Source organism: Schistocerca gregaria, chromosome 2 (assembly GCF_023897955.1).
Source record: "Schistocerca gregaria isolate iqSchGreg1 chromosome 2, iqSchGreg1.2, whole genome shotgun sequence".
Taxonomy (NCBI): Eukaryota; Metazoa; Arthropoda; class Insecta; order Orthoptera; family Acrididae; genus Schistocerca; species Schistocerca gregaria.
This window is the reverse complement of record NC_064921.1, coordinates 319352893-319807076: the sequence shown is the minus strand read 5'-3', so window position 1 is coordinate 319807076 and position 454184 is coordinate 319352893. Positions and strand designations below refer to the sequence as shown.

The window sequence follows — 454184 nt, the reverse complement described above, 5'->3', positions numbered from 1 at the left end:
TGCAAAACTACAGCAATAAACTTTAGCAAAAAAAATCCGCAACTAGAGGGAAAACTTACTATCCAAGAGCAAGAGATACCATGGGCTCAATTGCCAAGTATCTGGGAGTCATAGCCACGTAGAAAACTTCAAACTTAAGGCCTGTGGCAAGGTGTGGGAACTGATGCCACCATTCCACAGTAACGAGTTCAGCATTTCAAGAAAATTTATACTCCATGAAGCAGCTGTACTATCCAAAAATCTTTACAGGATTACATCTCACTTGCAAGAGCCAAACACAGCACATTCAGGTATTATAAAATAAAGTCCTTCAGTGAATACTTTGGGCTTCATGATACATGCACATCCAGATGCTGGATAAAGAGCTCAATATGGAACCTGTCGTAGAAATTATCAAACTCATGTCCACAAAAATTCATGAGAAATTAGACCAACTCAGACATGTCATACATCACATCTGAGAAGGGAAAAAACCACTCTCGAAACTGCGAAAATGAATTTACATGATATCTGCTGCCTTACAAGAAGTCAGAGTATACACAATAACAGAGGTGACGTCATGAATGAATCATTAAGTTCAATTTAGCAAAATTACACTGGCTATCACATCATGATACGTCATCATCACGCCAGGGAGTACATTGCTTTAGTACCTGTTCCATGCATTATTAATACGGCATTTCGTAATGTTGTGGATAGTGTCAATAGAACATCAGTTTTCATTACACAATATTATTTTTTTTTTACATTTACAACTTTATATCTAAAAATTAATCTACTGAGTCGAAGGATTTATCATTTAGAAATTCTTTTAATTTGTTTTCGGTCTTGGTTGACAATCTATCAGACTTTTAATGCTATTTGGCAAATGACCAAAGGTTTTTGTGTCAGTATAATTCACCCCTTTCTATGCAAAAGTCAGATTTAACCAGGAATAGTGAAGATCGTGCCTTGTTCTAGTGTTGAAGCTATGCACTTCGCTATTATTTCTGAATTGGTATGAGTTATTAATGACAAATTTCATAAATGTATTTATGCATTGCAAAGGTACTGTGAATATCACAAGTTCCTTAAATAAATGTCTACAAGGTGATCTTTGGTGGCCTCCAGCTATTATTCTGATTACACGCTTTTGTGCAATGAATACTTTTCCTCGCTAAATTACACAAAATATGATGCCATATGAAAGCAGTGAATGAAAATAGGCATAGTAAATTTGCAGTAACCCTAATAGCATCAGTAGCCAAATCTAACCGTTTCAGCAAGTCATCAGTGTGTTTCTTCAAATTTAATTTCTCATCAGGTCACACACCCAGAAATTTTAAATATCCTGACTTAGCAACAGACTTCTGTCCAAAGTCTATATTTATCAATAGGGTTATACTGAGTTTTCTCAAAAATTAGTGAGAGTCCCACTTAATAACTTTTTGATAGACATTGTTTATAATTTCCTCACATAATTCTTGATTGTTGAGTGTGATTACTATAAAGAATATATTAAGAACAAGAAGGGACACAAGACTGAACTCTGTGGATCACTATTCTTGATACCTCCCCAGTTAGAGGACTCTGCTGCGTTTAGCAGACTATGTGAACTCTGTACTGTTAATTTCAGCCTTCTGCATTCTTCCAGTTAAATATGAATTAAACCATTTGTACACTATCTCGGTCGGGCACACAATACTTACGCTTACCTAGAAGAATTTCATGATTCACACAGTAAGAGCCTTTGAAAGATCACAAAATTTCCAATAGCTGATGTTCAGTTATTCAGAGCATTTAATATTTTATCAGTGAAAGCGTATATAGCATTTTGTGTTGAAAAGTCTTTCTGGAAACCAAACTGACATTTTGTTAGTACTTCATTTTTACAAATATGTGAATATGCACTTGAATGCACTACTTCTATAAGAATTTTGGATAATGCCATCAGAAGTGACATTGGGTGGTAATTGTTAGCATCAGAGGTATTCCCTTTTTTATGCAATGGCTTAACAATAGCATATTTCAGTCTATCTGGTAAAATGCCCTGTTTCAGTGTGGCTCACAATCCTACTTATGTGTTGACAACAAACTTTCAGTACTCTGTTGGAAATGCCATCAAGTCCATATGAGTTTCTACTTTTGCATGAATGTATTATTTTCCTGATTTCAGTAGGAGAGGTGGGTTGAATTTCAATTTTATCAGATTGCCTGGTATTGCCTCTTCCACATACAGCCTTGCATTTTCTAATGAATAGCTGAATCTTACTTTTTCTACAACACTTAAAAATGATTATTAAAAATATTTTCTGCTTCTGACTTTTTGTTAACAAACTTTTCACTAAGTTTGATACAAATACAATCTTCCTGTGCTCTCAGTGGCCCTGTTTCTCTTTTAATATTTCCACTTGTTTATATTATCAGTTGGGCTAATCTCAGACATAATGCACATAGAATGAGATTTTCACTCTGCAGCGAAGTTTGTGCTGATATGAAACTTCCTGGCAGATTAAAACTGTGTGCCTGACTGAGACTCGAACTCGGGACCTTTGCCTTTTGTGGGCAAGTGCTCTACCATCTGAGCTACCGAAGCACGACTCATGCCCAGTACTCACAACTAGCAGAAGTAAAGCTGTGAGTACCAGGCGTGAGTTGTGCTTCAGTTGCTCAGATGGTACAGCACTTGCCCGCGAAAGGCAAAGGTCCCGAGTTTGAGTCTCGGTCGGGCACACAGTTTTAATCTGTCAGGAAGTTTTATAGTGCACATACTCCTGGCCTTTTTAATAACTTTTCTTAATACAGAGCAGTAGTTTCTATAATGTTGGACTCTTTCTGGATCATTACTCCTTCTAGCTATAAGATACATTTCCTTTTTCTGTTTACAGGACATTGTTATCCGTTTAGGAAGCCAAGGCTTTCCAGATGGTTTCTTACCATTATATTTTACTGTTATCTCGGAGAAACTGTCTTCAAATACACTCATAATGGTATCATGAAATAGGTTAAATTTTAAATTAGCATCAGGCTTCCTGTACACTTCATCCCAGTCTAACTGTTGCAAGATAAAATTTGTAATTGTTACATCGTTAATTGATCACACAATTTTGGAGGACTGTTTTGCATTAGTGTATGGAGCTATGTCATGTACTGTAACTAGCTGAGCATCATGATCAGAGGGACCATTCTTAACAGTGACAGTTTTCGTTCGTTTAAATTTATCTTGGTCTTATCATTGCGCTGCTCTCCTGTACTACCCAAGCAGAAAACTCAATAACTGATGTCAAATTGAAAGAACCAAGTAATACTTCAATACTTCTACCGGACTCTTTAAAAAAAATCTACGTTGAAATCCCCAAATACAATAATTTGCTTCTCTTTGTCTGACAGAGAGCACAACAAAGAATCCAAGTTTTTCAAAAATAGTTGAAAATTTCCCAATGGGGGCCTATACAAAACTACAATTATAAAAGTAGTATTATTTAGTTTAGGTTCAAATGAGCATACTTCTATGTGTTGCTCTACAGAAAATTTTTCGCTTTCAGATGTCTGACAACTTTCGTGGAAAAACACTCAATGGAAAACGTCATCATAGAACATTAACATTTTTTCAAGAAAACAAACGTGATAATAATAATAAAAAAAGGTTTAGAAGAAAGAGAAGCACAAAATCTACTACCACTACACGATGAATGCGGCAAAAATAGGTTAACGTCCAATGATAGCAGTTCTTCTTTAAGAACTCTCATGTAACTTGATATGAAGGTCCGTTGACGGCCCCTATCAACGCCACCATTAGAAATTTATTGTGAAGCATTTTGATGTGACGTGACATATGGGGAGTGTGCATGGGCCTGCTCACACTAGATGTCGAAGGACCAGCAGGCGACGTCACCATCAAATGGTGTGTATTCACACTAGAACGAATGTCAAGATGTCAGTTCGCTTACCCCAGTAGAAAGGCTGATCCACATGCAATGATCTGTCTGTGGAGACGACTATGCATGCAATGAATCTTCACTGAAGTCATGTGTCCACACGACACAGTTTCAGTCTACTGTTGGTGTGTCATCTGTCGATCTAGGAAAGAACTTTCGTTGGCAAGCGACAATCCTCTCGAAAACTGTGATGTATATTTCAAATTGGATTTCCAGTGGCAAGAATTACTCACATGTGTGTCCCCCCACCACTGCATTTAAGTTCAAGTTAACGTTTCCACACGCTTAAGTTGGAAACGCTGCTTACGCGATTTTCAAGATGGCGAGAAGAGAAGTTTGTCATACTGGAGTTAATACGGCTGCGCAACTTTTAGTGGAAGAGTTTATACCATAAGACTTAGAGTGATGTCAATGAAGAAAAAATGCTCACACAATTGATGGGTATGGAAAGAGAGTATCTTGCAGGGATCGTTTGGGGTCACCCAGTACACTAGTAAAGGAACTATAGCTAGGGACGAATTTCGTTCGAATTTTTTTCTCAAACCAGTAAAATTAATTCTGAAATCCTTTAGAGCTACATTCCTAACTCTGTGAATAAGCGTATTACACACATGCAAGATTGTAGCTCACATTAAATTACAAGTAATATCGTGATATGTGGCAAGTGGCGACCCTTTTTCATTTCTGCAATACACATATCACATTACAAAGAGCAATAATTCTATATTTTCATGTGAAGTACTGGATGTTGTCTGTAGCAAAACTTAAGGTATATTAGAAAATAATGTTTTGTCTTAACAGTTCAAATTTGCTTTTATTTTAAGAGTTTGTCAATGTTCTGAAAGGTTACAGGTGCTGTAAATATGAAATTTTCTTTACTCAGTTCGGTAATTAATCTTGTAACCAAAATTAGTACTACTGTGCAGAACAACCACTATTCAGTATTGCATCAACTCGAGCACTGTTGTACTTACATACAATTTTTTTAGGAGCAAAAGTAGCTTTAAATCTCTAAGAGCACAAATAAATATTGTATTTCCACACTACTGTTATATTTAGATTCAGTGACTACAGCAAAAAAATCTTTGTACTGAAATTAAAAAATATCTTTACTATAGCGAATGCTCTAAAGTAATATGAGCCTCAGAAAGTCTACACTTTCAGTTACATCACATTCTGAATTCACTTCAAACGATTCTGTGTTGCTTTATTACAAACAAGTGATTATAAGAATTGCTTGATGCCACAACTATATTCCGTTCCACAATTTAAAATCATTTTATCACTTTATGAAATATTTATTGCTTAAATTAAGACTAAGCCCATTATTTTGTCATGATGTTAACTATTCATCTTCATAAAGAAACTATTCAAGAGCTGTCCTGTTGAATTAATTAAAGCCCCTTTTATGCTATTTTTTCCCTTAATTGAGTACTCAAGGCTAGTGAGTAATGTACACTTCACGAGACTTAGTGCACAGGTGACATCATTTTGACATTTCTTGCAATTATTGAAGACCGCAGAAACTGCTATCGACTTCCATTAATGTATGGTGTGAGGCGCTTGGGAGTATCATATTCGTTTCCAGAGTTGATAGTTTTCGTATTGTAACTTGTATACAATGAGAGTATGTCATTTCAAGGCAAAAGCACGTAAAAGATTTACAAAAATTGAGAGGTGGCAGAAACCCCCTCTCATATTTGTATCTTACTCTGAGTAATTCGATTTTCCTCTCTAATGGAATGCGGTGAAAAGTTGCCATTCCTTCACACGCACACTTCCCACACAGCGTCTCTCGTCACCCGGGTGGTCCAGTGACAGGCGATTTCTGCTGAGCTCGAAAGAGTTAAGCCGAAGGGTGTGAGGGAGTTGAATGGATGCTTTCCAGAAGCCGACATTGTCATAAGAGCGGAAGTGACACGCCCAGATGCGCCTGAAAGGGCTGCTGGGCAAGAGATTCCGTTACTTCGCAGAAACTTAGTGAAAACCGTTTCTGGCGGGCTACCAGCGAGGCGTGGGAATGACTTGTGTTCCCAGGCAGTCTTGGCGGGTAAATTCCCGCGTTTTCTGCAAAATCGTAACTGCGATTGGCTTGCTGAGAGCATAGCTTCGTGGCGTAGCAAAATCGGCGCAGAAATTGACGCCAAGAATCTCCATTGGTGGAATGGTAGTGCTTTGGCAATAGAGTGGAATTTGAGTCGGCTCTCGCCTTTCGGTCGGAGTAGGTTACAAGACTGAGCTCTCGCTCCTCTGGGCATCCTGCCTTCCGTTGGCTGTCTAATATACTTTTATTTGATTGTAACTGTTTGACGAAGTTGCTGAAGTTTCGACTTCAACGTAACTTTCCGAGTACAGTTGGCAATTGAGCGTTCTGTGTACAAGGGCCCTATGTTGTCAGTCTTGAGCAGTTCTGGCTAAAGTTGACTGTATCAGAGTTACTGTGTGACTTCGCTTGTTAAAATCAATCACTGTACCGTCAGTGATTGTGGGACGAGCCTTCTTTGTCTCCCTCAGAGGCGCATTTGTATTGATAGGAGTCTTTAGTTTGGAACAACCAGACCAGGATAATTTATTTTGGGCTATATCATCACTGTCAGTGATTGTGTGATGAGCCTTCTTCGTCTCCTTCAGAGGCGCATTTGTATTGATAGGAAGTCTTTAGTCTGGAACAACCAGACCAGGATAATTTTGTTTCGGGCTATATCATCACCACGATGGGACATCGAAGCAACCAGCCATCGCTTCCAGTACACCAGATCGTGTCATTGTAGTTAAGAGGACAGCTTGGTAATGTATGTCCGCAGCATCGGCAGATTAGGGAACTTGTTCTGTGATAATCAGAGCTCATCAGAGCGCGCCTGTTCCCGTCTTTTCTTATGTGGTTCTGTTTTGGATGTTCATTGTCTGAGTTCTCACTACTGTACCAGCAATTAATGTTGGGTTGGCTGGGTGTTTCTCTTAAGATTTGAGTTGCAAGGGATTGGCTCCACATACCACTTCGTCATAAATATCACAATCTACTTCACCTTCACAGCACTTATTTGAGTATCCAGTTTGATCCAATTGATGTATTGTAAATGTTTCATGTGTTTTGTTTATAGTTTTGAGTTTAGTCATAATAAATCAAATTGTTATTTTGGACAGAACTTTCATTCTGTTAATTGGCAGAGCAACCATTTCATTTCTCACTACGTTACTGAAACTTTCCTTTATTTAATTAATGTCTATCAAATTAAATTATTGCAGGTGCCAAACTTTTTTCTACTCCACTTGCAGGGTCGATTACAGTCAGTTCGCGTTTCTTCTTAATCCATGTGCAACAGCAAAAGTAGGAGTTAGAAATGGAGGGGCTTAGAACATCATTTCCATATGAAGATTCAAGAAGAATTTAGTGTTAAATACACTGCTAGCCCTAGCACCTTGCAAAATGCGTCATTCTTCTTACGATTTGTTATAATTAAACGTCACATTATGATCCACTAAGAGTTAAAGCTTGAACAATGCGTAACCTGTAGCACAAAGGCCAAATTCGCATGTTCATTGTGGTGTAGACCCATAGGGATATCAAGCATGTAGTTACAAAGAAAAGTAGCTAAGTAACTGTTTTGTTTCCTGCAATGTCTTCACATTGCTAAAATGTTATTGGACTACTTATTAATGTACACTATGTGATCAAAAGTATCTGGACACCCCCCAAAACAAGCGCTTTTCATATTAGGTGCATTGTGCTGCCACCTACTGGCAGGTACTCCATACCAGCGACCTCAATAGTCATTAGACATTGTGAGAGAGCACAATGGGGCGCTCTGCAGAACTCATGGACTTCGAATGTGGTCAGGTGATACGATGTCATTTGTGTCATACATATGTATGCAAGATTTCCACACTCTTAAAAATCCCTAGGACCACTGTTTCCAATGTAATAGTGAGGTGGAAATGTGAAGGGACACATACAGTACAAAACCGTACAGACAGATCTAGTCTTTTGACTGACAGAGACTGCTGACACACCAGCTGCGGTGGCCGAGCGGTTCTAGGGGCTTCAGTTCGGAACCGCGTTGTTGTAGGTTCGAATCCTGCCTCAGGCGTGGATGTTTGTGATGTCCTTAGGTTAGTTAGGTTTAAGTAGTTCTAAGTTCTAGGGGATTGATGACCTCAGATGTTAAGTCTCATAGTGCTCAGAGCCATTTGAACCTATCTGTAATAGGTAGACATCTACCCAGACCATCACACAAGAATTCCAGACTGCGTCAGGATCAAGTACTATGACAGTTAGGAAGGAGGTGAGAAAACTTCATTTTCATGGTCGAGTGGCTGTTCAAAAGCCACACATCACGCCGGTAAATGCCAAATGACGCCTCGCTTGGTGTAAGAAGCGTAAACATTGGACGATTGAACAGTGGAAAAACGTTGTGTGGAGTGATGAATCACGGTACACAATGTGGCGATCCGACGGCAGGGTGTGGATACGATGAATACCCAGTGAATGTCATCTGCCAGCGTATGTAGTGCCAACAGTAAAATTCGGAGCGGTGATGTAATGGTGAGGTCGTGTTTTTCATGGAGGGGGCTTGCACCTCTTGTTGTTTCGCGTGGCACTTTCACAGCACATGTCTACATTGCTGTTTTAACCACCTTCTTGCTTTCCACTGTTGACGATCAATTCGGGTGTGGAGATTGCATTTTTCAACACAATCGAGCACCTGTTCATAATGAATGGCCTGTGGCGGAGTGGTTACAGGACAACAACATCCCTGAAGTGGACTGGCCTGCACAGAGTCCTTACCTGAATCCTACAGAACACCTATGGGATGTTTTGGAACACCGACTTCGTGCCAGGCCTCACCGATCGACATCGATGCCTCTCCTCAGAGCAGCACTCCTTGAAGAATGGGATGCCATTCCCAAAGAAACCTTCCAGCACCTGATTGAACGTATGCCTGACAGAGCGGAAGCTGTCATCAAGCATAAGGGCAGGCCAACACCACACTGAATTCCAGCATTACCGATGGAGGGTGCCACGAACTTATAAGTCGTTTTCAGCCATGTGTCCGGATACTTATGATCACATAGTGTAATAGAAGTATGTTCTGTATATTTGATGTTATGTACATATAAGAGAGGGCTCTCTCTCTCTCTCTCTCTCTCTCTCTCTCTCTCTCTCTCTCTCTCTCTCTCTCTCAGGAGTTAGCTGACAGTACCAATAATTTAAAAATTAAGAACGAAATATGCAAATGTGAACAAGTATTCAACACACATTGATAATTTGCTAAAACGAACTACCACTCAGAATGTAAAGCATAGAAAAGAGTGACACATTTGCAAAAAAATTAAATGTTAACTTAGTCTCGCCCTCTATACTATAAAAAATGAACACTTACAAGCTAATTCATTTAGGACACTTCTTTTCCAAACAAGAACATCTTCAACTAAAGTACATCTTCAGCCACAAAAATTACGTTTTTCGTCATTTTACTACAGCAAATTTTACCAAAACCGACGTGTTTAAGAGACATTCTCAGTGAACTGGTGTTTTGAAACAGGATTTATTCATACGATGTAAGATAAATAAGCTGCTGCTGTAATTCAGCTGCTAGAATGGCTGTCCATCCTTTCTAATTACATACGAACTCTAAACTAGTTTTTCGAGTTTCTGAAAATAAACTCATGTTGTTGAGATGCCATAATGAACACTGTTGAATATACACTGATCAGCTAGAACATTATGACCACGTACCTAATAGCTGATGTGTCCACTATTGACACGGATAACAACGGTGTTACGTCGTGGCATGGCTGCAATAAGGCCTTCATAAGTCGCTGGTGGGAGTTGGCAGCACATCTATACACACAAGTCAACTAATTTCCGTAAATTACAAGGACGGGGGCGATGAGCTCTGGCACAAGGTTCAATCACATCCCAGACGTGTTCAATCAGGTTCAGATCTGGCGAGTTGGGGAGCCAGCACATCAATTGTAATACGCCACTGTGTTCCTTGAACCGTTCCATCATATTCCCAGCCTTGTGACATAGTGTATTATCTTGTTGAAAAATGCCACTGGGTAATATGATTGTCAAGAAGGGACGTACTTGGTCTGAAACCAGTGTACGATACTCCTTGGCCATCATGGTGCCTTGCTCGAGCTCCACTGGGCCCATGGATACCCATGTGAATGTTCCCCCAGAACATAATGGAGATGTCAAGAGCCTGTCTCCATTCTGCTGTGCAGGTGTAAAGGAACTGTTCCCCTGGAAGACGACTGATTCGCGCCCTTTCCTCAGCAAGATGAAGAAGGTATTGGGATTCATCAGACCATTCAACACTCTGCCACTGCACCTATCTCCAGTCCCAATGGCCACATGCCCATTTCAGTCATAGTTGCCGATGTTGTGGTGTTAACATTGGCCCATGCATGGACTGTTGACTGCAGGGTCCTGTTGTTAATGTTCGGTGCACTGTGTATTCAGATACACTTCTACTCTGCCCAACATTGAAGTCTGATGTTAGCTTCACCACAGTTCACTGCCTGTCCTTTTTTTACCAGTCTGCTAGCCCATGACATCTGACATCTATAATGAGTGGTGACTGTCCAGTTCCACGACGTCTGGATGTGGTTTCACTTTAGTTTTGCCACGTACTGGAGACACTCAAACACCCAACAAGTCATGCAGTTTCTGAAATACTCATCCCGAGCCTCCAGGCCATCACAATCAGCCCTTGGTTTAACACAGACATTCTACACATGGACAACACGCTCACTGAATGTACATGCAATGTGCATGTGTCTGACTAGCAGTCAATCCTCGCCATGTGACGATGCTATTGCCTTGTTGGGTTTACACCGATAGTAGGTCGGTGGTAATAATGTTCTGTCTGATCAGTGTATGCATCATTGTATTCAGTGCTGGTTGGCTTCAACTTGTTTTTTGCTTATGAATCAGGATGTCGTCTCACTTTAAGGGTTGATGAAGACTTGTAAGGAAAAATAGTTAGTACAACTTTATGAACTTAATTGTTATAAACAATTTAATCTCTTCCTTATCCAGTAGAAGTATAGGAACATAGAGGTTATAGGGAACTACACTTTTTACGAAAAAATCTAAATACAGTAATAAAATCTAGAAAGAAGCCATGATAACGCAACTCATTCATAATCAAAGTAAAACTAATAATGGGTGCTCTTTTCAAAGCTGACATGGTAAATTCTGTACACTCCAGAGACCTGTGAGGATAGAAAAAGTGTCATCCAAACATTTTCAAGTATAATTACGTGTTTCTTTCCTCGACAAAATATCTAGAATGAAAGCACCTTTTTAATGTATCTTTTGTTTCTTATCTTCTTGCTAAGTGCCAAATAATTCCAAAAATTATTTTTCTCGTCAAATAATTCCGTAATTTTATATTTGAAATAATTTTGATATATTTATGCCTGACTTTATTTATACACAGTGTAAACTTTTTATCTGGAAAACGTAAATATCTCTTTCTTTTCAGATATTTCGTTTCTCTTGTAGCAGAACACTGCTGGGAAAAATACTAGGACCTCGTTCAGCACTTTTCAGCGTTATGTGAAACCATAGAAAACAACACAACAAAGCATAAGGACAGCACACAACCCATTTCTATAATAGGAGCGAGTTTGACCAGAATAGGTTAACTGCAGAGGTTAGCAGATGACACCATAGTCACCTGTTTCTGTGCATGCAATGTGCACAGCATACTCCACTCTTAATGTGGATGGCTGTTGATTTACACACAGGCATGAAAGCTGCATGTACTTCGTAATCAGAAAGTAGATCATGTAAAACTGGCTTAAGGTGGAATGAGAGTAGATCTATTTAGCGGCAGTTGCTGAAGCCCGTAGGCGATGGTGAGGGAAGCAAGTTCATGGAAGAAAGTTAAATGCCTTTTAACATGCATGTAAGTTGGCTTACACGAGCGGTGGTGCAGATGTGTGTTCAAGTAGTTTGTGCCTGTGAACTCCAAGATTGTTGGTTCAGGACTCTGGCTCGTAAAGCACGAAATTCTACTGTGCTCTGTGTATGCAACTGTACTTCAACATACAACAAAGTGTCACAGGCGGAGAGAATGATATAAATGGTCAAGGCAGTGGATCCTTAAGCAAAGGCAATTTCCACAAATTAGTTTGCATTGCTCGTTACACAGCGAAACCGGCACCTGACAAAATTATTTACAATGAACATGGAAGCATATAAAAATCTGTTGAATTTCATAATTCTTCATGTAACACAGCATATTACTTGTATGTGAAGAGTGCTTTCACCACATTAATTGCTAATAGTGACTTTACGATTCCTGGTGACAGAAAGAAGTTACAAGATTTTAGAATTTTCGATGCTAGTGCCCAAATAAGCATTGTGCAAATTAATACCTGACATATGTGAACGTAAATACATTGTCCTGGCTATGCATTTCATGAAGACAAGCAAAGAATCTCAGATCAGTAATACATCAACTGTGAAATGTCACTGGTAATACTGTTCCATTTTAGACCTGTTTGAGCTCCATAGAATCTAATAAATTATAGGACTGGCCAATGAGGTTTCTTTTGCACTGTTTCTATCTGGGGATTTTCAATCCCCTACCAACCAGCAACCTGTTGCAAGTTTGTGCGTGATAATACAGTACTATAGACGAGGATTCTTAGTCTACATGAAAAGATTTGCTTTTCATATAGTTGTAATGAACTGCACAGTTTACTTTTAATTCATCCTTGTTATTAACCTCATATTTCATTAGGGAGGAAATGAATTAACACAGACGTGTAAGAATCACTATATCCCTGAAGGCACTGCTGTAAGAGGTTCTTTTATCAATTTAACACAATATTCTGACTGCATTATTCCATGAAATAAATACTTTTTTTTAGCTACACTACCATGAAAGATTATGGCATGGGACAGAATCGTGTGCAAGTATTCTAGCAGTATCTTTTGCATCAACACAATGAGAGAAATTTCTAAGCTCGAAGCAAGCACAACTTACAAAATTACAGTGTCTATGTTTGTCATAGTGACAACTGCTCTCATTAAGGAATCAAACACACTGATTAGCCAGTCTGCTTGTCAGACACACGAACGATGCATGTAGCGCCAATGAGTGTGCTGTCTGTATGAGGAGAGGGCTCGATCTATCTGAGTTTGACCAACGGCCGACTGTGATGGCCCAGAGGTTTGGCATAAGCATTTCGGAAATTGCACGAGTAGCTGGCTGTTCGAGCTATGATGAGTGTCTTCAACGGCGGAAACCACATGCAGATGTCGTGGAATTGGATGGCCACCTCTCACTACAAATGTCGGACATTGTAGGCTGGTAGCCGGCCGATATGACCGAGCAGTTCTAGGCAATTCAGTCTGGACCGTGTGACCGCTGCAGTCGCAGGTTCGAATCCTGCCTCGGGCATGGATTTGTGTGATGTATTTAGGTTAGTTAGGTTTAAGTATTTCTACATTCTAGGGGACTGATGACCTCAGATGTTGATTCCCATAGTGCTCAGAGCCATTTGATTTGAACAGACTGGTAAAACAGAACAGGCAGCGAACTGTGATCGGACAGACATCAGACTATAATTCTGGGCAGGGTACAAGTGTGTCTGAACGCAAAGTGCACTGAACGTTAACGATGGGCCTCCACAGCCGACGACCCAGGCGTGTACCAATGTTAACACAGCAATAACATTCTTTTGGGTTTGTGACCGCATTGTCAACCATAAAATTAGGACCTCAAGGCGACAATTGTAAGACGCCTTCTTCAGGGTGTATTGTTTACTGCTGAATGGGCTCTAGTTTGATTACGTATATACACTACTGGCCATTAAAATTGCTACACCACGAAGATGACGTGCTACAGACGCGAAATTTAACCGACAGGAAGAAGATGCTGTGATATGCAAATGATTAGCTTTTCAAAGCACTCACGCAAGGTTGGTGGTGGTGGCGACACATACAACGTCCTGACATGAGGAAAGTTTCCAACCGATTTCTCATACACAAATAGCAGTAGACGCGCGTTGCCTGGTGAAACGTTGTTGTGATGCCTCGTGTAAGGAGGAGAAATGCGTACCATTACCTTTCCGACTTCGATAAAGATCGGATTGTAGCCTATCGCGATTGCGGTTTATCGTATCGCGACATTGCTGCTCGCGTTGGTCGAGATCCAATGACTATTAGCAGAATATGGAATCGGTGGGCTCAGGAGGGTAATACGGAATGCCGTGCTGGATCCCAACGGCCTCGTATCACTAGCAGTCGAGATGACAGGCATCTTATCCGCATAGCTGTAACGGATCATGCAGCCACGTCTCGATCCCTGAGTCAACAGATGGGGACGTTTCCAAGACAACAACCATTTGCACGAACAGTTTGCAGCAGCATGGAGTATCAGCTCAGAGACCACGGCAGCGGTTACCCTTGACGCTGCATCACAGACAGGGGCACCTGCGGTGGTGTACTCAAAGACGAACCTGGGTGCACGAATGGCAAAACGTCATTTTTTCGGATGAATCCAGGTTCTGTTTACACCATCATGATGGTCGAATCCGTGTTTGGCGACATCGCGATGAACGCACATTGGAAGTGTGTATTCGTCATCACCATACTGGCGTATCACCTGGGGTGATGGTATGGGGTGCCATTGGTTACACGTCTCGGTCACCTATTGTTCGCATTGACGGCACTTCGAACAGTGGACGTTATATTTCAAATGTGTTACGACCCGTTGCTCTACCCTACACTCGGTCCCTACGAAACCCTACATTTCAGCAGGATAATGCACGACCGCATGTTGCAGGTCCTGTAGGGGCTTTTCTGGATACAGAAAATGTTCGACAGCTGCCCTGGCCAGCACATTCTCCAGATCTCTCGGCAATTGAAAACGTCTGGTCAATGGTGGCCGAGCAACTGCCTCGTCACAATACGCCAGTCACTACTCTTGATGAACTATGGTATCGTGTTGAAGCTGCACGGGCAGCTGTACCTGTACACACCATCCAGGATCTGTTTGACTCAATGCCCAGGTGTATCAAGGCCGTTATAACGACCAGAGGTGGTTGTTCTGGGTACTGATTTCTCAGGATCTATGCACCCAGATTGCGTGAAAATGTATTTATATGTCAGTTCTAGTATACTATATTTGTCCAATGAATATACGTTTATCGTCTGCATTTCTTCTTAGCGTAGCAATTTTAATGGTCAGTAGTGTAGTATGGAGGAGTGCTGTCATTGGATATGAGGGTGATGAGGAAGGGTATTAGGTGTTCTTTTACTGGTCTTTGCATTAAGTGTTGTCATTGGCGAAAATAGGGGTTTTCCATTGGAGTTTCCTTTATTGTTTGCCATTGGTGGAAATCGGTGAACAGGAAACCGAGCAGCTACTGCATCGTAGCGCTGTTTACTAACTGCCTAGTATCAACTAGGGCGCGTCAGCACTCTGTCTACCGTCTGTCGCTGTGGACTATCGCGCGCCTGTTGCTTTGCTAGAGCTTGTCCTTCCGCAAGGCTGTCACTGTTGGCAGCCAAGACGCTGGGAGCAGGTACCCGTCCTCTCTATACATGCTGTCGGGTCGCTTGGCTATTTCTATAGTTTCTCTGGTCTTCCTTCTCAAGCTAAACGGTTGTTTCGCCAGTACGCGGGTCTCTCGAAATTCAGTCTTCATGCTGCACTGTTCCTGGAGTTCTGCCACCGCTGATTTGTTGTATTGTTTGAGGCGAGTATATCTCTCCTGTTCAGATAACCTTGTGCTTATTGGATGCCTCGTCTCGCCTACGTGCACCACTCCACAATCGCACCTTCTTTCATAAACTCCGGTGGCATGAAACTTGTCAATTCTATCTTTCGTTGAGACCAGTCTTTTATTTTGTTGTTGCTACGAAAAATAGGCTTAGTACCTGCCCAACGTAGAATTTTGCCCAGGCCTTCAGTGACCCCTTGTACGTATGGTAGTAGGACGGTGTTCCGTGCTTCGTTTTACATTTCCCTATTGCCCTCCTCCTTTGGCGCCATAGTTTTATGAATCATCCTCATGTCGTAGCTATTAACTCCTAAAATCGACCTGAGAATCTGTTATTCAGCTTTGAAATTGCATTCATCGCTGATCGTGTAGGCTCTCTTAGTTAAAGTTTGCAGGGTCGATTTCTTTTGCAGAGGATGTTGGTTGGACGTTGCATGCAAGTACCTATCTGTGTTGGTGGGCTTTCTATAAACTCTGAGTCGAAGCCTCCCATCAGGCTTACAGTAAACTTCCACATCAAGAAAAGGCAATAACCCGTTCTTTTCTATCTCCATGATGAAGTGAATTTTGTTGTGTTGCTGCTTGAGATGTTGGTGGAAGCTCTTCTTCTCCATGTGACCAGATGACAAAGATATCGTCAACGTGTTATAGCTATCGTTATTGGCGTAACGGTGCAGACTGCAGTGCTGTTTCTTCGAACGTTTACATATAAACGTTTTTGCGACAGGCGATAGGGTGCCTGTGGAACTTAGGGAATGGGTCTTTAGGCCACGTCAAAATTCATCCTAGTTTACTTCAGTAGCGCGTGCGTCGATTTCATTATCTTGGCCATTGGATTGACATGCCATTAACCACTTGTTCTCCTTTGAATGACAGGTCCTTAACCTATTTTTCTCATAAAACGAACCTTCCTTTCTGCTGATAGGTCCTTAACCTACTGTCCCCCACACCCCAACCCACCCCACCCCCTCAGGAAACCTCCAACCCACCCACTCCCTTCCCACCTCGCCGCTAAGGGTACACTTTCGGGTCTGAGTTATTGGAATAGCCCATCTCGCTCTTATCAGTTTGATTGACTACTTAATTAAACTGATCAATTAATTAACCCCTCCGCCTCTGGTAAACCCCCACCCTCCCCCCTTCACCACCCCTCTTCTCCCCTACCTGGAAATTAGCTGCTCAGTGTTGGAGAGGAAGGATCTAATGACAGGAAATTCAAGGGAATATTGTTTATTTATAAAAATTCAGTTTTCAGGAGTTAGATTTCTCTTGCTCATCATTCGATGCTGTTTGGGAAGGTGCAGGTCTTGTAAGAAGTAATTACATCGATCGCTTTTCTTTTTTATTCCGATTGCAAAAGGAATACCATCATGGAACTCGTACCTCACGTAATTACACAGTTAAAAATCTGTCGATCGCAAAGCACTCATGGTCCGCCACCCCCTCTCCACTGGACCGCACAGAACGACACCGCACATGCTGCCAGGAGTCGGGCTGCAGCGGCTGCCCCCGCGAAATGACGACGCAACCGTCAGCTGCCGAACCACGTACAGGTGTCAGTTCGGCATCCCTTTCATACAAGACACCTGAGAGGTATCTGTCCAAATATGTGTCTACCTAGACACCGTTGCTGGCACGACGTCACATAACCTTTGTCCCAGTGGTCCAGCGAGGTGTTTGCATAGTGGATCACCCTCAATGAGATGTTTGCATAGCAGCTCATCCTCGCAGACGCAGCTAAAAGATTGTCAGTATTATACTGGCGTCACACGTCTATCTACATAACTGCCAAATCTCCCTCTGGATGCGCTATAGAAATCTTCTGCAATGTTCCCCAGAATAGCACATGATGCATTCTTCAAAGTGCTCCTAACGGGACAGAATCATCCATTACATATCAGTCCATTCCCGGAAATTGTAAAGTGTCACAGAAATAGTTGGCGGTCGCTTTTGTAGGAGCTTTCGTGATGTCTCAGCTTGTCTGCATGGAAATTCTCGTCCTAACAGGACCTGTTTACGAAAATAGCCCATAATAACACCGAATGTATTCTTCCGGAGGGTCCTAACGAGACATCAAGTGTTCCATTCCCGAAAATCGTGACGTCCTGCTTTCAATTGAAACCTTCCCTTAGAAAAATTTATGAATTACTGCTCTGGTAAACCCCTTACGTTAATTGGTTTTCAATCAGCTGAGCAGAGCTGAATGTATTTAGACATTTCGCTCTTTACTTATCCTGATCAACACTAAACTGACACACAATATTTTCAGCGCAACGCAACGCGATCCTACTTTCAATAACCCCTACAAAAGAATGGCCCTGACTAACAATAACCTATACCTTTCACGAATCACTTACCTCACAAAAATCTTCGTTACTCGAACTACTGCAATAGAGCGAGCGCCAATACTACCAGCTAAATAAAAGATTCAAACTACTGAAGGCACTAACTACTGATAGGCATACTTAACAAATGAAAGATTTTGATAGACAACAAACAATATATTTAAATTTACTGTCTCTGATGGACACACATCCAGATAATCCGCTCTCAAAACTCCGCCATCTCTCTCCACACATCCACCACTGCTGGCAGCTCACCTCCAACTGCAGAACGCAACGCGCTGTTCACATCCAACTGCCCAATACTACAGTAGCGAATATTCCAACAATGCCAGCCAGCCACAGACTGCACACAGCACAACCAGTGATATTCATACAGAGCGCTACGTAGCGTTACGAACAACATGCGTCTCAGAAACGGTAAACATACTCACCTCTAAAAGCCCTCATCATGTCTGTGACCACTCGCAAAAACACGGTTCATCATAAAAGCCCTCTAGTTGTTTGGAAAGAGAGCACTGTTTAAGCACAGACGGGAAAAGCAGAACAATTACACAAACAGAATTGGAAGCACAGTCCTACAGAAGAGACAAATGGCTGGAATTTTCGGTGTCCAACAGCTACTGGTCTGGAGGTGTCCTAATGCCACAGTGCTGGATGAGAGACGGTGTCCACACCAGAGATGGATGGGCTGCATCAACTTGTTTCAGAACTTCCCGTAGATACTTTGCCTCCATCTTGTTCAAAAAATGGCTCTAAGCACTATGGGACTTAACATCTGACGTCATCAGTCCCCTAGACTTAGAACTACTAAAACCTAACTAACCTAGGTACATCACACACATCCATGCCCGAGACAGGATTAGAACCTGCGACCCTAGTAGCAGCACGTTTCTGGGCTGAATAGCGTGGAACCGCTCGGCCACATCGGCCGGCCCATCTTGTTCGAATAAGTTTGTAGAGGCACCGATGTCCCAGCACAAAGGATATTTTGTGAATGAATGAAGTATTCTGATCAATTCGATTTTACACAGAGTACGCGAAGGAACTTGCCCCCCTTCTTGCAGCGGTGTACCGTAGGTCTCTAGACGAGAGTAGCGTTCCAAAGGATTGAAAAAGGGCACAGGTCATCTCCGTTTTCAAGAAGGGACGTCGAACAGATGTGCAGAACCATAGACCTATATCTCTAACGTCGATCAGTTGTAGAATTTTGAAACACGCATTATGTTCGAGTACAATGACTTTTCTGGAGACTAGAAATCTACTCTGTAGGAATCAGCATGGGTTTCGAAAAAGACGATCGTCTGAAACCCAGCTCGCACTATTCGTCCACGAGACTCAGAGGGCCATAGACACGGGTTCCCAGGTAGATGCCGTGTTTCTTGACTTCCGCAAGGCGTTCGATACAGTTCCCCACAGTCGTTTAATGAACAAAGTAAGAGCATATGGACTATCAGACCAATTGTGTGATTGGATTGAAGAGTTCCTAGATAACAGAATGCAGCATGTCATTCTCAATGGAGAGAAGTCTTCCGAAGTAAGAGTGATTTCAGGTGTGCCGCAGGGGAGTGTCGTAGGACCGTTGCCATTCACAATGTACATAAATGACCTGGTGGATGACATCGTAAGTTCACTGAGGCTTTTTGCGGATGATGCTGTGGTATATCGAGATGTTGTAACAATGGAAAATTGTACTGAAATGCAGGAGGATCTGCAGCGAATTGAGGCATGGTGCAGGGAATGGCAATTGAATCTCAATGTAGACAAGTGTAATGTGCTGCCAATACATAGAAAGAAAGATCCCTTACCATTAGCTACAATATAGCAGGTCAGCAACTGGAAGCAGTTAATTCCATAAATTATCTGGGAGTACGCAAATGGAATGATCATATAAAATTTATCGTCGCTGACGCAGATGCCAGATTGAGATTCATTGGAAGAATCCTAAGGAAATGCAATCCAAAAGCAAAGGAAGTAGGTTACAGTACACTTGTTCGCCCACTGTTTGAATACTGTTCAGCAGTGTGGGATCCGTACCAGATAGGGTTGATAGAAGAGATAGAGAAGATCCAACGGAGAGCAGCGCGCTTCGTTACAGGATCATTTAGTAATCGCGAAAGCGTTACGGAGATGATAGATAAACTCCAGTGGAAGACTCTGCAGGAGAGACGCTCAGTAGCTCGGTACGGGCTTTTGTAATAGTTTCGAGAACATACCTTCACCGAGGAGTCAAGCGGTATATTGCTCCCTCCTACGCATATCTCGCGAAGAGACCATGAGGATAAAATCAGAGAGATTAGAGCCCACACAGAGGCATACCGACAATCCTTCTTTCCGCGAACAATATGAGACTGGAATCGAAGGGAGAACCGATAGAGGTATTCAAGGTACCCTCCGCCACACACCGTCAGGTGGCTTGCGGAGTATGGATGTAGATCTCATTCAATTTACCCGTCAGATTACTGATGCTGCAGGTGCGGAAGTTCTGTCTGCCTTTTTCTTTCTCCAGAGGACACTTTCAGCGGCAAAACTATTTTGTACAGAACGCCATATTACACTGACAGTTAAACCCTGCGAAAGCGGACTACATATCACCAAATACGTCCCATATACTCACCGTGTTGCTGTGCAGGGCCGATAGAGGAAGCTGCCGCTGTAAATGCAGCCCTTGACCGTTGCTGCGGAAGTGCAACTCAGCCAGAGAGAGGCCAGTGGGCCATGGACAACGCCCGCACCCCTGCAGGACCTGAGCGGTAGGAGTTAGAACGCTATCAATACTCTCAGCGCGAACACTCGTTGTATTAAATCTTCTCAAATTTCCGAGGAGTATACACGCGACACGCGAGGTCCCAAAGGCGACTGGGTATTAGTTCGCTATTTGCCAGCCCAGGGGGAGCCGTAAGTCACATCGTCATAAGCCAGAAGCTTTCTCGAACTCTCTGAACCGGTGTACAAAGGATGAGCAGGCTCCAGCTCGAAACGAAGGCGTCTTCTGAGACGCTGCTTCTGGCCCCGGCCTCCTTGCTTGCTACTGTGCTTTCTACTGCCTTCTCCAGACTCACAAGAATATTGGGAACTAGGCACATATTTATCAGTGCGTCTACCATTAAATATTAGGATTGATGCTGCAGTCTAACACCGAGCATGTTCTCCATATGTCTCCTCTCTACGGTTATAGTTGTAGAATGAATCTCAGTATCCACAGAGCAGTTAATTTTCCACGTAAAAAATCTTTCATTCCCCTTATGGCTTTGATGTGCTGAATCTATACCTCCCTCACGATAGGAGACGCAGTAGCGACCACCAGACACTCGTACATATACCGCGAAGACTGTTCTACCAAGACTGGCTTGTTTCCCCTCGGCACAAAGCCATCACTGTTTCTGGCGCCGACCTGTTTGCTTGCTTGCTTTCTACACCCATCTCCAGACCCTGGGATTACTAGAACACATGTATTTTCACATGGTTTGCCAGAATATTATACCATTTACGCGATACTTCTCGATATCAAGCACATAGCAGTGTGCTACCGATCGCTTACACAGTATAATTTCGAAGATATAGACCGGAAATTATTTCTATAGAAACCCAAAACTTTTTCGAGGTGCAGGGTACTGTAAACCACTGAGTAGCTAGAAACTTACCCCGTCTGCGAAGACCTTTACGTGAAAACTGGAATAAAATAGAGGAAATTGATATTTCCACTCGCGAATACCGATATCAGTGATGTAACTGATTCCAAATTATCCCTATAACTTACAAAGTCAACTAAGGTGTTTCTCATGTTCAAAAATGTTCAAATGCTTGTGAAATCTTATGGGACCTAACTGCTAAGGTAATCAGTCCCTAAGCTTAAAAACTATGTAACCTAAATTATCCTAATGACAAACAGACACGCCCCTGCCCGAGGGAGGACTCGAACCTCCGCCGGGACTAGCAGCACAGTCTATGACTGCAGCGCCTAGACCGTTCAGCTAATCCCGCGCGTCCCACCCACCTGTTACCTGCTAGATGCACCCACCACAATCGATGTTCTCTGAACTAAATAAAGGCTCGAAATGTGCAGAAGCAATCATCCGGACAATTAACACGCTAGGGAATATTGGTCCAGCGCAATCACACATTCATATTGAATCTCCTCAAATTTCCACGCGATCACGAAAGCTATCCAACACATACTAAGTATTAGCTCGTTATTCGACCGTCTAGAGGACAACACTTCTAAGTCAGCTACATTCCTGTGTCCCAACAGGCCTCTCAATTTTGACAGCTCCTACCGTTAGCCGGAAACGTGAATCATCCCCGTCAGAGACCACCAGTGCTGCGCGCCTTGCATCCCCTGACAGCATCATCCTAGGAAACCAGCCACATATACATTTTATCACTGTACTTACAATTAAATAGTACGATCGCGGTCTCAATTGGACCACATTTACAACGATCGAAGTATCGGAAATGCACCGTGCTGATAGCTGTGGCTCTGGATATAGAAATACCTGTACCATTCTTATGGCTCGACCTACTTTCCCCTTTGCTATCACAGTATTCAACGTCAATCCATACCTTCCTTACGACCGGACATTGTCATTTCCTTTGCACGTGTTGGAACACACACACATTCTTTATAAGCCTGATGTGCAAGGCGAACCTATCATGCATACCCTACTACTAAGCATAATACTTCGCCAGTAACTGATTGCTCGCGATACGAGACAATACTGACCGAAAATCGGCGATGTCTGATAAATTTTTGTTGCGAGTGGTACCACTGTGACTTAGAAAGAGAAACGTAATCCTTTTACAAACCACCAGATGTTAAAAAACTCGATCACAACAACTACTGTATGTTAGTGTCACAAGCGGTCTTTGTTCTACAGGTACTCACAAGTATCCATGTTAAAAGCTATACTGGCTTTATAAATTGCATTTCCTCAGAATGAAGAGGATTTTGCAGACAAATACAGCTGAATAGATCACTAGAGATCAACAGTGCGGTTACACGTCGCCGACGATGCAACGCTGTGATAAGATCACCGAATTTAGAAAGTGATTCAGCTAAGAAAAGTGGTATGGAACCAGTATTTGCAACCCCCCCCCCCCCCCCCCAATGCCGCTGATAGATATTTCTACAGTATTTGGGCCATGTCAGAGTTTTTGCGATACATCCACTGAGTTATAGGTGAAGGTTGATTGAGAAGGATCACAAACAGTAGATGGTGTGCTGATTGAGGTCATAAGAAATGTACACAGGGTTTTCAGGTCTCTAGTGTTACGCTATCTGGTAGAAATGCTGTCTAGGATTTCGAATCAAGTCTTTCCATTCAACCACATACCTGCCTTGGATCCCGTGGAGAAGTCCTTTAATAATTAGATCCGGTAGTGAATCATATTCCTGGCACTCTCATATGTTGAAAGGAGTCACCTTTCTCGAACCTATCTGCTATAGTAAAATTCCCAAGTGGTTTTAGGTAGTCCCTAGGCATCTTGCAACTGCCCCTCATACTCTGCGCTACCATCCCCACAGCTTTGTGCTTGTGGTCATTCCAAATTCGAAACTGAGCAGAAGGCAGAGAAAACTATATCTATCACCTTCTGCGACCCGTGAAGAAACAGGCTAAGCTGAGTTAGTGTGACAGGACTGTGTTTTGACCATTCGATGGAAACGGGAACATGTTGCCGTAGCTCCACCAACTATGCACGATGTGTAAGGTCAGCGCCAAAAGAAGCCCGCTCCTGCAACACAAAGTAATGTAAAAGGCAGTATGGGAATTGGGAGAAGAATGAGGGTTTTGCTACTGTATTGTGGTGCTTCTCCAAACTACATTCAGGAACTAAAGATTCGTGTCCTACAGGGCACATTCACGTCTATCACGCCATCATGCTATTATCGTTACTCTATACCATCCAACAGGGAAAATTACGAACTATTGAAGCTCCACTAATTTAATCCGATAGACAAGTCGATAAGATTTTTACCGCATCTCTCTCCTCCCATGCATTGAAAACAAATACCGTATGCGTGCCGGCACCGAGCACATGTGGCAGTCCTGTTAAATATACAAGTATTGATCCACTGCACAGACCAGTTTAAAGTTTCATCACCTGTAGTGTAGGAGGATGACCGTATCTCACAGACTATACTGTAAGTTTCAGGAGACGAGCCATGTGACCCTGTGTCACTGTTTGAAACATTGCTTTTTTTCCTACTGTAACATGTTTTGTAGACTGCCATACATTTTGTTTTGCCGCCACGACTTCGAAGTCTGTGTGAGGTTCTAAACTGACACTAACACCTTCTGACCCGTAGGCTCACGCAGAAAACTAGACGTTGCACGATGTAAATCATGTTGTTACTGCTGTACCATAACACACCACACACACTGGATGATTTTAAATAAAAGACAGTTACAACTGGAAGAGTCTGGCGGCGCTGTGGAGCGTTTCCAAACTGCTGTCCAGAGGTGACTTCCGTCCTCTAAATTTAAACGCATCTGTCTCAGTGACGTAATAGCTGATGGCTCTGCGTTCCGTTTTGACTGATTCCTTATATTGCAGTCACATACGCGATCAGTGTTTCTGTGCTAGCCATTCCCAGGAGGTGTTGCCCCTTCACCAGAACTCTTTACCCATCTCAAACAATCGATGTCAGTCAGTCATCATGTGGTTACCAGAAGTGTACCAGTGGACGGATGGGATGGAAAAGACACTGTCGATATACTGTAATAATAACCATCATCAGTTTTACAGAAATTTCAACACGGACCAATGATGTGACAGCATGTTTCCCAATTCCAGTATCATCACCAAACCACCCATTCTCTACTTTGCGAGTATCATTGCAAATGAAGATATATGACTGTGCAGTATGTCCATTCATTGTTAATTCACCAACATATACATCATCAAAGTATACCAGACAGCGTTCTACATATTTCTAGCACCTTGAGCATGGTGCATAATTTATGATCTATATGTATGCGGACGGGAGTCTCAAAGCATTCTTGCAGTCTTAGGATAAAATTAGAGACTGAAAGACCTCCTTCCCCCTCGCACTGTCTTTGACCAACCCGCCCTGCAGCACCGTTACCGATTTATTCTGCAGCTGACCGGAAGTAGACTGCTACATTCCGCATCTAGTGAATGAATGGACCTTGCCGAGTCCTCGCCCATCCAAGTGCTCAAGATTTCTCCATATGCGCCCATGTAAAGGATATTAGCGCCACTTATCGGTGTGTAATAACAGATTTGGAAGTGTTTAATAGCACACGATTAAGAAGAACAAGAAATGGTTGGTTTTTATGCATGATGGAGCTCCTAACGGATGGAGTTCAAAGTATTTTACATAAATCAACTATGCTATCAGTTTTAAAGTATTGCTCTAGTGTCTGGGATTAGTACCAGGAGGGTACTGGTAAGAGAGAACATAAACACACGCACTCCAAAGGCTACACGTTTCTGCGCTTAAAGCAGGCTATAATGTTAGATCCCTTCTGTTTCCGACCTATCAGTAGTTTGGAATGCAGCGGTGTTAATATCCCATTGTGAGAAATATATTTCCAGTGCAGGACATACATCCTTCATGCAGGTTTCTCCACGATAAACTATGTTAACAAACTGTAAAATGGAAAATTACTTCCTTGAAACAACGCCTCAAAAATGGTTCAAATGGCTCTGAGCACTATGGGACTTAACATCTATGGTCATCAGTCCCCTAGAACTTACAACTATTTAAACCTAACTAACCTGAGGACCTCACACAACACCCAGCCATCACGAGGCAGAGAAAATCCCTGAGCCCGCCGGGAATCGAAACCGGGAACCCGGGCGTGGAAAGCGAGAACGCTACCGCACGACCACGAGATGCGGGCAACAACGCCTCAGTGTGGTACATGCGCAATATATGTTTCCAGAGATGTATAGCTTCCATTGTTCAGTTCAGAAATTATACTATGGTTACATCAGTCCAAAATAAAATGATCGTTAGTAACGAAGAATACCTCTTACAAGGAAGAAGATAAACGCATAGCAGCGGCGTCCAACATGTGAAATTAGAAGTCGTGTTGCCACTAACTTTGTAAACAGCACACCTGTCAGGCAGATCTAAACACAGGGAATCTCAGTGTCTCACAAACACCTATCGCTAACTTAGTTATGAAACCAAGACTCTTTCTCCATCTCAAACAAGCGATGTCAGTCATTCATTATGAGGTAATCAACAGGATACCAGTGGACAGGTGAGATGGAGAAGACACCAAGGATGTACTGTAATAATAAGCATCACAGCTGATAGTGCGAACACTTTTAGCAATTTTACAGTAATTTCAACACCGAGCAATGATGTGACAGCATGCTTCCTTGTTTCAGTATCATTGCTACATCGCCTCTTCTCTATGGTCCCAGGTTCGAATCCTGCCTCGGGCATGGATGTGTGTGTCTTGTCCTTAGGTCAGTTAGTTATAAGTAGTTCTAAGTTCTGGGGGACTGATAACCTCAGAAGTTAAGTCCCATAGTGCTCATAGTCATTTTTTTGTTCTGAGCCAAGCAGAAGACACGCAAGTACTTCCTCAATTTCAGTGTTTTTTCCCTCAATTTACACGTATTTTCCGTAATTTCTTGTAATTCTGTAGATTTTATGTCAGTTCTACCCATGCGAACGTGACATCACCTCTCGTCCCGTGTTCTAAAATTGCTTGTAAGTGTAGTACAGCTGCCAACACCTAGAACTATTTTTCTTTTCAGCAGGCATGGTTTGGCACTGTACTCGAACACATCCATTCTCCTTCACCCACACAGTCTACATTTGCCGTGAGTTGTCTGTTTTCTTTGCATGTCCGTGCATGTGAAGCACACGGCTCCCAGGACCCACCGAAAGGTTCGAAAAAGGTGACTCGTTCCAAGATATGAGAGTGCCACGAATGTGATTCACTAGCGGCTGTAATCATTAAAGGATTTCTCCATGGGATCCAAGGCATGTATGTGGTTGAATGGAAAACTTGATTCCAAATTGTAGACATTATTTCTGCCAGAAAGAGTAACACTAGAGGTCTGAAAAGCCAGTGAACATTTCTTACAACGTCAATCAGCACACCATCTACTGTATGTGATCTTTCTCAACCAACCACCGACTACAGCCCAGTAGACATATTGCAGAACCTCTGACGTGGCGTCAAGACAGAGTGCGTTACAAATACTGGAGAAATATATAGTTGCAGCAAGACGACTATGTGAATGCCGGCTTCTTACCACATTCCTTAGCCGAAACGCTTTCTAAATTCGGCGACTTTGTTACTAACTTACACCGTCAGTGATGTGTGACCGCACTTTCGGTCTGTTAATATACACTCGGGCGATCACGGTCTATATATAACACGCGGTAGGCCTATTTGTTTGGAAAAATCACTTCATTCGGAGGTAATGCCATACCTCGACTTATAAGGCTTGTATACTTTTTAACATGAATTTCCTTAGCGATATCTGATGCAACAGTAAAACCAAGACCTCTTGTGACAGTAACATAGTTGTTGCGATAGCGTTTTTAACATCTGATCGCTTGTAAGACACTTATGTTGCTCTTCTACATCTACATCTACATCTACATCCATACTCCGCAAGCCACCTGACGGTGTGTGGCGGAGGGTACCCTGAGTACCTCTATCGGTTCTCCCTTCTATTCCAGTCTCGTATTGTACGTGGAAAGAAGGATTGTCGGTATGCTTCTGTGTGGGCTCTAATCTCTCTGATTTTATCCTCATGGTCTCTTCGCGAGATATACGTAGGAGGGAGCAATATACTGCTTGACTCTTCGGTGAAGGTATGTTCTCGAAACTTTAACAAAAGCCCGTACCGAGCTACGGAGCGTCTCTCCTGCAGAGTCTTCCACTGGAGTTTATCTATCATCTCCGTAACGCTTTCGCAATTACTAAATGATCGTGTAACGAAGCGCGCTGCTCTCCGTTGGATCTTCTCTATCTCTTCTATCAACCCTACCTGGTGCGGATCCCACACTGCTGAGCAGTATTCAAGCATTGGGCGAACAAGCGTACTGTAACCTACTTCCTTTGTTGTCGGATTGCATTTCCTTAGGATTCTTCCAATGAATCTCAGTCTGGCATCTGCTTTACCGACGATCAACTTTATATGATCATTCCATTTTAAATCACTCCTAATGAGTACGCCCAGATAATTTATGGAATTAACTGCTTCCAGTTGCTGACCTGCTATTTTGTAGCTAAATGATAAGGGACATGTCGCAAGAGACATGTCCACCCATCCTTGATTTTCGCTCAGTATCACCAGCAATCAGTTATTGGCGAAGTACTACACTTAGTAGTATGGGGTCCGTGATAGGTTCACCTTGAGCAACAGGCTTATAAGGTCTGTGTGTGCATTCCGACATGTGCAAAGTAAATGGTTCAAATGGCTCTGAGCACTATGGGACTTAACACCTGAGGTCATCAGTCCCCTAGAACTTAGAACTACTCAAAGCTAACTAACATAAGAACATCACACACATCCATGCCCGAGGCAGGATTCGAAACCTGCGACCATAGCGATCGCGCGGTTCCAGACTGTAGCGCTTAGAACCGCTCGGCCTATCTGCAAAGGAAATGACTGTGTCCACTAGTAAGGAAGGTATAGATTTGACGAGGAATACTGTGATAGCCGCAAAGGTAATGAAAAACTTTTTCTTTACTTTAAAAAGTATGTCAAAGAATAAATATATATATGGCCGGTTTCCTAGGGCGATTCTGTCTGGGGGTGCGTGGTGCGCGGCGGTTGTGGCCTGTGGCGGGAATGATCCACGGTTCCAGCTGACGACAGGAGGCGTCCGAATGGAAAGGCCGGTTGGGATACAGCAATGTAGCTGACCTAACCGTGTCGCACCCTAGACGGCTCAATAGCGAACTAACACTCTGTATGTGCTGGACAGCCCTGGTAATCGCGTGTGTTCTCCGTTGATATTTGAGAATATTCTATATGGGCGCGTAATTGCGGTGGACTGTTAGTCCCTCCCATGTAAATTGTCTGATTGACTGCTTCTGCACATTTCCTGTCTTTATTGGGTTGACAGAACATCAATTATGGTGTGTGTTGTGTTCATCTGGCAAGTCAAAGAACGGTGGAAGACACGTTTGCTGGTTCTCTGACATGAGAAGCACCTTACTTGATTTTTTAAAATTACAAGGATGATTTTGAATGTGTTATATGTACGACATCGGTATTCACGAGAGGAAATATCAGTTTCCTCAATTTTTTCCAGTTTTCACGTATAGGTCTTCGCAGACGAGATACAATTGTAGTTACTCTGTGTTTTACAGCACGCTCCACCTCGCTAAAGTTTCAGATTTCTAGAGGAATAATTTCAAGTCTATATTTTCGGAATTATACTGTGCAAGCGATACTGCTATACAAGCGATGTTGATATCGACAAGCATCGCGAAAATGGCATGATATTCTGGTAAACCTTATAAAATACATATGTTCTCGTAAACCCAGAGCCTGGATGTGGGTGTGGAAACCAAGCATATAAGCAGGTCTGATCAGATACAGTAACATCTTAGTGCCGAAGGAATCCGAGCCAACCTTTGTACAACAGTTTGGAGAGTGACCTTGGTCTGCTGAGGGTGCTCTGGTCATGCTTCGGGCCAGTGTGTATGGAGGCAGATGACTTGTGAATGTCAGCTGCGGTGAGTGACCGCCCGACCACGTGGAAAATATCTAGTACTGCGAGGAGTGTATACGGTGGATGTGCTTATGCTATCTGCCTTCGTGGTATAAGTGCGAGTGTCCGGTGGTCAATAGCTATATGCAGGATGCAGAAGTGGCGATTTTGTATGGCATGGGCTCTGAATTGTGTGTTTACTACATCGATATGGTATGTGGTGATATAGACGGGTTGGAGATTGACTTCATGCTGAAATATTCAAGCTTCCCTCAACAGTAGCAGAGCAGGGTAACTGGAATTGTCTTCCCACATTTCATGAGCTGTAGACCACTTTGGTCAGGTTTAACTGTCAGTACGATATGCTGATCTGTGCAAAATACACTACTGGCCATTAAAATTGCTACACCAATAAGAAACGCAGATGATAAACGGGTATTCATTGGACAAATATATTATACTAGAACTGACATGTGATTACATGTTCACGCAATTTGGGTGCATAGATCCTGAGAAATCAGTATCCAGAATATCCACCTCTGGCCGTAATAACAGCCTTGATATGCCTGGGCATTGAGTCAAACAGAGCTTGGATGGCGTGTACAGGTACAGCTGCCCATCTAGCTTCAACACGATACCACAGTTCATCAAGAGTAGTGACTGGTGTATTGTGACGGGCCAGTTGCTCGGCCATCATTGACCAGACGTTTTCAGTTGCCGAGAGATCTGGAGAATGTGCTGGCCAGGGCAGCAGTCGAACATTTTCTGTATCAAGAAAGGCCCGTACAGGATCTGCAACATGCGGTCGTGCATTATCCTGCTGAAATGTAGGGTTTCGTAGGGACCGAATGTAGGGTAGAGCAACGGGTCGTAACACATTTGAAATATAACGTCCACTGTTCGAAGTGCCGTCAATGCGAACAATAGGTGACCGAAAAAATGACGTTTTGCCATTCGTGCACCCAGGATCGTCGTTGAGTACACAATCGCAGGCTCTCCTGTCTGTGATGCAGCGTCAAGGGTAACAGCAGCCATGGTCTCCGAGCTGATACTCCATGCTGCTGCAAACGTCGTCGAACTGTTCATGCAGATGGTTGTTGTCTTGCAATCGTCTCCATCTGTTGTCTCAGGGATCGAGACGTGGCTGCACGATCCGTTACAGCCATGGGGATAAGATGCCTGTCGTCTCGACTGCTAGTAATACGAGGCCGCTGGGACCCAGCACGGCGTTCCGTATTACGCTCCAGAACTCACCAAATCCATATTCTGCTAACAGTCGTTGGATCTCGCCCAACACGAGGAGCAATTTCGCGATACGATAAACTGCAAGCGCGATAGGCTACAATCCGACCTTAAACAAAGACGGAAACGTGATTGTAACGCATTTCTCCTCTTTACACGATGAATCACAAAAACCTTTCACCAGGCAACGCCGGTCGACTGCTGTTTGTGTATGAGAAATCGGTTGGAAACTTTCCTCATGTCAGCACGTTTTAGGTGTCGCCACCGACGCGAACCTTGTGTGAATGCTCTGAAAAACCAGTCATTTGGATATCTTAGAATCTTCTTCCCGTCGGTTAAATTTCGCGTCTGTAGCACGTCATCTTCGTGGTGTAGCAATTTTAATGGCCAGTATTGTAGTTTTACCACTGAAAGTCTTGTCTTGCAGAAAAAGCTGGCTGACAGTGCTCCCACACTGGCAACAGCAGCATTTTGGTGGGTCAGTTCAGTAAGAGCCAATCAGAATGCTCCATTTGTTCACAAGATGTCCTTTGTGTTTGGACACAGGAGCCTCTACAGACTGGTTCGAGCAAGATGGGGGCAAGGTAGCTAGGAAAAGTTCTGAGAGTAATGTGATGTCTTCTTCGTTCAAGTGTTCAAAGACAAGTTGAAGCAGACCACTCGTCTCTGCCATGGTGCTGTCCCTCATCCGCCATTGTGGCATTAGGACATCTCCAGATCAGCAGCTGTAGGACAGCGAACATTCCAGCCATTTTTCTCTTCTGTAGGACAGTGCTTCGAATTCTGTTTGCGTAATTTTTCTGATTTTTCCGTCTATGCTTATACTGGGCCTTCTTTCCAAACAACAACAATGCTTTTATGATTAATGGTGTTTTCGCAAGCACGCACAGGCGTGATGAAGTGTTTTAGCGGTGAGAACGTGAGGTAACATTTATCGTTTCTGTGATGTATGTTGAAAGCAGGACGTTACGATTTCAGGGAAGGGTATCACATGATGAATGAAGTGCCCCATTAAGACCATCAGGAAGAATGCATTCAGTGTTCTTCTGGGCTATTTTCGTAAACAGGTCCTGTCAGGACAAGATTTTCCATGCAGACAAGCTGAGATATCATGTAGTTTCCTACAACAACAAAAGCATCTGTTAACTATTTCTGTGGCACTTTACGATTTGTGGGAAGGGACCGATGTACAATGGACGGGCTGTCCCATTAGGATCGCTAGGAAGAATGCTTCCTGCGTTATTCTGGGATATTTTCGTAAACAGTTTCTGAAAGCATTGCAAACGATTGCTATAGCGCATCCAGAGGGTGACTTGGTTTTTTTTTTTTTTTTTTTTTTTTTTTTTTTTTTTTTTTTTTTTTTTTTTTTCCCACAGACATAAAATTTCAGTATAGCACTGACAACCATTTAGCTGTGGCTGCGTGGGTGAGTTGTAAGGAAGCATCTCACTTGGCAATTAGGCCAGCACTGAACTCGTAGGTAGCCAGAGTAGCTACGTAAACAAGTGCCTGGGCAGAGGTATCTCACATGTGGGACAGGCTGTCCTATTAGGATCGCCAGCAAGAACAAAAATGGTTCAAATGGCTCTAAGCACTATGGGACTTAACAGCTGAGGTCATCAGTCCTCTAGACTTGGAACTACTTAAACCTAACTAACATAAGGAGATCACACACATCCATGCCTGAGGCTGGATTCGAATGTTCAAATGGTTGTGAAATCTTATGGGACTTAACTGCTAAGTTCATCAGTCCCTAAGCTTACACAATACTTAACCTAAATTATCGTAAGGACAAACAAACACACCCATGCCCGAGGGAGGACTCGAACCTCCGCCGGGACCAGCCGCACAGTCCATGACTGCAGCGCCTGAGACCGATAGGCTAATCCTGCGCGGTGCAGGATTCGAAGCTGCGATCATATCAGCAGCGCGGTTTCGGACTGAAGGGCCTACAACAACTCGGTCACAGCGGCCGGCTAGGAAGAACACATCCTGTATTATTCTGCGATATTTTTGTAAATAGTTTCTGAAAGCTTTGCGGAAGGTTTCTATAGCACATCCAGAGGGACACGAGGCTGTTATTTACACAGACATGTGCCATCAGTATACCACGGACATGACGTGCGCTCGACATCCTGGGCAGGGAACAGTTCACTGATATGTTAGGTCGAATTGGTTAACGATGACTTGAAAGCGCTTTTACGTGCACTGAGTGTTTGTCCACTGCCTTAGTTTCGGCTGTTTAAGCGTTGTGAGCATGATTGCAGACCACTATACATGCATTATTTTTTGACAGTTTTACATGTAGTGAACGTGTATATGCATCAGTGTACTGCATTATTTTGTGAGCATGTCTGTAGGCTGTGTATTGCATTATTTCGACAATTTACAGTTAATGAGCTTGTTTTCATACCGTATTACATACATTATTTTGACAATTTACGAATTGTTTGCATTGTTATACGTCAGTGTACCGGATTATTTCAGTAATTTACCAGTAGTTTGCAGGTCTCTAGGTTGTGCAATGCATTACTTCGACAGTTTACAATTAGTGAGCGTGTTTTCAGAACCTTTTACATGCATTATTTTGACATTTTACGAGTTGTTTGCGGGTCTGTACATCAGTGTACTGCATTATTTCGGTAATTTACCAGCAGTTCGCAGGTCTGTAGGCTATGTATTGTGACCTCATGTACATCAGGGCGAGTGTTTTTTTTATCATTGTAATAAGTAAACTACGTGAAATCCATCCTTAAATAAATTGTTCCAACTTACCACTGACAATAAAGTACACTCTTTCCTCTCCAGCAATTGGACACAGCCTGAGTCCTTTTCCCACTAATTCCAAGGAATAGGTGGTGGTTGGATGACTTGGGTTAGAGGAGATAGCACAATTGACCTGTTTTACCACCATAATTTTCCCACTTTTTTTCTTGGAGTAAGGAGGTGGAAGGCGAGGGGTTAGGTAAGTGGAGGTAGCCCAGTTGTCCTATTTTCCTGTCCAAATTTGAACTTCCCACCATGATGTCATTGTGACATTGTCACACCTATGGCCGCCATTTTGGATCCGTCATCTTGAATGAATATGGCAACAAACCAGAGTGGGGTCGTGCCATCCTTGCCCTACTACTTGCTTTCACTGTAGACATTTCTGTGGCCATAAGCAGTTGTTGGAGAGGGAGGATATAGCTGCGTGGTGATGCTTATTTTTAAGGGACATCCATAGCATAAACATCGACAAATTGGTGTGGCTTGATGAAGCATGTGTCAGTTCTGGTGACGTTGCCAAGCAGTGCTCGACAAACGGCACGGCTAAAGGAACGTTGGCAAATGCCTTCTTTCAAGGGGGCAGACTTATTCTTCTTCATGCAACCTCGCAAACCCTCCCAAACAATCTCCTCGTTTTTAAATCAAAGAAAACACGCGATTATCCCAAAGAAATGAACTATGTCACATTTAAAAAGTTGTTCGAATATTCACTAATACCAAATCCTGGGAAACCGTCACCAATTGTTCTACATGATGTTCCTTACCATTCTGTTTTTATTAACATTGTACCCACCACGGCAAACCGAAAGGAAGAAATGATTGATTGGCTTCAGAGCCACAATGTCGATGTAAGTGATGACCTTAAAAAGGTGGAGCTTACGGGAAAAATATCTCTCCATAAGCCACAGTTCCCTCTACACAAAATCGACAAACTGGCAAAAAAAAAACGTGGGCATAAGATTGCTAGGCCACCATCTTAGGACTGTCATTTCAACACAACAGAGTTAATATGGGCTCAAATTAAAGGCTACGTTACCAGGAATAACAATAAACTTACCCTCTTTGCAATCAAGGTACTCACAAGAGACAGTGTCAGCAACGTCACCACTGAAGACTGAAAGAAGGCCATCAAACATACGCAGAGCATCATGGAAATGGCGTGTTAGAATGAAGATCTTTTGGAAAATTTAGAGGAGGAGATGATACTGACAACCATGACAGTAACAATGATAGTGACACTTCAAGAACCCGTCATAGCGACGAGAGCTTTTCCATTAGCCCTGTAGAAATGGAGCACAGACGGATCCAGATAAATGTTTGGCATGCTTGGTTTATATCTGTAAGTGTCTCCATAACAAAATAATAGCGCCGTAAGTTTTGAAATTTTTGTAAGAAGACCTTAGTAGCAACTAATTCCAAAGAAAGTTTGAGACGTGGCATGCCACTCTCTCACTTTGACTACCTTGTCAGTCAAATTAATATTTATATATTAGGTTCAAATGGTTCAAATGGCTCTAAGCACTATGGGATTTAACGTATGAGAAAGCCATTTAGGACAGAGTTCTTTAAACTGAGCTTTTGTGCAAGTGATAGTAAGGTCGTAAAACTCCATGTATTCTCATTTTCGAAGCTGAGGCTATATGGACAGAGCAGCTGGCGTTCGTGTCTAGTGCAGGAAGGTCTGTAACCCCCCCTCCCCTGGTTCCAGGAAGTAGCCAGGTTCTTTTACTCAATCACTAAACCCTATGTTTCGTGGGCACAACTGTCTGGGAAGCTTAACAGCCTTCTTTCAGAAGTGGTCAGCCTGGAAAGATTAGATCACTCCATCAATGAGGGACTGTTGTCCCGTGTAACTAGATTTTTTTGCCGAAACATGGCCATTTTTACCATGAGAACGACGTTTCGCTTGTCTAAAGTTTTCCTTTTTGATACAGCAGAGATTTGGAGGCGCTGAATGGCCTCTCAGTATACGCAAAGGCGAGACTTACCCCCAGTGAGGGAACCCTGGTGCTGTGTTTAGACTGGCTATAAGGCCAGCAGAACAGTCAAGAGGGGAGATCAATGAACTGAATACAGTTAGATTGGTTTGTGTAATGAGAGGGCACTTTCGTTTTGTTAATTTGGGTCGCGTACCAAGGCTGAGTGGAAAGTGGTTGTGATTCTTCAGGTCTTTTGTAGTGGGTGAGACATGTGGTCTGTACAAAGTATCGATCGCAGCGCCTCGTCTCGGCTATTTGAGAAACTAATACATAGTCCAGTTTATACTAATAGCCGCTAGATGTCAGTTGTCTTCTGTTTTTCTTGGTAACCATCATATATTTAAAATGGCTACTCCGCAGCAGAAATCATTTTGTGTTCTCGAGTTTGCGAATTGCAGTTCTGTGATTACAGTGCAAAGACGTTTCAGGTTTAGGTACCAAATTAATCCTCCGAATGGGTGGAACATTCGGAGTTGGTATCGACAGTTTCTAGATACAGGATGTGTTTATAAAGGAGACAGTCCTGGCCGCCCTCGTGTTCCTGAAGAAAATGTTGCAAGAATTCAAACTGCTTTCCAACGTAATCCTTCAAAATCAACTCGTCTTGCCAGTCAGGAGTTACAACACCCTACAACAACAATTTGGCGTGTTTTGAGACGTCGGCTGGTTATGAAGCCGTACAAGTTACAGCTGTTACAAGCTCTGCGCCCTGATGCCAGACGCAAACGTGTGGCATTTTGTAATGAGAATCTTGATGCTATTGACTTTCGCACAATGCAACGTGTTCAGTGATGAAGCGACTTTCCATGATAGTGGTCAGGTAAACAAACACAATGTTCGAATTTGGAGCCTACAGAACCACATGCAGACATTGAACATGTACAAGATTCGCCCAAAGTCAATGTGTTTTGTGCTATATCTCAATCATCTGTTTACAGCCCGTTCTTCAAATGTGTTCAAATGTGTGTGAAATCCTATGGGACTTAACTGCTAAGGTCATCAGTCCCTAAGCTTACACATTACTTAACCTAAATTATCCTAAGGACAAACATACACACCGATGCCCGAGGGAGGACTCGAACCTCCGCCCACTCTTCTTTGATGGAAACACAGTTAACGGTCAGCAGTATCTCGCTAGTTGTTTACAAGGGCGCACGAAGACAACTTCATTTTTCAACATGATGGGGCACACGCTCACTGGAGTCACCAAGTGCGTGAACATCTGAATGGAACCCTACCAGACCGTTGGATTGGTCGTCAAGGATCTGGCGACTTAGCATGTGTCAGCTGGGCTCCACAGTCAACGGGTTGGACACCCTCTGACTTCTTTCTGTGAGGTTTCGTTAAAGACAACGTTTATGTACCACCCCTCCCACAGAACGTGGAAGAGTTGAAGAACCAGGTCCTTTCTGCCATGAGATCAGTGAAGAAGGACATGCTTTGAAACGTCCCCTTTGAAAAATTATACATGACTGTGCTTAAACTGACAAACAATATTTTTTAGCGCAACGCAATCTGACTTTTAATAATCCCTACAGAAGAATGGCCCTGACTAACATTAACCTATACGTTTCACAAATCACTTACCTCGCAAAAATCTTCGTTACTCAAACTACTGCAATACAGCGAGCGCCACTACTGCCAGCTAAATAAAAGATTCAAACTACGGAAGGCACTAACTACTGATAGGCATAGTTAGCGAATGAAAGATTTTAATAGAGAACAAACAATGTATTTGCCTTAATAGTCATCATATATATAGCAGTTCATGACATCCATTCTTACAAATTTCAAAACTCCGCCATCTCTCTCCCCACATCCACCACTGCTGGCGGCTCACCTCCAACTGCGCAACGCTACGCGCTGTTAGCATCCAGCTGTCGCTGCCCAACACTACAAAGGCCGACAACAATGCAAACCAGCCACAGACTGCACACGGCGGCGGCGTTACCAATAAAAAAACCTAAACAGCCTACTTACAGCTTGCCCGAGTATGGGAGGAATTTGAGTATCGATATGATGTTGTTCGTGTCGCTGTTGGAGGACATATTGAACATGTGCAATCTGAACTGGAGGTTCGTAAATATGAGTGTAAAGTTTCATATTCGTATGTCTTGAAGTTTAATAAATGTATGCATTCGAAATACATATATTCTTTTTTAAACACCCTGTATTTTGTGGTGGACTAAGAGGCTGTGGCAGTACCCAACTGTATCAACAGCGGAATTGTCGTGTCTGGCCCGCTCGTCGAATATAGGGTGCCTAGGAAGATGTTTTCTCAGATAGCTAACAAAAAATGGTTCAAATGGCTCTGAGCACTATGGGACTTAACTTCTTTGGTCATCAGTCCCCTAGAACTTAGAACTACTTAAACTTAACTAACCTAAGGACATCACACACATCCATGCCCGAGGCAGGATTCGAACCTGCGACCGTAGTAGTCGCGCGGTTCCGGACTGAAGCGCAGCTAGGCAACAATTCAAGCAAATCATATTAATGGAGTTTATTACAGTAAACGAAATTGGCAATACAGTTATTACAAAGAGGGGTCGCAAGTAAATCGCGACATGCAAATAATCAATGTCTTTCGATATATACAGTTTCCGTGCAAGCAAATAATACAGTTCACAAGTCACCACTAAAGCGTTTATATGACGACTCGTCTTCTAGTGCGGCCGTGCCTAGCCGGAGCCGCACTTATATTCTTTTCGTATAGGGGCCGCTTGTCGCGTCGTTCTGGTCAGCGTACTGTCGAGGCGTTTGCTACAAACAGGGACGAATTTATGCCCATCTCCAAACCGATCATGGTGGGGAGTTCTACAATGGGTATTTCAAGACCGTGTTGCAGCGGTACGGAATACATCACTACTCGACATTCACCCACCTGAAGGCGAGCATCGTATAGCGCCTGAACAGAACAATAAAAGGTCGAATGTGGGTGCATTTTAACATTTGCGGCTCACGCAAATGGACAGATATCCTCCCAGAAATAACTGCTCGGTATAATCGAACCATACATACCACAATAATGATGAGAACAATCGATGTTGGTGATAATGGACTCATGGTACAGTGTAGGATGAACACTGAATTTCGACAGGCCCGCGTACTGGCGGAACAGCAGTTCAGCTTGAGAAGAAAGATGGTCTTGGGTACGGTGTACTATCGATTAAAATGCTGGATCCACGCAGACAGAAATCTAATGTAGGTGATTTAGTACGTATCTCAAAACACAAGAGGGCATTTGAGAAACCATACGTACCGAACTGCTGGTCAACACAGATATTTGCAGTTTGAAAGGTGCAAAGAAAGAATCCTAGAACTTGTATATTGAAGGATAGTAAAGGTGATGAAATTTCAGGCTGCTTCTACACCGAGGAGTTGCACAAAAGCTCAGAATCGGATGTGTTTCTCGTGGAGAGAGTCATAAGACGCCGTGGAAATAAAGCACTAGTCAAAGACTTGGTTTTCGTGCTACACAGAAGAGTTGGACTGATGCCGACGATTTGCTATATCATGGGGGCGTATAGTTCACAGTCACCGCAGTAGCATAACATGGGCGCTAGGAGACGCATTAGAACAGGTGGTGGTATTCTAGACAAACTGCCAGTGGAATTACACATCCCTGGGTATAACTACCGTGGACCTGGGGTAAGGCTTGAGAAACGCTTGGCACGGGGTGATAAGGGGATTAATATGCTCGACGAGGAGTGTATGGAACATGACATTGCATACGCTGCAAATAAACTTCTATCATGTCGTCACATTGCAGATAGGATTTTAGCTGATAAGGCTAAGAAGATACGGAGAAGAAAGGATACTGGTATAGGTCAACGCATGGCAGCATTTGCAGTTGATCATGCGAGAAAAAATTAATTTGAGTTTAGGACTGATGGATTTCAAGCGAGTTATGAATGCTGCACGTTGTGCACTAAACAAGAAGAAAGAAAAGGGCGGGAAGCAGAGCTGTTTGAAGAACTGTTTCCTGACAGCGATGTATACAGCTAAAAACACACTGAAGCAGAAAGATGCGGGAAGAAGAAGACGAAGAAGAATAAAAAGAGGATCGTTTAAATCACATCGAGTTCTATCAAAACCCAAGACGTCTGGCGGTTTTCTTCCATTTCTCATCCCGGCCCTCTCCGCGCTCTCGGTGGTAGGTTCCCTCGCTGGTGATGCTGCAGCTATCACTCGAACGGTCAAGAACGCGCAAAACTCCCAAGCGCAGTTAGAAGAGGCAAGAAGACATAACTGCATGATGGAAGCCGCAGCCATCGGAAAAGGACTGTACTTGAAACCGTACAGGGAAGGGCTTCGTCTGTTCATAAATAAATATAAAAACCATTAGCGGTCCTACCAGATCGACCACTCACAAATACTGATCTTCTTAAGTTTGTTAGAAACAAATTCAGCCTACCAAGATTCCGTGGTGTGTTTATGCGGGATACATCACCGAAGACTGTGTAGAAAACTGGTTAATGTGGCACTGTGAATTTAGATGTTGCTGGAGGCCCCGACACCCATTGGGTATCATACGCTATGAAAAATGCGGATACCGTCTACTGTTTTGACTCATTTGGTGACCTGCAACCACCAGAAGAATTACAACGATACTTCACATACAGAAGACGTGTGTTCTAGAATTATCCGCGCCATTAGGACTTTAATGCATACCTCTGTGGACATCTAAGCCTCATGTTTCTCTTGACGTTTGCAAAGAAGAAGAAGCACGCTATATAAGAAGGAGCTTTAAACATTCCTTCATCAGTTGAGGTTCAGATGCAATGTCGTACATTTTGAAGTTAAAAGAACGATCGTCTGCATTGCGTGCAGATTACTTCCCGCCAACTGATTTCAGCGTTGGTGAATGGGGCATTGCATTGACTGAACTGCAGACGTGCAACAGCATCCCAAATATCACTGAGACTAATAACAAACTGCATCTGGATATTAATGGTGAAAAAGATATTGTGGAAATAGAACTGGGTGCATACGATATCGACGATTTAAACTAAGTCTTAAAACTGTCTAGAAATGGTATTGAACTAAGTGCAAACATCAATACACTGTAAATGCAACGATTGTCTTTAACCAGAGAGGTTAAATAGGGCGCCTGCTGGGTTTCACAAAAGGTCAGCTTTTGAAGAAGGATCCAAGTAAATTTTACAAGTCAGGTCAGGCAGTGGACATACTTACCGCCAGCACAATCCGAGTCCAGTGTAACATTGCAACAAACTCCTATCTTAATTATAGTCTGATGTGCTTGGGACCTGTCCTGAGATTGACTTCACTTGCGAGTAGTTTGGACTGGGGAGCCTGTGGTGAAGTTCTTCTCATACTGACAGTGTGACTTCAAATGTCTCAGACTGCTCGTTTGCCGAGGGCACACTTACTCCTTTTTGGTTTACCAGTCTTGGTGTTTGGTATCCTTGTGTGCTCTGTCGTATAAGTGAGCCAAATTGATCCTTGGTACGACCAGCGAACGGGTGTGTTACATGATGAAATCTGCCATGGTAGATGGCTAGACAGTGCCTGATGGCTAGACAGTGAGATTTTTGCATTTCTTTCAGGGCCGCGATCGATTCACATGTGCCGCCTCACGTCTCACCTCCACCACAAACATCTGGCCAGCTGCAAGTTGCATCGCGGCACGAAGCAAACAGGGTAATATACTGCCACTCTGGCATTGCCAGGGCGTACAGATCACAATCGCCACTTGCCTATGTAGTGAAATTACAGTATATTTGATCAATCAAAGTCTGCTCAACGTCAGATCAAATCAGACTGCGTTATCCACATTTATAGGGTCACACAGGATCCTTGTCCACTGAATTCTTAAACCGATGTCGCTCTTGGAGACAGAAAACGTAACGAGAGCGTGCGCGCTCATATGTGTACTCAAAGAGCGAGGAGCAAGTCTCTCCTCAGTACTTCACTGGGAGAGAACCTCTGTCGAGAGCGAATCGAAGTGCGACTCTATATTGAATCCTTGCGATTAAGCATTGTTCACTGTGTTGGCCGACACACTTATTGTGCAGTGCGAACGGACAGAGTTATAGCTAAACGCCTGCGAGCGGATTTTTGAGTGGCATCGCGGTGGACTGGTTATCTGACTGGTGTACCACACCAATAGTTAGACTAGGGGCGAATAGGAGTCCTTGACTTCATCAAGGCGTAGGGAGAGTTTGATTGGCGAAGATCAATCCAGATAGAACGAGAGTTATCTTATTTGTCTGTCAACAGCCAGCGGCGCAGACAGCAGTCATAGCAGCTTACGGTATTGTGCGCTACAGCTCTTGTGAGCCCCGTATTTCCTCCACAACAGTACACTTCACTGCATTTCACACACGACAGCCTTGACCATACCTAGCAGTAATCTAACGGATAATTATTCACGTTGAGTAGGCGCGGCTCTCAGCCATTCTGCCAAGTCAATAACAATCTTAAACTTTGTATGGAAATTTCATTTGCGAATCCTATCTTTAAGAAGTAACTTCACATTCCGAAAAGAACCCAGAAATAACGTGTTAAGTTCATAACTAAAAGTGCCATTGTGATTTCTCAGAATTTTTGCAAAAATAAATAATCACTTTCGTTAGTTTCATGTTTTTCTTACACTAACTAGCACTACTCCAGTACCCAAGTATCCCACTAGGTACGTAAGAAATGTTGTGAATTTTTGTGTCATTTCCTTACAGCGGACAACTCCAGAAGATATTTATTGCTGAAAGTTTATCAGACATTTCTCTTTAGAACGTTAGAAGCGTCTGTCTGACTTCTGTAGTAGTGTGGGGGTGGAAATTGCATTTTGCAGGAGCCACAGGGGAAAGGGTACATCTCAGATTAATCCGTTGCACAGAATGACAGAATAGCTCCCACATGCTCACAGAAAATGGCGACTCTGCCAGGATAGTTATAATAGGTAACCTGCCAGGATAGGTAAAACAGGTAAGTTACCAGTATAGGAAAGTGTCAGGATAGTGAGGTATGGCAGGTCGCAGCAGTAGCACTTTGAAGAACTTTCTTTCATGTAATAAATAGCTATTTGCAAAGATAGGGACTAGAATAGATACAGGTAGTGAAGAAAGCAGAATCGTAGGGAAAAGGGTGTGTGTTATTGTGTTGGAAAATTTTGCATTTTTTACGTTTTTTGTGTAGCTGTTAGGGCATAGGATTTTCAAGTGATAGGCATAGACGCAGAGTGATGCAGAGACTCAGTGTGACGCAGCATCATATAAGTTAGAATTAAGAAATAACATTTTTCTCCCTTTGCAATCGCACAGGTGGAGATTGGAGACTGTAGCAGAGCACACATAACATCAACCAAGAAGGCACGACGTTGTTGTTGTTGTTGGTTCAACCAACTGTTAAGTGGTCGTACAGTTTTGTAGACAGGGTTGTGGTGTGTTGAAAGAATTTCCATGTTGATGAGAGCACAGACCAAAAGGTTACGTGACAGACAGAAAGAAGACAAGATGGGGGAGAATCAACCAGATAGACAGCAAGTAAATGAGCTTACTGAGAATAGAACAGACGGTGAATCAGAGAATAGGACAGTCGGGGAGCTGCAGAATCAGCAGGTTCAGTTAGACTGGGATAGAATTGAGACAGATCAGACAGATGGGAATCGAAGGGACGAGAATATCGAATTCCCAGAATATGAAATACCAGGTAGGGTACATTCTGAGCCAGAAATAGACAGCTCACGTAGGAAATGACAAAGATTAGAAGCGAAACGAACACAGGAAACGCGTTTGTTTGCCGCATATACAGGGACAGAATACGCGTCAATACAGTCAATGAACCGGCAGTTAGCCAACGTTCAAAGAGAAGTACACAGTGAGGAAGAGGGGGAACATTAGAATACGTCGAACCTATCGTACACATTCTAAATAGGCTCCAACAACAGATACAGAATTTTGCGGAGATACGAGCGCCACGAAAAGGTTCCGTAACAGACGCAACTGTACCTGCCAACACAAGACATACACAACAGAGAGCAGAATGCGGAGTTGTTTGTGTCACGTAATGGTTCAATGACAAACGCAAGTAGTCCTCAACACAGACAGTACGGGTTATTGCAGTTATCAAACTTAGAAACGCCACAGCATATCCCAGTAAACGACGTACCTGACCGAGTGGAACACAATAGATCGAGAAAACATAGTTCAGCAGAAGGTAGTGTTGCAGGACAGGACACGATCATGGAGATGTTACAAAAAATTAATGCTAGTATGACGAAACTGAATCAGGATATTAATACACAGGTAACGAAACAGAATACACAGATAACAAAACAGTATCAGGAATTGAAACAGGATAATCAGGCTATTAAGACACAGATCCAACAGGTTAAAATCCAGATGGAAGAAGGGATAGCCTGAATTGATAATCAGATCACTCAGACAAACAAAGACGCGAAAAAATGTAGAGAAAGAATTCAGGTACTAACACAAGGACAGCAGCAATTACGCACTGACGTGGGCAAGGTCCAATTGGACATGGTAAACGTTGAGAAAAAGGTGGAATGTTTTACGAAAAAAGCCACTCGAACAGCAATACAAATTTCGGAAGAACAAGCAATTTAAAGCAAGGTCGCAAAGGTTGCACTGAAAAAATATGATCAGCTGATGAATAAAATAGAACTTAAAACAAAGATCAGTTTGAAAAGCTTCGAACAGAGTTGATACAAACTGTCGAAGAAAAGATCGAGACCGATTACACCTGTAGCGAAACAACTGATACGCCAAGCATTAATTCAGTACACGAACAAGCGCCGTCTAACAAAGTTCAAGTAGAACCAAGGCTAGACGTAACACTCGCGCAAAAATCGAAACAGAAAACTCCGATTAAAATAATACATGACATGCCACAGGAACAGGCACAGTATCTAGAAAAACGGAACACATACATTCAGCCGATACCAATCGAAAGACAGGCAACTGAACCAGTAAATCCAATGACACAACATAATAACAGCACAGGTAGTATACCGCGAACGGCGAGAGTAGAAACACACGAACACTTTTGTTCACCACGATATGACGCAGATATGAGTCAGGAAATTGAGAATAGGCAGACAGGCAGTGGATTTCCAGAGAATAAAGACGACGACACAAGCAGTGGCAGATTATCTGAGTCCATGAATCAGCCACAAACGGTATTTATGAGTGGATATGATACAGACCACTTCCTTACAGTTGGAAAATTTCAACATTTCAAGGAAGAAGACGGTAGCTTGCATGCACGCACATTCATCGATCAGTTTCAAGTAGGCTTACCAAACCACTGGAGCGTAGCTCACGAGCTTGACTTCATTTGTGCAGACATGTCAGGGACAGTAGCAGAGGTGATGCAAACGATCGCGGCTACCTGTACGTCTTACCTACAGTTCAGAACAGCATTTCTCGAAAGATATCGGTCTAAGGAGGCGCAAAATACGAGTTACTTCAGATGACACCACATGAAAACTCAGGAGAGAAAAGAGTGGTAAAATTCTTTGACACAACGGACAAAAAGAACCAATGCCTAGACAAACAATACAGTAACGGAGAGCTGATACGTCTGTGTAGAATGAAATACCGGTAAAGTATCAACAGGCGACAGTAGGAAAAAATGAAAATACCGAAGAATTCAAATAGGTTCTAAGGGAACTTGAATTTGTGTTTAAAGAAGACGAGGTGAAAGAAAAAAAGAAAGGAAAGGCAACAGCAAAAGGAGAGGACCAGGAACGAATATTCTAATAATAATAATCGTAATCCTAACACCAATAATTTCAGGCAATTTAACAGACAAGGAGAGTGGCACAGTGGAGACAGTTGGCGTAGAAACGATAACCAGAATTATTGGTACCGAAATAGGAACGGTTATGGACACTCATTCAGTGGCGGATATGGGTTTAGGAATCAAAATGCCAAAGGCCAAGGGTACTTTGAAAGAGGTCACGATCTTAGAAACAGCAGCTGGCGAGACCAGGGCGCGAATAATTACCGACGAAATTATGGTCCACAGAGACAAGAACAACACAGCAAAGGGAAACCAGAGGTAGAAATTAGGCCACTAAATCCTGTGAAACGTAAAAATTGACGGGAAAATCCGGAAGAGGTTAAGCAAACTGACGTCCATTCATTAAAACAATCAAAAAAGGACATTCGTGTTTTGGAAGTAGCTAGATGAAAATTAGAAAAAACTGAAAATAGCAAAAATTCAAACAAACAGGGATTCACGAAAATTTACGATAAAGAGTCAGAACCAGATATATTTGAATTACGCTGCATAGCCTGGGAAAACAGCGTAGAATGGGGAAATTCTGAACGCGAGGAAAAACTGCCACCACTTCCGTGTATTAAAGAAGTAAGCGACGAAGAATTGTTAACCGGACTTAGCAATATATTTGACGAGAAGCAAGTAAATGAACGCGATAAAACAGAGCAGAGTATCCTAGATAAAAACAAAACACAGACGCCACGAACACAAAAGACGTATAATGTATACAACATGGGTGACTATGAGGCGATAGAGAGAGAGTACTTTCGGAACTGAAGGAAAAGGAGAGACAGGAGCTCGAAAACAGACGAAAAGAGATAGATAGGTCGCAAACGGTTTTGCTCAAAGAGTTAATACCAAAGCAAGCACACAAACACAAAAGTAAGGTACAATTATCCACTGGTTGAGCTATGAATCTATAGCAGAGGATTTGATGCAAGAAAAGGAAATCGTAACATCCGCAATTATACAACCCATATTACAGATAAACTTTGGTAAAATCAAGATACAAGCAATCATAGATAGCGGGGGTCAAGTGACGGCTATATCAGAAAGCCTATTTGAAAGATGCAATAGAGACAAAGAATTACTGATTTTACGGATAAAAAGGATAAGAGTTTATGGAGCCTTAGGAAAAAATGCAACAGAGGTGAAATACGAAACATGTCTTTCATTCTATTGCCAAGGTTACGAATTTGTAAACAATTTTATAATCGTACCAAAACTTGCGGCAGATATGATAATCGGTGTAGATTTCAATAATGAGCGTAAGGTTCACATTTGCATACCAGAAGGCTTTGTAACAATAGAAGATGTAATATTATATTTTATTCAAATTTTGAACAATGAAAAAGAACAGGGAAAAGTAAAGCAATTGCATTTAAGTCTAGAAGGGAATGAAATAGAAGAGGAGAGACACCCTAGATATAAGTTTGAGGGAAACCTTGACCAACTCCCACAAGAAGTAATAGAAAAATTCATCAAGAGATTAGTAAGAAGATAGATGATGTTACATTCCACGATAAAAAAATTTAGAAGGCATATTGATGTCACATGCGGAGGTATTTGCAAAAGATTTTCAATACAAATTTGAGGTTAAAGATCATAAACACTTTTGTGTTCCACCTTATTCCACACAATATAGTTATCGAGAGCAAGTATTTCTTGAAATAAGAAAAATGTTGGATGATGACCTAATTGAACCCGCCAAGTCACCATATAATTCACCCTCACACGTTGTAAGTAAGAAGGATGGGAGCATACGTTTGGTACTCGATTCAAGACAAATAAATACAATTATAATTTCAGAAACAGATAGACCAGAGAAATTGGAAGAATTGATTCAGAAGTTTTATGGATTACAGATTTTTTCATCCATCGATTTGCGTTCAAGTTTTTGGCAAATAGAATTGCGGCCTTCATGTCGAAAATACACAGCCTTCATTGTCTTTGGTCGTTGCTACCATTTCAAACGTTTACCGTTTGGCCTAAAAATTTCGTCAGCTGCCTTTAACGCAGTCTGAATTCTATACTGAATCTCGACATACTTCAGAAAATTACTTGCTATGTGGACGACGTTCTTGTGGCGGAGGCAACTTGGGCAGTACATAATTATATACTGGATAATTTCCTACAATTTATGAAAAAACATAGGGCCACCGTCAACATTACTAAATCACATTTTGGAAAATCAGAAATTAAATTTTTAGGATATAACATATCTGCAAAAGGTATAACGCCAGATGAGAAGAAGATAGACGCTATTCGTAATATTCCTACTCCCTACAACAAGAAAAGTGTAAGGGGATTCTTGGGGTTGATAAATTTTTACAAAAAATTTATATGGATAGACACACTTGCAGTACTGAGACTGTGTGCACTGATAGGAAAAAACACTCCTTGGATATGGGATAAACAAGCACATGAAGAATTTCATAAGTTGAAGGAGGCATTGAATAATGCTCCAATTTTATCACACCCAGGTTTAAGTCAGGAATTCTGTCTAGTAACTGATAGTGCAAAGATCGGGCTAGGGGCAGTACTATTTCAAAAATTGAGGAAAACGGTCAGAAAATACATGAAACAGTAGCCTTTGCAAGTAGAGTACTATCGAAAGCAGAAATGAATTATTCTATAACAGAATTAGAAACTCTAGCCATGGTATGGGCATTTCAAAAATTTCGACATTTTCTGTTTGGCAGAAAAACACAAGTATACACAGACCATAAAGCATTAGAGTTTTTAATCTCCTCCAAATTAACCCACGGACGTTTGGCAAGATGGATGCAAGTACTGCAGGAGTATGACTTTTCAATCACATACATACCAGGGCCTGAAAATATTCTGGACGATGCATTGTCTCGTTCACCACAGGCAATGGCAGAGGACCAGAAAATCAACATTGAAGATGAAGAACGGCCTATCCATTACCTAAAAAACGTACCATACGAAAATTTTATCACAAATGCTTCAAAAAAAATTATGTGACGAACAAAACAAAGATCAGACCCTCCTCAAGATTAAACACCAACTTACGGATATAACCAACACAGGAAAAAAATTACATAGTAAAAGATAATATCCTATTTTTCAAACGTAATAATGATATTGCACAATGGTTAGCATGCATCCCTGACGAACTTATTAATAAATACATTCGGTATACCCACTTTAGCAGTGGACATTTTGGACCCAAGAAATGCTATCTAAAAATGAAACACACAGTACACTTCCCAAATATGGAGCGACGTATTCGACGCGTTCTAAAAGTTGTAAAAAACGCATACAGTCAAAACATGTGACATATCAGACCCCCAATGTGTCCAATTATCCCTGATAAATTAAAACAGATTGCTGCAACCGATATTTATGGTCGAGTTCCATGAACAAGGAAAGGTTTCACCTACAAATTTGTTGTGATTGAACTAGCATCAAAATACTCTATACTTACTCGCTTAAAGAAAGCCACTGGATTTACAATTAGTAAAGCACTTCAAAAGGACTTTATAAAACAAGTTGGGAAAGCGGAAAGAATCACCTCAGATAACGGGCCCCAATACAGATCAGTGCATTGGAAAAACACATTAGACTAATTAAAAATCAAACCCACCTTTATTTCCAGATATAAACCAAGTAGAAATCCGGCCGAATGTACCATGAAAGATTTGGGAACACTTTGTAAACCGTTTTGTAGAAAGAACCATTGTACTTGGGACCTATATCTACGAGACTTCCAAGAGGTAATTAATGAGACACTACATAGTACCACGACTTAGCCACCAATTACAGTATAAAGGAATATAAATCCACCAGAAAAAATAAATCATTAAATTTCCAGTTATTCCCTGAAAGCAACATAGACAAATCGTCGCTTCTGCCCTACAAAACATTCGCTCAACAGCAATGAGACGTAAGCTCACTCAAGACAAATCTGCCTCAAAGAAACACTTCACACTGGCCAAAAGGTATTCGTAAAAACTCATTACCTTTCACATAAGAGCCAAAATAAATGCAGAAATTTTTTTTCAATCTATAAAGGGCCAATGATAATTTCCAGGATCGCTCACGAAAATGCCGTAGAGCTAACGAACCCAAAAACAGGTAAAAGTATTGGCATCTACCACATGAGCCTCCTAAAAGAATGTGAATGAAAGAAATGGTAAAAGAGAAAAAAGGTAAACAGACAGAGGGGCAATCGCAAATCGTGTACTAACCACTAAATCAAAAAATAAATTGAAAATCAACAAAATAACACATTACATAAAAGAAAAAGAGACACAATACACACTAACAATCTCTTGTACTATCAAGTACACTACGACATGCACACAAACAATAAGAATAAACAATTAGAATAAAGAAAAGAAATCATATATATATATATATATATATATATATATATATATATATATATATATATACAATAATTTTTACCACTATCACAAAATTTTTGCATTATATAAAATCAGAGCTTTTTTGGTAAATAACAAATATATGCAAAACAATAACTGTAAATATTCCTACACGGCACAGGGACATCGCCATCAACACTAATCACCAGCTCCCTTAACACCAGATGCTTCGAGATAGCGACGGAGAGGGTACAGACATGTTGAGAAAGCAGTTAGGGCAATAACAACATGAAGACCAATGCCACACTGCAAATGCAGGTTGCAACTAGGTTGGACTTGAGGAGGACAACGCGCAGCACGGACATTTCATGTCATGACACTGCTACACAACAGAAGAGCGTGGGTAGAATCACAATACGACGAGACGATAATAACGGTACAAATATTACTAAGATCTACAAACTCATCAAGTAACATTTGGAAAGGCAGTCAGATCCTACAAATCCTATATCACTCCTACACTAAAACTCACATATTCCTAGCCCAAGAAGAACAGAAGAATGCAAGAGAGAAGAGAGGAACAGAAGATGCAAGATGAAGAAGGGCAGAAGACAGCAAGATACCTTTCTCTCCTATCCTACAAAGCAAATTGCTACAAACGTCTTTCCATGAACTTTGAGGCATGGCAACTACTACAGCCACCTCTACAAAAATAAACCATGAATCGTCAAACAAATGCAAGCGAATGGCAAACGGAATATTAAGTAGTACCAACCAACATTATCTAGAAACAGATTCAGCAAAATTAACAGTATTCGCCCTACCACATCATCAAATTGCCATACTGAACCAAGAAATCACAGCTCAATATTGGGTGGCCATCGTTGGTAGTCAACTACAATCATCGAACTGCCATACCATCCCAGGTGTGACAGCAAAGGAGAACCAAGGCATCACTGTTTATGCACTAAACCACAATCTTCACCATCGGTTAAAAGTACAATGTTGACAATGTCAACAAGTAAGACCTGGCATCACACGCCTTGAATCGTCAAACAAATACAAGCGAATGGCAAACGAAATATTAAGTAGTACCAACCAACATTATCTAGAAATAGATTCAGCAAAATTAACAGTATTCGCCCTACCACATCATCAAATTGCCATACTGAACCAAGACATCACAGCTCAATATTGGGTGGCCATCGTTGGTAGTCAACTACAGTCATCGAACTGCCATACCATCCCAGGTGTGGCAGCAAAGGAGAACCAAGACATCACTGTTTATGTACTAAACCACAGTCATCACCATCAGTTAAAAGTACAATGATGACAATGTCAACAAGTAAGACCTGGCATCGCACGCTAGAGTGCTTATTTCATGATTTGTGACACCCATACAAATGAGTCATGCCTTCCAGTATTTCAGTGGGGATTGTTGATCACAGAAACTGATACAGCACAAACCAAAAAACAAAAAAAACTCATAAAATACAAATGTAGAGTAAAGAAAATGATATGTTTGTAAAATTTTTTTTGTTTTCTGTAAAAGCAATTATTTTTACTATGAATGTAAAGTCCATAATTTATAGATACCTTAAAACCTTTTGTAAAGAAACTTAGTTAGTATAGTTATATAATCTCACAAACTGATGGAAAGTCTATTTATTTCTTTTATATGTAAAATTAGAAAAGGATTTATGCAGGATTTTGCTTCTTTAAGTAACATTCAAAAACACCTTTTTGGGGTAATAATATTAATGCCAAGGATAGAATTGGAAGCAAATGCTTCTTCATTCTTACCAGAAAAAAAACAGTGACACATAAAGAAAAAGATAATGCCTAAATAAATAAAACAAAGTCACACAAGAGAGCTTTTGTGAACATTTACGCAAAGCCTAACTGAAGAAGAGATATAACCACACCAAGACATGATAAACTGTACACTTGCGAGTGTGGAAAAATTAATATTGTAAGAGCAAATTTTTGGAAATGAAAAAGAAAAACTGAGAAACGTCCTGGAAACGACAAAGATACCAACCTTTGTAAAGTCTATATTTGCCTAACAACAAAACATAAATTGCAGAATTTAAAAAATTGAAACAATAGGTATAAAGAAATCATTAAAAAAATTGTTAAGAATGGCTGAGAAAAGTTCATTGGAAAATCAAAAAAACAATTTTTGCCTGACTTTGTCAATGTTTTCCTCGGCATTGACAAACCCCAGACAAAAATTTTGTCAGGTGGAGGGAGGTATGTAAGACGTCGTGGTCTCCTGACCTTCATTGCTTACATATTCCGCCCTACCAGTCATATCCCGCACATCAAGACACTTCGTTGGAACCGAAAGATAAAGTCAATGTTGTATGAATTCATGTAAACGATATGCAAATAACAAGTAAGCGCACTTGGTTGAAATACACACACATTCAAGACACGACAGTTGCAGCGGCTTGCTTTTAGTTCGGGAGAGCCAAACCGCATGCCAGGGGGCTGGTCCCTTCAGAGGACGACCCAGCCTATCTATGTCGGCCGGTGACTGCCCAAAGAGCAGACAGCGGTTGCCCGGGTGAAAGGGCAACGACCCCCGTGTCCGGATTAAAAGCAAATTCCGCTACATTGTGTGGGAGCGGCCAGCCTATGCATTCTTTACACATAGCATGCAGTTTCAGAGATTTTCACAGGGAGACAGAAAACGCCAAACGCCAATGCTACGGATTTCCAGATTGGTCGCCTTAAACGAAACGTCATTCTCCCGTTTTAGAAGAGCAATGTTGAATGGCAGACGATATTTCTGTCGCCTTGAGCTGAAGGAGTAATGGAGGAGACATAAAGATATACTCCTTCACGTCTGGCGTGGAGAGGGGCCGTTCCGATGTCGCTCTTGGAGCGAGAACACGTAACGAGTGCGTGTATTCAAAGAGTGAGGTACAAGTCTCTTCTCAGTACTATATTGAGTCCTTGCGATTAAGTGTTGGCCGACACACTTATTGTGTTGTGTGAACGGACAGAGTTATAGTTAAACGCCTGCGAGCGGATTTTGTAGTGGCATCTCGGTGGACTGGTTATCTGACCGGTGTACCACACCAATGGTTAGACTAGGGGCGAATAGGAGTCCTTGACTTCATCAAGGCATAGGGAGAGTTTGATTGGCGAAGGTCAACCCAGATGGAACGAGAGTTATCTTATTTGTTAACAGGCAGCGGCGCAGACAGCAGTCATAGCAGCTTACGGTATTGTGTGCTACAGCTCTTGCGAGTCCCATATTTCCTTCGCAACAGTACACTTCACTGCATTTCACACACGACATTCTAACAGATAATTATTCAAGTTGAGTAGGCGCGGCTCTCAACCATTCTGCCAAGTCAATAACAATCTTAAACTTTGTATAGAAATTTCATTCGCGAATCCTATCTTTAAGAGGTAGCTTCACAATCCGAAAAGAACCCAGAAATAACGTGTTAAGTTCATAACTAAAAGTGCCATTGTGATTTCTCAGAATTTTTGTAAAAATAAATAATCACTTTCGTTAGTTTCATGTTTTTCTTACACTAACTAGCACTACTCCAGTACCCAAGTATCCCACTAGGTACGTAAGAAATTTTGTGAATTTTTGTGTCATTTCCTTACAGCGGACGACTCCAGAAGATATTTATTGCTGAAAGTTAATCAGACATTTCTCTTTAGAACGTTAGAAGCGCCTGTCTGACTTCTGTAGTAGTGTGGGGGTGGAAATTGCATCTTGCAGGAGCCACAGGGGAAAGGGTACATCTCAGATTAATCCGTTGCACAGAATGACAGAATAGCGCCCACATGTTCACAAGGTTTAACTTTCATTGTGGCGTCCCCTGCCAGGATCTCAGATTGATGACACCTTCTGCGACTGCCAGATCGTGTTAACTAGTGTAGTCATTCAATTTAACTTCCGTAGCGCCGAATTTTGAATCGATTGCACCTTGTGTGACCGTCAGATCGCAGATAGTGTTGAATAGTGAAGTTTATGTCCCCCATGTTTAATGTGGTGCACTGGGTAGAGTATATTCGCATTGTTGGCTTCTAGGCATCGTACTAATTATTGAGCAGTTTCATGTTTTAGTTGTGACTGCTATGTCACTTAAATGTTTGTTTCTGAGTGCAAACGGCGTTGTACTGATTTGTTAGGATAGATTGAGATTTTCGTTTGTGAGCATAGATGAGCTTGCTATTATTTGAATTCGTTATCAGGAACTAGGAAACAGTAGCTCAACGGAGTGTAATTTAGAGTAGAATCTGTGTGGCACAGGAATGTGTAGTTTTTAAATTCGTTTGTGTCAGAATTACAGCTCATGCTTACAAGAAGCAAGGCATGTTTGCTACAGAGTAGCGGAAGTAATTGTGTTTTGTTAACCATGGATCCACGTCATATTATTAGCGGTGACCAGGTAGATATTACAAGGAATTCTCAGGTACATGCAGATGCACACCGGGCAGAAATGTCGAACGTAGAGTCTGCAGAGTATGACAACATGTCTTAGTCAGGTGACGAAAGTGAACGGGAGACCGCAGCTGAAGAAAATGTAGGTGCTGCTGGTACGAGGCTCACCATCAGTGAGACTGGCAGACCAGAATCACGAACGAAACGTCACAGAATGATGGATCTCGTTCATCTTGTCCCGAGGGTATTGAAACCTCCCCTTAGAAAAATTATACAATGACTGTGCTTTAACTGACACACAATATTTTTAGCGCAACGGAATCTGACTTTCAATAATCCCTACAAAAGAATGGCCCTGACTAACATTAACCTATACCTTTCACAAATCACTTACCTCACAAAAATCTTCGTTGCTCGAACTACTGCAATACAGCGAGCGCCACTACTGCCGGCTAAATAAAATATTGAAACTACTGAAGGCACTAACTACTGATGGGCATAGATAGCAAATGAAAGATTTTGATAGAGAACAAACAATGTATTTAACTTAAGTGTTGAAAAGTCATAATATATATATATCAGTTCATGAATCCAGTCTTACAAATTTACTGTCTATGTTTAGATCATCCGCTCTCAAAACTCCGCCATCTCACTCCCCACATCCACCACTGCTGGCAGCTCATCTCCAACTGCGCAATGCTACGCGCTGCTAACAGCCAACTGACCAACACTACAGTAGCAAATTCCAACGATGCCACCCAGCCACAAACTGCACTCAGCACAAAGTGATTTTCGTACAGAGTGCTACGTGGCGTTACCAATAAAAAAACCTATACAACCTACTTACATAGCCCCCATGCTCCCCACAAAAAATTTTACAAATAGTTTTGGGCTATGGTCAATAAAGATTTGAAAACATTTTTCATAATTACAATTACAAAGATATCAAATGCACACACTTATTGATACAATATTGGTCAAAAGCTTAATTTTTCTCACAGTCCATAAAGACAGTCCTGATCTTCCATCACAGTAAAATTGCAGTTTTTTTCTCAAAGTCTGAGCAGTAAAAGAAAACGCACACGGAAGTAGTGGATTTCCATGCAGTCTTGAAGAAGTAGTGTGGCCCTTCCAATGGAAAGACAGTGCTGACTCTTGACATGCAGACAGGTAATGGTCCACAACAGAGCAAACCCACCGCAGAGCCAGTCGAAATTTTGAAGAATATTGGACATCACAGAGCAGACTCACTGTATTCCTGGTAGAGATTATGGTATTGGTGGGCCACCAGAGGTGCAGATCCACTGCAGTCCTTGTAGAAATAATGGTATTGGTGGGCCAACAAGGTGTACACCCACAGCAGTCCTTGTAGAAATAATGGTATTGGTGAGTCGTCAAAGGTGTAGACCCACTGTAGTCCTTGCAGAGACGGCCAGCAGCCATCTGTTGCAACTGTGCAGGTGCACAATCACCATCGAAGAGTCTTACGGACAATATAGCAAGTCCATAAACCACCACTTGTGCACTCACAAAGTTTTTGGAATTGTCCTTAGAACCAGCAATGCTGTTAACCAGTCCCTATCTGAATTATCAACACATGTGCAAGCACTAACAGCCCTTTCGTCACATATTGTGCATATACTGTAACCAATAAAAATGTGGACAGTGAAATGAATGCTTAAAAGTTATTTAATTTGAAGAACTGGTGTCTATTACAGTTTTATAACATAAGAATACGATAACAAAGGTACAAAATACACTCCTGAAAATGGAAAAAAGAACACATTGACACCGGTGTGTCAGACCCACCATACTTGCTCCGGACACTGCGAGAGGGCTGTACAAGCAATTATCACACGCACGGCACAGCGGACACACCAGGAACCGCGGTGTTGGCCGTCGAATGGCGCTAGCTGCGCAGCATTTGTGCACCGCCGCCGTCAGTGTCAGCCAGTTTGCCGTGGCATACGGAACTCCATCGCAGTCTTGAACACTGGTAGCATGCCGCGACAGCGTGGACGTGAACCGTATGTGCAGTTGACGGACTTTGAGCGAGGGCGTATAGTGGGCATGCGGGAGGCCGGGTGGACGCACCGCCGAATTGCTCAACACGTGGGGCGTGAGGTCTCCACAGTACATCGATGTTGTCGCCAGTGGTCGGCGGAAGGTGCACGTGCCCGTCGACCTGGGACAGGACCGCAGCGACGCACGGATGCACGCCAAGACCGTAGGATCCTACGCAGTGCCGTAGGGGACCGCACCGCCACTTCCCAGCAAATTAGGGACACTGTTGCTCCTGGGGTATCGGCGAGGACCATTCGCAACCGTCTCCATGAAGCTGGGCTACGGTCCCGCACACCGTTAGGCCGTCTTCCGCTCACGCCCCAACATCGTGCAGCCCGCCTCCAGTGGTGTCGCGACAGGCGTGAATGGAGGGACGAATGGAGACGTGTCGTCTTCAGCGATGAGAGTCGCTTCTGCCTTGGTGCCAATGATGGTCGTATGCGTGTTTGGCGCCGTGCAGGTGAGCGCCACAATCAGGACTGCATACGACCGAGGCACACAGGACCAACACCCGGCATCATGGTGTGGGGAGCGATCTCCTACACTGGCCGTACACCTCTGGTGATCGTCGAGGGGACCCTGAATAGTGCACGGTACATCCAAACCGTCATCGAACCCATCGTTCTACCATTCCTAGACCGGCAAGGGAACTTGCTGTTCCAACAGGACAATGCACGTCCGCATGTATCCTGTGCCACCCAACGTGCTCTAGAAGGTGTAAGTCAACTACCCTGGCCAGCAAGATCTCCGGATCTGTCCCCCATTGAGCATGTTTGGGACTGGATGAAGCGTCGTCTCACACGGTCTGCGCGTCCAGCACGAACGCTGGTCCAACTGAGGCGCCAGGTGGAAATGGCATGGCAAGCCGTTCCACAGGACTACATCCAGCATCTCTACGATCGTCTCCATGGGAGAATAGCAGCCTGCATTGCTGCGAAAGGTGGATATACACTGTACTAGTGCCGACATTGTGCATGCTCTGTTGCCTGTGTCTATGTGCCTGTGGTTCTGTCAGTGTGATCATGTGATGTATCTGACCCCAGGAATGTGTCAATAAAGTTTCCCCTTCCTGGGGCAATGAATTCACGGTGTTCTTATTTCAATTTCCAGGAGTGTACATCATTAAGGACCATAACAATTCAGATAACATTTGTAGTAAAACAGTCTTTACAAAAGAATAGAAATAAACATGTACATCAGTGTTACAAGAATTATGACATAAGTACATACATAAAAGGTCAGAATAACATTTGAAACATAAACTTCAGACATGAGCATTAAAACAAAACAGAATAAATAATGTCTAAACATCTTTACAAAGTAAATAACATATTATTAATGCAAATTATATTTGAGGATAACAGTATTCCTCATCATAGCGATTGTAGCTTAATACTAAAAAAATTGTACAACATAAATAGTATTAGCTAAACACATAAAGACAGGAAAAACACAAATGCACAAGAGTACACAAACACATAGCAGAATAACAAAGGAGGAAAGGACAGGGTTTGTTTTCAGTGTAGCATTTGGTACTGCAGTCCAACCCAAAACTTCATTCTTTAGACCTTTCCTCTTATTTCAACATTTGTTTCCACGAAAAAAAAAATCCTATCCAAGCATGCTTTCTGTATTCTGTTCACATCCTCTTTCAAAAATAGTTTTTCTCCACTGTACACTACTTTTTTTTGGCCAAACCATTTTCTTATAGCTTCTCAATGCATTTCTTCCAATTCATTGTAGTTAGTTTCTTATATAGTTTACCCCTCTTAAGCTAACTTAAATTTACTGAGCTCAGATATATTTATATATATACCAAGGGTCGAGGCAATTCAGCAGCACATGACAAATTAACACAAACAGCAATGGAAAAAAAAATGGAAACTGGCAAAGCAAGCAGCAGTATATTTAAATTAGCAAAGCAATTGCAATATTGCAACTAATATAAGGCAATGTGCAGCAAACAAGAAAATAAATGCATAGTAAAACTGGCTTAACAGAGTAATAGAAAGTCAAATTCAGTATCACTATGGCTGGCAAACAGCAGCAGCAAATGCTATAACTTATACCTAAACATGACAATGCTCAAGCAGAAAAAATATTACACTAAAGACAACAATGCAGATAAGGAAAACGTATATTCACATCTTAATGTCTATGTAATTAAATGGTGCAACACAACTTTTTCTTCAAAATAAATTAGCAAGTACTTGAAAAGAAAATTATGTATGCAGTTCCTGTGAAGGCAAATGTCTTTTTGTGCTCCCTCATTTTTTTGTAAGTATATCATAAAATTATTATTTACTGGATCTACAGACAGAAAATATTTATATTCGTACGTCTATAAAATTTTATTTTAACCAATGCTGCAGTGCAGCTAGAAACTAGATATTAAAGAAAATAGGCAAGGCAAGGCGTGAAACGTAATTCACTAGCCATATGGCATTTCATAATTCAGTAAACAATCTTTCAACTAGCAAGACAATAGATGTGAAATGTTTCTCATCATTTCATTTCAGTTAATATCATAAATTAAGAACTCTACAGTGTAATCATGTTTTCAAGTTTGAACGTGTCGTATTTGCGATGCTTTCTACAAAGAACTATCAATATCGAGGTTAATGGCCTCTTTTTTCTACACCTAATGACTTTTTCTCCAGGCAACGCACAGCTGGGCGTCAACGACGCATTACGTCGAGGTCACTTAGCTTTCTTACCGAAATTTACTACAGACGTTTCCGCTACAGTGACAGTTTGATACAAATAAAATTTCACAAGTCGAGAAATTACAGTAGAAATGTGTAGAAACAAAATCCTATAAATATAACAGTGTCCAAAAAATTTTCGCCGGCATTGTGATACATTCACGCATTTACACACATTTCATAACTCTTAAAATACGATTCTTGGCTTCCAATTTCCTTTTTCTCAAATCAGAGTGCCTAACCACTACTCATTATTTCTTACCTTATTACCTACATAAATATTCGTCGACACTTAAAATATCATCATAATAAATACATAGAATATTCAAATTCCTCATATAGCATCAGCTTATTGATCATAAACATATCTCAACATTATAATACACATTGTCATCGTAATAATATCATAAAACCTCAGCCAAATCTCAAAAACGTCTTAGCTTTCTGCAATAATTTCAAACCCTAAAAAATATTCTCTGCTCTTTTTAATAGTGTCATCTACCTCAAACGTACTTTAAAAATCATGATCTCATACCAAATACATCATTCAAAGCTCTCATAGTATCACAATGGTTCTGAAAAAATATGAAGAGTTCACAAAGTACATACAAAATACAGTTTCATAAATGTGAAGTTATCCAACTGTGTAATTGTGTAAACATCTGTCAGTGATGTAGTAAAATCATGCTTGTTTCTCTGTTAAATAATCAGGTAGCTGTGTAATTCTGTGTTGGAGAAATATGGTACCGATGTGTAAAGTTGTATCAGCAAATACCATATTAGCTAGGGCTCCTTGTGCTTGCCACACACATGGTACACAAAGTAAGAGTGTACCCCCTTGAGGATTAATGTAATTATACCCTCAGGTGTTACAGATTACAGCAATGGAATGAAATGTATCCTGGAAAACCTTTGTGTCATTGTAATTCAAAAATCTTTAAAAATAAATGTTTTAAGTACAAAATTAATCACTCAAATACGTGTTCTTTACCGCTAAAGGTGCGTCTTGCTATAAGATAATTCTGTGAAAGTGTCGTAGTTATCGTCCTCCGAAAGCTAAGTTCTACAGAAGTCAATGTACTTACCTCATGATAATCAAAAGTGACATGCTATGCGTATAGATATCGTAGTTATTACGTACATTACCGTGATCAAGAAAGTACTACACTGTAACGTATTGTTGTGCTACGAAAAAGGCTGTCACATTGTAGCTATACCACAAAAGTTACTACTAAAACATGTATTAATTTCCTGAAGAATTCAGAAAAACAGATACACTGCAAAAGCAACAATGTAAATTGTGCCACACATTAGTAGCGTCGTGATATAATTGTGTAGCTGTCAAAGAAACCAAATGCTAAGTCATCTTTTATCCCACAGAAAGTACTTCAAATAAAGAATGGATTTTCAAGTAAACCAAAATGTTGCATTAAAATCGCATTTGCAGTACCTGCAAGTTCTAAGTATGTAAGCCTTATAGTCGTTACGTAATCGTGCAATTAACAAGCAAGAATGTACACACACACATTGTGTCGTCTGTTCACTATAACAATGCATTCGTAATTACTGTCTAAATATGATCCCTAGGTTCTAGACTGGATAGTTTATTTTAAAACATAGTTGCATGTTAACAGTTCCTAAGTGTGACAAAGAGTACTAGAAACGTGAAGTGAAAAGTTTTATGGCAAAGACAAAGTAAAAAAGCAGATTATCTTTCAGTAAACGGTTTTACATGTGAAATATGGTGTAAACCTTTATTTACTCTTCCTGGTACGCAGAGTTTCAACTTCAACGCAATTATCATGTGGTATACGTCGGATTCTGTAAGGTCTTTTGTAAATCAGAAAGAAATAAGTGTAAATATCTGTTCCAATGCTGATGCTTTCAGTAACAATAAAGTCTGTAAAGCTTCTTGATTTCTTTCATAATCCGTTCAGACGGGTTACAATGTGATGAGTGCAATGAAATGAAAACAGGTTTGATTTTATGGTTCCGAAGCATGCGTGACCAAACAACAGATCTGAATTGCAGTCCGTTATCTGAAATCACTTTACTAACGTGTCCAACTTCACGTAAGAAATTTTTAACAAAGGCGTTGGATACAGACCGTCCAGTCGCTTTACGTAATGGAGTGAAAGAAACAAATTTTGAAGTAAGTTCAACAGCGATTAGAACGTACGAAAATCCATTCGATGTTCTGACAAGGGGTCCCAAGAGATCAACAGCAGCAAATTCTTTTAATTTAGAAGGAATGATAGGAAACAACGGAGCTCGATGTGAGATAGTAGATGGTTTCGCCTTTTGACAAAGTTTACAAATAGACAAGATTCTTCGAATTCTCTTTTCCATATTGTTAAAATGACAAGTCGTTCGAAGAATATGATAACATTTTCGTGGAACAAAATGTGTGTAGCCGAAATGAATGTACCAAATGAGCTTATTAACAGAATCGTCTGGAATGCAAAGTACCCATAGCTTGTCATCAACAGTGCAGCGTTTGAAGAGTATGTTGTTTCTAACCAGATAATAATGCTGAATCTGAGTGTGCGTCTTTTCATGCCATTTACTTTTGATGTCTTTCCAAATTGGATCTTTATATTGTTCATGAGATATGTCCTTTAAAGATGTGGTGATGAAGTTTTCAAAGGCGACTTTCTGAATGTAAAGAATATTGAAATTTTTCTCTAAGTTGCCTTCTGTGTTACTTTTCTCAAACCCAGCCGGTGCGCGTGACAGTGCGTCCGCAACAATGTTCTCCTTGCCGGGAATGTAGACTATTGTGAAGTGGAATTCTTGCAGAAACAATACCCAACGTTTTAACCTGTCATGATTTAATCTTGAAGACATAAGAAATTGTAATGTACGATGATCACTGTATACTTTTACGTGCTTGCCAGAAAGAAAGAAACGGAATTTGTTAAATGCCCAAACGATAGCTAAAGCTTCTAATTCAGTAACGGAATATTTTTTTTCAGATTTTATTAGCACAAGGCTAGCAAAATCAATGGTTTTCTGAACAGTAGTGTCATTTTCTATGGCTTCTTGAAATAAATGGGCACCAAGATCGACTTTAGAAGAATCCGTGCTAAGGCAGAAATCTTGTGACAGATCTGTATGAGCTAGTATTGGCGCGTTAAGTAGTGATTCTTTCAAAGAATTGAATTCCAACTGTACTTGTTCGTCCCAGTTCCAAATAGAATTTTTTCCAGTGAGAGAACAAAGTTTTGGTGTAACTAGATTTTGCATATTCAGAAAACGACGGTAAAAATTTACGAGACCTAAAAAACTGCGGATTTTTTTTTGTGGATGGTCCTGGAATGGCTCTGATTGCTTCTAACTTTTCAGGATCCGGCTGAATTCCTTCAGAATAAATAATATGTCCCAAAAATCTCACCTTTGACCTACCGAATTCAGAATTTTCCAAGTTAACTGTAATTCCAGATTCTGCAAAAGTACGTAACAAACTGTTGAGGATGCGATTATGTTGTTCCCATGAGGCTTCTGCTATTAGAATATCATCCACATATAAGGTGATGTGACGTTTTAAGAAATCAGGTAATATGGAATTTAACCCGCGAATGAACGCTGCCGAAGAAATGTTCAAACCAAGAGGAAGTTTCCGAAATTGATAACAAACGCCGAAACAAAGAAAAGCTGTGTATTTTCTACATTCAAAGTTCTTCCATCGTTTGCGGCCTGTCTGTTTCAGGAATGATGATAGTATTGATTTGTCTCGAATCTAAGACAAGCCTGATCGATCCATTTTTCTTCTCAACAACATGTAATGGATTGTTGTATGAGCTTACTGGAGGCTCAATAATGCCCTCGTCAAGCATAGACTGTGTTTCTGTCCTAACACGGTCCCTATAATGTGCTGGAATTACGGACGGTCAAAATTCAGTATTCTCACGGACACGAAATTGGTATTGAAATCCCTTGATTGTTCCTGTTTTGTGAGTAAAAACTGTGGAATGTGCTTATAAAATCTCAAAAAGGTCCTGCCTATCAGTGTCATTACAATCCTCAATTGTTTGAATTTTATTCTGAATTAACTCATTAGTATCAAACATGCTGTCGTATCATCTCTGTCAGTACTTGCAGAGTGATTGTTAGTGTCTAGTTCCATAGAAAATTCCGAACTGTTGTGTAACAGAAGTTAAAGCCGATTAATTTTGCTCGTCATAGTTTGAGGGTCAATCTTCAAATTTCAAAGCTATTGACTTACCTTTTTTCTCTGAACTTATTTCAGCATCGTGAAAGTTTAAGATTGCTTTGTATTCATGCAAAAAGTCTACTCCCAATATAATTTCCGTCAACAATAATGTAAGAATAAAAAACTTCATAGAGAAGCTGTGGCTGTGACAAAAGAATTCTAAGTTGGTTTGTTCGCGTACATCTACACTTTTTACAAAAATTGCACCTTGTAAGTTAATCTTACGTAAAGGAAGTGTGGGGCAATCGTTCGATTGGTTGCATTTGCTAAAAGCTGTTTCATTAATTACTGAAATGGGACTGCCAGAGTCAAGTACTGCCGTAAATTTTACGTCATTTACTGTAATGTGAATCACAGGATATGCAATGTTGTTGTGTTTTACGTCGTGTTCCTGGAGTAAGATGTTCCTAATGTCTTCTATTTTTACGTAATTACTAGCTACGACAGCTGCGTCGTCAGTTTCATAAGTACGTTTTGTGGCTGCCAGCGGTATGAATAATTGCCTATTGTCTCTTTGTTGGCGTGCGTCGTTATAGGGGATTTGGAGACCTAACTTCTACAAATTCACCTTGTCGAGAGGGCTCTGCCTTGTTTGAATCCCGCCAGTTCTGATGCAATTCAGGTCTGCCGTTACGATCATATCGTCTGTCGTCATGTCGGTAGATTCCATAGTTTCTTTCTTGTCGGTTACGTGGTGGAGAATTTCTCCCTGAATCGTAACTGCACGCTGTACCGTTGCGTCTAAAGTTATTCTGTCTCCCTTGATAATAATTATTTTGGTTTCCATAGTGCCTGTTTCTCTGATTGTCTCTGTGATAGTCATTACCGCGGAGAGGTGATCTTTCCCTGTAATTATTACTACTCTGCCAACGGTTGTCATACGGGTGGTGTCTCTTATGGTCAAGATTTACGTTGTAAGAATAACCTTGTCGTGTCCAGTTATTATTTCTGTCATCGCGGAATTGTGACGGATGTGACCTGTAATTGTTCTGCTCCTGTTTTCGCGTTCCGCGATTGTCAGTGTCAATTTCCAGTTCTTGTAACAGTCCCTGAAAAGCTTCAATGTCGTCTTTGCAACGTCCTGCTAAAATAATATGTCGTGAATGTTCGGGCAATTTGATTAAGCAAATTCGGATGAATTCTGAGGGGCTGTAAGGGTTTGACAGGTACTGATTCTTGTGCAACATGTCTTCAAAATATTTCACAAGACTGGAAAATTCAGATTGTTCGAAATGTTTCATCATTATGATGCTATGTTTTACTCGGTCTTGTGTAGCTTGAGACCAATAGGCTGAGAGGAAGGCATGATAAAATTCTCCTTCACTGTGACAATCGTGAATGGCCGATCGCATTCTTACAGCTGGTTCATTCTCTAAATAGCCACACATAAATTCTAATCTGTGCTCTAATGACCAGTTGGGAGGAAAACAATGTGAGAATTGATGAAGCCACGCTTGTGGATGAATGTCGTTGTCGGAATTCTTAAATGTTTTGAATTTACGTGTAGTAATAAACAGCTTATAGTCAAAATCATCATGTCGGCGTGTTGCATATCGGTCATTGTTACGTCGTGTCGGCGGTTCCATCTCAAAATTCGGTGCACCTTGCCAATTTCTTTCATAATTTCCGAAATGCCCTGTGTTATTATTTTGTGGCTTTTCCGTATTTATAAGTCCCTCTTTCCGCGTTGGAGCGCGAGTGTCCTCTGAAATAAGTAATTCTTGTATTACTTGTGCCAATTGATCTTGTACTTCCCTGATTTCTCTTTTGTGTTGCGTATTAATTTGATTCTGATTTTGTTTGAATTTCTTAATTTGTTCATACTCTTTTGTGTCAGTGAAGGCTACAGGTCTTGTGTCATTCAGATCATCATCCACCTTTGTAGGTAAGTTAGTGAACTGATCCGAAAGTTCGGCTACTTTCTCCGATAGTGAACTTATTTCCTCACTGTGTTTTTCTGAACCAAGTTTCAGAGTGTCCATTTGTGTTGAAATCGTATCTAATGTGTCCTTTAAGTTTTCCTGAGTTTTTGAAAGTTGCGTAACCGAATCGGTAGATGCAACTGAGTCAGTTTTAGCTTGCAAGGTCTCATGATTTTCATGAACAATCGTTTGCAGTTCTTTTATGCTTTGTGATTCTGTAATGTATTTTCATGCCGGCAAAAAGAGGTTGGAAATGCTCACAAATTTGTGTTTTTACGTCATTACAGACTTTTTGACGTTTCGATTAGATTTGATGTAACTCAGTAGTTAAATCTTCACGTGTTTGTTGAAGCGTAGTGTCTAACTTTTGAAGATTTTGTTTCATTGCGTCTAACCGTTGCTGTTTTTGTCTCTGGTGTTGTTCCATTGTGTCTAACTTTCGAAGATTTTGTTCCATTGTGTCTAACTTTTGTAGCCTTTGTCCCATTAGTTGCATTAACTGTAATAACAATGCACTGGTGTCTGAAACATGTTCCTCAGTGCTATTTGGCAGTGCATTTGAACCGGCAATATTCGCATTTTGAACAGCAGAAAATGTGTCTTGACTTATTTGAGAAAACGGTGAGGACGCAAAACCTGAATCTACAGTCTTTGCAAGATTGTGTCCTGTTATTTCGGATCCTGAGGCAAGCTGTTGCCGACCGATCGATCGATAATGCTTCCCTGTTCATTAATTGTTTCACTGCCTCACCATTATTTGCAGCCCGCTCCATTTCCCTATGCACAATTACCAAATTACTACTTTGAATATTAGTCAATTAATTACTCGGCGGCGCTAACACACTGCTTTCGTCTTCACTGTCATTTGTCAGTTTACTTTGGAGCCTAGTATTACGTTTTTCACATGCCATTATTGTCACAATATTTCATACGACAACACAGAAAAGCACAATTTGAAGAGCAAAATAAGAAAACACATTAACACAGCATTGAAAATATTATCTCGTTATTTGCTAGTGCAGCTGCGAAATACTTGGTGCAAATCTACCTGCATGCCACAACTGTTTTACTGCACAACAACGAAAGACTGCAACTACAAAGGAGATTCTCTCTACAATTACGCGCTAGCAATAAACAAAAGCTACAGTAATTACACAAACTACAAGAAAAAATCAGAAGATTCCATTGAGGTATGCTCGGCTAAGGGTCGACATATGAAACGTCCCCTTAGAACAATTATAAGTGACTGTGCTTAAACTGACACACAATACTTTTAGCGGAACGGAATCTGACTTTCAATAATCCCTACAAAAGAATGCTTAAACTGACACACAATATTTTTAGCGCAACGGAATCTGACTTTCAATAATCCCTACAGAAGAATGGCCTTGACTAACATTAACCGATACCTTTCACAAATCACTTACCTCACAAAAATCTTCGTTACTCAAGCTACTGAAATACAGCGAGCGCCACTACTGCCAGCTAAATAAAAGATTCAAACTACTGAAGGTACTAACTACTGATAGGCATAGTTAGCAAATGAAAGATATTGATAGAGAACAAACAATGTATTTAACTTAAGTGTTGAAAAGTCATAATATATATATCAGTTCATGATATGCAGTCTTACAAATTTACTGTCTCTGTCCAGATCATCCGCTCTCAAAACTCCGCCATCTCTCTCCCCATATCCACCACTGCTGGCGGCCCACCATGAACTGCGCAACGCTGCGCGCTGTTAACAGCCAACTGCCCAAGGCTACAGTAGCAAATTTCAACAATGCCACCCAGCCACAGACTGCACACAGCACAGCCAGTGATTTTCTTACAGAGTACTACGTGGCGTTACCAATAAAAAAACTATACAACCTAGTTCCAGTATTAGTGGTGGATCTCAGTTTGAGGCTCTCAGGCAATGCATGCAAGAGGCAGAAAGGAACAGACAAGAGGCAGAAACGGAGAGGCAAGAGACAGAAAAGAAGAGACAAGAGGCAGAGAAAATGAGACTGGAGGAAGAGGAGAAAAGACAGAAATTAGTCATAAGAACGGTCACAGACGGTATATATGGAAAAAAAACAAGAGAGAGCAGGAATCCAAGAAGAGTTAGACGATGTCAAGAAAATGACAGCAGATACGAGTGAGGTCGTGGACCAGGCATGTGAGTCTCATCAATTAAAGACGCAGGTTTTCTTTGTGTATTTTGTGTATACTGTTCGTAGAAGATGCAACTGTCATTTGGAAAAAAATCCGTTATTGTGATGTTAAAAACATTTTACGGCAACACAAATACCACCCATGATGAGGAGTGTACTAACTTGAAAATAGAGGTAAGGTGATATCACATATTCAGTTACAGAAACTAGGCTAAATTAATATTTTACAGCTGTAATGAGTACCATGATATAGTATTTTGGGTTTCCTTACATTGTCAACTATATGTGACATTGATGTCTCTTACATGTGATCCAGAAGAGTCACCTAAGGTGAAGAATGACTAGTTGTTTGCAATGTTCGAGGACTGAAAACAGAAGAAAGCATCAGAGAGAGGGAGAGAGGAAAACCCAACAGGAGTAGTAGGTCACGTTTGTTCCAGCAAACTTAGTTGTGCGGGTTGTATACATTCAGGGGCAAACCTATTTTTCTGCTAAGTGGTTCTTCATGTAAGCCCTCATCCTCCCCCACTCTCTGGGAAATCCCCAGACCCCCTCCCCCTCGCCAGAAACAAGGACGCTTTTGACATCAAATTAATTGACTAATTAAATTGATCAATTAATCAACCTCACCCCCTCTGGGAAATCCTCCAACACTTTCCTTCCCTCCCTCACCCACATCTGGAAACTGACAGGAAAAAGACGCAGTCTGTACTGGAGAGGAAGGATCTCGCAACAAAAGAATTCAAACGATTATCAATAAATATAATATTGTTGTTGTTGTTGTTGTTGTGGTCTTCAGTACTGAGACTGGTTTGATGCAGCTCTCCATGCCACTCTATCCTGTGCAACCTTCTTCATCTCCCAGTACCTACTGCAACCTACATACTTCTAAATCTGCTCAGTGTATTCATCTCTTGGTCTCACTCTACGATTTTTACCCTCCATGCTGCCTTCCAATACTAAATTGCTGATCCCTTGATGCCTCAGAACATGTCCTACCAACCGATCCCTTCTTCTTGTCAAGTTGTGCCACAAACTTCTCTTCTCCCCAATCCTATTCAATACTTCCTCATTAGTTATGTGATCTACTCATCTAATCTTCAGCATTCTTCTGTAGCACCACATTTCGAAAGCTTCTATTCTCTTCTTGTCTAAACTATTTATTGTCCATGTTTCACTTCCATACATAGCTAGACTCCATACAAATACTTTCAGTAACGACTTCCTGACACTTAAATCTATACTCGATGTTAACAAATTTCTCTTCTTCACAAACGCTTTTCTTGCCATTGCCAGTCTACATTTAATATTCTCTCTACTTCGACCATCATCAGTTATTTTGCTCCCCAAATAGCAAAACTGCTTTACTACTTTAAGTGTATCATTTCCTAATCTAATTCCCTTCGCATCACCCGATTTAATTTGACTACATTCCATTATCCTCGTTTTGATTTTGATGATGTTCATCTTATATACTCCTCTCAAGACACTGTCCATTCCATTCAACTGCTCTTCCAAGTCCTTTGCTGTCTCTGACAGAATTACAATGTCATCAGCGAACCTCAAAGTTTTTATTTCTTCTCCATGGATTTTAATACCAACTCCGAACTTTTCTTATGTTTCCTTTATTGCTTGCTCAATATACAGATTGAATAACATCGGGGAGAGGCTACAACCCTGTCTTACTCCCTTCCCAACCACTGCTTCCCTTTTATGTCCCTCGACTCTTATAACTGCCATCTGGTTTCTGTACAAATTGTAAATAGCCGTTCGCTCCCTGTATTTTACTCCTACCACCTTCAGAATTTGATAGAGAGTATTCCAGTCAACATTGTCAAAAGCTTTCTTTAAGTCTACAAATGCTAGAAACGTGGGCTTGCCTTTCCTTAATTTTTCTTCTAAGATAAGTCGTAAGGTCAGTATTGCCTCACGTGTTCCAGTATTTCTACGGAATCCAAACTGATCTTCCCCGAAGTCGGTTTCTACTAGTTTTTCCATTCGTCTGTAAAGAATTCGTGTTAGTATTTTGCAGCTATGGCTTATTAAACTGATAGTTCGGTAATTTTCGCATCTGTCAACACCTGCTTCCTTTGGGATTGGAATTATTATATATTATTATATAATATTATATAATATATTTATGCATATTCTTTATTTAGTCAGTTTGCAAGAGACAGGGGTCCCCCACTGAGGTAGCGCTCATGTTCGCCCCCACTTCCGGTAATGTAATATCTGTAAGCACCGAGGAATGGAACGAAGTGTGGTATATTAGCCACCATTTTGGATCACCTGTACATGTGTCTGTCTTCTGTATGCTGTGGAGGTCGAGCTGCCGCTGCCAGACACCAGGGTGAGCACCGAGTGCTGGCAGGCTCCTTTTGCTGTGGAAGTCTGCAGCCTAATGGCACATAAGCCCCAGTAGGCTACTCCCCGCCACGCCAACTGCACACGGAGAGGGGCCAGGTCTGGAGGCCTGCACATCTGTCAGCCTCTCTCAAGTGGCTGCTTCCTGTCAAACAAAGCGTCAGGTGGCAGCAACCCTTCTACACTCCTGGAAATGGAAAGAAGAACACATTGACACCGGTGTGTCAGACCCACCATACTTGCTCCGGACACTGCGAGAGGGCTGTACAAGCAATTATCACACGCACGGCACAGCGGACACACCAGGAACCGCGGTGTTGGCCGTCGAATGGCGCTAGCTGCGCAGCGTTTGTGCACCGCCGCCGTCAGTGTCAGCCAGTTTGCCGTGGCATACGGAGCTCCATCGCAGTCTTCAACACTGGTAGCATGCCGCGACAGTGTGGACGTGAACCGTATGTGCAGTTGACGGACTTTGAGCGAGGGCGTATAGTGGGCATGCGGGAGGCCGGGTGGACGCACCGCCGAATTGCTCAACACGTGGGGCGTGAGGTCTCCACAGTACATCGATGTTGTCGCCAGTGGTCGGCGGAAGGTGCACGTGCCCGTCGACCTGGGACAGGACCGCAGCGACGCATGGATGCACGCCAAGACCGTAGGATCCTACGCAGTGCCGTAGGGGACCGCACCGCCACTTCCCAGCAAATTAGGGACACTGTTGCTCCTGGGGTATCGGCGAGGACCATTCGCAACCGTCTCCGTGAAGCAGGGCTACGGTCCCGCTCACCGTTAGGCCGTCTTCCGCTCACGCCCCAACATCGTGCAGCCCGCCTCCAGTGGTGTCGCGACAGGCGTGAATGGAGGGACGAATGGAGACGTGTCGTCTTCAGCGATGAGAGTCGCTTCTGCCTTGGTGCCAATGATGGTCGTATGCGTGTTTGGCGCCGTGCAGGTGAGCGCCACAATCAGGACTGCATACGACCGAGGCACACAGGGCCAACACCCGGCATCATGGTGTGGGGAGCGATCTCCTACACTGGCCGTACACCTCTGGTGATCGTCGAGGGGACACTGAATAGTGCACGGTACATCCAAACCGTCATCGAACCCATCGTTCTACCATTCCTAGATCGGCAAGGGAACTTGCTGTTCCAACAGGACAATGCACATCCGCATGTATCCCGTGCCACCCAACGTGCTCTAGAAGGTGTAAGTCAACTACCCTGGCCAGCAAGATCTCCGGATCTGTCCCCCATTGAGCATGTTTGGGACTGGATGAAGCGTCGTCTCACACGGTCTGCACGTGCAGTACGAACGCTGGTCCAACTGAGGCGCCAGGTGGAAATGGCATGGCAAGCCGTTCCACAGGACTACATCCAGCATCTGTACGATCGTCTCCATGGGAGAATAGCAGCCTGCATTGCTGCGAAAGGTGGATATACACTGTACTAGTGCCGACATTGTGCATGCTCTGTTGCCTGTGTCTATGTGCCTGTGGTTCTGTCAGTGTGATCATGTGATGTATCTGACCCTAGGAATGTGTCAATTAAGTTTCCCCATCCTGGGACAATGAATTCACGGTGTTCTTATTTGAATTTCCAGGAGCGTATATTTTCTGCCTGGGTAATTCCCAGACCACCACTATTCTCTCTCAAGCCACCATTTCTCATTTGTGTGTGAACAAACGTGTTCAAACATGCAGACAGGTTTTCATCCATCCTCAGCATATTGCATTTCTATTGGCTAATGCTGAATGAGTGAAGGCGTATAAATTCTACCCCCTCTACTCTCGTCTTCGTTCTGCTTTCTTTCATGGTTGCATTTGTCTGATCATCAGTTTGCCTATTTCCGCGTTAGTTTGCTTACTCATGTTTAATTTCATAGCTTACGATCGGATTTTTCACAGTATATTTTCGAAAAAAAGCTTCATAGTATCAAATCGCACTCTGTACATATTTCGGTATCATAGCACTAGTTTAGATGTAGCTTTGGTAGCATGACAAAATGAATTGTGTATTTTTTCGTAAAAAGATTCAGATTTCTGAAATACATCTTTGTATAATGGTTTTGTACTATCAAATCTATGTGTGTTCTGAAACTGAAGTTAAAAAAGTGTCATAGTATCAAATCAATGTTTGTTTGGGTTTTGTAGGTTTCATAGCAATTGTTCACCAAATCGTGAATCAGATGGGAGCAGAAAGGAAATAGCAGCAGCAGCAATAATCCGCTTTCCCGCAAAGTACACGAACGACACTGCATTCACTCTGACTTGATTGAGCCAATAACAGGGCTCTAAATGCGCTAAATCTTTCCTCCCAACTGCACAAAGTCATGTCGAACCAGGGCAAGAGTTTAGAAACCAGCGTCTCTGGAAAAAAAGGAAACCGCCAATTACAGGCTTTTTTGAGTTTTCACAGAAGGGAGAGATGATTTTCTCTGAAGTTGTGTCGCTTCCAACAGCAACAAGCAAAAAGATACAGTGTTAAAGATCTTTATCGAAATCGCCTGCGACTTTTAGCTTGTTAGTCCTAGCTATGAGGTGTAATAAAGATTCTATCTCTAAATGTTTCTCAGACACCAGAGTTTCTTACACAACCAAGGCGGCCCATGGAGGTTGTGTACATGCCTATTTGCAGAATTGGCAAACACTAAAACTTGTGGATTTTTATTACTTGTGGTTCTGCACACAATGTTTGTGACTCCACTGTGTAGATGCGTTCCTTCAGTCTGCTGTCCCCAGCCCAGCCTTCCGCTGGCGCCATGGCAGGTAGATCGGCATTGTTCTTCTGGAGACCTGTCTCGATGAGGGCTGCCCTGTATGCCTTGTACGGCTGTAGGCCTGTCCGGCTAGATTTACTGAGGGATTATCTCGCCACCACTTGCTCCCAACTTCCAACATGCCATTTTTACAAGCTAAGAACCATAAAAGTACCTCATGCTTTTAGCGTACTATAAGGTTCCATTAATTTCTGATCAGACCTTTAACTTTCTAGAGTCTTGCTCAAGGTGCGCCAGGTTGTAACAAAATCTTTAATAATTTCCCGTGTGCAGAAAATAGGTGAGAGAGTAACTTGTCCTCTCTCACTGCCCTCTATCTGCCGTTGATTTCTGCATGCGTAGTCTCTCACTTCCATATTGTTTAGTGTGACATGGACCAGAGGAAATCATTGAAAGTAGTAGGAGAATCTCATCCTTATAACTGATATCTATGTGAAAAAGGTAGCTTTGTCAATCAGGATTTTCCATGGCTAAAACACATCCTAGCTTGATCTTACTCATTCTAGGGGTCATTCACTCAGATGAAGCTGCAAGCCAGCAAGAGTACATGAAAACTTTGCTGTGAGTTGTATGAGTTACATTAGAGCCAGGGGTCACTGCTACAACACATATTTCCATAAGGGATACTTACTTATCCATTTCTTCCTGTTCTGCAGGGATGTGTTGCATTGCGACAGCTGTTGATGCTTCATGGTTCTTCTTATTCTGCTGCTGCTGACTGACTGAGCATGACTGAGGCCCCAGATCTACTGAACCTGCCCTAATATCCCCTCCAATGACGTTACCAGATACCGCCATGCTACTGGCTGAAGTCTAACACATGACTGAATTAACGGTTTGTAATGGTTCCCACCATTCCCCGCCCCCCTCCACCCATACTGCCATCTTGGATTTTGTCACAGGAGGGACGACGGCGCCCTCTGGTGACGCTACTGTGTACTAGGTCAGTTGGACTCTGAACCTCATGATGGACACACTGTATGAAGCTACTGCCTCACGTTGTTTAAATAAACCCTGCACGTAAAATAAAGACTTAGGTCCATCCTATCCACCACAGTCTGAGTCCTTTTCCCGCCAATTCCTATGAAGAAGAATGGAGGTAGCACAAGTGACCTATTTTCCCGCCGTTTGCTTAGTTTAGTGGAGGTAGTCGTGATGTGTTGCATTGTCCTGCTGGAATTTGAACTTCCCGCCATTTTCTGGGGGAGGGGTTAGGAAGGAGGAGGGCAGGGGTTAGGTTAGTGGAGAGAGCCCAATTGACCTATTGTCCCACCAAAAGTTGAACTTCCCACCATGTCGTCATTGCGTTGTTGCCATATCCATCGCCGCCATCTTTGATCCGCCATCTTGATTAAATTTGGGTTGGGTGATTCGAAGGTTGTCCCACTACTAGTGCGTAGTGGAAAGAGTACACTGAAGGCCTCTATGAGGGGGAGGACTTGTCTGATGACATGATAAAAGACGAAACAGGATCCGACAGGGAACAGATCGGGGATCAATCTTTTTTTTTTGGGGGGGGGGGGGGGATAGTCTGTCTTCTGACTGGTTTGATGCAGCCTGTCACGAATTCCTTTCCAGTGCCAACCTCTTTATCTCAGAATAGCGCTTGCAACTTACATTCTCAATTATTGTCTGGATGTATTCCAGTGTATGTGATCCTCTACAGTTTTTGCCCTCTACAGCTCCCTCTACCATCAAGGAAATCATTCCCCCGACGTCTTAATAAATGTCCTATTGGCCTGTCCCTTCTCCTTGTCAGTGTTTCCCACGTTTTCCTTTCCTCTCCGATTCTGTGCACAACCTCCTCATTCCTTACCTTATCAGGCCACCTAATTTTCAACATCCGTCTGTAGCACCGCATTTCAAATGCTTCGATTCTCTTCTGTTCCGGTTTTCCTACGGTCCATGTTACACTGACATAGAATGCTGTACTCCAGACGTACATTCTCAGAAATTCCGTCCTCAAATTAAGGCCTATCTTTGATACGAGCAGACTTCTCTTGGACAGGAATGCCCTTTTTGCCATTGCTAGTCTGCTTTTGATGTCCTCCTTACTCCATCCGTCATTGGTTATTTTACTGCCTACGTAGCAGAAATCCTTAACTTCATCTACTTCGTGACCATCAATCCTGATTTTAAGTTTCTCGCTTTTCTCATTACTTCCGTCTTTCTTCGAGTTCCTCTAAATTGATATTCTGCACTCATTAGACTGTCCATTCCATTCGGCAGATTATGTAATTCTTCTTCACTTTCATTCAGGATAACAATGTCATCGACGAATCATATTATTCTTTCAACTTGAATGTGACTTCCACTCCAAAACCTTTCATTTCCATCATTGCTTCTTCGCTGTACCGATTGAAAGACTACATCCCTGTCTTACACCCTTTTGAATCCGAGTAATTCGTTCTTGGTCGAGCACTCTTATTATTCCCTCGTGGCTCTTGGACATATTGTGTATTACCTGTCTCTCCCTTACCGTCCCTCTCTTGCCCCTATGTTTCTCAGAATTTTATATTGTCGAACCCTTTTCCCAGGTCAAAAATCCTATGAACGTCTCTTGATTTAGTATTAGTCTATTATTCTTGTTAGCAACTTGGATGCGTGAGCTGTAAAGGTGACTGTGTGATAATTCTCGCACTTGTGAGCTCTCGCAGTTTTCGGAGTTCTGTGGATCATATTTTTCCGAAAGTTAGATGGTATGTCGTCAGACTCATACATTCTACACGCCAACGTGAATAGTCGTGTTATTGGCACTTCCCTCCAATGATTTTAGAAATTCTGATGGAATATTATCTATTCCTTCCGCCTCATCTCGTCTTAAGTCCGTCAAAGCTCTTTTAAATTCTGATTCTAATACTGGATCCCCTATCCCTTCTAGATCAACTCCTGTTTCTTGTTCTGTCACATCAGACAAATCATACCCATAATAGAAGCATTCACTGTACTGTTTCCACCTATCCGCTCTCTCCCCTGCATTTAACAGTGGAACTCCCGTTGCACTCTTAGTGTTACCACCCTCACTTTTAATTTCATCGAAGGTTGTTTTGACTTCCCAATATGCTGAATCACTCCTTCCGACAGTCATTTCTTTATCGATTTCTTCACATTTTCCATGCAGCCATTTAGTCTTAGCTTCCCTGCACTTCCTATTTATTTCATTCATCAGCGACTTGTATTTCTGTATTTCTGCATTTTCCTGAAGGTTTTTGTATTTACTACTTTCATCGGACTTGTGATGTATTTCTTCTGGTTCCCATGCGTTCTACACAGTTTCTTTCTTCATACCTATGGTTTTCTTTCCAACTTCTGTGATTACCCTATTTAGGAATGTACATTTCTCTTCAACTGTACAGCATACTGAGCTACTTCTTATTGTTGTATCTACAGTCTTAGAGAACTTAAAGCGTATCTCGTCATTCCTTAGTACTTCCGTATCCCACTTCTTTGTGTGTTGATTATTCCTCAGTAATGTCTTGAACTTCAGCCTACTCTTCATCACTAGTATATTGTGATCTGAGTCTACATCTGCTCCTGGGTACGCCCTTACAATCCAGTATCTGATTGCGAAATCTCTGTCTGACCATGATGTATTGTAACAGAAAACTTCCTGTATCACCTGGAAGTTTCCAAGTATACCTCGTCCTCTATTACTAGGTAAAACTTGATATAGATCTCAGTTAGTCTTTCTCCTCTCTCATTCCTTGTCCCAAGCCCGTATTCTCAACCTTTACTTCTACTCCTTCCCCTACAACTGCATTCCAGTCCCTCAAGACTATTACATTTTCATCTCCCTTTATATTCTGTGTTACCCTTTAATATCCCCATATACTTTCTCTGTGTCTTCATCGTCTGCTTGCGACGTCGGCATATATATCTGAACTATCGTTGTCCGTGTTGGCTTACTGTCGATTCCGATAAGAACAACTCTATTCCTGAACTGTTCACAGTAACACACTCTCTGCTCTACCTTGCTATCCATAACGAATCCTATTCCCATTATACCATTTTCTGCTGCTGTTGATATTACTCATGTGACCAGAAATCTTTACCTCCTTTCCATTTCACTTCACGGACCCTAATGTATCTACATCGAGCCTTTGCATTTCCCTTTTCAGATTTCTAGCTTCCCTACTACGTTCAAGCTTCTGATGTTCCATGCCCCGACTCGTAGAGCGTCATCCTTTCTCTGATTATTCAGTGTTTTTCTCATGGTCACCTCCCCCTAGTTCCCTCCTGGAAATCCGACTGGGGGGTTATTCCGAAATCTTTTGCCAATGGAGAGATCATCATGATACTTTTTTAATAACAGGCCAAATGTCCTCTGGATAAACATTACGTGTCTTTAATGCAGTGGTTTCCATTGCCTTCTGCATCCTCATGCTGTTGATCATTGCTGATTCTTCCGCCTTTAGGGGCAGTTTACCATCCGTAGGACAAAAGAGTGCCCTGAACCTCTGTCCGCTCCTTCGCCCTCTTCAAACGGCCGTTGGCAGTATGACGGTGACTTGTTTGACGTAAATCTTCGGCCGTCAATGCTGATTATTAATCGAAATTTAAGCACTGGCGGGACCCGAACCCGGGACCGTAACCGTTTTGCTTTCTAATCAAAGACGCTACCCCTAGACAACAGGTACATTTCTGGTATTACAATTTGTAAGAGTTTGGACGACTTAAGATCAAATAAGACAGGCAGCTATTCAAGTTGGTGTGTAGAATGTATGAGATGGCGATATACCATCAGACTTTTGGAAAAACATCATCCACACAACGCCGAAGAAAGCAAGAGCCGACAAGTGCGAGAATTATCGCACAGTCACCTTAACAGTTCGTTCATCCAAGTTGCTGACAAGAACAATACACAGAAGAATGGAAAAGCAAATAGAGGATCTGTTGGCAGACTATCAGTTTAGAAAAGGTAAAGGCACCAGAGAGACAGTTCTGACATTGCAGTTGACAATGGAAGCAAGACCGAAGGAAACTCAAGACAGGTTCACAGGATTTGTCGACCTGACAAAAGCGTTCAACAATCTAAAATTGTGCTGCATGTATGAAATTCTCAGAAAAATAGGGATAAGGTATAGGGAGAAATGGGTAATGTGCAATATGTACAATAACCAAGGGGGAGCAACAAGACTGGAAGATCAAGAACGAAGTGCTCGGATGAAAAACGCCTACAGGGTAGGGATGAAGTCTTTTTGTTCAGTCTATACATCGAAAAAGCAATGACGGAAATAAAAGAAGATGTCATGATTGGGATTAAAATTCAAAGTGAAGGGATATCAATGATAAGATTCGCTGATGTACTGCCATCCTGAGTGACAATGAAGAAGAATTACAGATTTTTTAATGAAATGAACACTAATAAATACAGAACATATACTGAGAGTAAATCAAAGAAAAGCGAAAGTGATGAGAAGTAGCAGAATTGAGAACAGCGAGAAACTTGACATCAGAATTGGTGATCACGAAATAGATGAAAATTAGGAATTCTGCTGCTTAGGCAGGAGCAAGGAGAACATAAAAAGCAAGCTAGTACTGGCAAAAAGGGCATTCTTGACCAAGAGAAATCCACTAGTATCAAACTTAGGCCCCAATTAGAGGACTTTTGTGGATGTACGTTTGGAACAAAGGTTTATATGGCAATGAAACAGGGACTGTGGAAATACCAGAGCAGACTAGAACAGAAGCATTTGAGATGTAGAGCGGAGGACTTTGTAGATGTAGATACAGTGGGTACCAAGGACATAAAATACTTGGAGTAGACCAAAACTAGTGTAGTGTCGCGGAATAGTAAAGAGTTGGAAACGTGGAATATTGTCAAAGTTTCGTTGCCTATGCCGAGAGCCAGAGGCAGTCGGTTAGCCAAGAGGTAAGAGGATTGCCTATCTATAGGAATGTGTCGTCACGCAGGGGCAGTGGCCTGATTACACACAACAGGCGAGAGAGAATTACTTAGCATGCGGGTTTGTGTTAGATGGAGACTTTCGTAGAGTGTAAGACAGAGGTATAGCGTCAGCTGTACTGCATTTCATAACGGTGCGTAAGTCTGTCATAACAACACGTAACTCTGTCACAAGAACACCCAAGTGGCGAGTATGACAGATAAGTCAGCAGTATAAGTGGAACGGATGCGTTCATTACAAACAAGCATGATGTCAGGACGTCGCTCGTGTTTCCTTTAAATTCGCCAGTTTTGATTGTGCACAGTTAGTCTTGCAGTTAGACGTGTATTGGGACGCTGCGTAGCACTCAGCTCGATGATTGACATGTTAATCTTTATTAAGGAGATGTTGCAGTAAGTGCCGCTTATCCAGCAGCAGACGTGAGGGAACAGTACCAGCCCTGGTCCTCTCTGCTGCCGCTGTCAATCATCAACCCAGGATTACCAGACATCGCGGCAGACTTTCTCGCCGCCAATGCTGACCACATCAGTGAGCCGGCGTTGAGACCGTGCGGGGCCTAGGCCCTGTGCATCCGCCGGGTGAGCTGCCGCTAGGGGACTGCAGCCCGTTCCGCTCGTCCACCGTGTGCGAGCCACCAGGAGGAGCAGGGAATAAGACGGGTTGGGATAGGGTACCCGCCGCACTACGAGAACGCTTCTCGTACCGACAGCGTCAGGACTCCAATCCGGAGCCTCCTGCGTGCAGCGGCCTGCTGTCCGCAGCCGAGCCGGCCGGCCAGCCGGGCGCCGCCAGCCACGCGCGGCTGAACTTAGGGCATTCCATTGCTACGTCAAAACATGCGGCGCTGCGCTAGCAAGACGGAGCGATGACACCAGCTCCGGGCCACACCAGTCTTAGCGAGGACTCGGGGAAAGTTGTTGATATCACCAAGTTCAGCCAGAGTGTGTTACGCGGGCCACATTGTACTCAGCAGGAAAAAAGGTGTCATCAATTAATAATGTTTCTATGGCGTTTCTGACGCGTCCACAGTCATTTCCTAGCATCCTGACAACTGGAGAGGTAACCGCTCGGCTTCCAGTCCACCGTAGGCGACCGGGACCACCGGGGTGCCTACACTAGAAAGGGCAGGGCTGTGTCAAAAGCCGTGGAGAAGGCAACACATCTAGGATGGGCACCCAAACATAACTGGTCCTCCAGGTTGGGGGTTGTGTAGAGTGTTACCTCCCCTCTCATACACAAAAAAATGCACGAGTCAGCACTGTCTATCACGACTCTCTACAGAAGCCTCAGAATCAGGACTGTCTCAACCGGAATCAAACTCGGCGATGGACAGTGGACTTCTGTTTCAAAAACTGGATGTACGGAGCCTACACAGGTCAGGAAATGTGCAGAATATGATCAAGGGATTATAGTAATACAACCTGACAGTTGTAGCTCTGTGTTGAGCGCAATGAGTTGGGTACTTGTTTTTAAGTACATAACATAGTAATAAATCAGTGAAAGAGTTTAAATCCGGTGCCAACAGAATCTCGTACATTGCAAATGCTTTCTGTAATAGTGACATAACCTTGATTAATGCTGCATCACAATTACACGGTTTTAACAACACACACACACACACACACACACACACACACACACACACACACACACATAAAGGTATATGGATGATCCCACACAAGCAAACCATAAAGAAGATAGACCATGTATATGTCCCGAAGCGGTAAACAAACAGCATCAAAAATAAAGCAACTTATAGAGAAATGGACTATGACGCTGATCACTGCTTAGTGATAAATATGATGAACATTAAATTTGAGAAGGTGTGCAGAATTGCTTAGCAGACAACATATTACGATGTAAATGATTGGAATGCCGTCGAAAGTCGCAATAAGAAATATCCTTTATTTATTAGTGGTTAATAGTTCCGGATATTATATCCATTTTCAAACCATCCTATAAAATCAAAGTTACAGGTGATGTTTCAATAAGTATCCAAACCGGGCCTTGTAACATAATCACTTGCAAAGACTGTATGTAACCTTTCATGTAACCTTTTTATATAACGGGAGCTAACACCAATATTCATGTTTCATTTGTATAATTACTGTAACATCTACTGTAACTTGGTTTTTATAAGATGGTTTGAAAATGGACATCATGTCCGAGAATAGTCACCACCAACAAATGAAGGATACTTCTTGATGCGACTTTCGACGAAATTCCAACCATTTATTTCAGTAAAGAAAAAGTTGCCAACCTATTTCACCTGTAGCGCGCTGGAGATCCATAAACATATTGTTTTATTCGTATTCGTCAAGTACGGTCCGATCGGTCGTGAAATGGAGACCACAATGAGAATCCAATGACACTTTGCACAGACGTGTTGGACAGTGTCTCTGGTATGCCCGTCGATCGCATCACACCACTCTTTTCAGTTCTCAGCGCACAGTGAGCACTTGAAGATACCTAGAACAATAATGTCTCCTGCCAAGTATGAGGGTCTGGGTGGAGATTTCGCCTGATGATATGGAGACCGCATAACATAACTGTCATACATTTCCTTCTTCATGAACATTTTCGGTCTAACCCCGCGGCAGCAATGAAGATGCTCCTGCAGCGTTTTCGTTGGGAAGTGTTTTATTACCCACAGTCCTGCCCAATAGCCCTCGTAAACGGATTAAAAGAAACAGAAATTGAAAGAAAATACGAGTCAACAGTAGCAGAAAACCTAACTAAACGTGAGGAAACTGTAGCAGATTGATATTAAGGATGACTGGTCTCAAATTAAGGGAACAGATAAAAGGATGTCCTCCGCAATTCTAGGCAACCGTAAGAGGTCAGATAAGCTGTGGTTCAATCAAGTGCGCCAGCCAAATATCTAAGAGAGAAGGCTTTCTAGGGAGAGGTGGTTAGAAAACTAAAACGCAGGTATATAAGAATGATCAAGGAAACGGGAACTATACTAAGGCAGAAAAGACAGAAATATTAAAAGGATCTAATAGAAGAAGCTGACGAGGACTGTATTCATCACAGGCAAGCAAGGAAAGTAACACAGAAATACAAGAAGAAAGAAATATTTATTAAAGACACGCAGAGGAAGATCCTCGCGAAGAAGAATGGCTATGGGTAAGGTACTTCGCAGAATTACTAAACTCTGATGATGTCCATTGAGTCTCATCTGTGTGAGGTGCCAGACACCGAAGACAGCAAAGCAGAAACCCCCAACGAAGAAAAGTTATGAAAAAATAATCAAAAAGCTGGAAAACAATAAGGCTTTGTCGAGGATCAAATCGAAGTTGACCTAATAAAGAATGGAGAAACATTACTGGTTAAAATAATTATGCAACTACTAAAAATGTTTTGGAATATGAGAGACTGACTGAGGATTGGTAAATGGCCGTAACATGCACAATACAAAAAATGTGGGCTCCTGCCCACTCGTTTCGCATAGCGTCCCTAAAGGATGCTGCATTCTCGGAATGCTATGCAACAATTCAGGCAAATAACAATAACATTAATAGTTTGTATTACAAATAACAAGATTGATAATGGTCAACTTGCAATTTACAATGGTGTCGCAACGTAAGTCCGAGTCCTTTGCTATACACAATGTCCATGCAAGTTTGACACACAGTTGTGGATCACTAATAACTGCTGTCGTAACGTTTTCTGCTAGGCTGTCCGCATATTGAACGAATGCGGAGTGGCCGAGGTTGGCAGGAGCGGCGCTTATATTCTCTCTTGCAAAGGCCGCTCCTGTCTTGCGCGCCATTGGCCGACGTCGTTTCACCGCCTTTTCCTCTCTTGCGTTCTTCAACTTTGTTACGGCCCTTGTGGTTACGCCAGAACAAAAATACCCACTCCCCTCCCCTGGGGAACGGCTGTCCAGCCCACACACCTGAAATAATTGTGCAAGATCACGGAGGGGAATCGTCCCATCCACGCACCTAGGCAATTATATGCGGTACAGGATGGCACCTGAGACCAGTCACGTGGTCGTCAGACACTTGTGTGATATAAAACTGGGCAGGAAACCACACCTCCTCCCAGCTCGACCAATAATATTCAAGCCTCCCTCCATCTCCTCACCCTTTGTAACTAGAGCAATTGCGCGGACGTCACTAGTCTTGAACTATCCACCATAGAGACAGAATTACTTTTGTTATAACCAAATTATTAAATAATATATATATTTTTTTTTAGTTCAATAGACGAAGGGTCAGGAAATAACAGCAATGACATTTCAAATAGAATTATGGTTAATTAATAATATTTTTTGCAATACCATCTTTATAGTAATTTTTGAGCTTTACTAACAAAATATTTATGGATTTATTTACAAATGTAAGGTACAATATTTATTTTTATAGCCCATTTTTGGTTGGTTGTCCATTTAATCAGTACTTTGTGAATGGTGTTTATCATTTCAGATACAGTATTTCCATTTTAATCATTTCTTTCTATATGAAATTAGTACATGTGGAGTTAGGAGTGATCCAAAACAGACATAACTTTATGATTACGCTTCGTGAACTGCAATGGCACCTAGAGCATCTCTACAATGCTGATTGAAGGGTATGCTGCGGGCGATGCTGGAAGTTTCTGTAGTGCAGAATATGTCTCTCCTTATTCCCTAGCATTTTCATGAGCTTGGGGACGAACCGTTTTTGGAGACTAGGCACTCCGGATACAATGGAAAGTTGCTGTGTGTCATGCATATGGGTGAGATATGTTATTCAGTAGAATGGGGTAAGTATATGCTGCAGTTAAGACTGCGCACCTCCTATGTCTCAGTTTTAATAATCCAGCAGCTGCCAACTCTGTAGCGAACGAAACAGCCTATGACGCTAGCTCTTCATCGCCATGCTTTTGTTGTTGTCCTGGTGCTAATGACTACGCAGTGCGGTAATAATTGTTTTACGTTACTTACAAATGAAATATTATGTTGTGGAAATAAGCTGAAACTCTGACAATACTGAGTTTACCGAGTTTTAACTGTATACCATAATCTATTACGAAGTATTATTAATCTTGAGATATATCAACATATTCACATTCCTAAAAAGCATTTCCATGTGTAGACGAAAGCTGCAGCGCCTAGTACGGGCCAAGTTACGCGTTGCAGGTGGGATAAAACTGCGCAGTGCATGATCTTACCCCATGCGTTATAATTATCAGCCTTTTTTGTTGATATGGAGCTCGAAATGTCTATAAACGTTACAAGTGAATATTATATACTGATAGTGCACTGAACAGAGGCAAATTTTTCTATCTTGGATTCTACATAAAAAAGGCATGCACTCCAGAAATACTGTAAGTTGCAAAAGAGGGCCTGAAAATTGCGAAATCTAAACGAAAGGAAGCTTGGAATAAGTGAAGCTACCCTCAGAAGTCGTCTTAAAGAGGTATGACGCCGTTTCAAGTGTACTTATATAGACAATTTATATTTTTATTTTTGGAACTGTAGCCTACGTAAAAATAAGATTAAAATTAATATACTTACAGATTGTTCTGACCAGACCCGTCCAAAAGTTCTCAGGTACCTACATATGAACGATTTTCAGGACCAAGTACCCACGTTTCCCCAAAAGAAGTAATTTCTTTTACCAAGAACACAAGGTTGCCAAGAAAGATAGAGGAAAGGGAAACCGTTATAAACAGCATGTGGAACCCCATTCAAGAAGCAACTAGATTCCCAGTTAACAGAACAAAAAGGAACCAGAGAAGAACCTGTTTGATGCTAATCAAGCAAACAAAAAGAAACAAAGCTAAACGTAAATACGTCGACAGAGAGTCCACAAATTTTTCACTGTCCAGGCTGTAATGAAAAGTACAGTAGTCCACCAACAGAAGACTAGAATCAATGTCCAAATCCTAGTCTTGTTGAAAGGTTCAGGACATTTCATTTGAGATATCTCTCAAACATAAATACAGTCGCAGCTTTTTATTCATAAGCCCCAGAACTGATCATTAAATTGTTCATAAAATCAAATATTGTGTTAACGTACGGGTATCCTGTAAATTGATTCAATAAGAATATTTAAATTACCCTATGGTCGGGTAAAACTGAACATTTGCGTTACAGTTTAAATTTTACATACACTTTCTGACTGCGTTTTATAATAGGCGGAAAGATGAACTGTCAGTTAAAATACGACTGTAATTCGTGAAGTTGCCTTCAGTATATCGCTAATTGAACATTAAGTGTGCAATCTTCCCCCACTCCTATTCCTCACTAGAATAAGGAGCCACAATGTGGATCTAATCTGATGATTTCCTCTTTGGATAGCCACTGGAACCCTCCAAATGGTAGAGTCTGTTACATGGCATGCCCGTGGAGGTTGTTTACATCCAAGTAAAGGATGTAACTGCAATCGTCAGATGGCCAGCACTGTTCCTCGCTCATTCGAGGGTTATTTACTTTGGTACACCTGTGCAGACAGTGACAGTTGCACACAAAACTTGTGTTCGAAGAAGAGCAGCATGTCAACATCGGCAACGTTCTTCTTAACCTCTACATCAATCTTCCGCAGGCCATTTGAAGGTGTGTGGCAGAGGGTACTTCCGTTATCACTAACTCACCCTCCTTCGCTGTTATATTTGTGAGTGGCGCTTAGGGAGAATGTTCGTCGGTAAGCCTCTGTATTTAATTTCTCTAATTTTCTCGTCGTGGGCATTTTGCGAGACATATGTGTGGGGAAGTAATATGTTTTCCGACACTTCTCGGAAAGAACTCTCTCGAAATTTAGATAGTAAACCTCTCCGTGAAGCACAATGTTTCTCTTGTAGGGTCTGCCACTGGAGTCTCTAGAGCATTCCTGCAACGCTCTGCCACTGTCTAAACGATCCCATGTGTCCAGCGATAGCCTTTGTTGTGTAATACAAGGCTAGAACAAGACAGTATGTGCTCAGACGCACACTCAAGAATTTGTGAAAATGACTAAGAGCAGGCTTAGATCGGTACTCACGTATAATCCACCACAACTCCGTAAATCAGAGTTCGAACTCCTGGCAAACATTTACCGCGTGCTCATGCTCTGCCCTCGTTATGACGGTGCCTGTTAGTTTACTGGGGAATGTAATCACGTCGGACGATGCGATTTCGTGAAATCTCTCCAGCCGATCCAGGACTTCGTAATGAAAGACCCTTTCTTAGGTACCGTCGGGAAATGCATATCTTGTGATATGCGTATCGTCCTGACCCGTTATCTCAGCAAGTCTCTGAAAATGTACGGGCATGAAACGTAGCGAGTCCAAGAAGCAGAGAATTATTCAAAAATGGAATGTTCTTTTCAACAGCGTGATGTATGACACTGACCTTATCAACTCTCAAGCACAAATCAACTAGGGGTTGTGTTGTTTGGAGGAAGCGACGAGACAGCGAGGTCATCGGTCTCATCGGATTAGGGAAGGACGGGGAAGGAAGTCGGCCTTTCAAAGGAACCATTCCGGCATATGCCTGGAGCGATTAAGGGGAAATCACGGAAAACCTAAATCAGGATGGCCTGACGCGGGATTGAACCGTCGTCCTCCCGAATTCGAGTCCAGTGGTTCAACAAGGAAGTGAGCATTATGCACACTCTAATTTTGGAAAAAGAAGGGTATGTGTTGTGGCAATTGCTACTTGAAGTTGCATGCACAGTGATCTGCACCCCAGAACTTCCCCATTAAATGACAGAGGTCCCTATGAGGAGTTCCCGCTTCTCTATTCAACAGCAGCCTAAAAATTTGATAGCTTGTCGGCTTGTATAAGCCAGCGTTCTCCTGAAAGTCTGTCATGCAAATGTTGTTGAGATAAATACCGCCAGCGTCCAACGTAAGTTTCTCGAACTCAGAGAATAGCCATCTTGGTGGAAAATCCGCGGCACACGATTTGAATGTTTTGAGGTTACCGTCATACAAGCATACAACTTTACACCTTGCGGCGCACAATACACGTCGTTCTGTGAAGCTAGAACGAAAGGCATTGAGATCACCTTCACAACGTGCGACTGTAGCTAGGTGCCAGTTGACGTCTGTGTACGACAAAGGGGCATCGCTCCTGGTGGTGGGCATTCTCAAATTCTAATAACTTTGTATGCTCGGTAGTCATTTCTACACCTGTCAGTTCCTAGCTTGAGCAGTCAGTGAGATATCTTCCAAGTTACTCACTCTTGGTTAAGGAATTGAGACATCTGTGGCAAAAATCCTGACCACCATGCTGTTTCCATTATTGACGGGAAAGTGTGTGGGATTGATCCAAACATAGTGTTACTTTTTGCCCTGGGAAACTAGCAGTAAATCTACATGTTTAGGATGCCGGCTGGCTTATTTTGGAAAGTAGAGGGGTCCAACTGCTTTATGCTTTGCCTCTTTCTGCACAGTGTGCTCATAATCATCTTAACCTTCTGGCTTTCTATCATTCCGTAAATACGAATTGAGTATTCTGCCTCTCGAATTCTGGTAGGTCCTGAAGTTCTGCGGGTAATCAGATTCCTTTGCACTAATAATGCTCAGAGATATTTGACGTTTGATATGTACCTACGACCATGGAATGCAAAATTCATCACCTTCAGCAGTATGCTGGTATTAAGGGATATTTTGTTGTCGGCAATATCTTTTGGAAGATGGCTAAAACTGGACCTTCCTATAAGTGGATCGAAAACATGCAAGTTTATATCGAGGTGGAGTAGGGTGGGGGTGGGGGGGCAGGTTATTCCGTAGTCTTTTCGCTTCAGAACCATAGTTTTCAGCATAATCTCCAGTCAGTGCATACATATTACGCCATCTTACTGGGAGGGCCTGTAGGCGGTCATGCTACCATTCTTCATTGGGCCAAACAGATAGAAGTTGGAAGGTGCGAAGTCCAGACTGCAGAGTGTATGGGACTTTGCGTTTTCATGGAGACGGACAAGTTCGTTGTCATTTTTGTGGCGATCAACACATTGAAGAGTGACAACGCGGGAAATTGAAGAGGTTTGTGAGGATTTGTTGCGATGAGGACAGACGCCTCTCCCAACGACTCACTGGTAGGTCTCCGGAGACATTCTGCAAGCGCCTATGAATATCGTCGATCCTCTAATTTTACACTAAAGAGAACTCAATAATAGCTCTCTGCTTGGAATCCACCTCCGTTACAAAGCTCTTTTGAAGGCTACATATAGCGCCGCCACCTCTCAGAACTTCATAAAGTTGTAGGGGCTGAAGCAGGACATAATCCACGATGACCCAAGACAAATTCCGCCTTTTTAGCCGACACTGGCTGAGAAACAAAATGTTGCTTTACTTATTGAACGCCCCTCGTGCATGGCTGAGCTCCTTAACTGATACTCTTTCCAGCATTTCGGAAAAACAAGTCGATACGACGTGCTTGATAAAAGCTCCGAAGTAGTCTGGGATTGACTCGCCCCACAATATCACACGATTGGACCCCCAAACTTCGGTTATAATGTTTTCCTCGTCAGCATCACTACTATATTTCGGAGGATGGGTGGGTTTGCATTTAGAACTGTCTTGCAGTTAACGATGGGATATAGTGGCTTGATGATGATTTGAGGGAGCTCCCCTTCCAGTCGCCTCAGGTGTGTGGTAAGGATGGTGAACTCCTGGGTGATCTTGTACAATTGCCTCATCTGCGTGGGTTGGACGGTGGTTCCCGATGGGCGAGGGGTCCAATTGCCTCAGTGTGTAACCAGACACTGCAAGTTCCATCAGTAACCTTGAGATACGATCTTTATCTCATCTTATATGCCAAGTCGATAACCACTCCCATCTACACCTTGAGAGATGCCCATTGTGGGACAGTCAGAAAAATTAAGTTTCATATCTAGACTTACCGACAGTCTGTTTCCCCACGCTCAATTCACGTCGGTGCAAGGAAGGGGGAACAGATATTGATCGTCTCCTTTTATTGTGGTTACGGGGATCTGTTATTTTCTGCAGCCTTGGACGCTCTTTCCAACTTGCATGGACATTGAAGTTTATTTAAAAGGACCAAAGGGTCGTGAACTTGTTTAGAAGTGAAAGCAGGCCTCTAGGGCATCAGGGAACTCGCTGTGTCCATCTCTGCACAGCACTGTGCGAGACACTTTGAAGAGTCCTTTGTGAAAAGACAGCATCTGAAGTCAGGTGTAGCACTCAGGAGAGTATAGGATCGACCATTTTTCTGCGGCCATGGCACTAAAGAAGGTTCGTTTGAAACCATGTAACAGGGACTATGAGTGGCTAATAATAATTTTTCTGGTAGGAGGCGCATTTTCCCATGTTTTTCTAAATGTGAGGCTCGTTCCTCCCCATGTCAGAACGTCATTGATTAACCGTGCCAAAATCTGCAAGAGTAAACATTTGTTAAACTTATTTATAAATATACTTTTGGTGTGAGGGTGCAAGGTACACTGAACTTGGCTTACGAGAGTACTACGCTAGCAAAACTAGCTAGATTTCTGTGGGTAAACTGAGAAGACACTTGCTGCTCTCATACTAAAGTGAAGACTCATACTGCTGGGCCTTGGAGATTAGGTACTCGCTGCCAAGCTATGACAGAAGCGGTGTCTCCATTTTGGAATAGAATACAGAAGACGAACTGCACTCCGAATATCCAGCTGTGACACTGGTGCCATTTTTCATACTTGCACTTTATGAGAGTGGTAATAATAAGCCGGCGAGGCAATTACCGCATCGTGGGCGACACAACGGTAGTTAAAACACATCAGTTTTAAAGTTTTCAGCCAGCTAGGTGTTTCTATCATACACTTCGGTGATTCTGCTCTGTCCATACTTACTTTTCTGGTTTCTTCCGTTAAATCAGAAACCATTTTTACAGTTATGGCCTAATATGAGAGGAACATCATGTTATGGTTGGTTGGTTTTGGGGAGGAGACCAAACAGCGAAGTCATTAGTCCCACAGAATTAGGGAAGAATGGGGAAGGAAATCAGCCGCACACTTTCAAAGGCACCACCCTGGCATTTGCCTGAATCGATTTAGTCACAGAAAACCTAAATCATGATGCCTGGACGGGAGTTAGAACTGCTGTCCTCCGAATGCGAGCCCGGTGCGCTAACCACTACGCCACCTAGCTCTTTCATCATATGTTATACTTTCACGTGTCCATCCCCCCTACCCCCACCTATTTCATAATAACAATACTTTTTCCACTTAATAAATGTTTACATACTTAATTCAGTCGCTAAATGATTCATTTAACGTTTTATAGTAATAAACACGTGAGGCAATACTGACCTTACGACTTATCTTAGAAGAAAGATTAAGAAAAGGCAAACCTACGTTTCTAGCATTTGTAGACTTAGAGAAAGCTTTTGACAATGTTGACTGGAATACTCTTTTTCAAATTCTAAAGGTGACAGGGGTAAAATACAGGGAGCGAAAGGCTATTTATAATTTGTACAGAAACCAGATGGCAGTAATAAGAGTCGAGGGGCATGAAAGGGAAGCAGTGGTTGGGAAAGGAGTGAGACAGGGTTGTAGCCTCTCCACGATGTTATTCAATCTGTATATTGAGCAAGCACTAAAGGAAACAAAAGAAAAGTTTGGAGTAGGTATTAAAATTCATGGAGACGAAGTAAAAACTTTGAGGTTCGCCGATGACATTGTAATTCTGTCAGAGACGGCAAAGGACTTGGAAGAGCAGTTGAACGGAATGGACAGTGTCTTGAAAGGAGGATATAAGATGAACATTAACAAAAGCAAAACGAGGATAATGGAATATAGTCAAATTAAATCGGGTGATGCTGAGGGAATTAGATTAGGAAATGAGACACTTAAAGTAGTAAAGGAGTTTTGCTATTTAGGAAGTAAAATAACTGATGATGGTCGAAGTAGAGAGGATATAAAATGTAGACTGGCAATGGCAAGGAAAGCGTTTCTGAAGAAGAGAAATTTGTTAACATCGAATATAGATTTATGTATCAGGAAGTCGTTTCTGAAAGTATTTGTGTGGAGTGTAGCCATGTATGGAAGTGAAACATTGACGATAACTAGTTTGGACAAGAAGAGGATAGAAGCTTTCGAAATGTGGTGCTACAGAAGAATACTGAAGATAAGGTGGATAGATCACGTAACTAATGAGGAGGTATTGAGTAGGATTGGGGAGAAGAGAAGTTTGTGGCACAACTTGACTAGAAGAAGGGATCGGTTGGTAGGACATGTTTTGAGGCATCAAGGGCTCACAAATTTAGCATTGGAGGGCAGCGTGGAGGGTAAAAATCGTAGAGGGAGACCGAGAGATGAGTACACTAAGCAGATTCAGAAGGATGTAGGTTGCAGTAGGTACTGGGAGATGAAGCAGCTTGCACAGAATAGAGTAGCATGGAGAGCTGCATCAAACCAGTCTCAGGACTGAAAACAACAACAACAACAACAGTAATAAACCAATTTTCTATAGTGATCATTAGCTTCTTCTGTAGTTAAATGAGCCTTTTCATTAATATGTCCATGAAATGTCGTATTGTATCTGTACTTTCTGCCTTAATTGGGTCACCACTAGTAGTTTTGCTTATATTTTTCTTAAATTTGTGTGGTCTTATGGGGGCTTCCCTTCCCTGTAGATCATCAGAGAGTCTAAATTATGGCATTTCAGTTCAACTGAAAGCTCACACCGATATTTGGCGACCCAGCCAGGATTAAGTTGCAAACTTCAAATGGCTCTGAGCACTATGGGACTTAACATCTTAGGTCATCAGTCCCCTAGAACCTAGAACTACTTAAACCTAACTAACCTAAGGACATCGCACTCATCCATGCCAGCGACTGCGGCATTACAAAATTGCAGCGAAATGCAGGAAGATCTGCAGCAGATAGGCACTTGGTGCAGAGAGTGGCGACTGACCCTTAACATAGATAAATGTAATGTATTGCGAATGCATAGAACGATTTGAAGTGGAATGATCATATAAAATTAATTGTTGGTAAAGCGGGTGCCAGGTTGAGATTCATTGGGAGAGTCCTTAGAAAATGTAGTCCATCAACAAAGGAAGTGACTTACAAAACACTCGTTCGACCTAGACCTGAGTATTGCTCATCAGTGTGGGTTCCGTACCAGGTCGGGATGATAGAGGAGATCCAAAGATGAGTGGCGCGTTTCGTCACAGGGTTATTTGGTAAGCGTGATAGCTTTACGGAGATGTTTAGCAAACTCAGGTGGCAGATTCTGCAAGAAAGGCGCTCTGCATCGCGGTGTTGCACCTATGCTACAGTTCTCGTTCACCTTGATGTTTCTGGAGGGGACGCTGACCAGTGCGCAGTACGAGCAGAGTGTTGTTACATACATTGTTTTGCCATTTTTTGCATCGGGAAAATGACATGTTGTTCCAACAAGATATTGCTCGCCCACACACTGCCCGTGGAACTCAATGTGGTCTGCAAGAAGTGCAGCAACTTCCCTGGCCAATACAATCTCCAGACCTGTCTCCAATAGAGCACGCGTGGGATGTGATGGGACGAGAAGTGACCCGTGTGGCTCACCAACCAACAGGTCTAGCAGGCAGAGCATAATGTATCCCAGGTCAGTATTGGTCATCTGTACGATCGACTGCGTGCCACAGTCAGCCCCTGCATTGCCACCCATGGACGCCATACCGCTATATGGATGTTACGGCACAGGTCGACACCTAGTACCTCAGAATGTCTTGTGCTATTGATCTGTAAATGTAATCATTTCCCGTAATCCAGCCACGCTGTTGCAACAAGAAATACTGAGTGAATTGGAAACCTCTATAAGGCTGTACTAATTTTTTTTCCGACAGTGTGCATGGCACTATTACATCTCCCAATGTCACGTTAATCAAAGAGTATGCCGTTTCTTCTGTTATGTTGTCGAACTGAGTGACACCTTCCAATGGGTTCTTCTTTGAGTCATCGTAATCGAGAAGTAACACCCCTGGAATTTGAATTCCGTCTGTTGGCTAAGTCGGAACCTTGGCCGTTAGTCGATCTCTTGTCACGTATCTCTCTTGATCATTTCTTCGTGTTCTTTGCCGTACTGCTACGATTCCTACATCCTCTCGTCTCTGATAATCATATCCTCCGTAATTTCGTCTCGTCTGCGTCCATGAATCACTCGAGTTATTCCTATTCGATCTGATTCCATTTTTGTGGGGTGGACGCCTGGCCCAGTAGTTCACATTAGGTAGTTCAAGCTGTGACGCCCCATAATGCGTTTGCACAAAGTACACTGGTTCTCTGACATTAGCTTCACGATCATAATAAAGATTTCCAAGTAATTGCAAAAATGATCCTGCATTGTTCATACTACGACCAGCCAACGTATGTCTTCCTGTATCCTTTTAGGTAATTTTCTTTGATAGATTTGTAATAGGTCTTTCTGCTCAAATTGTGCGGGCCAGAACTGGTTTGTTTTTACCGTTTCTTTGAAATACTAAGCTGGATTACGAAACTGAGATCCTGCTTACGGCTCCATTATCGAAATGCTGAGTTTGACGTTTTCCTGCTTCTCTAGCACACAAAACTCGTGCAGAAGTGCCTGTTTAAACTCCCTGAACCCCGCACTTTGTCTTGATCACTCGTATTATGGTAGGTGGCTCTTGGCAAAGATGCATTCGAATGAAACTGATTTTATAACTGGCAGACCAAGATCTCAGAAGTCCGTCCTGGAACTTTACGATCCGAATTTTAAGGACGCAAACTATTCGATCTGTCTGGGAGCAGCGTCTCCTTCTGTCCAGAAATAAAACATTGTCTAATTTATTCCTCTTCAATGTCCTGATAAGCCATTCCTACCGATACAGCTGACAGTCCATTCACAGTTGGCAGTATAGGATCGCCGTATATACGGAAGAGGCTGTCCGTTAATTGACGTAATTCTTCCTGTTCCTTCCGCGTATCTTCTTCACTCATTAACATCTCTCCGATCTTCGTCGTCTTTGCTGAACCACTATAAACGTTTTCTCTCATTAAACAATTCTACCTACACTTCGCGATTGCGGCGATTGATGTCCGCCTGTATTTCATTATATTGGAACGACACTGTTGTTTTCTCCTGATCTTTCAGGTTTAGACGAACAGTCCTATCCGAACCGACATCACTATATAAAGACAACTCCTTTATCTGTTTTTTGACTTGGGATAGGCCAGCCCTAACTTCGTATTTCTGCTCTTTAATGACATCACCGTCCTCGCGTAATTCATCAGTTGTGCCCTTTATTTCTTAAATTGCAGTGCCCAATTCATTTTTGCAGGTGTTGATTCGTTCCTCAATTATCTGTTTCGATTTCCCTTAGAATTTCCTAATTTCTCCTCTGATCTTTTTGTCCAATTTGACCATCCTTTCGTCATACCCTTATATCTGGCACTTTTTAATTAAAGCTTTAACCTCCTTGAACTGTTCTTCCATCTTTTTGAAATGCTCCTCAGTGTATCTGAAATTTTTGTCTATATTTTTATAACACTCTTTTGGCCTTTTATATTGTTTCTTGTTTCCTAATGTCATTTAAATTACAAATGGTTAGAGATCAAAAGGTGGCAATGAAGAAGAAGTCGTTACATGATCCTTAACACTATGTGATATATCCTCTCGTCCTGCAGCTATAGAGTTTCCACTTCCTGTAACATTATTTATTTATTTATTTATGCATTTATTTTACCTGGCAAGATTAGGGCCTTCAGGCCCTCTCTTACACCTAACCAGGCATACTCAGATTGAACGAGTTACAGTTTCTACATAACATTAAGGACATATAGACTATTATGCAGTTTTGATGTTAAAGAAAAAAAATAGATATTATAACAGTAGTACAATGATAATTACAACAATAAAAAATAATTATAACAATCAAGAATAATAATAATAATAGTAATAATAATAATAATAATAATGACTATGTATATGAAAGTATACATACTTTTCTTTTCTGAATGTCAGTCCCATTGTTAGCTGGGAATTTTCTCGTTATTTTCTTGCAGCTTGTGAGTTATTACCATCGAGCAGAGACATAACACGATGGAATGGGGTGAAAGAGATATATAAGAGGTATATAGGTTAGAGGAAGAGAAATAGAACGGTAATATTCGAAGCTGTGATGGAGAGGAGAAAGAAAGAGATGGGAGGGGCACAAGAATGGTGGCTATACCGTCCCTAATATGTAAGTTTTGAGTTCCCTCTTGAAAGTTGAGTAGTTCTGGATAAGACGCAGATCACAGGGAAGCGCGTTCCATAGTCGTATGGCTGAGATGGAGAATGACACGGAGAAAGATTTTGTGTTATGTAAAGGTACAGCCAAGATGATAGACGTATCCGATCTGGTGTTGCGATTGTGGAATGATGATAGGTGTTTAATGTGAGAAGATAAGTATTGGGGGCACCAGTGGCTAAGAAATCGATGAAGTAAGCACATCGTGTGGAGATCGCGTGCCGTATGTGGGCGTATCCAACCTAGCTGGGAGTATGAAGGACTGATATGATCATACAACCGAATATTGCACACGTATCTAACGCCAGCATTCATCACTAGCTCGAGGCATCTAGAATTTTCACTATTTGTGCCGTGTTGAACTACATCGCAGTAGTAAAGATTAGGCAAGACTAGTGTTAGGACTAATTTTTGTTTAACACAGGTTGGAAATATTTTTCTAAATTTTTGAATGGGATGTAGGGAGGAGAGCGATTTCCGGCAAGCTGTGACTGTTTGTTCTTCCCAGTTTAGGTGTTCATCCAAGATTATTCCAAGGTCTTTTACTGTTTTTTGGTATGGTAGTTGGGTACCATTGAGGAGTATTTTAGGGACTGTTTCGCGAAAGTACCGGCTCATTAACTTTGGATGAGATATAAGTATGACCTGGGATTTCTTGGGGTTTCGTTTCAGACCTAGGTTCTGTGCCCATCGAGAAACAGAGCAAAGATCTGCGTCCATACTCGCTACTGCGCCAGCAATGTTTTTGGGGCTTGCACTCATGTACAGTTGGATGTCGTCGGCATAAAGATGGTAGTTGCAGGAGTGAATCACTGAAGAAATATCATTAATGTACAGTGAGAAGAGTAGTGGACCAAGGACGGAGCCTTGGGGAACTCCAGAGCGCACGTTTTTCCGTGATGATTTTTCCGACCCACAAATGACTTTTTGACTTCTGTTTTTGAGGTAGCTGTCGAACCAGTGTATTGCGATGTTTGAGAAATTCAGCTGTTTCATTTTAATTAGTAATATATCGAAGTCAACTGTGTCAAAAGCCTTGCTAAAGTCAAGCAGTGTTAGGATAGTAGCTTCACGTCTGTCCATAGCATGTTTAATGTCATCAGTTACTTTGATTAATGCTGTTGCTGTACTATGGTGCTTTCGAAAGCCTGACTGATATTCGTCATGGATGTTATGAGTTTTGAGGTAATTTGTCAGTTGTTCATGGACGATGTACTCTAGGGCTTTAGAAATTGCAGGTAGTATGCTGATCGGCCTGTAGTCACCTGGCGACTTAGGGTTGTCAGTCTTGGGTATAGGCTTAATTAAACTTTGCTTCCACTCAGTAGGATATGTACTACTGACAAGAGACAGGTTGAAGATGTCTGTGATAACTGGAATAATAGTGTCTACGACGTTCTTAATCATGCCAATGCTCACTCCATCACTTCCTACTGCCTCGGAAGAGATTCTCATAATTGCCTTGTGTACTGTGCCGGTAGTGACATGTTTTAGGAAAAACTTGTCTCTCGAGAGATTGATATCTTGGGGCTGGTAATTTGTCGCTGCGTGGCAGTTTGCAGCTGTTGAGAAGAAATCGTTTAATTCTTCTGCAGACGCTTGATAAACAGCGTCAGATCTTCGCTTCCCTATACCGAAACTGCGCAGCTTTTTCCACAGTGCAGCAGGTTTTGATATGCCGCATACGACAGAGCGGGCATGTCTGATTTTGGCATTCCTCACGCTTTGCTTGATTCTGTTTCGGAGTTTCCTATAAGCTTCGTACGCCTCGGGAGTTGGGTTACGCTTGAAGGCCCTATGTGCAGCATCACGTTTATTCATTAACTGGCGTAATGCAGTGGTGAGCCACGGAGCGGGAGCTCTCTTTACCTTAACAGTGCGTTGAGGAGCATGTTTATCATACAGTGCAATAATTTTGCGACATAATTGCCGAATTTTTTCGTCTAAAGTCGGTTCATTGCTTATATCATGCCAAGGGATGTCTGAGCAATACTTTTGAAGAGCGTCATGGTTAACATTTTTTAAGTTTCTGTAGGTTACCAGGTGAGATTTTTCTTTGGTAGTATGCATTGAGTAATTTAAGAATATCACGTCATGAGCAGAGAGTCCCGGAGCGGATGTCTGATTGGCGCGGATTATTTTATCTGGTCGCTTTGTTGCTATTATATCTGTGATTGTGTGGCTGTGTGGCGTGTGATGAGTTGGGTCCAGCGGTGTTAAACTCATATCATTGGAGTGGAACAGTCGCCTTAGTTTTTCGGCAGAGGGAGATTGTAACTGTAAGTCGATATTTGTGTCGCCCATAATGATTGTGTGTTCATACTGTGTCACGAGTGAGGACAGGGCAGACTGAAAGGAGGATATGGCACCGACGTTTGGAGGTTTATAGATTACTCCAATTAGCAGTTTCTGATTTGATGTATTTATTTCGAAAAACAAGAACTCTGCTTCTCCTTCGCCCTTTGCATCCGATGTGCATAGCACAGTAGGTGTCAGATCAGAGCGAACATAGGCACCCACACCACTCCCGCGTCGTGTTTCACGATCTGCCCTTAGGAGAGAGTAACCAGCGATTCGGATAGTGTCGGAAGAAATGTTTGGTTTCAACCAAGTTTCAGAGACGAGGATAATGTGGAACAGCGACTGGCAGAACAGGTCACAGAACTCGTCGAAGTGAGCCGTTAGCGACTGCGCGTTCGCGTGGGCCACGGCCACAAAGAGCCCGCCGCCGGAACCGGTCCGTCCCATTGTGGACGCCTGTCGGCCCGAGCGCGCTCCGTTTACCTGCTGACCGGAAGAGGGACAAAAGCTGGATTTCGCGGGGCAAGACATATTTACAGGTGTGTCCAAGGTCGTGACTGACTCAAGCGTCTGTGGACTAAAGGTGAAAAACACGCTGGAAGTATCGAAGAAGGGAGTGAAAAGAAAGATGGAAAGTGGCAGTAGTAGTTACGAAAAAGATAGTAGTAGTAGTAGTAGTAGTGGCGAAGATGAAAATAACAGATATAGAAAGGCGGTTGTAAGGAGATTCCTGTTAATGGAGAATGTTAAGTCCCATTTGACTGACAATATGAATATACATGAGCACTTATCATAGACAAATAAAGAAACAATATTTTTGTGAAACAATTGACTGATTTTAAATAAAGTACTTATGGTACTTATAGAAATAACGGAGCAGTATTTAAGCTAAAAAATGAAAAGAAAGAATAAAAATTAACTTATATTAGACAGATTACAATATGAGACTGTGTCTCCGGAAATTTCGCTCAGTCTTTCAGTTCGAACATGTTTGTCACCGTTTTCCTCCCTCCTTCCGTCTTGATTACGATCCTGCCATCCTGGGTCCATACATTTTGAAGGCCAAACTGTGTGATCGCATCGTTCAAAACTTTTAGTCTTTCGCGCGTCAGATCTTCCCTCAGGGTAACCCCACTCTTGGCGAGTTTTCTTTTCTGAGCAAACACTTCAGCTCTTTTCCGGTAAGACACAAATTTAATTATTATGGGCCTGGATTTCATGGCACCTGGTATCCTGCGCCCAACACGGTGGCTTCTGTCAATATCGGCCACGTCGATCTGCACGCCAAGTTTCTCACGCACGAGGCTAATGGGCAGGTCGTCGGTTTCAGCTACTCCGAACAAGCGCAAGCTGTTCCTTCGCTGATACTGCTCAATTTCATCGGTGGCAGCAGACAGTTTAGCTTCTAGGTCGGCGGCTTTTTTCTCTTGTGCGGCCAGGGACTTTCTAAGAGACTGGATTTCGGTGCTGTTGAGTCCGACAGACTCTTGCAGTTTGTCCATGATCGCGGCCGTCACAGAGTCCGTGATGGATTGCACGATTACGTCTAGCGTGTCTTTGCTGTGCAGCGCCGCACTCACCTGGGACCGGACGAGCTCCCCGATGTCGGGAAGCGGGGCCTCACCTGCCGCCGGAGACCGGGCGCCCGCGCTGCCTGCGCCCCTGTAGCCTCGCCTGCTGCCGCTTACTCGTGCTCTTCCCATTTTTCACTCACTTATCACTTATCACTTGTGGTAATCAACGGAGAACAATACACCACGGCAAGTAACACTTGTTTAGTCAGATGCACAGGTTGTGGACTGCCGCACTTCTCTGTAACACCTTCAATGAGCGGAAAAACTCGCGAGCCGAAGAAACGCGCGTCACTCAGTGGCCGCCATTAGCAACATTCTCCTTACCCAGTACCGCAGCTTAGGTTTATTCCTTGTTACTCTACATGTTATTCAATTCATCGCTAATCACCTTCCTAGATTACCGTCACGACTTTCTCTAATCTCAGTACTGTGTGAATTGCCTTGTTTGACTTCCGCATTAAATTCATGGATCACAGTTATAGGTGGACTCGTTTCTACCCTACATATTTTGCTTGTCTTTCCTAACTAGATCCAAAACAAACATTTCACTTAATAACCAAACTTCTAACCTAGACTAGCCACAAAAAAAACAAAATCCTACTAAAATCACAAACTCAAGTAAATATTTCCCCAAAAATTGCAACATCGAGACCCCGTATAACGATAGACCTTAACCACAAAACTTTACAAACGATTCAAACAATAAGATTTGTTGGGTCTAAAATTTTGACTATGTAGATCAGAAGATAGCATGATTTTGAAACTTAATCCTGGCTGGGTCGCCAAATATTGGTGTGAGCTTTCAGCTGAACTGAAATGCCATAACTTAGATTCTCTGATAATCTACAAGGAAGGGAAACTCCCCCTAAGACCACGCAAATTTAAGAAATATTTAGGTAATACTACTAGTGGTGACCCAATTAAGGCAGAAAGTACAGGTACAATAAGACATTTGATGGACATATTAATGAAAAGGCTCATTTAACTACAGAAGAAGCTATCGGTCACTATAGAACACTGGTTTATTACTATAAAACGTTAAATGAAATATTTAGCCACTGAATTAAGTATGTAAACATTTAGTAAGTGGAAAAAGTATTGTTATTAGGAAATATATCCTTAGCATATGTGGGGGGACGGGGGAACGACGCTTGAAAGTATAACACATGATGACTGAGTGAGGTTGCGCAGTGGTTAGCGCACAGGGCTCGCATTCGGAGGACAACAGTTCTAACTCCCGTCCAGCCATGCTGCCTCGGGCATGGATGTGTGTGATGTCTTTAGGTTAGTTAGGTTTAAGTAGTTCTAAGTTCTAGGGGACTCATGACCACAGCAGTTGAGTAACATAGTGATCAGAGCAATTTTAACCATTTTTTTCTCCCTCTACGATTTTTACCCTCCACGCTCCCCTCCAATACTAAATTGGTGATCCCTTGATGCCTCAGAACATGTCCTACCAACTGATTCCTTCTTCTGGTCAAGTTGTGCCACAAACTTCTCTTCTCCCCAATCCTATTCAATACTTCCTCATTAGTTATGTGATCTACCCATCTAATCTTCAGCATTCTTCTGTAGCACCACGTTTCGAAAGCTTCTATTCTCTTCTTGTCCAAACTATTTATCGTCCATGTTTCACTTCCGTACATGGCTACACTCCATACAAATACTTTCAGAAATGACTTCCTGATACTTAAATCTATACTCCATGTTAACAGATTTCCCTTCTTCAGAAACGCTTTCCCTGCCATCGGCAGTCTACATTTTATATCCTCTCTACTTCGGCCATCATCAGTTATTTTGCCCCCCAAAGAGCAAAACTGCTTTACTACTTTAAGTGTCTCATTTCCTAATCTAATTCCCTCAGCATCACCCGACTTAATTCGACTACATTCCATTATCCCCGTTTTGCTTTTGTTGATGTTCATCTTATATCCTCCTTTCAAGACGCTGTCCATTCCATTCAACTGCTCTTCCAAGTCCTTTGCTGTCTCTGACAGAATTACAATGTCCTCGGCGAACCTCAAAGTTTTGATGCTGATTGGGAAAACAGTATAACCCAAGTTTGGGAGTATAATCGTCTGACATTGTGGGCGAGTCAATCACAGACTACTTCGGAGCTTTTATCAAGAACGTCTTACCGACTTGTTTTTCCGAAATGCTGGAAAGAGTATAAGCTAAGGAGCTCAGCCATGCACGAGGGGCGTTCAATAAGTAAAGCAACATTTTTTTTCTCAGGCAATGTCGGCTAAAAAGGCGGAGTTTGTCTTGGGTCATCATGCATTATGTCCTGCTTCAGCCCCTACAGCTTTATGAAGTTCTGAGAGGTGACGGGGCCTTCAAAAGCGCGTTTGTAATGGAGGTGCATTGCAAGCAGAGAGCTATTATTGATTTTTCTTTGGTGTAAAACCAGAGCATCGCAGATATTCATAGGCGCTTGAAGAATATCTACAGAGACCTGGCAGTGAGTTGCTGGGTGAGGCATCTGCCCTCATTGCAACAAGGCCTCACAAACCTCTCCAATCTCCCATATGCTGGCCAGCCACACACAGCTGTCACTCTTGAATGAGTTGATCGCCACAAAAATGAGAACAAACTTGTCCTTGCCGGCCGTGGTGGCAGAGCGGTTCTATGCACTTCAGTCTGGAACAGCGCGACCGCTACAGTCACAGGTTCGAATCCTGCCTCAGGCATGGATATGTGTGATGTCGTTAGGTTAGTTAGATTTATATAGTTCTAAGTTCTAGGGGACTGATGACCTCAGCTGTTAAGTCCCATAGTGCTCAGAGCCAAACTTGTCCTTCTCCATGACAACACAAATCCTCCTGCACCCTGCAGTCCGGATATCACACCTTCCAACTGCCATCAGTTTGGTCCAATGAATAATGGTAGCATGAACGCCTACAGGCCCTCTAAGTAAGGTGGCGTAAGACCGATGCACTGACTGGAGAGTATGCTGAAAAATATGGTTTTGAAGCGAAAGAAGTAGGCAATAACTCACCCCCCCCCCCCCCCCACCTCTCCCATCGTACTCCACCTTGATGTAAACTTGCAGAACTCCAGAACCTACCAGAATTCGAGAGGCAGGATACTCAATTCGTATTTACGGACTGATAGAAAGCCAGAAGGTTAAGATGATTATGAGCACACTGTGCAGAAAGAGGCAAAGCATAAAGCAATTGGACCCCTCTACTTTCCAAAATAAGCCAGCCGGCATCCTAAACATGTAGATTTACTGCTAGTTTCCCAGGGCAAAAAGTAACACTATGTTTGGATCAATCCCACACACTTTCCCGTCAATTATGGAAACAGCATGGTGGTCAGGATTTTTGCCACAGATGTCTCAATTCCTTATCCAAGAGTGAGTAACTTGGAAGATATCTCACTGACTGCTCAAGCTAGGAACTGACAGGTGTAGAAATGCCTACCGAGGATACAAAGTATTTAGAATTTGAGAATGCCCACCACCAGGAGCGATGCCCCTTTGTCGTACACAGACGTCAACTGGCACCTAGCTACAGTCGCACGTTGTGAAGGTGATCTCAATGCCTTTCGTTCTAGCTTCACAGAACGACGTGTATTTTACGCCGCAAGGTGTAAACTTGTATGCTTGTATGACGGTAACCTCAAAACATTCAAATCGTGTGCCGCTGATTTTCCACCAAGATGGCTATTCTCTGAGTTCGAGAAACTTACGTTGGACGCTGGCGGTATTTATCTCAACAACATTTGCATGACAGACTTTCAGGAGAACGCTGGCTTATACAAACCGACAAGCTATCAAATTTTTAGGCTGCTGTTGAATAGAGAAGCGGGAACTCCTCATAGGGACCTCTGTCATTTAATGGGGAAGTTCTGGGGCGCAGATCACTGTACATGCAACTTCAAGTAGCAATTGCCACAACACATACCCTTCTTTTTCCAAAATTTGAGTGTGCATACTGCTCACTTCCTTGTTGAACCACTGGACTCGAATTCGGGAGGACGACGGTTCAATCCCGCATCAGGCCATCCTGATTTAGGTTTTCCGTGATTTCCCCCTAATCGCTCCAGGCTAATGCCGGAATGGTTCCTTTGAAAGGCCGACTTCCTTCCCCGTCCTTCCCTAAACCGATGACTTCGCTGTCTCGTCGCTTCCTCCAAACAACCCAACCCCTTGTTGATTTCTGCTTGAGAGTTGATAAGGTCAGTGTCATACATCACGCTGTTGAAAAGAACATTCCATTTTTGAATAATTCTCTGCTTCTTGGACTCGCTACGTTTCATGCCCGTACATTTTCAGAGACTTGCTGAGATAACGGGTCAGGACGATACGCATATCACAAGATATGCATTTCCCGACGGTACCTAAGAAAGGGTCTTTCATTACGAAGTCCTGGGTCGGCTGGAGAGATTTCACGAAATCGCATCGTCCGACGTGATTACATTCCCCAGTGAACTAACAGGCACCGTCATAACGAGGGCAGAGCATGAGCACGCGGTAAATGTTTGCCAGGAGTTCGAACTCTGATTTAGGGAGTTGTGGTGGATTATACGTGAGTACCGATCTAAGCCTGCTCTTACTCATTTTCACAAATTCTTGAGTGTGCGTCTGAGCACATACTGTCTTGTTCTAGCCTTATATTACACAATAAAGGCTATCGCTGGACACATGGGATCGTTTAGACAGTGGCAGAGCGTTGCAGGAATGCTCTAGATACTCCAGTGGCAGACCCTACAAGAGAAACAGTGTACTTCACGGAGAGGTTTACTATCTAAATTTCGAGAGAGTTCTTTCCGAGAAGTGTCGGAAAACATATTACTTCCCCACACATATGTCTCGCAAAATGCCCACGACGAGAAAATTAGAGAAATTAAATACAGAGGCTTACCGACGAACATTCTCCCTAAGCGCCACTCACAAATATAACAGCGAAGGAGGGTGAGTTAGTGATAACGGAAGTACCCTCTGCCACACACCGTCAAATGGCCTGCGGAAGATTGATGTAGAGGTTAAGAAGAACGTCGCCGATGTTGACATGCTGCTCTTCTTCGAACCCAAGTTTTGTGTGCAACTGTCACTGTCTGCACAGGTGTACCAAAGTAAATAACCCTCGAATGAGCGAGGAACAGTGCTGGCCATCTGACGATTGCAGTTACATCCTTTACTTGGATGTAAACAACCTCCACGGGCATGCCATGTAACAGACTCTACCATTTGGAGGGTTCCAGTGGTTATCCAAAGAGGAAATAATCAGATTAGATCCACATTGTGGCTCCTTATTCTAGTGAGAAATAGGAGTGGGGGAAGATTGCACACTTAAAGTTCAATTAGCAATATACTGAAGGCAACTTCACGAATTACAGTCGTATTTTAACTGACAGTTCATCTTTTCGCCTGTTATAAAACGCAGTCAGAAAGCGTATGTAAAATTTAAACTGTAACGCAAATGTTCAGTTTTACCCCACCATGGGGTAATTTAAATATTCTTATTTAATTAATTTACAAGATACCTGTACGTTAACACAATATTTGATTTTATGAACAATTTAATGATCAGTTATGGGGCTTATGGACAAAAAGCTGCGACTGTATTTTAGTCCGAGAAAATTATGTTTGAGAGATATCTCAAATGAAATGTCCTGAACCTTTCAACAAGAGTAGGATTTGGACATTGATTCTAGTGTTCTGTTGGTGGACTACTGTACTTTTCATTACGGCCTGGACAGTGAAAAATTTGTGGACTCTGTCGACGTATTTACGTTTAGCTTTGTTTCTTTTTGTTTGCTTGATTAGAATCAAACAGGTTCTCCTCTGGTTTCTTTCTTGATCTGTTAACTGGGAATCTAGTTGCTTCTTGAGTGGGGTTCTACATGCTGTTTATAACGGTTTCCCTTTCCTCTATCTTTCTTGGCAACCTTGTGTTCTTGGCAAAAGAAATTACTTCTTTTGGGGAAACGTGGGTACTCGGTCCTGGCTATTTGGACGGATTGTTAAAATTGTCACTCTGGTCAGACCAGTCTGTAAGAATATTAATTTTAATCTTATCTTTACGTAGGCTACAGTTCCAAAAAAAAAAAAAAAAAAAAATTGTCTTTAGAAGTACACTTGAAACGGCGTCATACCTCTTTAAGACGATTTCTGAGGGTAGCTTCACTTATTCCAAGCTTCCTTTCGTTTACATTTCTCAATTTTCAGGCCCTCTTTTGCAACTTACAGTATTTCTGGAGTGCATGCCTTTTTTATGTAGAATCCAAGATAGAAAAATTTGCCTGTGTTCAGTGCGCTATCAGTATATAATATTCACTTGTAACGTTTATAGACATTTCGAGCTCCATATCAACAAAAAATTTGATAATTATAACGCATGGGGTAAGATCATGCACTGCGCAGTTTTATCCCACCTGCAACGCGTAACTTGGCCCGTACTAGGCGCTGCAGCTTTCGTCTACACATGGAAATGTGTTTTAGGAATGTGAATATGTTGATATATCTCAAGATTAATAATACTTCGTAATAGATCATGGTATACAGTTAAAACTCGGTAAACTCAGTATTGTCAGAGTTACAGCTTATTTTCACAACATAAAATTTCATTTGTAAGTAACGTAGAACAATTATTACCGCACTGCTTAGTCATTAGCACCTGGAGAACAACAAAACCATGGCGATGAAGAGTTAGCGACATAAACTGTTCGTCCCCAAGCTCATGAAAATGCTGGGGAATAAGGAGAGACACATTCTGCACTACAGAAACTTTCAGCAGCGTCTCAGTTTGTGGATGAAACGGTTAGCATCGCCCGCAGCATACCCTTCAATCAGCATTGTAGAGATGCGCTAGGTGCCATTGCAGTTCACGAAGCGTAACCATAAAGGTATGTGTGTTTTGGACCACTCCATACTCCACATGTACTAATTCCAATATGAGTTTGCGAAACCAAACTTCGCTGATCTCAAATTCTTTTAAATGGATAAGGTAGTTTCGTCTATGCGGAGAAAGGCTGAAATATTTAGGTACAATCCAGAGGCATTTCACACATCTGTATATAACGTCGACGATCATTATGGAGTAACACCACAAAACAAAAAGGTTATTGGCCCGATAAAAGAGGACGTGAATGGTATGCAGTTTGTGGGATTTGTAAGACGCAGGTCAAAAACGTATGCATGCTATACAGAGACAGGTGCCACCCATAGGAGGGCTGAAAGTCAGGTTGTCACTTCATGACCACAAACGGTTCATCTATGGGGATCTGATCGGGACCTTACTGTACTCACACTATTCACTTGAGAGTGACTGAGTGTGTGGATGGTTATTACTTGTAAATTGTGGTTGTGTGTGCAGTATAGGTTGACGATTGTTTGTCATAGTCCTATCTATAAATAAATGTCGTGTGACGAGGGCCTCCTGTCGGGTAGACAGTTCGCCAGGTGCAAGTCTTTCGATTTGACACAACTTCGGCGACTTGCGCGTCGATGGGGATGAAATGATGATGATGAGGACAGCACAACACCCAGTCCCTGAGTGGAGAAAACCTCCGACCCAGCTGGGAATCGAGCCGGGCCCCTTAAACTGACATTCTTTCGCGCTCACCACTCAGTTATCGGGGGATGTCAGTTCTGTCTATGAGCATGTGTGAATGTCTGCACACTATGTGTGATGAAAATACTTGCGTGTGTGTGTGTGCATGCGCGTAATTATATATATATATATGCGGGATTTTCTTCGCGTGCGGCTGCTATATCCCTAATTTCGCATATATATTTCAATATATTTCACACAGAAAGGAATGTTTAAAATGGAAATAATGTAACTGAAATGATAAACACCATTCACAAAGTACTGATTAAATGGACAACCAACCAAAAATGGAATATTTGCCTAGGTGCGTGGCTGGGACGATTCCCCTCCGTGATCTTGCACAATTATTTCAGGTGTGTGGGCTGGACAGCCGTTCCCCGGGGGAGGGGAGTGGGTATTTTTGTTCTGGCGTAACCACAAGGGCCGTAACAAAGTTGAAGAACGCAAGAGAGGAAAAGGCGGTGAAACGACGTCGGCCAACGGCGCGCAAGACAGGAGCGGCCTTTGCAAGAGGAGAATATAAGCGCCGCTCCTGCCAACCTCGGCCACTCCGCATTCGTTCAATATGCGGACAGCCTAGCAGAGAACGATACGACAGCGGTTATTAGTGATCCTCAACTGTGTGTCAAACTTGCATGGACATTGTGTATAGCAAAGGACTCGGACTTATTTGAGACCAGTCATCCTTAATACCGATCTCCTACATTTTCCTCACGTTAAGTTAGGTTTTCTGCTACTGTTGACTCGTATTTTCTTTCAATTTCTGTTTCTTTTAATCCGTTTACGAGGGCTATTGGGCTGTACTGTGGGTAATAAAACACTTCCCAACGAAAACGCTGCAGGAGCATCTTCATTGCTGCCGCGGGGTTAGACCGAAAATGTTCATGAAGAAGGAAATGTATGACAGTTACGTTATGCGGTCTCCATAACATCAGGCGACACCTCCCCCCAGACCCTCATACTTGGCAGCAGACATTATTGTTCTAGGTATCTTCAAGTGCTCACTGTGCGCTGAGAACTGAAAAGAGTGGTGTGATGCGATCGACGGGCATACCGGAGACACTGTCCAACACGTCTGTGCAAAGTTTCATGGGATTCTCAATGTGGTCTCCACTTCACGACCGATCGGACCGTACTTGACGAATACGAATAAAACAATATGTTTATGGATCTCCAGCGCGCTACAGGTGAAATAGGTTGGCAACTTTTTCTTTACTGAAATAAATGGTTGGAATTTCGTCGAAAGTCGCATCAAGAAGTATCCTTCATTTGTTGGTGGTGACTATTTTCGGACATGATGTCCATTTTCAAACCATCTTATAAAAACCAAGTTACAGTAGATGTTACAATAATTATACAAACGAAACATGAATATTGGTGTTAGCTCCCGTTATATAAAAAGGTTACATGAAAGGTTACATACAGTCTTTGCAAGTGATTATGTTACAAGGCCCGGTTTGGATACTTATTGAAACATCACCTGTAACTTTGATTTTATAGGATGGTTTGAAAATGGATATAATATCCGGAACTATTAACCACCAATAAATAAAGGATATTTCTTGTTGCGACTTTCGACGGCATTCCAATCATTTACATCGTAATATGTTGTCTGCCAAGCAATTCTGCACACCTTCTCAAATTTAATGTTCATCATATTTATCACTAAGAAGTGATCAGCGTCATAGTCCATTTCTCTATAAGTTGCTTTATTTTTGATGCTGTTTGTTTACCGCTTCGGGACATATACTTGGTCTACCATCTTTATGGTTTGCTTGTGTGGATCATCCATATACCTTTATGTGTGTGTGTGTGTGTGTGTGTGTGTGTGTGTGTGTGTGTGTGTGTGTGTGTGTGTGTGTGTTTTGTTAAAACCGTGTAATCGTGATGCAGCATTAATCAAGCTTATGTCACTATTACAGAAAGCATTTGCAATGTACGTGATTCTGTTGGTACCGGATTTAAACTCTTTCACTGATTTATTACTATGTTATGTACTTAAAAACAAGTACCCAACTCATTGCGCTCAACACAGAGCTACAACTGTCAGGTTGTATTACTATAATCCCTTGATCATATTCTGCACACTTCCTGACCTGTGTAGGCTCTGTACATCCAGTTTTTGAAACAGAAGTCCACTGTCCATCGCCGAGTTTGATTCCAGTTGAGACAGTCCTGATTCTGAGGCTTCTGTAGAGAGTCGTGATAGAGAGTCCTGACTCGTGCATTTTTTGTGTATGAGAGGGGAGGTAACCCTCCGCACAACCCCCAACCTGGAGGACCAGTTACGTTTGGGTGCCCATCCTAGATGTGTTGCCTTCTCCACGGCTGTTGACACAGCCCTGCCCTTGCTAGTTTCGGTCTACTCCGAGTATTGTGTGTCCTCGATACCCACTGTGTCTCCATCTACAAAGCCCTCCGCTCTACATCTCAAATGCTTCTATTCTAGTCCGCTCCGGTTTTTCCACAGTTCCTGTTTCATTGCCATACAAAGCTGTGTTTCCAAACGTAAATCCACAGAAGTCCTCTAATTGGGGCCTAAGTTTGATACTAGTGGATTTCTCTTGGTCAGGAATGCCCTTTTTGCCAGTACTAGCCTGCTTCTTATGTTCTCCTTGGTTCGTCCGTGATTGGTTATTTTGCTGCCTAATTAGCATAATTGCCAATCTTCATCTACTTCGTGATCACCAGTTCTGACGTAAAGTTTCTCACTGTTCTCATTTCTGCTACTTCTCATCGCTTTCGCCTTTCTTCGATTTACTCTCAATACTTGTTCTGCACTCTTTAGAGTGTTTATTTCATCAAATACATCCCTTATTTCGTCTTCATTGCCAGTCAGGATGGCAGTACATCAGCGACTATTATCATTGATATCCCTTCACTTTAATCCCACTCATGAACCCTTCTTTTATTTCCGTCATTGCTGTTTCGATGTACAGACTGAACAATAGTGGCAAAAGACTTCATCCCTACTCTGCAGGCGTTTTTCATCCAAGCACTTCGTTCTTTATCTTCCAGTCTTATAGCTCCTTCTTGGTTCTTGTACATATTGTACGTCACCCATTTTTTCCGAGACCTTATCCCTATTTTTCTCAGAATTTCAAACATGCAGCACCATTTTAGATTGTCGAGAAATCCTACGAACGTGTCTTGCGTTCCCTTCAGTCTTGCCTCCATTGTCAACTGCAATGTCAAAACTGTGTCTCTGGTGCCTTTACATTTCCTAAACTGACACTTAGCTAACAGATCCTCTATTTTCTTTTTCATTCTGCTATATATTGCTCTTGTCAGCAATTTGGATACACGAGCTGTTAAGGTGACTGTGCGATAATTCTCGCACTTGTCGGCTCTTGCTTTCTTCGGCGTTGTGTGGATGATGTTTTTCCAAAAGTCTGATGGTATATCGCCATCTCATACATTCCGCACACCAACTTGAATAGCTGCCTCTCTTATTTGATATTAAGTCGTCCAAAGCTCTTACAAATTCTAATACCAGAATTGTACCTGTTGTCTAGGGGTAGCGTCTTTGATTAGAAAGCAAAACGGTTACGGTCCCGGGTTCGGGTCCCGCCAGTGCTTAAATTTCGATTAATAATCAGCATTGACGGCCGAAGATTTACGTCATAACAAGTCACCGTCATACTGCCAACGGCCGTTTGAAGAGGGCGAAGGAGCGGACAGAGGTTCAGGGCACTCTTTTGTCCTACGGATGGTAAACTGCCCCTAAAGGCGGAAGAATCAGCAATGATCAACAGCATGAGGATGCAGAAGGCAATGGAAACCACTGCATTAAAGAGACGTTATGTTTATCCAGAGGACATTTGGCCTGTAATTGTAAAAGTATCAAGATGATCTCTCCATTGCCAAAAGATTCCGGAATAGTCCCCCATTCGAATCTCCAGGAGGGAACTACCAAGGGGGAAGTGACCATAAGAAAAACACTGAATAATCAATGAAAGGATAACGTTCTACGAGTCGGGGCATGAAACATCAGAAGCTTAAACATAGTAGGGAAGCTAGAAAATCTGGAAAGGGAAATGCAAAGGCTCGATGTAGATACATTAGGGTCAGTGAAGTGAAATGAAAAGGAGGCAAAGATTTCCGGTCACATGAGTAATATCAACAGCAGCAGAAAATGGTATAACGGGAGTTGGACTCGTTATGAACAGGAAGGTAGGGCCGAGAGTGTGTTACTGTGAACAGTTCAGTGATAGGGTTGTTCTTATCAGAATTGACAGCAAACCAACACCGACAACGATGGTTCAGGTATACATGCCGACGTCGCATGCAGAAGATGAAGAGAGAGAGAAAGTGTATGAGGATATTGAAGGGGTAATACAGTATGTAAAGGGGGATGAAAATCTAATAGTCATGGGAGACTGGAATGCAGTTTTAGGGGAAGGAGTAGAAGAAAAGGTTACAGGAGAATATGGGCTTGGGACAAGGAATGAGAGAGGAGAATGACTGACAGATCTGTATCAAGTTTTGCCTAGTAATAGCGAATAGCCTGTTCAAGAATCACAAGAGGGGGAGGTATACTTGGAAAATTCCAGGTGAAACAGGAAGTTTTCTGTTACAATACTTCATGGTCAGACAGAGATTTCGCAATCAGATACTAGATTGTAAGGGCATACCCAGGAGCAGATGTAGACTCAGATCACAATATGCTAGTGATGAAGAGTAGGCTGAATTTCAAGACATTACTGAGTAATCAACATACAAAGAAGTGGGGAACGGAAGTACTAAGGAATGATGAGATACGCTTTAAGTTCTGTAAGTCTGTAGATACAGCAATAAGGAGTAGTTGGATAGGCAGTACAGTTGAAGAGAAATGGAAATCTCTAAAAATGGCAATCACAGAAGTTGGGAAGAAAAACATAGGTATGAAGAAAGTAACTGTGTAGAAAGCATGGGTAACAGCTGTTCGATGAAGCATGAAGTACAAAAATGTTCTGGGAAATGCAGGAATAAAGAAACGCAAGTCGGTGAGGAATGAAATAAGTAGGAAGTACAGGGAAGCTAAGACAAAATGGCTGCATGAAAAAAGTGAAAAAATCGAAAAAGAAATTAATGTCGGAAGGAGTGATACAGAATAATGGAAAGCTAAGACAACCTATTAAATTAAAAGCAAGAGGTAACATTCAGAGTGCACGGGAATTCCTTTGTTAAATGCAAGGGGAGAACGGATAGGTGGAAAGAGTACACTGAATGCCTCTATTATGGGTATGATTTGTCTGATGTGATAGAACAAGAAACAGGAATCGATTTAGAAGGGATAGGGGATCCAGTATTAAAATCAGAATGGAACAGAGGTTTGGAGGACTTAAAATCAAGTAAGGCAGAAGGAATAGATAACATTCCATCATAACATAAAGGTAGACACTGTTCTCAAAAGAACCGATACCACTGATGACGGTGCACCTTCTGTAGAATAAATGATAATTAATTGAAACCCTCAGCTGCCGACAGGTGTAGTTGATATACTCTATGGGGACAAGTTGCCCGAACACTTACGAGAATAGTCACCTTATTTGTTGGAAACAATGAGTGGATGGACAAATATCTGTAAGGAACATTACGTATGTACATTGTGGACGGTTGGGTATGTGGCTGTCACGGAAGGCGTGCAAGGGATAAGTCCCTGCAGTCGCGCTATTCATGTGTGTCCTCGGTGGCTCAGATGGATAGAGTGTCTGCCATGTAAGCAATCGATCCTGGTTCGAGTCCTGGTCTGAGTACACATTTTCAGCTGTCACCATCGAGGTATATCAACAACAGCTGTCGGCAGCTGAGGGTTCAATTAACTGTCATTTATTCTAGAGAAGCTACGTGGTCATCAGCGGTATCTGTTTTTCGAGAACAGTTACTGTCTTCATATATATACATAATTAAAGGCTACCCAGCCATTGATCTTCCTCTGTGCGAATGTGCACACGTTGCCCGAACTCTTACAGGAATCGTCACCTTATTTGACACCAGTAACGAGTGGATGAGCAAATATCTCTAAGGAACATTACGTATGTACGTTGTGGACAGTTGGGTATGTGGTTGTTACGGGAAGAGTGCAAGGGATAAGTCCCTGTAGTCGCGCTATTCATCTGTGTCGTCGGTGGCTCAGATGCATAGAGCGTCTAACATATAAACAGGAGATCCCGGGTTCGTGTCCCAGTTGGGGGCACACATTTTCAGCTGTCCCCATCGAGGTATATCAGCATCACATGTCGACAGCTGAGGATTTCAATTAATTATAATTTATTCTATCAGAATTTCTAAAATCATTGGTGGAACTGGCAACAACACGACCATTCACGTTGGTGTGTAGAACGTATGAGTCTGGTGTAATACCTTCTGACTTTCGGAACAATATGATCCACACAATTCCGAAGACAGAGCTAACAAGCGCGAGAATTATTGCAGAATCACCTTAACAGCTTATGTATCCATGTTGCCGACAAGAACAATATTCAGAAGAATGGAAAGGAATATCGAGAATGTGTACATGACGATAAGTTTAGCTTAAAAAAAAAATAGCGGTACTTACTACTTAACCTAAATTATCCCAAGGACAAACACACACACACACCCATGCCCGAGGGAGCACTCGAACCTCCGCTGGGACCAGCCGCACTGTCCATGACTGCAGCGCCTAAGACCGCTCGGCTAATCCCGCGCGGCTAACTTGAAATTAAACAAATATTCCTACGGCCGGACCATAAACACACTTTAACATACGTTATTAAATACATAAACAAATTAAACAAATATCAAAGGAATATAAAGCAAAAGTAGGCCAGTAGCCTAATGTCTGTGCTTTCTAAAACACAGTAAATATTTGACCAATTTCTTCCATGAATAGTACATATTGGATATAAACAAAGACATAGATGAATAAACATATTTATAACCATGCTGGTAACGTTTTCTCGTTTAACTGGAGTACTTACGACCTGATGCAATCTGTAGTAATCGGCCACTTTGACCTCAAATAACTCAAGTACTATTCAAGTTACATATTTGTAATTTCTACCAATTTAGGTTTACACTAATGGCTTTCTAAAGACAGGTCGATCGACGAAATCGGATGAACCGTTTAGACTTTGGAAATTCGTTGCTGGGTGTTGCTTGTATAATTTACAGTCAGATACTAAACTTTAAACTAATAAATATATTGAAAATCTGATTACACCATCAGAATCGTCGTGCAAATGATGGTAATGTACATTGTTATGTCCGCACTATAACAACAAATATTCCGTGATAACAAAATTTATTTGATCTTCTGTCACTCAAAACAAAACTTAAGTTCGACTACACAACACTCGGCTGGCTGTAGCGCCAAGGAGAAATCAGAGCCACTAGTAGAGAATACAACTCCAAACCACTGCCAACCAGTCAATACCGACGCGTCGCAAGTTTCCAACCAGGGAGACCACAATGCGGTTCGGTCGTCATGAATCCAGCAGCCGGGTAGTAACACAGTCATTGGCGAGGATTGAACTGGTTAAACGGGCTCAGGGAGCTCGCTTAAATCCGCAGGTCCGGCCAATCAGAGTGTTGGTAGATGGCGCCCTTATACGGTTGCTCACCCTGGTGGCAAGGGCAGCGCCGCCAGGGTAATCCGTATCGATAGTGGTGTGTACGCTGCCGGTAACCCAGCGGCGACACGTTCACTTGCGCCAGTTGTTGACACCGTGTGCGGCGCCAGCGGTACTCGCTGTGTGCTGCGCGTGTTGTAGCACGCCGCGCCGAGTTGACGGCTGCTGTGCGGCGGGCGATACGACATACATGTTTCTTTTTGAGGTATCATGATTCATCTGGCTACTATTAATTTCTATACCAACAGTGAAATGTCTGCCATTAAGGTTTCACAGAGTCCTCCATCTTTGGCACTCCCGGCGTGTCTCCTTCATTGACACAGCGTCACCATGGAACTCCCAGCCACGAGGCTGGACCACGTGCTGGGTCTACTCCTGATGCTCAGCCAACGTTCGGCACCACGTGGTTGCTGCCAGGCTGCGGCCCGCCGAGTGGCCCCCGCACCGTCGCGCCACCTCCGAACTTAGAATATTTGCAGGCCGCCACAACTCGCCCGTTACCTCACAAGTTCTCTGCTTGTGACTTAAATGTACAGATCTGTGTTTTGGCGAAGTTGGGCTTCAAGTAGATCACTTCAAAACACTGGCGTACATTTTAAGTGCAATCGACAACTGTATTTTCTGTTCTTAAAAAGCTTTATCTTGAATAGCGCAGCGCAGCAGAATTATCTTCTGCTGTGTCCTCCTGACTGTTCAGCTGTGGTGAAATTATGCTTCAGAGGATTCAGCATTAGTGTTCTATAAATAGTTTGTTCATAACTGTCAAATGTATCTGTTTAACATAGACCAAGTATTACTGCTTGATGTCTAAAAATCAAGATCGTGGGTGATTTTCACATGTACGATCTTGATACCGTTTCAGCTCATTCCTACAGAATTCAATGGCATTTTCAGCCACCTTTGTCGAGGAAGAACTGCAGTTCGTGTACATAATCTTTTCCATCGCCTAAATTCTACGGATGACGCAATACCCTTAATTAACAGTTACAAAGAGTTCATTTTCAATTACATCTTTCGTTTGATTTACAAAATATAGACCATGCTCCGTCATAGATTTATACAAACTCGAGTCACATTATCGAGTTATCGGTCTTCTGGCCACTTTCTTTTACTAGAGAGTGTTCTCCAGTTTTCACGACGACTAACAGAACTATTAATTGTTCCATCAGCATCTTACCAGATTTTTTTCTGGAACTGGCTGAATAACACGCGTCAGGCCTTTCAGTTTCATCTGGCCTTTCACAACAAGACGCTGACAGCCTCCAAGTCATAGTTTGTACCCAGTCCAGAAGGGTCTTCTTTCATGTTCTGCCTTGAAAAACACTCGAGGGCTAGGAGATGACGAAATTCTGTTGAGCAACCATCGGTTCTCTCCATCCAGAGAGAAGTAGCCAAGGAGACAAGGGAAGTCCCAAATAAGAAAAATTTTGGAGGTTCCCAGTCCAGCATCACCTTTTTTCGCGTAAACTGCTGCCATTGCTGGAAGATATGGTGCCTGTAAGTTATGTTGCACCAGTACCACTCCACTGAAAACCGGTTTTTTTAACTGGTGGGGCAGAGTCGATCGCGGAGGGGGACTGATAGGGACTCCCCGATACTACGTTTCAGCCATTGATTAAAAGAATTATATACATAAAGATATGTTTACAAGAATAAAAACAATTATCTAAACCTTGATGAAGTTGTGATAGCTTTGATTGTGAGACCTGTACGCATGGGTGTAACCACAGGGGGGGGGGGGGGGGGAGAGAGAGGGTTTAGGGGTTCAAATCCCTCCCAAACGTTTAGTACGTATAATATGACAATCTCTCAGCAATATCTGAGAACTGACCGACGAAAAATGGTATAAGTGAAAAGTAGCGAAACAACAAACAGTGTTTTTCGGAATGTCTGCGAAAGTGACGAAAACTAGTTGGTAAGTATCACCTTTTATCAACTTAACAGAAATTGCATGCATCACGATAACACACTCGTGTGAAAACTTTAGGGACGAAGGCAACTTTCACATGATGAGAGTGTGCCAAGTACCATAGCTCGATGGTACTTAAACCATACGTAGGAAGAACTGCTGCAGTACGGTACAAATCAGTGGAGTACAGAAGGCACCTGAAAAAAACACGCTATGAGACGAATAGAAGTGACATCTTAATTCAAATACAAATAATTACTCTGAAGTCACAGCGGTTTGTGTTGGTCCCCTGGACATTATAAAAGTCGGGTCAAAAAAATGGTTCAAATGGCTCTGAGCAATATGGGACTTAACATCTGTCATCAGTTCCCTAGAACTTAGAACTACTTAAACCTAACTAACCTAATGACATCGCACACATCCATGCCCAAGGCAGGATTCGAACCTGCGACCGTAGCAGTCGCGCGGTTAAAGATTGTAGCGCCTAGAACCGCTTGGCCACCGCGGCCGGCACAGAAGTCGGAACATGGCTCTTAATAAGACGAGTGATCATCACGAATGGCATGTGCAACGTGCTCCCGGACTGGCCACGAGGCTGATAAAGAGTTCTTGTGGTGAGGCGTTTGAAAACATCTAGATGGTCGTTGCTGCATTTGGACGTCCTGTAACAAGTCTCCCCCACACATGACACATGTGCTCCGTGAGATGTAGGTTGGAGGAATGGGGAGGCCAGTCAAAACGCCGAATATTTTCTCTATGTCTGCCTATGTATTGGAAGGATCTCTGTCTTGCAGCTGAAACAACAGAATGTGAAAGGCAGTTTACTGTCATCTTTAAATTTGAACGCTTCCTTTCTTTTTCGGACAAATGATCATTTTAAGAAATAATTTATGTTACTCTGTATACCATTCGCAACTTTATCCAAGAATATATCTGAAAGGAGATACATCTCCACTTCATAAACTTGTGATCTAATGTCCTCCAGGATTACAGTAGCAGTTTCATCATTACTCTTGTTGGTCTCTGCTTCTGGCCTCGTACTACACGCCAGACAAGATGGAATAGCTTGTGTTTCGAAAGCTTATCACGGCGATCATGTAATGATTTATTTTTCCAACGAATAATATATTTTTATAGAACCTTTAGAGCACCCGTTTTCGTTTCGTCTCGGTCTTTAGGAAGTAGCCATTATAGTCTTTCTTGGTATCTTAAGATTTCGAATTGTCATTCATCTTCATTTGCTTGCAAATGCTCACCAATGAAATTCACCTAGGCAGATACTTCATCACCATTAAGACATTCAGTGCTACTGTGAACTGCAACATCAGATTTGAAAAACCTTTACGCTAACTTACCGTTGTACCTACCTTCAACAACAAGCAGATCTTCGATGTGGCCTCCTCTACAACCCCAGTCATTATTCCATTTTTTCGCCATTTCCATTACAGATTTTGAAAATATGATTGTAACGTCACGATCAACATAAAATTAATTTCTTCACTTCGTTTTACAAGTAATCCTATGATGCGTCAAAATAGTTTCATTTAAGGTGGAATTTTTGAACTGACGATCGATAAATGTGGGACTCATTTCCGAATGTACTTTCTAGTATAATGATCGTTCTAATGAGATTTCTACCCTTTTCGTGAGCAACACCAGGACAGTTCACCAAAATAATATGTTTCTCGTTTAAATCCTGAATAAACGTATGTGTACCTATTTTCTTCGCTCTGTCAGATCCACCCTGTCGATAATACTTTCACCACACGTAATATATTAAGACGTCGCGCTGTCTTTCATTGACTAATTTAACCAAAAATTTGTCAGTTGACCACTAATGCCTCCTCCACTGCCAGATTTGGCAGTTGTCAATAAAATACCTGACAGAGAGCATACGTTTTAAACGAAGGAGCAACAAAATACAGAAAATGATAGTACTGAATAAAAGAAACAGCAATAGTGAATACTGAAAAAAACATGGAATAGAATGTAAACAATAGACAGTCATTAACAACGCGATTTCCATAAAACTTATAAATGGTGATACTTACTAACCAACAAGGTTTTTCGATACTTTCTTTGACATTTTGAAAACATATTTTAGTGCTCTACAACTTTTCTCCAAGAAATGTTTTCGTCTTATTGGCTAGTTTCACGCATTGCACTTTTTATGGCTGTAAAACAGAAGTTTATCGAAAACTGAAGAACTAGCGTTTTCTAATTTACTGTAACGAAGAAATCGTGTAAGTAACAATATTTCGTGAAGGCGTATTATAGAAACGTTCACATTCGAACGTGGTGCTTATTTGAGGTAAGGAGGAAGAAATTAAATTAATACTGTTCTAACACAATTATTCATTGATTGCTAAGGTTGATAGGGACTGCAAGCAAAAGACAAACGGCACGACTTTACCGACAAGTACCGATCAGAAGAAGAGGGCGAAACTGTAAAGAAAACTGTTACAAGCTATAGATCAAATATGTATGTATATGTGTCGGCAAAAGGCAGAAAAAATCGTGCAGTAGCCAGCCATTGGCAACTCCTGCGATCGAACATTTTCACAATATGCTTAATTTAGTTTAATGTTCATTACTCTTAACAAATACCATAGCTGAACATAAACGCCCATATTCTGCGCTTTCACGAAAGCTTGTGATTTTCGTCTGCCATTTCCACCATGGCACTGAGCGGGTGGCTTAGGACCTAATGCACTAGATTCGCATTCGGGAGATCCGTATTCAACCTTAAAGCCGCCATTCAAATTTGGGTTTTCCGTGGCTTCGCTGTTTGCTCTAGGCGAATGCCGGGATGGCACCTTGAAATGGCCACGCCACTTCATAAAATTCCAGAATTTGAAATTCGGTACAATAATGACATAAGCTGCCGACGAGATATGAAACACTAAACTTACTTCCTTATTTCAACCGTAGCATACGATCGGCGAGCCTACGAAGTGGAAACCGTGCATATGTTGTCAGCACTGAGCAAGATGGAAATTCTTTTCCATGTAATTCTCTCTTCGTGGCCGTCATTGTGTGCTGCTATCCCCACCCTTTAACTCGTAATTGTTTGAAACTGTACCACTTGTTGGAAATATATGTATTTCCTACACGTATGCGTAAATGTCCACTGGCATCTCTAAACAATGTTTAATGCTACACAGAAACACATCTCCGTGGAGATACTCTCGACAAAAAGAAAATTTGCTGATTGATCTATGCTTGATGACGAATATTATAATTTACTAGCTAAATGACCCACAATAACTTAAATTTCATACATAAATACATACACCATATAATGACATTTTGTGTTCTATTACACATTATCTTTATAACGATGACGATTTGTTGAGAACACCCCCTGGAAATCGAATCATCGCTACACCTATGCCTGGACGGAAGATGTTTCTGTGGGTTCCTGGGCAACATCTTGTTGATGACGGATTTGGATGCTTATGGCATTGGAGAGGGAGTGATCTACACTTACATCTATAACTATATTCTCCAAAGCACTATGGAGTGCCTGGCAGTGGTCCATGTTTCATGTCATTCAGTTCGCTTATCAAGCACGATTACAATGATTACTTATATACCTCTAAGTGCACTGTACTTAATCGATTTTTGTCTTATAGGACTGTGCGTCAGCGATGATATGTAAGGCGTTATACTCATAGATTTCTAACATTCATGGTGGTGTCTGTTTGTTCTATATCGTGTCTCCCTACCACTTTCGCGCAACGACGCTCTGAGCGTGTATATTTATAGGGGATTAACTGGTTTGAACCTGGGACCAGTCTCATATTGTTCGCGGAAAGAAGGATTGTCGGTATGCCTCTGTGTGGGCTCTAATCTCTCTGATTTTATCCTCATGGTCTCTTCGCGAGATATACGTAGGAGGGAGCAATATACCGCTTGACTCCTCGGTGAAGGTATGTTCTCGAAACTACAACAAAAGCCCGTACCGAGCTACTGAGCGTCTCTCCTGCAGAGTCTTCCACTAGAGTTTATCTAACATCTCCGTAACGCTTTCGCGAATGCTAAATGAGCCTGTAACGAAGCGCGCTGCTCTCCGTTGGATCTTCTCTATCTCTTCTATCAACCCTATCTGGTACGGATCCCACACTGCTGAACAGTATTCAAACAGTGGGCGAACAAGTGTACTGTAACCTACTTCCTTTGCTTTTGGATTGAATTTCCTTAGGATTCTTCCAGTGAATCTCAATCTGGCAACTGCGTCAGCGACGATAAATTTTATATGATCATTCCATTTGCGTACTCCCAGATAATTTATGGAATTAACTGCTTCCAGTTGCTGACCTGCTATATTGTAGCTAATGATAAGGGATCTTTCTTTCTATGTATTGGCAGCACATTACACTTGTCTCCATTGAGATTCAATTGCCATTCCCTGCACCATGCCTCAATTCGCTGCAGATCCTCCTGCATTTCAGTACAATTTTCCATTGTTACAACCTCTCGATATACCACAGCGTCATCCGCAAAAAGCCTCAGTGAACTTACGATGACATCCACCAGGTGATTTATGTACATTGTGAATAGCAACGGTCCTACGACACTCCCCTGCGGCACACCTGAAATCACTCTTACTTCGGAAGACTTCTCTCCATTGAGAATGACATGCTGCATTCTGTTATCTAGGAACTCTTCAATCCAATCACACAATTGGTCTGATAGTCCATATGCTCTTACTTTGTTCATTAAACGACTGTGGGGAACTGTATCGAACGCCTTGCGGAAGTCAAGAAACACGGCATCTACCTGGGAACCCGTGTCTATGGCCCTCTGAGTCTCGTGGACGAATAGTGCGAGCTGGGTTTCAGACGATCGTCTTTTTCGAAACCCATGCTGATTCCTACAGAGTAGATTTCTAGTCTCCAGAAAAGTCATTGTACTCGAACATAATACGTGTTTCAAAATTCTACAACTGATCGACGTTAGAGATATAGGTTCTAAACATTCATGGTGGTGTCTGATTGTTCTATATCGTGTCTCCCTACCACTTTCGCGCAACGACGCTCTGAGCGTGTTTTTTTTTTTTTTTTTTTTTTTTTTTTTTTTTTTTTTTTTTAGGGAATTAACTAGTTTGAACCTGGGACCTGTTGCTGGTAAGGAGACGCCAGACCACACATGACATGTAGAATTCAGAAGAGTTCAGTGAGGCTAGCGATGATATAACCAAATACTTAATGATTTCAGCGTCAACTCCACTTCACTCCCTGTAAAAGAATCTTAATACTAACTAAATATTAGTGGAAGGGGTTCAAGGCTTTCCTATTTTTAGTTAGCTGGTAAAATAACGTCGAAAAAGCAGTTACGTTTACCACTGGAAATTTTATTCTACTCACAAAACATCGTTTATAAATTGCACTACTGATAAAAGGAAATGTTTTAATACTGGATGGTAAAAACCAGCTGCGTTCAACAAAAATGTGAACGAATATCCCCTGAATGGGTTTCCAAGTTCTACAATGGATCGAAGGATGTCCTATGCCATATCACATCTATAATCTAGGTTTAAATTAAGTTTCACAAAAGAGAAAACTATCAAAATGGTCTACAGTGACCCTCAAGTATCTTTAATTACTTATCTAACTTGTCGTAAATTACAGTGGCTGATGTGGCTTCTCAATAATTATATAACAGAGAAATCATCGCGTTTCAGATTTTTACTTCAAGTAGCAAATGTGAACACCATGAGCTTTAATTTACGATCGACACTAGTATTACGCAAAAAGGGGGTGTAACAGATGAGACTTCTGCAGTTCTGAGTGAAGCTTTATGCGCTGTTATGCGGCATCGCTTGCGTTCATTACCTTGTTGGTGTTCGTCAGGTAGCGGCGGCCGGCGCAGCAGCCATCCAGCTCGCCGTCTCGGAACTAACTCTTTCCTCACTTCTCCTTACTACCATTTACCGAAGTTGGTTTTAAAAAAACTATCTGGCTGTGTTTTCATCTGACCAGTCAGGGTCTCAATGTTAACCTTAAGCTCCGTCTACAAAAATTCTGTCTATCCAATGAGAAACATCATACTTTTCGTGGTGGGGCAATGTTTTTAAAGTTTGAAACGTAACAGAGACGCGAAAAGGTCTGACGCTAAAACTTGCAGCTGGTGTGGTCCTTTTAGCGTTACCGTAAGGTCTATACTGTTCTTCTGGAGAGCTCTATCTTTTAACATGGGCTGGGGGGTGGTCCTAACGTGACAGAGACGTGAAAAAGTCTCAAGCTAAAACTTGCAGGTGGTGTGGCCCTTTTTGTGTTATCGTTAGATCTATACTGATTTTCTGGAGGGCTCTAGCTTTTAACATGGGCTGGAGGGTGATCCTTGACGTAACAGAGACGCGAAAAAGTCTCAAGCTAAAACGTGCGGGTGGTGTGGTCTTAGCGGTAGGCTGGCGACGTGGGTGTCCAGTCCGTCCCTTATCGTAGGGCCTTCTAGCTTAACACGGTTCTGCTCTCGGCTTCTGTTCTCGTTTCTCCCCTCGGAACTGCGTCTGTCTCACGGTGGGAAGGTATGACATGCATTTAGGCATTCTTGGTATTCCATTTGCTTACTCGTTACTCGTATTACTTTGGTTAATTTAATGTCATGATTTATTCGGAGCTATGTGACATACTACTGGATTTGCTTATCATGTCAGGGTCTTCATGGAAGGTGTTGGATTTGCCTGACACCTTACAGATTTCTAACTTGAAACTGTTTCTTGAAGCTTTGGGAATATGCTTTCGCAGTACAGCTGGCTTTTATTTGCAAGTGTCTGCCAGATCAAATTTTTCAGCACCTCCTGTCCCGCAGGTCAGACAAACCTGTGACCATTCGTGTTGCCCTTCTTTGTATTCGCTTAATATCCCCTGTTTGTACAGTCTGATATGGGTCGCACACACTCGAGCTGTGTGTTTGGGTGGTGTCAGCCAGTTAGCTTTCGCTCTAGTGTTCAAATGGTTCTGAGCACTATGGGACTTAACATCTGTGGTCATTAGTCTCCTACAACTTAGAACTACTTAAACCTAACTAACCTAAGGACATCAAACACATCCATGCCTGAGGCAGGATTCGAACCTGCGACCGTAGCAGTCGCGCGGTTCCGGACTGCGCGCCTAGAACCGCTAGACCACCACGGCTCGCTCGAGTGTTAGTGGGAGGTATTTTAGTGTTTTTCAGATAGTGTACTGGCCAGTTGTGGACTGTAGAAGCCTCGAGGAGGCGATGCTTGGTTGGTTTTACCGTAATTACTGCGTGGGTCCCTGCAGTATTGGTGGAGGGGTACCAATTGTCACGAAAGCTTTCTGTTTCTCCTTCTTTTTTTCCTGTGCTCGACGCTTGGGTGGCCCATTAATGACTCGTGTTTGTTTTCCGCCAGATATTCCAACAGGCAGCAAATGGGACAGAGGACATTTTATATTTGGAAGTCGTCTTCCAGTTCCTACATGCAGCTGACAATCAAAGCAATCCTCTCTAGATCCTTGCTCGTAACTTTAAATAATTTCTGAGACAATGTAGTATAATGTTTCTAGCTCCCCCTCTTTTTTTTTAACCAGTGGATGTTCTGTACTTGAGCGATATGATATTCCAGATATTGTGACCAACTTCCCGTATCTCCCGTGATGCCGGCTGGAGTGGCCGAGAGGTTCTAGGCGGTTCAGTCTGGTTCAAAAAAATGATTCAAATGGCTCTGAGCACTATGGGTCTTAACATCTGTGGTCATCAGTCCCCTAGAACTTAGAACTACTTAAACCTAACTAACCTAAGGACATCACACACATCCATGCCCGAGGCAGGATTCGAACCTGCGACCGTAGCAGTCCCGCGGTTCCGTACTGAGCGCCTGAACCACTAGACCACCGCGGCCGGCTGTTCAGTCCGGAACCGCGCGACAGCTACGGTTGCAGGTTCGAATCTCGGGCATGGATGTGTGTGTCGTCCTTAGGTTAGTTAGGTTTAAGTAGTTCTAAGTTCTAGGGGACTAATGACCACAGATGTTAAGTCCCATAGTGCTCAGAGCCATTTGAACTATTTTGAACCTCCCGTGATCTCCCGCATTACAGCAGTTATTATTTCAAACCTCCCGGCTACCTTACTATCTGCCTGTTTCTCCCGCAGATTTCGTCAGTGATCGCTGTTATAAATACCAGTCCGACGATGTTGCTATCGGAAGTTCAGATTATCTATCCGACAGATCTCGAAAAGACCTCGTATAGTAATCGATACTTTTGACGACATACAACCTTTTTTTCTGTTCGTGCTTCTCCAAAAAGAAAACTATATGGCTCAAGAAAATAGGAGGAGAAGAGAAAGAGTGCCATAGCCAAGGCGTCTAGAGGTGTCTTGCCAGGGGGAATGTTTACTTTTTGCCGGCCGTAGTGGCCGAGCGGTTCTAGACGCTACAGTCTGGAACCGCGCGACCTTTACGGTCGCAGGTTCGAATCCTGCCTCGAGCACGGATGTGTGTGACGCCCTTTGGTTAGTTAGGTTTAAGTAGTTCTAAGTTCTAGGGGACTGATGACATGAGAAGTTCAGTCCCATTGTGCTCAGAGACATTTTGTTTACTTTTTCCACAGTCGGTACTGACAACACACATTGCGCTCACCTCTTACTGAACAGCGGCTATGGCATAAATAAGACACGGAAGACACAAAAAATTTGGAAAATTTTGGTAAGTTCCTGTGGGATCAAACTGCTTATCTCCTGGGTTCCTAAACTTACACACTACTTAATCTAACTTAAACTAACTTGCGCTAAGGACAACACACACCCACGCCCGAGGGTGCACTCGAACCTCCGACAGGGGAAACCACGCGAACCGCAGCAAGGCTGGAAGCAACAACCGAAAGCGGATTATAGAGGCACTGATGTTTAAACACAGTCGTTACGTTATCTCTTCTGAAATGATGCACACAAGCTTACTGTGGGCTACGTAAGCGTAACTTCAGCATCGCTCATATGGGTAATGCGACTGCATCTAACATGCTTGTAGATAAGTTCAAAAGCGGAACGAAAGAGAAGGGAAGGTTAGGTTAGGTTAGGTTAGGTTAGGGTTTTTTAACGTCCCGTCGACAACGACGTATTAGAAATGGAGCACAAGCTCGGGTTAGGGAAGCATGGGGAAGGAAATCGGCTGTGCCCTTTCAAAGGAACCATCCCGGCATTTGCCTGAAACGATTTAGGGAAATCACGGAAAACATAAATCAGGATGGCTGGAGACGGGATTGAACCGTCGTCCTCCCGAATGCGAGTCCAGTGTGATAAGGGAAGGTATCTCAAATATTCTAAAATATTTTGTTAGTGACAGCAAAGACATTAAAAACGTTTCAGGTGACCTGGCAATAGTTTTTCACTTTCAACAATAGTGCCAGCTACAGAAGTACGGATTGTGTAAATAAATTTTCGGAGGTTGTTTCCCATCACCCTAATTTGGTTAGGACGAGCACATGCTGTCGACGAAAGGCAGAAGCAACCGAGAAAAGATTTTGGCTCCAAAAAGTGTTCAGAATTTCACTGATGTCATGAAAGATCCAGCTAAATCAAGCAACTTTTTCTGTACTGCAACCAATGGCTCCAAACCACAAAAACGGGAAGATGTACCCTCTGATTGTAAGGTATTTTGATCATGAAATGGCTGATGACAGAGCTAATGCTATTCGCTGTCTGATCATGTCTTGATTGAATTTATTTAATTTAGACGTAAAGAACCTCGCTGAATACTGTGCAGATAATGCGACTGTAAACTACGAGAAGCACAATTCTGTGTTCATACTGTTCGAGAAGACGACAAGCATCTGGTGAAATCAAATGCTCAAATTACATACTGCATAATTACATGTATTGCATTACATGCAGATAATAAATCGCTTGTCTTGAAAATATATGTATCACAAATTTGACGTAAATATGCAAAAGTAATTTATTGCGATTATGTCCCCTTCAGTCTCCCTTAGAATCATGGTCAGAAGTTGGTCATCTCCCTTAAAACCATGGTCAAATACTAGTCGTCCTAGTTTCAAACTGTACTTTCTTTTGTATCAGTGGCGAGACTGGTGACTGAAGATTTTCATTCGTGAAAGCAAAAGAGAAATGGAGTTCGTGTTTTCGCAGGGGGCCGTGGGCAGGGGTTGGGGGAATACCAACACAGCTCGGTTGCTGCTGTCGGAGAGAATCATTGGGAAACCGAACGTACCCCACAAGCCCCCAGCGGCCAACTGCGGCACTTCCGCGGTACAGGAAGCAGCCGCTAGGTGGCTCTGTCCGCCGGCGCGTTTGTGTTATGTTTGCCGTGTGGTGGGGGCTGGCGGCGCGACGTGGGAAAGCGGACGCGCGCTGCTGGCGGGGAGGGAAACGGCGGGAACGCAAAGAGAGCCGCCCCCTCCCCTGAGCAAACGGCGCGAGGAGTTTGTCGGAGGCGCGGGCGCGCCAGTCGGCGTGTACGTGTCGCGCGGGTGGGAAGTCAGTCTGCGGCAGTCCCGAGCCGCACGCCGCATGGCCGCCCCACGTGGTCGCTACAGTTGTTGCGTCAGCGCGTCCTCTGCGTAACCGGCCAGCCCCCCAAGCCGGACATCATCCCTGCCCACAATCATGACGTTGCAGCGAGTAGTTTGACACCTAAATCTTTTGTGTGCAAACCGAGTAGTGTTACCGCCGGAAGTAGATACTCCACAGAGGGACAGGAGCATATTTGCGCGATCCTTAACGTAGCCGGGCGTTATATCAAAGCAGGAGGCAGGATCGATCATGGAATCGGCCATCATGAATGAAAAGACTCCACTGCGTGTTATGGACAGAGACGCGTTGACAGGCAACGGCCCCGGTGGCGACGACGTCGACGCCGCGGCCGCGAGTGGCAGCACGCCGTCCATCAAGCTCAAGAAGGAGCTGGGGCTGCTCGATGGCGTCGCCATGATCGTAGGCGTCATCATCGGCTCCGGCATCTTCGTGTCGCCCAAAGGCGTGCTGCAGTATGCCGGCTCCGTGGGGCTCGGCCTCATCGTGTGGGTGCTGTCGGGCATGCTCTCCATGATCGGAGCCTTGTGCTACGCCGAACTCGGTAAGTGGTGCCCCTGCTAAACAACTACCCCAACTCCTTCAGAAATTAAAAAAAAAAAGCTGTTGTTCCTGCACTACATTCCTCCAACTACTAGGTCGGTTCATAAGTTGGTGCCGTTTTTGTTTTGCATATTGTTATTACGGTATTACGGTTACTTTGGGTTTATTTATCGATTTCCATTTTTATTCGTAGTTCACTGTTGCTATTTGAGTTTACATATTGTCATTTTGTCATATGAAAACTGCGGAGCTGTGGACCTTAGGAAATGGAATGCCACATGGAGAAATCGGAACGTTACGGATATATTCTTCTGTTTGAGTTCAGTAGAGGGGTGAGAGCAGCGGAGGCAAGCAGCAACATTTGCTCCGTGTATTGGGATAATGCCATTGGACATAGCACGGCAAGGGAATGATTTTCTGATTTTTAAGGAAGATAGTTTTGACATTAGTGAATCTAACTTTCAGGAAGATTTTCAGGGTTTGATGAAGATCGTGTAAACGCATTAATCCACAATGATTCACATCACTATATTGGAGAATTGGCAAATGTGATTGGATTACACCCTTGTTCGACATTTGTGGGCAACGTTCAAAAATCGGTTGTTGGGCACCGCATGCTCGAAGTCAAAATCACAGAAATCAGCAGGTTGCCCTCTGTGTCTCTCTACTTGGTAGCCATCAAGTGGCTTGTGAACAACACCGGCCATTCCTATTCTGACTCATTCCTAGTGACGAAACACGGCATTTCATGCTAACATAAGGAAAAGGAAGGAACTGTTGAGGGCGAATAAAGCAGCAATTCCCTGTACAAAGACCTACACTCACCACAGAAGATATTATGCATATGGTAAAAGATCGACGGTATGGTGTACTTCGAAGAGGTGCAACCATCACTGCTGACATTTGTCAACAACTGAGACGTCTTGTAGACGCAGTCGAATTACGACGACTGGGAAACAGCTTGAAGAGATGGTACGTGTGCCCACTCCACACCCACCTTATTCACCGAATGTTGCCCCCGCAAATTTTCACCTTCTCCACACCGTATCGAACAACTTTAATGAATTTTCTTTCAAGATGAAAATCTGTTCCGAACATGGCTACATGAGTTCTTCGCCAAAAACCACGTAATTTCTACAGTCGGGGAATCGACAAGTTACCCCAGCGTTGGCGGACTGTTGCAAATAGCCAATGAGAATATATTATTGATGACTAAAGTATCTGTTATGTGTATCTGTCGTACTTGGGAAAAACACTACGAACTTATGGACCAACCCACTAATATCTCTGTGCAATTTGGATAGTATAAGCACTGCACCAGCTGTCATTCTTTCACCAGAGATTCTTCTCAAATGCAATTATGTTTCCAGAGACCTGTTCAGCTTCCGTGATGTGTATATGAAGACAGAAGCGACAAATGAAAATTTGTACCAAGGCCGGGATTCCAATCAAGGACTGCTGCTCAGTAGGCAGATATGCTAACCACTACGCCACGCTGGGTCAGTGATTGGCTTTGCATTTCCCTTTGAGAGGGGAGGCGTGCTAGGGTAGCCTGTGCAGTTGTAACAAGTCACTGTGCGAGGGTGGCGCAGCGGTTAGCGCATCTGCCTACTGAGCAGGAGTCCTTGATTGAAATCTCGGCCTTCGTACAAATTTTCATTCTCCGCTACGGTCTGCGTATACACATCAAACATTCTTCTACTGCGTAATCACCATATTGATTCTCTTGAGAGTGTTGTTAATGTGCTTCTTTGTTCACTATACAACAACCAACTCTTGGTTCCCACTTGTTGTGGGATTTTTGTTTTGTAGAATGTGCTGTTTAAGCTATTGTTAAAGCATGCAGAGGCGTATGTAGTGAGCTTTTGGGGGGAGAAAAACCACCCTCAAAAAGACGTGTAAACAAAATTCTCGAAAGTCATTAAAAAGAAAACTCGAGCGTTCTGTGCCGCATTCCTCTAACTGTGTCTGTGAAATATGCATGTTACTAGCTGACAACCTCAACATTGCTTAGGTATTAATTTTGCCAATTTTCAGTTAGAAAAAAAATAGAACTGTGTTGGTAGTGTAATATCGATAAAAAATCGTTTCCATGTACTCATGAAAATATCTTTGAAATTACCTAACGATCCTACGAAGAACTATGCATAATGTACAGAAGTATAAGTATCCAAATTAAGGAACATAGTACTCAAAATACAAGAATTCCATACAATTTTTATTTAACTCGGGACTTGATTATAAACTTATTTCTAGTTACAAGTCAAGCGGCATTTTTTCACGCATCTATGTTTGTGACGTCATATCTCTTGAGCTAGTTGCCGTACAATTACATATTTGTATAGATACATTCAGCGGCATTTGTAGTAAAGAAGTAATAAATTTAAACGTCATGCATATGCGGCAGTTTTTAACGCTTCTCAATTATGACGTCATATTTCCTTATCTATGTTTCATACAGTGATATAATTTTGTAGGAACATGGAACGGCATTTGTGGATATTGCCTGTAAAATGTGCTGCAAACAGAATTAGTAGCACAGAAGTAATGAATTTAAACGTCGTGTTTGATGTGGCAGTTTTTCACGCATCTCATTGTTTATGACGTCATATTTCCTGAACTATGATAGGTAGGTGGTTCTTACCTCCACAGCGATTGTTGCGTGACAGTAAAGGATATGTGTACTAAGTTTAGCTTAAATCGACCCAGCAGTTTAGGAGATGTGGAACATGCACACATCGATTTTATAATGTATGGATTAACTCTGCATCCACTCCCATTTTTCCACCAGAGATTCTTCTGCTTAATGCTTACGAAGTTATTGCTTTCAGATTGTTATTATATATCTTTGTTTACTGTATAGTAACTACCATTTCAGAACAGCCACGTGTTGAGGGTTCTTGTATTTACATCTTCACCGAAACACTTTTCGACAGTAGTGTTTCAACTCTCAGCAACAATTTATTTTGTTGAAACTTGAAAAATTCTTTAGGTAAACGCTGACGTAAGTGATAATCTTTTGGTGGAAAGAGAAAACACCCTCAGGACGATAAACAAAATTTCAAGGCCAACAGCGTTGCACTGTGAGAGTGGTGTTTCGATGAATGCCCATTTATTTATTAACAATGATAATATTCGTACTGACTGTGTGGTATTTTATTCCCTGTGACTTTGTGGTACTCGTTCGTCACGCATCTAAAACTGTGTAAATACTATCGAAGTGTTTGTTTGATCACATTACACCAAACATAGTTGAACAGATAGCAATTTCCCAGAATTCGCAATACGCCAGTGCACCGTTTTGAGTTACGAAATAAAATGAATGGTTGTACCCAAGTAATGGGATGTGTGCTACCAAGATATGATGTAGCCCATGTTTTAACCAACTCCCATTTTTTTTCGCCTGTTACACAAATAGACCGGAAATCAGTCCCTAATAAGTCTGTACATAACCGATGAGGTTCTCTACACCTACTCCCACCTCAATGTTAAGTGTAACGAAGGTCTGTCCTGTTTTAGGAGAACCAGTTGCATCGCTGATAGTCCCCAGAAATCGCGAAATTCATTTTGTATGTGTGTATAAGCAAGTTTAATAGAAAACTTGAACGCAGAAGTGTATAACAGCTCCTTGACGTAATGTAAAGTGTTTTCGCACTCATTGCATTGTTACACATTAAATCACGATGTCAGCTTCGAGTCACCAAAGCACCTGTGGCACGTTAGCAGCTGATCAACAACAGCATGCGAGTTGTCGCTGGAGTGGTGTTTACGTGCAAATGAGAAACTTTTACTATTGGTTATCCATCTTGAGCTTACTGGCATTTAATTAAAGAGAATTACAGCAGAGGCGTTTCGCTTTTATTTATAAAGCATCCTCCGTGGTCATTCTGCAAATTGGATATACAAGTTTGTACATTTTTGTTTGTTTTAGGTTAAAAATAGTGTTTTGCTTATAAAGTTGGTTTGCAAGTTACTTACGGTGTTTCGTTACACATTCTGCTTCTTCCCTCATTGCTAGCAGCTGTCGACTTCGAAAGACTTCGACTCACATGTGCACTTGCCAGTTTTTGCCATTCTGCAGTACTTCATGCGCTGCATTATTTACACTTCACTTTGTAAACTAAACCGAAGCTGTGTATGTTTCTCACATTGCACAGTAACAATGTTTACATCTGTTTGTTTTCGTTCACTCTGTGAGTGTTGCCAACCTGTAAGACTTGTGTGTGTGTGCGTGCGTGTGTGTGTGTGTGTGTGTGTGTGTGTGTGTGTTTGGAAATATTAGGCTGTCACTTGTGACAAATGATTTCAAGCCAAACTGATAAACAATACTATATAAAGATGTGCTATGCTGTGCTGTCGAAACTGCGCGGTTGTGTTAGCAAAACCGTGATGGTTGGGAAGGAAATGCAGCGTCGTTTGTTTTTTTCAGCAGAAGAAACCTTGAAATAAAGGCGGTATATATTGTTTGCAGAATAGCATTATTCTTCGGCGGAAAGGTGTAAGCAAAAGAAAATTTGTTTTAGCTGAGCCCTGCTGGCGGTAGTGTTTGTGGCCTGCGTAACCGCAGTTGCAGCTTCCTCTTCTTGTACGTCAGCGCAGCGTAACTCGTGGCGTCTGAATTATGTATGTGGCGGCGTGACGTACCTGCTACCTGGGACTACCTCACAGCTGCTCTCGCTGCGAACACGCACGCTTCTTGCAGCGCGAACCTCGGTCGCAGTTGTTGCCAATGCTTCATATTTTGCAGCGTCCCCTTTCACAGTTGAACAAAATAAAATGTACGTCTACAAAAGATATATTCTCTGTATTAAAATGCTGTGTTTTCGCGTAAACCCGTTTTGCGTTATCCGTTCGGAAGAGTAGAACTATGTCGAGGACAACAACTCAGATTTATTTCTTTTTATTTTTTACGGTGTACCATTGTGGTCCTACGGTACTGGAGTCTCACCCTGTTTCGCTTCGTTTTCTTCGGCTGCATTACTGCAGCAAATTTTACAAAAACTACGAATTTCTTTTCTTACCGTCCACTTGGCTATGCTGCCTGAGTGCTTCTGTATCAAATGTCCAATATCAAAAATTTTGTACATGCTAAAAGTGCTTCTTAATCTTCTGGATGATCTAGTTCACAGAATGGAGATGTTTACCGCCGATAACAATTCAACAGCTGGATCAAAAATGGTTCCAATGGTTCCAATGGCTCTGAGCACTATGCGACTTAACTTCTGAGGTCATCAGTCGCCTAGAACTTAGAACTAATTAAACCTAACTAACCTAAGGACATCACACACATCCATGCCCGAGGCAGGATTCGAACCTACGACCGCAGCGGTCGCTCGGCTCCAGACTGTAGCGCCTAGAACCGTACGGCCTTTCCGGCCGGCGTTCAAAAGCTATCCTGCATTCAAATATCATTTTGAAGGTCCATTGCGTCGTTAATTTTTCCTCTGGCAATATTAACATCAAGGTCCATTGCAGCACAGTAAATGATATTTCAAAAATGTTAACAGTGTAACTCCTTTTATACGCAAGATACACAATTATGATATTCAACTGCCAATTATCTGATAGGATGAACCAAATGTCAACAAAACAAATGGTGTTTTGCAAATACTCTATAGCAGAACTTCAAAAGTTCCGTGTCTTGAGACAACAAACTTGTGTGAAAGATTGTGATTTAGAGTGAAAGGCGCTATGGATAATATTCATTATGTACCGGAATGCCTTATTCGAGATAAGATACATTCGATTTCACTTGCGCGACATGTAGGTATGAAAAACACTGGCTGCTCCAAACGAAAAATAATTTCCGTGCATTGCTTCTAAATTAAATCACCAACACTACAGTTTTGAAAAAAATCTTACGTCTGCTCCACCTTGAAAGCTAGCTCATGAGATCATAAGTAATTAAAGACAACAAACTGCAAGTGATTTTTGATTCCGGATAAATTATACTACATCATCACTACAACTGATGTGTTCAGCTACATGTGGAACCAAAATATACTTTTTAAGTTGCCTTTCACGGAATACGTCCGATGCTTCTGTTAGATTGCACCAAAGGGCCAGACTCTTTCTTTATTTCACTCACGAAATGACGTATTTATTTGAGGCTAGTTACTTATTGCATTAAGTGTGTTAATATCTAACAAAAGTGACAACAGGAACTTTGAGACACTACTAGAACCAAGCCCGCATCTCGTGGTCGTGCGGTAGCGTTCTCGCTTCCCGCGCCTGGGTTCCCGGGTTCGATTCCCGGGGGTCAGGGATTTTCTCTGCCTCGTGATGGCTGGGTGTTCTGCGTTGTCCTTAGGTTAGTTAGGTTTACGTAGTTCTAAGTTCTAGGGGACTGATGACCATACATGTTAAGTCCCATAGTGCTCAAAGCCATTTGAACCTTTTTTTTTTTTAACCAGAACCAATTAAAGATGCCGTTGGGTGGAAACTAGTATTCTTCTGCAGTTCCAGTGACACACTTGATTTTGGCGTACAGTCAACTGGTGCGTGTAAGAACTTAGCTATGAATACATATCTTGGATAGCCTGATCACTTTCTGTTCCCAGGAGATAGTGAAGTTGCGCAGACTTCGTCACTGGCATAGTATTTCGGAGAGACTGTGTTAAAATCCCGAACGGAACATAACCCTTTAGCAGGTTATCTTCCATTAGGAAAGAGGGTGCACTCAGCGACTGTGATGTGATTTATAAATCATAAAGCGCAGCAGTCAGTCATCGTCCCATTTTCCTTTTCCCACCTTTCCCCCCCCCCCCCCCCCCCCCCCCCCCCCCCCCCTCAGAACAGCTCGTGGTCAAGAGGCATTTCGTCAGTTTCCAGGACCGAATAGCAGCTGCTCCGTACTCAAGCTTGACCGGTATGCCTCAAGACAGCTACACTCGTAACTACTTGCTTGACAAGCTCGCATGCACAATCATGTTTGCGCAAGAATGCTGGAGCATGCTAATATCAGGACTGTACAAGCAGCTTGAATAAATTTTCACTATGCATACTTGTGCAAACATTCAAGAGCATGCATACTGGACCGTGGGCATCAAGAGCATTAGTCAGTCATTTGATATGATTTACTTTTTATTTAGTCCTGTTAAAGGTTGTAGGACAAGTCAATAACGTGGAGAAACAGAGAAGAGAAACAATAATACAGTGAAACAGCTTTCTATTATCGCTTCTTTAAACACTATTTACTCCACAGATCAAGTTATCTCTCCTTTTTTTTCGTATCACAAGCAAAAGAGCTGTCAAAGTCAGCGCATCGTCGCCTCCGCTAAACATTTTCTCATATGCACTGAAGAGCCAAAGGAACTGGTACACCTACATAACATCGTGTAGGGCCCCCGTAAGCACGCAGTTGTGCCGCAACACGACGTGGCGTGGACCCGACTAATGTTTGAAGTAGTGCTGGAGGGAACTGACACCATGAATGCTGCAGCACTGTCCATAAATCCGCAAGAGTACTAGGAGGTGGAGATCTCTTCCGAACAGTACGTTGCAAGGCATCCCAGATATGCTCAATAATGTTCATTTCTGGGGACTTCGGTGGCCAGCGGAAGTGTTCCTGGAGCCACTCTGTAGCAATTCTGGACGCGTGGGGTATAGCATTGTCCTGCTGGAATTGCCAGAGTCCTTCGGAATGCACAGTGGACATGAATGGATGCAGGCGATCCGACAGGTTGCTTACGTATGTGTCACCTGTCAGTCTTATCCAGACGTATCACTCTAACTGCACAGTCCCCATACCATTAAAGAGTTTCCACTATCTTGAACAGTCCCCTGCTGGCATGCAGAGTCCATGGTTTCATGAGCGTGTTTCCGTATCCGTAGTCGTCCATCTGCTCGATACAATTTGAAACGAGGCTCGTCCGACCAGGCAACCAGTCCATTGTCGGTGTTAACAAGCCCAGGAGAAGCGTAAAGCTTTGCGTCGTGCAGTCATCTAGGGTACACGAGTGGGCCTTCTGCTCTGAAAGCTCATACCGACGATGTTTCGTTGAATGGTTCGCACTCTGATGCTTGTTGATGGCCCATCATTGAAATCTGCAGCATTTGCAGAAGGGTTGCACCTCTGTCACGTTGAACAATTCTCTTCAGTCATCGATGGTCCCGTTGATGCAGGATCTTTTTCCGGCCGCAGCAATATCGGAGATTTGAGGTTTTACCGGATTCCTGATATTCACGGTGCACTCGTGAAATGGTTGTATGGGAAAATCCCCACTTCATCACTACCTCGGAGATGCTGTGTCCCATCGCTCGTGCGCCGCCTATAACACCACGAGCAAACTCAACTCAAATCTTGATAACCTGCCCTTTTAGCGGTAGTAACATCAAAAGCAGACTAGTTATGGCAAAAAAGGTATTTCTGACCAAGAGAAGTCTACTAATATCAAATACCGGCCTTAATTTGAGGAAGAAATTTCTGAGGATGTACGTCTGGAGTACAGCACTGTATGGTAGTGAAACATGGACTGTGGGAAAACCGGAACAGAAGAGAATCGAAGCATTTGAGATGTGGTGCTATAGACGAATGTTGAAAATTAGGTGGACTGATAAGGTAAGGAATGAGGAGGTTCTACGCAGAATCGGAGAGGAAAGGAAAGCACTGATAAGGAGAAGGGACAGGATGATAGGACATCTGCTAAGACATGAGGGAATGACTTCTATGGTACTAGAGGGAGCTGTAGAGGAAGACAGAGATTGGAATACGTCAAGCAAATAATTGAGGACGTAGGTTGCAAGTGCTACTCTGAGATGAAGAGGTTAGCACAGGAAAGGAATTCGTGGCGGGCCGCATCAAATCAGTCAGTAGACTAATGACAACAACAAAAAAAAAACCTATTTAACAACTGCGCCATACACATGTCTTATATAGGCGTTGCCGACAGCAACGCCGTATTCTGCGTGTTTACAACTCTCTGAATTTGAATACGCATGCCTATGCCAGTTTCCTTGGCGTTTCAGTGTACAAACTCGTGGTTGTACAACCACGCTTGAGCCGCGCGGCGCCAGCGGGAATCAATGCATGCTTGCGCAAGCACGCAGGCCCACGCGTACTTGTCAAGTTGGCAGCTACGCGTGTGCGTGTAACCAATTACAAGTCACTATTCAGTTGTAATAGCGCCACACTTCTCAAGGATACTGTGTCATGATGAGGCACCCTTAGACGGAATTTGTTTCACGACAGATTTGTTTCACTGTTTAACATAAACCGAGCGAGGCGGCTCAGTGGCAAAGACTCTCATTCGCGACCGGTACAAAATTGAGGAATGAAAGGGACACGACCGACCTCCTTCCACAATCCGAGTTTGAGCTTCGTGTCGAATGACGTTGTCGTCGACGTAGTGTTAAATCCTGATTTTCCTTTCTTTTGTTTGTTTTGAAGAAGCTGTTGAACAGAACATGAGTGATCGCAGTTGTAACTGTTCTTGTAAGTGTTCTAAAAAAGAATTCCAGGACACTGACTGAAGTGTAGATTTGCAAATTCGGTTTACGCTTTCACATTGCGCTTGTGCGTATTGTAAACAGAACATTCGTCATCCACTCTTTCCTTATATGCACGTTGTATTTGTCCCCGTAAGTTAAGAAAATATGACAAAAGTAACGAAGCCAATAAATCAAATCTACATCTCGTAGCCTCCCTTTTATTTTCTTACTTTGAATTACGATTTTAAAAATTTTCTTTGCCTCTGCGACTTTTTATGCACTACATTTTCACACACCTTGAGAAGAAGCGAGAGGAAAACTTAGATGAGCTGTATACTGAAATCCAAGTTATGATAAATTAACACTGCTTCTACTTATCTCGTGATGACTATCCATCAGGAATATTTTCATTGTTGCCACAGTAGTCTGGGTAGCTCCTGCTTGAGAAAAAGTTTTCAAAAAAAAGAGTTCAAATGTGTGTGAAATCTTATGGGACTTAACTGCTAAGGTCATCTGCCCCTGAGCTTACACACTACTTAACCTAAATTATCCTAAAGACACACACACACCCATGCCGGAGGAAGGACTGGAACCTCCGCCGGTACCAGCCGCACAGTCCATGACTGCAGCGCCCCAGAACGTTCGGCTAATCCCGCGTGGCAGAAAAAGTATTCAAAGTTCCGATTAATTTGATACATATTTATTAAATGAAATTTCATAGGCCACTGGTTTGAGTCTCCCACGTTTTTATTCATTCCTTTCATATTATAGTACTTACTAAGCACGTCTTGGCAAGCGACACGATGTCTAACTTCCAACTCCTGCGAAAAACTTTGCACAAAAGAGCTTACATTAAAGCCGTTTCAGCAGTTTCAAAGATAACATTTTAACAAAAACAAATTTCATTTAGTTTATGCATTGTTTTGTGATTGTGTTTTACAAATGTTTCAATAATCAACAATATAATAAAGAAAATTTCCAGAAGAACGGAATGTATAAAGAAATTTCTATGTCTGCACAGTATTCGTGAATTATCAGCGTTTGGGTACAGGCAAAATTCAGGAAAGCGTTTCGTACTAACATGTATGTGTGCTTTATGTGTGATTTGATAATAACAAGTAACAAATCACAAGTCGAACAACCAGCAGATAGGAGATACCAACTAATCGTATAGTTTACTAAAAGGATGTATCGTTTTGTACACTACAAATGTGCGCGAGGCATTGCCCAGTTTCATTACGATACGTAGACCAGTGTACCCTCCCACCTCCCGTGAATTGGCTCAAATGGCTCTGAGCACTATGCGACTTAACTTCTGAGGTCATCAGTCGCCTAGATCTTACAACTAATTAAACCTAACTAACCTAAGGACATCACACACATCCATGCCCGAGGCAGGATTCGAACCTGCGACCGTAGCGTTCGCTCGGCTCCAGACTGTAGCGCCTAGAACCGCACGGTTACTCCGGCGGGCGCCTCCCGTGGATTTTTCAGTGAATCTTAGTCTGCTGTTAGCCCCGGATGTACGACATTTCCGAACCGGGGCAAAAACCTGATAGCACGGCCTCCCCTTCCCCCGCCCCCCAACTGCTTCTCCTCGAGCTTTTGAGATAGGACGTCAAAAAAAATAATAAATAAATCTGTTTTCAAAAATATGTTCATTTTGTAGCGCATATCTTTCTGAAATTTCGCTCTGTGCAATTCAAACGTGTATATTTTGTAATGGAAGCCATACAGCATACATTAAGGATACTGGAAATTAACGTGCACCCGCCAGGTTAGCCGAGGGCGCTACTGCGCTGCTTCCTGGACTCGGGTAGGCGCGCCGGCCCCGGATCGAATCCGCCCGGCGGATTAACGACGAGGGCCGCTGTGCCGGGCAACCTGGATGTGGTTTTTAGGCGGTTTTCCACATCCCGCTAGATGAATACCGGGCTGGTCCCCATGTTCCGCCTCAGTTACACGACTATCAGACATTTGAACACGTTCGCACTATTTAATGGCTTACACTACACACAGACACTTGGGGTACACTAATCTCGTGCCGGGGGGGGGGGGGGGGGGGGGGTATGGGGTGGCGACAGGAGAGGCATTCGGCCATCCATAGTAACAGGGCCGACCGCGCGCTAAAGTGGGACAAAAGCCCAAAGAAAATGATGATGAGTGGAAATAACATGTCGTGCGGTGCGTCTCCTGCTCCCAATCGTCCGGTTTGGTAGAAATCTTCAGAAAATTTGCGCTCTTTATTGCCTATTAGCTAATAACATTCTCTTTTGCGAGACATAAAATTAAATACAGGAAACATAAAACCGAAAAGGACAAGGGACAAGCAAGGCTATACACATTTATTCAATCCTTAGGTCCCAGAATTGTTTTTTCTTTCTCTAATCGTGCGACAGCTTTATTCGGCGTGCTTTTTTGTCTGCGAAAGAAGCTATTACATCGTCACTGTTCGTCAAGCGTTTTGCTACAAGAAAAATCAAAATGTCGTTGTCTCATACTGAAAAAACTACTTATACGAATAGTACCCAACACTGGTGTGGTTTCTCGATTTGGTTACATATATTTTTCCACTGTCTGCTAGATAAAACTAAAGAGGTCTTTCTAATATTGCAACAATTGTAAGAAACGCCAAATAAGCCAGACTACTTTTCTTGCACTAATGGTTATTCTTTATGTACCTAATTTACATTAATAACGCGACAGAATATAACTCACGAAGTAACAATATTAAATGCCTATTAGGCCTACTACAAGCAAAAAGTTTCATGCATATGCTCCAGTTTCTCGAGCATAAATCGAAAATTAGTAGTAGTAAGAAATTTTTATACAGATTTGGAATCGTAATATTCTTCCATATAATTTGTGTGATGTCCCCATTTCTTCTCCTTCTTCGTTCTAACAAACAATTTCGTCATAACTAATTCTGTAACTATTCCTGTCATTGTCAAAACGTATTCTCCACTTCACTTGCACCTGCCAGAATCACAGGTTTAATTATCCCGTGTTTATTCTCCCGTTAGGAGTTATTGCGTGTTCGTACAACGCGTTTCCCGCGCTATTCCGAGCCTAGAATTTAAGCGGCTGCTAACCAGAGACTGTATAACAGGCCCTTAGTAATCCAGCGATCTGGCAAAAAGTTTTCTGTCAAAATTTCATTTTCTTGGATACTCCGAGAAGATAATACGTAATCTTTCTTACCTGTTATTCCTGTTAAGCATTTATTTCCACTCTGTTGGTCTGAATCTATAGAATTCGCAAGTAATTAGTCAACAATAACGCTTATCATTTGCATACCCAGTCAACCACAAAAGCAAGCAGTGATTGGCATTCACCCATTCGGGTTTATTTGCCTCAACTCGTGTATATCGGCCCCCTCTTGCCTCCGGGAAAGCTTTTTATTTCTAGATGTGACGGCAATTTCCCTGGTAGAAACATCACATAAGCTATACATGCATTAAAAAATCAAATTGATTCGTTCAACTTAGAATGTCTTCAAAAAAGTTCAAAAGCCAACAGGGATGCGTTCCAAAATCGTATGAATAACCTGTAGACCGCTGTGGCCGAGCGATTCTAGGCGCTTCAGTCCGGAAACGCGCGAGTGCTACGATCGCAGGTTCAAATCCTGCCTCGGCCACGGATGTGTGTGATGTCTTAAGGTTAGTTAGGTTTAAGTAGTTCGAAGTTCTAGGGGACCGATGGGCTCTGATGTTAAGTCCCATAGTGCTCAGAGCCATTTGACCCAACGTGTGCTGGATACTAGGCGCAAGGGTTTTTTCTTCAAGAATATGAATTTATCGCCCCCTGAAATTGACCCCCCCCCCAGATACGGGCCTATCTGGTGTTTGTCTTTCCTAAGACTAGTTTTATCTGCACGATCCACTTTAAATGGCAAAGCTCGCGTACTTCCAGCGGATTCAAGACGTCCAGTGATTTATGGCAATCATATAATTAAAGAATAACGGATATTTCCATCTGTTTCAACGCAGTGTTACATTTGTTGAGGACCATGTTGAGCGCCAGGGCAAATTCTTAGCAACGCCCATAGGTCGGATTGCGAGTCCTCAGATTTGTAACCCCGGCATCCGAGGAACCACCAGTCAACCAAAATTATGGACAATCGCCTGGCTCTGTGACAAGTGTTCACTCGAGTCACGAAAGCACTGCGGTGCCGGTGGCGGAAGCTACTGTTTCATCAGCCGCCTAGGCTGCTAAGGTAGGCCGTGCCATTGGGGCAAGGACCTGCGCGCTCCTTTCACGGGCAGGTCGGATTGCGTCATTTTGCTCCTGCAGTCGCCATTGTCTGCTGCTCGGGTAGAGGGCGCATACCTGCGCTGGCTGATGCAAAGGTTCCGTTACCAACCCCGGGTGATGCAATTTCCTGCTTCTGTTCGTACACGAATTGCGGCTTTTCTTTGTATTTGTACAGTGCTATCCGGAAAGTATTGTTGGTGTGGCTACAAGAAACAATGAAACCGTTAAAACAGACGTACAAAACTTTTGAAACTGCACTTTTGTATGACTTCTCTACAAAATAACCATCCAGATATGAGCATGTGTCACACGTCTTGATAAATTTTCTCCTCATAAAATTCAACCGCCTGAGATTTGCTGGGCGAGGTGGTATGAACTCACACCACCGAGCGCTGTTTTGTCTCTGACAGCATATGCCGCGAGACCGGTCACTGTTCTATTCTTTCGAATAATAACGAGACGCAGTTATCTGTAAAGTTTTACAACCTAAGGAACACGGAACTTTTGGTACATTTATTACTTAGTCGCGACCTCGAGCAATACACTTGCCGGCCGGGGTGGCCGAGCGGCTCTAGGCGCTACAGTCTGGAACCGCGCGACCGCTACGGTCGTAGGATCTAATCCTGCCTCGGGCATTGATGTGTGTGATGTCCTTAGATTAGTTAGGTTTAAGTAGTTTTAAGTTTTAGGGGACTGATGACCTCAGAAGTTAGTCCCATAGTGCTCAGAGCCATTTGAACCAAAACACAACAAATTGTCCAGTTGAGATGTGAAACCTTGGTGAAGTTCTTCGTAGGAGCCCAAGGCATTGGGAATATAGTCACTTTTCATGCGCCCAAAGAAGTGGAAATCACATGGAACAAAGTCTGGGTTGTAGGACGGATCTCGAAAAAGGTATTTCAACTGACGCTACAATTATTGTGTTTCCCGTGCAATGCGCATCTCCAGTTGTCAGTAGTGTTTTCGACTGCTCTTCTCAGTTTTCTTAAACAATCACAATAGGCTTTACAGCTGATTATCCTTGCACGTATCATTATTGACTGCTCTTGAACGAATGCATAGGAAACCCATGTCTTGTTACTCAACATTGTTCTGTTCGTTAGGGCTTCTTCAAAATCATCCAAGACCAGAGAAGTAATCTTTCGTTGAATTTTGTGGTTCACAGAAAGGAGTTTTGGAACTGAACAAGCAGAGAACTTCTGGTACCATGTCTACTAACGATAATGAGATCATGTTGCAGAACACTGTGAGATATTTCTGGAAGGTGTCTGAAGACAGATGTTGTGGAACTTCTACAAGAGACTTCTAAGGGAACCCTGGCCATCTGTTAGATTACCGTTAGCAGGTATTTTTGTAGTAACTAACTTCTTTCCTGCAAAAATACCCTTAAGCGAAAGTCGTTCTCCGTCTTTGAAAGGAACGTACCAGTTACCGAACTAAAAATCATTCAAAAATATTTCTGTTGGAACAAATAATGTCCAAATTGCATCTGTGTTGCGTCTCTAGAATGTGCAAAATATCACACTTTTATCCAATCAAGTGCCGATGTGTTTTTGCCCACACAGCTACACTAAAATTTCCACAGTCGTACTAAAATTTCCACCCCTTTGGGTGTCGTACTACAAGCACTTGTCTGAAAATTCGGATTTAACGGTAAATTCCTATTTACAGAAGAGACAACTGAATATTTTCTGTAATAACTTTAGAATTCGATTGTGTATTAAGTAAGAAATGGTGAATAGTGTTGGAGACGTGATAATACAGTGCAGCATGCCGTCTTCTGGTGTAGGGAACCTAATGTGAGATTTTAGTATATACTAACTGATCAAAAATACCCGGACATCAGCTCTGGGAGTGTCCATGTGTCGACTTTACGACGGCTAGTACGGGAACACTTTCAATGAGGTGGCTGAATTTCTACGGAGGACAGTAATTAACATTTGTCCCAAGTTTGTCTTCAATGTAGAGTATACACTCTTATGAAATTGGAGGGTCTTTCTGAAACAGCCTGTAATTACCAGCCATTCATAAAAGTAACCGATAGAGATCCGCTCTGCCAAAACCACTGTTCGGTAGTTTTGGTACAGTACATAAATGATGTAGTAAATGACAGGAGTAGCCGGCCGCTGTGGCCGAGCCGTTCTAGGCGCTGCAGTCCGGAGCCGCGCATCTGCTACGACCGCAGGTTCGAATCCTGCCTCGGGCATGGGTGTGTGTGTGATGTCCTTACGTTTGTTAGGTTTAAGTAGTTCTAGGTCCCGAGGACTGATGACCTCAGATGTTAAGTCCCATAGTGCTTAGAGCCATTTGAACCATTTGAAATGATACTATACCAATAGTATTGATAGCATTGGCAGGGAAGGAAACATAAATCGATGTGTAAGAGAGAAACAGGGAGCTGAAGACTTGTTTGTTTGTTTGTTTAATTTTGCACGTAAATTGCCTGTTACAAGTAATAAGAATAATAATTGAGCACGTAACTTCTGCGCCTTTGTGTAACCAAAGTAATCACTTTTGATGCAAGTACAGTTTACATGCAACAATATAACTATTATTGCTATTTTGTGCTCAACGGAATGTTCTTTGTCATGATTGAAGGCGAGAGTTTGCTGTTATTATTGATAACGCGAATGTTGTTTATCCATGAAAGAAACGTTTTCGTCGAGGTACTGAAGCGGTGTTTGATATACTCGTATTTTTGTTTTGAGTTTTTTTTTAATTTTACCTCCTTTCGAGGAAATTGTTTTCTGGGGCTATAAGATAAATCTGTGTTTTTCTTTTTCCTTTTAGTACAACATCTCTCTGTTTCACGTTACAGATCAAGTTTTTCGAATAAAATCTGAATGAAACATTGATAATTTCAATTTTGCTATAAATACTGCTTATTTTTATGTAGTATACGGGAGGATATCTTTGTAGAACAAAAATGTTTCGTAAGTTACGCGGTTCTATGTGGGGATGAATCAGCTTAAACTTCCGTCGCAAAGTGGTATTGATTTGAGGTTTTCACAGAATGGATTGGTAGTCAGGGACTCGTATTGTTGGCCAGTCAGCAGATTGTAACAATACTTAGAACGCGTACTTTTTGTGTATATACACACTTTTCTAAAAGGACATTAACAAAAAAAAAAGAAACCTACGGTAAATTAGAATCTCAGTTGTGGTTGTTGCAGGGTTCTAATGCGAGTCGTTTACGAGGGGTCGTATTTTGAAAAGTTCCCTCACCGACACTCGTACAATACCTGACGTAGCACACGCTAAAGAGCAACACCAGTGGGCACACAAGTTGTGTGGATTCTGACCGGTAACGAGCCAACTGACCGACTCAGGCTGTGCTCAGAATGACCGCCGTCAGCGGTCAGGTATGGAACGACTGCTGCACACCTGTTAGCATTTCAGCGAAGACGTTCGTGCAGGCTGCACTAATACATCGTTCCATATCATCAGTTGTAGTTGATATGTCCTTGTAGAAAGCGTCTTCGAGTATTCCATACAGAAAAAAGTGTACAGGCGTCAAATCCGGGGAACGGGCTGGCCAAGGTACATGTCCTCTGCGTCTAATCCAACGATTTGGAAACAATTCGTGAAGACCTGCTGTTGTACCTCGTGCACGATGGGCTGGGTGGAAGATGATCTGCTAGGAATTGCGCGCGTTCACTGTGCGGGCTATGAAAAACGGTCCTATGATCTGATGATTCACTATCCCACACCACACGTTTACACTCCAAGGACGCTGGCGTTCCATGTAACGAAGCCAACGGATATTGCCAGCAGACCAACAGCTGCTGTTTCGGCAGTCTGCCTGGCCATAGTTGGTAAATGTGGCTTCGTCAGTAAACAGGGTACATGGTACATCTGGAGCACCCAGTCCTAATGATCATGTACAGTAGTTAACACGACTCTCATAATCGTTCACGTGCAGATCTTGATGGAGAGAGATGTGGTAGGGTTGGAACCTATGTTGATTGGGCAATTTTAGGACTCGTGACTCATGACACTTCCTCGCGCGATTGCGTGGGAGCTAACATGCAGATCAACTGCAACAGCAGCAAGAATATTAATTCCCCCTTCTTGTCCTGTCACTTGTTTCCTTTTATTACGCTGTGAAGATTCACACCACCACTTTCATGTAACTGTTTGAAGAGATGGTTGACGCCTAATGAGAGATCTTGAGCATACGTCGCAGAAGAACGAACTGCATTCTTTTTACGCTCTCCATACACCACGAGAATGTCAGCCTTTTCTGCATTGTTGAAAGTTGTAGAGGAAGATCGCAAATAATTGAGGACGTAGGTTGCAAGTGTTACTCTGAGATGGAGAAGTAGGACTGAGAGGGATTTATGGCGGACCGCATAAAATCAGTCTGAAGATTGATGACTTAAAGAAACCTATGTCCACTTTAAACCTATTGCTAGAACTTTCAAGTCGCAATAGACTCAAGAAACACACAAGTAGACTGTAAGCAAACATAATAAAATCGTACCTAGCAACAACGTTCGTTGAGTAGCACACTGTCGCTGTGGAAACTATTCAGAGTACGATATCTCGTAAACGACTCGTACAAGAAACCTACAACAGACACTATTGACATTTTGCTTTACCCTATTTTTAGTTGTTAATGTCAATAGGGAGTGCTCCATTTAAAAAAGTATTTGTTTGCACAAAAAATACACTTTCTTTGTATTATTACAATCTGTTTATTGAATAACACTAAGAGCCCCTGACTACCAATCCATTCTGTGCAAACCGCACATTCCATTTCCGTAATATTTACGATACAAGTTTTAGGTGATTCACCCTGTACATCCTCAGTTCCTAGACTTTTTTTTTCTTTACTGAATTTCCATAACCCCCCCCCCCCCCCCCACACACACACACACCACCACCACCAAACGGGGGGGGGGGAGGGTGACAGCAGCGTAATATGCCGCTCTGCAGCCTACAGATGTTAAAAACATAATGGGGAGATAATAAAACAATAAAAATAGGCAACAAAACGGTGACTGGTTAAAACTGGAACATGGCGAAAAGCTGCAAATTGAAAATAAAAAAAAAAAACCAGGATAGTGATGCTGATTAAAACACATAGTAATTAAACAGGTACAATTAAAAAAACACGGCGACAGTCTGGTTTCTGTTCGTAAGAGTTAAGAAACACACCTAGCGTGTCTGTTTGTAACACTGAATAGGGGCACATAACACTGAACCACTGTACCATAAAGGAGACATGACAGCAGATGAGGTGGGGACAAGGACCGATGAGGGGGGGAAGGGGGGGAGCTGATGGAGGGAGAGGGCACACAAAAGAGGGGGACAGTGTGGACACAAAAAGGAGTGGGGAAGGCAGATGAGGGGAAAGCAAAACTACTTGGGTCAGAGAATGGCATCAGAGGGTAGGTGGGGGGGAAAATGAACAGGATGGAAGGGAGGGAGACGGAGCCCGGGAAAAGAACAAAGGGAGGGAGGAGGAGGTAAGGATCAGAGTTGATAGGAGGGATAAATGGAGGGAGAGAGGGCATCACCCAGGAGGGGGAGTTGAGGGAAGGAGATGGAGGATGTAGAGGTGGAGAGTAGGAGGAACACAACAGTGAAGGAACAGCAACGAGCAGGGGTTGGAGAGGAGAGGGGAGGAGCAACCAGTGGATTAAGGGATCAAGTCAATGGGAGGTGTAGAGGACACGGATATGTTCGAGGAAAAGGAGCAGATAGGGAAAGGAATGAGGTCATAGAGGATCCGCGTGGGGGACGGGAGCTGATAGGGAAGGCGAAGCAGAATGCTTGGTACCTGAGGATCCGGAGGGACTTCTAGAATTTGGGGGGATGCGAATAGACAGTTTTTTTTTCCTTTGTCATTTCAATCCCCATAATGGGGTGTGCTGGTAGTGGCACAATATGCTGTTCTTCAGCCAAGAGAGTTACAAACAACACAAGCACATGACAGTGGACTCACTATACTGAACACTCACCTAAAACAGCACTATATAGGCGACTCAGCGGCAGATTGGGGGGGGGGGGCGGGGGGAGGACCCAGACCGATGAGGGAGAAAGAGGGAGAGAGGAGAGGAAAGGCAAAAAGGGAGGAGCTGATGGAGGGAGGGGACATGGAAAAAGGGGGCTGGGCAGACGTGAGAAGGAGTGGGAAAGGCAGTGGAGGGGAGAGCAAAAAGGACTTGGGCATGAGGGGGATCAAGGCGGCTGGAGGTATAGAGGACGTGGATATGTTCGAGGAAAAGGAGCAGATAGGGGAAAGGAATCACGTCATAGAGGATAGGCGTGGGTTACAGGAGGCGTATGCGGAAGGCGATTTGGAGTGCATGGCGTTCGAGGATCTGGAGGAACTTGACAGAATTTAGGGAGGGGGGAGGCCGGATATCCAGGCGGGACTGGCATAACAGAGGATAGGACGGATTAAGGATTTGTAGGTGTGGAGGATGGTAGAGGGTTTCAACCCCCATGTCTGGCCAGAGAAGAGTTTGAGGAGTCGGAGGTGGTTGTGGGCTTTGAATTGGATAGAGCGCAGATGAAGGATCCAGGAGAGGTGACGGTCAATGGTGAGGCCATGGTAGGTGAGTTAGACGGTTCACTGTTTCCGGTTTCTATGGGACTTTAGTAAGGCGCTGGTCGCAGATGCAATCTTAATTGAACAAATATACTCGGAAATCTACGTTGGTCTATAATTGCGTATAATAGTCTGTGGTAGCCTAAAGTAGTTCCAAGACCCTTGTTACCTATCGCAATGCGTGGCGGCCAAGCACAAGGGCATTCAGTGTCCCACGCACGGCACGTGTTGACTGGTTGCGGCCCCTAGCGGTGTGGATGTAAATACGGCTTCGCCGTCGCGTTCATTATTCAGACATCTCGAAGGCCGCGGAGCAACTGCGCCGGGCGCGTTATCGGCCGTTCTGGGCTGCGAACGGAAAATAAACTCGCCCGCCGCCACGTCTAAACACGACGTCCTGCGACGAGGCTGCGCTGTGTTTACGATGGCGGCCTCTGTGCTAGTCTCTCTCCACTAATATTGTCACAGGCAGGGAACCCAGCACAGATAAGAGCTGCCGTACTCAGGACCGCAGTCCCGTATGTCAAATATTCAAATATACCACGCCAGTGAGTCTAACGCCAACGTGAGGCCTGTTTTGTCCTTAACTAGCGAGGTGAAAAAATGGAAATGCCATGTGGCTAGGGCCTCCCGGCGGGTAGACCGTTCGTCTGGTGCAAGTCTTTAGAGTTGACGCCACTTCGTCGACTTGCGTGTCGATGGGAATGAAATGATGGTAATAAGGGCAACACAACACGTAGTCCCTGAACGGAGGAAATCTCCGACCCAACAGGAAATCGAACCCGGGCTGTTGAGCTGACCACTCAGCTACAAGGTGCGGACAACTATCGAGGTGGTAAAGTGGCTGGCACACTGAACTCGAATTTTAGAAGACACTGGTTCCAATCTCACAATGGTACCACACGGCAAACGGATTTTTGTAATTTTTTTTTTGCATCTGTGGTAGGTGAAGTTCAAAATTCTAGTATACCTGTCCCAATGCAGTTCAATGTAACTCTCAAAAATACTCAAGCAAATCGACTTTGTAGTTTTGCGACCTTTTTAATATGTTAAACTAAGATAGTGTTTTTTTATAAGCAGCGTGGTTATGTGGTAGACTGCTCGGCTGACGCGTTGGAGACCTGGGTTCCACTTATGGCGGAATCACCTGACTATTGATAGAATTCTTACTGGGAATACTTCAATTGGTGCTTGCAAGTGTCAAGTTGGTGTCTAAGAAATGTGTAAAACTTATTTTGATATGGAAATATGGAAATCTCAGTGCAGGGCAACAGAACTACGTAAAAATTTATTTTTGGACGGAAATATGTCGAGCTCATGCTACACCATGCGAAATCCATACTAGCCAGTACACCAAACAATTTGTCTTCCAGAAAACAATGTGTTTCTAATGAAATTTATATATTCCACCTGATCGAAAAACAAAATGGTTCAGATTAAAATATTGGCCCTGAATGTTGATAATCTTTATCTCTAGTCTTGCAAACAATCACTGTGTAGAACCGTTATTGTCATTACACAGCAAATGAACGTAAAAATTAATGCATCTGACTTTCTGATAAAACTACTTGAAAATTCACAAGATACCACTTTACTCAAATCTTCTGCTGTTATTAAGCTCCTGAACTGGTATGATATTGTTTTCTGAAATACACTCTGGCAATCACTGTGTCTTATCAATGGACATGAACTTTGATGGTAATTAAATTTATTGGCTTGCCTTGTGAACGGAACGCTCCTATGCTCTAAAACCTGTTGCTATTAGGAATAATGATGTGACTATCAAAAATCAATTTTTTTCCCGTGCTTTTGATTTACGATGATAGACGGTTATCATACCAATTTTCATGTAGTGCTTCTCAGTACACAACTCGCTATCTACAATGCGAGTGTGTAAACTGAGCCATAAAAGTAAAAATGAAAATGGAGAACTAGTCTTAACGACTGATAAATAAGAGTAAAGACTACAGGTTTAGCTATGCTTCATTATGCCATGACAGCAATACACCTTTTCATAAAGTTCCCACACTCAGAAAAATTAGCAAAATATTTCTTAATAACTTCCCTGTGTATAATTGCCGTCCTTGACACGCCTTTCAAATAAAAGACAACACCATGGGCTTCATTATAAAATTTCTACAGCAAACTTTAATCATACGCAATGGTCTAACAATAAGAAACTACACTGTTACAAGTATAAAAAATGCGTTACTTTAAAAGTGCCTTATACCGTTCTTCCATTAACATAATCTCATCTGCTCAATATCCTTCGTCAAAACATGTTACAAAATCATGTTTTAAATAATGCTGCTTGCACTACAGGGCAGGTCATCCTTTTCAAACCAAGTACGTAGCCAAATCGTCCAGGACAACAACTGGTACTCTCCGGTCTGAAACACAGTCTTAAGAGATTATATCGATACTTCAGAGGTTGAATACATTTATCAGATTCGCAACTTCTTCCACATTTATGGTCAAATCAACTCGAAAATCTTCATGGCAAATAGGACAGCCCCCTTTCAACTGGAAGTTACGGAATCCGGTTGATCCCCGCTGCACTTCACTTTGTTGGCAGCAGATTTCCTGTTTCCACTTCAAGACTGCGTTGGTCCTTGTCACTGTGGTTCATGTTCTGATGGCAGGTTACGGTTGACGCCTGAAGATGCCGCTTTTTCGTGTCTAAACTGGTAGCCTATTTTGAATAAACGACGTTTGGATTACACTACGGCTGTTGGTTTCAGTTTTCATTATCCAAGCACTTTTTAAACGAAGGAGCATGTTCTGTGAACATTTACGTGAAGCATATAATTTTTTAACTATAGAGTTTTGATGAAGTCATTTATAAAAGAATGGTAACTAAGAATTTTTGTCTGTTATGAAAACTCCATTTTTGTGTGCAGAAATAAGAAGGCGTGCATATTTCATAAAAATGACAATTAGCAGTGTTAATTACCGTATATTTGATTATTTGTTGAGTATTATGTGTAAATGACGTAGGTATTCGTACGAAAAAAAAATTGTGCAGGAGAGAGTAGGATTCGCGCTCTTTGAAGATTACGTATAAACTTAATTATGTGCACAGCCGGGTTGGGCTTATTTGCTAGAAGAAACCAAACAGCGAGGTCATCGGTCTCATAAGTGCATAGTCAGTTCATTCATACCGGGAACTGAGAATGTCGACGATTATTGCGTTTTATCATCGACAGTGGCAAGATATCGGTTCCGGATATTCCAAGACTCGCGAATGTTTAAATTTCGATGAAAGCGTATTGCGTTCGCGCGCGTTTTTGTGAATGTGTAAAATTCGCCGACGTTTCGGCTGCTGTTGCAAGCGTCCTTCTTCATGGTGTTTTTGCCAACTTTGCAACAGTCGCTGAAATGTCGAAAAATTTAACACATAGACAATGCGGTCACACTCCCAGAGGAATTTTATTGACTTTTAATTTCAACTTTGAAGCTGGATGATAAATGACATTTTTTTCGTATTATATAATTACAGATTAACAATTTTAAAAGTTTTCCTTTGCTTGTACTGTGAAACTTTGCTTTAGCCAAATTTCATTGCTGTAGATGAATGGGAAGTGCTCTACAGCCTTTGATGAGTAAGTTTGCGAAGATAAAAATGTGACATAGTTGGCGACATCTTTTGACTGCATTGTCTTAGAGGTTTCAATTTTTTACACCGCCAAGGGACTGTAGATCTTAAAATGTTCAAATGTGTGTGAAATCTTGTGGGACTTATCTGCTAAGCTTACACACTATTTAACCTAAATTATCCTAAGGACAAATACACACACCCATGCCCGAGAGAGGACTCGAACCTCCGCCGGGATCAGCCGCACAGCCTATGACTGCAGCGCCTCAGACCGCTCGGCTAATCCCACGCGGCTCTGTAGATCGTAATACGTGACTAAATTTCAGCAAGATACTTCCACCCGTTCCTGAGAAAAAGGGTTTTTAACAGTTGGGCAGATACAGACAAGCGACCCTCGAACGGTTCTGTTTTTGAGGTACGGAACCATAAAAAACGAAAAACTAATGGCCAGAACGATACTCGATCTAGCGATAACCGGTCTCGTACGCTTTAGTATACTACGCTTTGCAGAACTGCTCATAGAACATGTCTCTGCTTTAAAAAAATTGCTTCTTTCTGAAATCGAACCCAGCCCCTTCACCCCTCTCACAAGGACACAGCGATGTAGCATTCTACCATAAAGCCACACAGCACGTAGGCAAAACATGAGCTTTATTGTAGCATACTAAAGATCGTTGGAAAACTTCAGAGACAACTTCCTCAAGAATTTCCGAGAGTTGCATCGAACTGCTTCGGGAGAGGTATATGTCACTTCTGAATTTCACGTACCAAAGATATAAAAAAAAAATTACAAAAATCTGACTTCCGTGTGGTCCCCTTGTAAGTCGGCTCTCCAGGTTTAGGTTTTCTGCAGCTTCTCTAAATCGACAAGACAAATACAGAGAAGTTTCTTCAGGGCTCACGACGTACAGAGCCACAGTTTCCAGGTTTAATTCAGAGTGACATCTACGTCCCGCGGCAGCGAGACACAAGGTCGGATTAGGGAAGAACGGGGAAAGAAATCGCCGGTGCGTTTTCCGAAAGCAACTTAATGGCATTTGCCTTTAGCGATACTGGGAAACAACATAAAGCCAAATCTGTATGTTCCATAAAACGCATGACACGCAGCTCTCTACATGACCTTTATTATCATTTAATTACTCATTAGACTTGCCTTTCGCACTCGACACACAACCTCTTGAATACTGATACCTGTTCCTTGTTTTAATGTTCAAAAGTTCTGGTGGGGCTGTGTTAATAACAATGGCATGCTGATATGGCATGACATGATATGTAAATAGCATATGAATTTTTGTACTGAGGTTATGGTTATGGCCGAAACCAGACGTGGCAGTAAAGTGCTAATAGAAAGCTTCGTGTCAAGCATTATTAACAGCTGTTGCAAATCGCTTTCAGGATTGTTCGGATGGCTGGATGAAGATTTGAACCGCCATTTTCCTGAATGATGGTCCAGAGTGCCACCTTGTTCATTCAGTTTACAGCCAGTAACCCCCCGCCCCGATTCTTTAAACAGTCGAACTCCCATATATAAAACAGTTAGTTTTTCATGCCTCTCAAGGTTTATGACGTCTTTCCTCCTGAGCTATGCTTCGTACAATAACGTAACTTTACAAATTCATTGGGTGGTGTATATGGATACTGTTAACAAAATGTGTTGCGAATAGAATCAAAGGAGTAATACATTAGAACGTTTGCCTTCTGCTGAAGTTTTGCTGTATGAACAGCGAAAATGTACTCGGGATGCCCAGAAATAAAGTTCCAATCGGTCGTGAAATTGAAACCAGAGTGAAAATCCGATGAAGCTTTGCACAGATGTGTAGGGCTGTGTCTGTAGCATGCCCGTCGATCACGTCATGTCGCACTGTGCGGTTCTGAGCGCACAATGAGCCCGTAAAGATGTCTATAAAATAGTTTTTCCTTCCAGGCATGGCTGCTGCCGAGGGATATCGCCTGATTTAATGTAACCCCACACAACGTGTCTGCATGACAGTTCTCGACTGCGCTCTGCAGGGGCAATGAAGATGCCCCTTCTGCGTTTAAGATGGGACATGTTTGGTCACCTACCATACAGCCCGGACCTTGTATTTTTTATTTATGCTCGCATGAACCGTGCAGGCCCTGGTGGTCTAGCGGTTCTAGGCGCGCAGTCCGGAACCGCGCGACTGCTACGCTCGCAAGTTCGAATCCTGCCTCGGGCATGGATGTGTGTCATGTCCTTAGGTTAGTTAGGTTTAAGTAGTTCTAAGTTCTAGGGGACTGATGACCACAGCAGTTGAGTCCCATAGTGCTCAGAGCCATTTGAACCATTTTTTTTTTTAGCATGAACCGCTGGCTATGAAGGCAACTTTTTAGCACAGACGACGAGCTGCAGACGAACGTAGAGAAGCGACGGAAAGCACAGGCAGCTGCCTTCTAAGACTAGAGTATTGGTACAACGCTACAAAAAATGTCTAAGTCGGAGCAGCGACTATGTAGGGAAGTAGCTGGATGGTGTAGGTAGCTAACCGCTGCAAATAAAACGTTTCTGAATTTCACTATGATCTCCATTCTGCGACCGGTCGGAAGTTACTTTCTGGACAACACTTGTAGAAAGCTATAAACTTTCTTTCTTTCACAATTTTTCGGGGGTTCTCATCGACACAAAATTTCGAAAAGGTTTGACATTGGGAGTAAAATTTGTTGGAAGTTGCTAACTTCTCTCTCTCTCTCTCTCTCTCTCTCTCTCTCTCTCTCTCATACTGGATGAATATAGTCTGGGGAATTTGGGCGTCCTGAGCTACAGTGCCTCACGACATATACATAGTATCTAACAGGAATACTTGTGTTGCTGTGCTACACCTTTAACATAATATTTTGCTATTAATGAGCAGATGGTGACAGCAACTTAAGTTTCTAAATTCGGCCAAAAATTATGCGTGATATTGAAAATCAAATTTTTGTTGCCCCTGGAAGCGACTAGATAGGCAGCCTGTGACTTATATGGTGCACCTCATTAGCCGTTTAGTAATACACATAATTGTAGTGCAAAAATGTAGATGCAGGGCTTGGACAAAAAACGTGGAAAGGTCGCGAGAATGGATGTTTGAACATAAATTCAGATGGTAGCCAAGCCTGCAGGTTGTGCTGTTTTATTTGACCACGACCGGCATCTGCGGAGCGTCCTCCATACGTTTTGTCCGCCGTGGTCAGAACAGTATTCTGAGTAGCAGTGAGTGCATTTTGTCGGAGGTAATTGAATTCGAACGTGGGACAGTTGATGGTGCTCGTATAGCCGATGTTTCCGTAACCAAAGAAGCCGAAGTGTTCGTATTTCCAGAGGCAACGTATCGAAAACTTACACCGCATTCAGGGAAAGAAGAAAAACATCATTTGCTCAGCCACAACATGGACGAAAGTGTGTTGAGTGATCGTGACAGACGGCCATTGAAGAGGATTGCGACGAAAAATAAGAGGGGAGATGTCTGCAAAAGAGAGATGCAAAAGTCACTGCTGAATGTCGCACTCGCGAGCCCCGCTAAAAAAAAAAAAAATAAAATAAAATAAAATAAAATAAAATAAAAAAAAAAGCAAGGGGTGCCGTAGACATCAAAGGATGACTATGGGCAGTGGAAGAATGGCGTTTGGTCCGATGTGTCTTGTTTCACGGCTTCCAATTTCTGACAGAGTTTACGTCCCAAGCCTGAAATGGTGGGTATTCGGTGATGGTTTGGCAATCATATTGTGGTATTCCAAGGACCCTATGGTTATTGTGCAAGGTCGCGTTACTGCCAAAGAATACGTGACCATTTTGGCTGATCGGGTCCAATCCATGGTGAAATGTGTGTTCCTCAGTAGCGATGCTGCGCTGCAAGACGACAGAACCCCTCTTTACACAACTCGCATCTTCCAGGACTGGTTTTGTGAGCTTGAAGATAAATCGCCGCAACTCCTCTGGTCGCAACTGTCACCACATCTCAATATTATTGAGTAATTGTGATCTTATTTGGAGAGAAGGGTGCGTGATCGGTATCAATCTCCATTATCGCTGCCTGAACTTACCTCTGTTTTGCCGGAAGATTGGTATAAGATTCCCCGTTCTTATATATATCCATTCCGAGACGACTGGAAGCTGTTATGAAGAACAACAGCTTTTCTGTACAGAACTGGTGATGTGTTTTTGGTGTTTACATATTTTCGCCCACTCCCCACATTACTGCATTTGGATAAATATCAACTGCGCGTCACAAAAAAGCAATAGAAGATAGGTAGATCGGGATTTAACGTCACGCCGACGACACTCATTAGCCTCGGAGCGCAAAAAAAGCTCTCACCATGCCCTTTATGCGATTAGAATAAACAGAATAAACCTAAGTTTGGATAACCGGACGGGGATTTGAACCACTGTCCTCCCAAATAGGAATCCTTTGCCTTTATCTGAACCACCTCACTTGATAATAATAGATTATAACGTTCTACCATACGGGAAGACCTGACGAAAGCATCCCGTACGACTTTGACGCTCTAGGAGATCCAGCAACAAACGCCATTATTGTTGTGGGAAGGATTTAAGATCTTGGGTTAGTCCTTAGGTTCAGCGACAATGCTCAAAGAACGAGCTTGAGGACCAGAAGATTAAGACCTTAAAAGAGTATGAATTTGTACATTAGGTTGTGTAAGGAAAATGGCAAACCAGTGATCAGGAATGCTTTTAGGATAAATATCTTGTGGCAAGTTTGTCTCATTTAGTGTGGGAAAAGAGAGCCTTACTTGAGGAACAAAGTTTGCCAAAGGTAATTTAACCATCGAGGTGAAGAATCTGACCAGATAAAGATACCTAAGACACACCCAGGGCGAATTGTTTTAGAGAGAAAAACATACACATACCCGTGGAGAGAGATAGGGAGAGGGGAGAGGCTGGTAGGTAGGTTCGTGTTTGTCCTGTGGTACACTTAGTGGCCATGCGTAATGTGAGGCACTTCAGCGCCTACTCGAAGGTCACTCGAGATTTTGGCTGTGAGCTTAAGTGATTACAAATATAGCTGAAAGACACCTGCGGCTAGCCTGACGCAGCCAAAGCCTTCATGCAACCAACAATGGCCATCAGAGTATGCTCCCATCTGGTACGCAGAGTGTGAAAGTTTCCCAATACCGAGATTGTACCAATGTGCAGTTTGTCTCAAATTAATACCCTTTGAAGTGACCCTGAGATGGTTATTAAATGAATGTGTATGATATTCTTTACTTTTAATTTTAGCAGGCGATGGAAAAACATGTTAGTTGTGTGGTTTAAAGGCTTCAGAGTAGATAATAAAAAGTTTTATAAATGATAACTGCAGCTAATTTAGTCATAATCAAAAAGAGATAAATCTTGTGGTTCGTTACATTTACGCAGTATGTGTACCTTACATATTTTTAGTGCGTAGCACTTCAATAATCAGTCTAAATTCACCACATAAATCAGCTTCCCTATGAAGGGCTAACAATTTGCCAACAGTTAGGAGAGTAGAAGCACTTCTGATCTTGCACTCAGTGTGTGACTTAGTGGCTGCACAAGTAAATTTCGGACTGCCAATCTGAAGCTACACCTGCTCACGTTTGCTATGTGTCTTTTACTGTCTAATCAATCGTCTGACTGGTTGCATGGAGCCCGTGCAAATCTTTTCATGTCAGAGCAGCACTTTCAAACTACCGTCTCAATTTTTTGCCGGATTTATTTCAATCTCTCTTCGCTACAGTTTTTACTGTCTACAGCTCCCTCTTGTACTATGGATGTTAATCCCTGAAGTCTAAGATGAGATCTTATCGTCCTGCCCCTTCTTCTTGTCAGTGCTTCCCATATATCCCTTTCCTCGTCGATTATACGAAGAACTTCCTCATTACTTACCTTGTCAGTCCACGTCATTTTCAATATTCTGCTGTAGCACCACATCACAGATATTTCGATTCTCTTCTTTTCCGGTTTTCCCACAGCCCTTGTTGTACTACCGTACAGAGCTGTGGTCCAAATGCACATTCTGAGAAATATCTTCTTCAAATTAAGGCCTATGTTTGACACTATCATACTTCTCTTGGCCAGGAATGCCCTTGTTGGCAATGCTACTCTGCTTTTTATGTCGGCCTTGCTCCGTCTGTCGTAGGTTATTTTGTTGCTTAGTTACAAAATTCCTAAACTTCATCTACTTCGTTATCATCAATTCTGAAGTTTCTCGCCGCTCCCATTTCTACTACTTCTCAAGCCATATTCGTACTCGTTGGACTGTTCATTCCATTCAATACGTCCTCTAATTATTCACTCTCACTGACGACAGCAATGTTGTCAGTGAATCTTAACACTGATATCCTTTCACCTTGACTATTAATCCAACTCTTGCACCTTTCTTTCATCTCCGTCATTGCTTCTTCGATGTATAGATTGAACAGTAGGGCTGAAATACTCCCCTGTCTTACGCCCTTTTAATCCGAGCACTTCATTCTTGGCCTTCCACTCTTATTGTTATCTCTTGGTTCTCGTACATATTATATTATTACCCGTTTTTCCCTATAGTTTACCCCTATTTTTCTCAGGATTTCGAACATCTTGCACGATTGTCCACTGTCGAACTTTTTTTCGAGGTTGACAAATGCTACGAATATCTCTTTATTTTTCCATCGTCTTGCTTCCAATTTGAACTGCAACGTCAGAACTGCCTCTCTGGTGTCTTTACCTTTCCTAAAACCAAACTGATTGTCATCTAACAGATCCTCAGTTTTCTTTTCCATTCCTGTATGTATTATTCCTGTCAGCTGTTAAGCCGATTGTACGATAATTCCCGCACTTGTCGGCTTTTTCAATCTGGGAAGTTGTGTGAATGTTTTTTCCAAAAGTTTGTCCGCTGCTCGTGGTCTTGCAGCAGCGTTCTCGCTTCCCGCGTACGGGGTCCCGCGTTCGATTCTCAATCTGGGAAGTTGTGTGAATGTTTTTTCCAAAAGTTTGTCCGCTGCTCGTGGTCTTGCAGCAGCGTTCTCGCTTCCCGCGCACGGGGTCCCGCGTTCGATTCTCGACGGGGTCAGGGAGTTACTGCCTCGATATGACTGGGTGTTGTGTGTCTTTCATCATCATTGACTCGAAAGTCGCCGAAGTGGCGTCAGCTAAAAAGGGCTTTCAATTCCGGCGGCCGAACACTCCACATGGGGTCTCCAGGCCAACAATGCCGTACGATCATTTCATTTCATTTTCGAAAGTTTGATGGTATATCGCCAGTCTTATATGTTCTACACGCCAACGTGAATAATGGTTTTGTTGCCACCTCCCTCAGTGATGTTTGAAATTCCGATCGAATGTTATCTATCCCTTTTGTCTTTTATTGTGAGTCTTCCAAAGCTATTCTAAATTCCGATTCTAATACTGGATCTCCTATCTCTTCCCTGTCTACTTTCGTTAGTTCTTCTATTACGTAATCAAATAAGTCCTTCCATCATTGAGGCCGTAAAATTAAGAGTGCAATGAGAAATCCACTGTTAAATGCAGAGGAGATGGTGATACGTGGAGACCTCAATGTTGTACTACTTTCACGTACTCGCTACCTCCTTTGCGTTTAACAGCGGAATTACAATTGCACTCTTAATGTCACCGCCATTGCTTTTAATTTCACTGAAGGTTGATTTGACTTTTTATATGTGAGCTGGTGGTGGTTAGTGTTTAACGTCCCGTCGACAACGAGGTCATTAGAGACGGAGCGCAAGCTCGGGTTAGGGTAGGATGGGGAAGGAAATCGGCCGTGCCCTTTGAAAGGAACCATCCCGGCATTTGCCTGAAACGATTTGGGGAAATCACGGAAAACCTAAATCAGGATGGCCGGAGACGGGATTGAACCGTCGTCCTCCCGAATGCGAGTCCAGTGTGCTAACCACTGCGCCACCTCGCTCGGTATATATGTGAGCTACTGCTCCCAACAATTATTTCTTTTTCAATTTCTTCATATTTTTCATGTGACCTTTTCGCCATAGCTTCCCTGCACGTCCTATTTATTTCATTTCTATCTGACATGTCTTTCTGTATTCCTGAATTGCTATAGATACCTATAAAAGTGGCATGTTGAATAGCTGCTCAGGAAGGGGGAAGGCAAGGTGTACCATCTCTAAACACGTCACCCGCTCCCCTGTTTTAATAGGCCCACGCTTATTGCTGTTATGTTCAAATCAACCTTTCGTTTGCCGTCTGCTTTGCTTTTCAATTAGTACAGGCAGAAAGAATTGAAAAGAAAGGAGCAAATATAACTTCAAGGCATTTAGAGAGCTAGACTAATAATACAACTAAACGGATGAGTCTACTTTTCTTAGATATTGTTTGCGAGTGCTCTGAAACATAATACTTTTTCTTCGAAGGAGATCGAAACCGGTGACTTCATCGTCAGATCTTCGTTAACAATGCACGGACCTATTAAGGAAGACAATTTTCTGTTCTTCGAACATCATCAGATTACAAGAAAAAGACACATTTACTAAATGTGTGACTTGGGATCTACATGTTGTCCGCTCACCTCAGACGCTCGATGCTTTCGTATCTGGGAAAGATAAAGCGTAAACAAAGTTTGTATGCTGTCAGGAGACTGCGCCAAGGGAATGTACATGGGCCTTGAGTTGCACTACTCCCAGTAGACTAAATTTACCATTCAGTTGTACAATCTTATTATTGTTATTTCGAGCACTAGTTGCAGAAAGAGAATCGCATAATGCCTTTGAGTGCGACGTTATGTGTGAAAGGAGGCGACAGTTTTTTTGTGTCGTTGATCAAATGTACTAACAGTAGCAGAGTGCTGAGGGAAAAATTGTTGTGATCTCTCACAAAATATAGGGCGTTTCGAACAGTCACTCGATTTCAGACAACTGTTCCTTCTAGAAAATGAAGATAAAAACTTACGGTGAACTTTAACGTACACGTAGGACTGCTAAGTTTTTATTTTCAAATGAACCATGCTATTTTACGAGGATGCATCTTTTACATCATGTTTCACACAACCATGGGGTACTTTTCAGAATCATAGTCATGATCAACATTTTCATTTGCCTTTCGCAAATATCCAATGTCTCGTCCATCTGATCGAATGGTTGTTTCCGATTAAAAATTTACACATACCACGCAGTCATGTATGTGAGATTTTAAAACGGGTATTATCATCATTTCCTTTAAAGATATATTTGTCTTCGCGAACCAAATGATGATCATTATTGAGCTTAAGTATCTATCACAAAAATATCAAATGATGGTGGAACGCATGCGCTATCGCTATGCCTAGCGATCGCTTTCAGCTAATGGTACACAGGTTGGTCGCGTAAAAAATAATTAAATCTTTCTTTAAGCCAGTAGTAGAATGTGGTACTTGATCCGAAATTACAGGCCGCTCTGGGCCAGAGCGTGAGCTGACGACGCTTCCATTCCACATCCATTTACAAATGCTTGAAGGCAAAAATATAATGAGTAATCAGGGAATTTCTAAATATAAAATTAAGACATAAAAAGTTCATCACTTTCCACCAGAAAAACTGTATCTATATTTTGATAATGGTTTTTGATACAGAATAATTACAATTTGTTCATCACAAAAGGGCTGACTCAAGAACGTTGAAATTCCGTCTTTACTAGACAGAGGAGAACACCGACAATGTAACTGCATTCTTTTAGCATGAACTAACGAAACAATTGAATGAGATAGCTATTATTTTATGCACGGTGACGCGTAACATCTTAACTACGCATTAACCATATTCTCTCAACAGCACACTGTGAATTACAATTAATAAATATTATATCGCCGGGCACGGTGATTACATTGAGGTGACAAGTCATGGGTTAGCTATGTATACATATGCATGTGGCGGTAGTATCGCGTACACAAGGTATGAAAGGGCAGAGCATTGCCGGAACTGTCATTTGTACTCAGCTGATTCACGTGAAAAGATTTCCGAGGTGATTATGGCCGCACGACGGGAATTGACATAATTGAACGCGGAATGGCAGTTGGAGCCAGACGCATGGGACCATCCATTTCGTAAATAGCTAAGGAATTCAATATTTCGAGATCCACACTCTCAAGGGTGTGCCGAGGATACCGAATTTCAGGCATTACCCCTCACCACGGACTGCAGCATTCACTTAACGACCGAGAGCAGAGGCGTTTGCGTGGAGTTGTCAGTGATAACAGACAAGCGCCACTGCGTGAAATAACCTCATAAATCAATGTTGGACACACGACGTACGTACCCGTTAGGACAGTGCACTGAAATTTGGCGCTAATGGGCTATGTCAGCAGACGACCGACACGAGTGTCTTTGCTAACAGTTCGACATCGTCTGCAGCGCATCTCCTGGGCTCGTTACCATTTCTATTGGAACCTCGATGACTGGAAGACAATAAACTGGTGGTCAGTTGAGTCCCAGTTCCAGTTGGAAAGAGATGATGATAGAATTCGAATGTGGCGCAGACTCCACGAACGCATGGACTCATGTTGTCAACAATCCTCTGCAATCTGGTGGTGACTCCATAATGTTAAGCTGTGTTTTTAGGTAAAATGAACTGGGCCCTCTATTCCAGTTGTCGCGATCATAGTTATGTTCGGCTAGCTGGAGACCATTTGCTACCATTCATGTTCGCAGAAAACTACGGAATTTTTTTGGACGACAAAACACCTTGTCGCCGGGCCACAATTGTTCTCGATATATTTGGTTTTGTAAGTAGGCTGTTTAGGTTTTTTTTATTGGTAACGCCAACGCCACGTAGCGCTCTCTGTGAAAAATCACTGGCTGTGCCGTGTGCAGTCTGTGTTTAGTTTGCATTGTTGTCTGCCATTGTAGTGTTGAGCAGCGGCAGCTGGATGCTAACAGCGCGTAGCGTTGCGCAGTTGGAGGTGAGCCGCCAGCAGTGGTGGACGTGGGGAGAGAGATGGCGGAGTTTTGAAATTGGTGTCATGAACTGCTATATATATTATGACTAGTGAGGTAAATACATTGTTTTGTATTAAAATCTTTCATTTGCTAACTATGCCTATCAGTAGTTAGTGCCTCCAGTAGTTTGAATCTTTTATTTAGCTGGCAGTAGTGGCGCTCGCTGTATTGCAGTAGCTTGAGTAACGAAGATTTTTGTGAGGTAAGTGATTTGTGAAACGTATAGGTTAATGTTAGTCAGGGCCATTCTTTCGTAGGGATTTTTGGACGTCACATTGCGTTGCGCTAAAAATATTGTGTGTCAGTTTAAGCACAATCGTGTATAATTTTCTAAGGGGACGTTTCAGTTTGAACATTGTGGACAATTGGAACGAATGATTTGGCCTCCTCTATGACCCGACCTGGCCCTATCCAAACAGGTGGGGCTCCATAATTGTGTGGGAGGAACATATAATAGACTGGAAATGTTTATGTTCGTCTACTTTAAGACCAATTGCAGCCATACGTGGACTTCATGTTCCCAAATAAAGATGGAAGTTTTGTGAACGACAGTGCGCCATGTCACAGAGTCGTCATTGTTCGTGATTGGTTTGAAGAACATCGTGGACAATACAAGCGAATGATTTGGCTACCTAAATCGCCCCACATGAATCCCATCGAACATTCGCGGGATTTAATCGAGAGATTAATTCGTATACAACACCCTGCACAGGCAGCACTTTGGCAGTTATGAACGGCTTTAGAGACAGCATTCTGTTGTTCCCTATCCTCCCATCAATCAATCCCTAGAGTTCGTACACGGTCGTAAAATCATCCTGTAGAGCTAACACAAGTAGGCTGTTTCGGGCCATGCTAGACACTAGATAAGCTCAATTCAGAGCAGATGTTTTTCAAGCTCAATTCAGAGCAGATGTTTTTCAGAGATTAGACATTTTGCCTCATATTTTAGAAGCGTAAAAGGTGCTTTGAAGTCGATTAAAAATGAATTTTTGAAAATTCTACTGTAGTGTTATTCCTTAAGTTGCTCACTTATTACGTATCTGCCGGTGAACAGCAGTGCTGGGAAACGGCGCTGCTCTAAGCGGCACAGTTCGATCAGAAGTCAGAGACGGAAGAAGTTCGTTTCGCCTTGTTTCGGCTTTGGTCCGTGTTGGGCTTAGGCGCCTTACTGTGTGGGCGCCGGCAAACGTTTATCGCTGCGAAACGGGGGCTGATATTGGCAGGGCGACGCGGTCGACCAGATTGTCTGTGCGACGGCGGGTTGGCTGGTAGTCGGGGCTGGAATAGAGTTAACCGCGCGGGTGATTGCTTCCGCTCCGGCGCTTGCGGAAACGGTTCGGCTGATGTAGTGCGGACACTGGCACTTACCAGTATTGGCCAGAAGACGATGTCGTACGCTGCGTACGAGAGGATCAGTTACCAGCGATAAATCGTAACTGCCATCGTACCAATTATTCATTGCGGCAATAGGCTGTTTTCCTATGTTAGAAATACGGTTTAGATCGTTGTTGTTCTGAATGATTGTTAACAGTCGAAAAGCATTTTCGGCCAGTATTCCCACAAATTATCATTTTTATGTAATTAAAACTTAAAAAAAACATTAATTTCAAGAGTTGGTTGAGTGGTCGAAAACGCTCTGTTATTGGTAGAGGCTACGCATAAGGCGAAGCTGTACGGGTGGGATAAGTGTTGGCTGTGTTACTAGTGTTATTCCGTACTTTTCTGCAAACAGAATTAATTATTTAGTGATGGAAAATGCATTTATACACACACACACACACACACACACACACACGAGAGAGAAAGAGAGAGAGAGAGAGAGAGAGAGAGAGAGAGAGAGAGAGAGAGAGAGAGAGAACCCTTAGAGCCGGCTGTCAATACGAAGTTCGAAATTCTGGCCCAGAACGCATAGACCAAAAGGAAGAGGAGATGAATGTCTCGTAGACAGTGACACAATGCGTATTCGAAGGTATAGTTTGCACGGAAGCATGAAAACGAGGAAATAACAAAATGCACGCACGTACTACATACAACCCCCCCCACCCACCCCCTACACCTTGCCAATTTATAAAGCCCATCACAGGTAACCTGCCCACAGATTTTCGAAAACTGGAACATTAACCTAGCAAACGTTAGTTTACACCAAATGGATTTCTACGGCACTTGATATGGCCTATTACAGCTTATATAAGGGGCGTTCAAAAAGAAGCGAGCCGGAGTCTGGAATGCGCAAACCAGCGACAGGAGGGTAATATCGTGGCATGTGTAACGAAATGTGGTTCCGACCAGAGCATGGAAGTTCACAGCCCGTCGCTAGAGGGCACGCGTGCACATCACATGACTGTAGAGCAAGCAGCAGCAGCAGCATGCATCAATCGTCCAACGCCATCCACATGAGTGCAGGAAAGGTTATGTTGACGTTCTTCTTTGACCAAGATGGCCCTCTTCTAATTGACTTGTTGCAGCACGGGAACGTCCAGCGTTACACGCAAACCTTGACCACCCTTTGCGATCCAATCAAGACGATCAAGCCATCCCACCCATGGGGTCATTCTGCTCCACGACAATGCAAAGTCTCATACGGTCAACACAGTCGCGGCATTCCTGTAGAAATTCAATTGGGAGGTTCTCGGCCACCCTCCATTCAGTCCGGACCCTCCCCCTGTGATTAAGTCATTATTGGTCCCCTTAAAAACTCTCTGAGGAGCAAACATCTCACGTCAGACGACGACGTCCAGCTGTACATGCGATGCGGAACTGGTGAACAGAGCAGCCCCCGGAATTTTATGACACAGCCTTTCACCGCCTTGTTTCACAGTGGGACAAGTGTCGCAACAGCCAGGGTCACTACTTCTTACAGGTATTGTTCCGTAATTATGGCTCTGGCTCGTTTCTTTTTGAACGCCTCTTATACAATGAAACTAAATTTGGCCCCTTATACAATGAAACTAAATTTGCAATAAAAGATGAAACAAAATAAGAAAGAATGGCATTATAACTAACCAAGGAGTTAAACAACTTTGCTCAACTTTATCAGTTTTCATAAAAATGACATGATTATAAAGGGGAAGATAATAGCTACTTCAGAAGACCAATTACAAAAAAAAAAAAGTTTTTCAATTGAACCAATTTTCTCAAAATTGTAATTTCAAAATATCGATCGAGAAAACGAAAGCAATTTAATTCCGCGGAAATCATCATCTGCGGTCAAAAATAATGATACAAAACAAAATAACTGAGCAAGTAAAGTATTTTAACTACCCAGGCTCCTGCATTCTTCTGATTATAATAAAGATTCAAGGATAATGCAACTCCGTCCGTCCGTCACGGTTCCATCGGAACCGATCGACCACCGTGTCATCCTCTGGCGTTGGTGTCACTAGATGCGGTATGCACGGGCAGTGGTGTCAGCACACCGCTCTCCCGTCCGTTGCCAGTTTTCTTGACCTGGAACTGCTACTAATTGGTCAATTACCATCTCAGTTGGCCTCACGAAACCGAATGCACCCGATTCCAGTCCTCCTACCAAGGTAAAATCCCTGGCAGTACTGGTTATCGAACCCGGGCCTTCGCAAGGCAGTCAGACGCGCTGACGACTCAGCTACAGAGGCGGACGATATAAGGAACAAGACAGCAAAATTTCAAGGAGTTTGAGGAGTAATAAAAAGAACATTAAACAAAATAGCGACCAAAAAAGCGCAACTGAAATTCTATAAAATACTAGCTACTTTATGGACCTGAGGCTAGGATAGGAAACAAGGGAGATACAAACAGAATGGTGAAATCAGAAATGAAATTGCTCGGATCAGTTACAGGATGAAAACTAGAAGATATGCGAAGAAATGAAGACATTAGAAATGAGTTTAAAATACTTGCAGTAACTTAAAAAATTGACTCATACAAGAAGAAAGTGAAGGTACGAGGGTTGCCAGAAAGTAATGCACCGCATAGAACTACTTAAAGGACATCACACACACGCGACCTGAGACCGTAGCAGTCGCACAGTTCCAGACTGAAGCGCCTAGAACCTCTCGGCCACTTCGGCCGGCTTTTCTTCAACAGTTCTTTATTGAACATAATGAGAACTACACACACGAAAGAATGTTTCATCTACACACCCTATTTTTCCACGTACTGTCCATCCCATTCTCGGCCTTCCTCCTGCGTGAAAGAAGGGCGAGTGTGCTCTGTCGGTACCAATCCTTGAATATCCAAGAGTGCGGATAACAGCATCCACACTTCCTTTGCTGACTTACAGATGCCCCACCAACTGCCGAGTCGTAATGCCGTCTATCCTCGCTAATGACAACATAAGCTCGCTGAAACATGTCGGGTGTGACAGCCGTGGATGGTCTCCCCGATCGCTACACATCGTGGAGCTCCGCCGAACCGCCTTCTGATGATCTCACCCTCCGTACCCAGAAACTGACTGTATTTCCGTCGACAGCAGATGCTCCATAGAGTTTGCACAATCGTTTGTGAACATTCCCCGCAGTTTCTTTCTCTGCAGAGAGAAATCCAATGACGGCACGTTGCTTGTAACTTACATTACCTACAGACACCATTTTGAAACTGACCTGCAGCTACGCTATCTGTCGGAAGGAAAGGAAACTTGGCACACCCACTCAGGAGACTTCAAATAATACATACGTAACGTTTGGCATTCGCACAATTGTTTTTGACAGAGAAAAAAAAGTGGTGCATTACTTTCTGGGCAACCCTCGTACATGCAACAAGACAGATATCTTAAAATAGCTTTGCAATATATCTACTCAAAGGGGTAAATGACGTAGATCGGTCCAGGGAACGATGGAGTTAAGAAGCTCATGATGGAAGAGGTTCCTCGAACCTAAGCCATGAGTGGTAGACAATGGTGGCGGTGGTTAAAGGGTTATTAACAACTCAGTGTTGAGAACGTAATGTAGTTAATTGCACTACCATAATCGAACGCTAACAAAGTGGAGGAAAAGAAGAGCTAATTTCATTTTAGGGCTAAATTTAACATTGAGAAATCCTAGTCAGTTACAGACGACGAAGTGGAGTAAAATATCAGATGTACTGGAAGTGACGGCTACGCAAACATAAATTTGTGACATTAAGGTATTATTTTATTAATAATATAATGAATATAAATTTCATAATACTAAATATGTATACATTATTTTTATGTGTTACTCGACAGAAAATAAAATTAGCCCACTATGGCGAATCTTCAACGAAACATTTATGATTATTAAAGAAGAGACTCCTTTTTAATGATACGATTATCTCGAATAATAGCCAGATGCACTGCTCTGTAAATTGTTTTTATTTCATATCATTCACGATGAGCCCATTTCCGCATTTTGCCGTCATCAGGTAGTCTTGCATGTAACATCGTTGCTGTCATGTCCTGTCTTTTTTAGAATTATTATTTCTCCTCTGTGTACACTGGAGATGTAGATCTGATTTTAATTGCTTTCCATGTACTCTACTTTTCTGTAAGACATATTTTACGCAGCAGGTCCCAGGGAACAAAAGAGGAGGTTGTGCGAACTGTATTTCAGTAATTATATATTTGAAAGCAAGCGTGGACAGATGTCAAGTTAGACAAGAAAGCAGGATGACACACTTGGTTGTAAGTCGAACGCAGGGCATTTAATAGTATTAAAACTTCCCTAGTAGCTGTTTTCTGTTTTGTCTTTCATGCTCGACGCATTTCGGACCTCCGGTTCATTTAGGTAATTTTTTTGTAATCCATGAATTTATAATTATTATTATTATTATTTATTATTTTGAGCTTTTCCTCATTACAGAGGCTTATCTCCAACATAGTAATTTACTTGGAAATTACGATACAAAGAATAAACGTTCTTAAACTATATTTTTAAAATATTCCTCCAGGTGTTTCGATCTTGTGTGCCCTCTTCCTCTGCGCCCATTCTCCTCATTGTGTGCTGTACATTTTGGAGGCAGGTGGTCATAGGTCGTCCTCTTCTCCCCTCCCCATTCCAGTATCAATTTTGGTATTCTGGTTTTCTCCATTCGTCGTACATGCCCGCACCACTGTAATTTCTTCCTATCCATTACGTCATATATTCTTTCTTTTATTTCCATTCTCCTTATTATTTCGGTGTTCCTTATCTATTCCTTCCTGGAGACTCTTGTCGATCTTCTCCAGAAGTCCATCTGTAGAGCTTGTAATTTTTTAATGTGCTTCATGTTAATTGTCCAGGTCTCCGTTCCATACAGAACCACACTCTCTAATATGGATTTGTATATTAATTTTTTCGTTCTGCTCATTACATTCTTGCTCCATAAGACTGAGTTAAGCATCCCAAAGACCCTCCGTCCGCTACTAATTCTTTTTTGATTTCTGTCTCTGATTTTCCCTCGATTTCTAAAATGGATCCCAAATAACAGAAAGTGTTTATCTTTTTGATTTTCTTTCCTTCAATGTATAGCTCCTCTGAATCATTAGGCACGTATTCTGTTTTTTGGTAATTAATCTTCAAAACCCATGTTTTGTATGCTAATGCTAGTTGATTGCACATATAGTTAGCATCCTCCCCATTTGTGCTACGACTACTTGATCATCAGCAAACAATAAATGATGTAGGTAAGCTCCATCTCTTATTTCTAATCCCATACTATTACTTTTACGAGACCATGTTCTAAGGCTAATATCTATATATATTTTAAATAATGATGGTGACATGGGACAGCCCTGTAAAAGGCTTTTGCTTGTTCTAAATTCTAAATTTCTGTGAAGGTTTATTTCACTTGGCAAATGTTATCTTTATACATCTGTTGTATTATTTCAATCAAGGAAGGTGAATTTATAATTAACACATCCATTATAAGGGGCAAGTATTTGCGTTCCTTGCTTGTTTGAACATCAGGACGTCTTCGTTAATTAAAAAGGCAAATTCGATGCAGCTGTAGCGGTGGTAATTGCATTGTTGCAAACGTGATCATCATTTCGAAATCGTTATGCCTCACAATACTTGTTTTTCGTATTTGTCATTATAATTCTCTTCCTGTGGTGTTTGTGAAACCGTGTCAACAGATATTATTACATCTGCCACATTACCGCCACAAGTCACAGTTCTATTTGTTCGTATTTATTTTGACAGTAACTTGTTCGACGTTAGTTTTATGGTAGTGTGCTGTAGAGCACACTTTCGACGATATTAGAATATTGAAACCAACGTATCTTTCTGAATAGCAACCGACAGTTTTGTGCCGGATGAGATTCGCTGGCTAATGAGGTGCAGACCTTGGAATCTAATCTTTTCTCGTAGCACTCCTCGTGACGTTTATCGAGTTTCGAAGACGGCGACATAACCTTTTTACGTCGCCGTAAAGCTGGCGGCGTGAGAACGCCGTGCCTGCACTTTCTCTTATACCGGTGAGCTTTTTCTTATGATCTACCTTTTTTACATTTCGAATAAAACGCAGGAGCCGGCCGGAGTGGCCGAGCGGTTCTAGGCGCTACAGTCTGGAGCCGGCGTCCGCTACGGTCGCAGGTTCGAATCCTGCCTCTGGCATGGATGTGTGTGATGTCCTTAGGTTGGTTTGGTTTAAGTTCTAGGGGACTGATGACCTCAGCTGTTAAGTCCCATAGTGCTTAGAGCCATTTCAACCATTTTTTAAACGCAGGCATTGTTAATTGTTCTAGTTGTACTTCATCACTTTACTGCCGCAGGAAGGTGCTAAGCTATTACTATAGGGTCGCAATGAGAAGCAATGAAATTCATGTTTCGTCCAAAACTTTTCAGAGGATGGTGCCTAAAAACAAAGTAAATTGAAGATGCGGAGTACGTTGTGTGGCGTCAGTAGCCTCATGATACCCTTTATAAATTCTGTCAGCAACGTTTCACTTATCAATCGATGGTAATATCTAAGTTACACTTCTTTGAATGTTCGTCTGAATATGACGCAGACGCTTGTGCACTAACACCATAATGGTTACCTACCTTACTCCCTAAATAACTAAGAACATCCGGTACTGTGCTGATAGTTTGCAGAAGAAATTGACCTAATTCACGTGTACTAGTGAAGTATCCATCAGTTTCCATCATCATTGTCTTTTGGTTTTTACGATGTTGAAATCTTAGCTACATATTTATGAATGATAACGTTAACACTGCTTACGAATCCACAATCCTAATTGAGGTGACAAGTCATGGGATACCCCCTAATGTTGTGTTGGATCGCCTTGTGCCCGACGTGGCATGGACTAAACAAGTCTTTGGAAATCCCCTGCAGAAATATTGAGCCATGCTGCCTCTACAGCCGTCCAAACTTTGCGAGTGTTGCCGGTGTAGGAGTTTGCGAACGAAGTGTCCCATAAATGTTCTCTGGGAAACTGGGAAATACGTCGGGCAATATGGGTGGCCAAATCATTCGCTCTAACTGTCCACAATGTTCGTCAAACCAATCGCGTACAGTTGTGACCTGGTGACATGGTGTATTTCCATCCATAAAAATTCCATCGGTGTTTGGGTACATGAAGTTCATGAATGGCTGCAAATGGTCTCCAAGTAGCCGAACATATCCAGTCAGTAATCGGTTCAGTTGGACAAGAGGACCCACTCCATTCCATGTAAATACAGCTCACACCTTTATGAAACCACCACCATCTTGGATTGTGCCTTGTCGACAAATTGGAGCCAAGGATTCGTGGAGTCTGTGTCACACTCGAACTCTACCATCAGCTCTTACCAGTTGAAATCGGGACTCACCTGACTAGGTAAAGGTTTTCCAGTCGTCTAGCGTCCAACCGACATCGTAAGGAGCACGAGAGAGGCGCTGCAGACGTCGACGAGGCGCTGTTGTTAGCAAAGGCACTCGCGACGGTCGCTTGCTGCCGTAGCCCATTGACGCCAGATTTCGACGCACTGTCCTAAAGCCGCCGGCACACGGACCTAGCATCCGAACGTTGAGCGTCGATCGTGCCGAGTTTATGACGTCATAGCGTGCAACAGCACGTTCGGGAGTCTTTCCGAACGTGCAGAGCAACATCTGGCATGTCAGATATATTCTGAGCATGCGTCTGAGCGTTGACCAATGAGACGGCACAACGCCACCTACGTCACACGCACACCGTCTCCCTTCAGTACAGAGTTGTGAGGCGCCATGTTGGCATTCATTTCAATCCTGTGTGTATAAATGCTGTTTGTGAGCACCAGCAAATTGAGAATCACTGGAAAACCCGTTGTTAACTGTGTGATTCGTTCCAATAAAATAATGAGAAACATCATATTCGTGGCAAAGGAATTATTGTAACTTGCGTATTATGAGAGTAGGCTATTTAAAGGCAGCGACACTCTGAAGATCCACCCAAAACGTATTATTCTTGGTACAATTTGTTATAAATAAATTTCAATTAGTAACATATGTGCGATTAAGATTTTCAGCACCGGGTAACATACTGTGATTAGAAATATTCCTGTTGCTGTAGGTGTAGCGTAATGACTAGCGTCTCTGTTGATGAGTTGTGTTTTGGGGCGGTGGTTCGCGTCTTGCCACTTCCTATTTTTCTTTTTCCTAACATTCGCGTTTTTATTACGTTCTGACACTTTATTATTAGTTTAATTTAAGTATATACTGTAATATTTGATGTTATGTAAATATAAGTTCACCTTTTATCGAGGTGTGAGTTTGATCGGTTCGCTCAATCTACCGGACAGCTTGCGCTACTTGTATAAAGATAATTTACTCCTTTTTCTTTTACGCTTCGTAACTCATATGTTGCAAAGATACTGCTACTGGGTAGGAATAGTGATCAAGTAAGACTGACCTTGGGGTTTTACTAAAATGTCGGAATGACGAAATAATGTTTATCTTATGCAGAGGAGTATTTAAGTTTGTAATGGAACTTTTATAAGCCTGTGTCCTTATTGATTGGACATGGTACATTCCTTTTCGTGGGTGATGGAGAAAATGTGCATTTCAATAGAGCTAACGTGGGAATTTTAAGCGCGCCCGTTGAGTAAATAATGTGATTTAGGAACTAGAAACATCCCTCAGCTGCAGTTGGAGTGCGTTGCGATCGCGTATACCACGTTGGGACCCACGTACCGTATGCACACGTTCCTGAGCGTTCAGCAGCACGTTGAACTTGGCACGCTCAACGATAACGTTCGACAGCACGGTCCGTGTGCCGACGGCTTAACGGATACGTTCGTAGTACGTCCCACAGTAAGCAGTGTTGCTTGCTTGTCTGTTAGCACTGACAGCTTTGGGAAAACGTAGTTTCTCTCGGCCGTTAAGTGAAGGCCGTCGGCACTGCGTTCTCCGCGGTGGGAGGTAATTCCTGAAATTCGGTATTCTCGGCACACTCTTGACACTGTGGATATCGGAATATTGAATTCCCTAACGATTTCCGAAATGGAATATCCCGTGCGTCTAGCTCCATCATTCCGCGTTGGAAGTCTATTCATTCCCGTCGTTCGGCCATAATGACGTCGAAACATTCCACATGACTCACATGAGTACGCGTGACATTTCCGCCAATGCACTGCCCTAGTATCTCTTGCGTCCGCGATAGTACCGCCACCTGTATATGTGCATGTCGCTATACCCTGTCTTTTCACCATAGTGTACAGTGTTGTGGGCTTACGGTCTCGAGAAATTTTTAAATGACGACTTCATATTCACCGTTGACTGTACATTTATTACACGTGCAATCAATGACAAATATGAAGTCATTAAAAAAAAGCTTTTAGCAATCCCGAGGGTTGTCGCACTTACTCTAAACTTAGTCTATGCGACCCTACGGGAGTGATACGCAGAAGCTGTAGCACATTCCTAGATACACTAGTTAAAGTTGGTTCTTGAAACTTTGTAAGTAGGCTTTCGCGGTATAAGTGACGTCTGTATTTAAACGACTCTCAGTTCAAGTGTGTCAGCATCGTGGTGACGCTCTCCGTTGAGTCATAAAACCTGTAAACGTACGCGCTGCCCTTTTTTTGTATACATTCAATAGTTCCTGTCTCTCCTATCTGCTACGGCTGACACACACTTCAGCTACATGCTAGCATGTCGCACGAATCACTCGAATATTTTGTAAGCATTCTTCTTTGGTGACGTCTGCATTGCATCTAACACTCAGCCTACTTGATCATTCGATTTCAAAGTCCTATAAACTGTTACACCCAATTATTTACAGTGCCTAAGAACGATGTAAAGCACCCTGAAGGAAGGAGGAACCTAAATGGAAGTTCATGGGTCGAGAGGATATGTGATACTGTTTCAGTCATTACAAATTAGTCACATGGGCCCGTATATCAGTATGACGGTGCACACTCTCTGACCTACACGCGTACACTAATTCTATTGGGAACAGTGTCATGAAACCTTGTGTATTCTCCCGAGGCAAGCTGACCTACAGCTAATATGACTGGTTTTGTTACTGATAATCTGTATACGGGCACGGGGATTGAGGTCACGTCCGAGCTAGTTTCACATAAGCCTTGTCGGTGATAGATTTGAGCGCTGGCAGGAATACCGCATCACGCAGACAGTTTATAGAGAAACATGCTGTGTGAACGAGCATTGTCCTTTTGGAAAACGACAACGCGATACTGCCTCATGAGCGGTAAGACACGAGGGCGCGGCATGTTCGTACCATTGTGCCGTCCGAGTTCCCCCATCACAAGTAGCAGTGACCTGAAGTCATGCCCGATGGCTCCCCACACCTTGATGTCAGGAGTAACACCTCCCAAAAACACTGGGAGAATGGGATCTCTCGCAGTGCCGCCGCCATGGTTGACGACGGTGGTCATCCGCGGTGTTGCAGAACCGCTACTCATTGCTGAACACAGTGCGGCGCCATTCATCGGCGTTCTGTGCTTACCGTTCACGGCAAACGCAATTGTTGGGCTGCGATATTAACGAATGGTACGGTAATTCCCTAGGCCGGCTGTTGCTAGTCTCCGACCAATGCTGCGGGATGACACAGATTGGTGCAGAAAGTGCTTTACTTGTACCCGGATGACAGTCAGAATCTACAGACTGCACGTTTCGATCAGCCTGCCAACCTCAGGCCCACAATAAGGCGCCTATGAAACTACGCTGAAGAGCCAAAGAAACTGTACACCTGCCTAATACCGTGTAGGGCGCCCAAGAACACGCAGAAGTGCCGCAACACCATGTGACATGAACTCGACTAATGTGTGACGTAGTGCTGGAGGGAATTGACCAAATGAATCCTGTAGGGCTGACCATAATTCCGTAAGAGTACGAGGGGATGGAGATCTCTTCTGAACAGAACGTTGCAACGCATCCCAGATATGCTCAATAATATTCATGTCTGCAGAGTTTGGTGGCCAGCGGAAGTGTTTAAACTCAAAAAAGTGTTCCTGGAGCCACACTGTAGCAATTCTGGATGTGTGTAGTGTAGCATTGTCCTGCTGGAATTGCCCAAGTCCGTCGGAATACACAACGGAAATGAATGGATGCAGGTAATCAGACAGGATGCTTAAGCACGAGTCACGTGTCAGAGTCGTATCTAGACGTATCTAGACATATCAGAGGTCCCATGTCACTCCAACTGTACACGCGCCACACCATTACAGAGCTTCCACCAGCTTGAACAGTTCCCTGCCGACATGCAGTGTCCATGGATTCATGAGGTTGTCTCCAAACATCTGCTCGATAAATTTGAAATCCTAAACGTCCGACCAGGCAACATGTTTCTAGTCATCACAGTCCAATGTCGGTATTCACAGGCCAGACCAGGCGTAAAGCTTTGTGTCGTGCAGTCGTCAAGGGTACACGAGTGGGTCTTCGGTTCCGAAAGCCCATATCGATGATGTTTCGTTGAATGGTTCGTACGCTGCCACTTGTTGATGGCCCAGCATTGTAAGAATTTCGAATTCTTGCTAACATGTGGCTTGATACATCTAAATTAGCCTTAGCCGCGGTGTTACGCTAATGAGTTTCTTCCCTTGCAGCAAATTCTGAAATGTTATTTTTAACATAGAGCACAACACATTTAACTATAAATTAACGATTGTGAGTATTCTCAGCCTGGAAAAAGAGTACGACAGTGCTCCATCTGTCCTGTTTTACACATTATACATAGGATTTTTTGTTGTATTTTTAAAGTGCTAGCTAGCTTTACGAGTCTATTATGAGATACACAAAATACCAGTGTTTATGTACTTTTTATGAGTGTTTGAAATAAATGTGTATCCATAGTCTCAGTAGCAAATGCGTAGAAAATTTTCGTGTTAAAGATGTGTCGCATAAAGGAATTGCCTGTAAGGTACACGCTGTTGCAGGAATTCAGGGTTACAGATATTAAGACTACTTTTGTACAATGATGTGAGTTCGGAAAAAAAACCGTGTGTGCTGTCTGATTGCCATTAGTGTTTTGCCGATAAGTAAAAAGTAAACGAAGATTATCACTGCTAATGACAGTGAGTTAAAAATTAAAACAAACTGTCAAATCACATTCTTTTGTGTGGAGAACCATTACAAAAATAGATGGTAGTATGTTTCTTCGATATGATTTGTAAACTTGTAAAGGTCTTAGAAATGAGATGTTTAAATTTGACGTACGGCAAATGAGACATTATAGATCAGTTTCTACACACAGTTTTTTTCATCAGTTCAGATTTTGAGGAAATTTTGTATAAATTACACACATGAGAAACCTAATATTTGGTATGTGGGAAGAAGAACGTTGTGACAACGTCATTCTTTCCATAATTTTCCGGGAAAGCAAGGTTTGAGACATTCAAGATTGATCTTGAAATGTAATCTGTAGTAAGACCATGCAGGTTAAACAGAAACATGTGTTTCTCATCTTCTCAAATGATTGTCATTCTCGTAAAGTAAAGAAAAAAGTTTGGAATCTTGTGAATTTTTCCGAAAATTTTGACTATCGCGCCTGTTATCTTGAACAATTTCGCGATATATGCTTTTATTATTGCCCTATGTTGCAGTGCTGAAACTGCAAGTATATTTTTCCATTTTCCAAATGAAAGTTGTGTTAAGATGAATAAACGCACAACCACCAATAAACGTGACCAGTACACACAGGAGCCTGCTGTTATCTTTCACTGTCCGCCACAGAAACGCTAGGAGCTGCTAACCTGAGGTCAGCCGAGAGTAACTGATAGGCTCACACTATCGGTCCCAAGATTTGCTGTCTCTAGACATAAGTGCACCATATTCCGCTTATGCTGGCGCGACTGCAGCGTCTGGAACCAATCTGAGAAGGCTGACGTGGCGCATGCGCGGAAAGGCGTGTTGCGCAGCCGTAGCATCTCTGGTGTCTAGCAGGGCCAATGACGTCATGTGGTCGGCGCCACGTTTCAAACTGAAGCTCCCCCCAACTCCCTACAAACGCCAAAGCCCCATCTTTGCGTCTTTGCCCGACCTCATACTCTATTTAGTATGTACCTTGGGCTCTCTAAAAAAAAATTTCGATTTATTCTAATTTCGGCCATATCTCTTTTAGCGGAATTGTCCTCTCAAATTGTTTTGTCTTCGCTTCCCTGGCAGTGCTCAGATATAGCCTCCGTTTCAAGCTGCCTTTGTTTTATACGTCGCTTATGCCGAATGCAACGTTCAGCAACACTGGGAATAGTCTGACCCATATATATGCGCACTCAATACACACCGGGTACACAAAGGAATAGACCAACTTTAGCAGGTCGCAGGTCAGAACACTGGTCTTAGTCCACGTCTCTGAATCACATGTCCTAAATTGCTGTTTGTTGCTTCACAGTTTGACAGGAATGCAGCACTTTGACCTCTTCCGCCGATTCACAAGGCATCTTTCGTTAATGGCACCCGGAAGCATTCGCAATTTCTCCCGTTCTGTAACCATTCTCTCTGACCACTCATCCCTACTGCTGCAATTCAGACTGTAGATTGTTGTCGTCAGACATATTCTTCGCTCTGTGTACTAACGTGTTCAGGACCGCTTTCTTGTGTGCAGGGTGATGAGAACTATTGGCGTTCAAATACCGGTCGGTGTGCATTGTTTCCCCGTATACTGAATGACGAAGCTTCCCGTTTTCCCTCTCCGTCTCCATTTAATGTTGAGATGGGCACTATTCACGTGATCACCGAACTGCTGCAGTTAATTTTGCCCGTGAGTTCATATCAGGAAGGTGTCATCAACGTACCTTAAGCCTAGTTTACACGACGTCATTGGGTTGCGCCACTCGTTGCGTTGAATGACTTGCACGCAAGTGGTTTCATATATGACTGTAGACACGGCGACACCAGTATACCCCTCCGGTTCGTCGTTTTGTGGGTTCCTGAGTCGTGTCTGAAATGAAGGTTTTGGCAGCTGCTTGTCGCACGAGTTGTGATGGAGTTAAAGCTTATTACGTGTTTCGATTCGTGACAGGATGAAGAAAATACGTCAGCTCGGTTGCTCAGCATCCTTGCTGAAATAATTTATAACGGAAGATCCAAGAAGTTCTTTTAACTATCTTAGAATGTCACCAGAACTGTTCACCTTTCTTCTAAATTGAATTAATTACGTGATAAAGAATAAAGGTACTGTAATTCATGAAGCACTGTCGCCAGAACTGAAATTACTTATCATATTGCCTGCATTACAATCGAGGACACGCTGCATGCTATAAGATACGGTTTTAGTTGATGATGACGCTTTTTCATTAACACCAATAATTAACATTAGCAACAATAATTATTCGAAGCAGGCCCATTAAGAAGAGAATGGTTTGCAAACTACTCTCTTGAAGATAGATCTGTACAGTGGCAATATTTCAAAATTCTAACATACGTGAATGTGGAGCACTGCAGCAACGTTTTGAATATATAAATACCGAATAAAGAATTCAGCTTCTTGAATTTGCACAGCCTTCCCTCCTGTAAACAATATTCCTTAACGAAGGATTAGCCAGCTCGAACGATGGGATTTTAGTCTTGTAAACAAGAGCATTGCCACAGCTAGAATTTATATGTGCTCCTAACTCAATATATTTTGCCCTGCAGCTCAGATATTGTGAAACCATCTGCGTTACGATCTCAGCGGCAGCAATATGTTGCTTATTTTTGTAATCAGCATCACTAAAATCCCACAAACACCTATGCAGAGCATAGATATCCAAAAAGCGGACATTATTCTCCGTTCCCCACTTCACATTTCAGTTTGCCTACACTCTACGATCATACACAACGTCAAAACTCGTGCAACTAGTGTCGCCAAAGTTGGAACACGCCGAAAGTGTGTAGTTTCACCTACGAGTTGCGCAAACGCACGGCGCGCATGAGCAGCAGCCAGTAGCACAGTTGCCTGCAACCTAGTGTCGTCGTGTAAGTTTAGGCTTTAGGAAGCCTGACGAAGCAATTTCGCAGAGTTCAGTGCCTGCTCCTCGAAGTGCTCCAAGTAGAAGCTCGTGACTGTGGTGGTGGTGGTCCCACAACTAGTCTTCTGCGTTTCGTATCTGGAGTGGTTACGTAGTCTGGAGCGAGACACCTGATCGAGATGTGAGCACTGGATACTGTCGGTGACGCTGTGAGCAGCTGCAGCCGCCAATCCAGGGGCGGACGGCGCAAATTGGCCACTTAGGTGGCAGGAAGAACGCCACAATGGACACTGCGAACGCCATTGAGGCGAGGACAATGACTCCTTAAAGCGAGGGCCGGGGCTCCGGCCTGCCCGTCAAGCTGTCACGCTGCGCGACAGCTTCACACGCTAAGGTTGTTCTCGAAGTCGCGATCACCTCCGAAATCTGTAAACATAATTTTCATATTTAGGCGTTAGAGCTCACGTGGATGGCTACAATCAATCATTCCCGCGCGTCATTCGGGACTGGAGTATGAAAGTAGTATGACAGTGGTACGGGAAGTACCCTCTACCACACGCCATAACGTGGCTTGCGGAGTGTAGATGCTGAGGTAAATAAGGGGAGGACAGCAATTGCGGATAGCGGATTTTGCGAAATCGTGCCACGTACGTTCTTTACTGAAGAAAGATCAGTATCTTATACGCAGGATAAAATTTTGTAAGAAAATTTTATATTCAATCAGAGATGGTCAAATGCAGTATCGACTGCGTAGTAGTGTAAATGTTCAAAAGCGATCGCTGGTTCAAGGTGTTACGTACCCGTAACACCTTGAACCAACGTTAGAGCAACTTTAGATAGAGAGCTGTATAGAGTAACCCCAGATACAAAGATGTATGCAGGACTCTAAAATGTAAAGACGTGTTGTATCTGATGTGTGCTGAATATATACTTACTCGCTACGGGCAGTAATGACTTTTTTTGCAATATACCATACTGTAAATAATTAAGTTACAGAAAGTTGTGTTGTTACTAATGCAATGCGCGCATTCATAAGTGATGATCGAGACAGTGTATACCACTCACATCCAATGATTTTGTAAAGCTAATTGTTAATGTATAATCAGTGTATTGTGTGTTAATTGTGAGTATTATTAATTTTCAAAGCGTCAAAATACAAGTTTTAAAATTAGTACTCTATTGTTACACGTCAATACCAGCTCCCAGCTCCATTTCGTTTTTGATTAACTATTTTTCTCAAAAATTTATTGTCTATCATATTCCATTTAATTAAAATGTATGCTAAGCAACATACTTAAACAATAGCTATTTCAGGGATAGCATTCATTAAGCACAGGGATCGTTATTTTCAAATTGTTCAAGTTTTGTTGTATTACCAGGGCCAATTTCAAATCAATAGTGTTGACCAAAATGTTACTGAAACAGAGATTGACAGACTAAAGACCGAAATACTAAATGTCTTTTTCCAAAGCTGTTTCACAGAGGAAGATTGCACTGTAGTTCAATCTCTAGATTGTCGTACAGATGACAAAGTGGTAGATATCGAAATAGATGACAGAGGGATAGAAAAACAATTAAAATCGCTCAAAAGAGGAAAGGCCGCTGGACCAGATGGGATACCAGTTCGATTTTACACACAGTATGCGAAGGAACTTGCCCCCTTCTTGCAGCGGTGAACCGTAGGTCTCTAGAAGAGCTTAGCGTTCTAAAAGATTGGAAAAGGGCACAGGTCATCCCCGTTTTCAAGAAGGAACGTCGAACAGATGTGCAGAACTATAGACCTATGTCTCTAACGTCGATCAGTTGTAGAATTTTGCAACACGTATTATGTTCGAGTATAATGACTTTTCTGGAGACTCGAAATCTATGTAGGAATCAGCATGGGTTTCGGAAAAGACGGTCGTGTGAAACCCAGCTCGCGCTATTCGTCCACGAGACTCAGAGGGCCATAGACACGGGTTCATAGGTAGATGCCGTGTTTCTTGACTTCCGCAAGGCGTTCGATACAGTTCCGCACATTCGATTAATAAACAAAGTAAGAGCATATGGACTATCAGACCAATTGTGTGGGTGATTGGATTGAAGAATTCCTAGATAACAGAACGCAGCATGTCATTCTCAATGGAGAGAAGTCTTCCGAAGTAAGAGTGATTTCAGGTGTGCCGCAGGGCAGTGTCGTAGGACCGTTGCTATTTACAATGTACATAAATGGCCTTGTGGATAAGATCGGAAGTTCACTGAGGCTTTTTGCGGATTATGCTGTGGTATATCGAGAGGTTGTAACAATGGAAAATTGTACTGAAATGCAGGAGGATCTGCAACGAATAGATGCAAGGTGCAGGGAATGCAATATAATCTCAATGTAGACAAGTATAATTCTGCTGCGAATACACAGAAAGAAAGATCCTTTACCACTTAGCCACAATATAGCAAGTAAGCAACTGGAAGCAGTTAATTCCATAAATTATCTGGGAGTAGGCATTAGGAGTGATTTAAAATGGAATGATAATATAAAGATCATCGGTAAAATAGATGCCAAACTGAGATTCATTGGAAGAATCCTAAGGAAATGCAATCCGAAAACAAAGTGGTTCAAATGGCTCTGAGCACTATGGGACTTAACTTCTGAGGTCATCAGTCGCCTAGAACTTAGAACTACTTAAACCTAACTAACCTAAGGACATCACACACACCCATGCCCGAGGCAGTATTCGAACCTGCGACCGTAGCGGTCGCGCGGTTCCAGACTGGCGCCTAGAACAGCTCGGCCACCATGGCCGGCCGATCCCAAAACAAAGTAGGTTACAGTACACTTGTTCGCCCACTGCTTGAGTATTGCTCATCAGTGTGGGATTCGTATCAGATAGGGTCGATCGAGGAGATAGAGAAGATCCAACGGAGAGTAGCGCGTTTCGTTACAGGATCGTTTAGTAATCGCGAGAGCATTACGGAGTTGATAAACTCCAGTGGAAGACTGAAGGAGAGACGCTCAGTAGCTCGGTACGGGCTTTTGTTGAAGTTTCGAGAACATACCTTCGCCGAGGAGTCAAGCAGTATATTGCTACTTCCTACATATATCTCGCGAAGAGACCATGAGGATAAAGTCAGGGACATTAGAGCCCACACACAGGCATACCAACAATCTTTCTTTCCACGAACAATACAAGACTGGAATAGAAGGGAGAACCGATAGAGGTGCTCAAAGTACCCTCTGCCACACACCGTCAGATGGATTGCGGAGTATGGATGTAGATGTAGATGTAGATCAGATTCAGTTTTTGTGTTACTTAAATTAATGCAGTTTTGGTTTGGTTTATATTTATTGACAGTTTACATTCTCGCAGTCAGAAGAGTCCAGTACTGGGCAAAGCGCATGCCATTCCCATTTAAACAGACTGTTGCAGGCTGATGTCAGTTACGTACTTCCGTTCACCTTCCAATAAAAACATACGTGTTTCACTGTTCCGGCATTTAGTTCGACGCTTTGACGTTTTAAGTGCTGTATTGTCTTCGACATAGAAGTTTTTGTTTGTATAGCTGTTGACCAAGAGTGACGAAGGCGATGTGTTTATTTGTAGAATCGGACTGAAATCGGCTTCTTGCTGTTGTACAACTCTTTTTTGTAAGTGAAATCTTTTTTCTTTTCTTATAAACAGAATAGCAAGTATTTCAGTGTAATTATTTGACGCAGGCTAAACCTGCTACATGTAAATAATTGTCATTTTTAGGGGTCCGTACATCAAACGGAGCATTAACAGGATTGCTTTGTTGTTTGTCTATCTGTCCGACTGTTAAGAACCCTTTTTCGCGGGAGCAGGCAGACATATCTAATTGAATAATTGACATTTATGTTCCACACTACGGTCTACGGTCCGTTGCCAATGAAAAAATTTTCGCTGCTACGTCATTGCAATCAAAAGATACCGCCATTTATTCACATATTTGAATACTTGTAAACTCACTCATCAAAACCTACAAGGTACATGCCGTTGGCCTAGAATTACGAAATGTCAGTAACAAGGTTTCACAGTACAAGAAAAGGAAAAAAAAAATCCGAAAATTGTTAATTTGTAATTATATCAAACGAATTCTATGTCACTTGTTATCGTTTCCCTGTTCAGATCGTCCTTTTCTCAGGAACAGGTTGGTGTATCGGTCTCAAATTTGTGTCAGTAACGAAGGTCTGTGGTTCCTTGGCGGTGTAATAAATTTAAGCTTCTAAGCCTTTGCAATCAAAAGATACCGCATTTTATGCCAGATATTTTACACTTGCAAACTCGCACGTTAAAAGCTGTAGAGTAATTCCTGTTGACTAGAATTTGTCATTTGTTATCCGATTGTCTACATATATTACGACCTCTTTCTCTCAGAATCGGGGTAGACGTATATCTTATCAGTATCGATAACAGGCAAAAATTCTCGATTCCCGGGATTGGTGACCTTACTATATAAATAATTAAGTTTGTGCGGAACCCTCAGTGCGCCAATCTTGTACTTATCCGAAGTTTTTTCATTAACTGTTAATTAATTTCGACATGAATACTTCGTCCGTAAAGGATGGCGTTATGAGGCCTGCGGCTGTTAATAAATATAAATAAAATAATTTTTGCGTATTTTACCACTGTGTGTTTCGATGATTCACGTCATCATCTTCAGGTGGAGAATTGTTTAATTAAATAACTGGTGTTGGTGAAGGTTACAGACGTCTTTTCACAGTAGCAGAACAAGGGCAGAGTACGGTATGTTGCGTCTTTTGCTGATGATAAAAACTGTTTATTTAAAAAAGGTACCTTTGAGGTTAAAAAGCATGAATTTCTGACAGTGACTTCTACTTAAGAACGGTAGTCGTGAGAAGTCTGCATACTGCTGCGTGATGAATGTCCTCTCCTCCGTACATTACGTTTTTACGACTCTACTGTCCTTGTAAGTACAATTCACTACCAGAAATTTGTTTTGTAACTTCAAAAGTGCCTTTTCTAAATAAACCACTTTTATCGTTAGCAAAAGACACAACGTAACCTACACTGCCTTAGATCTGCTACTTGAAAATATGTATGTACCCTTCACCAATACCTGCTATGTAAATAAACAATTCTCCACCTGATGGTGGTGGTGGTGGTGGTGGTGGTGGTGGTGGTGGTGTGAATCATCGAAACTCGTAGTGACAAAAATAAACAAGTGACTCACACACATTTTTATTTGTATCATTTCGACATTACAATATGCTGCAGACAAATGAGTTACTGTTCTTTTTTTACTGTACGTTGAGAGTGTACCTGCAATGTTCCCACACAAATAAGTCCTGTGCCATGCCGGCCGCGATGGTCTCGCGGTTCTAGGCGCGCAGTCCGAAACCGTGCGACTGCTACGGTCGCAGGTTCGAATCCTACCTCGGGCATGGATGTGTGTGATGTCCTTAGGTTAGTTAGGTTTAAGTGGTTCTAAGTTCTAGGGGACTAATGACCACAGCAGTTGAGTCCCATAGTGCTCAGAGCCATTTGAACCATCCTGTGCCTTCAGGGAACACGTATGTGCAAAAGCCCAGGAATATACGGGGTGTCTCGGTCAGTCATACTGGCGGTAGAACATTTTAAACCGAGTACTTTGAGATGGGGAACCAACGGCCGGAAACGAACATTGTTACTTCTGATTAAACAGGGTACAAGTTTGTTGATGCCCGCTCGTTGATGCATTGAACGTTGGCTTTTTTCCTCGGGATTTTCAACCGACGTGTGGCTGGCATTGTCAAAGATTTACTTTTCGTTGTAGGTGGTGGGCTGCGGTCGGAAAAAAATAAAAAGAACAACTCGACAGTATCTTGCACTTACGAAGTAAACTGTAGAAAAAGGTAAAGCAAACAGGAGACGACCAGTAGCAAACAAATGGTTCAAAGGGCTCTGAGCACTATGGGACTTAACTTCTGAGGTCATCAGCCCCTAGAACTTAGAACCACTTAAACATAACTAACCTAAGGACATCACACACATCCATGTCCGAGACAGGATTCGAACCTGTGACCGTAGCAGTCGCGCGGTTCCGGACCGAGCGCCTAGAACCGCTAGACCACCGCGGCCGGCGACCAGTAGCAAGTAATTCGTAGTTCGCGGGTAGTCATAAAACAGGTTTCTAACAGTCTGCTGATTTTTGAGATCCCGCAGACAGCAGCAGTAGAAGGTGTTTGATAATTGACGAATCTCTGATGTGGCCTCGGCGTGACTGATTCGTACTTGGAACACCTTCTTCAGGCGCTGCGAACAGTGGTCTATTCTGTTCTACTTTCTTTTTCTTGTTCTGCATTTAATTTGTTGATGCAACGTGCTACTTTTGAAGATCCCAGTACGTGCCGCAACGCTGGCCACGTTTTCTGGGAAAAGCGCCGAGTTTGTGGCACTATGTGCGTGGGCGGCAGCAGACTGTGCGCGCAATGCCAAGCGCGAGCAACGACCTCCTCCCGGCTCAGATTTGCTGGCTCGGCGCGACGCGATCCGACGGGAAACACGCTGAAACGTGTATTTTCGTCTCCCCATGCTCAGCGTACTGCTAGCGCTTACCGAAGGCGATGGTGGCGGCAGCTGACGTGTGTGTGTGTGTGTGTGTGTGTGTGTGTGTGTGTGTGTGTGTGACGATAAACCTGGCTATAGTGGGGGGGAGGCGGAAATTCCCGGAAGTGTTTCAGCGCTGGTGTGAGCTGCTCGTAAAACACTGAGCAGCACGGTCTGAACCACACAGACCACATATTACACGATAAGATTCTCTCTTTGCAACCACGCTCTACTCATGCTTTGTCTCAGTTGGCAATTACATTTCAGTAGCTACATTTTAACCAGGCGAAACCTTGTCAGACTCCGATTTGGCCCCTTCACGTTTCGGTAGTGAGGCAGTGCATTCTTTTCTGTCTGCGCTCGCTTCAGTTACTTCCAACAAAAATCCTGATGGTACCAACAGCGGCCAAAACTACATTTTCTCTCTCGCGTATGCTATCTGCATGATAGAAAGCTGTATCCCGTCCTTGCAGATCATGCATCAAAAGGCACTTTGAATTTGAAGCGCAGTTTACCATAGTCTTGTACTAGGAGTCCTATGTTGATTCTCTTCTACCTGCATTGAGAGATGTAAATTTGTATCTTTGCAGGTGACAAAAGTGTTAGAATAAAAAGTATTACCAAGCTTCTTACTAAAACGGCAGTTGAAGAAGTATTTGAAAACACCAATGAATGGTTCAAAGCAAATGGATTTTCAGTGTACACCGATTGGAAAAAAGGTCGCAACATCAAAAAAAAAAAAAAAAAAAAAAAAAAAAAAAAAAAAAAAAAACGAATATACAGTTATGAGATATAGGGATTGCATTTGTCTAGGTAATATGTTTAAGGGCCGAGCGATTCTAAGCGCTTCAGTCCGAAACCGCGCGACTGCTACGGTCACAGGCTCGAATCCTGCCTCGGGCATGGATGTGTGTGATGTCCTTAGGTTAGTTAGGTTAAAGTAGGTCTAAGTTCTAAGGAACTGATAACCTCAGATGCTAAGTCCCATAGTGCTCAGAGCCGTTTGAACATATTTAAGTGAATAACATCGCAAGATCACAGGTTATTGTAAGACCGAGAAAAGCCATTGCAGATGTGAAATGTTGATACATTAATAACTGTTGTAACCGCCAGAATGTTGAATGCAAGCGAGTAAACGTGCATGTATTGTGTTGTACAGGTCCCGGACGTCGGTTTACGGGATGGAGTTCCATGTCTGTTGCACGTGCTCGGTCAATAAAAAACGGTTCAAATGGTTCAAATGGCTCTGAGCACTATGGGACTTAACTGCTGCGGTCATCAGTTCCCTAGACTTAAAACTACTTAAACCTAACTAACCTAAGGACATCACACACAGCCCGCATCTCGTGGTGGTGCGATAGCGTTCTCGTTTCGCGCGCCCGGGTTCCCGGGTTCGATTGCCGGCGGGGTCAGGGATTTTCTCTGGCTCGTGATGGCTGGGTGTTGTGTGTTGTCCTTATGTTAGTTAGGTTTAAGTAGTTCTAAGTTCTAGGGGACTGATGACCATAGATGTTAAGTCCCATAGTGCTCAGAGCCATTTGAGCCATCACACACATCTATGCCCGAGGCAGGATTCGAACCTGCGACCGTAGCAGTCCCGCGGTTTCGGACTGAAGCGCCTAGAACAGCACGGTCACCGCGGCCGGCCTCGGTCAATACAGGGACGGTTAATGCTGTTTGTGGATGACGCTGGAATTTACTTCCGATAATGTCCATATGTGCGCGATTGGAGACAGATACGGTGATCGAGCAGGTCTAGGCAACACGTCGACTCACTGCAGGGGATGTTCGGTTATAACAGCGGTTTGTAGGCTAGAGTTAACCTGTTAGGAAACACCCCCTGGAAGGCTGCTCGTGAATGGCAGCACAATATGTCGAATCGCCAGACTGATAGGCAATTTTGGAGTCAGGGTGCGTGGGATAACGATGAGAGTGCTCCTGCCATCATACGAGATTAGACCCAATAACATAAGTCCACGTGTAGGTACAGCGTGTCTAGCAGGCAGACATGTTGGTTGCAGGTCCTCAACTGGCCTCGTCCTAACCATCACAGGGGACTCACTGGCACTGAGGAAGAACCAGCTTTCTTCAGAAAGACAACAGACCTCCACGCAGCCCTCCAATGAACGGTCGCTTGACACCACTGAAGTCGCAAATAGCGGTGGTTTGGGCCCGGTGGAATGGACGCTACAGGGCGTCTGGCTCGGAGCTTTCCATGGAGTTACCGATTAGTAACAGTTCGTTGTGTCACTGTGGTGCCAACTGCTGCTCAAATTGCTGCTACAGATGCAGTACGATGCTCCAGAGCCATGAGCTGAAGACGATGGTCTTTGCTCTCGGCAGTGCTCCGTGTTTAGCCGAGCGGTCTAGGTCGCTGCAGTCATGGACAGTGCGGCTGGTCCCGGCGGAGGTTCGAGTCCTCACTAGGGCGTGTGTGTGTGGGGGGGGGGGGGGGGGGGGGAGGGGGGGGTTGTCCTTCGGATAATTTAGGTTAAGTAGTGTGTAAGCTTAGGGACTGATGACCTTAGCAGTTAAGTCCCATATGATTTCACACACATTTGAACATTTTTGAGTGCCCCGTGAGCGTCCGAAGCTCGGTCCTCAAGCGACCGTACATACCCGTGACCACCGCTGCCAGCAGTCTGTCTTTCTGCAGTGTCGCAGAAGGAATATGCAGCTTTTCGTAGCCCTATTACACGGGCTCGTTCATACTCAGTGAGGTGTTGATAATGGCGTATTTGTCGCCTTAAAGGCATTCTTGACTAACATCAACTCACCACGTCCAATCTCAAAGGTAAATAACGCCCACGACCGCTACAGCGTCTGTTTAAAGTAACCCTGATTATGCAAATCAGGGTTACTTTAAACTCATAGTGGTGCTGCTGGCGCCAGTCTGATGCACTGGCGCGAGATTTGAATAGACGTCTTCTTTCAAATGTAGAAACACGCCTACAAACTCTCGTTTATGTCGCACAACTCCTTGTTGCTGTTGCGATTTTTTCCCGTCTGTGTGTTTTTAAAAAATTCTCCATGTTCAGATTCAGTACTTCTCTCATAGTTCCACAACCTTTAAGCGCGATGCACCGCATCTTTAATTGGAATACCCGCAGGCAAGTACTGGCGAAGCGCCTTAGTTACGTGACATTCGCGGTGCGCCTGATTATTGCTATAGGCAACTTAAGAAAATTAAAAAAAAGGCTCTAATGATTTCTGAAATGATTTATCTAAAAGTGAGAAATAAAATAGATTAGAGAAACATTTGACGTACGTTTAAATGATGCTCGAAATCACGTGCAGCAAATGACGTGCCGAATGAGATTTTAAAGTTCAGTCTTTAACTTGGAATCTTACTACTTTAATGGGTACTAGATGAGATTAGTCTAGAGCAATTCCACTCTGTCTTCGCTGGACATGAGCACTTTGGCTGCTGTACATAATTTCCAGCATCATTCAAAGCGGCGTAAAATGTTTCTCTAATGTGTTTTAGTCCTGATTTTTAGACAATTCGTTTCACCAGTCATCTGACCGGATTTTTCCAATTTTTTTATTTTCAGTTTTTGTTCAGAAAGTATGAAATATAAGATACTTAAATATCGATCGGTATTGAAAGTGTGTGCTGAACCGAGACTCGAACTCAGGACCTTTGCCTTTCGCTTGCTAGTGTACAAGTTTTAATCTGCCAGGAAATTTAATAACAGCGTACACTCCGCTACAGAGTTAAAATTCCATTCTGGAAACATCCACCAGGCTGTGGCTACGCCATGTCTCCGTAATATCCTTTCGTCGAGGAGTGCTAGTTCTACAAGGTTCGCAGGAGAGCTTCTGTGAAGTGGGGAGGGTAGGAGACGAGGTACCGGCAGGAGTGCAGCTGTGGCGACAGGGCCTGAGTCGTGCTTCGGGGCCAACCCAGGCTTCCATCTCCACAGGTTCCATGGAATACGACAGGTAGAAATCCCGAATTCGCGTCTCGGTCTCGCACACAGTTAATAATCTGCCAGGAAGTTTCATTTTTTCGGGAACTCGGTCAACACGGGTTAATTTTTCAGAATACAGAATTGTACTAAAATTCTTACACCTGGTGTCAGTTATCAAACATTCAGTAAAGACCTCTTGGTATCTTGGGAGCTGTACACAACAGACTTTCGCAATATTACTCTATCTATTTAAATTATTGAAAAGAGTGACTTTAATACAATGACCAAATATTACCTCTACAAAACGGTCGTGGGCTTTACATAAGTACGGAAAGGAGTCAATTTCAAGGGAACGCACCTACTCAACAAATTGTCTTGTGGCGTCTGGAGTGGAGTAAAGAACTTTCTGCTGGGCGTCTCCTTCCACTCCACTGAAAATCATCTTCACAGATACTCCTAAAAATTTATACGTTGTGCTATAATATCCACATCTTGTGGTCCAGTGCTTAGCATTGCTGTCTCGAGATCGCATTGTCCCGGTTTCGATTCTCGGGTCGGAGATTTTCTTCCCCTGGTGACTGGGTGGCGTTTCATCTCATCATCATTGATGCGCAAGTCGCCGAAGGCCAAAGGGAAGCCTTACATCAGGCTGCCAAACAACCAAGACGTAGTCTCCTGGCCATCAATACCATGCGATTGTTTCATTTCATTTATGTTAAAATGAACAGTGTAATACTATATTTTTGTGCTGTCTAGTCATTTCGTGGTATTGCACTACTTTTCACAACCCAGGCTTCAATCTCCACAGGTTCCATGGAATATGTCTGATGTAATGTCACGTATCCTATTAGATTTTGTTTTTCTGCGTTAACTACCTCAATTTTGCTTCCTGCAGTGTTTCAGCTTTTTTTGTACGTGGTGTTCAGAAATTTCCGATACAAACTTCTAGGACTTGTAGAGGAGGGACTAAGTAATTATTTTGTGAATTGGAACGAATGCCCGGTTGGTAGCGCGACCACTTTTACAAGTAATTTATTATGCATGGCCCAGTACATCAGTTGTTTTTCAATTCCATTCATTTATGAGCAAAGAAACAAAAAGGAAACGTGATGGAGAACGGCCCCTTCCAATTCGGGCGCGTGGCCTCTCCTTGTAGCACAGTAGTCACGCCTGCTGACGGAGAAGGTACCCCTTTTTCGAAGCAGTTGTGTAATTGTGGCGTAAAGGTATGCGTTGGAGTCGGACGTTGTCGATAAGGATCTTGATAGAGCAGCTCTTCCATTACCGTGAGCTTCGTCGTAGAGCCGGATGATGACGGTGTATTCTGCAAACGTATCTTCAACCATGTTGCTCTAACAGTGACACACGTGAATGAGACTCGAACTAGGTCGGAGAGGTGGGACAGACGTCAAGCGACGTCAGTCGATCCGATGTTGCATAGCTGTTGCGTACCTACCTAACAAACATGTTTTCAAACGGCCGCAGCGCGGAAACGTTATTCAAAATATTTTATCTCTATTCCCCTCAACAAGTCCTAGAAATTTTTTAACGTGAATTTTCGAACACCCTGTATTATGCGATCAGATTCTGGTGACACGGTGGTTAAGACGCTCTTGTTATGTTCTTTAGGGAAAGTTGCGAATCCCTTTTCGGCTCCATATGTATATTTTATATTGTTACTGACAGGGTGGGAATTGTTCCTTCAGCGAAGTTGCTATTTCCCTCAACAGCATAGAACCTGACTTTCCGATGACAATAAGTTGCATCGAGTCCTTACACCGAGAGTGTTCACGTCCAGCCAACATAGATAAACATCAAAATATTACGTGACCACAGACGGACGAACAAACGTTCTTCAGTAGTAGTAGTAGTAGTAGTTACAGCAGTAGCAATGATGGATAGATGCGACAGTGATTGCAGCTGTAAAATGGTTATGTAAGACTCCTGTGACACGGAGATAATGACAGAAACACGAGATCACCACATGGGTGACACGGAGATAATGACAGAAACATGAGATCACCACATGGGTGACACACGTCAAAGGTGATGCCGTTTCGGATGCGTTCATAGGCACCCAATTTCACGCGTGTCTAGAGAAGAGGCGAGCTCGAGACCTGTCTGACGCAAGGCCCCTCTGGGATAGCCGCTGGTGAAATTGAGGTCGACACCCACCGAAGTGAAAGGTCGCAGAATTCGCTATGCTAATACTTGGTGAGCAAGAGCAATCCGACAGTCGCTTCGGACGTCACAATGTCAGGTGATGAAATGCCGCGCCAATCAGGTACGGCTATTAGTTCGTAGAATTGACTCCCTGAAGTAGATGTAACTGTGGAATCCCATTTCCTGGCTTATGACAGTTCGCTTTGTCCGAGTACCACTGTAGAGAGAGAGAGAGAGAGAGAGAGAGTAAATGTACAGGGAGAGAGTATGTCATCTACAGAAATATGTAAATTTCAATTATGTCGTGACCTATTTCAACAAAACATGAAGGGAAAGATCCATTTGAGAGTGTGGATACAAACATACTGCGTGAGCGTGGAATCGTAGCCTTTCTACCGTAGATCAGACTGACTCCCACATCGGCTTTAAACATCACCTATGCTACAAAAAGCGCGTATTACGTGTCCAGACAGAGATTTGCATAACATGTTTACATGAACACTGACTCCGTGTAATATTCCATACGTAACGCTAGAGTTTTTGAAATGCATTTGCACTTGCAAACTATTTTGATATTGGTCGTCATCAGATTTTTTATCTATATGAAATTGTGTACGTAAGTGCGAGGATTGGGGGGGGGGGGGGGCTAGAGGAAGGGGCTCGACTCCTGGAGTAATTACAACCAAAGTTAGCACAAACATTCGAGGTTCATTAAAAAAATTCTGCACACCGTGAAATTAAGTTAGATAAACTTTTAATTTCACAAAGTAACCTCACATGTCTTTAATGTAACCTCCATTTTTCTCAATAGCAGTGATCCAGCGGCATTGTGCTTTGATCCTGACAGTACAGCATAAACTTCACGTCAGTAGTGTCTGACATTATCAAGAAATGGGGAAAGCAATCTGAAGTATTTTCCGAAATATTAAAAACTCTTGTACAAAATCTTTTACTTGTCTATATCACAAACAATGTACAACATTAAATTTTTATATTGTCAAACAAGGAGACAAGCAATCTATTACGGTATTAATAAAAATCCTTCCATGTTAAACCAGCTGCTACCATTACTGCGAAGATTTCAAGCATGCATAGAGGCTGTGGACAGATTGATTTGAAGGCCTGTTGTAAATTTTTTCGAACATGCCTTGAATACAAACTAATGTATTCATACTCAGAACCTTGCTGACGTCTCACGCGCATAAGCAGTACTGTAACATCGTGTACAACACGAGAAGAAATCGGGAAGTCATATAGAGTATTGCATAAAAATCAGTATTTACTCTCCTAACGCCAAGTTTCTGGACTGCGAAAAGAGGAAATTAAGTAATGTATACGTAAAATAATTACGTACAATTCACTGAACGTCATTAATGAGAAGGCGATTCTTTTGAAAAACACGCGGCAAGTTTGTCATGTAAGTCGTATAACGACAACTTCAGTTTAGCAAGAGCAATAGATGATGATCAGTTTGCCAGCTGCTAATGCTGGCAAAACGTCAGACTATCAGTGAATCAGCCGTCGGCCGTAGAACCAGAAACAGACGCATCCCGGAAATACGTCGAAATAAAATACGGTAATGAAATTCCGGTCGTAGCTGTAACAGATCGCGCACAGCTGAAGCCGTGTTTGCAACTGCAGTGGCGCCGTGAGCTAACATTTCAAAGTTCTGCTGGCCCAGTTGCCAATATTGCATCAACAGATCTGATTGTCAGACATTACTGTCACCGTGCATGTTAGGCTGCCCTTAATATTTAAATAAGAGGAATTTAAACGTCAAATATTGCTTGTTACATGTACCGAACAAGAAGCTTCATTAATCATCCTGTACCAATGTTTCTGAGCTACAGTGCTGTAAGCAAGTTAGTAAAGAAAAACTTTGTTCAATGATTTTGAAACGTCCCCTTAGAAAAATTTATGCATGACTGTGTTTTAACTGACACACAATATTTTTTTTTGCGCAACGCAATCTGTGACTTTCAGTAATCGCTACAAAAGAATGGCCCTGACTAACATTAACCTATACCTTTCACAAATCACTTACCTCACAAAAATCTTCGTTACTCAAGCTAGTGCAATACAGCGAGCGCCACTACTGCCAGCTAAATAAAAGATTCAAACTACTGAGGGTACTAACTACTGATGGGCATAGATAGCAAATGAAAGATTTTGATAGGGAACAAACAGTGTTCAAAAGTTATGTTCATGATATCCAGTCTTACAAATTTACTGTCTCTGTCCACATCATCCGCTATCAAAATTCCGCGATCTCTCCCCCCACATCTACCACTGCTGGCGGCTCACCTCCAATTGCGCAACGCTACGCGCTGTTAACATCCAGCTGCCCAACACTACAGTAGCAAATTCCAACAATGCCACCGAGCCACAGACTGCACACAGCACAGCCAGTGATTTTCTTACAGAGTACTACGTGGCGTTACCAATAAAAAAAAAAACTATACAACCTAGTTACAGTATTAGTGGTGGATCTCAGTTTGAGGTTTTCAGGCAACTCATTCAAGAGGCAGAAAGGAAGAGACAAGAGGCAGAAACGGAGAGACAAGAGACAGAAAAGAAGAGACAAGAGGCAGAGAAAATGAGACTGGAGGAAGAGGAGAAAAGACAGAAATTAGTCATAAGAACGGTTGCACAGAATGACAGAATAGCGCCCACATGTTCACAAGGTTAACTTTCATTGTGGCGTCCCCTGCCAGGATCTCAGATTGAAGACACCTTCTGTGACTGCCAGATCGTGTTAACTAGTATAGTCATTCAATTTAACTTCCCTAGCGCCGAATTTTGAATCGATTGCACCTTGTGTGACGGCAGATAGTGTTGAATAGTGAAGTTTCTGTTCCCCATGTTTAATGTGGTGCACTGGGTAGAGTATATTCGCGTTGCTGGCTTCTAGGCATCGTACTAATTATTGTGCATTTTCATGTTTTAGTTGCGACTGCTGTGTCACTTAAATGTTTGTTTCTGAGGGCAAACGGCGTTGTACTGATTTGTTAGGATTGATTGAGATTTTTGTTTGTGAGCATAGATGAGCGTGCTGTTATTTGAATTCGTTATCAGGAACTAGGAATCAGTAGCTCAAGGGAGTGTAATTTAGAGTAGAATCTGTGTGGCACAGGAATGTGTAGTTTTTAAATTCGTTTGTGTCAGAATTACAGCTCATGCTTACAAGAAGCAAGGCATGTTTGCTACAGAGTAGCGGAAGTAATTGTGTTTTGTTAACCATGGATCCACGACAGATTATTAGCGGTGACGAGGCAGATACTACAAGGAATTCTCAGGTACATGCAGATGCACACCGGGCAGAAATGTCGAACGTAGAGTCTGCAGGGTATGACAACATGTCTTAGTCAGGTGACGAAAGTGAACGGGAGACCGCAGCTGAAGAAAATGTAGGTGCTGCTGGTACGAGGCTCACCATCAGTGAGACTGGCAGACCAGAATCACGAACGAAACGTCACAGAATGATGGATCTCGTTCATCTTGTCCCGAGGGTATTGAAACCTCCCCTTAGAAAAATTATACAATGAATGTGCTTTAACTGACACACAATATTTTTAGCGCAACGGAATCTGACTTTCAATAATCCCTACAAAAGAATGGCCCTGACTGACATTGGTCATCAGTCTACTGACTGGTTTGATGAGGCCCGCCACGAATTCCTTTCCTGTGCTAACCTCTTCATATCAGAGTAGTACTTGCAACCTACGTCCTCAATTATTTGGTTGACGTATTCCAGTCTCTTGTCTTCCTCTGAAGTTTTTGCCCTCTACAGTTCCCTGTAGTACCATGGAAGTCATTCCCTCATGTCTTAGCAGATGTCCTATCATCCTGTCCCTTCTCCTTATCAGTGTTTTCCACATATTCCTTTCCTCTCTGATTCTGCGTAGAACCTCCTCATTCCTTACCTTATCAGTCCACCTATTTTTCAACATTCGTCTATAGCACCACATCTCAAATGCTTCGATTCTCTTTTGTTCCGGTTTTCCCACAGTCCATGTTTCTCTACCATACAATGCTGTACTCCAGACGTACATCCTCAGAAATTTCTTCCTCAAATTAAGGTCGGTATTTGATATTAGTAGACTTCTCTTGGCCAGAAATGCCTTTTTTGCCATAGCGAGTCTGCTTTTGATGTCCTCCTTACTCCATCCGTCATCGGTTATTTTACTGCCTAGGTAGCAGAATTCCTTAACTTCATTGACTTCGTGACCATCAATCCTGATGTTAAGTTTTTCGCTGTTCTCATTTCTACTACTTCTTCTCATTACCTTCGTCTTTCTCCGATTTACTCTCAAACCATACTGTGTACTCATTAGACTGTTCATTCCGTTCAGCAGATCATTTAATTCTTCTTCACTTTCACTCAGGATAGTAATGTCATCAGCGAATCGTATCATTGATATCCTTTCACCTTGTATTTTAATTCCACTCCTGAACCTTTCTTTTATTTCCGTCATTGCTACCTCGATGTACAGATTGAAGAGTAGGGGCGAAAGGCTACCGCCTTGTCTTACACCCTTCTTAATACGAGCACTTCGTTCTTGATCGTCCATTTTATTCCCTCTTGGTTGTTGTACATATTGTATATGACCCGTCTCTCCCTATAGCTTACCCCTACTTTTTTCAGTATCTCGAACAGCTTGCGCCATTTTATATTGTCGAACGCTTTTTCCAGGTCGACAAATCCTATGAACGTGTCTTGATTTTTCTTCAGCCTTGCTTCCATTGTTAGCCGTAACGTCAGAATTTCCTCTCTCGTGCCTTTACTTTTCCTACAGCCAAACTGGTCGTTACCTAGCGCATTCTCAATTTTCTTTTCCATTCTTCTGTATAATATTCTTGTAAGCAGCTTCGATGCATGAGCTGTTAAGCTGATTGTGCGATAATTCTCGCACTTGTCAGCTCTTGCCGTCTTCGGAATTGTGTGGATGATGCTTTTCCGAAAGTCAGATGGTATGTCGCCAGACTCATATATTCTACACACCAACGTGAATAGTCGTTTTGTTGCCACCTCCCCTAATGATTTTAGAAATTCTGACGGAATGTTATCTATCCCTTCTGTGTTATTGACCTATACCTTTCTCAAATCACTTAACTCACAAAAATCTTCGTTACTCAAGCTACTACAATACAGCGAGCGCCACTACTGCCAGCTAAATAAAAGATTCAAACTACTGAAGGCACTAACTACTGATGGGCATAGATAGCAAATGAAAGATTTTGATAGGGAACAAACAATGTATTTACCTTAATAGTGTTCAAAAGTCATATATCAGTTCATGATATCCAGTCTTACAAATTTACTGTCTCTGTCCACATCATCCGCTCTCAAAATTCCGCCATCTCTCCCCCCACATCTACCACTGCTGGCGGCTCACCTCCAACTGCGCAACGCTACGCGCTGTTAACATCCAGCTGCCCAACACTACAATGGCTGACAACAATGCAAACTAGCCACAGATCGCACACAGCACAGCCAGTGATTTTCATACAGAGCGCTACGTGGCGTTACCAATAAGAAACCTAAACAGCCTACTTATAATTTTATCATTGCGTGCTTAAATATGCACCAAGCTGGCGTTTATACGTTATGTACGAATAAGAGGAACTTACAGTAACCGAAATTTTTCGCCTTTGCTCTCAAGAAGATTCTCTTATAACTCGATCTAACAGGCATTTAACACATCTACGTCCATGTTATCCGGTCGTCTGTAGAATCTGAATTCAATATCAGCAATCACTGACGCACCGACTAACTGTAGAATCTTAGTTTTCTCCACATTTGAGATGAACTGGACTGCCGGGCAGTTACGAACACCTATCTGTTATTAAAGTATTACACTTGTTTACCTACACTTAAAGTGATACACAAAATTATCCGTGGATCAGTTGCTATGAACTCGTTTATAATATGTTCATAAGAGAAATGACCAAACTTGTAGATCCACGTAATTCTTTGGACAAAGTGCAGAAGAAGAAATTCGTGTCTTTGTTAAGGTAGACGTTTTCTTCGTTTATCTTGGTCGACAGGATGTTATCGTACTACATAAAATGCTCGCTCTTTTATGTAATTCAGTGCTGGAAATAAAACTTACTTCACCCTGTTAGAGGCTTCCAATTAACTCAAAGTTTATTGTTGCACGAGTGCCTGTGGGGTACATGAAATAATTACATTTACGTATCAATAGCACAAGCGGTTGTGAGGTATCAAGTATCGACCTATAGTGAAACACCCATACTAGTAAGTGCTGTAACCGCCACGGAACGCAATGCAAGCCGCGTGGAGTGGCCGCTCGGTTAGTGATGCCATGTAACGAATCGTGCGGCCCCCCGCTGCCGGAGCTTCGACTCCTCCCTCGGGCATGGGTGTGTGTGTTGTCCTTCGCTTAAGTTAGTTTAAGTAGTGTGTAAGTCTAAGGACCGATGACCTCAGCAATTTGGTCCCTTAGGAATTAACACACATTTGAACATTTTGAGGCAATGCGGGCGCTGACTCCGGCATCCAGTCGATCGTACAAATGGCGAATACTGTCCTGGGATACATTATGCAACACCTACTCAACCAGTTCATGTGGTTCTGTAGAAGTTGTTGGGTGACGAGTCGCTCTAGTCCCATCATATCTCATGTGTGCTGGATTGGAGGCAAGTCCGCAGATCATGCTAGCCGGGCAGTTGGTGCACGTCTTATACATCACGTTAAGTGTCATGGGCAAAGTGTGGGCTAGCGTTATCCTGTTGGGACAACACATCACCTTCCTATTGCAAGAATGGTAAAAAAAAAGTCTAACAATATTCTGCACGTACTGAGCGCTGGTTAGCGCCTCCTCAAGAAACGCCAAAGCTGAAAGCTGAACGAGAGATAGCTTATTGCACCTCAGACCATAAGGCCTAGGGTGCGGCTAGTGTGTCCTAGACGAATGCACTCAACGAGGCAGCTCTCACCAGGTCTACGTAGGACGCACAAACGACCATCACTTGCGTGCAGGCAGAATCTGGTTTCATCGCTGAAGATCACTCCATCTTCCAAGTGATCCCCTGACGGCACCAGTCGAGGCTTGCACATCGAGCCTTTGGCGTAAGTGGAAATCGGACGAGAGGTGCGTGTGCCCGTAGCCCACTGCTAATAACAAGTCTCAATGCTAATAACCTGTTCACAACAGATCTTGCTGACACGTCTGGGCTCAAAAGTCCTCTTATCAATGCTATGTTAGCTGTACAATCCGCCCTGCTGCTCTTACTATACGATGATCCTGGTCTGTGATGCGTGGACGTCCAGAATCTCGTCTATGGGTGTAAGAATGTTCGCGTAATTACTGATACCACTAACATTGCGCAGCTGACGCAGCAGGTCCAACTTGTCACAGTTCCCTGAAAGGACCATCCCGTCACAATTTGACCATTTTCAAACTCGCTCAGTTGGCTGCAGCAAGCACGAGTGTCTCCCCCTGGCGTGGTTGGTTGCCTGCTTGCTTCTCACGTTTGCACCACACTGAACCTTCTGGCCTTGACCATTCCTTAATTAAATAGCAGACACAGATGGCGCGCTGGTAGTTACGCAACTAAGCTGTCTGTCTGCGGGTGATGTTAAAACGATTCTCAATACATCTGCTATCCCCCAGGTGGCATATGTCGTAATCAGATCAAAATCGACGTCGTCTTTCCAGGTGTATGGTACTAATTTTTTCTGGTAGTGTTATTACAGTACAGTAATAAAGGATTAACGTATTTATCAAATTACTTTTTATAATCCCTCTTTCCAAGAATTAATCCCGACTTGCAGGGTATGATTTGTAAATACTGATTTTATTTGATGAATTTTTGAAGGGGTGGCGAGATGCGCTTCCTGTCGCCACCCCGGACTCCCTGGGACGGAAATAGTGTACCCTAGCTGTCTGTGTCTAGTGTAAATCATGAAATAGTGCGAATGTGTTTCAAATGTCTACGAGTCGTGGAACTGAGGCGGGACCTCAGCCCGGTATTCACCTAATGGGATGTGGAAAACCGCCTAAAAACCTCATCCAGGCTGGCCAGCACACCGACCCTTCCTCGTTAAACCGCTGGGCGGATTCTATCTGGGGCTGGCGCGCCTACCCGAGGCCAGGAAGCAGCGCGTTAGTGCTTTCGGCTACCCTGGCGGGTAAATTACTTTTTATAATGCACACGAAAAAACTGAGTGACACCGGTATTGCTGAAGATATAATTTGGTCTGCATACAATAGAACGCAATAATTTACTTGACGTACTCTCTCACAGTGTTCGTAACAACTCATCCTTTCACATGACTGTCGTGGAACGAAAGCTTATCTGCTGACAGTGTTTCGAAATGCAATCGGCCATCAAACTATACTTATCGGTGTTAGGAGATGGCTAGAGGTGTCACGGAGTTAAAATGATTTCAAGTTTTAGTGGCATATCAAAACACGGAATGCAACTTCTCTGATGTTACTCGAATTTCGACCCTTTAGTTGCGTGTTGAAAGTAGACTTCGACAGTGACACACTTGCAGTTGGATCACTCCGACTTCACGCCACGTTTGTAGTCTAAGAAAGCGTCAGTTGCTGAAGAAAAAACGCTCTCTCTCTCTCTCTCTCTCTCTCTCTCTCTCTCTCGTAGCCGTGGCTTAATTATCCAACAGACGGCAACGAGAACATTTTGTTAGCTGACCCGTACCAACCTCATTCGTTACTAGATCCATCAGATTATTTTTAATAAGGGATGCCTGCCTTCCTTTGCCCGCAAAACTTAGTTAACTAGGGTTCGTTTTCGTACTGCTGTTTGAGCCCTGTTATCTGACTGCGATGAAAGCAGAAAACTGTTACGGCTACTGCACAGCTAATTATTGTCGCTTGAAGCTTCTGCCTGACTTTTTTTATCGATTAACGGCTTCGAATCTATAGATACAGCAGTCTTAGTATAACGGTAAACAAGATGGGAGATCATTCATGTAAAAAAAATTTCCATTCCACTGTGGTAGGTTGCTACCGCAAACCGTTTCGAATTACTTCAGATTAAAAACGATCACCTGATTAAATAGGTCTTTGTGTCTAGTTTACAATGCTTACGACTGCCCCTGATGTTTGGTTTTGTTGGTCTTGCATGCGTAAGCTGTGCAAGCACTTTAAAATTTAGCTATGTTACTTCGTTCGTATGACAGAGTTCTAATGTTTTGACTTGCTGTTTCCCATGCCATCATGTCACCTACTTTTTGTGCTTTATGTATGTGTCCTTCAATGTATTTCGGGGTTTCATGTAATTTTAACGGTTCATACGTATGCATATTAATTTATTAGTTTTACGTAGTTTTTGTATTTAGCAAACGTGCCTTATGCCGGTCACCTCTTGCCACACAATATGCGATGTTTGCATCTTGATGTGTCACAGTAAAATTTATGTGCGCACCAAAAGAACATTCTTCTGTGTGCGGCTCATAGCGCGTTTATTATGTAAGCGTGTCCTATATTGTGCTGCCATGGCAAAGTCAGCTGGTGTGGTCAGCGTAACATGCGAGGGTAGTCGAGATTTTTCCGTTACCTTCTTGTGCTTTCATGATGATGTACTGGTGGTTTTCTTTTCTTTTAACTAGGTCCACCTTACATCTTACACGTTTTTATGACGGATGGGTTACGCATCCAGATATGGCTCTATGACAGATGACTTATGTAACCAGTTTTTACGTAAGTTACCATTTTACAGTGGCTGTTTCTCAGCAACCATATAAGTAGTCTCAACATAGGATTATACAGTCAAACGGTTCAAAATAACTATTTGGTACATTGACCTAGGTTTCGACACCTACTAAGGGTGTCTTCATCAGAATCAACCTTTGACCATATGTAAAATTTCGTGGAAGCAATGGTCAGAATTTAGAGCATTTTACCTGCGTAGTCGTACAAGAATTAAAAGAAGAAAGATATCGTTTCCGGAGCACATTATGAGAGGAAAGAAATATGAATTTCTGCAATTAATTCTAGAAGACAGAATAGAAGGAAAGCGCCCACTAGGTAGAAGGAAGCAGTCATGGTCACAGAATATCAAGACGGACTGGCAACAACGACTGGTTCAAGAAGCAAGGGAACGCCGCCTGTGAGCAGCCGACGCGCTACAAGTGTATAGCATCAAGAAAAAGAAGAAGAAGAAGAAGATGATGATGATGATGATGATGATGATGAAGTACAAGATAGGACCATGCCTCCTCCTCTCTTCGTTTCTAATGATTGAGGTTTGTCTTTACAGAAAATCTGATGATGCCCCAAAAGAATGAAACGCATGATTGATACTAAATAACTTCGCAACCAAGTTTGTTTTAATTCTGAAGTCGAAAAGTGTGAGGTGATCCACATGAGTTCCAAAAGAAATCCTCTGGAATTAGAATACTCGATAAATAGTACCATTCTCAAGGCTGTCAATTCAACTAAGTACCTGGGTGTTAAACTTACGAACAACTTCAGTTGGAAAGACCACATAGATAATACAGTGGGGAAGGCGAGCCAAAGGTTGCCTTTCATTGGCAGGACACTTAGAAGATGCAATAAGTCCACTACGTCCTCTGTTAGAATATTGCTGCGCGGTGTGCGATCCTACCAGGTGGGATTGATGGAGGACATCGAAAGGGTGCAAAAAAGGGCAGCTCGTTATGTATTATCACGTAATAGGGGAGAGAGTGTGGCAGATATGATACGCGAGTTGGGATGGAAGTCATTAAAGCAAAGACGTTTTTCGTCGCGGCGAGATCTATTTACGAAATTTCAGTCACCAACTTTCTCTTCCGAATGCGAAAATATTTTGTTGAGCCCAAACTACATAGGTAGGAATGATCATCAAAATAAAATAAATCAGAGCTCGAACAGAAAGGTTTAGGTGTTCGTTTTCCCCGCGCGCTGTTCGGGAGTGGAATGGTAGAGAGATAGTATGATTGTGGTTCGATGAACCCTCTGTGAAGCACTTAAATGTGAATTGCAGAGTAGTCATGTAGATGTAAATGCAGAAGTCAACTATTTATATTTAGAGCACAAAAACAACACAGATTACTGTCACTTCGGTGCAATATGGCCTAAGTATAAAAGTGCCGAGTCTTTTGCGGTCACTTTTTTACATGTTACGTGTTGGTGCTCGTCGCTTTATATTCGGTAATGGGGCGTTTAGTGATATTTCTGTCGTTTCGCCAGAATGAGATTGTCGCTTCATTGTTGGTGGCGAACTTCAGCAGCGCCCGCGGCCGGCGGTTCTCCACCGAAGTGACAAAAGTCATGGGAGACTTCATACTATCGTGTCGGACCTTATTCTGCGCGGCAGTTCAGCAGTAGTGCAGCAGTTCGACGAGGCGTAGGCTCAATAAGTCTCCTGCAGAAATACCAATCCATGCTGCCTCTACAGCCGTCCATAATTGCGAAAGTGTTGCCGGTGCGGAGTTCTGTCCGCGAACTGACACCTCTGTTATCTTCCATAAATGCTCGATGGGATTCGTGTCGGGCGATCTGGGTGGCCAGCTCATTCATTCAAATTGTCAAGAGTGTTCTTCAAACTATTCGCGAGCAATTGTGGCCCTGTGACATAGCGCATTGTCACGGGAACATGAGGTCCATGAATGGCTGCAAATGGTCTCCAAGAAGCCGACCACAACCTCCAGTCAGTGTTGGGTTCATTTGGACCAGAGGACCCTGTTCATTCAATGCAATACAGCCCACACTATTATTGAGACACAACCAGTTTTCATAGTGCCTTCTTGACGACTTGGTTCCATTACTTCGTGGAGTCTGCGCCACACTCAAACCAAATCATCATCTCGTACTAATTGAAATCGGGACTCATTTGCCGAGGGCACGGTTTTCCAGTCTTCTTGGGTCCAACCGATGTGATGACGAGCACAGGAGGGGCGCTGCAGGCGATGTCGTTCTGTCAGCAATGGCACTCGCGCCGGTCGTCTATTGGCACACTCAATTAACGCCAAATTTTGCCGCACTGTCTTAACGGATAAAAAATGGTTCAAATGGCTCTGAGCATTATGGGACGTAATTTCTGAGATCATCACTCCCCTAGAACTTAGAACTACATAAACCTAACCACCCTAAGGACATCACGCACATCCGTGCCCGAGGCAGGATTCGAACCTGCGACCGTAGCGGTCGCGCGGTTCCAGACTGTAGCGCCTCGAACCGCTCGGCCACTTCGGCTAGCCTTAACGGATACTTTCATCGTACATCCCACACTGATTTCTGCCGTTATTTCAGGAAGTGTTGCTTGTCCGTTAGCACTGACAACTCTACGCAAATGCCGCTGTTCTCGATCGTAACGTGAGGGCCGTCAGCCACTGCGTTGAGAACCAATGCTTGAAATTTGGTATTTTCGGAGCACTCTTGACACCGTGGATCTCGGGATATTGAATTCCCTAACGATTTCTAAAATGGAGTGTCCCGTGCATCTATCTCCAACTATCATTCCGCCTTCAAAGTCTGTTAGTGCCCGTTATGCAGTCACAATCATGTCGGAAACGTTTTCGCATAAATAACCTGAGTACAAATGACAGCTGCGCCACTGCAGTGCTCTTTCACACCTTGTGTACGCGATACTACCGCCATCTATACATGTACGTATGACTATCCCATAACTTGCGACCTCAATTTATGGACTGTGCCTGCCCCGCCTACACCTGCTGGGCTTTCCTTCATCATTACCGCTGTGGTCCTCTCCATGTTACCTATAATGGTCGTTTGCTGCAGCGAAGGAATCCTGGCTCCACTTCTTTTTGAAACTATTGCTGTACTTGTGATTTTTGACAAATTCCTTGAAATGACAGGGTGTTAGCTCTCTCCCACAGCGAGAACTGCGTAAGGGCGAATTTTATTACGTGGTTCGTCTGTTAGTGTGTTCTAAGCCACATCCGAGTGTGTGGTTTTTTGTGTTTGTGGGCTAGGGGCGCCCAACGACGAAATTGTCAGCACCCATGAGAAAATCTGTAGAAAGGAATGTGATGAAACCGTAGAGAATGCGATAGAAGAAATAAACAGCAATCTAAAATAAAATATCACTCACTCTCTTCCAATCTCACCCATCACCTGCATAATCTCACTAGCTTACATGATGTTAGTGTAAAAATGGTTCTAAAACTGCCAATTACAACACAAGTAAGGCGAGAGGAAATATAAAGTAGAATCACAGAAAAATGTGGCTGGGTGATCAATTACTAAAAACAAGGTTGAGCCAGCTGAACATTAAAAACTTCGCCGTAAAATTTTGGGAGGCAGTCGGAAATTTCACAGAACCTTAAAAGACGTACCACAATGTAGGACAACAAATGAGCTGATGCCCTCCTGTCTGAATACAAAATACAGTCTACTAAAATGTGGCCCACCGTGAGCTACACCACGCTTTGGAGGGTCCTCTCGCCGGAGCAAGAAGCTTTGCGTCAAAGGGCTGTGCGAAGACAAACGAGGAGGACCTCATCGTCTGCATGGCTGGAAGGAAGTACTCCATGCCTGAGTTCGACTTCACCAGACGCACTCTGTCGTCTATTACTTCCAGCCACTCGTCTTCCCTTCGACACGTGACTTTTTACCTCAGTACCGAGGTGATCGCATGCAATGGTACGTCACACTGAAGGAACTGAGCCTCTGCTACAGCATCCATTTCATTCCCCTGACGTGTTATTTCGCCGAATAGTAGATTCAGTGACCTTATGTTAGCTGATACAGTACCCACTGTTCCTCAGAATGCCCTCCAGTGGTTCCATTCCACGTTCACAGATTGGAAGTCCACAAATCAGTTCGCCAGTCCACACGTGGAACCACTTATGAACACTAACGTAATATACGCTATCAGATAAAAACAGACGTTTACAATACACGTCGGAGAACCACTTACAATGTAGCTTAAACACATATTTAGCATCCCACATCGATTATCTCCGCGATAATTGTGCCATTCTGTTCCTATTTAATACGGATGTGGTAGTGTCTGGTGGATCGGTTTGTGTGTTGAACATGTCACAAAGAGTTTAATCGAATAATGCCCGATAATGACAAAAAAACTCGGAATTGGCCAATATTAAATAAACCGAAAATTGTGCAGACGTAACCGGCAATGTTTTCATACGATAAATGTACCGAGATGTGGACCCACTGTGCAAAGTAAAATTATCAAAAAATAGCTGCATGACCGAGGAGCTCTGGCCGGCACTGCCTTCCTTGAGAAAGTCTTAAGCGTACAGACCAAGCGGCGTGCCGGCTTCCTTGCCTGATGCAACCAGGTGCGGTTGTGACGTCAGCTACCGCATCGCGGGCGCGCCGTCGCGACGTCTGCCACAAGGCGCTATCGGAATCGGAAGTTAGGGGAAGGCTGTAGTCGAGGAGGGGGAGGGGGGAGAGGGAGACTCGACAGCCCGCGAAGGAGCTTAACTCGTCCCAGCAGAGGATTACTCGCCGTACTCGAAGAAAGCGAGGCGCAAGAAACGTTACACAATTGTGTGCCATGAAGTTCCATCTGCAACAAAACTGTTTACTAGGTACGAGAAAGTGCTGAAACGTAATGCATCCGGATTTTTTATTCTGTTCTCAATATCGGTTGGGATATTACATGTCATGCATATTACTTGGGCGACTTTCCCGCTTCGCTGATGCAAGTTCCAAGTCTCTGCCGCCAAAGGGCTCCGAACTGAAGCGTGTAACGTGTGAGTGTTTGACGTAATTCTGTCGGTGTTTGGGAAACAGCGTGCTGTTATCGACTTTCTAATTCAGAGTCAAATGGGGCGCGCTGTCCTGCAACGCAATGCCAGACCATTCATATGCAGACATGGAAAATAAAGGTGTAGAATGATAATGAAGTTTCTTTTATTTAAAAATCTTTAAGAATATTCGCATAAAAAATTCGAAGGCATTACTTTTCAGCACGCCCCAGCAGATACTCCTATGGTGAAAGCAAAATTGTCGATTGGTCAGGCTAGTCAGCAGATTGTATGTACATCGTTGTGCGCTTCACAGAAACGGAAAGAAAAGTACATTGACATGATCTTCAATAAATTATACTGAAATTTGTTTAAAGTGCACGAAATTCACTAGTGAAATGAATACACAATTCTCTCTCATATATATATATCCCTCTCCCCCGCCCCCCCCCCCCCCCTCTCCCACGGGTCGAACGTTGAACTTTGCACGTCATGTTGTCATGTTACTCAAGCAGTTTCCGAAAGAGCATCTTCAGATTGAGGGGATCTTGTTGCGAACCTTCCAAGCCGAAAAATCTGACACCACCTCCTGAAGTCGAACTCGAGACGCCTGGGTCAGTGGTCAGGAATTGTGCGGTGCAGAGGCTTGGACAGTCCAAATTAGTTTGGAGAGCTCCATCAGACTGAAGGTCACACCACCAGACCACTTCAGTACTATTGAATCTACACTGTTTAAGCTTTTGGCGGACAACAGAACTATGCGATGGCAGTTACAGTCTTAGTCAATGCTTCCGATTTACCAGTTCTTGTAAGTCTGCAGCTCGTGGTCGTGGGGTAGCGTTCTCGCTTCCCGCGCCCGGGTTCGATTCCCGGCGGGGTCAGGGATTTTCTCTGCCTCGTGATGACTGGGTGTTGTGTGATGTCCTTAGGTTAGTTAGGTTTAAGTAGTTCTAAGTTCTAGGGGACTGATGGCCATAGCTGTTAAGTCCCATAGTGCTCAGAGCGATTTGAACCAATTCTTCTAATCTGCTCTTCAAGTTCTACAGGAACTTTGCTACATATGTTATTACTGACTGCAGTCTTGGTACAAACAATCAGTTGTAAAACCAGTTACATGGCCAGTTAAATTCGAAGCGGTTATGTTACCTAAAAAATAGCATAGATAATTAAAATTGGTCGCTGTTTTCACTTTATGACATACCTATGTGTATAATACCAGTTCTCAACGACATACTATTCTTTAAACTACTTTCTAACGACTACAAAGATACAAATAGTTCCAAAAAACCAAACGTCAAATTCTACGATGGCGTACTGAAAATCAGTGCCTCAGATGTTTTATGTGAGAACTAAACCTTTTAAATAAAACAAACGTTGTGATTCTTCAACTTCTCCCGGCGTATTTCCTGCTCAAACAGTCCACGGGTGTACTGCCGGTCCATTGTGTCCAACGGGCACAATATTTCGCCGATCAGACATGTCGCCATCGTCAGGTGCGCTGACGACCTGAGCTCCTGAAGGCAGGCGACCGTCGTAAGTCCCCTTCTCCCACGAGGCGTTCTCTCCGCGGTCCGCGCCCGTGCGTCGGCGGTCGCTGAGAGGCTGGCGTCGGCGTCTGTGGTGGCGTCGGTGTAACTGCCTCGTCCGCCCTGGTCGCTCGTTCGTTTTCTTCGCTGAGCCTCTTTTTAATTAGACTCAGTGCTGGTTCCCAAGCCTTGCTGAGGCTATAACCGCAATCTCTGTTGAAAACGAACGAGCGACCAGGGCGGGCGAGGCAGCTGCTGCTGCTCTCATCTTTTACTTTCCCCTCTTTGGGGAAGTGTGAGGGGGAGTTTGTAGCTTTTCGGCTTTTACTCCGCTTTGTGTGTGTGTGTGTGTGTGGGGGGGGGGGGTGGTTATTTCTGTAGTTTTTTGGTTTCTGTGAAATGTGATGATTGTTCTGTTTGTGTCTGGTACTTGACTGGGGTTGGCGTTATATAGGAAGGAACAGGATTGAGGAATTGGGTATTGGGATTTTCTCTTCGACTTAATCGTCGAAGATTGTCATGGGGTGCTTGTGCTTGTCGCTTGAAGCGTCATACCGACCTAGGGAGTGGATGAGGGCGTTTCCCGACCTGGAAGAACCTTCATAGAAGGTCCTTGCCGGATCTTGGGAACGCTCTCTCAGGAGTGGGATTTCAGCTGTGGCGTACAGATCATCTATGGGGAATCCAAGAGGTAAAAGCAATGCCCTCCTGAGGGCGCGGTTCTGCAGCCTCTGGAGTTTGTCCAGGTGCTGCTTCGCCGCGTATCCCCAGACAGGGCACGCATATTCCATGACTGGCCGGATCACGGCCTGGTATACGTTCACTCCTACTGAGTAGGGAAGGGAGCTGGTTGAGTTCAGGATTGGGTATAGGATGGACATTCTGGCGCAGACCTTCTTGTGGACCTCGTCTATGTGGGGTTTCCACGTAAGAAGAGAGTCTAAAGTTACGCCAAGGTACTTGGCGGTTCTGCGCCAGGGGAGTTGGGTTCCATTTAGGTGAAGATGGAGGAGGGGACGTTGAGGAGGTTCGCGCCTTCCGAGCCTGCGGGTAATCAGCATAGCCTGTGTCTTTTCAGAGTTGATGGTGATACGGCAGCGACGGGCCCAAGTTTCTGTGTCAGACGTGGCAGTTCCACCGACGCCACCACAGACGCCGACACCAGCCTCTCAGCGACCGCCGAGAGAACGCCTCGCGGGGATAGGGGGTTTAGGACGGTCGCCCGCCTTCAGAAGTTCAGTTCGTCAGCGCACCTGACGATGGTGACATGTCTGATCGCCGAAATATTGTGCCCGTTGGACACTATGGACCGGCAGTGCACCTGTGGACTGCTCGAGCCTCTAGGGGGCTTCGAATTGTAGTGTGTTACGTGGCAGTGTGTAACGTAACGATGTCGGTGCGTGAGAAACTGCGTGCTGTAACAGAGTTCTAAACGCAAAAAACGTGCCTCAGTGCGTGGAGCACCTTTCCTTCTGTATGACAATACCAGACCACACACGAGCGCTGCGACAATGCGACGCCTTGGGCGCGCTGTCACCGTTCATCTTCCACAGAGTCCCGACTTGCCGCCGTCGAATTTTCATGTTTCCAAAACTTAAAGAACACCTCCGAGGGCTTCACTTTGATGGTGATGAAGAAGTGCAGGGAGCAGTGACGTACTGGTTCCGTCAACAAACATTCTACGGTGATGGTATCAACAGGTTGGACGCTCTTTGCGAGAAATGTGTTCGTCATCAGGGTGACTATGTCGAGGATTTAGTCTGTAGAAATGAAGATAAAGATGTAGAATGTTAATAACGTTCGTTTTATTTAAAAAGCATTAAGAGTTTTCACAAAAATCTGAGGTAATGCTTTTCAGCACGTCCTCGTAGGTCAACACTGTCTTACTGCACTGGACAAATGAAAGTTGAAATGAGACTGTCTCGCCAAGCTGTCTATGCAATATAATGGTAACTGAAGGACAGTAAGGGGGAGCGGGGGGGGGGGGGGGTTGAGAGCTTTCAGTCTTCGTACTGACATTGCGTACTGGTCAGCCACGTATTGATGCTATATAACGTGATAGGGGAGTGTAACAGAGGAGTGTGGGGAAGGCGGAGCGTTAAGGTTTAGAGACCTTACCAATGCATTTAAGAAGTTAACTCTCTCTGCTGCGAGTACGCGTGGGATTGGAATGCAGTTACCGACGTGTAACACGGTGCGGTCGTTTTATACTGTATTTATTGAACGTGAGATGTTGAGTTCAAACAGAAGTATATATAATATTTTATTCGTTGTAGTTGTTGGCTAACCCGTAAGTGTCTGCCTTACGGGGCGTCTGCAGATATCTAGACGTGACCTAGTGACTTAAATAGCTTCACAAATCATCTGATTTCAGAATGATGTTCGTACTTTCCACATGTATTTCGTACATTCGTGTTGGACTGTACTGTTGATACCTCGCTTGATTTCGTGTTTTGCCGGCCGGAGTGGCCGTGCGGTTCTAGGCGTTACAGACCGCTACGGTCCCAGGTTCGAATCCTGCCTCGGGAATGGATGTGTGCGATGTCCTTAGGTTAGTTAGGTTTAATTAGTTCTAAGTTCTAGGCGACTGATGACCTCAGAAGTTAAGTCGCATAGTGCTCAGAGCCATTTGAACTTCGTGTTTTTAGTTTTTGATTACATTACGACAACTTAAATACGATACTTGCTTTGTGTGAGCACGTGAATCATTCTATAATCTTTACTGTACTCGGAGATTTGCCATTACTGATATTTAGTTTGTATAGATGTTGGCAAATGCGAAATAATTTTACTTACAAAAATTTGAGTGTCCTGTTGTGTAGAAAGTAACACGTGGAAATTACCTCACACCATTCGGTTACGTACGCCCAAAAGAGAGACACAGAGAAACTAGACATGTCACATTGTTCGCAGAGCGTAGTTGTCGCATTCCTAGTGCATGAAATAGTTTTTTGACAATGTTGCAAACATTACTGTCTGATATAACGAGTGCGTGCTTGCTTTGTCCTACGCAATATTATTCCAGTTTTGTTTTCTTCACGAAGAAAACAAAAACACCCCCAGAAATGGGCTAATTCAGGTAACAGTTGTATGTTTAATATTATCGCCTCTCTTTTATTTGTGGTAATGAAATAAAAATTCTCTTTACAACGGAAATTTCTTCCGAAACCCATCGTGTGCAAAAAGAATTAAACAGATGTATTGGTTATAAAAACAAAAGCGTTTGTTATTGTTACAGACTTTCAACAGACATGCTGTGAAATTCTTGTTGCTATTATAATACTCAACCACAATATTATTACACTTGGTCGTTATCGGATACACGCGGTGACGTTACAGTAAAAAAGTAGCACCGTGATTAAGAAAAACGCATCATTACTTCCAGGTCAGTTGTGCACATTGTATGAATCCTGATTACCAGCTGACTCACGATGAGCCGACTGAAGTGCACTTACAAAATCGTTCAAATGGCTCTACGCACTATGAGACTTAACATCTGAGGTCATCAGTCCCCTAGACTAGAACTACTTAAACCTAACTAACCTAAGGACATCACACACATCCGAGCCCGAGGCAGGATTCGAATCTGCGACCGTAGCAGCAACGCGGTTCCGGACTGAAGCGGTTAGAACTGCTCGGTCACATCGACCGGTGAAGTGCACTTACACCCAGGTACAATATTATTGTTGTCGACTAACGGGTAATGACAAAATTTGTAAATCTATTCGACTACATCATAATAGAACGAATAATCGTAATGGCCATAATTATTATTTTGGTTTTGTATTTATGAGTTGTACATTAGGCTGACCGTAACTTGTTACAAAGGATCAAGTTGCCGAGTACGCTTTTCAAATCAGATGTGGGCGTTCTTCACAGTTAAGAGTGGGCTGGGAAAGGGCGATCCCGTGTCCCAGTCCTCGTCAGCATTGCATTGGTAAAGGTGAGGGTAGTGGAGATGGTTTTTGCACGTGATGTGGTGGTAGTGGGCGAAACACTGAATGAAATGACAGGAGATACATCTCGATTAATGCTAGAAGCGAGAAACTTAGAGTTACTGGTCAACGATGCGATGATACGGACGCCATCAGCATAGACGGTCACAATTTTGAAAGAGTCGAAACATTCAAGGGGTCCATACTATCGAAAGAATGTGAGACAGAGAAGGAATTTCGACAAAGGGATAATAAATGCGAAACGGGTGCACTGCAGTATAAACCACTTATACACGTCAAGCATTGCATCCTAGGAAAGGAAGATACGACTGTTCATATGTCTAGTGCGACCGGTTATATTGTATGGTTGTGAGACATGGGCAAGTACACAATGGAAGGGCGCATCCGTGCACCTGAGAGGACAATTTTAAGGAAAATTTATGGTCCGGTATACAATACAGAAGATGAGAAAAAGGATCAATGGAGATCTGTGTCGGCGGATTAAGAAAGCTAATATTGGGAGAGTGGTTGCAAGAAGAAGACTGCAGTGGGCAGGACATGATCTCTGAGCAGAGGGTACTGTCCCTAACAAAGTGTTAGTACATCATCCAACTGGTAGACATCCAAGAGGTCGTCCGCGAATGGGGACTTCAATAACCCTGGAAGAAGCAGATTCAACAACCGCATGGGCAAACACACGTAATCAATTTCTATGATCTTACAATTCTATTTAGTCATGATCCGTGGACTGGATTTGTTGATCATTTCGCTGTGCTTTATGTTTATGTATCTGTATATGTTTGTCTTCTGCCATGAGCCTAAATTTACTGCTTATTTTTGATGATGATGATGAGTTATTTCGTGTGCATTGTTAGTAGAAATAACTTTTGCTGAGAACATTGGTCGGATGCTGCACTAAGGATATTCTTCTGTGTGTGCGTGTTTTTCCTCGGTTTCCACCTCGTCTCTAGTTCTGAAAGATCTTCATTCACCGGAACGGCCAGCTATCGCACTGTGGTTGTGATCGACAGGAAGAAGCCTCTTCGCCCACTTCCGTCAGACTCCGCCGGGTTCAACGGGATATTTCGTGGGCCTAGATACCGCGGTCACACGACACACCCACCACGGATATAGACTCTGGAAAATTTGATACGCTTTTCAAATAACTAAGTTGCATAATGTTGAGATCATGGGAGTGATAATGCTTTGCGCAGAGGATGATATTGGAAAAATATCAGAAACCATGTGTTACGTCGATATCCATAAGGATTATTATGGTTTAGCGTATATAAGTTAAAGATACCCACATGCTATCTTCATCATACTTTTTACAGGCACAGATCGCTTCTCAGGTTTTGCCACCCCGTGTGGTTCTATCATTATGCAGCGGGTAAGTTTTCGTTCTGAAATTAGCTGAACGCTAGCGATACAGCAACCCTTGCTATCTTACACGAGGCGCGATCCCTAATACCCCATAAATTGTGGCACAGATCGCTTCCATTTTTCTTTCTAGACATGAATGTTAGCCTCTCAGTAATTAGGAATAACTTTCTTGTCACACTCGCATTTTGACAGCGGTGATTAAACTGGAAAGGATGAGAACTGAGGCGCATGAGATGTGGTGCTATAGAATTATGTTAAGTCAGGTGGACTGATAAGAAATGAGGTGGTTCTCCACAGAATCGGCTAGCCGAGAAATGTATGGAAAACACAGGAGGAGGAACAAGACTTGTTAAAGACATCACTGCTCTGAGAGAAAGAGGTCGGTACCGAACCAGTCAGCAGTCAGATGACCCACAAAAACAAACTAATTTACGTCCACTGAATAGAATACTTGTAATTCGTGCCTGTCTGTTGCCAGGACAACCCACTTACCATTAGGTCGTCGTCTAGGAGCTCTTAGAATCCAGCATTCCCATATTTGAATATATTTCTTGTTTGTATTGATAGCAGGCGTAGAAAGAACTTTTTACCATTGTGTAAAAGTACTGCTGTTACACTAGTCTTCGAAACGCCAATGAGTAGTCACAGCTGATCTGGACTGAATATCAGATTCACTGCACTCATCGCAACATCAAATGAAATACCCCGACTCTTTATTCATATTGGGCATATTGTGGAACGTGTTCGCTTTCACAGACTCGTATGCAGTGTATATTTTAAAACTGATGCCAATAGTACGGTTTCATTTCGAGGAAATTCTAGATCGCTGAAGAAGTCAGTGACCGTTTCTTGTGTGATCTTGTGTATCGAGGAGGACTTGTTTCAAGAGTAGACTACATTTCTCGAACTGGATGGCTTTTCATCTACAGCTGGAGATTCATTGCAGCTCTCAATCGTTTTCGTTCAGGAATAGGAAAATCTTTAACACGACGCACACGGTTAAACACAGAGTATGTATTATAATAAGAACTCGTAATTGTTTCTTCATAGATCCCTTTTTATTTGGGGGGGGAGAAGGAGGGGAGGGGATGTACAGAAAAAATTTGCTCCCGTCAGATCTCCGGTAGTCCAAATGGCATGCATCGTTGTTTTCTATTCATCCACTCATTAAGAGTATACGAGCACGCAGTACAGCATACGTGTGATGATTTTGTTTTTATCCTATCTTGTCTTACACTGAAATACAAATAATTTCTTTCTTTTTCTTTAACTAGAAGGCCTAATTGAACACTTCCTCATAGCAGATATTATTAATACGTTTACGAGGCATTGTTTAACATGCCTGTTAATAATAGAGTACATCATACGAAGTTCTTATTAAACACTCTGAGAAGCGTCAAAACACGACCATTTTATTTCAACAATTCTTAAAAATGAATCCTTTTCTGGATACACTATACTGAACACTGGGTGAACATTTACAGAGTTTGTATCCAATCATGAGATCATGCTGTGAGAATTAAAACATGCCCAAATGTTGTCAACCACTTACATATGTACGTGATATTTACGAAAGAAAGCTTAATTACGGGTAACTGCTGCAGTTCGAAAACCAGAGCTAATATGCGAACTGTCTAACCAATTGCTCAAGAACCATATTGCTCCTAAGATAATGTTACACAAAAATTCAGCTTTGGATGGGCTTAAAAAGAGAAAGCCATCATTTTCTTTGATATTCTGCTATTGTTTCTTGCTTGTAGGTAACGACGAGTCTGGCCACATTTCAACGCATTCAAGCGCAATAATACGGATATGCGTGATGGATTTCCGATATTTGGCCGTATGGTGCGAGATTAGATACGCCAAGCCCCTCCTTGACGTGGAAACTGAGCTACATGTCAACATTTCCCCGAATCACTGCAATAAGTGTTCGATACACATACAGCAGCAGCGATACTTTCCTGCTCTTTACTATTTGGTTAAACCAATTCAATACGGCCCCCTACATTCATGATGATGAATTTCTCTCTCGAGAGCCACGAAAGAACTGAGTTCTTTCGCTACTGATCAAACACTGTAGTGCCGCTCTCGGTGTTGCCGCTTTTATCAAGCACATCAAAACGTTGCAACAGCGCATGGACTCACAATATCCATCGTGAGGTTTCCAGATGGGAGAAATACACATTCTAGAAGAACACAATTATGTCTTTGTCTGTACTGAATGTGTTTAACCACAACTGTGGTTTCCCTTGTTGTCGTTTATTCATGACCTGTGGCAAACAAACTCTGCGTTGACTTAGTCTTCGACTCTATAAGCTAATGGTGGCGACATGTCCTTTGTAAATAAAGAAGCAAGCGATCAGTTTGTTGGAAGTGCTCCGTGGTTTAGGTTCATCTTGGAACACCCAAACAGTTATTTTTTATGCTTAGTCTTGTCTCTTGTTACAACGCTGTGTAAGATTTTTGTATTTCCACAGTGGAACTTTATAAGCATTTCTTTACATCCAGTGAGACGAGAAGGTTTTTGAGCTTCACTAAAATTGTGCGAAATCCATACAAAGTAGTGTGTACTGCAGTTCTATATATGCCTAAGAACGCCTGTATCTCACGGTAAGTCATCACATCCGATTTTCAGTTGTCTCTGTAAAATAAATAAATAAATAAAAATATAAAAGAATTAAAACAGATTTCGATTGACTTTTATGAAATTCATCGCTGTCAGGACGACGACCATGATGAAATTCTGCAAACCAGTTGTAAAGAATCTTTTCTGAAGATGGTTGATTAGGAAAAGTTGAACTAAGCTATTAGATGCATTCTTGTTGTTTGAGCACTTTGTTAAAAAACCATCCAACGAAAACCTTCACTCAAAAGCTTCGTGTTTTCTCAACACTATTTTTTAAACGCTCGATACAAACTACTTAGCGAGTTTCTGAGTTGTAATTGTTTTAACAATAACAAATAGTAAATTTTAGAACAATAGTCACTTCACAGATTAGTAGCACCATTAAGAGGTAGTTTAGATGCCAACTCTCGTTATATGTTACATCAATGACGGAAGCTTCTAACAACCCTACCACAACAAAGGTCAAAAATTAATTATGATTGTAGTGTTGCTCACGCTGCTAAATATTGCATTTTCGGGCAACAACAAAGTTGTATTATGTGGCAGGTATCATTAGAGCACAGTTAATAAAGTCATTTCTTGCAATAATGGATAAACTAGGCACTCATCTTTTCGTTTTTCCCACGCTAGTCTCGTTGTGAACTCATGGCTCAATCGTCGAAAATCTAGGTAGTAATGATTCGAAGCTCGGATGCAAAGAGGCCTATGTGTTATTCTGCGATATTCAAAAGTTTTATAGATGTGTTTCATAAACCATTCTTGAAGATTAAACTTTTGCAAGTTAGGACAATGGTGATGAAGAAATGTAATCAGCACTCCGAATTTCAGTTGCACTTCTTTTTTATCACTTTCATTGCGGTATCACGTAACTCGTTCCAAAACATCACTTCGCAATATGAAACATACTTGAAAATATCTTCTTCACTGTTAAAGTTCATATTTCATAAACTGACTGCAATTTGCGTCTTTTTAACATGGCGGCCAAAGCTTGACACTCTAATAACCGCTTACACGCCGAAAAAACAGAGTTTCAAGTACGTCTAAGATCATAGTGACAAAAGAAAGAATACACATAAGAATAATATCATTGCAATAAATACATATCGATGTATCGAAAAAACCTCTACATTAATGAAATCTGAATGTTGTCACAGAAATATGTTAACTATTTTTCAGAAACACAGTAGAATATTGCTGGTATCGAGAGGTTGGGGTGAGGTGCCGTGATGGTTACGTAATTCAAGTACTATTTCTAGCTGTTAGTACTCGTTTAAAACATCTTACTTCCATTGATGAAATCTCCGGTTATAAGCCTAGTTGTAGCTGAGTTTTGACGAGTTTTCCGTTCGTCATCTTCGGCGAAGTGTCAAGCTCATTTCCAGTTGGTTCTTATATAGCCGATGGACCGAGGCGGCTCTGCCGAGGGCCCAACGCTTGGTCCAGTCGACTGCTTCGAGAAGAGAGGCAGCAGCAGCAGCCGCTGCTGGTGGGATGGTGAAGAGGGCGGAAAGGTGGTCTGGCCGTCGAGTCCTGGTGCTGTCCGTCAGTTTCACCCTCTGCACCACAGCTTTCACTTCAGACAGTTCCTGACGTATTTTTGCTAACGCCACATTCCATGTGAGCTCAGATGTAAACCGCTGCCCCTGTTGAAGAGATAGTCGTGTACTCTTGTCACCACTGTCTGATGACCGCATGGCAGAAGCTGCTGAGCGCCTCAGCACGTTTGCTGGTGGTGGGCCCTGCTGCTGCAGACGTACCAGTTTGGCTGAAAGAATGGTACTTACACGTTCTGAACAGTGTCGCAAGATGCAATGGTGCGTCTGGCCGATTTACTGGATGCACGCTAGCACTGATGCTCTATACGCCAGGTGGCCGAAGCCCTAGTTGGTCTATGAATCACCCAAGCATATTTTCGATTTTAACAGTTGAACGAAAAATGGTTTCTATGTTGTACTTCTCCATTATCGTGACAATTTTGGCTGTGGACAGCATTGCCTGTATAAGGTATAGCGGCGTTCACAGCCAGAATTCCCAGGGTAATGGGGAAGCACTGACTTAGCTATACATTTCGCAGGGCTGTTCACCTCTGCCAATCCGACAAGTATGTGGTGGTCGAGCAGAGCGTCAACGAAGGGTATGTGTTTGGTTTTGAACAGGTAAAGGTGCTGTGCCGTGCCAATGGGTTCTGCCATTTGCTAATCAAATGACGATCTTGTCAAACAAATCAGCAGTTTCCAATCAGCTCCTCATAGGATTTAACATTATCAAAAATAATTGAACATTCATTAGGCAGAGGCAGTGGACAGAACAGACATTCAGCACCAGGACTCAATGCCCAGACGACTCTCCACTCTGCCAAGGGATCCTCCAACCACCGGTCGCAGCATCTTGTTGGGAGGGATGCATTTGGCCCACTCATCCGTTCCTCAGCAGAGTAGCCCATGTTCCAGCGGCTAAAATGGAATGAATCGCACACGAGCCCGACACTTTTCCAGAAGATGAGGAGTAGGAAACTCGTCGTAACATCGCGACAATACTACGCCGTGGCTCAGCCGATAACACGAGATCTCATCAATGAAACTCGCCAAGAAAGACTGAATTTTTGTATTATTACTTCCAATTTACCGGCAATTACCTTCCAACCCACATTTCACAATGTAGGAGCTGCCCACTCCCAAGCTGGAAACTCCTACTGTTTTGTCAGAATTGTGGCCTGCAGTCTGGTGGGATATCGTTTGATGCAAGTAAAACAAGATTAGGTATTACCCATTTTATTGTTCAATGTACATTTCGTAGTTGCGACCTCAGCGGTAGCTGGTTGCTGCATAGGCTTTAGTGGAATCTGCTGTCAACAGTGACAGACTCAAGGCTGCCCAGCTAGACTGTCACTGTGTCAGCCCACGGCATAGGCCGGCAACTTGTGGTCTGGCGGGTTGCCCGCATGCCTACCCATAGGCGCTTCCCATGCGGCAGATCCTCTGCGAAGAAGCCGTGACCGCGGTGGGTGTACAATTCATTTACACGCCGTCCTGATATTCTTCATCTTTGGACACTGCCCGCATTGTCCCATGAAATGAACCATGGTGTTGGATGCAGTAATCTCTGATGTCGTGATATATGCTGATCCTGGTCCGTCAGTTTGGTAGGCCCTCTGGTCTATGCGATGTCTAAGTATCAGAGCAGCTCTTGCCCTGAATTGGAACGCGGTTTTGGTAGACCAATGGACTACTCATCAGTGGCAGCTTCAGCCCTGGACCCAGGCATCAGTTCCCAAGGTTATGGAACTACTGTCATTATACAGGCAGTAAGATGTAATTGGCATAGTGTCACAATACTGGAACAATCGTGTACAAGACGTTACAATACAATAGTCAGAGAATTGAGTGCAAACTACCTGGACACTATCGATGCTACTGATCGACTGCCTCTAGGTTGGCTTGTTGAGGTATTTATTGAACTGAGGAGAGGCTTAGCCATGTGACGTCTTTCATAATTAATGAATCAGTCCAAGTGGTCTGCAGTCTTTAGTTCTGGTACGTTTGCTCAACAGGTTTGTTTCTGTACCGTAACAGCTCCACAAGTCCCTGATACGCGTTTTTACGTCCTATCTAGTGTATTCTACTTAATGAGACCAATCAAGAAAGTTCGATGTGCTCTTGTGTTACTCTTTTCCGCTGAGCTCGTTCTCTCTCTCTCACGTAATATTTCAATGTCACTCTCATGGTGACTAACCGTGTCGAAATGTGTATGGCTTATTGTTGGCTTGTATTGACACATTCCTGTGCTGAAGAAGTGCTGGGCTGTGGGTACTCGGAAAGGTTTTACTCTTTCATTCCTGTACTACCTTGGTGCGTAACAGCAGTATGCCTCAAGGCGCTCTATAAAACCACCTAACGCTGTTTCCATCTGTTCCCAAGCAACATACATCTTCAGATACATTGAACACGGGTTGCACCCAGTGACATTTCACGCCAACACTGCGCTGCAGGGCATACTGTATACAGCAGACTAAGTAGCGGATTCGGCTTTAATTGCTCTGTCTGGTGGACAGGCAACTGTTAAGTTCGGAGATTCTGCAGGCATGGAAGAAGAAACGTTGGCGGACGACTTTACGGCTGGGGAGTGATTTATGGCTGCCACACTAAAAGCTGGTCTTGCGAAAACACGCTTATTGCTTATGGTGTTCGACGACTGTTCTAAAAAAAATAACATAAATACTTTCAAACTGACTATTAAGTCATTATTGGTAAAATAATCTTTCACTTGCACTGAGCTCATTTATTAAGCAGAACACATTAGTCAAGCAAAGTAAGGTACACGTTGCCTTCATCGCCTGCACCTACTGTTGGATTCACTTGGCAGATACAACTTAAAATGTATCTACAGCCATGTTTTAAACTACTGACTATTGTTCAGTGAAGGCTGTTGCTCGTATTGTGATATGCTCCCAGTGATCCGTCTGACAGAATGGTTCAAATGGCTCTGAGCACTATGGGACTCAACATCTATGGTCATCAGTCCCCTAGAACTTAGAACTACTTAAACCTAACTAACCTAAGGACATCACACACATCCATGACCGAAGCAGGGCTCGAACCTTAGCGGTTGCGCGGTTCCAGACTGTAGCGCCTAGAACCGCTCGGCCACTCTGGCCGGCGATCCCTGTGACACCCACGTGCCTCTTTAACCCTGCGGTCAGAAGCTAGTATGTTTTCGCTTTTCATGGATTGCACACCTTCGCATTTTTTATGTGACTTCACAAAGAAAATCTCTAGCGCACTCGTTGAACGTGAGAACTTTAACACATGAGGAATAACAACAGTACGTACACATACCAAGATGTGTACCGTAAAAAAATTTGTCGTCGGAACACGTAGGGCAGGGAAATTGCCCTATTTATCTCCATTGAGAAAGCCGTATCGCTGACAGCAGGTATTGATTCGGTGGTGGGCAGAGAGGCGGGCAGCCCCAGCGTACGATGCGGCGCGCCCTACCGCGTCAATGGGCCGTACGTAACGCGATGTCTGCGCCCGTCGGGAACCCTGCCTTCCGCAATAGACACGTTCCCTCCGCACGCCCGCAGACAGACTGCAAGGTTTTACCTTCTACACCGTCTACATAGCACGGGCACCTTCAGGAGAGATCTTATTTCAACCATGTGTTTTCTTCCACCTTGCACACATTACCTTGCGAAGGAGGGAGGGGACAGAATGTGAGAGGTGATGTTGCCCTCAGACAATTGTAAAGTCGTCCTCACACGGGACGTGCTTCTTACCGTTAAGCGTGCCAGACGTGGTTTACACTGTGGTCGTCGCACGCATAAGGAACGAGCTGACTGCATCACAAGGAACGTGCTCCTCGTTATTATTTACGTCTGAAGCGCTCTCCAGCTGCAGTCGTCGTCTGCATCTGACTCTAAAATAACACAGGCATAAAATTCCTCCGTTAGTTATACTAAAACGCACATATCCTCCTATGCCCATATCCTAGTTACGTTGTTCCGCCTGAAGTGTACTTTCCATACCTCGCCAGTAAAGGCATCAGCTTGTAAAGCGCGCGCAGTCATAAACAATAAGAATTGTGTATCCCAAAATCTAGAACCTTTTCTAGATCAATAAATAAATACTGAACTGCGATTGGTTCAGGCAATAACGTAGTAAGGAATCTTGCAATTTGTTGGACCATGTTTCTTTCCTCTTTCACAAAATGGAACAAATTCGCTCTTGAGAGATAGTCGTACTTGATCTTATGTTGACATAACACTGAATATTACAGAACATTCTTACATTGAACCTATACGAAAATTCCGTTCCCTTTCAGAAAACATGAGGGTGAAAAAAAAATTGTATTCCGCTTTAAACTACCAAACGCTGAACTTACAAAAACGTATGCAAGAAATTATCCCTGAAAACTGCAGTTAGAAGAAGGCAGCAGGCCACAGCATTAGACATGTCATTGTAGTATGGTACAGACAAAACTCTGCGTTTTTCTTACAAACTGAAAAATTTGCAAAATGTATAAGTACACAAACGGAAACCAACATAAAAAAATTAAGAGTAATAAAATTTCGGGAATACGTTAATATAGGTAACATATTTAAATGATTAATACTGCAAGATCACAGGTTAATGTAAGCGTGAGAAAGGCCATGTCAAATACGAAATGCTTGTACATTAATAACCGCCAGAATGCTGAATGCAAGCACCCAAATGTGCATGCATTGTGTTTTACGGAGGTCGGATGTCTGTCTGGTGGCATGGAGTTCCATGACTTGATCGGTCAGTAGAGGGACGGTTAATTCTGTTTGTGGGGACGCTGGAATTGTCATTCGATTATGTCACATACGTGTTCGACTGGAGACACATCTGGTGATTGAGCACGCCAAGGCAACATACCGATACTCTGGAGGGCGTGTTGGGTTACAACAGCGGTATGTGGGTGAGCGTTATCCTGTTGAAAAGCACCCCCTCTAATGCTTTTCATGAATTGGAGCACAACAGGTCGAATCACCAAACTGACGTATAAATTTGCAGTCAGGATCCTTTTGATAACCACGAGAGTTTTTGAATGTCCATCCTTTTGACTCGAGGTCTGGGGCACCACGGCCGTTCTCTGTTGTAAGAAACTGAAACACCTACAGCCACCTTCATGATCTTATTTATTGTGTAGCTACCAGTTTCGGCGCTTCAGTGCGACATCTTCAGGCTGTAGTTGATGCTAAAGGGCTTATCGCGATCATCGTATACTATATATCAGTGGCCATCATAGTTGGTTCATGCAGGCCATCTGTTGATGGTTGGACAGTCTGGAACCGTGCGACTGCTACGGTTGCAGGTTCGTATCCTTCCTCGGGCATGGATGTGTGTGTAATGTCCTTAGTTTAGTTAGGTTTAAGTAGTTATAAGATGTACTGGACTGATGACCTCAGATGTTGAGTCCCATAGTGCTCAGAGCCATTTTTTTGTTGATGGTTGGACAGACGACATGAGTTATAGATAGTTTGCGTAAACTAGTCATGTTGGCCACTGACGCATCATACATATGGATCGTGATAATCCCTTCAGCATCAACTACGCGCTGAACCTGCCACGCTGAAGCGCCGAAACTGGTGCCTACACTATAAGTAAGATCATAAGCACGGCTGTAGCCGTTCAATTTTCTTACAACCACGAGAGGGCTCCTGCAGTCATACAAAATCGCACTCCACACTATAACTCCAGGTGTATGTCCAGTGTGTGTAGCATGCACACAGGTTGGTTACAGGCCCTCAACCGGCCTCCTCCCAACCAACACACGGCCATCACCGGCACCGAGACGAATCAGCATTCACTAGAAATGATTCATCAGAAAACACAACAGACGTACACCCCGCCCTCCTATAAGCTCTTGCTTGACACCATTGAAGTCAGAAATGGTGGTGGTTTGACATCAGAGGGATGCACGCTATAGGGTGTCCGGCTCGGAGCTGTCCTTGAAGTAACCGATTTGTAACAGTTCGTTGTCTCGCTGTGGCACCAGCTGCTACTCAGATTGCTGGTGAAGATGCTGTACTAAGTGCCAGAGCCATACGCCGAACACTGTGGTTTTCCTTCTCGGTAGTTCCGGGTGCCCGTCCGGAGCACATTCCTGAGATGACCGCCGACAGCAATTATACGTGGTGGCTACATTCCTGCCAAGCCTTTCAGCTACTCGTAACTCTATTACACGACATCATTAAAACCCAGTGATGTGTAGATAATGGCTTCTTTGTCGCCTTAAAGGCCTTATTGACTAGCATTAAATCGCCACGTCCTGTCTCAAACGTAATTAACGCTCACGACCGTTACAGCGTATATTTAAAGCAGACCTGATTTGCATCCTCATAGCGCCCCCACTAACGCTGCTCGTGTGCGACTGGCAAGTAATCTGAATAATCATCTTTCAGATGTAGAAGCACGTTTACTAATTTTCGTCTACGTCGCACAACACCTTCTTGTTGTTGAGATTTTTTGCGTTAGTGTAATTGCGATAATTATCATATCCACGAAAGATCCTGTTGACCTCCACGCTGTTGAAATAAAAGTTGATGAAGGTGGCTGCAGCCCTCACAAATACTTCTAAAAACCTTGATTTCACTGCTATTGCAGAATTAGGGCTATTATTCTGATCTTGTTTTGTTATACGATCTGTATCGTCAGCAGCAAGTCGTCTGATCCTGTGATATATTCAAGTGATAGATGTCTGTACATCTTATAAGTATGATTTTCATAAAGAGGGCATGTAATGCGTAAATATAAACAAGCAGGCTCTGTACACTCTACTACAGCACACCAACAGCGCATCATATTCTTGCTTCGTTTTACAAGCAATCTAACATTACTTGCAAAGCGTATGTCTCAAGTTACGATTGTTACATGGAGTGTTGACCGGCAGCTCAAAGAACATTATTGATTTGGTTATTTTGACTGTGTGACACTAGAGATACATTTTACAATGAGTTTACAATTTTGTTTATACAGAGTGTTACAAAAAGATACGGCCAAACTTTCAGGAAACATTCCTCACGCACAAATAAAGAAAAGATGTTATATGGACATGTGTCCGGAAACGCTTGATTTCCATGTTAGAACTCATTTTAGTTTCGTCATTCCAACGTGATCAAATTGTAAATTTTCACAATCAACATGTGTGGGCTGACGAGAATCCGCACGCTATTGTGCAATCACGTCATCAACACAGATTTTCTGTGAACGTTTGGGCAGGCATTGTTGGTGATGTCTTGACTGGGCCCCATGTTCTTCCACCTACGCTCAATGGAGCACGTTATCATGATTTCATACGGGATACCCTACCTGTGGTGCTAGAACATATGCCTTTACAAGTACTACACAACATATGGTTCATGCACGATGGAGCTCCTGCACATGTCAGTCGAAGTGTTCGTACGCTTCTCAACAACAGATTCGGTGACCGATGGATTGGTAGAGGCGGACCAATGCCATGGCCTCCACGCTCTCCTGACCTCAACCCTCTTGACTTTCATTTATGGGGAATTTGAAAGCTCTTGTCTACGCAACCTCGGTACCAAATGTAGAGACTCTTCGTGCTCGTATTGTGGACGACTGTGATATAATACGCCATTCTCCAGGGCTGCATCACCGCATCAGGGATTCCATGCGACGGAGGGTGGATGCATGTATCCTCGCTAACGGAGGACATTTTGAACATTTCCTGTAACAAAGTGTTTTAAATCACGCTAGTACGTTCTTTTGCTATGTTTCCATTCCATGATTAATGTGTTTTGAAGAGAAGTAATAAAATGAGCTCTGACATGAAAAGTAAGCGTTTCCGGACACGTGCACATAACATTTTATTTATTTGTGTGTGAGGAATGTTTCCTGAAAGTTTGGCCGTACCTTTTTGTAACACCCTGTATAGTGAGGCAATGCTTCACAAAATGACAGTATTGCTGTCCGGACCACGTCAACGCTAATGAGTCAGAGGGAGGTAAGGATGGACCAAAGAGAAGGGGACGGCCAGCAGTTCAGCAGGGGTGGCCCATGTGTGGATGGCGTTCTGGAGCGTTGAACCATCGTTGGAGAAAAACCTAAGAGCTGTCAGCAGCAAGTTGCACTGGCAGACATTGGCTGGTCTACGAGCTGGAAGCAGCAGCAGTGGCAAGTCAGGCATCTTAACTCTTCCGCAGTAGGGGACAGTGTTGTACCTGGAAGTTAGTGTGCCTAAGAAGACACGATTCCTGCTGATAGATGTTTCACTGTAGTGAATGACTGAGCACTGGAGACTTCCGGCATTTTCTGCTGCATTTGTTGTTGTGAGTCAAAAGACTGTGTTTCGTGTAGCGTTTGTAAATGTTGCGAGTTATACATGCTTAAGTGCTGTATAATAAATTAAAGCTACTTTGAGGATATTGTTAATTGTTTGGTCACAGAATTTTATGGCGAATAAAATTCTGTTTATTTTTAAAACTACTTACTTACTTAAGCCATAAATCATCAGTCGTACGCCGTCTTGTACCTTCAAACGGAAATAGAACAAGTGATTTTTGCAAATGAAGTGAGATTTTCAATTTTCCCTGTCTCGAAAATGAAAATTTGTGTTAATTGCCAATAGCATCTATTTCAAAATATTTTTAACTTTTAACTAGTTTTTCGTAATAATTATTCTTAATTTAATTTCTCTCGCTAATTACCGGTGTGTAATAGAGTAATAATGTAACACAGGGACAACTAAATACGGTAATGACAAGATTTTCTCCGCAGTAACAGTTTTAAATTTGAACAGAATATTCTTTCCTTGGTACTTTACGTGTTATACCTTGGGACAGTTTTTCACATTTGGATAAATCGTATTTTTTAGAATAATTTTTGCACTTTCAGAAAAAGACTGTACTCACATCAAGTGATATCATTTCAAAATGGAACAAAAAAATAAAACTTCTATTACAGGGCTGGTTCCAGGCTATAGTCTGATGCGTGTTACAAGGCGCAACTGCGTCCCCTTCTAAGCAGAACTTACCTATTGCATCATCTGTCGTACGTCCTCCAGTCAATGGGGAGTGGCGTAAAACTCTCGTGGCTTGTCCTAAGTCTTACTGGTGCGACTTAGCACCTTCTTCACCTGCTAAACGAATTCCACCACACACCCCCTGAGGTCGGATTTTCCATTTTTTACTGCCACGTGCTTCTGGTTCTGGTTCAAATGGTTCTGAGCACTATGGGACTTAACATCTGAGGTCATCAGTCCCCTAGAACTTAGAACTACTTAAACGTAACTAACCTAAGGACATCACACATATCCATGCCTGAGGCAGGATTCGAACCTGCGACCGTAGTAGTCGCGCGGTTCAGGACTGTGGCACCTAGAACCGCACGGCCACAGCGGCCGGCTCTGGTTCTGGAATATTCCTTCTAAGACATTAGATTTCCTAGCGACGTCTGTGGTGCATATGTGCCGCCCTGCCACGGTCGTTCTCCAGAGACCGACATCTGTGTTCAAGTAAACGGGTTGGGACTTTGAGAGGTACGCCCTCTCAACGATACTGGAACTACTTTTCCTCTTCCGTAACAAGAGGAAGGCAGAAAGGAAGGAAGGATATTACAAGCTGACGTGAGTAATTTTCGGATCAAAGAACGAAGTCGGCTTCTCAAAGGAACCATTCCATCATTTGCCTCGACCGTTTCCAGAATACCACTGAAATCCTAAATACGAATGAGAGTCGAGCGTCTGTGCCACCTCACTCGGAATCAAAAGAAAGTGCGCCTGTTTTGGATCAAGTCATATTGTCCCATTACAGGCAATAAATTGGCGGAAGCGTCGGCGAAAGAGGAATTCCTTCGTGAAACAACTCCACCGACCAGTTTCAATTATACGTTAAAATGAAAGAAATGTATAGTCTGAGTGGCTTTCCAGTCCCGCGACTAATATTTGCAGCAATATCAGTCCCCGGTCCACCTCTTCCCTCCGTTCTACCAAGGAGTGATTTCAATGATAGTTACTTAAAGAACGTCCACCACAGTCCGTGAAAGGATGTTCTTTTCCCTTTTCTTATATACACTACTGGCCATTAAAATTGCTACACCACGAAGATGACGTGCTACAGACGCGAAATTTAGCCGACAGGAAGAAGATGCTGTGATATGCAAATGATTAGCTCTTGAGAGCAATCACACAAGGTTGGCGCGAGTGGCGACACCTACAACGTGCTAACATGAGGAAAGTTTCCAACCGATTTCTCATACATAAACAGCAGTTGACCGGCGTTGCCTGCTGAAATGTTGTTGTGATGCCTCGTGTAAGGAGGAGAAATGTGCACCATCACGTTTCCGACATTGATAAAGGTCGCATTGAAGCCTATCGCGATTGCGGTTTATCGTATCGCGACATTGCTGCTCGGGTTGGTCGAAATCCAATGACTGTCAGCAGAATATGGAATCGATGGGTTCAGGAGGGTAATACGGAACGCCGTGCTGGATCCCAACGGCCTCGTATCACTAGATGTAGAGATGACAGGCATCTTATCGGCATGGCTGTAACAGATTGTGCAGCCACGTCTCGATCCCTGAGTCAACAGATGGGGTCGTTTGTAAGACAACCATCTGCACGAACAGTTCGACGACGTTTGCAGCAGCATGGACTATCAGCTCGGAGACCGTGGCTGCGATTACCCTTGACGCTGCATCACAGACAGGAGCGCGTGCGATGGCGTACTCAACGACGAACCTGGGTGCACGAACGGCAAAACGTCATTTTTTCTTATGAAATCAGTTCTGTTTACAGCATCATGATGGTTGCATCCGTGTTTGGCGACATCGCGGTGAACGCACATTGGAAGCGTGTATTCGTCATCGCCATACTGGCGTATCACTCAGCGTGATGGTATGGGGTGCCATTGGTTACACGTTTCGGTCACCTCTTGTTCGCATTGACGGCACTTTGTACGGTGGACGTTACATTTCAGATGTGTTACGACCCGTGGTTCTACCCTTTATTCGATTCCTAGGAAACCCTACGTTTCAGCAGGATAATGCGCGACCGCATGTTGCAGATCCTGTACGGGCTTTTCTGGATACAGAAGATGTTCGGCTGCTGCCCTGGTCAGCACATTCTCCAGATCCCTCTCCAACTGAAAAGGTGTGGCCAATGATGGCCGAGCAACTGGCTCGTCACAATAGACCACTCACTATTCTTGATGAACTGTGGTATCGTGTTGAAGCTGCATGGGCAGCTGTACCTGTACACGCCATCCATGTTCTGTTTGACTCAATGCCCAGGCGTATCAAGGCCGTTATTACGGCCAGAGGTGGTTGTTCTGGGTACTGATTTCTCAGGATCTATGCACCCAAATTGCCTGAAAGTGTAATCACATGTCAGTTCTAGTGTAATATAATTGTCCAATGAATGCCCGTTTACCATCTGCATTCCTTGTTGGTTTAGTAATTTTAATGGCCGGTAGTGTATGTGACGCGAATCCCTCTCGCTTGATGGTTCTTAGAGGAATTTAAAGGGGTTCCCCTATTTTCTAGCAACTGGAGTCACATCATGATAATAAAATTCACTTGAGCTCTTTGTTCATCTCAGATGGCTACTGGTAAAAGAAGAAACATTTCGCCATTTCGCCATTTCTCTCGGCAACATTAGCGGAGTTTCTGACGCAGAGACAGATCTGCTTGCGACGTGCTGATTGAGTAGGCGGAGCTCGAGAGCTTCCGCTCGTTTCATTGGCGAGCTGTTTAACAGGGCGTTCATTGGCACAGGAAGGCCACAAATGTGTGCTCGAATAGAACCTGCGGCACTCTCATAGAAGTGTTCCGAAGCTACGTAGCTTATATTTTACGTAAAACAAATCCATAAGTTACACCAAGCGAATAGGGCGTTCTTAATACGGAATATGTGTGTTACGTTGTTAAAGAAGTTAGATGCTCGGTATAGTACAATCTATGGTTGTTCACTGAAGACTTTCCATCTCCCGCATGAATTCATCATCATTTTGGTGCAATTTCACAAGCTTATTTTCCAAGGCAATGCCTAGTAAGTACAAATAGGGAACAAACATCTGATCTGGCTGCTATGAAGTGGGAAGGTGTGGCACAAGATTTGTTCTAAATCAACTGTTTTTATTACATGCGTCAATAATCTGTTTCGAAACATTATGGATGAATCGAATTTTTGTTGTTGTCACGGATGTCATTGCGAATTACGCGGAAGCTTAATATATACGATTTAGCAAAGAGAGTAGCGGTTAACATCAGATCGTAGCTTGCTGAGAACAGTTTGGTGGTTAAATACGTATAAAAAAAATCACAAGTGCATACAATACAGATGAAAAGGAAAGCACCAACGCTGGGTGATCGTACAGAAATGCGGAAATACTTGGTCTAATGAATGTCAGCTGTATTTAATTGTAGACAAAAGGAGAAACAAGCCCGTAACAAAGCGGAAGGAACCGGTAGTATCTGATAACAAAACTTTTGGTCGCTATCTGTGGCACATTACGTTGCTCAAATAGTTTCGTATGATACGAAGCACTAATATGAAATAGTACGAACACGTCAATTCTGTTGTACGGAAGGCGAACGGAAGATTTGTTGGAAAGGTTCTAGGATGGATTTGTAAAGAAAACTGATCAAAAGACCCCGAACAATTATCTAGAAGAGCTCCAGCGTTTGCAGTCTTAATCAAGTAGGAATGACACGAGGCGTCTAATGATTTAAGAGACGCGATGCTGGAGTCGTAACAGTGGCAGAGGTACTCAAAATACATAAGTACGCATCTTCGGAAGAAAGGCAGCTTTGTTGTCTCGAAACCCTGTTGCTTACGTTTAGAGAACAGGTATTCGACGCATACTTTGAGCACCTCTGCTGGTATGCACTTCTCATAATCATTTATTCTCTGCATTAGTCGAGTTAGCACGTGTGTGGGCAGTGCGCCATAGCGTTCTGCAACACCTCTAACTTTTTTGTATCTCTGCCAAGCGTGAAACATCCTCTGACAACACACAGGCAAACTTGGCACGGAAAGCAGGCTGTGCATACAAAGTGTGTAGATTTTGCTAACTGTATTAACTTGAGGACAGAGAAACACATGTGTATCGCTTGCCAAGTTTAGCGTGTAGTAATTTTATCTGGACATAGGAATGTTTATGTGACAGGAATGTGAGGACGGAGGCAAGGCCATGTAATCGTGCCCACTAATGCGAATGGGCGGGAGCTACAGGGTTGTGGGATCCCGCCCCTCTATGTACTGATCGCTGAGCAGACTCAAGTTCTAGACCCTGTGTCTAACCGAGGCCTACGGGTAAGACAGGCCCCGGCGCGTACGTCACGACGGTAGTCCTGCGCTCGCTCGCTCGATCAAATCAGCAGACTGACTACGTTTCTACACCTGTTAACCCGTAACTGGGCATGTCCGTACAAACGAAAACTAAATCTTCCACTCGATCATCCGCTTTTATGGAAACATACTGTTATTACTCCTATAATGATGGGAAGGCCGTGGACCTACTTATAATTTGATATGGCTGTACTTGTGTACAATAAAATAAAATCATGCTAAAATGATCACCAGTCGCATAAGGTACCACTTCCAGCATGTAATGAGTACTGTTAAGCAGAAGAGACTAAATTCTATAAGCAAGCCATTATACCATTTATATCGAGTACTGATCTTCAATTAAATTTTGCTATAGTACTGTTCATCAGTATGACTTCATAATAGCAGACTGCAGTGGAAGATGCAATTCTCGTTAGTGCTTACACGCGCAGCTGCGAGTTAACAGGTTTACAAACACATTCTGTCTGCTGAGTTGAGCGAGCAAGCGAATTCAGGACTACCTTCGTGACGTAAGCGCCGCGGCCTGTCTTTCTTGTGCGCCTGGGTGTAACCGGGCCAGGTGTCGCAGTGGCTAGCACACTGGACTCGCATTACGGAGAACGACGGCTCAAACCCGCGTCCGGCCATCCTGATTTAGGTTTTTGGTTATTTCCCTAAATCGCTTCAGGGCACATACCGGGATGGTTCCTTTGAAAGGGCACGGCCGACTTCCTTCAGCATCCTTCCCTAATCGGATGAGACCGACGACCTCGCTGTTTGGTCCCCTCCCCTAAATCAACCAACCAACCAACCAACCATCCCTTTGTGTACTGGAAGGTCGGGGGACCCAGTTCCTCAATGTACTCGTTGCTCAGGAGGCGCAGATTTCAATCCCTCTGTGTACTGATCACGAGGGAGATACAGGTTCTAGTTCTTCTACTAACTGGAGAGTGGCGGGATACAGTTCCACTGTGTACTAGAGTCGCTGGTTCCAGTTCGCCTACGTACTGATCACTGCAGAATCGCAGGTTGCAGACCTCTGTACTGACCACTGGAGATTTGCAGGTCGCAGAAGCTCTGAAATGGATTCCCTGAATTTGTCGCACAGAGTTTCGTGAGAAAACCTGACCTTCCTATCAAAGGAAGGTACTTAATATTTACAATGAAATGAATACCCCTAGCTGCATACAGGCTTTGATATAAGTCAACGGGGACAGTTGAAAATGTGTGCCCCGACCGGGCCATTTGACCATCTTCTTCTGTGCGGATGCACAAACAGTGCCCGAACTCTTATGGGAATCGGCAAAAAGCCACGAGTAATGGGTGTCACGTGCAGGGGCACTCTGCATATAGCGCAGGACGATAAGTTGGGAATGTGGGTCTCATGGGAGACGTGCCAGACATAAGTCCCTGCAGTCGCACTGTCCTCTGTGTCCTCGGTGGCTCAGATGGATAGAGCGTCTGCCATGTAAGCAGGAGATCCCGGGTTCGAGTCCCGTTCGGGGCACACATTTTCAACTGTCCCCGTTGACTTATATCAACGCCTGCATACAACTAGGGGTATTAATTTCATTGTAATTTGATTCTAACGAGCTGCCCGGTCACCGATGGTATCTGTTCTTTCGGACATGTCTGCGAGAACAGATAGCATCTTAATATATACTTAATAGTTACTATAAAAAACAGTCTTGATCAAAATGGTTCAAATGGCTCTAAGCACCATGGGACTTAACTTCTGAGGTAATAATTCCCATAGACTTAAAACTACTTAAACCTAACCAACCTAAGGACATCACACACATCCGTGCCCGAGGCCGGATTCGAACCTGCGACAGTAGCAGCTTCGCGGTTCCGGACTGAAGCGCCTAGAGCCGCTCGGCCACCACGGCCGGCCAGTCTTGATTATAAATTATTTATTCCGGTGACCGGTTTCGACCACAACTATGGTCATCTTCAGATCAATGAGCAAGAACCTCCTTCTGGTGGTAAATCACTACCACCAGAAGGAGGTTCTTGCTCGTTCGTCTGAAGATCATCACAGCTGTGGTCGAAATCGGTCACCGGAATAAATAATTTGTGATCAAGACTGTTGTTGATAGTAAATAACTGTTTGCTCCCATAATGTATTAAAAAAAACTACTTAAGTTACCTGAGAAATTCTGTTTTACTTTCGTATGTTCTGTACCGGCTGGTTAAGATTCTTACGCGTCTGTGAATTCAATTCGTCTTATCGCGTCTAATTCAGAAGGTCTCTAAATACGTGAATGTCATGTGCCGAAGTAAACATTTCATACAAGCGTCATGACGCTATAACAATAACTGATAATTATAAGCACCCTATCCAGTGTTCGCTTGTATGGGGACGGGGGAACCGTGTAAAACTATACAGAGAGTGGTCTAAGACTCTCGACGTTAATATGGTCGCCTAGTGCAGCAGTCTGAGCGAAGTTATAATTAGGTGAGGAAGCATTTAATCCTCGAGATTGCTTGTTTATGGATGTTGGCATCGTTACTAAAGGCGAACAGTAGAACTTGATAACTTTGAAGTTCTGTATGCAGAACTCCTCAGTTCTCATTAACTTAAAGGAGAAGCACCTGCGCAACATTTCCCGGTAGTCTGCAGGCGTCGCCCACGGTAGTAAAAAGAAGGCTCGTTAAGGGGATTCCCGGAATTTCTGTTGCCGCATTTGTTATGCATTCTAATGGAAATTACTGATTACGCAATCGGTACATCAGGTAATAACTCCTTATGTGGTTTCTAGGTGTGTTTAACGTGCTTGGTAGTAAGATCAACAAAAGGAAAGTCAAAGGAAGAAGTAGGTTAAATGTTTTCCTCGCGCCATGAGAAAGCCATTAATGACTGATCACTTGCTAATCTTGTTTTATGTGGAATCAATGTCTCCCATGAATTGTCGAAATCAGTTATATTATAATGTCTACCATGAATTCTCTAAACCTATTGTATTCCATTTCCTGTGTTTGTGTTACTGTATGGGACATTATGAAAGCCAATAAATTGAAACAAAGACGGAGTTGGAAATTGCACGTGGCCTGTTCTGTATTATCATTTCCGCTTTTGTCGCAGGTGATAGAGGGCAACAACGAAAAACCTAAATCTGAATAAGCTGACAGAGATTTGAACCTTACTACTCCATGATCAGAAAGTAGGGTGTTTTAAGCACTGTGTGTCAATTCGTTAGGTTGGAAGTCCAAGTCAGTCTCATTTGCATTTGAATGCAGAATTCCTTCATCATTGTTCTCCGTAAAGTCCTAGCTGACTTGTTCCGTTTTGGTCACTTGTATTTACGTACAACATAAAGCTTCAGCCGTTTTGGGCTTTGCAATCATCAGAATCTATGAGCTAAGAAAAAGACGGTACGTTTACAATTCTTGATACGCTCACCGGACAACATATTAGTCACCTCCTTAAAAGAATTGAACCACTTGGTGAGATAGATCAATGAGAGATTTCACAAATACGCCGAGGAAGCTCTTTTGTAAACACACTTGGTGCAGAGGTGTTGCTGTCATTTTCGTGTTAGTTCTGGAGAAAAATCACTTTCTATGTTCTGGTAAGCGGAAAAGTTTTATCGTGTAGTTAAACAATTTTATTATTAAGGCCTAGTTTGAACAGTGGTTCAAATGGCTCTGACCACTATGGGACTTAAGTTCTGAGGCCGTCAGTCCCATAGAACTACTTAAACCTAGCTAACCTAAGGACCACATCCACGCCCGAGACTGGATATGAACGTGCAACCGTAGCGGTCGCGCGGTTCCAGACTGTAGCGCCTAGAACCACTCGGACACTCCACTTTGTACAATACTGATGCTATTTTTTTACAGCGAGTTTGATGAATGTGCGAGCGTGAAATTAACCTAAAATGACCACTGAATTCGCTGCTTACAGACAGAAGTCAGGTTGGTCCATCTCCCCCAGACAATCGGAAGATATGGACCATTGTTATTACGGAGAGATGAACCACTTGTTTTAATGTGAGAGAAATAGAGCAAAATTAAATTTAGTTTCAAGGCATGTGCAGTAATCCCACTGAAGCTATTATTTGTCGGAAGATATGTCTTTGCCAACATACGGAAGAGCATAACAAGATCTTGTACGCAGACCAACCAATCACTTCAAAGCTCATCAAGAGACCTACTGATCTCAAGCAAACCAAAAGAGTACAGTTATCTACACAAGTCAAATTCCTTCATTGACACTACTTCAGACTTCACTCCTACTAAACCTGAACTTTCAAGATTACCACCTCAAAACTGACTACTACTAAGCCAGCACAGACAAAACTTTTTGGAAGAAATATCACCTATTCCTTCTATTGATAAAACCATGAGAAAAGCAGAAATTGTATCCAACGTGCACAACTAAGGCACACAAAGATCACCAAAGGGAGTTACTAGTGAAGAGAAAAACAGATTGAAGCAGCTCAGTAAGTATCTCACCGTATTCATCAGCTGCAGACAGTGTAGAAAATTACGAAAATAGCTTTGATGAATGAGATGAGGCTGAATGTATTGGCTGTGGAGAAATCTAGTGCGAAACCAATAAAAATTACGATTGGATACAGTGTGCTGTCTGTTCACGATGGTCAACATGTGTAATTGATCTAGCGGAAGTAAGACCGTCTAATGCTTGAACATAATCAACAGTTCATTAGAAAAGCCAACGTTCAGTCAAGATATATAATAATAAAATTGTTAAGAATTAAAATATTCAATTTTGTATTTAGTGCAACATATTCCAAACAAAATAACGAATTTTAACTGTCTCTCTTCTTCAGTTAGAGCCATTTTTATATGGTCCATCTTTCCCAGTCCACTGTTCAGTCTCATCCATGCACCTAAGGGTGAGATGGACCACTCATCTACATCTACATTTTCATTTCATGATACCTCATGTACTTCAAGTGGTAATACATTGTGCTTAAGTTTATGACACTCTATAGGAACATGCTGCCAGAAATTAAAAAACTCGAAAAAACCACAAATGTACAACTGGTGGTGGTGGTGGTTGTTAGTGTTTAACGTCCCGTCGACAACGAGGTCATTAGAGACGGAGCGCAAGCTCGGGTTAGGGAAGGACTGGGAAGGAAATCGGCCGTACCATTTCAAAGGAACCATCCCAGCATTTGCCTGAAACGATTTAGGGAAATCACGGAAAACCTAAATCAGGATGGCCGGAGACAGGATTGAGTCGTCGTCCTCCCGAATGCGAGTCCAGTGTGCTAACCACTGCGCACAAATGTACAACTCTCCCAGTCTTATGGTTTGAACCGCTGGACTGTATGGAATTCGGGCAGTAAAATGCGTCGAAAGAGAGACTGGATAGGCTCGCAGAAAGGAGCTATCGTGTTCGGACGTGCCCAAGACTACATCCTTGTTGAAGCTACCCGATTTATTGGTGTATCGTAGAGTACCACTCGCAGCCATGTAACACGGTATAAGAACACGGACGAAAACTAGTGCCACGCCTTGTCAAAAACGTTGATTTCAAACCCGACAGGACCTGCTGCATTCAATGAGCGCAAATGCAATTCAACCAGTTTCCAAGCTACCATTGTGAAGAGAACGGCATGTAATGCAATTTTTGGAGTCCGATATCTCGCAAAAGAAAATTGTTCACAGTACTCACGAACCTACACGGCTTCTGTTAGCCAAGCAACGTACAAGAGGCGTTCAATAAGTCAAGCCACACATTTGTTCCCATGGCCAATATAGGTTAAAAAATGAAGTTCCGATAGGTGGCGGCGCTGTACAATGCCTTCAAAATGACGCCTGTAACGAAGGTGCTTTGCAAGGAGGCAGCTGTCGTTGAGTTTGTTTTGGCGGAAAACCAAAGCATGCCAGATATTCATAAGCGCTTGCAGAATGCTTACGGAGGCCCGCCGGTGAATAGAAGCAGGGTTGGGCGAGGCGTCTGTCATCATGGCAACAATGTCTTGCAGACCTGTCCGGTATCCCGCCTGCAGGCCGGCCGGCCACACACAGCTGTGACTCTTGCGATGATGGAACGTGCGGACACTCTCATTCGAGGAGATCGACGTATCACAATCGAACACCTCGCTGCACAACTGGAAATCTCTATCTGCAGTGCTTACACACCCGTCAACCAGTTGGGGTGCTTCTCATCCACCCTACAACCCGGATCTCGCATCTTCCGACTTCCATCCGTTTGACCCAATTAAGGATGCACTCCACGGGAAATAGTAGTACATGCATGACAGAGAGGTTATTCATGCAGCAACATGTCGGCTCCGATGTCGACCAGTAGAGTGATACCATGGCGGCAGACAGACCCGCCCAGTAAGAAGGGCAATGCCGTCGCATTGAAATGTTGAAAAATAGCTTTGTAGCTGAAAGAGTGGGGAATAATATGGTTTACTGGAATCTTTAATAAAAACAATCTACTTTCAGAAAATAAATGGTTAGGAGTACTTATTGAACGCCCCTCGTTGAAACTGTACAATGGCTGACTGGAGACGTGTAGTGGCATCCTACGAGTCATTATTTTTGTCTCATTTTCAAATCGGCCAGCGGTGTGAAAGGGGTAGTTCAGGCCGGAGGTTGCATGTTGTTTTCATACTGTGACTTTGCTCATCATACAGGCCCCAGGACGTTTATTTTAGCATTCTCGAGACATGTGTTGCCTTTGCTTCTGCGACTTCATGATAAGTTTCTGATGTGTACTCACTTGTTTCAAGATGGAAACAGCCTTGTTCACAGAGCTGCAAGCTTATGTGCCTCGCTAGACGAACACTCCAGTATCTATCAGACCTCGACTGGCCTACTAACACACAGGATTTTAATCACGCGGTAAACGTCTGAAACAATGCGCACCAGCAGGTGAAACCTAGGAATCAACTGAGTGTCTAAGAGACCTAAATCACAATGAGTGGCTTCAGCTGGTCGGGGCATAGCTGAAGAAACTTCTGAACTTCGGCAAATCGAGGCCTTAATGAGACCTAGGGCTGAATAATTTTTTCAACGATGAGCTTATAAGTGAAATGGAACATTACGTTTAAATTGACGTACGTGCTGTCTGTTTTTCTTGTTAGTAATTTATTGGTGTAAGGAACATTTTACGAAGGTCCGTCAGTATAATACAAGGAAAACACATGTCATATATACACACCTCTGTAGTTTACACTACCAGAATATGCTCAGTCAAATGGCTCTGAGCACTATGGGACTTAACTTCTAAGGTCATCAGTCCCCTAGAACTTAGAACTAATTAAACCTGACTAAGCTAAGGACATCACACACATCCATGCCCGAGGCAGGATTCGAACCTGAGACCGTAGCGGTCGCGCGTTTCAAGACTGTAGCGCCTAGAACCGCTCGGCCACCCTGGCCGGCATGCACGGTCAAGTCGTGTTAATATGACCACTGCCTATGCTCGATGTCAACGTGCAATAACCACTCATAGACGGCATGTGGCAGCACTAACACTGGAGAGCATATAAAACTTGTTGTAAGGGCGCACAAAGCATTGCACTCGTTGTCGTAATGCAGAAAAGAGCAGTTTACCTGAAGCCCAAAAGAGCGTGATCATTGGCTTTCGGGCCGACGGTGGAAGCATTTCCGAAACGGCTAAGTTCGTAAACTGTTCGCGTGCCGCCGTGGTTGAAGTATACTGTGTGTGGCAAAAGGGTACTATCAAAAATTGGCACAAAGGCAAATGTGGTGCACCATGGGCCATAGATGACAAGTATGGCCGACGACACTGGAGGTGTGTCAGGGCGAATAGACACGCAACTGTTCAAGAACTAACTGCCCCGATGAACCAAGGGACTACCAACAGTATCTTCTCAATGACCATTCAATACACGTTGATGTGCATGGACCTTTGCATCAGGCGCCTTGCTCATATACCTATGCTGACCACTGTTTATCGGCGACAGAGGCTTGAATTTACACCCCCAATACCGCAGGTGGACATCCATGGGCGATGACAGGTGACCTTTTCAGATGAATCACGTTTTATGCTCCAAAGGGCAGATGGCCATTGGAATGTACGGTGTTGAAAATCTGAGAGAAAACGCACAGTAAGAATCATCGGGTCCAGGCTGGAGGGCATTTACTGGGTGATCTCGTCATACTAGAAGGGTCAGTGGATCAGTCCAAATATGCATCTTTCATTGAGGACCATGTTTACCCCTGGATGTAGTTCGGTTTTCCTCGGCACGATGACATTTACCAGCATGACAATGCACCGTGTAACACAGCTTTTAGTTTACGTTTCAACAGGACGAGTTTATCATAGTCCCCCGGTCACCAAACTCCCCGGATTTAAACCCAATCGGGAATACATGGGACCACCTTGATTGGGCTCAACACAATATGAAACGTCATCAGAGAAACCCGGCCCAGTTGGTCACGGTGCTGGAGTCGGCATGACTCCACATTCCTGTCGTACGTTCCAGAATCTCATTGACACACTTCCTGCACGCCTTGCAGCGGTCAGCGCTGCAGTAAGTGGTTATTCAGGCTTTTGACAGGTAATCACATTAATGTGACTGGACGAAAGAGAAGCAAAGGAATTTCGCGGTTGCACAGAAGTTAAAGTTTGACCAGTTTTTCCTTGCTTGCCTCCTTGTATTTCTCCACACACAACTGTATGACTTACATGAAAGAGCTATAATAATTTAAGAGACTCTTCTGTCGTTTTTGCTTTGTCATCTTGTAGATTATCTAGTGCCAGGCGTGAAGGGAGAGCACTTGCGGAGATTCCTTGATCATGATATGCAGCCTGTTCGCAAGTTTGTCAAAGAAATTTTCGCCATTTGACTGTAAATTATTATTCATTTATTTCACACATCATGATTTAAGATTTCCATTTTCAAGTGAAAGACGACGGTTGAAACCATCCTGATTTGGGTTTTCCGTGATTTCCTTAAATCGCCCCACGCAAATTCTGGGATGATTCCTTAGCAAGGGGACAGCCGATTTCCTCTTCCATCCTTGCAACAAAAGGAGCGTGTGCTCCGTCTCCAATGACCTCGATGTCGATAAACCTTAATCTTCAAGTGAAATTTGAAATGCCACAATGTCCAACATGCCAAATTGACATGTCATTGTCTAAACAACGTAGATCTAGCCGTCGTATTTCAGGATATGATTACATACCAAACATACATAAAAAGGCTGACATCATTCGTGTCTCGTGTAATACGACGACTTGTTTGTAAGACCAGATATATATTATTTCGACGAAGACATGTCATATAGCCATGTCGAACGTTTTGTGACGTTTCTTCCTGCACCTGAGAATGGCTATAAGGCCGAACTCATGGTTGTATGAAATAAATCAATATTAATTTACATGACTAATCTCCCACGAAGAAAGAGGTCGTGTTCCCAAAGTGTTGCTGCGATTGGCATACCGCGCATTTCGGCAATATCTCCCTTCAGTGTAGGACAAGTATTCCGAGGATGTAGCATCTCGGCTCTAGGTCGCCGTATGTGTACGATCGTCCACCGAGTTGCGTTTTGTTTAGTAATTGCGTATCGCGTGCTATCAGGCGTCATCAGCTCCCGACCATTCAGATAGCGTGCGTTCATCCTATTAATCATGGTTAGTCGGTGGCTGAGAAAATTCCACCGGTCCTGCGCTGCGAAAGCCGGTTTTTCCCAGAAGCAGGGATTTTGCGACGCGTAGTATTTAGGTCCGGCGTCGTACGTCGTGCCATCGACAGTGACGAAATAGCGAGGATGTTTACAGACAGAGCGCAATGCGTAGTGCGCCAGCGCTTTACGTCAGGCATCACAGACCAACTGTTCCTGGAAGGGTTTCATACTGAAGTGACAAAAGTCATGGGATAGCGATGCGCACATTTACAGATGGCGGTAGTATAGCGAACACTACGTACAAAAGGACAGTGCATTGGCGGAGCTCTCGTGTGTTCAAGATTTCCGACATGATTACGACCGCACGAAGGGAATTAACTGGCTTTGGACGCGGAATAGTACTTGAAGCTAGACGCATGGGGCATTCTATTTAGGAAATCGTTAGGGAATTCAGTATTCAGAGATCCACAGTGTTAAGAGCGTGCTGAGAATTTCAGGCGTTATCTCTCACCACGGACAACTTGGTGACCAACAGTCTTCACACAATGACCAAGAGCAGCGGCGTTTGCGTAGAGTTTTCAGTGCTAAAGACAAGCAACATAGCGTGAAATAACCGCAGAAATCAATGTGGCACGTACGACGAACGTAATGATTAGGTCAGTGCGGCGAAATTTGGCGTTGATGGGTTATGACTGCAGACGACCGACGCGAGTGCTCTAGCTAACAGCACGACATCGCCTGCAGCGCCTCTCCTGGGCTCATGACCATATCGGTTGGACCGTGAACTACTGTAAAACCATGGCCTTGTCAGGTGAGTGATTTCAGTTGGTTGGAGATAGGAGGGTTCGAGTGTGGCACAGACGCTACGTAGCCATGGGCCCAAGTTGCCAACAAGGCGTTGTGCATACTGGTGGTGATTCCAAACTGATGTATACTGTGTTTACATAGAATGGACTGGGCGCTTTGTTCCATCTGAACAGATCATGGTTATGATCGGCGACCTGGAGACCATTCGAAGCCATTCATGGACTTCATGTTCGCAGACAACTATGTAAGTTTTATGGATGACAGTACTCCGTGTCCCTGGGCCACAATTGTTTGCGATTGTTTTGAAGAACATTCCGCACGAATCGAACGAATGATTTGGCCACCCGTATCGCCCGACACGAATCCCATCGAACATTTATGGGACATAATCAAGAAATCAGTTGATGCACAAACTGCTACACCGGCAACACTTTCGCAATTATAGTTGGCTAAAGAGCCAGCATGGCTCCATATTTCTGCAGGTGACTTCCAACGACTTATTGAGTGCATGCCGCATAGAGTTGGTGCACTACGCTGGACAAAAGGGGGTCCGACACGATATGAGGAGGTATCGCGTGACTACCGCCACCTCAATGTAATGCGATGTACTCTGGGTCCTAGTGAAGCACTTGCTGCAAGCCGGCCGGAGTGGCCGAGCGGTTCTAGGCGCTAAAGTCTGGAACTGCGCGACCGCTGCGGTCGCAGGTTAGAATCCTGCCTCGGGCTTGGATGTGTGTGGTGTCCTTAGGTTAGTTAGGTTTAAGTAGTTCTAAGTTCTAGGGGACTGATGACCTCAGATGTTAAGTCGCATAGTGCTCGGAGCCATTTGAACCATTTTGAACTTGCTGCAAGTAAAATAAAGTTCGTGTGCAAAATGGCTACAAACTGTGCTAGAAGCTTACAAGTGCGATTCAATGCGGACAATGATAAACTATTCATTGACGCAGTGCCAAAAACATTTTGCTGGCATTTTTCTGCGCTTCGCCTGAGTATGGGGGGCAAGTAATCGTCTTCTTCGTTGTCCATTACATGTTTAGCTATCAGAAAACCCAGCAGTGTGCTTTTCTTTCCTCCCAAGCGATCCATCAGTACTGAACAGTATATTATCACTTTGAACATTCTTCCCATACTGCACGAGTTGACTGAATAGTTGATGCGCTTGTGGTTCAGTTTCTTGGAAAACAAAAATGCGCAGTGCATTTAAGTTTTTCGTCCCTGCAGACTCAAAACGCCCTGCCCTGTTCGCGCGGCGCAAAATACCTGCTCTCCTACGGAAACCCGGCCAAATCTTTGCGCGGGCGAGTCAACGTTTCCCCATTTGTTGCCGGCGGTTATTGCGCTGAAATGGACTCTGTGCAGTTTGTCGTTCGTGGGCATTTTGACATTGCCAGTTAGATACCTCTGGGGCAGTAATATTTGGTGAAAATTTGTCGCAGTACTGTCCGTTTCACCTGTGGTCCCCTTTCTTCAACGGAGTTACCAGGTGTAACCTTCGTCTTATTAAAATGCTGTGGCTTATTGATGGTGCTGGTGGATTAATCAGTGGTATGTTGGTTCACATAAGCCTAACGGAACGCTATTTCGTCGTGTCATCTTTCTTTTAGATTGGGGTTGGTTAAAGTGTGCCTCCACGTCGTATAGATGTAGTGTAATGTGTTTTACGTTGTTATTAATTAGTATGTATTGAAAGGTACTGAGAGAGTGAAACACGATGCAAGGACATAACCTACTTCTCTCGAACAACAACAACAACAACACTAAGGCTGCAGAACACAACGTCCTTATCCGACTGTCAGATCAGAATCAACTCTCTCTCATGCTCTCACATCTTGTGATTTAAACATTGACGTACGCGCATCGTATGGTGCTATTAATATTTCCTCTGGCCCTGGATTCGAACTTACTGTCTCAGTCAATCGTCACAGCAGGGTGTACTATCGCACACTGACGACTTCAGCTAAAAGTGCTGTTAAAATTTAACCACCGCTCGACTGCTTGGGCTTTTAGAGACTCAGCAGTGCAAGCGGTAAATTGATGAAGAAAGAATTTTGTTACCTGCGATATAAATTTTTGCCTGTGACCAGTGATAATGCTCCGCTTATTTCTCTCCTCTGTTTTCTCGTATTCGTTATTCTTTTCCCCCAACTCAGTCATACGAGTCGCCGTTTTATTTGTATACAAAGCTTGTTCGGTGCGTATAAACTTGGATAGTTAGATTACTTTCTTCGTTTGTAGAGTGTCTATATGCTTAGTTTTTATGCTACATCTTGACAAAATTCTGTGACCATCTTCTTGCGAGGTATTTATATTGCACACAGCAAAGCGAAGGAAGAACAGTATTCAACGTAGCATAGACGGTGACATCGTTAGACAATCGGACAGATATGCTGGGATTGCGGAAGGAAATCGGGCGCGTCCTTTCCAGAGGAACCAGAGCAGCATTTGCATTAAGTGAATTAGGGAAACAATGGAAAACGTTATATCAGAATGTTAGGACAGGGATATGAACACCATTCTCTCGAAAGTAAGTGTGCTAAATAGTGCGCTGTTTTTCTCTGTGATCTATAATTAAAACTTTATGCTGTTGTCACTGAAACTGTGCGGTCAGTCTTAAGAACCTTACCTAACAGCAGTGGCGCAGTTGCCAAACGCTATACTCAAAACAGGATTCAAACTCCAGTACTTTCTTATTTAGGTTTGCAATGGATGCCTCATCCCGAATACTGGATCGGATTCTCTACTTAAGATATAATCCGAACATCAGAGCAAGTTTTCATTTTTCTCAGACCAAACAAAAATACAAAATGGAACAGTTACGTTGATTACCGCTACAAACTCGGATACCAACCGCGGATCAAGCCCTGACCCAAAGTCACATATTGTGACACAGTAAAGTATCCGAGCTGAAGTTAGTAGATTCAAATCAGCTCTGAGTATCGTGGCTTGACATTCGTTTCGGTATCTGTCGGTATCACGGCATATTTTGAAAATGCCGAGTGCAGTTTTAGTTCATCTCTCTCGTTTAACTACATATCTTGCATGGTAAACAGATTCGCACATGGGGGAAACATAATCTTACAGGCAGCCCATGTCTAGCAAAGCACTATTCTGTTCCGTATAACTATACAGGTAGGTAACTTCCTCACTTTTCAGTGACAAAACCGACTTTAATGAGCAGGAACAAATGATGCCCACGAGGCAGGTGCGTATCTCGATTCTACAGCTAGCATCCACCATTCGCGGCCATTTTTTTTAGCAGAAATTGAGCCCTTAAGTTTAATTTGCGCTAGAAAATGCTAGCAGATAGTTGCAGTGGAGACTTATCTGGAATATTTTTTCTGCCGCCTTAGAGGAATAGGTAAACCAAAAATTTCATTGATGTATTGAGCGGCCGTTTTTCACAGTAGCTAGAAAAAGTGATCGTAGACATTTTCTGTTTTTGTTCAATCTCTTGTTGAATGTAGTTGATTTTGCTCGTGGGAGCAAAAGTTAAATGCGGACATTTTGTGTAGAACTTCACACGCACTTCAGAAAGAAAACAGAGTGCCAAAAGTATAGGTGACAACGCACTCGTGCAGGAAGTGTAACATTTAACCATAGAAAATGAACTTAGTGTGTTCGAAAGAGTGTGCACCGTCTTCGGCAGTACAGTCTGGACCTAACAAATTTGTTTAGGAAAAAAATAAGGCCAAGAATACAATGCACTCCCGCTACGAAACGGTAATTTGGTGAAAGCTGGAGCCCCAGCAGTTACCGGCTTTAGCAAAATCAGCGTGAGCCAGCAGAAGCTGTTACAGCGAAAGTTGTTTTTAAGTATCTCCTCAATATAGACAGAAAGTAAGACAGTAATTGTTTCTAAACATAAAAGAACAATTGAAAAAAAATGCTGACACGCAAACTGAGATACCATTTTCAGATAAAATTCAAAAATGTCTTCATGAAATAGGTTCATTTCTCATCACGTAAAAACAGTTTCAGCGTACGAAACGGATAAGATTTCACGAAAATCACGTTCCCTGGAAGGATCTAGCAACGTCGTGAGATCGTGTTTCTGCCGATACAAAGCCACTTGCGTTACTCCTATAGACGAAGCGTTTTCCCTTCAACAAATCATTGTGACTTTTCCTGCGAAGAACGAGTCTTCCATTTTTGATGTTTCCTATCGTTGTGGATACAGTATGCTGTTGTGTTACAAACATGCAGTATGTCGACGACTGACAAAGTGCCGTTCGTCAGGTGCAACGAGCGGAAGTCACAGATAGTCTTAGGTCACCAGCAACGATAATTTTCTATCTTAGAAATGGCATGAGTGGGTTTTTACTGAATGTATTTACTCACGATCGCGATTTTGACCCATTATGTATATCCAAATGACGCTGTAAAAACATAATTAATACATCTGTTCTCAAAATCTGTACATATTATTAAGTTCCCCTGAGCGTTTTTTTTTTTTATGTCTGTATATTGAGACTGATCTCAGGAACTACTGTAGAGGTTTGGATACGGTTTTCCCTAATAGACAGCCTGATTCACGATGAGCTGCTCGGGGGAACATAATGGTAAGCCCCATCGCCGTGTATTTTGCGTTAGATGGCTAATGACACCACCTGTGGGATGCACAATGCAGTAAACTTAATAGTAGTTCCAAATTCACTCAACAGATGTCAGGGTGGAGCTTAATGGTAAGCGCCACTGTCCGTCTGTTGCGGAAACATAATGGTAAGTGACAGAGAGAATGGCGGCAAGTAAAAACATCTCCGAGATTATGGCAACAGTGAACATGGCAGAAGACGAGGAATATACTTCCAACGATACTAATATCTTCGAGAGGGATTTAGAATACATTCCTGACGATTCAGATGACTCAGAGGTATGTTATTTTGTAAATATACTGTCTTTAGTACGTTTCACGAACATAATGGTAAGTGCATGTACATACCATCATGTTCCTGAAGTACAATTGAAAATTACGTTCGCCGACAAGTACAAGATGTGTACAGTCCAGATCAGTGGTGCGAGATCAAGAAGTCGGCTAAGAAGAATCCATTGCTTGTATGTAATATGAATAGAGATGATTTATAGCAAATACGACACTCTAAAGACGCGTTTGTCTTCAGAAAGAAGACAGTTGATGATTAAGATGTCAACCTAAGGAAAGTATGTAGGTGGAAGATGACCTCCGTGTATCCATCATCTTTATTCACCAGCGAGACATTTTGTCATGACATTTGGCATGAAATAAACTTCAGGAAACGTGGAAGGCAAGGACCAGTCCCTACGCTTCGACTCAAATACAGTGGGCCGAGGCTTCTTGAAAAGAAGAAAGTTGCTGACGTCCTGTCGCTCCTAAATTACATACCTCCAGTCCACCATGGATTTTTCCTGTCACTAAAGTCAACAGTTTTGGATGAAAAAGGCATTAGTAATGAGTGATGAATGATTTGCAGTTTCAGTAAAGTGTTGAAGACTTACTGTAAAATTTAATATGTAATGTTCTAGCACTATGTGTTGTTAATGGTGTATGGTAATGTAATAATTTTTGTTTATTTCATTTGTTTTAGTCAGTTCTGAGTTTCATTTATGTCTGTATAGTAGAAGATAGATGTTAGAATCACTACAGAGTAAAAGGAGTGTTCAAAAAAAAGTATTCAGATTTGTAGATCAATTGACACTTTAGATGCGCTGTATCTCGAAACTGTGATTTTTGGCGCTTACCATTTTGTTCCCCCGAGCAGCTTAATTCATTGCTCATATCAATGATGAATGTGTAATATAGGCATTGTTATCTGCTCCATATTCAATTTAGATTTTGGAGTGACGTCTCTTGGCAATGACCGGAGCTACGAACTGGTGGAGTAGAGAGGTGCGGTATCTGATGGGAAAAGAAATAAACAGCAGCCGCAACTCCACAGAACAGCTAATCTTGACCAGAGTCGATACATATTGTGAATTAAAATTTCCCTGCCGCGCCTGTCTGTTCGTGAAGGCTGATCTCACGAACTACTGTAGGGATTTTGGTACGTTCTTCATTAATAGATAGTCTGATGGTGTATATCACTACGTATTATAAACAAGTCATCCGCCAATATGTACTTAATACTACCATTAGTTAGTGCTACCCATGCAAAACTATGCCTGGTTACTACTATTTAGCCGGCCGCGGTGGTCTCGCGGTTCTAGGCGCTCAGTCCGGAACCGAGCGACTGCTATGGTCGCAGGTTCGAATCCTGCCTCGTGCTTGGATGAGTGTGATGTCCTTAGGTTAGTTAGGTTTAATTAGTTCTAAGTTCTAGGCAACTGATGACCACAGATGTTAAGTCCCTTAGTGCTCAGAGCCATTTGAACCATTTTTACTACTATTTAATAAAAACAAAATTATTGCTTTTAAAAACTTCTACCTCATCCTACCTTGATATTGAGTGCGTCAATGCATAATAGCCCCTTTGAAGAGGACACTTATCTCGTGTCAGCCATGTTTACATGTTCCGTATGCCTAGAAAGACAATTTTTTTTTTCTTTATTGTATTTCGATTTCCCCCCCCCCCCCCCCCCCCGAAGGGGGCGGGCCGGCGGCAGCTTATTACGCTGCTCTGCATCCTACAGACTTTTTAAAATGTAAGGAGAAGTTAAGAAACAATAAAAGCAGGCGATAAAACGGGGACTTAAATTGTAAAACGGCTGGAAATTGGGGAAAGTTAAAACATAGAGCAAAGGGTTGGCAAAGCGAACAAGAATACACAGGATGCAGACAGGTAACATAGTAAACAGACATTTAAAAAACATGCCGACAGTCTGGTTTCTGTTCGCAAGAGATATAAAGTCACACCCAGTGACAGTATGATGGCCGTTCGCAACACTTCCGAAAAGACACACAGCACTGAACCCTCACTGTAAACACTGATGTAAAATGTCGGCACTAAGAGGACACACCATAGCCTAGGGCAGATGGGGGGGGGGGGGGGGCGTCGACTGGACAGATGAGGGGGGAAAAAAAGGAGAGATCCTACTAGAGATCGTCACCATAGTGTCAGAGATGCGTAAGAAAGTGTCTTCTGTGTTGGTTATAATTTTTATTAACGTAAAATTTTAGTTTAAAATTGTTCGATTTCGTACCTCATTGTCGACAGGATGCTAAAGATGCAGTATTCGCTCCGCTAGATAGGAACGGGAAGGGCTTTCGTGCAGTAACAGTCTCGGCGTTTGCATTGTACTCTGAAAACGCAAATAAGGATGATCGGACGAGGGTTTAAATTCTGCCCCTCCTGAAATCTAGTGTATTATCAACTGAACCACCTCGTCCACGATACTGGTAATTGTACATACAAATGGACGGAATGTCAGATCTTGCCCAACAAAGCGCTTTGTCTTCGCGATTATCCCACTGCACGGAGTCCTCTGTTTTCAAGACTTGTCAGTTTCATTAAATTTTTTTCTTTGTCTCCAGATGCTCTTCCTGTCGCCAGACGTCAGTCGTACGTTAGCTTAACGCAGCGAAGTCGTGTGCGCCGTTTTTCTGTGAAGAATGTAAGCTTTGTTCTGCGTTCTATCGTATATAAACTGTTTGTACGATACTGCAGTGCTTGTATTGTTAAGAAGCCGAAGCAATGTTCCTTCGCACTTGTCTGAGTACACCCATGCATATCTGAAGGACCATTCCGTCATACTTCTTAACAACACAGTCACTGCAATATCGTATTTATCCCCCGATACCAGGGGCAGCGACTTTCAGTGGAAATGATGTCCCTTTGTAAGGGAATTACATATGTGCGCGATGCAGGCTGTGGCGTATGACGGGAAATCCGGGTTTGATTCTCAGTGTTTAACATCCCGTCGACGACGAGGTCATTGGAGACGGAGCACAAGGTCGGATTAGTAAAACATGGGGCAGGAAATCGGCCATGCCCTTTCAAAGGAACCATCCCGGCATTTGCCTGAAGCTATTTATGGAAATCACGGGAAACCTAAACCTGGATGGCCGAACGCGTGTTTGAACCATCGTCGTCTCGAATGCGAGTCCAGTGCGTTAACCACTGCGCCACCTCGCTCCGTGGTTCAAGTCCGGATCCGCACAAACTTCTATCGCCGTAATTCCATTACACAGCTGATGGGTTGTCCGTATTCGCAACTGCGAATAAATTTCATGTATTAACTGTTCGTGTATCTCCTTTTCAGAGTCTGGAATTGGGGACCAGTCCTGTATTTGCCTAAATGAGCTTGGAGAACCGCCTAAAATGACTCTTGACTGGCGTTCTACCAGACCAACCGTCGTTAATTCGCCGCACAGATTAGATAGGGGTTTCACTCAGCTGCTTATTTCGCTCGCTGCAGGTTGTGTTGTACGAATAGGTCCGTAGCAGAGTGCTGTGAGAAAGGGATATCATTAAGTAAGAATTACAGAAATCGATCCCCGTCTATCCTACATTTCAGACAAGATTTTCATCTCCCTACACTGTCATACAAGGACCATTTCGAAAATTTTTCCAGTTTTGTAAGGCTTCGGTAAATTATCAAAAGCGTATGAGAACGTGTAAGAAATCCCTGTCTTTCTACAGGGTTTCTAGGTTATGCTTATATATTAGCTTTACGTTACTCTTAAACCTAAATGTGTTGGCTCAGTTCTTCTACACATTGTTAGTGCCACTATCATCTTCACTAGAATTACTTTCATAATATTTGCTACTAATAAACTTGGGCTTTTATTGTTGTCGTAGTGTTACCTTTAGTAATAATGTCAACCAATACTAGGTTAAGAGGTCCCTGTGATAATTAGCAGTGCCAAATGGCAGCTGGAGGTCCGCGTTACTTAAATGCCTCATCCGAACCTCCTATTTGTTATAGAAACATGTAGTTGCACCCAAACCTCCGGCAAAGAAACGTGCAGGCAGAGCAGACGAGAATCGTGCCGTATCGTGTAGTGCTATGCTGCCCAAAACCCGAACTGTATGTAACTTCCGCATTAGGACTTGCAGTCAAAAGCTCTCTTCAAAGAAAGCCACATCATTACAGTATTGTTGCTTTGTAGGACGTCTGCCTCGTAATTGTATGTTTAGCAGGTAAAACAAACACACACAAACACATGAAGCAATACCGATCCTGCAACTCATCTTAGAAGAGGGATTAAGAAAGGCAAACCTACGTTTATAGGATTTGTTGTTTTAGAGAAAGCGTTTGGCAATGTTGACTGGAATACACCCTTTAAAAATTCTGAAGCTAACAATAATTAAATATAATGAGCGAAAGGTCATCTAGAAATTGTACAGAAACCAGACTACCGGTAATGAGTGTCGAAGGGCACGAGAGAGAAGCCGCAATTGAGATGGGAGTGAGACAAGGATATAGCCTATCCGCTATGTTATCTAATCTGTAAATTATGCACGCTGTAAAGAAACCAAGTGAAAATTTCGAGAGGTAATTATACTTCAGATGGAATAAATCAAAACTTTGACGTTTGTCGATGACATTACAATTCTGTTAGAGGCGGCAAAGGACTCGGAAGACCAGTTAAAAAGAATAGAAAGTGTCTTGAAGAATGATATAAGGGAAACGTCAAGAAAAGTAAAACAAAAGTAAAGGGAAGTAGTCGAATTAATATGGTGACGCTAAGGGAATCTGATAAAGAAATGGGTTGCCGAAAGTAGTAGTTTTGTCATTTAAGCAACAAACGAGAGAGTCTATAATACGAATAGGACGCTATACAATCTAGTTCGACAATAGGAAAACTTTATACATAATTTCAACATGTAACAGAAATGTAAATGTAAAAGAGTTCTGTTACCTGAAAGTATTTGTTTGAAGCGATGCCCTGTACGGGAGTGAAATGGGGACTGCAAATACACTCCTGGAAATGGAAAAAAGAACACATTGACAGTGGTGTGTCAGACCCACCATACTTGCTCCGGACACTGCGAGAGGGCTGTACAAGCAATGATCACACGCACGGCACAGCGGACACACCAGGAACCGCGGTGTTGGCCGTCGAATGGCGCTAGCTGCGCAGCATTTGTGCACCGCCGCCGTCAGTGTCAGCCAGTTGCCGTGGCATACGGAGCTCCATCGCAGTCCTTAACACTGGTAGCATGCCGCGACAGCGTGGACGTGAACCGTATGTGCAGTTGACGGACTTTGAGCGAGGGCGTATAGTGGGCATGCGGGAGGCCGGGTGGACGTACCGCCGAATTGCTCAACACGTGGGGCGTGAGGTCTCCACAGTACATCGATGTTGTCGCCAGTGGTCGGCGGAAGGTGCACGTGCCTGTCGACCTGGGACCGGACCGCAGCGACGCACGGATTCACGCCAATACCGTAGGATCCTACGCAGTGCCGTAGGGGACCGCACCGCCACTTCCCAGCAAATTAGGGACACTGTTGTTCCTGGGGTGTCGGCGAGGACCATTCGCAACCGTCTCCATGAAGCTGGGCTACGGTCCCGCACACCGTTAGGCCCTCTTCCGCTCACGCCCCAACATCGTGCAGCCCGCCTCCAGTGGTGTCGCGACAGGCGTGAATGGAGGGACGAATGGAGACGTGTCGTCTTCAGCGATGAGAGTCGCTTCTGCCTTGGTGCCAATGATGGTCTTATGCGTGTTTGGCGCCGTGCAGGTGAGCGCCACAATCAGGACTGCATACGACCGAGGCACACAGGGCCAACACCCGGCATCATGGTGTGGGGAGCGATCTCCCACACTGGCCGTACACCTCTGGTGATCGTCGAGGGGACACTGAATAGTGCACGGTACATCCAAACCGTCATCGAACCCATCGTTCTACCATTCCTACACCGGCAAGGGAACTTGCTGTTCCAACAGGACAATGCACGTCCGCATGTATCCCGTGCCACCCAACGTGCTCTAGAAGGTGTAAGTCAACTACCCTGGCCAGCAAGATCTCCGGATTTGTCCCCCATTGAGCATGTTTGGGACTGGATGAAGCGTCGTCTCATGCGGTCTGCACGTCCAGCACGAACGCTGGTCCAACTGAGGCGCCAGGTGGAAATGGCATGGCAGGCCGTTCCACAGGACTACATCCAGCATCTCTACAATCGTCTCCATGGGAGAATAGCAGCCTGCATTGCTGCGAAAGGTGGATATACACTGTACTAGGGCCGACATTGTGCATGCTCTGTTGCCTGTGTCTGTGTGCCTGTGGTTCTGTGAGTGTGATCATGTGATGTATCTGACCCCAGGAATGTGTCAATAAAGTTTCCCCTTCCTGGGACAATGAATTCACGGTGTTCTTATTTCAATTTCCAGGAGTGTATTTGTCAAATGAATACCCGTTATCATCTGCATTTCTTCTTGGTGTAGCAATTTTAATAGCCAGTAGTGTACCAATTAAGCAGACTAATCCGCCGCCGTGCCGCATGTCGTGTGGTTAATGAGCTGTGCCTTTTTTCCTGTTGGGACTGAGTCGTAACGGACACGCCCCGCGCAGTTTACGTGCGAAGAACGCGTGTGAACCAGGACTAGAACAATTGACTGATGCCTTTTGTTCCACCCCCTCACGCCATTCCTGGGCCTTCAGAAGCTGTGCAAACTGTCTTCTAGCAGACCTGGACAATGGCCGCGCGGCAGAACAAAGCAACGCCAGCTATGCAGCGGAACTGCTGCTACTACAATGTGCGCAAACAACTGACTGCCCCCGCGAACACCACACGTGTCTCTCGCACATGGCGGCCTCAGCTGGACCGCATCCAAGCTCCGGTTCGGTACGTGCAGCCGCTTATTTCTGCTATTCTTCAGCACGACTGCCAAACTATTTCTAAAATTCGCAACATCTCTTCCAGTGCCGCAGCGTCCGCACTGTGGCCACGTGCTAACCACAAGGGAATCATACGCCCAACGGACAGCTGTGGTGCAGAATTAAATGTAACCATCGCTGCTCTGGTACGGTGCGCTTCTCCAGCGCTCCGAGACATTGAGGACTCAGCGTTTACAAGCCTGGTGAATACCATACAAAGACCTGAGCTGCCCAACAGCGTAGTAGGCGACACCGGCTATGGTGGCAGAGCTGAAGTCCTAATAGCTCATTATTTTGGCTTCTCCAGCGTAGGAAAACTCAGAACCGATATTATTACAATGAAGTACATTGTTCGCTGGTCGGTCATCTCTCTCTTCCTCTTTACAGAGGCGAAGGGGGCGCGAGAGAGACAAATTCCTTGTATTTCGTCTTTGAGATAAACAAGACGCAATAACGATCTGTTCCGCCATTAAGTAAAAACACTGCCATTGCAGTTCGGTAAATGGGCGGCTATTACGTTGAAGTATTAATAAATAATAACGTGCATACTCAGTACTGTTGTTACAAGAGGAACTAAGTAAATCGCAAATGTAGGACATGCTGTATTTGCTTTTTGTGTGCTGTTAATGAACAGACCGTATTTACTCCAGAGCGAAATCTGGGACTTGGACTGGTGAATGAGAATCTATAGTCGATGATGAAGTCCCATAGTCCTTGACAGAGCGTAGGGGACGATGCGGGAGACCCGCACCGCTGTACGAGACAAGGTCCTAGCGAAGGTGGTTTGCCATTTTTTTCCTCCGACCGTAATGCGGATGAATGATGATGATGATGATGATGATGATGATGATGATGACAACCATTCACCTCGAGGCAGGTGAAAATCCCTGACTCCACCGGGAATCGAACCCGGGACCCCGTGCTCGGGAAGCGAGAACGCTACCGCGAAACCAGGGGTTGCGGACGAGAATCTATAAAATTACTTAAATTGGTCAGGAATAATTATGCATGTTTGTGTATCATCTCAATTGGATCAAAAAATGGTTCAAATGGCTCTGAGCACTATGGGACTTAATATCTGAGGTCATCAGTCCCCTAGAACTTAGAACTGCTTAAACCTAACTAACCTAAGGACATAACACACATCCATGCCCGAGGCAGGAATAGAACCTGCGACCGTAACGGTCGCGTGGTTCCAGACTGAAGCGCATTGAACCGCTTGGCCACACCGGCCGGCTCAACTGGATCAGTTCATACACTATACCCTTCTCAAGGTGTAGTAGAGACAAAAAATAATCGTCAACTGAAAAATATTAAATGTATAACACAAGGTTTGGAAGTACTGCATCAGAGTCAGACATTTTGTACCACGTTTTTATTAACTCACTTTCTTGTGTGTCTGTTCGATACAAATTTGGCAATCGATTTTTACTTCTCGACGAACTGGACACTTGAAACTTTGAAAATAGCTGTGAACTGGATGACAATGCAGTGTGAACTCGTCTTCTTGTCAGTCTCTTCAGTAGGGGTGTGGGAGGAAGTGAAAAATATTGCTAACACCTCACATCTAGGCTACCCTACACGACCAGCACAATGCGTTTAACGGGATATACGTGCAGACCGTGAAGGCTGAACAGAGAGAGGCGGAAAGAAGGATATTAATACTGAGAGGTTTGAGTGTGTCGTGTACACATGGTGGGGGGCAGAAGGATGTGGACAGAAAGATGGGGGACTGGGAGATGGTCAGAGAGGGGTGAGGAGGTGATTCACAGAGAGAGGGGGGGGGGAGGGCGATGGGCAAAAAGAGGGTGTAGGAGGTGACAGTTGATGACAGTTGAACGGAGGGGGTGGAGATGAATAGAGAGTGGAGGACGAGGAAAAGATGCACGCAATATGTGTGTGATGTACGTGTGCAATGGCGAAGCTGCGGGTATAAAGCTAGTATTGAAATAAAAAACTTATAAAATCATGTAAAATCAGTTTGGCTAGCTTCTTCATTTTTTTTATCTATTGTAAATAGCATTCTGCTCCGTGAATTTTATTCATGCTACCTTCAGAATTTCGAATACAGTATTCCAGTCACCATTGTGAAAAGCTTTCTCTAAGTCTATAAATGCTACGAATGTAGGTTTGCCTTTCCTTAAACTAGCTTGTAAAGAGATATCGTAGGCTTAGTTTTACATCATGTGTTCCTGCATTTTCCCGGAACCGAAGCTGATCTTCCACGAGGTTGGCTTGTGCCAGTTTTTCTATTCTTCTGTAAAGAACTCCTTAATATTTTGCACTCTTTTGAATTGAACCATTCCATGACACTGTTGTGCCGGGTGTTCCGTTTTCATTTGACTGCCACTTCTACCACAATGATTGAAACTGATATTGTTCCTTTCAGAAGTAGTATGATACGTTTTAGCGGTACATTCGTTTTGTGGAAGACAAAGAAATGACACAACTCGAATGCAGTGCGGGCAGAATTCTAGTTGGCCGTCTTAGCCGGTTGTATTAACTCGAGTGTTTGAAGGCTGACGCTCTCGCATGGTATTCATCAAGCCCGTACAACTTTAAATCTTCGATTTCTCGAAAAACTGCTGGCAAGTGCATCGTGCTGCATAAGCATTTGTTACATTTAAGTGTGTACTGCAGCGTGCGAGAGACGAGAAAAATCACTGTCCCGTTGAGACGTGGAATCTCTCGTAGGTTCAACTTTTCTTATATGTGGGAAATATCGACATAGTTGGAAAAATCTTGGTAAGCGTTAGAAACGTTTTGGGACTGGTCTTGGATCTAATATTTCACTCATAAATTTAGAATCATTGCCTTACTCTTACAAATACAAATTCTGCAATCGGTGATATTTATTGCACAGGGTGGCCTAAAAGCAACAATTATTTCTCATGAAACACATGCTTAATATCGAAAGATCAGTATACATCAAGGACACATATGAGGCATTGGAATTCATTAAAGTTCAAGGCTCCCTACAGATCACCATCCTGCCGTTGGCGGGAAGCAGTTCCGCAGTTGATCAGGCGTAATGTTAATAACCACCTCCACAATCCAACCACTCACCACACGTATGATATTAATGTTGGTTTTATACACATGGGACTTGATGTAATCCCAAGGAAGAAGTCTAACTGGTTAAGGTCAGGTGACCTCGGTGCTCACATACATGTGAACCTCGACCCATCCGCCGTCCAGGGAAGATACGTTTGTGATAATCTCGAACACTGACAATGAAATGGGGAGGACTCCCGTCCTAATGTTACGCAACGGAAGGAAGAATTTCATCAGACTCCAGTTGCGTTTCCAGCGAAATTTCAAGCGGCCGAAGGTAACTGGTACCTGTTATCGTGTGCTCTGAAAATAAGAATGATTCATAAATCATAATCATGTTCATACCTAGCAAAATGTTCCGTTTCGGAGCCGCGCGGGATTAGCCGAGCGGTCAGCGCGCTGCATTCATAGACTGTGCTGCTGGTCCCGGCGGAGGTTCGAGTCCTCCCTTGGGCATGGGCGCGTGTTTGTTTGTTTGTTTGTTTGTGTTTGTGTGTGTGTGTGTGTGTGTGTGTGTGTGTGTGTGTGTGTGTGTGTGTGTGTGTGTGTCCTTAGGATAATTTGGGTTAAGTAGTGTGTAAGCTTAGGGACTGACGACCGTAGCAGTTAAGTCCCATAAGATTCCACACACATTTGAACAATTTTGTTCCGTTTCGGGGTGCTTCTTTCCCTTTACTGAACCTCGTGTTAGTTGTTAGTGTTCCATATCGAACAGTCGCAACAGTTCACAGCACCATAGGCATGAAATGTTGCCTCATCTGAACAGAGGTAGTGGTCTAACACGTTTTCGTTTTCCACGACCTACAAAAGGTCAGCATACATTTCCATGAGGGCGGGATGTTCTTCCTCCTCCCGGTGCATTTCCTGGATGAGAAACGCCATATTCTTCAGCGTACAACGTCGAGAACCACAGACAGTGTGTCGTGGAATTTTCAACTCACAGTTCAGCCGACGGCCGGAACCGCGTGGCCTCTTCAATGCTCCGGACTGCATCGCCAGATGATGATGATGATAGTCCAGGATATTCCTCATGAAGCACAGTTCCTCTTCGTCTGAATTTGTTGACAAGGAACCTGATATTTGTGCTTGTTGATACCTGTTTGCCATATCTTCGACGGTGCAGCTTACGCATCTCCCCGCATGTTTCCAGGAAACGATGGCTTTTTCTTTCTTCTACAGACAGATCTCAGAGACCCGTGAAAGAATAATTGATTACAGTCATGTTTTCATGAAAATGATTCGTTTCTTTTGAGGCGTCTGTATTACACTTCACACATCCGGAGGAATATCCCTGTGTCATAAGGTGTATCTGTGTCAATTAACAAGACGTGGATGTATTATGCATATGACTTTTGGGCAGACTGTGGCAACGTCTGGCAGCAGAGAATTAAAAATCCTGTTTTGTGACACAAAGCTAAAAAGTTAGGTTTTGATTAGATAGGTGGACAGTGAAATATATGTAAATAGGGAGCCGGCCGCGGTGGTCTTGCGGTTCTAGGCGCGCAGTCCGGAACCGTGCGACTGCTACGGTCGCAGGTTCGAATTCTGCCTCGGGCATGGATGTGTGTGATGTCCTTAGGTTAGTTAGGTTTAAGTAGTTCTAAGTTCTAGGGGACTAATGACCACAGCAGTTGAGTCCCATAGTGCTCAGAGCCATTTGAACCATTTTTTTTGTAAATAGGGTGTATGTTTCATTGCTCACTCGCTTGTTTCCAGACACATGAACTTCACTTGACATACGCTGAACTAAGCAAAGACGACGTATTGGGAAGTAACAAATGCAAAGAACATACAAAAGGTAATAATCCTGCCAACAGTCTCGCTCTTACTGACTTTGGCTCAGCCCTACACGTGGTTGCACGCATAACCTTGTATAACACACGACCTGCCGCGAATAATCATGTCTTCCTACACGGCTTTGTCTCTCATTGCCATGACAGGCGAGGATATATAGAAGGCAGCCACGCCTGGACACGCTTTGATCGGCGCTTGGTTGACCTTTCTTCCACCCCGTTTCGCCGCACGCTTCCGGAAGGAAACCCCTGAGGGGCTGTTCCCCACAGTCCCCCCCCCCCCCCCTCCCTTTTGCAGCCCTCTCTCGAAGGCGTAGTGTACGCGTCGCTTTAAGATGAAAGGATTTCCGGCTTTATAGGTCGCCGCGGGGTACTGCGAAATAAGCTGAACAGCCTGGAGCGAGGGGTCAGTTCGCAGTCTCGGAAGTAGCTGATGATATCCCCTCTTCTCTTTTTATTTTTATTGGCGTTTGGTCTACATATCGTGCTACCAGCATCGTATCACTTCACATTAGTTTCGTTTTTTTGGGTGTTTCGAGGATCACAGCCAGGACAACTCGCCATGATGTGGATCTTGTCAGTAGATTTACTAATAAGGTAGGCGGGTACACGCTGGCCACTTACAAACCTGGATATTTTAAAAATATTGATCAGCAACAAAATTTTCAGAAATTCATCTGTGGAATAGGAGCTGTCATTTAGAAATAATTTCAAAGTATTTATTTATTTATTTATTTATTTATTTTTGCTTGCACCTGTAGTCCGCAAGGGAAGTAGTAAAATATTTGTTTGGCTGGGTACTTTGTTCCTTTAGGTTAAGTTATGGACAGTGAAGGCTGGTTTCGTTCCTAGTGTTTTATTTATTAACATTATCAATATTTTCAAACCGTGCACATGCCTTCCGACAAGATTCGTAAGACTACAGTTAATATTCCTATTTTTTTAAATGGATATTATCCTCGCTGCACGTTATTGTTCACTGAATACATGTCTATACGTGGAATTACCCCAGACATTGGTTCCAGATGATATTAGCGAATAAAAGTATGCATAATGTAACTGATGCTTTACATAAGGAACAGCTCATTGTCATATTGGATATAAATTCCATTCTCTGGCTTGCCTAATGTTGCATTTTAGTGTATTGGAATGTTGCCTACGGAGCTCCGGTAAGACTAAGTGTATACTGCGTCACCGTGCTGTTACGCCGGTTAATGATGTGGACACATTTTGGTGCAGGACACGCTGTAAGCTAGAGGCACATTTGCCACTAATCCGAGTATTTAAACCTTACTGAATTTGTCTGTGATATACGCCGCACCCGCTCCCCTCCGAGCGCTGAACTGTTTGCAGTTTTAAGGTTTTATGAAGCTGCTTTTAATTCCTAATTGCTAAGGAAGGTACTTATTTGGAATTACCATTCATGCTTTGTTGTTCCGTTCAGGCGAAAAGTATTTCAGATGTTGTTTTGTGTTTATTTTATTTAATCGTATGGCTAGTGCCTCTCGGGCACGCCGTTTGCCGGGCGCCGGTCTCTCAATTTGATGCCAGTAGTCGATGAGTATGATCGGATGTTGATCAGGACAACACAACACCCAGTCCCTGGGCGGAGAAAAGTCCCCGACCCAGCCAGGAATCGAACCCGGGACCAGAGGATTGACAAACCGTCACGGTGACCAATCAGCTACCGGGGGCGGACTGTTTTGTGTTGATTAGTCGCTATATGCCATTAAAGTCCGCTAACTGAAGACGCTAAAGTTGTGCTAGAGGGAACTGACACTATGAATCCTGCAGAGCTGTCCATAAATCCGCAAGAGTGCGAGGGTTGGAGATCTCTTCTGAACAGCACACTGCAAGACATTCCAGATATGCTCAATAAGAATCATCTCTGTGGAGTTTGGTGGCCAGCGGAAGCGTTTAAACTCAGAAGAGTGTTCCTGGAGCCACTCTGTAGCAATTCTGGACGTGTGGGGTGTCGCATTCTCCTGCTGGAATTGCCCAAGTCTGTCGAAATGCACAATGGAAATGAATGGATGCAGGTGATCAGAAAACATGGTTTCATACGTGTTGCCTCTGAGTCGTTTCTAGAGGTATAAGGGGTCCCATATCACTCGGACTGCACCCCCCCCCCCCCCCCCCCCCACACACCATTACAGAGCCACAACCAGCTTGAACACACCCCTGCTACATGCAAGGTCCATGGATTCATGAGGTATTCTCCATACCCGCACACATCCATCCGCTCGAAATAATCTGAAACGAGACTCGTCCGACCTCCGGCAACATGTTTCCAGTCGTCGCAGTCCACTGTCAGTGTTGACGGGCCCAGGTGAGGCGTGAAGCTTTGTGTCGTGCAGTCAACGAGAGTACACGAGTAGGCCTTCGACTCCGAAAGCCCGTATCGATTATGTTTCGTTGAATGGTCGCACGCTGACACTTGTTGATTGCCCAGCATTGAAATTTGAAGCAGTTTGCGGAAGGATTGCACTCCTATCACGTTGAACGATTCTCTTCAATCCTCGTTGGTCCCGTTCTTGCAGGATCTTTTTCCGGCCGCAGCGAAGTCGGAGATTAGATGTTTTACCGGATTCCTGATATTCGCGGTACACTCGTGATATGGGCGTACAGGAAAACACCCACTTTATCGCTACGTCGGAGATGCTGTGTCCTGTCGCTCGTGCGCTGTCTATAACACCACGTTCAAACTCTCTTAAATCATGATAATCTGCCATTGTAGCAGTAGTAACTGATCTAACAACTGCGCCAGACGCTTGTGTTACATAGGCGCTGTCGACCGCAGCGCTTCTGTTTACATATCTCTGTATTTGAATGCGCATGCATATACCAGTTTCTTTGGTGCTTCATTGTAAGAGAAGAAAGTAATACACAACGTGATTCCGTGATGTCACAAACTTTAAGGGCTGACGGAGGAGGGGAAATATATCAATTTGGGAGAAGGGACCAGAGTGCCGAAACGACTGGCTCGAAAGTTATAAGCGAAAATCGTTCTGATATCTCTGACAGTGGAATACTTGTACCGATAATGTTGTTGCTAAGGCTATAGTATAGACAATTTTCATAAATGATAGTATGGACAGAAATAAGAATAAAAAAGTTCAGTAAATATCGGCTCAAAAGACATACCTGAAGAGCTATGAACGCTTGAAACTTCCTGGCAGATTAAAACTGTGTGCCGGACCGAGACTCGAACTTGGGACCTTAGAGCACTTGCCCGCGGAAGGCAAAGATCCCGAGTTAGAGTCTCGGTCCGGCACACAGTTTTAATCTGCAGGGAAGTTTCATATCGGCGCACACTCCGCTGCAGAGTGAAAATCTCATTCTGGAATATGGACGCTTGTTTGTCTTCTTTGTTGTGAAACAGATCTCTTCTACTGAACAAGTGCCCATAGCTATCCAGGTATGGATTGAAACACCCATGTTTGCTAGACATTTTGTCCTTGTTTCAGTCCATACAACAACTTCTGAAGGTTGCCTACTATATAATGTTAGCAACAATGACATAGGCACATGTGTTCACCTGTCTGAGATATCAGCAAGATTTTCGCGTATAACTTTGGAGTCAGTCGTTTTCGCACACCAGGATACCTTACCTCAAGTTGATACATTTATCCTTGTCCATCATCTCTGAAAGTTTGTAACATCATGGAATCATCCTGTATACTGAATAAATGAAAAATAGAGCAAGGATGCGTAAAATGTAACAGTATATCAATTTAATGAGGAAAGGCAGATCAGGTAAACAAGAGATCAATTAAGTCAGTAGGAAAGAGAGAAGTGGGATGTGCGAGGAACAGGTAGCTTCAGTGAAGACAGAACAGAAGAAGAAGAAGAAGAAGAAGAAGAAAAAACCGATTCACAATACAATACTTTGTTTTTCGCACGCAGAGCATTACCAAGGATGATAGCTACATGGAGTGTCATTTAAGTCTTAATATGAACAGAGACTCGATCTCTGACCCTTCGGAAACGTAGAGTACCACTGACCTATTTTACTGAGACGTAGGTAATTCAAGCGTGCTTGAATTCGGCTTGTAGCTTCTGATTATACCATGCACGCGACACACATGAATAAATGGCTATCCTCGGGCATGGATGTGTGTGATGTCCTTAGGTTAGTTAGGTTTAATTAGTTCTAAGTTCTAGGCGACTGATGACCTCAGAAGTTAAGTCGCATAGTGCTCAGAGCCATTTGAACCATTTGAACTAAACGGCTATGTAAAAACGAAAAAAAGAACATATTGCAATGAAAAGAGTAGCAACTGTTGTTTCTGCTGTTAGACACCCCTCTCTGCAGACGCCAAACGCAGTCTTTCCTCACCCTACTCCACCAATTATTCGTGTAATGTTGACTCTCGAGAAGTACAGTTTTAAGGCGTTTAGAACCTATAATCGAGGCGTTGCTACATTTTTCGAAAGTTTTGGACGTACATACATAACCCGCGAGAACCACTTACAGAGACCGAAATACGTTGTTACACAACAAAATTTTAATCAGATTCAGAACGATGTTTTCTATAATTCGTGTTTTGAAGATAGTGATGCCTAAACTACGATTTTTCAATAAATATAATGATACTATACCATTACTTTTCTGTTCTAATATATATTTTTTGCATTCGCGGTCATGAAGATTTTGAAAACATTAGGAAAAACACTGAGTGGACGAGGTCGAGAAACGTAGAGAGCTTACGAACACAGCTGAATGGGATGATGACATTCGGAAGCAGACAGCTGAAAGGTGAAGAGATCTTGTTAAAAGTTCTGGAAATAGTTTAAACTCTAGCCTTCAGATGGAGCGTCGGGGACGAGCGATAGAGTGTTGCTTAGCGTCACAGGAATTCCTTCAGTCCGGTTTTGCTAACCGGTCTGAGATTTACACACTAATATAGAGTTCCAGGAAGTTCAACACACTCGCTAATCTGTAAACAGAAAAAAAATGAGTCTAGTTCTTTAGTTCTTGTTACCTGGCAGGCATAGTCTGCGAATCCTGTTCCGGGTCCATCTGCTTGTCCGTCTTCCTACAGATTCTGAAGGATAGTAACAGACAACTTCCTTCAGAATAATTACTATTGCCTTCGCCATTCGCATAAGACGACATCTGTTTCTGATTTTTAACTGTTCCACTGCAAACTTTGACAAGTATGGGCTCATATGTAGGTCTTCCCGCGGAACTTTCACGAATAGGAAAGGCGAGGTAAGGAAAGGGATGCGTTACACTGTGTATCCTCCACCACTCAACTAGCGATGGTTTGCGGAGCGCAGATGGACGCAAGTTTTGACATTTGCTAGGAAATTATGCGATTTTCTCATCCATCGCTTTGGTGAATCCCAGTGAACTGACTCGTATGAATAGTAGGCACTAACTTGTGTCCCATCGGTTCTCCGATCCTAGTAGTCAGAGGATTGGGGTGCAGTTTTTATACTTTCAAGTAAGGTTCATACATGTTCGTCGGAGTGTATTTCCCGGGTTTATATAAGACACTCATCTAATGACCTCGTTGTCGACGAGACTTTAAACACTAACTAAACACTGTAAGACAGCACAAGTTTGCGAATTCTGATTGCCTCATGAGTCCTATAAAGACTTCTGAAGGTAAAGCTACTTAGCTTCGTCAGCAGTAGCTTGTTAAACTAATACCATTAAGTACATCCGAAAAAAATCTTCCTTCAATTTTGAATAGATGACGTCCAACCAAATTGGAAGAAGTAAGATCATCTCTCGTCCTTGAATCTTTGCACTATTGTGCCTCAGACGGTGGTACAGAGAAGAAACTGCTTTGATCGCTTAAATCTAACAAATGCTGTTGTACCACCACTATTTTGTGGTGGTACCGGCTCATAGAATTAAAAGATGGAATCGACTGACTGAATTTGAGGTACCAAAACAATAATTACATATTTATTTTTATTGTAAGCTACGTAAGGAAAGATAATAAACGATTTGCAGACATAGATTTTAACTTGGTGTAAAACTATCAAATCAGCGCGTTCCAAGTTTTATAGATCAAAGGCCTCCTGACTACAAATCCTTAACGGTATCAGAAGAATTTAAAAATATGTTAAAACGAATTAAAATACTATATTTACAATGAACACCGTAACAGACAGTCAAATAAGCTAAATAACGATACTGTAAGGTGCAAAATCAAACTTCAGATGTTCTTACTGAATACTAAATGTTTAACATACACAGTTGGAGAAATTAAGAACAGTTGTTTCCATTTTATAAAGAGTAGTGATGTTTGCCGTATCAATTGGTTGCCATTAACATCCACCTTGGTACACGACAACCTATCGATGTCCTCGCATACAATTAAATGAACGTTAACGGTGCAGTGATTTACCTGAAACTGTTTTATAACAGTCTGCATTTGAGAATTTACCTAACATTCCAAGTGGCCAGTCACATTATCACTGTCTGTTATACAGACTGTATCCAGAACTCAACTACCCATTCACTCTGGCCAGTCGCACAAACGCAGTTAGTTATGAAAGTCTGAACTTAATCACAGCAAAACCGTTAGCAAAACATAAACTCACGGAAGCTGCCGAAGCACTTTTTATCTTAAACTTTTGTCATTTCGACAGGGAGAACGTCAGAGACAACCAGTGTTTCAGAGGGACATAGAGAACGAAGGTATTCGTCGTAGTTACGTTCAGGGTTCCATTCGCTATGGATAATGGCAGACAACCGCAAAAATTTTAGTTATATTTTTCCAGTTTCATTTACTAGTGGTTAACTAGTCACACTATTTAAAGAGTTTTACCTGTTGTATTTCTACTGATGACTGTAATATCATATATTATTAGTGTCGTTTTACTCGCATTCATACGGATGGTTTTATTAATTTTAAAGCTCACTCGTGCCCGAAATCTAGTTCTCGATGCTAAAAAAGTAAGCGTTCTGTTCCACAGTCCTAAAAAACAGCAGTCACCATAATATTTTCGCATGCGTTTCATAGTGCCAGTTGTAGCATCTCGTTGAGGCAACCGCAACAGGGTATGTCTGTATGATTTTAAACTACACTCCTGGAAATGGAAAAAAGAACACATTGACACCGGTGTGTCAGACCCACCATACGTGCTCCGGACACTGCGAGAGGGCTGTACAAGCAATGATCACACGCACGGCACAGCGGACACACCAGGAACCGCGGTGTTGGCCGTCGAATGGCGTTAGCTGCGCAGCATTTGTGCACCGCCGCCGTCAGTGTCAGCCAGTTTGCCGTGGCATACGGAGCTCCATCGCAGTCTTTAACACTGGTAGCATGCCGCGACAGCGTGGACGTGAACCGTATGTGCTGTTGACGGACTTTGAGCGAGGGCGTATAGTGGGCATGCGGGAGGCCGGGTGGACGTACCGCCGAATTGCTCAACACGTGGGGCGTGAGGTCTCCACAGTACATCGAAGTTGTCGCCAGTGGTCGGCGGAAGGTGCACGTGCCCGTCGACCTGGGACCGGACCGCAGCGACGCACGGATGCACGCCAAGACGTGTCGTCTTCAGCGATGAGAGTCGTTTCTGCCTTGGTGCCAATGACGGTCGTATGCGTGTTTGGCGCCGTGCAGGTGAGCGCCAAAATCAGGACTGCATACGACCGAGGCACACAGGGTCAACACCCGGCATCATGGTGTGGGGAGCGATCTCCTACACTGGCCGTACACCTCTGGTGATCGTCGAGGGGACACTGAATAGTGCACGGTACATCCAAACCGTCATCGAACCCATCGTTCTACCATTCCTAGACCGGCAAGGGAACTTGCTGTTCCAACAGGACAATGCACGTCCGCATGTATCCCGTGCCACCCAACGTGCTCTAGAAGGTGTAAGTCAACTACCCTGGCCAGCAAGATCTCCGGATCTGTCCCCCATTGAGCATGTTTGGGACTGGATGAAGCGTCGTCTCACGCGGTCTGCACGTCCAGCACGAACGCTGGTCCAACTGAGGCGCCAGGTGGAAATGGCATGGCAAGCCGTTCCACAGGACTACATCCAGCATCTCTACGATCGTCTCCATGGGAGAATAGCAGCCTGCATTGCTGCGAAAGGTGGATATACACTGTACTAGTGCCGACATTGTGCATGCTCTGTTGCCTGTGTCTATGTGCCTGTGGTTCTGTCAGTGTGATCATGTGATGTATCTGACCCCAGGAATGTGTCAATAAAGTTTCCCCTTCCAGGGACAATGAATTCACGGTGTTCTTATTTCAATTTCCAGGAGTGTATCTTAAGGCGTACCATGTGTTACGCTTGCCATTTTACTATGTGTGTACAAGGCGCTCGATAGCAGGACTCATCTTCTGGAACCAGATTAAATGCTTTTTGTTCCCTCTTAAGCCCTGGTTTCACTGGACCGTCCGTGTGGCTACGTTTATTTTTTCTAAGCCACAAAGGCAAATGTTATTTCAGTCGCGTTTCGCTTATTCTTCGCTTGTGTGTTTAACGTGTCTCATCAGACGAACGCCGCCCAAAAACAGCTTCCCCGCCCCCTTCCACGAGCATTTTTCCATCTATCACTCATCTGCAATATTTGGTTTCCCGAACTTTCCTTATGTCTGCTGTTTGTAATGCACTGTCTTCCGCTGTTATTTCACTTCCTATCTTAGACCAAGGATATTGTTTATCAATAGCTCACTGAAATTCAAACAATTCAAATCATAGAAGCACTACTAAGCATTAGATATCTTATCGCCTTCACTAAAACAGAAGTGTTCGTGGACTAGTCGTTTTACCTGACCATTTCACTTTTGTCCATTTCCGATGTAACAAAACTCTTACTTTTGTATTGCTGCGGCGGAAAGACTATATATTCCCCACTGTGGATCTTAGTTGAGCTGTTAAACGGAAGTGGCTTGTCACCGAATCTCTTCTGAAGGCCAAAGCCGGTTGCTAGATGGGATTCTTTTCATTCAACGATTTTAATTCTCGAAGAAATCTTTGACGTTACAAACTTCACACTAACTTACTCGGAGAAGCATGTAGGAGGAATTAGCAGTAATCTAAAAGAAATAGTTCCATCCCATCTATCTCCCAAGGCAGTCTGGAAACCAGTACATACCACCAGAGGATTCTAATCCTGGCCCTATCAAAGCGAAATATCGGGAATTGCGATTCGTTGAAGCCACGGACGTATTTTTTATCCCAAAGCGTCAGGAAGGAATCGCATCAGCGCACTGTAGTCTTCTAACAGACTTTTCGTTCAGACTTGCCTATCGAAATGCTACAGTTCCAGACAGAAATGCAGAACAACACTGCACCGGCTAACAAAACCAGCGAGCGAGCCACACAATACCTTCGTTACAATCAGTATGTCCCTTGCTATTTAGTACAATTTTTTGCACATATAGTTCTAGTGAAAAGTATGTAAGTGAAAATAAAGCAAAGCCCGAATTCAATATAATCGTACGAGTAATGGAATAAGGTAAACCACGGAACACCGTAAACTGGACGGCCGGGCGGGAATCTGAGCGAACGCGAGACAAGCGACTCAAACGTTCTACGTCAAGTGAGAGAGAGAGAGAGAGAGAGAGAGAGAGAGAGAGAGAGAGAGAGAGAGAGAGAGAGATATCAAGGTGGCAGTATTTGTGTACAATAAATCCCTGCCCTCGAAAATTCCCTGCCTTCATACCTCCTCTGTGTTACCACAGATGGCGTGTCACTGATCTCATTTGTATTTAGTCTGCAGTACACGCAAGGTGCCTAGTTGTTTCCACCGCGGAGAGTGAAATGAAAAAGTTCTGAATAAAGTTCACCAACGTGCAGTCTTCCCATAGTAGTTGCCGTCTGCGCGGAAAACAGCACGTAGGTCGTGAATCCGTTATCTTGAGGCTGTAATAAACTTTTAGCGAGGAATTAGTGCAGTAAAAATAATTAAATTTTGAATTGGGTGGTTCAATCGGGATGCCACTCGCGGTTTTGTTAGCACAATAAGAGAAATTACACAATTATAGTCCACTTTACGAACTACATATAATTTCCATTCTTCACGCTTTCGCAGAGAATAAGCAAAATGATGAACTTTGGGTTTGCGTAATTATTATCAAACTAGTTATAGCGATAAGAAGTGCAATAGTATCGAAGGAAATTCACGGAGATCAGAATTGTGAAATGATTTGGGTGAAGGTCACGGTTAAAGCAGCCTCAGACATGGTAATTGGATGTCTCTATAGGCCCCCGGGCTCACCAGCTGTTGTGGCTGAGCACCTGCAGAAAAATTTGGAAAATATTTCGAGTAGATTTCCCCACCATGTTATAGTTCTGGGTGGAGATTTTAATTTGCCGGATATAGACTGGGAGACTCGAACGTTCATGACGGGTGGCAGGGAAAAAGAATCCAGTGAAATTTTTGTAAGTGCTTTATCTGAAAACTACCTTGAGCTGTTAAACAGAGAACCGACTCGTGGCATAACATATCAGACCTTCTGGTGACAAACAGACCCGAACTATTTGAATCAGTTAATGCAGAACAGGGAATCAGCGATCGATAATTTCAGCCGTAAATAGAAATATTAAAAAGGTAGGAAGATTTTTCTGTTTAGCAAAAGTGACAAAAAGCAGATTTCAGAGTACTTGATGGCTCAACACAAAAGTTTTGTCTCAAGTACAGATAGTGTTGAGGATTAGTGGACAAAGTTCAAAACCATCGTACAATATGCGTTAGATGAGTATGTGCCAAGCAAGATCGTAAGAGATGGAAAAGAGCCACCGTGGTACAACAACCGAGTTAGAAAACTGCTGCGGAAGCAAAGGGTACTTCACAGCAAACATAAACATAGCCAAAGCCTTGTAGACAAACAAAAATTACGAGAACCGAAATGTAGTGTGAGGAGGGCTATGCGAGAGGCGTTCAATGTATTCGAAAGTTAAGTTCTATGTACTGACTTGGCACAAAATCCTAAGAAATTTTGGTCCTATGTCAAAGCGGTAGGTGGATCAAAACAAAATGTCCAGACACTCTGTGACCAAAATGGTACTGAAACAGAGGATGACAGACTAAAGGCCGAAATACTAAATGTCTTCTTCCAAACTGTTTCACAGAGGAAGACTGCACTGTAGTTCCTTCTCTAGATTGTAACACAGATGACAAAATAGGAGATGAGAGAGGGATAGAAAAACAATTAAAATCGCTCAAAAGAGGAAAGGCCGCTGGATCTGATGGGATACCAGTTCGATTTTACACAGAGTACGCGGAGGAACTTGCCCCCCTTCTTGCAGCGATGTACCGTAGGTCTCTAGAAGAGCGAAGCGTTCCAAAGGATTGGAAAAGGGCACAGGTCATCCCCGTTTTCAAGAAGGGACGTCGAACAGATGTGCAGAACTATATACCTATAACTCTAACGTCGCTCAGTTGCAGAATTTTGGAACACGTATTATGTTCGAGTATAATGTCTTTTCTGGAGACTAGTAATCTACTCTGTAGGAATCAGCATGGGTTTCGAAAAAGACGGTCGTGTGAAACCCAGCTCTCGCTATTCGTCCACAAGACTCAGAGGGCCAAAGACACGGGTTCCCAGGTAGATGCCGTGTTTCTTGACTTCCGCAAGGCGTTCGACACAGTTCCCCAAAGTCGTTTAATGAACAAAGTAAGAGCATACGGACTATCAGACCAATTGTGTGATTGGATTGAGGAGTTCCTAGATAACAGAACGCAGCATGTCATTCTCAATGGAGAGAAGTCTTCCGAAGTAAGAGTGATTTCAGGTGTATTGCAGGGGAGTGTCATAGGACCGTTGCTATTCACAATATACATAAATGACCTGGTGGATGACATCGGAAGTTCACTGAGGCTTTTTGCAGATGTTGCTGTGGTGTATCGAGAGGTTGCAACAATGAAAAATTGTACTGAAATGCAGGAGGATCTGCAGCGATTTGACGCATGGTGCAGGGAGTGGAAATTGAATCTCAATGTAGACAAGTGTAATGTGCTGCGAATACATGGAAAGATGGATCCCTTATCATTTACCTACAAAATAGCAGGTCAGCAACTGGAAGCAGTTAATTCCATAAATTATCTGGGAGTACGCATTAGGAGTGATTTAAAATGGTATGATCATATAAAGTTGATCGTCGGTAAAGCAGATGCCAGACTGAGATTCATTGGAAGAATCCTAAGGAAATGCAATCCGACAACAAAGGAAGTAGGTTACAGTACGCTTGTTCGCCCACTGCTTGAATACTGCTCAACAGTGTGGGATCCGTACCAGATAGGGTTGATAGAAGAGATAGAGAAGATCCAACGGAGAGCAGCGCGCTTCGTTACAGGATCATTTAGTAATCGCGAAAGCGTTACGGAGATGACTGCAGGAGAGAGGCTCAGCAGCTCGGTAGGAGCTTTTGTTAAAGTTTCGAGAACATACCTTCACCCAAGAGTCAAGCAGTATATTGGTCCCTCCTACGTAGAGACCATGAGGACAAAATCAGAGAGATTAGAGCCCACACAGAAGCATATCGACAATCCTCCTTTCCACGAACAATACGAGACTGGAATAGAAGGGAGAACCGATAGAGGTACTCAGGGTACCCTCCGCCACACACCGTCAGGTGGCTTGCGGAGTATGGATGTAGATGTAGATGTCCAAGAAAAAAAAAAAAAAAGAGAACGCTAATGAAGTTCTTAGAAGATACCGACCGAGTGGCAGACTACATGTCTGTCCTCCGAAAATGACGAACCACGTCACCCGTCATCCAAGTTAAGCGCAGTCCGAAGATCTCCGAAGTGCTTAGTCTGCCTGTTGGTAAATAATGGAATAATGAAACGATGGAAAGATATGAGAGATGATTTTATATCAAGTGCAAATAAATTCACTGTATAGTTTTCTAATGTCAATAATAGAAGTTTATCATTTTAGCGCGCTACTTTGGAATACAGCAACCGTTCGCGGAGAAGGACCACAATTTAGGCCGTCTTTCTCACGACACACGTACTGAGTGAACCGTCTGTGACCGGTACCTCACACTATATTGCACCATCTTCCCACTGCTGCCTTCTCAACTGCTCTAAGAACAGCTTCTTGTGCTGAATATGATGGCTGTAAAGCTAGAAATATTAAAATTCCAAACAGTCGCTCGTTATTTTCGCCTGTGTGGTGCTATTAAATAGTATTGAATTCTGATTTATTTTCGTATTTCTGTTCATATTAAACACTTGTCATTTTTTTTACCGATATCTTTTTAGTGATTTTATTTCAGCTGTTGTACATCCCCATGTTTGGGTAAGCCATGGTCCTCTACTAAACCTGTCTCCCCAGTGGTGTAATTCCCACGTATTCCGTGGGAGAACCTGTGACTGCTGTGTTAGGAAGTCATAGGTGATGTTAGCACCAGGTCTGGAGCGTGTTAAGCTGGCATAATGGTTCTGGAAATTTTTCAAGACATTTTCCTCTTAGGAGACAGCTTTTCCGAAAAACAAAAAAATTTGGGTTAGAGTCTCCGCCTGGCATAAATTTTCGTTTGTCACGAGACATTTATTGAGGAGGATCGTATTAACTGCTGGTGGAGTAGTTACTACTCTGCGTGATAAATACTTGGTATTCTGGTATAAGTAGTCGCGAATCCTGCAACAAAAATGACTGCTCTAATACCATGTTTGACATCCAGATAATTCTCATTTATTGTTCTGTCTCAGTGGCACATTTTTAATTAGATTACATGATTCGTGTACTCTGGATAATTTTCAGACTTACGTAGTTGCATCAGCAGCCCGTATTGTCTACTCATAACCACTTACCAGTAATCTGAGTGGTCAGAAGGATTTGGATAGTCTCATCCTTTAGATTATTCCATACCTGGTAAAAAGACTTCCCCTGTGTGCGATAAGAGACGAGAGGAACACACGGACACACAACAGGATTATCAATTTGGACGCCGGACTTTCACCTATAGAACAGTGGAACAATGCAGTGGTTCTCTGGCCAACTAGATATTTAAAATACACATGGAAACCGCCCAAATGATAAGTTTGAGAGGGACGTCTAGGTAATTCCTAGCTACTAACTGTCCGACCGCTTGTAATTGAATTGTATAAAAGTGCGTCTCCGTTTTCATCGAGTGATATGGACCTTACTTCCTTCACACATTTTCCCCTAGCAGAACCCTGCAGCAGCTTGTGTCTCATCAACTTTATCTTCAGTAATTAAAATGCTGAGAAACGAATCCTCATTTTCGACTTTCGCATCAAATTGGGATCGACGAACGTAGCGGGTAAGTTCATTATGTTTTAACCTCAAATCTGGATGCGTGATTTTTGAGACACAGATTTGCAAAGATACTAGTAGTTTGGCTTAATGAAATAAAAAAAATTGTCTCCATAAAAATTCAGCAAAAAGCGTGGATGTTCAGTTTACACAGGACTCATCAGATATGCACTGTTTACTGTAATTGTGACAGAATAGTACACAAATCTCGTAATTTGAAAACAGTTGTGACCACTCACTCGTACACAATGAAATATATGTGTGTGGTTTCACAGCTACAAATGGACTTGTTCCTACAGAAAACTTTATCTTGCCATCAGAATTTTTCAGGTGCTTTCTCCAGAAACACATCTTTTCAAATTCCCATCAACGCAGCTTTCACCAACGTCAAACGAAATTCTATACATAACCCCACAAAATTAATTTTGAAAACCGTCAGTTTGCAACAGGGAGGAGAGAAAAAGTCAAACCACGTGAAATAACATTACACAGTTTTTGTGATAGAAATGTAGTTAAAATTGTTCCTAAGCATTTCTCCCTACTTTTGACAAAGTATTCACACAGTCGAAAATACCCAAAGTGGCTCAGATAAGTTCCGCTGCATCAGACATGCCATTGATGCAAATTTCACGCTGGATCAATGCATCAGGAAAACACACTGACCGTGTTGTAAAATTGAAAACAATACTGAGACTGAAATATATAATTTGAAATGTATTTACTTTAGTAAAGAAAAAAAAAACGTCGTATGGCATGAATGGCTGGGAGACCCAGAAGGGCAGTTCAAGCCTAATTGGAAATGATTTCTCTACCCTGCGCGTCCACAGACACCTTTCCTTCGCGAAGCGTGCGAGTTGTGTGCAGACGTGTAGGTGCTGTGAAGCGTAAGCGACTGAAATGGATGTGTGTGGAGCGTGTTGTCAAGCTCATCTCTGAAACCCTTGCCCCCTCCCTCGCGAGCGTGTGTGTGTGTTTCGTTCTTAGCATAACTTAGTTTAGGTTAATTTAACTAGTGTGCACGTCTAGGGACATCACCTCAGTCCTTTAGGAAGTCACATACATTTGAACATTTGAAATTCTAGCAAGTATCTCCGAATAAACATTGCATGGATCTTATAGACACTGTCAAATATAGACACTCCAGTATTGTATGCTAGAGCCAAGGCAACCTGTCGATTAAAATAAATAAGTCTCTCTTAGTGCAGGAACCACATGACCCGCCAGGGTAGCCGAGATCACTAACGCGCTGCTTCCTACACTCGGTTAGGCGCGCCGGCCCCGGATCGAATCCGCCCGGCGGATTAACGACGACGGCCGGTGTTCCGGCCAGCCTGGATGTGGTTCTTACGCGGTTTTCCACATCCTACTAGGTGAATACCGGGCTGGTCCCCACGTCCCGCCTCAGTTACACGACTCGCAGACATTTGAAACACATTCACGCTATTTCACGATTTACACTAGACGCAGACAGCTGGGGTACACTCCTTCCGTCCTTGGGGGGGGGGGGGGGGGGGGGGAAGGGAGTATGGGGTGGCGGCAGGAAGGGCATCTGGCCACCCGACCCGACCCTGTGCACAATGCGGGATAAAGGCAGTAACAAAAGAAGAAGAAGAAAGAAGTACAGGAACCACATAACTTTGCGAGCACTATGGGAACCAGGCAATAATACACATGGAAGTTTGGATCTGTCCGAGAAGCGTTCTCGGATTGCCGAAGCACCGAATGCAACTACTGGCGTAAAGCGGGAAGTGCGGGTTCGAGCCCCGGTCCGGCACAAATTTTCACTTGTCCCCAGTTAACTGTATAGCTGTGGTGGTGCCTCCTGATTCTGCGATAAAGTATTTTGAGATGACTCAGAGTAATTTTGTATAGTTCCATGAAGATCCTTCGCTGTAGCATTGGCGGTGAAGAGGGCGTCACGTATTTAGCTCTCGGTGTGGTAGCGGTACTGCTGACAGAGGGCATCTTTATCCACTGAATAGCGGCACTCGTAGCAGTTGAGCTGTTCATGTTTAACGGTTAATCCGTCAGTCCCGTCTACTAGCGGCTTGTAGCCTTTGTCCACAGCAAGCATGTCGAATGTACGTGCCTCCCTCCCTCTATCCAGTTGTCACCAGCAGCCGGCGATCGTAATTTCAGTGGGCGCTTTGATCCACAATACGGCAGAATGATCACTGACAATGAGCGTCACGAAAGCCGTAACGACGGCTTTCCAACACGTTTTCCGAGGCAAAACGCACGCTTTGTAGTGACGCATTTGGCGCAGCTACAGGTGTCGCAATTAGAAGCACACAAGCCATTCCTCTGTACAGAAATATGCGTGATCGGGCATGAAAATTGAATCACTGGTATGTGTGATGCAGCGGAATTTATCTGAGCCTCTTCGGGTGTTTCTGTCTGTGTAGAACTATTTTTGTGACGACGAGTGTACGTTATTTAAGCCATATGAAAATTCTTTAACAGCTACAAGAATTCGAGCAAAAGAGCTCATGCCTGTGTTTTGGTCACGACAGCTCCGAAAAATTAGTATACGTTAAAAACAATGTTTGTTAGCTAATAATCTATATACAGGATGGTCAGAAACAGTTTGAAAAGTTTGTAAAGGTGTTGCAGTGTAGGCTGTGCCGAGAAATGGTAGTTAAAGCAAAATTGTGTACGTTGCAACGTTTCTGAGGTTATTAACATTGAAATTAGGCAATTGGGCCGTTGCGCGTGCCATATATTATTAGTGTCAATGGTTCTCGTAGCGTAGATGATAGTGCACGAGTCTGCTCAGCCTTACTACCGTACTATGTCCAATTTTTATATCGTACTGTTGTTAGATTTTAGGAAATCAAACGAAGAACGCGTTTTGCGACACCGTCTCTGGCGGACCCCTTGAATTAGCACTCGCAATGGCCTGATAGGCTAATTTCAAAGCTAATTGAGTAGGAAACGGCGCAAAGTATAACATTTTTTTCTTAACAATTATTTCTCAGCACTGCCTATCCTTTCCTACCCTTAAGAACTTTTCAGACTGTTTCCGACCACCCTGTGTATATTCATCCCGTCAGTTGAGGAACAGAACGTGGGCTTTCTTTTTCAACAGCTAATGTAAACAACATCATCTATATATAAACTGAACAGCGGACGGTGAACCTGTCTGTTTGAAACCGCTAACAGCGCTATTTTCGTAAATACATATCAATATTAACAGTGGATGGTTCCTGTATTATTCTTTGCAAAAATAACTTATATTTTGTACAGAGCACTGTCTCAAAATGGCAGGAAGAAAGCTTTTGTCCCAAATGTCATTAATACTGACGCACTACATTTTATTTGTGATAATAAAAGTGCTGAAATATTGCATTAGTTTTGTATGTAGTAGAACTGCACCAACAAAAATGGCGTCCCATCTCTCTTAAATTTTGGAACTCAGAGGGAAACAAAGCTTGGCAGGAAGACCACGCGCCATTTACTAACGCATGTCTGAAAGACTTTCTCCGTGGTTTGGCGCTTAGATCGTGTCTGGGGACATATAACAGAGAACTGAGTGTGTAGTAGCAGTCAAAACGCGTTTTTTTTAATGATGGCACTGAGAATGTTTTCCATCTCCGCTCTCCAATTAACAAATAACACAAGAATTAAATTCCAGAGTCGCATATTTGTTAGCTGGTTACAACTATTCCATCTGGCAGGCTCAATAACATGAGCTGTCACAGATCTTGAATGAAATCAGTAAGAAGTATAGGAAGGATTAACTGAAAATCCTGCTGGAAAAAAAATGATAAAGCGAAAGATCACAGGAAGGACTCAGCCTGTAAGAAATTCAAAATAATCTTAACATTAGGAGTGAGGAAGGAATTCCACTGTTAAACGCAGAGGAGATAGTAAATACTCGTAAGAGGAAAATGTACGCTGAAGGGCCTCTGCGAGAGTGAGGACTTGTCTGCTGAAAGGGAAGAGGGAATAGGATTAGTTCCAGTTTAGTGTGCAGAATGTATGAGGCTGGGGACATTCCACCTGACTTTCGGAAGAATGCCATCCACAAATTTCCGATCTCAGACCAACAAACGCGGGAAGCATCAAAATACAGTTTAACAGCTCGTACATTCAAGTTTCTGACAAGAATATTCAGGAGAGTGGAAAAGAGAATTGATTTTGTTGGTTGACGATAAGGTTTGTTTTAGGAAAGCTTAAGGCACCTGAGAGCCAGTTCTGACGTTGCGCTCGATAATGGACCCAAGACTTAAGAAAGAAAAATGAAGGCAATTGTCACAGGTTTTGTCGACTGACAATAAGCGTTCGATAGCGTATTTAATTCTTTCAGTATTGATTGGCACACACCCTGAAACTCCTGAAAAGTATCAGTTTGAAATTCGGATAGATGTATGCATGAAGATAGACTATAGTACTGCCTATCGCCACCTGATTGCAGCAGCACTTGTTCCGGCTTGCGAGTACACTGGTGGACATCGATAAGACAACATTGTGTCCTGTCCTGACATAGGTGGGAGAGGGGAAAAAGGGGTTGCTGGTCAGTCTGCGGTCCCGAGCGGTACAGAGCAGAAGGCAGAAGGACAATTTACAATGAAGGCATTTGATTGTTTTCTTCTATCTGAGCCAACTCTGGTACAGGCATTTACTAGAAATGCAGGTGGTGAGACTCGGTAGGGAACTCGTTGTGGAGACTCTTGGACAAACAGGGTTTTGAAATAGATGTTTATTCCAGACGGGACTAACTAATACACCGGAAGCTATTTCCAGGGTTAGAAAAAGCATGAATAACACTGTTACAACAGAAGGCAGTGCAGAAGTTCCAGGAGTGGATGCCAACCACAGTAGCAAACACTAGGAGCATCCTAAGGCAACAACGTAAATGCAAAACAAAACATACTGAATGTGACACTGTTCACTGAGGCACTCAGAGAGAGAGAGAGAGAGAGAGAGAGAGAGAGAGAGAGAGAGAGAGAGAGAGAGAGAGAGAGCAGACTTAAGTAGAGCTGGACCGAGGCTGGAATCGACGGACGCGGATTCGGCGCCCAGATCGTCTGACCGAGAAATCTGCCAAAATGCGGAATCTAGGGGTTTTAAAGAGTCGCGCGGGGCACTGTTTTACCCACTTAACAGCCACCCAGCCAATCCCGTAGGTCTCCTGCAGGTGCCTGCCAATCACGGTTTAGTTAGGTCCCCTCTACTGCTGCTAAGGCGGGGATGTTAATGCAGTTGCACTAAGTAAGTCCGTTTTTGGTATCAACATTGTTCAGCTGAAAGCTAAACGTAACTGCTCTGCCAAGTAAGGCTTGCAACATTATTAGTATACGTCATTTAGCCCCGCCCCTCGGGCTCGGCGGAGTAGGGACTGCTAGGTCAACAGTTTTTGGCGTTTTCGCTCTCTTTCTAACCCTTATGAGTCTACTTACGTTGCTGTTCTCAGGGCTGGTATCAAGCTGGCTTTATACACTAGTACGTGCCTGTTGGTTACAAAGTTCTACGGTGACAACCTACTACAGCGTCTAGACGACATATGAAGTTACATGTTAATTCCTTGAAGAGTAACTAACGCCATGGGACCGCGTCTGCATTTTCGCAAGGCTCTCCCCTTACGATTTTCTTCATGTAACATCTCTCCTAGTTTCGTCTGCTCACAGCATCGTCTCTGCTTCCGAGACTTGGAACGTCTGTCCTCCTTTCTCAAAGCTTCAAGATAACACTACAGTAGCAAGGAATAATCAATATATTACAATGGATCCTTACAAGGAGGGGCATCGGTGAACATTGTGGTTTCTTTGAAAAGAAAGAGTGACTGCTTCATACATCCGCAAGAGTTTGGTAGCCGTATGTGGGGGAAACAGCACCAAGTCGCAGATTCTTGTTCCTTTGAATGTCAGAGTTCAGAGCTGGCCGGGAATGCGCTGAAAAACCCTAAATCCCCTGGCGCCTCGCAGACCAAACAATATCCAGCGTGTCCATGTCGTGATAATGGGGCACAGATAAATCACGTTTGATAAACTGGAGAAGGCAACAGCTGTATCATAGGGGGCGCTCCACACCGTCATTCATGAGGGTTTGAAGATGAAGATGTGTGTACATGGGTGCCCCATTCCCTCGCCATTGCGCAGAAACAGAGGCTTGTGGAGATATGCCGACAGTTGGTGCAACAGTACAGATGCGGCAGAGTTCTTTGAGTGCTTGGTCCCGTCGACGAGTCATGGATTCCCTACACAAGACTCCAGCAAAGAAACGGCAGGCTGTGGAGTGGAAGCACAGTGTGAGCCCTCGCCCCATGAAGTCACAACTGAGACGGGTAGTGACTGCGTCGAGATGAGTAAGGGATACCGCTGCTGGTGGACTGGCTCTCTCTCTCAATACGACCCTCAACAGTGGTCGGTACTACAGTCCACTGCATCAACTCCGCCAATATATCCAACAACGCCGCCACGGAAAGGCGGACCGAGGGTTTCTGCTCCGAAACGACAGTGCGCTGCCAGATGCCAGGCACCTGACCATTGCCACCGTGTGCAACTAGGGTTTACTGCGCCGCCACACCTTCCGTATTGGACGTATCTGGCGCCTAGCGACTGTGCCCTATTCTGCGCAATGAAAGAGGCCATTCGGGGTAAGAAGTTCACCACCAATGACGTACCTCATGCAGCTGTCCAGCAGTAGCGCCGGGTACCCCACAAAAATGGTTTGCTACGCAATAGGGGCAGCCACCAGAACGATGGCGAAAATGGAGACATTGGCGGGGAATACATGTGCGATGGCGATTGTGGTATGGGTGTAGAGCGTGCGGTCAGCGAGGCCTGCTTACCTGAAGATCATTGGCGCCGTACAGTACGAGGGGATCAGGCTGGCCACAGGCGCTTACAGGACGCTATACCCAGTCTCCGCTGAGGCTGGTGAAACGCCATTTACCATCCGGTGGCAACACTTCGTGGTGCATCAAGCGTGTAAGTTCTTCGATACTCCCATTTCCCCAGCATACCATACCGTCGCTCGTCCAGCTATGGAACGCCTCTTTACCAACCACGGGCAACAACGTCGTTTGGGATGCTCGCGAAATGTGAACTGGAATGAGTGTGGGTCTAACTCAACCCTAAATGCGGAACCCCAAATGCAAGCTTTTAACCGCCTGTCACCTTTGTTATTGCAGAGGCCCAGACTAATTTTAGATATAGTGCAGCAGATGTGGCTTCGCGCACATCTCTGTGTTTTTAATACAGTATCCTAATTTCTTAGCATGAGAAAATTCAATTATTTTATGAGATTTTAACTCAGCAGCACATCCCTGTAGCTGTGTCTACGGATGGGGGGATTCCATTGGTCGGTTTATTGTTTTGCCTGATCGTGCCCTCGAATTAAGATTGCTTCACGAGTTTACAGTATTCAACACGGAATTAGGTGCGATCTTGACGGCATTGGAGCAGATAAGACATGTTGCCAATGTTAACCTCCTTGTCTGTTGCCTTCACTAACTACAAACGTTTGTACCCAGCAAATAAAGTAGCACAGAATATCCAGGACGCTCTGCTCCGACTCCAAATGCTAGGGAAGGAGTTGTCTCTCTGCCGAGTGCCAGGGCACAAGGTTATTGCGGGGAACGAAATGCTGAATGTACCAGCCAAAGAGGCGTGTCGAATCTTCCGTTCGTTCAGTGTGCAGGTACAGAGTCATGCGTCGATGGGAGAAAGAGTGGTAAGAAGTGTCAGACAATAAGTTGCGTCTAGTGAAACTCAAAACGCGGCCGTCGTATCTCCTTCCAGTCACGCAGGCGGGGTGAGGTCCTCCTTACTCGTTTCCGCGTAGGCCACAGCCCTATGACGCATGGCTTTTTGCTCCGGCGAGAGGACCCTCCAATGTGTGGTGCTTATGGCATGGAGATAACTGCTCCATATTTTATTAGACTGCTTTCTATTTTCAGGCCTGAGAGCAGCATCAGATTTGCCGAAAGATCTGCCCTGTATTTGAAGTGACGTTCCTGTTAAAATGGTGAGAGTTCTAGAGTTTTATGATACGTCGAACCTGTTTTCTAAAATTTTAGGGAGATTTTTTAATGTGTTGACTGTGTGAGTGGCCCACACATTCTTTTTTGTATGTGTTCAGCGATTCACATTTCCCTGTGCCGCTATTTAACTGCTCTGTCGTTTTGCTTACGCTTTAATCCCAGGTATAGGACCTTTCACCCTTTCTCCGTTGTTTTGCGGCGTATGAGGTAGTGGCTGTTTGGGTCAACAAAAAATGGTTCAAATGGTTCTGAGAACTATGGGATTTAACATCTGAGGTCATCAGTCCACTAGACTTACAACTACTTAAACCTAACTAACCTAAAGACATCACACACATCCATGCCGGACGCAGGATTCGAACCTGCGACCGTAGCAGCAGCGTGGTTCCGGACTGAAGCGCCTAGAACCGCTCGGCCACAAAGTCCGGCTGTAGGTCAACACTAGTGAGGTGGGAGTGAGTGAGTGAGTGAGCGAGTGAGTGTCATATTGCAGCCAATTCGTCCACATTCGCTTTTTTAAAAAAAAATATTTGTAACGGCATTGAAATCTCGCCGTTCAGCGCCAATAACACTAAACACACAGGCGCGCGCGCTCGCACACACACACACACACACACACACACACACACACAGGCAGACACAAACGGGAAACCTCTAATTTGTATTCGTTTAAGTAAAAGAGACAAAAATTACAGTGTCTATAATATTAGAACGTTCCAAGTAAAATGCGTTGCTATTTGGCATAAACTCCGTATGTCCATGTTCCCCATGAAGTTGACACAAAAGGTTGCCAACGGTGTAGCTTGCCCGTATTTTCTTGCCGTTACGGGCCAGCTGCGGCGGTCGACTGCTCTGGCGGAAGCGCCTACCCCACCTCCGCTTCCAGTGTAGGCGCCAGGTATCTGTTACGCCCGTCGCCACTTGCGGGGCTGCACGCCGGTGCGTGAGCTACTGGGCCACCCAACTGGGTCATCCGTGTGCAGCCGATGCCGTTACGTCACAGCCGGATCGGCGCGCGGGCGCGGAAAGCGAAAGTCTGCAGCCGCGCCGCGCCGCTCGCGAGGGCAGAGAGCTGCTTTCCGCGGCAGGCGGTCGGCCTTGGGCGGGCGCCACGTGTCTGCCAGGCACCAGGTAGGCGTCACGTGGCCGGCCGGTCTGGCTGCCGCCCTGACAGCTGCCAATGCTAAACGAGACGCCAGGCCCAAGTGCCGTTACCTTAACCGTGCCGCCACAAAGAGAGCTGTCCGAGCCAAATTGTCTACGCGCCAGCGAGTCGCCTCGCCTTAATCAGTTGGCGCTTGTCACAAGTCATCGATTCAGCTTATAAATAACAAATTCTTTTTGCTTTCGGGACTGTTGCGCCGTTAGTTGACTGGATATAATTTGATCACGTGCTCGTTTTCAAGCGGAGTTAACTTTACCACTTCCGTGCACAATATTTCGATTAGTTACTTACGAAGTTTCGGTATCTTGGGTTCCCGGTGACAGTACTCCAACAGTACGCAGCTCCTGGAGACTCATGGAAAATGCCCACAAGCAGTTCACATACTTACCTAATAGCATAAACTAGCACCGTCTTCCGCCCGTCGTGGTAAGAACTCCACAAAACAACGAGAGAGCTGCGACGTCATTCTGAGCCATGACCTCTGAACCGTCGCCTACAGCTGTCGCTTCTACATTCGAGACGCACAGATTTCGCGTGATAGCATCGCAGATGTCCTTAGTTCAATAATCGATCAAGAACCGCCATGCTCCTTGCTAGCGAAGGTGGGTTGTGAGTCCATGTTCTGCGAGCCGGCCGGTGTGGCCCAGCGGTTCTAGGCGCTACAGTCTGGAACCGCATGACCGCTACGGTCGCAGGTTCGAATCCTCCCTCGGGCATGGATGTGTGTGATGTACTTCGGTTAGTTAGGTTTAAGTAGTTCTAAGTTCTATGGGACTGATGACGTCAGATGTTAAGTCCCATAGTGCTCAGAGCCATTTGAACCATGATCTGCGAGGTGCTACAGCCAAACAAACCTGTGCACGCGATCGAGTGCAAAATGAACTAGGGACAAACGACTGACTGTGTGCTTCCGTACGAGCCTTGAATTCTCTTACCTTCACAATACTTAAATGAAATGTACTTCGACGGAACGCTTGTAGAGTCCTAGTACTCTGATGCAACACGTTATTTCGAACGTTAACAAATTTTTAAAAATGAGAAAACTTCTTTTATTCAGTGATTATTTTAATTTTAAATGATAACCAGTAACACAGAAAGCATAGTAAATGTTTTTAAAATATATTTATTACTGTCGAAACATAGTGTTCGGCGGAGAACTTATTCACTTAGGGCGAACAGCCGTATTCCGCGGAACATAGTCTGGGAAACCCTTCTCTATCCTAAGTAGTGGATGGTATTGGCGACTCACCAGTTCTGCATTCTGCTGACAAGTGCTTTTCATCATTATGCCTATTTTTTTTTCTTTGTCTTCATCTCGCCAACCTTAAAGTTCTCACATAGCATACTTCATCCTCTCTTTATCATCGTATTCGTTTCCATATCAATTACTTTTCTCCACTAAGTCCCTTTTTCGTGGGGTCTGCAAAACTTTGTCCGTCCTCTCCCTCTCTTTGCCTCCATTTTTCCTTCCATCGGACTCGTGCACCATGATCAATGTCTGACCACATATCTTATTAATATACTTTATCTATCCTGAATCATCTGCCTTAACTTGTTTGTTTCCATTGCAATTCTTGCACTTTTTCATTGAAACACGTGAATCGCCAACACCACTTTCTCAACATGTTCTTAGCATGCGTCACCAGCACAGCATCTCGAAGTCCTTAATTTTATTTTTAGCAGAGTATGGAGGGTTCTGAAGGTTCTAGCTTTCAGCAGTACATTGCTGTGCTCAAGATGGGTACTAAAATTTGAAAGTATGCCAGTGAAGACTTCATTAAAACCGTCTGTTTTTCGTGAACGATGCTTTGACGTGCGCTATCCTTGCTCTAATAGCTCACTCTATCCATCTGAGCCAATAAGGCATTCTAGACAGCATATCTTTTACGGCGGTCAGATTTCCTCCTCCCAACAAAACTGGTGCCTCTACTTTTCCGTCTACAGATTTTATTATTTTATTTTCATTTTGTACCTTTCAGTTAGCAGGTAGTTCAAAGGTACTTTTCATTTTCTATGAAATGCCACCTACAAAACATGGAGCCTTATACTCCGTTCCATTAATTTGGACCCCTTTTCGATTTTTTATTTTGAATTTTTGGGTTGCATCCTCAGTCTGAATGTTAAAGAGTTGCTGTAGTCCGCAGCCTTATCTAATTCTTTTGGAGAGTTTTGCTTCTAATTTTTATTCTCCTGTTTGTGAGAAACCAAAGTGAAAATTATTGTGCGGCCTCAGTAATGTATTCAGAGATTTTTGTGGGTCTTAAACACTTCACGAAATCAATGTTATCAAAAGGTTTCTATTCACCGCTAAAACCACGATAGTAACGACCCCTGTGGTCAAATAGTTGTCGCAGATGGAGATAACACAACGACACACTCTAGATACACTGACGGGTCAACTCTTCAGTGCTCCATGCATTCGGTACCAACAGTCTGGTTACGATAAAATGCGCTGATGTCAAGTCACTCGCTGCCGGTACAAGATCTGACCATTTCCCTGTCACGACGGACAAAGATAGCAACAGAAATTGGCTCCGAACTCATAGAAGGAACTCCATTGATATTGTCCTGAAATAATTAAACGTCGATCCACGCTGGAGACATCTCGTGGCAGGACGATTTTCGTAGTTGGTTCACACAGTGGACGAATCGTTACCATAGTCACGTCGACCTTCACTGTGCTGAATGGTAAATTCTAGGACTTTAGGAACCATCAATCTTAACCCTTTCCTACCTAAGAGAATTTTTTTTAGATTTTTATCTGATAGGTATCAGTTTGTATACTATATGACCACTGTAATTACGTAAAAAATACTGAAAATTTCTCATGGTTATAGTTCATTCAAAAAGTCGCTAGCACGATTGTGCTACTCAAAATAAAAATAAAAAATGTATAATATCCAAAAGGCACTTCATGCATGTGTTTGGACACCTTACATAAGTTAAAAGAAACATTCTCAGCCTAAAATAATGCAGGAATTGCCTGGAAATAAGGAAATACAGAAGAATATATTTTATTTATCTCGGTGACCAATGGCTTTGTCTTTTCGTTGAAGTTTGAAATGATCTGTTGCGCTCTGGTGGTCAGAATACTGAACAAAACAACTGCCAAACTGAAGGTGCGAACTCTCAAAATCGTTGCTGTCCGGTGTTACACAGGAAATTGATATAGATGAGCCACAAAAAAATTTAAAACTGAATCCACACTACCCCGCGAACCAGGGTGGAAAGGGTTAATACAACTTGGGATTTAGTCTTAGAATTAAGTCGAAAATTAAAATTCACAATGGTTGTTCCTTCCAAAGCTCAAATGGTGGTTCTCACATACCCCGAGAGAATGGCAGCATGAGGAGAGCGTCCTAGAGATGGAAATGAGCGTATGGCATTGTGGGCATAATGTTCTTTTTATATTCTCCAAAGTCTAGAATACAAAAAAGTGTAGGACATCTTCTTTGCATCTCGTTTTTTTTTTTAATTGAAATATAATCTAAAAGATACTTCCTGCCCCTTCGTCCCAGTCACCTCCCCCCCCCCCCCCCCCCCACACACACACACACACAAACACTCATACGCTAGATCTCGCGGGCGTTTAAGATGCTAAATATTTTTCTTATCTGGGTGCACTGTAGACATATGTTGCAAAATCCGAAGAATATTTGTCTTCTACATTAAACGTGCTTACTGGTTTCGCGACGACGACGACGAGTATGTGTTATGTACATCGTACGAAAATTCTATTGGAGAACTACTGCTCATGCTTGTACAATAAAGTGCAGAACTTAAGAACGAAAGTAGGACGATACATGGAAAGAACTGCTACAGTATCGTACGGAAGGTAAGAAATACGCAATGAGATGAACAGAAATGACTCCTTTATTCAAAGACAATGATTACATTCAGGGTACCGCGATTCATAATGGTCCCCTGGACATCACAAAATGCGGGGCATGGTTCTTCATAGTGTGTGTGATAACCACGGACGGCAATGCATCCTTTGCAACGTGCACCAACGCTCGACAGTTTTCCTGTCGCATTACGTGTTCCAGCCTCTCGCCATATGAGGGTATCTCCAGCATTTTGGCACATGGCTCCCGCACTTTCATTCATTTCGACCGAGTATTTAATATATTATGATTCTTCATCTACTTCATCAATAAGTTTTACGGAGTATGGTGTTTGCATTACGTAAAAGAAAATGTAGAATTGTTCTGGAAAGAGCGCCGCTATCGCATTTACATGAACGTAACAGCCGTATTTTTGTTGGAAGCACTTGCTACCGAATAGAAACCCTGATCTTGAAAGAAACTGAAATTTAATATATACAGTAGGTATGCAATTCCACATTTTGTATAAAAATGCTTTTTCGAACCCAGGAGACCCTAATCTGGAGATCTCCTCCGTGCACAACCTCAGCTTTTATACGAACTCTGTATCCTCGCTAATGACATGTTTTTTAACATTTCAAATTTCTGCTTACCTCAGCATAACAACAATGCGGAAACCATCACAGCACAATTAAATCGTAAAAACAGTTCAGTGACTGACAATGTCCCTCGTACAAGAACATTACGTAGCAACCTAAGATCACTCACCGGCGTCACTGTCTCAAGTAATGTGTGAGAGTAATTTTTGTCCGCACGCTATTTTAACGGTAAAATGCATGCAGAACTGTCAAGACCATTACAGTGTTTAGCTGCCCGCCCGAACCCAAAAGATGTAAGGAATGAAACAATGACAATACATGTATACATATATATTTCTACAAATCGTGCCACAGAATCTAGCGAGATCTGTAACACCCACAAGAAGATGCGTTCAAGGTCGTATGACATCACACTACTTTGGCGACGCCTCTGGAGGCTACTTGGCGGAAAACCACTACAACGAATGCCATTAACTTTAGATATATTCTCAACAATCAGTAACGACAAAAATCAATCAATAGAAAAACAAAAACCTAGGACGATTGGTGAGGGACGAGAGCGCAAAACCCGTCGGCATGATCGACATGACTGATAGTTGTGGACAATTGAATGTCTGATACTGACAGAGAATGGGATGTGTTGCGTCAGACAGTCATATAACGAACAACTTTTCCCGCTCACGATGTTTCACGTGACGTAACTGTGGCATTCCACTCCGTTGAGGGCCAGAGAGATTGACCCGATTTAAATTCCATGTTAGAATGCGTTACGTCTCGTGACTCGGTGTCGGCCTGATAATCAGCCTGAGTCGACATTAAAGCAGACGACGGGAGCTTTAAATATGAACGACCAGGCGGGATTTAAACTCCGCAAACGTCATGAAATTTCGGAGCGCCCAACAGTTAGATGTTAGCAGTGCTGACAAACAGCGTGATTCACTCTTCGACTGAGTAGGATCAAACTAGTGCACATGGTGTGAACTAATCTGTTTTGTTCACTTCCGTTGCTGGTACTCATTCATTGAGGTACAGGAAGATGCATTCAAGGTCAGAGCTGGGTAGATATACATATATACACTGGAATAGTAAGAGCCACCTCGTACTGTATTCCATACACGAATGTATAGAGAAAAAATTTATTGTGTGTATGCCTTACCTGAATGTCATTCTGTACACGATGTATAAGATGGAAGAAGGTTACAGTGTCCTCCTCCGACGTAGGTTCTCCCAATTTACAAAATTGATTTTAGGAAACATCAACTTTCGCCCGTGGCTTTTATTTTCTCGTAACATGTTCACTTTCGTTTTTTTAGACACTCTTGTAACTGGTTTGATGCGGGCCGCCACGAGTTCCTCTGCTGTGCCAACCTCTTCATCTCAGAGAGGTTGTACACTCTACAGCTCCCTCTTGTCCCGTAGAAGTCTTAAGACATGTCCTGCCGTCTTTACCTTCTTGCCAGTGTTTCTCATATATTTGTTTCCTCGAGAATCAGCTATTCCCCGGAGAACCTCCTCATTCCTTACCTTATCAGTCCACCTAATTTTCAACATTATTATGTAGCACCACATCTCAAATGCATAGATTTTCTTTTGTTCCAGTTTTCCCAGTCCGTGTTTCACTATCATACAGTGTCGCACCCCAGACATACGTTCTCAGAAAATTATTCCTCAAAATAAGGCCTTTGTTTGATTCTAACTAACATGCTGTACAATAATTCTCGTATTTCTGAGCTCTTTGCAGTCTTCGGATTTGGTTGTATGATATTTTTCCGAAAGTCAGATAGTACATCGCCAGACTCATACATTCTACAAACCAATGTGAATAGTTGTTTTGTTGCCATTTACCCTAATGATTTCAGAAATTCTGATGAAATGTTACCTATTCCGTCTGCCTTAACCGATCTTTAGTCTTCCAAAGCTCTTTTAAATTCTAACGCTGGATCCCCTATCTCTTCCAAATCGACTCCTGTTACTTCTATCGCGCCATCAGAGAAGTCTTCGCGCTCGTAGACCTTCAGTTTACTCATTCCGCCAATCCACTCTATCCTCTGCATTTAACGGTGGAATTTTCATCGCACTCTTAACGTTACCAACCTTGCTTTTAATTTTTTGTATGCTGATTCAGTGATTCCGATGGTCATTTCCTATTATTTTCTTCGTTGAACTTCTGTATTCCTGTACTTCCCACTTTATTTTTGTCTCACTTCCTTTCATCGATCAGCTGAAGTAATTTGTTCTGTTAACCGTTATTTCTTGGCAGTTAACTTCCTTGTACATACCTTTTGATTTCCAACTTCTGTGATTGCAGTTTTTAGAGATGTCCACTCCTGTTCAACTGAACTCTCTACTAAGCTATTTATTATCGCAGTACCTGTAGCGTCAGAGGACTTTAACTGTATCTCTTCATCCATTAGCACTTCCATTTCCCACCTTTCTGTGCACTGATTCTTCCTGACAAGTCTCTTTAACTTTGGCCTATTCGTCACCAGTATTGAATTATGATCTGAGTCCACATCTACTCATGGGTAAGCATCCGGAATCTCTTGCCAACTGAGAACTCGTCATGACACTTTTTCAATTACAGGCCACACGTCCTGTGGATATAATTTGTATGTTTTTAATGCTGTGGTTTTCATTGGCTTCCGCGTCCTAATGCCATTGTTGATTCTTCCGCCTTTAGGGGCAGTTCCCCATCCCAAGGACAAGAGAGTACTTTGCACCTCTGTTCGCTCCTCTGCCCTTTTCGACAATGCCGTTGGTGGAATGAGGGTGACTTCTTACGCCGGAAGCCTTCGTCCGCCTACCTATTAAGCTGCGGTCTCTGAATTGTTCCATGTCTGCTCCCACACCTCTTGATAAAGGTCGTTAACACTGTAAAAACAATACTTCAGTATACACTGCAATAGCGTCTTGTCTGCGTTCTCCTTCACAGACACACTATGGGCTATAGTACTGCGTCAGCAGCCACCTTCCAGTACTGTTGCTATTGACTTCACCAGGGATAGTCCTAACTTGCTTAAGATGCATACAACATTCCCTCATTACAGACCGAGTAGTGGTAACGAAACTTTGGTTTAGACTTTATTGATTCTGACTTGATCTCACAGCCACGAAAGACTTGTTCCATATGAGGGAACGAAGGGGTGTAATGGTTTTACGTCGCGTCGAAGACGACGTCATTGGTGACAGATTATCCTACATAGTGATGACTGCGGATGCTTTACAGATTCATATGTCTGTCATTATTGTTATCCCTCTCATTCGTCCCAACAACGACCGGAACTTTCTGCCAATTGTTTGATTTCTCGAGGATAGAAATCCGCGCCTAGCTCACGGACCCATTCGAGAACCGCTCGTCGATGGAAAATATATTCTTCCCACCCCTCCTCCAAATGGTATTTAAATTCACCGAAAAGCTGAAAATGGCATGGTCGTAGATCTGGACTACCCAGGCAACTCGCCCACGTCTGTGCGGCCTTGGTTAAATTGTTGCCAACTTTTCACCACTGTTCGACGCAACATTGCGTTGTTCCACAAACTACTAGAACTACACGGTGAACCTGTGTGCAGTTTGGACGTTTTCCCAATAAGAACCCTACTGTCCCGCGTACTTCACGTTTGGGGTACGATTCCAGTTGCTGCGGCGTTTGTCACGCACTGTGATGCACCTACTGTATTATCCGCAGCGCAGCAGAACTGTGTCTGCTGGAAATCCGGAATATGCGCTCTCGTCTGTCAGTGCGCCGCTCTTATGGTGCACCGGCCTTGGCGTGGGACGACGTATGTAAGTCACTTTCCGAAGTCCCCATGTACGAAACATGATATCTGGAGGCGCTGACAGGAATGCAGAGGATTTAAAAGAAAAAAAAAGAATTAATGCGACACGTGCACCAAGGTCTCTGCACATCGAACTGGTTGGTGGTGTTGAACCGGTGTACAAGGAACTGGTTTGCTACAGAAGGCTAGTAGCTTTCAGCTAAACCTGTTACGGATCTGCAGTCTTCGCCGAAAACCCCTATCATAAAATACTGAGAGTCGCATTAGGAACGTAATTCCAAAATTACCAACCAGGTTCGGCTGAAAAGTTGGTGTGTACTTTCTCTGTGGACCAGACTCGAAGTGCGGTGAGGTCGATCAATAAATAGAAGGAAAATGGATGAACCTACTGAAAAAAGCATTTAACGCAGACTGAAGTTCGACCGTTATTTATGTCACACGGTACTGATTACGATTATTTATCTTTGATCGTAAAATTTACCTGTCTTTGACGGTAATACGAAAATTATACTGCAGAACAGCTACAGAAAACCTTTGTTCCACCTCCTCTTTCTACCAGAAACAGAAATTTGTGTTTGTTACGTCGGTGGTGAAGTATGTTTGGGTAAAAAGTCAGTGAGCGTATATTGATTTTGAATATGAATGCTGATAATACGTGAATCTGGAACCATGAGGATTATCATTACTGCGCTCATTTCATGAAAGCCGCAGTGTTCTTGGCAAAATGAAGACAGTGAAACGAATGGAAACCATTCTAATGTGTTTTCAGTAGCGTTTTCGCGGTGTCACTGTACATTTAGAAGTTACAGTTGCTCCTGCCGTGTAACGACGTCCATTGCGATGTTCTTAATAAGTTTCTATTTATCATTACTGTTTACTTTAAATTTCTGTCATCGGCACACTACACTAAACTTCCGCCCTCTCAGAAACCCTGCCCACATCCAGCCTCTAGTGCCTCTCATGTTTAGCAATGTTGTTAATTAATTACAATGTTAAACAATGCTATATTTGCTTCAAATTGTGGCTTTCTTTAGGGTTCAGTATCGCGGTTTCTAAAAGAAAACACGTTATGCTAGATCACAAGAAGAAACTCGAGATAATTTGAACTGAAGTTCTTCTCAGAAAGCCGTTTCTTCTGACTACACTGTTCGACGAGGAACTATCTATGAAAGAGATGAAAATAGGACATACGAGGAGGGAACATGAAGCTGTCTCACACTGCTAGTGCTGGAACTGCAGACATCTTCATTACGCAACAATCAGAAACATGCACTACCGATGTAATGCTTGTAAAGCCGTTGTGTGATAAAGCATACTGCCGTCACGTATCCTCAATTACGAGAACTAAAAATTCGGAACACGTTTCATCGATCGCTAGTGATACTTCTGTGTATCCACACCCAGGGACTAAAATTTCTGTGCGGCTGATCCCGGCGGAGGTTCGAGTCCTCTCTCGGGCATGGGTGTGCGTGTTTGTCCTTAGGATAACTTAGTTTAAGCAGTGTGTAACTTAGGTTCAAATGGCTCTGAGCACTATGGAACTTAACTGCTGTGGTCATCAGTCCCCTAGAACTTAAAACTACTTAAACCTAACTAACATAAGGACATCACACACATCCATGTCCGAGGCAGGATTCGAACCTGCGACCGTAGCAGTCGCACGGTTACGGACTGCAGCCCCTAGAACTACTCGGCCACCCAGACCGTCTGTAGGCTTAGGGACTGATGACCTTAGTAGTTAAGTCCCATAAGATTTCACACATACATTTTTTTTAATTTCTATGAAAATGAACGTATGTCTGGATGTAATAAAGAATAGTCCCTATGTGTTTACACTAAATTTAAGATACTCTTAATAATCCGGCACTTCCGCCAAGCCGGCACCTATATTTGCAAGGAATGGCCGGTTTAACAACAGTCTAATGTGCTTTGTATTACCCGTCGTGTTTCCTGCGACAACCTGTAAATTTCAGTCGCAGACCTTTGTATTAAATGAATACAGTATGCAGCCTTTAACGATGTGGTGCTCAGACATCACCTTTGGTGAAATATATTCGAGTAAAGAGAAACGTATTTTTATTCATTATTTTCTATAAGTTCAGGAATAGAGCGTAAAAATTTATGATTTACATTTCAGAAATAAATTGTCCATTCTTAAAGATACTGTCAGATTTTGATAAAAGGGCTCACAAACAATTTGTGAAGTCGTTATTTCCTCCATAAAACCGCTGTTAGTGTTGATTTTGTAAAACTGTATTTATAGGAATACGTTCCTTTAAAGACGCAGTAGCACTGCCTGGTGAATATTGGAGCAAAAAATCAAATTTTTATGGCTATGTTAGGGTACGATAGTTTTAACAGGGTGGAGGGATACGGTGTATTTGCTGCAAGGATAATACAGGGTGGTCCACTGATAGTGACCTTGCCAAATATCTCACGAAATGTGAATGTTACTTTTAAATGTATAAGTGTGAATTTATGAAGGTGGCAGAAGTTCATGGTAGATGAAGTTCTGGCTGATTGTGTAACGAACTTCTGGGCAGAGGTTTCAGAAGAGAGTGCAGAAGATTCAGAATCTAGAAGAGACTCTGATGCAGATGATGTAGTTGTTGTCTCTGCCGTTTCAAACACTACCACAGTAACCAATGGTAGTGTGGATAACACCGAGCGTATCTGTGGGTGGAACGTCTGGTAGAGGTTCGGCAGACAGCGTGGACTGTTTGCTTGTGCTTGAAGAAACATTTCGTGTAATTTGCGAAACTGACTGACACTGAAGTGGCTACAAATGTAGGTTGACATGCACGGTCTAAAGTTGGTTGTGATTCCCTTTCCGTTGGCTTATCATCCTCCTGAGAGCATTTCTTTACTAACAGAAGATGACATTGACAATTTCCTGCATATTTTTTCCATCTTACCAGTGAAACTATCATATCTGATTTTATGCTCCTGATTCATTGGTGTGAATATCTGCTTTCCCGTGACTCGAGGTAGACTTGGAAACACTAAATTGAGCGGTTTCACTGGATAGTATTCTAAATAAGTACATACTGACGTGCATTTCATTGTACTTCTGGGTATAATATTTTGTGGTAAACGATTTTTCTGATAACATCATCAGAAAACTGTAAAATTGTTCGCTGACGATGCTCTTGTCTACAGCAAAGTATATCGTTGTTGGAGGACAGTAAGGAAATTCAGAACAGTTCAGGAAATATTCCAACGTGGTGTGTTGAATGGCAGCTCCCTTTAAATGTGAAAAAATGGATCGCTAATAGCAATGAGAAAAAACCGATTTCATGGTCCGTAAAAATACTTCTGGAGCAATTACACCGTAAAAATATGTAGGGTAACACACTATCCAGTCATATTATTGGGACACGTGTCAGAACCGTGAATAACCACCTCCTGCAACACGGACGGCTGCGGGACGTGCAGGAAGAGTGTCAGGAGATTCTGGACGGTACCGACGGGGATTTGGAGCCGCTTGGATAGGTTTCTCGGTTGAGGATCCATGGCACGAGCAGCCCAATCGAAGTGGTCCAACAAATGCTGGATTGGGCTCAAATCCACGGAGTTCGGTGGCCAGCTGAGTACGGTAAACTCATCTTGGTGCCCTTCGAACGACGCACGAACACTGCGAGCTGTGTGATGTTGCATTGTCCTGCTGGTAGATGCCGTCGTACCGAGGAAAAACAAACTGCGTATAGAGATGAACATGGCTCTCTAGGTTAGATGCATAATTGTTTTGATCCATTGTGCCTTCCAGAAGGACGAGATCACCCAGGGAACGCCCTCCGGCCTGGGCTTTTACGGCTATTATGCAAGGTTGGTTGTTTTCCGACGTTTCACGTAGTACATGCCAACGGCCATCCGCCCGATGGAGCATAAAACATGATTCATCTGAGAAAGCCCATCTGTCGCCTCACAGTGGACGTCCAGTAACGCTGTTTCTTGTTGTGGTCTTAGATCCAGAGGCTGGTTTGATGCAGCTCTCCGTGCTACTCTACCTGTGCAAGCTTCTTCCTCTCCCAGTACCTGCTGCAACCTACATCCTTCTGAATGTGCTTACTGTACTCATCTCATGGTCTCCTTCTACGATTTTTACCCTCCATGCTGCCCTCCAATACTAAATTGGTGATCCCGTAATGCCTCAGAATATGTCCTACTAAACGATCCCTTCTTCTAGTCAAGTTGTGCCACAGATTTCTCTCTTCCCCAATTCTGTTCAATACTCGTCATTAGTTATGTGATTTATCCATCTAACCTTCAGCATTCTTCTGTAGCACCGCATTTCGAAAGCTTCTATTCTCTTCTTGTCTAAACTATTTATCGCCCATGCTTCACTTCCGTACATGGCTACACTCCATACAAATACTTTCAGAAACGACTTCCTGACGTTTATATCTATACTCCATGTTAACAAATTTCTCTTATTCAGAAACGCTTTCTTGCTATTGACAGTATACATTTTATATCCTGTCTACTTAGACCATCATAATTTATTTTGCTCCCCAAATAGCAAAACTAACTCACTAGTTTAACTGTCTCATTTCCTAATCTAATACCCTCAGCATCACCCGACTTAATTCGACGACTTTCCATTATTCTCGTTTTGCTTTTGCTGATGTTCATCTTATATCCTCCTCTCAATACACGGACCACTCCGTTCAGGTGCTCTTCCAGGTCATTTGCTGCCTCTGACAGAATTAAAATGTCATCGGCGAACCTCAAAGTTTTTATTTCTTCTACATGGGTTTTAATGCCTACTCCAAATTTTTTTTCTTGTTTCCTTCACTGCTTGCTCAATATACAGATTGAATAACATCGGGGAGAGACTACAACCCAGTCTCACTTCCTTCCCAACCACCGCTTCTCTTTCATGTCCCTCGACTCGTATAACTGCCATCTGGTTTCTGATCAAATTGTAAATAGCCTTTCGCTCCCTGTATTTTACCCCTGCCGCCTTCAGAATTTGAAAGAGAGTATTCCAGTCAACATTGTCAAAAGCTTTCTGTAAGTCTACAAATGCTAGAAATGTAGGTTTGCCTTTCCTTAATCTATCTTCCAAGATAAGTCTTAGGGTCAGTATTGTGTTCCAACATTTCTACGGAATCCAAACTGATCTACCCCGAGGTCCACTTCTACCAGTTTTTCCATTCGTCTGTAAAGAATTCGCGTTAGTATTTTGCAGCTTTGACTTATTAAACTGATAGTTCGGTAATTTTCACATCTGTCAACACCTGCTTTCTTCGGGATTGGGATTATTATATTATTGTTGAAGTCTGAGGGTATTTTGCCTGTCTCATACATTTCGCTCACCAAATGGTAGAGTTTTGTCAGGACTGGCTCTCCCAAGGCTATCAGTAGTTCTAATGGAACGTAGTCTACTTTCGAGGCCATGTTTCGACTTAGTGCTCTGTCAAACTCTTCACGCAGTATCATATCTCCCATTTCATCTTCATCTAGATGCTCTTCCATTTCCGTAATATTGTCCTCAAGTACATCGCCCTTTTACAGAAATTCTATATACTCCTTCGATCTTTCTGCTTTCCCTTCTTTGGTTAGAACTGGGTTTCCATCTGAGCTCTTGATATTCATGCAAGTGGTTCTCTTTTCTCCAAAGGTCTCGTTAATTTTCCTGTAGGCAGTATGTGTCTTACACCTAGTGATACATGCCTCTACGTTCTTACACTTGTCCTCTAGCCATCCCAGCTTAGCCATTTTGCTCTCCTGTCGATCTCATTTTTGAGACGTTTGTATTCCTTTTTGCTTGCTTCGTTTACTGCGTTTTTGTATTTTCTCCTTTCATCAATTAAATTCAATATTTCTTCTGTTACCCAAGGATTTCTACTAGCCCTCGTCATTTTACCTACTTTATCCCGTGCTGCCTTCACTGTTCCATCTCTCAAAGCTTGCCCATTCTTCATCTACTGTATTTCTTTCGCCCATTGTTGTCAATCGTACCGTAATGCTCTCTCTGAAACTCTCTACAACCTCCGGTTCTGTCAGCTTATCCAGGTACTAACTCTTTAAATTCCCACCATTTCGCAGTGTATTCAGCTCTAATCTACAGTTCATAACCAATAGATTGTGGTCAGAGACCACATCTGCCCATGGAAATGTCTTACAGTTTAAAACCTGGTTCCTAAATCTCTGTCTTACCATTATATAATCTATCTGATGCCTTCCAGTATCTCCAGGCCTCCGCCATGTTACAACTTTCTGTTATGATTCTTTAACCAAGTGTTACCTATGAATAAGTTGTGCTCTGTGCAAAAATTCTGTCAGGCGGCTTCCTCTTTCATTTTTTAGCCCGAAACCATATTCACCTTCTACGTTTCGTTCTCTTCCTTTTTCCTACTGTTGAATTCCAATCTCCCACGACAAATTTTCGTCTCCCTTCACTATCTGAATAATTTCTTTTATCTCATCATACATTTAGCGATCTCTTCGTCATCTGCAGAGCTAGTTGGCATATGAACTTGTACTACTGTGATGGGCATGGGCTTCGTGGCTACCTTGGCCACTATGCTGTTTTTAGTAGATTACCCGCTCTTCTATTTTGTTTATTCATTATTAAACCCACTCCTGCATTACCCCTATACGATTTTGTATTTATAACCCTGTATTCACCTGACCAGAGGTCTTGTTTCTCCTGCCACCGAACTTTACTAATACCCACTATATCTAACTTTAACCTACCCATTTTCCTTTTTTAATTTTCTAACGTACCTGCTCGATTAAGGGATCTGACATTTCTCGCTCTGATCCGTAGAAAGCCAGTTTTCTTTCTCCTGATAACGACATCCTCCTGAGAAGTCCCCGCCCGGAGATCGGAATTGGGGGACAATTTTACTTCCGGAATATTTTACCCAAGAGGACGCCATCATTATTTAACCATACAGTAAAGCTGCATGCCCTCGGGAAAAATTACGACTGTAGTTTCCCTTGCTTTCAGCCGTTCGCAGTAGCAGCACAGCAAGGCCGTTTTGGTTGGTATTACGAGGCCAGATCAGTCAATCATCCAGACTGTTGCCCCTGCAACTACTGAAAAAGGTGCTGCCCCTCTTCAGGAACCACTCGTTTGTCTGGCCTCTCAACAGATATCCCTCCTTTGTGGTTGCACCTACGGTACAGCTATCTGAATTGCTGAGGCACGCAAGCCTCCCCACCAACGGAAAGGTCCATGGTTCATGGGGAGGCCAGTAACACTATTGGCGCGCAAATTCCAGCCTTCGTCGCCGATGAACTGTAGTTGAGTGCATGAACCAGGCGACTGCTGCGGAGGCCCATACGCAGCAACTTTCGCTGAACGGTCGTTGAGCAGACTCTGTTGATAGCCCCCTGGTTCAGCTGGGCGTCAGTTGCTCAACTGTTGCATTGTCTATTCTCCCGTACACATCTCTGCAGCTGTCCATCCCTGTAATGCGTGGCTCTTGGTGCACCACACTTGCCTCTGCGCCAGTTTTGGATAGCGCCGTTTTGCCACGCACAGTATAACCACAGCGGCTCACAAGTTGTTTACAAACTTAGCCGCTTCGAAAAGGCTTGCTCCGGAAGACAATAATCATGCCCTTCTAGACGCCAGATAACTCGTTTCGTTTCCGCATTATAACGACTGCACTGTGTTCCGCATTCTCCCGACGCGTATTATATACCCACCACTACTACTGCTTTCACTTGCCGTCTGTGAACTGTTATTGTATGTTAACGTCGAACATAGGCGGTGGTCACGTTACTGTGACTCGACAGTGTAGTATGAAGCGATACGAAATGATACGAACACGTGGAATCATGAAGAACTTAGATTTGTAAGGAGATTGCCAGAGTGTATTCACTGTTCCAAGAAATATTAAAATTTAAAGACGTCACCGTAATAGGTGGGTAGATGATGGAAAACACGCGAGTGCATTATGTATGTATATCGCTAAGATCATAATATATGGAAATGTCTCGAGGATGCCCTTATCGTGGTTAGCCGTGTGATAACAACTGCTGAATGTTTGTTTCTCGCATGTGATTTTAGTTATTGTTTCATTGTCAGTCATTTTGATGAAATGTGACATACCTACCGTGAAGGACACAGAGTTTAGAACAGTCTTTGACCAGCAACATTTCTCTTTTATTTCATAGCCGGTTCGATCTAAATGACTATAATCAGATATTGGCCTTGCTAAATTAGTGCCTAAACATGAAGAAAACGTTGTAGCAAAGATAAGCACTCATAAAACATACACACCACACAGTTTTGTGATGATGGTTATCTTTCTAAAGAGCTTCTCCTGGCTAGAAGATTTTTATGTACTAGCTTAGCAAGACATACATCTTTCATGACGATCAGTTAGGTCGAAACCTAACCTAAATTGAAATAAAGCAGAAAATTTCGCCTTCAGGGACCTTTAAGTTGTACAATAGCAGCCGATCCTTTGAGTGCGAAATGTAGTCTTCCATTTTATATAAGGTAGGACTTCTTCCAGAGGTGAGAAAATAACTAGAATGTTAGAGGATCACCATGTTGAAGTGCCATGTCTGTTTACGTTGTTAGGGCCACGTTTAGATACCATCCGCCAACAAATGGTTCAAATGGCTCTGAGCACTATGGGACTTGACATCTGAGGCCATCAGTCCCCTAGAACTTAGAACTACTTAAACCTAACTAACCTAAGGACATCACCCACATCAATGCCCGAGGCAGGATTCGAACCTGCGACCGTAGCGGTGCGGTTCCAGACTGAAGCGCCGAGAACCGCTCGGCCACATCGGCCGGCCATCCGCTAGCAGCTCTGTAAGTTGGTTGTTATAAACCCCGGGTTTTGATACAGTTTAAAAACAGCAGATAGCCTCGACCAGCATCAGAAGGTTTGGCTGCTCTGACCTATAAATAGACTACTGTTTGTATATGTAAGCCGATAGTGATCAAGCAGTAAAGGAAAATATGATTCACGATTTCCGTGGTCTATCTGCCGTTTTATTGATGCTTCTTTCCTTGTGATATTAACAAAGCAATGTGTCGCTAGTTAATACTGGTGATGCGAGAATCTGATAATAGTGAATCATTTCAAGTTAAGTCTGTAATTCTCTGTGAATAGATTACTCTTTTTTTTCCCAAGGGAGACACATCGTTCTACTGTAGAGGTACACAGCTTTCAAGCTGAAGGTTGGATACCCTGTAAAAGTTCTTTGTACCAGATAAAGCGTGTCATGTAGCGTGTCATGTAGCAAGGCTGTTACTCGGGAAAAGACGACATGTAATAAATCAGTCTCGCACATGTGTTCTTTATCTTGTAGTACACACAGTAAATTACATCAGAGTATAGACCAGTTACTGCGTAGTATTGTTCCTATCCCTAATAAGTTTCTTTTTTCAAGTGTGTAAGATGTCAGCGTATAACGGATGTAAAGGCTTGATGCTGATAGCGGCTTCTATGAAGCCTTTATAAGTTTGTTTCGTCATTTGTAGGAAATACAATTTAGGATGCTTAAACTCAGAGAAAATGGGAATACGTCACCACCACCCTCATCCCTGCATTTGCAAATTCTGTACGAGTATCTATCGTCGGAACTGAAAATGTATGCTACAGCCGACAGTGTGATCTGAAATTTTCTTCACGCAGTGATGCCGCGCGGTGTGGCCGAGAGGTTTGAGGCGTTATGTTACGGATTGCGTGGTCCCTGCAGCCATAGGTTCGAGTCCTCCATCACCTCAGCAGCTAGGTCCCTTAGGAATTCTCTCTCTCTCTCTCTCTCTCTCTCACACACACACACACACACACACACACACACACACACACACACACACACAATATAATCTTTCTTGTAGTAACAGAACTCATCATAACCATTTTCGTGGAATTGCAATTACAGAAATCTTCGTTATACAAGCTCAAATGGTTCAAATGGCTCTGGAACTTAGAACTACTTAAACCTAAGTAACCTGAGGACATCACAGACACCAATGCCCGAGGCAGGATTCCAACCTGCGACCGTAGCGGTCGCTCGGTTCCAGACTGAAGCGCCTAGAACTGCTCGGCCACAACGGCCGGCCGTTATACAAGCCTCCATGTTGATAATATTAGGTACTAGAAATCATTATGTATTGCCAAAAAAGCCTTAGCTCATAAAATAATGCAAGAAAGGGAAATAAGTTAAAGCGGTTCTCTTTAATTTTCTTTACAGTATTGTTCCTGTTTAGAATACTAAAACATTCAGAGCATTTTCTCGTCGCTTGTTAGCGTGTTAACGCCTAATGCATATCCGTATCGACAACCACTGCTCTGCGATATGTGAGGTAGAGAGTTTAGTCCTTCAGCACTGTTCACTCTCCCATTAATGCATTCCTACTGCCCTAAGAAAAGAACGCTAAGTTTTCCCATTTTCTTCCTGTTCGTCCGTTTTAACACTTACTTTTCTGCACATCAATTATTTAAGTGATTCGTTCATCTGTTCTCGTTGGAAGGGTAAACATGGCATTTCCTTTCAGTTACGAGTGACAGCAATTCATTCTGCGCCAATTGTCTGTAGCTGTATCCGGACTACTATAGAAGTTTTAATGATGACTGCGCTCCGAATCCACTGTAATATGGAATATTTCTTTGCGATGATTTTTACATAGTGGGATAGCAAATGAATCACTGCCTTCGGCGAGTGAAATCGCTCAGTGGGCATGATCACATTTTGATCCAGCAAATACAAACAAGAAAGAAACCCCAGGTGTATTTTCCGCCACATTACAGCACAGTTGGAGAACGCTCCTTTCGGAGGTGCTATACAGGAATTCGTATCTGGCACCCTGCCTTTCCGGGCAGTTTTCTTACCCACTAAGCTATCCAGGCACGACTCATGATACTCGCTCACAACTTCAATTCTTAATCGATTTCAGGCAATCACTGGAAATCTACATCTGAATGGACGGATAGGGACTTGAACCGCTGTCCTCCTGAGTAAGAATCCAGTGTCTCACCACGGCGCACGTCATTCGGCAGTTGTTTGACAGGTCGCACTCTACTGGTGAAACTCTATATTAAGGATCTTATGTGGCGGGGAATCCTAATTTGACTCACTCCGCTACTACGAGCGACCAAAACAATTATACCTGCAAATGTGAGCATTATCTTCTCTGTTAGTTGTTGCATGGGGACAAAAACAAACGAAAAAATCTGTCATACCACAGTAAGCAGCAATGTTTTGTAAACGAGCATATATGGAGATAGACTGGGCTTTCCTAGTGTTTTATCAACTTGGCGAATTTAAGTATTTCAGAATATCGACCACGGACGTGTTGTATCAGCGTTTACGCAGGGACCTGTTTGCGTCAAGTGGCGGAAATTCCCGCGCGAATGTTTAGTTTCTACGTGCGGCCATAGCCGAGTGACATGTAGGCCAATGTCAACAGGTGACGCTAGCCGATAAGAGGGGCACGGCTTTTATCGGCAGGCAGTGTTTGCGGAATAACGAGGGCGCTGCGTACCTATCGGCCCTACCGTGACTAGGTCAGGTTCACGCTTAGCAACACCTCGCTAGAGATGGGAGAAGGGCGAGAAATCCGATTTGTGAATACGGCCCGGGACAGGTGGTAATGAATAAGAAGAGACACCAGCAGTGGGAAGGAATGAATGAGCTAGTAGCAGTAAGAAAGAGCGAGATGGTAACCTTGACATTGAGAGGAGACAGTAGCAGTAGTACAGAATTAGAATGTGGCTGCGAGGCAGAAGAGCCGGCCCGTGTGGCCGAGCAGTTCTAGGAGCTACAGTCTGGAACCGCGCGACCGCTACGGTCGCAGGTTCGAATCCTGCCTCGGGCATGGATATGTGTGCTGTCCTTAGGTTAGTTAGGCTTAAGTAGTTCTAAGTTCTAGAGGACTGATGACCTCAGAAGTTGAGTCCCATAGTGCTTAGGGCCATTTTGAGGCAGAAGACAGTGACACAGAGACACAAAGAGATAATGACAATGAGTTGGGGTGAATGAGTGAGAGAGAATTGGCAAGTGGGAGCGGATGGGCATGAGCGATTCACAGCGATAGACTGATGGGTGTAAGCGAGTTATACTTAGGGGAGCTTGTGGAAGTGAGAGGTGGCTTGCATGTTAAAAAGAGCGCGAATATGCTCACATGCCAAAATTTTTGGACAAATTTTCAAAGATGCTGAGGAATGTAGAGTGAGGTACCCTACTTTTCAATCACTTTTAATAAGGAGCATATTTATTTGTTGTGCTGCAGTAGGAGCATTTTTCCGCCGTATGCTATCATCTCTAGCTACTTACACATCGTGAGAGACTCAAGAAGTTAACAACTAATCTTTTTGTTGGACTCTATCGGTCCCTTTCTATTTGTTAAGGGGCTTTGTTTTAGTACCACGTTTGTAAAGAGAGATGTCAGTACACTAAGATGAAATTGTGTTCAAATCGTTTTACATTCCTTATAGTAGTATATTTCACGATACTTTCCTGTAAACAAGATGTAAACAGTCTGAGCGTTGCCAACCCTATCTGAGAAATTTGTTCTGTATGTTGAGAACATTAGAAGTCCTGTAATGCGTCCTTGGGCACAATCTATATTACTTCTGAGTTTAGCATTCGCCGTGAGTTTAGTTTACTGGGTTTTAGAAGACAAACACCGTTCAAGCTAGTCGAATACGCCGTAAGCCGGCCGGGGTGGCCGAGCGGTTCTAGGCTCTTTATTCCGGAACCGCGCGACTGCCACGATTGCAGGTTCGAATCCTGCCTCGGGCATGGATGTGTCTGATGTCCTTAGGTTAGTAAGGTTTAAGTAGTTCTAAGTTGTAGGGGCTGATGACCGCCGTGCGGGATTAGCCGAGCGGTCTCAGGCGCTGCAGTCATGGACTGTGCGGCTGGTCCCGGCGAAGGTTTGAGTCCTCTTTCGGGCATGGGTGTGTGTGTTTGTCCTTAGGATAATTTAGGTTAAGTAGTGTGTAAGCTTAGGGACTGATGACCTTAGCAGTTAAGTCCCAAAAGATTTCACACACGTTTGACCATTTGACTGATGACCTCCGATTTTAAGTCCCATAGTACTCAGAGGCATTTGAACCAGTTTTGAACCAATACGCCGTATTCGACTGGTTATTATCAGCGTGCTACTGTGCAGAACGGATTTCTGAAATGTAGCAAGACAAAATGTATACCCTGTTTATCGTCTTCGATCATTTGCAAAATTTAGAGTGAAAATAAAACCAGTCTTGGCTGCGAGGAAGTAATGACGGATTAGCCACACGAATGTCCACCGAGGTTATTATCAAAGAGACGATCAGCTTAATGATCACGTGGTGCGTCGTGAAGGTCGCCTGCAGTATTCCTTGACTCGTGGCAGAGAGCCAACGCGAATCAAGTAGCGTCAGTTGTTACCTCGCCGCGGGAATGGCAGCAGGTCGCGAGACGTGGATAGCTGTCATTATTATTATGTAGGTGTAATGCTCTCAATTATCCTCGAAGGTTACGTCAAGTAATAACTTCATATTCTAGGTACTAACGCCTTCGAAACCAGAATCGTCGCTGCACACGGTCCCATAGGTGTGTGGACACTTTCTTGCACAGTAGTGGGTTTGAAATCATATGCACGTCACTGTGATATATATCGTCAGTAATTTCTCCAAATTATTCCAAATGAATACTGGGATATTGCCTTCAGCAAGACCAGGGCAAATTTTTTTGCGTTCTTGTCCAGCAGAGCTCCATCACTATTTCTTCCTCCCTCGTCACACGTTATCCTTCTTCAGTTAATCTTCCGGCTATTGCCACAACTTTTACGTTTGCGAGTCACCGGTAAAATTATTTACATTTGTTAATCTTGCTGGTAATCGAAGATCTAGTTCGGGCCGTCGTAATCTGAACATTATCAATATAATTACAAACCTTCTAATTATAAATGTTAATACACGAGTCGTTGATATCGAGCTTAGAATCTTATTAGTGATACAGGTTTCGAGATGAAAACCTCACCATCAGGCCACTTTGTCAATTTGAAAACATATTTCTTACCTACAAAATGATAGGCCTGTACATGAGGGGACATTGTCTTGGCGTGTGACCGAGCGAGCTGGCGCAGCGGCCAGCACACTGGACTCGCATTTGGGAGAACGACTGTTCAATCACGGGTTCGGCCATCTTGATTTAGGTTTTCCGTGATTTCCTTAATTTGCTCCAGGCAAATGGCGGGATGGTTCCTTTGAAAGGCCACGGCCGACTTCCTTCCCTAATCCGATGCGACGGATGACCTCACTGTTTGGTCTCCTCTTACAAACAACCCAACCCTCTTGGCGTGTGCTGAGGAATGGCGGAGCAGTACGATATGTGCTAAGAGACAGTTCTTATACGTTCACTGGTGTGGTGAAGATATGAATATTTGAGAAGGCACTCGTTATGTTCCTCGCTATTATGAATATCTTCTCTTGCTCGTGAAGACATATGTAGACGTAAATGTATTTACAACTTAAAAGTAACGATCACAGACAGTCCGTAACAATGTAAAGTCCGTTTACGATGTTAAAAACAAAATTGAGTGAAACAGTTCCATAGTAATATTCTACTGGGAAAAGTAAACTGCGTTAAAGTGGGAGCATTAAACGTGTAGGGATCTGGCCAAGCACAAATGATTTGTTAAAAGATTCTCTGTGGAAACAGCCAGCTGTTAAGTTAGTGTGTCTTGTTGTCCGACCGCTGTGAGACAAATATGGTTTATTATCTGCTATACTACTTGACTTGAGTAAATTATAATCGCACATCCTGAACCAATGTCTTTAGGCCTGCGAATCAGTAGTAGCGTCACACGTACCTCTTCTTCTCGCTTCCCTCCAACGCGTCCCTATTAAGATTCTTTCTCACAATCGCCAAGAAAATACAAAAAAGTAAATGAGAATTCAGTATTTCACTTGCTATCATCGCTCTCGATGACTGGATTTTCCCGTAAGCTACAAAGTAAAACACTATAACACAGACACCCCGAAATAGCTACAGTGACACGTTATAAGATCAGTCATTTCTGAATATTGTCAACCGTACGTTCCCCCCCCCCCCCCCCCCCCCTCCACCCATTCCCAGTGTTGGCGCAGTCTCTCTTGGGACTGCTTCATAGTTACAAAATTAATGGGTGCTTTGTGCTTTGCCTAATAGTTTGTTCACATTGTCAAGCGAGTACTGTGCTCAAGAACAGTGATTTTTTTCGTAAGAAAATGGACAAAGAACTTATAAAACTTTTGTTTTCTTTTTTAAAGTATTGCACTTCCACATTAGCATGCAGGGCTGCATCAAACCACAACTACTACTTCCACAATGGCAGAAAAAATGCCACTCAACTTTTTTTGGTTAAAACTGGCATTGTGTATATCACTTACACAGAGGAAAGTCTTAAGCCGTGGGAGAATGTAACTTATTAATTCAATGTTTTAACGATGTTTACAGCTGTGCTGAAAGTAGACGTACTGTGCTGTTTATGATATTTTTTTGGATTATTATGAAAGTCAACTTCTGGGATATAAAGATGAAGGATTTTTTTTCTTTCTTAGGGTTACTTTGCTGATGAACTCCAGTGTTCTCCAATTCAGTTCAGAACACGAACACTACTACTCTGGCTCATGCCAGATTCCCTTGCAATTTGACGCGAACTAACACAAGGACGTCGAACCAGAGAGTCAAGAGTACAAATTTCCGTTTCGTCGTTAGTAACTTTCCTTTGCCGGATATGTTTCCGACACGTTAAAGATCCAGTTGTTCTCAATTTATCATACACATATTTAAATGTAAGGCGTGTAGGGTGAGTACGTTGAGGATATCTCTCAGCGTAAAAGTCTCTATCTCTCACTTCATTTCGTTGGCATTCTTCGTAAATGAGAAGCATATCGACTTGTTCTTCGAAGGAATTAAATCATTCACATTCGGTTGATTCGACGATACTAGTCTTACCGTTCCTATTAGTGTTGTACTGCGAAACCGTCGAATGGTGTTTACATGCCAATGACAAGTTAGATGGATACGTGGTATTGGCGAATATTTACTGTTTGCACGATATATTTCATCCACCCTGATAATCGAGAATCTCAACGACTTACGCCTGTTTTCGATGTAGATGCGTGCAAGATATATCACGGGAATACAACACTGTATCAAAATCTTAACAGTACTTCCTGAGACTAACCTGGACATAAAAAAATTGGGCAGGGAACTTCATTTTATGTATGTAGACATCAAAGATTTAATAAAATATTTTTATTTACTTAATAAAAATATGACTACAACCTACATTTTATGTTTACGTACAGTCTGTTATGCTTTTGACGGATGATGAATGCAATGTATGTTCTAAGGGCAAAGAGATATTTTGTATGTGACATAATTACAGTTTAACGATTTTCAGACTTTTTTACTGTACGGTAATGTATTACACTGTACTTGTATTGTGAAACCTCGCTCCTTGCCAAATTTCATAATTAGGCCAACAGAAGATATCCCATAGGTTTTGATTAGTCAGTCTTCGCGTATCAAAATACGTCACATAACTGGCCGTATCTTTTGACTGCATTGATTTAGAAGCTTAAAATTTTTACACTACAAAGGGGCTGTACACCTTAATATGTGACAAAATTTATAACTTGATACATCCACCCGCTCCTGAGAAAAAGGGTTCAGAGCGGTCTTGTAAGGGTTTCGTTTTTACAGACTGAGGTACTGAACCCAAAAAATGTGTGCAAGTCATACAAAGCATACTGTAGTGTTAACTGTAAGAGCAGAATGGTTATATGCATGTAAATGCTTAATGGTGTGGAAGATAAACAGTGTAGAGGTACTTGAAAGACAGGTTATTAAAAAAATGATGGGTGCAATACCAACTACAGATGGTTGGAAAATGAGAAGTAATGAGGAGACCTACGAAAATATAGAGGAAATATAAAAAGTAGTGGCAGGGCGAAGACTATTCTTCTTAGGACAACTCTAGCGACTGCCTGCCAACAGGCAAATGAAACAATATATTCTTGTATTTGTAGAAAAAGGAACCAACAATAGCTTGTATTACAGAAATTGGAAAAAAAAACTAAAAAGAAACTGTCAAAGAACCGGAAATAACAGAGAGAAACCTTTGTAAGAATAAAACACTAAATTTAGAAGGCTTTCAAGGCAGGAGAAAGGAAGACAAGGGAGCAGATGAAGGAATACTGGAAAAATTGGAAACTAAGAAAGAACAACTGAAGTTGTTATCTGATCCTGGTTGGCCAGTATGAAAATAAAAATGTAAGTCGTAACAGTCTCTAAGAATACTTGGTTGAATTTTGACATGACAGGTGAAGTGAAAGGCTGACTGAGTGACTAGATTAATTAGATGATGCAGCATTGAGTTGTCGTCTGCACTGTGAAGTGTGTGTTCCCAGGCGTGGCTAACAAAGCGCCATCACAATGGCGTCTTTCCCATATCGTAAAACCCAGCCGAGCCCGAACGCCCCAGTGTAGGGGGAATCATTTCCAGGGGCGAGCACCTGCAGATTGCTGACTGCAAACAGTAACGTAGAGAAATACTTCCAAATATGGACTTCATAACACCACATTCTTTAAACGGCTCACGTAGACTATCAGGTGTTGCCCACGGAAACTGAACAGAAAATACTTCATATAGTACATAGAAAAAAAGAAGGAATCCAACTACAAAGGCTGCAGTGCACACATCACGAACCAATGTAGCTGCGACGGTTCAGCGATTACGAGAAGAAAAATCTCTGAAAGTCATAAGGAACGGATTGCTCCCTCACTTGAGCTGAAGATGACTCACAAGCTGCGACGTGGTTACGGGTGGAGCAGTGATCCGAAAATGTAGAATACATATCTTTTATTTGACGTCTATGGCCATAAACGTATAGGTTCTCTGACTACTGGTTTCGATCTGCAGTGACCATCTTCAGATCATCTTTTGTGTGCGTGTGAAACCTGTAGTCTGAGGACCTACAAGTTTGTGGCCACGGACGTCAAATAAAAGAAATTTATTGTGGAGATGACTACTTTATCCACTCGTGCCTCGCATCTTTCCGAATTTGATATATATGGCTATTAAGGACACGGCCTTGTCTTTTCCCGTATTAGTCTCCAAAGGAGTTGCGCTGTGTAGCTACATTATACTGCAGTTGCCTTGGTCGGCAGTTGGACTGTTTCCCCAACAGTATGAGGGATGGAAGCTCAGATCGGGGTGGGTTGTGTGGAAGAGAGTGTTTGGTACCTGCCTCCCTGGGTGGGGAGTTTACCTGAAGCTTGCGGATTCCCCTCCTTTGTTCCATATTCTCCTCTCCCTACCATTCACCGCATCTCCGCCAATCAGCTCGACGTTGTGCCACCCACGTAGACTACCTGCAAGCGGCTAGAAGCTCTTCCCTTTCTGTCGCCCACCACCAGAAACTCCCTTACCTGAGCGTTGTTACTTAGTTGTTCGTCATTGACAATCCTTGGTCCTTGCTGAATCTTCTTCTGGCAATAGGATGTCAGTATTCTGACATGCTTCAATCGTATCTATTGGTCTTTGCATTCGTTTTCCACTTGCAGTAAATAGTATTACCTTTTGAATGCTGAAGCTATTTCGACACCTTGGCATCAGCGAAATATTCATACCGAAACCCCGTCTCTATTTTTTCATTCCCCACACACATTCCACTATATCATCTTCAGTCTTCCGTGTGTTATTAAACTGTTTTTCTGCTTTATATAAAAATGTGATGTTCTGTAGAGAGTGTCCATGATAGTAAAAACTGTGGTATTTCTTAATCATTACACACATACGATACTGCTTCTTGATGCAGTATTTCAATATTGTGCCCCAGCTCGTGCAATAACACTTGAGCTGATGCAGAAATTGTTTAAACCTACATCAAATGACATTACTACAAGTGTCTGATGGCTATCAATCATCACTGATGCTTAGGGTTTATAATGGTGGTGCTCCCCGGAGATGCCTGTGATAGCGTTGTAATATTCGAAGTGTCATGTGCCGACTATATTTCGTTCGATGTCAAGACTAGCATATGTAAGTGATAGTAATTGAATTTGTACATGACAACAGAAGAGAGCACTGACATACGAGGGTCGTTCAATAAGTAGTGCCTCACATTTTCTTTTCTCAGAGCTTATTTATTGTCAATAGTCAGAATTTGGTGACAATATACATCAACATGTTTAGTCCATGTCCTATTTTTCTACGTAGTCTCCATAACGTTCTGTGGCCGTACGCCAATATAGTGGAAGAGCATGCATTCCCTGCTGGTAAAAGCTCTTGTCGTGCAGGCGTAGCCATGATTTCACTGCATGACCGGTATCCTCGTCATCTTGAAATTAGGTTCCCCGTAGAGAATATTGAAGCGGCCGAAATAGACAGAAGTCAGAGGGTACCAGGTATGAACTGTAGGGTGCATGAGGCAATGATGTCCAACCCAGTTTGGCGATGTGTTCAAGGGTTCTCAGACTTGGGTGTGGACGTGCATTATCCTGTTGGAGCAAGAGGTTTGCTGGATTCTTGTCCTTTCGAACACTGACTGTTTTTATGTTTATTCAGAGTCTTCATGTATGCTTCTGAATTGATGGTTGAGCCTCTTGGCATAACATCCACGAGAATGATGCCATCACAATCCCAGAAGACTGTTACCAGAACTTTTCCGGCAGAGTGGGTTGTCTTTAATTTCTTCTTTTGTGGTGAATGAGGATGATGCCACTCCATTGACTGCTTTTTTGTTTCCGGCGCAAAGTAGTACACCCAGCTATCGTCCCTCGTTATGATCCGTGACAGAAAGGCCTCTCCGTCGGTCTCAAAACGCTCCAACAGTTCAAATGAAATGACCTTTCTTTGAATCTTGGGAGTCCGCTGCGAGCATTCGTGGAACCCGTCGTTGAATATCCGAGAGTGTCGATCATTGTAGACGCACTTCCAATGCTGACCCACAACTGTAGAGCCAATTATCGAGTTCTGATGCACCGGTCGGCACGATTCAGCACGTCTGGAACAGTGGCTGTGAGAGGACGTCCCGGGCGTGGCTGGAGCTCTGTTTCTGCATTTCCTGAGGCTGTGACTTTCTTAACCTATCGCCTAATTGTACTTCTATCAACTGCAGCACCGCCATTCACCCCGCACAAACGTTTAGGGGTGTTCACCACGGTTTCTTTTTCTGCACACAAGAATTCAATAACAGCACTTTGTAACAAGAGTCGTATGTAGACGTCATATTGACGCTGTATTAGGGCTCTGCCATCTTCCAGAATGGTTCGAAACATCATTGGCGCACAGAGCAAACATCAAATGTGAAGCTACTCAATGGCGTTTGTCTATGTATATTAACGGATTTTTTTTAAGTGTGGCATTGCTTATTGAACAATCTTCGTTTATTGCTGTGTTCGCAGAACCATTAAATTTGTGACGTTTGGGAAGAGAAAACACTTAGAATACTTCAACTAGTGGAGCGTACAATACTCATTGTTTAATTTCATATCCTCGTCCCGCTATCCATTTCAAGACACTCAACGCAAGGATTGTTGTATGTTACCAAGGGACTCCGCCGATTTGTTCACGCGTCCTTGTCCAATCAGAGCTCTCCCTCCGTCTCTAATATCTTCGTGGTAAGTGGGACATTCAGTCCTAATTTTCTTTCTTTTCGTTGCTTCTCTCTCCATATAGTACCATTCGCCTATCATTGTTAGAACGCCTGTTGCATTATGACGCGGCAACACGCATTACAGTGGTGTTATCCGGGTAACGGAACACCAGCTGCTTGTCGTAGGTTAATTCATGCCTTCGTGCGGCATAGCTTATAATAGGTGAAGGAAAGCTATTTCTTTCATCATCACAACAAAATAATTTGCTTCATTATTGTATCTGAAACTTCTGGTGTGCATTATTTATTTAGTGTTTGATTATACAACAGTAATCGATTACAACCATACAAGGTTGTACACACAAATAAAATCGTGACTGAGTGAAAAACCTGTTGAATTTCTAATCGCGAATCATTGATATTGTAGCTGTAGGATACTGTGGACTTGTTTTTCTTTTTATGCAGTGCTAGATTTTTCATTTCTGTGTATTTAAAGCAATTTACCAATCTTTGCACCACCTTGATATGTTACCGATATCTGACGGCATATTTCTGTAACTTTTTTTATTCTCCAGACAGTGCCGCATTACAGATGACTGCGTCATTAGCAGAAAGTATCTTTTTTAGGATCATTACTCTCCTGACTGGTTTGATGCGATCCGCCACGAATTCCTCTCCTGTGCCAACTTCTCCATCACCGAGTATTACTTACAATCAACGTCCAACGTCCTCAATTATTTACTGGATATATTCCAATACCTGCTTTCTGCTACAGTTTTTGCCCTCTACTGCTCCACATAGCACCATGCAAGTTGTTCCCTAATGCCTTAACAGATGTCCAATTATCCTGTCTCTTCTTGTTGTCAGTGTTTTCCATATATTTATTTTCTTGCCGATTATGATGAGAACCTCCTTATTTATTATCATATCAGTTGATCTAATTTTCAACATCCTTGGGTAGGACCACATATCAAACGCTTCTGTCACCTTGTTTTCCATTTTTCCCGCAGTCCAGGATTTGCTACCATACATTGCTGTGTCCCAAACGTACGTTCTCAGAAATGTTGTCATTGAATTGAGGCTTATGTTTGATACCTGTAAACATCTCTTGCCCAGGAATGCCCACATTGCCTGTGCCAGTCTGCTTTTTATGTCCTCCTTGCTTCGTCCGCCATGCCTTATTTTGATACCCAGGTTGCAGAACTCCTTAACTTCGTTTACTTCATAGTGCTCAGTTTTGATGGAAAGTTCATCGTTGATCACATTTTTGCTATTTCTCACTTCTTTCTTTGACTTGCTCTCAGCCTATACTTTATGCCACACTCTTTCTTGTCCGAAAACATAATTTGTCAGGGTGGCGATTCTTGTGGAAAACCTAGAATTCATAAGAAATAACATGTTACCTGGATAAATTAAGGGAAATCTCAATGAAATTCATAAAATCTCAGGGAATGCTACGGTTTTAATTCATAAAATCTCAGGGAATGCTACGGTTTTAACCTAGTACTGCAATTGAATTTTATTGAGTTTTCTAGGTCACAAATGGTGAAATACTAAATACGTTAAAATCTGTTAACAATACGAATAATATTTTATGTGAATTTTCAATGTTTAAAAACTGCGGTTAAACCACTGCTTGCGGCTGGTATACGTCTCAGCTGAGAGGGAAGAAAAATCCTTATTGTGGATAAGCTGCCCACCGCTCATCATTGGTTTATATGTAGCTTCTTGACCCTATCTTTCTCGTCACAGCTGGAATTCTGAGGGATTTTTTTTCCCCAAGTGCGCTTAGCCACCTTTTTCTTGGTTTTCTATTTTTACCTTTCCCTCTCGATTGATGTACAAGTTGTTTATTACCCGTCTTTCCTTACAGTCATTAATATACAACGTAAACAAGAGTCCAATACCCGCGCGGTATTAGCCGAGCGGTCTGAGGCGCTGCAGTCATGGACTGTGCGGCTGGTCTCGGCGGAGGTTCGAGTCCTTCCTCGGGCATGGGTGTGTGTGTTTGTCCTTAGGATAATTTAGGTTCAGTAGTGTGTAAGCTTAGGGACTGATGACCTTAGCAGTTAAGTCCCGTAAGATTTCACACACATTTTGGACTAGTCCAATATACTGCCATGCAGCACGCCTGAAGTTACTTATATATCTGTCGATGACGTTCCATTTAAGATAACATGCAACGTCCTTCCTTCAAAGAAATCCTCAACCCAGTCACCAATTTTATATACCCCATATAATCGTAGTTGTTTAAAAACTGTTGGTGTGCTGCGTAGTTAAACTTTTGATCGAAAGTCACAGGAGCACGGGCATAGGGGACCTTGCATGCGCCATTGCACGCTATCTGATCAAAAGTATTCGGAGAATGCTGTGTAATGCGGAGTTGGCCACTAGATGTCGCGGGTATACAAGGAGGCGAGAATTAGGGTGTTGTCAGTAGAGGAGCAGTGACAGCAGAATGGCCGGTCAGGAGAGTTCAGTGACAGCGGACGTTGACTAGCCATCGGCTGCCGTCTGAGTAACAAAGCCATCAGGGACACTGCAGTCCTTAGTAAGGTGCCAAAGTCGACTGTGGCTGATGGGATTGTGAAGTGGAAACGCGAAGGAACGACCACAGCTAGATGAAAACCTGACTGACTTGACAGAGACCGTCGAGCGTTTCAGAGGTTGCTCATAAAAAGTCCCACGAAATCAGCGGAAGCAATCCCCCGTGAGTTCGGAAGTGTTACCAGCGGTAGTCTGGCGCAGTGATTGTGCGTAGTGAGTTAAAGATAATGGTGTACAGTGGTCGAGCCGATCCTCAAAAGCCATACATTTTGTAGCCAGTAGTAAGTGACGCTTGGTGGTCTGAAGAACGACGCCACTGGACAGCGGAAGCTTAAAACGAGCGATTCAGAGTGCTGAGTCACGCTGTGCGCTGTGGCTATCCGTTATAAGTGTTTTTAGGTTTGGAGAGTGACTAGAGAACGTTATTTGCCTTTGTGTGTTGTGCTGACATTGAACATTGCCTTACTGCACTTAAGAAAACGCCAAATGCGGAAGGACACGAACGCATTTATAGCTTTGTGTATTCATAAAGTAGAGCAACAGTTAGATTACGATTATCAAAAATGGTTCAAATGGCTCTGAGCACTGAGGGACGTGCTTACGCTTTAATCCCAGGTATAGGACCTTTCACCCTTTCTCCGTTGTTTTACGGCGTATGAGGTAGTGGCTGTTTGGGTCAACAGAAAATGGTTCAAATGGCTCTGAGAACTATGGGATTTAATATCTGAGGTCATCAGTCCACTAAACTTACAACTACTTAAACCTAACTAACCTATGGACATCACACACATCCATGCCCGAGGCAGGATTCGAACCTGCGACCGTAGCGGCTGCGCGGTTCCAGACTGAAGCGCCTAGAACCGCTCGGCCACACCGGACGGCCGAACGGAAATCGACACCTCCTTTACACGTGTACTAAAATTTCTGTGCGGCTGATCCCGGCGAAGGTTCGAGTCCTCTCTCGGGCATGGGTGTGCGTGTTTGTCCTTAGGATAATTAATGTTATGCAGAGTGTAACTTAGGTTCAAATGGCTCTGAGCACTATGGGACTTAACATCTCACACATCCATGCCCGAGGCAGGATTCGAACCTGCGACCGTAGCGGTCGCGCGGTTCCAGACTGAAGCGCCTAGAACCGCTCGGTCACACTGGCCGGCGGTACGATTATCGTTTGATCAGTATGACAATATACCTTGTGGTAAAGGAGCGCCTGTGAACCAATGGACTGTGGACAGTAATGTTCCTGAAACGGACCGGCCTTTCCAGAATCCCGACCTAAACCCAATGGAACACCTTCGGTATGAACTAGAACGTAAACTTCGTTCCAGCCAACAGCGTCTGGCATTTACTACCTTCTCTGGTTTCGGCGCTTGAGTAATGCTGGGCTGCCATTTCTCCGCAGACATTCAGAAACCTCGTTCAAAATGTCCTCCACGGCGTAGTCTAAGCCTTAACAACGTCCACTACCTAGTGTCCCGGTATACACTGCTGAAAAAAAAAAGTAGCGTGTAAAGAAGGTGTCGATTTCCGTTCGGCCGGCCGGTGTGGCCGAGCGGTTCTAGGCGCTACAGTCTGGAACTGCCCGACGGCTCGGTGGCAGGTTCGAATGCTGCTTCGGGCATGGATGTGTGTGATGTCCTTAGGTTAGTTAGGTTTAAGTAGTTCTGAGTTCTAGGGGACTGATGACCTGCCATAGTGCTCAGAACCGTTTGATTTTCATTCGATGACGGCGTATCCCACCTTGTGGATAGCAGATCTGCTGATAATGGTTTAAAGGTCGTCCGCCAACAGACAGCGTAGTGACATAGCTACCAGAGCGCCATCTGTGTTTACCCTTAATAAGGAATGCCCACAGTACAATGTGGTGCAAACGTATGAAGCAAGCAGGCAACCATACATTGGAGACGTGTTTTCTACAGCCAACAGAGCGAGTTTGAAAGGGATCAGATTGTGGCCTTCCGAGTGGCGGGATGGTCCTTTCACAGAATTGCCACACAAGTTGGTGGCGCTGCGTCAGTTGTGTTACGATTAGGTTCTGGATGTCTACGCAGCACCGACTCCCGCCAGGATCGTCGTATTACAAGGGCAGAGTGACAGATCGTACAGCTACTGCAGCACAGATAAGAGGGCTTCTGAGCCGAGACGTGCCAACGTGAACTATTGCGAACGAGTTAATAGCAGTGGGAGTATGGGCACGCACACATCTAGCCCGTCTTGCACGCCGCAGCTTTGGCCGGCACTGTTCGACTTGGAAGGTGGACTGACGCGTCGTGGTCTTCAGCGATGAAGGCAGATTCTGCCCGCATGCAAGCGATGGTCGTTTGCGCGTACGACGTAGACCTGGTGAGCGCCGAGTCGTAGAGTGCATTCGTCCAACACACACTGGCCCCACGACAGGCGTTATGAACTTGGACGTGATGAGCTACAACTCCTGTACACCTTTGTTGTTTCTAGAGGGGACGCTAGCCAGCGCTCGGTACGTGCAAAATGTTTTAGACCTGTTCTTTTGCCGTTCTTGACACAGCCAGATGAAGTGCTTTTCCAACAGGATAATGCTTACCCACACAAACTGTTCGTGAAACTCAACGTGCTCTGTAGGACGTGCAGCAACACGATCTTTGGTTGTCTCCAGTCGAAAACGTGTGTGATGTGATGGGACAAGAAGTGACTCGTATGAGTCGTCAACCAACAACTCTCAGAACTACCTGAACTGTTCGAGCAGGCGTTGCATAAAGTATCCCGGCACAGTATTCGATCGAAAGGACGCCACAGTCAGCGCCTGCATTGGCGCCCATGGAGGCTACACCACATACTGTATTACTGGTATTTCAGCATGTGTCGATACCTGGTACTTCAGAATCGCTTCTGCTATTGATCTGTAAATGTAATCATTTCGTGTACCTCATTTGCGTTGTTGCAGCAGTAAGTCTTGTGTGATTTGGAAAACTGTAAAATAGTGCACCAATTTGTTTGCAGCAGTGTGCATGACACGTGGGAAGGAAGTGTGGTCATGCGGCGGCACCCTAGCTGGCGAACACCCATCTGGCTTCAAGTTGTCTCGCAGGGAAGACGCAAGGTCAGCCTTTAGGCTCGCACCTACGTCAGCCACGCGCAGCGGCACTTATTTCCGCCCACGGCGGCTCGCGGAACCGGACAGTTTTATAATCGTCTCAGGGTCCGCTGGGAAAGGCCGCGGGAAGCGGATAAGTCAACTAGTTACGGTGTGTGTGTCCAGGCAACGGGTTGCGTTTCCCAGCCTTGGAGTTCACGATTATTGGAGCACAAGGTTGCCGCGGCAGGACGTCCATTATTGTCTCCACTCGATAATGGAAGTGTTGTCGCGAAACGTTAACTCGGCTAAACGTAAATTGGCCACCACTTAATTCTTAATGATATCTTAAAAATACACTGACTGACAGTTGCTAACGAATGTAATCTTTCGCCCCGATTTCTTTATCTGTACATGGAAGAAACAGTTATCGATATAAAAGAAAGGATATCGTAAATAAGATTGCTTGATGACACTGCTACCCTCAGCGAAAGTGGGAAACAACCGCACGAGCTTTTGAATGGAATTAATAGTATACTGAGCACACACTGTGTACTGAGAGTAAACCGAAGGAAGACGGTAAAGTAATGTGTAGTAGAAATGAGATTAACGATTAACTTATCGAAACTGGGAACCACATACTACACGAAGTGAAGTAATCATGGTATCTTGGAAGCAAAAGAACACATGACGGACGGAGCTAGGAGGACATAAGAAGCAGACGGTATTCCTGTCCAAAAGAAGTCCACTAGTATCAAAAATACGCCTTCAGTTGAGGAAGAAGTTTTTCAGAATTTACGTTTGAAGCACAGCGTTATTTGAAAGTGAATAACTGACAGTCAGAAAACTCGAAAAGAAGAGGGTAGAAGCGTTTGAGACGTGGTGCTACGGAAGATTGTAGAAAATTACTGAACTGATAACTGAAGGAACCGAAGAGGTTCTCTGCAGGATCGTAGAGGACTTGGTCGCCGGCAAAACGACGACAAGCAGAAGGGACAGAATGATGAGACATCTGTTATGACATCAGGGAATAACCCTATGGTACTAGAGGAAACTGTATAGGGCAACAGCTGTAGGGGAAGACAGAGATTGGGATAAATTCAGCAAATAATTGAGGACACATTGCCAGTAACTCTTGCGGCGTAAATGACGAGTTTGCCCCCTGCTGGCAGGCGAGATAAGTATTGACTGCAAATATATGGTGTCTGTTCTTTTGGGCACGTCCGAAAGAACAGACTACAAAGCGAGGACGGCCAATGATCCCTTTCACTACATCTGAAGTGTGTGGATAAGTTGAAAATTTGGGTCTGATGGAAGGCGCGTTGGAATAATCCCTTTAAACTTTCCCCATTGATATAATTCAATGCCCACTGGCAACTAATGCCTTTAATTCCGTTGTATCTTGAAATATTTATAAGTCGTCGGGATCTCAGGTTAATATTCCATTCAGTATCAGACCCATGGATGAGCTGGACTACATGACTCCTTACAGGGAGCCACCGATTTCTATGGTTACCGGTGAAGGTGGTAGAAATCGCAACAGTAATAAATAACAGACTTAGAAAATACAACAACAGAGTATTTTTCTGAAGTCAGAATACAACAATGTACTCTTAACCGAGGAAAGTCTCCAATGGTATAAACACATTCACAAAACGACATATAGAATAAGTTCAATTAGAACTACAGAAGCTTATCTGAGTACACGTCGGAGGCAGAATGCTGAACGTTGAGAACTAGGTCTACGCAACAAAAGGGGTGTGGTAGATTTCGTTCCCCTGTTGTATCGGGAAATACTCGCGATCGTAAAAAAATGAAAACGACTGCCGAATCCGAGTGCCACTACTAAATTCTGTTCGAAGTAACGAACAGTTAACGTTTACTGCTGTATGGCGGTGCATACCTATGGCCAAAACGCGGTCGGCGGCGAGACGGAAGCTGGTGGACCTTCCAAGACGATATTGTAGAATCGGCTGCTCCAGCGGCAGACTGTATGCAGATTTCTTTTTTTCTACTTGTTGCGAATTATTATTTTAAGGGTTCTTTCCTTTCTTGCCCACGAGCTCTCCACGTCACGTGGCGTTCTTGGCAGGGTTTGTATCACAGTGTGATAGAGTAGGGTGCAACTGCTACTCTGAATGAAAAGGTTGGCACACAAGAGGAATTAGAGGCGGGCCGCGTGGAACCAGTCAGAAGATGGTGGGGAAAAAGAAAAGAAATAATATCGTTCTTTTTATTTTCTTGTGGCAACCGTCACAGTAAGTTTCCGAAATGCAGTAACCAGTTCGACGAGCCAGTGCTAGTCATCAGACTATCTACAGATTAAGAAAAGGAGATAACAAGAATGATCATTTTATAGATTGTATAATCGTTCATATCTCCTTTTCTTAGTCTGAAGATGACCCCTGGCTCGGCCAAACCGGTCACTGAATTTCCAACTGTTATGAATGTTGTGGTAAGAAAATAAATGTAGATAATTGCACAACTTCCATCATAATGAGCATATATAACTTTTTCAATAACAAGATCGGTGCAATCGTATCTTCGTACCAAAGATGTTTCTACGTAGAATCAGTTAACAGAGCAGACTCTACTAGGCCAGATGGGATATCTGTAGGGTTTTCTACAGATTGTGCTGAAGGACTTTCCTCAGTTGTAGCAACAGTATAGCGTAGTGGTTGAAGCAACGAAGCATTCAAAGAATAGGAAAAAGGGTGCAGTACGTTCTCGTTTCAAAGAGCACTCGTCAGACAGCTGCGCCTGAGTACATGCATGCACCTCTTTAAAGGCTTTCGTTTCATTATGCAACCGATTAATTCCCTCACTCCCCCATTCCGCCTTGTGCAGCAATACGCTCTCCCCGCATTCCAGACATTCGGGAGTGCTTAAATATCCCACCGAACACCATTTCCCGGCTGCTGCTCTTAAAACAGTCAGAGCGCCTGCCCACTTATCCGTACATTTATCGACATTGCAAGGCATTGATCTCTACGCCGAATCCGTTGCCATCCTTCTGTTGAACATGCTCAAGCGTTAAATTCTATCGATAAAACGATTAAAAAATCCATCTAATTCGAGCGCCACTGCGTTCTAGCAAATTTTCAACAACCGACGCCTTACTCGACCGTTTATTGTACTTGGTTTATCTCGTGATTAGTTGCATCTGGATCACAATAACCGAGTGACTGACAGTTGTGCAAAAGACAGCTACCATAGCAGTAACCAATCTTTGAATAAGTCTGGCCATACCTATTCTGTTCACTGTTGTAACATCCCAGGTGCCAGTTGCCAGATTGTTGCAGCCGATGTTTGCTGCCGGTAATGCAACAATCTTGATTCGTTTTCGCTTGTTGCATTGTTTCCTTGTGCGACGTGTTTATTTTACGTTACAGAACTCCTGAACTATTAGTCGGCCACAATATTATTGCATCTGGGAGTGAGGGGGCTTTAGTGGGCTTATAGGGAGTTTTTATCGTGATACTTCACGAGGACACGCTGAACCACTTGACAGAATATGCACAACTGTAGTGAAATCATTCGCAACGCGATGTGTCACTAATGTACATGTTTACTGCAACGTCACCGGATCTCTCAGATAAAGGCCATGGTAGCCAAGTGCAACAGTATCATGATCAGTTTATATACTGATGTGCTAAACGCAAGGACAGAAGTAATACACTCCTGGAAATGGAAAAAAGAACACATTGACACCGGTGTGTCAGACTCACCATACTTGCTCCGGACACTGCGAGAGGGCTGTACAAGTAATGATCACACGCACGGCACAGCGGACACACCAGGAACCGCGGTGTTGGCCGTCGAATGGCGCTGGCTGCGCAGCATTTGTGCACCTCCGCCGTCAGTGTCAGCCAGTTTGCCGTGGCATACGGAGCTCCATCGCAGTCTTTAACACTGGTAGCATGCCGCGACAGCGTGGACGTGAACCGTATGTGCAGTTGACGGACTTTGAGCGAGGGCGTATAGTGGGCATGCGGGAGGCCGGGTGGACGTACCGCCGAATTGCTCAACACGTGGGGCGTGAGGTCTCCACAGTACATCGATGTTGTCGCCAGTGGTCGGCGGAAGGTGCACGTGCCCGTCGACCTGGGACCGGACCGCAGCGACGCACGGATGCACGCCAAGACCGTAGGATCCTACGCAGTGCCGTAGGGGACCGCACCGCCACTTCCCAGCAAATTAGGGACACTGTTGCTCCTGGGGTATCGGCGAGGACCATTCGCAACCGTCTCCATGAAGCTGGGCTAAGGTCCCTCACACCGTTAGGCCGTCTTCTGCTCACGCCCCAACATTGTGCAGCCCGCCTCCAGTGGTGTCGCGACAGGCGTGAATGGAGGGACGAATGGAGACGAGTCGTCTTCAGCGATGAGAGTCGCTTCTGCCTTGGTGCCAATGATGGTCGTATGCGTGTTTGGCGCCGTGCAGGTGAGCGCCACAATCAGGACTGCATACGACCGAGGCACACAGGGCCAACACCCGGCGTCATGGTGTGGGGAGCGATCTCCTACACTGGCCGTACACCTCTGGTGATCGTCGAGGGGACACTGAATAGTGCACGGTACATCCAAACCGTCATCGAACGCATCGTTCTACCATTCCTAGACCGGCAAGGGAACTTGCTGTTCCAACAGGACAATGCACGTCCGCATGTATCCCGTGCCACCCAACGTGCTCTAGAAGGTGTAAGTCAACTACCCTGGCCAGCAAGATCTCCGGATCTGTCCCCCATTGAGCATGTTTGGGACTGGATGAAGCGTCGTCTCACGCGGTCTGCACGTCCAGCACGAACGCTGGTCCAACTGAGGCGCCAGGTGGAAATGGCATGGCAAGTCGTTCCACAGGACTACATCCAGCATCTCTACGAGCGTCTCCATGGGAGAATAGCAGCCTGCATTGCTGCGAAAGGTGGATATACACTGTACTAGTGCCGACATTGTGCATGCTCTGTTGCCTGTGTCTATGTGCCTGTGGTTCTGTCAGTGTGATCATGTGATGTATCTGACCCCAGGAATGTGTCAAAGTTTCCCCTTCCTGGGACAATGAATTCACGGTGTTCTTATTTCAATTTCCAGGAGTGTATTAGCTTGACGTGTTCGTGCCAAAAAGCATAGATCGATGTTCCACAATACACAGAAAGAACTGCTACATTAAAATACAGAAGCTAGCTTGTGAATGTTTCTGTTGAAACGCCATAGCAGTTGCAGCCGCAACCATATTGTCCGCGCAGACACGCGTGAACGGACAAACTCGTAACCCCCCCCCCATACTCGGCTGTAAATTGATGTTTTATTTTGATCGAGGTATAGTGATGGAAGCATTCCGTTTCCCCGAGGCGGTGCGACATCTTTCTGCGTCCTGTGTTACAAAGCTTCCTGCTGGCTAGCGGATTGTTGGGCTAGGGCGCTGTGCACGAGGAGTGTCTGCTTGAGGCAGGTCTGGAACAATAGGAAGCGCTCAGAGCCAGCCAGCCCGCCAGCCTCCGGCGCACTTGACCTGGAAAGCAGCTGCGACCACTTGTTGCTGGCGGCTGTCCCTCGCCGCGGGCAACTGGCACGCCCTCTGGGAAGACCAAGGCCATTGTTCGCGCCGGCGCCCGACCGCTGTCAAGTCAGCCGACTGCTTGGATTCCGAACCAGTCGCGGAGGATACAAGGGGAGTGATAGGCCGTCATCCAGCTCCCCCTCCGCCCAACCCCTCAATCTCTGTAGTAGAACCATTTCTATTTTGGCATGTATTGTATTGTATTGTATTGTATTGTATGTTAACCGGGGACCTAGAAACGACGGAGATGCTCCGTCCCCGCCGCAGCCGCATTGGTCCACAACCCCACGACGAATACCGCAGTCCTCTTCACCCCTCCGCCGCCCCACACCGAACCGAGGGTTATTGTGCGGTTCGGCCCCCGGTGGACCCACCCCCCACCCCCAGGGAACGTCTCACAGCAGACGAGTGTACCCCTATGATTGCTTGGTAGAGTAATGGTGGTGTACGCGTACGTGGAGAACTTTATTGCGCAGCAATCGGCGACATAGTGTAACTCAGGGCCGGCCGGTGTGGCTGAGCGGTTCTAGGTGCTTCAGTCTGGAACCGCGCGACCGCTACGGTCGCAGGTGCGAATCCTGCCTCGGGCATGGATGTGTGTGATGTCCTTAGGTTAGTTAGGTTTAAGTAGTTCTAAGTTCTAGGGAACTGATAACGTCAGATGTTAAGTCCCATGGTGCTCAAAGCCATTTGTAACTGAGGCGGAATAAGGGGAACCAGCCCGCATTCGCTGAGGCAGAAGTAAAACCGCCTAAAAACCATCCACAGATTGGCCGGTTCACCGGACCTCGACACTAATCCGCCGGGCGGATACGTGCCGGGGACGAGGCGCTCCTTCCCGCCCGGAAAGCCGTGCGTTAGACCGCACGACCAACCGGGCGGTTTGGCATATATTAGTAACTAAATAGTGGCAAAGAAGTGTAGAGCTTAGAAGCTAGTTTTAACACAGGAAACTTTCCAGCTGGTTCCACGAGAAACCGCACCAACACGTCCACTCATTTACACGGCCGTGTAGTAGTGGTTTGCAGACCACTGCTCACAATCGCAGTACCTGTATGTAAATCGATAGGGATTCTAACCCGGAATCTCCTGCTTAGTAGGCATTTGCGTTAACCACTGCGTCACCCGGACACAGTATTTATCGCAACTGCGCGGAGTATCTCGGCCGACTCACATTCCCATCTAGCACCACCTATCCGCAGCCTCAGTCCATTTCCTGAGCAGGAGGTCGAATGTACTTGTGCATCCACATTGAAGGTGGTGAATTCAATGCCCATCGAGGCGTACCAGTTATATGGATGCATGATGGCTGTTGCAACTGCGATAACACTGTGTCCCTATGGCGAAGTGGTTATCGTAACTGTCTAGTAAACAGGAAATCCCGGGTTCGAATCCTGGTCCGGCACGCATTTTCACTCGTCGCCGCTGATTGCGCATAACGTCCCTATGCAGCTGAGTCAATAGCCCTTTCCTTTCCATCCTCAACTTTTAATTTACATGGTATGTATCATCACAGCTGTGGATCACTCGTGCGGGCATGATCGAAAGAACAGACAGCGCGCGTTCATATAATTGATTCCCCTCGATGGCCAATGAATCCACACCTTCAGTGCGGTGCACAATTACGTCCGACCCGCTACGGGAATCTCAAAGTAGCGAGCACGGAGGACATGGACGGGGACTACATATTAATGCGAAACACAGGTAATGGTTTTATCAGATGATCAAATGTTTGTGAAATCTTATGGGACTTAGCTGCTAAGGGCATCAGTCCCTAAGCTTACACACTACTTAACCTAAATTATCCTAAGGAGAAACACACGCGACCATGCCTGAGGGAGGACTCGAACCTCCGCCGGGGTCAGCTGCACAGTCCATGACTGCAGCACCTAAGACCGCTCGGCTAATTCCGCGCGGCAATGGTTTTATTCTGACGTTTTGACATTTTATTATTGTTGTTATAGTGTGGCTTGTCACAAAACGATGCATTATTGCTTATCAGCACTTGATTCATACAGCAATTAATTTAGGTTTTTTTTTCAGTTACCTCCAATTCAATTTTCACCACACATCGATTTGATGCATATGTTCACTACAGATTTCTCATACATTGCGAATAACCATAATTTTTCCTGGATATAATAAGCTTTTCTTGTCATAAAATTTAGTTCCAGTGATAAATGTTGAAACTGACCAAATAATTACTGTAAAAAATGCAGTTTTAGTGTCCTGCACCCCTATCCGCGAGCCCGCCGCCTCACCCTGGCTGAATTTCTGCCGACGTCCACGCCACTATTTGGTCAACGCTGGAAAGTTCAAGTAAATCTACATCTACATTTATACTCCGCAAGCCATCCGACGGTGTGTGGCAGAGGGCACTAAGTGACACTCTCATTACCTCCCTTTCCTGTTCTAGTCGCGTACGATTCGCGGGAAGAACGACTGCCGGAAAGCCTCCGTGCGCGCTCGAATCTCTCTAATTTTACATTCGTGATCTCCTCGGGAGGTATAAGTAGGGGGAAGCAATATATTCAATACCTCATCCAGAAACGCAGCCTCTCGAAACCTGGACAGCAAGCTACGCCGCGATGCAGAGTGCCTCTCTTGCAGAGTCTGCTACTTCAGTTTCCTAAACATCTCTGTAACGCTATCACGCTTACCAAATAACCGTGTGACGAAACGCTCCGCTCTTCTTTGGATCTTCTCTATCTCCTCTGTCAATCCGACATGGCACGGATCCCACACTGATGGGCAATACTCAAGTATAGGTCGAACGAGTGTTTTGTAAGGCACCTCATTTGTTGATGGACTTCATTTTTGTACCGAGTGTCTAGATATTTGTGTAAGCTAGGTAGGAAGATTAGATGGGTAGATCACATAACTAATGAGGAAGTATTGAATAGGATTGGGGAGAAGAGAAGTTTGTGGCACAACTTGACCAGAAGAAGGGATCGGTTGGTAGGACATGTTCTGAGGCATCAAGGGATCACCAATTTAGTATTGGAGGGCAGTGTGGAGGGTAAAAATCGTAGAGGGAGACCAAGAGATGAATACACTACGCAGATTCAGAAGGATGTAGGTTGCAGTAGTTACTGGAAGATGAAGAAGATTGCACAGGATAGAGTAGCATGGAGAGCTGCATCAAACCAGTCTCAGGACTGAAGACCACAACAACAACAACAAGGTGGGACTGGAGGAGAGAGGTTACAACTCGCTACTGTGTGTTACAGGGACGATGATCCCCAAGTCCGGGGGCGACTACGCGTACATCAGCGAGGCGTTCGGCGCGCTGCCCGCCTTCCTGTACCTGTGGGTGGCGCTGTTCGTGATCGTGCCCACGGGCAACGCCATCACGGCGCTCACGTTCGCCCAGTACATCCTGCAGCCCGCGTGGCCCACCTGCGAGCCGCCCTACGCCGCCGTCCGACTCGTCGCCGCCCTCGTCACCAGTATGTATACCCCTAGCAATGGTCTACCTCACCTCTCTCTCGTTCTCTTCTCTCTTTCCTCGTTCTCTTCTCTCTTTCCTCGTTCTCTTCTCTCTTTCCTCGTTCTCTTCTCTCTTTCCTCGTTCTCTTCTCTCTTTCCTCGTTCTCTTCTCTCTTTCCTCGTTCTCTTCTCTCTTTCCTCGTTCTCTTCTCTCTTTCCTCGTTCTCTTCTCTCTTTCCTCGTTCTCTTCTCTCTTTCCTCGTTCTCTTCTCTCTTTCCTCGTTCTCCTCTCTCTTTCCTCGTTCTCCTCTCTCTTTCCTCGTTCTCCCCTCTCTTTCCTCGTTCTCCTCTCTCTTTCCTCGTTCTCCTCTCTCTTTCCTCGTTCTCCTCTCTCTTTCCTCGTTCTCCTCTCTCTTTCCTCGTTCTCCTCTCTCTTTCCTCGTTCTCCTCTCTCTTTCCTCGTTCTCTTCTCTCTTTCCTCGTTCTCTTCTCTCTCTCTCTCTCTCTCTCTCTCTCTCTCTCTCTCTCTCTCTCTCTCTCTCTCTCTCTCTCTCTCTCTCTCTCTCTCGAGCATGCAGCAGCGCATTGAAGTCTATTTCAGTGGTCTCTTTTGCTTTCTGCTATGTTTAAGTATCGTTGCAGCGTCTATACATACAGGGTGTCTCAAACGTTTTGGGTCAAAATTGAAGCAAGCAATAGTGGCTCCACAACCGATTATATTGTGATAGGTGGAATGGATATTTATTGAGTTATGAACACACAGAGTACACCGTATAACAGCGTAGTTCATAGTAATTGTTTAAAGTGACGACCGCCAGTCTCTATGCATGCATGGTAACGGCGCATGAAGTTCGGCTGCACTCTCTCAAAGATCCCTGGTGTCCGTTGCACCAGGAAATCAGTGGCTTGGAACATAGCACGCAGGTCTCCACTCGTTTCAAGGGGGGTTTCATACACCAACGTCTTGACGTAAACCCAGAGGAAAATGTCCAGATGTAGGAGAGAGGGCGATCGTGGTGGGGATGGGACAAGACCCACTCCTCCCTTCCCAATCCAACGATGAGGGTGAGAGTTCTTCAGGTGCTCGCGAACATCAACATCGAAGAGGGCTTGTGCACTGCCGTGGTCAAACTAAACCATTTCGCAGACAACATGGGGTACAGTCTCCTAGACTCTGGCAGCATATCTCGGAGTAACACCGGGTAACATGGACTGGTCACACGAGGACGCAGCAAATAAGGTGCTATTAGCTGACCTTGGACACTCCCCGCCCATAAGTTGACAGAGAATCGGTGCTGGCGGCCACCGACGTGGGTGGCATGGGGATGGTCCTCACTTCAGAAATGGGTGTTGAGGCTATTGAGAACACCACCACTGGTGAATGAGGCCTCATTCGTGAACAATAGTACGCTGAGTATGTCGGCAACACAATAAATACGCATTTCCTACCGTTAGTTCCCCAACTCAATTTAATCGCCCCTATCACCTGTTTCAATCTGACCTATAACGTTTGTGATGTACTGTGTACGGGGTTAAACAAAAAGGTATGGCCAAACTTTCAGGAAACATTCCTCAAACACAGAGGAATAAAGTGTGCTGTATTGCCATGGGTACGGAAACGCTTTGTTCCCATGTTAGAGCTTCGTTCCTACTGCTTTTCGAAATCAAATTTCTCCTTTGATCACCAGTCCCTGCTGCCACGCCTTCACAAAAACATCCTACATTCCCTAAACCTATACACACTCCATATCCTGTCCCAATGCAGCTTCCACCGTCTAACTCCGCCAGACAATGGGAACCGTCCCGATATTTATCCGTCCTATGCGCTATAAATCTTCATCCGATCCTACTCCCCATCACGGTTAGCGTCCTCTTTTCTCCTCACTATCTCTATTCGTACCCCTGCCCCGCTCACACAACAAACTCCTCGCCACCTATGTCATCCCACCATTCAACCTAACACCTACTTCATCTCCACAGTTTCATACCTAACGAATCCCTATATTTTTCTACCCACACCCCTCCTCTCGAAACCCTTTTCTCGCAGTGTAGGTCCTTCGGCTTTTAAGTAGAAGTACAGTGATGTTTCTTTGAAGAATGCCACCTTCTCCGCGATGTGTATTTAAATATATATATTTTAACTTTTTTCTTTTAATCCTTGGAATTTAATTAATTTTTTTTTTTTTAAGAGAGAAAGTCTTGACTCCGAACGAGGCTTTATTATATTTTGCCAATATCGCTTTTCGCGTTCTTCAAGGCATCTTTAGATTGTCTAGCACAACAAGTGTTAAACACATAGGATGCCGTATATGCAAAATGTCTTAGCAGACAAACACTATTGCCAGTATTTTTAGAAAATTGCATGGTGCCCTGGCATAAAACAGAGTTGAATACCCGAGAAATACCTTTACCTCAGTAGGTAGTTCCCTTTGTCGAGTTTTAAGAGACTCCGTGCAGTGCCCTTGTAGAATATATGGCCCAAACGAAAACACACCAGAAACTGGGTCAGGCATACAGAAATGCATCGCAGAACGTAAACATGTACAACGGCATTTCTTACGTGTTTACATTTTGTGATGCGTTTCTGTAGGTTTGGTCCTGTTTTTCGTGCCTTTCGAACTGCGCCATATACTCTGCAATGGCAATGCGCCAAGTCTCTTAATACTCGACAACTACCTACTGAGGTCTTTTATGTATTTTAAATGTGTGTTCCAGTGTACTCAACAGTATTTCACATCAGAGTATCGAGCAACGGTCTTAAAATATTGACAACGGTATTTGCCTGCTAAGATATTTTGCATGGATGGCAGCTTATGTGTTCAACAGCTGTTGTGCCAGACAATCGGAAGGTGTCCTAAACAGGCGCGAAACGCGTTATGGCAAAAGTCTGTTTCGTAGCCAAGACTGTTTATCTCTGCAAAACGTTTCACTGGTTTCTGTTTCACCCCTCTATGAATTAAAAAAAAGGTAACGTTCTTAATGTCTCCATGTAAACTAGACAAAACTCATTTTTTATAACAGGTGCGGCAGTGCGACAGGCGATTTTGTGATCTCTACTCTCAGTACAAATTTATTAACGGTGATATAATGGGAAAACAAAATGAATTTGTAGTGTCCTGCGGTTGGCAGGGAAGAACTAACGATCAAGTTTGAACACACTTTATTCAACTAAAACGCCTTCTTGGCGTACGCTACTTTCCAGACGCAAGAAGAACAAAAAACACAGCAATTCTTGTGGTGGCAAAAGCCAGATAAGAGTACTAGACAATGTAAAGAAATAATAACCAAAATACTACTCTACACAATTATAAAGTGGCGTTACGCCCAGCAAAATACATTTTTCTACTGAATGCTATGGGAAGTGTCTACTACGCTAGAACCGGCGTAGCTTCACTTGAAGGTCTGCCTCTCTTCTTTGTAGCCCGTTTTCGTGTCCTAATTCACGATTCTGCAATATATTGCCGCAAATTGTGTAGGTCCGAAGTTTTCTTTTCAGGAAGCCCAAGACATTTTGCCTTGTGCACACACACTCTAGCCATGATCAGGTTATGGTTATAGCCGGATCAACGGCCAGTGTAAACATGCGCTGTGTTCAATTTGTGATCGAATAAATGTTCTGTAAATTAAAATCAGAAAGTCATACTTATCAACACCATCTATATCAATGTCGTACAGTTTCAAAGCTTCAGCTCTCGGAACACCAATGCAAAATATATTCTTCTTATCCCAGCGTCTACGGATATAATTTGTTCGAATGCCTTTGAAGTTTGAGCCAAAGTCACTGAGCTGTTGTCAAACCACTTTGTGAGGATTACAGCACCATCATTGCTGGCAGCCTCTTGCTTATAGCTTCGTGGTTCATTTTTCCATATATCTGCATCAGTATATCAAAATCAGACTACCATGTGGTTATCCTCATCTAAATCTTCCTGCTCGAGGCAATACATTGTATGGGAAAGTTCATCATTGCTGTCAGCCTCCGCAGAAAAATTTTCAACATATTCAAGTCGTTCAAAATCAGATAGAGCATTATTTTCCAGAATTTCTGAAGTCTCTTGCACACGGAATTTTCTTTATAATTCCTGATAATTGCTGAAATAATTATAAGTAGTTACTAACGATAAACAATTGTAAAAATGAGAGCATACACTTGGAACCATCACGCAAGCAAAATGTGAATAGTAGTTTGAAGCCAAAGCCGAGGATAATCATGGAGACTTTGTCCACTGTCGTTGATGATTTTTTGAAACTTTCCCATGGCAGCACGCATCTCGTGGTCGTGCGGTAGCGTTCTCGCTTCCCGCGCCCGGGTTCCCGGGTTCGATTCCCTGCCGGGTCAGGGATTTTCTCTGCCTCGTGATGCCTGGGTGTTGTGTGCTGTCCTTAGGTTAGTTAGGTTTAAGTAGTTCTAAGTTCTAGGGGACTGATGACCATAGATGTTAATTCCCATAGTGCTCAGAGCCATTTTTTTCCCCATGGCAACTGTAACTCTGTTTATTGTAATTAGTTTTAAAATAGTGGAAATCTCTTTGAACAGGAACAAAATACTGAGCATTTAGAAAAAGTGTAGGTAATTGTAAAAGCGAAGTAGTCACACTCAACTTCGCACGACCGGCACTATGTGTATGCCGTGGAAGTTTCAACATCCATCAATGGATGGCATGAAGACTCGACAAAGTGCAGAATATAGAAAGTTGCGACAACCTTTTATGTCTAGAGTGCCGACAATTGAGCGCTGTCATTGGTCAGTTAATCGTCACTCGGTAGAAGGCAGCCATTTGGACCCAAGCAGTACGTGAAAGTAAGTGGGACAGTTGATCTAATTAGCGATTATATTAGCATAAGTGCCAGTGAAACATCCAGCCTCATTTTGTATGCAATTAAGAGCAAAGCAAAACTAGTCAACTTTTCTGTGGTGAAGACCACCGCAATACTGTGCAGCAAACTGCCATTCGAGAGCGGAGCTTCGCAGCAGGTTTTCGAGTTCCACGAGGTAAAAGATATGCGAAAAGATGCAAAATATGACTGCAACAAATAAAAAAAGAAAGATAATTTCTGTACGAGAATGCTAGACTATTTCTCGCATTGCCGATTAATTAACAAGAACATTTCATATACAATTGTTTCAGCACCGCTTGCTCAAGTTCCTTTTTTATTACCCCCATTTCACACCTGATCAGCTTGAGATGAATCGCAAGAATTGTGACAGTTTCATGCCCCGTGTAACTCATCGGGGAAATCAGTTAACTATTTCCGACCACATTATTCTTCCCAAACAAATCGTTAATCATTTGCCAGGTCCAATTGTCTCCACTGAGCCTGTTGGAAAACTGTGACTTCGACGCAGAGAAAAAAAATTAAGCATTGTCTAGAACCTACTAGAAAATGTAATAAGACTACGGCATTACGATACAATGAAAGTTGGTCCTGCTTGAGTACTTTAAAATCTTAACGTTTCAGCAGCAGTTAAGTATGCAGCTGAATGAAAGATACTTTAAAGTTCTGCTACAACTCAGTATATTATAGACATATGGTAATTTTCCGGTGGTCTAAGTTAATAACCTTGAGGAACAGAAAAATTGAAATTTGTGATGATGTCGAATGTAAGTACGATGATTCTGTGCAGTTACTCAAGAGTGTTATTGCGCTGATTGAGAATTGGAAAAATAGGTACCTGGAGGACGAAAGTAATTATGGCAACAACTGTAGTAGTTAGCAGTCTGAATTAACTTCTAAATAAAAAAAGTTTCCGCATTGTTCCATCGTGCAGGCTTCCACAAGATGCACCGGAAAAACTTTACAGCGTGGGTCCTGTAAATAATCTAGTTGCGTATTCCCTCAGTTTTAAGAGAGATCTGTGGCTCATTTGTTGTGCCACAGTATTTTAATTCCAGGCGCAAAGGCAATTATCAGACGGAAAATTTTGAATTTTGCGCTCCTCGTCGGCTACATAGTACAGTCATAGAGCAACAGTGATGCAGTCATGCCTGTAAGTCCTAATTGAGGCATAAGCGACGTAAATGTGTTTTAACACGAAGAAGAGCGAGCTCTGCCTTATCTAGCCGGGAGAACTGTAAAACAAGTTAGGAAGAAGTACGTGTTACGTACTGTGTGCCGTGTAGCACTTTCAGCAAGTGACCTGCCAGAATGTGGGCGAGTTCGTCGATTAACCCAACTCAAAAATAAAAAGACCCACGACAGCTTAGAACGCGTAACGGAAGGAACGCCTAAATTCTTCAAATTGCAGAAAAAGCTTACCGTTTCAGTGAAAAACAAGTTCTGCAATCGAAGTTGTGGCTTCAAGTACTAGAGGGAGATGTATGTAAAGCAGCCAAGAAACTCCCCCACAGTACTCCGTTTTGTCACTCGGTCACAAGAAAATTGTACAGGTACTTCTAACGAAAGATTATACATTATTTTGAGGAAATACAACCGCCAAGCTAAGACAAAAACCACTGCAAAACGTGCCACTAAAAGTATAGCCATGAGAAGGGCGACAACATGATTTGAGCGAAAATCATCACTTTATTCGGTTTAGATTTTCTGTATAAACCAGTAAACAACTGAAAACTGTAGTTCATTATTTACTGTACGCAGTGTCATATCACATGCATAGTCTCGTTCACTTCTCCATAAATGAAAATTTGAAAACTGTCCATAGTGCTGTCATAGCCACTTGGATCCAAAATGACGGCCGCCACTGATTTGGCGGTCTTTCTTTATTCAGAGCCTTACACTCGTGGAGGAGAATGTCCGTTTACATATACCGACTGAAAATAAAATCGTTCACTGTACCATTTCTTCAAATTTCTCCTCTACGGTACACAGTTAGAGGCAGCAACGGAAAAAGGCTGCTCGTGTGCATTTCCAAATGACGAATTATTGAGAAGAACTAGAAGTGAGTCATAAATAAGGAACTTTAATATCTTGGCAATGCCCCGAGGCATTCAGAGATGTTACGCAGAAGTACGGAGAATCTCATGGGCCATAAATTTATAAAGTGTGCCTCAGTCTCTATCCAGTGGGCTTTTCTAGACTACGATGTCCAAGAGATACTTTCTATAGTGACCGTTAACTCTTTATAACAGATTTATAACAGATGAACACGAGGAGGAGAATACATTTAGGTACAAGAGTAACTAGAAAACACAAAAGTAAGCTCATGAACAATTTGTGCCGAAGTGAACCGTAAGTAGTGATATTGGGCTTAATAACGTGCATCGTTTGTAAGTGGACGAACTTACCAAGGAAACTATGATATGAATAGCATATTGATGAGTACGTAGGAACGAGACTATCGTTTCGGATATTCTGCCGATCCATAAAGTGCTGTTATCTTCACAATTTACCAATAATAAAGGCGTGTAATGGATGCGAAATATTGCTTACAGCGCTTCATTTGGTATTCCATTAATTTCAGGGGCAATAGATCCTACCCGCAGAAATGTGCTTGCTGCGTATTCAAATTGGCACGCCTCGTTGGACAGAAATTGTTCCCTTTTTATCATACTCGATGCGGATCTGTGCTCTCTGTGATACTAACTACAGAAACTAATAGCTTCATCCTCGCCGGAGTTCGTTGTTTCAGCCATTTTCATATCAAATGCTCCTTTGGTCAACAGATTATATAACTCCTACATGTTACATATTCAAGCCGAGAAAGGAATTTTACAAAAAGGCCTCTCTTCATTGTGTCATTGACGGAGATTTCTAAATGGCTAAACTTTGACGGGGAAGGGAGTACAGATGGCCAGATATTAAATGAAATGGATCCGATCTGCGAATGGTACTGCTTAGCTTACTTCCAAAGCGGAACACCTTTATCCGACAGTGGAAGCACCCAACACAACAAATATTACAGCAAGCCTTTAAATTATAGTAAGAGCAAAGTAATATATAAACAGTATTCTGGAAAAAAAGAAGTGGAAAATTAGCGCTGATGTAGTTGAGCGAATTGAATTCATGCACTTCGGCCAACTGTAAACGACGAATGGGCGGATCCTGAAAGAAGCAAGCAGCAGAATAAAAATTGCTTCTAATTCATTTGAAAAATGGGATTTAAGAGTTCGCAAGTAGGTACCTAATGTGCGTGTATTGGTTAAGTCTGTAACTATCACATTCTTGCCACTTATAGTCTACAGTAGTGAGATATGAAACTTAGCAGGACAATCGTAAATAATGAAAGAGACAATATGGTCTGGCAAAAAAAAATTGTTAATAGGGCAAGTTTGGTACTTCTATGGCTTTAAGTTGGCATCACTGTGATAAGCCCTGATCAGCTGATGTATCAACATTGTTTTGTTTATAATCTCAAAAATACAGTTCAAGATGACGAGTCCACTTGAAACATCCACATTAATTGAACAACGTTCTGTTGTCCGTTTTTTACTTTCTGAAGGCGAGAAACCATTGAGTATATACCGCAGAATGTCTAAAGTTTATGGTGAAGGTTCTATGAATCGTACAAATTTTTACAAGTGGGTAGGGCAATTCAAAAGTAGTCTCGACTCAGTGACTGACGAAAGCCGTTCTGGCCGACCAGTTGCAGTTTCAACTCCCTCACTTGAAAGTCGAATTGATGACATTATTCTTGCCGATGGCAGTGTGACTGGAAATGATAGCTGATAAGGTTCAAGTTAGTGCTGGTACAGTTCATAACATTATAACATGATGAAGTACCTCAAAACATGTGCAAGAAGGGTCCCAAAGTAGCTGACGCAGCTACACAAGGAAACAAGGTTGAGAGTGTGCACAGAACTAAAGTAACTTTATTAACGAGAAGGTGAGCTCTTCCTCAACAAAATTTTAACTTGTGATGAAACTTGGGTTCACCATTATAAGCCAGAATCAAAAAGATAAAGCATGGAGTGGAAGCACATCAACTCACCTGTCAAGAAAAAATTCAAACACACAAGCACCAGCAGGAAAAGTCGTGTTGACGGTATTTTGGGATGATGAAGGTCCAGTTTTTTTGTGATTATTTCGAAGAGCAGCGTACAATGAATAGCCAGTACTACTCGGATTTACTTTCAAACAAGGTGAAGTCAGCCATGAAAGAGAGACGTCATGAATCTCAGAGGAAAGATGTGATTCTCCAGCAAGACAACGCACGTCCTCATATTGCTTAACTAACCCGTGAAACCATGGAGAAAATGGTCTGGGAATTACTGCCTCATCCTCCTTACAGTCCTGATTTATTACCTTGTGATTTCCATTTCTTTGGTGCACTGAAGGAGGCATTACTTGGGAAGAGATTCTGGACAACGAGGACGTGAAAAAGTTCGTGGGAAATTGGTTCAAACATCAAGATAAAGAGACCTTTTCAGCCAGAATAAAATCGCTTGTAGCTCGTTGGAACAAGTGCATATATGTTAAAGGGGATTATGTTGAAAAGTAGAAAAAGTACTATTGTGTAAAAATAAACGCTCTTTTCTCCAGACCAATTTGTCTCTCTAATTACTGAATGACCCTCGTAAATTTTTAGGTGGTCGCAGGGCAATGAGCAGATCCAGAATAAGAGAAAGCATAGCAGGACAACTTAATGGGTCGGTGGAAAGACGGAAATTAAAGGTATCCTGTACTTCACATTTATGGTCACAAATCGTTATGACGTCAGACTACCGGTTTCGTTATAGAGCATGTTTTCATTAAACAGATCTGAAGATGGTCCTTTTAAACCGAAACCGTTAGTCTGATGATGACACAAAAACTTGTGACCACAGATGTTCTTAGTTTGTGTACAGACTAGAATTTTAATTAAGATGCGTATTTGACAGGAAGTTTCACTGCATTTTGTCGTTTAGTAGTGTTTCTTTGGACCTGCAATGTTCTTTTTAACAATACAGGCACTGCAATATCGCATAGGCTGCTGAACTTGCCACTTGCTGTCTCCAGCCAAAATACGACTCCTTCTTTACCAGTTTACTGATCAGCTTCTGACAACAGTTGAGACTGGAGCTGACGGACAACAGTGTAACAGAATGCTTATCCTACAGCATTAAATGTGTGAATTATTTACAGCAGCTTAGTTTCATATAAAAAAATTTTCTCATATATCGAAACATTGCAAAGCTGTCGGAAAGACAAATGACAAGAACATAATTAGAGAGACATTACAATTTTCTCGTTGCAGAAATAGTAATAGTGATAAATTAGTCCGCAAACAATAATTGTTTTGTTATCGTGTATTAGATTATAGTTTATTTGAAGTAAGGCAACTCACAGTATTTCGCAAAATAAGATGCTAGGAAAGAATCAACTTACGTCTCTTTCGTTTCTGTTATTAATGAAGGATGATGAGAAAATTCAAGACAATGAAAATAATTTTTTCATCCTGAAACGTGAAGAATTTTTTTCATAGAGTTTAATTAAGCTCTCTGTTCACTCCTAACCGTTATATCGCCACTGTAAGCAAAGAAATCACTGTTTTGTTTCGGTTGTCCTTCCGAGCTAAGGTCTCTAGGTTAGTTCGATAATTGTGTTAGGACTCTGTCCTGGCCCGTTACTGTTGGCACCTTGTTCTATAGCTGGGTTCACTGTCGCATGTAGTCACGTGTACAGTGGTGGAATGCGTCGCCGGGAGGAAATTAAACGTCGACAGTTGGCAGTCCGTGTATGTATGCGGGCAGAGCAGCCTAGGTTTTTGCCCGCAGGCGGTATCCTGACTCGTATGTAGTAGAGTATAACCTGTGTTCTAATTTTCACTTTTCAGCGTTGGACAGGTAAGTGTAGTCGATCAGACTCCTGGAGCTAAAATACCTAACTGGAGTAGATTGGAGAGATCAAAGACTTACTAGCAAACCATACATGCATATGTCCGTGTGTACTCTGCAAACCACTGAGATGTACGAGGGCTAATCAAAAAGTATCCGACTTGTGTTTTTTATTCAGATGCAATTGTTTGGCATTAGATATCCTCAATGCAGTTCCCTTCAGCTTCTACACACCCCTCCAAACGCTGGTACCACTGCTGGAAACATCACTGGAAAGCCTCTTTTGGTATGACGTGCAGAAGCTTTGTCGAATTCTGCATAGTGTCTTCCCTGTTATGAAATGTGGTCCCTTTCAGAGTCTCCTTCAGTTTAGGAAACAGCCAGAAGTCAGTCGGTGATAGGTCAGGGGATTAGGGAGGTTGACAAACCACAGCCCTGTTATGTTTGGCCAAAAAACTCTGAATTGCTGGAGAACGATGAGCGAGTGCATTATCTTGGTGACGTGCCCACTGACCGCTGCCTTCTAGTCCGACCGCTTGCGTCTCACTGCTTCACGAAGGCGACACAAAACCTCTTAGTAATACTCCTATTGACATTAGTACCTTCTGAGGCAAATTCATGATGGACCACGCCATTAAAGTAAAAAAAAAAAGATGATGGGTATGAAATTCTCAATGTTGCGGACCTGCCTCGCTTTTTTGGGTCTTGGGCATGATGGATGATTCCATTGCGATGACTGGAATCCCTGACTCATCACCAGTGATCACTGTGTTGAGAAAGTTGGCATAACTGTTCATAGTATCCAGCATGCCCTGTGCGATCTCCGAACGAAATTGCTTTTCCTCAGCTGTTACCAACTTTGGTACAAATGTTGCTGAGATACTCATGAGACCCAAATGTTCCGTTAAAATGGACTGAAAGGGTCCGGTACTATTCTTAACCTTGTCTGCAAGTTCTCTGAACGTGATTCGTCTATCCTCCATCACCAAGGTCCATACATGATCAATAACAGCCTCATTTGCGGATGTTGAGAGCCTACCTGAACGTGCATCAGTATTCACTGGTAGGCGGCCATCTGTGAACCACTTCTTTATCTACGTCGTACCCATTGCTTCGTCCACAAACACTTCTCTAATCTTTCGGATTGTTTCAACGTGAGAATCGCCAAGCTTAAAACAAGACCTGATGCGGTAACGTTGTTCCGCATTTTCTGTCATTTTGTCCATAAAACAAAATTCGACGGCTATCACTTGCACATGTACACTTATCAACGGCCATCCAGCGACGGTTGTTTTTCACAGCCGCGAAAAACATCAGACACGTGCACTGTGTGTGCCTACAATCATAGAGAGCGGGTGCGCCCCGATACCGTTTTTTTTTTTTTTTTTTTTTTTTTTTTTTTTAAGAAAGATCTCGTACATGGAAAAGGGTACTGCCCTTCGTACCAATTTTAAGGGCTGCTTCTCGATCCATTCAAGCATGCGGCGCAAAAAAAAAAAAGATTGATTAAATGCCTGTGGGCACGCTGTAATTAGCCTGTCTTGTCTTCGCTGTCTCTGCGGGAGGGATGCATATGAATCTGTAACGCATTTCTATATTCTAGTGGTTCTTGAAAGTTTATAAGTAAGCTTTCATGATAAAGTTGACGTCTCTCTTAAGTCGTCTGCCGGTTAAGAAGTGGAAATTACTTCTGAGGAAGTAGTTGTATGTATCCTAAAGAGGGATTGGCAGAATAAGTGAATTTAGAGCGCGAGAGCAAATTATAAATGAGGTGAAATATTTAGACAGTGCAGTCCGTATGGCCAAAATGACAAAGCCTTAGAAGAGATACTGAGAGAGTTGTTAAGGCTGGGAGGAACGTGGTATCAAAATTAAGGAGAACGTCATGAACGTATCTCGAGGTATTCTGTAGATGGAAGGAACGGGATCACGCATTCTGGAAGAGATTAAACAGTTCATATACACGGAAGCGTAGTAGCCAGTAACGCATCATTGTACCAATGAACAGCAGCGTCGAATAGGCACAACCAAGAAGTAATACACAAAAAGATCTCTGTTGACAAAACAGAATTAATATTGGACGGAAGAAGAAAAAAATGGTTAAAGTTACAGTGGCATACCTGAACAATAAGAAAACTAGTAGAAAATATTTACAAAACAGTGAGGCACGATGTCGGAGACCGCTGGACAAAAGAAAACGAACAGGCAAAATGACAGACCAAGAGGCGTTGGATTGAGATGGTGAGAGTATAAGTATTTTGGCAAATATACTTAACTGAAAATATAACTGGATAGGCCGTGTTTTCATGACACTGTAGATATTGAGATAGAATGAAGGTAGAAGGGCACTGTTCATTGGTAAATTTGGGAGCAAAAGAAAATATTTACTGTCAAAAGCAGAACTGAAAATGGAAGGAAATGGAAAAAATCGTATCGGTACCTGACGGGTGTTGGTGCTCATAATAGCCTGGAAGGACAACTGTGGCTATTCAGACTACACTGCTGGCCATTATAATTGCTACACCAAGAAGAAATGCAGATGATAAACGGGTATTCATTGGACAAATATACTAGAACTGACATGTGATAACATTTTCACGCAATTTGGGTCCATAGATCCTGAGAAATCAGTACCCAGAACAACCACCTCTGGCGTAATAACGGCCTTGATACTCCTGGTCATTGAGTCAAACAGACCTCGAATGGCGTGTACAGGTACAGCTGCCCATGCAGCTTCATCACGATACCACAGTTCATCAAGAGTAATGACTGGCGTATTGTGACGAGCCAGTTGCTCGGCCGCCATAGACCAGACGTTTTCAGTTGGTGAGAGATCTGGAGAATGTGCTGGCCAGGGCAGCAGTTCAACGTTTTCTGTATCCAGAAAGGCCCGTACAGGACCTGCAACGAGCGGACGTGCATTATCCTGCTGAAATGTAGGGTTTCGCAGGGATCGAATGAAGGATAGAGCCACGGTTCGTAACACATCTGAAATATAACGTCCACTGTTCAAAGTGCCGCCAATGCGAACAAGAGGTGACCGAGACGTGTAACCAATGGCACCCCATACTATCACTCCGGTTGATACGCCAGTATGGCAATGACGAATACACGTTTCCAGTGTGCGTTCACCGCGATGTCGCCAAACACGGATGCGACCATCATGATGGTGTAAACAGAACCTGGATTCATCCGTGCACCCAGGTTCGTCGTTGAGTACCCAATCGCAGACGCTCCTGTTTGTGATGCAGCGTCAAGGGTAACTGCAGCCATGGTCTCCGAGCTGATAGTCCATGTTGCTGCAAACGTCGTCGAAATGTCGTGCAGATTGTTGTTGTCTTGCAAACGTCCCCATCTGTCGACCCAGGGATCGATACGTGGCTGCACGATCCGTTACACCTATGCGGATAAGATGCCTGTCATCTCGACTGCTAGTGATACGAGACCGTTGGGATCCAGCACGGAGTTCCGTATTAACCTCTCGAACCCACCGATTCCATATTCTGCTAAGTCATTAGATCTAGACTAACGCGAGCAGCAATGTCGCGATATGATAAACCGCAATAGCGATAGGCTACAATCCGACTTTGATTAAGTCGGAAACGTGATGGTACGCATTTCTCCTCCTTACACGAGACATCACGACGACGTTTCACCAGGCAACGCCGGTCAACTTTTGTTTGTTTATGAGAAATCGGTTGGAAACGTTCCTCATGTCAGCACGTTGTAGGCGTCACCACCGGCGCCAACCTTCTGTGAATGGTCTGAAAAGCTAATCATTTGCACATCACAGCATCTTCTTCCTGTCGGTTGAATTTCACGTCTGTAGTACGTCATCTTCGTGGTGTAGCAATTTTAATGGCCAGTAGTGTATTTGATGTGCTGTCTGAACGCAGAAATAAGGTAGGCAGATTAGGGTTTAACTTCTGTTGTCATCGAGGTCGTTAGAGAGGGAGCAGAAGCTCGGAATGTTAAAACAATCGGGAAGGAAATCGGCCGTGCCCTTTCAAAGAAGCCGTCCCGGCATTAGCCTGCAGTGATTTCGGGAAACCGTGGAAAATATAAATCTGGAAGGCCAAACGCGGATTTCAACCGCCGACCTGAATTTGACTCCAGTATGCTAACCACGGCACCACTTTCCTTGGTCTGTCTGAGCAACGTGACTCACTGGTTAGCACTGTGGGTTTAGGGAAGATCAGAATACCTAATCTGATTGAAGATTTCCATGGCTTACCTAAATGGAATAAGTCAAATGCCGGAATAGTTCCTTTGAAAAAGGACAAGGTTGGTTTTCTTTCCTATGAGTGTGTGTCCTCCATCTCTAACGACGACATCAATGACGGGATGTTATACTCCCAATCGTGCTTTCTTCCTTCGTTATGCAGTGTGAAGAGGGCGCCGTCGTTCGTCATCCTCTAGTTTCCTTCTCCACAGTGGAAGACAGTACTGACTACACTGTATTCATAGCGTAAGCATGTTTGCTCTGAGAACACGAGTAATCTGAACTTTTTATTTGATTAAGTCTCCAGCATAACGCAGTACAGTGCTACATTCGTCTATGTGTACGCGCATCGCTTGGTTGACCTGTACTGTTATTTATTCGTCATGTTTATTCAATGCACTATTGATCTGCTGCACTTGTTGAACTTGCTCCAGGAAAAAAAAAAAAAAGAAATAAATTCGTTGTCGCACAGTTTTGCGAATGCAGTGCTACACAAAACATGTGTTAGTGCTACGAAGCGCTTCGTTGGAGCGTGAAGCAACCGCGCAGTTTTTTCAGACTGCATCAGAAACTTTTTAGTATGATTAGTATAATGGAAGTAGACTGTATTGTTAAAGCGCGCAACGATTTCTCTGTAAGGCGAACTGTTTCAGCTCTCACAAATCGATAAAATAAAATAAAAATGCCTGTAGTGACTGGGAGGTAATTCATGACGTAGCACAAATGTGTTCCTGCATTAATTGTATGCTATAGCAAGCGGGTGTTTTGCGGTTCTCAGCGAAATCGCATTACAGGCGTGAACGAAGCCCTGTGGAACGTGTCAATGGCCGTGAAGCAGGTCGGTGGTCGCCGACCACCCAGCCATAAATCCCCAGCCGGCTAGCCGTCGAATGGGTTTATTCAGCGACTAGCAGAATTCCGCCGGCGTGGATTTGTTGAAAGAGGAATGTTTTATGTGAAGCGCGTTTGGTCCGCTTTGATACGGACTCCTTTATTTCGATTTTTACTTATGCCTAACTGTTTAAAGCGAGCTCTCATTTGAATTACGAAAAATTGTTAATGCAACCATAATCAATAGTTTTTGTTTGCATTAGTGAAAAAATAATTTCTCTATTCCTTCCTTCGACCAAAAGTAAATTCGTTTAAGAAGGCAGATTCATCTTTAGTGGTTTGATGGGAACATTCTGGGTTCCTTACCGAAGTGTTATGGTTACGCAACTGAATTTTTACAGTTCTGTACCTCAGTAGGTAAAAACGGAAACCTTGTTGTCTGCCTGTCTGTTTTTCCGTCTGACTCTTGAGACACCTCTTTTTCCCAGGATATTGAGGTATCATCTTGAATTACAGGATGATCAAAAACAATCATCCGATTTGGCATGTCTATATTCCTGAAACTAATAAACGTATACAATGAATTTTGTTTTTTGATGGACGGGAAACTAAAAAAAAATTTTTTCATACCTTCTCATGGGTGTTCAATATGCCTCCCTCGTTGAACGGCATACGTCAATGCGGTATTAAAATTACTCTGCAGCGAGCGTGTCTTGAGTTACAGCTTCTACAGCTGCTGTTGTGCGATGTCTCAGTTCATTCATTGTTGTTGGTAACGGAGGCACAGAACCCCCTCAAGAAATAATCACATACAGTCAGGTCTGGTGACCTTGGAGACCAGTAGTGTAAGGCTGAATCATTCGGTCGGTGCGACCGATCCATCGCTCAGTAATTCTTTGATTTAAAAATTCCTGCACTTGCAGATGCCAGTGTGGCGGTGTCCCATCTTGTTTGTAAATGAAGGCGTTCGAATCAGTCTCCAACTGTGGGAAAACAAAGTTCTCAACAATATGGAGATATGTGCTTCCTGTAATAGTGTTTTCGGCAAAGAAATATAGACGATCCACCCATTCCTGTGAACCTGCACAAAACACACAAAATTTTGGAGAGTCCCTCTCATGTTGTAAAACTTCGTGCCTATGTTCCGTACCCCATATTCTCCCAATATGACGGTTCACCTTTCCATTTAAATGGGTTGTTGCCTCGTGACTAAACGCTAAGCGTGGAAGAAAACTGTCATGCTCCATCTTTCCAAGAACGAAATTACAGAACTCCATACATTGTTGTTTGTCAGCTTCACGAAGAGCTTACAGTAATTGAATTTTGTATGGTTTCATGCGTAAAAATCGACGCAACACACGCCAGACGGAAATCGGGGCCATGCTGAGCTGTCTAGCTGCACGGTGAACGGATTTCTGCGTACTACCTGTAAAACTATGGCGGATGCGTTCGACTTCTGCATCAGATACTGTGTTTCTGAAAATTGTTCATGCCATCGTCTAATACTCTGCGCTGTATGAGGATCCACACCATACCTAGTGCTAAAGTCACGCTGAACAGTCATTACTAACCCGCACTGCGCAAAAAGTAGAACACAAAACGCTTTCTGCTGCTATCTAGCGAAACTCCAGAGTTTGCTCTTTCCAACAGTACGTTGTTCACGCACATATTTCAAATAACATAATAGTTAACAATTTTTTAAAAATCGGTTGATTCTTTGTGATTACATATGTCACACTGTAAAGTATATGGTCCCTTTTAGCGGTGTGAAAAATTTAAGCTTCTAAGGCAATGCATTCATGCCACATATTTCGATACTCGCAAACCCCCTCATGAAAACCTGTAAATGAACTATCTACATAAGAACCGACCACGGCATGCCAAAGGTCATGCAGGCCGAGTGTATGGACTGAGTGCGGGCCACGGCTCGGTCTGTCTCGGTTTTGCTCGTACCTTCCCGAAAGTACTCATTAAAGCACGAAATATCATTTAGTACTGCAGTGCGGCATTTTTCTGTTGGCACAACTCTCTTCAGTTCGGCAGAATCGTGGTGTAGGCGCTGTTTGCCCTTCGCTACTTGTTTCTGGTATGTAGAACGCTTATAGGTCCAGTGGATGTTTGCGCAAGAAGACGCAGTCTAGCGATCTATCATCACAAGACTTTAAAAATGGATGGGAATGACAGAAAAGAGTGATGAGAATTACATCTATTATGCAGTCGCATAAGTGATGGGTATTGCAAATTTGTTATGAAACGATATTACAATATCATGCAGTAAGAAATTGGTTTACAACGATCGACATACAAGATACATTGTTCAATACATCAAGAAACACCTTGTGCTGAATTTCCAGGCATGCAGCACGTGAAGAAATAGGTATCATGAATAGTAAAATTTTTGTATTCGCACCCATTATTATTCTACTGTCAGTTGCAACATTTTCTGAAGGAACACAACGAAGAGTATGAAGATTTCAAACAGGGCGAATCACCTAATACTAGCACCGCAAATATTGCGGACATGAAAAGTGCTAGTGACTAGAGGTTTTCACAGGACGGATTGGTTGCCAGGTACTCGTATTGATAGCCAATCAACAATTGTAATAATGCTTAGAAAGTGTATTTTTTGTGCAAACAACCTTTTTTTTTTAAATGGAACAAAGCTTATTATATTAGAAAACTAAAAGTAGAGTAAATTAGAATGTCAGTTGTGTTTGTTTGCATGACTCCATTGCGAGTCGTTTATGCGGTAATGTATTTTGAAAAGTTCCTACAGTGGCACTTGGACAATACTTGTGATGGGACACAATAAGAACACCACATGTGTATATGCTAGTTATGTGGATTCTGACCACTAACGTGACAACTGACCATCGCAGGCTGTGTTAAAAATGACCACCAGCAGTGGCAATATAATCTTCCAATCTGGTTTGGAACAATTGGTGTACATGTGCTAGCATTTCAGCGGAGATGTCCTAGCGGGCTGCAGTCATACGTCCTTTCATATCATCGGGTGTACTTGGTATGTCCTTGTAGTCGGAGTTTTTCAGATTTCCTCACAGAAAAACGTCTACATGGCCAAATACGGTTAAGGGGCCGGTCAAGGTACAGGTCCTCTGCGTCCAAACCAAAGATTTGAAAACAATTCGTGAAGATATGCTGTAGTACTTCGTGCGCTCGCTATGGGCTGGACAGCCATCGTGTTAGTACCACAAATTCCTCGTGGTCTGCAGAGGAGCGTCTCCTAGCAGCCGTGGAAGATGATGTATTAGGAGGCTGCGATACTAGTACGCGTTCAGCGTTCTGTCTGTGAAAAACTGACCTGTGATCTGATGGTTCACTATCCCACACCACACATTTACACTGACGATCCACTTGACGAAGCCAATGGGTATTGTCAAAAGACCAATAATGTATGTTTCGGCAGTAGCTTCGTCACTAGACAAGATGCGTGATACATCTGGAGCATCCTGTTGTCTTAATGCTCATGTACAACGCGATTCTTATAATGATTTCCCTCCAGCTCTTTATGGAGAGAGGTATGATAGGGATGAAACCTCTGTCGATGGAGAATGCGTAGGACACTTGCGTGATTCATGCCACTTCCTCGTGCTACTGCGCGGGAGATAATGTACGGCTGATCTGCAACAGCAGCAAGAACATTAATTTCCCCTTCTTCTCTCGTTACTTATTTACTTTTGTTACGTTATCTAAGTGTTACGCTACGACTTCCACCTACCTGGTTGCAGAAATTGATAAATAATTGCCAAGATGCTTGACGTACTGTATGTCTTACCTCATACACAGTACATGAACGAACTGCGTTCTTCCTGCACTCTCCCTGCACTATGTGCACGTCGGCTTTTTCTGCATAGGTAAATCCCATTGTCCACTTACGACTTACTGCTTGGACTGTCACACACTGACTAGTAAGTCTCAGTGCTCTCGAGGGACTCACAAGCTCTCTATAAGCAAACAGACCAACATCGTCCCTAGCAGCTGCGCACGTTGAATGGCACAAACAAGTGTCGGTGTGGAAACTTTTCAAGATACGATATCCCATAAAAAATAAGATATCTCGTAAACGACTCACAATAGAATCCTACAACAAACATACTAACATCCTAACTTACCATAGTTTTAGTTTGTTAATGTCAATAGGCAACATTCCATTTTAAGAAGTGTATGCTTGCACAAAAAGTACACTAAGTATTATCACAGTCTGTTTATTGGCTAACAATATAAGCCTCTGACTACAATACCAACCCCTGACTATCAACTTATTCTGTGTAAACTGGACATCAATAGAAGTTTCCATCCCCGCAATATTTGCAGTGCAAGTTAATATGATTCACCCTAACATTACTACAAAGTACGTTGGTAAAGTCAAGAGGCCGTGCTTGGAATGATCTTTCGATTTAAAACTCGCTATTGTTGAACTGATGAAGGAAAAGGGAGAGCAGGAATGAAAATTAGAACATCGGGAATGGATTGCAGACCTTGCATTGTAAGTGGAGTTGACTGCACACTACCCACATTAAGACACTGGAAGATGAGAAACAACTTCTTTCTGGTTTGATGCAGATGCATTTAAAAGAAAATCGCATTACAGAAGGGGGTCATTCTCACACAAACAGTCCTGTTATCTAAGGTCAATGCCAGTAAAGAAAATGGGACGTTTGAAGAATTAATTGTGGCCTCGAAAGAATTTCAAGGGCAAACGTTTTGACGACAGTGTCAGTCTCGCATATGTTATCGGGCTGTTTCCCAGACGCTTTGTCACTTCATTTGAAAGCGCCCCTGTGCATGTGCAGATATATCTGATTGATCTGGAAGTTAATTCCTATTTTAATGACAAATCCTTTTACTTTAAAACAATCCAGGACGTCTAAATTGCTTTCCTCCAGTGCAGTACCATGTCTCCATAATGAGGTTGTGAAAGTGCTGCAACATTTCGATCGACATTTTGAGTGAAAGGCCTTTTATCAGTCAAAGAACTAAATAAGTCAAGACTGTCTTCAGTTGACCAAGAATAAATAATACAGAAAATTGTTTTTGTGAACTATATTGTTGAGAAATGTGAAATACAAAACCAAGCCGCCTTCATTGCAAGTCCATTTCTATTTAAATGTGGCGCGATCAGTTTCCCCCTCATTCCACTCCAAGCACTCAGCCTGCTGTGGTGGTGGAGGAATGTGCAGAGAGGCTGAGCGCGATGCCACTTACGTGAGGGCGTGTCCTGCAATCCGAAACTGGCCAGCTCTAATGTGCTTACATCTTGGGCCTGGTGGTCTAATGATGATACATGTACCTGGAAACTGAGAGATCCCGGGATCGAATGTCAGTCGATCCACATATTTTTCAGCCTTCGACTCTCAACGATATGAGGAATCGCCAGAAACAACTCGTGGCGATGACTCTGTGTTAAACTGTAAGTCTTTTTATCCTGGTTGGATAACTGTGATAGGTTAGGGACACGGAAGTTGCCAAAGTGGTGTGCAGTAGAGACACTTCCACCAGGCCATTGAGCCACACGAAATTATTATTATTATTATTATTATTATTATTATTATTATTGTTGTATAACTTACTTCTGTAAATGAGTTAGGATGGAGCCCTCAAAGAGTGAGTCTTACTCGCACTTCTCCAGTTTTTTGTTAGTGAAACTGATGTTTTCTCTTCAGATGTATATATCTCTGATGTTGATGTATTGCCATCGTAATAAATGACTGAAAGTAAGGGAAAAGTATTGGGAAAGTAAACAACATTAGCAGATAGACGATTTTCTGCTACTCTTGATTGGTGGTCATTTATTCTGTTCGTTCACTAAGATGTGCTTCTTGTGGGTCTTGCAACGTGTCTTTGGAGGTAACAATGAACGGGACCATCATACGTGGTGCCATCATTGAAGAGCGACTCGTCATAACTTACATAATCGAGAATGATGACGTTTACTCTAATTTTAGCTTATTTGAGTTTGTTTAATATCCATACTAGTTTTGACCCAGCAGCACATTTAGTTAAATGTCTTCTTAATAACTCAAGTGCGGAATTTTTTACTCCATTGTTCCATAACAGGCTTGCATACGAACGCAGCTGCATTGGTACTCTCGAATTCTATGTCGCCTGTAGGTTCCACTGTAACGAGCTGTACAATGCAATTTTAAGCGGAGAGAAACACAATGCTGTAACATCTCCAACAGACCGCTGACTAAGTAATTACTGTGTTATTCAGACTAAGCTTGCAGTTTGACAGTTTTTTTTATTTATCAAATATTGGAACGCTGAAAAAATTATATGTGGTCCATCTTGTAAAAAGAAACGAAGAAAAGGTTTCAAATAGCAATGATAATGGTGTCTTTGACTTACAATTTTGCTTCAAATAATCTCAGTTCTGAGACTGTTATCACAAGATAGAACCACCGTTTTATAATCGTATATGTGTACAGCATGTATCAGAAACTGTTACCTTAATTCTGGAGGCGATTTCCTCGCACCTAAAGAAGAAGAATGTGTAAATAAACGGATGTCCGAAAATCCTTCGGTTTTTAAGTTACTGATGAACGAACACTGTACAAAGCTCTCAAATGAAAAGCAAAAGTTTAAAATGTTCTCCAATTGTTACCTACGCAAGCACGCACTGCCGCAAGATTTGAGGGAGGATGGAAATCCTTAAGGCGCAGAGAAGACCAGGCGTTAGCAGCAGCTCAAAATTAGCGTGCTGGCAGGAATTGTAGGTGGTTGTCTGGTAGGTCTCTGTGCTGTCCTAAGCACTGTCAACAAGAAATTCATTTGGACCGCCGGTCCGGACTTGCAATACCGTGTGCCCCTGGAAGAGCATGTAGTTCCGGCACTTTAGTCACATTTCAGATTCACTGAATGGTATCTGGGATGAAGGGTGTATAAATAGGGGTGTGGGGAACCTGTTCCAACCTCAGCATGCTCCTTTGACCCCAGAACTGTGGATTATTATTTTTGGTGCCTAAAACATTTGCTTTATGCAGCAAAGATTCTTAATGTAGAGACGCTTTGTAAATGTGTCGTGCAAGAGTGCGAAATGATATTATGCTGTTTGAGAGAATATGAAAAGGTGACCCATCGAGTGAATGCGTGTGTAGTGGAAGTGCTATTGAACATTCGTTATGTGTTCAGGCTTCAAAACTTTTTAAGATCTTTTTATGAATAACAGCAGACTAGAGTATTTTTGAGAGCAGATTTATATTGACTTTTCTCATTAATTTGGTATGAGAAATTCAACCCAAAGTCATATTTCCTGAGGTATCCGACATGTACTGTGTCTGGCAAAAGAAGTGAAATATCAAGTAGATGTGAACCAATGTTAGTGTAAGTTACACCAGGTGTAGTGACCACCATAGTTCATCAGTGTTGTTCGTATTAAGCGCGTTAACATGATCATGTGTCGAGAGATCGCTTTTAAGGACACGGAGATAGCGCATAATCATCTGAGACGGCGGTATCAGAACCTGACAAAGTCAAAGCGGTACCATTGTGCGCGTTCATTTGGCCGGACGATCAAATCATGCATTATCCAGGCATGTGGGACATTAGGATGTGACAGTGGCCCTCTCTTGGACTGCACGGGAGCCTTAGGACAGCCGTACTCGTCGTTAAGGTGGACCACGTCTGACAAGCACAAAGGAGTATCGCCGTATTCCGCACCAAGCACATCGTGAACCCTTCACCTCTGCGCTTCCATTCCTACAAAAAGGCACTCTCTAGAACATTTCGTGTTACTCCGCACCGTTGATTGGAGACTGCCGAAACTAGGGAATTACCGTCTCATTCGTATGTTGCCTTTAAAAACACAGCACAGACGGCTGCATCTGGAGTGCTATCGTGACAGCGAAGCATTTATTGCTGATAAACGGCTTCGCATTGGGCTCAGAAATGAATCGCGGTTTTGCATTCCTGCGGATGACCACCATCGGCGAATATGGCGGCGACTGGGAGAGGCACAGCGGTGTTACTTCTGGCGTCATTTTGTGGAGAGCCATCGGGTATAACTCCAGGTCAAGGCTGTTAGTGGTTGTGGGAACCCTGACGGCACACACCGCCTGACTTACTCCAGCGGTGCACCAATAAACAAATAAATGCTCTTATCTGCCCTTCATTATACAGATGAGAACTACAGAGGAGTTACATTCGTATATTTTAGTGTGATACTGCCCATTTGTAACTTTGTCTACCCACGTGTAAATACAATTGGTCGGTTATAAAGATCTAGGTTTTTCAATACTCTGTCCTTCCTGTTAAGCAATGTAGAATGGTTTTTACTACTCCAACAACGACGCATTCTTTCGCTTCCTTCAAAATGTTGAGAAATTTTAATGTTAACAAGATGATTACATAACGCTCTTCGCGTACCATCTGCCAGTAGCAAATTCCTGTGTCTTTTATTTCATGCACTACCACTAAAGTAAGTTACCTGAATGTGTCAACGATGGTACTGAATTATAGAGGACTAACGACGCTTCCCAACTCACGAAGTACCGACAGCCGGGTGACTTGTTTATCTTCCCCGTGAATAAGTCTGTCTATTAGTGAAAACCATACCAAAATACCTGAGCCGTGGCTGGCTGATGCTATGCGTTGGATTAAATGTTGATTGCTATTCTGTGTTTAGTCTCCCGTGGTAGTTTCCAGCTGGGCTGTGTGCGGGCAGTTGGTCGGTTGGTGTGGAGCAGCGAGGAAATCTCCCGCGCGGTGTCGGAGTGTGTGACGTTGTTCCAATTGCTACGAAGTCCGTGACTCACCGATCCTGGACATGGAGTTTTGACTTAATCTACCAGCAAGTCATGACTGTTCACATTGTGTCGTTTGGAGTTCGTTATTGGCTGTTGGGATATTCCCGCGAGGAGCAATATGTTTTTTCAAGTTGGCAAATTTTAGCCACCCTCCGGTGGAGTTTAACTGTGCTTGGTTATTTTGAATTGAAGTGCACCAGCGGAATCTTCTGCCTTGTGACCGTTAATGTTCCGGTTACCTGCCCTGGCCGTTGATGTAAATTCAGGCAGTGTATTTTCCTCATCTTGTTGTCGCTGTCCAGCACGGTGTGTAGTATGACAGTTCAATGCATAATTGGTTGTGGGCGCCAATACCTTCTACGGTGTTCCATTGAACTCCTTGTGTGCTGGTTGGGTGAAGCGGAGGTTATCCTGTCAGTGGGTCCGTTGACTGTCGGTCGGTTGGGTTGTCGTCTGATCGAGAATGGTTGGGCCGGCTGTCTGTCTCACCTAAGCGAGCGTTAGTGTTTGAATTCTAGGCTGGCTCTCGGAACTTCTGAGCGCCCTTGGGTGTACTGCCTTTACTTGTTTGTTCTTGTTGTTTGTACTTCAATGGCTTCTAGCCGATTTTTAGATTAAGATTGTTTTGCCCTTAAGGTGACTGATGGTTTGGGCCTTCAGCCTAATTTAAGAACTGTTTTACTTAAAGGTTTGGCATTTTTAAAATTAATGTTATTGAGTCTTAAGTGTTGGGCCTTCAGCCGATTATGAATTTAAATTGTTTTTCTCTTAAAGTGTCAGATTCTTTTGCCTTCAGCCTAATTAAGGAACTGTGTTAAGATAAGGCTTTACCTTTTAAATTCCTGATTTTGGTTGAGCTTTAAGTTATTGGTTTTCGCCGTTGTTAAATTAAAGTGGTCTTGCCTTTAAGGCATGAGATTGTACGGCGCATTCAGCCGCTAGTTAAGTTACAAAACGAAAGCTGTGTTTTTCTTTAAATTTTTTCTTGGCTCTTGTAATGTATGTTCGAGTGTAACTGACAGCCATATTTTTCGGCGCCTTTCCACAACTTAAACTTCCTGTCCTGTCCTGTCCTGCGGGTTTAGCAGGTCGTCTCAATACCTACCGTAATTCTTGGCTGCCCTTAACGCACATGCAGAAAAACCTGGCGGGTAACTTTAATTTATGATGTGGATAGACGTTGACCGTGGTAGACTGAAGAATGCTGTCCCGCGGAGGCACGAATGTCTATCTCGTTACCTGTGTTACTGAGGTGACCATGTATTTTCTCGTTACCGAGAGCAAATATTAGCAACGGAGGCAACATGTAAAGCTGATTGGTGTCCGTTGCAGATGAGTCCCCTTCGTGATCAGTGGAGTACACAAGGGGCACTGACCTTGAGCCTTTGGGGATGTATTTGTCAGGGTATACAAATGTTTGCTGTCGCCAGTCGGCTGCTGCTGAGGGTTTACACACACGAGAGACGTCTGGGCGGTAGCGAGGTTTCGCAGCCAGACAGGCGCCCTGCGCACGTGATCTGATTCTGTAATGTTGCCGTGCCCCTGTTTTCCAACTTCTTTAATTAAAATAAATATGAAGCGCTTATCGCTACGTTTTCAATTTCTGGCCACTTGGTTCATAATAATCATCGTGCGCAAGTTTGGTTTCGCAGTAGGACAGACGTAGACTGTTGATCATGTAACAGCGTTTTAAAAAATGAGTAGAAGAAACGTCATTAGAATCTTTTTGTACCGAATCTCAAATCACCACCTCCTCATATTTCTCTGCGCTGTTCCTGCTCTGGCGTTAACATTTACGAAGGTTAAGCGGGAGGTAATTTCCGAACTAACTCACTCACTCTCTCTCTCTCTCTCTCTCTCTCTCTCTCTCTCTCTCTCTACACACACACACACACACACACACACACACACACACACACACACACACACACACTTGCAACCACAGTAGTGTTTATTGTTGATGTATTTATACGAGCCATCTATGTACGCTCCACTGTTGAGAAACTTTCCTTAGAGAGGAACGAGTTTTTGCGTCCCCTCTTTCGTAGAAGTCTGCGGCCTGTGATAAACAGGATCTCCATAGTCACGGCAATGATGTCTAGCGAGGAATAGTTCGAGATGAAAAACGATACGGAACTTTACAGCGCTTACGCTGTCAGTTTTGACGGTCGTCCGTTTCGCTTTTCATCATTCTCACCTCCTGATATTCCCACACTTATAAAAGCATTGATTCATTTTTCCTGTCCTTCTCTGATTTGCCAGCGGACGACAATTTGGCGTATTATGAAATCTTGCGCACAGCTCTTAGAATGTAATCGTTGTCTATTCCGTAATGTTGCTCCCAGCCAGTACTCGCGGGCGTTATGATAAGTTTAAGATAGATGATTAATATTTCTTTTTGACACCGTGATTAAGTGGAATTCAGGGTAATCAGTAAACTGAATACAGAAATTGTTGCACTGTTTGAGGAGAAACAATTTACGGTTTAAGATTATTATTATAAAACCGATTACAACGTGAGACCTCCGCCAAATTAAAGTGACTGAGAACACGAATCAAACGAGATTCACGAGAGAAGAAAGAACTGTCCCCCAAGTCACTGAGGTCACTAGCAAGATTCATAGCAGCAGTACGACCTTTGTATGGCGCATGCACAAAACTATAGCCGCAGTTTAGTTGTCACAGGATTTGTCAGTGCCCTATAACTTACTTCTCGGTGGACCCATCGTATTTATTTAACAGGATGTCGCCACAACACCACAAAAACGAAAGCTTTGCCGCGATTAGAAAGAGTGGAATGAAACCTGTTCTCTGTATTCGTGTGTTTTTAACCGGAGGTGGAGACTGCGTTCAGAATTGCCCCAGGACGAACACGAAAAACATACTTAAAAGTTCTTTTTTTTTCGTTGTAATCATAAGTTACTGTTTAATTTGTGTGATGCTGTAACGAAAGTGAAGTCAGTCTTTTTCCATGCCTCTTTTTATGTTAACGTGATGAGAAACAATGAGAAACAATAAGAAACAAAAATTCTTACTATTTCATGACAATTTTTTGATACGACACACACACACACACACACACACACACACACACAAACACACACACACATTCTGGTGGGAACACAGTATTCTGAGAACATTACAGAAGATGGGAATGACATTTCTATACAAATTTTGTTTCACCTCGTAATATAAACCGCACAGATGTTTCGACTGTTAACTATGTTATCAGTTTAGACGTCTTGTAACCATTACGCTACGGGTATCCCTATAGCAAATAGTAAATTTTCTATACCCGCTCCAGCCACGTTTAGGCAGTCGAAAGACTGGCACTCATCTGTCGACAAAATAATCGAAATCGGATGTCTCCTGTTGACATTAATAGCTAACAGGACAGCAAATAATCAGAAAAAAATTAGTTGCTCATTTGTTATAAACTGGTAACTTTTTTCTATCATACGAATACTTACAGTGACCTCTCTCCAATATAGATGTTACCGTCAAAGTGTCAAATGGTTCAGATGGCTCTAAGCACTATGGGACTTAACATCTAAGGTCACCAGTCCCTTAGACTTAGAACTACTTTAACCTAACTAATCTAAGGACAGCACACACATGCATGCCCGAGGCAAGATTCGAACCTCAGACCGTTGCAGCAACGCGGTTCCGGATTGAAGCGCCTAGAACCGCTCGGCCACAGCAGCCGGCAAAGTGTCAAATCAAGTCATTGAATAGAATTGAGTGGTATCAGTTTTCTCGAGCCTGTCGAATAGTTGGGGTGAAAGGAACGGGAAGGAAACGGAATGAGAAAAAGAGGTAGGAAGGAAATAATGACTTCCAGCAGCACAGGACGCTGCAGCAGTGCAACGGAGAGAGCTGCGTATGTCGGACCGATGTGGTGCGGCGAGCTCGAACTGGGAGTGCTCTGACGGAAAGTGTGTCTGGATGTCCGAGACGGTTCGAGACGTGGAGCATCCGGGTTCGAGACCCGGTCTGGGACTAACGTTCAACTCACGCTGTTGCATTGCCGCAATGCCCTGTTCGGCTGGAAGTCATTATTTTCTTCCTGTGTATTTCACATCCCGTTTCGCTCCCATTCCTTTCATCCCAGTTATTCACTGTAAAGACTGCCTAGACATTAAATAGAATTCCTAGAACTTTTAGGCGAGATCTCAAATTTAATTCAATACTTTTCTTAGGAAATGTATTAAGCGCCAAGGTATTTTAAGAAATGCAAAATGGACACAGCAAAGTGTAAAATTACAATGAAATTTTATTGTCAAACTAGAAATTTATATATTTAATGAAAGGTAAATTAAAATACGAAAATTATTACAATTCTATCTGAAAATTGGCTTATTCTGAAGTAGATGTGTTTTAGTAGTCTTTAAGAATTTGTAATATGTAATAAACTGAGAAACAAGAATTTTTAATAATTACTACATATGTACAATAAACTATAACTGAATCTACGCTATAATTTATTCCCTGATAGCGATCTTCTGTTAGACAAACACTCTTTCTTGCAGAAGTACTTCTCATTTCACAATTGCATTTCTACGATCATCAACTACATTATTTTCACAATCACTTGCGGCCTCCATTTTAGCGAAAGTGACACCATGACACAACGGAACTACAACCGAACTGAACTGAAACTGTTACAACAATGTTGCCTGTAGATTTTGCAGCCGTCAAAATGTTTTAAATTGTCTTTCTTTCATGTGTAAGCGTCATTTTAAACGGCTAGGCAAAGCATTAAGTATGATGCATTTCATACCTTACTTAATTATATTTTATGTATTGTCTAGGAATTCCATAAAATTCCTGATTACGCAGTTCCCGGCAACTTAGACATACGGCCTTAAGTTTCGGAAATTTTGCTCTAAACTTCCCGAAAACTAATTCGAATGACTTCCTTTGGCGCACGTGGTATAATGTTTGGAATTTTTAAGATAAATTTTCTTTGCTCGTAAATACGTAAGTGTTTAATGGGGCAGATCTACGCTAGGTGCCTGGACTTCTGATGAATTAATCACGCTGTTAACTTGACGCACAAATGGAATTTGCTGCTTCATTAGAAATGAGCTTCAGAAGTAGCAACGTTTTCGGAGACTTAGACAGCATTACACTCAGTATGGTGGCAGACGTCAGCGCATTTTTATCAAGGGTGTGTGCATGTTTCTCATGCAACGAATGAGCCATATGTCTTTTCAAATTTGTGTGTGGCGATATATTATAGTAGAAAATATATGCATCTATCGTTGTTCATCTATTTGTGCCATACGATGATGAGACACTGAATCGGAGTGGTGGAGGGGGGAGACAAAGGCGTGAGTGCAATGAACAGTTCAGATGGATGTATCTTGCGGTAGTTATACAGAGCTGAAGAGGCTTGAGCAGGATAGACTAGTGTGGATAATCAAACCAAGCTTCGGACTGAACACCACAACACGATCACGATGATGAGCCCATAATTGGAGATAGCAGTCTTCATAACAATCAATTGCACCGCTACCAGAATGATATTTTTACTCTGCAGTGGAGTGTGTTCTGATATGAAACTTCGTGGCAGATTAAAACTGTGTGCCGGACCGAGACTCGAACTCGGGTCCCGAGTTAGTCTCGGTCCGGCACACAGTTTTAATCTGCCAGGAAGTTTCAAGTGCACAGCTGTTATACATTCTAAATGTCTTTCTTTCTGTATACATAACAACTACAGGGCATGTGACTAAGATAATAGGCGACAGTCTAAATCCAAGGCCCAGAGCCCGATCCTCAGTTAGTCTCAGGATTTGTTCTGTCATATCACTTATCTTACCTGAAGCAGCATACAAGAAGAATACCAAGTTTGGAGTCGACGTTAAACTGTAACTTCTGCTGCAAACCTCTGTATGTCCATCTTATCAGAGATGGATGCGGGACTCGGATGTTCGATACAGGATGTCAAATTACACACCTTTCAGCCGGCTACTAGTTTCAACGATTTAGTTCTTCATCTTCAGGCCCGTGACCGACGTTTAGGACGATTCCACCTCGGTTCTGGTCAAAACAGGGACCAACAATAGTGGTAGTAGTACATTTCTGCTTCCTATAGCGATCACTTCAACCATCATCTGCCGAGTCGGCAGGGGAGCCAAGAGAGCTTAAGTGAATCGGCGAAACAGGTAGCCAAATAAAATAGGTTTGGAAACTAGACGGCTGAAAGGTGTTTAATTTGACATTCTGCTGCAAATCGCCATGTCAGTCAGTTCGAGTCAAAGGAATGGGTCCGTGCTCAGTAAAGCCCTGCGTGTTCAGCCCTGACTGCCTGTTCATCAGAGCTATTCTTTTACAAAACAGTTAAACTTTATTTTTGTCTCAGCTCTGGACCTGCCATAAACACTTAAAATACATCTTCTAAACAACTCTTTAATCATTTGTAGCCGCCGTTGAATATATTACAGGGTCTATACGACCCGGGACAACCGGGAAATCCGGAAAAAAACCCGGGAATTTTTTCATCCGGGAGAAAACCTGGAAAAACCCGGAAATTTTTCGGAATTCCGGGAATTTTTCGTTGTTTTAGCTTTCAGTTAAATTCTTTGTAATTTTGACTGCAGAATTGATTCTCTGGTAAAGAATGTTATTGTATCCTGCTACTGGAGAGTGATACTGCATCAATAAAAATAAAACTTTAGTGGCAAAGGAAATGTGCAATTTACAGCAACAAAACACCGTGCACGCACAAGCGTCTGCAAATAGCAAAAGTATGTCAAGGCTGTAGGGCGCAGACTGTAATTCTTCGTAACAATAAACTGCTTGCTATGAGCATGACGTCACAACTTTTCACATTAAGTTCGTTTGACCAATTGCCAGCGGTCTGTTGCGCATGCGTATTTGACTCGCGTATAGGCAGTACCTTCTCCCGCTTCCCGCTACTTGAAGTTTGTCTGCTAGCTAGCTGTATCAGTAGTAGAAGCAAGCAGCCAGATGCAAACGAGAAAAATTTTGCTCATGCGCCCTAGCTGCCAGATTCACGCTTGCACAGAGTTGTGGGGAGGGGGTTAACCTCCACGTGACCCGTGTTTACATTAAGTAATTTCGCTGCTTCTCTTCGTGTACACCTCCCACGTCAAATGAAAACACAACAGATACCTGTGGCCGGGAGCTATCAAATGAATTAAAACTCATTCACATAATTACGGAGGGCAAAAATATATTATTAATTTCAGTTTTCTGATTTTATTTTATTTCCAAGTTAGTAGCAATCAAGCATTAATCGCCTTGCAGAATAATCAAGTTATTTTTGCAAGTTTGCTAAAGAAATTTGGCGTTATTAATCTTTCCGCTGAGGCAATCATTTTATTTGAAACGAAGTGTTTCATTCTACAGTATTGGCTAGTTACAACTGTTCGCTGAATTTTAAGTGCAATTTCAAGTGCACGATATCATCTTCTAATAATAAATAATAATTCATAAATAAATAAATAAATAAAAATTCATAATAAAGAACCAAAATTGAAATCGTAGAGAACTGGTACTCCAAGAAAATTTACATCCCAAAAACCACACTGAAAAGCTTAATATCAGATGGGACCTACTTCATTGTGAATCTGGAAAAAGCCAATTTGCACTTAGAGCCGAATTATGCATTTTAGTATGGTTTACGAAATTCCGATGCTCTTTGGAGTATCATCTGATGCCCTGTTTCTTTTATGGTGTATTGTAAGCTCTCTTAGTGCTTTATACACACGAACATACGGCCTTCCTACACCACTGCAGCTGCACACGCACAATAATGCCTATTTTCTGGCGCTCTCTGGCAACTGGAAAATCGAACCTATTTCTAACAGTCTCCGAATAGTATTGCGAACGGTGGTTAGAAAAGCGTTACTTTTATTTTTTTTATTTTTTTTTTTTAATACGAAAGATGAATTATGTTACGTGTGAGAAAGTTGGGTGGATATCAAAATCACAGAGCGTTCGAAACTGAACAGTTTGAGGACCAGCCGCTTACAAGAATTTCGAGCCGAGACATTTGTGTCAGAATTTTAAATTTACTGGCACATTTGTGTGATGTATCTTAAAGTATAACATACGCAAAAAAAATCAATATTACATGTGAAAGCTTAGCTTCTGTTGTAGCGTGTTAATCTTAGAGACCAATATTATATATGAAAGCTTAGCTTTTCTTGTAGATATTAATGTAAACCGTTAACTTTTCCTCTTGCGTGTTCGCACTATGTAACCAGTGATCTTGCTATTGGCTGACTATAACACGTGTCCATGCCCTGAATAGCTGCTGTCATCGGCTGGTGAAATCTCGTTGCTTAAGATATTACTCGCTTACAAAAGAACATCGCAACCTCAGTTTCAACGCTCCGAAAACTAACGCGTTGTGTTTGGTGCAATTCGAATTTATACTTTCGTAATACGAAAATATGCAGCGTATATGTTGCTGCAAATCAAAGGTCTTTCCAAAACTTATCTCCTTTTTTTTTATTAAAAGTCTCTCCAAAACTTCTCTGCCCATCTTTTCTTTTTTTTCCCCGGAAAGTTATACGCGATTGTATAAAACGTCAACCATTCAAAGGATTGATAAGTTTTATAGTTCCGAGGGAAAATCTACGGAAAACATACTGTCACTTAGCACGGAAAAAATGTATTTTCTCCCGGGAACATATTTTTTAAACGGGATATCCGGGAGAAATCCGGGAATTTTTTTCCTTGTCCCCTTATACACCCTGTATTATGTCTTGTCTTTCAACCGAAACCTGTCGTGGACTAGCGCTCCCAGGAGATTTGCTGGTAGTTTATCACTCCCCCCTCACTGTCGCTACTTGCCCATTTACCTACATTACACGATCACGCGATAGTACTGATTAGGTTTCCAATGCGTCTATTCGCGCCTCTCGTCATACATAGTAAGGAAAGAACACAGTCACAGTTGCTCAGTTTACAAAATTTTCATTTTGCCCGTTACAGCAGAGTGGTTAGTGTTATTGCCTTCGGGCGGAAGGGTTCATGTTCGATTCGCGGTACCTTTTCTGGAAATAGGTTCACACAGCCTCTTCGCCGGCCGGGGTGGCCGAGCGGTTCTAGGCGCTACAGTCTGTAACCGCACGACCGCTACGGTCGCAGGTTCGAATACTGCCTCGGGCATGGACGTGTGCGACGTCCTTAGGTTAGTTAGGTTTAAGTAGTTCTAATTTCCAGGGGACTGCTGACCTCAGATGTTAAGTCCCACAGTGCTCAGAACCATTTGAACAGCTTCTTCAGGCCTAAAGTGGAGCTGCTTGAATAAAGAAGCAGCGACACAATGAGGATTCATTTAATGGCAATAACGGGTGGGGGGATTGGCGACATACTGATCGCGTTTCCAACGATCATAGATCGCACCTTGTACTGCCTGGTAGGCAGAGGTGAACCAATGAGGACAGGTCTAAGGCCTTCCCATTGAGTGGTGTTAGTACATTTTACTGAGGAAAATAATAATCTAATGTCAGAAAAATTAGTACATTCTTTTAGAGGTTTTAAATTCACACAAGATAAGCTACATAGAATGATTACCTTTACAGGTCAATAGCACAAGCGGCTCTGAGGTACTAGGCATCGACGCATGCTGAAACTCTCATATTAGTTCGTGGAGTAGTCTCCACGGGCTGAAACGCAGGCGCTGACTTTGGCATTCAGTCGATTGTACAGATGGCGAATACTGTCCTGGGATGCGCTATGCCCCTCCTGCTCGACCTGTTCACGTAGTTCTGTAAGAGTTGCTGGTTGACGAGTCGCACGAACCACTTCTCGTCCCGGCATACCCCACACATCCTCGATCGGAGGCCGGAGGTCCTCACCAGGGCATTTACCGCATGTCCTGCAGAGTACGTTGAATTTAGGGGCAGTGTCTGAGCGAGAATTACCCTGTTGGAACAACACGTCAGCTTCCTGTTGCAAGAACGACAAAAGAACGGGTCTAACAACGGTCTGCACATACTGAGCGCTGGTTAGCGTCCCTTAGAGGAATACCGAAGGCGAACGAGAGTTGTAGCTTACAGCATGATAGACCATAAGGCCTGGGTTGGGTCGGTGTGTCTTGGACGAATATATTTACCAGACAGCGCTCACCAGGTCTACGTCGTATGAACAAACGACCATCACCTCGTGCAGACAGAATCTGCTTTCATCTCGGAAGATCATAGAGCGCTATTCCAAGCGATCCTCTGATGGTAACAGCCGTGCTGTGCACATCGATCTGTGGCATGAGTAGAAGACTGGCCAGAGGTATGCGTGCCCGTAGTCCACACCTAATAACCGGTTCGCAATACTTGGTGTTGACATGTCTGGGCTCACAAGCCCACTTAGCTCTACGATCTGCCACTGCTGCCCTTACAATACGGCGATCCTGGCGATCGCCTGTGTTGCGCGGACGTCCAGATTCTCATCTACGGGTGCGAGAATGTTCATGCGAGTACTGATACCCGCATCGTTGCATAACTGACGCAGCACGTCAAACATGTGTGGCAATTCTCCGGAAGGACCACCCCGCCACTCGGAAGGCCACAATTTGTCCCCTTCCAATCCCACTCAGTTCGCTGTGGAAAGTAAGAGTGCGTCTCTGTGGCATTACTGCCTGCGAGCGCTGCCTGTTAGAGGGTACACACAGATGCCGCCCTGGTAGCTGGGCGACTACTCTATCTGTTGGTGGACGACGTTGAAACCGTTATGATTACATCTACTATCCTCCAGTTGGCGTATGCCGTCATCGGATCAAAATCGACGTAATCTTCCCAGGTGTATAATTTTCTTCCGGCAATATAATTTCTTGTGACTCGATGGCTGACATTACTTCGGCGACTTGGGTATCCGTAATCTACCCCGAAAGAGAAAGATTAGTGTTTTACGCCTCATCGACAACGAGGGCATTAGAGATGAAGACACAAGCACAGATTAAAGTTCAAATGGCTCTGAGCAGTATGGGACTTAACATCTGAGGTCATCAGTCCCCGAGACCTAGAACTACTTAAACCTAACTAACCTAAGGACATCACACACATCCATGCCCGAGGCAGGATTCGAACCTGCGACCGTAGCGGTTGCGCGGTTCCAGACTGAAGCGCCTAGAACCGCTCGGCCACACCGTACGGCCACAGATTAAGGAAGGATGGGGAAGAAGATCTGCCGTACCATTTCGAAGGAATCATCTCAGCATTTGCCTTAAGTGATTTGGGGAAATCGCGGAGAACCTAAATTAAAACGCCGTATGCGAATTTGAATTTACCCCAATTACCCAGCGGAGAATGAGGATCTATAGTCCAACGTGGAAACCGAACCACGTGTCGCTCTTGGCGAATCCTTATATCGGAGAAAGGTTAGGCTAGATTAAAGGTAGACTGAAAATTTCCGTGGTCCGACCAGAATGAGATTCCGCAACCTCGCGGTTTCCAGGCACACGCATTACCGCTAGACCACCAGGCCCGACACCGAGGAAAATACGAGGTGCGTTCAATAAGTAATGCAACTTTTTTTTTCCCCCTGAAAGCAGATTGCTTTTATTCAGGATGCCACTGCATCATATTATTCCCCACTCTTGGCTAAAAAACGTATCATTCAACATGATCACCGTTCAATGTGACGGCCTCACGCCACTTACTGGGAGGACCTCTATGTCCGCATGGTTCCACTCTACTGGTCGACGTCGGAGCAAACGTCTTGCTGCATCTGTAACCTCGCCATCCTCCCGCGGAGTGCATGGAAGCGTAAAGGTGCGGGATCCGGGCTCAAGGGTGCTGAGGGAGAACAGTCCGATGAAGTTTTGGGAGCTTCTCTTGGGGCGTGCAGATTTGTGTGAGGCCTTGCGTTGTCGTGGAAAAGCAGTTCGTCTGCGTTTTTGTGGAGACGAACACGCTGAAGTTGTTTCTTCATATTCCCGAGAGTAGCACGATACACTTCTGAGTTGGTCGTTGTACCAAGAGGGAGGACATCAAACAGAATAACGCCTTCAAAGTCCCAAAAAACCGTCGCCATGACTTTACCGGCGGAGGGTGCGGCTTTGGACTGTTATTCGGAGGAGGGGTGGTGTAGCGCCACTCCATAAGTTGCCATTGTGTTTCCAGCTAGAAGTGATGAACGCATGTTTCATCGCCTGTGACGATGTTCGACAAAAGATTGTCACGACCAGCCTCGCAAGGCGCAAGAAATTCCACACAGATGGTCCTTCGTTTCAGATCTTTTTCTGTTAGGTGGGCAGGAATCCAGCAGACACTCACTTGCACCCCAGCTATCGGACGTGTGTGTCAGCATTACCAACAAAAACGTCCAGCTGCGCAGCAAGGTGATCGATTGTGATCCGTCGATCACCTCGAATGAGTGTGTCAGCACGTTCCAACACTGCAGGAATGAAAATTGTGTGCGGCCGGCCAGGACGCGGGAGATCGGACCGGTTTGGGCGACCTTGTTGTGATAACGACAAACGCCCCGCTCAACGTCTCGCCGTGCTTTTGTTCACTGCCAGGTCTCCGTAGATAGTGTGCAAGAGCCTGTGAATATCTGCGATGCTCTACTTTTACGCCAAAAGAAACTCGATGACAGCATTCTTCTAGGAACTAACCTCCGTTACAGACGCCATTTTGAATGCTATGTATAGCGTCGCTACCTGTTGGAAATTCATGCAATTAAAGGAGCTGAACGGTCAACCTCATCGAATGACCTTGATGATGACGACACATTAACGTCCAAGCCCTGTTTGATTCCTTGTTTTGTTGCCTGCGAGTGTTCCTTTATAATCCCGTTCACCTTTGCCCTTGTTATTGCCGACTGAATCCTTTTGCTTTTTTTTTTGTGTTTCTCTGAAGACTATTCCATTGACTCTGAGGTCACCTTGTCGGACGACTTGTTGACAGCATGCTTCCCATCACCCTTCCCATGTTTACTCTTTTCCTTTCCTTAGAAATTACATATCTTTCTTTAGCATCAATTCTTGTTTCATTCTTCAGAAGTGCCCTTAAGAGGCAATTCATTATATTTATTTATTTACTTGGTTATCTTTACTGGCTTCAAATATAACTCCTTGATCTACCGAAGATGTTACGTCCGTCAATATCATGTTAATCATTTTACCGAATGGATCGTCGTGACTTTTCTATCGATCATGTGTTATATCTTCGATATTCCTGTTGGTACAGATATTCATGTTTGACAACCCTCTGAAATGCCAGAATATGTCTTTTTAATATGTACATTTTGCAGCTTGCTGTCGTACTCTGAATGTAGTCTTTATTCATCTGTCTCTTTCTTCAGCCACTTTTGTTTCTTTATTATTACAGCCGTAGCTTTGTCGCCGTATGAACGGTAAAAAGAGAAGGATGAGATTGAGTTCTTTCGAATTTACATCTAAGAGCGCTACAATCAATCATATATTAGCATTTACTATGTGGACTAACTTTCATTCTCATATGTTCTCGTGGTATCTTCATGACCAAGATTTTTCTAGCTTACGAGTCCTATGAGGCATTATATTGTGTCGTATCGGTAAGTTACAATGAAGTGCTCACAAGCTAGGCTGAATTAAAGAGAGACTCATTCGGCAAATTGTGAAGTAGGTAGCTTGTGAAATGGACTGCGGTTCTCCATCAACACGTATTTGTTCGTCTCTTTATAGCATGTGCTTCATTGATCAACACCTGACCTGCTTAGTTTTTGGTCGTCCCTTCTAACAGCTAGACCAACCCAGTTATAAGGCTCCTGGGACTCTTTTACTCTTTACCAGTTGCTCCGCTAAGAATGGAATAAATTTTGAAAATCAAACATCGTGATGGTACCCATTCGCCATTGTACTATTGCGTTTATGCTTTGAAGGACGTAAGAACTGAAAACTGTGATATGTACGCAATCTGAAGATGAAGTTAGTTACTAGAAACCAGTAATAGCAATAATAAATGTTGCTGAAAGTGGCTAATTGCGGTGCTTGCCCATACATAAATTTATTTTCTAAACTCGCGCGTTTCTCGTAACATCCATTAGGAATAAAATAAGATCCAAGGAGATATGTTTAGAAAACATTCAGGCACCAAGAATACTTGTTCTTGCTGTCAAAGTTATAGGCGCCGGCTCCTGTAAATCTAGCCTATGTGTATACAGGGTGCCTCCGTGATGATGATACAGACTTTCAAGGATAGTGCAGACGGATAAATGTATCAGCTTGAGGTAAGAGTCCGTGGTTCGGAAAAGAACTAATCGGTAGTTACATGCGAAAATCATTCTGATACCGCCGACAATGGAATACATGTACATGTACTATTGTTGCTAAGGGTATGCAAGATTTAGAGATGGTAGTATAGACTATAGATATAGTATAGACTAAAGATTAGGAAATGAGTAAAGGAGTTTTGCTATTTGGGGAGCAAAATAACTGATGATGATCGAAGTAGAGAGGATATAAAACGTAGACTGGCAATGGCAAGAAAAGCGTTTATGAAGAACAAAAATTTGTTGACATCGAGGATAGATTTAAATGTCAGGAAGAATGTTGAAGTTTAGATGGGTAGATCACATAACTAATGAGGAGGTATTGAATAGAACTGGGGAGAAGAGGAGCTTGTGGCACAACTTGACTAGAAGAAGGGATCGGTTGGTAGGACATGTTCTGAGACATCGAGGGATCACCAATTTAGTATTGGAGGGCAGCGTGGAGGGTAAAAATAGTAGAGGGAGGCCAAGAGATGAATACACTAAGCAGATTCATAAGGATATAGGCTGCAGTAGGTACTGGGAGATGAAGCAGCTTGCACAGGATACAGTAGCATGGAGAGCTGCATCAAACCAGTCTCAGGACTAAAGGCCACAACAACAACAACAACAACAACAACAACAACAGTATAGACTAAAACAGGGCTTCCCAATTTGTGATCCGCGGACCCGTTGGGAGTCCGCCGGCTCTTTCTAGGGTGATCGCAGCCATCTTTCACCAAATCGTGTAAAGTAATGAGTGAAGTTATTGAACAAAAATGTGAAAATCAAATTCATCACTATTTCTTTCTTCGTGAGAGAAACTTGTGTACATTTACTTCAGGTCGTTTTCCCAAGCAGCCTTTGCGGTTCCTAAGTGAGAACACATATCCAGTTTAGTGCCGGAGAATGCGGCTTCTCTGGTCAACTGTTACGCAACAATACGGGGGTCGTTTGTGCGCCGGCTCACGGTTCTAGGTGCGCTGAAATCTTTTACGCATGCGCGGAGCGAGCTTTGTCGACCAATCACAGCGCTCGTTGGCACGTATGCCGCCCCAGGCATTATTAAATGTTAAAACATGCTTTGTCAGTGCACTACCTATTTCAGAAATCGATTTTTGACCTTCAAGTTGTTTTCATTCTTTTCTAAACCAAACACACGGGGAGCGGGGGTCATTGGGCACATGGCACTTGCATTAAGAAGCTTTCAGTTCCCATGGGTTTCACTCTGAAGTTTAAAGATACTGTGTTCTTGACTGACTAGGGGTCCGCCATGGATTTTCGACTGAAGTAGGGGTACGCCAGATGAAAAGGTTGGGAAGCCCTGGACTAAAACAAGCTAGTAAGCATGAAACACATCTCCTCTGTTGAACAAGTGGTCATTTTAGAGCCCGTGTTTATTAGACATTTTTTTATAGTTTTACTCCATACTGCCACCTCTGAAAGTTGCCTGTCGTACAATCTTAGCAACAACAGTACCGATACATGAATTCTGCTGTCAGGGATGTCAGATACTTTTCGCCTATAACTCCCGTTAGTGACTAATGTACAGAGTACTGCTGATCAAAAGTTCTACTAGGGTGACTAGGGCTGCTGGGCCGGCCGGAGTGACCGAACGGTTCTAGGCGCTACAGTCTGGACCCGCGCGACCGCTACGGTCGCAGGATCGAATCCTGCTTCGGGCATGGATGTGTGTGATGTCCTTAGGTAAGTTAGGTTTAACTAGTTCTAAGTTCTAGGGGACTGATGACCTAAGAATTTAAGTCCCATAGTGCTCAGAGCCATTTTAACCAGTACGGCTGCTGATAAAATATCGATACATCGAAGTATTCCCGAGAAATTTGGTATGTCGATATTTCTTCCTAAAAGCAATTATAACAACAAACGAATTTATCTCCTCCAATATGTCAATATATCGATATCAAGATGACAATATCGAGCGCGATATTTTTATTTTATATTATTATTTTTTTTTTACAATTTTCGGTACATATTTGAAGTTGTTCTTTTGAAATTGTAGTAGAGCATAATTTTACTTTCACTGCCTACAAGGAGTCTTTCTACTTTTTGAACTTTCAGCGCGTCCACTATTTCTCTTTGACTGTGTGAAGGAAGTATATGTGGCACAAATGTAGTAGTCCTATTGCACTGGGGGGGGATGGTGGTGTGAACAGATTAACAATATTTCCGATGTGAAGAAATAGCACACCAGTATCGTTAAAAAAAATTTCTCATCTCAGCTGGTGTGTAATTTCTTCACATCGGCATTCTTCAAAAACAGTTGCTGAAAACGATGAACAAAAATTTAAATGAGAAGGTTGGTCTTCGCAATAGACGGAGAGGCGTGTAGGGAAATGCTGACGTAATTGTGCTTGGCGCTACCAACAGAAACTGCAACGTTTAGCTTCACCACGCAATTTTGACACTACAACTGCCAGCTCGCTGCCGTTGGCAGAAATGAAGAAGACAGGAAAGTGGACATGAAGTGTTCCGGAAAAATCCGATATGTGACGAAACCGAGTGCCTCTCACAAGCAGTTACTATTGTTTGCAAATTAGTTATCGTCAAGCGTGAACTTGCATCGCTTTCCTTTCTGCTCTAAGGGGGATAAGCAAGCTTCTGTTTGTTGATGTTTTTTTGTCATCTGTCTACTGACTGGTTTGATGCGACCCGCCACGAATTCCTTTCCTGTGCTAACCTCTTCATATCAGAGTAGTACTTGCAACCTACGTTCTCAATTATTTGCTTGACGTGTTCCAATCTCTGTCTTCCTCTACAGTTTTTGCCCTCTACAGCTCCCTCTAGTACCATGGAAGTCATTCCCTCATGTCTTAGCAGATGTCCTATCATCCTGTCCCTTCTCCTTACAGTGTTTTCCACATATTCCTTTCCATTCCTCTCCGATTCTGCGTAGAACCTCCTCATTCCTTACCTTATCAGTCCATCTAATTTTCAACATTCGTTTATAGCACCACATCTCAAATGCTTCGATTCTCTTCTGTTCTGGTTTTCCCACAGTCCATGCTTTACTACCATACAATGCTGTACTTCAGACGTACATCCTCAGAAATTTCTTCCTCAAATTAAGGCCGGTATTTGATATTAGTAGACTTCTCGTGGCCAGAAATGCCTTTTTTGCCATAGCGAGTCTGCTTTTGATGTCCTCCTTGTTCCGTCCGTCATTGGTTATTTTACTGCCTAGGTAGCAGAATTCCTTAACTTCATTGACTTCGTGACCATCAATCCTGAGATTAAGTTTTTCGCAGTTCTCATTTCTACTACTTCTCATTACCTTCGTCTTTCTCTGATTTACTCTCAAACCATACTATGTACTCATTAGACTGTTCATTCCGTTCAGCAGATTATTTAATTCTTCTTCACTTTCACTCAGGATAGCAATGTCATCAGCGAATCGTATCATTGATATCCTTTCACCTTGTATTTTAATTCCACTCCTGAACCTTTCTTATATTTCCAACATGGCTTCCTCGATGTACAGATTGAAGAGTAGGGGCGAAAGGCTACAGCCTTGTCTTACACCCTTCTTAATACGAACACTTCATTCTTGATCGTCCACTCTCATTATTCCCTCTTGGTTGTTGTACATATTGTATACGACCCGTCTCTCCCTATAGCTTACCCCTACTTTTTTCAGTATCTCGAACAGCTTGCACCATTTTATATTGTTGAACGCTTTTTCCAGGTCGACAAATCCTATGAACGTGTCTTGATTTTTCTTTAGCCTTCCTTCCATTATTAGCCGTAACGTCAGAATTGCCTCTCTCGTGCCTGTACTTTTCCTAAAGCCAAACTGATCGTCACCTAGCGCATTCTCAATTTCCTTTTCCATTCTTCTGTATATTATTCTTGTAAGCAGCTTCGATGCTTGAGCTGTTAAGCTGATTGTGCGATAATTCTCGCACTTGTCAGCTCTTGCCGTCTTCGGAATTGTGTGGATGATGCTTTTCCGAAAGTCAGATGGTATGTCGCCACTCATATATTCTACACACCAACGTGAATAGTCGTTTTGTTGCCACTTCCCCTAATGATTTTAGAAATTCTGATGGAATGTTATCTATCCCTTCTGCCTTATTTGACCGCAAGTCCTCCAAAGCTCTTTTAAATTCCGATTCTAATACTGGATCCCCTATCTCTTCTAAATCGACTTCTGTTTCTTCTTCTATCACATCAGACAAATCTTCACCCTCATAGAGGCTTTCAATGTATTCTTTCCACCTATCTGCTCTCTCCTCTGCATCTAACAGTGGAATTCCCGTTGCACTCTTAATGTTACCACCGTTGCTTTTAATGTCACCAAAGGTTGTTTTGACTTTCCTGTATGCTGAGTCTGTCCTTCCGACAATCATATCTTTTTCGATGTCTTCACATTTTTCCTGCAGACATTTCGATTTAGCTTCCCTGCACTTCCTATTTATTTCATTCCTCAGCGACTTGTATTTCTGTATTCCTGATTTTCCCGGAACGTGTTTGTACTTTCTCCTTTCATCAATCAACTGAAGTATTTCTTCTGTTACCCATGGTTTCTTCGCAGCTACCTTCTTTGTACCTATGTTTTCCTTCCCAACTTCAGTGATGACCCTTTTTAGAGATGTCCATTCCTCTTCAACTGTGTTCCTTACTGCGCTATTCCTTATTGCTGTATCTATAGAGTTAGAGAACTTCAAACGTATCTCGTCATTCCTTAGAACTTCCGTATCCCACTTCTTTGCGTATTGATTCTTCCTGACTAATGTCTTGAACTTCAGCCTACTCTTCATCACTACTATATTGTGATCTGAGTCTATATCTGGTCCTGCTGATGTACAGCCGGCCGCGGTGGTCCCACGGTTCTATGCGCGCAGTCCGGAACCGTGGGACTGCTACGGTCGCAGGTTCGAATCCTGCCTCGGGCATGGATGTGTGTGATGTCCTTAGGTTAGTTAGGTTTAAGTAGTTCTAGGGGACTAATGACCACAGCAGTTGAGTCCCATAGTGCTCAGAGCCATTTGAACCATTTTTTGTTGATGTACAGGATACCTAATAATAAATCAGTACTTAAATATACAGCTCTAAAACAGACAGTATATTTACAATGTGAAGCCGATATTTTTATTGCCAGAATGTCTATATTTTTCCGTCGTCTTTTTATCGTTATATCGATATTTTTCTCGATATATTTAGAGCCGATAATGATGCTTTTTTTTTAAATATCGATGTATCGGATTCCCGATACGTTAAAAACCCCATTAAAATCGTACTCTGCGAGTGACTGATGAGATTTTCAGATGACCCTTTTTTACTCAGAACCGCCATACAAAATCTCTCCTGAATGAAGTCAGTGTATAAAACAAAACTGAACTTAGAACACAACGCAAAGCATTACATAAAAGATTGAAACATAAAGCTCCCAATAAAAGAATAAATTTGTACAATCCTCATGAGAACAAGTCAGAAAATTTTCAGATGAAGTAAATTATTGAGATCTGCATAAAGCTTGACATGTTAAGATAAAGACGTCTGATAGTATACATACAAGCATAAATGGTTCCCTTACGTGAGACACACGAAAACATTAATACTAAATTCCAGAGGGAGCCACCAGCCAGCTGACAGAAGACAGTCCGGCAAAGGAAGCGACAGACACTGAAATTTAAGGCCCTCGTTACCCTATGACGGTAAGAACATGAAGACTGGACGAGTATGAAGCCAGACGTTGGCAGCAACTTTTCGTAGAGCAAAACGCCAGCTCTTGATTATCCGTGCCGATCACAGCACTTTTAAAGTTCAACATATCTGTGCACCGTATCTCCTTCCATATTATATATGAAGGGCTTATTTCAATAGTGGTACAAGTCCATTACCTCTACTTTTCTGCCTTAATGTTTCTGAAATTAATGATCCAAACAAACAGAAAGAAAGGTTCATCTCTAGCAAGAGGCCATATGCTTGAATATTTCTGGTATCTCAACTGCAGATTTTTCAGCGCTCATTTAACTTTACGATTCTGTGTCTGAAAATGAACAAAAATGGACTTGCCACCATTGAAATAAGCCCTTCATATGTCCTTATAGACGTGATTTAAAAATACAGCTCTAGTGAATAGATTACGATGTGTCTTCGTGATGCCTCTTTCGCAATGCCTTAGCATTTTCCTCCTCTTGTTTGTAAACCACAACGTTAACCTCGAGGCCAAAGCAGTCGTACTTGTCTGACATCTGAAAGCAACTTAAAGAAGTAATTTGAAAATAAAAGTCTATTGAGTAGATTATTGTGTGTTTTCATGGTGGCTACTTTGTAAAACCTTAGCACTTTCCTCCTCTAGTTCGTGAACCACAAGGTTAACCTCGAGGCCAAAGCAGTCACCTACATCTACGTTTATACTCCGCAAGCCGCCCAATGGTGCGTGGCGGAGGGCACTTTACGTGCCACTGTCATTTCCTCCCTTTCCTGTTCCAGCCGCGCATGGTTCGCGGGAAGAACGACTCCGTGCGCGCTCGAATCTCTCTGATTTTACATTCGTGATCTCCTCGGGAGGTATAAGTAGGAGGAAGCAATATATTCGATACCTCATCCAGAAACGCACCCTCTTGAAACTTGGCGAGCAAGCTACACCGCGATGCAGAGCGCCTCTCTTGCAGCGTCTGCCACGAGTTTGCTAAACATCTCCGTAACACTATCACGCTTACCAAATAACCCTGTGACGAAACGCGCCGCTCTTCTTTGGATCTTCTCTATCTTGGTACGGATCTCACACTGATGAGCAATACTCAAATATAGGTCGAGCGAGTATTTTGTAAGCCACCTCCTTTGTTGATGGACTACATTTTGTAAGGACTCTCCCAATGAATCTCAACCTGGTACCCGCCTTACCGACAATTAATTTTATATGATCATTCCGCTTCAAATCGTTCCGCACTCATACTCCCAGATACTTTACAGAAGTAAATGCTACGAGTGTTTGTTCCGCTATCATATGGTCATACAATAAAGCATCCTTCTTTTTATGTATTCGCAATACATTACATTTGTCTATGTTAAGGGTCCGTGCACCAAGTGGCTATCCGCTGCAGATCTTCCTGCATTTCGCTGCATGCGTATATGACATCTGAAAGTAATTAATCAGAGAAATCTAAGCTGCACGTTAGCTGTCTCGTAAACTAGATGATGTTATGCGATGTTGTTTCACAGTTCAGATTCTGTTTCGTTGTCGATTTATGCCTTACTGGTATTGCATTGTGTTATTGTGCGGTTAGGATCCAGTGGAACTCCCCCCCCCCCCCCCCCCCCCTGCCCCAGCAATGTCTCATGCCAGACAAGTGTAACACCAAATGTTTGCGTGGTACAGTAATTACGGTGTACGCGTACGTGGAGAGTGTTGCGCAGCAATCGCCGACGTAGTGTAACTGAGGCGGAATAAGGGGAACCAGCGCGCATTTGCCGAGGCAGATGGAAAACAGCCTTAAACACCATCCACGGGTTGGCCGGCACACAGGACCTCGACACGAATCCGCCGGGCCGATTCGTGCCGGGGATCGGTACGCCTTTCCTTTCGGGAAGCAGCGCGTTAAACCGCACGGCTAGTCGGGCAGGCTGTCTTACTGGCGCCAGTCGCTTCAATAACTTGACAGCAGTTTTTATCAGGAGGATTTTTAATTTTTTTCTGTTTAAAAGGTCTTTTAAAGCCAGAGCCCTTATGTTGGTAAGTAACACTGTGATGGAATGAAAGAAGCTTACAATTCGTTATCAACTTCTCGAGACACCATTGTATAGATATTAAAGGCAAATTTCCAAGTTGATAAAATGATTTACAAGAGTCTGTGTACACCTATTGGTCGTTCTATGATCATAACGACATTGCTGGAATAGTCAAATTATGTTTGAGTTTCAGCAGATGTCACAGTAGAGTATTTATTATATGCAATTGAAGAAGGACGACTTGAACTCAACAGTGGATACGCGTGGCCAACTACGGATGCTCTGGCTGTTGTGTACAACTTCGTACACAACGAAAAAATGTTCAAATGTGTGTGAAGTCATGACAGACCGAACTGCTGTCATTAGTTCCTAGACTTACATACTATTTAAACTAACTTAAGGGGGGTAGGACGTCAAACGGGCCGACTTGGAGCAGGAGAGGCACCACAGGACGTTTTATTTTCTACTGTCTATACTTTTACAAATAAATTCATAAAACTTTGTCAGCATGGCCAGGAAGAATTCAGAATTCACACTGATAGCAGTGGAAAGGCAAAAACATAACAAAATATGTTTTTTTTAGATATGAAATTCCATAATTTTTTCACTTACTGTTGGATGCATTCTTCACAAGTAAGAGAGATTCTTTGGTGAATTTTGCACAGCGTACAAACCATACTTACAGGTGTATGAAACTGTAGAATTTTCCAAATCTATTAAAAGCTGTGGTAAAAATTAAGATAATTAACTAAAATATCTGATTTTTTTCTAAACATAAAGTTTAAAATGTAACTGCTCATTATTTTTTTCATAAATTAAATAGATTCTAGAGTTTCAGACACCTGTAAGTATGGTTTGTATGCTGTGCAAAAGGCCGGCCGCGGTGGTCTCGCAGTTCTAGGCGCGCAGTCCGGAACCGTGCGAGTGCTACGACCGCAGGTTCGAATCCTGCCTCGGGCATGGATGTGTGTGATGTCCTTAGGTTAGTTAGGTTTAAGTAGTTCTAAGTTGTAGGGGACTAATGACCATAGCAGTTGAGTCCCATAGTGCTCAGAGCCATTTGAACCATTTGCTGTGCAAAATTCATCGAACAGTCTCTCTTACTTATGAAGAAAAGTGTACCTATAGCAACAAATGCAGCCAATAGTAAGTAGAAAAAATGATGAAATTTTACATGTAAAAAAATTATTTTATTATGTTTTTGAACTTCCGCTGCCACGAGTGTGAATTCTGAATCTTTTCTGTTCATGCTGACAAAGTTTCATGAATTTACTTGTAAAAGTATAGACAGTGGAAATTAAAATGTCCTGTGGTGCCTCTCCTGCTCCAAGTCGGCCCGTTTGACGTCCTACCCCCCCTTAAGCTAACGACAACACACACACCCATGTCCGAGGGAGGACTCGAACCTCCGGCGGGAGGAGCCGCGCAATTCTTGACATGGCGCCTCTAAGCGCGCGGCCACTCCGCGCGGCACGTACACACTGGTATGGAGACTTGAGCTACACAGTGATGCTGCAACTGTCGTCGTGGGACTGGACAGGAGCAGAAACGATTAGCGACCAAGTTCAGACAACGAGCAGAAGATGTATTCAACTTGCATTTCTCCAAACGTACGAAGACTCATTACAAATAACGCTGCAAGGATTAGAGTCGACCCCGTATAATACAGTATTATCAAGGACGAGGTTTGCTCTGCTAAGCACGAACGATGGTGTCATTGTGATAAGGCTCCAAGTGCAAGTGGGCTGATTGGCTGTTGGAGGCCGTCCTATATTACGGCGGCAAAGTGCGGTCGTAGTACGGAGGCGCTGTTGGCGTCGCTCAGCGGGCACACACCATTGGGTCCGCCAGATCCCACGCGAGCGCTATAAGCTTCAAATGGAAATTTGCTGTTCTGTTGCCTACGTCTTGATGTCCTCGGGTGGTTTCGATACGTAATATCACACCGGCCACTGCCATTTTAGTGAGGTTTACCATGGTACTCTGCGGCTCACTGGCTGTGTACAAGTCTTCCAGTTGGGTGCTACTTCAGCGACTTTTGCACCCCTAACCTACCTCTGATATCCAACCGGAGGAGGAGGACCTACAGTTGAACGTGGAATCCGAACCACGTGTCGTTCCATGTGATTCCTTTCATCGTGGAGAGGTGAAGGCAGGCTATGTTAAAGGCGGAATTCGACTTCGCGACCTCTCGGTTTCCAGCAACCACTTTTACCTGGAGCTTGCCTGGTCATTACCGACAGCATTCACTTCAGGCCACTGGCTATAAGGGTATATCTTCAGAAAATCCAACCCTCTAAAATGGTGACTATTCTGGACCTGGTACACTCCTGACATGACTGAACACCAACAGACTGTTTGACTGCCGACTGCCAGAATTTTCTGTGGTTTGCTTAGTCTCTAGGTAGAGCTTGGAACTAACTAAGGCCTCTATAAATGTAAAAAAAGTTTTGTTCAGCGCTTTTCGAATGGTGTTAGATTGGCGTTTCTTTAAGCAGCCATTCAATGAAGGTGCAATGCTGATTCTGAAGCGTCTTGGACATCGTCGTTATTGTGGTAGCAGTGACGCACTGTAACCAGAGATAGCAGTATTGTGTAAGCTCTTCCAATCCTGCTATTCTTTGTTTCAATTTTCCCTAGCCGAAGCTCCAACTGTTGAAAGGAAAACGGTAACAGGAATTCTGGAGCTACTGCTTTCTCCGTTTTCAGTGAGCAAAAACACCTTTTATCCAGCGTACCTGACCCATAGATTTTGTGGAATAAGGTTTGCAGTCTTCACGTAAAACTTCCGGGCCGTGGTCGAAGTATAAAACTCTCCCCTGACGTTTCGTCTCCGACTGCGGGAGCCGTCCTCGGAGGTACAGCGGCGAACTGCGAAGAGAACTCGAGGAAGCGCTGATTGTATAGGCAGTACAGAGGGCGCCACAGTCGATCACGTGGCGTCGGCTATGAGATTGTGTCTGGTGATGCCAACATTCTCGATTGAAAGTAATCGATCGTCACGCTTGCGATGCAATGCTGACATCCAAATCTTATCCAGTTTAACACCTTCGTCTTTCCTGCTACAATTATTACGGTGTTCATCAATCTCGATAGCTTCTCTATACATGCGTGCATAATAATGCGAGGTTTTTGATCTGGCGCTCGTCTCGCTAAATTTTATTTCATGATCACCTTCCTGGTAAACATGTTCCGCTATGGCAGATTTATCCGTGTGACCCAGGCGGCAATTCCTCTTATGTTCAACAAGACGGGTGTTCACACTTCTCTTTGTGGTACCGATATAAACCTGTTCACAAATACAAGGAATTTTGTGTATCCTCGGTATAGCCAAAGGGTGTCGTGCACCTTTTGCCGCTCTTAAATATTCTTTTATTTTCCTGGTGGGTCTGAAAATAGTTTCCACCCCATACTTGCTTAAAACTTTCCCAATGCGATCTGTAACCTAACTAATGAACGGAAGAAAAACTTTGCCCTTGGGCGACTGTTGTTCGTCGTTGCTCCTAATTCTCTGCCTAGAGCGAAGTGCTCGATCTATATCCTTGCTAGAATAGCCATTCTTCGCGAAAGTTGACTGTGGATGTTCAGTCTCATCTTTTAAATAGAGAGGTTCACAAATTTTGTACTTCCTGTCTACCAAGGTTTTCATTGCACCTCTTTTTTTGTCTAGGGTGGTGGTTTGAATCTTTATGTAGGTAACGATCAGTATGTGTGGCCTTTCTAGACACCTTATGGCCCAACGTTTCGTACCGTCGTTTAACCACAGACACATCCAGGAAGTTCAATTGCCCTCTTTACTGCCTATATAATCAGCGCTTCCTCGAGTTCTCTTCGCAGTTCGCCGCTGTACCTCCGAGGATGTCTCCCGCAGTCGGAGACGAAACGTCAGGCGAGAGTTTTATACTTTGACCACGACCTGTCAGCCCGGAAGTTTTAAGTGAAGACAATACCGGCCGTGAAAGCCTACATTGTATGATCAAGGTTTGCAGAGTCCGAGTGTCCTTTGCGGACATGCCGGTGGTTACATCTTCAATTGTGTAAATGCATCAGGGGAATAAACGATGCTGTAGAATGCGATAGTATGATAGATTTCTATTCAATTTTTGCTCCGTGTAACATCGACGTACAGGAGTAGTTTTGTGTGTGTGTGTGTGTGTGTGTGTGTGTGTGTGTGTGTGTGTGTGTGTGTGTGTGAAGTGGTGCAATTTATTTTGAAAAATGTGTCAAAAATAAAAAAGTTATTAGATGAAAAGAACAAAATATTAAATTGCGAACTGGTGGTGTGAATTTTTCAAACTGTGTCTTTTAAATAAAAAGGTGAAAAAATTTGCAGAGTGCATTCTCCCTGCTGGAATATAAAGATGGACCGCGGAAAACTTTCTATGTCACTACCAATTTTTCCCGCCGGTAAAGTGTCTCTAAAACAGAAAAATTTATTTAGTGAATTTCAGAGTTACTTTTTAGTAACTTGAGCTAGAATTTTTATGTAAGAGTATTTTCCATAGTTGAATATAAAAATAAATCAATACTTCCATATTGTACTAGTCAAGGAAGGAGCGAAGGTTAGCGCTTCAGTTATCGTCGATGACGATTCTTTAGAAATGGAGTACACAGTTGAATTCGGGAGAGGAGTTCGTTCGTGTCCATTTCGGACGAAGTATCCTGTCATTTGCCTTAAGAGATATGGGAAACCATGAGTAACCTAGATCCAGGTGGCCGAACGGATATTTGGTGGTCGTTTCGGATGCGAGTGGACTCGTTCAGTTGGTGTATAGGACTAATAGGATTCACGTGCTTGGCATCTTTTTACGGAGTAAAACGATATTGTCCCCTGCGGTTGCTTTCGTGTGTGGCTATAAATGTTGTTGTTACTCTCTTGTATTTGATTGTCGTTTAACTCTACTCAACGAAAGAGGAAACTAATAACTCCCATTTTGTATTTCAGTTGAGAACAACCTAGTCAGTAGTAGCTCACAGACGTCACACAATTTCATATACGTCATGGAGCAGCCAATTTGATCAGAGACTCGCAGCTCACTCCGATATTCAGGTTACGAAAATAGCTTTGCGGACTATTGCCTGAGACAGCTTTATTGCCTTCTGCGGAAAAAACAATTTCGTCGAAAATGGCGATATTGCTGCGACGTGAACACGAAGCCTATATTTAACTCTCTGCCCGGACAATTCTGATCTTCTTCAGCAGTTTGTGTTGGTACAGTTGCAGCGCGATGTAGGTCTGAGGCTTCGAAAATGAAATCAAGAAGATCAGAAATGTAGTTAACATTTTTACAGTACTAAATATGGATACCTCCTATAGACTTGTTCATTTTGCATTCAAAAATAGCTCTGAGCACTATGGGACTCAACTGCTGTGGTTATCAGTCCCCTAGAACTTAGAACTACTTAAACCTAACTAACCTAAGGACATCACACACATCCATGCCCGAGGCAGGATTCGAACCTGCGACCGTAGCAGTCGCACGGTTCCGGACTGCGCGCCTAGAACCGCGAGACCACCGTGGCCGGCCATTTTGCATTCACCAGCATTCTCCAGCTCTATTTTTTTTCCAACTAAGGCGATGTTCCCAAATTCGTTGTTTCTTGCCTATTACTTAACATTGTTTTAATTCTTTCATAATGAATTTTAAGGTTAACGTTATGATTAAATAAAAAGTAAGGAAAAAGCTCATGCTCACCAACATTTTTAATTTTAACAATGGCGCATTTAGATAATATTAACAGGTCGTCTTTATGTGCATAGTTGTATATATTTTGTTGAGAATAAGGGACAGGAGGGCTTTATAACTCTTAACTAAAATGTTCCATGTGTGGTGCACAAGGCCACAGGGTCGTTCAGTAAGGCCTCACAATTTTTTTCTCAGGACATATTTATTGTTTAGAGTCAGAATTTGGTGACAATATACATCAACATGTTTTGTCCTTGTGTTATTTTGCTACGTAGTCTCCATCACGTTCTGTGGCCGTACGCCAACGTTGTGGAAGAGCATGTATTGCCTGCTCGTAAAAGCTCTTGTCCTGTAGGCGTAGCCATGTTTTCACTGCATGACTGACACTCTCGTCAGTTTCAAAGTGCGTTCCCAGCAGTGAATCTTCAAGCGGCCCAAAGAGATGAAAGTCATGTAGAGTGGATGAGGCAATGATGTCCAAACCAATTTGGCGATGCGTTCCCGGGTTCTGAGACGTGTGGGGGCGTGCATTATCGTGTTGGAGCAAGATTTCTGCTGTATTCTTGTCCGATCGAACACGTCGGAAACGGTTTTTGAGTTTATTCAGAGTCTTCACGTATGCCTCTGAACTGATGGTTGACCCTCTTGGCATCACATTCACGAGAATGACGCCATCACACAATCCTAGAAGACTGTCACCTTTTCCGGCAGAGGAGGCCGGCTTGAATTTCTTCTTTTGTGGTGAATAGACTGCCTTTTTGTTTCCGGCGCAAAGTGGTGCACCCATTTTCGTCCCCCGTAACGATCCGTGACAGAAGGGCCTCTCCGTCGGTCTCAAAAGGCTCCAACAATTCAGATTAAATTGCCTTTCTTTGAATATTGGAGTCCACTGTGACAATTCGTGCCCCCCCCCCCCCCCCTCCCCTCGTGGGCATCTCTTTAAATATCCGAGAGTCTCGATCATCGCAGACACACTTACAGTGCTGACTGACAACCGTAGACCCAATTGTCGAGTTGTGATGCACCGGTCGGCACGAATAATGGCATCCTCACGATTCAGCGTGTCTGGAGCAGTGACTGTGGCAGGACGTACCGATCGTGGCTGATCATTGAGCACTGTTTCTGCAGTTCCTGTGGCTGTAACTTTCGTTATCCTCCGCCCAATTGCAGCATCGCCATACATTGCACACAAATGTTTATGTATGTTCGCCACGGTTTCTTTTTCTGCACGTAAGAACTCAATAACAGCATGCTGCTTATAACTTGAGTCGTATGTATACGCAATTCTGACGCTGTATTATGGTTCTGACATCTGCCAGATCTGTTCGAAACTTCACCGGTGCACCAAACAGACGTCGGATGTGAAGCACCAACAAGAACGTCTATCTATATACGTTTTAAAAGAAATGTGGGGCATTAGTTATTCAACGACCCTCGTATTTTCTAATCTCTAAAACTAATGTTATATACTAATAAGAGAGATTACTCGTTATTTAATGGCAAAACACATCGCAGAAAGCATGTCAGTCGCAGACCGACACCCACGACACACGCGCACACGATTCACGATTCACCACATACCAAACTTAAAGAATTTACTTCTAAATTGCCATTTAATAATTTTACTTTGTGTGCTTCTTTTCGTAACGATACCTTGGCAGTTGCGTAAGTTGGTGAAAGTTTGATCTATCTTGGAGAAGTGCGTTTGAAAAGTCCATTGTTACCGTAAATAGTTCGTGGTACTAATTAAGAACAGTGAAAACACCGATAAATAACGTGACTGGAGTAAATGGGATGAAATTAATGAAAATCACATGCAATAAGATCAGTGTAAACCATTCAAAATATGCTGAACCGGTGATATAATAAATATGTCGAGACAAATGAAGATACATGCCTCATTATAAATGGATACAGTAACAGGAATAAATGTTATTGGTAATGAAAATCTGAGTAGTGTAGAGGCGTAAAGAGAAGGAAATCACTGTTCCAGTCCCAGTCTGCTGCAGATGTCACGAAATATTCGCTAACAATCGTTTTCCTTCATCTAGGCAATTTTTGCTGACGTTGTTGGCAGACTTACAGAGGAGCCATAGTTGTTTGTGGCCAGTGGAGTTTACGTTGAGTGTTAATATTCGTATTTTCTTTTTGTCGTGTGACATCCTTCATTGAACATTTTTATAGCCGTTTAACGTTACGTTAGACTTGACAAGTACAGTACAGGGCGGGACCGGAAAGATTGGAGGCCACTGCGTTTATAGTGAAAGATATTTTCTTGTCAACGAAACTCCCGAAAGATATAACCATTCCTTATTTATGACCCCCACTGCGCCGGCTCATTAGATGCAATACTCAGTACGAAGTTTCTGGGTTTATGATTGGATTGTAGTGTTGTTTAAAAAAAACCAACGTTTCGCCATTTATTGCAAGTGCCTTCATCATCGTGATTTATTTAGTAATAAATACGTCGCAGCATGATGATACTGCCATACAGTGTGTAATGGGTATAAGCACAGATATATTTTTGTGAGGGATCTTAATATGAACAGACACCAGCGTTTTCGTTGTTTTTTATCTGCATCGAACAGTCGTCCTGGAAACATCACACATAATTTACTACCTGATGTTTTCTGCATGGTCGTATTTGCACCACTGAGTGGACTATGCCTATGCGTCCACGCTTCCACACTTAAACACATTATACACCTGCTGCCCACGGGGAATGAAGCATTAATGGCTTGCTCTTATCATATGTGCAGTAGGTGAAGGTACTAACAAATCTGACCCGTAGTAGCTACAATTACTAGTCTGCAAATGACGTAAATACTGATGTAATGTTGTTAAGTACACCGTCCTCAGTCACCAATAGCAAATCTGTGCTTATACCTGTTACACTCAATATCTCAGCAAACGTCATATTAAAGAGAACAACAGTCGCTTAGGTGTACGCTCGCACATACGAGGAGTGTCTACAAGAACCGGAATTGTTATTTTTGGAAATAATTTATTCGTGTGCATAGATATTAAATATTATACACTTATATTAGCACTTTTTGTAATTCGTAAACACTTGTGGAACACGATCTTCGGGACAGCTTTTAGGTCTCTGTGATGCGTGTTTAATTTCACCTATGCTTTTTTTTTTTTTAATTGAAGAAAAGTTACATGGAGCCATGTCTAGCGACTATGGAAGCATGGGTATCATTGTTTTGGCCACAAATCCGCGAACAGTTAATTTAGCATGAATAGGTGCATTATCATGGTGCAAAAGCATGGATTGTTTCGCCCCAAATCCGGGCGGGTTCTCTCTCTCTCTCTCTCTCTCTCTCTCTCTCTCTCTCTCTCTCTCTCTCTCTTTTTAATTTGCTTCATACTATGGGTGTTTAACGTCTAAGTAGTGCTTATTATTGATCGTTCGACCTTCTTACAAGAACTCATGGTTCATCATGCCGTTGAACGCCACTATGAGGATAACCTTCACATCTGACAGCACTTGTCGAATTTTTCGGTCCTGACGAACCAGAAGGTTTCCGCTGGGTCGGTTGAGCCTAAGTTTCGACGTCATATCCATAAACGCAAGTCTCATCACCTTTTATGGCATATTTCAGTAGTTCTGCGTCGCAGAACGAGAAAAAGAAACAACTTTTGTTCTTACACGTTTGATAACCAAATCATGGAAAAAATTTCGTGAGATAATTGGTATACCGGTATCAAGAGCGACTTCTCTGCAATTTGGCAATCGTCCTTAATCATTTATTTCACTTTTTCAACGATTTTGTCAGCTGATGAAGTAGAATCAGATAGTCAGATGATTCGGCTGTAAATAGTTTTGTTGACTCAAAAATAAGACCGACATCGGGCAATTGTACGCCCATCTTCAGGTGTTCAGCAACCGTGAGGCGCGTGGCCGCCGGACACTGTGAACACTTTTGAACCAATAAAACTATTTACAAAAAGCAGAGTACCTCATTCTACTATGAAGCTTTGTTGCGGATGTCCTTCCTGCCAAATCTTACGCGGTTGATGATGTGATGGGGCGTCCACCGGCGCTCGTTGTATTCAACGCCTTCATGGCCTTCTTCGGTATATTCAGACTTCTTCGACACGCTTTTACTACTGTGCGCGCGCGCGGTGTGTGTGTGTGTGTGTGTGTGTGTGTGTGTGTGTGTGTGTGTGTGTGAGAGGAGGGTGGGGTGAGAGGGGCACTTGCCTGTCTCCCCCGTCCCAGTGAATCTGGAGTACTGAATTTTTATTCATTGCAGAATTCTCATACGCCACGGATAACCATCAGTTCTCTGGGAAATAAAAAGAGTTTGTGTCACCTTTAAAATTTACTTCTTGCTCCATGACATTTTTCTAAACTCATCTATATAAAAAAAACGGCGATTTTAGAGTATTGGAACCCCCCCCTCCCCCACCCGTACAAATTATCTGACCCAATTTATACAAAATAGTTAATAGCCGATGTGTTTGATAGTTGGCAACTCACTTCAGATACGGTTAACACTGTACAACTACTTTCTGAACACACCTCGAAGAAGCAATATATCATTAGGTTTTATGAGTTTATGGCATTTGGATAATTATAAAGAAATTTCTAAATTTCATGTAATACACACATGGTTCTGTGTTAGCAGGAATAGGTAAAAAAAAGTAAATCCAAATGTCATGTCCGTTTCATACGCTAATTTTCGACGCTCCGGTGAGTACACAACCTAAAGCGGGTGGAGTCAGATTCGCACCTTAATTAGCTATCTTTCCAGACTAATGCCCTGCAGAAATGGGATTTGCAGAGACGTAAACTTGTCCTCACTCCTCGCCGGCAGCGTGTTACGGACGCGTCGCCTAATGAGGCAATCACAAGTCTGCCGGCTGTCGGGAGGCCGAGATTGGCCGTCCTCTGCTTCCACGAGCATGTTCCGCTGCTGCACGCCATAGTTAAGTCGTGTTCACGGCGTGCGTTATTTGAATAATCCTCTGTTTAGCCAGTTGGCTGACAGGACTCGCTTATGCAGGTGGATTGATAACTTTACCTAAAAATACAGCACGTAACATTTTTTGCATGAACATAATTTTAATCAACTTTATCCCTTGTTAACTGAGTGCATTTGATCCAGAGAGATCAAGTTTATAGAGGAAATTGGGCTATTACAGATTACCATTTACATTTGTTAACATAATTTTTTGCTGGAAGGATTAAAATGCCCCAAACCAAAAACCGTGCGACTGCTACGGTCGCAGGTTCGAATCCTGCCTCGGGCATGGATGTGTGTGATGTCCTTAGGTTAGTTAGGTTTAAGTAGTTCTAAGTTCTAGGGGACTAATGACCACAGCAGTTGAGTCCCATAGTGCTCAGAGCCATTTGAACCATTTTTGAACCCAAACCAAAACGAATCCAAACTATGACTCATTTCTTGTGAAAGAATAATTTGAATGTATTCTTCTCATTGAAAAGAAATGAAATAAAAGAAATGTCAAATGGAGGGTGTTCTAAAAGAGACGTATTGTACGGAATAGAGGGTTAAAAAAGATGGATAAGAGATAACATCTGCAAAAGGAAAAATGTAATGAGATTTAGATAACACATTACGTGTAACGCAATTCACAATACAGTTTTGCTGGATAACTTAGATTATTTTATTTGGAGAAATCACAAACATAATTTTCTTTTTCTGCGCCACCATGATCGAGATAGACTGCAGACAGCAAGCCAAACATTGCATCCAGGTTTCTGTTTGTTTACCTTTGGAAAAATTTTCATCCTACAAGAAACATTCAACACCTTTGACTTCCTGTGCCATAGAAGGCACGAAGTCTATTTCGGACAGTACTTCAGAATGAAAAGATTGATCATTTATCGTAGAGCGGTTGCTTAGCTCTTCTTTCGACCTCTAATTGACCTTTTTATGGAGAATAGGTAATAGAGATGATTATGTAAATTAAAGGTGGAGCGAGATTTTTTTTTCTTTATTGTGATTTCATTCCCCACCCCATATGGGTAGGGGAGGGCTGTCAGCGGCTCAATCCGCCGCTCTTCAGCCGAGTGAAAAGACACAACTAACTTTACTTTTTATCATGCACAGGTATGTGGCGTATTTCCTTTTACGGCTTGTTATTGGCCGTGCTGGTGTTTCATGTTTCCTTATTACTCCGAACAGTCTTCGTCACCTTGGCTGACGCATATACGGTATAACTTTGATGATGATGATGATGATGAGTCCCATACTCCGTTTACCGAGCGTAGGGGAGCGACGCGGGAGACCCGCGCCGCCATACTAGGCAAGGTCCTAGTGGAGGTGGTTTGCCATTGCCTTCCTCCGACCGTAATGGGGATGATTGATGATGATGATGAAGACGACACAAACACCCAGTCATCACGAGGCAGGTGAAAAATCCCTGACCCCGCCGGGAATCGAACCCGGGACCCCGTGCTCGGGAAGCGAGAACGCTACCGCGAGACCACGAGCTGCGGACGGTATAACTTTATGGGAATACAAATATGTCCATTAATTATTCATTTTGTTCTGTAGACCTTGTACTTCATGACTTATATTTTATACCTTCTACTTTACATACGTAAGTCTGTCATTATTTATTCCTCCAATAATTTAGGACTGCAGCTGTTTCCTCGAGTTGCTGTAGCTTCAGGCAAGTGCCGGGATGGTTCCTTTGAAAAGCACTACCGATTTCGTTCCCTAATCCGAGCTTGTGCTCCGTCTCTGATGACCACGTTGTCGAAGGGGCGTTAAACACAAATTTCCTCCTCTTCCTCGAGTTACTGTAGTCAGCGATATTTAGTTCCAATTAGTAGGTTCAAGTCGATACTCGTGCTATAGTCGCTAAACGTGAAGAACGCACGATAGTCGGGACACTGAGTGTCATAGGGCAAACAATTTTTCTAACCGCACAATCAGTGTTCAGCGCTAAACTGGGTTGATTTCATAATCGGCGTTGCAATTATCCACTGCCCCTAGCTTCTTTAATGATATCGCTGCTGACTTGGTTTAAATATCGACAAAAACGGAATTTTTGCCGTTAGCTGTTTCTAGTGGCCTCTGATTTACTGCAGTGCGGTGAATGGGTAGTGCGGACGGGGAGTCGTCGTGGCATCTATTTTAAGCACGACGTGAACTGCAGTGATAAACTTCATTCAATCATCCGTATTGTTTTACGCATGGAAGGACCAATTCGTGTCTGTCCACTGAAGTCTCTGTGGCAATTGTTTTTCAGTAACAACATTGCTTGTAGCTCACTGTTTCAAACAAAATCTGGGTTGGAGCAACTATTGCAAAAGACGCATCTCTAAGAATCAGTATTGCGTTCACTATGCAATCTATCTGTATTCACGACACAACAGATGAAGGAAAAATCGTAACGGCAAAACCGACTACACCTCCTACATTCGTAAAGCACACTCCAAGGAAAAAAGCACCACGAAGGTATTATCCAAATGGTACAGAAATGGGTAGATGAGATGTATATGTACTGACAAACAAATGATTACAATTTCATAAAAATTGGATGACTTATTCAAGAGAATGGCTTGACGCGTTGATCCACCTCTGGCGCTTTTGCAAGTAGTTACTCGGCGTGGCAATGATTGACAGAGTTGTTAGATGTCCTCGTGAGGGATTTCGTTCCAAATTCTGTCCAAGTGGTGCGTTGAATGGTCAAAATCCCCCCGAGATGGTTGGAATGCCCTGCCCTTAATGCTCCGAACATCTCAGTTGGGAACAGATCTGGGGACCTTTCTGGCGAAGGTAGGGAGACGCTTCAAGACAGCGGTGAGATATCAACCTGATTGTCGCCTGTCATACGGCCCGACAACCAGAAGTGATGGTCTGGAATGCCATTTTTTTTTCATAGCAGGACACCTTTGACTGTCATCCGTGGCACTGCAAAAGCACAGCGGTACGTCGATGATATGCCAAGCCCTGTTTTCCTTCTTGGCTTACATTTCAGCAATGTAATGCCTTCCCTCAAAGTGCGAGTGTTTCTACTGCTTGTCTTTGTGCTTGCCAAATAATATTGGCCAGCTAGGTCGCAAGATCTCTCCCCAATGAGAGCGTTTGGAGCATTATGGGCAGGGCCCTGCAACCAGCTCCCAGCTCGGGATTTTGACTGTCTAACGCGTCAGTTGGACAGGATTCGGCACGATATCCCTCAGGAAGACATATAACAACTCCATCAATCAATGGCAAGTCTAATAACTACCTGCATAAGGGGCACAGCTTGACCAATGCGTTATTAACTTGCTCAATTTGTGAAGCTCTTTCTCTTGAATAAATCATCCAATTACAATTTGTCCATTTTATTCGGACTGTTGAGCTCCGAGGCCGTGGATAATGATATTTCACTGAAAAAATACGGCAACCAGTCACTTTTTAATGCGAGTCGACAACATGGCGGATAACGCAGTGCGCCTGTGCAAAATACGTGATAAAAAGTGTTTGTGTTGTTGCAAAAAAGAAGAAAAGGCAGGAAAAACATGGAGAGGAGAATGCCTGCTGCAGCATCGAAACTGCTGTCGAGATTGTACTACTGTAGTAACTGAAGATCCATGTAATTTGCCAGCTGAAGATGGGTGCAAACCCGAAATGCATATTGGCGTAAATAAAAAACGCATTAAAAGTGGCTGGTTGCCGTATTTTTTCAGTGAAAAATCATCCAATTTTTCTGAAATTGTAATCGTGTTAGTCTGTACATATACATCACATCTACCGTAGTGCATCCCATTCCGACAATTCCTTCGTACTGCGTCGTTTCTTTCATCTTAACAGTATTTGTAACTGAGGGTCGCTAGCTGACCTGAGTGGCCGAGCGGTTCTAGGTGCTTCAGTCTGGAACCGCGCTACCGCTACGGTCGCAGGTTCGCATCCTGCCTCGGTCATGGATGTTTGTGATGTCCTTAGGTTAGTTATGTTTAAGTAGTGCTGAGTTCTAGGGGACTGATGACCTCAGAAGTTAAGTCCCATAGTGCTCAGAGCCATTTGAACGATTTTTGAGGGTCGCTAGTCTCAATTTGAGCAGCAAGACAAGCTTAAGTGTCACAACTTCTGTATCGCTGATATGAACCTGACTGTACTCAGATAAATACCAAGACCTAAGCGCTGGACAGGAATTAAGCATCACGAACTATTCTCTCTTAACTGCCTAAACTAGTTCTTTATAAATTCCCCGAAACCTGCGAAACGAACATTTCTGAGACAATAGTCTAATTCCTTGAATCAAAAGTCGCAAAAAAAAAAGTTTCCGCGGAAACGATAAGATTTACTAGCACTTTAACAAATATTGCATAGTCCTTTCCTTCAATCATCGCCACCTCCGGCTCGCTGTTAGCTCTGTCATTTAACACAAGGCTGTCGCTGAAAGTTAACATGGCGTATAGGAATGTGAGATGGCGCCGACGCTACAGCCTGAACTGCCAGTACTGGACCAGTTACCACTCTAACAATGAAACAGCTGATGGTCTACAAGTTCTTGGGATTGCACCCGAATCTTCAAGATAATGCAACAACTTTCTTTCCTGTCTTCGTCAGCTGTCGAGCGCAGATTTCGTAGTTCGCTCTTTGGACTGCAGTCAAAAACTTCTAAACCAATAATTTCGCCCCGGAAGGCTGAAGCATCAAATCAACGGCTGATGCTTGCCGCTAGGGCTTGACTGTCCGTACCCCACTTGCGCACAGTGCACTTTCCACTTGTTATTCTCACAAATTAAGTTGAAACCCGGTGCTGCGGCTGATTGGAGCCACGGTAAATGGAAAAGGCCTTCACGGTCACTGCCATCAGCCATCGCACCGAGTTTCTGAGTAGTCTGTGCGAGCAGTACCCTGGCCCTCGCCCAACTGACACCAGGCTTGTCATGGCGCGACCATTGTAGGGTAATTTCAACACATGTGGCATTTTATCAGTTGTGAAAGGAAGAAAGCAATCTGAGGTGACAAGTATTGGGTATGATGGGCTATGACTCTGAGACTCGGTTTTTCAACAAGAAACTGCACATTCATTGTGCCAAATGAGCTGGAGAGGACAGTCCTGTCGACAATGACATTAGGGGCGCAGCACAAGCTCGAACTAGGGAAGAAGGGGGAAGGAAATCGGCCGTACCCTTTCCAAACGAACCATACCGGCATTTTCCATAAGCGATTTAGAGAAATCGGGAAAAACATAAATCTAAATAGACGGACGGTGTTCTAAACCGCCGTCCTTCTTCTATGCGAGTCCAGTGCGCTTACCACTGCGCCACCTAGCCAACGCAGCATCAACAACGTTTTTTCTCTTCAGTTTTGGAAGCGAAGCGTTTTTGGTTTTGCCCCATCGACCCACTCGGAACTCTGGACGTTTCGTTTCGGCGTCTTTGAAGGTCTTTCGCTGAAAAATCAGATTTTGAGCAAAAATTTAAATGCTGCCCGCAGTTCGTATTCCTCGCGCACACACACACACACACACACACACACACACACACACACACACACACACACATACACACACGAAAGTGGTTATAAAACACGACCATCAATTGACAGACTGATGGGGTTAATATATAGGGTGCAAAAACAAAAAAATAATAAGGTTAACTCAACGACCACACAGCAACTGATTAACTACTAAAGGACAACTAGTGGCTTAAACCTACCTTCCTTTTTCCTGAAAAAATGAGGGATTTCAAGTGAGACTTTTTCTATTTGTAACTACGGGTCGTAGAAAAAATATCGAATCTAAGGAATGACAAGGGAACTTGTCAGTAACCTGTGAGAAGGCTTCACTTTATTCAGCTCTCTGGGTTGGGCTCACGTACTCATGGAGTCCTTTTTAGCAGGTAATGCAGCATTTTGTTCAGTGGCTTCGCACCTCTTGTCGAACAATGCCCGAGTAATTACAGTCTCTCTCTCTCTCATAAGAGGTGTGGCTGTTTTATTTGAGATTTTCTTCATCTGCATCATTTCTCTGTTTTAGTAATGGTTCATTAGATTCAGTGGCACATTTCCTTCGAAGATATGATTTTCTTCAAAGACACTGTTTTACCACAGCTATTGAAAATGTTTGTGTCACTCTAGTTATTGCCCAGATATAATACGCAATGACTAGGCCTAATCATCCTTCCATCGCCAGTTCTCTGTGTATTTTGGTCGTAAGAAAATTGTATTCGCATATATTCAAGGAGTCCCCTCTCCCTGTTGCTATCATTTCTTCGTCTGGTCTGACTCGGTAATTGATACGTAACTTCTCCTACCTATCTTCGGCAGCAGAGCTAGACGGAAGGATGTGAGCCGCCGGGATGCACTGTTCTTAAATAAAAGTTCTGCCTCCGAATCGTGGCGAGGTCGAATACATTTGTCCGCGGGTTTAGAGAACAGTGTCCGCACAAATCCTTTGTCAGTTCTCTCTTTCTATTGTGATCGCGGTGAGTCTCTTTGGGCTCACAGGGCTCTGTGTTTGGGCTAGTAGAAGGAGCATCCAGCGCCAACAACAAATCCCTTTCGGACTCGGAGAGTACCGTTGCCTTGTCCCTGTACCCACCATAGCTGTTCTCGTTTCGAGACACTGAGATACAACGCTGAATCATGAAATGGTCGAAGCGAATTTCATTCAGTGTTAAGACACTCCTAGTTCCTTATTTCATTGATGTGTGGGTAAAGTAAAATTATTACATATCTTGGTGTAAAAAAATTAAAAAAATGCTTTTTGTTCTGTACTCAGTGATGCTAGACTCATGTTTGGTGACGGAACTGTAGGGAAAAAGATCTCGTACCTACGCTCAGGCAGCTGAATTAGAGAGCTGAAGGTGTCACGACGAAAAGACATATTTGAATCTTTCACGAAATCAGATGAGCGTAGGATGGCCACGATGTGCAAAATTACTGAATATGTTCATCACTGAGTATAACTAACCAACTACCAGAATGTGACGTGCATTGCTTGTGACACCACCTATCCAAAGTCGTGCCGATACTTGAGTTCTTCAGGTGCGTAATTCTTAGTTCTTTAGTTCTTTTGCCGGCCGCGGTGGTCCCGCGGTTCTAGGCGCGCAGTCCGGAACCGTGCGACTGCTACGGTAGCAGGTTCGAATCCTGCCTCGGGCATGGATGTGTGTGATGTCCTTAGGTTAGTTAGGTTTATGTAGTTCTAAGTTTCAGGGGACTGATGACCATAGATGTTAAGTCCCATAGTGCTCAGAGCCATTTTCTCTTACATCTAACAAGGCATTTTACATATATTACACTGTAGGAAATACTACAACCAGCCACAAGGTTTCTAAATTATTTTACTGCACCATTACTAGTTTTGGGCCTGAGTCCGTCGTCAGATGGTAACCTTGACTTCTTTGCAAGTTTTATATTTGTGTCCTAAAATGTAACAAAATTTTTGTGATCCATAGTTTACAAAAGGTTTGCTTCCTGAAAGTTATTGCGATGACATAGTTTTACACTTATATATACTCTATACATCGTACTTAGTTCCTAACAAGCCCTCCTTTAGACATAATTAGACGGAGGTTTAATTTTCTTTTACAATCCGTATTGACTGAACTAACTACAAGATGTTGGAGACATTTATTTACATCAGCTGCTGATATAATGTGCTACAGGACATGATACGCGTACAGATATGAAATATTTCTGAAGCTACTTCTAATATGTTTCTTCATAGAGCAGAAAATTTTATACAGTTATGCATTTGATTATTTAGGTTTAAAAGATGATGGTAATGGTCACAAGAATTTTCTCTGTGTCAATTATTCTTTGTATCATTTCAAATTACGCGAGTTTTATGAAATTCTAGAGGAATATTTATTTATTTATTTTAATGCTATTTGATCATTCCGTATGCAGTCAGGTTTATTGTGATTGTGGTTGCGTATTTATAATTTCTCCAAGAAATACATTTGTACTCCTTTTTAGGCAAAATGTAATATCTGTACTTTTTCTCCTGTGCTTCTCTGGGTTTCCGTGTAGAGCCAAGTGAGTAACGAAAGTTAACTTATTTAGGTTGTTCAGCCTGACGGCATCAATGTTTTCATGGATTCGTATGTTGAAACTCTTGCCAGTCTGCCCAATGTAAAATTTATGGCACACAGAATACTTTAGTTTATAAACGCCAGGCCTGTGGTGTACTTCAGTCTGAACAATTTGGTCTTTCATTGTACTATTTGTGGAGAAACTAATTCTGATATTTTTGGCTCAGCACATGTTTGCATTCTGACATGAAATTTCGCCTGTGAATGGTATGCAGAAAAGTTTCACGGAGTTTTGGGGAGCTATTTGTGCTAAAGTGCTGTTTGTTTTTGATTTGGAGGTATTTCTGTTGCCATATTTGTTTTCAATTCCGTTGTAAAGTTTAGTGCTGGTGTCAGAGGTGTAACCATTATTGTGGGCTATTAGTTTGATTGTTTTTAGTTCATATAGTTTATCTTCAATGTCTAAAGGAATTTTTTCCATTGTTCTGAGCACTGTCCTATAATATGTTTTATGCTGCTCAGAGTGACATGATGAGCTGTTGATTGTGACATCTATTGTACTGGGCTTTCTGTATACTTTAAATTTGTGTTTACTATTGTACTTCGTAATTCGTAGTTCCAAGAAATTCATGCCGTTATCAGTTTCATGTTCAAATGTAAATTATATGTTTTGGTAGAGTTTCTTAAGCTCTTTTGCAAACTGATAAGTTTCTTCTACTGTTCATCAAAAAGAGTAAATGCGCCATCCACATGGCGTTTGTAATATATTTTTTTCTTTATCGTCAAAAAGGCACTGAAAAAGAAGTTTCTGAATAACTTCTGTAAACGTTGGCTAGCAGACAATCTGGGCAACTACCCAATGTAAGGCCATCTTCCGGTTCATAATGTTTGTTATTTAAGCTGAAGTATTTAAGGTTAGAAATTCAACAAGCTCATACATTCCAGGTAGGCTCATCTTTTTACATCAGTACGAACAGAAAGAGCTTCTGAACACAAGAATATATTTACTTCATTTAGAACTAAGTAACTTGTTGTTTCCTGTGCATTTCATATGTAATGTAGACGAAATTAGTGTTTGCATTACGACAGAACATCATATATCACAAACGCATAAGAAGAAATTAACAGCACTAATTTAAAGTAAGAAATCATAAAATAACCTCCCATCTGGTGAAGGATCTTACTTTGATAAGAGTTACCAATGCCACAACAATTAATTTTGTTGATTATGAACTAAACCTGCTAAACAAGGGCCTAAAACATAGCATTCCACCTAAAACAAATAAAAATGACATTAAAAAGCAATTGTTAAAACCAAAATTGCGTGTGACATAACTAAATTTAACAATTGCAATAAAAATGCAATAGATAATAAAATAAACAAACCAATCCAGAAACATACAGACAAAAACAAAGCATAATACAAATTTAGAAGAGTCAAATGATCTCAGAAAAAGAAAAAGACTCATGGAGAATAAAGGACTTGCAGTTACAGCAAAAAAAAAAAAAAAACAAAAAAAAAACGAAGCTCTGCTGTATTAATGTATGAATACGATTACATAAATAAAACTTAAATTTTTTTCATAAGCAACGGCATAAAAGAACTTGATTCCGATCCAACCCTAACATTACAGGGTGAGGTCCTGAAAGAGTGGTACGTCCTACTAACCTTATATGAAAAATCTGAATGCACAATGATAAACCCTTCAGCCCCAAAACTTCGATCGCAACCAAAGATTCACAAAGCACATCGTCATATGAGTCTGATTGCGACTCGCAGAAGAGCCCTTTCTACAAAGTCAGTAAAAAGAAGAAACTGGTTAGTTTGCATAAGAGCTTAAACAAACTCCACCAAAACATAAAATTTACTGTTGAACATGAAACTGGTAATTGATACCGGGAACACGGGGGAGCTCTCAGGCGTAGCATCCTTAATAAGTCAACTTTCGCTACTCAGTTGACCCAACACGAAATACAAAAATAAGTACTGAAGACAAGTTACAGATATTACATTTTGGTGAAAAAGACTTAAAGATAAATTTCTTAGAGGATTCAGAAATATACAGCCACATTCGTAATAAACCTGACTACATACTGAATAATCAACTAGAATTTAAAAAAAATGTACTTCCAAAATTTCATACAGCTCCTATAATTTGAAATTATACAAATAATAATTAATTAACAGATACAAAATACTTCACTTGGCATTACCAGCGTCTTTCAAACATAAATAATTAAATGTCTAACTGTATAAAATTATCTGGACTATGAGGTGTGCCATATCTATACACATATCACGTTCCTTGGCACATTAAATCAGCAGTTGATGTGAACAAATGTACCCGCTATCTTGTATTTTCAGTTAGTACCAATTGCAAAAGGAAATCAAACCTTTGTTTTATAATATGTAAGGGAGGGCTTGCAGGAAGACACAAACCTTTTGTATCATGCATCTCAAAAACATTGTCCTATTTCAGGACGTAAGTGTAAAACTTGTAGAGAAGTTAATGATACCATCTGACGACGGGTTCAGGCCCGAAACTAATAATGGTGCAGTAAAATCATATCAGAAAACTTGTGGCTGGTTGCAGTATTTCCAGCAGTACAATTTATGAAAACATCTACGTTGTTCTCCGACCAAAATAGATAAAACATGCTGCAGACACTGACTGACAGAAGAAGTGAAGCAACCAGAAGGGAGGAAGAAACGAAACGTAACTTCACGAATGTCGAGGGTATGTGATGTTATTTCAGTGATTACGATATCGATTCAGATTTACAAAGAATCTGGCAGTATGAGCCCACTTAGCAGCATGACGTTGCAGCTTCTCTGGCCTGTATGCATGCACTGATTATGTTGGGAACGGGGTCACAATGTCGTTATGGCCTCTCGTGCGGCAGGTTGGCCGCAGATAAAGTAACTGGTCTTTAATATCGTGGATATTAGCGCTGGAACATCCGAGCTCGTCCCATATATGTTTCATCGGGGACGTATGTGGCTGTCTTGTTGGCCGTGGTAGTACCTCATGACGCAGATGCTTCATAGTCACAGCTCCCACGTGTGGACGAACATTGTCCTCTTGAAAAATGGACTCACGACACCGTCACATGAGAGGACGCAGGAAGTCCGTGACGTACTGTTACGCCGTCAGTTCCGTCACCACCACTACCAGCTGTGACCTGAATTCGTATCCAATAGGGGCTATCTCCCCAGGTCGTCACTATACTCACCAGCGATGACCATCTGGGGTAATATGCCTTACAGATCTGGATATTGCACGATTCAACCTGCTGGCTAAATGGTGATCCACAATAGGGCACCTTCCAAACTGAGTCGGGTGCTGATAACGCTATCTCACACTAGTAAGCGGCATCTCCGTATCCTCCTCAGTATCACTCAACATCTGACTCTTTTCACACCCTTTCTATACCTTACGATTCATGCTAACAGCACTAAACACGAACAAACGAATGTGCTCTGACAGCTGATCTGCCGGCCGCAGAACACTGCAGCTCTAATCACTTACATACCTGGCGATGGCATGTAAGTGTAGTAAGTTACATTGACATCTCATCATGTCTTCTGGATGCCTCTCTCTTTTTTGTCAGGCGGTTTATTGTGCATTTCGTATGGACTTTAACAATTGAAAATAGTGATAAATTGAATCGTGGAACCAGTTACAGATATAGCAGAAAAAACATTTTATATTAGTTTTTGAAAAGTAGAATAATAAAGGTTAATTACAGACAGCTAAATTTAATTTAAAGAATGACAACAGGCTGTTAGCGCTGAATAAATTATTCTGCACTGCCTACTGGTTATGAGCGCGTGATCATTCTCAAGGCCAATGATGATGAGATGGCGTATATGGCCGGGGATCCCCTTTCGGGGAGTTTGGCCTCCTGGTGGAAGCTTTTTTTATCTGACGACATATCGGCGACTTGATTGTCGATGATGATGAAGATGATGATGATGATGATGATGATGATGATGATGATGATTAAATGAGGAGGGCAACACAACATCCAGTACCCGAGCAGAGAAAATCTCCGACCCGGCTGGGAGTGGAAGCCGGGTCTTTCGTATGAATTCCAGCCTCCCTGACAACTCAGGTACGGAAACGGACAACACGACATGTGATTTATGTTTTATGTTACTGAGAACGAAGGTATGTACATATTCAGTGTGCACTTTAGAATGAGCACACGCTCGTAACTAGCTAGCAGTGCTGAATAAAGTACTTACTTAGACTAAGCCTGGTGGGATGCTTTACATTTATTGAGACTTCGATGCCCACCCAGAAGGCAAAGTAGATTTAATCCTAGCAGTACCAACGCATTTCCCATAACGCCTGTTACAAAGGGGGGGGGGGATATTTTATGTCCACGCTTTGAAAATACTGTAACTTAGTTATAAAATTTAAAAAAAAATATTTGTAATGTATTCGATCTGATTCTATAAATATTTTAAAATTTTCAGTTAACCTTAGTCCAAAAGTAGTGATATCACTTTCCCAATGGATGTCAAATTCAATGTTTTCAGCTTCATGACCTTACTTTCACATCGGTATCTCTTTAAAAAGTATCTTGTATGTAAAGGTCAACAAAAATTAACGAAATCTGCATTGTTAACTTTTTTGTGGTGATCATAAAGTATCCACAGCTTGGTAGTACACGTTAAATGCGAAGACACTGTTAAGAATGTTCTAAAACATATTTTCAAGTTCTGAATCCTACTTACACATCAGTACTTCCTGGGTGACTGAAAGTCTAAGAAAATAGCGCTGAACGCGCCCTGTGTGACGTCGGTCTGTGCGTCTCTTCTGTCAGTGTGTCGTCTGATTGAGAAAACAATTCGCCGTCCGGAATAGGAGCACACTCTGTCGAGGATACATTAAACTAATGATAATCCCTTTCCTTTGTTTTCAGAATAGTTTATGTGCAAGTACTTTGTGGAATAAAATTACTAATTTTCAATGTTGTACCACCCTTTAGTCAAAGTCTCTATTCAGTGACATTACTGTTAAATCTTGGTAATATGGCTGTCTACGTTCACTTTGTGAAAGTATTGTAGAGTACTAGTGATGCAAACATTTTTTAAGTTGGGAGTAAAAGTTTTAGGAATATTCTCATTAAAAATATTTAGAATTAGCTCAGATGGTAGAGCACTTGCCCAATGCAAATGTCCCTAGTTCGAGTCTCGGTCCGACAAACAGTTTTTGTCTGCCAGGAAGTTTCATATCAGCGTACACTCCGCTGCAGAGTGAAAATTTCATTCTGGAAACATCCCTCAGGCTGTGGCTAAGCCATGTCTCCGCAATATCCTTTCTTTCAGGAGTGCTAGTTCTGCAGGGTTCGCAGGAGAGCTTCTGTAAAGTTTGGAAGGTAGGAGGCGAGGTACTGGCAGAAGTAAAGCTGCGAGGACGGGGCGTGAGTCGTGTTTGGGAGCTCGGTGGTAGAGCACTTGCCCGCGAAAGGCAAAGATCCCGTGTTCGAGTCTCGGTCTGGCACACAGTTTTAATCTGCCAGAAAGTTTAAAAATATTTATTTAAAAAAAAAAATTGAATGAACTCGGTATGAAATTTCTGTACTATTTAAACTTCGCCAGAGTTTACAGCACAGATAGGTAACACAACTCGGGAGTTACACCCCATGTGCTTAAACAAGAATACGAGCGATCTACAGGTTGGTCGAGAAATCTCCGTACCCCTAGTATCGAAAGCCAATTGATTTGAATTGTTTTAGCACAAGCACTTACTTACGTATTAAGGTCCAGTATATCGGTATATTCTCCCATCATGCCGTAAACACATTTCCAAGCGCCTCCATGTTGAACATGTCCGGTGTTACAGTGCAAAATGCTTTCTCAACAGAATTGCACAGTTCTTCGTTTGTAGCATAACGACGTGCAGAGACATGCGCCTTAATGACTCTCCATTGCGAGTTGTCAGGTGTGGTGTCAGAATCTCTTGGTGGCCAATCGAATAGAGCTAGTGTTGCTGATGAACCATGCCTATGCGCCGTCCTGGAAAGTGTTCAGTTAGGAACTCGCGCACTGCAAGAGCGGAGTGAGGAGTCGCACCGTCTTGCTGCAACCACATGCGTTCTGTGAGGCCCTTCCTTTCCTCTAGCTGAGGTATTAACCATATTTTCAACATGCGTAAATAATTTTCGCCATTGACGGACCGCTTAGAAAAGTTCGGTCAAAGCAGGTGTGATGTCATCGCCGCCCATATCATAACGTCAAGCGGGTTCCTTTCTAATTCCACTACGTAATGAACACTCTCTGGCTCAGACGACAATATTTCTAGCGCGTGAGCTGCCATAAATGGCAAATCTATCTGAAAACATGACTTTGGCACGGTTAACTACGTTTGGAAATTGAGTTAAGAAATTGACATCTTTAATTTTTGTAGTCATGTCTTCCTCAGTTGCGTGTAATATTACGGTATATTGATAATTTTTACTTTATGGACCGTCTGACAGCAACTGAATAAAACGCAATTTTAGCGCCATACGTGTTTCGCCTTTATTTTCTGCAAGGCATCTTCAGTGCAAATTCGCAAATGGAACAGGGAAGGGGGACATCAGTTTCTGGTACCAGACGTACCCTCCGCCACACACCGGCGGGTGGCTTGCGGAGTATTGGTGTAGATACAATTATGTTTGCTTTTTAATTTACATTTTGGCCACTGTACGTTTAGGTTATAAACTGTTCTGGTGGTTGGTATTTCCTATTAAGTAAGTAATATGTTGAACTGTACTTACATGTCGGGTGGACGATTTCCTAGTTATTCCTACTGTTGCATTTTTGGTGTTGTCATTCCTCTTCTAAATGCCAATTTGCGGTTTTTTTCTCACATTTCACAGCACTATGAACTTGACACATGTTTCGATGCAATGTTTTGGTTTGTGTTGCCGAGTGTCAAGTGTTATTGCCGAAGATCGAATGTTATTGTCAAACTTTTGAATGTAATTATTGAAGTATCTATGATCTTTTTGTGTATGCATTTGTGTGTGCGTATGCGTTTTTTTTAAAAATCAATATATCGTCAGTTAACAAAGGGCGGCGTGCTGAAACTCGCTCATTTCGGTCTGTATCCGAGAACTCGTTTACGAATTTAGGTCGACAAGATCTGACCTTAAGGTCTTTTTACATGTGATCTCGCATTATTGTACTCGGTATACCGAGTTCGGAAGCATGTTTACGTGTCGACTTCATAGGAGATTGTTCAATCGAAGCAGAGACTCCGGCACATGTTTTTCCTTGTGTTTTCACCCTTCCGCTCCTCGGCCTGTCTTTAACATAGCCAAAGGCAAAGGCACGTATTTCCCGATCCAGAATGCTCCCATAATCAGTTTCATTGTCTGCCCTATGCGTTGTCGTTCGTGCACCCACAAATTTGTCAAAAATGATTCAAATGGCTCTGAGCACTATGCGACTTCACTTCTGAGGCCATCAGTCCCCTAGAACTTAGAACTACTTAAACCTAACTAACCTAAGGACATCACACACATCCATGGCCGAGGCAGGATTCGAATCTGCGACCGTAGCGGTCGCGAGGTTCCAGACTGTAGCGCCTATCGTCTATCTAGTGACACGATGGACTTGAATTTGTATCCAGTTAATCACAGATGCAAAGCTCAGAGGTTTAAACGCTGCATCACCTCGGTCTGCTTAAACAATGAGTGCCACCTCCACCTAAGCTACGAAGATATGTGACATAAATGTTCTATAGTAAAGCGACAGGTATCTGTTTTTGTGGTGGTGCTGTTAAACAGAATGCACTGATCGGAGGAAGGAAAGCTCGACAGCACCTAGTGAGGTGCAAATGACACACTATTATTGGGATGTTAAGCAGCGTAAGGTGGTTTCACGCAGTTTCAGGCAGCGCCGAGCTGAACCTGTGGGAAACTGACATACGCCTGTGGAACGGTATCGAGCCGATTCTCAAATTAATAGAATTTTTATTATGGTCTACAAGTGTTTTCCATGGTCTAGGGCCAGACATTGGATTATTTAGTCGGTGACAAAATAAACTCGGGAGTTTATGAGAACACTTTAGACAATAGCGTGCTTCCCACATAGTAACTGTTGTAGTCGGACCTCTGACCACAAGACAAAAACCACTGCACAGTGGTTCGAGAACACCTACAAAAGTTTGATGAATGATGCAGTCTCTGGCAGTCGACCTTTATCATAAATAAGTATAAAATATTACGCATACATAGGAAAAGAAATCCACTACCGTACAATTACACTACTGATGAAAAATTGGTGGAAACAGTATATACCGTAATATATCCAGGAGAAACTATCCAGAGAGACTTAAATCGGAATGATGACATAAAACAAATAGTAGGAAAAGTAGACTCCAACGTGAGATTCATAGCAGGAATCTTAAGGAAGTGCTTTAAAAGATGCTTGTTCGACCGATTCTTGAGTACTGTTATTCAATATGGAATCCGTACCAAGTAGGACTGGTAGGAGAAACTGGGGAGATCCAACGAAGAGCGGCAAGTTTCGTCACGGGATGGTTAAGTCGGCGCGAGAACGTTACAGAGATGCTCAACGAACTCCAGTGGCAGACGTTACAAGAGAGGCGTCGTACATCACGGAGAGCTTTACTATTGAATCCAGACAATGGCGCATTAGGTTAGACTTTGTTTGCACTTGGGTCTTGTACGCGATTTCCTAAAGGTGTACTGCAGTGTCCCAGAGTCCTTCCAACTGAACTGAAGTTTTCCGTGCTACAGATTTTACTTGTTCAGCCCATTTCGTATAGGTTCGTAATATTATACTAAAAGCCGTCCGCGGTGGCCGAGCGGTTCTACGCGCTTCAGTCCGGAACCACAAGACTGCTACAGTCGCAGCTTCGAATCCTGCCTGGGGCATGGATGTGTGTGATGTCCTTAGGTTAGTTAGGTTTACGTAGTTCTAAGTTCTAGGGGACTTATGACCTCAGATATTAAGTCCCATAGTACTCAGAGCCACTTGAACCATTTTATTATATTAAAAATATGGCAGCCTCCAGATGATCATGAATAATGTTGTAATAATGTACTGTCGGGTTCTCTCTTTTGGTTGTGGCCGTTATCTTGCATTTACCCACATTTAGGGAGAGCTGCCATTCAGTACGCCAAGTGGTATACTGGGTACATCTTTCTGAATTTCCTTACGTTTGCGCGACGATTATGGTTTCCTATGGGCAACTGCATTGTCAGTAAAGAATCTGGTAGTGTTACTGATCACATGTAATAGATAGTTTATGTACATTGAGAACATTAGTGCTCCAGGTACGCTTCCACGTTTGCCGTCTATTGGGGCAAGTTAGGGAATAGTCGGGTAGATAAGGAGAAAGCTAGATAATGACGACAATTTTCGTTGTTATGACTTCAAATTTATTTCAGTGAAAAATAAACAAGGAATGAACAACATATATGAACTACAAGAACTTAATTTTGTTGCTTTAAATTATATTTAATACTATCTGTTTGCAGCTACACGTTGCTGTGAGTCAGTGTGGTTAAATGGAAAAGAAAGAAAACAGGAAGCACACGTTTCTTCGACCTGCCCCCCCCCCCCTTTGTCTCTGTCCATTACCTCCCCCTCGCTTTCTTTGTCCATTTCCTCCTGTCCCTCTCTGTCCATCACCTCCTTCCCCCCTTTTTACGTCTATCTTTTTTTCTTTCACCTCTTCTCCATCAGCTTCTGCTCCCTTTTTTGTCTATCTTTTCCTTCCCGCCTGTCTCCATCATCTCCTGCTTCCCACTTTCTTTCACCATTTCCTCCCACCCCTTTGTCCACCCCCCTCCCCCCTCTGACTTTGAGTCTCGTTTATTGTTACTGTACATTCGCATTCTGTAGTAGTATTCTAAAGCTATAAATTCAACTTCTCTGTTTGCTAGCAACGTTTCATCATTATATATAACATATGTCCGACCAAATGTACATTAAAGTATTGTGTGAAAGGTCAAAGTAAATCGGTCAAGAGCTTTTCGAGATTTTTTCTAAATGTTTCCGCTTTACGTATTACACGCTCACACAGTACAATATAAGACATATACAAAATCGTATGCATAATCGAATGCAAAGTTGTGTCAAAGATTCAAAGCAATCGATGAAGAACTTTCGCAGATTTGAGGTTTTGAACACATGAACAATTACATTTTTATTAATATACACTCCTGGAAATTGAAATAAGAACACCGTGAATTCATTTCCCAGGAAGGGGAAACTTTATTGACACATTCCTGGGGTCAGATACATCACATGATCACACTGACAGAACCACAGGCACATAGACACAGGCAACAGAGCATGCACAATGTCGGCACTAGTACAGTGTATATCCACCTTTCGCAGCAATGCAGGCTGCTATTCTCCCATGGAGACGATTGTAGAGGTGCTGGATGTAGTCCTGTGGAACGGCTTGCCATGCCATTTCCACCTGGCGTCTCAGTTGGACCAGCGTTCGTGCTGGACGTGCAGACCGCGTGAGACGACGCTTCATCCAGTCCCAAACATGCTCAATGGAGGACAGATCCGGAGACCTTGCTGGCCAGGGTAGTTGACTTACACCTTCTAGAGCACGTTGGGTGGCACGGGATACATGCGGACGTGCATTGTCCTGTTGGAACAGCAAGTTCCCTTGCCGGTCTAGGAATGGTAGAACGATGGGTTCGATGACGGTTTGGATGTACCGTGCACTATTCAGTGTCCCCTCGACGATCATCAGAGGTGTACGGCCAGTGTAGGAGATCGCTCCCCACACCATGATGCCGGGTGTTGGCCCTGTGTGCCTCGGTCGTATGCAGTCCTGATTGTGGCGCTCATCTGCACGGCCCCAAACACGCATAAGACCATCATTGGCACCAAGGCAGAAGCGACTCTCATCGCTGAAGACGACACGTCTCCATTCGTCCCTCCATTCACGCCTGTCGCGACACCACTGGAGGCGGGCTGCACGATGTTGGGTCGTGAGCGGAAGACGGCCTAACGGTGTGCGGGACCGTAGCCCAGCTTCATGGAGACGGTTGCGAATGGTCATCGCCGATACCCCAGGAGCAAAAGTGTCCCTAATTTGCTGGGAAGTGGCGGTGCGGTCCCCTACGGCACTGCGTAGGATCCTACGGTCTTGGCGTGCATCTGTGCGTCGCTGCGGTCCGGTCCCAGGTCGACGGGCACATGCACCTTCCGCCGACCACTGGCGACAACATCGATGTACTGTGGAGACCTCACGCCCCACGTGTTGAGCAATTCGGCGGTACGTCCACCCGGCCTCCCGCATGCCCACTATACGCCCTCGCTCAAAGTCCGTCAACTGCACATACGGTTCACGTCCACGCTGTCGCGGCATGCTACCAGTGTTAAAGACTGCGATGGAGCTCCGTATGCCACGGCAAACTGGCTGACACTGACGGCGGTGGTGCACAAATGCTGCGCAGCTAGCGCCATTCGACGGCCAACACCGCGGTTCCTGGTGTGTCCGCTGTGCCGTGCGTGTGATCATTGCTTGTACATCCCTCTCGCAGTGTCCGGAGCAAGTATGGTGTGTCTGACACACCGGTGTCAATGTGTTCTTTTTTCCATTTCCAGGAGTGTAGATATAAATGTTCGTTCATACAAAATCGTAAATCTCCGATTGCTTGGAAAATATGTTGCAAAAATCTCATGTTCTTTGTTCAAAATTTTAAATCTCCGAAAGTTCTTCATCGATTTCTTTGAAATTTTTGACAAAACGTTCCTTTCGAATACACGTTTTTATATACCTACTGGAGTGTCATATAGTGTGTATATATATAATTTTTATTTATTATATATAGGCCATATGTATATACCATACGGCACTTCAGTAAGTATATAAAAACACGCGTGTATTCAGATGCAACGTTGTGTCAAAGTTTCAAAGCATGTGGTGAAGAACTTTCGGAACTTAAGATAGTTTACATTTTGATTTATGTAGATATACGAGCAGTGTACGTTATATGGTTACACCCCATACGGGTAACAGGAGATATTCGGATGGGTAGAAGCAGGTGTTTTCCGTCTGAGGCATGGGACACACCTATACTCTTGCAAGTCATCTTCATTCCGTACTGTACAATATTCAAGGGCCCATTTGTTACACTTGAAATGCTTTATCCATCCATCTGACTTTCTTGTTGACGATTTTTTTTTGGGGGGGGGGGGGGGGAAGGCGTTTCCTTTTCACCTTCAGAAAATCTGTTTGTTACCCACGTCTTTGAATCTTTTTTGATGGTCCAGATCCGGAATCATTCAACAGTTTTTTTTAATCTACCAGGAAGATGCTTTTGTCGCATTTTTATATGGAGACCCCAAGATCATGACGCATTTTCCTCCTGGCCTGATTGATAACGGTCTCTCGTAATGAGGAATTAACATTACACTTTCCAGCGATAAGAATGAGTGTTTGTACAACACCGACGGACCAGCTTGCGGAGAAGAAGCGTTAACTGACTCTGTGGTGCTCTGGGAATCTGACATTATTCTTTCTGCCGTATGTGATGGCGCACATTCGTCTTCGTCAAATGCATTTGCATTAAGCAGGAAATACCCGTCTTTTTAAACCAAGGTACGCCATTTTGCATTGTTGCTCCTCTAGCATACACAAGCGCAGCATAACTGAGCTATTTGGTACTGATTTATCGCTCTTCGCGGATGGTTGATAAGTCTTGCCTTAATTTCCTGGCCGGAGAAAGTGATCAAGAGTCCCACGAAACTAACGTCAGTTGGTTGCAGCTTACAGGTGCGGTGTGTTGGAAAGCAATCACGACACAGTGTTCTCAAACAAGATCGATAACCACCAAGTTCTTCGCATGAATTGCACGGCCTTCAAGCAACAGAAGAACTTCATTCATGGAAGATTTGGTGTGAGAAATTAAGTGGCGCAGCTAATGGACGAAGACTTCAGCTTGCATCCACCCACTAGGATGACGTGCTGCTAGTATTCCTGGCGGTGTTCCATCAGAAAGTTCCTAGGAAAAACTAGAAGTCGAGGAACGTAATGACCTGCTGCAGAGAAACAAATTGCCACCATTACCAATTGTCGTCGTTCTGCTGATGTCAAGACTCGTACATGCCTACTTCCCTGGTGGGCCAAGGTCTTCAAATGCGGCTTTGTTACTATTGTAGTTCCCGTTTCGTCAATATTATGAACTTTGCAGGATATAAATTTGAACTTTTCGAATCATTTGGATAATATTTCAAAAAGGGTGCAACAGTTGATTCCAACCATTGCTCAGGAAGCCGAAGCTGGATCAGATTTCCTGACTGTGAGAGAGTAACAGAAAAACTACTTAGCCAATCTAGTCCAGCCATTTTCTTTTCCCGCACTGAAATCGTGGTTGAGATTATTCTTCTCTGCCAATTCATAGTCTGATGTCTTTCGTTGGTAATCCAAATAAACGGCATTCCATTACCTTGATGTAGCACGTCGGTTCAGCTTCCTGATCCGCTGCGGACACTGTCTTTAAATGACGTATCCCTTAAGAAATAAGAGGTAATCACACTACTGGTCATTAAAATTGCTACACCAAAAGAAATGCAGATGATAAACGGATATTCATTGGATAAATATATTATACTAGAACTGATATGTGATTATATTTTCACGCAATTTGGGTGCATAGATCCTGAGAAATCAGTACCCAGAACAACCACCTCTGGTCGTAATAACGGCCTTGATACGCCTGGGCATTGAGTCAAACAGAGCTTGGATGGCGTGTACAGGTACAGCTGCCCATGCAGCTTCAACACGATACCACATTCCATCGAGAGTAGTGACTGGCGTATTGTGATGAGCCAGTTGCTCGGCCGCCATTGACCAGACGTTTTCAGTTGGTGAGATATCTGGAGAATGTGCTGGCCAGTGCAGCAGTCGACCATTTTCTGTATCTAGAAAGGCCCACACAGGACCTGCAACATGCAGTCGTGATCTATCCTGCTGAAATGTAGGGTTTCGCAGGGATTGAATGAAGGGTAGAGCCACGGGTCGTAACACATCTGAAATGTAACGTTCACTGTTCCTAGTGCCGTCAATGCGAACAAGAGGTGTCAGAGACGTGTAACCAATGGCACTCCATACCATCACGCTGGGTGATACGCCAGTATGGCGATGACGAATACACGCTTCCAATGTGTGTTCACCGCGATGTCACCAAACACGGTTGCGACCTTCATGATGCTGTAAACAGAACCTGAATTCATCAGAATAAATGACGTTTTGCCATTCGTCTAACGCCTGTCATCTCGACTGCTAGTGATACGAGGCCGTTGGGATCCAGCACGGCGTTCCGTATTACCCTCCTGAACCCACCGATTCCATATTCTGCTAATAGTCATTGGATCTCGACCAACGCGAGCAGTAATGTCGCGAGACGATAAACCGCAATCGCGATAGGCTACAATCCGACCTTTGTCAAAGTCGGAAACGTGATGGTACTCATTTCTCCTCCTTACACGAGGCATCACAACAACGTATCACCAGGCAACGCCGGTCAACTGCTGTTTGTGTATGAGAAATCGGTTGGAAACTTTCCTCGTGTCAGCACGTTGTAGGTGGCGCCACCGGCACCAACCTTGTGTGAATCCTCTGAGAAGCTAATCATTTGCATATCACAGCATCTCCTTCCAGTCGGTTGAATTTCTCGTCCGTAGCACGTCATCTTTTTGGTGTCGCAATTTTAATGGACAGTAGTGTAATATTGTTAATGAGAAAAGTAATTGTAAATTCTGTATGTGATTACTAAACTGCAGTTATTAAGATGTGTACGCTCAGTATCACACTGTTACGAACTTTAAGCATATTACGGCATACATATATGTAATGAAGAAATGAGGGTAGTACCAGGTATTTCTAGTTTTAGCCCTTTTCTTCTACCCAGTTTCGCTCCAGCTGAACATTTTCCGTAAAATTTCTTGTGCATAAGAAAAAAGGTGAGCAGTCATTTAGCATATATTCATAAAGCCTGTAAAAATTATTACTCAATGCACTTAACAGTTTCAACTTGTAATAAGACGATGGAAGTTTCTTACTGAACACAAAACATCGCAAAATACGACGCAAATCTACAAAAATCTAACAAATTGTTTTGCGCAACTAAAAGGCGCCTAACACTACCAAGCCTCATGGCGGTACTGAACCTGCCGTCTGCTTTTAAGGTCTAACGACAAAGAAACGTTGATACCAACTCGCAAAGAGAGATACGACAGTACCCGGTTTCACACCACTACACGATTACACCCAATTTCCCTTATAGTCAACGCTGTTTTTTTACATCACATTTCACCGAGCGAGTGTCACATTTGTAAATATACTCCTCATGGTGCGACACTGTCACTTACCCTAGGGTGGTGATCGTTGTGTGTCCTAGTTACGACTAGAGCTATGTACTCACTGCCTCTAATGATACAGCACGCCAATTATTAATACATACAGAGTGATATACCGAGTGATCAAAAAGTCATTATAAATTTGAAAACTATGAAGCTGTATGTTGCTATTACGTCTCGTTTAAAATATTAAAAGATCTGTGCCGTGTAGTGGACAGTGCTTGTGGTTCACACTTCGCGCGGGTGATGCAGAATCACGAACTACGTTTTCAAGACTACACTCCTGGAAATGGAAAAAAGAACACATTGACACCGGTGTGTCAGACCCACTATACTTGCTCCGGCCACTGCGAGAGGGCTGTACAAGCAATGATCACACGCACGGCACAGCAGACACACCAGGAACCGCGGTGTTGGCCGTCGAATGGCGCTAGCTGCGCAGCATTTGTGCACCGCCGCCGTCAGTGTCAGCCAGTTTTCCGTGGCATACGGAGCTCCATCGCAGTCTTTAACACTGGTAGCATGCCGCGACAGCGTGGACGTGAACCGTATGTGCTGTTGACGGACTTTGAGCGAGGGCGTTTAGTGGGCATGCGGGAGGCCGGGTGGACGTACCGCCGAATTGCTCAACACGTGGGGCGTGAGGTCTCCACAGTACATCGATGTTGTCGCCAGTGGTCGGCGGAAGGTGCACGTGCCCGTCGACCTGGGACCGGACCGCAGCGACGCACGGATGCACGCCAAGACCGTAGGATCCTACGCAGTGCCGTACGGGACCGCACCGCCACTTCCCAGCAAATTATGGACCCTGTTGCTCCTGGGGTATCGGCGAGGACCATTCGCAACCGTCTCCATGAAGCTGGGCTACGGTCCCGCACACCATTAGGCCGTCTTCCGCTCACGCCCCAACATCGTGCAGCCCGCCTCCAGTGGTGTCGTGACAGGCGTGAATGGAGGGACGAATGGAGACGTGTCGTCTTCAGCGATGAGAGTCGCTTCTGCCTTGGTGCCAATGATGGTCGTATGCGTGTTTGGCGCCGTGCAGGTGAGCGCCAAAATCAGGACTACATACGACCGAGGCACACAGGGCCAACACCCGGCATCATGGTGTAGGGAGCGATCTCCTACACTGGCCGTACGCCTCTGGTGATCGTCGAGGGGACACTGAATAGTGCACGGTACATCCAAACCGTCATCGAACCCATCGTTCTACCATTCCTAGACCGGCAAGGGAACTTGCTGTTCCAACAGGACAATGCACGTCCGCATGTATCCCGTGCCACCCAACGTGCTCTAGAAGGTGTAAGTCAACTACCCTGGCCAGCAAGATCTCCGGATCTGTCCCCCATTGAGCATGTTTGGGACTGGATGAAGCGTCGTCTCACGCAGTCTGCACCTCCAGCACGAACGCTGGTCCAACAGGGGCGCCAGGTGGAAATGGCATGGAGAGCCGTTCCACAGGACTACATCCAGCATCTCTACGATCGTCTCCATGGGAGAATAGCAGCCTGCATTGCTGCGAAAGGTGGATATACACTGTACTAGTGCCGACATTGTGCATGCTCTGTTGCCTGTGTCTATGTGCCTGTGGTTCTGTCAGTGTGATCATGTGATGTATCTAACCCCAGGAATGTGTCAATAAAGTTTCCCCTTCCTGGGACAATGAATTCACGGTGTTCTTATTTCAATTTCCAGGAGTGTATTTCCAATTACTCTGTTTAATTCCACAGAATTTAAAGTTTAAAAATTTTGAAGAGATCTTCATTAACAGTGTCAGGAACAACGTCATTTCAATCTCATCTCTGTTGTATCTGTTGTTGATTTATTGATGTCCATAGCTTCTCTCATTTTGATATTTGGAACACAGTCCAACCTGGAGATGCTACAACTACATCCCTTGTGCAAGCAACTTCTTCCTCTAATGCTTGTTTACTTTCCATGTTTATGCTCTGTACCTAGCGATGAATTAAAAAAAACTGGTCCTTTTTGTTATTCCAAAGAACAGAGTTCAGTTGCTGTACAGCGTTCTTGCTCTACCTCGTTTTTTTTATTTATGTCATATTCACTTTTTCTTTTTGATGGTTCACGATCCCCAGGCACTGAGACTTGCATCCACTGATCTTACTATCTCCAACTTCCAGTACCACTATGGCATTGTCACCGTCCTTCAGGCATTAGAGACCCCACCTGTTATATTCCTCTTCTAAATTCTGAATTACTGGGTGATCAAAAAGTCAGTATAAATTTGAAAATGGAATAAATCAATGAATAATGAAGATAGAGAGGTATAAATTGACACACATGCTTGGGATGATATGGGGTTTTATTAGAACCAAAAAATACAAAAGTTCCAAAAATGTCCGACAAATGGCACTTCATCTGATCAGAATAGCAATAATTAGCATAACAAAGTAAGACAAAGCAAAGATGATGATCTTTACAGGAAATGTTCAATATGTCCACCATCGTTCCTCAACAATAGCTCTAGTCGAGGAATAATGTTGTGAACATCACTTTAAAGCATGTCCGAAGTTATGGTGAGGCATTGGCGTCGGATGTTGTCTTTCAGCATCCCTAGAGATGTCGGTCGATCAATACACTTGCGGCTTCAGGTAACCCCAAAGGCAATAATCGCACGGACTGAGGTCTGTGGACCTGGGAGGCCAAGCATGACAAAAGTGTCGGCTGAGCACACGATCATCACCAAACGACACGCACAAGAGATCTTTCACGCGTCTAGCAATACTTTGTATTTTTTTTTTTTTTTTTTTTTGTTCTAATGAAACCCCATGTCATTTGAAGCATGTGTGTTAATTTTTACCCCTCTATCTATATTATTCCGTGTTTTGTAAGTTTTCAAATTTATACTGACTTTTTGATCACCCGGTATGTAATTTCTACCATAGTTTGTAGGATGCATACATGATGTCGGCAGCCTGTATATTGCCTTTACCGAAAGCGAAAAGGAAAACACCGCAATGAATTACTATTCATTTTTCCAGGTGACAGAATTATGAATCACAAAATAAAACACTATGCCCAATACAGGGATGTGTAGCTGTGATCCTTAAAACACAGTTGCACTGTGTCAAAATTGTATTTGTTAATACGCAGCTCAGAAAGGAAAAACTATTTAATAACACATCAAAATGTTTTTACCACTTGACACTGTAATTAAAGCATTTAATTACCACTAGGGCTCACTTAGTTTCCCCCTATAGCACCCCTTGTAGCGGGAGATGGTTGCTTTGTTACCTTCAGTCCTGGGACATAAATTGTAGTCAAGGGCAGGGCAATCGAGTATCATATTACACTGGATAAAATGACTTCAGAAATCAGCGAATATATTACTTCAACAGATACAATCATTTTCATTTATAATTATGTAACCATATAGGTTGCAATGTATTTCAAACACATTTTAACAAAATAAGAGCGGAAAATAGCTTACTATGTAAAATACCTGAAAATGAGTATTTTATTATTTATTAATATACATTGGATGTGTATTAATGCACGAGTACCAGTTACAATAATTAAGACAGCATTAGTTTCCCGGGCACACACATTATGTAGAGAGGTTTTTACCTTGAACTCCAAAACAGTTTCAATTTCAGCGTGCAGAGTACTCGCAGGTGATGAAGATATTGAGTCATAAAGGAGAAAGGGAAAAAAACGGAACAGATAAGTCATGCCCTAGAGCGAGAGAAACGTGAAGTTTTCTATGTGCGGGAATGTTTGAAATTACGAAAAATTATTATTTTTAAAAAATTACTTTCAAAATTCTATGGCTTGGTGCGAAATGACCTCACAAGTAAACAGTTTGAAATAACGTTGTTCTTGATACTGTTAATAAAGATAACTTCAAAATTTTTAAATTTTATACACTTTGGAATTAAACAGAACAATTGGAAATAGTCTTGAAAACGTAGTTCGTGATTCTGCATCACCCACGCGAAGTGTGAACCACAAGCACTGTCCACTACACGGCACAGATCTTTTAATATTTTAAACGAGACGTAATAGCAACATACAGCTTCATAGTTTTGAATTACTTGAGATCAGTAAAATGTTCCTGTGTCATTTTATAGCGTTGATCTCGTCGATATTTCTGGTACACTTGATCTATTTTTTTCCTTACCGCATCGCCAATTGTGCACCATCCATCTACTACAGCTTTCTACTGACGGACTCACAACAATAATTTTCAGTAATAATCTAACCACACAAGTATACATCGTTTTTTATAGTATTAGATATTACGATAACCCAGCATCCGCACAGTTCAATAAACAGCACACTAAACAAAATTCAACAGTAAATATATCGAATTAAAAATAATGTTAAGCAATAATAAGTACAGTTATTATTAAGTATAATTAAAAAAGTTCGATCAGAAGTCTGCAACTATAGACCATGAGACTGTAGTATCGACGCCTTGAATGTTTAGTTGTGAGTATTTACTCTATCCGTCGATACCATACTAAACTGAATCCGGCGATACCAACCTCCATCTAACTTTTAAAACCCATATTTCTATTTCAGTGGGAAAACAAATACTTAGGAAATTACGGCTGAAGTACGATTTAGCTGAAAGCTGAGATTGAGTATGAGGAAACAAACGCATGGAATGTCCCATAATTTTCATATTGGGAGCATATCACGAAATTTGATAGTTTTTAAAATTGAAGTTACTGAAGACCAGCAAACCTCCGATTTTTTTAAAGAATCGGACTCCCTTGTAAAGAATACTGCATACGTCTGATTACTTCACAAATGAGTTAATGTGTTAAATATTTAACCTCAAGTATGTAAATGATAAAAAGTTTGGAAAATACTTGAAATTATGCTTGAAGTTTGTTGGGAGTTAAGTGTTCTCAGTATGAACTAACTGGAGGAATGTAGCCTGGGTAATTTGTGCTCCACTTTTTAAGCTAGTTTTTAACGCATCTCAATGTTTATGACGTCATATCTCCTGAGCTATGTGTTCTACGATGATGTATTTTCGCAAGGACGTTCAGTGATAGATGTGGATACTGTCTGCAATCTGTGTTAAGAATCGAGTAGGTAGTAAAGAAGTAATAAACTGAAAAGTCGTATCTAATGCTGAAGTGGGGGATGTCGAGAAGAAAAAATTTCATTAAGGGTTGAAATTATTTTAAAGTTTGTTGGAAGTCTTTGCTCTCATTCTCAATTACTGAATCAATGAAGTCCACGTATTTGCGCGCCGTCAGTTACACTGCGTCACGACAAACACAAAATTTATAGCTACAATACTTGTCTCATTGTGTTAACGTTTTACATAAAAGTATATCTCTCAATGAGTAGATAGTGACAGCATTTAAAATTTTTAAATTCGGTCAATAACTACGTGAAAAGTTCAGACAGAATACATGTTGCCCCTGGAAACCGTTAAATAGGCAAACTGCAACTGGATTCGGATTACGGTATAGTTGCTTTGTGATACAGATGTCCAAGGAGGAAATCTCCCGTGGTTAAGAGAAGGACGCTTTGAACAGAATTTATTTGATGTGAAGAAAGACGCTAATTACACGATTTGAAAGTATGACAGCGTGGCCCCGTTTCTTATAATTTCATATTGTAATCGTCAACGCTAGGAGAACAGTGACGCCTCATCCCTTTTGTCGCCGTTTTACTATTTCATTTGGCCTTGGAGATAATAGCAAATCTACCGAGGCCTAAGAGAATCTTTCTCGTCGGCCTTGAGGTTTACCACGTGACGTCATCTGTTTGAAGGGTTCCACCGAGGAGCACTGTAAGCGGGTGACGGTCGGCATCTGTCAGACCGCGGCGCGGGACGTGTGACGAAGAGGAAGGCAGCCCATGATTGGCGCTGACAGGATAATGGCCCACACTTCCCAGCGACGGGGGCGCCGCGCCGCAGAAACCACGCACCATTCCATTCCTCGACCTCGCCCACGGTCACAAAGCCAGTAGCGATTCTTATTGACTAAGGCCCAACTAACTGACACCCAAAAACCTTCTGATCTCCACGGCTTCCTTCGCAGCCACCACCACCACCACCACTACTGTACCACTGTACTACAGACACCAACAGAAAACAATTTTGTATACATCAGCAAAATTGTTAAGACATTACATAAGAAAGGAAGAAACTGATGATTTCCTTTCAGTAACTAGGACAAGTAATAAAAGTAGAACTTTGCAGGAAAAGGTATCTTCTATAGTCAAGGTCAATTAATGTTGTCATTGGGCGGATGAGTGCCTGGAAGCTACAGATAAGAAGCTGTAGTCAGTAAAAATAACCAGATACAGAGAAGGTCCTAGCCACAGAGATGAGGCGAAGGTCACTTAATACCTCTAGACTGCCTTATGGATATCCTCTTTGCAGGACATGCACAACAGTTGCAAACATTTTTCATGATGATTAAATCTGCTCCACTTGCACGTATTATTTACGATATTTTATTTGGATAAAATCATACACATGATCGAGGTTTCAGGATGTGAATCCGATCTTCAGGTGTTACAAAAGAACAAGGAAAACTAAGAGGGATTCTTCATAAAATCGATTAACATTAAAATGTTCCATGCATGGATCTGTCATGAGTGTGCAGTGCTTATTATGTTGCAGTATCTGTAAGATACCAAAGGTTTTGTAACATATCAGTTCGTGGCTGCACCTTTTGGCTAGTGGTGGTCACTAATCTGAAGAACAAAATTGGTTTTCCGATTGCCGAGGACAGGGATTATTCTCCAGGCTGGAGATAGTTAATTGAACTAAATGGGTGGGTAGTCTGGGCTGACTATGCTGCTAATCAAATTAAATGGATGGTAATCTGGGCTGACCGTGCTGTTTTCAAGGTCGAGTGATACTGACAGGATAGAACAAACTTTCTTAAAGCCCTGACAGGAAACATTAATTACTGTCATACATTCTGCTCTGGGGGCTGATTAGCCAAAAGGCCTGAATGTTAAAATAATGTTATGGGGTGCGTCTGCTGCTCATGAAACTGGGAGGGTGTTGCAGTCATGTGTTCTCTGGAGCAGAAGTGGTGTTTTTGTAGCATGTTTCAGAAGTCAAAAGGAGAGGATCCTTTGTGAACAACTGTGTTATTTCTCGCAGTTTGTAAAATTGAGAAATTCTGAAAGTTTGTTCACATACGTATGCATGGATTGCGGGGTGAACCATTCCAGTTTTCCAAGAGCGAATTGCTGATTCGAGACTGTGTAGAAGCTCAGTAGCCAGAAACATCAGATTAGGTTTGGGAGCCAAGAAGTTACCTCGGTGGTAGTGTTCATAGAATGAGGTGAACTTAGTGACGTGGTCTTAGAATCTAGTAAATTATATAATTATTTGTGGCAATTTGAGTCTGGCGCTCTTGTGTGCACCCTCCTGCTTTTTCAGTTAAGTCTGTAATTCTGTTGGGGTTTATGGAGAGATTAAGAGCCAGTTTGAAATCGTGTTGTAAATGTTTGATGTACACATTTTCCAATTAAGTGTTTGGAACTGAAAGACTCCTGAAAGTTATTAGATCACTACAGGGCATTTATTAGTAACATAGGAGAAGTTTTAACTATATCTTGTGGGTACTTGTGAGGATGGCAACCCTTATTCTACATGTTTACAACCCTCTGCCACTGTATGACCCTGAATTGTAGCATACATGATAACATGATGATGCGTAATGTAACTATGTCATTACACAAGAAACAATGTGCTGTAATTCAGTTTCAAATTTGAAGTGTTTGTCCACACTGGAGCACCCTCTCCTTCAGCATGACAATCCTAGACCACACATGAATTCGGCAACAATCAAACGCCTTGGGTTCATTGTCATTGATCATCCTCCATACAGTTCCGACTTGGCCCCATTACATTTTCATTTGGTTACAAAACTTAATGAACACCTCTGAGGACTTCTCAGTTCGATAGTGATGAAGCGGGGCAAGCAGAGGTGAAGCAGAGGTGAAATTGTGGCTCTGTCAACAAAGTGAAACATTCTACAGTGATAATATCAAAAAATGATTGCCCATTCGAAGAAATGTATTTGTTCCGCAGGGTGACCATGTTGAGAAATAAATAGGGGTGCCCTCATATAATTAAGTTGCATCATATGTCATGTGGCTGCCCAGTGCTGTGGTGGTGAGTGGTTTTCCCACCAACACATTTAAAGACTTCTGCCATTTCATTATACAATTATGATAATGATTACTATAAAAATAATGGAAATTTTTGTGTGGAGTGATACATAAAATAAGGGTTAGGTTAACCACTCACCTATTTCAGAAAATATAACAGAAAAAGCATTCACACTAGCTGCTGAACACCAGCTCTTTTTCATACAATAGCACATTCACATAGCGGTAGCGTTCTCGCTTCCCACGCCCGGGTTCCCGGGTTCGATTCCCGGCAGGGTCAGGGATTTTTTCTGCCTCGTGATGGCTGGGTGTTGTGTGATGTCCTTAGGTTAGTTTGGTTTAAATAGTTCTAAGTTCTAGGGGACTGATGACCATAGATGTTAAGTCCCATAGTGTTCAGAGCCATTTGAACCACATTCACATATACCATCACACAGACATCCAAACACACACTCCCACAGTCACAGCAAGACTAATTATTGATGTGCTATAATTGAACGCAGTTGCCTGAGCTAGTGGAGGCAGGAGTAGGGAAGGATGCAAGGAGGGGAAAGCAGAAAAAAGGCAGGTCTTCGAACAGATGACTCAGCAGTTGAAAGAGTAGAGAGGGCATATATATATATATATATATATATATATATATATATATATATATATATATATATAGAGAGAGAGAGAGAGAGAGAGAGAGAGCCTACATGGGAGGGGGCAGGGGTGGGAGAGTGGTAGGGAGAATGAGGCATGTGGCTGGAAGAGAGAAGAGAAAAGGCAAAGTGAGGCAACAGGATCAGGTTAATGAAAGTTTAGGCCAGCGGGATTGAGAGAGCAAAGGATGTATTGAAGAGAAATTCCAATCTGTGTAGATCAGAGAAATTTGTACTGGAAGGGTATATCCAAATGCCTCACATAATGAAGCAGCTGATGAAGTCATTTGTATTGTGGTATGCAGAACATTGGGCAAAAGATGATCAAATTTGAATTTTAACAAATTTTGGCAGTGGCCGTTCTTGCAAATAAGCAGTTGGTTACTTGTCATCCCCATGTAGAAAGCTGTTCAGTAATTGCAGCATAGGTAAATGTGCTTTCACATGTCACATGTCACCCTGATTTTTACTGGGTAGCAAATGGCTCTGACTGGAGTGCAGTAGAGTTGGTGGGTGGGTGTAAGCACATATCTTCCACCTGGGCCGACCTCAAGGGAATGGCTTATGGGGCACAGGATTGGGAGCAGGATTGGAATACAGATGGACAAGGATATGCTTTAGTTTGGATGGGCAGTGGAACACTTACTTTCGATGATGTGTACAGGATTTCGGGTAGGGCATTTCTCATCCCAGTGCATGACAAGACATAATAGAAGTCCTAGTGGAGGATGTGACTGAGCTTTCTAGGACCAGAGTACCACTGGTTGATCAGGGGAGTGTTGGCCAGTGGCTGGTTAAAAGGTCTTTTGGTGTCTGAGTAGCAGATGGCACGGGAGACTTGTTTATGGATGAGATGGACTGCACTTGCCCATGAAAGGCTAGGTCCCATATTAGAGTCTCAGTCCTGCACATAGTTTTAATCTGCCAGGAAGTTTCATATTAGCACACAGCCTGCTGCAGAGTGTAAATTTTGTCTGGATTGGCTACTGTTTGTTACTAAAGGCTCTGATAAGGTTATCAGTACATTTCAAAAACTCCTCCTTTCTACTGCAGGTGCAGCGTCCATGGATGGCGAGGATGTAAGGGAGAGACTTTTTGGTGTGAAATGCAATGACTGCTGACAAAGTGAAGTTACTGTTGGTAGTTGGTGCTCTTGATGTGGACAGACATGTTAATGGAGCCATCTAAAAGATGGAAATTGATGTTAAGGAAGTTCACACTGCGAGATGAGGAGGACCAATTAAAGTGGATTTGAGAAGAGGTGTTGAGGTTATAGAGGAAACAGCAAAGATTGGCCACTAACAGTACCTGCACTTTGTTGGCTCTCACCCATTCTAAGTAAAATATCCCCACATTATAACCTTACCATCCATGGTCAAAATATTCCGATAACCTTACCCGAGCCTCAATTGACAGATGTTTTTAGCAGTATGGTTTCAGTTTGACTGAAAATCATTTAAACACTTTGTGCCTGCCCAGCAAAAGTAGTATTTATCAGAGGCATGGATAGCTTACATTCACTCCAAATACTTCATGCATGAACACCAAGTTATATTTTGTATTTAGTATTATCTGTGGAATGTAACATCAGTTTAGATCTTCTGAAGAGGGTACATTATACAGGTTTCTGAAGAATTTCCATATTTGTATAGAGCAGACTTGCATCTCCTCCATATTCTCCTGGACATCTTGTGTGTATCTCAGGAATTATGCTTTAAAAGGCTTCCTCAACACTTTTGTGCAACTGCTAAAGTTTTTAATTTTCAGATATTTTTAATGTGGTCATGCATTATTGATGTTGGTACTTTGAGCTCAGGTGGTCTTTTGTGAAGCAGTACCAATAAAACAACTATTTATTTCCTCAGCTGTACGAAGTGAAGAGGGATATATGTACTTCTCAGATGTCCTGGATGGCTTGCACTCCTCTCTTACTTTGATTCAGTACTTGTGTAAAAAAGATAAAGCATGTTAGTGATCATGCACTGAGGATCATCTGATACAAACAGACTGTTCATTCATTCTCTGCCTTAGATGTCACAGGACACCAATAATCATGTGGAGGGAGGGCGCTTGTTGTTGTTACACCACTGCCCCACTTTTTAAATGTCAGATTTCAAAATAGAGGTTTTGATTACACTACAGGTAGCTTCTTAATTGTTCCTTGAGGCTGACCTAATAGTGCTATAGCTCTCATCCAAAGGAAAAAATCCTTTTCAGTACCAGATATGGAACCCAGATTCTTCATGTTACAGTCTGACAGTCGTAACTACTGAACTACAGAGGCAGGTTTTATGTATTAGTCCATAACAGAAGTAGAAAAAAAAAGGACGATATCCTTTTCAATTACACTCAGACTGGAGGAAGGCAATGGTAAGCTCTCTCCAACAGGACTGTGTGTATTGAAAATTACAGTAAAACCAGTGGACAGATAGTCCCAGTAGGTGGATCTCAACTTTCTTGGCTTATAAAGATAAATACTGGAATAAAATTGCTGTCAACAGAATATTTAACTATGACAGATTAGTAATAAGAAATAGAGAGCTCCTGTATGTGATAAAAGCACTGCCACATGTGGAGGGTGGTGTGTTTTAAATTTAGTGTCATTGTTATTAAAAGAAGCCTAACAGATTTAGCAATCATACACTAGTCAAACAGAGCATTATGTTGTTCTTTCTTCTATATGAATGGGAAAGCCTGGGTCATAAAATATGATACAAAATCTGTACAACAATTTTGTTGAGGACACAAATAAATCATGCAGTCAAATCCTTCTGCAGAGAATGGTGAAAGCTGCATTTGATTTTCACAACCTGATGTCATTATTGTATATTAAAAGTGCACAAATGGCAGAAAAACACTACATGTTAGCTGTCAATGCCACACATAGTTGTGACATTACAAATTTACCTATCCTGCAAAGTAGAATAAAAAATAAAATAAAGCAGAATAGGCAGCAATTAATATTGACGTGAAAGGCACAAAGGTTTACTATAATCTAACAATAAGAATTTTGTGTGCAACAGTGCATAATCCATTACATGTGGGAATAATGGTGTGCTGCTTGCTCATGTAGTTGCTACTTTTCCAGGTCCCATGCTGGGAAATAAATTATATAATGACCTTCCTGTCATAGCGTCCATTTTAACAATTTCTGAAGGGTGCCAGACTGCTGAAGGTAAACAAACAGTGATGAAATAAATAGTGTTTGGACATGTCTGTGAGTGCATGGCAGCAAGTCAGACTGCACATTGGTGGGCCACAATGAGTATAGCTATTGCAATGTCAGATTTCTGTGTAGCTCAGTGATGCATTACATCAGACAGATCATAACCTAATACAGAACTTTTTAATTCTTCAACCTCCCCTCTTCCATGAGTTGAGAGACACAGTTTTCTTAAATTTCTGTGCTGTATCTGTTAGTGTTCATTTAAACTTGTTTACTTTCTTTTTTCTGTGCATTTCTACCCCCACAGCTATATTTTATCTGGACATCTAGAAAACTACCCATGATACTTTCCATACTTGATATGTATAAAATATTTCTTATTCTACAGTGAAAAAGGGCTCTGTCTAGGGTAGTTTCAGGCAGCATTATATTGCAGGGAGTATATAGCGGTAAAAAAAAAGTGATCTAGGCTATCAATTACCTTCACAGCTTGTAATATTCATGGTATCAATTCACAATAAAATATGGTGTAAGAGGATGACTGAAACAACAAACATTTGTGGCTATCCTTGGCTCAAAAGAGTTCTGGGATTCAGCAGCAGGTGCCATGGAAGTAACATCACAAGACAGTGAGTTTATGGTGATTTACTGGATAATTAATTAGTAGGGGCCGGCGAGAGTGGCCGAGCGGTTCTAGGCACTACAGTCTGGAACCGCGTGACCGCTACGGTTGCAGGTTCGAATCCTGCCTTTGGGCATGGATGTGTGTGATGTCCTTAGGTTAGTTAGGTTGGAGTAGTTCTAAGTTCTAGGGAACTGATGACCTCAGCAGTTAAGTCTCATAGTGCTCAGAGCCATTTGAACCAATTAGTAGGGATTTATGCCTGCCTTGCTGAAAACAACACAGCAGGTGTCACAATTGTTTGTTTCTTACATTATGAAGAAAAATTTCCTTCTACATCACAAATAGTATCTTTGACTTGTTGCTTTTTGGACTCTTTACACATTAGTTACATGTGTTGCTTCTATTTTGGGTGATAAATAAAAATTGTTCCTCAGCATCCCCTATCATCTTACAGCACTATTTGTGCTGTACAGAGCTTTATCCCATGCTTTCTGTATTACATTCTGTTAGTGGTCGAGAAAAGTACAAGTACATTGCTTTCCACAAAAAGTGAAGCACTCAGAAGTGGATGATGAAATAAATGAAATGAAACTTCATGGGTTGAGGCAGTATGTGATGGTATTTCAGTGATCACAAAATCAAGGTAAATTTACAAAGAATTTGGCAGTATGAGCCCATTTATGAGTAAGACTTTGCATCCACTCTGTCCCTGATGCATGCACTGATTCAGGTGGGAAGGGTGCCATAAAGGCATTGTATCCTCTCCTGAGGGAAGCTGACCCACAACTGTTGTAGCTAGTCCTGATGTCCTGGATAGTGGAACTGGGACAGAGTTGACATCCAAGCTGGTTCCATAGACCTTCTATCGGAAACAGATCTGGTTATATTGCTGGCCACAGGAGTACCTCAGCTTCAGGCAAACAATTCAGAGCCAGCTGTGACTTGAAGTCATAACCAGTGGCTCCTCACACCATGATTCCAGGAGTAACGCCCCTGTGCCTATCCAAAACACACATGAGACCTGTACCCAAGTCACCACTGTGCCCCCAATGATGGTCATTGATGATAGTGCGGAACTTCAACTCATTACTGAACACAGTGCGATGCCATTCATCAGTAGTGCATGCTTCCCAATAATGGCACCACTCCAAATGCAGCTGTTGATGTGTTAACTGCAGTCTATACATGGAATGGTAATTCCATTGTCTAGGTGCCTCCAGTCTCTGAACAATGATGCCAGATGACCCAGGAAGGTTGCAACGAGTCTATTACTTGTTTTCAGCTACTAAGTGCCAATGTGAAAAGGTTATCATGTGCTTGGTATACAGTACAGCAATCCTTCCTTCTGGTGGTCAGATTTGGTTGACAATCTGTGTATCACATGATTAACCAGCCAGCCAAATGGAGACCCATAATGACAAACTTTTTGAACTCTGTCAAGTGGTGATAATGCTGTCGCATACAAGTATGTAAAGACTCTGTCCCCTTCATAGTGGTTACTCAAAATCTGACTCCATGCACAACCTTTTATATCTTACCGAGCCTGGTAACAACATTAAACAAGGACTTCACAAATGCACTCCAGTGAGTGTTCTATGTCATGTGAAATCACAATTCTAATCATTTACATACCTGTCAGTGGTGTATACCTGTACAAAAATACTGACATCCCGCCTTGTGTTCTGGGTGCTTCGCTTTTTCTGTCAAGTATTTCTTCTGATCTCATATCAAGATCTTATAGCATTCACACTATGATTAACTGTAATTGTTTTGCTTTTTAGGTGTGATGGATCTCTCTCTCTCTCTCTCTCTCTCTCTCTCTCTCTCTCTCTCTCTCTCTCTCTCTCTCTCTCTCTCTGTCTCTCTCCCCCTCCCTCCCCTTTCCCTATGGATGTGGATGTGGGTGTGTTGGAGGTGGAGACAGAGAGTCAATAGATAATGCGCTCTTAGAGAGAAAACTGCCTCTTTAATGTCATATTTCAATTTTGTTTCAGGTTTGCTGACTGTAATAAACTGCTACAATGTGAAATGGGCTACGAGAGTTCAAGATATCTTTACAGGCACCAAGATACTTGCTCTAGTCATCATAATACTTGCTGGATTGTGGATGCTGGCCACTGGTCATACTGAAAATATTAGCAATCCAATGGTTGACACCAATCTTGAGCCTGGTTACATTGCACTTTCCTTTTACTCGGGCTTATTCTCGTATTCTGGATGGTATGCTATTTTAATATTATGTCAATATATAGTGTAGCAATATTGTGCCATGCAGTTTGTGCATTGACGTTACTTACAGATTGTATTAGACATTTTAGTTTCCCTAATATTATTGTACTGTTCTTTTCTTGTTGAAAGATTCAATTTTTCGCAAAGCTGAATGTTATAAACCATTTTAGTGTGTGTTATATCTGCAGCTTTAGAGGAATCATTGCCTTAGATAAGTGGATATACAGTTTATGCAACATTGTCAGTAATATGTATTTGTTAGACTGACTTAAAATGAAGTTTTTATTTATTTATTTATTTGTCATTAACCAACATAAGCAGTAGTTCATTACTTGAGAGACCACTGAGTTTCTTTGTACACTGCATTAAGCGGTGCACGAAGTGTGTGTGTGTTCATACCACTGTCCAGTATTTGTTTGAACCCTTGCAGTACCGAGGGGGTTATTTACGTCCATCTTTTGAAAATATTGTCATCTAGTCAGTTACTTTATATTTTTAAATATCGAAAAAAATTTATTCTTTTTCATTAATTCTTTTGCTACATTCCTAAAGTGTTTCAAAATTTTCAGTTAAACTAAACATAAAAATTTAAGACTAAGTCGTAGATATCGCTTTTTACAATGAATGTTGTTCAATATTTTCAAGTTCAGACCCTTAATTATATGTCAAAATCTGTTTAAAAAGTTTGATTTGATTAAAAGTCAACAAAAATGAGCAAACATTTCCTTTTTATATTTTTTGTAGTGAGCACAAGTGCGCCTAGCTTGGTAGTACATGTTATTGAAAATGCGTTGATATTGCTAAGTGTGTGTTAAAACATATTTTCAGGATCTAGACCAAATTTACAATTCATTACTTCTGTGGAAAGTATGCTGTTAAGTCGACAACAATTAATTAATTTTGCTTTGCTTATTAACTTTTTTAGAGTTTGCACGAAGTATCCCTCTTTGGTAATCAATGTTATGGAAAATGTGATGGGATTGCCAACGTTAAAAGTGCAAGGGAGAAAGGGAGCTTTGGAGGATTTGGGGGGGGGGGGGGGGGCTACAAGGTAAAATTCACAATGGAGAATAATCCACAGTGAATTAGAATAATCATAGAACATGCTTGTTCATACTAAATGTAATTTTGTTATGTTATGACACAATATTTTACTTAATTGTCAGTTCACAGATTCAACTAAATTTGTGATGTTCATTGCATGTATGTTGTCATACAACAACTTAGCTGAATCTAGTCATCATGTCAGACAGTGTTAGCAGGAACTGTCAAATCCACATTATCTACAGATGCTAAAAGATACAGTTAGGTAAAGAAGTGGAGAAGACTGGTAAAGTGGTTATAGCACTAGACAGTTTTAAAAGGAATTAATTTCAAATCTCCATCCAATGTCTGTATTTAGGTTTTCCAAGATTTCTGTAAATCTGTTAAGCAAATGCTGTGATTGTTCTTCTGAAAAGGATGTGGGTGATCTTCATTCACATCCATGTCCCTGTGGTCTAATCAACAACATAATTCTAAACCCAAATATCCCTTCCATTTCTTTCAGCTGGACAAGACCATCACATTGGTTGATGGCTAGCTAAACCTCATGAAATACTTAACAATCGTATTTGCCTTTCAGAGTATTTATGACAATAGAAAAGTAACACCCAGTGCAGTCTGAATAAAATTGTATTAGAGAAGTGGCATACCCCAACCTTTGCTATTGAACAAATTTTTCATGGTGCACTAATTGTTGATAGAACTGTAGGTAGATGGTTTGTGTGATGTAATGTGGCTGGATTATCACAATTTCTGGCAACAAATCAGCTGTCTGTAATAATAAAGTGATATCTAATGTGATTGTGCTGGGAGTAAAAGCTTGCCTTTAAAAAGATTTAGACTTTTCAGAAGGATTTATGAATTTCTTGCAGCAATCTAGGGTCTCAGTCACTCAACTTAGGATGCATTGCAAAAATCTGGGAGTGATTTAATAACAACTTCTCCACTAGCAAACATTTGCCTGAATAGTGGAGACTTAAGGTATACAGCTGTGGCAGGAACATGGGAATTTGCCTTAGGATGCTACTGGGAATTTGCTTGTTAGTATGTGTCATAATGCGGCCCCTTGCACAGTCATTATATGATATATTTCATAGTGTACTTTTATTTTGTTGCATTCTTTGTTTGCAGTATGGTGCAAAAGCTGGAAAGTGTATATAAATGTTGAAAAGCCATAAAATTGTCTTTCATTTGGACATGTGTTAATGTTACAAATTGGTAGTACATCATTCTCTTTTCCTGGTAACAGTCAACAGAAATATAAAATCGGCATCATAAAATTTGGCTAACTACCTTTAAGGCCTCATACATTTTGTTTGATGCCAACTAGCAAGTTCATAAATCTAAGATTCCGTAAATCTAATTTTACAGGTCTTTGTTTTTTTGTTATTCTGAAAGTAGTTCATAGCAATCTGAAAATCCTACTGGAATTATCTCCACCCTCTCTCCTTAAGCTTATTCAAGGATTTTGATATTAAATATCTTGTCATCTTCTTGTGCGCAGTATGTTCTGTTTACTGTTTCATGTTTTACATGCCCAGTTAATTATTGTTCATTCACTATTCTAATTTGAAAATAACTGGATGTAAGGAATTGTGAAAAGCAAATACAGGAAGTACTTGCTCTTTTTTTGTTCTAGGAACTACTTGAATTTTGTAACAGAAGAACTGAAGGAGCCTTACAAGTAAGATTTAAATTAAAATGAATATTACTAATACAGTTTGATGATATGCTGTGGATATGTTCTGTACTTACTGTCTTTTAAAATTATATTTTAGGAACCTTCCCAGAGCAATAGCAATTTCCATGCCGCTAGTGACAACAATATATGTTTTGGCAAATATTGCATATTTTGTAGTCCTGTCAAAGGATGAACTACTGTCATCAACAGCAGTAGCTGTGGTAAGTATGCTTGATAAAGTATGCTAGAAACAAATAAAATTTTCGCATAATGCCTCCCTTTTTCTTTAAAATATCAAAACAAAGGAAAAAAGGATATTCTGTCAATGGTTGTAGAATAGCAGTTCAGTAAATATAAATTATAATAATGTGAATAGTTTTGTGATGATAGTAACAGTAGAGATCGTAAGCGTCATACTTATGAGTACTACAAAACTGTCATGGAGTGATTTTCTTTTGTTTACAGACATTTGGTGACAAATTGCTTGGTGTGATGTCCTGGACTATGCCCTTCTTTGTGGCTTGTTCGACATTTGGAGCACTTAATGGGGCAATATTTGCATCAGCTCGATTATTCTTTGTTGGAGCTCGCCAAGGTCATCTTCCTAAAGCAATAGCTCTGATTCATATCGATCAGTTTACTCCTGTGCCATCACTGGTCTTTCTGGTAAGTGAAGTAATATATTATTAGTATGTAGCAATAATTAAGTGGTTGCATTTTGGAAACAATCTGGAAGCTCAGAAACACATATATCGCACCCACTTCTTACAAGTGACAGTGAACATGATTGAAAATCGCCAGTTAAGACTGGTTTTGATGCACCAAGCAAAATGGTACAGTGTTTAAGGTTCTTGACTCACAGTCACAAACAGCCAGATTGAAAACAACATCTCCTTACCTAGATTTTGGATCTATTTTGTTTTTGTAAATCAATGTAGGTGGTGTTGTGGTTACAAAAAGGGCCACAATGGATTTACTCCAGTCAGTTCACGTTTATGCTCCTTCTGTACTGACCTTACTGATTTATTTACTTATTTCATTATTGTTTATCAGTCCTGTGACTGGTTTGATGTAGCATGCTACAAATTTGTCTCGTGTGCCAATATCTTCAATTCAGGGTACCACATGCACTCAGCCTCTTCAGCTGTTTGTTGGATGCATTCTAGTCTCTGTCTTCCCCTACATTTTTTACACATCAGAAAATGGGGCATTAAACCCCAAACGTCCCTTCTCCCTTCCTTCCTTCCTCTCTTTTGTTTAACATGTTTTATGGTCTTATGTGTTTAAAATTTCTACAAGCAGCCCCATAATGTAGAACAGCAGTTGATTCTCTCGCATGTGTATTCTAAAGGGAAGGATCTCATCTATCAACTTGTGAGCACTTAATAAAACTAGATACATTTTTCATGTAAGTCATATCAGAATTCAACAAGGTACCTTAACCATGACATATTTATTATTTGAAATCCATGGCTGTTAGGCCTTTTGTAAAAAAAAAAAAAAGGCCCTGAGATGGAATGTAAAATGAACCCAATGTTCTGTGTTTATTTTCTTTAGTTACTGTTATCTTGAATGTCCCTGATCTCACAATATGTGTTGCTTTTATTGTAATTTTTTAAATATTATATTTACATGTAGGCATATACACTGAAGCACCAAAGAAACTGGTATAGGCAGGCGTATTCAAATACAGAGAAGTAGACGTGCAGAATATGACACTACGGTTGGGACCGCCTATATAAGACATCAAGCATCTGGCACAGTTGTTAGATCGCTTACTGCTGCTACAGTAGCAGGTTATCAAGATTTAAGTGAGTTTGAATATGGTGTTATAGTCGGTGTATGAGTGATGGGACACAGCACCTCCAAGGTAGCGATGGAGTGGAGATTTTCCCATATGACCATTTCACGAGTGTACCATGAATATCGGGAATCTGGTAAAACAAGATCCTGCAAGAATGAGGCCAATGACAACTGAAGAGAATCATTAAACATGGCAGAAGTGCAACCCTTCCACAAACTGCTGCAGATTTCAGCACTGGACCATGAACAAGTGTCAGCTTGTGAACCATTCAATGAAACATCATTGAAATGGGCTTTCAGAGCTAAAGGCCCACTTGTCTACCCTTGATGACTGCACAACAAAAAGCTTTATGCCTTGCCTGGGCCCATCAACACTGAAATTAGACTGTTGATGACTAAAAACATGTTGCCTGGTCAGATGAGTCTTGATTCAAATTGTATTGAGCAGATGGATGTGTACAGGTACGGAGACAACCTTGAATCCTTGGACCCTGCATGTCGGAAGGGGACTGTTCAAGATGATGAAGGCTTTGAAATGGTGTGGGGCATGTGGAGTTGGAGAGATATGTGACACCTGATATGTCTCGATACAACTCTGACAGATGACATGTATGTAAGCATCCTGTCTGATAACCTGCATCCATTCATGTCCATTGTGCATTCTGTCGGACTTGGGCAATTCCAGCAGGACAATGTGACACCCCACATGTGCAGAATTGCTACAGAGTGATAAACACTTCCAATGGTCAGAATGGTCATATCAGCGCACACTCCGCTGCAGAGTGAAAATCTCATTCTGGAAATGTCCCCCAGGCTGTGGCTAAGTCATGTCTCCGCAGTATCCTTTCTTTCAGGAGTGCTAGTTCTGCAAGGTTCGCAGGAGAACTTCTGTGAAGTTTGGAAGGTAGGAGACGAGATATTGGCAGAAGTAAGGCTGTGAGCACCGGGCGTGAGTCATGCTTCGGTAGCTCAGATGGTAGAGCACTTGCCCGCGAAAGGCAAAGGTCCCGATTTCAAGTCTCAGTCGGGCACACAGTTTTAATCTGCCAGGAAGTTTCACTTCCAATGGTCACCAAACTCCCCAGACATGAACATTATTGAGCATGTCTGGGATGCCTAGCAACGTGCTGTTAAAGAGAGATCTCCATCCCCTCATACTATTACAGATTTATGGACACCCCTGCAGAATTGATGGTGTCAGTTCCCTCCAGCACTACTTCAGACATTAGTCGAATCCATGCCACATCATCGCGGGGACCCTACACAATATAAGGCAGGTGTACCAGTTTCTTTGGCTCTTTAGTGTATAATATCTTTGAAAATTAATAACCCTGTAGCAGGCAAATATCACAACCAGTAAGTCAGAACTTGAAATTTTTATCTATACTACAACGAGAAAGTTAATTTCAGGCGGCAGTTGTCACTTAAAGCTATAGAAACTTTAATTGAAAACAGCATTCACATTGTTTTAAATTATATTTACTCTTGTAGTGCAGTGACTTTCCACGGGGCAAATATCTCCCTGTTTCACAAATTGCTTCATATAAACTGAAATTATCTGAAAGTATTTATTTTCCTAATGTTGTTGTTTTTCAAAACAAATACTGCAATAGTTATTTGCTTTTTTACAGTGTATCATCACACTTGTTCTACTTATCATTGAAGATATTTATTCACTGATAAATTACTTGAGCTTTGTGGAGGCACTGTTTACCACATTGTCAGTAACAGGGTTGCTTTGGTTGAGATACAAGTGGCCAGATGCAGAAAGACCCATCAAGGTAAGCACATTTCTGTCAATGAAGATGTGGTAGAAAAGCTATTTAGATGACTGCCAAAGTGACCTACAACTGTTATGTCCTATAGAAATATGATAAATGGTCCTAAGTAGCCAGTTTCTTTTTATGTCGATGGGCAAAAGCCTGAAAGTTGGTGAGGAATAGTTAAGCAAGGCAAAAGTTATAATAATAACAATATGTTACCATACTGATAAAAAAAATTATACTCATATTTAGGCTCATACGTGCCAGGATTTTTTTGTACTGTAGGTAAACGCGTCAGTAGATACATACAGTTCTCTAGATAACGGTGAATATAGGTATTTTCCAAGGAAGTGCGCTATATAGACATTCTGTGCTGCTTCTTTTCACAGATAATTAATTTTTATCTCTTTGTTCCCAAATCAATGAAATGAATTGTTTCCTGATATTTTTGTAGTACAGTCTTAGACATTGGGGAGGAAGGGGGTAAAAGAGAGGGGAGGGGGGAGGCAGCACACATGGGGGAAAGGAAGAGTGGTGCGAGAAGGCAGTGTATGAATTAAAATTGCTGATGGAATGAATTATTGATAGGTACTCATATCAGATAATTTAAAATTGGTTTGTATATTTTTCAGTTGATGCAAAAGGGATAGACAAACACTCACTCACAGCAGACCAAAGCCTGGAGCATAGAAACATGTAACAGGAAAATGTATTCAAATCAGCTTTTGAGTTATTGCTATTTTTCTAGGAAAAGTGCACACATCCACACAAACAACCACACAGACACCTGAACGCACACTTCCAAGACCATGATGCAAGACTGATAACGCTAAGAATTTAATAAAAGCAGCTGCCTGACATGATGGAGGTGGGAGTGTTTAGGAAAGGATGCAAAAAGGGGTTAGCAGGAAAGAGGCAGGTTTTCGGACAGATGCCTCTGTGGCTGCACAATGAGATGAAAAGAGTATAGAGGTAACAACAAAACTAGATGTAGGGAGAGACAGAGAAAGGAAAGAAAACTGAGGGGGGGGGGGGGGGTCAGAAGAAAAGGAGAGAAAGGTGAGGGTGAGAGGTAGAAAAGGGAAGGGAAAGAGAGAAGCGAGAAAGTTTGAAAAGTAGTTAGATAGATAGGTAGGTAGGTAGAGAGAGAGAGAGAGAGAGAGAGAGAGAGAGAGAGAGAGACACCTAATGACCTTCATGCAGGGGTGAGAGGGGGGGGGAGGGGAGTGGGGAACAGTGGTCTGAGAAGGCAGTACATGCCCACATAGACTGCTTTATAGTAATTGCAGCATAGTTGACATATAACATGGCTGTTTTCAAATGTGGCCCTGACTTCTATTTGCTAGGAAATGCCTGCAACTGGACTGCAGTAGATGGTGATGGGTGGGGGTATGGGGCAGATGTTGCACCTGGATCAACCATAGGAGACTCACCATGCAGGATTGAAAGTAAGTTTGGAATAGGGATGGACAAGGATATTCTGAAGTTGGATGGGCAGTGTAATATTAATTTGAGTGAACTAGGTAGGATATCCCCCATCTTGGGGCATAAAAAGGGATAGTTGAGACCCTGGTGGAAGATATACTTGAGCATTTCAAGGCCAGGCTTTTACTGGGCGATAGGAAGAGTGCCAGTTGGTGACTGGTTAATTAATAGGTTTACTGGTTGTAGAGGAGCAAATACCATCATAGATTTCTTCATGGTTGTGCCGGATAAGATATTGTCTGTCATTAAGGGCTCTGGTAAAGTTAACGGTATATTTTGACAGCTCCTGCTTTCCACTGGAGATGCAGCATCCATGGGTGGTGAGGCTATAAGGAAGGGAGTCTTTTACATGGAATGGGTGACAGATGTCAAAGTAGAGGTACTTTATGTGCTTGATCTGCTTGATATGGACAGAGTTATTCATGGAGTCATCTGAAGTGGCTCGATAAGTTGAGAAGGACCAGGTGAAGCAGATTTGCGAGCAGGTGTTGATGTTATGGAGGAAAAGAGCAAAGTTTGTTCTTGCTGTGACTTCATATTTTGAACATGTCGTCAATGAATCTGAACCAGACAAGAGATTGCAGTTGTTCAATGGATAGGAAGGATTCGTCCAGATGGCCATAAATAAGTAGGTATAGGGGTGGTGTTATGCGAGTATCCATGACAGAATCCTGTTTTTTCCTTCTTGTAGATGTGGCCTTCGAGAGTGAAATAATTGTGGGTCAGAATGCAGTTGGCGAGGAGGATTAGGAAAGAAGGTGTGGGTTTGAGACCAGGAGGATGTAGGGAAAGGTAGTGTTCCATGGCTGGGTATGGGTGATATTGGAGTAGAAGGATGTTGCAGTGGTCGACAAGGAGCCTGGTGCTAATGGTACTAGGACTGTGGAGAGACAGTGAAGGAAGTGAGCAGTGTCTGGAATGTAGGGTAGTATGTTATGGACAATATTTTGGAGGCAGAGGCTCATTCTGTGGGAGCCTGCGTGGCCACAGGAAGCACATTTAGTGTCTGTATGGTTGTGTGTGTGAATGTATATGTGTTTGCTAGAAAAAAGGGCAAGAGCTTGAAAGCAAATGTGAATTGTTTTTTGTTACATATTTCTGTGCTTTTGTGCTCACTGTAGTTGAATGGTTGCCTTTCCATTATTCTACATTTGGCTCCATCCATGAATTTCCATGATTGTTGTTCAAATCTAAGGTAAAAATGTAAATACATCCCGTCTTTCAGGCATATCTCTTAACATGTTTCTTTATTTATTTCAGATCTTTCCATCTTTGTGGTTCACTAAACTTCAGAATTTTCTCTATTTTTTGTTTCTTGACCTACTATTTAGAGTTGCAGAAATTTGCATCAGTCTTCTCTTTATTTCATGACACATTTCAAAAATATATTGACACTTTGTAAAGTCTTCTGTGAAAACAAATAACTGATTATTTATTAAAAACAAAGATTCCAAGATTTACCAAGCGGGAAAGCGCCGGTAGATAGGCACAATAAATAACACACAGAATTTCTAGCTTTCGCAACCGGCGGTTGCTTCTTCAGGAAAGAGGGAAGGAGAGGGAAAGACGAAAGGATAAGGGTTTTAAGGGAGAGGGTAAGGAGTCATTCCAATCCCGGGAGCAGAAAGACTTCCCTTAGGGGGAAAAAAGGACAGGTGTACACTCTTGCGAGCGAGCGCGCGCGCGCGCGCACACACACGCACACACACACACACACACACACACACACACACACATCCGCACATGTGCGTGTGTGTGCGAGTATACACCTGTCCTTTTTTTCCCCCCTAAGGGAAGTCTTTCTGATTATTTATTAACTTTGATATTTTGTTTGTTGGTGTAATAAAGATGTGTTATAACTGTGAATACATATTGATGAAAATATATTTTATTTCCAGGTCCAGATAATTTTCCCAATAATTTTCTTTATTATATGTTTGTTCCTGGTCACAGTCCCATGTTATGTTAAACCATGGGAAGTGAGCATTGGCCTCTCATTCATAGTGTCTGGAATTCCAATGTACCTTATCTTCATCTACTGGAAGAACAAGCCTATCTGGCTAGCAAAGGCATCAGGTAATATTATATTATGTCTGTACAAAACCTTTAATGCTGCTTAAACTTTTCACATAGATAAAATGAATATTGACACTATATTGAAAAGAAGGGAGTGTGACTGACATACACTCAGATGGGAAACTGAGCATATAACTTTAGTACAGTTGCATCAGTTACATGTTCAAACTAAAGCTTTTAAATTTCTGAAGCAGCATCTTTGACATGGAAAAGAGGCTGTTGGGCAACAGGAAAGATACACAGGTGTGTCAGTCCTAACCTTGAATTTGAATGAGGATGCATGAATGAAGCTGAAAGAAAACCTGTATTCTGTAGTCATAATAATTAAGTGAAATTTTGTTCATTTGGTTTCTACTTCTTTCCTTTATTTTCTCTTACTTCATTTCTAACTTTCTCCTAATGAAGAAACTCTTGTAGTAGTTCAAGAAGCTGTAGATCTAACTTCATTTTTAAAACTTACATATGAATTCTAAGGCCTCATTTTTTCCTGATAAATCATATGCAAAAAATATTTACTATTAAAAACAGTCTTGATCACGATTTATTTATTAAGGTGATCAGTTTCGACCACTATTGTGGTCATCTTCAGACCATTGAGTAGGAACCTCTTTCTGCTGGAGAATCACTACTGTGAAACTGATCACCTTAATAAATAAATTGTGATCAAGAATGTTTTTAATAGTAAATATTTGTAAAAATTTGTAAAAAAATAGTAAAAATTTGTAAATAGTAAATATTTGTAACACATTGATCACTGTCACTCCCATAATGTATTCAAAAGTAATTCATATGCAAAAGTTTAAAGTTCTTTCACTTTTCAACATAACCTCCCTGTTCATGAACACATGTTTTACAAAGGCAACATCACTGATATGATAATTGCAAACACTTCTTCAGGAGTCTGCTGCACACTGAAAAAATTCTGATGCCTAACAACTCAACTAGAAAATTTAGTCACAGAGATTGTTTGAAACAGTCAAAAAATTTCCAGGAGTGAGCTTAGGTGTATCCAGAGCATGATACACCACTTCAGAATTGTTTTGAAAAACTTTTGAGTTGGGAGTGCTTAGTGTGCAGAAGTGTTATATTGATGAAGTGATAGGATTAGACAAAAATGACATTCACTCTCAAACATTGTGCAGTTAATGCAATGAAATCACCATTCATGTTAGCGTCACTTAAAGAATAGGTTCCTGTGCAGCTCTGAGTTCATTAGTTATCGTTCAAAGTTATCATCTTGAAAACACTTCCTCTAGATTGAAATCTAATGACTATATTGTGAATCACACTTATGAGCCTGGCAAACGGTTCACCGAACCACTTTCAGACTATTCGTCTACCATTCCATGTGAGAAAAGTGACCACTTAAATGTTTCAGTGTGATCTCTGATTTCTCTTATTTTGAGGGTTGTTTCTGAAGTGATAACCAATTTGTAATTGAGTAAGAAAAACTTTATTTATGATTGTAAATAGTATAAAGCAGTCCCCACTGACAACTTTGAACAGTGTGCCTAAGCTTTAATAATGTTTCACAGTACCTCTCAGCATTTACTGTCATTCCTTTTGGCAAAAAGTCAAGCAGAAGACCTTGGCCATGATTTTCTGAATTTTCATGGTTTCATTGCTAGTTAACATGATGCCACTCATTTGATTGATGTTTATTCTCTGGGTCGTAGTGCTCAATCCATGTCTCATTGGTGATTACAGAGTGACTCAAGAACTCATCACCATTCTTATGATAGTGCTCCAAAATGGACAAAAAAAGGTGCCATCTGCTTTGTTTTGTGTTCTTTTGTCAACACTTTTGACACCCATCTCACAGATAGTTCTTGGTAGTGAAGTTTGGCAGTAACGATGTGAAAAACTACTAATCTTGAAACTTGTGGAAATATGTAATGTATCAAGTCTTCATTTATGACAGTAAGCAATCCAGATTGTTCATCATGATCAGCATTTGTCCTCCTTTCATTTAACAGCCTACACCACTTACATACATTTTCATCATTAATTACACCTGCACCATAAACTTCAACAAGGTGCCAGTGAATTTCAGCAGGAAAAACTTAGTTTGCATTTAAGAGCCAAATAACTGAGTGCACTTCTCAATCAGCAGGATTACTGATTGACATGGTGGCAAACAAAGCAGTATAACCATACAGCCAACACCAGCAGAGTTTTAGAACATAATGGCAGCACAGTGAGAGACTGGCCGAGAGTGGCAGATTGTGAACGGACGTCATATGATAGGATGTACAGACATTTTTTGCTTTAAAAATGACCATCATATTACAATGGTCATTTCTGCCTATTTAAGTGGGAGTCAGAAAAATATTTTCACACTCAAAGGAGAAAGTTGGTGATTGAAATTTCATGAAAAGATCTTGTTGCAACAAAAAACATCTTCATTTTAATGATTATCACTGCAACTCTCGTATCATATCTGTGACACACTCCCCTCTATTTTGCAATAATACAAAATAAGCTGCCCTTCCTTGAACTTTTTTTATGTGCTCCATCAATTCTGCCTGGCAAGGATCTTATACTACGCAGTAGTACTCCAGAAGAGGATGGAAATGTGTAATGTAGGCAGTCTCTTTAGCAGATTTGTCGTGTTCTGCCAGTAAAATGCCTCTTTTCTTCATCTTCCACACAACATTTTTTGTGTGATGGTTGCAATTAAAGTTGCTCATAATTGTAATCCTTTTGTATGTAGTTGAATCGACAGCCTTTAAATTACTGTGATTTTTTATGTAACTGAACTTAGAGATTCCCTTTGGTACTCATGTGGAGTACATAGAACATTTTATTGTTTAGAGTAAATTTCCATTATACACTCCAAATAGATATCTTTTCTAAATAATTTGGCAACTGATTTTGATCTTCTAATGACTTTATCAAATGGTAATTAACAGCAACACTGCAAACATTCTAAGGGGGCTGCTCAGACACACTCCTAAGCCATTTATATACATTAAGAACAGACAGTCCTAGGGGACTGACAGATATCACTCCAGTTTCACTTGATGACTTTCCAGCAGTTACTATGGACCATGACCTTTCTGACAGGAAATAATAAATCCACTTGCACACTGCGATGATTATCCATAGGCACACAATTTGATTAGAAGCTGCTTGTGAGGAAAAGTCTTCTGAAAATCTAAAAATAATTCATGTGAATAAAGAGTCATTTGTGTTTCACAAGAAAAATATTTAAGAATCTGTGCATTCTGTGTTCCAATACATTGTTTTTGTCAAGGTAATTTGAACATAGTATATTTTTTCAATTGTTACAGCCATGAACGTGTATTTTTGCTTTCTTTACACCATCCCTACATATCAGACTAAATGGAAAAATGAATGTTAATGGTATTTACACCTCATAAATTAACAAAACCAATGATTATATTCTGCTGTTACAGGCTGAACTTTGCCATTAATTGTACAGAAAACAATGCAGGTGCCTGCTACAAAAAACCGGCATGCCAGATGATGTAATCACTTCATTCATCCATAAATAAAGACTGCCAAATAGTTTGAACTTGAGCAACATTTTCTATCTGTAAATACTCAACAAAAAATTGAAGACAGCTCATATCATTTTTGTCCATAGGCCCACATGCTTTTCTGCCCCATAAAGTGTCAATACTCATTTTTTGCTTTATGAATCATTTACTATAACATAATTTCATCTATTTTTGGATAAAAAGATAAAAATGTGAAACCTAATGGCTTTTCTAACCATTTTGAGTTACATGATGAAATACTGAGTTCTGTTTGAACACATGTGCAATTTTTTCAAAAGAGAATACATTTTAGAAAGGACTGCCCCTTGAATAACAACTTATTTTAGAATACCAATAGATGATGAAAGTTGTTTTGTTGTTGGTGAAAACCATATCACCTTTGTAAGGTAACTGCTGTTACCTATTATTGATAATAACAGACACCATTGTACTTGTTACCTGTTCTTATGACACATATAGTAACAAAGCACAAATGTGTGTTTTCAGTACTGTGTTTTAAACTTTTGTTTCTTGTTAAGAAATGGGCTACTTTTTGCAGCATTTGGTTGCCTGATCACTATGTCACTTCAGACAATATATATTGTAGTTTTATAGAAGGAGTCCACCTTCATGTATGAACACAATTCCACTTCAAGTATTTTTAAATTTCTGCTTGCTGTTTAGGCCAGTGCCAGAACACGATGATTTATTCCAAAATTCTCTGTTGTTTTAATCTAATATTTTATTAAGTCTGATTCTTATACTTTTTTTTTATATTCCAGGGTCATTTAATCTCCTATGTGCTAAAATGTTCAAGTGTGTAATGGAAGATGGAAAATATGAGTGAGTGACTAGTAGCTGCAGCATTTTTTAGTGAACATGTTCAACATAGCATACAAAATCTGTGTTGGTTTCCTGCAGAGAAAAATATTACCACCTGTGGTATGTAAAATGGCAGGTTGTGACATTACACTGTGATGTGTCTTCCTTGATAGATACATTTCTGAAAATAATATGCACAATTCCTATTTTTATAAACTGTTAGTGCATTTTGTGATTTTTCTCCCAAGAATGTTCCTTGGATAAACTCAGAACAAGAAGCAAAGAGACTATTAATAAATCAGTGCCTTATATTTGTGTGTGTAAAATATACATTCCATGTGAGTTACTCTTTTGTTTTTCTGTGTAAGTGAAGTAAATGTTATTGTGAAAGTGTAACAAAATGTGAATGTGATGAATTGAGATATTTTGTAGCTATGTGTCTGTGACAGTGCACACAAATTGTGGGTTTGTGCAGTTTGTAAAATAAATTTCTTTTTAAATTTTGTTTCATTTATTTGTTGTGATACATAAAACCAGAGATTTTGATGTCATCTGCTGTACATGTTTGAATGAATTGTGTTGATACGACTATGAGTAATAAAGGAGTGGGGCAGATAAGCATGAATCTGCTTGAGTTTGCTGTAAGTTTATAGAAAAGGTGGGCAGGAGGCTCATGGCTAACAATCAAATGCCATGTGATAATCACATGCAGCCTGCTGGTAGTATAATATTAAAATTATCGTCAGAGGATGTATAAAGAGGAAATGCTGTGAAGTGTCTTCAGGGCAATTCATCAGTGCTGTCTTTTTTTTAAAAAGGCAAAGGAATGATAGTAACTGAATATTTATTACAGAATGTATTCCAGTTCACTCAGTTTGCTGCTACAGTATGTAGAATACCTAGTTTATAGGTACTTATCAACACTTTTTTTAAACTGATCTAAATATAGCATGTAGCTTGTTATGTCCTATACATATTATTTTTCCTTGGACCACAGGGCCTCCATACAGCAATATGCACCATTACATTTTTTTTTCAGTATGTTATTTTACTTCCATGTAGTATTCGAAGGCAATGACTAACTTAAGCAGTAGCAGATGGCGTGCCATTTGACTTTTTAACATTTATACAACCAAGATAGAACACATTGTTCAAGACATCAAAATTATCCACCACAGTTGAATTTTACTTTCTCCATTCACATACCTAGGAAAACAACACTGTTTAAACAAATAAATAGTCAAAGCTCACCCTACATTTTGTGTCGTTTCTGCATCAGAAAAAGTTTAGCCACTAAGGTGGCCATGCAGTCTGATGTGAAGAGACACTCCAGGTTATTTTGAGTAAGTTCTGGTGGTCGGCTGTGTTTTGTTTTTATGTGGTTACCCACTATGATCTAGGCATTAATGGTCTGGATAAGCTTTTCTGTCTCAGATAACTTTAGAACTGAGGCAACCACAACAAAAGTAGTTATACATACAGTGAACAGTATTTTCTAAAATACAGGTGTTAAAATTATGAAAATAAAACAGAATGAAATGTCCAATGGTCCACTGCAGCTGTATTTTTTCAGGTCACTTATAAACCCACAGCCAATTTGAGTTCCATCATGTAGTGCAAATATAAATGCTGCCATAGGTTACAGAATACCACAGTGTGGTGTGACTAGGGCATGATTTCAGCACTCTTCAATAAAAACCCGTCATCTCATGATAAAAAAGACTACCACCAGTGAGAAAAGTCATGACTGAGTTAAGTCAGGAACTGTACACATTCTGACTAAAATACACTCTTGTTGGCCTGTGTCAAGCAACAAAATGCCCCTCATGGAGTTATTCAGGAAAGTACTGCACCCTGTAGTGACAGAAGCTGATACTCTCATTTGTATGTAATGCAGAGTGCCAAGTCTAATAGTTTTTGTGCTGACCGTAAGTCCTCAATAGAGCACTAGCATCTTGCTTTCTCATTTGCCTGTGTTAGTTCAATTTCTGTCACTGTCTCAGTACCCGGATGGCAGTCACAGCACACACGTAGACAACACATGGAACACCTGCAGCTTATGTTGTCAGCTGTTATGTTGATGGCTTTTGTCACCTCTGGGCCCAGTACTTCACGAATAACACCTATGAGGGGCATTTTGTCGCTTGACGTAGGTCAACAAGAGCATCTTTTAGTTGGAATGTGTACAGTTCCCGACTTGATGGTGGCTTTGTTATCATTTGATGATTGTTTTTTATCAGTTGAAGAGTACTGAAATTGTGACCTAGCCACACAAATTGTTACACTGCGGCCTTCTGTAATCTATGACATAGAATTTATTTTTGCACCAGGAGATGCAACTCAAATAGTTGTAAACTGGCTGTTTGGGTTTATAAGTGACCTGAAAAAATACAGCTACAGTGGACCATTGGGTATTTCATTCAGTTTTATTTTAACAATTCTAACACCTGTATTTTTTAAAAAAAACTGATCACCATATGAAGTGTCAAGCATTCATGTATTTCTCTCTGTTTTGCTTCATCTAAACATGAAGAAAAAGAAACAACTCATCTTCATTAGATGTTATTTGTAGATTAAATTTCTGCACTGATGCACCTACCTGTAAATTTAATCATTGTGCTATTATCACAAAACATACACAAGGCATTACAAAAATGTATTTTCCATTTCTGCAAGTTGTGCTGTGTCTCATTAGTCTCATAAGGAATTAGCTAGTCCCCCCTACACAGTTACATATTAGGCCACCACTTCCTATAATCCTTCCCTAAAATTAACGTTTAAAACTCGTGTCATGGTTAAGAAAATTGGTTTTAAGTGTCAAATTAAGATGATGGCTCAGACCATAGGATGTTACAAGATTTCTAGACAAATAAATAAATAAATAAATAAAAATAAACATAGGTTACTTCATTGTCCCTTTGAAGCCAAGCAAGTCCCAGACTGTTAACCACATTACACAACAGTGTTCTGTTATCTGAAAACATATACAATGGAACGTCACATAGAAAGTATAATTTGCTCCAGAATCTTACTCATAGTGTGAAACAGCTGTTAAGCGAAACAATTTACCCCATATAAATTAATGTAAAATATGATAATGCGTTCCATGCAGAAACAGTACTAAAAGTTTTATCTTATTCATACCATTTATTCAAAGAAAATTCTACATGTTGTATTATGTGCTTTTATTATTCATGATACATAACTAAGTCTTTTCTACTAGGAAGTCATCTATAGTGACTTGTTTCTGCCAATGGCACTTGACAAAAATGTGACATAGCATTATCATCAGTTAAATTTGTAGTGTGCATAGAGACTGCTGTATTTGGGTGATGATTTTCAATGTGACACAACCATTTCCAATGCTTTCAGCATTTCTCTTATTGTATCAGAATATTGCTGCTTTGCTGTTGCCTCCTCCTCCTCCTCCTCCTCCTCCTCCCCTGAATTCCTCTCCACAGCTTCCTGCTGTGAAACACTCTGCAACTCTGTAAGCTCTTTGGTGGTCATTTCTTGGCTGTGATCTTCCACAAGCTCATAGATATCATTGTTATCCACTTCTCGTCCTATGCTCTTGACCAAAGACACAATTGACCGTTACTGACTCAAATGCTTCAGAGTCACATTCAACAATGCACTCCGGCCAAAGCTTCTTCCAAGGAGAAGTGAGAGTTTTTTTGGTAAACCTTTCCCACACCTTTTCAATCATCTTGATGCAGGCAAAGATGTTGAAGTGATATTTACAGAAGCTCTCTGAGAGTGATGTTGGTAGCTTCAGTCAACTCAAAGCAATGCTTGAAGAGTGCTTTAGTGTAGAGCTTCTTAAAGTTAGAAATGATCTGGTGGTCCTTAGGATGGAGTAACGGATGGTGTTGGAAGGCAGAAATTGGATCTTGATGAATTGAAATTCTTCAAGTAGGTGGTCTTGTAGGCCTGGAGAATGGGCAGGAGTGTTGTCAATAACAAGCAAGACAGGGAGTGGCAGATTCATCCAAAGAAAATATTTTTTCACCAAAGGAGCAAACACTTCATTGATCCAATCACAAAAATGATCACATGTCATCCAAGCCTTGTTGTTTGTTCTCTACATCACTTCAACCTGCTCTCATGTACTTTACACTTCTTGGAGGCTCATGGAGTTTCTGAATGGTAAGCAAGCAGCAGTTTAATTTTCAAATCATTGCTTGCATTTCCAGAATAGCAGTGTGAGACAGACAGTCTTTCATTGGCTAGTGATCGGGTAATGCATTATCCTCCGCTGTTATAAAAGTATGGTTTGGCATCTTTTTCCAGAATAAACCCATCTCATCACAATTAAAAACTTGTTGTGGCAGATAACCCTCAGAATCTATGACCATCTTGAAGTTGCTTATGAATTTTTCTGCTGCCTTTGTGTCGGAGCTGGCTGCTTTGGCGTGCTTCACAATGCTGTGGATGCTGGCTCTTGTCTTACACTTCTCAAATCATCCACAACTTCTCTTAAACACTTCTTCAGCTGCTGATGATCCTGGTGTCTTTGTAAGAAGGTCAGTGAAAATTATTCTCGGTCTCTCACAAATGACGTTCTCATTTTTAGTGTCGGCTTGCAATCGCTTTTCATTTATCCATATAAGAAGCAACCTTTCTAAATCATCCAGAATACAAAACCATTATTTAGATACTCTTGTCACTCCCTTTGAAGTATCTGTCTCCTTAACCTTGTCTTTTTTCTTGAGGTAGTCCAAATAAGTGATGTAGACCGATTGTATGTGAATGCTAAATCAGCAATACTCACACCACATTCACATTTTTCAGTGATTATGTTTCATTTCTAAGGTCATTTTCTTTCTCTTATACTTGTGTTCTTGTGGCTTTATCTTCAGGGACATTTCTATCAAAGTTGTTAAAATTTGCACACAAAAAAAACTTTGGGTGAAAACAAGTTTAGAAACATGTGTGATCACAAGCTGCACTAAGATGGTAGCAGAAAGAGTGCTAAACTCAGACTACAGTACGTGCTTAAGACATTGTTCATATGGTGATGCTGACAATGAAAAATGTTCATATTGTTGAACATTTTCCTCGCCACACGTGAACAACTGGTTATGTCACACTAAATCGTTGTCACTCGTTATGTGAAACATTGCTCATTAAGTGAGGCTTTTTTTACAATTTACTTTGTTCATTAAGTGAATTGCGCATTATGCAAGGTGCTCATTAAGTGAGACTCCACTGTAGCTTCATAGTTCACATTGGCCCATATTGCCAAAGCACCAACTATTTGCACCCCAAAAATTATGTAATGAAAAGTTTCTTAAATTAGAATAGAATGTTATATTTTCTTGAGTGTGAGCTAGTTTTTTAAGATTTTTGAACTTAGTCACACGTGTTGTTTTATCCAAGACGGGGTATTTCTGGAATACTTAGTGACATCTTCTCTCTAGTATTGTGTAATGAGTGTACTGTAAAAGAGACACCCATTGATCAGTAGCATACTGACCGACCTGATGTAGCAGCCTATAGCATTACATTACATCACAGAAAAATTATAGTGCTGACTATTGACAATACATATGTCAGCAGTCCTCACACTCAGGTGATGAAGACCAGAATTCCACCCATGTTTGAAAGTCCTTATGGCTACTATGTCCATCCAAGATTAGAAGTACCTTGTTATCAGTTGTAGGTTGAATTGCAGATATAAACTGTTCCACCACTGTATGAAGAGCTCTGACATCATGTACCCTCTTTCATAGCAGTGATGCAAACTACCTGGTCTACATCTACATCTACATGGTTGCTCTGCAGTTCACACTTAAGTGCCTGGCAGAGGGTTCATCAAACCATTTTCATACTACTTCTCTACCATTCTACTCTTGAATGGCACGAGGTAAAAAAGAACATTCAAGTCTTTCATTATGATGATCATTTCTCCCTATGTAGGAGGGTGTCAACAAAATATTTTCGCATTCGGAAGAGAAAGTTGGTGATCGCAATTTCATAAATAGATTTCCCTGCAAAGAAAACCGCCTTTGTTTCAGTGACTGCCACCCCAATTCGCTTATCATATCATTGACACACTCACCCGTATTGCGTGATAACACCAAACGAGCTGCCCTTCTTTGCATCTTTTCGATGTCCTCCGTCAATCCTACCTGGTAAGGATCCCATATCGTGCAGCAATATTCCAGCAGAGGATGGGCAAGTGTAATGTAGGCTGTCTCTTTAGTGGGTTTGCCACATCTTCTAAGTGTTCTGCCAACAAAGCACAGTCTTTGTTTTGCCTTCCCACAATATTACCTATGTTGTCTTTCCAATTTAAGTTGCTTGTAATTGTAATTCCTAGGTATTTAGTCATAATTGACAGATCATATTTCTTTTAGTACCCATGTGGATGACCTCACACTTTTCTTTGTTTAGTGCCAATTGCCACTTTCCGCACCATACAGACATTCTGTCTAGATCATTTTGTAATTGGAACTGATCGTCTGATGATTTTTACTAGATGGTAAATTACGGCATCATCTCCAAGCAATCTAAGGAGGCTGCTCAGATTATCATCCAGATCATTTATGTAAATCAGGAACAGCAGACAGCCTATGACACTACCTTGCAGAATGCCAGATATCACATCTGTTCTACCTGATGATTTACCGTCTATCACTGAAAAATGTGACCTCTCTGAGAGGAAATCATGAATCCAGTCACACAATTGAGATGATACTCCATATGCACACAATTTCATTAATAGTTGCTTATGAGGAATGGTATCATAAGCCTTCTGGAAATCTAGGAATATGGATTTGATCTGAGATCCCTTGTCAACAGCACTCATTACTTCATGGGAATAAAGAGCTAGTTGTGTTGCACAAGAATGATATTTTCTGAATCCGTGTTGATTATGTATCAATAAGTCATTTTCTTCAAGGTGATTCATAATGTTAGAGTACGGTATATGCTCCAAAATCCTACTGCAAATTGAGGTCAGTTAAGTGGCTCTGTAATTCAATGGGTTACTCCTCTTTCCTTTCTCGAATATTGGTGTGACCTATGCTGCTTCCAGTCTTTAGGAAATACAATGTGGGGTTTATTTTCTTTCTTGGAAAACTTATACTCAGTGTAATGTACAAGGATGATTTGAAAAGTAACAGCAAACTATTTTTTGCAAAGCTTCTATTTCACTTACAGATACAAACAAGATTTCATTTTGCAAGATAACTATCATCCTTTTTGATACCTTTCTCATACCATTTCACTAACTTTTCTATTCCATTCAAATAAAATGTTTTCAGTTGTGCCTCCAATCAAGAGTGCACCACTTCTTAAACCTCATCATTGTCCTCCGAGAGCATCCTTTAATCATCCAAACACATGGTAGCCCAAAGGACAAGATCAGGGCTGCAACGGGAATGCAGTACAAGCTTAAATCCCAGTCTCTGAATCATGGAAAGAGTTACAGTGGCACTGTAGGGTCTTGCATTGTTGTGAAAGAGAAGACTGCCTGTAGGTATAATTTCTGTGATGTCTCCATATTGCTAACTCTTGATAATTATCTAACATGGCACTGTATAGGGTACTGTTCACTGTTTCACATCTTTGCAGATAGTACCCCAAAATCACCCCATTCATATTCCAAAACAGCATAAAAAGGACATTTCTGGCAGAGGGCTGAGACTTGAATTTTTTCTTGGCTGGTGAAGATGTGTTCCACCATTCTGAAGACTGTATTTTGCTTTTTGGTTCGTAGGGATGCACTCAGGTTTCATTTCCTGTGATAATATATGTCAGAAATTTGTGTCCTTCAGAGTTATATCTTGCCAGAAATGATGTGGGAGCCTGAATGTGCAACATCTTATGATCACCAGTGAGCATCCTGGGCACCCATTGTCCACACAAAAGATGGTACTTGAGAACCTCACTAATAGTAATGGTATGAGCAGATCTAACACTGATACTCAGTTCCCTGGCTAAAGCTTCTACAGAAGTATACCAGTTCTCATGAATGGCATCACTGCATTCCACGTTCCTGTAAGTAACGGCTGTGCTGGGATGCCCAGTGTTGCTCGTCTGCGACTCACATACATCCATTTTTAAGGGCATCTACCCACTCTTCTCTCACTAATGCAGCTATCTCTGTACCTTTCTAACATCCTTCTACTGATTTGTTGAGGTTTTATCCCCACTGACCACAAAATCTGTATTACTGCTTGCTGTTTTTTTATGGTGAACACAGCTAGACACTGCCATTTTGTTTTCAACAGCCTTTCCTATTCAGCTTGTCATGCCAGCAGATGCCGGAACTTCCTCAAAGCATGCATCTTCACTTCCTGGGAGTTTCAAATGCCTAACATGTTAACTGCATTTAATTCTAATAGTTTGCTGTTACTTTCTGAACTGCCCTTGTAGTGTCTTCTGGAAAACCCTCTTATATCTAGTCACCATCATAAACACACAAAAAACATTTTAATTGAATCAACTGTGGGTTCTTGGTGAAACATTGTAAATTAACCAAATAAACACTGTTTTTTGCCTTGTTTCACAATTTTATTATTGATGTTACTGCACAACTTAGGTTTTGGGTTATATCCCCATTTTCAAGTACATTACTGATTCCCTAAGATGATCATGCACAGATAAACGTCTCAACTTCTTAAGGTTTCGATCCATAGCTTAATTTCAATGACCATTTTTAATAAATTACATACATTATTACACCATTCAGCACTTACACTAACTTGACAGGACTAAAGTTGCATCAGCCAAGAACTTTTTAAATGTGATGGACTGGGACCCAAAGTTTTGCTTCTATCTTGGGGTTGTGATCTCATCTAAAAGAGGTGAATAATTGAATTGGTTTTGTTTGTTTAATAATAAATGTGGGGATATACATATGTGACCTTTAATTTCTAAAATTTCTAAAATTTCTAATTGGTTGAGTTTGGCTCCCTTTTCCTTTGTGTGTAAAAATTGTACATCAATTATGCATTTGTGGTTATTGTTCAGACAATGTTCTGCAAAAACTGGATCAGGCTTCTTCAATCTCCAGCTTCTGTGGTGTTCATAAAAAGCTTGGTACAGATTGATCTCCCTGTCTGTCCAATGTAGCACGGCTGATGCAGATGAAAAGGGGGCCAAACTGAACCAATTAGAAATTTTAGAAATTAAGACATATGTATATCCCTACATCTATTATTAAATGAGTAAACCCAATTGAATTATTCATCCCTTTCAGATGTGATCACAACTCCAGGATAGAAGCAAAACTTTGGACCCCAGTCCATCATAGTTAAAAAGTTCTTGACTGATGCAAGTTTAGTCCTGTCAGTTTAGTGTAACTGCTGAATGGTGTAATAATTTATGTAATTTGTTAAAAATGATCATTGACATAATTGTACATTAAGCTATGGATTGATACCTTAAGAAATAGAGATGATTATCTGTGCCTTTTCATCATGTTCATTTGTGCATGATCATCTTTGGGAATCAGTAATGTACTAGAAAATGGGGTTATAACCCAAAACCTAGGCTGTGCAGTAACATTAATAATAAAATTGTGAAACAAGGCAACGAACAGTGTTTGTTTATTTAACACAAATATACAGATTTAGTGATCATATTAACAATATTCAACTGTAACTGACAGTACTTTCAAATTATTTGAAGACAGAGGACATCACGTTTAATAAGGTGGCATAATTGCAAATGAGCAGGCAAAATGACATAGTAGTATATCATTTCGCTCACTACCATAAATGGTAACTCTAAAACCATAACCTCAAAAACCTATATTGAAAATTAATTTCAAAGATAATGAAACATATCTCACTTTCATGCTACTCACTGTTGCTGAAATTACCAGCAAACAGAAATTATAGTTATCAGCTGTTGCAGGTGGTGATTTGTACAAATGGTCTCAAATTGTTGTGGCTGATGTTAAAAAGTAAAACTGTGATATTGTAAACTTATAAATTTAGACTTAGTTACAATAAAATTTAGTGACATGCTCCATAGGACTATGCTACATTATAAAATATTAAGAGACTTCAGTTAGTAAAGCCTGTTTAACATTGTAGCTACTTAGTAGTGGAAACTGAAAATCTAACACCATAATATTCAGTGGTAGAGGATGAGCGCACTCTGGTGCATGTTGAGTGGATGAAAGGTTAAAGCATACGTTAAAATCATACAGAAATTTGCTGAAATATGGTAGACAAGCACACTTTGGTTGAACATAATACTTAGAGGAATGTAAAACTGGTTCACAAAAACACCACAAAACTAAGTGAGCTTGATTATCACTAACCTTAATTCAAACAAACAAGTTTCTGACTTTAAGAGTACACAATTTCTAATTGGGTGAGTTTGGCCCCCTTTCTCACTCTGTTACACTTACTGAGTTATGTTGTTTGGTGTAACAGTATAATAAGAAACTATTTTCCCTGATAAAACTTGGCATTGTGGCTGTAGGGTTCCTGTTAGCATGGAAGCCATAACATATGCTACATCTGTTGTAATAGATAAACTGCATCTTACGACACGTAAAAATTTTCACTGTATATATACCTTCATTTTAAAGTACACAAATAAATGCCATTAGTGACTTTTTAGTATAATGGCTAAGTATAAAAACCACGACTGAGTTAAATTACAGTGATATGTTTGTATTTCAATACATGTCCGTTGCGGTTGCCAACAATGTCTTTCCTTCTCATCCCATCCGCTAAGCCTCCCCTGACCTGGGGTTCTGGGCGACTTTTCTGAACTGTACTCCTTTTCCTAAAACTCTCCAGACCTTTACCTTCAACTCTCTTCCTTCCCCTCCAACTCTCCTGCGAGGAGGAGCCACTGGCTCTTAAAGCTTGTAAAAGTTAAACCTTTTTGTGTGTGTGTTCTCCTGCTGCTGCCAGGTGAGTAGATTTTTTTATCTATTCATTTACATTATATCGTCAATACATGATAAGATGTTCTGAGCTTGTTTTGTAAATGTTCAACTCTGCAAGTTTTGCAAAATAGCTGTTATTGTGAACATTTTGATAATTGACGAGTAGAAAGAGCGGGGGGGGGGGGGGGGATCCACTAATCATCATTGTCATCATCATAGTAGTTGTTGATGATGATGATGATGATGATGATGATATGTGTACTGAAGATGAAGGGTCCAGAATGTGGATGGACATAGCATGCCAGTTTGTTCAGTATAACAAAAAAATACTTGTTTTGTACAAATTAGCAAAACAGTGTCTGTCAGTGGATTTTGTTTTGTCATCTCTCCAGGCAGTTCACTTCTCCCACTGCTCCCCCTCCCTTTCCCACAGCCCCCACTCACACTTTCTGAGATAAAATTTGGCATCATTTTCATATGGCCAATAGTAACAGAACACTTAAGAACTGTAACATAGTAAAGTAATCTTGTTAAGTGAAAACCACAGACTGTCAGTAAGATACTTTATTTGGGACTGCAACCATATTTGTAGCTTAAAGCCACATCTTTAGGTGTGTATCTGAATAAAAAATGGGGAATATCTACTAAAAACTACATATTTCCCCAATCCCAAATGATGGGAATAACAAATAAATATCCACATAAATAAAATAGAAAGAAACTTCCACATGGGAAAAATATATTAAAAACAAAGATTCCAAGAATTATGAAGCGGGAAAGTGCCGGTAGACAGGCACAATAAAATAACACACAAACACACACACAAAATTACGAGCTTTCGCAACCGGCGGTTGCTTCGTCAGGAAAGAGGGAAGGAAAAGGAAAGATGAAAGGATGTGGGTTTTAAGGGAGAGGGTAAGGAGTCATTCCAGTCCCGGGAGCGGAAAGACTTACCTTAGGGGGAAAAAAGGATAGGTATATACTTGCGCGCATGCGCACACACACACACACACACACACACACACACACATACACACACACACACACACATATCCGTACGTACAGTACATACATACATATACAGACACAAGCAGACATATTTCAAGGCCTTTAAATATGTCTGCTTGTGTGTGTGTGTGTGTGTGTGTGTGTGTGTGTGTGTGTGTGTGTGTGTGTGTGTGTGTGTGTGGGCGCGCAAGAGTATATACCTATCCCTTTTTCCCCCTAAGGTAAGTCTTTCCGCTCCCGGGACTGGAATGACTCCTTACCCTCTCCCTTAAAACCGACATCCTTTCATCTTTCCTTTTCCTTCCCTCTTTCCTGACGAAGCAACCACCGGTTGCAAAAGCTCGTAATTTTGTGTGTGTGTTATTTTATTGTGCCTGTCTACCAGCGCTTTCGCGCTTCGTGAGTCTTGGAATCTTTGTTTTTAATATATCCACATAAATAACATTATATGAGGCAGAAAAATAGGGATGGATAGGCAACCTGCAATCTCTTTCCAAATAATAATAATACACCAAATAAGTGTACTTTCAAATTGTAAATATGCTGAATGGCACCATCAGCACATGAAGATGTGGCTTTCAGCTACAAAACCAGCAGTGGTTCCAGATAAATAATATTACATACAGCTGTTTGTGGGTTTCATACCACAAGATGTATTTCTACATCGGAACACAAAGTTGTTTGCAATAGTTATGTAAATATTAAGCAAAGCTTGATAGACAAACTGTATGTAATTAGTACAACTGTGGAAGTTAATAACCCTACAAAGTAGTTTCTGTCAGCTGCTTCTAAGGTGAAGTATACCAGTATACCATGAAACACTGCACATTCCTGAATAGAATGAAGGATGAATTAATGTAGCTCACCAGACAACTGTGTAAGACTGCATGCATTACAAAAAAAGTCCTTCTCAGAACTAAGTGTAATTATCATCAAAAGTAAACCCAGAATGTTTCTACTTTTTGCATGTAATCGTACCCTCCACCATCCCACTCTACATTGTCAAACACAGCAATTTCAAAGAGAGACATTATCTGTAATTTAATATTTTACTTGTGGTAATATCAACTCTGTAAGAGCTTTTAGTTTTGAAAAAGATAATTACATACTTTATTTCTGTATTAGATCATTGAGTGATTGTAATTTGTCTGTAAGTACGAGTGTTCACTTCTTGAATATATTCTGTTGCTTTATCCTTTGACCTGCCCATGACTGTCTTCTAAGATACTTCAGAGAAGTGATTATTAAATGTGTTGGCTACTTGACTACTATCAATTATTGTTTGGCTTTCTCATTTAATAACCAAATTTCTCACATTTCTTAACTTATTTCTTCTTTTCTCTTTTAGCTATTGTCCATGTAGATTTAATTTTTGTCATCATCATATTGTGAGTAGTCGACGGCTGGCATGACTTCTTGCTTCCTGTATTCCTTTTCCTCCAGTCATGCCATCTCCTTCTTGTAGTTTCATGGCATCCATCATGTCCTGGGCCCCTCAACCCAGGCTCCTTGTCAGTCATCCACACTTTCTTCTTTCCACTGGTGTTTGTGCCACACTTTGCTTGGCCATTGGATATTGTCTGTCCTTTATAGATATCCATACCATTTTAGACATTTCATCTCTTATAAATTATAGAGTGCAGCAATCAGTCATCATTTTTTAGATTTTATTGCACAAATCCAGATTTCAGCTAGTAGCTAGCCATTCTCGATGCACTATTTTCTATTGTTGGTGCATTCAAGTCCCTGTTTTTGGGGTGTCAGTCACAGTTCTTTGAATACTCATCTCTGTTGTATCTATTGTTGATTTATTGATGCCCATAGCCTCTCTCTCATTTTGATATTTGTAACACAGTCCAGCCTGGAGACGCTACAACTACATCCCTGGTGCAAGCAACTTGTTCCTCTGATGCTTATTTACTTCTCATATTTCTGCTCTGTACGTAGTGATGTTTTAGGAACTGAACAATACATCATCTGTTTGGTTCTTTTTATTATTCCAAAGAACAGAGTTCAGTTGCTGTCTGGCCTTCTTGCTCTACCTTGTTTTTTTATTTACGTCATATCCACTTTTTCTGTTTGATGGTATCACAACCTCCAGGCACTTAAGACTTACATCCACTGATCTTACTGTCTCCAACTTCCAGAACCCCCATGGCATTGTCACCATCCTTCAGACATTCAGTTTTTGTCAAGCTGATAATGAGACCCCATCTATTACATTCCTCTTCTAAATTCTGAAGTACATACTCAGCATCGTCCTGCTCTCCTGCTAACAATTAGCAAAGAGAAGTATGTACAAGATTTCATCCCCTACAGGGACTCCCATGCTTTCATACTTGCTCCTCCTGGTTTTAAGTGCTTCCTCCACATAGATCTTAAATAGTGTCAGTATTATAGCACACCCTTTGCATAGCTCTTTTTGACACTCTAGTAACACTAAATTTGCTACTTTGACAGCACTGTTTAATTAATTTGTTGTAAGTAGTTCACATACCATGGTTCCACAAATTGTTTTGCAGTACTGCAAATCCACTAAGGCTAAACGGGTCTCTATCCCTCTGGAAATTCTCTTCTCTGTTATATTCTGTAACATGAATATTCTGTCAGCTCATGAGAGCCCTGGTCTAAAATAATTCTGTACTTCAGATATTTTAACCTCCATTTCTATTCTTTCTTTTAAAATTCTCCCATGTAATTGAGCTAGTGGTGACACCACACTTATGTCCTGGTAATTTCCACAGTCCTGCTATTCCACTACTGATAGATTGAAGTAATAACAGACTTCTTCTAGTTCTTGGGTACCTAATCACCTTCCATTTATTATGCAACAGGGCCAAGATACCATACAAACACAGGAGCTGCCTTTATTAAATCTAGCTGCCTGGGTGTCATCTGGCAAAGGTTTGTAACCCGAAGGCTGAAGATTACAGTCAACTCTGCCAACAAATCCTACTTTCACACCCAATGAGACATTAGTCACAGAACTTGCATCCCAGTGATTGAGATGACAGGAGTAGACCAAGCCCCTTAGGCTATAGCCTAGGAAGGCAGTTGGGAGGATTAAAAGATAACATTTGAACCAGAAAAGACATTTATCACATAAATTGTACTGCAAATATTTATGTATTTTTTTAGCACATCTGTAGTAATCATGAGTAACTTGAATAAATGTAAACAAATGAACAACAGTTCTAGAATTAGAAACTGAAAATTGTAATTGAATATAGAAAAGTATTAGATTTCACCTCTCTCCAGTGGTTCTGTTTCAGCATAGATCAACAAACTCAAACAAAACTGTACCATAATGTATCCTGTTCAGCAGGAGATGACAATAAATTTCAGTTTAACCAACTATTTGATACCATTCTTCTTCAGTCTGAAACTGCACTGCTGCTGCAGTCGCAGGTTCGAATCCTGCCTTGGGCATGGATGTGTGTGATGTCCTTAGGTTAGTTAGGTTTAAGTTTTTCTAAGTCTAGGGGACTGATAACCTCAGATGTTAAATCCCATAGTGTTTAGAGCCATTTGAACCATTTTTGTTACCAATAATATTTTGACGATATGTCATTGGAAACTGGGAGCCTTGAGTATCTGGAGGAGTCAGACTCTGAATTTCACTGGACAACAAGCTGAGCTATCAATACCTACAAAAAATTAAGATGAGTGTATTTGTTGGTTGTTACAATATAATGAAAAAGGGAAGTTGCCACTCACCATATAAATAAGATAAATAAGATGCTGAGTGTCAGGTAGGCAAAAAAAAAAAAAAAAAAAAAAAACACCTGTCACAAATAAGCTTTTGGCCAAAAATAGAACACACACACACACACACACACACACACACACACGGACGACTGCAGTCTTTGGCAACTGTGTGTGTGTGTGTGTGTGTGTGTGTGTGTGTGTGTGTGTGTGTGACAGTCTTTTTGTTGTGCCTATCCCATATTTCTGGCATATGGTGGTTGGTAACTTTCCAATTCATAATATTGTTATCCTGGATTTTCCATGGTTTCTTGGCTGTTAATTACTGCTACAATCAACTTAGGAATAGCCTATACAGTTCCATTTTCCTATTTAAAACATTGTACATTTAGACTGATCATTCAGAATATTATGACCACCTACTTAATAGCCAGTATGTCCTCCTTTGGCATGGATAACAGAAGTGTCATGGCATGGCAGTTTTGAGGGCCTGGTAGTTCACTGTAGGGAGTTGGCATCACATCTGCACACACAGGTCACATTATTCCTGTTAATTCCAGGGAAGGGGGGGAGGGAGGGGGAGACTGCGATGAGTTCTGACAACATGTTCAGTCATATCGCAGATGTTTTCAGTGGGGTTCAAATCCAGTGAATTAGGAGCTAGCACATCAGTAGGAACTCGCCACTGTTTTCTTTGAACCACTTCATCACACTCTCATTGGGAGAGAGGATCACCATGAAGGGGTCTATGTAGTCTATAACCAATTTACAATACTCCTTGGCCATTATGGTGCCTTGCAGTAGCTCCATTGGACCCATCGATGCCCACGTATGATAAAAAAGAAGGTATTGGTATTCATCAGACCATGCAACCCCCTGCCACTGTGCCAACTTCCAGTGCTGATGGTCACATGCCCGTTTCAGCTGTAGTTGCTGATGTCATGGTGTTAGCATTGGCACATGTGTGGATCGCTAGCTGTGGAGGCCCGTCATTACAAGTATTTGGTGTACTGTGTGTTCAGACACACTTGTACACTGCCCAGTATTAAAGACTGATGCTAGTTCTGCCACAGTTCACCACCTTTCCTGTTTTGCCAGTATACAAATTGCAGGTTCATGATACAGTTCCAAAATTCATGAACCATCCATGGAGTAGAGAGCCCATAGACTGAAATAAGAATGAAGAAAACAAAATTCACTAATATAACTACTGGTAAATGCCTCTTAGCAACACTGGCATTAACTGAAGCATAAAACACAGTATATGAACACCAACCACAGTGGATAACTCCAAATAGCTTCTTGTACAGTCTACACAATAAGACTCTCACCAAGGAAGTCCAAGTGACTTAACCATTCCACTTTGTCTGCAACTTCTGTAAATAACAAACAGTAGATGTAATATGAAAACCATTTTCCAAAACATTTGTGCATCACGTTCCTCAGACATACAGGTTGACAGATTGGGGATGTAGACTTTCACTCAGAGAGCTGTAAAATTCCAGTAGTTCCTTGCAGCATCCATGTCCCACATAAACACTTCTGTTGGATAGGCATCCTCCTGTTATTGACTGGCTGCAACTGAGACTGAGCTTGTCTGGGGCAGGGTTAAGTTGATGCAGCAGACTGCATGCTAGCCTATCTGCTGGGATGCTAAGCAGGCTGATGCTTCACTTACGATTAAATATTGAAAGAGTACACAGCTTAATGTTGAGTAACAATTTCAAATCATTCTTTTTGTCAGAATCCTTCAGAAAATTAATATTAAAATATCCACAGATTATCATGTGCTATATTTTATCTATTAGGTGGTACAATAATGACTGTTTTTTGTAAAAATATTTGAAAATTCCTCACTGGGGATCTATACACTAAAAATTACAAATGACTTTTCTGTTAGCAGGAGTACATAAGCACTGGCTTCCAGTGGTCAATCTAAGTGGAAACTAGTGGCATCAACAGATTTGTGCATTACTTTATTTTTTACCTACATGACAATTCCTCGTTTCTCCACATTTTCCCTACAGAAATGGGCTGCTAGTTTGTAGTCTTATGTTCAACAGATGGATTCTTGTATTTACATGGTGCTCACACAGATAATACATCAACTCCTTTTGACATTCTTGACATTCTAGATCATGTCAAGAAATAAGAAGTTGATTTACATCGATTTGTAGTACTCCAACATTGTTATGCCTAATGGTAAGGTCATTCATACAAGTTTCTTTTGTGTGTGACATTTTATTTACCTGGATCTCTTTTAAAGCTGTAAACAGGAATTCTACAAGGTGATGCTGCTCCCCTCTTCCACCCCCCCCCCCCCCCCCCCACCCCTGCACCCCCTTCCTCCCCATATTTTTAGCTATCAGTTCAACTAACCTGTCTTTCCCCTTCCTGTTATGGTGTAGAACATGCTTTGTGTATCCCAAGCTCCAAATAGCAGCAGTTGGCACAGCAAAAATATGAGCTCCTCCTGAAGTCAGTTGCAGCTTGGTTAGTTCCTGCTTAACTCACATCATGGTTTTGTTTACCCAGGACTGATCATGCTAGTGCAGAACCTGAACTTGTTTGCTGCAGCTAGCTTCTCCAGGTCATTCCTGATACTGTATTCTCTACTCTTGTCCAGGCTTTGCCTGCTCTCCAGCTGTCAATACCTGGTCTTCTTTACTTAAATCCATGCTCAGTGCCCCAACATCCTATATTACCTGGCCATCCCTAGCATTCGCTATTACAGTATTTGTGAATTGGTACCTGGTCATATTTTTTCCTGCAGGTGTTGGACTACACATCTCTCGTCACTGGTACCTACCAGCAAGGTCTTTATTTTTCAACTCAGTTTAGTTTCCAACCTGTCTCTTAAATTCTTATTAATAGTCTGTTGTACCCTACTTTCTCTTCCCTTCAACATCTGTTCTTTAGCTGAACAGGAAGTAAACTATCCAAATTATTCACTTTTGCTCCATTCTTGCTACCTTTTCTTACATCACACTTTATCCACCCCCCACTCCCACCCCCACCCCCACCCTCCACCAACCACTCTAATTCAGTTTTCACAGCATTAACTGGAAGAGCATAAATGGTCACCTGTTGTTCTATGATCTTTGCACATAACCTACATATCCATGTGAAACCCCCACCAGGCGTCCTTTCTCCTGCCCCATTGCATTCACCACTGTGAAATCGCAGTTTACAATTCTCAATCTCAAACTATTGATTACCATGTGACAGCATGAACATTTGTCTCCCATAGTCATACTATTACAAATAATTACATTGATATTTGTTATTTTTAAACATAGTGACCTCCAGTTGTGATTATATTCGTCGATACGCAAAAACAAATGAAGCCTGCAAGGAATGGGTGCTAGCACTCTATAAACATATCTGAACTTAACTGAAATCAAACCTCCATCAATTTCCAAGTATAAAAAATAAGTGCCTTGATACTTGGCCTTCTGCATGAAATAGAAACTCAAGCAAATAAATCCAGATGAAGTTTTCAGCTATCAGTTCAGCTAATGTATCTTTCCCTTCTTGTTTTGGTGTACACCATCCTTGTATATCTCAATCTCCCAACACCTGAACATTTGACTTCCTTTCTTATGAACTTTTCAGTTCTGATGAAGAATGCAAGTGACAACATGAAAATTGAGGGTCTCAAGGAAACTACCAAGAACTATTATGCCAGGAAAGCCTGTGCAGCCACAGAAACATGAAATGATTGTATTACGGATGCAGACAGACACCAATACACCTAATTAGTACAAAACGCAGACAAAATTAATTGTTAAAAACCAATTAATAACTTAAGATTATAGCAGTGTTAAATGACCATGTCTCTCCTGCAACTAAAAGTGCAGTGGTTAGTGCGCTGGACTCTTACTGGGGAAGGTGGCATTTCAAATCCCAAACTGGAATACTAATGAAACAGTAAACCTAACATTGAACGTTGCTTTAAACAGTCCTAATCATAATCAATGTTTGATGACCCACAACTTACACTCTGTCAAAGAGTTCCTGTCATTTCTTTGTCCTATAATGTGAGCCCAACCTATTTGCTGTTTAATCACAGACTCTTCGTAGATATAGGTATAGCATCTTAGATAGTAATCAAAACATGCTGGATTTCAGAATCAATCCCAGAAACTGCTTAAATTTTGAATAAAAATCACTAGCAACAGTGGCTGAAGGCTTCTAGTATGACTCACCCACATTCTGCCAACAGCCCTGTCAAAGAGGACAGACAAGAGTACTGACTTTTTGAGCAACCTCTTGCCCTTGGGTGGGAAACTGCTTCTAAAAGGTAGGAGAATCAGCAGTGATCAATGACATTATGACACAGAGGGGAATGGAAATCACTGCATTAAAGACAGATAATGTTTATCCAAAGAACATGTAGCCTGTAATAAAAAACATATCATTATGATCTTTCCAATGACAAAAGACTTTAGTCATCCATTCAAATTCGTAGAAGGGGACTACCAAGTGGGAGGCAACTGTGAGGAAAAAAACTGAATAACCAATGACAGGACAATGTTTTACAAATCAGTGTGTAGAATGTCAGAAGTTTGAACACGGTAGAGAAGCAAGAAAATTGGTGCTATATCTGAGAGTAGCTGGATACCATACCAGTGCACATGCCAGAAAACAGGAGAGAAATGATGACAACACAAGGCAGGAAGACTACCTGCAGACAGCACTCTAACTCATGCTGGAGTGTAACATAGGACTGACTGAATGGCAGACGCAACTCAACAAGAGTGAGTCAATAGCAACCTATGCAACAAAAAGTGCAATGAACTTTCAACACAACACTGTCAACAGGTTAAGTTTGAGCCTCTATCCAAATTGAGGCCAAAGGGGAAAACCAATACCAATGCAAAGTTGTTTTTGAGTAGGCAGTAGTATGGTGGAGATAGTAATTAACATTATGCGATGAAGTACAGGACTGACTGAGTGGTCAAGATGCAATGTTATTTATGTTGGCTGCAAGGGACACTACTGGCCAATGTATTTAGCTGACAAGATGGTACCGCACTCACACATTTGGTCTGGTGGGCATTCAGCCTCTACACAGCCCAATACCAGATTCCTCCCCCTGAAACCGATGTACATGTAGACTGTGCCATGGAAGGTGGAATGAAGGTACGGACGAAGATACAGACTGTGGGGAAGAAGTGTGTTGGGTAGTGTCCATCAGAACAGCACTGGAGATGGGCATACCAGGGGGAACCACTGATCCACACGGAGCCAGGGGAGGGCCAGGACAACAGGACATCCTTGGTAGCCGCTTTGGGTTCTGGCCATTGTATCACATTGGCACTGGTAAGTAGTGGAAGAAGGGGCTGTGGAGGGGATGCTTGTGTCTGCGATTGAAGCTGGTTGTGGTGATGGTGCTCGGGCTCTCTGTGCATTTGGTCTGATGTAACTTGTGACCCATGGGTGGACACTGCCATTGCCAGCTTCCAAGTCTCAGCACACCCATAGAAGCATGCCCACACTGCTATGTCAGGGTTATAATGCCGGGAGACATGAGGGACATGAGTGACATTCCGACAATGATGGTGTCAGCTGATGAATCAAGATCCAAGGCTGGCAACTATGGAGAGGCTCCACAGGGTTATGATTGTTAATGATGTGGTACAATAAATGCTCAAAAACAAAGTAAGGTCCATCGTAGTGGCAGAGGATTTGAGTTCCTTCTTCATCTCCTGCTTAAAAGTCTGGACCAGATGTTCAGCTTCACCATTGGAGGAGGGGTGGGACAGAGGATGCTCACACAGATGTGTTTAATACTACTGGTAGCACAGAAGTCCTTGAAGGTAGAGGCCATGAATTGTGGGCCACTGTCAGAGACCAATGTGCCGGTAAGTGTGGCCTCTACCATGGTGTATGTCATGTGTGTGCCATTGGGGTACTTTGGATAAGCACTCAGGATGAGCAACCACATAGAATCCAGGAATGGGCCTGAAAAATCGAGATGGATGCAGTCCCAAGGAAGGCGAGGAATAGGACAGGGGGCAGAGGACGGAGGAGATGCTGCTGGTGCCAGGCACAAGCTGCATTACTATGCACCATCTTTTTGGAGTCTCCATTGATCCCGGGGCAACACACATGGTAGTGCTCCAGTGCCTTCATGGGGGACATGCCACAATGACCCTGGCAGAGCAATCTTGATACCTGACGATGCAATTCCACCAGAATAGCTACTCGATGTGCATCCATCACAGTAAAGAAAGGATAACATCATCCACAGCCAAGAGTCAGACACAAGGCTGTTTCCAAGAGAGGAACTCTATCATCAACTGATGAGTGAGATAATGAAGCCAGCCATGGATTACATTGTGAAGGACCTGTCACAGGGTGGGGTCCCAGTGCATTGCATGTGGTCATAAGGGAAGAACCATCTAGTGTATGTTGTTGTTCTGCTTTGATGTGGAAGCAGAGGCTCTCCAGTAGATGGGACAATGCATCAGCATTAGAATGCTTGGCTGTCAGCTTG

At 42.7% G+C, this 454184-nt stretch overlaps 1 protein-coding gene across 1 annotated transcript; it reads left to right on the top strand.

Moving 5' to 3' along the window:
* The first annotated feature begins 125685 nt into the window (after positions 1 to 125685).
* Positions 125686 to 432612, top strand: LOC126336955 (Y+L amino acid transporter 2). Its single transcript, XM_050001155.1, has 9 exons — positions 125686 to 126442; positions 322512 to 322730; positions 417697 to 417922; positions 420615 to 420659; positions 420754 to 420877; positions 421122 to 421322; positions 424091 to 424240; positions 427606 to 427783; positions 432069 to 432612. The coding sequence occupies exons 1-9, from the start codon at positions 126130 to 126132 to the stop codon at positions 432131 to 432133; spliced, it is 1521 nt and encodes a 506-aa protein (XP_049857112.1). The 5' UTR covers positions 125686 to 126129; the 3' UTR covers positions 432134 to 432612.
* Positions 432613 to 454184: the final 21572 nt, after the last annotated feature.

Excerpts from the sequence above, each read along its gene's own strand:
- LOC126336955 (XM_050001155.1), top strand. The coding sequence starts at position 126,130 with ATGGAATCGGCCATCATGAATGAAAAGACTCCACTGCGTGTTATGGAC. Across the intron at positions 417,923-420,614 it reads TTATTCTCGTATTCTGGATG|GAACTACTTGAATTTTGTAA; the intron begins GTATGCTATTTT and ends TTTTTGTTCTAG. Across the intron at positions 420,660-420,753 it reads GAACTGAAGGAGCCTTACAA|GAACCTTCCCAGAGCAATAG; the intron begins GTAAGATTTAAA and ends ATTATATTTTAG.